General features: G+C 43.4%; 2 protein-coding genes and 1 long non-coding RNA gene across 14 annotated transcripts; 1 reads left to right on the top strand and 2 right to left on the bottom strand.

Annotated features, from left to right (window-relative positions):
- Positions 1-44,313: 44,313 nt before the first annotated feature.
- On the top strand, positions 44,314-113,614 carry SH2D4A (SH2 domain containing 4A). Its single transcript, XM_087418633.1, has 9 exons — positions 44,314-44,481; positions 49,228-49,613; positions 61,178-61,337; positions 63,021-63,192; positions 87,597-87,708; positions 89,390-89,600; positions 92,564-92,694; positions 107,791-108,011; positions 108,491-113,614. The coding sequence occupies exons 2-9, from the start codon at positions 49,433-49,435 to the stop codon at positions 108,581-108,583; spliced, it is 1,281 nt and encodes a 426-aa protein (XP_087274759.1). The 5' UTR covers positions 44,314-44,481; positions 49,228-49,432; the 3' UTR covers positions 108,584-113,614.
- Positions 113,615-117,441: 3,827 nt separating this feature from the next.
- CSGALNACT1 (chondroitin sulfate N-acetylgalactosaminyltransferase 1) lies at positions 117,442-466,013 on the bottom strand. 12 transcript variants are annotated; one of them, XM_087418625.1, is made up of 9 exons: positions 465,919-466,013; positions 308,480-308,573; positions 226,100-227,024; positions 164,267-164,483; positions 152,744-152,845; positions 131,109-131,287; positions 130,075-130,169; positions 122,033-122,114; positions 117,442-119,368 (listed from the first exon to the last, which is right to left on the bottom strand). In XM_087418625.1, exons 3-9 carry the CDS (start codon positions 226,725-226,727, stop codon positions 119,079-119,081), a joined length of 1,593 nt encoding a protein of 530 aa, XP_087274751.1. In that variant the 5' UTR covers positions 226,728-227,024; positions 308,480-308,573; positions 465,919-466,013; the 3' UTR covers positions 117,442-119,078. The 12 variants fall into 12 exon arrangements, with proteins under 12 accessions (XP_087274751.1, XP_087274749.1, XP_087274754.1 ...); XM_087418623.1 differs by lacking the exon at positions 465,919-466,013 and adding an exon at positions 465,343-465,435; XM_087418628.1 differs by lacking the exon at positions 465,919-466,013 and adding an exon at positions 465,202-465,282.
- LOC147913370 (uncharacterized) lies at positions 183,756-197,657 on the bottom strand. Its single transcript, XR_015548856.1, has 2 exons — positions 189,082-197,657; positions 183,756-185,048 (listed from the first exon to the last, which is right to left on the bottom strand). It is a non-coding gene; the product is annotated as an uncharacterized LOC147913370 (long non-coding RNA).
- Positions 466,014-514,863: the final 48,850 nt, after the last annotated feature.

Here is a 514,863-nt window from a genome sequence, read left to right as displayed (position 1 = left end):
GTATTTTCATTATCCTTTAGTTATAAGCATTTATTAATTTTCTTTATTTCCTCTTAAAACCAAGGCTTACTTAGTACTGTGTTACTAAATTTCCAAACATAGAGGAGTTTTGAATAAGATATACCTTTGCTACTAATTTCTAATTCTACTGAATAAACTACAATTTCTACTTGAGTAAATCACAAGATACAAGTTCTCAGGGAGATTTGTCCCACCCTGAGCCTCGGCAGAAGCAGCAGCATTTCCTGTTCTCCTCCTGGTGGGTGCTGCCCTCCAGGCCTGGCTCATGGGAGGAGCTCACTCACACCTCTGCACATTGTGGGTCCAGAAGCTTCGTCTCCCGTCTCCCATCTCAGGCCGCCTGTCCCCCACCAGCCCCCCGAGGGCAGCTGTGGCATCAGGCAAAGCCGCCCTGGTTTTCAGCACACCTTTTATTCTTAGCACCCGAGCATTTCCCTTTCTTTTCTGCAAATTCAGCTCTGTGTTGAAAGAGCTGTTTGCTGTTTGCAGTACAACACTGTCAAGTGTTTGAAGCAGGAGGATTTTCAGGTAGTCTAGTCTGTGCTGCTTATAACTGGAACAAACTCAAACAACACAGACAGGTATACATGAAGGTCCACGTCAGTGATCTCAGCCTCTGCGGCTCACCCGGGTGATTGGTGTGGTCTCTTTCCCACAAGACTTTGTCTAAGCTGATACAGTCCTGTGTGTTTGCAGGTGGGACAGAGGTGGTGTTTGCAGTCGTGACAGAGGGACTAGATTCCTAGGCCCAGCTCTGTTACAAACCACCTGTGTGACTTTGAGAAGAATCATTAACTTCTGTAGATCTGGTTTTCTCCTTTGGGAAATGAAGGGGCCCAGGAGACACTAAGGTGTAGCATTAGTAAGCTTATTTTTGCTCTGACTTCTTACCTAGTCTGTCCTGTTTTGGTTTCTGTATGTTTTTTAGGGAAGTAGACTGTGGTTAGTAATGTATAACTTTTCTGTAATTAAAAGGAAAAAAATAAGAGGATATGTGCTATGTGTAAGGTCCTTTTAAGCACTAAAAACCCTGTATGCTTATCTATATGAACAGTCCTGATAACCCAAACAGGTGGTCCCAAGCCTGTGGTGCCTCAGAGTCACCTGGGGGCACTGGTTAAAAATGCAGATTCATGTTAAAAAGATAAAAAGAGCCCTGGAGGATGCCAATGAGCAGCAGGGAAGGTGGAGCAGTGCTCTGGCATTGGGAGTGTGGCCTTGCCAGGGCCCCAGGGACTGCCAAGAGCATCGCTCAGTCACTAGTAAGACGGTTTTGCACGTGGGCTGTGAAGTCCCCACGCCAACCTTGGGCAGATCCTCCCTCTCCCGGGGCCTCAGCTGCTCCTTCCATGAAACGCAGGTTTGGATTCTCACCCAGCGTGGACCTTCTGCTCTTCATAACCCAGCTGCAGTGCTCCCCTGTACCAAAACCTGTGTGTCGCCATAATAGGACATCCCTTTACCCAGAGCTGGTCCTCTGCAGAATCCTGAGGTGACACTTGTCTTTCAAATCCTGCGCCCCTGAGGTCTGGTCCAAGGAGCCATCCGCACCCCTTCCTTCTGCCTGAGAGGAAAAGATCTGTTAATCACACTTATTCCAAGGTGGGGTCCTTCCTTCCTAGGGATGTTTATATCTTCAAAGAGGCCCTCAGGCATGGGCAGTGTTTAATCCAAATAAATAAATTATTGGTAAAATGAAATACATGCTTGGCTGATAGACGAATACTAGGAGGTGGGGGTGTTGCCTGTTCACTTTATTTCAGACACACCCCTTAAACGACACGGTATTCCCTGCAGATAAGGAAAACCCTATTTGTCGATTAATCTTGCATCATTAATTCATTCATTCCACTTTGAATGAGTCAGAGTCCCTGCACTCAAGGAGCTCGCAGACTGCGCCGACTGCGGGAGAGACCTATTTACAACACAAATGGCCGGAAGAGGTGGGACCAGAAGGCTGAGGGGAGGCAGGAGGCGCTACCGGAAGCTGACCTTTGACTCCCTCTTGAAGGGTGTGGGGGGGGAGGGGGAGGAAGGGAGGGAGGGGAGGGGAGCAAGGGGGAGGGGAGAAAGGGTGGGGAGGGGAGGGGAGGAAGGGTGGGGGAGGGAGGAAGTGGGGGAAGGGTGGGAGGGAGGAAGTGGGGGGAGGGTGGGGTGGTGGAGGAGGGTGGGAACAGGCCCAGTTTCACAAGGTGACCAGTCTCAGCAAGGGGCTGGCTGCTGTTTTAGCAGATGTCAGCTGGAGGTGCCCAGGGAGACTGTCTGCCCCACTGTTCAGGTTCCGTGTCTTCTCAGGGAGTCTTTCTTCTAGTCTCTTCTCTTAATAAGAGTAAACGAAATCATTAATGTCTATATATTACTTTCCACCTACTGTGAACAGATTTAATTATTCCTTTGAGGAGTCTCTGAGTCCCAAACCATTAAATAATTAGTGACCTGAATAAGCACTGTTTTAAGACTCATTTGCCACTTTGGACTATAAAATGAAAGAGGCTCAATTTCTTCACACTTACCGGCCTTGGGGGAAGGACCAAGTTAACCCTGTTAAGGACATCACTATATTGTAACTGTTCACTGAGGAAGGCCAGGACCTCAACAGTGACGTCTCTCCACTCAGCGTGTCCCAGTTCTTTCTTTCAGAGGCGGGGGGATGCGAAGAGGTCTGGGCCCCTGCATAGCTCAGGTCTGGACTCTGGGTTTGGGGAACTAATCCATCTCTGCAACTTGGCCCATTTTACAGATGAGCAAACTGACTCAGAAAAGTGAAAGCTCACTAGATGTGACCTGTTCTTCCCATTATATCACACTAACTGGAGGGTCAAAAATAATGCAAATGACTCTGTAGCATTGCACTAGACGCTAGGAGTACGCATTGGAATTATCTATGGAACTTAAGAAAACACGGACGCCCAGATCACACCCAGACTTATCCAATCAGAGCATTCAGCTCTGGGATCAGGAATGTTTATTTTGTTTTAAGCTCTAGGGTGATTCTGATGAGTACCTCTGATTAAGAACCACTGCATTATCATACGCCCTTTTTATACTTATTTGCTTTGCTTGGTTCGTTTGCTTGTTTCCCCTTTTAGTCAGTCCAGTTTCTGTTAACACAGCATATCTGAAGCCAACCTTCTGGCGCTTCACCAATGCATATTTTGGCTAACTCACCTCTCTTTCTTCAGGACTGCAGTACTTAGGAAGGCTGTGTGCACCGATTTTCCGCGTGGCCTCTACTGACTGCCTTGTCTGTAAATGCTCACATGACGCACTGTTGGACTCCGGGATGAAATCCTGAGCATGTGGCTCTGTCCTTGAACAAACCAGATAGTAAGGGTTCTTTTCTGATTGTAGGACGGGCACCTGGTCCTGGAGCCAGCAGCTTCCAGAGCCTCTGGAAGCCTATAGTGCCGCCTGCTGGAAGAACTTTTTATTTCATGCAACTTTAGTAAGCTGAATGCAGTGAACCCGGAAAAACACAAAAATACAAAAGCCGTCAGCCAGCTCCATTCGTACCCACATATGCTAGGCAAATAGAGAGCCAGCCTATAAAGAGGGATTCTGCCAAAAGGAGAGAAGGATGAGAGGAGTGGAGAGAGGCAGGCGGGAAGGAAGAAACATGGATTATTGCACTTAGGTAGGCAGTCACTGTGTTAACTGTCCTACATACGCTGCTTCCAAAGCCAGCGTACAGCCAGATGGCTTTATGAGATGCCTAGGAGCAGCAGTACCAATATTATACGGAAAATATATGCCCGTTAACAAAAACAGCAAAACCAAGGTGTTAGAACCCATGGACCTGCTCCACAATGAATAAATACTACATTTTATGCCAACAAGAGGCACTAAGCCAATTGAAACAGCTCTCTGCTCAATGTCTTCCTTAAAATAACTACAAGGAAATTATACAGCCCTAGAAACCACTCCAGCTAGAAGTAAAAATGATGGGTTCTGACAGGTTTTGAGGAGGGAAAAAGAAAGGCACTCTTTCAGAGGGTGATTGGGCAAGCAATGACACAGCTATTTTACATCCAGGAAAATTTTAATCTTGGGATAAGCCAGAAACCTTAAATAAAACACAAATCAAGATCCTTGGAATTTTAACCTAGGATTTTTCAGTTCTACGAATGAAAGTGGTTGACGCAGCCCCTGGTGTGGGGTGCCATCGTCACCACCATTGTCACCCACTGCAGTGATTTTTGACAGTGGTGATGCTGTGTCTGGGTGTGGGTATAGGAGTGTATGACCTAACTTTAAAAAGCGAAAATGTTTTACTTCCTCATTCCACACCTAGTAAAGTCACTCATTCTGTTTATTCTTTTCAGTAGCATAGATTTCCTAAGTATAACAATAACAAAACCACAACTAAAGACAAGGCCGATAATACTGGTGAGAACAGAGTGGGTGGGGAGAGAAAAATGTTAGAATTTTTCAAAATGAAGGATCTTTGGCTCTCACATGCTCTTTAGACCAGCCTAGTCTCAAGTCCTTCAGTGGTTATTCAACGTTTCCACAGAGACTGAGATTCCTGTAAAGGCCTTATTGTCTCTGTGGCTTCCCGGGCCTCCCAGACTGGGCCACTTCATTTGTTGAGAAGGATCTGGAACCTCCTCAGGTTCTTCAGCATGACTTATAACTTAGGATGTGTCCTATTGCTGGTGGCCTAGTAATTCTAGCTTTGAAAGAAAAGGCGAAGGCAGGCTACTGGGAGTAACTTGAAAGGTTGAATCAACGTGTAATTGTATTTCTTTTCTTCCTCTGGCGCGCTCGGCCTGAATGGTTCTAAATGTCAGTGTGGGGTAATAAAAAGGACGTGAGCTTTGAGGTCCGGGAGACTTGCTCTGCCATTTGTCAGCTGGGTGACTTAGGCAAATGTAGTTAATCTTTCTGAACGTGATCGTTCCTCATATGTAAAATGGGAATAATATGGTGTCTACCTCATGAGCTCTTCCTAACAAGTTGTGGAAACATGCTTAGTCTAGCACCAGGTTCCTAGAAGGAGCCCGAAGAATGAGGATGACAGTGGTCCTGAAGACAAGGGGTTAATGCAGGAGAGGGGAAGAAACTGGCAATGCTCTTCTCCTTCTTGGCAGGGCAGATGTGACCAAGGAACCAAGAGAGGTCAAAAGGTCATGCTGGGACAGTGCACCCGAAGCACCCTTCACTCTGAAAACTGTTCTCAAAGAGGGAGAGCAGGCAGGGAGGCTGTTCTGGCATTCCATTGTCCCTCTCCAGTTCTGCCCCTGAGCCTCCTGGGCGTGCCTCATGGGAGGCAACAGCTCTGCACCTTGCCCAGAAGTCTGGCCCTTACCCTGCATGGGCTTACTGGCCCAATGGCTAAGGAGGTGGAAGAAAAGACCAGGGTTCCAACAGTGAAAGGGTTAAAAGGCTCAGGAGGAGGGTGAAGGGTGGGGCCTTGGCAAGCTGCCCTGGACCACCTGCTTCCTCACCTCCCTTTCAGGCACCTCACACAATGCAGGGACACAGGAGACAGTCAGTGCATGTTCGTAAGATGGATTCTCTGGTCCAGGGCACAGGGGCGAGCAGAGAGAGCCAGGTTCTGGGAAACTCTGATGCTTCCATTTTGTCTGGCCACTCAGGATGGTGACTCAGGGTGGCAACGGCTTCTGAGGCAGACAGTCTATACCCTGGCTCAGCCGCTTACAATCCCTGGGACCCTGGGCAGATTACTTACCCCTCCGGGGCTCAGTTTGCTCATCTGTAAGGTAGGAATAAGGACTTCACAGAGCTGTTGACATGAATAAATTAAGTAATATGGATTTAGTACAGCACAGTGCCTAGCACACAGTGAAAACTAAATAAATGCCAGCATTTTAGTTGTCATCTTCATTATTATAATATTATTGCTATCATTATTATTCTGGCTTCATGCTGAGTATGTTGTTCTACACCAGTGGTTCCCCGATCCCAGGGCACTCCCTGTAAGCATGGTAATCAATCTTGAGGGTAGAAACATTCGAATCACTGTTTAAAGCTTCCTCCATCATCTAATGAGCTGTCCCATTATGGATGCCCTGTGTGCAGCCTGGAAAGGAGAATCCTGTGGTTAGAAAGCGCCCTCTTCAGGTAATGACCCTCCTCCCACAACACTGTGTTTGTTCAAGTCGCTTCGTCCTGTTCTTCCGTCTGTGGTATGTATCTTAGCGGGTCTGGGTCTTTGAGGGGTGCGATTGTGTGCCAGCTACTACCTGTGCAATCAGGGGTGGCTGTGAGGGGCTGGAATTTAAATATACCCTCTGGAAAGAGTTTCCCACACATTGAAATTTTTTATCACGCCTAAAATTCAGTCCTCAGAGAGTCCTGCGTCTTGAGGACATGGTCTTCAATAATGCACTATTACATAGCACTACTCAAATAAATCACACCTTCAGCTATTAGAATAGCAGCAGCATAAAGAGTAGTTAAGGGACCAGCCGCAGTGGCCTAGTCGTTAAGTTCGGCACGCTCCGCTTCAGAGTCCTGGGCACGGGCCTACACCACTCATCCATCGGTGGCCATGTTGTGGCGGCAGCTCACATACAAAAAGAGGGAGATTGGCAGTGGTTGTTAGCTCAGGGCGAATCTTCCTCAGCAAAGAAGAAAAGTAGTTAATATTATTTGTGTTCTTATTTTACGCCATGCTCAGTGTGAGCCCTTCAGGCGCATTATCTCATTTAATCCTAACAACTGTTCAGGTAGGTATTGGTAGCTCATTGTACACATAAGGAAACTGTGCTTCAGGGAGATCAGGAAACTTAACAAAGTCACACAATTAGGAGACGGTGGAACTGGGCACAGGTGTGTACACAGCACGTTTGACACTCATGGGGTCGTTTTTAATACTCTCCTCCTCTATGTGCCAAAATTGTGTTTAGTAATAATTCTGAAATGAAACAAACAATTATGAAAACCAGAAAAGACATACAGACAGTGAAAATTGTCTCTTATTAAACCCCATATACAGGTATGTCAGTAGAAAAGTTTTTAAATAAATAAAAAATGAAATAAATATTACAGTACAAAAAAGAAAAAATAGATTAATGCTAATTATATTAATGGATGTTTAAAGTAACAAACATATGATAAATAATAATATTGAAGTTTAATAATGACAAATTAGAAAAAATTACAATTTTTAAAGAGAGGAAAAAATTTTAACTTGAAAGACCTTATTCACCTTCAGTGTACTAGCTTCCTAGGGCTGCCATAACAAAGTACCAGAAATTGGGTGGATTAAAACAATAGAGATTTATTCCCTCGCAGTTCTGGAGGCTAGAAGTCCAAAATCAACGTGTGGGTGAAGCCGTGCTCCCTCTGGAGGCTGTCAGGGAGAGTCCTTCCGTGCCTCTCCCTGGCTTCCGGTGGAGTAGGAAATCCCTGGTGCTCCTTGCCTTGCAATTTCATGGCTCCACTCTCTGCCTCTGTTGTCACGTGGTGTTCTCTTTGTGGGTCTGTGTGTCCACACCACACTCTCCTCCCTGTGTCTCACCCCTTCTTATAAGAACAACTGGCATATGGGGTTAAGGGCCCACCCCTACTCCAGTACAATCTCATCTTAACTAATTACATCTGCAACGACTCTATTTCCAAACAAACTCACATTCTAAAATACTGGGGGTAGGGCTTCAACATATCTTTTTGAGGGACACAATTCAACCTATAACATTGTATAAAATATTTCATGTGTCATGTGAACTAAAATTTGCACTTACCAAACAAAATATTATACCTTGCAGTTCACATGCTGTTTTACTCCTAAATTTTAAAAAACATATAAAAACTGCAAGTGGTCACATAGAATGACGGAATTGAAGGACTCACATTCTGTTTCTTTGTCTTTACCATTCCTGTGCTCTCTTTGTTTGAAACCTACTGTTTAAATGAAGTATGTGCTTAACTATCAGGACTGGAGACACAAACTGTGCCCCAAGTGAGTTCAAATCCTTCTAAACCATTACGAACTGATTTCTCTGGACAGAGCACGTACCTGTATCCTCATGTACAACTGGTAGGGTTGCCAGACAAAATACAGGACAACCAGTTAAATTTGAATTTCAAGTGAACAGTAATTTTTTTTTAGTATAAGTCTGTCCCAAACAAGCATGAGACGTAGCTATACTAAAAAATTATTCATTGTTATTTGAAATTCAAATTTAAGTGGCCCCCTGTATTTTATTTAATAAATCTAGCAATTCTAACCAGGAGATCTCTGAATTAACTTTCATATAGAATACAAGGTTTATTAAAGGATGAGAAACAAAAATGTGGTAAGTTGGGGCCAGCCCAGTGGTATAGTGGTTAAGTTCGTGCACTCCACTTCGGCAGCCCAGGGTTCCCAGGTTTGGCTCCCAGGTGTGGACCTACGCACCGCTCCTCAAGCCAGCTGTGGCAGCGCCCCACGTACAAAATAGAGGAAGACTGGCACAGATGTTAGCTCAGAGCCACTCTTCCTCAAACAGAGGAGGCTTGGTGACAAATGTTAGCTCAGGGCCAATCCTCCTCACAAAAAAGAAAAAAAATGTGGTAAGTTGAAGCTTTCATATATATTATCAAAATTCAATAGTAACCACGACAATTATTTGTAATTCAGACCTCCAAAAGAATTTTTCAGGACAGAGTATTTTACCACTGACATTATTTAGAATTGCCAAACACAGTGATAACAGAAAGCAACCTAACTTTTAGTCGGTTTTATAATTGTTTTTAAATTCTCTACAGACAATGCACCTTTTTCTTTTCTCAATTATTTTATTGAGGTCATATTGGTTTATAACATTGTGTAATTTGAGGTGTACATTATTATATACCGGTTTCGTAAAGACTGCATCATGCTCACCACCAATAGTCTAGTTTTTATCTGTCACCATACATATGTGCCCCTTTCCCCCACCCCCGCTTCCCCTTATCTGTTCTCTTTATCCATGTGTTAGTTTATCTTCCACATATGAGTGAAATCATGCAGTGTTTGTCTTTTTCTGTCTGGCTTATTTCACTTAACATCATACCCTCAAAGGTCCATCCATGTTGTTGCAAATGGGACGATTTTCAGACAATGCACCTTCTTAATGTCTCCACACAAGGCTGACCTTGGTATACCACTGACTGGGCATGGTAAAAATCATACATTGATAGGATGCTTTACAGTTTCTAAAGCCCTCTGTCAAATCCATTATTCAATTAGGTCTTTGCAGTGACTCTTTGGATAGGCGAGGTGGTTAGAACAGCTATGGAAACGAGCAAGTGCGTGTGGCTGACTCACCCATAGCCACGCACTACAAGGCAGACTAGGACCTCGCCCTGTCTCTTGACCCCTTATCTCAAGCCCTTTCTCCCTGGACACCTTGGTTCCAGTGCTGGTTTTGCCGCAGACTAAGCTGAGTCTACTCACTTTACTTCTCTTGGGCTTAGTTTTCTGATCTATCCAAAAGGAAAAGGCTGGCCCAGGTGATTTTTGAGATGCCTTTTAGCTCTGAGAGTCTACCACTCAGACTTGGGACGGGGCCACAGGCAGGCATTCATTCACCATGGGCTGGGAGCAAGAGAGAAGAGTCAGAACGCAGCAAAGGGGAAGTAAGGGCAGGTGTGGAAGCATCACAAACATCACCTCTTTTGTCATTTGGCCTGGGGCAGCAAAGTGCCACCCTGCAAACAGAACACAGTTTGCCCCTAAGACTAGAGAATGGTGCTAAGGAAGCATGCTGAGAACTCACCTTCATCAGTTCACACAAACGCACATGGGCACATGTACATACACACACATACACACACAGCAAGAGGACCAAGATCCTTTTTGGATACTACGTGACACCCTCATCTTGGACACTGCACAGTTCTCACCATCAGATAGTGTGCTGTGAATCTGAAGCTCCCCACCATCTAATTCCAGGTGGGTGTGACCTAATCAACACTCATGATCCATCTACCTGGCCTCTAGCATAGAGCGTTGCCATGCCTAGATGCGATAGGGTCATTGGGTTTTAATTTTGGTGAAGTGTTAGGACACTATGCTGGTGTGCATGCAGAGCAGGTATGGAGGGGGTGCTGGGCAGAAAGAACAGGAGGATAGTAAGGGAGCACACAAAAGGCAAGGAAACAAAAAATGGTGCTTGGTCCAAGGCATTCTCGTATTGCCTGCATCTGATTATTCATTTATGTCCAGGTGGGAGAGCCCCGGCCCCATCAAACGGGCCAAGAGGGACTGTAGCCAGAGGACAGGTGCTTGAGAGCAAACTCCACAAGAATGTGCAGTGCAGATGAGCACACAGTCTCCCTGGGATCTGGCCCTGAGTCTGGGATGGGTAGACATAGGCCAGATGACAGGCAAGGACTTCTGGGGAACACAGAATGCTGCCAAAGTAGAGACTGCTCCAAACTAGAGGTGCCAGTTCCCATAAATCCATATTTCACGGGGTCTCAGGAGCCATGCTGTGCCAGCAAACCAGAAGAGTCAGCACATGAGGCACCGGGGGGCTTGATTACTAGCACGACCCCTGTTCCCAGACAGTTAGCAGGACCATAAGAGGCCTGGCTGTGAGGACCTTTCCATGACCCACATCAGGTGTTCAGTGCAGGGAACACTGGACCCAGAAACACATCCCATTAGGTGGGGGCCACCCTTGTGCAGGTAGGCCTAGAGGTCCAGGATACTGAGGGGAGGTGCATGGGGAGGGAACTGTGCCTGCCCAAGTCGCTGTGACTCAGCATCTAGGCTCCCTGTTACCAGTCCCCCGGTCAGGGCCATGTAGGGATAGTCCAGGCCATAGGCGGGGACTTGTGGGGAAAACACCTGGCTGCCAGGGTCCACCATTGCTCCAAAGCAGAGTACCTAATGCCCCAGATGCCAGATCTTGTGAGATCTCAGAGCCGGATCTTGGAGGATCTCAGAAGCCACTCAGGGCCTGACCAGGGCTATGTGGAATGGGAGACACCAAGGAATCATGATTGCCAGACAGGCCTCTAGTCCCATAAGAACAGTAGGACCATAGGGGGTCAGATGGTAAATGAACTCATCAGTGGTGTGGTGCAGGAAAGGTTGCCCCAGGAAGATGGCCTGGTGGGCGAGGGCAGACCCTATCCAACAGGCCAAGAGGGCCTGACGCCTGGGTGCAGGTGCGCGGGAGCACGGCCCATGCGCCAGCCACTCTGACAGCATCCAAGGCACCCTGGGACTGGTTTCTGGGTCCCACACTTGTGAGGATGGATCAGGCCCCTGGTAAGGACTTCTGGAGGACTCATAGCAATGCCAAGGTCCACCCTGCTCCACAACACAGTTGCCTATTCCCCTGAAGCCACATCTCAAGGAAATCCTTAGCCTTGCTGTCCCAGGCACGGCCGGGAAGCCTGTTGAGAGACATCTGGGAGACCTGACTCACACACAGGCCTTGTGCATCCTCCCAGCACAGGTCCATAAGCAGTCTGATGCAAACAACCTGCACCTCTCCACATCAGGAGTGCGATGCTGGGAACCCCTATCTCCAGGAGGATGGCCTGCAAGGCTGGGGCCGCCCCTGTACACACAGGCCTAGAAGTCCTGGATGCCTGAGGGCAGGAGGTGCCAGGGGACCAAAGTGCTCATGCCCATGCTGCTCTGATCCAGCAGCGAAGGTCCCTGGGTCACAGCAGTTTAGGGATTCTCAGGGCCACAGGTGGAAACTTGTGGAGTACACACAGCTGTCAGGGACTCCCCACCCTCCCCCCATCCCGCTCCAAAAGGATAGCTACTTGCCCTGCTGCCAAATCTCGCGAGATCTCAGAGCCAGCTCTCAGGGGATCTCAGAAGCCGTTCTGGGCCCGACCAGGGCTACCCTGGGATGGGAGACACCTGGGAATCATGATTGCCACAGAGGTTCCCAGTTCCATAAGGACAGCAGGACAGGACCATATGGGCTCTGACGGTAACCCCCATTCAAACGTTTTCATCAATGGAGCATTGCGGTGTAAGCCTTCTCCAAGTAGATGGCCAAGTGGGTAAGGGCAGGTCTTATACAACAGACCAAGAAGGCCTGGTGTCTGGGGGTAGGTGCGTGGGGCACCAACTCCGCATGCGTGGGCCAGTTTGAGTCAGCATCCACTGTGCCTGATATCAGTCTCCGGGCCCTGGTTATAGGGACAGAATGGGACCACTGCAGGGTACTTCTGGGTGACACACAGCACTGCCGGGGTCCAGCCTGTGCCAGAAAATAGATGCCTGTTCTCCTAGACCCGTATTTCACGGGATTATAACCTTGCCGTCCTGAGCAGTGCTGCGGAGGCAGCTCCTGAGAAGCACTTGGGAGACCTCACTCCCACGGAAACTGCACCTTACAGGCACGGGGGCATAAAGGGTCTGGCTCAAACAACCTTCCTTGCTCCATATCAGCAGTGCAGTGGGGGTTACTGCTGGCCCCAGGACATTGGCCCACTGTGCTGGGACGGCCTCTGTTTCACAGGCCCAGGAGCCCTAGATGCCTGAGTGCAGATGCTGCAAAAGCCAATTTCACATGAGCACGCCACGCTGACCAGGCGTCCAGCTCCCTGGTTTTGGTCACGGGGTCTGGGCACTGTGAAGATAGCCGGGGCCGCAGGCAGGAACTTCTGGGGAATGATCCAGGCTGCCAAGGTCCCTCGGACTCCAACAGAAGTTACTACTTCCAGTGATGCCAGATCTCACAGGATCAGGGAGGCGGATTTCTCAGGATCTCATAAGCAACAGAGAGTTACCAAGTCTCCTGATTCCAGATCTCGTGGGATCGGGGAGGCAGATATCAAGAGATCTCGGAAGCAAAAGAGAGTTACTAATTCCCCTGATGCTGGATCAGGCAGGATCTCGGAGCCGGATCTCATGTGATCTTGGGAGCCATTTTGCTCTGATAGGCCTGCAAGGGATGGGAGATAACTCAGAATCGTGATTGCCAGATAGGCCCCAGGGAAAACGGCCAGCAGGGCACATGGAGTCTGAGGGTAACCACAGTTCAAATGTGGGCAAGTATTCCTTCGGGACACCCTGGGCTGCCAGAGTCCACCGGCTCTAAAAAGACTACTAATTCCCCTGGGGCCAGATCTTGAGGGCTCTCAGAGCCGGATCGCACAGGACCTTAGAATCTATTCCAGGCATGACAAGGGCTCCAAGTGACTGGAGACAGCCAGAAAACATAATTGCTGACAGACTCCAGGGAAAAAAACCCATCAGGACCTTATGGGGTCTGAGGGTGACCACAATTCAAATGCTGGCCGTAGATGAGTGCTTTTGTGGGACACTCGGGCTGCCAGGGTTCATCAGGCTCCAAAACAGAGTTACTAATTCCTCTGAAGCCACATCTCACACCATCTCAGAGGCTAGTCCAGGCATGAACAGGCACGTAGGGATGAGACAGCTGGGAATCATGACTGCCAGACGGGTCTCAGGCACAAAGGAGAGCAGGACTCGAGAGGTCTGAAAGTAACACATTTCAACTGCAGGCTGAAGGCACGTCTTTCTGCGGGATATCTTGGGCTGCCAGGGTCCATCCAGCTCCACAACACATTACTAATTCCCCTGAAGCCAGGTCTTGCATGATCTTGGAGCCAGTATTCCCATGATCTCAGAAGCCACCTTGGCCTGATAGGACTACGAGGAATTGGAAACAGCTGGGAGTCATGACTGCCAGACAGGCCCCAGGGACAAAGGACAGCAGGGCCTTGTGTGGTCTGAGGGAACCACAACGCAAACGCAAGCCACAAGTCAGTGCTTCTGTGGACACCCTGGGATGTCTGGGCCCATTTGGATCCAAACAATATTACTAATTCCCCTGAAGCCGGATCTCACGCCATATCAGAAGCTGTAACAGGCAGAACCAGCGCTTCAAGGGATGGGAAACAGCTGCGAATCATGATTGCCAGACAGGCCCGGGACAGAGGGCAGCAGAGCCCTGCAGAGTCTGAGGGTAACCACGATTCAAACATGCCGAAGTCGGGTCCTACTGAGGAGAACCCGGGGCTGCCAGGGTCCATCCAGCTCCAAACAGAGGTATCAATTCCCCTGAAACTAGATCTCGAGGAGTCTCAGAACCAGAACTCACCTAATTTCAGAGGCCATTCCAGGCCTGACAGGGATCCAAAGGATGGGAGCCAGCTGGGAATCATGATTGACAGACAAGCTGCAAAGAAGAAGAACAGCAAGGCTTTACGGGGTCTGAGGGTAACCACAATTCAAACACGAGCTACAGGTGAATGTTTCTATGGGACACCCTGAGCTGTCGGGGTCCCTCCAGCTCCAAAAACAGAGACACAAATTCCCCTAAAATCATATCTTGCAGGAACTCTGTTCCAGATCTCACAGCCATTTTTGGCCTGTAAAACTCAAAGGGTTTGGAAACACCTGGGAAACGCGACTGGCACACAGGCCACAGGGAAAAAGGACGGAAGGGCTTTATGGGGTCTGAAGGTAACCATGATTCAAATGTGAGCCACAGTGAATGCTTTTGTAAGACACTCTGACCTGCCAGGTCCACCCTACTCCAAAACAGAGTTACGGCTTCCCCTGAAGCCACATCAGCTGGGATCTCGGAGCCAGATCTTGGGAGGTCTCTGAAGCTATTCTAGGGTTGACCGGGGCTCTGAGGCTTGGGAGACTACTGGGAATCATCATTGCCAGACAGGCCACAGAGGGAAATGACAGAAGGTTCTTATGGGGTCTGACAGTAACCACAATTCAAACGGGGACCACAGGCGAGTGCTTCTGTAGGACACTCTGGACTGCTAGCATCCAGCCTGCTCAAAATCAGAATTACTAATTCCCCTGAAGCCTGATCTCAAAATCTGGGGCCAGATCTCCCCAGATCTAGGAAGCTATTTTGGTTGATAGGGCTCCAAGAGATTGGAGACACTGGGGAATGATGATATCCAGAGAATCCCCGTGGAAAATGATAGCAGGGTTTTATGGGGTCTGAGGGTAAACACATTTCAAATGTGGGCCACAGCAAAAGCTGGAGGACCCCCTGGATTGCCAGGGTCCATCCGACTACAAAACAGAATTGCCAGTTCCTGTGAAGCCTGATGTCCCACAATCTCAGAAGTCATTTTGCTCTGATAGGGCTTTAAGGTATTGGAGACACCTGAGAGTTCTGATTGCCAGACAGGCCCCAGGGAAAAAGGAGAGCGGGGCCTTATGGGGTCTGAGGGACAACGACCAAAACACAGGCCGTGGGCAAGTGCTTCTGTGAAAGTCTCTGGGCTGCCAGGTCCATCTGGCTGCAGAACAGAGCTACGAATTCCCCGAAAGCCAGGTTCATGGGTTCTCGGAGCCAAGTTTCCCACGATCTTGGAAGCCTTTTTGGTCTAACAGGTCTCCAAGGGATTGGGGCAGTACTGGGAATCATGACTGCCTGACAAACTCCAGGAAAAAGGCAGCAGGACCTTCAAGTGTCTGAGGGGAACCACAAATCAAATGCTGGCCACAGATGAGGGCTTGGTGGAACACCCTGGGCTGTCAGGGTCCATGTGACTCCAAAACAGTTACAAGATCCCCTGAAGCCATACCTAGCAAAAACTCGAAGCTATTCTTACGTGATCTCGAAAGCCTTTCCAGACCTGATAAGGGCTCCAAGAGATGGGAGACAGCTGGGAATCAAGGTTGCCCAACAGGATCCAGGGAAAAAGGACAGCAGGGCCTTATGGTGTGAAGGTGACCACAATTCAAATGCGAGTCCCAAGCAAATGCTTCTGTGGGACACCCTGGCCTGCCAGGGTCCATACAGCTCCAAAACAGGGATACAAGTTCCCCTAAGCCAGATTTCATGGCAGCTCAGAGCCAGATATCCCACAATTTTGGAAGCCATTCCAGACCTGACCAGTGCTCCAAAGAATGAGAGAGCTTGGAATCATGGTTGCCATCCAGGCACCGAAGAAAGAAGACGGCAGGGCCTTAAGGGTTCTGAAGGAAACCATAACCCAAACGCAGTCCACAGGGGAGTACTTCCAAGGGACACCCTAGGCGATCAGGGTCCACCCCCTCCAAGCAGAGTTACAAATACCCATGAAAGGATCTCAGAAACCATTCAGGACTGAGCAGGGATCCAAGACACAGGAGATAGCTTGGAATAAAGATTGCCAGACAGGCCCCGTGAAAAAAGACAACAGGACCTTACGGGGTCGGAGGGCAACCACAATTCAAATGTGGGCCATAGGTGAGCGCTTCTGTGGGACACCCTCGGCTGCCAGGGTCCATCTGGCCACAAAACAGAGTTATGAATTCCACAGAAGCCAAATCTCTCAGGATCTCAGAGTCAGATCTCACAGAATCACGGAAACCATTTTGACTTTTTCAGACTTCAAGGGATTGGAGACACCTGGGAATCAGGATTGCCAGACAGGCTCCAGGGAAAAAAGACAACAGGGCCTTATGGAGTCTGAGGGTAACCAGTCAAATGCAGCCACAGGCAAGGGCTTCTGTGGGATATTCTGGGCTGCCAGGGTCTATCCTTCTCCAAAACAGAGTTACAAGGTTTTCTGAAGCCAGATTTTTCCAGATCTCACATCCAGATGTCGTGACCAAGCTCTTCCAGACATGACCACGGCTGCAAGTGATGGGAGAGAGCTAGAAATCATGACTGCCACAAAGCGCCCAGGAAGGGCCCAGGAAAAAAGGACATCAGGGCCTTATGGCATCTGAGGGCAACCACAATTCAAACACGAGCCACAGATGAGTGCTTCTATGGGGCACCCTGGGCTGTCAGGTTCCATCCAGCTCCAAAAACGGAGTTATGAATTCCCCTAAAGCCAGGTCTTGTGGGAGCTCAGTGCCAGATGTCTCGCGATCTCAGAAGCCATTTTAACCTGATAGGACTCCAAGGGTTTGGAAACACCTGGGAAACAAGACAGGCCCCAGCTAAAAAGGCAGCGAGGCCATATGGGGTCTGATGGTAATCACCATTTAAACGTCTTCACCACTGGTGCAGTGGGGGCAAAGTTTCCTTCAGGGAGATGGCCTGGTGGGTGAAGGCTGTCCCTATTCAACAGGCCAACAGGGCCTTGTGTCTGGAGGCAGGTGTGGGCATGTGAACTGCACATTGCCAAGCCGCTGTGACTCAGCATCCAGGCCCCAGAGATCTGTCCCAGAGACCAGGACTTATATGGACAGACAGAGCCCCCGGTACAGATTTCTGGGGGACTCACAGTGATGTAACCACAAGCCCCTTTAGAGCCAGTTCAAACAGACCCCATCTCTTACCAACAGAGCGATTAAGAATTGTCTTTCAGAAAATTTGCAGTCACGTAGCCAGAGCATGTACAGAAGAAGAAATCTTAACCTGAAATGATCACGAAACCAGAGATTCTCCTTCCCACGGAACCAAAGGACTGGGACACATGACTGGAACTTAAAAGCTGGACTCTTATCAGGAGTGAGGGGGACCGGCCCCGTGGCGTAGCGGTTAAGTGTGCACTTTCCGCTGCTGGCAGCCTGGGTTTGGATCCTGGGCACGCACTGAGGCACCACTTGTCAGGCCATGCTGTGGCAGTGTCCCATATAAAGTGGAGGAAGATAGGCACAGATGTTAGCCCAGGGTCAGTCTTCCTCAGCAGAAAGAGGAAGATTGGCATGGATGTTAGCTCAGGGCTAATCTTCTTCACAAAAAAAATAAATAAATAAGTGAGGGGTCTGTCATTCGGGACGATCCAGTGTTAAAATTCCTTCTCCACCTCATCATAAATGTTTAGAACCTTACCAAAAATGTTTAGAACCTTACCAAAAATGCTTGAAGCCTACCAATCAAAACCTATCCTGCCAGCATTTCTGTGTGCCAGCCTGTTCTCCCTAACCTCTTAAATTTCACCCCAAATCCTGAACTGGGGAGACAGATCTGAGGGCATATGCCCCCTGTTTCCCTGTAGATTGATCTCACAGAATAAAGCTGATTTCTTTTCCCCAAAGCTGATGCTGTAATAATTGGGGTTTTTTTATGCACATAGTGCAAGAGAACCCCAGTTTTGTGTGGTAACAGTGATGCCAAGGTCTGCCTCACTGCAAAACACACGGCTGGGAAGCCTGGTCATGAAACACACCTGGGCCACCTGACCCGCACAGAGGCCCTGTGCATCCTCCCGGCACAGGTCCATAAGGGTCTGACTCAAACAACCTGCACCTCTCTGCATCAGGAGCACAGTTTGGGGAACACTTAGCCCCAGGAAAATGGCCCACAGGGTTGGGCAGGCCCAGTTCACACAGGCCTAAAGATTCTGGATGTCTGAGGGCAGAAGGTGCTTGGGGAGTGAAGTGCTCCTGCGCCAGCAGCTCTGACCAGGCAGCCAGGCTCCCTGGGACGGGTTCCTGGGTCTGGACTGTGTAGGGATAGTCCAGGCCACAGGCAGGGACTTGTGGGGGACACACAGGGCTGGCCAAGTTCATTCTGCCCCAAAACAGAGTTGCCAATTCTCCTGAAGCCAGATGTATGTAAAATACATATATACCCCATATGCATATACATATCAAAATAAGAACTGCACAATAATGAATATAGCAATAGATTTACTTCTTAATTGCAAGACTGAACTTAGCAACAGTTTTTCTTCCCTAGTTAATCTGCAGATCTAATAAATTTCCATAGCTAGCAGGGCACTGTGAATCAGACACCTTCTAGATCAATGGCGGCTTTGTAAAGCTGTACAATCCTTTGGAAAGCAAGTTGGCAAGATATGTAAAGAATCATAAAAATATTAAAGCCCTTTGGCCCATAATTCTACCTCTGGAAATCTATCCTAAGGAAATAATCCAAACTATAAGAAAAACCATATGCTCATAGATGCTCACTGCAGTACTTATAATGATGCAAAATAGAAGCAATTTAAATGCTAACTAATGGGAATGATTATGGTGCATCATAGAAAGAATTTTATGCAGATATTAAAATTACTGCACAGGAAATAACGTTAAGGAACAAAGAACAATACGAGCCTCTATTTTTACAACTAGTAAAAAGCTTAGAAGCAAATGTTTAAAAAATTACATTTTATGAGTTAGGGTAGTAAATGACTTTCTCCTTACTAAATGTTCTACAATTTTTTTGCTATAATAAAAGAAAAGTAAAATCAGAGCATAACTGAGTTAGAAAAGTGTACTTTGTTCTTTGTGATTGAACTAACCAGATCAAAAGGAAAGGCGAGAAGTTGGGCCTGCCAGATATCACTATTTACTTGTTAGTTTTTTCCCTTAATCGCAGACACAGTGCCAAAGAAGAAAAAAATGTTTCTTGAATCTTTTTGGAATGTCTTGGAAGCGAAACTGATTAAATGACAGCAAACATTCTGTCTCAAATTGTCCACTGCGTAGAGCAGGCCAGGCCACACACCCACGCCATGGAAGTCAAGCCATGGGGCTTGGATTCAGGGGAGGGCAGGGTTCACGAGGAGACCTGTCTCATGGGATCTGAGGCTTTGTTGTATCACAAGAGGACACTATGTGGGAAGGACCCAAAGAAGAATCACAAATGGGATAAAAACCAGTGTTTTCAATCTTTCACTACAATGTCCCGATCAAAAATATCCTCCTGAACTGTGTGTATTTCTATAAGCCATCTCAAATTCCTACTGGAACAAGATGATTATCTACATAAATAAAACATCTAGATTTAAAAAACAACAACAAAAATTTACTCTATGTCCAAGCACTACCAAAGGCATTCTGGTGGGTGTTGGCTGATAGAACTCTTAAACAAGGTGCCTCGTGAGGTGCCATCACAGGGGCCTAACATCTGGTAGGGGAGACAAGGGGCAACGGGCAGGGTGTATGAAAGTGGGGATGTGAAGGTAAACCAAGAGATGAACAAAGGAAGACCAGCGTTCTGCAGACAAAGGAGAAGAAAATGATCAGAGAAGAGAAGGGACAGGGAAAAAGGACATAGTGGGGAAGACGGGCAGCCTGTGGAGCATAGAACATGTGAGACATAATAGTACCACTATAAAATAAATGGAATTTTTGTTTGGCTTCATATTTTTGCTTTCTATTTGAGGTACTAGGAAACCCCAATTTGATTCAAGTGCCAACACATATTGTGGTTTTGATTTATCTGCGAAATCTCAGTCCAGTCTCTTAGCACAGCGCAGTACTCGGGCTGTCATTGCTGTGACAGGGACAGGTGGCATATGAGCCCAGCTGACTCAGGGTCTTCTGCGAGCCGAGCTATGTGGCTACCCGGCCAGCCTGTGAGCCCACCAATCTTGGCCCTTGGCTGGCACATTCAGCGTCTATTGTGAGGTTGCTGAATATGGCCTTAGTCCCAGTCAAAAGATTATTTGAAAGCTTAAACAGACACTGAAATTATTGTTTTTTAATTGCTTGAATGATGAATTAAAATATTATTCCTGAAGGATAAGGCCTGGGTTTTTATTACTATGCAGATAAGCTGAGGTTACTTCACTCTGCTGTCAAATTAAAAAGCTGTGCTATCTTTTCCAAGAGTTCATGTGACTCTGGGATAGGGACATCACTGAATATCTTTGCAGCAACTAAAGACCACACGGGCATTTCTGCATCCATCAGTCAGCGTCCACTAGACATCAACTTGATGCGAGGCAGGATGCTGGACAAGGCAAGTTAAATATATATGTTTATGACAGGAGTCCTGCTTTCAGAGTGCTCAGAATGAGCATCTTAGAGAGATAGGACAGAACACTAAGTAAAAACAGAAGAGTTCAATAGCAATGTGAAAGGACAGTGTGAGCAATGTGAGGCTGCAGAGTAGGAAAGTCGCTAACACAGATGGATTGCACAGCCCACATGACCCTAAACCCAGCTCCCTCCATCGGCTCTGACCTCGTCTCCCCAGTTCTCCCTTCCCCTCCCTCTGCTCCATTCTGGCCACCTCCCTGTTCCCTGAGCATGTCAGGGGCCTCCCAACAAGGGCCTCTGTGCAGGCTCTCTCCACTGTCTGAAATGCTCTACATGGCTTGCTACTTCACACTCTTGAGGCTTTTACCCACATTTCATGCTCTGAGGAAGGCTTTCCCTGGTCATGATATCTATATTTGCAACCCTCCCTTCTTATATCCCCACCCCCTGCTTTATTTTTGTCCTCAGCACTTACTACTAACATAATATATGGTTTATTTATCTATATCGCTGATTATCCTTCTCCCCCACTAAAATGTAAGCCCCATGAGAACAGGACATTTTGTCTGTTTTGTTACTGCTCCATTCCCAGAGCCTAGAACAGTGCCCAATACATGGCAGGCTCCATAAATATGTATCAAACCAATGAACAAATGGCCTCTTGTGTTCCTTGCTCTGTGCTGGGTGCTTTATGTAAGTCATGTACTGGAACCCTCTCAGCAACTCCATGAGGCAGATATTATTTGTAGGAATTAAAATGTTTGTCCTTAAGCCCATGGCAATGTTTTGGAGTCCTCAATAGGGCAAGGCCAGCTGGACGTTTCCCAAAAGGTATCACAGGGTAATGCTCTTCACCTTGGTAAGTTTACTCTGGTCCAAGGCCTCTGGCTTGGCCAAGTTTTCTGAATATACTGCCAATATATCCATTTACACCGAAAGAGAAAGTGGCTCCATGAACAGGCGTGTGTGGCTGAACAGAGCACCACATGTGGCGGCTACTCTCTTCTCTGTAAACACGGGGAGCCAAACTGACTGCTGGTAGCATCACTACAAGCCTCCAGCATCCATCTCTCCATTGGGATTGCCCCACCTGAAGCTCACGCCACCCTCAGCCCCGTCAAATCTCCCTCTGTCCTGGAGAGCACTTGGAGGGAGGCCTGACCCCTCTCCCTCGCCCCTCTGTTTCTGTTCTCCTCCTTCTCTGTCCTGCTCTGCACCCCAGGAGGCTGCCCTGGGGTTTCAGTTGGATGCTAACAAGACATCTGAAGGGCAGGAAGAGGAAGGGTCAGGGTATTTCCCAAACTGCCCACTGCAGGGCCATCACTTTGGCATTAGGTCCAGCGATGTCATTCCTCCCTCAGGCCTCCCATCACCAGGATGGGAGGTGGTGATAGCTCCCCCCTGTGCAAAGTCTCCAGATGCTTCACCGTCTCTGGTTGGTTTGCTTAGTCCCATTCACACCTTTGTAAATAATCTGTTTATTAAACTCTCTTCAATTAGCCCTTTAAGTGTGCTATCTGTTTTCTCCCAGGACCCAGACGGATGCAACCTCACTGCAAGGTTTGACTAAAGGACTCTCCTTTGGCTGTACTTCAAAGGCTAATCAACTGACCAACTCTTTAATGGGAGCCTTTCTAGATCAGTGCTGTCCAATAGAGCTTCCTATGACAATGGAAATGTCCTTGACCTGCACTGTCCAACAGGACAGCCACATCGGCTATTGAGCACTTGAAGTGTTACTAGTGAGACTGGGGAACTAAACATTTAGTGCTATTTAATTTTAATTAATATAAATTAAATAGCCAAATGTGCCCGCCATTTTGGACAGCCCAGGTCTAGCCACCTACTCAGTCAAGTATTGCTGGCCTGGTAGTTATTTATTTGTCCTTCAAATGACATATCTGTGTCTCATCTCTTATGGTAGCAGTCTAATTTCCAAGTTTTTGGTGTAAAATTCACCATAGCGCCAGGACGTAGAACAACATTATCCAAAAAGGTTAGACAACTTGCCAAAGTGGACTGTTTAATAGTAATTACGAGAGTGTTAAACAAGGGAACCCTGGACTTTCTGTGGTCAGGGGGAAGTATGATAGTGTCACACAGGAATTGTTTCATGTGGTACCTGTGTCTACCCTGTTTCTACTGGGGAAATGGAACAAAATTTTCCCACTTTATCCAGATAGAAAAGAATTCAGCAAATAGATAATAATAGAACAGTAGCGAGTAAGTTCGTGGAGGAGGAGTGATGTACCGACTGTGAACTGAGGAGAGGAACTGCATACGCACAGGTGGGGCCTTCTCCCCCTCTTAGGAGCCGGCTCCCTGTAGGAGGCACGCACTCTGCTCTCTCCTCCACAGGAAAGCACAGAACTGGAGGTCCTGAGCAGACCCAATGGGTCTGCGTGTCTAATTTTGGAGCTCAGTGTCAGAAAGCCTTTTTCACAGCAGACATAAACAGTGCCCTAGCATTTGTCAGTAAGTAAGGAATCATTTAGGTCTCCCATCTGCCTTCTGTTGTCTTATTTCTTAAATCGTTCAGAACTTGGAAAAGAAAGAGTGCTATTGTTATTGGGACCGTTCAAGCATCCAGTTTAAGAGTCTTGTTGCAGCGCCATCTGATGTGGCAGGGAGAGCTGGCAAAGGAATGATGGACCCTCAGGAAGGGGCTCTGTGTACAGGAAATGCAGGAGCAAGAAAACAAGGAAGACATATCATTATGTATCTGAATCAAACATTGTTTTGCTTGTTATTGTATCAATTAGGTATGTACCTCCACGAGGAAGGCACTTTGTTCATGGCTGAATCTTCAGCACTTAGATTCTGCCTAGCACAGAGTAGTTGCTCAATAAATACTTTTTGAATGAATAAATAAAACACACTTGTGAGTGGTAGAATCATAGACTTCTTTTATAGGTGAATCCACTAAGGCCAAGGGAACACGGTTACCCAAAGAGAAAGGGCTAATTCAGGGCAGAACCCAGGCTCCCTGGCTCCCACTCTAATGCTCTTTCCATGACAATGTGCTGCCTTCCTCTCCCCCAGACTACCTGCCATCTCCAGGCTCTTGACGAATTATCTCATCTTTAACCTAATTTACCTTAACACTCTTTAATCTCTGACTTTAATTTTTTAGACTAGTCAAGCAAAGCAGTTCCTCTCCCCAAAACATAACTTGTTTCCTCTTGTCTCTGAGCCTCTGTGCATGCTCTTCTCACTGTCTGAATTAGGCAGTGCCTGCCCAAACCAAGTCCCTTTAAATCCCCATTCAAACCTTCTCCCCTCTAAGAACTCCTTCCTGATCACTGTCCTCAGCTTTAATTATATCATTAAAGCATTTATTTTACCTATATAAATATTCTTGTGAGCTACGCTAGTTTAAGTAGATCTTTAAATGGAACTGAAAGATATCATCATAGGCACCCAGCTCTCATCTGTTTGCCTTTCTCTGGAAATTTCCTCCCTTTACCTCCATTCCCACCCAAGACACAGGGTGGAACCCAGCAGCTGTGTTTGTACTAAGATCCTATCTCCCTGGTCAGAGATGATTAATCCAGGCGTGGACAGCTGACCCAACCTGGGCTAATCACATGTTTCTCCCAGAAATTGGAAATTTTGAGTTGAGAGACCCAGAGCTTTTTTTGGGGGGTGGGGTTGTGGTTTGAGGAGAGGGTCCTTGCTGCTGAATCTTGTGCACAGCAACATTCTAGAGAGAAAATTCACAAATCCAGCTGCTAAGCTTCCTGGTCCCTGTTGTGTCCAAGGCCTGGATTTTCAACCCTTCTTTGGATTCTACACACCCCGTCATCTTTCCAGTACATTCTTGCTTTTGCATTAGCCAGCCAGAGTTAGTTTTTATGAATTGCTTTCAAACTAAGACATAGTCCAGTCTCCTCATTTTGAAGAAGACTTGAGGCCCAGAGATAGCTTCCTTTAGGCCTTTTGGGGCACGTCTGTCCTTTTCTCTTCCACTAGCTTGCCATTTGCCTCTTTTCTGTCTCCCTCATCAGCCACGTCCCACCTCCTGTCCCTGTCCCGTGCTGCACACAGGCGAGAGTGCCGTCCTTACCCTCAAGCCTGGAATCTGCCCCATCCCACTCCCCCACCTGCATGGCCCTGTCTCAAGGGAGGCATTTTATAAAACACGAGGTGCCTTTATGGCCTTTTTGCCCTGTTCTCCCACAGCTATCCATCACTGGTCATCTGTTAAGGCCATTTGCTCACAAGCTTCCAAGCGGAGACCCAGTGATGTGAAAAGCACTCTTTAAGAACAAGACTCCATTGACAATCTGCATGAGTTTTGCCAGCCCCATGAATTAAAACTCAACTTCTGGGTTCCATAACAACAGGTGGTGATAGCTGACGCTTCCAGCTCAAAGATTTAGATTTTATTAGCAGCTCCGCTTCTTTGTAGGACTGTGGACAAGAACTGCACTGCGTTGAGACAGCTCTCCTTTAAATGTCTCTGTCACTTCTTCCAACTTGACCGAGGTTGAGAAGCGAGGGTGCAACATGGATGGGAATAGAAACTGCCCTCTTTGTAAAAAATAATAAATTAAAATATAAACCCTATTTTATAATTTATTTTAAATTCTGCTGTGAGAAACACTAGTGTATTTGTTTAAGGATTTAATATCTTTCAGAAACTCACATTGTTCTTTGATTTTTTTTAAAGATACCTTTTTATAATAACTACTCCATTATATTCACAAAGATGGGCCATTTAATTCTAACTTGAAAACAGAAATAAAAAAGGAGACTTGCAGTCCCTTGGGGAGTAAAGGAGAATATTTGTTTTTAATTTAATTCTGAAGTTTTGTTTATCATGTAAGCGTTGATTTTTAGTACCTAATGATGATTTCGTACCTGTGTATTTTCTAATCAGTTTTGCAATAATATTTTGTTAGGTATCACACTGTGTCCCCAGCTGTCTTGATATGTCCTTAAGGAGTTAAAAATCTGGATGTCTAGACAAGACTTACACATATGAAGCAATCAGACAACAACCTAAGGCAGAACAGACCTGCATCCCATGGGGGTCAAGAAGCAGGGATGAGTATAGAACCATGTTCACGATTTTCAGACAATGGTTTCCTTCTCAAAGGCATTAATAAGTACATCTTTAAGTATTTAAATCAAAGAGAATAATGTTCAAGCCATGCTTCCTAACCACTTCAACACCATTATTCAAGGAAGTTAGAAAAGTATATGCCTTAAAAAATTACTTCCCTGTGTGACATCAGTTGAAAAGCCAGTTAGACAGCTTCACTTCCAGGCAGGCGTGCTGGCTCGGAAGGAGTAAGCTCCAGCCAGATGCTCACACCTGAGTGACTCAAGGACATGCTGTTGTTTCGTGGCAGGGGAGGCCAGCACTGTAGATAGATTAGCTTCCGTGGATGCCAAGCATACTTTGGGATAGCAACTTGCTTGGTGCAAATTCAAGAGGAATGTGAAATGTGACAAAGAAGACTCCCAATCTATTTCTCACTCCAGGATGGCAGAGTGGGTAGTGGTTAAGGACACAACCTTGGGAGTCCAACTGTTTGAATTGGTATCCTAGCTTTACTACTCTTTAGCTGTGTAATCTTGGGCAAGTAACTTCTCTGCCTCAGTTTCCTCATCTGTAACATGGAGATAACAAAGTATTTACTATGATGGTTAAATGAATTAAAACATGTAAGACACGTGGTGCTTGGCACACAGTCAACACTCAACCAATGTAAGCTATTTTTTCACTGAAGGCTATTTGAATTGTTTCTGAAAGGATACTCCAGTCCCCACAGGGCAGTGGTCTCTGGACCCTTTTCCTCAGGACCACATCCAGTTGTATAAATCAGCTGGAAAAAAAGAAAGGTGAGGAATGGCAAAGTCCATGTGAATATGTGCTGCATCCACTTGACTATCTTTTCTACCTGCATGTGTACATACATTCTGTTGTGTATCCATGCTAGGTGATCTAGAACCACGCAACTCTCGAGGTAGATGACCTCCAGGAAGGAAGTAATAAACTGTGGTAATTTAGTCAATTTTTTCTGTGTCAAAGTATACTGTAAGCAGGGGATAAAAATAGAGCCAGGTAAAGAGAGAAGAGGGGGGCATAGGAGCCTGAGGGAGATGAGCTTCCTAGAGAGATGAGGAAAGATGTTATCTCATCAGTATTTTAAGTACTTAAATAAATCCTATGACATTTCTGTGGCCAATGGGCCTTTTGGGAAAGTAGGTGGTGATCAGGACATTTAAAGTTTGAGTGATCTCTTTGCCCAAATAATCCTGAGCCTGGTAGAAATCTACTTGAAATCTTTGCTACATCAATCTGAATAATGCTGTCCTTTCCCGGTGGACTGAAAACCTGAGGGCAGAAGCCCTGTCTTTCCTGCTTTTTCACATAGTCCCCTACCTAGTACTGTGCTTAGAACACACTAACACCATATTTTTTGACTGCTGGATCAAATCCTGGAAACACAACTGAGAATAATTCAAATAGTTCAGTTCCACCTGGGTGCCCAGGTATTTGTAACATTCCCTTTGGAAGTGCTGGGGGACCAGCTGGGGAACGTGTAATGGATTTGGAAAGGCTATCCAAGTGTTGGAAACCCATCAATGGTTCTAAACTCATACATCACCAGCCTCTCGCTAATCACCACTGTACGATGGGACCTGGATCCGACACCATTTGACTTTTGGCAGATGGCAGAGTAGTTACGAAATTTATCTAGATGCATCACCATGAGAAACACCAGAAGGACCTTTATATCTTCCCAGACCCTTGTTCTTAGTGAGGCTTTAGGCCACTGCTATTGCTGATCAATGTTTATGTGACACGTCAATGCTAAATATAACTGTCCTGCCTTTGGATTTCAGATTGATCTTAAAGAATGAAAAAAAAGAAGTTAAAGGATTGTAGGAACACAATTCTGGCTCTACTGACACAACCAGAATTTCTAGTCTTGAATCATTCCACACTTAAACCTCAAACCATTAGGTGCCTGATTTATGAAAGGAAAAAGAAGTAGATTGACAACTGGATAAATCCTGTCATGGGCTGGAAAAACCAGTCTATTGGCATTTTCAAAATCTTCCCCATTTATTCTTTATTATAGATATGTATAAAATATTTGTTGGAACTTGGAAATTTATTGTATATGCTTTCAATTACATTTAACTCAGATTCTCAGGCTAATTAGTTGTCTACTTCTCAAGATTAATGAAACTGTAGTATTTTAAACTTTTAGACTCTTTTCTTTGTAAATCTTTCATTATGTAGAGGAGGACACTGGGACTAGAGAGAGGAATGACTGAGCCCTGGTCCCCCCATTTGTTCTGTTACAGCCAAGATAAGCCTCCAGTACCCCATTCCTCTTTCCATTCTTCAATTGGTCTTTATTCTGCTCCAAACTGTTATCTCCCATTCAATCATGGGCCATTTCTACAAGACAATAGTGTTCAGCTTGTAGGGACTCATTTCCAGGAACAGAGGTATTTTAGTTAATGACTAACTTGCTACTTCCAAAAGTGGAATTGCAAAAACGTGCTTTTGTCCTCTAATGAAATTAGTTCCAACAACCACACCAGATGTGGGAAAACAGAAGCCAGTCCCCTTGCTGCCTACTGTCACACTGAGATCCACTTGGGGAAGAAGGGGAGACTCCTAGCAGCGATGAATACAGCTTCCACCATGCCAGGCAGAGGGTAGCACATGGTGACAGTGCAGGAGGGAGGAGACAGTGGCCTCAGGCCAACAGCTGGCATGTCTCCAGGGAGGGGAAGGAAGCAGTTCCATTGGGGGTTCCAACAATTTTAACAGAACAGTAGGAACCAGAGGGTACGTCATTCCCAGGCTGAGAACCAAAGGAATCCTGCAATCATGGGGCTAATGACCACGGCTTTTATTGAGAGTGGCCAGTTAGTCGTGAGCTACACAACTCATAGATAAAAATGACCACCAACCCTTTCAAGTTACCTTAGTAAAAGCCAATTATATGCCTGCTATTCAAACATAACATTTGTACGTAAAAAACTTTATATTACTGCATTGTAACACATTTTTGTCATCTTCATTATATGGTAATATTTACAGGCTATAGTCTATAGAAAAGGACAGTCTATGAAGTAAAGATAAAAAGTCTTACATTTTCTAATTTACATTTACATTTCTGACGCACATTTCATGATTACATTTGCTCTGAGAGCATAGATTCCACCAATAGAGGGGTTTCCTTTAGGGACTCATACCAAAATGATTAATAAAAATAGAGAACTCAACATTTTCTTTAATTAAAATAAATAAATAACTTTTAAAATTTCTCTTTCTAGCTATTTGGCCATATCAGGGGTCCAACAGCATTTTGCACAGTGGCAAGTGACATGGTTTTCATCGTTCCATTTTCACAGAGAAGGATGGAGCATTTGGGCCCTGTGAATCCTGCTTATAGACTGGCATACTAGCAACTTATGTTGTGGTCTTTAGCTCTGTTTAGTGATTGCCCTCAAGATGATTTCAAAATAGACCCCCAACTAAGGCTTGGACCATTTAAGGATTCAGCATGTCAATTGAAGGAACCTAAAAACCTTTGAAAGTCGAGCTATTGTCATTGCATGTGATAAGAACTCCTTTCTTTCTTGAGTGTCTAAAGGAAATGTATTTACCACACTGTACTATTTATTCTGCCTCCCTTCCTAATGAGTCATCTTTCTTGTAGTTGAACAACTGATCTTTTAAACTCGCACCTGCTCTAATTTCAGCCCAAAGATTGTAAAACATTGGATATTTGACTTTCCTGTGGCATCGTCCTTCTTATTTTATGTTCCAACCTTGGACATTCTCTAATGATCCAGGGATCCCACGGGTCAGTGTTAGAGTTGCTTTTTAATTTTAGACAAAGGGTAGTCTCTATTTTGCCATGCTTCTGATACTGATGGTGCAACTGTGTAAACTTAGCTTTTAAAGTGCTCTTAGAAATGGGTTTTCATAGCATTGTAAGTCTTAACCATGAGATTGTTAAGCCATTTTTCACATGCTATCATGGTGGTGATAGGGGATGATGAGAGGATTAGCATTTTGGCATCAAAACCTAACTCCAGGGTTTTTTTTTTTAAGGTAATCTGTTATTTCATTCATTTCTCAGACATTAATGAAGTATCTACTAGCTGCCAGGATCTTTACCAGGTTCTGAGGTTACAACAAGGAATGAGACCAATTATTCCCTTAAGAAAGTTACAGTCCCATAGGGCAAAAGACCTACTATAACTTGATGTTATCAAATATTAAGTGCTTTGAGGAATACTCAACAGGCATCGTGGGAGCACTCAAAAGGGTGCCTAACTCTGCAGGGGAGGAGAAAAGAGGCCAGGAAAGGCTTTGTGGAGGAGCTGGTGCCTGGGCTGAGTATGACGGAATGAGGAAGAGTTAGTCATTTTGTTTTGTTTCATTTTGGTTTTGGTGGGGGGGTGGCAGTGTAGAGAGGAGAAAGAGAAGAGCATTACAGGCAAAAGAGATGGCACATACAAAGATGGAGAAGCCAAAAAAAGCAATGGATATGCAAGAAACTAGATAAATTATTAGTGTTGTTGAAGCCAAAATTGTGAGACAGATAGTGTAAGGGATGAAGCTGGAGAGGAATGCAGGAACTTACCTTGGGACAGAGAGCTTTGACTTTACCCTCCCAGTGATGGGTTTTGAGATGTAATAACAGAGTTGGTTTAAAATTTTTAATATATCCTTTTTCTGTGGCTACATAGAAAATGGATTTGGAGAGGATAAGATGGGAAGAAAGCAGACCAGTTAAGAGACCAGACCAGTTAGAAATTCAGAAAGAGATGATGAGACCCTGGACCAATGCTAGAAGGGCTGTGATGATTTGAGAAATATTTAGGCATTAGAATTGGTGTGGCGAGATTAGAATTAACATGGGATGAGGGATAGTAAAGAAAAAGGAAATGTCAAGCATAACTTGAGGGACTGGTTGATATAACCAAATAAAAGAGATAAGAATAAAGGAGAAAATATTAATTCTGCTTGTGCTAGATTGAGTTGACATTCAGGTGTGATGTTCAACATATCAATTCAGGTGATATGTCCATCAGGCATTTTGTTATCCAAGTTTAAAGTTCAGGGAAAAGGTTTGGACTAGAGGTACAGATTCAGGAGGCATCCACATACATGTGGGTTCAAAAAACGCAAGTAGATGAAATCGCTCAAGCAGAGTTCATTAGAGTTGTCATGGACTTAGAAACCTCAACTTTTACAGGGAAAGTGGAAGATGAACAGCCCATGAAGAAGCAGAGAACTGATTAGAAAGGTAAGGAGGACCAGGAGAGTGGGCATTCACGAAGCTAAAGGAGAAGCAAGTGTCAAGAAGGAAGAGACATCACCAGGGTCAAAGCAGCAGCTAGACGCTGTGAGTTAGGGATTAATCTGTGTTCACTGGATTTGACAAATTGGTGGACATTTGTTTGCCATAATAAGAGCAGTTGCAGTGGAGGACAGGGTTGGGGGCATTGAGGAGTGGGCCAGAGCCTGAAAGCTATAGCTCAGGGGTGAATAGTTGATGAAGAAATGGAAATGATTAGTTTAACTTATTTTTTCAAGAAGTTAGCTTGAGAAGCAAAAGAGAGCAAATTGAGGGAGTCTAGCGAGCAATTTTTAGGATGGGGGAAGCTTGAATATATTCATTGACTGAGGATAATTGTCAAAATAGAGAAAGATTCAGAATATAGAAAGAAGAAGATATGATAGAGGACATGGAAGAAGCAGAAAGGGCTGGAGTTAAGAGTAGAAATAAAGAGGATGACCTTCAAAAGTAGAAGGCACTGTGATTGGAAGAAAGAAGACATGTTTTGGTATAGAGGTAGATAAATTTTTAGGTAGGGGGATGAGAAGCTGACAGAGATAATAGGGGATGTTTATCATGTTTGTAGCTGCCAAGTGCCTTTTGATCATCCTTCCTATATTTGGAGAATTTCTCACATGATGAATCCTGCCTGTGCAAGATAGAAACCAGAGCTCATTGTCCTGGCATCCCTTGCTGATACTGTGCTGGCAATGTGAGCTGGCTTCTACCAGTCAGATGCTTCTGCATGAGAAGTTGACCTGGAAGGGAGCAACATGAGGAGGTAGGTACATGCAGACTCCATATTTTGGCAAGTGAGGTGAAGTGTTGATCTCTTCAAATGCAATAGGAACAGCAATTCTGACTTCCAGTTCTGAGCACCATCACTGCGTGGTGCAAGCTAAGGTTTGGATTCCAACCGTGGTGTTGACTACAACAGACCCATTGGCATGGTTGGGGCTGGGTAGCTTCTGAGCTGACTCTCTGGTCCTTCCGGAGACTCTCTGAACTACAAAATAACTTTTAAAGTGGCATTCAACTAGTAGATTTAATTCTGTTGTTTGTAACAAAGAACCCTGACTGATACAGCCATCATGTCTAAAAGCATCAATTTTCTCAAGAGAGAGTGCAATAATGGTTTATAGTAGTTGATGAGAAAACCAAGAGAAGTGATCCAAGACTAGCAGAAGAATTGATGGGAAGGCTGAGGGTCCAGCTAAAGTTAGAGCCATGACTCTTATCTTAGTCGCCCTTATCTTGGTGATTGTGTGATTTTTCTTTCTCCAGCAGAATAGGGTAAGGAGTAAGGGAGCTGAAAGTGGTGGTAAGAAACAAACCAAGGGGGCCTATGCTGAAGAGGGACGAAAGAAAGGACAGAGATGGCTGATAAGCCAGTAAAATTGGAGGAATCAAGGGAATAAAAGTTTCTTTGAGTTAAAAGAGCAGTATAGTGTAAGTGAATTCACAAGAAAATTGGGAGAATAGTAGGTTGTGGCCAGAAGCTGCAGTGTTCAAATACTAGATTTGTGAAAAAATGACATAAGTGGAGCCGTTTTAAAACAGAGCGGGAGCAGCCATTCCAGAGGAACTGCCTTGCTTGTCTTGTTCCTTGAATCCTGAACTGGGCCAAACCTTTGGATTGGGTCCCAATGGCAATTGTTTTGTGAGCAATTTTCTAAGAAATCAGCAGGAGAGTGGACATCCTGACCACAAAGACTGAGGGTTGTGGACTTGCTGAAGACAGAATCAACAGTCAGTCAACGTTTAGCCAAGACTAGCTCTCTGCCTCCAACTCCAATTAAAATTCTCTGAAATACAACCTCCCTTCTTTGCCTTTAAAAGCTCCTGACTTTTCTCCTTAGCAGGACACTATTCAGGGTTCTACCTAAATCTGTGCTCCCTAAATTGCAATTCTTTGATCCTAAATAAATGCTTTGCCTCTTAGACTAGTTTCTGTTTTTGTAGGCTGACAGATTTTAGAGGTAGAGAAGATCCAGGTCATGAACAGATACAAAGGAGTAGAGGATGTCTGGAATTAAAGAGACCCAGGAGTGTGTGAGCTATTCTGTAGGATGGATCACCCATCTACACAGATGGTGAAATTTCCTAGGACGATGGTAGGAATTGCAGTGGAGAGGAAAACTTTGTATCAGGTCTCAAAGTCTATGAATGAGGGGCAGTAGTTGGGAGCTGATTAGGGGACTGTGGTGAAGGGATGAAATGGTAAAGCCTAATGTAATAGCCTTAAACTGTGGAATGAGTTTTAATACAAGAAATGTAATAGATTAGAAACAGCAGTTGTGGGTAAAAATATTTAGAAAGGAGACACAGCCAGACCTAAGGATTATGAAATAAATAAGTAGCAATAAATAAGGAAATAGACCGGGAGAGGGTGAAGGTGGTGGTAAGGTTCTGGTTGTCCTTCATTTGGTAAATGATGATTACCAGAAGAAGAGATGAGACATCTGGTGAGCAAAAACTGATCTCAAATTTCAAATACCCTAATTTTGTCCAAGGTACTTCTGGTACCAGAACTAACTACCACACCTGAGACCACAGGAGACTCCTTCATATATCTGAAGATGTTCCCACATACCCCTGATGCTTCTTTTGTTCAGGCTAACCATCCCTAATTCCTTTAACTATCCTTCACTCAACTTATTCATTCTTCTCTGGAAAAACTGCACTTGGTTGTGATTGATGTCATCTTAAGATGTGGCACACAAAATCAAACAAAATTTTCAAAAGGCAATCTGACCAAAGGAGAATATGGTGGAACTGTCTAACCTTTCCTTCCTACAGCCTGAGATTGCCTCATTGAGCCAAAAGGAAGACCCTGACACATTTTCTGTGATGCTCCCCTTCTTCTCTTCATTCCCTTCAAATGTATTTGTGCCAGCACAAAAATTTGCTCATTGATGATAAGTGAGGAGAACAACATGAATAATGATGATGAAGCTCAAAGCAATCCATGGGTGACAGGTGTCTCACAAAATGAGCATTAGCACTCATGAGGTAGGTCATGAAGAAGCTTTGTTTGTTTGTTTAACCTGAACCTCATATATAAAATAAAGAATATGTGACTTGCTCAGGTACCTGCTATCCTAATACCGAAGTCACTTCCTGGTTTAAATCAGGTACTGCAAGCTGAGAGCATTAATGTGGCTTCCAGAGATGCCTAACTTATCCCCACAAAATGGCTTACATACTGGGAAATCCTGACTCATAAAAAGGCACAACAGAAAGAAGTACTCAACATCCTGCTCCTATTTGGCACTCAATTATTTGTCAAATTATACCCTTAGGCTTAATGGAAAACAAAATCTATAAAAAACGTACATTGAGTTCACTTATAGTTACAAGTTGAGGTTTGTTTGATGTGGAATGATCACCTCTTTTCTGAAAAACAACCCAAGTTATCATATATCAGACCATAGTCTCATAGTCAGAATACCAGCTAAGCAAGGTAAATCAAAGTTAATAATAAATAGGGGGAAACATAGTTTGGGGAATGTAAGGTTCAGTGCGGCAAGATCTGGTTTGGGGCCATTCCTCGTTAGTGTCTCTGCTAGTTAATGTTAAACATGGCAGAAATGAAATTAATGAGAAATTATGAAGTAATGAGGGGTCATTCATAGCATTGAAAAGTAAAGGAAATATCAAATAAATTAATTAGAAACATTGAAAATCACAAAAAAGTCAGACAAGAAGTCCTCAAATGTATAGTTTCAAGTAAATGAAACTGGAGACAACATAACCTCAGGGGATGGAGAGGGAGGGAGGATGTTTGTGCAAAGATCATTAGATTGATCTAGTCTTAATGCTCCCTAAGTTAGCACTGGCAAGTCACTGCCCCTCTTGGAAGGAAGGAAGGAAGAGAGGGAGGGAGAAAGAGAGAAAGAAAGAAGGAAAGATCCTTGTAGGAAGTACCACAGTGGTTTACTCTAATTTTATGAGTTGTCCAGACACTCCACTTCAGACATCTGCAGAAACAAGCCATCCCGGGACACAGGAGAATAAATTCTTACACAACTCTGAGCTTTCCTGAGCATACTGTTCATATTGTGGAGAGTTCTGTATTGGACTGTGTGGTAGACTATTACACTAATGGTTCCCAGTGAGTCACATCTCCCAGTATCCATGCCATCATGTGGTCCCTCCTACATTGACTCTGGGCTTGGCCACGTGGCTTGCATCAGCCAACAGGACATCACACATGTGCTGCGACACATGGGGACTTGTCCTCTTGGAATGCTGCCATTGCCATGTGAAGAAATCAGTCTAGACTCCTTGAGGGTGAAAGGCCATGCGCAGGGAGAGGCCCAGCTGTTCCAGCCTGTCCCAGCTGACCCACATGAGTGAGCCTAGGAAAGACCAGCAGAATAACCATCCAGCTGACCCACAGACCCATGAGAAATATTAAAGTGTTATTGTTTAAAGTCACTAAGTTTGGGATGTTTGTTATGCAGCAAAAGATAACTGACACAAGCTGGAAAGTTCCAACCAGAGGACTAAAAATTTCTAATTAAGAAAATGTTCCTAAAATCCTAGAGCCTTAAAATCCCAGTATGTATTTAGCTGTGAACTACAACACCAACTGCCTCTGTGATTGCCCCACGAATTTCCACCATTCCCTTACCAAGAAGCTATAGGAAGAAGGAGGGAATGTAAAATAAATTTTATGATAACCATTGGAGTTTGCCATACACAGGATGCAGATGCCTCCAAATTGATATAAACATCTTCTTCTGAATGCTCATAGCTTTATTTCTGTGGCCTTTGTAGTATTTATACTTTCTACCCTTTTATTAAAATTATTATAATTGATTTTATTCATGACTTTTCCCTCTTTTAGATATTATGTTCACTGCCATCAGGGACTATTTCTTTTCATTATCCGCCCCCCCCACCCCCAGCAATAACAGGCATTCACTATGTGATTGACAAACAAGCAGAAGCACTCATTCATTTCCCTTTCACTTGAGCAATGGGAACTACACACCTATACATTGTAAACATATTTGAGCAGGAAGAGAAGAGCCACATGTGGCTTCTCTTTGTTAACTCAAATATCCTAGAAGTAGCTCTCTGAATTCTGTCTATATTTTTTGCCCTACCAACAACATTTTCATCACAAAAACATATAACTCTTAGGAAATACTATGAGGAGTTTAATAAAACAGAATTCCATTCCAACTACAGTATCTAAGTTGGATCAAGATGAAAATTCAAAAAACGAATATCCTCTCACGAGCATTTTCAGACCACACTGAGAGGTCCATTGAAGGAATGCTCCGTTCTTTGCCTTGATGTATGTACACAGAAATCCATTTTTGTGCAGTCTGTCCTTCATTGGGCATGAGGGGGATATAAAATAAATAAAATTCATGAGTCCATCTGAAGGAATTCATAATCTAGTTGGAGAACCAAGAACAATAAAACTGTTGAATAATAATTCAAGATGGTACATTACTAAAATGGCAAGACCAATCATGTAAATAATAATCCTTCTGGGTCAGAGTTCTAGAAATGCTATGTATTTCAAAACAATAGTTACTCAAACATGTGTCACTCACATGCTAGGGATAAAAGATTTATCTCATTGCATATAATGAATGATAATTTGAAAAATAATAAAACTTCAAAAGAAAATAAAAATAGAGGCATGTGATTCTGTGGCAGGACAATAATATAATCCCCATGAGATTATCCCCTCCTTTCATACAGAACAGCATCTCATCTCAGAATATTCAAGTTACTTGAGCCATTCCTGGGTAAAGATAATTCCACAATACATATTGATAATTTCTTAGGCTACAAAGCTACTTAACCTTAATTTCCAAAGATGAGCTTACCCAGACTATTCAGGGAAGCACTGATCTCCCTGGGCAAGCCTAGATTTAGATTCATGCATTTCCTCAACAAATATGTATTAAGTACCTACTTGATATCACGCACTGGGCGAGGCTCTGGGGATACAAATACAATGCCACAAAGTTCCAGCCTTCCTATGAGGGCAGGGGAAACAACAGAGTGCCAGAGGCAGGAGGGTAGAGAGGAAAGGGCCTTGGCCTGGATGTTAGAAGTGCTGAGTCCCAGCCCTGGCCCCCCCACTACCCAAGCTACTGTGTAAACAAGGCAAATCATCGACTTGGCCTGTAACTGTGTCCTCATTTGTCAATTGAGATCAGAAGGCCTATCTCACCAAACATATTGTGAGGACTGAATGAAATAATAGCTTGAAAGTGCTCTGAAATGTTAATCTGTACAGAGTTATGGTATCATCATCATTTATGGCACACACAGAGGACTAGAAACTATTTCTATCTTATCGTTAAGTGTCACTTCTTTATTGACATATGTTACTTCTTTGGAGTCTAACTAGGAAATATTTTTTTAAAAAAACCACAATATTTTAGTCTTTTTTTCCTGGATATTTAATTAGCCTTTTTTTTTTCAGCCACTTTAGGAGGGCTGCTCACCCTGTAGCAAAACTAACAATAAAATTCATGCTTTTAAGTCCAGCATTGAGCAGAAATTCCCTTTCTTCCACTAAAGACTCTCAAAATCATTTCTGGATGCCAGATGCTTTCTTTCTTCCTCTCTGGGTGAACCAGAAAGGAATGTGGGTTTGAGGCTCCACGGAAAGCACCAAAGGAAAGTTAAGTTCACTTAAGAAATCAACTGAGTTTGTCTTCATTTTTAAAAACTGCCTCCATTCTCTTTACTCTTCAGGTGTTGATTCCTCTGTCCCTTCTCATTTTTCCCTTCCTTTTCCTTGTGCTTCCTCCTTTGGTCAGAACCTAAGGAAACACTCGGAATTGATTGGTTGTTCCATCAATACCTGCTTATTATACATAAGAGGGTCAGAGCCTCAGCTTTGTTTTCTCCAGAAGGGGCTCGACAGCTTAACGTGGTGCCTGCGGATGTTCTTCTGTGAGCCAGTGCTGCGAGTTGAGTCTGGAGTGGAGTCCTGGACACCACACGGCTGCTTCCGTCTAGGGCAGCCCCAAAGGTGGCTCCTGTCTGCCTCTTTCTTCAAGAGACAGACAGAGATGCTTTATGTTAGGAGAGAAACACAGGTGATGGTTCTCTTCACTCTTACTGCTGAATTCAGTAAGGTAAATGAGCTAGCTAATTTAGCGCAGTACAATAACTGTGTAAAGATCATGTGTCAGAAACTCTGTTTTAATTCTGGATATGCCACTAACTAGCTCTGTGATGGTTAACCTTGCTTCCCCCCATTTTTTTGGCTGCAAAATGAGGTCCAGATATTGACGCAAATAATCCATGACCAATCTACAAATCAAAATTGGGGTGAGTTTATTATGAGCCAGATCTGAGGACTAGCCTGGGGCCTTCCTTCCCCAAGGAATGAAAGGCACCAAAGAAGTGGGGTGTACAGAGTGGTTATATACCATCAAAGAGCATGTATCACGTATGATTGCAATGTCCCTTTTACAATAGTCATGAGATTGCCCTGTCAGATCAGCAATTGGTGGACACGGCAGGTAGCAGCTTTGCTGTCTTGAGTTGGATGGTCACAGGATGAGTGCAGCAATCAAATCTTAGCCTAAGGAGAAATGCTTATCCTTAAGGAAATGCCAATGTGGGGGAAGTTACACCCTTACCTTAAGGGCATTTGTTCTTGTCTTTGGGACATGGTAAAAGCAGATACACAATGCATGTTCAACGGCCATGTCAGGCCCTTTTGGAAAAACAAGGTCAGGCCGAATTAGTTTTACACCAAATGGCTTCCTCATATACTCCAATATGTCCTATTGCTTGCCATTTATTTATCACAGATAATATCCAGATTCCTTCTGGCCCCAAACATTGTATGATTTACTGTCTTTTAATGAGATCATGTAAAGATACAGTGTTCATTCTCAGTGAGGATTGGCAAGTGTGGCTATGTAAATTCTATATGGATATAAACTCCTTTCTCCAAAGGGAGCCCGCCCTCTTTCATATTTCTCTATTTGTATAGCATGATCTGTCATTTATTGGCCATAACCTTCCAGTATACTGCCCTACAAATTTCCTTGTCATTAAAATACTAACATGCCAATAAAAACCAACTCCCTGTCTCCAATTTAAACATTGGCACTCACCATTGAGGCCATCAGCTGGCTCTTATTTAAACATACACTTAGAGGAAGAGGCAGTGTCTTTACTTTACCCAAGGGTAGAATGAACTTTAAATTCCAGTTAGAGAAGAGTCTTTAGGCAAACAGACTGAGGAACATGGTCCAGTGGGGAGGGCAGGAGAGCAAGAGTTCTAGGGGGCATAACTAATCTACCTCCAGGAAAGACAAAGAAGTGACTGAGAACACCTGAAGCCATGGGGTGTGCGTGAGGAGTCTTTGGGCCAGAGAAGGAGGTGCTTTCCTCAACTAAAAGGCCAGAGGGAATATCTGGGTTTCATAACCAGGAAGCAGTGAAAGGAAGGAAAGAAATATTAGAAATATTGGGCACCACAATGAGCCAGACACTGTCATTTCCTGCATTGCATTTAATTCCCACCCTATTAAATGATAGGCTGGGTTTGGTGGAACATCCATCCCCAGACAAGGTTGTGGGACTTACTTCAAGACCAGAACCAGGAAGATGAACATCTAGCTTCACGTTTATTTTAATAAGCCTAGGGGCTGCCATTACTACTCCTTGAAAGTCTCCCATAACCCATTAACTTCGTTTCCCTATATTTTAGTGGTTCTCAACCTTGGCCACACATTAGGATCTCCTGGAATGCTTTGAAAAAATGTTGATGTCTATGCTCCATCTCATTCCAATCAAATAAGAACCCCTTGGTCAAGGGGAAAAAGGGACAAACATTAAATCTCCCTAGGTTATTTTAATATGTGCTTCAGAATTACTTCTGTGCTCACTAGCAGTAAACCCTTATAAAACCAAAATGGATTTGTGTACTTTTTACAAAGATAGCACATAAGAGAGAAGTTAGGAAATCAAAACCTGATTCTGAATCTGGTCCAAGGAAGAGATGAGACTTTGGTTTTATTAGCATTGGGAGCCCTACTGAAAGCTGCCTGGGAAGATCCAAGGAATGCCAGAATACTAGCAAGGGCTTGACCTGTAAAGCTCTGGTTACCACAGGCTCTTCACAGACGTCCCACACCACTTGGGGCAGGGGATGTCCAATTCCACCCACAAGCCTCAGGTCAACAGTTCCTTTGGGCCACAGGCTGCTTCCCGCTGCATTACAGAAACACAGGAAAGGAGGAATGTCTTATCAGCAACCCAGAGCACGGATTTTGAGGAAACAATTCCATAAAGGTAATTCAGGGGAAAACATCAAAAATTATAGTCTAATTAATTCAAAGATTAATGTAAAGACCAATAATTTATCTTGATATTTATGAAGATGAAAAAATAAAAGCCCACATAGAGTCATAAAGGCATGAAAATAGTTCAAAATCAAATCTAACTGTTGGCAGAAAACCAAAACGTAATAGATCTTCAATACATTTTTCTATGATTAATAACTTGACTGAAATTTATTTTGAGATTTGATCAATTTTTAGTAAAGCTTAAATGTTTTAGTCCTTTTCTTTCACATCTACTTCATTCACTATGGAACAAACGTAGAACTTCTTTAAGAATTAAAAAAGTGGTTGGGGTTTCTGACGCTGAGTATAAAATATGACAGGAAAAATATTATTGGTGTTTATCCTATTTTCTTTTATAAAGAAAAAGTCTGAAGGTAACTTTCATTTTCTGGAGAATTTAAACACAAATTGACCTTTACTTATGAAAAGTGAAAAGTGGCTTGTTAGACTTTCTGGTAGCAATCAGCTGCTGTGTACATAGCTCCCGGGGGTGCCTTACACTCTGTGATCTCTGCCTGGTGCACCTCCAGTTGTGCAGTGCCATGGCTGCACATGACAGCCCTGGGCAGCAGCGTTCTTAAGCAACATTCTAAAAGGAATATCAGCGAACATGTCCCTTAAAATGTAGTCTATTTGTTTTGTGGTGTCCATTACTACAAATAAACGACTAATTTAAAAAATTAGTTAATTTACTAATTTACTATTATTACTGTTAGATATTAATAGTAAATAGCTAGTTAGCTTTTCTCTTGGAACACTGGCCCTGGATGGGCATCAGGGCACCCCTGAACACATGTTCTGGTGACACCTATTGTACATGTCTCTGACTTGCCAGCGGTAGATGCCCAGCTCCCGTCCCCTGCCAAGGCCTGGTTGCCCAGACCTGACCTTCCATTTGGAGTGTTGCTAGCATATGAAAGCAGCAATCTTCTCCACAATGCATCCTGGATCATGGAGTGGAGAAATGCTTTCTTCTGAAAGCACTGGCCCAAAAGGAGGGAAAGTAATTGAGGGCCTCATAAGTAAGTAACGGAGGCAACTGGTGTTTTTTAGAGCAATATAAAACGTTCTAATTGTCTACTTTTGAAATTAAGGAAAAATATATACTTTTTCTTTCCCAGATTATGCCAACTGAAAGAGGAAATACTGGGAGACAGGAGAGAGGGAACAAAAAAGAAAGGTGGAAGAGGAGAGGAGAGACAAAGTGAAGAGGATGGAGAAAGAACCACAGAAAGAGGAGGAGGAGGAGAGAGATTTACACATCCAGGAAAGAGGCACACGACAAGAAGACGGACAGGAAACAAGGAGAGAAAAGGGAAGAGATACTGGGCCCCAAGCTGAGGGAATGATTGCACTACTTGGGTACAGGCTGTTTTCATTTGGGCTGTTAACATCCATTCAGCTAACGTGCTCCGCACATGACTAGTCTTGCTGTCAAGACGTTTACAATCGCAAAGAGGCAGAAAATATACACACAGCTACTATACAAGGCAGTGCTGCATAGAAGACGGCAGCAGGGGCCCTGGCTGTCTGCTCTTTGTCACCCGCCCCCCTCTGTCACCACACAGCCTGGCACCTAGCGGGTGTTCATTAGATGGTTCTTGGATGTGTTAAGTGCTAACCTGTGATACAAGTGCTATGAACATGGAAGAGGCCAGGACTGTTTCCAGCTGGGGGGAGGATAGGCAGGAAAAGGTTCCTAAAGACTGATGCTTGAAGACTAGGTGGGATTTTCATAAGCCAAGTTGTGGGTCAAGACATTTTAGACAGAGGCCAGTGTGGAGCCGCAGAGCCTGTGTAGGTTTAGGGCCTGGAAAATGCCAGATTATCTGAACAGAGGATTATATTAGGAAGATGATAAAGCTGAGGGAGATTAGTGTTAGATTGTCCTGGTCCTTGAAAGTTGGCAAGAGGTTTAGTCTTACCTTGGACAAAAAGGAGGGGTGAGCATCAAAGATCTTTTAGCAAGTAAATGAAGGATCAGAGTTAATGTTTAAAAAAATGAATTTGACAACTGCATTCAGAAACGTCTGACCTGGAGAGCCTGGAGCAGAGTTGCTGAAAGCACAATCTATAACCCCTCTTGGATCCAATCATTTGGAGTGCTTGTTCAAAAGGAAGATATTCTACTGCTTTGCTCTGGGGGTGAGACCCCGGATCCATGTTTAAATAAGCTATCCAATACAGGAAATTTCCTGTACATGAAAGCTAGCTAAAACTGGCTTAGAAACAAGACCAGTGCGGAGGTATATCAGTTATCTACGACTGTGTAACAAATTTCCCCAAACAGTGGCTTAATATAACACAAATTTACTCTTTTCCAGTTGTGGGTCAGGAATTTGAGAGTGGCTCAGCCAGGTGGCCTCATGAATTTGCAATGATGCTGTAGACCAACGCTGCAGCCCTGAGTGGGGCTGGAGGGTCCACTTCCAAGTTCATTCTGTGGCTGTTGGCAGGAGTGCTCAGTTCTGTCCTCGGGGCCTCCTCCATAGGGTTGCTCATGACAGAGCCGTTGGCTTCCCTCAGAGGGAATGATCCAAGAGAGGGAGATACACACCTAAGACAAGCTACAAGATCCTTTATAACCTAATCTCAGAAGTGACATAGTAGGAGATGGGGATCATTGAGGCTAACTTGGGAGTCCAGGTACCACAGGAGGCAAAATCCATACCCTGGGTGTGAGGTGGTAACTTGAAATTACAGTATGTTTTGTGAAATATTATGAGGTAATGTGTTTGAACACTTACCACATGCAGGAGCTGTTCTAAGCACTCTACATGTATTATCTCACTTAACCCCCACAACAACTTAATCAGGTAGGCACTGCTATTATCCAGAGGGGGAAACTGAAGGATAGAGAGCTTAGTAGCAAAGTGGGATCGCTGTTATAAAGAAGGACTTGTTAGGACATAGAGATAGGTTGAGTGTGGAGGAAGGTAAGTGGCTGTTACCAGTGTCCTGTGGAATTTTTACTGGCTGATGAAGGACCCTTTATAGTTCTTCAACTGTTCAATCCATCAAGTTTTAGGATTCATTTTGAGCTGGCCACAGCAGCTAACCAGGGGTGAACGACACTCCAGCCAAAAGCACCCCACATGCCATTTATTTAAAAAGCAGTGGGAACCAAAGCTAAGCCAGAAATCCTCCCCTGACAGGATCTCTAGGGTGGTTCCCAAATAGTTAGGTCTCTCAGGGACTGATCTCTGCTCCAAGGCTCTAACTTTGAGTTTCTTCTGCAGTCTGGAGAGGCTAGGAATGAGAAAGTTTCATTTCCCAACAGAGCAAGTCAGCTCCTGAATTTATCAGGGAGGCTGTAGAGAAGGACAATGAACGCTCACTGTTTATTACTCCTCTCCCCAACACCAGTCTGTGGTTCACTAAAGCAGGCCGTTTTTCTCTACACATTCTGAATGTTCCCCCTCAATGGAAAACGCCCTGCAACCTGTCTACTCCGCTACTGCTGGACTTCCCTCCAGGATTTCCTTTTCCTGTCTTCAGTCAGCTCCTCCCTTCATGCACCCCTCGACCTGTTCCTGCTACAATTCACAAGATTCCTTTACCTTCTTGCCTTTTTCCAGACTTCTTTCATTTTTCTCTCCCTGTCTCTTGTTTTCAGTCTCCATCATTCCAGCCTTTCTCCTCCTTGATCCTGTCCTACAAAGCCACACCTGTACTGACAAGTGCCCGCGAGTTTGATAATCTACTTAATGTCAACAAAAGAAAAACAAGTAAGCTCCAGAGACGCAGGAGCACAACCTGAGAGCTGAGCCGACTTGACCTGCGGGACTCGGTGTAACTGAGACCTGCCCGCCGCCGCAGGCTCCACCTTGCTCGAAACCCCAGCTTCGGAGCGGGAAGGGGCCGGCCGCCGCTGTTGATAAGTGACGCAGGACCCGAGATGGCGCGACAGGCCGTCACAGATGCAACTGGGGCCGGTGGCCTTGCCGTCCGGAGCACCGCGTCTGCGGCCTGGCGGGCGACGGGCCCGGGAGCGCCTCCGGCGCGGGCGGGGCCGCGACCCAGTCAGTCCCCGGCACGTGGGCGCGGTGGGGCGGCGCGGGCGGGCCGGGGCTGGGGACGCGTTTGCCCACAGCCCGGCCGAGTGTTTGTCCAGCCGGCCTGGGCCGCTCGCGGGCGCCTCTGCCTTCCCCTCCCCGACCGCTCCCGGCGGCCCAGCCGGACGTGCGGGGCTCGGGCGCCCTGCTAGGCGGGCCGGCGCCGCGCACAGGTAGGTGCCGGGCGGGGACGGGAGGCCGGACGGCGGAGGCGGGGGAGCCCGCGTGTGTGGGGGTGTTCTGGGGGGAGAGGCGCGGGGCGGGAAGCCCGGGCGCGGCCGGCACGCGCCCCCCACGGCCCCTCCGCGCCGCGGGCTCAGGTGTGGGGCTGGGCGGGCGGCCGGCGTCGGGTGTCGGGTGTCCGGAGCCGCCGCGGGGGAGCGGCGGCGCCGAGGGCCGGGGCTCTGCTCGTGGGGAGGGGGCGGCAGGGGCGGGCGCGGGGCCCTGGAGGCGCGCCGCGTCCCGGAGGGGGCGGCCGCGGGAGGGTCTGGGCCGGAGCTCCGGCGCCGGGAGGAGCGCGGCCCGCCGTCCCGCGGAGGGCCGTGGAGCTCCTCGCCGCGACCATGCAGGCGAGTCCCCGCGCCGGTGCGGGCGCGCCGGGGGAGGGCCTGCGGCGGGCGGGCGCCGCTGGAGTCAGGGCGCGCCGGGCTCGGGCCTCAGCCCGGGGGCGCCGAAGGCGGTGGGCGCGGAGGCGCAGGGACGAGTCCCGCTTGCAGGTTTTCTCGGGCTTGTCCTTCCCTCCCCGAGGGTCCGAGGGAAGAAGCCAGCGTGGCGCCTCTCTCTTTCTAAACTTAGAGTCTCCTCACCTCCTAAAAGACTTATTTGATTGCCTGTTTACTGGCAATAACGACTTGGATACAATTATTTTTTTAAAGTAAGTGGAAAGCATATGTGGGCAGAGTTGGCATGAGTAGAATTTTCTGGATAAATCCGTAGGTACAGTAATTTCCAATTTTTGAGGAGTGGTGTACATTTACAAAACTTACCAAGTGTGGTGTCACCTCTAGTAATTCCTTTTTATCCTCAAAAATAGCCCCTTTGCAGAGAGATTAATAAGGTAAAGTCGAATAAGGTAACTGAAAGTCTGAAAACGGAGCTGGGCTGTTTTAAAAGAATTAGAATTCAAACTATATTCTTAACATTAAAGTTATACTGTCCGTATTACAGTATTTTAATGATTTAGGCTGTATTTCAGGCTTTTTTTTTTAGGTCTCAGAGTCATTAAAAACACAATTATTCTTTTATAGAACAGGGCAGTGGAAATTGTGAGAGTCAGGCCAAATCTATAGGTATCTTGGAAAACAACTGATCCTATGATCCTTTAGAGATTTATTTTTGGAATAACCAGCAGATGTAGGCTTGTTGCTTGTCATTTCTCTCTTTTAAGAAAAGTGCTGTACAAGAAGAAAACCAAGTTAGCCGAGCTTCTCTTTTTTTACTGGATCTTGAAAAACTGGAAGTTTGCTGCACTCAATATGTTACACAGGGCCAAGTCATTGAGTTTGAATCAGCAATGATTGTCCTGCCTGGAGTGAAAGTGGGAAAAATCCTGCATAGTTAATTTCCTTATTTCCATTTCCTTGATGCTGGCTCCACTTGTCTTTGTAACTTCTGGTTGGATTTTATGGTATAGTCCTCAAATTACAAAGATTCACAGTTCAGGCCTCCTTCACAGATGAGGAAACTGAGTCCAGAGAAGTGAGCGTGAAGTTACACGGCTCATGAGAGACAGAACTAGGAGCCCAGGCTGGGGTCCCTGCTGGCTGTCCTGGGAGTGCCCTGGGCTGTGTTTGGGTTTCTGTCTGAAAGCATACGGAGGAAAGAGTTCATTCACACCAGTGGGAATCAGCAGCCTTAGAGTGGCATGCGTATTATTCCGCATCCTGACCACAAGACAGTTGTCAGCTGGGTCCCCAAGTAATCTCTGAGGACACAGGAAAGCCAGTGTCTTTTAAGATCCTCTAGTTAACTTTGACGCTGAAAATCCGTGTTTGCCACAAAGGGCAAAACAAAACAGAATTAAAGCCGGGGAGGAGCTTGAGCATCTCCTCACAGGGGCTGTGGCGCTCTTCCCGTTGTGAGAGGCTGGGCCGTGGGTGCTGTCCCGGGGGGTCGCGTGTGAGGGGCAGCTGGGGAGATGAGTGCCCGGTGAATCCAGTGGGCAGACAGCATCCACACCTGGGCCAGCAGGACAGTCAGTTCCCTGCTGTCCTTCCTGAGGTGGGGCCTTTTCAATTTTGGCCTCCCCTAAGCTTATCTGCAATCCCCGGGATGAGGCTTCTACCCCTGGGAGGCTCTCCGTCGGTTCAGCATGTCTGTCGCTGCAAGAATTTGCTGGTTTTCATTCCGAAAAATCACATATGGTACCTCATCCTGATGGTGTTCTGATTCTGGGCTCACAAAGAAACTCCACTGTCCTGGTGGAGTACACTAGAGCCAACTTAGAGCCAGACTGCCCAGCTCTGCCACTTGCCGTCATCTTCATCTGTAAAATGGGGTGATGGGGACTGAACTTGAAGGATTATTGTGAAGGTTAAATGAGTGACTGCACGTCAAGTGCTAGGGTAGTGGCAGCACAGTCACGTCACTCTTGTATTGAGAGTACTCTGGGTGGGGTGAGGGGAGGAATGAGCTTTGGCACTGGCAGGGTTTTGGTTTTTAGGCTCTACCCACAGGGTCACTGTTGCTAGGATTCACTCCATTCAAAATGGGGTGAGAGTGGAAGCCTCAAGCTTCAGTGGGCTGCTGCTTTTCTACCGTTTATTTCTCTGAAAGTGAACCGCTGGAGTCAAGGAATGTGCCCACATAAGGACATTTACTGGAATGTCAAGGAGCTATTCACTTGGGTTTCTTACCACTTCATCTCAGAGCTTTGGAGTCAAGTGTGCCAAGGAACTCGGTTTTTCCTGTGGTTCCTGTCATCGGCAGATAAGAGCTCAGCCTCTTGAAACCTCTCTTTGGTGTGGATGTAGTTGGCCTCACTGCTGGAGATGCTATTAGAACCCAAAAGTCAAGAAAGCGTTACAGGACATCAGTTCTGTGGCTGTTATAGCCTTTGAGAGTCACCTCAAAGCAAAATACAAAGCTCTCAAGGGAGCCTGGGATGGGTATGCCTGACTGAGTTAGAGTCAGACACTGCTTTTAATTCTTTTTTAATTTTCTCTTAATGTTGGGTTCCATTTGCGTTCCAGTAGTTGAATGCTGCAGATTATAGGATGCAGTCAACAAGAATAATAGTAGCCTCAGTAAAGGTCCCTGCTACACAATGAACACTTAGTGAATCTGACCACTGTGGCCTGCCCCCGCTGTTGAGCATGCTTGTCTCAAAAGACTGGTGTGAGTCAAGAAACAGCTTGGCGAGGAAGAGGAAGAGGGGGAGCTGAAGGAGACTCTAAGCGGGAGTGGGGAGTGTCGTAACCTGGCTGTGTGAGTGAGAAGGTGAAAGAACGAGGAGGACCGTGGTATCGCTGACGGGTCTGAAGGTTAAGAGCATTTGAACTTAGTGTGGAGAAGCAAGATAGCTGAAAGGGCATGGTTAGATGGTGAGATTATTGAGGCATTGTAAGCACCAAATTATTAATCAATTTCTTAGAACAAAGGTGATTCTGAAAAGTCGCTTTTGGGTAAGCTTTCGTGTATCCTATTTATTAAAGCAAATTAAAAGTCTTTTTTTTCCAGAATGGAAATGTAGACATAATTTCCTTCTTATTACAAAAGTATGAGGGTTTTCTGTTTTTTAAAAAAATCAACCAATAGAAATGTATAAAGTAGAAACCTCAGTAGAATTGCCACGCCACTCTTCCAGCAGAACCACTGTGAAACCACTTGTGCATGCATGAGTCGGTTGTTTCTTTTTCAAGGAGCCCTCTAGTAAACTCTTTCATAAAGCAAGGATCCTTTGTGAGGAACCTAGTCACCTCTTCATTCCTCCAGTTTATCTGGTCTGTAAATTTATTTTATTTTTTTGTGAGGAAGATCAGCCCTAAGCTAACATCTGCCAATCCTCCTCTTTTTTTTTTTTTGCCGAGGAAGACTGGCCCTGGGCTAACATCCGTGCCCATCTTCCTCCACTTTATATGGGACGCCACCACAGCATGGCTTGACAAGCAGTGCATCGGTGCATGCCCGGGATCCGAACCGGTGAACCCCGGGCCGCCGCAGTGGAGTGCACGCACTTAACCACTTGCGCCACCGGGCCGGCCGCAGTCTGGTTTGTAAATTTAGATTTCATTAAATTAGGTTATCTGGAAGAGGTGCACCTAAAACCTGGTGACCTTCCAGAATGTATATGAATGTTCTCTCTTGCACCTGCAGTGTTTTCATGGTTCTGGTAGGTCGTTTGGAAATTGCGTTGTCCTTTTGTGAAGATGAAAGTACATAATTGTGTTTATTTAGTGCTACTTTTAAGGGGAAATGGGAAAATTGCATTGTGGTCTAATTTTTATTTCTTTTTTTTTTTTCCCTGAGCATCGCTCTGGTTTGGTTTGGTTTGGGGTAATTCTGAAATCTCAAAAATGGTATTTTCTTTTGAAATAAGTTGTTTGGAGGGAGCCTTTTCATTTCTTCCTGTGGCTTTTTTTTTCTTTAATTCTTTTCTCAGCCATACACTTGGTTTGTTAGACCCTGAGGTAATAATATGTTTGTTTAGTTGGGAGAAGACCAAACCTCTGTTAATTTTTTTGTTTCCCTGAGATTGACCTGTAAAAAGTTAGGGTTTGTTTTGCTTTTTGATAAAGTATCTTTGGAAATTATGGGGTGGAGGTTACACAAACTCTTAACAAAGCATGCCTCAGCTTTTCTTCTCTTTTCCTGAAATGAAAGGCGATACTGTATTTCCTCCAAGCTTTTTTCATAAACCTGTCCTTGCCCAGCGTCTACACATGTAATACTGCCTGCTCTTTGGCTGTTGCTCTTTGCAGGTTCATGAACGACATTTTGAACTGGATGTTTGGTGCCAGGAACCAAGAGCCAGTTTGCTGAATTGCTGTCCCTGTCATTCTGGATTGCTGAGAGTCTCCAGGAAGGTCTGTGGGTTCGTCCCAGCGCCCGCCCAGGTGGAGGCACAGCTGGAAGCTATTTTTGAGAACTTTTGCCACAGGTGTAAAAGGCGCCAGCCCTGCAAAGATGCTGAAACAGATACTGTCGGAGATGTACATAGATCCTGATCTGCTGGCAGAGCTCAGCGAAGAACAGAAACAGATCCTGTTCTTCAAGATGCGGGAGGAACAGATCCGCCGATGGAAAGAAAGAGAAGCAGCAATGGAAAAAAAGGAGTCCTTGCCAGTGAAATCCAGACCAAAGAAAGGTAAACTTAGCTGTGTCTCTGCTGTGAAGGTGTTAGTGGAATGGCTGCTGGCTTGTAACATTTCACACTAGCCAGAATCAAGCCAGGTGTGAGTTCCAGTGTGGTAGCTGGACCTTAAACGTTGTTGAGATTCTAATAGTGCAGTTTATCAACTTGCAGTCTACACGCACAGCCATTACCATGGAGTTGTGTAGCCGTGAGCAGATCTCGTACTTGAAACCAGACTGACCTTAAGCTGAAGTGAGAAGTCACCTGTCTACCCCCTTATCGTCTCAGGTGCCTAGTATTGTGCTACAAGCATTTAAAGTCCTTGTATCAGCATCTTGATAACAATTGTGTTTGTATTTCCTTAGACTTTAAGAGATTTTTCTTTGAGTTACCTTTTTTAGGGAAACTCCCTCTTAAGATGCAAATACTGCTGTAAGGAAAAGGTCATAATACTAATTTTTTAGTGTGAGTTAATTTTTCAGATGTACTTCTTCCTGATCCAAGGAATCCTTTGGATTCCTAATCCCAAGGAGTAGCTTGAGAGGGGCTTTTGAGACCATGGGAGAGGAATTCTTTGTACATCAAGATTTAAAGCATATGCACACACATGGAGAAGCACACATTAACCACCCCTGTCTTCCCCCCCCACCCAGGTTCTGTCATAGATGAATACCTGAGTTGTTTAAAAAAAAAAAAAAAAACAGTTTTCAAGGTCACTTACAGAGGCATTCAAGACCAATTTCTCCTTGTTTTTCATTAAGCCAGGAAAAACAAAATTTGATAAAACCATTCAGGGTTTTAAAGATTAAGAAAATGAATCTCACTTGCAGGCTGGTGTATACACAGTCTCAAAAGGGAAGACAGAGGGCCTTCCCAGTGGCGTAGTGGGTTAAGTTCGCCCTCTCTGCTTCGTGGCTCAGCATTCACAGGTTTGGATCCTGGGCGTGGACCTACGCACTGCTCATCAAGCGGTGCTGTGGCGGCATCGCATATACAGAATAGAGGAAGATGGGCATGAATGTTAGCTTAGGGCTAATCTTCCTCAGCAAAAAGAGAAGGATTGACAATGGATGTTAGCTCAGAGCCAGTCTTCCTCTAAAAGAAAAAAAAAGGGGGAGTCAGTTTAGTGATCTTTACCTTATGCTGCCTTTTATTAAAACCTTTTTCCAATTAAGCCTTTATAATGATGTCAATAAATATGAATATCTCCTTTATTATTATTATTATTGTTATTATTATCATCAATAGCAGCTATTTATTAAATACCAGTTTTGTCAGACTCTATGCAAAGCACTTTTATATACATCATCTCATCTTCGTAAAACTTCCATCAAATTGGTATTAATTGTCCTATTTTACAGATGAAGAAACTTAGAATCAGAGAAGTTAAGTAATATATGCAAGGTCACACCACCAGTAGGTGCCCAGATCCATTGGATTTCACAGTATTCTACACTATCCCATATAGAATTTTTCCTTCAACAAATAACATGTCCAAACTGACACAGGACCCTTTTATCTTTCTGAACTGGTTAATGCATCTCCTTGCGTTCTTTAGTCAGAGTTTATCAGATATAACGGTCCTCTTTGGGCCCCATGTTCATTGTGACATAACATACTGATGTGGTGGGTGACTTTGGGAACTGGTGAGAGCTGAGGGGTTCTTGCCCCTAGAGTCAATGGCCCAGACTCTTTGTAAGACTTTTTGCTTCTTGTTTGCTGAATTGGTCTCCTTGTCATGACTTAAGACAGTAATTTCTGTTTCTTTGCTTAAATTCTTCCTTTGCAGAGTTTTGAATCTAGTTCTCAGAAAACCTATATTACTTTATTAATTAAATGATCATGAAAAAAGTATGTAAATATACACAGTGAAAGTTCTATCAGTATTTCATGTCAGAACTTTATTACTCTCTTAGATTTAACACTTGGAAAAACATATTTTGCACTAACGTAGTTCCTCTTCTAACTACAGAAAAGGAAAAGGTTTGAAATTCTTTACCTATTTCCCCTAAAAAGACAGCGCTAATCTGTCTTTCACCTAGTTCTGTCTTTGATGATAAAGCCACAGAGAGTACAAAGCAGCGTCATCATGGCTGGTGCTCCCCAGAGGTGTGTCTGGACTGCAGACCTACTAAGCTCCTGGCTATTGTTTGTTGAGACCTCACTGTGTGTTTCTGCCTCCTTTCAGGTCTGTGCCCTGCCTCTCCAACTCCTGCCGCCCCTGTCCCCACCACCCCGACCCCCACCCCTACCCATACCCAGCTTGTACCAGGCTTACTCAAGGGCCGCTTTTTCTTAGCAGTTCTTAGCCAGGCTGCGGCTTTGGAGATTGTCCTTTTCGTGGCTCATTAAATATGTCTGTGCTCATCCCCCATTCCTTTACACCATTCCAGCTCATCACTTAGCAGTTCTTTTGTTGTCGTCTGGTCACCTTTTTCTCTCTACAGTCCACTGTGGTGAGTTTTCAGAGCATCACTAAAATGTTTGTATCTCGTGTATCCCAGGAACCTGTCCACCTTTTAGTAATCTTAAGGCTAAAGTAGGAGGGGCTGAAAAACAATCAGAAGTATGGATTTAACTCAGTAATAGATCAGATAATCATGTCAAAATGTAGCGGGAAAATGTGATTCTCAGAGAGTCAGGGAATTTGGGACGTCCTCTGCCTGCTGGGGTACCTGTAACTAGAGCTCTGGCACTGCGTTGTCCGCGTGGCAGCCACCAGCTCCACGTGGCTGCCAAGCGCGTGAACTGAGGCTGGCCTGCACTGAGGTGTGCTAGAAGTGTAAATTACCCGATTTCAAGGACTCAGTAGAAAGAAAATCATGTAAAATACCACGTTAATAATTTTGTATGCATTATATATTAACATGATAATTTGGATAACTTGGGTAAAATAAAATATATTAAAATTAATTTCATCTGCTTCTTTTGATGTTTTATGGGGCTACTAGAACATGTATAAAACAGATGGCACTCACATTTGGACAGCGCTGCTGTAGACAAAAAAGTAGCACCAGCCAGCGTTTATTGAGCTGATGGTGTATCAGACCCTGAGTTCAGGGCTTAAGTATGTTATCTCATTAAGTAATCACAGCCAAGCCTGAAGCTGGATTGCTGTTCCCATTTTGCAGATGAGGAAAGTGAGGCTGAGGGACGTTAACTGACTTGCCCAGGGCAACAGCTAGGAAGTGATGGAGCTGGACTAGACCCTGAGCCCGACTCTCCCACAGCTGGAGCGGTGGACAAATACGCTACCTGTCGGGCTTACGTGGAGCGTGCTAACAGTTGCTGTTGTCTGCAGCTGCCTTGCATACATCTAAAACGTATGCTTCCTTCCAGGCGCTGCCGTGGAGCCTTTATTCTGTATGATTTTTTCCGGTAACACAAACAGAGCAGGCCTTCACTAGTAGAGGGTTGCCCAGCTCTTGTTTCACTGGGTTTCTCTCAAGCCGATGGAAACCTCATGCACCAAGTTGGGATCTGGTTGCTCTGGGAGGTGCGGGAGGGGCTCCACGGGTGCCCTTGAAACAGACTTAGACTCGCAAAACTTCATTTGCGGGATTCTCATTGTTAACCAAGTGGGCAGGTTCCTTTATGCAAAGCCTTCCCTTTCATGAAATGATGGTAAAGCAGTTGGTTTGTGCCGCGGTGTCTCCTGCTCCCCTCTCTTCACCCTCGGCCCACTGTGGTGCCTCCGTTGCTGGATTCAGTTCTCGTCTCAGTGAGTTTCTCAGCTGGGTCTCACTCTGTTGAGTTGCCTCCCAGAGTCTCTCTTTTTCTTGGGGTCATGGGTCTCTTGCTCTCTCCTTGATTGTTTCTTTTTCACGTCTGCCTGAGCCCTGAATATCCGTGTCCCCCGGGGCATGCCTCACTCTGCATTCGTGGTTTGGGACCTTGAGATGGGGTTGAGGGGCTCGTGGACTCCTTTGAAAATGCACTGAAAGCTTGGACCTAGGAAAATGCACACAGACGACATTTTGTGTGTAGTTTCACAATGTTCACTGACTCCCAGGTTCATAGATCCTAGGCTGAGGTTAAGGTCTCTGTGTCATCTCCCTGGAGCACCCCTTCTGCCTTTTAGGGTTAAACAGCACCTGTGTGCCAGTGACTCTCAAACCCATATTGCCGAGCCAGATCTCTCACATGAGAGTCAGTCTCAGTGTCACTTACCTAATGAGCATCTCTGCTCAGAAGACCCATAAGCCCTGCAAACCGAGTTCATCAGCATCCCCCAATTCTCCCCACCACCCCAGGCCTGATCCTGCCCCTCATTCTCTATCCTGGTCGGTGGCACTGCTCCCTCCCTGTCACCAAAGCCAGAAAACCTGGGAGCCACTCTCGCTACTCCCTGACCTCATCCCTGCAGATTTTACTTCGTCTGCTCCGTTTCATGGAGCTTCCCCTCACCAAGGTACTGGTCTATTAGTATGTGCCAACCATAATAAGCATTGTATTGATGTTATTTCATTTAATCCTCACAAGAATCCAGTGAGGTAAACGTTGTCCCCTTATTCTTACAAATAAGGAAACAAACTTAGAGAAAATAATTTGTATGGGTCACTGGTGGAGTCAGGATTTGAACTCGGTCTATTCCAAACCACTGGTCCTGGTCCCATCTCCTGCCTTAGCATCTGTGTCCCTAACTCAGAGCTTGGTAATTAACTGGGCTTGGTTTCTTCGTGGCGAGTACCCATATGTGAGTAACAGCTGAGCTCCTCTTCCCTTTCGCCTTCTTGAGCCCACGGATTCAGTGGGTCCGCTCTCCTGACTCTAGTTCTCACTTATCTAGACCCCCACGTGCTTCCCCAGACCTTAGCGCCTGCTGCACGAGTTCTGCAATGTCCTTTCTGTCCTTTCGTCTCTAAGCGTGAAGATTTACTGAAGTTTTACAAGACGGCCGTCAGTGTTAGTAACTATAGGATTATTACCCAGGTTAACAAATCGAGCAAACAATGGAAAAAGCAACAAAGTAATTTCAGGAAGTCCCGAGAGGACTGAGCCTTGGTCTTTATTAAAATGCACATGGGGCTGAATCCTGCTTCTCCTGGCACGTCCTGCTCTGTAGCCAGGAAGGAACACGATGGCAACCCCACACCCAGCTCGCCCAGCAGAGCCCTGCTCTGTGTTCGTTGTCCCGACATCCCTCTGGGTGAGTTCCCTTTGCACTCTTGAAAGTTTCAGTTTGGACAATGCATCATGAGGCTGCCCTAGATGCAGGCTCTGCAGCCACGCAGACTGGTTTTGAATTCTGGTTCCAGTTTCACTAGCTCTGTGATCTTAGGCAAGTTACCCTCTCCGAGCCTCAATTTCCTCATCGTCATCAAATAGGGTTAGTAATAGCCTTGGGTGATACACTAAATATTTAACGGCAGACATGGCACGGGCATCAGTCAGAAGGGACATGGCCAGGGGCTGGCCCCCGTGGCATAGTGGTTGAGTTTGGGATGCTCTGCTTTGGCTGCCCGGGTTCACAGGTTTAGATCCCAGGCACGGACCTACACCACTCATCAAGTGACACTGTGGCAGTGACCCACATACAAAATAGAAGAAGATTGGCACAGATGTTAGCTCAGGGCTAGTCTTCCCCAAGCAAAAAAAGAGGAAGATTGGCAACACATGTTAGCTCAGGGTAAATCTTCAGCAAAAAAAAAAAGGGACATGGGCGTAGCACTCCAGCCCTGGAGGCCCCGCTGGCCAGGCTCCATCTTTAAGTTTCCGGAGCCGGGAGGAGGGTATCCTAGAGCAGAGGCCAGGGTAGGGGAAGATACTTGGGATGTTGGGAGTTTAGGGAAATATTTCCATGTTTTAACAACCTGTATTGGTAGGTGCCCTGTGTCCGTCAGCCCTGATGATTCCCCTACTGTATTTACCATGTAACTTTGTTAGGAGGCCTGGTTTTGACGCTCTTCTGGCTGCTCACTGGGTCTGTGGTCTTCTCTTTGTGGGTGGAGTATATGATTCGTCTCTCGCCCTCGCCTGTCTCTGTGATTGTCCTTCTGGGTTGGATGCAGTCGGCGGGAGATCAGGTGCTGACTTGGAGGCAGGCTGAGCCCCAGGAGAGCCTGGGGTTGCACTGACCTGGCCCTGAGGAAATGATCCACACTGACTCCTCCAGTGGCCCCCTCCTGCTCCCTGCTGGGCCTGCCTGCTGCAGGGGAGAAATCAGACACAGTGACGATATGAGAGCGTCTTGCTCTGATATAAGACTGGAATGAGCCTGGCCGTTTCCTTGCCAAGGACGTGTGTCACCCGTTTTTATGAGATATTTTACAACACTGCCAAGTGAAGGTTGCATAAGGGGAGTGAGGTGTGAATATGAGTCTCTGCCGGTGGTTCTGTGTGGTGTGGACCGAGCAGGACTGACCCACTGTTCTAGAAAAGGTGGTTTTAGAAGTTCTTAAGAATCCCGAAGATAGCAAACATGAAGAGCACTGTAGTACATAACCATCATTCAAGGACTGGAGAAGAAAGTTATAATCAAATGGAAGTGCTATAAAAAGGTCCCTCTCTCACAGTCCTCTGATTAAAGAGAGCATATAATTTCCAGGTGAAGTAGACAGAAAATCCAGAATGCATGCATTGCATTAAATTACCAGGTGTGGTGCCTGCCCCCTTAGGATCCCTCAGGTTTATACCTTTATCTTCAGGATGTACATTAGGGGTGGAAGTAGGGTTCTGTGCATGTCGGGCTGGAGCTTCTCTCCTGTCCTTGGCAGCACTTTCTTCTTTACTGATTCTCTGCACATCGCGCTATCCACCGTTCCCCTGGCCTAGTCCTTGGCAGCCTTACTCTCTTCCCTTCCAACAACACAAGTGTAAGACCTGTCCATGTTTCCCTTGTTTCAAGACACTTCTCGACCGGTTCTGCTCCTGGGCTGCTCTTCCCTCTCGCAGGCCTGTCTGCGGGGCCTGGGACCCAGCGGCTGCCCCGTCAGGGTCTGCTGAACCAGTGGCTGGCTCCTCGTCTCCCTCGTCACTGAGAAACTTCTCAGAGCCCTCCTTGACAGCCTCCACCAGTTCTTACCATCCTTTCTGTTCTGATTTTGTAGGCTGTCGCCTGCCTGTCACCCTAAAATTACTCTCTCCGAGGTCAGAGATGCTGCCGATCTTTTTCCGTCCCCATCATCCCCTCCCCCCACCCCCCATCTCAGCAGCATGGAGCACCATCGTGCCCCTTTTCCTCTCGTGGCTTCGTGGCAGTGCATCCTCCCCAGTCTCCTTCATTATTTAGTTACTAGGAATCAGAATTCTCTCTTTTTTTTTCCCTTTCGAATCACTTTTTTCCTTCCCTTTTCTTCTGCATCCTTGATGAAGCCCAGGCTTTTCCAAAGTTCTCTTCTAGGCTTCGTCGTCTTTGTGAATTCATCTGTGCAGAGGCTTCAACGATGACATCTATGACGTAATCCCGAATTCACATCGTCAATCTCAACCTCACTTCTGAACTCCAATTCCGTGTTTCAGACATCTACTAAACGTTTCCATGTGGATTTCTAGTAAAATTAAAAATAATTGATTCTACATTTCCAAAATAGCTCAATATCTTACTCTTCAAGCAAATTTATTCTCTTGATGTCACTGTTTCCGCTTGTCCCCCACTCTCCTCTCTGTCAGTCAGTGTCAGAATGTTGGCATCATCTTTGAGTCCTTCCTTGACTCGGGGCCTGAACCCGAGTGTCCTGTGTAACCTGGCCTTTCCCTCATTCGGGTCCTGGTTATGTCACTCCTGGTCTTTTCGCCCTCGTCTTCCCCAGTTCTCTCCCTGGACGCTCACTGAACACCCACCTCATACGACCCGGACCCGCCCTGTTTGCTGGCACGGCACAGCGCCTCCTGAGCACGTCTCTGATCCCGCACCGCCTGCACAGACGCGCTCACGGGCTCTTGGTGGGTCGCTCGATCAAGAACACAGAACTGATACTTTTTGAGCACTTATCACGTGACAGGCCTGTGAGGTCAGACTCACTACCTCTATTTTATCAGAGGAACTCAGGCTCAGAGAGAGAAAGTGGCGTGTACATGGTCACATGAAGAGTTGGTAGAAAACTGGGATTTTAATGCCGCTCTCGGGCTGTATGCAGTACATGCAGGGCCTGCATTTGCCTTTAGCCAGGGGGCTGGGACTGTCCATGTGGCCCCCTGCGTCCTCCGCCCACGGCCGTGACTGAGACCCTGACTCCCGCACCCCCCGGGATCCCCTCCTCTGGTCGTGGGTCGTGCTGATCTATGTGTCCGGCACCGAGCCCACCCACACTCTAATTCCATACCCGTCCTCTAGAACTCAGTGCAGGGGACTGCTCCTCTTCTCTGTCCTTCCAAAGCAGTCTTTCCATCCTCTGAATCCTCACTGGACTTACAATCTATTGTGGTTATAATATATGTCCCCCTGGCCCTCCAAACTGGTTAGTGCCTCTTGTTGAGCCTTCCCATAGCACGCTTTAACACCCCCCCAAGTGGTAGTACTTTGATAATTAATTGCTCAGTGTCTGCCTCCTCCAGCTGGAATGTAAGTTGTTGAGCCTTCCCATAGCACGCTTTAACACCCCCCCAAGTGGTAGTACTTTGATAATTAATTGCTCAGTGTCTGCCTCCTCCAGCTGGAATGTAAGTTCCCCGAGGGCAGAGATGGTCTGTCTGGTTCATGAGTGTTTACACAGGTCTCCCTCAGTACCTGGCACATAGTAGATATGCAATAAAATTCATTACCTGAGGGACCTAATGCCTTGCTCTTTCTCTCACGGGCTCTAGGTGACTTGCAGGAGAATGGCCCCATCCGTTTTATGCCTGTGTCCCCTGCAGCTTCGGGCTCTGCACCGTGCTCAGAGTTAGAAACTCAATAAGTTTTTGTGGAATGAACTAAACAGAGGCCTTGATAGTCTTCCCTAATCTTGGTGTGAAGCTGAGGGTATCAGAGCTAATGCTCATTTTACTAGAATGACTTACGCACACCCCCCGGCCCCCGGCCTAAGGTATTAGGGAGTTAGTTGTATGCAACCACTTGAAGCCCCTCCAGTCTCTTTGCCTTCAGGCCCCATTTAAGAGCTCCTGAAGGGGCTGGCCCCATGGGCTAGTGGTTAAGTTGTGTGTTCCACTTTGGCGGCCTAGGTTCAGTTCCTGGGTGCGGACTGACACCACTCATCAGCCATGCTGTGGTGGCATCCCACATGCAAAATAGAGGAAGATTGGCACAGATGTTAGCTCAGGGCTAATCTTCCTCAGCAAAAAAAAAAAGAGGAAGATTGGCCTCAGATGTTAGCTCGGGGCAAATGTTCCTCAGCAAAAAAAAAAAAAAAAAAGAGCTCCTGAAGGTGAGAAGCAGTCAGAACCGAGATCATTGGCAGTGCCGTTCTCTCAAGAGTCCGTTTTTTGGCATCTGGCTAAATCTAACATTTTCCATCATAATTCTCTTTCTTCTTGCCCAAAGCCACTATTTCTTTTTCTTCACCATACTCTCACCACCCCGTCCTTTTGAAATTTCTAGACTCTGCTCCTCTCCTTTGGCTCTCTTCTCTACTTTTAGTTTCTAAGCACCCTCCTCTGTTCACAGGCAGTTCTGGGATTTCGCCGCCTCCACCCGAGAGCAGCGCCCTCTCCCCTGAGTTACCGCTGCCAGCCTGCAGCCTGCGGGTCTCTGGAGATGGCGTTTGGGGAAGCGTCTGGCGTGCTGCACTGAACAGAGAGCTGGAACCTCTGGGCTCTTCCTCTGTGCCTCCCCGGCTCTCTGCCACTCTCCTTTCAGGCGTCTCCCTCTGCTGTCAAAAATATTAGTAGAGAGTCACACAGGTGAAGGTTGAGAGATGGATGTGGTAAAAGGTATTGTTAGTTGCCCCGAGAGAGTGTAATAGACGGAGCTGGATGGGGTATGACAACTTTCTAGAGTTACTGAACCATTGGCGTTTCCGCACATGGAGCCGGAGGTGCCAGGCCATCCCCACTGGGGCGCGCTGGGCTTGATCTTCCCTCATGCCTGGCGCCCCTTTCACTGCTTCTCCACTTGTGAAACAGTGTGAGGTCGGCTTCCTTCCGGGTGATACATCTGACTTCTTTTATAGTGAAGACGATGATTCTGTCTTCTCCCCCAGCCCGGGATCTCTGTGTAGAACCTTATTATACTGCAGGAAGTCTCCATTGCACTGAGAAGAGTGGAAGGTGCCAAAATAACAAGTCTGGCTTTGAGGAGCTTGCTTTTTTAATGTTTCCTGAGGCAACAGTAGGACGTAGGTCAACAATACATTGGACAGAAGACGCTTTTTTTTTTTAATAATTTTATTTATTTATTTATTTTCCCCCCAAAGCCCCAGTAGATAGTTGTATGTCATAGCTGCACATCCTTCTAGTTGCTGTATATGGGACACGGCCTCAGCATGGCCGGAGAAGCGGTGCGTCGATGCTCGCCCGGGATCCGAACCCGGGCCACCAGCAGCGGAGCGCGCGCACTTAACCGCTAAGCCACGGGGCCGGCCCCAGAAGACGCTTTAATGGAAACCTTCCTCTATTTAATGTGAGACGACAAGACACGATCCCAGTGTGGATTTCTAACCTGTAAGCACGGCCGAGCTGTGTTCCAGTTAGGTGGCCTGTTTCACATACTCGACACCACTGGCTAGTTTGGGTCCTCAGGGCCCAGGGAGCTTGACTGGAGCCAACTGGGGACCATAATGGCCCTGGGTAGGTCTGCTCTGGGGCCTTTAGATTTAGGGTCTGCACCTCTTGGCCTCTCCTGTGTATGTGCCACCTTCTCCAGGTGTCAGGGGGCATGACCTGTGTGGTCGCATCTCATGAGTACAGAACTAGGATGTAATACAACCCTGGCAACCAGTTGTAAACAACAGTTATTTGAGTAGCCTCACCAGGTATCGCACTGACAGTCACAGGCTGGTGTGAAGCTCTGAGCAGCCACATCAGTAAACAGTAGGAGAGTGATGATAGCAGGGAGCCTCTCAGGGACTCCTGTGACATGGCAGGCACTGGGAAAGGACCTGGCCACCTCGGCAGCCTGCTCCCCCAGCAGTCCTACGCAGCAGATGTCAGTATTCCCATTTTGCAGTTGAGGAAATTGAGGCTTAGAGAGATCCAATAATTTGCCCAAGTCACCCAGCTAGTAAGTGGCAGGGTTAGGATTTGAATTCAAACCAGTCTAACTCTAAAATGCATGGTTTTACCCAGCAATGAAGCCTATAAAGATAGGGGAAGCACCACACCCTGGAGCAGCTGTGTAATTGTGAGTTACAAGGAGATTCTTAGACTTAAGAGGTTCTGGTGTCTGATGCCAGCTCCGTTACCCTAAGGGATAATGCAAACAATGCCTGCTCTCCTCCCGTCTTGACTTGTTCATTTATAAAATGGGCGCAGGCAAAAGCCATATTCATCATATTTTAAAACAAGCACTACTGCAGCTGCCACCACCCACTGCCACTGCTTCCATTGTCCCTGGGCATGCTGCTTGTTCCTGAGCAGGTTGGAAGTGCTCTGCCTCATCTAATTTTTTTTCCCCAAAGTTCCTAAATAGCTTAATGATGGGAAACATAATAACCCATGACTAAAGATTTTTTTCAATCCGAATTTTGTTTTGCTTGCAGAGAATGGCAAATCCGTTCATTGGAAACTGGGAGCTGATAAGGAAGTCTGGGTCTGGGTGATGGGCGAACACCATCTAGATAAACCCTACGACGTGCTCTGTAATGAAATGATTGCTGAGAGGGCCCGGCTGAAAGCGCAGCAGGAAGCAGAAGAGCTCAGGTAGGAGATCTGCAAACCAGCGAGAGGCTGGCCAGACCTTGTAAAGCAATGCAAAGATGCTCCTGCTCACGGCATCTGGGAGAGAGGGGTTGGGGTCTGAGGGTCACAAAATAACTTTAGATCTCTCTGGAAACTTTCTCTGGACTTCTGGCGATTCCCCTCATTCCCACACTGCTATCAGGTCAACTGTTTCACTTCCCCACTTGTCATTCCAGTTTTGATCTGGATGCAGTTCCCTCGTGGTCATTGGCTTCACTAGAATCACGCTAGAGCAGTGCAGACCGCCACAGCTGAGCATCAGGACTATAACTGAGAAATGCAGCCGCTGTTCAGGCTCAGGCCTTCAGAGGAGATTGCTGAGATCTGGGCGGCGGCATAAGCCGGCCCTGTAGGTGCTTACACTGTGCCAGGCCCTGGGAATTCAACGATGAACAAGGAGCTTCCAGTGTAGGAGGAGAGACAGGCAGATACATGACTAACTGCAGCTGATACAGGCTGTGATATGTGCTATAGTTAAGTTATGAACAGAGTGTTAACTGAGCCTATCGTTCTGATCCACAGAAGAGGTGAAATCTGAATTGAACCTTGAAAGATAAGTAGAGTTTTCTAGCTATGGAAGATCAGGAAGGAAATTGCAGGCAGAGGGCATAATCAAGACCCCTAGACTTGAATATGTATGGTTCTGTGGGTAATGCGTTCTTCTGAGTGTTTGGGGTGTATGTGGGCAAGTGGTAGGAGACATGGGCCATGCTCTAAACAGCCTCGAAGGCCACATTTAGGAGTTTGGACCTTATTCTGTGAGCAGTGAGGAGGTTATGAATAAGGAAGTGACACGATCAACTGGAGATACAGAAAGGTAACTTGCGGGGTAGCAGTGAGGTGGGTGATGGCCCCTCTGCTGGATGCCCAGAGTGGCCTCCTCAAAGCCTGCTGCCCCTTGAGTGCTGACAGCCTAGCTGAGCTGGCAAAGTAGAAACAGACATGTGGACCTCGATTCAGTTCCCAGGGGCTAGTGATGCTGCCCACCAACTCCTGTAACTTTAAAATTGTAAATGGCCACACAGAGATAAAGGAATTATTTGCTGCTGATCATAGGAAGGCAGTGTGTTCTAGCAGTTTAGCCTCTGAACCAGGAGTTGGGCAGACCGGAGTTCAAATCCTGGCAGTGCCGCTATGTGGCCTTGATAAATTATATATAATTATTTTGAGCCTCTTACAACACAGCAAGGATAACAGGGTCTTCCTCATAGGGTTGTTATGGGGATTAAGGTAATGTCTTTAAAATACCCAGCAGATGGGGGCTGGCCTTGTGGTGTAGCAGTTAAGTGAGTACGCTCCACTGCTGGCAGCCCGGGTTTGGATCCCCGGTGCGCACCAATGCACTGCTTGTCCAGCCATGCCGTGGTGGCGTCCCACATAAAGTGGAGGAAGATGGGCACGGATGTTAGCTCAGGGCCAGCTTTCCTCTGCAAAAAGAGGAGGATTGGCATGGATGTTAGCTCAGGGCTGATCTTCCTCACACACACACACAAAAATACCCAGCAGGGGACTCGGTGTATTATAAGCACGCTGTAAATGGTTTCTGTTACTATTTTTCACATAATTTGAGTGTAAACATCTGCTTTGGAAAAGCTGTCCATGTTAAAGAACGTTTTTGATAATTTCACATTTGTTTCTCTTCAGAAAAACTCAGTCCAAAGAATTCACCAATAGCTTGAAAACAAAGTCACAGCACTGTGATCTGCCAGCACCGGCTAACAGGGAGACGGAGAGCATCTGTGGGAAGGCGGCAGGAGAGGAGGAGGTGGGGCGCGGCTCTGGAGCAGCACCACCCCGCGAAGAAGAGAAAATCCCAGTGAGTCTTCTGTACCTGTGAATGTGCGGGAGTTCATGACTGGGGGAGACAAGGATGCTGGGGCCGCTGAGATGAGTGTAGCTGAGCACCGGGATCTTACACTTGCTTTTCTGGGAAAAATCCCTCCCCCTTTGAAGGCCCTGCTGTTCATTTCATTTGGGGGATTTGACTCACTTGGTACTTCACAAAAAAGGTAAAGCACCCCTTCTTCGTGGGGCTGACAGGGCTAATAAAGAACTCGAGGAATAAAATTTTTCATTTTAAGATATTTTCAGGGTTTATTTTCCCCTGTTTTATGTCTTCTATAACAGAGGTCGGCAGACTTTCTCTGTGAAGGGCCAGGTAAAAACACTTGAGGCTTTGTGGACCGTGTGGTCTCTGTTGCACTGTACACAAACGAATGGGCATGGCTGCGATCCAGTAAAACTTGGCTGACTGACGCAGGCCCTGGGAATTCAGTGACGACCAAGGAGCTTCCAGTCTGGGAGGAGAAACAGGCCTGTGGGCTGCAGCTGCCGACCGGTGCCTGCGTGATCTGGACTGGGTTCTGTGGAGTCTCCCCCTTTTGGTTGAGACTAAACGTCCGTGCCTCTCTGGCTTCTGAGGTTCTGCCCGTGATCGTGGGGACAGTTACTTCTTCAACACCACAGAATTTTACACTCAGAACTGGTGTGAATTATCTTACGTTTCAGGTGGTTTTAAAAGCTCAAACGTAATTTGCTGCTTGGATTATAGCTTGAAAGAACAGTAACACTGTATTATGAAGTACCTTCTTCCACCAGGAATTTCGCTATGCTAAGAATTAACGGGGGATCTGTGGTTGCTTGACTTCCATTCAGGTCCTGGCTCTATGACGCGAGTGGTGTGTGCTCTTGACTCTGCGAGGCTGTCGGTGGGGATACAGTTACCTGTCCTGCCTACGTCACGGGCGTGGTGATACTCAAATAACTGACAGGAGTGGAGGGTTACTCTGTGGCAGAGTGCACTGCTAAGGGCCTCATTAATCCTCAGGACAACATTAGGAACTAGGGGCTGTTTGTATTTGTCCATTTTACAGGTGAGGAAACTGAGGTTGGGTATGGTTACTCAGTCTGCCCGAGGCCTTAGAGTTGATAAAAGACTGAACCAGGCTTCAAACCGAGGTCTGCAGGACCCCTAGGTCACTCCTTAATTGTTGTATTTGATCGCCTCGTTGGTACGAGGAATGTGAAGAAGTTTTATGAGAGCTACAACTATGAGGCTCAAATATTTAGAGGTATAAAATTGTGAAATTTGGTTTGTGTCCCGGCTCAGCCCCGCATGCTTCCCTCACATCTACCGTGAGGCACCCGTGCTTTCCCAGGCCTGTGCTGCACTCAGCATGTTGAATACCAGACTCCCTGCAAACAGCTCCCTCCCTTCCTCACACCCCTAAGGTGAAGAGCAGCAACCACAATACCTCCTGCAGGAGCATGAAACACGCGTGCTTGTCTTTGTGCTTCAATTACAGTACTTTCCTAGAAAAAAAATCTTTCAAAAGTAGGACGAAAGATTAAAATAGAAATTAAAATAGATACTATGGTTATTATTCTTTTACTATATAATAAATATTATAGGAAGAGTGGCACTCTTCCATTTCTTAGATGTTTGCCAAACTGTCATATGGAAAGAGATTGGGGCGAGGTATAAGGAAACATTTAGGTGGAAGAAATATGGAGAAAATAGGTGACAGGTTTTTACATTTCTGCTTTTCATCTTACCCTGCATCAGAGAAAATGCTTTCAGGGTCTTAAATATATGTATATAGATAATGATGAGAAGATCCCAAGATTGATTGATTTACTCATTCATTTAAAAAGTACCCATTATGTGCTAGGCGTTGAGATTACAATGTTGGAGTAAAAATGGAATCACTACTCTCATGAACTTTATAGTTGAGGAAGCAGAGAGAGACGTCACGTAACGTATTTAAACGATACTCAGTGCCCCAGGATGGGCTGTGTCTCTCTGCACCCCCATTACAGCAGAGCCTGAGCACTGTAGGGCGTGCAGGATGGCTTTGCAGAGGACATGGAGCTGGAGGTGATGACAGACGGTTCCAGCGAAGGGATGGTGTGGGAAAGGCTGTGTAGCGGAGGGACAGGCTTTGGAGGAACTGAAGAAGGCTGTGTGGCTGGAGTGCAGACAGGAAAGAGGAGAGATGATGGAGTGAGGGGTGGGCAGGACCATACAGGACCGCGTCCTGGGGTCGACTTTTGAAGCTTTTGTCAAGAACAGTTGGAAATTGTCAGTGATTTTTGAGTAAGAGGTTGACCTGATCAGGTTTATATTTTGAAAGGGACTCATCATTCTTGGATCAGGGTGGGTGGGAGTGAGGTTTCTAGGAGTTTCTAAGCTTGGATGCCTAGGATAATGGAGGTGTCATCAGCGTAAATAGGAACATCTGGAGAAGCAGCTGGTTGTAAAGAAGATGAACCTACTTTAGAAACATCAGGGATTCCTCATGCTACTCCAGGTGGTAGTGGTAGATAGAAGCTGGTTTGATACATAATAATGAAGTATATACAATTTGATTTAGAGTTGAGAAGCTTTTTCTCATATGGTTATTTCACAACCTCCTGTGAAGCAGTGCAGCTATTTCTTTTGTACAGTTGAAGGAACTAATGCTCACAGAGATTAAGTGATTTGCCCCCAAATCACAGAAAGTCCTCATTTTTGTATATCTACTGTATCCCACTCTCATCGTAACTTTGACATATTTAAAACAGAATTCATCTTCCCCAGATCTACTGCTTCAGACGAGAACTCTGGTGAGAAACTAAGGCCAGCGCTTTGGGAGTCATCCAGTATGTTTCCAAAATGCAATTCAGGTTTGCACAGTCGAGACTTCCGTGTTTCAGCCATTAATTTTAACTATCTAGGAGGATATTGTCATGACTTTAAAATTTCTTTGTCTATACAAAGCCTAAAATTTATTATAAAAAGAAAAATCTCTAAGCACTTTTTATTGAAATTAGTGATCATAATGCTTGTCTGAATAACTGTGGAAGGATTTAAAGAGCAATCAATCTTCTAGAATTATAAACACTGTTCAAGGAAAATCGGCTATAGATGTACTACAGTAAAATGGTCTTGTTAGATTTGCAATAAATTTCCCGGGACAGATTCTCACCAGAAAATGGGCCCCATTTGGAAAGCACCCGTACTGTGTGATCTGAAATCTCTGAAGGGCTGTGGAGAGTTGGTGAAAGTTTAATTCAACCTGAATATGGGTGTGCGTTCGGCACTGGAGAAGCTCGTGTGTAAGTCAGTCACTTGCAGGGCAGGGCCTGGAGTCGCTAAAGACGCCTTGTGTCTGCGCTGAGGAAGACGAGGAGACTGGGTTTCTGCATTTGTGACGGCCAGGGCTTTTTCGGCTCTGCTGTGCTCATCTTCTGAAAGGATCGAGGCAGACGGAGTGAGGGACCCTTGGGCCTGTGTGGGACTTGGGGTAAATCTCGCAATTACTTCTTCATCATCCTCCCTCTTTGCCCACTAATGTTTTGAATAAGATGACATCGGGTTAAAAGAATGCCAAAGCCAGCTTAAAGGGAAGAAAACTACATCCTCAGAGCGTAGCCAGGAGCCTGGGATGTTCTTAGGTTTGCCTGAGTGCTGGTAATTGGAGTGAGAGTGGTTGGGGTGAGGAATTTGACGTTTTACATATGTGTAGCCCTGACCAGCTGTCAGAAGCCTGAGATTGATTACGTCTCTTGATCCTCACGACAACCGTAGGAGATGTGAAACAGGTTCTTGCTCTCCAAGTGAAGGAAGGAAGGGCAGTGGTTTGTGCAAAGCCAGAGTCAGAGGCGGAGCTGGGGCTGCGACCGGGCCCTCTAGCTCAGGCCGGCGCTCTGGCCGTCTGGTCATCCGCTCCACTCACGTCTGCAGCTCAGTGATCACACTGTTGGGATTCGAGTTTTTGCTTTTTTCCCCCCGTAAAGCAGGAGTGCTTTAGACCCAGACATTGTTGGCTTTAAAATTAAATAGAAGAACTTTTTCTTGAAGAAAACGTGGAGAAAGAGCGAGAGGAGGGGTGGGGAGGTGGTGGAGAAACAGACACGATGAAGTCTGACTGCCTGGAAGCCCGCGACAGTCTGAGTCGCGTCGTGGTGCTGCCTGGAGTGCGCAGCTCTGCCGTGCTGCTCTCACTCTTTCTCAGGTTTCCCAAGCGGTGTCTCTGCCCTGCGCTGTGAAAGCGCGGGGTCTGGGGGCAGGGTCATCACGTGGGCAAACCTTTCGGAGCTTCTGTTTTCTCGTCTATAAAAACTGGGAATTAAAAATACCTGCCCTGTTTATCTAATGGTTGTTTGTAAAGATTACCTGAGATAATTTATTTGGAAATGCCTGGAAAACTGCAAGTCCTGGTACAAATCCCAGGGGTTAGTTTAGCTAGAAACACTCAAAGCCTCGTCTCCTGTGTGTGACAGCGAGAGCCTTGCACAGTGGGCTGGTTGGGTTGAATCAGTCCTTCCCTGAGCAAATATTTACCAAGGGTTCAGTACATGTAATGATAGGTATTATGGAGCCACAAGGTAGGCACACAACAAAGTCTTCATCTTTTAGGAGTTAGAAGAAAGAAGAGATGTGCTTAGAAATCATGAGTAAGGCAGGACATGATGGAGTTCCAGGTGGGGTGTGGCCACTCGGCTGGTTTGAGCATGGCAGGGATGGGGGTGAGCATGAGGCCGGGGGGAAGAAGAATCTACAGTCCTGGTGAGGAAAATATGGGTGGTAAGAAAGTGACAAGCATCATGTGTGGGGACACGGGGAGGAGAGCAGCCTGACTGGGATGAACTGCTTTGGCCAGGACTCAGGGCAGGTTCATTTGAGAAGGGGCTGAGAGGCCACATTATGAAGAGGAATCAGACTTGGCCTGTGTATCCATTTTCTGTTGCTGCCACAGCAAATTACTGTAAACTTAATGGCTTAAGATCTACTCATCTGTTGTCTCTCGGCTCCTTAGGTCAGAATTCTGACATGGCTTGGCTAGGTCCTCTGTTTAGGGTCTCGCAAGGCAGAAATCACAGTGTCAACTGAGACGGGTTCTTATCTGGAAGCTTTGGGAAAGAATCGCTTCCTAGCTTTTCCAGATTATTGGCCAGATGAGCCACGTGAGGGGCCTGTTTCCCTCCTGGCTGTCAGCCTGGGGGCAGTCAGCTCCTGCAGGCTGCCTGCATTGCTTCTCATGTTTCCCACATGCCCCCCTCCAGCAAAAGCCGGTTGAGTGTCTCTCCTGCTTAGACTTTAGACTCCACCTGGAGAAAGTCCTCTGCTTTTAAGGGCTTCATGTGATTAGATGGCGCTGACAGGATAGTCTCCCTATTTTAAGGTGCACAGATTATACAGGACATCTGCAGAGTTCCTTTTGCTGTGTCACGTAACATATTCACAAGTTCCAGGATTAGGGTGTGTTCATTTGGGGGGCCGTTCTGCCAAGCTCACTTCTGTAGGTGATGGGCTCAGTTGTACAGGCCTGCCACCTCTTATCCAAAACCTCTGGGCCAGATATGTTTCAGATTTCAGATTTTATAAAAGAAATGCTGTGCATGTGCTATGTAATATACAATGTTCCCAGCAAGGTTTGGGGCAGGACTCTGTAATCAGTTGCTATAAATACTGTAAATAGCCTCATGTTCATTCAAATCAGGTTTTCCCCTCAATATGAGTTATATACGTTCAGAGCTTTTGGATTTCAGAATTGTTGATAAGGGATTGTGGACTTGTGGTGGGTTTTTGAGCTATGGTAGTATAATGAGAGTGAATATGGTAAAATGTAGTCGGAAGAACTGAGTTTTCATTCTGACTCTGTCTCTAGGACTTCATTTTCCTTATCTCTAAAAGGATAAATAATTGATAAAAGTATCGTTTATATTTTTAAAAGGTTTAGTAGCCACAGAGCACATGCAGATAATTCCCACGCCCGCACCTGGGGCAGACATCACTAATCAATGACAGCACTCCTTCCTGCTAATCAATGACAGCACTCCTTCCTGCTGAGCCAGGGCGTGCCCTCCGCCCTGTGCACAGGTGTCCTCCAGCCGTTCTCAGTCATGGGAGTTAGCTGTGGAGGTGGAATCTGTTTGCTGAGATGATTCCTTGTAAGTTTCCTTCCAGCTGTAAACACTCATGATCCTAAATAACACGGGCACCTGCACAACCCAAAGTGGAACGTTTCCTCTCTTCCCTATGACTGTTAAGCAGGGTTTCCACATGGTTTCAGCCGAGAAGCCACCCCACAAGGTCTGGACTTTCGCATATTCAAGCGCAAGTAGGCAAGTGTGTGAGGTCCAAGCGCAGTAGCACAGGGTCAAGGTGAAACCCAGACTCATTTCTGGAAATAAAGTACAAATTATGTCTTCCTCAGTCCCCTGGCAATCCTGTCCTGAGCTGTTCACCACAGCCTTCCATCCCCAGACTCAAACTGTATCTCTTGGCCCACCTGGCAAACAGCTAATCTTCTCATACAGAAAATGTAGAGAGCTGTACCCTTCCCTTCGTGGAACCAGAACACTGAACAGCCCAATCTATAGGTCTGCATTTGGATTATTTTATGCCAGCATAACAATGATTATTTTATCTCCTTGTTAGCAGATGGCTTCTTCCAAGGAGATCTCTTCGAGAACAATGAAAGATTTGCTACAACTCTTAGGGTGAAGAATTCTGCTTCGCCCTTAGAGCCACAAGAAGCAAATCTGGGGGTTTTGAGAAGAATTGTTTGATCCCTGATTCAGGGTTTAGAAAACTTGGGGTCCAGTCTCAAAGCATCTTTCTACACACTCCAGATAATCTTTACAAAAGATTTTTCTAAAGAATATATTTATGTTGATTTAAATTTTCATTTTACCAAATAGATAGCCAAAAGTAAGGCTACCCAATTAAGTACCTGATACCTTGAAACCAGTAGAAGACCTCTAGTCTGGGAATGGAGGTCTCAGTCCTTAGAGGCAGCTCTGTGACTTGGGGCATTATCCTGTAATAAATCAATTCCCTCTATAAAACAGGGATTAAACTAGCAAATTTCCCTTGTTTCTTTACAAGGGAAGCTGAGAAAGCTTATGAACGTGAGGATGCTTGCTCATCATCATCTGATGGAAACAGCAAGAATTGTCCCCTGAAGTCCTTTAATTATGAGATGCTCGTCTTATCACGAGCCCAGCCTTGGTCCCTTCCGTTTTTCTGATGAAGAGGTGGAGGCGAAGGGAGGCTGAGTGGTTTGTGCAGTCTGAGGAGGAGGCTGAAGTAATGCCTAGACTGGAGCTGAGTGTGTGGTTTTTATTCTGAAAAGCAGTTGCCCTCTGCAGAATACCTGCCCTGTCCTTGTTTTTGGCAGGGGTGGCAGCTTTTGGGAAACTCAGAAGTGATGCTCTGCTTAATATTTAGTGAGAGTGTGGTTCTCAGTGGATCACAGCAGACACTCAGGGTTACTGGGTGCCTGTCACTGAACTGGAGGTGATGGTAAGTATATCAGGGTTTAGTTGTCACCCAGCCAGGTCGAGACATGCAGGTCGGGAAGCAAATGCCATTCCCAGGCCAAGACAAGTCTGATAGGGAGTCAAGAGGAGCCAGAGAAAATGACAGTGATGCAATGACTGTGTGAGCAGACTCACCCTCCCTGGGGGAGTCTGGCTTAGAACTGGGAGTCCCCCGTGGCTGAGTGGAAATCCTTAGGAACCCCAGTGTGGACAGCCCTCTGGGTGCAGTCACTTGTCCCCCATCTCTTGCAAGAGAACCTGGGAGAGAACAGAACAGTCCTCAGTGTGGTGGGAGAATGGCAGAGTGTGCTAATTCAAAGATAAGCCTCTTTGTGTTTCTCTACTTATATGTAATTTGTAGATTGGGAACTCATTAATCAGTGGACTGACTGTCCTTGCCCCAGAGGGGACTTTGAATAAAACTAGATCTGCTCACTTTTAGATTTTATCTCTGGAGAATTACTAGTTATTTCTACAGAAATGACCTTAAGAGTGGATCACACTGAAAAACAGGAGATTAAAAAAATTACAACGCAAACATCTGGATTCAAACGTTCCCCCAAAAAAAGAGGCCTTGAGACTAGCAGATTAAAAAGCCTTAAGCAAGATCTTTCCCCTTCATATCTCCCTTAACCAAATGGAGTTAGAGGTGAGACCTCTTGCCTGTCCACCACTACCGTGCATATGTGCGCACACACACAACTCACACACACATTTTCCACACTGCCTCAAGGCTCTGATACCTGCTTTTAAATCTGTCATTTCACCAAAACGGCTGATAACAAAAACACGCCACCAACATGTACATTTTGATTGTAAACTTGACATTGAAACTATGGTGGTTTCCAGTTGTATTTTTCAGTGTTATTCTAACTCATAGCACTGTGTTCCCATTAGTACATAGCAGTGAAGGAGCAACCTGTAAATGATTTTCAGACATAGTGAAAGACTCCACTTAGGCTTTCCTTTTTCATATATCCCTTCCAAACCAAAGGTAAGCTTGTGTCTGCTCGGAAATCAGCAGTCCTCTAAAACCAGATTTTGGTTGTTTGCCTCTATAAAGGAGGGATTCAGAAGCAGGATACTAAGGTCAGACCACTTCTTTGAAAGAATAGAAAAGAATACACTGGATTGTTTTTCTGGACCCTTGTTCATCTAGGTGCTACAGCATAGCAACCAAATTTGGGGGGTTTTGTGGCTTGAGCTTTCTGTAAAGTGTGGAAAGCAGCATTCGAGAAAAGCTCCTTATGTGGTTGAATCAGCAGTGAGTACTGATGCCTTGTGAGCGGGCAGCTGGAGAAGTCTGCACCCCACCCGCGTGGACGCCCTGTGCCAGGCCTGGTGGGACCATCTTGGGGTTGCCTGGCCCTTGTCTGCAGACAGCCATATTGCCAATCCCTGAAAGAGAGCCGGGTTCACCTTGTAATAAGGAGCCCTGCTGTAAACAGAATGGGAAAATGTATTCCTGAAATGCAAGCTAGAATTTTGAGGACTGATATGGGTATGAAGAAAAAAGAGGAATAACCCCATACCAGTAATTGTATCCTTTGATGTATATATATTCCTTTCTAGTATACATGAAGGAAGCATTTCAATATTATTTTTGTGAGAAATAAAGTATTGGGTATACCAGGTAAAAATAGACAAGGAATTAATTGTGCTCATCTTATTAATTCAAGAGTAGAGCCATAATGAGAGAGTTACACAATTACCGAAGTAGTTTCCATGTAACTGTAGTAGAATTTCATGGTACTTTGTAGAATAAAATTTTATATAAGATGGGATCACAGAATTCTAGGGGCCTTAAAAGCCATTTAAGCTAAAAACAATGTTATATAAAAAGCTTAATATAAAGTAAATTACAACAGAAACATATTTCTAGTCTCGAGGGTTGTACGTTATGCAGTTGGTAACGCAGTTTAATTTTGCATGATGGCAAGTGACGTTTTGCAGTAATTCACTTATCCAACTCACTAGAAGTCGTGTGCTGGGAAGAAAAACACAGACTCAGGAGACGGGGGTCCTGTCACCACGGAGAGTCAGTCACTTAACCTCTGGGGCTCAGTTTCCTCATCTTAAAAATGAACGTCACAGTAGCCACATACCACTGGCTGGGATGTGAGAATCAAGTGAAATAATATACATAAAAGTCTTTTGTAAAGTATTATGTATGGTATAAATATGATTTTCTGTCATTATTTATGGTTAGATTCCTGTTTTCTGTTGCATCAGGACTTCCCAAATCAATCATATTTTTAAGACTCTTTGAATATTTTCTTAATGATTCTTTATTACTTTATACTTGCACTTTATATTTAACAATTACTTGATTTCCCTTGCTTGTCTTTTTCTTTTTCGTGGATCATGTGTCAGGTGTCTCCCTGGTGAGAACGTAAGAGTGGACTTGGAAACTCTTTCATGTCTGAAGTGCTTTCCCCTAACAGCCTTTACCAGTGCTGCGTTATTGCACTTTCTGAGGAGGTTACTGCCCAGTTCTGCTGTTTGCACCGCGCTTTGAGGGCTTGTAGAGGGAAGGTGCTATGAAAGTGGACAGATGTTCCTCCAGTGTGACAGTTCAGTGCTCTAGTATGCTCAAAATAAACTCAGACACTAAAGACATTGTACTATTTAAAGATGTGCCGTAAAATTACACACCCTGTTAGAGTCTGCTGTTCTGTTAAGTCAGGATATCCAGTAGTCTCTGTGCATAGATTTTGCTAGGAACAATGTTAGAGAAATGGGGAAAAGATTCCCTAGGGTCTCCGTTGTCCTAACTCATGTTCCAGGAAAATCACTCCACAGGGACCATGGACCATATTTTCAGCAGTAAAATTGGTTGTCCTGTTTTTCATCTTGTTAGTCTAGTTTGCCTTAGGAAAATATCTCCACTCTCTCTATATTATTATTCTTTGTAACTTTATCAAAGCACCGTTCCATTCTGCCTCTCCTCTTATTTTAGAAAGAAAAGCTAAATCCGAGTATGCTCAAAAGCTTAATGGTATAGTCATCATTGTGAAATTCCCTTTTTATTTAAAATGGCTGGGAATAGGATGATCTGATTATTCCAGAGACCTGGTTAGCAAAATGAGTGAGTTACAGGCCATCAATTTACAGAGAATTTGAATCCAGTCTATCCTGATTAGTATTAAAACTAGACTGAACATCTTTCAATGAGTGAGAACGTGAGGACTGGCGAGTGTGTTCATGCATTCTCCAGGTATGTCCTGAGGCCTCACTAGGTGCAGCCACTGTTCTGTGTGCCGAGGCTCCGGTGTCGGTACATAAGCTGGCCTGCTCTTTGCCTCGTGGAGGTTATCGTTCTGACCGCCAGTCTGGTAAGGAATACCATGGACTTAAGTGGTGTGAGAGCTGGATGAGTAAATACGTAACCTAGTAGTTTGTTTTCAAAAGTAAACTCTTGATTTTAGCCCATTAATTCATCGTTTTCATCTTCACCATAAAAATTGAGTGTTAGAAATGTTCTGTTTATTGGAGCTTTTATTTGGTTTATTTATTTTGGTTTATTTGGAGGTTTATTTGGAATTAAATGTGCTTGGCATTTGATTACACATAGTCCTACTTTTAAACAGAGTGAATATTAAGTTAGAAGCCAGAATGAACCATTTTTCAAATCAGTTTTAAAAGTGAATATAATTAGAATAATCCTCATATGACACATAGTCTCTAGGGGAAATATAATTTGAATCATGTAATATCAATATTGCTAGCAGCATCTTTTGGTAACCCAATTGCTTATGTAGATTTGACTTGCCCTACTTCTGAGTTTAACAGTAATCATACATACAGGCATACCTTGTTTTATTGTGCTTCACTTTATTGTGCTTCACAGATACTGTCTTTTTCACAAATTGAAAGTTTTTGGCCACTGTATGTTGAGCAAGTCTGTTGGAGCCATTTTTCCAACAGCATGTGCTTACTTTGTGTCTCTGTGTCACATTTTGGTAGTTCTCACAATGTTTCAAATGTTTTCATTAGTATTATGTTTTTTATGGTGATCTGTGCTCAGTGATCTCTGATGTTACTATTGTAATTGATTTGGGGCACCAAGAACTCCGCACACATAAGATAGCAAACTTAATCGATAAATGTTGCATGTGTTCTGACTGCTCCACCCACCGGCTGTTTCCCCACCTCTCTCCCTCTCCTCAGGCCTCCCTATTCCCTGAGACACAACAATATTGAAATTAGGCCAATTTATAACCCTACAGTGGCCTCTAAGTATTCAAGTGAAAGAATCTCACTTCTCTCACTTTAATCAAAAGCTAGAAATGATTAAGCTTAGTGAGGAAGGTGTGTCGAAAGACAAGAGAGGCCAAAAGCTAGGCCTCCTGTGCCAAACAGGTAGCCAAGCTGTGAATGCAAAGGAAAAGTTCTTGAAGGAAATTAAAAGTGCTACTCCAGGGAACACACGAATGATAAGAAAGTGAAACAGCCTTATTGCTGATGTGGAGAAATGTTTAGTGGTCTGGATAGAAGAGCAAATCAGCCACAACATTCCCTTAAGCCAAAGTCTAATCTAGAGCAGGGCCCTAACTCTCCTCAATTCTGTAAAGGCTGAGAAAGGTGAGGAAGCTGCAGAAGAAAAGTTTGAAGCTAGCAGAGGCTGGTTCATGAGGTTTAAGGAAGGAAGCCGTCTCCATAACATAAAAAGGCGAGGTGAAGCAGCAAGTGCTGATGTGGACGCTGCACATGGTATCCAGATCTAACTAAGATAATTAATGAAGGTGGCTACACTAAACAACAGATTTTCAATGTGGGCAAAACAGCCTTCTATTGGAAGAAGATGCCATCTAGGACTTTCGTAGCTAGAGAGAAGTCCATGTCTGGCTTCAAAGCTTCAAAGGACAGGCTGACTCTCTCCTTAGGGGCTAATGCAGTTGGTGACTTTAAGTTGAAGCCAGTGCTCATTTACCATTCTGAAGATCCTAGGGCCCTTAAAATTATGCTAAATCTACTCTGCCTGTGCTCTGTAAATGGAATAACAAAGCCTGGGGGACAGCACATCTGTTTATAACGTGGTTTACTGAATATTTTAAGCCCACTGTTGAGACCTACTGCTCAGAAAAAGATACCTTTCAAAATATTACTGCTCATTGACAATGCACCTGGTCACCCGGAGCTCTGATGCAGATATACAGTGAGATTAATGTTGTTTTCATACCTGCTAAGACAACATCCGAAAAAATCTGGAAAGGATTCTCCATTCTAGATGCTGTTAAGAACATTCGTGATTCGTGGAAAGAAGTCAAAATATCAGCAATAACAGGAGTTTGGCAGAAGTTGATTCCAGCCCTCATGGATGACTTTGAGGGGTTCAGGACTTCAGTGGAGGGAGTAACTGCAGATGTGGTGGAGACAGCGAGAGAACTAGAATTAGACGTGGAGCCTGAAGATGTGACTGAACTGCTGCAATCTCATGATGAATCTTTAACAGATGAGGAATTGCTTCTTATGGATGAGCAAAGGAAGTGGTTTCAGCAAAGAAAGTGGTTTCTTGAGATGGAAGCTGCTCCTGGTGAAGCTGCTGTGAAGACTGTTGAAATGACAACAAAGGATTTAGAATATGACATAACCTTAGTGGATAAAGCAGTGGCAGGGTTTGAGAAAACTGACTCCAGTTTTGAAAGAAGTTCTGTCAGTAAAACGCTACCAGACAGCATCCCATGCTACAGAGAAATCATTCGTGAAAGGAAGAGTCAGTCGATGAGGCAAACCTCATTGTTGTCTCATTTTAAGCAATTGCCACGGCCCCCCCTGCCTTCAGCAGCCACCACCCTGATCAGTCAGCAGCCATCAACATCAAGGCAAGACCCTCCACCAGCAAAAAGATTACAGGTCACTGAAGGCTCAGATGATGGTTAGCATTTTTTTATTATTGACGTATGTACACTGTTTTTTTAGACATAATGCTGTCGCACACTTAATAGACTACAATATAGTATAAACATAATTTTTATATGCTCTGGGAAACCAAAACATTCATGTGACTGGCTTTATTGTTTTGGTCAATAAATATTTCGAGGCAGTTTGTATTTTTAAATAGAGTAAATATGAAGCAGATAAGATTGCTTTTACTCTGCCCGTAACGTTGCAGCAGAAGTCTCTGCAAGGTAGCAGGTGGGAGGTGCCTGCATGTCTTCCACGCGTGAGAGCAGACGTGTGTTCTCTCTGGGCCCCCACAGAAAGAGCAAGCTGTAGAAACAGAGAGGACGTGGGTTTCAGTCCCTGCTTTCCCGCCTATTAACAGGTCACTTTACCTCTTTGGTGAACAGGTGGTAGCTGCTTTGGCACCCTTATGGGGTTGATAAGAAGGTAAATGATGTGTTGGACTTGAAAGTGCTTTGTAAGCAAAAATTGTGCAGGTAGGTGGGTAGTTTCCCTCCCTTTCTTGTGTCACACTTAGGAATAACTAGAGAGTGCGTTCCCTGGAACACAGCACTGTGTTCAGAGAGGGCGTGGTATCCTCTCCAGGAAGCTCTTCCTCCTCACTCTGGGATGCTCCGAGTGGCAACAGTGTTCCTTAGGTCATCTCCCTCTGGTATTGGTGTCATGAATGATCACTTTTGAGCCACTAATCTGCCTGTGTTTTGATAAAGGAAATCTCTTTGGATCACACTATTTTCATTCTGTTACCTTGTACGTTGTGTATTTCATGCATTTGTAGAACATGTAAGTGTATCTGAATGAGCCTGCTTTATACAAGTCTTAATTAAGTTCTTCATGTTATTTTAACACTCCGGAATAATGGCAAATCTTGGTTCACCTTGAAAATTAGAATTTTTATAAATGTGGTTCTTAGTATGTGTTAATGGTTTTAGAGTTTACAATATGTTTTAGACATATAGAAGTACTTGAATAGAAGTATTGATCTTTGGGGTGGTTGTTAAACTAATCAATTATTTATGCTAACTCTTCCACTTAAGACCAACTTGTGAGCTTTGCTATACTAAAAACAAAACCTAAAACTTCAAAGAAAGGATGACAGCTCTGACTGACACCCATTGATGGTGCTGATGGTCACAGTGGTCCCTTTGGTCCCCGGCCTCATGTCCTTTTCATTGTCTGGTTCACGTGTCAGTGGTTGGTTTTGAGTTATTTCAAGAATATTAATAACCCCATCATATCTGATAAGTGAAAAAGCAGTGAGCATGTTGAAAGTACTAGTAAGAAAAAGCATATGACAATGATAGAAAAAAAATTAAGATAAAAAAAGCAAGTGGTGAGAAAGCAGTGTTGTATGTGTGTATGAGATGAATACTTCAGCTGAAGGAATAATTCTAAGGGACAAAGAATAACTCATGCACTATGTTTCAAGTGTTGTACCCATGCAGTTGACAGTAATAGGCAAGTGATGGGGGAAAAACATTTGACAAAGTAGACGACACTTTGGAATCTGTGGGTTGGCAGAGCAGTGTCAGATGCCTATTAATTCAGGTGCTAATGGAGGAAACAACTAACAGTTTGCTCAGGAGCTTAGAGGCTGAGCATGGTGCAGGTGCTGCTGACAAATCCCTCTCAAAGCCCTCTGGCTGCACAGGTCCAGGTCCTGCTGAGACAGGCGGGCGGAGAGGCTGGGAAGGGGTGGGTGTCTCTAGAGCATTATCTGCAGTGCCTGAGGAGGTATCTGGGAGGATGGTTCCCTGCCTCCTAATTTTCAACATAGAAGAAACTGATCCTTCGTGCAAAATGATGCCCCACAGATCTTCTATCAGTGAGGAAAGGAGAGTGAGCCTGGTTTTAAAGCTTACATTGCTAATAGTGGAAATGTATTCAGAGTCTGCAAGCCTGAGCCCTTCAAAGTCATCTTGGACTTTTGAACAGACAGACGTACGCAAAACCTGTTGGAACAGTTCTAACGTAAATAGAGGACCTGGTTACCATACTATTCTCTTTTAGATTCAGAGCAGCTACATATCCTTTTATATTAAAATTTAAAAAATGAGCAGAGTATGGTAAGTAGCAATTGTGAAACCTACAGGATTCATTACTTTGCCAAGTAATAAGCATAAGAAATCTGTTGACCTACAACTCCTTTCCCTATTGTTACAATGTTGCCATAGTGGAGACAGCATAAACTTGAGCACAAGCCAGCTGGGTGTAAGCTACACAGTGCCTCTGAAATTCACTTTCTTCATCTGAAAATTGGGCATTATGTTGCCTATCTCTCAGAGATGTTGCAAGGAGTAAAAATAATACTCGGTCACTAACACTGTGCCTGGTCATAATAGGCCTTCAGTGACTAGTAACCATTAGTGGACTTAGAGTTAATAGCACTCCCCATGATTAGTAAAAAATCTTGGCAGAGAGCTTGAAGTGTGGCCAAGTTTTATTAGCTGAGATAGACAAAACTTTTGGAATACAGTCATGCGCTGCATAATGACGTTTCGGTCAATGATGGACTGCAAATACGATGGTGGTCCCATAAGATTATAATGGAGCTGAAAAATTCTTATTGCCTAGTGCCGTCGTAACCATCATAACATCATAATGCAACACATTACTCATGAGTTTGTAGTGATGCTTGTGTAAACAAACCTACTGTGCTGCCATCATGTAAAAGTATAGCACATACAATTATGTACACTACATGATACTTGCTAATGATGATAAATGACTCTGTTACTGGTTTATGTATTTACTATACTTTTTACTGTTATTTTAGTGTGTATTCTTTCAAAAACTTTCAAAAAAGTTTACTGTAAAACAGTATGCCGTGTCATGCTGGCAGCAGCCTCATACACATCTTGTGTTTATCGCATCTCTTCATTGCATCATTTTCTCTTGTGCTTGATTTAATCTCACGTTGTTTTGTTCATCATGGCCCCTTATTGTACAAAATCCACTGCTAATGTTGCCAGTAAGAGGCCATATCGAGTGATTGATCTGGAAACAAAATTAAAAGTGATTAAGGACTATGAAGGTGGAAATCAGTGTTAGTTATTCCTCACCAGTCAGGGATGTCCCATTCCACCACAGCTATGATCTTGAAGGACAAGAACAAAGCGACAGAAGCTGTTGAAGGATCTGCTTCATTGAAGGCCACAAGACTAACAAGGGCCCATATTAGACATGGAGAAACTTCTAATGACCTGGATTGAAGACCAGACACAGAAGCATATGCCTCTCAGCACCATGGCAATCATAGCCAAAGCAAAAGTTTGTTTGCAATGTTGAAAGAAAAGGCTGGACCCAACTACAATGTTGAATTTACTGCTAGCTCTGGGTAGTTTAAACAGTTCAAGAATTGTTATTCATCCGTTGAAACGGATGCCTGAAAGGACTTTCATCCATAAAGATATCAAGTCAATGCCAGGTTTCAAGGCTTTTAAGGACAGGATAACAGTCCTGCTTGGGGGCAGTGTTGCAGGCTACAAATTGAAACCCTTTGTGATCTGGCACAGTGAGACCCCAGGGCCTCAAGCATATCAGTAAGCACACACTGCCACTGTACTACAGGAGCAATAAGAAGTCATGGATGACCCAGCTCCTCTTCCAAGACGCCCTCCTGAATTGCTCTGCCAGCAACCTGGAGAAGTACTGTTTAGAGAATAACATACCTTTCAAGATTTTGCTTATTGTTGATAATGCTCCTGGACATCCTTCTTTTATTGGTGATCTTCATCCCAATATCAAAGTGGTGTTTCTCCCTTCAAACACCACTTCTTTGATCCAACCAATGGATCAAAGAGTTATGGCTGCTTTTAAGGCCTACTACCTGAGGAGGACCTTTGCCCAGGCTATTGCTGCAACTGAGGAAGACACTGAAGCAATTCTGGAAGGATTACAACATCTATGACTGCATTAAGAACTTTGCTTGGGCTTGGGGTGATGTCACCAAGGAGTGTATGAATGGCATCTGGAAGAAGACACTCAAGAAGTTCACCTATGACTTCAAAGGATTTGCCAAGGATGAGGAGGTGGCAAAAATCAACAAGGCTGTGGTTGAGGTGGTAAACAACTTTACCTGGGGGTAGATGAGGATGACGTTGAGGAGCTCCTAGAGGTGCTTCCTGAGGAATTGACTTACGAGGAGCTGTTGGAACTGGAGCAGGAATGCACAGCTGAGGCAAGAGAGAAGGAAACTGTAGGAGAAGGAAAAGAAGAACCCCCAAGAAAATTCACAGTGAAGGGTTTAGCAGAAGCTTTTGCAGACCTCAACAAGCTCCTTAAAAAGTTTTGAAAACATGGACCCCAACACCAAAAGGTTTTCATTAATAGAGAGGAAGGTTCACGGTACATTATCTGCTTACAAGCAAATCTGTGATGACAAAAGAAACAGACCAAACAAACTACCGTGGACATATTTCTGAAAAGAGTGACACCTCGTCAAGGAGAGCCTCAGGCAGGTCCTTCAGGAGGCGTTCCAGAAGAAGGCCTTGTTATCATAGGAGATGACAGCTCCATGCGTGTTATTGCCCCTGAAGACCTTCCAGTGGGATGAGATATGAAGATAGAAGACAGTGATACTGACGATCCTGACCCTGTGTAGGCCTGGGCTAGTGTGTGTGTTTGTGTCTTAGTTTTTAATGAAAAGCTTAAAAAGTAAAAAAGAAAAATTAAAAATTTTAAAAAATAGAGAAAAGCTTATAGAATAAGGATATGAAGAAAGAAAAGATTTTTGTACAGCTATACAATGTGTTGGTGTTTTAAGCTAAGTGTTATCACAAGAGTCAAAAAGTTTAAAAAGTGTCTAAAATAAAAAAGTTACAGTAATTAATTTTTTTTTTGAGGAAGATCAGCCCTGAGGTAACATCCACCAGTCCTCCTCTTTTTTTTTTTTTTTTTTTTTTTTGCTGAGGAAGACTGGCCCTGGGCTAACATCTGTGCCCATCTTCCTCTACTTTATGTAGGACGCTGCCACAGCATGCCTGGACAAGCGGTGCGTCGGTGCGCACCCGGGATCCGAACCCCGGGCTGCCGCAGCGGAGCACGTGCCCTTAATCGCTGCACCACTGGGCCAGCCCCTAGTTAAGGTTAATTTATTATTGAAGAAAAATTTTTTAATAAATTTAGTGTAGCCTCAGTGTCCAGTGATATAAAGTCTACAGTAGTGTACAGTGATGTGCTAGGTCTTCACATCACTCACCACTCACTCACTGACTCACCAGAGCAACTTCCAGTCCTGCGAGCTCCAGTCATGGTGAGTGCCCTATACAGGTGTGCCATTTTTCATCTTTAACACTGTATTTCTACTGCATGTTTTCTATGTTTAGACATGTTTAGATACACAAATACTTACCATTGTGTTACAATTACCTACAGTATTCAGTACAGTAACATGCTATACAGGTTGGAGCCTAGGAGCAATAGGCTATACTATGTAGCGTAGGTGTGTAGTAGGCTACACTATCTAGGTTTGTGTAAGTACACTCTGTGATGTTCACACAAGGACAAAATTGCCTAACGACGCATTCTCAGAATGTATCCCCGTTGTTAAGTGATATGTGACCGTAGACCAAAAAGGCAATGGTCAAAATACAATAGAAGTTCATCTTTCTCCCTTATAACATCCAGGATGGGTGCTCTGGTCCATGCAGTCATTCAGGGACTCGGGCCTTTGGTGGCTCAGCTGTCTTTAGTAGTAGCATGACTGCTGTCACCATTCCAGCCCAAAGGAAGGGGGAAGTGGCCTGGAGGCACGTGTGAAGGAGGTTTTAAGGGCTGGATAGCAATACCAGTTATCACCTACATTATACTGGAGCTCAAGTATTCACATGGGCACACCTGGGAGATGCAATGTAGCCTGGAGCCACATGCCCAGCTACTGTGAAAAAAAGGGCAAAATTGAGGTAACCATCCTGGTTTATTACATGGCGTAGTACTGACCCTAAAAGTTTTGCTGAAAATTTGCAGCCAATTTCTAAGCCATGCCAAAATTCAGGAATGAGTCCTCAGGCACAAGGCACGTAAGTCATGACAATGTGGGTTGTGGGTGGCTTTTCGGGCCATCCAGGGCACGTGGCGACCCATGCTGGGACTTGGCCCAGACTCTGCACTCAGGCCGGGGACAAGGTGACAGGGACCTGTGTAATGGACCTGGTCTTAAGAGGCGCCTGGTGTGATGTGCCAGCTCAGTCACAGTGCCAGAGGGGTTGGCACGTGGTAGGCAGGAATGACACCATGCATCAGGCAGTGGATCTGGGAACCCCACTGGCAGGAGTTGCCTCCTGGGAAACCCATCTAGAGCAACAGAAACCTAGATGCTGGGCTGGGTGACAGGGCTGGGGGGACAGGGGGTGTCAGGCAGGGAAAGTGGGCGGGGCTCCCAGGCACCTAACTGTACTCCAGGCCTGCCTCCAGTGCTGGACAGGGGGCAAGCAGAACGCAGTTATATGCCAGAAACTAAGTATTCTTCTGGTCTGACCTAAAACGGGATGGGAAGAGCAGGGATTAGAGAGGAGGAAGAGAGTTTAAATTATGGAGTAATGTTGATGTCTAGAAGTCACCCCAGGGGCCCAGGGCAAGCTGGGAGCAAGAAAGAGACCTGCTCGTCATGAGCAAACCATGAGCTCCGGGCTCTTGGGCAGGAATTCATTTCTAAGCCCTGCCGAGTGGGAGGCTGAGGCTTCCCGTACCTGCTGCCCCGGTCAGGACTGGCCCAGGAACTCAGGTGCTGGTGGATCCAGTTGTGAGGGTGGGGCAGCATTAGGGAATGTGGAAACAAGGGACACATTTACAGATTATCTTCTGAAATTGCCTTGCAGCTCTAAATGGTATAAAAATGTATTTCATTTAATTTTTAGTCACCCCCCAGTTCCTCAAGAAATATTCAACAAATGTTGGCAGATTCTATCAATCGTATGAAGGCATATGGATTTCACCAGGGAAAAGACTTAATTCTGTCTTCAGGGGGCTAAATGCATAGCCATTTCTACTAATGTTTCACAAATTGGTATATTAGTCTCACACAGAAATGAAATTAAGCAGCAGAATGTGAAATCTGTTGTTAAAAGCTTGTGAACATAGCCATTCATCTTTACCTGTTTATCTGGAGTTGGAAAAGTCTTGAGTGTCATGGAAGGAACAGACGCCAACACATATCTGCAACACAACTCACGGAAGATCTGAAACAGAGACAGTATCTGGGGCTGCTGCGGACACGGAGGGAAGACTGATTTCAGAGTGACAAATGACGCATTAAACTTGGCAGAAATAGTGAATTCAGATAAAGTTCCTTGTGCGTCCATTCTTTCTGTGAGCCTGTCCCTTTACGATGAGCAGCCTCTTGTGCCATCCGTGTCCACTGTGCAGGAGCTCCTTTGGGCACCCAGATCTCCCTCACGTCCATCCAGATGTGAGATTCTCCCTACAGGCCCAGTCCGCTTCCTCCATCATCTAGACTTACCATACGTTGCTCACGATAAATGAGGCATAGACTGGTGCTTGGAAACTGTAGTAGGATTTGACCCTCAGAAAGTCTGAAAAAGTAGGTGTAAGATACGAGACTGTAAAAAAATGTTTCTGAGTGACCACAGGCCTGAGATCGGGGCTGTGGTAGAGGTCGGCCCCAAGGCCTGCGTTCCTGTGGACTGTGCGAACAGCTCCCTGACTCCTCTATAGGGACTCGCACGAACAGGATAGTTCGCATGTTTGAGACTTAAAGAAATTGTGGTGAATTTTTGGAGCTATAGTCCTGGTGTGCGAACTGCTGACATAATACGTACCTCTTTCTAAAATAGCAGCAATGGAGCAGCTAAAGGAGATTTTCAGTAAGACTGCCTGGATTACATTATATCGGGTTTTTTTTTGTTTTGTTTTGTTTTGTTTTTGTGAGGAAGATCAGCCCTGAGCTAACGTCCATGCTAATCCTCTTTTTGCTGAGGAAGACCGGCTCTAAGCTAACATCTATTGCCAATCCTCCTCCTTTTTTTCCCCCCCAAAGCCTCAGTAATAGTTGTATGTCATAGTTGCACGTCCTTCCAGTTGCTGTGTGTGGGACACTGCCTCAGCATGGCCAGAGGAGCGGTGCGTCGGTGCGTGCCTGGGATCCCAACCCGGGTCGCCAGCCATGGAGCGCGCGCACTTAACCGCTAAGCCACGGGGCCGGCCCCATTACATCGTTTTAAATGAGGACAGATGAGAAAGAGGAAGGATGTGTGTGTTCATTCAGCCAACTTGTATTGTTTCTCCTACGTGCTGGGCACTGTTATGGGCATTGGGGACACAGTGAACAGGACAGACGAAGTCCCTGTCCTCAGGAAGCTTGTGTTCCAGATGGGGAGACAGATGATAACCGTTTTTATGAATTGTTATAAGTGCTATGGAGGAAAATAATGCAGGATAAGGGAGCTGAGGAATGCTGGAGGCTGGGAACTGGCTTCTCGGACAGGTAGTCAGAGAAGGCGATACTGGAGTAGACCCAAAAGAATGAGGGCAGGAGCGTGTGGACGGCTGGGCGAGAGTGTGTTGCAGGCAGAGGGAACAGCAGGTGTAGAGGCACAGAGGCAAAAGCCCACTTGACAGGGTCGAGAAGCAGCAGAGCAGCCAGTGAATGAGAAGGCAGATGAGGGCAGAGGAATCCTGTGGACCCAGGTGAGGAATTTGGGATCTAGGTGTGATTTTAAGCCAGGAGATACATGAGATCATCTGGAGAGTGAGTTTAGAAGGAGAAGAGAGGTGGTCTCCTGTCTCTGAAATGAGAGGTGGACTAGGCAGGTGGTTCTCAAACATTTGTAGAGGTGAGACAGCCAGACTTCTACCGTTTTCACTCCCTCTCACGAGAATGCCCTGGGCCGTGTACCATTTCATTCCTTCTCCAACTTAAGAAATTATATCAGAATTCAGGAGAATGAATGAGAGATCGCTTACCAAGCTTCTCTGTAGAACAATGGTGATAAAACAGAGCTGTCCTGCTCTGGGGGCAGTGGTGACGGGCCTTTGAGGAAACTGGTGGGAAGTGTTTCCATCAACAGGCCTGGACGAGAGGCTTTCTTTAGGAGACGTTTTGACAGCTCGAACTGCCCCTCTCGTCTCCACAGCTCATCCCCTGGGTGTCTGGCCCAGTGTCCAGCCTCAGCCCTGCGGCGCCTTCACTTCCAGCCTTTTCCCCGCTTGGCTCACAGTCCCCCTCCTGAACCTGCACGCTTCCAGCAAACACTTCTAAAGAGGGAATGACAGTTTTCTAAACAAAGATCAACTTGTAAAGAGTTTGCTAAAAGTAAATTTTCTGGAGGAATTCTTAGAGAAACTTCAGGACAAGTTCTAAAATTTTCTAGCTGCTTTGAATAAATACAACGATTAGGGCCAGCTCTCATCTGCTATTATTCTGTGAAACTCATTAATTTTTTCTCCTTTCCCACTGTGCCCATCCATAATTACACTGCAGATTAAAAAGGAATAGAATGTACTAAATATAGCACTCTCCCATATTTGAGCATCATCTTAACAAAGCGCCACCTGCATTGTTATTTACTTAATAGTCTCCCTTACACTGACTCACTTTGTAAACTTCTTGCTTTTCCTAAGCAACAATATCCATGATATCGTAGTTTAATGTTACAACTATATTTTTTCCAGTCATTTTAAAATATGCGTGTGGAAGACAAACAAAACTCCACTTTTAAGTTTTTTTCTGTTTAAGGTTAGAAATTACTAGCAGCATTTTCTATGTATTTCAGGCTTGTAAACAGCTTCACTAAGGGGATGGCAAATTTTAACAGTCATCTGAAACTCTAAAAGCTGTTCTTTGGTTTTTATAATATTGGCAAACAAAGGGGCTCAGTTCTAGAATGTGAGAAAAAAAGATGAAAACAGTAAACACACAAAGTTTAGTTGCATCTAAAGTAAAGTACAATTTATGAATTACCACCTTCTTCTACGTGAACTGTGATTTATGACTTCCCACGATGATTAAAAACAAGTTTCACAGCAACAAGTTTTATATTTTAGTTGTGGTGATATAATTTAACAGCAAGAAAGTCTGTCTTCTATAGGAAAACACAAAAGAGAAAACCTGGCATTTTTGTGATGCAGAGTGAAGCATGCTCAGTCTTTTCTGACGCTCCAGCTTGTTTCATTCCTTAGCCAACCAAGGCCTCTATTTAGTTCACCAAGTGGTAAATTCAGTTTTCTCACGAGCACTCAGAAGGCCATGGCCAAATAAACAAAGAACTTTTTAGGTCTAAGTGATTTGGTGTCTTGGTTTCCCTGTAGTTAAAAACTAATTCCCTCGAATGTAGTTACTGCCACAGAACTGTACACTTAAAAATGGTTAAGATGGTAAATTTTATCTTATGTGTATTTTACCACACACAAAAAAATGAATTCGTTTTTAAACGATGACTCATGTTTCTTATTTTATATTTTCCCTTCTCAAAGAGGATGCATTTTAAGCCACTTTTTTGAGCCCCTAAAATCACGTGTAAGAACCGCATTTTCAGACCTGTGGTTCAGGGGCACGTGCAGCTGAGATTGTTCTAGGAACGTGCCGTTATTCTGTGGAACCCGACAGGTACTGTGGTGTTTACCCTGGTGTCAGGAACCAGTGTTTACACACTACTTCAGGGGGCTGAGTTGAAACAGATAAGTGCTGTGTCTGAGGAAAATGAATATTTATTGAGTTCTTACTATGTGCTATACACTGTGCTCAGCACTTTTTAAAAATTATTTAACCCTCATTTATTATTTAACCCACAAAGTGTTTTTAATTTTCTCATTTTCCTTGGAAGGAACCAGCCTGAGAGAGGTTTAGTAGCCAGCTGTGGAGTTGTGCACCCGGGTAGCGGTAGAGCCAGCTTCAGGTACTGCTGGCTCCATGCTCTTCCCACAACACCACACGCCTCCTCAGGGGCCACAGGGAGTTAAAGAGAAATCGGGTGTGCCGAGAGCCCTTCTCCTTGCAGAAAACTGCCCGAGTCACTCACTGAGGTTTGTTTCTGTTTTTTCAAACAGAAGAAAGAATCTATGAAGAAAACACAAGATGAGGAAATAAAACAAATAGATGAAGAGAGAACCAAGCAGATTTATAAGAACTGGAAAGAAGATTCGGAGTGGCAGGCGTCCTGTGAGTACCCAGAGGCCTCCAGAGCACCTTCGCCTCTCTAAAGCGAGTCGTTCACGTAGTGAACTAATCTAGGAAGCACTTAAAGTCGTTGAGAGATGTTTTAACACTAAATTATTACCCAAAGGCTTACGAGCCACTTGTTGAGTAGCAGAAAGATTCTCAATTCATCTTTGTACCTTCAAAATTATGATGTATCTGTATGATGGAATGGTATATAGCTATGAAAAAACATGCTTTGGAAGAGTGTTTTATGACTTTGGAATATGTTTTTAGCTTGGAGAAGAAAAAACATTATAAAAGAGTATAACAAATCCCTATTTAAAAATGTCTAAATATATAAAGGAAAAGAACTGGAAGGTTATTAACATGTTAACATTAGTTTTCTTGGGAAGTGGGATTCGAGATTAGTTATTCGAATTCTTCTTGTTGTTATTCTGTATTTTTCTAAATTTCAAACAGTGAACACATCTTAACTTTGTGATCAGAAGAACACAGGAATAAGAGGCTGGATGTTTCAGCATCCTTCCCATGCTCTGACCCAGCCCTGACTCTTGAGTTATCAGCGCCAGAGATAAACCTCCTGGGGAGGAGGTCAGTGCAGATGAAGGCAGGGCAGAACGTGCCCAAGGATGCCAGGCCAGGCGACTTCAGGGTTGAAATAGGATTAGGGTTTTCATCCGGCTTGGACAAAAATCATCCTTGAGGCAGCTTGAGGAGGAGAATAGGAGTAGCAATGTTTGCAGGATTTTGAGAATCCTAAATTGATCTTTAGTTCCATTACAATGAACACCATTAAAATGAGAGTTTTGTGAAATGAAAATATTTGCAAGATCCAATCACTTCTATGCAGGGAACCCTAGTGTAATGGAGCAATTTCGGCATCTCTTTGAAGTCAAACATGACAGGATTTGACCGATATGCCTGAAGTGTAAATACACCCAATAGAAATTATTCTTACCTCCTGCACTGCAGTTCTTTAACACTGTTGCTAAAACAAAAACAAAACAAAACAATAAACCCTCTGTTTTATGAAGCAGTGTTAAAAGGCAGCCTTGGAGTACTTTTATGTGTACCGATATGTTCTATGATTGTCTGTGCTAAGAATCACTATTTTTTTGGCCTGGCAGGCTGATTCACTCTTGGATCAGCTCATGGTGGGCTCTGAGTGTGGCCCATGGCGAGCCTCGCTGCTCCTTCACTGTCCACAGCCACAAGCCACTGAGGGGTTCCTGGCAGCCTAATCTTTGCCAGTGACTCAGGGCACATGACATCCTGAACTCAAGTGTGTGAGGGATGTGACATCACCTCTAGTTATACAAAGACCCCCTGCCACCTGGAATCCTCTTTCAGGCTGTGACTCATCACTTAGTCTTGCCATCTGCAAGAAATTCTCGAACATGTGGTTCTCCATTTCTATCTGTTCCCTTCCTCCTCCTCTTCATTCCCTCTCAGAAAGTCCCCAAACTCCCTTATGAGAGAGGAATCTGCAGGGAACGCCGGGCAGTGGTGGATGTGCAGGCCCTAACTGTCTGAGGAATGGGCACTGATGGTGACTGTTCATTATTATCAGCAGGCGACAGCATGGGCCGAGAGCCTGCTCTGTCCCCCCTCCACAGTGCTGGTTCTTGTAACCATCTCTAGAGACTGACGAGGGCCTTTCCCAAACTGCTTGTTTTTCTAGTGCGAAAATCAAAAGCAGCGGATGAGAAGAGACGCTCCTTGGCTAAACAAGCTCGGGAAGACTACAAGAGGTTATCCTTAGGGGCCCAAAGAGGAAGAGGCAGTGAGGGACCGCAGAGGCCCTCAGGTCTTCCACAGAAACCCAAGAGACCCCCGCTTCCACCCAAGCCTCGGTTCCTAAGCCCAGCAGGATACCCTCAGAAACATCTTAGGTAAGAAGCCGCACAGATGGCTTTTAGCATAAGGGTTGAAATGGGCTGATTAAAGACAAATTGCATGACAGGCTATGGGGAGTGGAGGACCAGCTGGCTGCCTGTGTATTACAGGCATGTGTCGCTTAACGATGGAGATATGCTCTGAGAATTGTGTCATTGGGCGATTTCGTCGTTGTGTGAACATCATAGAGTGTACTTACACAAACCTAGATGGTATAGCCTACTGCACACCTAGGTTATATGGTACTAATCTTATGGGACCACCGCTGTATATGTGGTCCATCATTGACCGAAATGTCATTATGCGGCGCGTGACTGTAAATTCAGCCTCACCTCTAAGCCTGTCTTCCTGCTATCCCTGGTCTGGCATCCCCCTTCTTAGCTGTAAAATATCCACAGCTGTTATAATTAATGCACCCACTAGCTCCCTGTGCCATTAGCCCACCCCCACCCCCACCTCGTGCAATGGGCGAGCCAGCGAGGGGGAGAAGAGGAGACAACTGGGCTGTCATCAGCACCCAGTGTCGCTCTCAGTAGTAAGAGAATGTCAGAAAAGGAACCTGAGGGCATGCTGACTTTCCCACTGTTAGTAGGGCTACATTTCCATTGCTCGGGATCAAAGGTTTGATGGTAGTTCTCATTCTGGGATACATAGCCAACTTCTGTGTTGAGAATTTGGAAATGTTCCTTTTATGTATTTATTTGGTTTTTTTCTCCTGAGGAAGATTCACGCTGAGCTAACATCTGTGCCCGTCCTCCTGTATTTTCCATGTGGGTCGCTGCCACAGCATGGCTTGACAAGTGGTGTAGGTCTGCACCCAGGATCCAGACCCGTGAACCCGGGCCACTGAAGTGGAGTGCACAGAACTTTAACCACCTGGCCATGGGGCCGCCCCCAAATGTTCCTTTTTTGAATGAACTCTCTACTTGGTGATGGTGGTACCTTTGCCTCCTAGGTTGTGGGGAAATTAGGCAGAACAGAATTAGAATTGTGGAAAATTCCTAAGGAAAAGTACAGTGATATCACAGCAGAAACCCCCATCCCTTATGTTAACTGGTTATAAAATTATTTTCTGCTGGTTATTGATATTATATAATTTTATCATATTCTAAAATGTAGAAAGATAATATTTAAAATAACCAGGAGAAATCAAATATTGATTGAATGAAACAGCCTTGCCTTCTGAAATAAAAACTAAAAATGCTTCTCTGTTAGAGTATGGAGAAATGAAAAACAAACAAAAGTCTCCCTTTGCTGGGAGTCAGTATTTATCCTCAAGGCTTTTTCCTAACGGAGATGATGACCTCAGAGGAAATGTGAGGTGGACTTTTTCGTCTGCTGTAATTATTTCTACTTACTCAGCTGAAAAGGTCCATTTTGGGACTGGAGACCCACACTAAATGACCGTGTTCTACAAAGTGACAGTGCGGGGAATGATTTTTTTCTTATGGACAACAAAACAAGAAAGGTGATCAGGAAACGAGTGTCCCCTCAGTTTTCTGACCGGGTCACAAAGGTGTGAGTTCCCACACAGGGCCTCTGCAGGGCCCCAGCTCGTCTGCCCGCATGCTGGCCACAGATCCCGGCAGGGCTGCTGACATAGCCGCTCCTGGTCTCCAGGCTCTTCCGAGGGTGGAACTACGAGCTGTAAAAGGTTCTCGCCTGCGTATTTTTAGGCGCAGTGTATGTGACTGACAGCAGTGAAGGTGGCCTCTAATAAGGGCGATTCTTGTTAAGCTGTGCTCCATTAGCTCATTTTTGCCAACTTAAGACACTCACATGAAGTGCTTCTTATGAGGCAGCCAGACTGGATGGTTTTAGGGCTGGGATTTTAAACAGTGATGACTAAGGTCAGCTAGGAGCCAGCCTGGAAAAACGCAGAGACTCTCTGTCCTTGGAGATTTTGCTTGATGTCCAAAGAATCCCCAAGGGGAAAAAACCTCCTTTGAAAACTAGTAAGAGAACTTATCACGTGATCTCACACATGTGTATTGTCTGCTCCCCAGGAAAGTCAAGTAGTCTAAGCTGTTTTCTCCAAAATGCTATGTATGTATGTATATGCACATGTACATGTATATATGTACATCTGACATATATGTCACATGTAACTCGTGGTAGCCTATGTTGCCATAGTAAGCATAAGGAGCCATAAGTTAATTTAAACAACACGACATTCCAGTAGCTCATCCAAACTCCTTGTTGTTTTCACATTGAATTCTGCTCAAAATTAGTGGGCTGTGGTGTGGGACTTGGAAATACATTTATTACATTGAATGTTACTTTTTGTAATGGAAACTGACATCCCAGAGCTTAGGTTGTGCTACTGAATTCATTTCCAAACAGTTCTGCTGCCTGTCTTTTTCTTACCAATCTTCAAACACTCTTCTTTCTTTTACTTTATGTTTCTGAGACTGTCTTTTAGCAGAAGTAAACCTCTTCAAAGTGTGGGAGAGAAGAAAGCAAATCAGGGAGGTTAGTAGAAACAGAAAGAAGAGAAAATCAAATAATGAAAATGTTAGGAAAGAAGTTAATTTTATTGCACTTGATTTCTTTTGTTTACAAGTGCATGCTTTCTAGGAAAATAGTGCTGGGGTGCATTTCACTTTTTAATGCTTATTTTCTCAAATTTTAATTGGGAGTTAATGGAGCATCTAATTCATATTAAAAATGAATTTAAATCTCGGTGTTAACACAGCAGTAGCTCATACCCATGACTAGCCCTGTAGGACGGAAGGACAAGTGACAGATTTATATTCCTTCCTTCCTCCTTTCTGCCCTTGAGGAGTTGTATGATGGCAGCATGTGGGCACAACCTCCCATTAGCTCAGCCCATGCGGTTAGATCTGCAAATGTATATAATTCTCTCTCTCTCTCACTCTCTGTCTATATGTAAGATTTTGGAAGGCATTATTTTCAAATTAATTAAATCTAACTTGGTGACCTGCTTTATAACTAATAGAAACCAAGGAGTGATGAGGACAGCATCCGGCTCTGCCCTGGAGGACATCATCCGATGGTTTAGAGAAGAGCAGCTCCCACTGCGAGCAGGCTACCAGAAAACCGCAGACACCATAGCTCCCTGGTTCCATGGTGAGTACAGAGATGTCCTCAATGGAACCTCATCTGACGGTGGCTGAAGCCGTGCTAATCCACCAGGAAGGCAGAAAGAATAAAGGCTTACTTTTATTTGTGCTGCCCAAGAAGAATCTTTGAAGTTATTTTCACAAAGTAGTTTTTCAAAGGTTTCTCAGTGAGCTGCATTCCCATGACATTTCGAAAGCAGTCAGCATCATGGTCACTGCGTGTACCATGGATTAGTTATCACCACAAATGAAACCCCAGTGGGTGGGTGGGGAAAGCAGCACCTCCTGTTCACCTACACTAGGGGACTTGATTGTGACTTCCATCAAATGGCAACGCCGTGCATCCACGACCCACCGAGGGAGAGTCAGAGACAGCCACTGGGGGTGGTGGGCCGGGCATCAGTTTAGCTTAGTCGAAAGGTCAGTTCTCCATTAACTAGTTGAGCGACCTTGAGCAAATCATCTTTCTCTGTAGTAAATCAATTTATCTGAGCCTCATTTTCCTCATCTATTAAATGAAGGAGTTGAACTTCGTGATCTTTAACTTAAAAATTCTGTGGTTTTGATCCTTGTTTCTGGTACGTGATTAAGCTTGCAAGGCAGGTTTGTTGGAGCCTGAGCAGATGTTAGCTAATAAACCATTTCTTTGTTTGACCCTAGAAACTTGATTAATTCAAGCGCTCTGTTGACACAGCTCACATTTCACTGACCTCTCAGTTTCTGGGACTTCAAGAAAAGGAGGTGGCTTCTTGCCTCCGCTGGCTTCCACGGGGTCTGCGGTCGAATTGGACTAATTGGCTCCGTGTACAGTAAAAGTACCTTAAAACAAAAATGAAGTTCTCTCACAGAGCACGCCTGTCTGAAGCCTCCTTCCTTTCCATTCTGCTCTGAAGACATGGGGAGAAAGAGTGACAAGTCTCAAAAGACGAATAGAAAGAACACGGGGCGATTACACGGCAGTCGTGGCTATCCCCACTGTCTCCTATTGCCTGCTTTTATTTCATTTTTAAGATAAGCAGTGAGGAAATCGGCCAGTTCGTAGTTTCTGTGTCACTGGGCAGAAGATGCTGTCCTCTCTGGTTACAAGGATGGTAGTTTTTATTTTAACAGCAGGAAGTAAGAAATTGAAAATGTTGATTAATGTTATTAAAAATGCTGGTACCTTGACAGTTCTATTTGAAACAGTTGCTAAAAGCTAGGAAGACATAGTTGCACTAAAAATCTAGTTGGAGCTTTGGTTAAAAAATAAGACTTTTGACTTTTACATATAATAACATATTAATTGCATCATTATTGATTTTTTATTTTCATTTATACAAATATTTATCATGGTCATAAGCAAAATAAATAATACAATATGATACAATATAATAATGTAATAATAAATAACTACCCAGCCATTTAGTTAATATAAATATTATCTTCAGCTTTAAGAAGACAAAATTTCACGTTTCTATGATAAAGAGAAGATGGGTTGCACCTTATCTTTTTGAAATATAATTGTTTATTTATCAGGAACCCTGTTTTGAAATAATGGGATGGTAGTTCCTCTTTATGTATTTACCACCTTCCTTTCATTGTCATACACTCCATAAATTCCCCTTCTTAAGTTCCTCTTTTGGTCACCTAATCTTTCACCCCACAGAAGTTCATACTTTCACCCTTTGCTCTGAATTAGCTTTCGATAAGGATGGGAGTGGGCAGGAGAGGACAAGGGAAGTGAAGACTGTGGATCTCTGGCTTGTGGGCCGGGTGGAAGGTGGCATGCTATCAGTTGAGAGAAGGAACATGGGAAGGTGCGGAGATTTAGAGAAGGGGAGGAGAGAAGAAGGGAGACAGTGAGTTTATTTAGGATATGATGAGTTTGAAATGTCCCTGGAGGAGTCGTGAAAATATCCATTTGGCAATCGGATTACTGGGGCAGTGTCGAGATAACAGATTGGGGCCATCAGCACGTAAGTGACAGTGTGGGAGGGGACGAAATTTCCCGGGAGTGAGTTGGGAAGAATGATGAGAGCAGGAGACCAAGGACAAAACCCTGGGAGCACCAGCGTTCAGTGCGCCGGCAGACGAGAGCGGAGACCCCAGATATTTGTCTCAGGTCTCCTTTCCCACTCAGGTCTTGATGAGGCAAAATAATGCACAGCTTTGAAATATGCTGCTGTGGGTGCGTGCTCTGTGGATGCCGGTTCTATAATCAGTGAAATAGGATGTTCCCTCTGAACTCCCTGATATAGGAAGTTGACAGAAAGTCCCGAGTGCAGGAGAGACCCTGCGATGAAGTGCTGAACTCTGCTTCCTGAGCCTCTTCTGATGATCTGAAGCAAATCTAGATATGCACAGTTTCCCCACATCTACCCCTCTCTCGGCCAGAATTTAAAGGTTTTTTCAGAGACCATGGGTCTCAACTTTCACTGGACATTTGGTCCCACTGCTATGTGGGACTGTGGGAGAACCCACTGAAAAGATTCTCAAGTTCTTTTTCACTTTTTGTTAGTTTTCCTTAGAGCCAAAGCACATTGCTAGCTTTCACTTGGATGACTTTGTGTTAGAACCCAGATGGAATGATAAGAGACTTGCTGGCCATTTCTTGGCTGCTTCCTGTATTCCTAGTGGGTTGGAGAACAGAGACCTGATTCCAGGTCATGTGCATTGGCTCCTTCCCAGGACACTTTTCCCCCTGACCCCTGGGAAGGAACTCCCTGCAAATTTGTAGCCCAGCCTACTATACTGTGCAGCCACAGAATCAGGAAGAATACGTGGAAGCCCCAACAGTTTTGGCAGAGGGCCTTGTGAAGGAATTTTGTAGTTGGTATTTTTCTGATTTTTTAATATTCTGAAAATATAATTAATGTTAGTTAATGTGGAAATTTTATACTCACAGTTTAAATATAGGAGGACAGTGGAAAATACTGCAGTGTATGTCATAGAGCACCGTTTCTTGCTGAGACCCTTCAATGGGAAAAAGTTCTGGACTTCATCATCATGTGAAGAACCAGCGTCATTTATGTCAGTCTCTCACCTGGCCTCCTGGATCAGCCTCCTAACTGGTCTCAGTCTTTCCTCTGCTGTCCCCTGTCCTCAACATAATCAAACTGCAGTGAGAGTGAAACCCAGACTCCTTCCTGGGGCCCACAAGAGCCTCTTTGACCTGCCCCTGCCTGTTGCTCCAGACCCGTTTCAGACCACGTTCCTGGTCTCGTTCACTGTTCCCCGCCGCTCGTCTCCCTTCTGTCCTGCACACACCACACTTGTCCCTTCCTTATTTCTTTCCCATGACTCTTATGGGTCCACGGTGGAATTGCCTTATTTTCATGTGGTCTGATTTGCAGTGAGGTTGAGCCTTTCATGGTTCCTGGCAAGGTGGGTGTCTTCTATAATTTCTTGTCATCTTTTGACCATTTTCCCAGTGTATTGAGTTTTTAATAATGATTCATAGATTTTATATATTCTGGATACTAGTGCTTTGTCAATTTTATGGGTTGCATATATCTTCTCCTAGTCTGTGATTTGTCTTTTAGCTTTTTGGCACATTTCAAGGCATAGAAGTTTTTCATTTCAATGAGGTTGAGTTTAGCTATTTTTCCTTTATGGTTTTTGCTTGCTGTATGATACACAGTCCACCTGTAGTTTATTTTTGTATACAATATGCATTCCTATATGTTTAGAATAAGTCTTTATATCTAGTAGGGCAAGTTCTCCCTTCTCTTAAACTTCTTTGAAATTGTCTTAACTCTTCTTGGCCCCTTTATATGCTCACATGGCTTCTAGGGGCAACATGTCAAGTTTCAAAAACCTTTTTGGGATTTTGAATGGAATTGCATTGAATTTGTAGATTAATTTGGAGAGATAATTGCCATCTTTATGTTATTGTATCTTTCCATCCATGAACATGGCAATTCTCTCCTTATATTTCTTTTTAAATCATTAAATAAATTCCCCATACAGGACGTGCACCTTTTAAAAAAAAAAAGCAAACTAGATTTAGTCCTATGTACTTATAAATTTTTTGCTTCTATTTTGAAAGGGATTTTTAAAAATTACATAATTGGTTGTTATTGGTCTAGAGAAATTATGTTTTCATGTATTGATCTTGAATCCAGTAACACTGCTGAACTCTCTTATTAATTCTAATTGTTTATCAGAAGATTCTGTTGAGCCTTAATTTTTTGAGGGCCTAATACACGCCAGGCTTTGTATTGAGCACTTTGAAGTGGTAACTTTTATTCCCACTTTCTAGAACAAGAACCGAGCACTAAGACGTTCAGTTCTTTTCCAGGCTTCTCCCACTAGTGGCAGAGTCGATATTCAGACCCAGATCTACTTAACTTCAAAGCCATAGCGTATCTGACCACTGACAGAAGTGGGAACACCACATCATGCTTTTAATTTAACTTGTGGAATTTAAATCAGTGAACACTAATACCACAGAGATTTGTTTTTCCAATCAATGGAGCCCACTAAATCTCAGTCAGTGTGAAGTAGAAGTGTCAGGGAGACTCCACTCAGCATAACTTTTGCCCCATCCCCACCTATGAGAATAAGGAAAAAGCACGTTTTTGTTTGAACATTGTTCTGCTCACTCCCCAGTAGAATTCCAAGAAGCAGGTATTTAACATTCAAATCTTTAATAAAATGCCCCAAAGCCACAAGGGTTTGGGGTAATAGAAATGCAATCTATATTGTGATTGTGGTAATGGCTACTCAACTAGATACATTATACTGATCAAATTGCACACTTAAAACTGGTGAATTTTATTGTATGGAAATTATATCTCAAGCTGATTTTTTAAAAATTTAATTCCTGAAAGCAGGGCGGAGTTTTCTTAGCTCCTGGCATGGAAAGTGGTGTGCAGGCTTAGCACAAGACTCCAGGACCAGATCACCTGGGTTTGAGTTGGCTTTTCTCCTCTGTGAGATGGGGGTAATAATATCTACACCGTAGAGTCGTGTTTTTACGCTAAATCAGCTAACGTATGTAAAGTGCTTAGGACGGTGCCTGGCACATCGTGTTCTGTTACTGTGGCTCACCGGAACCAAAACAGCCTAGGAGTGAGTTCACCCTTCCTGTTCTCTCTGCCTTTCTCTTCCTTATAATCCTAACCCTGCCACCAAATACTGTCTTGAGTAACAGCATCACATACAAGGAAGAAGCAGCGCTTCAATAAGATAGGTCTTAATTATGGCAAAAACTGTCCTGTGCTATTTCTACATGTATTTATTTAGGGCTCATCCTTAAAAAGCCCAGAACCCACGAGGTCACCCCAGAAGGCAGCAGTGATTTGGAAGGACAAAAGGACAACAGCCCTCCAAACAGGGAATAACGCTGTTTGAAGAGTTTGGCAGGACATTTTCCGTTACAGTTGAGTGTGGGGCTGGGAGGGATGGCGCAGTGAGATGACAGTGGGCCCTGGAATTGCTCAAGTAACGTCTCCTGTTTTCTAGATGTATAGTCTTCTGAAAACCGTCACTGATTGAGTCTGTTTGGTTTTGTTTTCTTCTCTTTGTCACCCTTTATCTCCTCTCATCCTGTTCTCCTGAACTCCGTTTCTTGGTTCAGGACTACCTTCACCCTGGAACACATTCCTTTTATTCGTTTTTTTCTTGCATCTAGTCGCCATATTTCAGCAGTCTTTAAGACAGACCTTATGGTCTAGAATGTTTGCAAAGTTGGTGGTAAGTGTTGGAGAGTCCTCCTGGCTAAGTTTAGCGTCCTGCTAAGCAAAATCATTTTACTTATTCTGGCTCCTGATTATGAGTCTCCAAAGTATGTAACTCACATGGTTTTTTTTTTTTGTTTTTTTTTTTGGTGAGGAAGATTAGCCCTGAGCTAACGTCTGTTGCCAACCCCCCTCTTTGTGCTGATGAAGATTGGCCCTGGGCTAATGTCCGTGACGGTCTTCCTCTACTCTATGTTTGGGACGTCTGCCACAGCACAGCTTGATAAGTGGTGTGTGGGTCCGCACCCAGGATCCAAACCTGCGAACCGTGAGCCACCGAAGCGGAGTGCGTGAACTTAACCACTATGCCACTTGGCCTGCCCCTCTCACATATTGTTTTTCCCTTCTTGGAGAAAAGGGCCAAAGAATAAATAAAATTGCAGTTTGAAGGTCTGTCCAGAAACCCACAACTCATTTCTTCCTTCTGTCCATCAGCATTTTCCTATTCCTGTTAAATCTACAACAGTGTCAGGAGCTTAGAAATCAGCAGGGACTGGGAGTGGGAAGGTGGGAAAAAGAAATAAACGTATAAACAAATTTCTGATTGAGGAATTTTCTAATTGCTTCTGTTGTCATTAGAGAATTCACATATTTGCTTTATGCATCACTAGTTGATCATTATTCCTCTGAAATGTAATGAGCATGTTTTTATTCAAATAGGATATAATTAGACTGTTGATGAAATATTTCCATTCTGATTTGTTCCTTGTGGATGTCTTGTGCTGTCATGGCATGTGATTGAACCCACCCTCCAAATGCTTTAGTCCCCTGTTATGAGAGGTTCGGGGATTCGATCGGAGATGTAAAAGAAACTTTCCACTCCAAACAAATGGACTGAAGGTATATTTTATCATACAGAGGATAGTAAAGGCGATAGTCCGCAAACAGATCCGAATAGATCAAATAATAAGAAGGAAAAAACACCAGCTCGACTGGAAAGAGAAAACATCCACATCGGCTGAGATAGCAGCAGATCCGAATAGGTCATATAATAAGAGGGAAAAACATCAGATCGATCGGAAAGGGAAACACCAGATCGACTGAAGGGAAATGACACAAATCAACCGGAAAGAGAAACACCAGGTTGACCGAAAAGAGAACACATCAAATCAGTTACTTCACAGTAAATCAATTACTCACAACATCCACGCCCCACTTCCGGGAGAGTCCTGTCAACCGACACGGCTGGGCAAGGATCACACGTCCTGGGCAAGGAGTCCCTTCCACAGGTGGATCTCTCACCGGGTGTCAGTCTCCAGCAGTTTATATAAGCAGTTACAGAGTTTACAGAGCAAGCATCCAGTGTTTCCATGCACAAATGGTTATCAGTGGCGTACGTGCACTGAGCACCCCCGCCAGCTGTCGTCCCAGCCCAGTAGTTGTGTACGTGCATTGTTTACCTTGCTTATCGTCCCAGCCCAGCTCAGATGGCCAGTCTGCCCCAGGCTGCGGCACCGGAAAGGCCTTGAAACTTTTACACATTGCAACTATCTCCATGGGAGAAGGGCCAGTTCCCACCACGCAGAAAGCAGCTTTTATATTTCTTTTTGTGCTGGTGGCTGTAGGTCAATGGAGCGGCCAAACATGGCTGTACTCATGTCAAGACATCCCCATACTTTATATTTTAAGCTACGTAAGAAGCAAATCCCTTGAACATCTGTGGGATGCCAACATAGTTCATACTGCAGCTGTTTTGATTGCTTCCGTTTTTGACACATCCTTCCAAATTTTCATTCTCCATGGAGGGTAGATCCTCTCCATTTCTGTGGAGGCCGTTACTCCCTGGAACTTGAGTTCCCTGGAGACGTCTGTCCAGGTGGAGTCCTGTGTCCCTCTCCTCCCCGCAGGGTGCCATCCCACACTCTTCAAGACTGAGCATATGTAACTGGAGAGATTGCATTAAGAAGGTCTCACAGAGGCCGCCCAAGATTTCTTTCAGGCTAAAATTTTAATGAACCTGGGAATTGGCACCCATAAGTGATAATCTGTCCAATTGTTTTGCTGAGAAGTGGAGATTTCTTAATTGTGGGGCCATCAAAATTCTGCCAGCCTCTCACAAAGAGATTTTCAAGCTTCTGTCTTTACTAAGCACAAATTACTGATTTGTGTGACTTCTTCAAGTCACACGAATGTATGCATCTGCCTAATTTACACGTGTGATTCATACGCTTCATGGAGTGGGATAGGCTGTGGCCGGCAGCGAGAAGACGTTACTGCTTGTGTGCGGCAGGAAAGGGCAACTGGAAGTCCCTTCCCTGGCCATCGCTGTCCTGCCCTCAAGAGGGACCAGCAGGGCAAGCCCTGGGAATCCACCTACATTTTAGCAGGAAGGCTGCGTCTACATTAATGGCATCAAAGCACTTTGTTCAAATTAATCTCCGTAATTCTCCCATGTGACCTCCTAGTCTTAGTTCAGACTTCTGACGTAACTGAAGATGAAGCATGGAGAGGCTAAAGCTACACATATTATTCAGATTGGAGAAGAGCTAGCTTTTCTGGGGCAAATACTATGCATGGGTGGTTTTTTTCTGATAGACTCGGACTTTTCTCATCAATTACCCAGTGCAGCAAAACTGCTGCAAAAATGTTGGTGTGTTTTTCCACTGCAGTCCTGGGCCGCATAACGACGTTTCAGTCAACAATGGACCGCATACATGACAATGGTCCCGTAAGATTAGTACCATGTAGCCTAGGTGTGTGGTAGGCTCTACTATCTAGGTTTGTATAAGGACACTCGATGATATTTGCACAATGACGGTATCGCCTAACAACGCATTTCTCAGAACATATCCCTGTCATTAAGCAACACGTGGCTGGAATGTTGAGAATAGTCCATGAAGCTCAAAGCCCTCTCTAACTTGAGTTTTTCAGATGATGCATTTGAGCCCTCCCTTTGACGCGCCAGCCACAGGGCGCCACAGCCTGCTGCGCTGGGAGCCCCACGCTTCCCATTGCAGATGCCCAGGGCTCCGGTCTCGGAGTTTCCCACTGTATTCTTGGAGGGACCCAGAGGGACCTCAGAGGCCAGGGAGAGGTGGAGTGGGGGGGGGCGGGGGGCAAAGGAGAGCGACTCTGATTTGGGTGTTCTACTTCTGGCTTTTTATGGAAGGGGAGATTCTACTTTTGAGAGAAGCATTTTTAAATCCATGCTTTGTTTACTGGGTTTCTACTGCCACAGCTGAGGATGTTGGACACAGTTTCTTTATGCCAGGGGAAGGAGGCAGTAGGGTGTGGTGGTTAGGAGCACATCTCTGGGGCTACACTACCTGGGTTCAAATCCTAGTCCCCCACTACCCAGCTGGGTGGCCTTCTGTAAGTCACTTGACTTCTGTGCTTCTGTCTCTCGGCTGTATAATACAGATAATGATATTACCTGCCACGCAGGGCTGTTCTGAAGACTCAGTGAGTTAATGTGCGTCAAGTACTTAGAACCCTGCGTGGGACATAATGAGCCCTAGTTGATAAGTGTTAGCCATTAAGGTAATGAAACGAGAACAAATGATGTAATTCTAATCCTTGAATTATTAATGAAACATTATGAATAATATTTTAAGAACTCTGGCCATTTTTCCTTATCCCTGAGGTACCTGAGACCTCAAGGGTGAGAGCTCGGCATCACAGTGCATCTGCTCCCATGCAGAGGACCCAGGGCAGATCCCAGAGCCTCTCTAAAAATGCTTCCTTCAAATACTGAAGGGATTAAAGAAAGCACACACTAGAAGGGAGCTAACGTGGGGCAATGGCGCTCTCCTCCAAGGTTAAGACTCCCAGTCGGTGACGTGTACACCTTGAGTCTGTTGGGGTGCCTACCTGGACATGAGGCCTTCTAACAGTCCGTTTTTCTTTTATTCACCCCCTTCTCCAGGCTGGTTGCAGGGTGGGACTTGGAGGTCACCCTAACAGCAGAGATATGTTCATTCATGAACATTGTCTCAGTGCCCCTCGGCCCCCCACTGTATTCTGGGCAGAGAATAGAGGACCGATGACAAAGGAGTAAGCTGCCTGGCAGGGCTTCTGAAGGGCGGCCCCGCGGCTCTCCAGCAGCTCTGAGGGGCGGCCAGGGACCCGGAGCCTGACGTGCGCGGGAGCTCCTCGGTCCTCAGCAGCACGGACCCTGAGCTTAGGGGAGGCGCAGAGGTCATGGGTGCCTCCACCCCCGTGACTGCACTAGATAATCACTGATAATCCATGTTCTTTAAGCTGCCCAGGTGAGAAATGAACAGCTCTCTGGACAGTAAGTGCTCGTATTTTATTTTCAGCCAATTCCAGAAAAATTTCATGAGCCCTGTGGGTTACAAAACAAAACACTAGGAAAAAAAAAAACAAAACACTAGAGTGGGAGACAAGAGAGCTGAAACCATCACTAACTAATCCTATAACCCTGGGCATATACATTTTCTACCTCAGTTTTCCCATCTGTAAAATGGCAATGATAATATCAGTTCTGCTTATTTTAGGGTTGTTTGAGGATTAAATGAATTGGTAAGTGGAAGCCTGTTGAGCAGTGTGATGTGCTGGCACAGGGGCAGGTGTCCTGGTGGAGTGACTGGAAGCCTGGGGTCAGACCACCTGGGTTGAAGCTCAGTGCTGCTCCTGGCTGCCTGAGCGACCCTGGGCACGTTGTGCGCTGTCTGTGACGCAGGTTTTCTGGTCTGCTATTTGAGGGTAGTAACAGCACCTCTTTGTCAGGCCACTTGGAGGATTAAATGAGGTAACGCACACGTTGGGGAGTGTTAGACAGACATTAAGAATTCTAAGTGCTATTATTATTTGGTTATCTTTCATTTGGTTTTTAAACACATATTTTCTAGATACTGGAAGTAGGTCATACAGATGTACACCTATAAACAAAGTGAGGCCTGGTGGTGCTTCAGAGAAACATGAGGTGCATCCTTTGTCCCTATGATAACAAGTCTCAGACTACAGGCGGTGGCTGCGTACAAGTGTCCTGGAGAAGGAAGTTTCTGACTTGATTTTAAGACAAAATTATTTGTTAGACCTTTTCTGGGTGTCTCCTAAGTGGCAGGTGCTGAGGGGGTGAGAATAAATAAGATGCGGTAGTTGTCCTCTGGGAGCCCACAAGGAGGTGGGGCAGGGAGAGACAGGAGAACGTGCTGTGAGCACTCTGACAGAGCAGTGAGTGGTGCATGCCAAGATGGAGGTGGGAGCCAGGTGAGACCTCAGATAGACCAGGTGAGCGCTCAGATGGAGGTGGGAGCCAGGTGAGACCTCGGATAGACCAGGTGAGCGCTCAGATGGAGGTGGGAGCCAGGTGAGACCTCGGATAGACCAGGTGAGCGCTCAGATGGAGGTGGGAGCCAGGTGAGACCTCGGATAGACCAGGTGAGCGCTCAGATGGAGGTGGGAGCCAGGTGAGACCTCGGATAGACCAGGTGAGCGCTCAGATGGAGGTGGGAGCCAGGTGAGACCTCGGATAGACCAGGTGAGCGCTCAGATGGAGGTGGGAACCAGGTGCTCAGCAGGCCTAGAGGAACCTGAGATGAACTGCTCAGAGAGAAATCAGAAAGCTCCATGCTAAGTGAGCTGAATCTTGGAGAATGAGTAGGCATTTCCAGAAGGAAGCTGTGGAGAAGGAAATCCCATTGACCTCCATCCTTCTTTGTCTAACCAGGGCCCTGCTAGGGTTTCTGAGTTATTCTAGGTCTCTTAGTGTCTGCTTACCCTCTCTTGTGCAAAAAAAGTAGATCTTCTGGGCTGTCTTGGAGCTCTAAACCTACACTCCAGAGGTGTTTAGAGCTGTGCTGTCCAGTATGGTAACCACTAGCCAAATGTGGCCCTTTACATCAAAATTAAATAAAATTAAAAGTCGAGTCCCTCAGTCACACCAGCCACATTTCAGGTGCTCGGTAGCCACCACGGTTAGTGGCTGCCACGTGGCCAGCACCGACGTGTCCATCATCACAGAGAATTCTGTTGAATAGTACTGTTGTAGAGGGTACCTGGGAGTCCTGCAGAGAGAAGTAGGGCATTCTTCTCTGTGCCCTCTCAACTCCAGCTGTTCTGAACCTCCAGGCTGGCTGTTCAGGCTCTAGGAGCTGTAGCCCAGCTCTGCCCCAGGCTCTTCAGAGCCACGAGCTGTTCAGGAAGACCTCGTGGAGTGACATTGGCTGTCTTCTGCACTGCTGTGGTCCTGCCACAGCCTGCCCGGATTCAGCTCTAACAGAGACACACTGTTGCTGGGTGAAGACCTGGTTCATTTAAGAAACTGATGAAGTAAAAGAAAGCTTTTTTTTTTAGAAGGAAGCATTGCTTTTTTTTTTTTTTTGAGGAAGAGTGGCCTTGCGCTAACATCTGTTGCCAATCTTCCTCTTTTTCCTCCCCAAAGCCCCAGTACATAGTTGTGTATCATAGTTGTAGAATTGTAGCTCTTCTATGTGGGATGCCGCCTCAGCATGGCTTGATAAGCAGTGAGTAGGTCCACGCCCAGGATCTGAACCCGTGAACCCTGGGCCGCCGAAGCCAAACACACAAACGTAAGTGCTGTGCCACGGGGCCGGCCCCAAAAGAAAGCTTTTTATTTATCCTTTACACTAGATTTCACAGAAATCCTCCTGTGACCTCCGTTAGGTTTGGTTCTTGAAATATGTGTGAAGAGAGCTGGCCAGAGGGAGGCGGCCTGCAGGTGTCATGGCCTTTAGAGGGGCCAGAGGCCACTGCTTCAGAATTCTTAGAGTTGTGCACAGGCAAACAGGGGATGATAAATACTGTAAGGAGGTTGCGCGAGTACACAGTGATTAATATCTGACACTGGATTTTGGCTTTGTGTTCAAGAACTCCCTTCATGGGCAGACAAAGCTCACTTGGCCATGATCACCGCCAGGCCTCCCTGGATGCACCCCTGGCCCGTGATGGGATCATGACAAATTGTACATCAACCTGTGTTGTCAGATGCTCCAGGAGAGCGTCTCTTCGGGAGCGATCATCTGCTGTAAAGCACGAAGAACAAAGCCTGGGCTCCACAGCACTCACCCCTCAGTGTGCTGTTAGTACCGTTGTGTTCAGGCAGTCTCTGTGATGACCTGGGATTTGCCACAAAACCATTTCATTGTGTCTGGTGTCTCCAGAGATTAGAGGGTGCCAAGATCTGTGTGTGATGGGTAATAATAACCGACTGAGAAGCTCTCAGGCAGTTTGATTTACAGCTATGCATGACCTGACTTCAGGAGGAATTTGAGCTTAACCTAGGTTTGGTTATAATTTTCCAAAACAGCTTTCACTTTAGGAATCCAAATCCATCTGGATAACATCCAGATGTCAAAATTTATAACATGTGCCCCATTTGTGGAAGTAACTTGGAATTTCAGAGTTAGCCTGTCAGTAAGTCTGAGAGAGACCTTTTTCCAGAATGCTGCTTCCCCTACACTCGTGGTTTCCCAGCGCCCCAGCTCGGAGGGGGTTCTCAGTGTCAGTGAGAAATATCCCTGGCATCATAGACAGTCAGGTACAGAGTCTTCAGATGGTGGGCATGTGCAGTCCCTGTAGGCTGGGTACCTGGTTGTCATCTGTAATTCATCAGTGGGACCAGGTGTGTTCAGAAAGGTGAAACAAGCAGACGGAAGCAGCAGTCCGTCTCTGTTAGAGCTTATAAGGGCATCATTTGAGTACCTGAAGTGGGCAGTGCAGCAGCCGACCCAAGAGGCTGGCTCAGGAGCAGTGGTGCCTGCAGTTTCCGGGGGCATCGTTTCATCAGGGAAAGGGTGGGAAGGCAACTGGGTGGGACAGAGATAACGCACAGGCATCAGTGACCCTGCCGGGCGTTAATACAGGAGAGCCTGAGGCCCCAGAAGAGAGCCCAGGATTCTTCCTGCGTGTCAGGGACATTTCCCACCTGTGCATGGGGGACTGCAGGCCTTTCCTCACCCCCGGTTCTTACCCAGCGTCTCACAGGGGTGGAGCCTGAGGCACTGCGACTTTGAGGTGAGGCCCTGGGCCTCCTGAATGGTGCGTGGAGAGAAGGCAGGAGAAGGGTTTGTTGGTTGGTGTTGGCCAGAGGAGAATAGATGATTTTTTTAATCCTCCCTTTATCAAAGTCTCCTTACAAACAAGAAAATAGAAATGGCTTTACTTTATGTTTTACTCTGGATAATTAGGGTTAAATTCTCAATTAACTTTACTAACACCAAGACTAAAGGGCTATGATAATCCACTCCCTTTTCACCAGGAGGTTGTTTTTTCCTAATAAGAAGATACTGAGCTCATGGTGGAACAGGAGAAGGGAGAAGGCAAGAGTTTTGGAAAAGAACACTAGGAGAAGGCCGCCCCTCCCTCCCAGATCAGACCTTGCTAGATAATTCAGTGACTTCACCGTCTTTCCAAGATGTGTTTGTATATGTTTTAGAACATTATTTCCAAGATGTGTTTGTATATGTTTTAGAACATTATTGACTCATCTGCAGAATTACAATAGAAATAAGAAGGGAAATCTGGAATATGAGTCGAACCTCATGAGTTTGGACTACCTAGAGAAAAGGCTGGTCTGAATTAGTGTGAACTCATGAGGCATCTAACTATATACATATGTATGTATATATATAAAATTTCATATATATATCTGAAGTTTCATTCTTTTGAATATATATGAAGACAAACATGAAGACATAAATATATAAGCATACACATATATATACACATATGTACACATATACTTTTATTCCTTTAAATGCCAATGAAGCATCATTTATGAGTGGCTACAGCAGAGGGCACTTTGTAGACCTGGGTCCATCCTGGTTCTGTCACTAACTTGCTGACTCCTAGACAAGGATTCTCAGCTTCAGCACTATGGACATGTTGGGGTTGGAGAACTCTTTGTAGTATGAGGCTGTCCTGTGCACTGTAGGATGTTTAGCAGCATCCCTGGTCTCCACTCGCTAGATGCCAGTAGCACCCCTGGCCCATGACAACCCAAAATGTCCCTCAGACATTTCCAGACGTTGTACTGGTTGAGAACCACCATTCAAGACCAAGCGGGATCATTCCCCAGGCCGTGGAGTCCTCATCAGTAAACTGAGGAGAGCATCTTGGAGTCCCTTCCGGATCAAACACTCCTGGGATGACTGTCAAGTTTCTCCAGACTCAGAAGCCATCTGACAGCTGTGTTGTTATAACTGGGTGTATAAGTGGAAATGTATTCTGAAGGTTAAACATTTAAGCTCTCGTTTATACTGTCCATTTGCTTATGTAACCTACCCTTGCCCAGTTATCAAACACCAGAAGATGAGTGATATTATACTGTATTCCTAAGAAGCCCAAAATGGACTTAGAGTTGCTCTTATTCTTTACTGAACTTGATCCACACAGCTATATTTAACAGAAGAGAGTTTTGGAAATGATTTGGCTGAAATACCTGCTTTTCTTTCCCTCAGGAATTCTCACACTGAAGAGAGCAAATGAACTCCTGAGCCCGTGTGTGCCAGGCAGTTTTCTGATCCGAGTCAGTGAGAGGATCAAGGGCTACGCCCTGTCCTATCGGTGTGAGGACGGCTGTAAGCATTTCCTCATAGACGCCTCCACGGACTCCTACAGCTTCCTGGGTGTGGACCAGCTGCAGCACGGCTCCCTGGCGGAGCTGGTGGAGTACCATAAGGTGACCCGATGTGCACACTGCATTTGCTCTGTGCATTGTCCTACAGCCACTCTGACAGTGAACGGCAATGACAGGAAAAAAGACCGAGACAAGTAATGGGGGAGTAGGCTTTGATAATTCCTCCTGATAATCAGGATTCTTATTTGCATTTACTATATCGTTGAACCTAGTTCTTCCTCAAATACTCAGGGGGACCCCACTGGGGCAGAGAATATAGAAGATGCTGAAAAATCTGTGCACACAGTGATCACATCTGAGAACACTCTTCACTTAGAACTAGAGCCTGGGAGGGAAAGAGAGAACATGGCAGTTTGTGAGTGAGAAAAATCTCTTTTAAGATGGTCATAAACCAATAAAGCTTTGTGTGTATCAAAGTAGGCAGGCAGTTACATACTCCAAGGAGGTGGGAAGGGCAGGACATTATTATTTATACTGTCTCAACAGTCTTCCCAGCCTGACTTGTGCCTTCCAATTCACAGGATGAGCCCATAACTTCCCTGGGGAGAGAGCTCCTTCTCTACCCCTGTGGTCAGCAGGACCAGCCGCCCGACTACCTGGAGCTCTTTGAGTGACAGCTCCCGTCACATCACCCTGCAACCTCCGGCTGCTTTCCTCGGGACAAACACTGCTGAAATGTGAGTGTGCAGAATCAGCCTGCAGCAGAGCCAGTACTGGTCAGCTGAATATCCATGGAGTGCTAAGGAATCGCTCTGCTGCACAGACACAGACGCTGGAGCTTAATGTTAAGAGAAATTACCCGAGTCCTCGGCGCTCCACAAGTTAAGGGAGAAGATGCCCAGTTTCAGCAACTTCCTGATATGAAGCCTACAACCTTAGTGGTGTATATAGGATAAAATGCACAAAGAAGAAATGGAAACCTTTTAGGAATTAAGGTGTACTTCAGAAACCAGTAGCTCATGTGAACTGTGTCATGACCTCCACACTCCCTCTTTGCATCACCTCAGACGGTCTCCGAGTCCTGTGTATGTGAGATTCCATGTGGGCTTTGGGGAGCTGGCGGCTGAGACGACTCTCCAAACACACCTCACTTACTGAGCCTGTTGGAGCCATGATGTAAGAGACATAAAAAGACAGAGATGGAAGTGTGAATTGAATGAGGAGTTTTAAAATGCAGGATGAGAGGCTTGCCTTGTACAAAAGTGCTATGGCCTGTAGGAGAGTGAGCAGACATCTCCGAGCACGTCTCCTCGTCCTGGAGAAGCGGGACGGCACTGCCCTGCTGCTGTGCTCTCCCCAAGAGCGCACCGAGAAGGGTGAAGTGTGTGCGCACCTGAGGGGCTGTTTCTTAGGCTGTTTGGATACTACTTGTTATGGGTTCAATTGTGTCCACAAAATGATATGTTGAAGTCCTAACCCCCGTACCTGTGAATGTGACCTTATCTGGGAATAGGGTCTTTGCCAATGTCATTAGGATGAGGTCGTACTGGAATAGAGTGGGCCTTAAATCCACGGACTGGCATCCCTGTAAGGAGAGAGAGATCTGGAGACGGACGCACGTAGAGGGACAAAGGCCGTGGGATGAGAGGTGCAGAGGTGGGAGTGCTGGCGGCCACCAGAGGCCGGGAGCGCGGTACGGAGCAGACTCCACAGAGCCTCAGAAGGGAACACGCCCTGCTGACTCCCGGATTTCAGACTTCTGGCCTCCAGAATAGCAGAGAATACATTCCTGTTGTCTTAAGCCACTGAGTTTACGGTCGTTTGTTATGGCAGCGCTGGGGAACTAATACAGAAGTTTATGTAATTACGGAACCTCACGTGCATCATCTACCAGTTGTTGCTGTACAGCCTGTCCCCTCATAATGAAGGAAAAAGGAGAGATGAGAGGAACCCCCACGGGCTCTGTTCAGCTCTGGGACGCAGCTTGCTCAGGCAGGAGTCTGATGCCCCACTGCATCCCCGCCCCAGCCGCCACCCAATAAGGGGGCGCCCTCTGGGCAGCGAGGAGGGGGCTCTGACCACTGAGATGATTCTTCTGGGAAGGTGTAGATGTACTCGTGCTTCAGGCCCAACTCCCTGTGTCAGCATTCTTTTAAAGGAAACACGTTGTAGCAGTTTATTCATGAGGTTGTTGGTTGTGTAAAACACTCTCTGGTAGTGTAAAATGTAACCAGAGAAGAGGGCAGGGTGTGTGCGTGTAGATGTGAGCGTGAATGGGTGTGTATGTGTGCTTTAATGAGAAAGTTTTTAAACATAGATCGTTAAGTGTTTCTTGACATGTTCCATGTGGTTTCTATTGTCTAAGAGAACGGCCTCAGCTTTCCTTTCTTTTTTTTTTTTGTTTTTTTTTTGGTGAGGGTGATCAGCCCTGTGCTAACATCTGCCAATCCTCCTCTTCTTTTTGCTGAGGAAGACTGGCCCTGGGCTAACATCCATGCCCATCTTCCTCTACTTTATATGGGACGCCGCCACAGCATGGCCTGACAAGCAGTGCGTCGGCGGGCGCCCAGGATCTGAACCGGCGAACCCCGGGCCTTCGCAGCGGAGCGCGCGCACTTAACCGCTTGCGCCACGGGGCCGGCCCTCAGCTTTCATTTCTAAGTGTAATTCAACAGTCACAACATTATAGAATTGCAGAGACAGCACAGGGCTGGAAGGCAGAAACTTCTGCTCTGTTCCATCTCTTCCTTCACTAGCTGTGTGATCTGGGACAGGTCCCTCTCCCTCTCTGATCCTCAGTTTTCACTTCTAATTAAAAAAAGCTGTTTTAAGTAGGTGATTGTTGTTATTTTCATCTGGCTCTGAAATCTTAAGTTTCTGCAATGAATAGAAAAGTACCCTTATAGATACTAATAATTATGAATACATGAGAGAGTCCCCTCTTTATTATCACCCTCTGCCCAAAATTATTTTGGAGGAAATAAGTACAGTCATATCCACATATAACTGTATTAGGTGCCATCCCACTGGAGGCAGATTTAGAACACAGGAAATGACCCGACTGATTTAACCTACTCTTACAAAGGGGAGCAGATTTGAGTTCTCTATGATTTTATCCTGAGGATTATTGATAGAGGAATAAACTGTCCAGTGTTTGAGGATATGATGGCTATGATAATACCTGAAATTCTTGGGGAAGAAGAATGGTTGGCGGAATTCAGAAATGGATTACAGCTAGATGGTGAGGAGGCCTGAATTACCCTCGTCGCCCTGTTAGACCCAGTCTCCTGTGTCTGACCCTAGCTATGGCCTGAGGCGGGGATGGCCAAACCCTGGCCCTGATCCCCTCCCGTGGCCTCAGCAAGCCCGGCTCCCTGACCTGCCTGCCCAAGCTTTCTTGGTCTGGGATGTTCCCCTCGTGTTGGGAACTGTCCAGGTGCCCAGTCCCAGGCACTCCAACCCACCTGCCTCTTGGGGACCGTGCGCAAATGCCAGTCCCCGACCGTGCTCATTCTTCTCTCCCTCTGCTCCCTCAGTAGGATCCTGGAGTCATGCCTGACTCTCCGGCTGCCACCTCCCTACTGCCAGACCCTCACATGCCGGTCAGTCCCCTGTCAGGTCACCTGGAAGGCCCTGGTTCCGGTGCCCTGCTCTATCCTGCTGCAGTAGGATCCACAAGGGAGCTACTGTGTCCCTCAGTGTCGCCAGCGATGCTAAGCAATGTCAAGAAGTGTTAGTAGGCTCAAACCTTATGCCAAGAAGAGGAAAAACACGGTCAGTTAAGAAGAAAAAGGATCAAGAGAATGGAGAAAAAGTGAAAATGGGGCATGGATAGGTCACTTACAATATCTCGGGGGCATTTATACCAAAAATTGCCTATCCAAGCTAATGCGTTGGAATTAACCATCCTTTTAGTGTAAAGTAATGGCATGTGCTAATGTGGCATGACATCTGTTTTTAGGTTTAAAAAAAGAAAAATCGATGGCCTCAATTTTTGCAGGGGCCCCTTTCTGTAGATGCAGCCTTCTCCATGCACTCGAGTCCACACGTGTCCTGGCCCTTGGGGCCTCACACATACACACCTTGGGACTCCTGCCATTTGGTGCACAAAGATACAAAGATGATTTCTAGGGTGTGCTTGGGTGTGTCTCCTTGGGGCCTCTCTGCTTTCATTTTTGTCAAGAACGTGGCAAATGCTTTCATTTCAGATGCATTGCATGGGTCTTTTTTTAAGAACATAAGTTTTTTACAATTACATCTTTAAACAATTGTTTGCATTGTCCTTTTCCTTCCTCAGGAGTACCCGTAAATCTTATTTCGATTTCTCTTCTTTACCTTCCATTTTTGTAATCTCATCCTCATGGTTTTAATCTCACCATCCTTCTCTGTTGTGTTTAGGAATGCTCCTCATCCCCGTCCTTCCACACCACAGATTAAATTTCTGCGATGTTAGTTCTGCTCTTGTGCCTCCAGTGCGGATTTCAGGGCATCTGTTTTGGTGTACTTGCTCTGCTCCCTTGTCTGCCCACACAGGCTCTTTAGACTGCTCACTGCTGCCCCAGATTGACACTGTCAGGAGGCGAGAGTGATAAAAGTGTCCTCTTGTTATTGTGTGGTAACAACACATGATTTGTAACGAGGTAGCTTGATATGGTAGAGGAAGAGCCCGGCGGGTTTGGGTTTAGATCCTGGCTACACCATCAACCAGCTGTGTGGCATCTTAAAGAAGATACTAGGCCTGTCTGAGCTTCACCTTCTTCATCTTGGAAACAGGATTTAATGAAGTCACTCACTGGGTTCTGAGGCTTAGAAAAGAAATATGGGAAGTGCCTAGCAGAGATCAGGTTCTCCTCAAGGGGCAGTTATTCCTGGTGAATCACTGGTCCAACAAGGCGAGGACCCATGTGCTCCCTGCTCCTTCGCCAGCCCAGCTGATGTAACCAGTGGGCTGTGCGTCCTAACGGCCCATTTGCTAGAGTTTCTGGGATGACTTTTAAGGGGGAAAGGGAAACTTTTAAAGAGTAAGGGATATAATGATGAATCACACAGTATATTAGTCAGTTGACTTGCAGAGAAATGGCTCGCTTAGTTTGGATTTGAAAGGGCATGGAAAAGGCATTCTCCATTGTCTGATTTTGACGACCCCTAAGTCAGCAGTGACCAGTCTTTACCCCAGATTGGCCTCTGACACATTGATGCAGTTGTCCTGGGCTTCCTGATCACAAATCCCCACATATTTGCCTCCCTTTTTGACCAGAAGGACTTATTACAAACCCAGACCCCTTTGGGATTAACTCTGCCTTGTCTCCTGAACAGGTCAGGCAGTGCTGATGCTAAGCCAGATTGCCAGGGAGGGGGCAAGCCCCCACCACCCTCTCAGTCTAAATCAGCTTGTACTGTCCTTCAATTGAAAGGCCATTCCTTCACGAAGCCTTCTACCGACTGGGTCAAGATCGCGGTAACCCTCCAGCACACTGTGCCTCGACAACCAAACAGTGCAGGCGCCTCATCTTTGGAGGTGCTCCGGGTCGTGTGGCGGAGCTCTAGAAAAGGCTCCTCAACCTCGCCACGCCTACCATCCTGACAGCCCCACATGCCATGGGCGCGATTGTTACACAGCTCTGTTTGAGGCTAATAACTGGAAGAAAGAACAAGTAGTTAAATGCATTTTTCCTTCAACCTTTCTTTAAATTTAACTTGAGATTTACTGTTTGCTTTTAATTTTTATTTTTAATTTGTGTTTATTTTCCTTAACCTTTTCAAATGGGGTTTAACTCCCTGGCAGGCCCGGTGATGTTTGCTGTTGGAGTTCAGACACAGGAGCTGGAGGGTGGTTTGGCCGTGGGCTGGCGGAGGGGTTAGAGCCCGCGGGAGTAACGACTGAGGTGGAGGGAGTGGCCGGCAGTACTGTACTCGCCTCATTTCCAGCTAAAGCATCGGGCTCTCGGGCTGAGGCAGAGTAGGTCCGGTTCACCACGCGTCCCACTGTGGCAAGCCAGCTGCCAGGCTGAAGGACATTTGGTGAGTCTTGGGCAGAGGCCGCTGACGGCCACCTGGCCCCCACACTGAAGCTCTGGGTGGCTGTGGGGCGGAGGGGGCCCTGAGGGCACGCAGTGCCTGCCTCTCTCCCCAGGCTGCCGCCTGCATCACACAGCCCAGGTGCACTGGGGCTGACTTCTCCAGAGGGTGTGTCCAAAGGAGCAGGATTGCAGAGACAGTCTGAAGGCACCTCTGCCAACTGGGAGGACAGTCTCTGTGTGTTGGAAAAAACCACCACCCAAACCCCCAACCAGCTGGCACTGCCCCCATAGATTTTGGCAGCAACAGCAAAGCACTGCTTCCTGCCAGGAGAAACAGCTTTGAATTCAAATATAAAGCTAATCAGAATATGGATCACACAAAGCTGCCAGTTATCTGATGGGTGTTGGGAGTAAAACACACCCGCCCTTCTGAAGGGACCACTCAAGGGTGTTATCTCTGACCAGCAATTCTCAGAAACAATGTCGGATCTTTTTCAAAAAGCAAGTATTCCCACCTGCTCCCCCTCCTGCTGAAGGCAGTCTTTAAGTCTAGCACCTGGGGATCCTGCAGGAGCGCCCTAACTGCCCGTCATCACACTGCAGCAGAGGGAGGCGGGGCCAGCCCGTGTCAGTGTTCCTGGATCGCTGTTAACAAGTTTTCCTTCATGTCAGGGCTCTCTCAGGTGGGGCTGGAGAGCAGCGAGATGGTGGGAACCAAGGCACAAGAGGACAGTCCCTGGACTCGCCCCAGGTCAAAGCTCCCACCCCTATCCCAACCTTCAAACCCCCTGGAGCTGGCCATGGGACCATGACGCAGGAGCCTGGAGCCAGCCACTTTCTGGCCAGGCCTCTGGGTGAGTTCCTTACCTTCCTGAGCCTTGGTTTTCTGTACCTGGAAGATGGAAGCAACGGTATGACCTGCCTTAGAAGGTTGGCACTCGACATAGGGGCCTGGCTACACTCCCTACTTCAGAAACCTCTAACGCCTCTCAACTGCCTCCAAATTACTGAGCACGGAATTCAAGGGAGAAAGCATCCATTGCTGTATATTTCACACTCCTGGTAACCCTTCTTCAGACAGATTGAAATTGTTTTCAGGCTGGCAGAAATAAAGGACAACAGTGCACACATGAGGGGTCATGACCTCTAACGGTGACCCATAATGGCCCTCTGAGTACTCCCAGAAGGGGCTGGCCGGGCCTGGGAGCACAGCAGACACAGCTGTGGCACAGGCGTGCCTGAGCTGGTACTGAGTAGTACCAGCTGGACCTGAGGGCCCGCCACGGGCCTGACGTGTCCTAAGGCCTTCACACCTATCAACCTACTCCGTCTTCACGGCAGTCACGCAATCTGGATGTGCCTGCACTCGCTCCCCGAGGGAGGACTGGGTGCAGAGACGCTGAGTGACTGGCTCAAGACCATACCGGCTGCAAGTGCAAGAACTGGAATTTGAACCCGGTGCTTGCTGGGAAGCCGTGATATTAACACCACACTGAACTGAACCTGCTAAGCTGAGATAAGGCTATAGACAACATCAGAAGACTCTCCCTGAAACTAAAGTTATTAAAATTAGGTCCTAGGTAGCTGTTTTCTTACCTTTCAGGGTTATGTATTATGTCTACCTGGCTTAGGCAAAATTTTAAACACAGGGGTGTGTGAAGTTCCGTTTGCCTGTTAAAATTCCTAGGCCTGATTTTCTCACCACTGCCATGTGGAGAGAAGCAAGTTGGCCAGATTTATGAATACAAACGAGGGGTAGAAAGTGGAAGACTGGAGGGAAAACTGGCACAAGAGGTGTGCCGCTGGGAGGCAGTGGTGTGCTGGTAAAAGCTAACTGGCCAGGGTGGGGGGGCAGGGCGATGGGAGGGGAGTCCTGGTGTGTAGCCTTGGCCAACTGCCAATTCCCATGGTGTAAATACTGCCACCAGGGTTGACTCCAAGCCACCCGCCTGCATTACTGAATGGGGAGCGGGAAGAGGTGCTACTGTTGGCTCTCCTGAGGCTGTGTTAGTACACCGCTGCCCAGAGGAGTTCCCAGCCTTACAGTCAAGACCCAGCTCCAGGGAGATGACGGGCAGTACCAGGCCATCCATACACAGTACTAATGGGGACGATGCAGAGGGTTGGAAGGGGCCTTAAACAAGCCCAAGACTCAGTGCTTCCCTGGCAGCCTCCTTCTTTAGCAGACATAATGTGACTGGGTCCTTCAAGCCACAGGTTAAGGACTGCTTTCCTCTGCTGTCTGAGGTTAAATTCTAAGCCCCTATTTGTAATGTTTCAGTGGCGCCTTCCTCAACCCTCCTTCTGTGTATGTCTCGGGCAGGGAATGGGGATAGGTCCTGCTGTGGCCTGAAGGTTTGTGCCCCCCAAAAATGCATATTTTGAAGCCCTAATATGATGGTATTTGGAGGTGGGGCCTTGGGTGGGTAATTAGGTCATGAGGGTGGAGCCCCCATGACAGGATTGGTGCCCTTTTAAGAACAGAGGAGAGCGAGCCCTCAGTCTGCTCTCAGCCACGTGAGGGCAGAGCGAGAAGGGGTTCTCACCAGACACCGGGCCTGCCGGTGCCTGTATCATCTCGGACTCCCCAGCCTCTAGGCCGTGAGAATCCATGTCTGCTGCTCAGCCCGTCTGTGGTGTTCTGTTCTTACAGCAGCCTGAGCTGGGACACATCCAGCCTTGCGCATGCTCTGAGAGGCTCCTACCTTTTGACAAGACCGTTTTACCTAAGCTTTCAAAAGAGAGAAATAGTTTACTTTATGCTGTTTCCTCTTCTCTTCAGCTACCCTCAGCAACTTTTAAAACCCCATTCCTAGCCACTGTCTTGGACATCTCCGATATGCAATTTACACAAGCACAAATGGCCAGGTAGTCCACAGAGGGCAGCCTGGGACTGCACCACCTGCTGGACATGGAGCCTCATTCCCTGGCCAAAACATTTGCTCCCCGGTGCCAGCCCTGCTGGAAATGTATCCGCCTGACACTGGGAGAACACAGGCAGGAGTGTGCAGGGCAGACCCACAAAGCCATCGGAACCACTAGAGAAACAGGCAGACATGTGCCCTGACTCTCTAGTATCACCACGGTAGGTGAAAATCTGAAAAACAGAGTTGAAGGGGCCTTGGAAATCACTGCTCAATTTCTTCTAATTAAAAAGGACAAGTAAAATGTAGGAATGACCAGGTTTTTCATTATGGTTCTCCTCCCTCTCGACCAGTGGTTCTCAACCAGTGGTTCTCAACCAAGGGTGGTTTTGCCCCCCAGGGAACATTTGGCAATGACTAGAGACATGTTGGTTGTCAACCTGGGTGGGAGATGCTCTTGGAATCTAGAGGGTAGAGGCCAGGGATGCTGCTAAACATCCTACATTGCACAGGGACAGCCCCACCACAAACAGTGATCTTACCCAATATGTCCATAGTGCCAAGGTTGAGAAACCCTGGCCTATGCACAAAATATTGTTTTCCCAAAACTAATTATTTGGTATTCTTACTGCAAGAAGAAATCATATCAACAAATTAATTATATTTTATTAGCTGTCCAACGCCACCTTCCATTCATGTCCTGTGTTTTAATTAATTAAATTTTATGAACTACCATTACAAATCAATACAATGCATTTTTTTTCTTTTTTTACACACCAACAGCTTGAATGTTCTTGAGGCTTTTAAACAATGAGTTGACTGGGCAAACAGAAGACAAGGTATCAGACAATTAGCTCATGCATCTGGTGCTGGCTAATAAATTTTCATGTGCATGTAGAAACCACTCAATGTTAATTGTATTTATTTTTTAAGAGAATAGTTGGAAACTGTAATCAAATGCAATTTGCAGAAGCATCTTGGTGACTGAGTAGAACTGCTTAATTTAAAAAATAATTAAGTTCTTTCCCCCGAGACTGGGGTGAGTGAACATGTAGCAAAATCTTCCATCCTACTCGGCTCTGGCAGATGGAGGGATCTCTTACAAAATACTTTTTTCTGCATTTCTTCTCATGGAAGCCAGAAGCCAGGAAGAGCACCCTGCTTTGAAAGGAGATTGTTTGGTTCACACAGTATACTTTGGTTTATTTAAACAGGTAAGAAAATGTTCTCCAGTTCTCCCGAGAAGAAAATGTGTCTTTTTAACTTGTGAATAAATCACGGTTCTAGTCTGAAGAGTTTTCTTTTCTGTGAAGGTAAAAAGCTTATTTTCGTTCCCTCCAGTGTTCAGCTGCTCCTCTTCAGGTGCAGTCTCTGTGTCTTGACCTGTCAGCAGCCCCATGCTACGCCTTCCATACGACTGCAGGTGGGGCCGGCAGCGCTGACAGGACAGCACTGGCACGTCCTTGCATCCGGGTATCAATCTGATACTCTGAACTGAAAGATCTCATAATGCATCTAAAAGTATCTTCTTAAATAATATAAAAATGTAGGCTAATTTGTGCTCTCTTAGTAAGGCTTGCAAATTGGTAATTAAATAAGCAGAATATAACTCACAAGCCAAAAAAAAAGTGCATTTTTAAATAAAATTAACAAATGGAGATAGTTACAACTACAACCAAAAAGATGAGCAGATTATTTTTGGTTAATCTTGGGGGGAAACAACACAGTCGTTATGGTTTCTTTTCTTTTTCAGTCCATTTGCTTTTGCTTAATCTACTCAAGGGTGGCGAGGAGCGTATCTTCAAACGTCACAGTCTCCTCGCCTGCCTTCTGATACTTACTTCAGCATTCCTACCCACTAGGCCCCACTGCAATCATCATCCATGTGGGGGAAATGTGCTCACCTTTCATTCTAATCAACTTCTTACAAAACTGGTCTTAATGCTCATTTCAATGAGCACAGAAAACGACAGATCGCACTTTGCTGTAAACACAGTCAAAACCCCCAGGCCATTAGGCTCATCATCTCACAGTCCTTCTACCTTTGTCAGACACTGCATGGGGCATCTGGGCTACTTCTGCAGGCAAAGTGGCAGATTTTTACTCCTGTTGCATTAAGCCAAATAGGCAGAGAGAAATCGGAGGCTCTCCCCGCTTGTCTCTTTTACTATCAGTCTAATTCTTTTTTTTGCCCTTTATGGAAATCTTTTCCTTGTTGCAGCCACTTGTTCAGTAATTGCAAAAGGAAAAAAAATAAAACCTCTCCCCAAGTCTGTCCCGGGAGTTCAGGTTTTCTTGCTGCTCGTCTTCTGTTTCTGCTTGCGAAGGTGGGCCTCTATCTCATGTCTGAAGACCAGCATGCCCAGCTGCCCGTGCGAGGCCTCGTTCATGGCCTTGGACTGCATGCACATCTTGTACTGCTCGGGGGTCAGCTCGTCCACACAGCGCTTCTCGTGCCAGAGGTGGAAGAGGCCCCGCACAGGCGTGCGCACCACGATGAGGCTGCTGTGCAGGTACTTGCGGTAAAGGTGCACGTCCTCGCCGCCCCAGCCCTTGATGTCCAAGTCAAAGCCACCTGTCAGGAGGGAACACACTGCTGAGTCACGCTGCGCGGCCATCTCCTGACCCGTATTTGCTTTCTCGCTCTGCCCATGCACAGAACTGTGCATGGAGGGAATCAGCAGTTAGGGGACATGAGTTTCACCACCCTTCAAATTATGCATGTGTCCACCTGTGTCAGAGAACTCAGAAATCCCCAACAGAGAGCGCCTTCCTGGCAGCCAGCACCCACTCCTTGAGATAAGACTGCAAACAGACCGCCCCGCCTTCGCCTGCTCGCAAGCGCTCCCAGCAGCGCTAGGAGCAGCCCTCGCCTCAGATGGGGAGCTGCAGCAGCCCCCACTTGTCAACTCGAGACCTGTGGATGAAAATTCTTGTATTTCTGTTTGACTGTGGCCTCGTCCTGCCACCGCAGAGACTAAACCAGGGGCCTGCAGTGTGAAAGATGAAACAGGGTCTCAGGGTGAAAAAATCACGTCGCCCAAAAGCACTCTTCCTTTCAGAGACTAAAGTGGCCCCCCAAGCTGTGTCCCCCCACAGGCTGGAGAGATCAGTCAGTTTCCAGGGGTTGGCCTCACAGTCAGTCCTGAAGTTCTCCTTTCACGGACTCCTTCACGGAGTGATGGGCCCCTGAAGTCTCACCTTTGCAAACTTGCCCCACGTCTTTTCTTAACCTAAAGCCCACCAAGTCTCAAAGAGAACCAAAGAAGCAGTGGCCTCTTTCTCTCACTGTGCCCTTCTCTCCCCAGGGGGGTTTACTCGACCCTTACAAGAAACAGTGATGGGACGCTTGGCGTCATCATGCAGCCCCCGGCTGCCCTGCCTGATCCAGACCATCCCTGGGGCTGGAGAGGGGGGCTCACACACAGGGAAACTCACAACCTCCCACCCCTGGCCAGTATACGAGTGGCTGATGGCCCCAGGCAAAGAAAGGTGTATGATTCTGAGTCAGGGTCTGGAATTTGAGTCTTCGTTCTCGTATCAGCTGCCACCTCACCTCTCCTGAGTTTTGGTTTCTTTATCCCAAAATGAAGTCGGTGTCATAACCAAATGAGATAGTGATGTGAGGGGCAGTCCTCAGTTAGCTGTAATTGACTTATCATTATCTTATAATATCTAATAATTATCTTATAATGATACTTATCGGTATCATTACAACTTATTAAATAAAGGTGTGCAAGTCAGACACTTGCAGATACATCAAGACGGCAAAGAATGACTGGGGTCTGGATGTGACCCCAAGATTCCAAGGTCATGGCAATTACCCAGCCTGCCACTCCCATGTTTTTCAGTTAGCACTATGCTCCATCTTTAGGAAATCCTATATGTTGTAAATCCAAATTTGATAAACATACATTATCACAAAATTATCTTCCTTGTACAAAGAGCAAGGAAACAAGAGTTTTTGAAATGGAACTTTCCTTTAGAAAATTTAAAAAATGTGTCATTTTTGGAAATTTGATTTGCACAGACTCATTTAAGACTCTTTCTTGGAGACATCCAAGTGGTTAGTGCTGGGTGTCTGAGCGCACCCACCACCTGGAGCACGACGGCCTGGGTGCTCTGCGGCTGCTTGCGGGCTTTCACTTCAAGCTGGTTGGTTGGTGGTTTCTGGTTTTTAACCTGGTGATTTCTGTGAGGGTTCTAGAGTCCTATAGCCCACCTCACCTCTGGACAAAAGAAACTTGGAGCTACTCGGACCGACTCACTGACCTTAAAAGGAGAAGCTTTAGGCCTTGGTCCCGAGGGGAGGAGACGGGGAGAGAGCAAGATAAGTAGGCCCTGGGGGCCGCAGGGAGGCCGTAGGGATGGGAATCTCCACGATGTGTGAGGGCAGGGCCTCCCTGACTCCATCCCGGCTTGGGGTCCACCCTGAGCCCAAGACCAACGTTTGGGGCCTGTTCATTCATACCCTAGTCATGTATAAGTCACAGTCATACTCCCTTCACAGGCCCATGAGTAAGTACCAGGATGGGGGTGGTATTTCCAAGGGGGCGGGAGACCCTCTCCCCTCATCCTATGTCCCTCACTTGCTGTGAGGTCCCTTTGCCTCTAAGAGACTTGGTCTCCTCATCTGCAACCTCAGGGCCTTTCCCCTCTCTGCTCTGGGGACCTGCGGGCGTGTGTGTGTGTGTGACATGTGCATGTGTATGCATGTGCACGTGTATGTGCATGTTGACAGTGACTGCACACTTAGGGCTTGAAGTGACATCTAGAATTTTTGAAGTTCAGCAGAGAGATGCGGATCTTTTCTGGCATGTGATATGACAAAGTTCTCCACGTTGCCCTTGTTTTTCTCACGGCTCCTCTCACTGGGGAGGCCCAGGACGTGCCACATGACAGGGTGCAGGAGCTGGAACCCGGCTGGAGGGGGACCTGGGGACTTGCTTCAGAGCTGCCTCATGTAACCATTTGCCTTCCCCCTCGGACTGCGCGCCTGTGCCCTACTGGGGGTGACTGAGAGGTGCCGGGGAGACGACAGGGGTAAAGGACCGCAGACCTCCAGCCCCTCTTGGTCCAGCCCCTGAGTCCACGACAGGAGAAACGGCCTTTTCTTAGGAAATGGCACCTCCTTTGCCACCGGCTCCTGGGAACCTGAGCGACGCCGTCAGGCCCACGCAGGCCGGCGGCCTCTGGGTGGCAGCAGAGGTGCAGGCTTGCTGCAGCCGGGCTCGCTCACCGATGTTGATGAAGTCGGACCGGTACTGGCACGTCATCCCAAACCCAAAGTCTCTCCAAAATCCAGTTTCCTTCTTGATGACCTGCAGGGAGAGCACCATCATGTAAGGGGGCAGGACAGAGGGAGAGAAATAAACGAGAGTATTCATAAACTCGTGTGAGCACCGTGCAACGGGGAGCCCGCCCGGCCCCTGGTGGGGAGGCGGCCACAGCCCTGTGGGAACCGCGATGGATCTGCGTCCTCTCAGACAGTCAGGAGTACAGTAAGCTCACCAGTCCCAAAACGGCGCCTTGTGATTTTTGGCTGGAATGTTTCTAGGGTGTAGGCATGAACACACACACACACACTCTCATACACACACACTCACATACTCTCTCAAAAACAAACCGGGAGAGCAAGTTTTTGCACAGCGCCATGGAAAAGCCACCTACGTGTCCGGCCCAACACCAGTGCCAGCGAGAGATGGAGGCCTCGCCTCACAGGGCCGGGCAGGGAGCCAGCTAAGGGCTCAGGAAGTTGAGAAATGGGATCGAGAACAACTCAAAATTCAGCCGCCCGGGGAACAGCACACAAACAGGACTCCCTCAGGGAACAAAAAGAAAGCCCGAGACTTGAGTGTGTTGCTCCGGCCCTGCTGACTCGCTCACCGAGCAAAGAGGCACAAAGAATCCAGACTCGAAAGCAAGACTCTGTCCATTCCTCTTTCAACGATTTTAGAACCAAACTGCTCCACAGAGCAGCTCAGCAGTGCCAGGCTGCCTGGCTGCGAGGGGCCCGCCCTGGCCCTGCTCCGTCTCTCACTTGCAAGCAAATTTCCAACGTATCTGCTGAAGCAGCAAGACTTAAAAAAAAAAAAATTGTGTATATATTTTTGGCTGAGGTAATGCTGGGAATGGTTTTGAGAACCTACTAGTTATTTTTCGTGATTCTTTCTTGTAGTTAACATAGGTGCTTAGAGGAAAGGAAGTCCCCTCCCAGGGGAAGGGGCCGGAGGCTGCAGCAGGCCCCCATCCACTGGGATTTCTGCATGTTCCCTCTAGGACTCCTGTCGGCTCATCAGAAGCAGGGTGCGCTGGGGAGGAGCACCAGTGTCCTGGCCCCCCAGACACGGGGTGGCTTTTTTGCCTCAGGCAGGTCCCTCACTTCTTCCAGCCTCTATCCCCTTTCCTATAAATGAGGAGGTTGAGTAACTCGCCCCTAAGGTCTCTCCCAGCTCCGACATCCGAACGTTCATCCTATTACTGCTATTCCCTCTTCCTGAAGTTGCACTTTATCCACACCACAGGCCAGAGGATACTCCACAAATGGCTGGCAGGAGGGATGATGAACTTAAATTTCATTTACTCTGTAACCTGTGAGGCCATCTCATTTTCATTATGACCTACACGCAGATGTCGCTGCACTCCTGTTCGCCATGTCAGGACCGGCACAGAAAAGTAAGGACCAAGAGAGGTTGTGTCAATTAGCGCTGGCCCCAGCAGATGCTCTCAATTCTTCAGAACAAAGCCCTGTTATACATCTCCCAAGTGACAAGGCAATTTCATTAGTAGCAACTGGAGAGATTTTGCAGGGCAGGCAAGTCTGGAAAAACCTCCACTGAGTCATTTTTTAAAAATGGTTTCTGCATCCCAGTCCTACCAGGTTCACTGTTAGTGTGCAGCTAACGGTGTATACCCTTTCTGCCAGCCAGGACACGACAAGGCCTCTGAGCTTCTGGATGAAAATGGAGTCAAAGAGAGATGCCAGTATCCAAACTTCAAATATCTGGCTGAGGTCTACATGGAATCTAAAAGAGAAAGCTCCAAACAGGACAAACCATGGGCCAGGGTTTGGGAAGGAAGAGGGACTGCAGGAGATAGCCATCCCAGGACCCGGGGTGAGTGGAGCCAGTGCCTGGGGAGGTTGAACGAGGTGAAGAATGACCCTCACGTGGAGCCAGTGTGACAGACAAACTGATTTGTGAACTGGGGAACGTGCTAGATAAACCCTTATTAGTGTCGGCTTTAAAGCTGGCAAGCCATGAAAAGCCACTATCATAGAAATTCAGCCGCTGGTGGGAACTGACTTGGTCGGGCCCACAGCATGTAATATCTGGGCAAGATGGAGTGCAGTCGTCAGAGGCTCGCCGACTGGAGTGGGCCCTCCACAGGCAGCCCAGCTGGGAGTGAATGCTCTCCAGCGCACAGCAGACCACAGCACGTTCCCAAGTAAAACTCTGCAGTGGTTTTAACTGCATTCTCCCTAATGCAATTAGGATAAAATCTGCAAGGAAACTTCTAGCCTGCAGAGGCCCTGCGTGACCTGGTGCCTGCCTGCCTCACCCATCTCATGTCCCCCTTATATTCTGCCCCTCAAAAGCACCAGGTTCACAGGGCTCCAAGGCTGGACACCTGCAGTCCCCTGCCTGGGTCACCACTGGGTTCTTGCTCAGAGTGGTCATCATGACCCTCCCAGCCAGCATCAGTCTCCCCATCATGTCATTCTCTATAGTCACCTGGTTTACTTTCTCTATAAACCAGGCTCCCCGAGATCATCCTGCGGAAGCATTTGTTTCTCTGACTTTGCCCCCACTCCTGGTGAACACAAGCTCAGATCTTGTCTGGTTCACGGCTGTACCTCCGGCACCCGGATCACTGTCCAGCACACAGCAGGCACTCAATAAATGTTTCTCCAATGAAGGAATGGGGAGCAGACCTAGGGCAGAGGCAGCACCAAGCCAGTGGAAACAGACGTGGTTCAAGTAGGGAATTTTTCTCATTGAGTGGTTCCGCGGAGGCCTAGGAACTCCAGTGGCGAAGCTCAGACTGGGGAGGCTCCTGGGCTCTGACACGGAGGCCTGACTTCTCAGAACTTGGCCCCAGGCCTAAGGAGCCCCACTGCTCTGTCCAAGTACGGAAAAGAGACACACCGACGTCCACCATGGCCAAGGAGGAAGAACCTAAGATCAAGACTACACTTGAAAAGAAAAACACCTCCTCCTTCTGTCCTGAATCTCGCCCATCTGTTTTCAAGCGCTGTCCTCACTTTTACAAACGTCTTTCAAAGGCTGGCCTCCTCTCTACTCTCCGCAGCTCCCTTTCTCCGCCCACTTCAGATCTCAGCAGAGCACTGCAGAGCAGGAAAACACCACAAAAGGACAGAGTCAAGCCTGCTCTGCCACAGGAAGTTTCCAGAACTGCAGCTCTGTGGACGATTCACATGAGGGGGTGAGGACAAAACACAAAGCACAAATCCGCGCCTGTCCCCAAAGCCGTGGGAAGGCGGCCGCCCCGCAGCTGCCGGGGAGCCAGGAGGCGGGCAGCGCCTGTTTGGGTTAAGGGTGCTGACTCGGACAGCTGCCGGTGAACCAATCTGGGCCCTAAAATAAAATCAGTAACAAACACTCAGGCCGAGTATTTCCTCTAAATCAAGAGAGGCTCCCAAGAACCGAGCTTGTGTTTGACGAGCCTCACGTTCACCAGAAACGCCAGCGGTATGCGACCCGTGCAGGCCCCAGCCCCGCGCTTGGAAGACTTCGTGCCTGGTTTAGTGCTCGGCTGCTGCCATCTCGAAATCCTGAACAACTTCTGAACACGGGCCCTGCATTTTCGTCACGCACTGAGCCATGCCAGTCAGGCAGCCCGTCCTGTCCGTGAGCACAGACACCTGAGCTCCAGGGCTTCTGTGACTGGGATGGGTGCCCCTTGGCCCCACACTGTATGTTCCTTATTACTTGGGCCCTGAGGGTTTGGTGACCACACCACACAGGGTTCTGGGGGGCTGCACACGGTATGCGCGTGCTCGTGATATGGCGGTAGAGGACTTACCCAAGATCACTCAGCCAGTTGTGGCCAGCCCAGCCAACACTGGGATTGCTGTGACAGTTTCCATTTCTTGAGAAATAAAGTATTTTAGAGCCAGAGCTTTCAAAGAATTGGTTTAGGAATGGACTCAAATGCCACCTCCTCCAAGATTGGTGCTAACCCACATTTTTCTGTAAGTCTCCTTTTATTGGTAACTGCATTAAAAAAATGAAGTGTCTTCTGAAGGGTGTTGTGCTGTACAATGAGTTGTCTAGGTTCCATCTGTTCTAGGAATCTGTAACCTAACACTAGACTCTATGCCCTCCTGGCAGCACTGTGAGGCCAGAGGACGTGTCCCCTGTCCTCGGCATCCTCAGCCCCATCTCCGTCACACGAGGTGGCACTTGAGTTCCTGACCCTGCCACTCAGCAGCTGTGGGAGTCTGGCAGGTGACTTATGCCGCTGAGCTTCAAGTTTCTCCTCTGGGAAATGAGCATTAATGCCTCTCTACCTCACTGAGTATCACAGGAAACAATGCGGGCACAGAGCTGGCTTATGAAAGGCTGCATAGACGGCATCTGTTAATATTGCTTTTGGTACTCAGCGAGTGTCTGCTTCTGGAATAAATAAAAACAGACTAAAAGGATGGGCTATGCCCAGTCAGCAATTTTTACAAGTTTAAAGTGAAATGCAGGTCAGTGGTAACATACTTTTTGGAAGGGGTAGAGAGGTAAAGGTATAATCAGAGAGGGGTGAGGACAGGAGCCAGCACGCCCTTCCTTGGCTGCACCGAGTGGCACAAAGTCACCCAATTTAAATGAAGGGCGGGACCCCACAGCAGACTGAGGTGTTGGGCAGTAGAAATGGTGAGCAGAAGGCCCAGAGGTGGAGGGACAGCACGGGGAGATGCTGGGCGGGTGTGCTTCCTGCCTGGCCTGGGTGTCTGCTGAGCTGGTGCCACGTGCCAGGTGCTGGGGTTTGCCAATGTTTCTTCTGTAATCAGTGTGGGCCAGTCTGTGGCAGGCAGGTAACCCCAACGAGAGACCAGGGCCGCAGTGCTGTGTGGGAGCTGGCTGGGACCAGCTCACCAGAACGTGCGAGTCCCTGCCAACTCCGTGTCCTGTGACGTCACACGGCAGCCCGAAATTGGCCACGGCGGGAGCACTGACACCACGGAACACGGCAAACACTGTGAATCTGGGCTTATTGTTTCCCTTTCAGAGAGTGGGTTGTTAAGCATTTATCAGCACACCACTGACTTTATGCCGTAAAAGGTTTTTTTTTAATGGAATTAACCTGTGTTTTAGAAGTGCATCTCTGCAGAGAGTGAAGGAAAGGCAGGAGTACAGGGCAATGAAGGAGGCTGAAGACAGAAGTGAGAAGAGGCTCCTGCAGTGGCCGCAGCGAGAACTGGCCAGGCTTGAACCAGGAGAGGGACTGTCTGAAGTTAATAATGATGGAAATTGGAGTCATTCCTTTCTCAGAGAGCTGTCTCGACATTAAAGCATCAGCAAGTTTCATCTCAGGTTTAAACCTCAAAAAATTAAATATTAGTATAACATCTCGTAATTTCACTTATTACTTATTACTAGTGGTCTGTACTCAAAAGTAAAAAAACAAGTAGCCGGAATACAAAAAAAAAAAAAAATCATAAATTTGGTTTCTTGCTTTTGCCTGCAGGCAAAATGTTATCAAATGACAGTGGCAATAAGCAGAAGTAAGAGCTGGCACGCTGACCACCGAGGTCGTGCTTGCAGGGCTGCTGGAAAAGGCTGTCCTGTGTTTGCCTGAGGACCTGCCATCACAGCCACACCCGGATCTGGGTTCTCCCTTTACCTTTGGTTCTGGTGCATTCCAGGGAGGACCATCAGGAAGTTACTAATATATAGGCATCATATCTTCAAGACTGAGCCCAAATGAACCCTAGGCAGGAAGGCTTTCCTAATTTACCCATCTCCTATCAAGACTTTTTATTTCACACCTTCTCAGCACCTACACCTTCTATCTCCATTATATTTAACGTCTGCAGTTTGATGTTCTCCTTTGGACTTTCTGTCAGGTCATTTCCTTTATATTTCAGCTCTCATCTAGATCCTAAGCAAATCTATTTCTGTTGCACTAGAGCAAGGAAATGCTGGTTTGGGCCTGAGCTCTGCTGTCAGCTGGCTGTGTGATCTCGGGCAAGTAGGGGGCACAGGATCCGGCGAATCACTTCCGAGTGTCTGACGCTGTTTCAGTGCTTCTGACTCCTCCACTCACACGGAGACTCGGTCTCTGCAGGAGGCAAGTGCTCAGAAATGGCTCATCCTGGGAAGCACATAATCAATACTTTTTTTTCTGGATGGAGAGCCGTTCATCTCAAAGACAACTGCTGTGTCGCTCTGGACTAAATAGTCATAAATACTGAACCCTAAAATATCAGACTTAGGTGCTCTAGGAAAGGTCTAAGGTGTATTTAGAAGTAAATGTCAAAGGTTGCAGGATAATTCAGAGGCTCGAGCTGTGGACACAGCAATCTGAGTTCCATTTCTGGCTTGACCACTAATTCTGAGGGTCTGAGAAACTGGCTTACCTGTGCCATCCCTCTGGCCTCCCTGCCTCCCTGCAGGAATGATAATAAAAGGATAAAACTTTAAAACTGTGAAATGAAAAGAATTCCTCACAAGCAAATAAGGTCTTTATGAGTTTGAAGTCGAAACATTAATCACATTTGATTTCAAATATAAAGCAGCACTTTATTTAAAATCAAAGGAACTTTTATTCTGATTGGTTGAAAGAAAATAAATCCTGTATCCCATTTCCCCCTCAAACCCTATAAGAAGCTTAGAACTCCTACGGAAAGGAAACAAGAAGTTTTTCTGTCTCAGTGGGGATGTCATGGCCTCAAAATAGAAAAAAATTGGTTCTTGGGGACTGAAAAACTCTTCCCGTGTTTATGTATAAAGCACATATCTAGACATACAGTACATAAACAGATATGCAGCGTCTCCGTTGTATATTTCACTGGTGGAAGAGGGAACTCTATTATTGCTGTACAAGTGAAACCAGGCTAAGACATGGGTGAGGAATGAACCTTGTCCAACCTGAAGGAACCCAAGCTGAAACTTTCTGGAAAAGATCATTACATCAGCTGCCAGAGGTTAACTGGAGGGGGGCGCAGGATGGGGCTGGAGAAAATAGATTTTGCCACTTCCGGAAGCTTAGACACAGAATCAGCCCTCCGAAAGAATTTCAGAGAACACATGATTTCAATGAAAATCAGTTACTTTCCCATCACACAGAAGCTTGAGGGACTTGGTCCTCTCACATCTCCACATTCACGTGGCACATTTCCTTTCTCACCCTAAGAGGTGCTCAGTGGGAAGAAACACGGCTTTGCCGCACCGAGAGACAGGGCTGCCCGAGGTAATGAAGAACACACAGCCCCCAGGTCAGATGCCCCCCGAGATTCAGCCTGAGCTAGACTAACCCAGCTGATCTCTCTGTAGGAACAGATCGCAGCCTAGCCAGGGTGTGACAGCAATCCTGGGAAATTTTGTCCACAAGGGGCATGCCTACATACAGCACAGAGACCCTCCTCTGCCTTTTCCTCATCTGTGGCCTGCACTGCTCCTCCGCTGAATGGACTAACTGCCACCACCAACGGAGACATCTCTGCTAACAGAGATCCTTGGAGCTGTGTGGTGCCACCATCCATCACCTGTGCAGCCAAGCTCTCAGCAGAGGAGTCCCTCCTATATTCCTTTGAAAGCCACCTTGCCGGTGACCCCTCTGATGCTAACGTCCACCCCGAGGCACTGTGACACATGGGAGTGGTGGCCTGATGGGAAGGGCACTGGATTTGGTCCCTGCTCCCCCAGTGACTCACTCACTGTGTGCCCTGGGGCGAGCCACCCCCTTGTGTCAAACGAGAACATAAATCTCACCCTTCTTACCTTGTAGGATTTCATAATAATAAAGAGAAAATGTGCTGCATCCATAATGCAATAAGACTAGTTTCCAAAAACCACAGAAGAAAACTATGAAGGAGTGAAATTACCTTTCTGTAAGGCACGGTTCCTATTTATTTTCCACATTTAAATATTGCAAGCACTTTTAATCAAGAAGGCTCCGGGAGCAAAGGCCAGAACGCCTGCCCAACTTAGAAATTACCACAGGAATCAATCCACAGACTCCACTCACCTGGCCTCATGGTCAGGCGCCCCTGGAATGCAAGATGTGAAATAGAGCCACACCAGGTGCCTGCGGGTAATTACTCACCAGCTGCTGCTCTAAGCGGGGGACAGCATCATGGTGGCCGTATATTATGGCAGGATTGTACTGACTGAAAAGGACCGGATAAAATACCTTCTTCCCTGCAAACCAGAAAACAAACATTCGCTTAAAGCAACAGCTGAAACTATTAGGCTTGTTCATGTATTTTTAACCCCCTGAAACACCCCAGATATTTGCACCCACTTTTCCTTTCCCCTTCACTGGACTGTAACACAGATCCTAGACATGCTGCACCAGGTACAGCAGACGCACAGACTCGCAAACACTGCTGACCTGCTAGCACAGGAGTGACATTCACAATATTGACAGTCAGTGGCTCTGGCACTGGGCATCAGCCAATGGGCGTGCATGTGAAAGAGAGTCCTCGTGCCCCCTGCCCTGCCAGATGTTGCCCCTTTAATTGCTGGCTCATGTGGCAGTCTGAAGGGTTGCCAGAGGGACTGGGGTGACTGTGCACAGCAGGGTGAGACTCAGGAAGCCCAGGGCGGTTGCTCTTTACCAATTTACACAGAAGAGTTTCAATTATTTTAACAGCTGACATGGCCATCCCAGTAGTTATCAGCTGAATATCAGTCCTGCCTATGAGTCAAAATCCATGAAAATAACTTTCGTACTGTGCACTATTTCTGCTCAGAGCCCTCCCGCGGCGACCCCACAGCTACTCCTTTCCCTTTAGTTTCAGGCAGCTTTTCCAGGTCTGCGTCCTCCCCACCACACTCTCTCCTGTGGGTGTCCGCGAATGCCCACCTCCCAGAGGAAAACGGAAGAGGTTATAGACAGGAACTTGGACAAGGAGCCCAGAATTGTGGCGGCTGACAGGCCGCACTGTGAGCCCAAAGGAGAAATGAGACCAGATGATCCTCCTCTGGAGTAAAGCACGGCTGATTCAGAAGCAGGACGTGAGAGTGACCCGTGAGGAGGCGGCGGCGTGAGGGTGGGAGAGTGTCTCCCCGAGGGAAAGAGAGGAAGGCCGCCTGCACGGCCCCACCTGGCTGCGCGTTCAGCCTGCACGGCCCCACCTGGCTGCGCGTTCAGCCTGCACGTGTTGAGGAATTCCGAGGTGAAGTAGATGTCGACGTCACAGAAGAAGAGCAGGACGTTGCTGCCCTTCCAGAAGCGGGCGCCAACATCGAGCCCCCGGCCGCGAGAGAACTCCCCGCTCAGCGCGATGAAGCTGAAGTTCCTGAAGTTGGCGGCTCTACAAGGGAAGGGCAGACACAGTCAGCGATGTGCCCCGACCCCAGGCCAACGGGTCCCTGGAAAAGACACGGCCAAGGCCCGTGTACTTCTCGCCATGTTTCTTCTGTGACCTGAGGGCACTGAGGTTGCCCACGCAGCCACAGAGCGACCCAGACTCACTGGAGAATCATTGGGATTAAAGGTTCCAGGAACACCTCGTGAAATTTTTAAAATTTATTTACCAATTTATTTCTTCTTTCTTGAGTAATTTCCCCATATTAAAAACTGTACTGTCATGATTAATGAATATGTTTTGTGATGGAAGAAACTTGAACCAGAGAAGACCAGGTCAACAGAACCCAGGAAAATCTCCATATGCCTCCTGAGCCACCTGAATGAAAGCACTGGGCCAGGAAATAAAACCACAGGAAACGGCCCCACCCCGCGTCTGCTTATCTGTACTCACTCCAGGGGCCAGGCATGATGGTCTTGCCAAACAGATTAAAACCTGGATTCCTTCCCCACCCTCAGGTAAAGCAGGAGAACATGGAAGGAAAAATGTCAGACTTGGATTCAGAAGCCCAAGACCGTCTCAGCCCTGGCTCTCCTGTAGATTACCTCTGTGACCTAGGCAAGCCCATTCATCTCCCAGAACCTCAGTTGCCTCATCTGCAAAATAGGAATAATAACACCTTCCTTAAGTACCTCACGGAGTTATTAGTTGGATAAATGCTGCCAAGAGTATAAAGCACTATGTAAGCATCAGCTATGGCTGTTATTAGCACAGGTGAGGATTCCAGGCTGTGGCTGTGAAGCCAAGAGGTTTCTTCACTTGGCTGTTCTTTCCCAGGAGCAGCAGAACCTTCTGAATGGGGAGTGTCTCGAGCAGAAGTTTGAGGAATTCACTCAGTACTTGGTGGCACAGGGACTGTCTTCTGCCAGACAGAACTAGAGGACCCACTTTTAGTCCTATTCTAGCCTCCAATTCCACTTGTGCAGGGGCCTGGCATTTGGCAAACCCCCCTTTTCACGCTAAAACCACCCTTCTTCTCAGAATGGCTTCCTCTCCTCCTACATCTGAGCCCTCCCCAACCCGGCCTGTCCCCATCCCCCAACTTCTCTCTCATCCTGATGTATTTAAAACAAATACAAAAACCCATTTCCACTTTTTAAAGTTTATATTCCAAGTGCCTATCTTGGGTAAAGGTCAACACACACACAGAGTCACAGACTTCTCAAATGCTAAGTCGTCCTGTACCTGGTAATTTAATCCGTGGAACTAGTTCTGCTACCCCTTCCTTGATTTATCAGCTTCTTTCAGATCTGGGGGTGAGCTTGGTTTTTTATCTTGGCACTCTGTGGGCTCAACTTTGTCTGAGTCTGATGCCAGATATGCTTTTCAGATTGAGATGAAGGCAAGAGGCCTGGGGATTGGAGGAGCCCTGTGTGCGAGTCAGGAAACCCGGATCCAGGGCCTAGAACAGGCCCAGCCCCTGCGAGTGCTCAGCACGTCTGTGAACAAACGTGGGAGTGGTGAAGGACTCCACTCCTGGCTCTGCTTCTGATTTATTTGGGGTGAGTCACTTCACCTCTGTGGTCTCAGCTCCTCACTGCCAAGTCTGATGGCAGGGAGCTTCAAGGCCCTTGACGCTCTAAAACGGTGTTTTCCTGTGCTTCTGCATCCAGGCCAGCACTGCTCCACGTGAGGGCGTCTCCTCCTCTTTCAGAACTTTCTCTTGACTCTTTTCTCGGGCTCCTGCTTTCTGGGAGTGGCACTGAGGTGTGCTCCCAAGCCTTGTCAGGCCTGCTCTGGCCCTCGTGAGGGACAGTGCCGCTCCCGTCTCCAGAGACGTACAGCTGGGCTGACGCCCTTCCAGTCATGCTCGTGTCTTCTGGAGATGTCTACCAGCCGGGTTTACCCCGGCTCCTAAAAGTCCAGCTCAACCCCCTTCTCCCTGCCCTGTCTGGTCAGTTTGCAGGAAAGCTGTCCCCTCGGGAGATGCCTGGATTTTTACCTGTTTAGCTAAGGGAGTCCCGAGCCCGGGACTTACCCACCACCCTGGGGCCTTCTCCTCACAGCCAACAGCGTGTCCCTCTTTGGGACCCCCAGACTGCAGGAGCATTTGTTGTTAGCTAGTCTGCAGAGCAGGGGGGCCTGACACGCCCCAACACCATGAACGAGCAAGGCCTTCCTCACTCAGGTTATATGTGACTCACAATTCAGGTACCTCCTCCAAGAGGGCTTCCAGGATCTATCCCTAGAGAGTTCAAATATAACAATGCTTTATATCTGAACAACAGCAAGCAGCTTTTGCCAAGGGAAGGAGAATGCAGTTCCTTAATACGCTGCGTTAAAGGAACTGCTGGGTTTTCCTCCTTGAAAAGCCTACAGTCCATTTGTGTAGATGTACCAAACATTTACAAAAGGTAAGTCACGTTGAATACTTAAATAAGAATACAAGGCAGCATTAGAAACTAAGGTGACAGTGTTACAGATACGACAAGCCTGGTGATTGATGGTTGAGCAAATGGAAGACAGACAGCTGAGTGCTACAGATTCAGAGGGCAGGGTGGGAACTGTGTGTTATACCCTTACCCAATACATGAGTGGATCTAGTCTGTTCTGTCCCCAGATTCCCAAAGCCTGGCTGGAGCTGTTCTTCTCTGGGCTTGCCTGTCAGGAACAGTCACTGGGAAAGGGGTGGGGAGAACATTGTGCCTAGTGTGTGAGTGACCTTAATTTGGAAGAACTTTTTAAAAAAGTCTTAAAAACATCAGCCTCTGTGCTTCCAGATGTTACCTCTAGAGAAAGAGAATTCAGGAAAACGGATGCTGGGGGACTCTCCATATGGCCTAACGCAGAAGGCAATCTGCTTCCTTTCTCTTCATCCAACCTCTCTACAAGGATGAGACAACTCAAGTTACATCTGTGGCACTACTCAATCTGAATATGCCTTTCAAACCCACTCTCCAGTGTGTCACAGGCCACACAGAAAGCTGCAGGGTATGGCACTCAGCTCTGTCCACTCACAGTCCACACAGCAGCCCCTCTGCCCCACGAGGGCCAGTGCACACGTGGCACCAGAAGCCTCTGCTTCTGCGTCCCCCTCATGCCCCAGCTCTGCCTGGGTTCCTCATCCACCCTGACTGACGCTGGCCAGCAGGAGACAGGGGTCATTACAGCTGACCTGGCAGCATGCACACGGGATGGCTCTGCACTGAAGGCCTGATGAGGCAGCCAGACATGAGGGCACACCGAGGCAGGGTGGGGACAGAGTCATTGCTGGCCTAGGAAGCACAGTTAGCCAGTCACAGGCACTGAGGAAGACCCGGTGCTGTCACCCATCTGTGGTTCCCAGTGTGGCCGCCAGGTCACTGTGCTTAGCTATGAGTCCATCTGCGGAGGGATAATGGTACTACCCTCCCTCCTGATCACCCACCCCAGCACTTCTTATAATTAACCAGCATCTGGAGGAACCCCTCCTTCTCCTCTCTTGCGTCAGGAAGAGCCTCTGATAATTAACAAATGTTCTCTGCTAAGAAAGAGAGCTGAGCTGGAAACACTAGAAAAATAATCAGAACAATTTCACTTCCCCTCTTTTCCAGAACAGGGAGATTAACACATTGTCAAACATCTGGGCCTGGCAGTGGGATGCCTCCTCTCATCTCAAACTCATCGCACCAATTCCAGAACACAGGATGCAACAGGATGAAGAGAAATTGGCTTCTGCAAGATAGCCAGGCCCCTTCCCTCAACACATCCCTTAGCTTCACTCAGAAATGCTGCTCGTTGGGCAGGGGGACTCAATAGTGTATGAAACAGTATATTAAGAGGTAGTGAAGCCACCCAAATAAAGGACACATTTCAATGCAAAACACTGATCTGCCCCAACGGGGTCTGGCAGTTGTGGGTTTGGGAATGAACACAACATGACCACGAGGCCACAACCCGAAAATGCAGACCACACAGGTGACAGACAGGGACGCTGTTTTGTTTTCTGTCCATCCCCTTCCCCAGAGTGATCAGCCAGATGATAGTCACTGATGGTGTGGACATGGCTGGGGCCTCCTGTCTCTGCTCAGTGGTCCCTTCCTGGAATATGCTTTCTCCATCCACTTCAGTGAAAATCCCACTCAATCTTCAAGGCCCATGTCAAGTGTCACTGCCTCCCATGCCCTGCTGCAAACTGAAGTGCCCTCTCTGGGCTCCCAGGTGTTGGCCCAGTCCTCCCTCTGTCCTCCTGAGCCCAGTGCCACCTTGGGCCTTTGCTTGTAGAGGCATATACTTGATGACCAGGCAGGCTCTATACCCTTGGAGGACAGGAAATGACTGCTGCTTTTTCTATCTTCAGAGATTACCTGGCACTGTGCAGTAAGTGCCTCACACATGGACACAGCGGATGACCAATCAACACTGGATGAATCAAGAGATGAATCAGACATCATCATCATGGTGGCATGAGACAATCCCTTTACATCTACAGCAAGTGACATAAACTCAACAAAGGCTATTTTGCCCAACACACCAGGATGCCAGAGATCCACACATCAATACATACAAAGGTGGGTGGACTGGAGGACACAAAGGAGGCAATCTAGGGACACAGCGGAGGCGGTGCCCAGGATCCTGGCCCCCAGGGCCACAGCAACTGAGCCAGCCGCCCCCACCCCAGAGAACGTAGTGAGCAGCAGCAGAGACGCATGCGCAAGTCCAGCCTCTCAGCCACGGTGGTGCCTGTGGCCACAGGGAGCAGAGCAGCAGCAGAGGTGGAGTCCTGTGATCCTGGTCCCCGGCCATGGCTCAGAGCCTGGTAGCAGCAGCAGAGGCACACACAGGGCCCTGGCCTCCCAACTGAGGCAGTGCCTGTGGCCACAAGCAAACAGGTCACCATGGAGGCAGTCCCCCACTAACCTGGCTTCCTCCCTACCCTCCCCCTCCCCCTGCCACAGCAGCGGTCGGTGTGCTTCTGACCCAGGTGATTCCAGATTTGGCCATCCCTGTTCCCCCATGGTCTGCAGCAACACCGGCAACAGCAAAGCACCAGTGCTGGCGGTGATGACAAGAGCACTGGCAGCACCCTAACAGAGGCAGTGGAGGGTGGGAAATGCCAACCCTCAAATATGGCCAGAGGCAGCTCAGGTAAGAGAAACCAAAAACTGGTGCTATAGCGCCACCTACTGAAAAACAAAAGAAAGGCCCCTAATCTCCAACTACTTGAATAGTTAGAATCAAAACCAACAAAGCCATACCTAAATAAGAAAAGTGTTCACCATGACAATTTGCTGGCGGAGGAACAACTCATCAAGCACCACGAAAAGCCACAGTAACATGGCAACACACAAAAAAATAACAATTCTCCAGAAACTAAACATAGAGTCATGGAAGATTGTGATCTAACTGACAAAGAATTCAAAACAGCTGTCATTTAGAAACTCTACGAGCTACAAGAAAACTAAGAAAGGCAGTTCAATGAGCACAGGAATAAAGTTAATGAACAGAAGGAGTACTTTAACAAAGAGACTGAAACTTTAAAAAAGAACCAAACAGAAATTCTGGAGCTGAAGAACTAAATAAATGAGATGAAGAATGCATTAGAAAGCATTGGAAAGAGAGCAGACCACATGGAAGAGAAAATTAGCAAGCTCGAAGACAGAAACCTAGCAATGATGCAGGTAGAAGAGAAGAGAGAACTGAGACTTTTTAAAAAATGTATAAATTCTACGAGAATTATCCAACCCGCTTAGAAAGGGCAACATAAGGATAATGGGTATCCCAGAAGGAGAAGAGAGAAAGAAGGGAGCAGAGAGTTGTTTAAAGAAATAATAGCTGAGAACTTCCCAAACCTGGGGAAGGAACTGAATATACAAATCCATGAAGCTACTAGAACACCTAATTATCTCAATGCAAAAAGACCTTCTCCAAGACACATGATGATAATACTGTCAAAAATCAATGACAAAGAAAGAATATTAAAGGCAGCCAGGGGAAAAAAACAATAACCTACAAGGAACCCCCCATTAGGCTACAGCAGATTTCTCAGCAGAAACTCTAAAGACCAGGAGAGAGTGAAATGATATATTCAAAATATTGAAAGATAAAAACTGTCAGCCAAGAATACTCTATCCAGCAAAGTTATCCTCAGATACAAAGGAGAAGCAAAGGCTTTCCCAGACAAACAAAACCTGAGGGAGTTCATTGCCACTAGACCTGCCTTACAAGAAATGTTGAAAAGAGCTCTCTTAAATGAAATGAAAAGGCACAAGTACACAAAACTTTGAACAGGTGATAAATAGACAGAATCAAAAAACTGTAACTCTATATCAGATGAAGTTGGTAAACACTTAATTAAAACAAAATTTAAAAGGAAAGGAAGAATTAAAAATAACTATAACCACTTCAATTTGGTAACAAACTCACAACATAAAAAGAGATAATTTGTGACAACAAAAATACAGACAAGGAAGAGGAAAAGGACAGAACCTGCATAGGCAAATGAAGATAAGATGCTATAAGGGGCTGGCACAGTGATGTGGTGGTTAAGTTTGCACATTCTGCTTCAGTGGCCCAGGGTTCGCCGGTCTGCATCCTGGGCACAGACCTACTCACTGCTCATCAAGCCATGCTGAGGCAGTGTCTCACATAGAGGAACCAGCAAATGTACAACTATGACATACAACTATCTACTGGGGCTTTGGGGAGAAAAAAGGAAGAAGACTGGCCACAGATGTTAGCTCAGGGCCAATCTTCCACAAAAAAGGAAAAACATTAAAAAAATATGCTGTCAGCTGAAGAAAGATTATCTTATCTATAAGGTTTTTTATACAAACCATACGAGAACCACAAAACAAAAATTCACAGCAGAGACACAAAACGTAAATAAAAGAGGAAACGAGAAAAAAATCACAGAAAACCACTAAACTGAAATGACAGAGAGAAATATGAGGAAAAAGAAATAATGAAAATATAGAAAAACCAGAAAACAAAAGATAAAATGGCAGTATTAAGTCCTCTTTTATCAATAAACATTCTAAATGTAAATAGATTGAATTCATGAATCAAAAGCAGAATTAAAAAACAGGACTCAACAATACGCTGCCTCCAGGAGCATCTATCTCAGCTCTAAAGACAAACACAGGCTCAGAGTGAAGGAACAGAAGACAATTCTCCAACCAAACGGCAACCAAAAATAGCGGGTATAACCATACTTATACCAGACAAAACAGACTTCAAGCCAAAAAAGATAACAAGAGACAATCCATCAAGAAGACGTAACATTTCTTAATATATATGCACCTAACATAGGAGCACCAAAATATATAAACAATTATTAACAGACTTAAAGAAAGAAACTGAGGGGCCGGCCCGGTGGCATAGCGGTTAAGTTTGCACGTTCCACATCGGCAGCCCAGGGTTCATTAGTTCGGATCCTCAGCACTGACCTACTTACCTCTTGTCAAGCCATGCTGAGGCAGCATCCCACACAGAGCAACTAGAAGGATGTACAACTATGACATACAACTATCTACCAGGGCTTTGAGGAGAAAAGGAAAAAAGGAGTAAGATTGGCACCCAATGTTAGTTCAGGGCCAATCTTCCTCAAAAAAAAAAAAGAAAGAAAGAAATTGACAGCAACACAATAATAGTAGGGGACTTGAATACTTTTCTTACACCAATGGATAGATCATCCAGACAGAAAGTCAACAAGGAAACATCAGCCTTAAATGACACATTAGACTAAATGGACTTAATAGATATATATAGAACATTCCATCCAAAAACAGCAGAAAACACATTCTTCTCAAGTGCACATGGAACATTCTCAAGGATAGACCATATGTTGGAAAACAAAACAAGTCTCAATAAATTTAAGAAGACTGAAATTATATCAAGCATCTTTTCTGGCCACAATAGTATGAAACTAGAAATCAACTACAAGAATAAAGCTGGAAAAGTAAAAAATATGCAGAGACTAAAGAATATGCTACAGAACAACTACTGGATCAATGAAGAAATCAAAGGATAAATAAAAAAACACCTAGAGACAAATGAAAATGAAAACACAACATACCAAAATCTATGGGATGCAGCAAAAGTAGTACTAAGTGGGAAATTTACAGCAATACAGGCCTACCTCAACAAACAAGAAGAATCTCAAACAATCTAACATTACACCTAAAGGAACTAGAAAAAAGAAGAACAAATGAAGTCAGTAGAAGGAAGGAAATAATAAAAATCAGAGTGGAAATAAATGAAATAGAGACTTAAAAAACAATATAAAATATTAATGAAACTAAGAACTGGTTCTTTGAAACAATAAACAAATTGACAAACCTTTAGCTAGATTCACTAAGAAAAAAAGAAGGCTCAAATAAATAAAATCAGAAACAAAAGTGGAGAAATTAAAACGGATACCACAGAAATACAAAAAATTATAAGAGAATACCATGAAAAGCTATACACCAACAAATAGGATAACTTAGAAGAAATGGATAAATTCTAAGAATTATACAACCTTCCAAAACTGAATCAAGAAGAAATAGAGAATCTGAATAAAGTGATCACTAGTAAGGAGACTGAAACACTAATTTAAAACCCCCCTAAAAAACAAAAGTTCAAGACCAGACAGCTTCTCTGGTGAATTCTACCAAACATTCAAAAAAGATTTAATATCTATCCTTCTTAAACTCTCCCAAAAAATTGAAGAGAAGGGGATGCTTCCTAATTCATTTTACAAGGCCAACATTACCCTGATACCAAAACAAGACAAGGACAACGCACACACAAAAAACTACAGGCCAATACTGCTGATGAATATAGATGCAAAAATCCTCAACAAAATATTAGCAAACTGAATACAATAATACATTTAAAAGATCATACACCACACAATCAAATGGGTTTTATTCCAGAAATGCAAGGATACTTCAACATCCACAAATCAATCAACGAGATACACCACATTAACAAAATGAAGAATAAAAATCATATGATCATCTCAACAGATGCAGAGAAATTATTTGACAAGATTCAGCATCCATTTATAATAAAAACTCTCAATAAAATGGGTATAGAAGGAAAGTACCTCAACATAATAAAGGCCATATACAACAAATCCACAGCTAACATTATACTCAACAGTGAAAACTAAAAGGTATCCCCCTAAGAACAGGAACAAGACAAGGATGCCCACTCTTGCCACTCTTATTCAACATAGTATTGGAAGTCCTAGCCAGGGCAATTAGGCAAGAAAAAGAAATAAAAGCAATCCAGATTGGAAAGGAAGCAGTAAAACTGTCACTATTTGCAAAAACCATGATTTGTATATAGAAAACCCTAAAGAATCCACCAAAAAACTATCAGAAGTAATAAACAAATACATTAAAGTTGCAGGGTACAAAATCAACATACAAAAATCACTTGTGTTTCTATACACTGAAAATGAACTAGCAAAAGAGAAATAAAAAAAACAATCTCATTTACAATTGCAACAAAAAGAATAAAATATCTGGGAATAAATTTAACCAAGGAGGTAAAAGACCTGTATACTGAAAACTATAAGACATTGTTGAAAGAAATCAAAGAAGATATAAAGAAATGGAAAGATATTCCATGCTCATGGATTGGAACAATTAATATAGTTAAAATGTCCATATTACCTAAAGCAATCTACAGATTCAATGCAATCCTTATCAAAATCCCAATGACATTTTTTATGGAAATAGAACAAAGAATCCTAAAATGTATATGGAACAACAAAAGACCCCTGAATAGCCAAAGCAATCCTGAGAAAAAAGAACAAAACTGGAGATATCACAATCCCTGATTTCAAAGTATACTACAAAACTATAGTAATCAAAACAGTAGGGTATTGGCAAAAAAACAGACACACAAATCAATGGAACAGAACTGAAAGCCCAGAAATAAACCCACACATCTATAGACAGCTAATTTTCAACAAAGGAACCAAGAACATAGGATAGAGAAAGGCAAGTCTCTCCAATAAATGGCGTTGGGAAAACTGGACAGCCACGTGCAAAAGAATGAAAGTAAACCATTGTCTTACACCATACACAAAAATTAACTGAAAACGGATTAAAGACTTAAATGTAAGACCTGAAACCATAAAACTCTTAGAAGAAAATATAGGTAGTACACTCTTTGACATCGGTCTCAGCATCATCTTTTTGAAGATGCCTCCTCAGGCAAGGGCAACAAAGGCAAAAATAAATAAATGGGACTATATCAAACTAAAAAGTATGGCAAAGGAAACCATCAACAAAATGAAAGGATAACCTACCAATTGGGAGAATATATTTGCAAATTATATATCTCATAAGGGGTTAATATCCAAAACATATAAAGAACTCATACAATTTAACAACAACAAAACAAACAACCTGATTAAAAAATGGGCAGAGAATCTGAACAGACATTTTTCCAAAGAAGACATGCAGATGGCCAACAGGCACATGAAAAATGTTTAACGTCACTAATTATTAGGGAAATGCAAATCAAAACCACAGTGAGATAGCACCTCACACCCATCAAAATGGCTATTATTAAAAAGACAAGAAATAATAAGTGTTGGAGAGGATGAAGAGAAAAGGAAACCCTCAGACACTGCTGGTGGGAAGGTAAACTGGTGCAGCCACTATGGAAAACAGCATGAATATTCCTCAAAAAATTAAGAACAGAACTACCATATGATCCAGCTATCCATTTCTAGGTATTTACCCCCAAAATACAAAAATACTAATTTGAAAAGATATATGCACTCCTATGTTCACTGTAGCATTATTCACAATAGCCAAGAATTGGAAAACAACCTAAGTGCCCATCAACGAATGAATGGATAAAGATGTGGTATATAAACACAATGGAATACTACTCAGCCATAAAAAAGACAAAATTTGCCATTTGTGACAACATGGGTGGACCTTGAGGGTATTATGCTAAGCGAAATAAGTCAGATGGAGAAAGACAAATGCCATATGATTTCATTCATATGTGGAAGACAAAAAATAAACACACAGATACAGAGAACAGATTGGTGGTTACCAGAGGGCAAGGGGGGGTGGGGGAAGGGCTGAACGGGTAAAGGGGACTTTTGTATGATGACAAATGGAAACTAGACTTTTGGTGGTGAACACAATGTAGTATATACAGAAGTCATATTATAATCACATACATCTGAAATCTATATAATGTTATAAATCATTGTTACCTCAATTTAAAAAATGCTGTTTCAAATAAAAACAAACAAACAAAAAGATATAAAAATAAAGAAATAAGTCAATGGAAAACACTGAGGTGCATCTCAGATCTGTTACTGTTTGATGGCACTGCCCTGAGATGCCTCCTTCTTCCCTCAGGTGGGCCCTGGAGGAGCCCCCACACATCATAAGTGCACCTCCCACATGAGAAAGAGTCTCCAACCAACAGATTCCGAAGGACAGGTGCAAACTCAATCTTTTACGAAGATGACAAATATGTAAATAATAGAAAAAAAGAGAGTTGAGGAAAATAAGATTCAATTTGGTTTGAAATATTTAATTTACCCATACAACAAAATGTAATACATAGTGGCATGCCTAAAGTAGCAGGCTAGTAAAGAACAATCATCTTCATGGTAGAATGAGGGCACTGCATTCTATACCATGTAACTTCCTATTATAAATCAGAGTACACAGTTCCAAAAGGCCACACAATTTCTTAGGATTATTTCTTCTTCTTTTCTGCTTGAATTATATTATTGACTGATGCAACTATTGCGTTTCTCATTCAATTCCTTTCTTGCATATAGTAAGCCTGGTGCATGGGGACTCCTCCAAGTTATATATAATCATTCTGATAGAGGTTATAATGACCTGAGAAAGTTTAATTTCTCTGACTTGCGTTTCCCAGAACTGCTGGATTAAAAATGACAAAAGATCTTGCTGTCCAATGTGATTTCCTCTAACACAGACTTCTTCCCACTATTGCAAGGAAATTCCCTTAATGTGACACTTTCCACAATAGCCCATAATTAAAAAAACAAAAACAAAAAATTTACAGTATTATATTCAATGTATAATTAAAAAATTAAAATCTAGCAGCCCTAAATATTGAAATTGTAAGTTCTACTTACTAAAGACATTTGAATACAGTAAAGAATTAAAAACTAAACATATTGTTAGCCAGTTTTTCATAACAGGCACTTGAAACAATTAATTTAGAATTTTCTAGATTCTGAGCTTATACAAGCTTGCTTGTACAACTGTTTTCTTAAGTTTCCTCTGAAAGATAAACAAAATCGACAAACTTTTAGATAGACTACCTAAGAAAATGAGATGACTCAAATTAATAAAATTATAAGCAAAAGAGGAGAAATTAGAACTGATACCATGGAAATGCAAAGTATCATAAGAGACTAGTATGAACAATCATATGACAATAAATTAGATAACTTAGAAGAAATGGATAAATTCCTAGAAACATACAACTTATCAAGACTGAATCATGAAGTAACAGAAAATCTGGACAGACCAATAATGAGCAAGGAGATTGAATCAGTAATCAAATATGTCCCAAAAAATAAAAGCCCAGGACCAGATGGCTTCTCAGGTGAATTCTACCAAACATTTAAAGAAAATTAATACCAAGCCTTCATAAACTCTTCCAAAATATTGAAGAGAAAGGAACACTTTCAAACTCATTTTGTGTGGCCAGCACTACCCTGATACCAAAGCCAGACAAGGACACTACAAGAAAAGAAAATTACAGGCCAATATCCCTGAGGAACACTGATGCAAAAATCCTCAACAAAATACAGCAAACGGAATTCAAGAGCACATTAAAAGGATCATACACCATGAACAAGTGGGATTCATCCCTGGGATGCAAGGATGGTTCAACATCTGCAAATTAACAAACATGATATAAATAAACATGATCACACTAACAGAATGAAGAATAAAAATCATATGATCATTTCAGTAGATGTAGAAGAAGCATTTGACAAAATTCAACATCCTTTCATGATAAAAACTCTCAACAAATTAGGTATAGAAGGAATGTACCTCAACATAATAAAGACCATATATGACAAATCTACAGCTAACATCATACTCAATGGTGAAAAGTTAAAAGCCTTTCCTCGAAGATCAGGAAAAAGACAAGCGTGCCCACTCTCACACCACTCCTATGCAACATGGTACTGGAAGTGCTAGCCATGGTAATTAAGCAAGAGAAAGAAAGAAAAGGCATCCAAATCAGAAAGGATGAAGTAAAATTATCTCTGTTTGGAGATAACATGATCTTATCCCTAAAGACTTCACCAAAAAACTATTACAACTAGTAAATGAATTCAGTAAGGTTGCAGATATAAAATAACATATAAAAATCAGTTGTGGGGCCGGCCTGGTGGCGCAAGCAGTTAAGTGCAGGCGCTCCGCTGTGGCAGCCTGGGGTTCGCCAGTTCGCATCCTGGGCATGCACTGACGCACCGCTTGGAAAGCCATGCTGTGGCGGCGTCCCATATACAGTGGAGGAAGATGGGCACAGATGTTTTCCCAGGGCCAGTCTTCCTCAGCAAAAAAAGAGGAGGATTGGCAGATGTTAGCACAGGGCTGATCTTCCTCACACACAAAAAAAATCAGTTGTGCTTCTATACACAAACAACAAACTATCTAAAAGAGAAATTAAGGAAGCCATCTCATTTATAATAGCATCAAAAATAAAGTAAAAAGGAGTGAAGTACTGATACACGCTACAATGTGGATGAACCTCAAAAACATTCTGCTAAGTGAAGAAGCCAGACACAAAAGGTCAGATATTGTATGATTTCATTTATATGAAACATTCAGAATAGGTAAATCCATATATTTTCAAATGTTTTTTCTGTGTGTATGGAGTTGATCATGTGGTTTTGTGTATTAAATTGATTGACTTTTGTATATTCAGCCAACCATGCATTCCTAGGATAAATCTCACTTGGTCATGGTGTATAATCCTTTTGATACGTCGCTCGATTCAGTTTGCTAGTATTTGGTTGATATTTTTGCATCTATATTCATAACGGATATTGGTCTGTAGTTTCTTTTCTTGCGATGTCTCTATCTGCTTAGGGTGTCAGGGTAATACTGGCCTCACAGAATGAGCTGGGAAGTGTTCCCTCCTACATTTTGAAAGTTTGTGAAGCATTGGTATTAATTTGTCTTTAATAACTGGTAGAAATCAGCAGTGAAGCCATCTGGTCCTGGGCTTTTCTGTGTGGGAAGCTTTTTGATTACTATTTCAATCCATTTACTTGTTATAGGTCTAGTCAGATTTTCTATTTCTTCTGGAAGAAACACTTAATTTCAACAGTGTACAAAAATCTGTTCCTCCATGCCCTGTCCCCTTCTTTGTGCTGTTATTGTATTAAAATGATATCTTTATGTACTGTGTCTATCAATACAGATTTATAATTATTGCTTTATCCAGTTATCTTTTAAATCAGAAGAAAAAAAGAGTTATAAACAAAAAATACACTTATCCTGTATTTTATACTTCCTACGTAAGTACTTCTACTGGCACTCTATTTCTTCACATGGATTTGAGTTTGTGTCTAGTGTCCTTTCATTTCAGCCCCAAGGGCTCCTTTTCATACTTCTTGTAGGGCAGGTTTGCTAGTAATGAGACCTCTCAGTTCTTGTTTTCCTTGGGATGTCTTAATTTCTCCTTTATTTTTGATGGATGGTTTTGCTGAATATAGAGTTCTGGGTTGAGTGATTTCCTTTCAGCACCCTGAACACGCCATCCTACTTTCTGGCCTCCATTGTTTCTGATGAGAAGTCAGCTGTTGATCTTATTAAGGACCCCTTGGACCTGACGAGTTGCTTCGCTCTTGCTGCTTACAAGATTCTTTCTCTCTTTGTCTTTGTCTTTCAACCATTTGATTATGATATGCCCAGTGTGGATTTCTTTGAGTTTTACTATTCAGAATTTGTTGAGCTTCTTGGATGTGTAGATTAATGTTTTACATCAAATTTGGGGAGTTTTGGGCCATTATTTCTTCAAATATTTTTTCTGCCCCTTTCCCTCTCTCCTCTCCTTCTGAGACTCCCATTATGTCTATGTAGGCATGCTTTCTGGTATCCTACAAGTCTCTGAGGTTTGTTCATTTTCTTCATTATTTTTTATTTTTGTTTCTCAAACTGGATCATATCAATTGACCTATCTTAAAGTTCATTGATTCTTTCTTCTGCCTGTTCAAATCTGATGTTGAGCCTCCTCTAGTGAATTTTTCATTTTAGTTATTGTACTTTTCAACTAGAGAATTTCTATTTGGTTCTTTTTTATAGCTTCTGTCTCTTTATTTGGTGAGATACTTTTCACCAAACTTTTTTTTGGTTCTTTAAACATGGTTTCTTTTAATTCTTTGAAAATATTTAATACAGCTGATTTAAAGTCTGTGTCTAGTAAGTTCAACACCTGGGCTTCCTCAGGGACAATTTTTAATGAGTGGGTTTTTCCTGAACCTGAGCCATACATTTTTTTTCTTCGCATGCCTCATAATTTTTTGTTTAAAACTGAACATTTTAAATAATGTAATGCGGCAACCCTGGAAATCAGAATCTCCATCGTCCCCAGGTTTATTGTTGTTGCTGTTTCCTATTGCTGTTTGTTTGTTTAGTGACTTCCCTGAACTAATTCTGTAGTCTGTATTCTTTGTTGTGTGTGACCACTTAGTGATAAGCTACTGATTAGACAGAGACTTCCTTAAATCTTCCTGGAACCAATAAGTCTCCAGTTCTTTGCCAAGGGACCTTGTGTGCATGTTGGGGCATGTCATCAACCCTCAACCAGGCAGTTAACAACTTAGCTTAGCTTTTACTTCCTTCTTGCACAGCCTCAAGGTCAGCTAGAGGTGAAAGGTTAGGGCTTGCTCAGGTCTTTCCTAAGTATGAGCACAGCCACGGACATGTGCATGGCCTTCTAGGTCCCCAGGAATGTACCGGAGCTTTTCAAAGCCCCTGTGGAGCCTGCACGCCCCAGCTTCACCTTGTAAGCTTTCTAGCTAGTCTATCATTTGCCCTGACTTATTTACCACCTCAGGCAGCCACAATATGACAGGCTTCCTATAATTGTTTTTTGACAAATGCTCCCCTAAAAAGGGGGGTATTTTCCACTGGGAGAGCTCTGAGTCAGGTCAGCTAAAGACAATCTGTGAGTGCAGTCTTCCAGTGAAACCCCAAAAGCTCCAATACTGACAGTCCTCTGGGAATGAAGACTGAGAGGAGTTCCAGCCATTCTGGCCTCTGGTGGCTGCCAGGCTGTGGTTCTTGCTGTGCTTGTGGGCTGCTGGATTTCAAGGCTACTAACAAGCTGATGATGGGGGTGGAAAGAGAGCAAGTTAAAGCTCCTTGTTCACACCAAAATTCAGTCATTTTTCTGGGATAAACACTTTTCAGATTGTTGCTAGCTTTGCTTAATTTCCAGAGTTCTTAAAAATTTGATTCTGGACCATTTTTTAACAATTTTCTCATTCCTTTTATGGAGAAGAGTGTTTCTAGAGGTCTTTATTTCATCATTCTCACTGACATCACCTTTCTTTTGTTTAACTGTTGCGTTATATTTCATTGTATGAACTTAATGTCATTTAATTTCTTTCATAATACATTTTCCCAATATTTTTATTTGGAAAAATTTTAAGCCTTCAGAAATGTAAGAATAATATGAGTACTCACAGACCCTTCACTTAAATGCACCAAGTGTTAACACTGTGCCTGTCTTCCTTCCTTGCTTCCTCCCTCCCTCCCTCCCTGCCTTCCTTCCTCTGAATCATCTGCGAGCTAGTTTCAGACATCATGACAACTTTAGCCTCCAAGATAAGTATTTCCCAAGAACCAGGACACTCTCCTTTATAACATTATAATAATTTCATAATCTTACTCAGGAAATTTAACATTGTCACAACACTATAATCTATATGCCATGTTTGAATCCCCCAAGGAACAATTTAGAATGCCTAAAAATACAGGCACATCTCCCTAAAGAGCTGGTACACCACGCAGAATCATGCCTGGCCCCTTCTCTGGCCATGCTGGGTGAGACAGCCACGGGTCTGAGGTGCCGCCTTAATCAGTGAGGGGCTTCCCAGGGCCCAAGACTCCTCATCTGCTTAGGAGGGATTCACTATGTTGCTTTTTTCATTTTAGCAGATGAGATTATCTAAAAGTTCCTTGTTTAAGAAAAAATTAAAACAAATTCTGATGAAATTTCAGAAACAGAACAAAACCTTTCCCCTAAAGTTTCTTCTGGGATGCCCTGATAAAATCTTCATGAGGGTACATGTCAAACAAATCCCTTCCCAGAGGCATGAAATTCTGACACATACCACGGCAAGGCGCATCCCTGACAACACACACACGCGTGTGCGCGCACACACACACGCCTCTCTTACATCACACACTTGCAATGGCAGGGCATTGTCTCACTTCTAGTACTTCGACCTCAGAGATAATTCCTCTAAAAGATGCCTTTGCATTCTCAGGACTGGACAAAGATGAAGTTGCAATGTAGTAGATGTCAACTCATGCCAATTCATCTACCAGTTACAATTTTTTTTTATTTTTTCTTATACATAGCTCCAAGCAAATGTCTACCGAGGCCAGTACTTCTCAAAGTGTGGGCCAGGGACCACCCGCACCAGCATCATATGAGGAACTCATTCTCAGTGCTGGTTCCCAAACTTCATCTCAGGCCTACTGACTCAGAATTTCTTGGGCTGGATCCCAGGAATCTGCATTTTAAAAAGCACCCCAGGTTATTTTAAAGCACTTTATATTTGAGAACCACTGAGCTAGGCTTTAATCTGAAATTAACTGAAGCTTAATACAGAAAACCTTGAGGAAGAACGATCAGATATTGAGAACTGATTTTACGGTTATCTATGGCAGTGGCTTTTGAATATTTTGACCACATCCCTGACAGAGGAATATATTATACATCACGACACAGTACACACACACACACACGTGAACACACACACTGAAATTAAAGTTTCGTGAAACAATACTTATCCTTACTACTTGTGATACACTCTGGTATTTTCTATCCTATTCTATTTCAATTTTTTGAAAACACTGAACATAACCACTACACCTATTTCACAGCCCTCTAATGAGTCACAAACTACAGTTTGCAAAACGCTGATCCATAGCAGTCGACTGAAATGTACAGCCCAGCTGAGTAAGCATAAACCTAGAGAGAGAGAAAAACACCACACACTAGTCATTAAACTAGATTTTTAAAAGATATTCTTAAAATATATACATTTAGCTAGATTTAGAACAGTTTAATAACAATACCGATATCCAAATAAATTTTATTTAGACTGATATCAAATCCATTTACTTTCAACTAATAATTAGTTCATTGGAGGGAAAATTTGGTGGAATGTTAAGATCAGGAGTCCTGGAAACGAACTGACGAGGTTCAGATCCTGGCTCTCTCATGTGTCAGGGATGGCAGCCTGAGGAACAACCTCTCTAAGCCCGTTTCTTCATCCATGAAATGAGGCTCATAACAGCATCTATCTCATAAGGTTGCTGTGAATGTTAAATAAGATAATTCATGTAAATAATCATAACGGTTATTATTATTATTCAAAGATAAGATGTGTTTCAATAAAAGTTTTATCATCTTAAAAGGATGATAAAAATGATATTTAGATAAAGCTCTTATATAAGTGTTCATACAGATTACTGTGTGTACAGATTGACTCTATACCTGGCATCACCCTTGTCTTGAGGAGCAAACGCTGCACATTTTCTGAGTAACGCCAACGCTAAGTGCTGGATTACAAAGAGGCAAGTGATATGGTAGTGCTTATTAAGCAGCTTAGAATCTACTTAGGATGACAGAAAGAAAGGTCAACAGCCAGATGATATGGCAAGTGCCAGATATAAGAGCTGTTGAAAGAGAATACAGTGAGAGGTCAGAGAGGGGAGGAGTGGAGATCAGGTGGGCATGGAAGGGTGTGGGGTTTGAGTACGCAGAAAGGAGGGTGGAGGGAATGCCAGGCAGAAGAAACACAGGAGAGAAGACAAAGGGGCAAACTATGCCCCCATTTGGCTGCGGGCAGTAAGTTGTCAAGACAAGGTTAGAAGTAACAGCCCCTCTGGGTACCAGGCTGGGCAACAGGCGATTAGGAAAATTCATGGAGGGGGAGTGGCCGTGTGGCATCAACTCAGGCTGGTGGCAGAGGGCGGGCATCCCTGGCAGAGGCAGTCTGATCAAAGCAACACCATGGAGGGGTAGGACACGAATCAGTGTGTCAGTGACATCAACCCCGCAGATACCACCAGTTCACAGAATGAGGACATCAACACAGAAAAATGGTGTCCAATTAATTTCACCAGTTTCTGCAGCCCTGCTTAAAGCACTGATCGACTCTGTCTCTAGCACAAAGTTCTCAGTTATGGGTGGATTAATCTCTGGAAATTTTCCAAAATTTTAAGTAAACCATCCCTATCACTCAAATGATTTTACTTGTCTTAATCAGATTCAATTCATTCTTTGTTCACCAAGTAACCTTCTGATTGAGAATCCAGCTTGCCAGGTAATTTGATACGGAGAAGGCTGCCTTGGTAATAAGGTCCTTAAGCATTCCAGTCACTAAAAAGTGTATTTCCCATAATAATGGCTAACCTGGCCCTCCACTCATCCATCAGACTTGTGTGAATTTGGTTGTACGTACTATCAGCAAATGTCTGGTCATCCTTTGATGTGCTCGGAAGGTGCCAGACTCAATAGGACTGAGGTTCTCAATCTTGACTGCACTGCAGAGTCACCTGGATAGCTACTTAAAAATACCTTGGAATGGGGCAGCTGGCTGCAACCAAGGCCTCTCAATGGGCAGCCCTGGGGTGGACTGCCACTTTCCCAGACAATGGTTCTCAATGCTGGCTGCAAGTTACAAGTTAGAATCATCTGGGAAACTTTAAAAAGATCCACGCCCAGGGATGGATACTTTCAGAGAAGTTAAAACCTATCCACTGAGCAGAGGACATTAATTCTGATAATTCACACTCCTCATTCCTAAGCAGAGATGAAAAGGATATTGCAATGCATTGGAGTCAAGAGATTTCTATTTCACTTACATTTAGGATATTCAATTATTTTATTCTCTTTGATCTCCTTTCAATAGGGGCCATAGCTTTAAGCAGTTACTAGTTTTAAACTCTTAACTCCTTATTGCTTTAGAGCAGGGGTCAGCAAAAAACTTTTTCTGTGAAGGAGCAGACAGTAAAGAGCCCAGGCTTTATGAGTCATACAGTCGCTGTCCCAACTACTCAGCCCTGCGGTTGTAGCAGGAAGCGACCATAAATAACATGTCAGCAAATGAGCCTGCCTGCATCCCAATGAAACTTTATTTACAAAAACAAGTAGGGGGCAAAATTTGGCCAGTGGGCTGCTTCAGAATGTTTGAATAACTATAATTAACATTCTGATCCTGTGCCCATTGATGGAAAATTAGTAACAAAGCATGAAAATAAACACAAGAAGTGCACTCAATCTTGGAATCTTATCCTCTGACTATCATCCGACTACCATTTAGAAACTCAAAACAGAGGGCCCTGTTTACACGTAGACCATATGGACATATTCAGATGATTTCTGCCACTAGTACTACTGACCACCCTCCAAGCTTCACTTATGGAGAAACCAGCCACCCGAGTACTCATCTGAGGCCCTGCCAACCTCCGTGGCAAACCAGAGGCAGCGTGGCAGTACCTTTCTGGCTTCCTCACTAGTAGAAAATGCCACAGATATTTATTTATTAAATAAATACTTGTTTGTTTGTTTTGGTAGGGAAAAATCCATCTCTGCTGCTTTTAAATACATTTTTCCTCCATGCAACTGATTAACGAGGTATAAATATACAACCCTAAGTCTCAAGTTTTCGGTTAAATAATTTCCAATCAACCAAGCAGGTTTAATCAAGGATCCTGTCCCAGCCATCACTCTGGCTTCTCACTCATCTCTCAAAATACATAATGAACGAAAGTCAAAAGGCTGAGACCACATGCTGAGCGGATGAGATGGGAGCATGGAGACCACTGTTAGCCTCACAAGCCATGGCTGAGACGGAGCTCACTGCACAGCAGTGCCCCCCTGCCTCCCACTCTGCCACATCAGGTCCCCACACCTGCAGCCCTCAGAGTGATGACATCCAGTCACGTGGAAGCCCTAGGAAGCCTGTGCTCCCCACCTGGCTGCTCAGGGCAGTTTATCTCAACTGTCAAAGTCAACAGCCTGCCCAGCGAGGACCGGCGTCAGGCGGGTGGTCTCAGGGGAAAGAGGGCGCAGAACTTCCCGACACACGTCCAGCAACCAATCCGTCTCCCAGTTTGCCCAGAGCGTCAGGAAAACAGAACTAGAGAAGTGTCACCTTCGGCTGTGCTCCCATGCCCGTGCCACCTCATCACAGCTCCGCGTCACACTTACTTGGAAGTGTTTTCAAGTATTCCTTTGACCTCATTCATTTCTTCTTTCCCAAAGTAAACAACAGTGAGATGAATTCTCCCATCCTGTTGGATGCACATCTCCCTAGAAAACAAAACACACATACGTCTGGTCCTGTTTCCACAATAGGTGTTTGTTTGGCCCTCGCCTGCTATTTTGTAAAGTACAAAAGGATCTTGATGTAAACTAAGTGAACTGCCAGGAGAGCAGAGATGGGAGTTTCTGGCTAGCCATCACAATTACCTGTATTCATACTTATTTTACCATGAAAACGACGAATTTTAAATGTGCAGATCTGGTAAATGAAAACTCAGCCGCGAGAGGCCACAGGTCCACTCTGCACAGGCCTAGCCCGTCAGGGCATCCGGTGTCATGGAAAGGGCGCTGGGTCCTGACCTTCTCTGCCACAGAAAGCCTACAAAGCGCAGAAGACACAAACTCCATTTCACAGATGAGAAAGCCCAAGTCCACGGAGGGTAAGACCAGAATCCTGTCTATGACTTTTCTCGTGTGGGCCAAACACAGGTGGTTTTCAAGACTGAAGAGCAAAGGTCAAAAGGCATTCTTCCATTTAGGACTCTAGAAACCCTTGGTGACACCCAGTGTCACACTGTCAGAGGGAACGACAAGGCAGAAGCACAGCTGCTGTAGCTCACCCTTCCCTCCTCCCCCATTTCTCCCCCTCGCCCATGTCCTGTTCTCTCCACGCTAGCTCCTAGCTCACTGGCAAGGTCCGCTGCTGGGGGTGTGCTTCACATACACACACGTAATACACGTGTCAATGTGTGTGCAGATATGTGTATGTGAAAGTACTTGTATATATATGTGTGTATGTAAATACGCGTTTATGTGTACATGTATGTATATACATACATGTACGTGTGTGTACATAATTTTAACAGAAGTTTTCTGGAAGCAAGTTAATGGAAAGATTCTATTGGTGGGATGATATTTTGTAGTGTTTTGTTATTTTGCATGTCCCTCTCTTTTATTCCTTTTGTCTCCATGTTGGCTACTCCCCTTAACCCCCAAACAACAATCACATCACAGCTTTCCAGAAATCCCTGAGCTCTAACTGCAGAGGCCAATTTATTCAATTCTTTTTATAATGACATCAAAAAGGAGTGACTGCCTAGCTAGAGTTCTGGGAGAAATCCAAAGAAATAGAAGACATGGTTCCCGCTCTCAAAAAACTGAGAAATAAAATGAGCTCAAATTAAATGACACCTCGTGGCACTGATAAAAAGCATACAAATTCAGAAAGCACAGCAAATCCTGAGGGCTGGAATGGCTGGGGCCTTGAAGGATGGACAGGGTTTAAAAGATAGAGGGGAGGAAGAAAATTCCAGAGGGAAGAAATAACAGGGAAGATTATCTTGACCCTGGGCAAGAGGCATGCAGTGCTCACCTGGTCACAGATGTGGTTCTGAGAATTCTGTGTCTCCTCTGTGGAAGAAAGGTAAGAGCTGCCTCTGGAACCCAGACTGACGGCGGAGCTCTTGGAGGCAGACGAGGGACCAGGAACAGAGACCTGGGCTGGAACAACGTGCTTCAAGACTGAGAGCCCCGGTCCCTGCAGACTGAGGCATCACCTACTGACAACAGATGCTCTGCACATAAAAGATCCCTTTTGCAAACCTGCCAGCTACTGCTTTAACTTCCTGCCAGGGCAGAATAAAAGCACACACACAGTGCTAAGCGCCCGAAAAACCGTGCTTTACAATTGTGTATGCAGTGGGAAAAAATCCATCCCAGAATCAGGAGAGGCCCCCTGCTGGGCCAGAATAAAACGCACTCTCGTTTTCTAGTAACAACTTTGCTGGCATTTTAAAATCCATTCAAAGCACTTCCTGTTTTCAAGAATAAAACAGAAATGCACTGGACCTTCACTCTTCATTCACCAGCTGAGGCTTCCCCAAAAGGCAGAGCAGAACTGCTTCTGAGGTCCACCTCCAGGGTTCCACTCCATTTATTCATTTATTCCTTCCTTCTTTCATTCCACAAACAATAACCAACCAAACAAATTACATACCATGTGTCAGATACTCTACCAGGGATCTTAAAAAATGAATAAGACATTTCTGCCCTTGAGAAGTTCTCGTCTACTGTGCATGACTCAAGCTACAATGCAGTAAACACAGGCTCTATGAGAGTACGAGCACAGCACTATAGAAACACCACTGCTGTCTGTCTGTTCGCAACTACATATTGTTCAAAACAGTTCTCACTAGACTCCCTCCCCTGGAAAGACGTGTGTGAGAAAGAGCACGTATGTGGGTGACTGTGTGCACAGAGATATCTGTGCTTTGGTGTAATTATTTGTCCCTGGACACATGCTGCCTGGCTCCCTTGAACTAACTCAGGTGCCCCAGACAGCACCTCTCTATAACAACCATGGTAGTGTTGTCCTGAAACCTTTGGAACGAATCTCAGGGAACCCCAACTTCTGAAGAACCCTTTGGGGAAGCTCTTCATGGCTACTTTGCATTAGTTCCACAATCCTACTTGATCATGATTCCATTTTAACCCGGAAGTCTGAAAATTCTGTTTCTATTTCACAAAGACCTTGTCTTTTCAGGATATTTTTTCTCTGGAAAACGACAGTTCCTTCTCTATTGTAACACAGCGTACAGAGACTAATTAAGACATATTTTCAGTCAGAAAACCTGTATCACAGTCACTTCTACACCTATATTTTATTTCCCAAGGGGCTGAAAGCACATCCCGGTCTTGGAGTTCTGTTCCTAGTCTGTACAAGTGCACTGTGGAGAGGTACCCGACCACCCAGGTTTCCTAAAGCCCAGGCTGGTATCCGTGTACCTCAGCAGGATGATGGGGGTACCTATGAAATCTCACGGCTTTGGCCTTACTGTCTAGGACTCCACCACAAAGCTGCATGGTTTGTACAGCCAGGTGGAAGACAGAGGAAGTCTCCACAAAACTTCAGATGTAAACTGGACACGGGGAGGATGGTTCAACGTGAGTTCCTGATGGGAACCAGTCAGACGTGACTGGGCAGTCTGGTGGACTTGAGGGCAGGCCGATCCAAGGCCTGTTTGGAGGGGGTGCTATACCCTCCAGGAGAGAACTCGTCCTAAGGTAGAACTCAGCCTCAGCACTACTGACATTTTGAAATAGATAATTCCCCATTGTGAGAGGAGCTGTTCTCCGCATCGCAGGATGTCTAGCAGCATCCCTGGCCTCTACCCACTGGACACCAGTAGCACTCCCAACCCCAAGCCCAGTTGTGACAACCAAAAATGCCTCCAGACCTTACCCAGTGTCCCAGCGTAGAAGAAGCAGAATTGCCCCCCGGTTCAGAACCACTGTCTTAAGGAGGAATCAGGTTCATTAACAACATCTGAGTTCTCAGAGGGGCGCCTGACTGTGAAACAATGCACATCCTTGGGGTGCGTCCTGCTTTCCAGCCAGCTCCTGTGGACCCACAGGTGAGCCCTGGGCAGAGATGGAGCTGCAGGAAACACTGAAAGGCATTCTTTGCAGAAAACACAATTATGAGGGGGTGTCGGGAGCTCAAGCCAGGACTTCTGAGGAATTAATGTGGCAGTGCTGGCAGAGGGGCAGCACCGGTGGCGGGGATGGCAGCACCAGCGGCCTCTGTGGCATTAGTGAGTGCCGACGACTTTTGCTGTTGTCAGAAGCAGTGAGTTTGCATCATCCAGCTGACGCAGTTAGGGGAGCCTGAACTTGTATTTGAGCATATGTGAGACAGCTCTGAGGACTCCTGGAAAGACTGGGAGGGTCCAGGACATTGGGCACCTTGCCATAGAAGGTGAGAGAGAGAGAGAGAGAGAGCAGGAAAAGTGTGTTTTTTATATAATTAGAGGTACTTGTTTTTGTACCTCAGACTGAGGGGCCTACAGAAACATGGATTCAATAACAAGTATTTACTGAGTAACTCTGTTGTGCAATGCATTATTCTCATTGGAGGAAGATTTAAAAAGAATAATCATTTATGGTCCCTGTAGGGGGACCAACCATCCAGGTTTGCCTGGGATTCTCCAGGTTTTAGCACTGCAAGTCCACATCCCAGGAAACTCCTCAGCCCCAAGCAAACTGGGACAACCGGTCACCCTACCTGCCTCAGGGAGTCTACCACGCACTGGAAGGAAGGGACCACTGAAGAGCCATAACACAAGGCAGGATGGAGCAACTGCAAGAACAGCTGGGGGTCTAACGAGCCACGAGGGTGAGGAGGAGAGTGTGAATAACTTCCAATGGGTGACGGAGAAGCGACAGCAAGGAAGAGAGGGCATCCAGGCTGAGCCTTGACAGGTGAGGAGGCTCCACACAGGTGGAGGGGAGCAGAGAAAGGGCGTTCACGGCTGAGAGGCACAGATGCAAGGAAATCACATCACTATTCTTTTCTAAGTCAATTTTCTACTCAAATATATCCGGTATGAGAAGAAAATCTATTTAGGCTTTAATTATGTCCCATGCAAATGAAATAACACATAACAGCCCATCAGTCTCCAAACTTGACCTACGGTCTACATGACAACAGGAAAGAAACTGCTTAGCCACAAAGGGATTAGAAATGAAGACTGGGTACTATCCTGAAGAGGGAAGAAAGAGTGATTGGGGACCTTTTGAAATCTGGCTTTAATAAATAATATTCTTCGTTTGGTTTGGTGGGTCCTCTCCCCTCCCCTCACTCAAGCTGAATTAATACACAATTCCTCTATACCATTATTTCGGTTGTCTGATCATGTTAAGAAATGAGACTGATTTTGACTCTCAACTAAGCAATTGGGACCTACTTCCCCTGGATGCCCATTTCAGAACAACAAATGAGATCATTTTCCAACTGACCATTTTATCCAAATAAGGTGAATGATGTAGATTAGTGCTTCTCAAACATAGTAACCATAAAACTTTCCTGGGTGCAACAGTGGTATATGACTAGAGGAAGGGCCCATGGGAGAGGCAGAGAGGTAGAATAAAGTGGGAGGATGATACTGTGAAAACCATATCAGTTTTCCTTCTGAGAAACCCAAAGAAGAGCAGGGGTCTATCTCGATCACAATCCTACATCTGATGACCTGCGGCCTATGTGTTACACCAGATCATACCAGCCTAGCCCCACATTCAAGGCTCACGTCAATCTCGGAGAGTCTACAGTCGTTGTTTTAAAAAAAATCCAGAAATATCCAGAAACATCTTAATGGTTCTAGGGAGAAAAAGGATCAAAAAGAATTGCTAAAGAAAATTCAAGTACAAGATGTCCCCGATACTGCCTTAAACGGGTGCTCGGGGTTCTTATTGCTCCTCGGGGATGTGACAATAATTTCTTGTAAATCCTAGGAACATCATTCATTTAATGTCCACTGCCTCTTAAATAAAGGCCCTTAGGGTCTAGCGCTAGGAAAACGTTTCTCTTACCCAACAAAAGCAGCCTTCTTCTCATGAACCGAGGGCTGAAGTAAACCAGCCTTTGTTTTGCCCTTTTCCCCTCATCTGCCAGGAAGTTCAGAGCTGGCGTCTTGGATGAGCTGTAACTGCTTCCCTAGTCTGGCCTCCAGGTATAGGCCTCGTCCACCTTGTTACTGAGTCCTTGTCTGTTGACCTTTATGAAAATGGTTTTATTAAATTTGTATTTTTTTATAAACACAAATAATTTTTAGGATTAGTTGATTATAATGAGAAGAAGAATGGAATAATAATGATAAATATATTAGTGCACGTACTTCATGCACCCAGGAATCAACTTTGTCACCAGGGCCCACTCCCAACACAGTTCTGGAGGATGAAAACTTGGTCTTTGGTTCCTTACAGAGAGCACTCCAGGCCTGGCCATCACCCCAAGGGAGCTGATTTCTCAGACCCAGCCCTCCGGAGGGGCCACTTTCTGACTTGTGAGCAGGCCTGCTCTTTCTGGGGAATTCCAGGTTCTACATCTATTTCTTCTGTCCAAGAAGGCATATTTGTTACAATTCTTAGCCATTTGGGTCTTTTCTAGGTAAATAATTAGCAAACTGATGCTGAATTAAAAAAAAAACCCAACCAAACCTAAAACTATCTGTAATAACCAGCGTCAGAGCTGCAAGGGGACCCATCCAGACCAGTATGTCAATTTTACAGAAGATAATAAAGCCCAGATACATGAAGCAACTTGTAAAAGATTCCTCAGCCAAATGGAGTCAGAGCAAAAGGAGTTTACATTTTAAAGGAGATGCAGTGGAAAGATAATGTTTTAAATACATTAATCTCAAATAGTGATAATCACAAACCACGTACCAAAAATAGTGGAAAATGGTAAAAATCTTGCCACCAATAAATGACCAATGAAAGGGACGTAATCTTCTGCCTTAATCTTCACAAAGAGGAGGTCAAGGAAGGAAACGGAAAATTCTGTTTTAGCGTCCTGTGGTCCCAGCTCCAGGAACCAACAGCTGGAGACCCACGCGGGGCAGCAAGCAGGCGGCCGGGGGTGCGAGTCCGGGGAGAGACGTGAGCCCCAGGGCCACTTCAGGATCTTGGTGCAGGAAAAGCCACCCGGAATACCTGGTCTCCCCACATCTCAGGGAGAGTGGAGAAGGAAGGTAGGACTATCTTGATGCTTTGTGAACTAACCCCTGCAAAGAAGGTGGATTTGGCAGAACCAAAGGAAAAGAGACAATCACATTTAGTCAAGATCCTTCATAAGAGCAGGAGGAGGAGAAGGGATGAGAGACACTGATGGCCAGATGAAATATCTTATATGTATCTTCCCCCTCCCCTCAAGCTTAAGCAGAGGGCAAAGCCTTATCTTTTCTCCTCTTTGTGACCTGTGGCAGTGGAAGGAGCTGCTGAAGACACTAGGTGAGTGAGACAAGTAAACAAATGGGGCTGATTCTCTCTGACGTTCCAGGCCTCAGCCCTTAATTGAAGGCCCATTCTGAGAGCCAATTCATCTACCCCTCAGGAACAGAATCCATGTACAAAGACGGAGAGTGAGCCTGTGCAACGACCCTATCCATCCCAGGGCTCAGAGGAGCCACGAGAACTGGGAACTCCAACAAAGGCTGCACGAAGCCTCAGGCGAGTTCTTTCTCTGCTCCAGCCACTCCTTCAGACTGCAGATAAAGTGACTAGAACAATAAATACCCTGTCCTCAAAATACAGCTGGGAGTGGGACACAAATAGTTCTCAGTCAAGGTGGGGAGGTCGCCGAGGAGAACCCACCCCTATGCGTCAGAGCAAACAGTCTGAGTGGCCCTCTGCACGCCACGCAGGAGAAAGATGAGGAAAAACATCATAGCAACCACATTTCAAGAATAACAACAAAATTAAAGGAAGAAAGAAAGAGAGAATTAAGAAAGCAATAGCATTCAAAAAGCAAATGAAAATCCTAGTCTGAAAGAAAATATAATGCAAACAGAAGAAAATGTCTTACAAATGTTTCACACTTTCTTAATAACAATGTGAATTCAACAAAGAAAGTTCAAAGAGGAAATGATAAAAACAGATTAACATGCACATTCTGTGCTCAGAAAATAAATTGATAGCCCAACAAACAGAAGTGATAAATTAGAAATAGAAATAGTAAGGTACAGAATAGATATGTCTGAAAATCAAATTACTCACATCAAGGAAAGGCTGAAGTGAATCCAGATAAAAGACCAAGGCATTAAACAATAGAGACGCTAATAAGTGGGAAAGACCTGTGAAATATACAATTGTGTCTGTGAAGCAGAAAATCCAACAAATGGAGCAGAAGTATTCAAAAACAGAACACCAAAAAAATCTCCCTGAAATAAAAGAATCCACAAAACAAAAAACCAAACTGAATTACAGGAAAATCTGATAGAGAACAATAGACACTGAGATGAGACATATCCTGATTAAGTTGTTATGATTCAAGACTAAAGAAGGAATTCTTCAGGCATTCGGGCAAAAGGAAGTCAATTTCAGGAGAGCCAAAATAAAGCTGTCCTGACCCCCTCCGTGGTATCATTAGATGCCGGAAGAGTGTCTACAAAGTCTGAGGAAAGAAAGTATGTCCCAAGAAGTGTAAGCCTGGCCAAGCTATCATTAAACCAAAGATAATGCAGGAAGTAGACATTCTAGTCTCAAGCTCTTAGGACTCAACGAAGACCTAAGGAGTGGAGAAGCAATCATAAGAGGACTGCTGATGAACATACTAAATCCACTGAAATATAGGAATTGTGGTCACAAAACAGAATGGAAAGGTTGTAAACCCTGACAAGGTAAAAATAATAGATAGCTAACGAAAACTGTAAGATGGGACACAGGAGGGGAGGGAGAAGTGTAACTGTGCTAATTTCCTCTTCTTGTAATTTTTCAATCGGCCCAGTCTAAAACTTAAATACTTAGTAAAAATTATGTAATAATTCCAATCTTTGCTGTTTTGCAAAATCACTTTCTTAAATTTAGAGGGATCTCTTAGGAACTAATATCTCTTAAAGCAAAGAAACATTTTCTTAAAGTTCAGCAATTTCTTCTGTTATATTTCAGATTCTCTTCTATAAATTTAAGAAAAAATTTAATTCTTCAATTAAAAATAGAGTGACTAGTATATCTCTTGTTGTATTAAACTATTCCTAGCTAGCAAGTTATTCTTCTATCTGTATATATGCAAAGAAAGGTGCCTAGAATGGTGTTCAGTTAATGTTAAAAATGGTTAATTTCGGGAGGCAGGGCCAGGAGTGAATTTTTAAGTAATTTATTTCTTGTTGTGTCTATATGTTTAAACATTTTATAATAGCCATTTCTCACTTTTACAACTAAAAAGTCATGTTTAAATTATAAAAGCCAAAAAAAAAAAATCTTTCATTGAATTTTTCACCAAAACCTAAAACATATGGTAACTATATAAAAATTTACAAAAAGAGAGAATCCAAAAGGAGGAAATAAAAATCACTCAGCATCATCTTCAGTGCCAACAACAGTTAACAGTTTTCAATCTGGGGACGGAAAGGGACTTCATAAAGACAGCATCAAATATGTAATAAATAGCCCCTTATGTTTCCTCTCAATGCTTTTATGGTCGTATTAATTGCACTTAAATATTTAATTGACCAGAGTTTACTTTGGGTTTTGGTGTGAAATAAGAATTAAATTTTTTCTGCTATGTTTGGTTACATGTCCTAGAACCAAGCACTGAACGATCCCTTCCGTGTGGGCTGATGTGAAATGCCACCTTTACTAAGTTCTGACATAGCATTAAATACCCTCAAGTTTGAGGACCCTCTCTCATCCCATTTTCTCAGAGACCTCAACACTCTCAGAAGCCCCGAGGCTACAGAGCAAACTCCACCCTCAGCCTTCTGCACTGCATCCTCTGTCCTGGGTAGCCTTTCCGCTTCCCACTGTGCCTTGTCTAGAGTTTTGCTGCAGCTTCTAGCTCTGTCTGAGGAGATTCTTCTCTCCAGGAGGGCGGGAACTGCATCTCGAACTTGGCTTCTTATTCCAACATCTGGTCAAGTGTCTGGCACACACACAGACCTCCAGATATTCCACCCAAGAAACAAGTCTTCCCAACCCTCCTCTCCTGCCAACGTGCAATGACAGGCATCTGAATAGTGAGGGTCAAGAGAAAAGCCCCTAGGACTGTTTGTTTTTAAAACATTAACTAGAATTACATTTCATTTCACCATCTCAATTTTGGAGACTCATAAGCTACTAATTTTACTTTTGTCAACAATATTTCCCTTCAAGTTTTATTCCTACTGTTAATTACTTGTAGTCCTCGTGACAAGGCAACAGCCGGTCATATATACCCAAGAGAATCCTGCCATTCCAGGCCCCGGAGTCCTACGCAGAGGACTCGGCCCTTCACTGAGAAGACATTCCTTTAGTGCCAGCACTATCTTATCAAGCCCAGCATGCTCAGGGCCTGGCCTACGTGCTGAAGCAGATCTCAGGGCCCTTCATCCGGCAAGCTCTAGGCAGCTTCCCAGCCAAAGGACCTTCCTATAAACTAGTCCTAGAAATGAGCACACCAGCTGCTGAGAGTAACGATTTGACTTAACGTCTGGTGCCAACCACAGATTCAGTCCTTCTCAGGGTGTAGTGCTTAATAGGCCAGCGGCACTCTGCCATGCCAAAGAGAAGAGAGAGAGAACACAGAAGCACTGAAGAAAGGCTGAAAGAAGCCAAAGCCACAGGGACACTTGAGCACTGCAGCCCGAGCAACACTGTGCCCAAAGGGCATTCTACAACCTGGGACAGCTGGAAAGTTCAGCGCCCCTACTCGGCACGATACCAACCCAAGGCCCCTCCTGAACCTGGAGAAGACAAGAGGAAGGGAGCTGTGATCACTTTCTTCAAATACGTGGAAGGTGATGGTGTTTAAGAGGAAATGCATCTGTTCAGTCATTTTGTCCAAGGCTAGAATTAGACCCACCAGGTAGAAATTACAGGGAGGCAACTTCAGGTTCAAACAACAGTGAGCTTTCCCCCCAGAGTTGGTCAACAAAGCAGCAGCCCACCTTGTGGAGTAGGTGTCCCCTGGTCCACCACACACTGCAGAGAGAACCAGAGGTCAGGAAGGCCACAGAGGGGAGGACTAGACCAGACGACCTCCAAAGGTCTCGTCTATGACTACTGGATTCTGACCTTAACATTTAATTAGAAAGGATTAGTCTTCAAATGTAAAAATAAAAAAAGGAGTGCATTCATTATCCAGAATTTTGAGCAGTATCAACCACACCGTTATACTGAGCATTACTGGCTGTTAATAATGTGAATTTAATGTAAAAGATTAAAAGTAAGTTTGATCTTTAAGATTTATAATTAGACACATACGACTTTCTAACTTTAATATAAGCTGGCTAAGTAAGTTTGCTGATTAACCTCAACCAATATGTGGATGTAGCCATAATAGCTTATAAGATCCAACACCGCACAATAAAGAGCTTAAAGAGACGTGTGTAAAAACTTGATCACTGCATCTGAAAACGAGACCCCACTTAGTCTTCTTGAGCAGCTACAAAAATGAGTGCCTGGAAACATCTTGGCGTAATTCTAAACTTAATCTCCGAAGAGACGTAGGTTAGACTAAAAAACAGATTCTGATTGAATGCATCCCGGCTGCGCTGGAGCAGGACAGCAGAGGAAGCCAGCCGCAGCGGAGTGGGCGCATCCTCCAGCAGGGCCCGGGCCTCGGGCACTCGCCCTGGAGGGTCTGGGTGGGGCCCGCTCCACTGCTGAAACAGCCTGGCCCTGCCGTCCCCAGACCTGAGTGCAGACCCAAGCTAGAGCTGAACACAGCAGGCACTGTGCCATCTTTGTGGATCCCGAGGAAACCCAGTCCCTCCTAATTTGCACTTCTGAAGGTCAATCTGCTTATCTGGCAGTTTTCTAATTACTTTAGGGAAAGGCAAACACCAGTGATAAACTTTATATGAAGAACACAGAGCTGAACAAGAAGAGAAAGGGGCCTTTGTACTTGGCAGGAGAAATGAGGGAGCTGATGGGCAACGATATCAGAGCTTCACACACACCACACGGAGGAAGATAACCTCGTACAAACCAACCAACCTGAAATTCTGCATGAACTGCCGGAACTTGTCCACCCTCCTCGCCAGGGGGACGATAATGTTGATCAGCGTGTTGGCCATGTTGAGTTTTTCTTTTTTTACTTTCATGATAGGGCCAAATGGTCGAAACAAGACAAGTCGTCTGAATTCGTGCCTGTGGTCCCCTTTGAACGTTAGCTCATACAAAGTGCCTTTATCCCTTTCTGTGCGGTAGATCCCTGTTGACAGAAACACAAGGAAAGATAGTTTTAAAAATTAACCCCTGCAACTGAGTGTTTTTTTATAGTTGAGATCTAGCACAAGATGCCATTTAAAAGAAAATTAAATTAAGATTAAATCTGTACATCTAATAATTAGAAAACTCAACAGGCTCCCACTTAAAAAATCTCGAAAGAAATCAAAATGCCATCCATTTAAAAATCACAGTCATGAAGACTTCATAAAAACATGGGAAAAGGTTTGTAATCCTGGATACAAAACTATATTTCTACTATTTAGAGGCATTAAGAAAAGGACTATAAGGAAATATGCCAAAATAAGACTGGCTGTGATATGGAGTGGGGTTATGAGTTTTTCCCTTTCTGCTATTATCCACATGTTCTGCAATATGATTAAATAAATATTTTAATTATTATATTTATTTCATTCTAAAAGTGTGTTGAAATTCTCGCTTAGAAATTATAGCCATTTCAGATAGACTGACCACAGTGATCTATTGGGGGCAACTCCGAGTGCTCAGGGCCAGCCACCTGGGTCACGTGGCCCTCTGGAAGCGTTAAAGCAGACAACACAGAAAGTACACCCAGCACAGTGGCAGACACACATCTGATTTCACATCGTCCTTCCGACCTCTGAGAAGCAGCACCACTCAGTGCTTCAGAGCCAGACTAGTTGGGCAGTCTACTTACGGACCCCCCCAGACTGTGCTCTACGCTGTTACTGAAACCCCACACAGTCTCGCTAGTGAGGCTGAAGATGTGACCAGCATCTCAGCTCCACTCTCGGGACAAGCCTGCCAAGGGCCTGATCCCAGAACTGCCCCTATCTAATGAGCAAATGATTCCCTGATGCGTTAAGTTCCCCGCCTTCCCCATATCACTGATACTGTGGGTGTTTCTGCTACATTCAGGAAAAAAAGATAAATTCAACAAATCACCAGATAAGCTTCCTCGTCTTTTATCTGTGATTTGCAATGTTTTCTGTTCCACGTCTCTTCCTTCCTCTTACTCCCCATTAGCTAGAATGCGCCTCCCAGCCTTTGACCAGCTACACAAGCCAGTCTCCAGGGAAACGTCTGCCTACAGTCGGTTACAGCTCTCAAGGCCTCTCACCAGCCACTTCTCTTCTCCTCACTCTCCGCTTCTTTTCTCTTGTGGGACCTACAGGTCTTCCTCACAAACACTGCCAAGTTCTCTTCTCTGTTCTTGGCCTTATAGGACCTTTTCATCCCATAGCCCTGGGTTTTACAGCCTCTTTGATCCTGTTCAAAGTCTGGATCTCCTTCAGGTCACACAGAGGAGTCTGGGACTGCGAATTTTCAGCGTAGTCTCATTTCTCACAGCCGTCCCACGGGCCTCCCTCAGATTCAAAATGCACATCCACTGGCAGTGAGCATGGGTGATTTAAGGCCCTGGGCACAGAGTGACAAGGACTGAGTTCTCTTCTGAAGGCTCCACCAATTTCTTGGGTAACAGGGCACACTGCTCAACAGCCCTCAAAGTCAGGGCAGCTGAGGGCAGTTTTGCTGAGCTCATGCTGGAACAGAATGAGAGTCCCTGCAGGGGCCCTTCATGGAAGAAAGAAGAAGGTTCGTTTCTTATTAGGAAACTCAAAGGACTTCTGTGGAAATGTGAAGTGGTTCTCTTCAAAATCTGTTAATTCTTTCAGGCAATTGGTACTCATTGAGGAAAGAGGCTCTCCTCCACCCCGGATGCTGTCTACAGCAGGAGGGGAATCCACCTGCTCCCAGGGCCCAAATAAGGGTGGGTGCAGTCAGGAAGGAGGCGCATTCGCTAACAATCCTATCTGCACACTGAACCGGGCCGCCAGGGTTGGTGGCTCCGCCTCGTCATGCTTCTGTTATTTGGTGTCAGCAAGCACACCTTCTCACACAGCAATAAACGTGGAAAAGGCTGTGACAGTTTAACGTGCAGATAAAAATGTACGTGGGCTGGGGAATGTTTTTTTTAACTGAGTCATTTTCTTTCTCAACACTAGGATAAGAATCATTAACGTTTTAAAATCTAAATCCACAGAGTTGAAAATACAGGTAGAAATATATACAAACCCATCTCAAGAGATGTACATCTACTTATAAAGAACCAGAGAGTGTAAGAATTCTCATTAACAACGATTCCTATAACCATGTAAGAGCTGCCACCTTTGTGGAGCACATGTCACGAGCTGGGTGTGACAGGCGGCCTTTGTCGCTGGTTTCCAGGTGTGGCTCTCCTTAGCATCAGTAAGTCCAGGACACCCAGGCTAATCTTAATACCACTACTTCAGCTGCTTTCTCATTGTCGTCCACATCCTACGCCTTGAAACAGTTATTACATCAACTGATAGCATATTTCCACATACTCTGCCTAATAAAATTAATTATGTCTTATAAATCTGCTTTTAGATCCCTTAATTCATCTATTTTAAATAAGTTATTTAAAACTCTCTTGCAACCTAGGTCCACTAAAACCCACACCTAGCCATCCGCCCCCCACACCCACAGGCACGCCCTCCCACACTGCACTCAGTCTTCTTGTAACACAGAGGACACCACCTATGGATCCTTGTGTCTCCTGGAAATCTTCAGGGGTGGAAGCACAAAGGGACTGAGAGAAAGGGAGGCAGGAGCATTTGGAGGCAGGAATGGTTTTTTAGCCAATAACCTGGCACGAACAATGGCAACTGCAAAGCAAATTGGCCACACAAACACCTTCCTAGTAAAATTTAACAGGATAATATCCTTTTTATGCACTATGCAAATTAAAGATCAAAATAAGAACTTGGGAACTAGCTTAGATTTTGGTTTAGACACCCAACTGGCACCCTCTTTCCCCTTCTTTCTCTCTGTAGGTGCTAGGCTTACTTTGAGTTTGGTGTTTCTGCTCCCTATGAGCATCCTAATGCTCATCTTATCCTATTCAAGAGGGCCAGGCCCTAGGACAACCAAACAGGTGGGGATACCTCCACGTATCCACAAATCAGCTCCATGGTCTGCTACAAATGTCTGTTCCTTCAGTAGACAAGGAGCTAACCAGACGCAGGCCCCCTCTCTACATCCTGTCTTCAACTTAGGACCTCAGAAATCATGATGTTGAAGGTCAAGGAGGCACCACTCACTCCTCCCCCTCACATCCTCACCCTCCCTCAATACAAGTGCACACAGGTTGTGGCCAGTGCTGCACTGCTGAGCCCAGAAGTGACTTCTCCACTTTCATCCCTGCCTTTCTACCTTCCTACACAGAGCCTAGTCTCTCCGCTGGGTAACCGCAATCTTAAACTGACCCATGTCTTGCCCCAGGACCCAATCTATCCAGCACCTATCCTTTGGCCCTTAGCCTTCCTCCAGCACCACTCTCACCCTGCTTCTCCCCTGGTTCAGAAGCCCTCACCAGCTTCCCACAGCCTACAGAATAAAGTACCAATACCACGGCCAGGCCTTCAAGACCCTCCATAACCTGGCCTCAGTCTACTGTCCTAATTGTAGGTCTTCCTCCTGCCTCATGTGAAATGTGGCTCCAGTCAAGCAGGTTTATATTGAGCAAATACAACTACTCTTCCCCCTTGGAGAAATCGGAATGCTCCTGCAATGCTGGTAGGAATGTCAAAAGGGGCAGCTGCTGTGGAAAACAGTTTGACAGTTCCTCAAAAAGTTAAACATAGAATTATCTTATGATCCAGCAATTCCACTAATGGGTATATACCCAAAAGAAATGAAAACAGAGACTTCAACAGATACTTGTACACACATGTTCATAGCAGCATCATTAATAACAGCCAAAAGATAGAAACAACCCAAACGTCCATCCACAGATGAATGGATAAACAAAACACACAGCGGAATATTACTCAGCCTTAAAAAGGAATGAAATTCTGACATATGCTGCAACATGGATGAATCCTGAAAACATGCGCTAAGCGAAATAAGCCAGACACAAAAGGACAAATTTTATATGATTCCCCTTACATGAGGTACCTAGAGCAGTCCAATTCACAGAGACAGAAAGTAGAATGCTGGTGGCCAGGGGCTGGGTGGGGGGGATAGGGGAGTTAGTGTTTAATGGGTACAGAGTTTCTGTCTGACATTGTGAAAAAGTTCTAGAAATGGGTAGTGGTGAGGGTTACACAACAAAGTGAATACACTTAATGCCTCTGAACAGTACACTTAAAAATGGTTAATATGGCAAATTGTTATGTACGTATATTTTACCACAATAACTGCTCTCCTCTGAAAAGGTCTTGCACTTTCTCACCAGTCGAGCTTCCTCCCTTTCACCCTTCTAACTCTGACCCTCCTCCTCCAGGAAGATACCCCTAACACTGTCAATGCAAAGTGACTGTTCACTCCTCCAGACACTTCGGTCTCAGGGCTTTTAAACTCTTTGCTGAACTACTTTTTTGGCACTTGAGAACATGAAAGGACCTGGGAGACCATCTAGTCCAGCCTTCCCCTTTTACAGATGAGCAAACTGAGACCAAGAGAGGCTGCGATTTGTCTGCGTTCACCAAACTTGTTAACGACTGATTGGAACACACCGCCCAAGGGCTTCTTCCCTGGAGGGCACTTTCCAGAGGCAATATTAACGACTCAGCACATAGAAGAGAAGCAGGAACATGAAGAACAGCCTCTGAGAAGTCAGAACAAACAATACAAAGACTGTAGTAAAAATCACTGTGCTTAGCTCATTTACCCACAGATAATCCTCACATCTACCCTTAGAGTTTTTATTTTACTTTAACATATGACTGTAACGGCTGTTAAATAACAATTATCTGAATTCAGAGGCTACAACGTGTTGAAAGTAGTAAATTTTGAAATGGAGGAGTATCATGAAAAAAGAAATTCCCACCAAGACAAAGAAGAACACGTGGGAAAAGAAAATCTGTAACAGCAGAAATTCTGACAGTAGTAAACAGTGGCAGGTCACGTCGCGACAGCAGGGGAAGAGGCAGAACAGCATTATTTCTAAAATGTAAATGCCTGGGATCATTTACCATAAAGAACAAAACACTCCACCCATGTAAATGGCCTTTGAAGACATCACTGTAAGCATACTCTCCTTATTCTGTTCAATAAGAGAAACAGGGAAATACCTGAGCAAGATTTTACTCCAAAATAGTAATTTTTTACTATTTTGGTACTTCAGTTATCTAGAAAATTCTGCTTAGATGGAATATCTCATTCCCAGACCACATGAGCTAAATGAGACATCACTATGGTGCCATCTGTTGTCGGGTCTATTTTCTTAGGGAAAGTAGTAGCTACACATTTGACACTTGCAGAAGAGATGTCCTAAGACTGCCATGAATCCCCAAATGCTCAGATACTATAACATAAATAATTCTCTACATAAAAACAATAAACAGTAACCTCTTGAAAGCTTTTCCTCATCTGCTGGGTTATGGGCATACCTGTGCACACCTTGCTTTCTCCTGCATCACGGAGCGTCGGCTCATAGCAGCCTCTGGTCACAGCCTGACTCCAGTTTACCACCAGCTCAAGTTTCACTAAACGTTTCTTCTATTTGATAAGAAACAGTTACACTGACTGATATCCTTGCTGAAACAATTCATGAATCGCCCTTTCTTATTTCTCTTCATGATGGCATTTGGGGTGCGTCTGTTTATGTCATAGATCCATGCAAACTCAACACTTGGTTCTTAATCTACCAGGAATTTCTAAGAACCTCACCCACTCAGAGCTCCTCCTTACTTCATCACTGGTACTAGCAGTCGACTTCTTTTCACAGCCATTTTCCCCCACAAAACGACAACCTCCCACTCACTTCATGAAGGCTGTCGGGTGTGTGACAGTAGGAAGGGAGGCTTGTTAGGACCCAGTGCAGCACAGGGCTGGGCTCCTCACCAGTTGACCCACCAGCCCCATATGATTCATATTCAAATGACATGTTATTTTTATCCTTATTGATCTTTCTTAGGGCTATCATTACCATGGATTATGTTCTATATTTGAGATATAAAGATGAACATGATAACATGACTGTGCTTTCAGAATTCACAGTCTAGAGAGGAAGGCAGAGAGGTGGACCAAACAGGCATAAACAGATGATAAGCGCCTAAGAGAATCTGCCTAAGGTGGAAGGGAACAGGAGGGAGTCACCACCTGCTGGAGGGTGTGGACAGTGGACAGAAGCTATTTCACCACAGCCGAAGCCTGAGTGCGTGTTTGCCAAGACTACAAAATCAGAGGGGGCTTTCTACTGAGAGGTAACAGATAAGTAAAAATATCAAAAAAAACAAAACAAAGCAAAACCAACTTGTTATGTGTGGCGAACTTGAGGCAGTTCAGCAAGGCTGGAGTGCAAAAGGTTGGCGTGGGAGAGAGGTGGGAGATGAAGCTGGAAAGTGAGGTAGCGCCATGCCATGCCAGCCCACTAAGTCAGCTCACAGGTGCAGACTCCACCCGGGAGCGCAGGGAGCATGGCTGGTCTTGACCAGGGGGAGACTAGACCACTTCAGTACTATCCCCCACCAGCAGTGTGGAGAGTGGACGGACAGGGCATGAGATCAGAGGGCAGGCAGGAAAGAACACCATGACTCAGCAGAAATGACCATGGCCTAAACCAAGACAGTGGAGTGGAGACGATGAGAAGGGGAAAGAGCTCGAGAGAACTTGGTTAGAAGACAGGATGGCAGGGGAGGGAGAACTGCAGAGAGACTGTATTCTGGGGGGTAAAGGGATGAGCTGAGCTGTGATAGGCTCATTAAGGAGCTGTATGGGGAGGTCTGAAGCACAGCAGACAGGCCTTTTTTTTTTTTTTTTTTTGCTGAGGAAGATTAGCTCTGAGCTAACATCTGTGCCAATCTTCCTCTATTTTGCATGTGGGTCGCCACCACAGCATGGCCACCGACAAGTGGTGTAGGTCCCAGGAACTGAACCTACGAACCCGGGCCGCCAAAGCAGAGTGTGCTGAACTTAACCACTAGGCCACAGGGCCGGCCCCAGGCCTTTTTTAAACATACAGAGTTAGGCGTCCCAAGCATATAAGCTGAAGCTGTGGGTGTGGGTCAGATCAGTCAGGAAGTGTGTGGAACGAGACGGGGGAGCCCAGGATGTGGGCCTGGGACATCCCAACCCTGCAGGTGCAGAGTGCATGGATCCGCAAAGGAGACTGAGAGGTCAGGCACAGTGAGAGAAGTGCACAGAGGGGCAGGAGAGAGCGGCAGGGGCCCACCCGGTGAACAAGGGACCACTCAACAGAGCCAGCTGTCACACCAAGGTTGACCGAGAAGAGGACGGAGGTGTCCTACTGGAGGGCAAGCAGATCACCGGCGATCTTCCCAATAACAGTTTCAGAGAAGCGACAGGTTTGGAAGATGAGGAGGGATGAAGCGGCAGGAGTTGAGTGAGTTGAGTGCTTTTCTTTCGTTTCCTTGAAGTGGTCAAGTTTCTTCCTGCCCCAGGACCTTTGCCCTTTCTTTCCCCTCCACCTGGGATGCTTCCCCCAGCTCCTGGCAAGGCTAGATCCTTCTCACCTTTTAGGTCTCAACCCAAATGCCACCTCCTCAAGAGGCCTTCTCTAGTCTCACTCTCTGAAGCCACTACCACTCCCACCCCACCCCGTCACTCTCTGTCACCTCTTTCACTTTACCCTGTCTTAGTGTTTTCATTGCACATTATCTGAATTATTTATTACTAATTATTTATCAATTATTATTACCCATCTATTTATTACTGTTCCCTCCACTAGAAGGTAAGCTCCATGAACACCAGGACTCTGTTTGTGCAGCCCTAGTGAATGTCTGTTGCACAGAAGGAAGGGCAGGAGGGAGGGAAGGAAGGCGCTTGGCTAAGAAGGGAATGAATGTGATAGAGAGTAGCTAGAGGAACTTACAGAGTTGACAGTGTTTTCTTTTTTAAAAAACAGTAAAAAGAAACAATTCCTTCACATACTGAGAGGAAGGAGCAAGCAGAAACAGATAACGAGGATACATGGATAGACTGAGAAAGTGAGAGGTGGGTGGGATCTACAACCAGGGAAGGACTTGGTCTTGGATAGAGAAGAGTTACCTACTCCCCAGAACAGGACAGACAGAGGGGAGCAGGGGTTCAGATGGCGCAGGTTTGGGGCAAGGAGCCAAAGGACACGTGAGAACTAACATCATTAATTTCGCAGGGAAGCAAGAGGAAGGCAACGCTGAGAGTGAGGGGCTTAGGGTGGGACCTTTGAGAGGATGCTGAAGGGCTGGGAGGGTGAGTGGAGAAGGAGAGGTGGAGCTGAGCAAGGAGGCATAAAGGAGTTACAGAACAGACAAAGGTGCAGCTGGGCTGGAGACCATAAATTTGTACTGACATCAGCACATACATTCAGTGACTTTCCTCCAGCCGCACGAAGAACAGAGAAAGGAGGAAAAAAGATGGTGACTCACTGATCTAGGACTGGGCTCTGAAGGACAGGTGTGGAGGGCAAGGAAGCCGGGGCACTGGGAAGAAAGTGGCTGAAGAACTACATTATGGGGTCCTGGCTGAGAGGAAGGAGGAAAGCCCAAAGAAAGGCAGGGTCAAAGGACACGAAATGGGTCAAAGTGAGAATGAACGATGAAGAGACTGAAGTCAGAAGTAATAACAGAAGGCATGGGGAAAATGGATTTCTCAGGATGTTGAGGTTTAACGAAAAAGTGGCGCTCTTCCAGGAGATAAACAGGCCCGGGATGTGGCTGCCCTGGAAATCGGGCCTCTGGACTTTCTCTCCCTCAATGCTCTTGAATTGGCCAGACCAGAGAATGTGCTGCTCAAGACCCCAACCACACACATCTCTTTTTCACCCTGAGTTCTTATTCTTCAAGAATTGTGGGTTTCTTATGAAGAAACGGCAGATCCATCTCTTTCCATAACCTTGTTTTAAGAAACCAATGGTGAAAAATTACAGACTAGAAGCCTACCTGGTCTAAATGGAGTTCAAGAGGCTAGACAGCGCTGGTGGAGACTATGACAGCGGGGGGTTCTGCAGGGATTCCAGAACAGACATCCACAGAAGGGAAGTCAGAGCAGCCCTCATCAGGGGACGTTTCCGAACAGCTGCAGGACTTCCTCTCAAAACACAGCAGGACAGTATATCCAGGATGTTGTGGAAAGGCAGAAACCCTAAGATACAGGCAGCAGCAACGAGCAGGAGTTAGAAGGTCAAAGATCAAGGAATGTGTGACCAGGCTATTGTCTCTGGCTAACCACTGAGCATGTCTGTGCACAATACTGAAGCAACTCACTGCCAACATAGAGGACATACGGCCTCACTGTGTGTACATTACCCCGACTCATGTCTGCTTCTCAAACCACGTTCACAAATATCATCTTGATTCTAAAAAGTCTTCCCAAGAGGTGAGCCATTTACCCATTTCCTTTTACAGATGGGTGAACTGAGGCCTTTATAGAAGTTTAAGAAGTAACTTGTTCAAGATTACAAATGATATGCTCTCAGAGGGATGGGCAATGACTGTGAATTTAAGAGCACGTCATGGTAAAGCTCTTCAAAGGTAAATTAACTTTACCATCAAAAGAATGTTTATAACACTTCTTTCTTTTCTATTCTTCCTTTCTTTTTGAGATTGACTTTTGAGGATAGAAAAACATCAATAAAGATATTTCAGAAAGCTAATCAACTTTCTAAAGTATATGAATAAGTCAAGTCAGTCTTAAATCTCACCTTTGAAGAGTATGATAATACATTATTGAGTGATTCACTGACATCAATTTCCTCATCTTTAAGAAACAGGATTAATAATAAACCTGTTTCTTCATAGGGCTGTTGTGAAGATTAAATAAATTAATACCTGTAAACATGCATGCCTGCCACCGGGAAGCACTCAATGATGTCAGCAATAGCAATAACGATAACAATGGTCATTACTTTTATTAATGTTATGTCATCCCACTTTGCTCCATGAGCCATTTAATGCTCTCGGTCAGACAGGTCAGGGCTCCACGGCAAGCCCTCCCCTTTTTTGTGCTGTACACTGGCCTTAAATATGCTTGGAAGTGAATCCAATCACTCATTTTTAAAGTCGTCACTGTGGATCCAGAGATGTGGGAATTCTTGATACTCCAGTAAAAAGCCTGATGGTATACAAATTAGCATACATAATATCTGAGTCAAGGTAACTTTTTAGCAACATCGCAATAGGATTTTTTTAGCTGTTGCTTGAGAAACCCATTTCTAATGTATAATATTAATTGGAATTTTCAAATCATTGACCCCACAGCCCTTTATCAGATACCATGAACTTTTATCTGATTACACTCCCCCCCATACTGGTTAGCAAAACCCTGCACCATACCACACCTACACCGCCCCAATCATTAACAAAATCAGAACAGCCTCCTTCTTGCTGCAGACACACCCAGTCTCCTGGCTGTTTCTGAGCCTCTGTGCTGGGCCAACATCCATGCCTGAGACTCACAGGCTAACCCTGGCTTTACCGCTCACTCTGTAACAGCTTAAACAAGATATTTACTTAATGACATGGGGGTTCCTACTTCCTGGTCTTAAAAATGGAATCTCAGTGTACATTCAAAGCGTCAACCTAAACTGCTTTGTGCTTCAAGGAAAATCATAAGTTAAATATCTTACAGGCATTTATTTTATTTGACTAACATCTAACTAGTCAGTGGTAAGAATTCATTTTAGCTTTACAAATAGGCTATAAGGTTGAATCGCTGGACATCTAGAGAAAAATATGTATATTTCTGTAGAACCTCTGCACTACAGATAAACCACAGCAAGCTGAGGAGTACGAGAAGAACCGGAGGCCTAGAGCATAGTCACACGGTTTTCCACCACAATAGACATTATTGACCTGTGTTTGTCTATGCCAATAGAAACTGGTTAGATTCAGAAAATACAGATGCTTGGGCCTCACACCAGACCTATTAAATTGGGTCTGAGGACTAGCTTTTGGGAACTATTGGTTTTCCCCAAACTGCCACAGATATTAGACAGTAAAAATGAAGAACTAGCCATTGTACTAAATAATAATGGTCCAAGCAACGGGATTTCTGATGAGAGATAAGCTTTGACCAAATGCCCACTAAACATCTACCGTAATAAGGCTGGACCTGCCCCCTGTCGCATCTATGTTGGTCACAAAAAGGGAGAGGAACTGATGCCGTATCAGCCTAGAAAATCAACATGATTTTCAGACCCAATCCTCTTCTTTGCTTGTCTTTGAACATCTTCATAATATAGAGAAAGTCTGGAGCAACGGCCCAAACTTGGGCAGTATTTTAATGAAATCTAAATAATGTATCATTTCTTGCAAACGTTCTAGGGCCACAGGGCAGCAGGTAAAGGTGAGAGGGAATGATGGGATACACGTTAACCCATTAATCCCGTCACTCCTTCACTCAATAATCCCTCAATGAGCACCTTCCATTACTGGTACTAGACTAGAGCATATAAAGATGAATAAAACATGGACCTCCCTGGAGGGCACAGAAACAGAAACGAGCAAGCACAGCACTGTGGCCAGGGCGGGGGCTGCCGGTGAGAAACCCCTAACTCTGCTTGGGAGACTCAGAGAGGGCCATGCAGAGAGGCGAATATCTGAGTGAAGCCGAGAAGGAGGAGCTGTGTAGCAGGGACACTTCACGTGGGGCAGGCAAGAGGGACTCTCTGGGCAGCCTGACCAGCACACATGTTAGCAACAACAGCATGGAGGAAGAATATGGAACGTTCAGAAAACTACAGAAGTTCAGTAAGGCTGGGAGAGGGGCCACAGCCAGACAGGGAGCTGAAGGACGAGGCAGATCACCGAAGGCCTGGCGAGTCACACCAAGGAGGTCTCTCGCCATACGCTGCCACATAGGTTTTTGTTTCTGTTTGAATAGTGGTTTGTGGATTTTCTTTTATTTTTTGGACAATCACTATAGCTAAAATATAACAATCTGAATCTTAAACTGTAACAAAGTATGTTCTAACCACCATAAAGTTTTGAAGAGAAACCCCTGGAGATGAGCTTTCAACCGGAAGAAAGAACCCTATGCCACACTTTCCTCCACATCCTTAGAAACACAGACCAGAAATGGACACGCCCTCAACTCAATCACCATGGGGAAACATGACACATACTGAGGAAGTAAAGAGCGTCTTTCTTTGGGGTGAAAAGCACACTAAGAAACCACTTTAATACTGACTACTGGAAGCTAAAGGCTTGTCAACGCAACAGGCACAGCCTTTTGAATGTAACAATCTGCCCAGAATGCCACGCTATGTTTCGGTCACGTAAACCCTTGTGAGGTAGCAAGTCATAAAGTGACACCTTAGATAACAAAGCCAGGGAAAGTTCTGACAGAGACAATCTGGCCCAAGAGAAAGAGAGACCCGAATTTTAATTCCATTTAACCATTAACTTACTCTATGACTCTGGACAGTCATTCTCAAAGCTTCAGTTTCCCCAGCTGTCTAACACAGGCACTAAACAATAAACAACTCGCTGTGTCCACAAAATGATGATAAACCAGAAGAAACACACTTGTAATCTTAGGATTATGAGAGCCACCGCCTCTACAAAATTCCTGCAGTAACTTCAGTAACTTCTCATGAGACTGATGTACTATTCAAGCATATAAATCATTCCATAGGATATCCAACAATATGGTCTATTAGATATGCAGTTTTCAGACAGTAGTTTAAGATAAGAAATTTTTTTTAAACTTAGAGAATCTGTAAGAATAGATCATATTTAACCGATTTAGGTAGTACTCTCTAAGTGTTTTTTCTCAAGTAAATCATGACCCCCAAATTATTTAACAATGTTCTCATGACGGGAAGGAATCTATGCCCCCTTCCCTCAAATCTGAGCGGGTTGTGGCTGCTTCGCCTAAGGGAGGACACAAAGTGATGCAACTTCCCCTTGGTTTGCTGGAACATTTTCTCTTGGATCCCAGACAACCATGTAAGAATTTCAACTATCCCGAGGTTGCCATGCTGTGAAGAAGCCACGCTCCAGGGACAGGCCGTGTGCAGGCGCTCCAGGTAGCAGTCGTGGCCTCACGTCATCCCAGCCCAGCTGCCAGATCTGTGAGTCAATGACCATTCAGATGACTCTAGCCCCTAGCTGTTGAGTCCCCGCCAGCCTTCCAGCCTTCCCAGATGAGGCCCCAGACATGCTGGCACAGGGAAAAGCCATCCCCACTGTGTCCTTTCTGAACTCCTGACCCACAGAATCCGTCAGCATATGAAAACGGTGATCCCAAGCCACTAAATTCTGGGATAATTCATAACGGAGCAATAATACCTGGAACATGAGTAACTGATAAAGGCAGGTAAATATGTAAATATGCAACACTGATCACTAAGAGCAGATGCAAACATTATCAGTTACTGTGCTCGTGGTATTCTTGACATCCTCTTCTGACACATTAAGTATGTGCCAGAACCTAAGGCTACTCAACCTCAGTATGGAGCTGGGCAGAGGGAGTTCCCAGATAGAACTAAAATTTTCCTCAGAAAAAAGTTCTGGGTCCACTAAACCCATGGACAAATGGGCAATTGAGATCCCAAAGCCCATGCAATTGAGCGTGGCTACAATAAATTTAGCCTAGAAAACTACTCAAGTGGATGACATCAAACTCTTACTTAGGCTATAAAATCACACAAATAAACAAAGACCCCTTGGTCAAGTACCCACTGATAGCTATTATTAATTTAACCTCTTGGTGAAACTCTCTAAAAGAAAAATGTACCCTGGTTACATAAATAGTTAACTTGGGAGACATAAGCTCTAAAATAACAATAATTACCTTAAATCTAAATGGTCTAAATATACCAATTAAAAGGAAGAGATTGGCAGAGTGGATTAAAAAAAAGCACAACTATAGGCTGTTTACAAAAAACTCACTTCAAATTCAACGAATGACAGGTAAGTTGAAAGAAAAAGGATGGAGAAAGATATATGATACAAACACTAATTAAAAAAGGAGTGGCTATATAAGATAAACTAGACTTTAGAACAGAGAAAATTACTAGAGATAAAGAGGGACATATAAAATGATAAAAGGATCAATGCACCAGGAAGACATAATGATCCTAAATGTCTATGCACCAAACAACAGAGCCTCAAAATACACAGAACAAAAACTGATAAAGCTAAAAAGAGAAATGCCAATTCCACAATTATAGTTAGGAACTTCAATCCCTTGTCAGCAACTGACAGAACTAACTAACTAACTAGACATTTGGTTTCATAGGACATCTACTAAGAATGATTATTTTGAAACAATCAATGTGAAGTCATTTTTCTGACAGTGGCACACAGGTGTGTTATCTGTAAGCCCTCCCTAACTCAGAACAATAAACGAATGAGTGAGTGCGCCTGACCTCCCTGGAGCAGCGCCTGGCATGTTACAGGTGAATATTTGTTGAATGAATCAATGCTTGTGTGGACTGAGAGGCAGGAGATCAGAGCACAGACTCCAGACCAAGGGGGCCTGGGTTCAAGTTCGAGCTGTGTAATCTTGTGCAAGTGACTCAACCTTTCTTTGCCTCTGTGTCCTCACTTGTAAAATAAGAAGGATCATAATAAAAGACCTATCTCATGGGGTTGTCGTAAAGATTGAAGGACATATACAGCACCTATACAAACTATTTTAAGCACTCAGTAAGTGTTAGCTAGTATATTATTTGGGGAAGAAAGACTTCAGTTCCCCTCAAAATGAAGGTCACATACCAGTTAAAGAGAGAAGGTCAAATAGGTTTGACATTCCACACAGAGCATCACAATTTCCAGGGACCAGCCCCTGAACAGGCACAGGCTTGAGAACTATTACCTGTAAGGCTGTTCCAGCTCTGGATCTGGCAACTCCTTTAAAGCAGTGGTTTGCAACTGTGGATGCACACTGGAATCACCTGGGGAGCTTTAAAAACACTTATGTCCCAGGCCCACCCCCCGAGATAGATTTAATTAGTCTGTAGTTCGCCCAGACGCCCCAAGAGGTTGTAATGTGCAGCCAGGTTAGAGAGCATGGCTTTAGGGAAAGTGATTTCAATGCTTCCACAACCTAGTGATTCCCAAATGGAGGCAAAGTCATTCCCGGGCAGTCCTGGGGCACTGGGACTCTTCGGAATGATTCTAGGAGTTAAGTAACGAGAAAAATAATGCGTCCCCTTTCTCCACCCCTGATTTACTCTATTACTCTAAATTGCATCAGTAAAGGAGCGTTAATGTTGCGGCGGCCTAATGTGACAGAGGCGTTTATCCCCCAAAGGCCTAATATTCAGAGGAAACTGGAGTGAATAACACTGAACTCAAGAAGAGCTTCCAGCCCTCGTTATTCTCCTAAAAAGGACCTTGAAGCACATGGCGCATCTTTGCCATGTGTGTAACAGCAACGATCTTGATAAGCCCTGATTTCCAGTTATATAAAATCCATTTTAGGTTGTTAGTGTCTGGACGGTGGACATTTCTACGAGAGGAAGACACTGGGAGCAAAGGGAAATGGTGACTGCCTGGAGGATGGCTTATTCGATGGTGTCGCAGACGTGGAATGCAAAGTGAAAACCCCAAAGTGTAAATGGTCTTAGAAATGACTGCCCTTGTGAGATGTGGGTGTTACGACGTGAGGAGATGGCACTGGGAGGAGACATGAGAAAATATTATACTTTGGGATGAGGACTCATCTGTAAAAGTCGTCTTCCGGGTCCAGGGCGCCATCCGTTCCAATAAAGATGACAGTCATCAGAGCTGTCACTGACACAGAATAAGATACCTCAAGGGCCACAGCTATCAAGAAAAAGACTCCACACTCTGTCCTCCTTTGTAGGAGAGTCTATTCTCCAGGTAGACCATGAGGAAAGGTCTCTAATGACTGGAAGACTCAACCGGGGTTCTCAAAGTGCCATTTGTGGGCCAGTAGTCCAGGTGCCCTGCAGGCTGGCCTTTGGTTTTAGCAATAATAATTTGATACAGCTGAATTTCTTCTTTTTCTTCCATTGTTATTGTATGGTAAAATCTGGATACTTCATGCTTCATTTTTCTCATTAATTCTGTCTTACTCTCCTTCACATGCTTATGACATCTTAACCACAGTAGGTGAGGCCTATAAAGCAATCTGGTGCCACACAAGAGGAATACAGTTCAACAGGTGTAAGAAGTGCTGTTATAACCAGGCAAATATCCAGAATTAAGGGACGTTCGTGCAGAGGCAGATACAGAAAACCAGGACGTTTAGGATTCCTCGTTAAGGACCCTCTGAAGCTGTGAGATTTAACAAGGACCTGAGGGGAGAGCCACATTTCCTAAGGTCAAAAAGATTCCTGCCCGTGAACCACACTAAAGTCTCTCTTTGGGAAAGAACTTTTCCCTGCACCCTGGGACTCTCAAAGAAGCAGATGTGATATAAACGATAGGATGACCGATACCTCTTTGTAGCAGAGCCCTCAAAGAATAATTCTCAAAATGGTAGGCTTATATTCTTAAGTTTGAATTATAAATAACTCAATGCATATTTCAGTTGCCTCCTTCTTAAATTCCGATTAGGAAACAAGTAGTATATTTTATACAAACCTAGCAAAGAGCAAAGACGCTGAAGCATCACTGGGAATCTCTAATTCTCTGAGTAATTTAGGGATCTGGAGTGTCTAGCGCTGAGGAGTAAAGTGTGTATTTATAAACAGTTTCCCTTCTTGTTTCACATCCCCACCAAGCTTACCCCAGCAAGGAGTTACTTGTGAGGTTAGAGCAACCCTGACAACCTTGGGAGGACAAAGGAGGCGTCTTCATTCCTCTTAGTTACACTGGAGTTTTCACACAGCGTCAAGGCAGGCAAGACCAGTGCATCCACCCCGGCTCTCAGCTATCCTGGTCTTGCACATTAGGGAGGTACGCTAGGTCCGTGCTCTTAGCAAGTTCCACTCTCGTCAGGTCATTTCCCTGCACAAGTACCTAGAATGTTCCCCATTGCTGGAAACATCAAGTCAAAATTCTTTTTTCAAATTTTAAAGGCTGTCATTAATCAGACACTAGCCTTATAATGAGACTGATTCTGATGTGTGGCCTTTATTAGCCACAATCACTCCTTACAATCACACTTACTCCTACCAGCCTTGTTGACCACCACTCCAGCCTGCTGAGCCCCTTCTGTGCCCTGGATGCTGGCCCTCCAGGTCTGCCCCACACGCCCAGTCAGCACCTTACTAATCACTGTTCTGTTTTATCTTCATGTGTTTACAATGTCTCATTTTCCCAACTAGAGTAGGGATTTTACCTTATTTTAAAATCTTTGCTACACCCTAGGGCTTAACAAATGGGAAGGCACTTAGCAGGGGCTCAGTAAACACCTGTGGACAGGTGTGACCTTAGGAGATACAACGTTGCAGGTCTCTAGTGAACTCCTTGCCCAAAAACTTCAGCAAGGCTGCAAACTCCCCTTCATGCCAAATCACAGCACAGGCAGCAACCAAGTGGACCTTAGAATCACCCTGGGGAAAGAGAGTACAAAACCGGGGACACAAATACATTCTTTTTTTTTTTTTTTTTAAGGTAATCTTCTTATTTATTTATTTATTTATTTCTTCCCCAAAGCCCCAGTAGATAGCTGTACGTCATAGCTGCACATCCTTCCAGTTGCTGTACGTGGGACTCGGCCTCAGCATGGCCGGAGAAGCAGTGCGTCGGCGAACACCTGGGATCCGAACCCCGGGCCGCCAGCAGCAGAGCGCGCGCACTTAACCGCTAAGCCACGGGGCCGGCCCTCAAATACATTCTTATAGTCAAAATTCATGTCTATATCCTCAACGTCCAGCACTGTAGCTGGAGCACAGAGAGCACTCGGCACATGTCTGCAAAGTGATTATGCAAGGTACTACATCACTAGAACACGGATGCCCCAATACTAACTCAGAGTTGACTTCAAAAAACACGTATCAACCCCATTTTACGTGCAAAGCTAAAAATTATGGAGATGCAGGGATAAAACAATCCTTTATCTTCCCAGGTAAACTTTTTAACACACCTAGAAGTATTCAAAATAATTTTTTAAGGGTATCAAAACGCTGGAAGGAATGGAGGGGATCTTTTTTCTATACACTCCAGCTACCTGATTGGACAGAGGCAAACACACGCATTCACACATGAGCTGTTTCCCACCAACTCTAAATACCTCATGTCTCTCTCATTAACACACACACACACACACACACACACAACTACCCTCAGACACATACTAAACAGAGCTCAGAATAGCTGCTGCTCCACGTCTTCCCCTCCTTCACTGCTCAGCTTCTAGATCAGCACTGTCAAACAGAATTGTCTGCAGTGATGGAAACATTCGCAATCTGTGCTGTGAAACGACTACTGTGTGCTTGAAATGTGGCTAGTGACAGTGAGGGACTGAATTTTTAATTTTAATTAAAATTAATTAAGTTAATTAAATTTTTTTAATTAAAAAATTTAATTAAAAAAATAAATTTAATTTTTTTAATTAAATAAAAATTTAATTTTAATTAAAATTAAAATATAATTTTAATCAACTTTCATTTTAAATAGCCACATATGATGAGTGGCTACTGTGTTGGACAGAGCAGTTCTGGATATGTAGTCTATATCTCAGGACTCCACTTCCTTTCCTTCCTTTCCTTCCTTTCCTCAACCCAGTGCAATCTTTTTTCTGCCCTGCCGTACCAATAAAAATGTTCTCACCACCCCAGGTCGTCAATGACTTCTTGCGGCTAAATCCAATAGACACTAAGTTCTTATCTTGCTCTGCATCTCACCAGCATTCGATGTGAATGCCCACTCTCTCCATCAAAAACTGCTTTCTCTCCTTGGCTTTTTTTTTTTTAATAATTTTATGTATTTATTTATTTTTTCCCCCAAAGCCCCAGTAGATAGTCGTATGTCATAGCTGCACATCCTTCTAGTTGCTGTATGTGGGACGCAGCCTCAGCATGGCCGGAGAAGTGGTGCATCGGTGCGCGCCCAGGATCCGAACTCGGGCCGCCAGCAGTGGAGCGCGCGCACTTAACCACTAAGCCACTCTCTCCTTGGCTTTCAAGGTACCACATTCTTCTGGTTTTCTGCCTACTTCCCTGGCTGTTACTTTTTAGTCTCCTGCACAGATGCCCCTTCCTCAGCCTATCACTCAATTGTGGGTGGTCCCCAGAGTTCTGATCTCAGGTCTCTTTTCACTCTAAACATTACCACCAGAGAATCTCATCCATCTCTACAGTTTAAATTTGTATCAACACCCTAATAAGTCTGTTATGAGAGGTTTGGGGATTTGATCGGAGATGTAAAAGACATTTTCCACTCCAAACAAATGGACCGAAGGTATATTTTATTATATAGAGGATAGTAAAGGTGATAGTCCGTAAACAGATCTGAATAGGTCAAATAATAAGAGGGAAAAAATACCAGCTTGACTGGAAAGGGAAAACATCCACATCGGCTGAGATAGCAACATATCCGAATAGGTCATTGAGGGAAAAACATCATATCGATCGGAAAGGGAAACACCAGATCGACTGAAGGGAAATGACACAAATCAACCGGAAAGAGAAACACCAGGTTGACCGAAAAGAGAATATATCAAATTAGTTATTTTATAGTAAATCAATTATTTATAATATCCATGCCCCACTGCGGGGAGAGTCCTGTCAATCGACACGGCTGGGCAAGGATCACACGTCCTGGGCAAGGCGTCCCTTCCACAGGTGGAACTCTCACCGGGTCTCAGTCCCCAGCAGTTTATATAAGCAGTTACAGAGTTTACAGAGCAAGCATCCAGTGTTCCCATGCACAAATGGTTATCAGTGGCGTACGTGCACTGAGCCCCTTGGCTAACGTCCCAGCCCAGTAGTTGTGTATGTGTATTGTTTTCTTTGGTTATCGTCTTAGCCCGGCACAGAGAGCCAGTCCATCCCGTGCTACGACGCTCCAAGAGCCTTGAAATGTTACAACTTGCAACTCTCTCCGTGGGAGAAGGGCCAGTCCCCACCACGGAGAAAGCAGCTTTTATATTTCTTTTTGTGCTGGTGGCTGTAGGTCAATGGAGCGGCCAAACATGGCTGTACTCATGTCAAAACATATTCGGCCGTGGCCGTCTCCATTAACCATAAGACACCATATGTACAGACAATAAACTTCGTACACAAGTACATAAGGCATATCCAAGAATCCAAAATCCAATGATTATAATAATTATAAAACTATTTTACAATAAAGGACCCAAACCCCAAGGTAACCAAATAACTCCTTAGAATATGAAATGTTATTAACTTGATCCTGTAAATCATGTACAGCATCAAAGATAACATTAGATAAGGTAACACTTAGGCCTAACAAACTAGCTTGTAGAAGTCCAGACCAGCCCCCATCACAGAGGGTAGCAGAAGGCAGGGTAATAAAAAAATTATCTTATATTGAGAAGTTGCTTGATGTTTCTGAGACCAAATTTCTCGGCCATTCATAGTCCAGGTTATAGGTCCCACTGGTGTAGAGCAGTTGGTCTAACAATACAGGGTCAAAGGTTGTCCTACGGAGACATTAGTTGGTGTGTAGGTCTGCAGCAGACATGGAGGTGCAGCACAGCATAGTGAACATAGCAGGAATATCTATTCATGCAAAAAAACAGAATTTTTAAAAACATGATATAACTCTTTATTTCCTGGATACATAACTATGAGTGTTGCAGTGGGACCTTGGGCCACTACTTCTGCGGCACGGGGAGTCGCATTGGGTGGATGTGTCACCCATACTTTTGCTCCAGGTTTTTATCCATCTGTAGACCCAAATCCTTGCATTCCTCTTTTAGTTAATTTACTTGGAGGCTGTCCTTGTGACACATTTGGAGTCAAGAGGGGAAGCACCAATAATTGTTCCATTTGTTTCCCAGACTCTACAGTTAGTACTGTGTCACTACCATTATATAATATAAATTTTATTTTTCCTTGGTAATTTGAATTAATAACTCCTCCTAGTACATCACTATCTTTTGTTGCCAGTCCAGAGCGTTTTTTTAATAAACCAAAGGTGTTTTTGGGAAATTGTATCCTTATCCCAGTAGGGACTGTAGACTGCTTCTTAGGGGGCAATTGAATAGAATAAACAGTAGATAAATCCAATCCAGCCGCTTTGGCCGTGGCACAAAAAGGCAGTTTAGCAGACTGAGTCAAGGGCCAATAGGTTAAGGTCATAAACTTATGGGTGGCAGTGGTCACTTCTGTAATTTTTGCTGGTAATAACCTTGATAGAGGAGCAGTACTTAGATGGTTGTGTCACCCCTTTAATGAGCCATGACTGAGTTTTCTCAATTGTTGTTTAAGCAATCCATTCATTCGTTTTATGAGGCCTGCAGAGCTTGGGGGTAATAAGGTATATGATAAATCCATTCTATATAATTTTCCTTGGTATAAGTTTGAATCAACTTACCTGTAAAGTGGGAACCGTTCTCACTCTGAATTTGCCTTGGTGTTTTATAATATAACTTAATTGTATCTAATAATTTTATGGCACTCTGTTGGGTGGCCACTTTAGTTGGCATAGCCAATAAATAACCAGAATATGTATCAACAGCAGTGCAGGCATAAGTATATCCACAAGAATTTGGCAATGGTCTAATAAAATCTATTTGCCAGGTATGGGTGGGAAATAATCCCTTTTGGATATGACCTTGGTAGGGGTGTGGAACTCCCCGTTTATTTAACTGTTGGCATAACTGACATTGTTTTACTGCAGTGGCAATATCATCATGGGTGACAAGGATTCCCCTTTGTTGTGCCCACCTGTATGAAGTTTGTTTTCCCAAGTGTCCACTCTTTTCGTGGACCCATTGTGCTAAGCCTGGGTTGTGCGTTGCATGACTTTGCACCAGCTGATCAGCATAAGAGTTATACTTTTGTTTTGTAGAAATTAAAGAACTGTGATCATTAACATGAAATACAGTAACAATTGTATTTTAGTATCATAATCATATGTCTTTTTATAATTTCTTTTTAAGTCAAAAAAACTTTAATTTTGGCAGAAGTTTATCAAAAATATCAAAGATTTTAAAACACTTGGTCAAATAGGAAACAATGCCTAGTTATTTATTTAATCAAGTTGACAAGAGAAACGGTTAAAGGCAAACAGAGAGTTAAAACAGTCAAAAAACAAAAACAGAAACCTTAAGGGAGAGACTTCAGTCCTTTTGAACATAGGAAATTACTTTAACAAAACATAGGTGTTTTGTCTTTATATAGACTTACTCAAAAGAACATCTTTTAATCTCTATATAAAGAGCAGACTAAAAGTTTAAGAAAATTACCTTTATAAGAGAGAAAGTCAAATTTTAATTTTTTATCAGCTTACTTGAGCCAACTTGACCATGTGCAAAACTCCTCAGGGTTTTACTTTTATAAACCTTTTGTCACTTATTTTTTACATTTAGAATTTGTCCCATGTCTTTTTTCTTTTTTTAGAACTTTAGGACAAATTTATCTTTTTTAATAAAATAAATAAAAATATCTTTATTTTCTATATCTTTTTTATGGACGTTTTGCTTTTTGTATACAGACTTTCCAGAAATGTGTACTTTCTCACAGAAAATTTCTTAACATGCATAGAACACGTTTATCAATAAACGTAAGCATCTTTTAGTTTTTTTGAGATAAGAAACCAAAGGCAGACAAATCTATGCTTAGTAACCAATTTTTAATGTTTTATCTTATGTGGGAATGACCCAGAGACTCAATAAGTTTTTATCAATTTAATTTAGCAAAACTCTAAAGCTTCAAGTTACCAAAAAGATTTTGGAAGCTGTTTTTGAAATAACTTTGTCATTTAGAAGTCTCTGTGTATTAATTAAAGATTGTATTTCATCGTGAGAGGTTTTGAATCCTCTCTTTTAAGGGTGTCCCTTAAGGTGAACTCATCTGAAACAGATTTTCCAGAATAGCCATCCCAATTTCAAATTACTTCAAAAGTTTACTTATTTTTATTTGCTTAATTTTAGAACAGGAATTCCGGGGGAGTTGAAGCAGGGAAACTCAGCAAGAGAGGGGAGAGGAGCAGCAGATTCAGCTTAGGCTGCTGGCATGTTTAATTACTTAATTATTTTCTCTTAAAGAGGCAATACAGTATTCCTGATTTTGTTTAAAAACCTCAAAGGATTAAAATAGGCTTCCCACTAGTGGTTTAACTTTTTAGCTGGCTTTTTCCAATTGCATAAGCAAATACATCAGTTTTGGTAAATTGAAATTGCCCCATTTTGGCCACTTTTCCTCTATGGAGTCTATGGAATATTGTGGCCATGTGGTGTTACAAGAAAAAATTATCTTCTTGGATATGGGCTCCTAGCTGAATATAGCCCATTTAGCCAAGAGGTGGCCCAGAGGGCTCTCCTTGGGGACAGATGGAACTTCCCCCCTTCAAAATTACAAACATACAGAACAGATAGTCAAATGGGATCCCAAACAGAACAGATAGATGCATCTAACAGATTCCGGGTAAAAGTTTTACAATTATTCCCACTCCAGTAGGGATAGCCCTGCCTCTTAAAGAGACAGGACTCCAGATGGAGGGGAAGGGAGTTTTTGGTGTAAGCAAAAACAAACAAACAAATAGACAAACAAACAAATAATTCTAGAGCCTGTTTCCCTGTCATAAGAAAAATGCGCCCAGGGTCAGCAATGCCAGGTCAGATGGAAAGCACTGGGAGCAGTCCCTAGGGCGAATCACCTAGGCAGCTGCTGGACTGTTTCCCAGGACATCCCACCCAGCCCAGGGCCACCGAGCCACGGACAAAGAGCCTCCCGGCTGGCTCGCCAAATTATTATTGGATACATATTTAGGCTCTCTATTTGTCACTTAAGAGGGGCCAAATAAAACTAGAATGCCAGGCTCATGGCAAGGAAAGAGTTTTTTTTGGGGTGACATCAGCCGGGACTGTAAATCTGAAACTTCTTTTTTCAAAAGTAGCTTCTCCCTTGTATTTTATCCCTATCTTCCATAGCCCGACAATAAGCAGTCAATAAACACCAACCTCGCCGTGTCAGAAAAGAAACATCATCTCTTTTTTTTTTACTGTCTGTAAAGTTTTGGTCACATCCAATGACTCATATCTCGCAGACGAACATCCCAAGATTCACATAATCCTGACCTATGAGCCCACTCCCCAGCCAGAGTGCAAGAGGGAGGGTCCTCCCATCCTGGGATCTCTTCCACCTTGGCTTTAGTTACCTTTTGTTTGAACAGGAAAGCCATCTCCTTAATCGAACCCTGCTTGCTGCGCCAATTATGTTATGAGAGGTTCGGGGACTCGATTGGAGATGTAAAAGACACTTTCCACTCCAAACAAATGGACCGAAGGTATATTTTATCATATAGAGGATAGTAAAGGCGATAGTCCGCAAACAGATCCGAATAGGTCAAATAATAAGAGGGACAAAACACCAGCTCGACTGGAAAGGGAAAACATCCACATCGGCTGAGATAGCAGCAGATCCGAATAGGTCATATAATAAGAGGGAAAAACATCAGATCGATCGGAAAGGGAAACACCAGATCAACTGAAGGGAAATGACACAAATCAACCGGAAAGAGAAACACCAGGTTGACCGAAAAGAGAACACATCAAATCAGTTACTTCACAGTAAATCAATTACTCACAACATCCACGCCCCACTGCCGGGAGAGTCCTGTCAATCGACACGGCTGGGCAAGGATCACACGTCCTGGGCAAGGCATCCCTCCCACAGGTGGAACTCTCACTGGGTCTCAGTCTCCAGCAGTTTATATAAGCAGTTACAGAGTTTGCAGAGCAAGCATCTAGTGTTCCCACGCACAAAATGGTTATCAGTGGCGTACATGCACTGAGCCCCTTGGCTAACGTCCCAGCCCAGTAGTTGTGTACGTGTATTGTTTTCTTTGGTTATCGTCTTAGCCCGGCACAGATGGCCAGTCCACCCCGTGCTACGACGCTCCAAGAGCCTTGAAATGTTACAACTTGCAACTCTCTCCGTGGGAGAAGGGCCAGTTCCCACCACGCAGAAAGCAGCTTTTATATTTCTTTTTGTGCTGGTGGCTGTAGGTCAATGGAGCGGCCAAACATGGCTGTACTCATGTCAAGACAAAGTCCCAACTCTACAGCTCCAAACTTGATTTCTCTCTTGAGCTCCAAACCCATATTCCAACTGTCTTGGCCAGCTCCCCTTATGTGTCCCAGAGGCACCTCAAAATCACCCACCAAAACTGGGCTGACCACCTCCCCTTGTCCTGCTCTTCTCCTCACAGCAGCAGTGAACGGCACCAGCATCTGCCCAAACCTGAGACTCATCCGGAACTGCTCCCTCTCCACACCACGCCTGGCGCACAGGGAGCTCTATATACATGTCAGCTATTATTATTCTCTAACCAATCATCACCTCTGGAATTGCATGCTTCTCTTATACCTAATTCTGCTGCTGCAGATGGGGCCAGCATCACCTCAGTCCTGAGTCACTACAATAGATCTCTGGCCCTCGAGGCTGAGTCCCTCTAATTCATTCTCCACAGAGCAGCCAAGGCAATATTTCTAATTTCTGACAGTATCACCCTTCTGTTTAGCCCCCTTCAGTGGCTCCCTGGTGTCCTCAAGGCAAAGCCCGACAGCACGTAAAGCTAAAGCATTTCGTCATCTGGTTCTCAGTGACATGCCCAGCCTCATCTCAACACACCCTGACCCCAAACTCAAAGCTCCAGTCAAAATGGATTCCAGCCCCATCAACTCACCAAGCTCTGCCTTATCTCTAGGGCTTTGAATATTGCCGTGATCGGCCCCCGCTGCCATCCTATCCAGCTCCCGTTCATCCCTCAAGAGTCAGTGCAGAATATCTTCCTCTGGGAACCAATCCTTCCCACACTCTACAAGAGTGGGCTTGACGCCCTTCCTTGCTATGGGCTCCCATGTAATCTGTACGTGATCTCTGTCATCTAAAACAGCACCTTCTCACTGTCTCTGATCACTTGATGACTCGGCTGCCCACCTAGAGTAGGGAAACTCTTTTATCCATCTTTGTTTCAGTGCCTAACTCTCCTAAGTACTTAACAAATTACTGAGTAAATGAAATGAATATACACAGCAACAGCATTTATTTCAGTACACTGTCCTTTAATAGACTTGTATTTTAATCTGATATGAGGAACACTACTAACATTCTCATTTCAGGAGTCATTTCCCCTGACTGCAAGACAGTCTAATAAGACAACGCCTCCAGATTCCCAGATACCAAAGATGTTATGGGCTGAATTGTGTCCCCCGCAAATTCATACGCTAACCCCTAGTACCTCAGAATGTGACTGTAGTTGGAAATAGGACCTGTAAAGAGGTAAGTTAAAATGAGGCAGATAGGGTGGGCCCTAATCCAATCTGACTGATGTCCTTATAAGAAGAGAAGATCAGGACACACAGAGGCAACACAGATGTGCGTGCACTGAGACCCTGTGAGGACACAGCGAGTAGGTGGGCATTTGCAAGGAGAAAGGCTTCAGGAGAAACCAAACCTGGTGTCACCTTGATCTTGGACTTCTAGTCTCCAGAACTGTGAGAAAATAAATCTCTGTGGTTTAAGCCACCCAGTCTATGGCACTTTGTTATGGCAGCCCTAGAAACCAACGACGACCACCATCAGTTACACAGGGGTCTACCTTCCCAGGACATATCTTGCGTGTGTGTCTGCGTATGGATTTTTTTTAGAAAATCTACTATTAGAGTATGTTTCTTATGATTTCCTCAAAAAACAAGCTTCATGTAGTTTAGACATCAGAAAGACACCTGCAATTTGCAAAACAGACCTCTGTTCTTCCCAAAACACACACACACATACATATAATAACAGTCTTCCACCTCTGTTAATAGCAGCATACCCTTCTAGCTGCTCTAAAATCCCCAGAGTCATCTCTGACTTGTCTCTTTCCCTCATCCATCCACTAGCAAACCACGCTGATTCCAACCTCACACTAGGCCCAAGATCTGACCACTGCTAACCACCTCCACTGTCACCACCCTGATCCAAGCCACTGCCATCTCCTGCCTGGTTACTGTGACAGCCACCTAATGGCCCCCTGCTTCCACCCTGTCTGCCACAGCTGACTCTCAACACAGCACCCAAAATAATCCTTTCAAAATTTAAGTCAGATCATGTTACCCTTCTGCTTAAATCCAGTCAGGGTCTTCCCGCTTCACTGAGGGTAACAGCCAGAGTCCCCAGAACGGTCACACATGTGCCCCTCCCCTCTCTGACTGCATCCTCTCCTCTCCGCCTCACCCCTGCCCCGGCACACTGGCCTCTCACAGGACTCTCCAGCATGCCAGGCAGGCTCCTGCCCAGAGCCAGGGCACCAGCTGCTCCTGCCCTCTGGGACCTTCTTCCTCCAGATGCATGAATGACTTGCTTCCTCACCTTCTTCAAGTCTCTGTTCAGATGTCACCCTCTCAACCAGGCCTAGTCTGACTGTCTTATTTTAAGATTATAATATTCTCCCAGAAGCCTCTACTCCCCTTAAACTCCTTAATTTTTCCCCAATAAAGGGAATCACCTTTTCTCTTACTACATAATTTGCTCATTTAGGTTTATGTTTATTCTCTTCCCCAACTAGAACACAAATTCCACGAACTGGGCTTCTTGTGTGGGTTTTCACTTCTAGGCCCCCAACACCTGGAACAGTGCCTGGCACATTGTGGATGCTCAAGAATGTTGTTGAATGAATGGGAATGAAAAAGCTATCTACTAGTTAATGCCTGTGTGCCTGGGTCTCAGGATCGACTACACGTCCTCTTAGGAAGCCAAGGCAAAGAGAAATCCTTTAACCATTATTTTGGGAGAAGAAAGTCAACCCACAGTCAGATGCAAACTCACACTTTTATATGATGCTTCTCTTCTGAAGGATTACCTCAATTTCTTCTCAAGCTGACAACTCTAAAGATCTTAAATTTTATTCCTGAAAGCTTGTGCTTTAATACTTACTCATGATCTTCTCCAGAGACTCATCTATCATGCTAATATTTGAAAAGTACTATAAAATACACTATATCCTAAAACACTGTATTGCGTTAAAAAGACAAAGAATTTCACTCCCACCCACACCCAAAAGAGATCATCATTTCACCTCCCAACAGTAGCTGTGGTGTCTGGAGAGAAAAGGATGAGTTTCTTTTACTGCTGCTCTTGCTTAGTCAAACCGGTTACAAAGAGCACTGGACACCTTGTCCCCACGACAGGGAGGTCTCAGACCCTGCCCAAGGTGGAGGAAGGGGTCACCACGTGTCAAGACCACAGCAGAGTCTTCACTGAGTGCAAAGGGCAAAACAAAGGAGCCCTGGGTCAGAGAAACAAGCATCTAATAGCAATTAACATGATGAATGGAAAGTCAATAAGAATAAAGAGTAAAATTCCAGACAAGAAAAATGGTCAGGCTTTGAAAGGCTCAGCTGTTCATAAACTCCAACAGATGAGAACAAATTTGCCTGCAGCTTCAGCTAAGTGGCCTGGAACATGTCTGCTGTCCACAGTAGTTCTCAGCACAGAAGTGTCTTTTCACATGCCAACTGCCATATCCTCCCTATGCTATCCATCTCTTAACAGGATTCTAATTAGGAAGATACTGTAGGGATTATGAAATCATCCAGCTCTCTGGCCAAAGAAGGCTTGGAGTTTTAGAATCAAACACAGCAGCCCAAAGAAAGAAATGAGAAAGGAAGAAAACTCACATTCCAAGATATGCTGAAATAAATGTGAATGAATACTGATATTCATCCTAGATCCAAAATTCTCCATATCAACCACTTCCCAAAAGATACTTGCTCACCTCAACAGATACTGAATGCACAAAAACTATGATCAATCGACTATAGACATTTTCAATATGACCACTGATAACCACAATATTAACACTGGGTTAGACCAGAAGGCTAACTTTGTGAAGAAAACTTCTCAAAACTTCTTCACTGAAAAACTTTTAATTATGCTTATATTAAACAATATTTTGGAGATGAGTCAATAGTGTCTTAGAGAAAATCAACTATAATTCAGGAGGGTATGAGGAGCCAGGGAAGGAGTCTAAAAAATTTCTGGGGCTCTAAAAATGCTTTCCCCAGGCCTGCCAACAAATAACAAAAACAGTAATAATAATTATCAACATTTATTGTGCCACACACTGCTATAAAAGCGTTATGTGCATTAACCTATACATTCCTTGCAACAACCCCATGAGCTATCAATAATGTCCATTTTACAGCTCGAGAATCTGAGGAGCAGAGGGGTTAAGCACCCTGTATACATGACACAATTAGTTATATGGCTCAGCTTAGATTTAAATCCAGGCAGCCTGACTCCAAAGCCAAACTTATGAGAGAAGAAGGCACAGGGATGGGATCATCTAATAAATGTTCCCCACTGTGAGACAATAAAAAACATACTGGTCTCTGTCCCTGTTTCCCGGCACAGAGCTCCTGAAACCCTTGTTATTTCCTAGTAAGAAGAACACTAGGAGCATCTTTGGTTCTAACATTTGGTCTTTGACCCCTGGTTCCTGACACAGGGCTCTTAAAACCCTTGTAATTTCCTGGGTGATAGGAGTGTGTTTTTTCTTAATGAGGTGACGCAGGGTGGCTCCTGGATGGGGCTGGTCACCAAAAAGACCAAGCCTTGATTAGAAGCTTGCAATTTTCTGCTCCACTCCCCATTCTCCTGAGAAGGGAGAAGGACTGAAAATGGAGTTAATGATCAATTACGCCTATGTGATGAAATCTCCACAAAAATCCCAAAAGTACAGGGTTCAGGAAACTTCCAGGTTGGTGACCAGGTGGAGGTGCTGGGAGAATGCCGTGCCCAGAGAGGGCATTGAAGCTCCACATCTTTTCTCATGTACCTTGCCCTATGCATCTCTTCCATCTGGATGTTCATCTGTATCCTTTATCACATCCTTCTACAATAAACTGGTAATCTAGTAAGTAAAATGTTTCCCTGAGTTATGTGAGCTGCTCTAGCAAATTAACCGAACCCAAGGAGGGTGTCACTGGAACCTCCAATCTTTAGCAGGTTGCTGAGAAGCACAGGTGATAACTTGGGCTTGTGACTAGTGTCTGAAGTGGGGTGGGGCAGTCTTGTGGGACTGAGCCCTTACTGTGGTATCTGACGCTGTCTCCAGGAAGATAGCATCAGAAGTGAGTTGAATTGTAGGACACCCCGCTGGTGTCAGAGAACTGCTTGTTGGATGTGTACGGAAACCACTGGAATTGAGTGTAGGACCCTTTTACCTGCCCACAAGTCACAGAATTGGAGGGTTTTCATTTTACACGGAGCCAAGATTGTTGAAATTAATTATATGCAGTTATGATTGTGTGTATATGTCCAAGAAGAAACAATGGCCCCCACTGGAAGGGCAGAAGATGTATCTCCTACAGGTAGAGCATGGAGATGAGAGATGGGGAGGCCAGGTCACCTAAGACAGGTTAATAGCAAAAAGAGTGGTGTGAATCGCAGTGGGAAGAGGGTGTCCTCAGGAGAGAGGGAAGACGGACCAAGTGAGAGAACCAGGATGATTACTGAAATAGAAATGCCAAACAACTAAATTAGTTTTCTACCTTAAAGACGCTTATCAAAATATACAGAGATACGGAGGAATAAAAGTGTCATATGAAATCATCACTGTCAAACATTTAGTGAATAATACAGTGCTTATTTTTATGTGTTCAGACTCTAAATTCCAAGTCTCTCTCTTAGAAGAAAAATCAAGTAAGCAAAAATTGACTCATCACTCTGCAGAGCCATCCTTTTCCCCAGTCTCAAAGGAAGTGTTCTCCCTTCTCCTGGGCAAGGCCAATCCCTCTACCCGTGCTCTTGTTCCTACACCCTCTGTGAGTTCATTTATTCATTCAACAAACATTTATCAGTGTCTATGTACTGGGCACTCTGCTTAGTGTTAGGGCTATAAAGTGCCATGGGAAATGGTCCCCCATCTCAGTCTAGTGGGGGACTCAGAAAGCTTAGCAATCACAGGACATAAATGCTATGAAAGAGGAGTGTGTAGGATCTGCACCACCAAGTGTCCCGTCTCGTATTTTCACTGGCTCCCTTGATGACATCTTTCCCTAGCCCTATTAAACAGAGTTGAATATCTCCAATCTTAAATTAAAAACAACCACAAAACTCTCCTTCCATCTTCCTGCTACGAACCTTTTACTTGGAAATCCAAGTTGAGCTGCTCTCTCTCAGCTGTGATGATTCATTTACACACGTTTCCCCGCCTTACGAGTTCTAACTGAAGCCTCTGTCCACAACTTGAGTGGCAGAAACAGACGCGAAATTCTGCTCCAAGCTCAGAAAATGACCAATTGCCTCTGTGGACTAATTACTACATGGGCCAGCTGCCTTCGCAGACCATCTGTTCTTTTGATGTCCCCGAAACATCTCTAACTTCTAGGGATTCGAGGATGAGAGCCAACACCATTCAGAAGCCAATCCTGATCAATAGCCTTGGTCTTCCATCTGACTTTGCAGCTCCTCTGTAAACAGCACACGGAACACTACTAATGCAGGCATTCTAAATATACGGCACAGAGTGCAGACCAGCTACAGATGGAAGGCCACGTATGCGAGGCTGCTGCAGCTCACACCAGTTTTCACAAACCAACTGCGAAACATATTTTTGGGAGAGAAGGGAAAAGGGAGAGACATGCTAAAAAAACAAAAAGGACTGTAGCCAGCAGGGTTTTTCTTGAAGAGAAGGAAGAAGAGCTGTTTCGTTCTCTTTCCTCCTGCCATTTAAAATGCTTATTCCTCTCACAGGAGTACTAGGAGGGCTTACAAAAGAAGTTAGACAGCAGCGTAAGATGCCACGAGGAAAAGGCCTCGGAGAGCACACCAGGGTGTGGGCGATGTCAGTGGAAACCAGGGTCTGCCAAGCTGCCGGTTAGGGGCCACGAGGACCCACAGCTGCCTTCACAGCTGACTGACAAGGGCAGACCTGCCTCAGCTGGAGCTGTACAGGGCGTGTTCCCTCCAGGTGGGCACCTGCAAGTGATCATGGCGAAGGCAGAATGGAACTCAGGGCACAAAGAAGCTGCGTTCAAACTTCTTCCAAGAGGCTGACAATCACCCTCCTAAAAACAACCCTCACCCGTGTAGACGGGCTGCCTCCTCCGGTCTGCATATTTCGGGTAAGGACTGGTCAAGACCAAGAAGGTGACCCACAGTCTTGTTGTTCTCTTCCTGGTTCCCCAGATGGACTAAAACGCTACAAGGAAGCGCACTAACACCACCACCTCGCATTCTGTCTGTTTCAACCACCAGACTTTGTCACTTTTAGGAGGCCAAACACTATTTTCCTTTTCAGTCATGTAAACATGATTCAAGCACTGTTACTTCTTTTTGCAAAGTATAAGAGTAACAGATTTTCAAAATAGAATGTCCGGAAAACACAGCATCGCCCATAATTCTACCACTTAGGAACAAAACCATAACACCTTGATAGACTATTTTCATCCCTTCAATCTTTTCTCTTTACACAGATAGACAGATGGAAACTTTACAGTTATTTTCACCATTAAAATTATAGTTTTTCTCATGGCATACGCTTTGCCCAGTTTTACTTAATAGTTACTGAATACATGGTTTTCAGCTGCTGCACAACACTCCACTGTATAGATCCTGCATGACTTTACCAGTCTCCTCTTGTCAGAGATTTGGGTTGTTTCTATTTTTTCATATTGTAAATGCTTCTATGATGAACATTCTTTTTTTTGTGTGTGTGTGAGGAAGATCAGCCCTGAGCTAACACCTGTGCTTTATTTTATTTTATTTTATTTTTTTTTTTATTTTATTTTATTTTTTTAATTTTTTGTTTATTGCAGTAACATTGGTTTATAACATTGTAAAAATTTCAGGTGTACATCATTGTACTTCTATTTCTGCATAGATTACATCATGTTCACCACCAAAATACTAATTACAACCCATCACCACACACATGTACCCAATTATCCCTTTCACCCTCCTCCCTCCCACCTTCCCCTCTGGTAACCACCAATCCAATCTCTGTCCCTATGTGTTTGTTTATTGTTGTTATTATCTACTACTTAATGAAGGAAATCATACGGTATTTGACCTTCTCCCTCTGACTTATTTCACTTTGCATCATGCCCTCAATGTCCATCCATGTTGTCACAAATGGCTGGATTTCATCGTTTCTTATGGCTGAGTAGTATTCCATTGTGTATATATACCACAGCTTTTTATCCATTCGTCCCTTGATGGGCACTTAGGTTGCTTCCAAGTCTTGGCTATCGTGAATAAGGCTGCAATGAACACAGGGGTGCATGTACCTTTGCAAATTGGTGTTTTCAAGTTCTTTGGATAAATACCCAACAGTGGAATAGCTGGATCATATGGTAGTTCTATCGTTGATTTTTGAGGAATCTCCATACTGTTTTCCATAGTGGCTGCACCAGTTTGCACTCCCACCAGCAGTGTATGAGAGTTCCCTTCTCTCCACAACCTCTCCAACACATGTTGTTTCCTGTCTTGTTAATTATAGCCATTCTGACAGGCGTGAGGTGATATCTCATTGTAGTTTTGATTTGCATTTCCCTGATAGTTAGTGATTTTGAACATCTTTTCATGTGTCTGTTGGCCATCTGTATATCTTCTTTGGAGAAATGTCTGTTCAGGTCTTTTGCCCATTTTTTAATTGGGTTGGTAGTTTTTTTGTTGTTGAGATGCATGAGTTCTTTATATATTTTGGAGATTAAGCCCTTATCAGATGTATGGTTTGCAAATATCTTCTCCCAATTGTTAGGTTGTCTTTTCGTTTTGTTGATGGTTTCCTTTGCTGTGCAGAAGCTTTTTAGTTTGATGTAGTCCCATTTGTTTATTTTTTCTATTGTTTCTCTTGCCCGGTCAGATGTGGGCTAACACCTGTGCTAATCCTCCTGTTTTTGCTGAGGAAGACCGGCTCTGAGCTAACATCTATTGCCAATCCTCCTCCTTTTTATTTTCCCCCAAAGCCCCAGTAGACAGTTGTGTCGTTGCACATCCTTCTAGTTGCTGTATGTGGGACTCAGCCTCAGCATGGCAGGAGAAGCAGTGCGTCGGTGCGCGCCCGGGATCCGAACCCAGGCCGCCAGTAGCGGAGCGCGTGCACTTAACCGCTAAGCCATGGGGCTGGCCCTGAACATTCTTGATATAAACATTCGTGGCCATTTCTGAGAATAAGTTTTCAGAAATGAAAATACTGGGAAAAGGTATGAACATTCTAAAGGCTCTTGATACAAATTACCTTACAGAATGGTTGTACCCATTAATACTCTCATTACTCAGTATAAATGTTCACTTCACCTCACCCTCACCAATGCCGTGTATTGTCATTTTTTAAATTATGGCAATCTAATATTCTACTTTTGTTTTCATTTTTATCTCTTTCTCACTTTTTCATGTGTCTATCAGACACTTATCTCTCTTCTTCTGTGCTCTGTTCATATCTTTTGCCCATTTATCTTTCATGGTATTTGTCTGGATTTAATTTTAAGCGAGAACTTAGATCATGCCCTGTGTATCTTTAACCAAATAAAGTATGGTCTTTTTAGATTCCACTCTTAGCACTTCATGGGTGTCTCTCTGTTGTCCAACAATCCACAAAGAGCATGACTGATTCTGAATACATTTGGTACCTAATTGAAGGGTATTAAGACATGCTTTCATATCCATACCCTTTACATGAGGCCATACAGTCGGCTCTTCACGAATTCCAGGGCTTGTGGGTAGAGGTCACAGAGATTAATGATGTCATTAAACATGGAGGGAAGGCCAAAGTACACTCTGTACTATTAATAAACTCTCTTTGCTTACTGACCATAAACATATTCATAATTCGAGAAGGTTCAGCCATGAACTTGAAAATGAATAACGTACTTAAACTACAGCCTTATAGGAACACTGGTAACTAGGGAGAATCCTTTAGGAAATGTCTAGAAATTTACAGGATTCAAGTAACAAAACATTAAGTACATGAGAACCATGAAGGCTCCTTTTCAGAGTACACAGCCTTCATCCTGAGATCAACAACACACCCTTGGGCTACGCCTGACACTCAATACATGTTCAACAAATGTGTGTGGAATAAATAACCAACCAGGGTAGTCAACTCACCAGGCTCTTCAGGTTCCAGCACACTGCTCCTGATCTCCTGATTGAGATTGCATCTCCTGCCTGTTTCCTGGTGTCTACTTGAACCCCAAACCTCTATCCATGTCCAGCCCCTTGAATTCTGTGCCATCTACCCTGCTCGGGCCGGCCTGCCAACTGGTGCCAAGTCTTGCCTGTGCCAGGCCTGATGCCCCAGTCTGACTTAGTTTTGCCCTAAAGGCTTTCATAATAATGGCATATTCCACTTGAACACCAGCTGGAGGCCCAGCTGTGTTTTGGTCTCGCAGCTGTTTCCTCCTGCCAGCCCAGCTCCTGGGCCTCGGCGCTGACAGACCCCCACCCAGCAATGGCATACATGCTTTCAGTTACTATGCTCAAACGTTTAGCCTCAAACTAATGATAGCATGTTTGCAAGATTATTTCAAAATTGGAAATTCATTTTTAAGGCAATCAGTCGACTATGGTTAGAAACATGTAAACACAGATTTTTCATATTTCTGTCTGTTGAATTAATCTTATAGTAAAAATAAGATTTGGGTCTTCCTTCTTTCAGCCTCTGCCCCACCCCTCCCCTGCCCAGTGTCTGCCCATATTTGTGTCTTATAAAAAGGATATGATTTAGCACTTACATACGTGGGAAAGAGATTTGACATCAATAATTACCATAGTGGCCTTAAATTCTTTTTTGAAAAAGCCATGATATAAATAAATACAGTCACACACTGCATAACAACCTTTCAGTCAACGGTGGATTGCATATATGACAGTGGTCCCATAAGATTAATATCATATAGCCCAGGTGTGTAGTAGGCTATACCACCTGGTTTTGTCTCAGTACACTCTACGATGTTCTCACAATGATGAAATCACCCAATAACATATTTCTCAGAATATATCCCCGTTATTAAATGACACATGACTATATGTTCATAGTAGCTTATTCATTAAACACTCTTGGAAATGTCTATGGAAAAGCCTAGGATTCTATGGTTAGACCTAAAGAATTACTATCTCCTGACCATCCTGAGCATCACTCCTACCCTCCTATCCCATCGCCGCAGCCTCAGTTCAGTAGCCTTCATCACCTCAACTATTTTTAAAGCCTTTTCACTAGTCTCCCACCCTTCATTCTTTTTTTTTTCTTTGAGGACAGAGAATCATATTTATTTTTATTTATTTATAAGTGGCTTTACTGAAATATAATTCATATACCAAATAATTCACCATTTAAAGTGTAAAAGTCAACTTTTTTACTATATTTACAGAGTTGTGCAACCATCACCACAATCTAATTTTAGAGAATTTCATTTAACTAACAAAGAAACCCTGTACCTGTTAGCAGTCACTCCTCACCCCACCCACCCACCCGGACTCCTAGGCAACCAATAATCTACTTTCTGTCTCTATAAGTTTGTCTGTTCTGGACATTTCATATGAATGGAATCACACAATATGTGATTTTTTGTACGGATTTTTTCACTCAGCAAAATGTTTTCAAGGGACATCCCCATTGTAGCATGTGTCAGTACCTCATTTCTTTCTGCATCAAATAACTTTGTATTGGATGGATATGTCACATTTTGTTTATCAATCCATCCATTGACAAGCATTTGGGTTGTTTCCACCATTTGGCTATTATGAACAATGCTACTATAAACATTTGTGTACAAGTTTTTGTGTGAATGTGTGTTCTCATTTCTCTTAGGAGCAGAATTGTTGGGTCATATGGCAACTCTATGTTTAACATTTTGAGGAACTGCCAAACTATTTTCCAAACCTGCCTCTATTCTTAACCCACTCAAATATACTCTCTACCTTGCTATCATAGTAACCCAGCTAGAAAGCAAATGTAACCACTATTTGAAACCGTCAGGAGTGCCATACGCCCTGTGGGATAAACTATAAACCCTAAGATAGCATATAAAACACTTGATAATCTTGGCCCTGCCTAATTTTTCAGGATCGTCATCTTGCCATGCCTTCTCCTCCCACCCAGACCTATCATGCTCCAAATCAATAGTCCAGCATTATCTGATTACCTGTAGTTCCCTGAATACACCAAGCTTTTACACCCCTCCACGGTTTGCCCATGTTACTCCTGCTGCCTAAAACACTCCCCTCCCCAAAGCACACATACCCTTTGCCTAAACCAACTCCTATTCACCTTTTAAAACCCTGCTCAAGGGTAGCCTTCCCTGTAACGCCCTTTCTGACCATGCCACCCTAAGGCTAATCCTCTCTCCCCTGTACCACTTGTTTAAGGTGTGACTTTGTGCTGTCATGGCCTGTGTACGTGGGTGTCCCTCCCACAGCTCTGGGGCTTGTGAGGGGGCAGGGACTACATGTGTAACTTGTCCATCCCTAGCACCGACAATGCCTGGTACATAGGGCACGCCCAACAAATGACTAGACCACTGAGTAACCAAGTCTTGAACAATCTCAAACCATAAATCTCACTGTCTCCCATTACCCATCTATTCCTACATTTTATAAGCTACAAAGTTTCAAGTAGTGATTAACCTAATTACCTCCTCCTGCAATTTAATTTCCTCTTGGCTCTGTTCTCAACCATCAGTATGCTACCTACAAAAACCTTCAGATGAAGTCACCTCTCAGAATTGTATTTTCCATACCAATTGAGAAACCAAATGGAACCCTCCAAGGTTGGAAAAGTCTATTCCTTCTCTTCATCTATGTCTACAGTAAAAACAGGAGGCTGAGGGCAGGAGAAGAATGAGCAGGATTTAGGCAAGCATTTCCATGATGGAGCCTTTCTTCTCGGTGTTTACCCCTCTCCCACCTGAGCTTCTCCAGGTCCTATAATGAGAATAACGTCATCTGGGCAAAAGGCTCAGCAGAGCTTTCCCTCTGAGGAAGAACAAGCCCCTGTCTCCCTGGGGATGTCAACTTCTCATCAGCAACCTCAATGGAAACAGATGGAGACAGAGGAAAGACACTTTATAGACCATCTTCATGCTTACAGTCAAAATAATCTCATCACTGCCACCCCTATGCTCCCTTTCCATGCGTAAATTAGACAGATTCTGACTTGTTCAGAGAAACATTGGCCGCTGCTGACAGTGACATTTACAAAGCAAAGGAAATACAGAGGGGTAGTCCTCTATTTACAAATGGGTTGTGTTTAAAAGTTTATGTGTAAGTCACTCAGAAGGCACAGAAACAATATGATCTGCATGGTGAAGCCCTCAGACCAGCCCACAGAAACCTCTCTAACCCATTACGCGCCTGCGGTACAGCATTTATAGTGCTATAGAAATCGACCCAAGCACATAACTGTGAAATCCATTCACAGTTACAACTTCACAAGTCAGAATGACATTTTGAATGGGAGAAGAGACTATCCCTCCCCGACAGGTCAGGCAGGGAACTGGGGACGAGGGAGCTCTAAGTCACTGGTGATGGCTCCTCAGGGTACAGGCTCCTGACCCTGGGGATGGGCGCAGGGAAGGAAGGAGGCAGGGGTGCCTGCCTGGGACAGAGCCCCAGCGGAGGAAGCATGACAGGATTCATAAGGGAGTCGCAGCCTCCTGGGGTTTTGAAGTCTTGGCTTTATTTCCTAATGAGTGGCTTGTGTGTAGGGTGGTGATAAAGCGACAGGGCAGCAGGTGTCAACACTTCTGCCGCCAATGTGTCTCCAGGCCTGTGGGGGAGGGGAAATACAGGAAAAAGGTGGATATTTGAGGTGGGAACAAGATAGCCCCTTTTCCCTTCCCTCTACTACCTTCTAACTCCCCTCATCCAGCTAACAGGAGACTTGAATGGACAGTGGCACGATGGCCATAGGGATTCTAGGGAGACTAAAGTGAAAGGAAGAAAGGGATGGAAAATAACAACCCCAAATTCTGGCAGGGGTGGCTCAATACCACCAGTTTGGGGAATTGTGTTTGTAAACTATAAATCCTCACAATAAAAATAATTTTACTTTTGAGTGATGTCAGCATCATGGTGGAGTGAGCTTTCCCGTAAACTCTTCCTCCGATAAGATACAACAAAAGGGACATTCATAGACCAACAAGGGACTCTCACATAGCAGAAAGGGACATCAGAAAGACCTACACTGCCATACGTCTGAGAGTGGATGTGCTGGGGCCCCCGGAGGCAGTGGGGAGAGGTAAGGAGAAATCCTCTCCCTCCCCATCAGATGGTGATTCCGGTCCACATGGCTCCCAGAGAGGGGGGAGGGGCGGCCCTCTGCGGGGAAATCGTAGTTCTTCAGGCTCTCTCAGCCAGTGGGAAACTCCCACACAGAGAACTCAGAACTGCTGCAGGGGTGCCATCAACATTTGAGCACCCCAGGAGAGCGGATAATGAGGGGCGAGCAAGAAGAAGCACCCCCCCCAGGGACCCGGTGGCCAAAAGAGAGAGCCCCCACTGGATGCCCGACACTGCAGCTCAGCCGACCAGTCAGAGCAGCCACGGCGGAGCACAGGCAGCAGCAGCAAAGCAGCCGCGGTGGCCGCAGCGGAGTGCGGGGGCCTCAGATTACACATCCCTTGATCCCCAAACCATGGCGGAAGGTGGAAACTGCAGCCAGATATTTCCAGGATGAGGAAAAACAAAGCAAATACAGCAAGCACGATGCAAAAGTACATTAAATCACCAGACCAGAAGAAAAATGACAAGCACCCAGAAATCAACCCTGAAGGCATAGAAATCCATAACCTAAATGACAGAGAATTCAAAATAGCTATCATAAAAACGCTCAATGAAATACAAGAAAACAGATAAACAATTCAACGAGATAAGGAGTTTCTTCACAAAAGAGATTGAAATCATAAAGAAAAACCATATTGATACAGATGAAGAACACAATGGAGGAGATAAAGGAGAATATGGAATCTTTAAAGAACAGAGCTGACAATATGGAGGCAAGAATTAGCATTATAGAGGATAGGAATACAGATATGCTCCAGATGAAGAAGGAGAGAGAACTAAGTCTAAAAACAAATGAAGAAAGTCTCCGAGAAATATCCGACTCAATTAGGAAATGTAACATAAGAATTATAGGTATTCCTGAGGGAGAAGAGAGGGAAAGAGGAACAGAGAGCCTATTCAAGGAAATAATAGCTGAGAACTTCCCAAATCTGGGGAAGGAGCAGGAAATACCAGTAAGTGAAGCCAATAAGTTGCCTAAATATGTCAACAGGCAAAGGCTCACTCCAAGGCATACAGTAGTAAAGCTGGCAAAAGTCAATGACAAAGAAACAATATTAAGGGCAGCTAGACAAAAACAAAAAATAACACACAAAGGAACTCCCATCAGGCTCTCAGCAGAATTCTCAACAGAAACTTTACAGGCTAGGAGAGACTGGAATGATATATTCAAAATACTGAAAGACAAAAATTTTCAGCCAAGAATACTCTATCAAGCGAAAATATCCTTCAAATATGATGGAGAAATAATAACTTTCCCAAATAAACAAAAGTTCATGGCCACGAGACACCTCCCCCCCCCACTACAACAAATGCTCGGCCCTCAGGCCTGAAGAAAGAAGAGAAAGAGAATACAAAGCTTGGAGCAAGGAGAAAAATAGGTAGACAAAATCAGAAAAATAGTAGATCTTCACTGTACTAGGTTAGCAACCACTTAAATATCAAAATCAAAGAACAAAGGAAGGAAAACACCAAAAATAAATACAACCTCATCACTTTACACACATACCCACAACACAAGATAGAATAAGTTGTGACAAGAATAACTTAGAAGGGGAAGAAGAAAGAGATCGAATTGACTTAGTATAAGGAAATAAGAGGCCATCAGATAATGGACTATCTCATACACAAGATATTTTATACAAACCTCAAGGTAACCACTAAACAAATAATCAGAACAAAATCACATATGATAAATAAAGAGAAAACTAAGAGTCATAAGACAGAACAAACTGAATTGGCAGTCCAAAACACACGGGACAAGTAACAAAGGAAACGCAAAAGAACTGAAAAATAAGGGATAAAACAGCAACATTAAGCCCCCATATATCAATAATTACTCTAAATGTAAATGGATTGAACTCTCCAATCAAAAGACACAGAGTGGCAGGATGGATTAAAAAGCAAGACCCAACATATGCTGCCTCTAGAAAACACATCTCAGCTCTAAAGACAAGCACAGGCTCAAGAGTGAAAGGATGGAAGACAATACTCCAAGCTAACGGCAAACAAAAGAAAGCAGGTGTTGCCATACTCATATCAGACAAAGTAGACTTCAAGATGAAATGAGTTGACACAGCGGCCAGGGAGTCAAGATGGCGGCATAGGCAGACTTGGAACTCACCTCCTCCTGTGGACACAGCCGATTTACAACTACTCGTGGAAAAATTACCCCTGAGACAGAACTGAAAACTGGATAAGAGGAACTCCTGCAACAACGGACAATCCTAACTGAGGTGGAAGAGGCAGAGACTCCCTTCTGGAGAGGAAAAACGCCGCCTTCACAAGCCGCCAGCAACACGGCCTCCGGGAGCAGCGCACAGGTACGCAGCGTCCCTGGAGGGGCGGGGCCCTGAGCCGGGGAGCACCCCTGCTGTGGGCATTTTGTGGACCCAGCACAATCGAGACCAGCGGCATAAGATCTGACTTTGCCTGCTACTAAAGCATTGGGGAGTACCCCCAGAAAACTCGGTTCACAAAGAAACTAAAACTGGCTCTTAAAGGGCCCACGCACAAACTCACCCATTTGAGAAAGCATCCTAAAATGACCAGAAAGAAAGGTGCACAGTGCTTTGGTGACAAGAGACTCACCTAATAGGCCCTGAGTGCATCTCAGTGAGGGGTGAGACCTCTCCAGGGACTGGGACAAGGCGGCGGCCATTGTTGTGGCCTAGTGTGGGCGTGCTGACACAGACGCCATTGGAGTTCTCCCCTGCTAGCCCAGGGTCTGCCCCACCCACTACAAAGAAATGTAAGATATAAAAAAGAACCAATCAGAAATGAAGAATACAATACTGGAAATGAAAAATTCATTAGAGGGACTCAAAAGCAGAGTAGAGGATACAGAAGAACGGATCTGCGAGCTGGACAAAGACTAGAAGAAATTACCCAAGGTGAACAGGTAAGAGAGAAAAGAATTAAAAAGAGTGAGGACAGTCTGAGGGACCTCTGGGACAACATCAAGCGCACTAAAATCCGTTATAGGTGTTACGGAAGGAGAAGAGCGAGACAAGGGGGCAGAGAATCTATTTCAAGAAATAATACATGAAAACTTCCCTAACCTAAGGAAGGAAACAGAGATCCAGGTACAGGAAGCACAGAGAGCCCCAAACAAGATAAACCCAAAGAGGCCCACACCAAGACACATCATAATCAAAATGTCCAGAATTAAAGATAAAGAGAGAATCCTAAAAGCCGCAAGAGAATGTCAAGTTACATACAAAGGAAACTCCATAAGGCTATCAGCTGACTTCTCAGCAGAAACCTTACAGGCTAGAAGAGAATGGCACGATATATTTAAAGTGCTAAAAGGAAAAAACTTACAGCCAAGAATACTCTACCCAGCAAGGTTAACAATCAGAACAGAAGGAGAGATCAAAATTTTCCCAGATAAGCAAAAATTAAAGGAGTTTGTCACCAAGAAACCAGTGCTACAAGAAATGTTAAAGGGACTGATTTAAGGGGAAAAGAGAAGACCACAAATAGGAAAAATTATCTATTTCCATGATTAGAACGTAATGGATACAAATGCAGAAAAAAGAGGTTAGATATGATATCAAAAACATAAAAGGAGGGAGGAGGGGAGTTAAAGAGTACAGCTTTCAGACAGAAGTCAAACTAAAGTGACCATCAATTCTGTATAGAAGAAGGAACAGAGAAGGACTACTAAAACACTGAGAAAAAAAAAAAGTTAAAAAATGGCAGTAAGTACATACTTATCAATAGCTACTTTAAACATCAATGGACTAAATGCTCCAATTAAAACGCATAGGGTGGCTGACTGGATAAAACAACAAGACCCATATATATGCTGCATACAAGAGACACACTTCAGACCTAAAGACACTCACAAACTGAAAGTGAAGGGATGGAAAAAGATACTCCACGCAAATGGCAATGAAAAGAAAGCTGGGGTAGCAGTACTCATATCAGACAAAATAGACTTTAAAACAAAAAATGTAAAAGGAGACAAAGAAGGGCATTACATAATGATCAAGGGAACAATCCAACAAGAAGATATAACACTTGTAAATATCTACACACCCAATGTAGGTGCACCTAAATATATAAAGCAATTATTAACAGACATAAAAACAGAAATAGACAGCAACACAATAATAGTAGGGGACTTTAACACTCCACTCACACCAACGGATAGATCATCCAAACAGAAGATCAATAAGGAAACATTGGCCTTAAACGACACGCTAGAACAGATGGACCTAGTAGATATATACAGAGCATTCCATCCAAAAACCAAAGAATACATGTTCTTTTCAAATGCACATGGAACATTCTCCAGGATAGATCACATATTAGGCCACAAAACAAGTCTCCATAAATTTAAGAAGATTGAAATAATACCAAGCATCTTATCTGACCACAACGGTATGAAACTAGAAATCAGCTATAGGAAGAAAATCAGAAAGCCACAAATACGTGGAGATTAAACAAAATGCTACTGAACAACGACTGGGTTAACGAAGAAATCAAAGAAGAAATCAAAAAATACCTGGAGACAAATGAAAATGAAAATACGACATGCCAGATTTTATGGGATACAGCAAAAGCGGTTCTAAGAGGGAAGTTTATAGCGATACAGGCCTATCTCAACAAACAAGAAAAATCTCAAATAAACAATCCAACAATGCACCTAAAGGAACTGGAAAAAGAAGAACAAACAAAGCCCAAAATCAGTAGAAGAAGGGAAATAATAAAAATCAGAGCAGAAATAAATGAAATAGAGACCAAAAAAACAATAGAAAAAATTAATAAAACCGAGAGCTGGTTCTTTGAAAAGATCAACAAAATTGACAAACCTTCAGCTAGACTCACCAAGAAAAAAAGAGAGAAGGCACAAATAAGTAAAATCAGAAATGAAAGAGGAGAAATTACAACAGACACCTCAGAAATACAAAAGATTTTAAGAGAATACTATGAAAAGCTATATGCCAACCAATTTGACAATCTGCAAGAAATGGATAAATTCTTAGAATCATACAACCTTCTAAAACTGGATCAAGAAGAAGTAGAGAATTTGAATAGACCAATCACCAGTAAGGAGATCGAAACAGTAATCAAAAACCTCCCCAAAAATATAAGTCCAGGACCAGACGGCTTCCCTGGTGAATTCTACCAAACATTCAAAGAAGACTTAACACCTATCCTTCTCAAACTCTTCCAAAAAATTGAGGAGGGGGAGAAGCTCCCTAACTCATTCTACGAAGCTGACATTAACCCTGATACCAAAACCAGACAAGGACAACACAAAAAAAGAAAATTACAGGCCAATATCACTGATGAACATCGATGCAAAAGTCCTCAACAAAATACTAGCAAATCCCATACAACAATACGTTAAAAAGATTATACACCGTGATCAAGTGGGATTTATTCCAGGGATGCAGGGATGGTTTAACATTCACAAATCAATCAACGTAATACACCACATTAATAAAATGAAGAATAAAAATCACATGATCATCTCAATAGATGCAGAAAAAGCACTTGACAAGATACAGCATCCATTTATGATAAAAACTCTGAATAAAATGGGTATAGAAGGAAAGTACCTCAACATAATAAAGACCATATATGACAAACCCACAGCTAATATCATCCTCAATGGTGAAAAACTGAAAGCCATCCCTCTAAGAACAGGAACCAGACAAGGATGCCCACTGTCACCACTCCTATTTAACATAGTACTGGAAGTCCTAGCCAGAGCAATCAAGCAAGAGAAAGAAATAAAAGGGATCCAAATTGGAAAGGAAGAAGTGAAACTGTCACTATTTGCAGATGACGTGTTTTTATATATAGAAAACCCTAAAGAATCCACCAGAAAACTTTTAGAAGTAATAAACAAATATGGTAAAGTTGCAGGATACAAAATCAACATACAAAAATCAGTTGCATTTCTGTACACTAACAACGAAGTAGCAGAAAGAGAAATTAAGAATACCATCCCATTTACAATTGCAACAAAAAGAATAAAATACCTAGGAATAAACTTAACCAAAGAGGTGAAAGATCTGTACACCGAAAACTATAAAACATTTCTGAAAGAAATTGAAGAAGACACAAAGAAATGGAAAGATATTCCGTGCTCTTGGATTGGAAGAATTAACATAGTTAAGATGTCCATACTTCCTAAAGCCATCTATAGATTCAATGCAATCCCTATCAAAGTTCCAACAACATTTTTCACAGAAATAGAACAAAGAATCCTACAATTTATATGGAACAACAAAAGACCCCAAATAGCTAAAGGAATCCTGAGAAAAAAGAACAAAGCTGGAGGTATCACACTCCCTGATTTCAAAATATACTACAAAGCTATAGTAACCAAAACAGCATGGTACTGGCACAAAAACAGACACACAGATCAATGGAATAGAATCGAAAGCCCAGAAATAAACCCACACATCTATGGACAGCTAATCTTTGACAAAGGAGCCAAGAACATACAATGGGGAAAAGAAAGTCTCTTCAACAAATGGTGTTGGGAAAACTGGATAGCCATATGCAAAAAAGTGAAAGTAGACCCTTACCTTACACCATACAAAAAAATTAACTCAAAATGGATTAAAGACTTGAATGTAAGACCGGAAACTGTGAAACTTCTAGAAGAAAACATAGGCAGTACGCTCTTCGACACTGGTCGTAGCAACATCTTTTCAAACACCACGTCTGACCAGGCAAGAGAAACAACAGAAAAAATAAACAAATGGGACTACATCAAACTAAAAAGCTTCTGCACAGCAAAGGAAACCATCAACAAAACGAAAGGACAACCTAACAATTGGGAGAAGATATTTGCAAACCATACATCTGATAAGGGCTTAATCTCCAAAATATATAAAGAACTCATGCATCTCAACAACAAAAAAACTACCAACCCAATTAAAAAATGGGCAAAAGACCTGAACAGACATTTCTCCAAAGAAGATATACAGATGGCCAACAGACACATGAAAAGATGTTCAAAATCACTAACTATCAGGGAAATGCAAATCAAAACTACAATGAGATATCACCTCACGCCCATCAGAATGGCTATAATTAACAAGACAGGAAACAACATGTGTTGGAGAGGTTGTGGAGAGAAGGGAACTCTCATACACTGCTGGTGGGAGTGCAAACTGGTGCAGCCACTATGGAAAACAGTATGGAGATTCCTCAAAAAATCAAAGATAGAACTACCATATGATCCAGCTATTCCACTGTTGGGTATTTATCCAAAGAACTTGAAAACACCAATTTGCAAAGGTACGTGCACCCCTGTGTTCATTGCAGCCTTATTCACGATAGCCAAGACTTGGAAGCAACCTAAGTGCCCATCAAGGGACGAATGGATAAAAAAGCTGTGGTATATATACACAATGGAATACTACTCAGCCATAAGAAACGATGAAATCCAGCCATTTGTGACAACATGGATGGACATTGAGGGCATGATGCAAAGTGAAATAAGTCAGAGGGAGAAGGTCAAATACCGTATGATTTCCTTCATTAAGTAGTAGATAATAACAACAATAAACAAACACATAGGGACAGAGATTGGATTGGTGGTTACCAGAGGGGAAGGGGGGAGGGAGGAGGGTGAAAGGGATAATTGGGTACATGTGTGTGGTGATGGGTTGTAATTAGTATTTTGGTGGTGAACATGATGTAATCTATGCAGAAATAGAAGTACAATGATGTACACCTGAAATTTTTACAATGTTATAAACCAATGTTACTGCAATAAACAAAAAATTAAAAAAAAAAAAAGATGAAATGGCTTAAGAGAGACAAAGAGGGGCAACATATAATGATAAAATGGACACTCCACCAAGAAAACATATCAATTATAAATATATATGTACCCAACATAGGAGCACCAAAGTACATAAAGCAACTATTAACAAACCTCAAGGGAGATATTAATAACAACACAATAATAGTAGGGGATCTTAACACCCCACTTACATCAATGGATAGATCATCCAGACGAAAAGTCAATAAAGAAACCATGGACTTAAATGAAAAACTGGACAAGATGGACCTAGTAGACATACACAGAGCACTCCATCCAAAAACAGCTGACTACACATTCTTCTGAAGCGCGCATGGAACATTCTCAAGGATAGACCATATGTTGGGAAACAAGGCAAGCCTCAATAAATTTAAGAAGATTGAAATGATAACAAGCATCTTTTCAGACCATAATGCTATGAAACTGGCAATCAACTACAAGAAAAAAACTGGGAAAGTGACACAGATGTGAAGATTAAACAACATGCTACTGAACTACCAATGGATCACTGATGAAATTAAAGGAGAAATCAAAAAATATCTGGAAACAAACGAAAATGAAAATATGCCATACCAATTCATATGGGATGCAGCAAAAGCGGTCCTGAGAGGGAAATTCATAGCAATACAGGCCCAGCTTAACAAACAAGGAAAAGCCCAAATGAACAACCTTAAATTATACCTAACAGAACTAGAAAAAGAAGAACAAACAAAGCCCAAAGTCAGCAGGAGAGAAATAATAAAAATTAGAGCAGAAATAAATGAAATTGAGACCAAAAAAGCAGTAGAAAGGATTAATGAAACAAACAGTTGGTTCTTTGAGAAGATAAACAAAATTCACAAACCCTTAGCCAGACTTACCAAGAAAAAAAGAGAAAAGGCTCAAATAAATAAAATTAGAAATGAAAGACGAGAAATTACAATGGATACCACGTAAATACAAAGGATTATAGGCGAATACTATGAGAAACTATATGCCAACAAATTGGACAATCTAGAAGAAATGGATAAATTCTTAGACTCATACAACCTCCCAAAACTGAATCAAGAAAAAATAGAGAATCTGAATAGACCAATCACAAGTAAAGAGATTGAAATAGTAATCAAAAACCTCCCAAAAAATAAAAGTCCAGGACCAGATGGCTTGTCTGGTGAATTTTACCAAACATTTAAAGAAGATTTAATACCCATCCTTCTCAAACTATTCCAGAAAATAGAGGAAGATGTAACACTTCCTAACTCATTCTACAAGGCCTACATTACCCTGACACCAAAGCCAGACAAAGACAATACAAAGAAGGAAAATTACAGGCCAATATCACTGATGAACATAGATGCAAAAATGCTCAACAAATATTGGCAAACCAAACACAGCAATACATTAAAAAGATCATACACCATGATCAAGTGAGATTTATACCAGGGATGCAGGGATGGTTCAACATTCGCAAATCAATCAACGTGATACACTACATGAACAAAATGAGGAATAAAAACCACTTTCAATAGATGCAGAGAAGGCATTTTACAAGATCCAACATCCATTTATGATAAAAACTCTCAACAAAAGGGGTACAGAAGGAAGGCACCTCAACATAATACAGGCTATTTATAACAAACCCACAGCCAACATCATACTCAACAAGGAAAGTCTGAAAGCCATTCCTCTGAGAACAGGAATGAGACAAGGCTACCCACTCTCGCCACTCTTATTCAACATAGTGCTGGATGGTTTTGGCCAGAGCAATTAGGCAAGAAAAGGGAATAAAATGAATTCAAATAGGCAACGAAGTGAAACTCTCACTATTGGCAGATGACATGATTTTATATATAGAAAACCCTAAAGAATCCATTGGAAAACTATTAGAAATAATCAACAACTACAGCAATGTCACAGGGTAAAAAAATCAACCTACAAAAATCAGTTTCATTTCTGTACGCTAATAACAAAGTAACAGAAAGAGAGCTCAAAAAGATAATGCCGTTTACAATTGCATCAAAAAGAATAAAATATCTAAGAATAAATCTTACCAAGGAGGTGAAAGACCTATAAAATGAAAACTACAAGACATTATTGAAAGAAATCGATGATGACATAAAGAAATGGAAAGATATCCCACGCGCACAGATTGGAAGAATAAACATAGTTAAAATGTCTATATTACCTAAAGCAATCTATAGATTCAATGCAATCCCAACCAGAATCCCAATGACATTCTTCACGGAAATAGAAAAAAGAATACTAAAACTCATATGGGGCAACAAAAGACCCCGAATAGCTAAAGCAATCCTAAGAAAAAAGAACAAAGCTGGAGGCATCACAATCCCTGAGTTCAAAACATACTACAAAGCAATAGTAATCAAAACAGCATGGTACTGGTACAAAAACAGACACACAGATCAAGGGAACAGAATTAGCTAATTTTCGACAAAGGAGCTAAGAACATACAATGGAGAAAGGAAAGTCTCTTTAATAAATGGTGTTGGGAAAACTGCACAGCCACATGCAAAAGAATGAAAGTGGACCATCTGCTATCGCCATTCACAAAAATTAACTCAAAATGGATCAAAGACCTGAAGGTGAGACCTGGAACTATAAAACTCATAGAAGACAATATAGGCAACACACTATTTGACGTTGGTCATAAAGGAATCTTTTCAGATGCTATACCTACTTGGACTAGGGAAACTAAAGAAAAAATTAGCAAGTGGGACTGTATCAGATTAAAGAGTTTCTACAAGACAAATGAAACCAGGATCAAAATGAATAGACAAGCCACACGCTGAGAGAAAATATTTGCAAAACATACATCTGACAAGGGGTTAATCTCCATAATATATAAAGAACTCACACAACTGAACAACAACAAAGAAAACAACCCGATCAAAAAGTAGGCAGAGGAAATGAACAGACACTTCTCCAAAGAAGATATACAGATGGCCAATAGGCATATGAAAAGATGTTCAACGTCACTAATCATCAGGGAAATGCAAATCAAAACAACACTAAGATATCACCTCACGCCCGTTAGAATTGCTGTAATCACCAAGACAAAAAACAACGAATGTTGCAGAGAATATGGAGAAACAGGAACCCTCATACACAGCTGGTGGGAATGCAAACTGGTGCAGCCTCTATGGAAAACAGCACGGAGATTCCTCAAAAAATTAAAAATAGAAATACTCTATGATCCAGCTATCCCACTACTGGGAATCTATCCAACGAACCTGAAATCAACAATCCAAAGAGGCTTATGCACCCCTATATTCATTGCAGCATTATTCACTATAGCCAAGAAGTGGAAGCAACCCAAGTGTCCCTCGACTGATGACTGGATCTAGAAGATGTGGTATATATATACAATGGAACACTACTCAGCCATAAAAAAAGACAAAATCGCCCCATTTGCAAGAACATGGATGGACCTAGAAGGTATTATGTTAAGTGAAATAAGCCAGAAAGAGAAAGACAAACACCATATGATCTCACTCATATGTGGAATAAAACCAACACACGGACAGACAAAACTGTATAGTGGTTACCAGGGGCAATGGGGGTGGGGGGTGGGCACAAAGGGTGAAGGCAGACATGTATATGGTGATTGACAAACAAAAATGTACAACCAAAGTTTCACAATGTTATAAACTATTAAGATATCAATAAAAAAAATAACTCAAGTAGAAGTCAAGGAAAAAATAAATAATTTTACTTTTCATGATAATACAGCATTTGAGAGAAGAAATCCAAGTGCCCCCCACTTAAACATTAAAACTCAAAGAAAGAATAGAGATATGGTACAAGAAAGGGTTTGAAGCAACAATGCCATTTCTTTGACTCATGGCCATGGAAAAGAGACCACGGTATCTGAGGTTTTCACTCAAAGTGAATTTTCTAACAATGGACCTCCAGGTCTGGGGTATTCCATGACATTCCCACTCATGAGTAAAATCAATGCAATTCACTTCTTTCACACTGTCAGATTGTGCATGATGGTTGAAACTGGATTGTGAGAAAAAATTATTGATCTCTAGAGAAATGGAAGCAGACAAAGTAATCAATAGGTTTTAAATGATTCTTTTAAAAAATGGTTTCAGGGGCCTGGCCCGGTGGCGCAGCGGTTAAGTGCATACACTCTGCTGCGGTGGCCCGGGGTTCGCAGGTTCAGATCCCGGACGTGCACTGATGCACTGCTTATCAAGCCATGTTGTGGCGGCGTCCCATATAAAGTAGAGGAAGATAGGCATGGATGTTAGCCCAGGGCCAGTCTTCCTCAGCAAAAAGAGGAGGATTGGCAGATGTTAGCTCAGGGCTGATCTTCCTCACACACACACAAAAAAGTGGTTTCACACTTTTGCTTCCATTCCAGGATAGGATGAGCTTGAAGAAGCATCACTTACAACGAAAAAGAGCCAGACCAATTTCAAATGCAAGACTGTTTTGAACTTAGTGGAAAGCTGAGGTCACAGAACAAACAACTGGCCCCAAATCTGAGGAGACACAGAAGCCTGCAGGGAGAGAAGAAACACGAGCACTTGCCTACTGAGGTAGATGTAACAGGACACTGGTAAGAAGAAATTAGCAAAATGATGGAGGCCAAGCACAGACTGGCAGGACAGGGAAGTCCTGGGGGTTCCACAAGGTGGAGGAGGCTGCATTCTCCGGCAGGCTGTTTCTCGAGGAATGGCTCTGGGTACTCACAGAAAAATCAGAAAGAGCCTTAAGAAAGTGTCTGCGCGGTGCAGGCACAGAGGAGGGGGACAGCAGCCATGCGAGAGGGGACAAGAAACTCCCCCGGACCCTTCTCTCCTGGAGAGGAACAAAAACCCTATGGTGAAGAACAAAAACATCATTAGTGGGGAAAGGGCAACAAAGATTCACTCAGGTAACTGGTGAAAACTCACTGCAGCTGGGGGAAGAGAGGAGTGAAAGAGCCTTTTTTCTGGGGTGGGAGAGGAGAAAACCCCAAGACCCAGTAATATGGAGCTTGCACAGGACTGAGATTTAATCAGGACATCAGAGACCGCCCCTCTCTCCACTGCCCTGCACAGCTATGCCAACAAGCTTGAAAGACAAGTAACAGCAGACTTGCTGGGCTGGGACAGTAGAGAAGTACAAGAAGATCTTCTCTGAGGGGCAGTGCAAAGGGAAGACCTAAATTATAGGGCTGGCGGGCAGCGCTCAGGCAAAACCACCTCCACCCTGAACACAGGCATCACTAAAAGAATTTGAAGCCTGTGGGGCACTGATGGTAACCACGGCAACAACAAACCTCCAACCCAGCCCAACTCTGACCAGACTAACTCACCCACCCACCCACCCACAACCACACACACACCCACACACACACCCACTAATGGCCTAGGAGAAGGAAAAGTGTGCCATTTGCAGGCATAAACACTATTTATCTCAGTCACTACTAGCTACACAAGATGTCTAACTTTCAATGAAAATTATGAGGCATAGGAAAAGGCAAGAAAAAAATCCAAGACACAAAGTAATTATCAGAACCCGAGTCAGATATGACACAGATGCTGGAATTATCTAACAGGGAATTTAAAATAATTATGATTAATATGTTAAAGGCTCTAGTGGAAAAAGTGCACAACGTGTGATTAGATGGGTAACTTCAGCAGAGAGATGGAAATTACAAGAATCAAATGGAAATGCTAGAAATTAAAAATAGAGTAATAGAGATAAAGAATGCCTTGGATGGATCAGTAGCCTTCTCTCTGCTGAGGAAAGCATTAGTTAATTTGAGGTAGGTCAATAAAAGTTACCCAAACCAAAACACAAAGAGAAAAAAAGTGAAAACAAACAAAGAAACAGAACATCAGAGAGCTGTGAGACAAGGTCAAGCAGTGTGACACACACATAATTGGAATTCCAGAAGAAGAGAGAGGGAACAGGGTAAAGAAATATTTGAAGAAATACTGGCTCAGAATTTCCTGAAATGAATGGCAGACATCAAATCACAGATCTAAGAAGTTCAGAGAACACCAAGCAGGAGAAATACAAAAACAAAACAAAACAAAGCCGAGGCATAATTTAGTTAACATATTGCACCAAGGTTATCTTCCTCCTTTTGATAATTATACATGGTTATGTAAAATGTTGACAAGGGAAGATGGGTAAAGGGGATACAGGACTCTGTGTGCTATCTTTGCAACTCTTCTGTAATTCTAAAATTATTTCAAAATTAAAAGGTTTTAGAAAGTGGTTTTAGTGTTAGGTATTACATTGAGAAAGTGCTGATAATACCTAGGATAGAAAATGAAAATAACTTTCTAAAGAAGCTACTCTCATTCGTTTATCCCTAACCCCTGGTACTTACATTCTTGAGTTTGGAGTTTAAATCAGATCTGTGGTCTGTCCCAGGAACTCAAGTACTACATATAGTATTATTTCTATGGAAAATATCCTCCAAACCAAACAACTAATTTACAATAGAACTTTAAGAGCACAGTAGACTTGTAAGGTGAGAATTGTGTATACCTCAGATTTATATAAATTTTTCTTCCAAAAAGATTCAAGCAATGTCTTTTATACACATTGATTGTGCAGTGTATACAACGGGTATGGGAGCTAAAAGCTGAATGACATGTGGACCCAGCATTCTAGGAATGCACTGCATACAAGTGAAGAGTCAGGCAGCCAGACCCCTCCACAGGCTGGCCTGAGGACCCTGGTGGGGTTAGACTTCTCTGAGGCTCACTTAGCTGGCTCCCAAATGGGAAAGATTGCAATGAAGGCTATGTTATTAATGAACAGGAAACCCTACTGCGTACCAATTACTATTGCTAGAAGTTGTCAGTCAAGACTGGCCAAATCTAAAGGCAGAGCTATAAAACTAGACAGAGGATGAGAAGGGCCCTCAAGCACAATATGCTACTTTGGGAAGAACGAGAGAGGACTTCTAGCCGGAAGAATCAGAAAACGTTTCAGAGAGGAGACAGGACGTAGGACATTGGTTAGAGAGGCTGGGAGCCGGGCTCTTCCAGTGGACTGGGTACAGGGAAGGAGAAATGTCCGGGCAGGCACAAGAGAGTGAGGACTCAGCGGCAGGAGAGGAAGTGCAGGACGGAGCAGTAGGAAATGAAGTTGCAAGGTAAGTTGGGATCAGATGGTGGAGACCTCCAGGACTGCCCACACCGTGAGTTTATACAAAATCCAAAACTTACGTAAAGTAGTATATTTGGAGAAAATAACAGAAATGCAAACTCTGTCTCTTCCGTTAGGGAAGGGACAAGTATGCCGAACAGCTCCTTAATGGTTCTCAACTAGCTGTTTTGAATTCAGTATCAACTCCCTGCCCGTTTTCCATAATGCTGTAATAGTTCTGAGAAGAAACGCAAGGCTGAGCAGTCTGAATAAAGCTTTTCATGCTGAAGACTCCTAGATGCTGCGTGTTCTTCTCTAGGTTAAGTGAATGATTTGTCTTCACAGCTCCTTCCTGTGTCTCTTTCTGCTTGTCTCCCCCAGGATCTCATGTTTTTCTTTCTCCTCCTATCAAAACTTCTTTTTCCCAAGAAAATGTATACAATTCACCAGTGTAGGACCTCTCCCAAGGGAGTCTGCATGCCTTTGGTGTGTTTTTTAAAGATTTCCCCACATTATTCTGCGCCCAGAGAAGCGTATGTATTGGGTCAGAGACCCCCGGAGGTGAGAGGTGGCACGGCGCGGAGCTAAGATCTAGGGTGTGGAGCAGAGCCGGGCTCTGGAATCCCGGCCCTGTCACTCGCCAGCTGGGTGACGTTGAGGATGTTATTTCACCTCTTTGTTTCAGATTCCACACTGACAACACGGAGATAATGAGAGTGTCCATCTCACAAGCGGAAGAGGGGATTAAATAAGCTAGTGTTTGTGAAATGTCAGAAGTAGTGCCTGGTGCACAGACACAAGATCAGCTGGAATAAACCACGGCACTCCCCACCTCAGACCACTGGGACCTCCAGACACCGCAACTGGCTGAGCACTTGTGAACCACAGCACGCAGGCGGAGAGGGCAACACGGGACCCATTAGCTGAGCTCACCGCCTCCTGGGAAGGAAGGATCTTCTAACTTGAGACCCAGATGAACCCTGTGAGCTAAACTCCTATGCCCGGTGCTCAGGGTCCTTGTGAGCCACATTCTTAGTGACTCTCAGGTCCTGCTCACTGGCTAGGCTGGTCTCCTCCCTAACCCTACACTCTGATCCTATTCCTAAGTCAGTCTCTTTCTGGAATCCCTCCCTCTGCTGCCACTGTGTTCCCCACCTCACTCCCTCTCCAGTAACCCTTCTCACTCTTCAAAAGTGGCTGAGGTCCCACCTCCTCTGATGTCTTCCCTGACCAGCCAGCTCACATCCAGCCACCAATTCTGAAGCCCACGGCACCGAGAATCAGTTCCCCCCACTGGACCCTCAATCACTCAGAGTTTTGTCTCCCCACATAAGTAGTCAGGTCCTTCAGGCCTGAGACCTGGCTTTACCCTCCTTTCCCAGCCCCCAGAACAGCTCTGCACATATAACAGCTGTCCCATCCATGCATGTTGATTAAGCCCTGGTGCAGGACCTCATCCATGACCCCAAGAGAGGACAAACGAGGGGTCTGGTTAAAAAACTACAGATCCTTTCTGTAAACACCACTCCCTCCCCGACGTGGCTGGGCAGGCTGAAGTCTGAGCAGCAGCCCCCACCCCACCATCGGGGCTGCGTCATTTGTGTGAAGGTGGCCCCTTGCCTGCCTCTCTCTCCCACCCCCGACTCCCACAGCGCACACCTTCCAATTGGAGTGAGGTCCCAGTTCAGGCCGTCTCCCCATCAAGCCTTTGCTCCCTACTCCCGCTAAAGCCAAGTTCCTCCATGTGGGCCATCCCATGGCCTCAGGAGAGCTCTCTTACAGCCTACTCTGAATAGGAAACGTAAGGCAGAAAGAACAGTGATACCCCAAGTTTTTAAAATACCCTCTGAGAACTAAATTGCTTTGAATGAGCACAACAAAAATACCAACAACTGGAGCCGGCACAGCGGCGCAGTGGTTAAGTGCGCGCGCTCCACAGCAGCGGCACAGGGCTCGCCGGTTCGGATCCCGGGCGCGCACCAACACACTGCTTGGCAAGCCACGCTGTGGTGGCGTCCCATATAAAGTGGAGGAAGATGGGCGTGAATGTTAGCCCAGGGCCAGTCTTCCTCAGCGAAAAAGAGGAGGATTGGCAGATGTCAGCTCAGGGCCGATCTTCCTCACACACACACACAAAAATACCAACAACGAAATCATCATAACACAAACTCAGACTTGCCAGTTTCTACAGTCTCGTGACAAAATACTTCATACACATAGAATGTATGTCAAACACAGGTTGCATCTGCCCCAGCCCAGTGAAGGTCAACAGCGCTGACCCTCAGCAAAGGTGTCAGGACCACACAGTTCATCTCCTAATTCCATCTTCCTCTTTCTTTACCTTTCTCTCCTGTCTTCATCACCTTGGAGGTAGGACTGGCTGCCTAGCATGCAGAGCCCAGAGCAAAATGAAAATGTGGGGTCCCCTCTTCAAAAATTATTAAGAATTTCCAAATATTCTGCAACCGCAGAACATTTACGCTAACACGGGGCTCTTTTGCTTGCCCTGATGAAGGGTTGGATTCCTGCCCCCTGGCAGAAGCTCAGGCTGGGCTACTTTCTTTCTCACCATCACCACTGGAAGAATTCACTCTACAAAGTGTAGCCTCTAACCATTTATTTGCACTTAAACCTCTCATCTCGATTTCAGAATAAAAGGCATTTCTCTCCCCTTAAAGGAACTTAAAGCATCAGCAAACGAGGAGATCTGAGCGAGGTAGTGGGACAGAGGGGACAGGGTGAGGTGACAGAGGGACCTAATACCCCGCAGGCCTGCTCAGAATTTACCAGTGAACCCATGGGGTTGGTTCAGCACACAGGGAAGTGAGGGACGTCAAAGGGCTGTCCTGAGTCCCAATGCCCCTGCTTCCCTGCAGAGGCCGGCTGGGAACTGAGGCCGAATTCAGGACCTGATCCTTCCGCTGTCCTGCCTGCCAGCAAGTCTCCCCCACTCTCTCTTCCCTCCACACCCCAAACCCCAGTGAGAGCCCCCACTGTGCAGAATCCCGGCTCTCCCTTATTTCTTCACCAAGATCCCCAGATGCCCCCAAATGCCCAGAAATGCACCTGAATGCCTGCCCTACCTTTTCTACCCCAAGTCGCAAAGTTGTGAACAAAGAAGCATATCACTGAAACGCATGCGGAGGAAAGAGCCCATTTCCTGTCCTCATAGTCCCAAGCACCTTGCTCTCCGAGCACCCAGGACCTGGAACTTGTCTAAAAACGCTTTAGCAAAGTGGTCACCAGGTGTCTGTTGGGGGTTATGGTGAGACAAAAACAGTAGTCAAACACTCAGTCTCTTCACCCCTTGCCTCAGCTTCCCAGAAAGCACGAGGCCTTGGCTGTAGAGGCGGGAGGCTGGGATTCGCTGTGCAGGCAGCTACTAATGTTTTAGAGCTATTTCTGTGTCTCTTTGTTTTAAAATGTATCTTAAGGTGCCCTTAAAATCTTCACTTTCTTGTGGATCATGGCGTGGCTCCATCTCACCCCAAAATCAAGCCTTTTAGTATCTGACCCACTCTTGCCACCTCTAACCTGGCAAAAGCTGGAGGAGGGTTAGCTGCCCAGGCTGGAGAGCAGCCCCTGGAGACAGCAGACACAAGCGCCTCACACAGGATCCACGTCATCAGATGTATGGAGTGAAAAAAGGAATAATTCGGAAAGCTAAATTGTTTTACAGAATGATGTCAAATTTATGCCCAAAAGCTCTATTTAAAAATACGAAATCGAAGCCATAAGTTGTGTCACTCAGACAGGAGTCTGTATATCCCATACTGAAGAAACAACTAAATCACAAATGTGAAGAAAGATTTTCTGTTTACTTGAGGAGATAGGCATCCTAAGGCACAGAATCTGATCACGTTTTTCTACTTTAACTTCTTTTCCCAGATGGTTGTAAAAAAGTTCGTGCTATTATGTGAGAATCCAACGCAAAAATCAGTGCCAATGAAACATCTGGGGAAAGAGAAAGGAGGCAAATGTTGTTCCCTCTGTGTTTTAGAGACAGACAGATAAGGAAATCAACATAGATAATAAATTAGATAGTCGTCAATGTGGTACTCGCCCTCTGCACGCTTCACAGAAGTGTAGAAAGTGGCCACAGTCAGACCAGCCTTATAAATAATCTATCGAATTCCTCCTTCTATAGTGGAGGATCCTAAAGGGTGAGTGGCATGTCCTGGGTCACCTAGCAGAGCGGGTGGCAGAGCATCCCTCAGGGACGGTTTCTTGGCAAAGCTAAGAAGAAAAGAAGTCGAACCAGCACTTTGTATTTTGCAGAAGGCTGGGGCTGGGGAGGGCCCTGGAGCACATCTAAGTCAAGTCTCTCGTTGACAGATGAGGAAACCGAGTCTCAAGGAGCTCACACAGCTCCGCAGGCTCGTGTCCTCATGCCACCTGCCTCCCAGGCAGCTCTAAGTTTTACATAACTATTATCAACTGGAAGCATTCCACAGGCTTTTATTATTATTTCTTTCTTTTTTCTCTTTCTTTGGTGAGTAAGATTGGCCCTGAGCTAACATCTGCTGCCAATCCTCCTCTTTTTCCTTGAGGGAGATTGTCCCTGAGCTAACATCTGTGCCCATCTTCTTCTATTTTCTATGTGGGACACCACCGCAGCATGGCTTGATGAGCAGCGTGTAGGTCTGTACCCAGGATCCGAATCTGCGAACCCCGGGCAACCAAGGTGGTGCAAGCAAACTTAACCACTGTGCCACCAGGCCAGCTCCTATTATTATTTCTTTAAACACAAAGAATCCCCATCTTTCTCATACTAGTTCAGGGTTCACCAAATCTGTCACCTTCGTTTAGAACTCTCTGAGAGTGTGGAACTGCCCGCTTGTAACCTAAAACTTCCCCACAGACTTCTACTAAATTGCTCCAACTTTCAGACTACTGACACCTCAAACACAAAATCAGTCTCTCTAAGGTTGTGTCTAGAAACCCAGGTAAGTTATTTTAAAGATGTATTTCACCCTTATAAGGTCCCATCACTTGCTCTCATGATAGAAAACAGACTTCAAATCAGACTCTTTCTATTCCCTTCTTTCTCCTCAACTAGGTGTAGATCAAAGAATCGTGAGCCAGGACTGAAAAGGTCCTCTGTCATTCAGTCCAACCACCTCTCTGATGCTGGAATCATGGATTATAACCTCCTGCCCAAGTGGCCATCCAGTCGATGACAGAACTCTTACAGTGGCAGGAATCCCACTTTGTTCTGAAACATCCTGATTAGAAAGTTACTCCTTATGTTGACTTTAACTCCACCTTCCTGCAGCCTCCTCTGACTAGTGGAATCTTTGAGAATGCCCCGTTTCCTGAGAAAAGAAAGGACTGCCTCCATAACCTTTTGTGATAAGTAAGAAAAAATGAAACGAACTATGCTTCTTGTAACAGTCAATATGTACGAACATATTTAAAGTGTTTGTGTCTATTTATTCATCATATGAAAACAGCTGACTAGACTTTCACCAAATTTGGAAAGTACGTGTGGATTGATCTGCTTTAAAACACAGGCTGTGTGCTGCATGTGAAAGCAGCACTGGGCAGCTATGATAACGTGGCTCCAGGAGAAGGTCAGCTGTATCTCAGAGCCAATCAACTCAGGGACAAGAGGCCTGTGTCAACGCTGATTGAGACGACAGGCCTATGTACTAAGATACTGCACACAGAGAAGCAGACAAAGATTTCAAATACGAATGCAGATTAAAAATCACAAGGGCAAACATTCCAGATTGCAGGCATTGAACTGTAATCAAGTTCTTTTCAAAGTGTTTTGTATGTGGGCAGCTCTTGTAGCACACACCAGGGTAGGTGGCAACGGGATTTGTGTTTTAAGGATGTTGAATGATTTTCCCGGGGGTAAGATAATAGATGTGGAAACGTTTCCTAACCGCTAAAGCACTATAAAGTGCAATGTCGCATCATCGTGATATTTCAAACTGAGTGCTCACCATGTGCTTATACTTGCTAGCTGCCCAATGTGCTAGGCATTTTTAATACCTCATATAAATGAGCAAAAAATATCCTGACACCAAAAACTTGACCTTGTAAAAGATTTCTATACCTGGCTCTAAGTATATGAAAAATGATAACTATACGAAAACTGCATGCATCTATGGTTCACATATAAAGTGGAAAAATCATAAGACAGGAAAGCATCCAAAGAGAACAGGCACAAACAGCAGTGGGAGAGTTTGATGACTAGAGAGGGTCTGTCTTGCCTGCAGGGTGATGAGAGGGTGGTTACACAACCTGAGTACGGACTGGGCGACCTGTACACAGCCACACGTCTGGGAAGCTGAAGGAGATTCCATCTAGAAACAGAGGCAAGAGCTGCAGAGCCTTGAAGGCACTTCTTCTCCCAAATTATTAGTTGATGCTTGAACCAGTAACAATGGGAAAACTTGAAATTAATAATAAGATACTAATGAGTCTTCCAAGAAACTAGACAGTGTTGCTTTCTTCTGAAATTAGGCACAATCAAACACAAATTCATACTAGGTTGTCTGTGCACGTGAAAAAAGCAGAGCCGTTCATCTCACTGGTTTCCACGTGCTCTAACAATCTGGACAAGATAACCTACTGGTTAAGGACCTGGACCCTGGAATCAGACTTCCCAGATTCAAATCCTGGCTCTGTCACTTGGTAACTGAGCAACCTGAGATAATTTACTTAATTAACTCAAATCTCCATTTCTTCATCCCCTAACGGAGTCATTATGAGGAGAGTGAATTCATAACTGTAAAGTTCCTAGAACAGCTGGCAAATAGAAGTGCCATATAGTACATGTTTGCTATTATCCTCCTGTTCCTGATCTGGTAACCAATCTCTAGAAGAGCCTGTGAAAACAGATAAATTAAAATTGCCTGGGCCGGCCCTGTGGCTTGGTGGTTAAGTGTGCACGCTGCGATGCTGGTGGCCCGGGTTCGGATCCCGGGTGCGCATCGAGGCACCACTTCTCCGTCCATCCTGAGGCCGAGTCCCACATACAGCAACTAGAAGGATGTGCAGCTATGACATACAACTGTCTACTGGGGCTTTGGGGGGAAAAAATTAAATAAGTGAAATCTTTAAAAAAAAAAAAAGAGAAAAATCTTTAAAAAAAAAAAATAAAATTGCCTGTCATACTCTACTTTGGGTTTCAAAGTTTTGTTTATATTTTATTTTACTTCATTTTTTTTAAACGAAAGCAACAAGTTCCACCTTCTTCTGCCAAGGAACAATGAACCTGTCCACTCAATGACTGTGGTTTCCGCGAGAAACTAAGAGGAAACAGATGTTTCTGAAAAACAAAAACCCATGCTATGTACCTGAGGCGTGGCTCACAGAAAGCTTTCTACCAGCCATCCCCAGAGCCAACTGCCAGCCTCCCGCAGCTGTGGCCGCCTGGGTGCCTGGACCGGATGCCCCGTCCACCCCAGTCCACGCACTTGCCGACCTTCTATGAAATCCGAGGCCGTATAAGGACGCTGATTCGGGCTGCTCTCCGCAGGGCTGTTCAGGGTCTCCAAGGCCAAGTCGATGGTTTCCACCAACTCGTCCCGCTTGTCCTTCCTCACGGGTTTCTCCTCAGGGTGGCGGGTCAGGCCCGTCTCCAGCTGGTACACCTTGTGCAGCGTGAAACTGTCGAAAGGCACCGCGGCGTACTCGGTGGCCAGCTTGATGCCGGCGTGCACCTCCGCCTTGTCCACCTGCGAGCGCAGGAAGGCCAGCAGGTCGGCCTGGGACTTCTCGGGGGGCCCCGGGGCCGGGCCCAGGCCCGCGGCCTCGCTGGCGTGATACCGCGCCTGCCTGAGCTGCTCGCTCCGCTGCTGCAGCTCCTCCTCGAGCTGCGCCAGCTGCCTCTTGAGGCTGCTGATGTAGTTGCGGTGCTGCTCCCCCCAGTGCTGCAGGACGGCCTGGGACCCCCCCTTCCCTGTGGGGCCGCTGGCCCGGGGCAGCCCCAGCCGCTCCTCGTCACCTTTTGGAGTGCAGGCCAGCATGTAGAGGACGGAGACGGCACAGCAGAGGAGCACGAGCAACACCCCCACCCGAGAGAGCCACGCCAGCAGCCCCCGGCGGACCATCCTCACTCCGGAGTCAGCCCCGCGTCCAGAACTGGCGGCATCCCAGATGCCAGCGCCCCACGGAAGGGCTGCCCTGGACTAGACCACAGGGAGCATGCGTCGGAAGCCCCTGGAGCTGCTTTCATCCATCTCTTTCTACAATGCCTCCTGTCCCTTGGAGTCAACCACCACGTGGAGCAGTCTTCCCACTTCTAAAAGATGATCTTCAGGGCAGAAGCAACGGGTTAGGTGACACTTCCAAGTTTTCACATTCATTCCCGTCATAGCTTTCCAGACATGCAGCAGACAAGAGGGGGCCTGGGAAGAGACCAAATGACAAAACACTTAATCAAGATGATAACACCTTACGTTCACTACGGCAATCAATATTCAGCAGATCTCCCCTGAGGTTTACGGAAAATGCTTATGACAGGTGATTAAATATTGTGAAATGTTTGTAAATCAGAACACAAATATGCATTTGCAGAGCAATGCATATAAAGAACAAAGGATGCAGAAAAACGACTGGAAGGAAATACGGCAAAATGTGAATCTCTCTAGGTGGAATTCTCTCTGGGTGATTTTTCTGCTTTTCTATATTTTTCTGTATCTTGTAAATTTTCCATAATGGCACATTATTTTGATGACTAAAAGGGAAAAAGCAAAACTTCAATGACATTGAAATGGCAGGCAGGGACTTCTCTGGCCAGGGCCTGCCCAGCGTTGGTGGAAGCAAAAGGTGAGGCCTACAGTACAGGGCAGGGCTGCACACTGGCTCAAAATGGTCTTCAAGCTTTCCGATAAGAAGGCGAGGAAGCACCTGGAGGGTCAAATATGCAAATAATAAATGTGGATGCTAACATATTCAGAAGGAATCAGGGGACAGTTGTTCCAGCTAACTCCAATTCTGCTTGCAGACAGGTGAGTTCACCATAGAAAGGGCTGGGGTTGGGAGAAGAACAGAGACCAGAATCCTGTCTTGTCAGGACTCCAATCCCAGGCCTGTCTCTGCTCCAGCTTCTAGGAGGAATTCTGTGTCCCGGCTGCCCATCAGGAACACCCAGACTGATCGCATGCCCTTTCACTCAAATAATGCTCTGCCTCTCAACCCCAAACCCCCTGTAACGAATGAGGAGCCAAGCTGACTCGCCTTCTCCATTCTCCTGGGCACCCTTCCTCATCCTCCCCCCAGCACAGACACCTCCACAGCACACTCCCTCTCAGTGTTCTCCCTTCCTTAATCCTCTTTCCTCGTCTCGCCTACCAATTTGAGCCAGAAAAAGTAATGATAAATGGAAAAATAGATCAAATAAAATTTCTTGTTTAGGGAGATTTTTATAAAACCTTCCTGGATGCATCTTTTTATATCACTTCTCTTAGAAACAAGCTCCTTGAGGGTACTGTGTCCTGGCCAGTTTATTAAAAATTTGACATTTTTAATAATCCCCACTATAACTAAATTATTCTGTACATAGTCTTCACCTGACCCAGAAACCCAGATCCTGGGCCAATAATCATCCCCTTTACTGGTGGTCTGTCCCATTTATTGACTGGAAGAGGCACTCCAGTTAATCAGCAACTTCAGGACCCCTGGGAGAAGAAAGAGATGTTCCTTCTAGCATTGTCTATATGCTGGGAATGCAGTAACAGGGGCAGGCTCACTGACTTTATCCGAGTGTCACCTGCTGTGCACCATGGCCACACCTGAGGGTTCCTCTTCTATTACCAGGTCATGTGACTCTTACAGATACCATTATGTTATCAAAATAGTTTATTCTTAATTTTCCTTAACGATTCAACACATAACATTCTCTCCAATATTTCTCTTGGCCTGCAGACTCTCTATCCTATAACTTGGAACAATATGCAGTTATTAGTGCTAAGTTTAAAGTGTATGTTTAGCCCTGGAAGCCTTTTCTGTCTGATGAAAATCTTGGGATTTGTATAATTACTACAATTCTGTGATTAAAAACATCTCAGCTTTGGTGTTCAGGCACCTTGCTGTTTTTAATGAAGTCTCTCAGATGAACTCATTATATCCAAGTATTAAATTACCAGTGAAGACATGTTATCACGTTGTTCTGCCACTTTAAAGGCTTTTACTTTAAATGGATTGTCATTAAAGACAAAATAAGCAAATCAAAAAAAAAAAGGAACACAACACAATTCAATGTGCTGGGGAAACAAAGTATGCAATCTTTCTAACAGATTTTTTTAATGGAATAATTGTTACATTTGCATAATAAATTGAAATCATGTTGGTTAACTGAAGCAATGTATTGAAGCTATGGCTAAAAACATTTATAACTGTACAACACTATTTTGTTCTGTTCCGTAAGTCGCTTTAAAGTCTAGTCTGGCTTTTGAAATCCACTGGTATAAATCTCAAAATTATTTGGTATTCCATTCTTTGGGATGTAAAAGGAGAAAAAAATAGATTTTAGGAAGAAATGACTTTTTAAAAGAAATAACAAAATGCCATAAAAATTATTGCCAAAGAAGCAGTAATGAGTTTCTCCTTTTAAAGATCAGATAATGTACGTTACAAACAAAATTCTATTGTTTTTCTTTATTTAAAAACAAAACAAGGGGCCGGCCTGGTGGCGCAAGCAGTTAAGTGCGTGCGCTCCGCTGCGGTGGTGGGGGGTTTGCCAGTTCGGATCCCGGGTGCGCACCGAGGCACTGCTTGTCAAGCCATGCTGTGGCAGCGTCCCATACAAAGTAGAGGAAGATGAGCATGGATGTTAGTCCAGGGCCAGTCTTCCTCAGCAAAAAGAGAAGGATTGGCAGATGTTAGCTCAGGGCCGATCATCCTCACAAAAAAAAAAAAAAATTTAAAAAGTTGTGCCTCTGCATCTTTTAACAGACAAAATGTTTTCTAACGATTCTAGCAGTCTAATCGGTAATCGAAATAGTAACAACCGGCTAAACCACAGAGGCCAGGAGCATCTGTTCGCTGAAGTCAGGAGACTTATCCTTCGGATTCTTGCTTCTATGGAGACTTCAGGTTTCTCCCTGGGCAGCACCGAACATCACCCTCAAGAACAGATGCTACTTTACCAGCTCTACCACAGACAGGAGCCAACACCTCGACGAGATGTTACCACATCAAACTACAGCTAAGCCTCAATCTCCCTCTGCACAGGTGTTGGGAGAATTAAAGAGTTAACATTTATAACGTGTATACCGACTTGCAGATGGAAAGCACCGTGTAATTACCAAGCACTATTACACGCTAGGGATGACAGTGAAAATATAGCTTTGTGTGATCACAGCAGCATTGTGCTACTATTTTAAAACTTAGAAAAGGCACCCATAGACTAGCTAGTCTTTGGGGGTGGCTGGGGACAGGGAAGGCGTGGAGAGCAAGATGGAGCCCCTGTCAACAACCAGTTTTAGGTTGGAGAAGGAGACCTTTGGGAGAAGAGAGATGTACTTCCTATTTTTTTAATTATAGAAAATCCTTTGTGCTCACCAGGTTTCTTGCCACTTACATTTTTAAATGTCCATCCTTACTAAGGCTTTCCCCAATACTTTCCTGTCCCTGGCCAGATCCCCAAGGATGGTTCTGTGACACACCTTGTCCAAACAGTGGATTTATTGATTAGATTGAAGAGAACATCCAAGCAGAATGGCTTTGCTGTCATTCTTACAATTTATGGGGAACAAAACAGCTGGGAGAAGGCTTCCTCACAGTCCACTGTGAAGACAAAACAGTGTTGCAGAGCAATCCTTTCTAGTACCACCCAGGTCTGAGCCCACCTAAGGCAAGGTTATTTCAAAAGCTCTCAGCCTGGAAGAGGGTTCTCAGTGCAGACTGACGTTCCATCATCCTCAGGCCAGAATAACCCTAAGAGCTTTCTTCCCGGGGTATATAGGCAGAGGGTTGCTTAAGGAGTTTATAGCACTTTCTGAACATTTAAGGCAGAGAGTGTGAAAGACACAGTGGGCCTATGCCAAGGGGTCCAGCAATGAAGTCAGTTTCTCAGACTCCAGGTACAAGTTTTCCAACAGCCCTGACCTCCTGCCCAGACCAAGAAGCATCCTGGACATTTCCCAGATCTCCAAATAACACAGCAACAACCCAACAATGGGTCAGAGTCACAGTCCACTCCATCTAGGATACTGTCGTAATCCATCATTTTAACAAATAGTTATTAAGTAGGTACTACATTCAATGCATGGCCTAAGAAGTTACAGGGGACAAAAAGATGGACCAAGCACAAATTCCAGCATCAGCAATTTATAAGTTTGTAGAGGAATCCAGGTCTTCTCAAATAACCATAAATGAGCCCCAATAGATAAATGCCATTAAAATAGATATAAAGTGTTAATGCCATGCTCCCACCTACCAAGTGTACGTGTGGGGGGGGGGTGGAGGGGCGGTAGGGTTTGAGAAGAGAAGTATTAATAAATTTTTAAATGACAAAAGCTTAAAATAAATGTTAGGAATCAACACCATTTATTAAGATATGCAAGTGGCTACAGGTACTGCTTATCATTTCAGCTTAGAGTGGAGCCATGTGAGAGTGAAGCCAAGACAGGGCTAAGTTTGTTCCAGAGTTGAACACTTACCAAAACAGGAACAGTGGAAATCAGGATTTCTATGGCTAGGAGAGAAGCAGCTATTAGGATGGGTGTATGGGTGAATACTTAGGTCCAAGAGCTGGGTATTATGACAGAGAGCCTGCCAAGACGTGTCTATTAATGTCCACAAGAAGCTCATAAATCAGGAAGGACTTTAGACAAGCCCCGCTGATGAAATGCCATCGGGGTCAGCAGCAGGCAGAAGGGATGGTGGCTTCAGAGGAGACCAGGTCCAGCAGCCCTACACACTACAATGACAGGCCTTGTGAGTGACAAAGGAAACTATTCAAGGAGTGGCAATAAATTCTCCGAGACATCTCCACCCTGTGTGCAGGCACAGCCAAAGCGCTGATGGGAGAAAGAAACAAGCAGTGTCTCCTGGGCCAGGAAGTGGCAGACCAAAGCCCCAGAGCCGCCGTGTGCGTCTCTTCCACTCTGGCGCATACAATCAGCTCTTTGATGGCGACCCCACAAGCCTACCTTCAGTCAAAGGACTACCTGTACTAACAGAACATAAATTGAGGTCATATCTCTTGGACAAACATACCGTCCTGAATGTGTGTGGAAAAGGCAGCGTGCAAGGACTCTTATTCAAAGAGTTTTCAACTGCTCTCAAAAATATATAAAAAGCCAACACTGTAAATGTTACCCAAACACACGGCTTCATTTAGAATGCCTCCAGCTCAGTTTAGCTCCTGTACGGAGGGTGTGGTAGCCAGCTTCCAAGATGGCCCTCCACGTTCCCTGCCCCCGGTTTCCTACTCTGTGTGTTTGCCTCCCACGCTGGACTAGGGGGTGAAGTGAGTGACCAACAAACACACGGCAGAAGTGGAGGAAAATTCCACAGGAGGCAGACAACAGCCACTACAAGAGCTGAGAGACCCTCCAGCTCCCAGCCCCTACTGCCTGTACACTCTGTTGACTGACTTCTCTAATTTTTTTTAGGTCTGCCTTCTCTTACAGGAAATGAGGACATACAACCACCTCCTGTAACTGCTCTGTTGAGTCCACAAGAACCTGCCTCTTGTACACACTTAATTAGATAGGGCTGAGGTGCTTGCAAAGCAGTTAAAATGGGCCGAAAATGAGTATAAGGAGAGCTCATAATCTCCCCAAACCCCAACCACCTGGAAGCCTTAGTGCAGGGTTCTCAGGTGTCACAGATCTTTCTGGAACGTGGGTTTCTTTTTTCCCTCGAGCCTTTAGTCAGCATCTATCCATGTGCCAAGTGCTTTATCAGGTGTGTTCCTGACAGCAACTGAAGAGCTGAGGCGATGAGGGAGCAGGTGGGTGTCACCGTCGATGCTAAGAGAGGTGCTGACGCCACAGCCCAGAGAGGGACAGGGCTTCCACGCCAAGTCAACAACCAAGTGAAGTGTCGGAACTGGCCGTGAAGAGCGTGAGGCCTTCCTCCCTGACCTCCTCAGCCCGACATCCGGCTACCCCACCCTCCCGCAGACAGGGATCCACGTGGTGGCACCTCGGTCCATCCCAGCGGCTTCCTGCTCTCCTCCTCTGACCTTGGCACTCAAGATCAGCTGTCTCCAAACTTAGTAAACAGAAACAGCACATTCTAGGCAGTAAACAGCTTTTGAACAAGTACCATATATGTAAATATATTCATTTATAAGTTATATACAAGTTTTACAGTACGGTTGTATTATGTATTCACAAAAAAATACCCCTAAAATAGTGACACGTAAAATTTTTTGAATGTTTTCTCACCCTGATGGACCATCCCGGGCACCCACGTTAACTGACCTCTTGACTGTACTTCTGTTTCCATGGGACAGAGCCCCAGCGAGGGCTGACTCCAGGGCCCCAGTGCCAGGCTCCTGCCTCGCTGCTCCACTCCTTGGGGTGACTTTCCCACCTCTGGACCCCACTGACTCCACCCCTAGGTCCCCAACACCTGCTGCAGGGCCTCTGCCAGGAGCGCGCTTCCCGCCCTTCCTAACCTGAGGACTTGGGCTTGGACCCTCGAGGGCCACTCTGTGAGGTCCTCCCTACAGCCCACTCCAAGAGCATCTCCTCCAGGGACCAGCACGGAGCAACCCAAAGGAGCAGGCTGGTCACTTCTCAGTCAGGAACGCCCTAATTGGAGGTGCCCCTCCAGCCCTCAACTCCACACTGGTCTCCTGCAAGAATCATTCTGATTCCTCTTTCCCTACTTTGAAGCAGGAAAAGGGAAATGTGGCAACCAAGGCCGGTGGGGGGTTGGGGGAAGATCTGCTACTCAGACAATGAAGGCATGGAGATTAATTACATCTCCACACGCCAAAAGCCAGGAAATAGGTCCAAACCCTTTTTGCTATTCTCTTATGTTTTGATTTTGTTTTTTAATTTGCTGGTGAACCTTTGTAGAGAAGACTTGATAGAGAGGGTCTTCCTGAACATGCAGAGATTTTCCATTGCCCCCACTTCCGCCTCCTTCAGCCTTGTTTCAGGAAGGATCTAGGACAGTTAGTCGGCATAGGTCATGGCCGTGGAGCCTGGAGAGTGAAAAGAGAAGGCACCCACTCAAGCGCCATAGAATAAGTAGAATAAAGAACCTTTTCCTGGCAGGAAGCTGTCTCAAGCATACATGCAGGGCTGAGTCAGCTGCCAAACCCTGCAGAGAGGTCTGCCTGGTCTCCGTCTGCCCCTCGGTCTGCCCCTCAGTCCCGTGGGGCTCCAGAGGATGGTGGAGCCGCCCCGCACCGCACAGGGAGAGGCCCGAGAAACCAGGCTTCCAACACCCTCCTCCTGCTCATAGTCGCAGCCACTTAGTGAGCAACTACTTTGGGCCAGACATCAGACTAGGCACTTTACAAACATGATCTCATTTAATCCTCAGAACAATCCTATGAGCTAAGTCTTATGATCCCCATTAAAGATAAGGAAACTGAGGCTTAGCACAGTGAAGTCACTTGCCCAAGGTGCACAGCTGGCAAGTGGCCAAGCCCAGTTTCAAATCCAGCCAGTCTGACGCCAAAACCCTGCTCTCATCCAGGCAGCCACACTGTGCATCACCCCGAACAATCCTGAAAACTGCTTGCTGAGACCCGTTCCTCACTCTGCACCCAACGTGTCTCATTTTCCTTGCTTCTAAACTCATCATGAGTCTCCCTATTTATGAGCTCACCCGACCCCTCAGATATGGCATTAAGCACTGTCTCTCTATATTATACATAAATGCCTCCCCATTTAGCTGTGATTCCCATTTCCATATCCCTCACCAGCTATGCAAACGCCCACTACCCCTACAAATAATGCCGATCTCGGCCATGCCCAGTGCAAGCCATGCTCTGGCCCCACAGTTGGGGCCGGGACAGGATACCTCTGTCACAGTCAAGTGCTGCTGAGCAGATTCCAGGAGCATATACCCACATATCAGGTTTAAGATAGCTCAACTAGAAATCATCCTGGAAAGTGAAATTTTTAATCAACTGAGAGATGTTCTTTGAAAGGAGAAAAAGAGAACATCTCCTGGTTGGTAAGATGCTGGCTGGAATCACGACGGAATTCTCTCCTGCCAAACACTGAGTTCTCGCTTCTCTCCTCCAGACACGGCAAAAGGAGATGCCCATGCAATGGCCATGAAGCATGTGTCAACTAACATGCTCATGTGCAGGCAGAAGGCAGCCCTGACCTGGGTGGAGACTCAGGGAAGTGCAACCCCAGGGAGAACAGGTTCCAAGGTGGCGCAGCACAGCTTCCAGGGAAATGTGTGCTGTTAATTAACAAGGAGGGACTAATTAAAAGTGAGTGACGCTCCACAGCCAAGTACCTTCTAGCTAAGCAATAAGCACACAGCCCTGGGCAGATGCCAGGCAGAGTTGCTGAGCGGCACATATCGGCTTCAAGGTGAGGTCAGAGGTGTGAATCACACCACACTGTGCGGCGAAGGCTGCGGTGGCTCCAGGCTGAGATGGGCTCAACTTTATTTACAGCGAAGGCAACACAGAGAGGAGACTGGAGTTCCCCTTCCTGAGACAATGATCCACGCCCTTATTAGCAGACAGTAGGAGGGAACAGGAGGACGAGAAACACGGTTGATCCAATGCCTCTACCATGTACCAGCCAGGGGCTCTGAAGCATTTCCAGACACAGAGCTCCCAGAGCAAGGTCAAAGTGCTCACCCTGAGTCATGGCAGGGCCCTGGGGTCCTCTCTGGCAGCCCTAGAGGGGGCTCTGCTGAGGACCGTGGACAATCACTGGACCTCGTGAATTACCTGCTGTCTCACCTAAACCTCAGGTGAGTCCTTGATGCCTATTCTCTGAGACTAGGACACTGGGGTACGAGGAGGCTGGTGATGTGCCCACGTGGCTAGTGGGCTCTGCATCCCACAGCACCACTACAGCCATCTACTTCCGTCAGCCGGACAGTCCAGAGCATAGATGGAGTACGCCACATGTACGAAATTAGACAAAACCAGCAAAGGGGACACAATGCCCACAAGCAGGGCCACAGACAAGGAGCAGGAAGGTTGAGAACACAGGCAGCAAGGAAAGCCCTAGAAATAGGATAAAACACAGCCTCTAAAGAGAACTACAACGCAGATCCAGTCCCTACAAGAGCAACACGGGGCTCTGACCCAAAGACAAGAGTTAGGGGATGCACATGACACTCTCGCCCCCATCTGGGGCTCCCCTAGTGAGGCTCCCTGCATCAGTGCAAACACTGACGACCTGAGGAGCTGGCCAAGCCTGTTTTCTCTGGCACTTGTCACCTCATGCCCTCTCCCAGGGGTGTCATTCTGCCCTCTTCATCCCCAAGCCCGGGCCTCAGTCAGCATGATGCTCGAGTGTGGTCCACCCCAGGCAGATGCCAGAAGTGGGTGAGCAGAGCCGGGCTCTCCATCCCCACAGCACAGCCCAAAGGAACACCCCTGGAAACACCCTGAATCGAAAGGTGCTCACACTCACTCTCGTGAGTCCTGGTATGAGAAGTTAAGAAGGAAACTGCTCCTTTTAGTCAAGACAAAATAAACCACCTAACTCCTCTGGGTGCCCTCTTCCTTCCCCACCTCCAAGGAAGACATCAGCACACAAACAAGGGGCTTTCTTTTAGAAGTGGTTATTACATAACAGGACTCGAGAAAGTACGGATTGCACAGAATTATTTTAGAAACCCCATGAAGCTGCATCAGCAAAGCCTTCTCTCTTTGTGCCATCTATCTGAGTAGAAAACAGAACCAATGATACAGAAATAATTAACAGGGGGATACCCAATATTACATAAACACAAGACATATTATTATTTTTCACAAACATACAACCCAGAGCTGATAGCAGACAATGTTTTATGGTCCTGGTTCCAGCCCACCAGGCCCATGGGCGCCTCCTCTGCGTCCTTACCACCCTCCAGCTTCCAGTCCCAACACCCAGTACCAGCTCCATCCCGTCGTCCACTACCCTGTGGGGGCAACTGCTTCTTAAGGAAGGAGCTAGAAACACTTCAAGATATTGCTCCTACAAAGAAATTTCTCTGCAATAGAAATTGTCCTATTTCTACACAAGATAGATGGCACAGAGCGCTTATTTAATCCAAGTTTGGTTTACAGTTTAACACTATTTAATATTGCACTAACACGGGCCCTCTGCATCATTCTTAAAATGTTCCGTGCACGTTCTGTAAATGTTCACCTCCCCATCTATGACCCCACGCTATCTGCGTCTCTTCCTACTTCTCTGATGTCTCCTCTGAGGCAGGTTCCAGTAATATCATACCCATTTTGCAGAGAAGGACATTGAGGCAGAGGTTAGCTGCCCAAGTCACCCAGCAACAAAATGGCAAACCTGGGCTTCTAACCCAGGCAGTGTGCCTCTGTTGTCTGTGCTCCTGAGCACTAGCCGTACTGCCTCTCTGTATGACGTGCTCTACCAGAGGTGCGTTCATTGTAAACGGAAAGCACAGAGAGAGAAAAGGCTGACCGGGGAATGCACAGAGCTTGTTCAGGGACCAGCTGGGGCAAGAGAGGAGCTGGGAGATGTTTACAGCAAAGTGCCCCCAGCTGGAGAGTCCTCACCAGAATCCGACCATGCTGGCACCCTGATCTCAGACTTGAAGCTTCCAGAACTGGGAGAAATAAATGCTTGTTGTTGAAGCCACCAGTCTATGGTAATTTGTAATAGCAGTCTGTGCTAAGACAGGCCTTATAGCATTACAGGGGATTTAAACTTTAACCTATATGCAATGGTTAGCCAGCCATCTAAGTCTTTAAACAAGAGAGTCACCTGATCAGAATTGGATTTAGCAAATGGGCAGTGTTGAGATGGACTGGAGAGGGAAAGAGGCATTCAGGAGATCAGGTGTGAGGTCACCACACCACTACACTGTTCTCAATAAGGGACGTGGAGGCAACAGCACGAAACGCGGGGGAAGGGTGGATTCAAGAACTATTTCTTGGGTACCATCTCCAGGACTTGGAGACCAATCAGATGAGAGTGAGGGAAAGAGAGCACCCATCAAGAATGAGGCCCAGGGTTTAGCCAGTGTGATTCCGAGGATGGAGCTACCAATGAAAAAGAACACACATGAGAGAGGACTTAGCAGGAAGACAGGTTTGGTTTTGCACATGCCGACTTGGCACTGCGCGGGACTGACAGTGCCAGGAGGACTGGGCAAGGGGGGCTCAGCCTGCTCACGTCTCACCGGCAGCACCTGCTCCGCCCGCTCCTGCGCCCTGACAGCACTCCACATTCACACCTGTCCTGCCTCTCTCCACGCTTCCCCGGCTGCTGTCTCCTCTCATCCTATTGGTGGAGTTCAGGGGTTGAGAGCACAGGCTCTGGGGTTCAGACCGTTCGAGTCCTGCTTTTATTCAGCTTCTCTCAGCCTTTGTTTCCTGCACCCGGGGGGCACAGAGGGCCCACCTCACAGAGTCCTTGTGAAGGGTAAATGAGAGAGCGCACCCCAAGTGCTCAGCACAGCGCCTGGCCCGAAGGTCATCTTCCAAAGGGAGGCAGCACAAGGCCAAAACCACGGCAGAGAGACAAGCCCGGCCCTGACATCGTTGTATTGATGAGAAAAACTAATGACAGAGAAATAGCTGATGATACAAAGTTACAAAGCTGGTTTAAAGCACAGTCAGAACCAGAACCCAGAACTCCAGACCCCCAGGCTCTTGCCTCTAAATCACACTCCCAAAGTTTAAATCAAAGTAACTCTCTCACATCCTTATCATCCCCCAAAGCCCCGTTTATTTTTAAAAAGAAAATAAAACTATAGCATGACTGAAAAGTTCTCCCCAAACTGCACTTGAAAGAAAGCGGTGCGGAGCTCACTGGGCCGCTGGAAGAGCCTGAGAAGGCAACTGCACTGACAGGCTCAGCTCAGCGTCTGGGTGCCGTGCCAGGGCACAGGGCTGGTTTCCTTTCTGTCTCTTCGACACCATTTGGGGCTCAGGACAATATATATCACGGCTGTAGACATGAGACTGCAAGCAGCGACAGCTCTTCTGACCAGAGGACTGACCACTCAGACCACGGGCAAAGCTCGGCGAAGTTGAGACCCGCCAAGTCCCCATGAAAAGGACGGCAGGTACCCTTTGCGAGAAATCTCAGAACCTCCTCAGATATTTTTGAAATGCAATTTTCCAGTAGCTCAAAGTGATACGATTCAATACACCAGTGTTCTAATTTCAGCTGCCGGTACTAGAGATATTCCTAGAGTTCAAAAAGTTTTTTAAAACACTAAAAGCTGCTTCTCAAAATAAGTCTTCAAGACGTCTCTGTGAGAGGAGCTCCTTGGTCCTCTCTTTTGACTGCATTTTGTTATCCTGATATATGACAGCTCTCAGTTCAAAGCTGCCCAGGACAGGCGTAAACTACTTCTTCCTGAAAGATAAACTGGACGATTACCCTTCTGATTACGCATGTGAATCTGCAACAACTGCTAAAATTACTACAACTGCACTACACAGTCTCAAAGGAGCAAGACAGACGCAGCGTTTCACCCTGTGCTGGACGACCTGCGCTGCAGCCGGCGCCTGTGGAAGGGGAGCGGTGGTCCTGGACCACCCCACGGTCACCCCGCCCCTCCTGCTTACTGGAGAGGCGGGAAATGGGATTCCAGGCAGCAGCACACCCTCCACAGGAACATGAATACAGACAGTCACTGTTCTGAAATTCTGCAGTGATGTTATAATTAACATGAATTTTCCCCACCCAGTCATCAAATATGAGGTGAATGCTTACTGTGTGAAAGGGACCATGCCAACAACAGTGGGGATAAAGAGAAGGGCCTGTTGAGATCCCTGTCCTCGCGAGGGCAATGGCAGTGGGAGAGACAGGTATAAAACTACAGCTATACCAGAGGAATGTGATCATCATTAGTAAAGTAAACAAATGTGCTGTAGTTCAGAGGAGAAAACTACTGTTCTGGCTGGGAACGATCAGAGAAGTTGCAGATGAACCTTTCGAGGTGGGTACTATTCCTTAGCTAGAGATGGGGACACTTGGGAGAATCCCTAGATGATCATGGACACAAAACAGACAGCCAGTCTAACTAAGGCTTTCCCACTCCCACTCCAATCGCACTATTAAGGATGCATGTGGTCTTAATAAAAAAGGGAAAAAGATAAGAACTCTAAAAATTCACCATTTTCTTCACAGTGTCTGAGGTTTTTCTAGATTTTCCTTCTAGGCTGATTGTGTTTCTCAGTGTTGAAACCTTTTCCATATGCCCCAGGGCAAGCTGAAAATACAATGGGCTTTGTCACAGTCCTTATTTATTTTTTTAGTATTATCTCCTTCGATGTAGAAAGGAGAGTTAGAATTTTTTTTCTTGAAACCAAGCTAATGGGTCTCAAGATTGATATAAATGCAATTATCCTGTGGAGTAGTGAGTCTAAGGAGGGTCTAGCTTTTAATGAACATTGCTTTATCTCTATTAAAAGCCTACAATGAGATAAGATGTTCAAGGAGTTTCTTTAGCTACAGAGGGCTAACACTGTTGCTTGCCAACGCTTGGCAGATGTTTATTTCCAACTTTCTGGCTCAGTGACAGACTGACCTAAGCAAAAACATAACAAAACGAAGGGTACCTTTGTTATACATTCCACAACCTCAGCTTAAGAATCAGACAAAAGATGCTGAAAAGAAAAAAAGGAGACCTTCTCCACTGCAGACACTTGCAACCCAGCACTCGAGCTCTAAGAAGCAACCAAGGAAATCTACAGACTGACCACAGCTTCGGGCCTCAGTGTTGCATATAATTTACTGTCTATCTCCAGCAATTCAGAAAGGCACATCTGCCCCTTCAGTATGGAAACTTTCTGTTCTTTGTCCAATTTATTTGCCAGGCCAAGGTCTCCTTCCAGGGCACACAATCCCAGTTGCCAAGTTGATGAAAAAGGAATGTCAATTTTCTTTAAACAAATGTGAAAATGCTTTGCAGAGTACAAACTAAAACACTCACGATGGGTGGTATCATTATTGCTTTTATCTTCATTATGACTGGCACTAGGAACTTGCGGAAATTTCAAAGGAATATAGCTTGAGAAAACCAAATTAGAAGGTGATAATCAGGAAAAATAAATCCTTGTTTACATAGGAATTGCAGTTCAAGCCTGAGTCTGTTCTCAGATCACAGGCACCTGTCTCTCCCTCCCAGCTCCTTTCTCCTGCTGCCCGCTCCCCCTCAGCAGCACTCCCTACCCACACTGTCCATCCCTTACCTGGCACCAGGTGTATTCAGGGGGGTCTTCCCGCAGAGCCTGCCCAGACAGCGCACACAGCCTTCCCTCCCCTCAGAGGCAGGATTGGCAGCTGGTAGAGACTGCTCAGTGTGTGGTCCAGCTCAAAAAGATGAGCCGAGACCACCATAAGCCTTGCTCAGAAAGTCACAGTAAAAGACCCAGAGGGAAGCTGCCAACCGGGAGCAGGGCGAGAGCAGCCTCCCTGGGAGGGTGGCTGAGTCACAGGAATGCCAGAGCCTCAGGGCCACAACCTGAGTGCCCTGTAAGCGCCAGCCGCTAGCCAGTGAGGCCAGAGGCAGCTCCTCTCTGCTGCCCGCAGAGGGATTCCTGTCGGGGCCACTAAGGCTGACCGTTGTCAAATCCCACCCCCGCCCGCCTGTGCCCTGAAACCCGCCGGGCTCTTGGGAAAAGAACTCGGGACCGAGAGGCAGGAGCCCCCGCTTCCACCCCAGAGGCTTGCATTCCCTCAACTAGGAGCGTAGGAGAGCCATTATTCAAGGGACTTTAAATAATAATAAAAATAATAAAGATATTACTCAACTATTATAAGTCCTAACTCGACGGCAATTGATAAGAAATGAAAATAAACCATTTCTGAAATATCACGTAATTTAATAGGAAAAAGTTGTATACTTTATAAACTTCAAGCTAAATATTACTTTTCTGAAAAAGTAATCTTGAGTAAAGTAAAATACAGCCAGATAAGAAAATACTTGGCTTACTCTTTTCAATACTAAAATTACCAAAGCTCTGGTCATTTCAGGACTGGACAAAATGCTAACAAAGTTGTCAGACAAGAAGCAGTTTAACGAGCAATTACTGAATACCCATGAAGCGCCAAGTCTAGTTCAAGATATTAGATATCTGTGTCTATCTGTATATAGATAGATCTATACCTACACGTCTATACTTAGATATAAATATAGATATATAAGTATAGACTAAGTACAGATATATAGATATAGATACATCTCAAGACATAAAGATGAATACGACAGAGTTTCTGACCCCAAGGAGTTTAAAGTATAGTGAAAGAGACAGACGTGAACAAATAAATCAATGAGCTAGTTGCTATGATAGAGGAGCAAAAGGCAAGAAGGGATTGACGTAGAGGAGAGGATTCAATCCAACCTTAAGGGTTCAGAAAAGGCTTTCTGCAGGAGACAATACCTGAGCTAGGTCTTGCGGGAGGAGTTCAGCAAGGCAGAGAAAGGATGAAAGAGGATTCCTGGCAGAAATAACCGAATGGCAGAGCTTGAAGCCGTGAGGCAACACTGTGCCTGTGGAACACGCAGGCAGGTCAGGGTAGCTGGAGCGTGGGGTGGAGCTGCGGGATCAGGCTGCCGAGAACCTGGGATACTGAATTTAGGGAGGAGATTCTGAATTTGGTCTTGGACACGGTAAGTTGAAGTGCCTCTGAAACATCCAGGAGCAGACGGTGAATACGCATGTCACAGAGGAAGTCTGGCCTGGAGACAGACTCAGCGTCATCACATATAGATGGTAATCAAACCAGGAGACTGAATGAGAGAACTTAGGGAGAGTACAGAGTGAGAAGAAAATCTGGTTCTCAGTCTGTAGGAACTCCAACACGGAAGGCCAGGAAAAGGAGATGGGCCTGCAAAGGAGACTGAGAAGGAACTTCCAAAGAATTCCCAGTCCACTATACTGTTATGAACTTGGAGACAAAGGCATTGTCTGAGTGGGTTCGGCTTAAGCGTTTCCAGTGGAATCCATGAAGGAGTAGGGAAGTTGGCCTATTCTACTAGGTTCAATATTAGGAAGCCCATTTTTGCCACATACCTAAACCACGTTCTCCAAACTAACCTGGGAACAAAGCTGATATTTTGGTCTCCATCTGCCTGAATATTTTCTCAACTTGTTCAGAACTGAGAAAGAAAAACAAAGAAAGCAGCCCCTGACATTCAGAAGCTGCCCTAACCCTCACAGCAAGGCCATGTATTCTCCTAGCAGACACAAACCATCTCAGAAGACCAGCCTCTGACAAGGTTACTCTGAGACCATCATAAAAAGAAACAAAATAAGGCTACATCATAATTTTGTCTAATCACAGACAAAAACAAAGTCAATGTGTCACCCACAAAATACAAAACACCCCCTTTCTTGGCCAAAATGACTGACTACTACTTCTTTACCAGTTGCAACTTTATCCTCATTCAACCCCCCTAAGAGAGAAGATTCACTGAGAAACCTAGTCCTTGCTTTCTGACAGCATCCAATCCGGAGCAGATCTCCCCTTCCTTAGACCCTCCTGCAGATCACCCAACTGAACCCAAATCCACGGAATAGGTTGTCTCTAACACCCTCTGACTGAGACACAGGATTCTCCATGGTGTGTGCTCTCCCTCGAAGCAATGAGTAATAAACCCAGCATGTCCAAATACTGTGTTCCCGATGGTCTTTGGCTGGAGGGAACTGACAGAACTCAGATGTGGAAGATAAATATATTGAGCCTCTAAGACCCCACAAACATCAAGGTCAAGACAGTAGTTACTCTTAGGAGGGGAGAAGTCGAATGTGATGGGGAGGGGTATAGAGCCTTCGGAAGCTATATAAGTAAAGAGGTGCTAATGTCGTTAAGATTTTATTTCTTAAACTGGGCGGTGAGTATATAAAGTTGTCATATTCGTAATAAAATGTTTAAGTTTGAAATTTTTAACAATATACTTTTAAGAAGGATGCAAAATGAACAGCAATTTCAGATGCTGCTGAGAAATCGAGTAAGCTAAGAACTGAAAAAAGGCCACTGAGTGTTGACAACATGGAGGTCATTGGTAACTTAGTGAAAAACTCTTCTAGTGGATTGATGGGTGTGAGTAACAGATCAGAGTGGATTAAAGAGTGGGAAAGAAATTGAGACAATGCGTGTAGAAAATTTTTTCAAGAAGTTTAGTTGCGAGGTGTGTTGGAAAGGTGTGTGATGGGGATGTGGTTTAGTTGGAAAGGTGTGTGATGGGGAGAAGCCCACAGCATCCATGGACACGATGAGACCTACGGGCCTCCGCTCCAGACAGGTGGCAAGTGGGCGGGAGCTAAATCAAGAAGAGGACCCTGTCTCCTCCTGCTTCATTTGACCTTAGGATCCAGGTTCTGAATAACATTTAACTGATCAACACCATGACCCCCGCTCCCCATCACTGACTAATAAGTATCAAGAACAGGAGTGAGTGAAAAGATGATAGTGAAAATAGCGCTAATGCACTCAAAACTCAAATATATAATTTCATAATGTCTGAAACTCTTTCCATCATTAACATAAATAAGTAGTAGACCTTGCATTTATAGTTTAGTCTCTACATTTATAATTATAATCACAATATATAAACTTGACTATAATTCACATGCTAAACTCTTGCTTCCAAGAGTTCGTGGAAAAACTGTGGAACCAATAGCAAAGCAAAAAAAAGGCGATTATCCACAAAGTTTGCAAGACTACATCTTACCTCACAGATATTCTAATGGGAAAGGGATTGGTGAAAAGAAGGGTCACAGAAGATGAGCAATAGGATGGTTTTGTTCAATGCAAACAGCTCACTGCACTCTGGCATCTGTGAAACCACTGCTTCCAGGACAGCTGGACTGAGGCTGTCCCTAGGATCTCTGCCACTCTCCAGAGCAGCTCACTTCACGCAACTGAGGCTAGCTGGGCTCAAGTCCAAGCCTCGAACTTGAGATGTGCTCTGGGTTCTAAGAAACTAAATCAGTGGTTATTTGGTAAAGCTGCCATTCCCTATTAAATGAAAACATGAGGATGATCAATTAAAAACCTTAGGCTAATTCTAGGGAGCTCCAAACTCTTCACAGACAAGATTATTTTCTAAATCCTCATGACATACTACTAACAGATCAGATATCTATCATCCTTATTTGCAAGATGGAAATACTTGTAAACCCCAAAAGCACAAGTTTTCTAGATGACTGTAAAATAATTCATTAATCAGCCAGAATGTGCACTCATATCTGCACATGATTAAGAAAGGAAATATATGCCAAATGGAATAGATACTAATTGTGCCATGCCAAAGCCAGTATCCAGGATCCTGGCCTGGTGAAGAAACTCCAGAATGCTTAACTCAGCCCTGACTACACAGACGGTTTTGAATGGATCACTTCATTTATTGCAATTGCCTTATTTGGAAAAATTCTAGAATTGGAGTAGATAATTTCTGATGTTCCTTTGATTATCAATCAAAATTCGTAAGTCAATGGCACATCCACACGCCATCTCCACCGCCGCTCACCAACTAAACAACTTTGGCAAATCACTGAGCTCGGGGTCCACCTTTCTTGAGTGTAAAATGGAGGTAACACCTTACCCAGCTCAAAGCAGCAGTCCTGAACGTCTCAGCTCTCCAAAGTGCAGCCAAGGTGGAATTTTACATCAACTGTGACTTCTTTGGAAGAAAAGAACTTGATTTTCTACAACTGAACTCAACTTTGCTTTCACGCCCCCAGTCCGCGTGGAACAGACCGCTGATCCTATCCCGCTGTGGTGGACTCACTGCAATCCAATGATTCTTTTTGGGCCAATCAAGGATTACTGTACCAGTCACCGTCCAGTCCAATGCCCAATGCCTTTCCAGCGGAGAGTGCCCCATGGTTTCTCCCCCCTGCCCCCTCCCTTCTCCCTCCACACACGGGCTCCTGGAAGGGAGCGGAGGAGTCTGTCTGCTCGGAATCTCGCAACTTCCTTCCTGCTGCCTGAGTTTTTCTTTCCCATTCTCAAGAAAACAGTCCTGATGCCACATCCTGCATCAATACCATGGCTGACGGTAAACTCTCTGCTTAGACTGTCAGCTTGGCTTGTAGAGAAGCAACAGATCTTTTTTGCTGTTGTTTCTTTCTTTCTCTCAACAAAGCCTAGCTTTTGGAAATATAAAATGCTTGCTTTCAGATTCTTGTCTCACTATGAACCTTAAAATAAACTCTCATTTCGATCCGGGAAGCCCAGCCATGGCTGCTTTACCCAGGCAGCATCCACCCTCCTCCAGAAACAACAAGGATCCCAGTTTCAATGGATGGAAAGCTGCAGGGCAACGAGGAACACTTAGGGATTACTGGGAACAGGAACGCTCAGTTTGATATTTCCAAAAACATCACCCATGTTACAAAGCCTTTTGTACATGTCCTCTCTTTCCTATTCCTTAACCATCTCTCTTCTTTGGGTTCTGATCACTACAGAAGCGCTCCCTAACCGGTGTTTCCACTCCACGTCCTCCTGCACAGCTGCCATTACAGTTTTACCAAACTCGCAACTTTAATCATGATTTAAAAAATAAGTAACTGGAAACTCCTCACGCTGACCCTCAAAGTCCCTCTAATTTGGACCTCTCCCACCTTCCAGCCTTGCCTCCTACCACAGTCCAATGGCAGGAGTGCTCAGATGGCAGAGGTGCCTAAAGAGGTGGTGAGCTCCCCAGCTCCCTGGAGGCACATGTGCCGGCTGGGTCACCCCAGACAGAGACAGCTAGAGAGTTAGGTATCAGCTAACGTGCCTAGATTAGGAACTACCAGCCTGGGGGCAACGTGTGCACAGACCCCCCACCCTCTGTACGACAGCTAAACTAGAAAACAAGCTGCCTGTCAGTCGTACTCAGTACTTCCCTACCGCCAAACCTTCTTTTGTGTTGTAACCTTTGTCTAAAACGGCCTCCTCTTGTTTTTCGTTCCCTCTTTTTAACTTATCCCTTTCTAAATCCTACTCCTTCTTTGAGGCTTACCATTTCCAAACTGTCCATGAAGCTTTTCTTTACTGTTCTATGTTCTATCCTGCTTAGTCGTCAAGCACTTTGATTTCATCTTTCTCATGGCTCATATCAAACTCTGTCTCCAACCATACATTTTTATGTACTTCACATCCTCCTAACAGACAGTAAGCCCTCTGAAAGCAAGGACTGGATCCTGTCCATTCTGACATCAGCAGTACAGAGGGCACAGAATAACACTCCGTTTCCATTTGTTGAGCATCTACAACATATTGACAATGTTCCTTGCTGCGGAAGTATAGAGGAAATTTATAAAGATCTTTTTCTTCAAACAATATGCAATCCCATTAGGGAGAAAAAAACTAGATATATGAAAAACAAAAAAAAATTAGATATATGAAAAACAAAGCTCTTAAAAAGGCAAAAATGATAAGATGTTCAAAACCATGAGGGAAGGAAAACAAGCACCTTTACTATTAACCAAAATACGGCCTCCAACATTTTCTGGCAAGTCTCCCCTTGCCCTCCCTCCACACCAAATCAATTGTTTTGAGGTACTCAGATCCAGCATTTGGTCTTCTTTCCTTTCAAAGGTCTAAATTTAAAATAAGTATAATAATGAAAATATAACCTATTCAGTGATGTGTGAAAAATAGAATAAAGTTTGGAAAAAAACACACTTGGTATTAGCGAGCTCATAGTTGGATGTAATATTCAGCTGCATAAGACTAGTTATATAATAAAGAAGCAAATACCAGAGGGATCAAATGTCGATCCCTGGCATTGCTGTAGGTGGTGGTACGTAAGGAGGAAACACAGCGATCGCGACCCTGAAGAAGCTGGGGCCGGAGAAGATTGAATGAAATCCACCCAGAACTATTTCTTGGCAGAACTAAAGGCCGAGGAATAGAAAACTGAGTCAGTAATGGAAGGGCCCCAGTGACCTCAGCTCTCTCACACACACCTAGGGTGCACAGGGAGTGACAGCTTAAAGAGGCAAGAAAACATGCTTGGAAGAAATCAAATAGTCATGATATGCAGTTTATTAGGACTAATCTTGTACTGGGCAATATTTTTTCCTCTTCATGTCGAGTGGGGAGTTTGTAATCCAAACAGTTTTGGTGATTACAACAATATATTTTGCGTACATCCATTGCATTCCACAATATTTCCTCTCAGAAGAAGCTTCAAACCCCAGACAGCTGCCAAAATATACACTGTGGCTGACACGGCCAAAAGATGCTGCCAGGTTAAAGAGGTGACGACACCAAGTTAGCAGTGAGGACCAGAGGAGTGGTCAGGAAGGAGAACAGCCAAGGTTTCAAGGGAAAGAATGCGTAAAGAGAGGTTTAAACCTATTTCCACATTATAAGCCCTGTGCCTATTACCCACATCATACAATAAATAAGAAAAGAAACATTCTCTCCCATGTTTAATTTTATGGAATAATTAATACAGCTTTCCAGCTCTCTAAAGGCCTGCAAAAAAATTTTCATGGTGTGCTCCCAGCACGTCAAAGAAGGATTCATCCTCCAAGCTGCTCCTTAAACTACTTCCAAAACTGATGGTCTAGGTAACTTAGTAATTTACAACTTCTGTTCCAATGACAGCAGTAAAAAATGGGATAAAGGTTGATTACTACGTAAAATAGACCTCCGTGCAATGGGTGATTCATCAACTGAACTCTCCTGATTAGAAAGTTTAGAAAAAATATACACTCAATCTCAAAATCACTAGTTCAATTAAATGTTCATTAATAATAACAACAATATTTTAAACATTTACAATCATTTAAACAATGATTAATAGACTCAGATTAACAACTGAAATGTAAGATTTTGTTTCTTATAACTGAAGTAAACATAATCCTCCAATTCAATTTCTGGAAATTTAAAATCTAAACATGATTCCAACTGCAAGATGGTAAATTGAACCCATGCATTTAATAGCTAATGTAATACAACCTATTAACAGGCTATAGAAGAAAAATCACATGATGTTATCAATTAATGCAAAAAAGCTTTTGACAAAATTCAACATCCAGTCATGACAAAAGCTCTCAGAAAACTAAGACGAGAGAGAAATGGTGAAATACTGAATTGAGAGCAAAGCAAGGATGTCCATTTTAACAACTTTTATTAGATCTGGTATTGGAAGTTCTAGCTAGTGCAATAGTCAAGAAAAGGAAATAAAAAGCATACAGATTGGAAGTGAAGAAATATCTACCTATATTTGCAGATGACATGATTGTCTACATAGAAAATACAAAAATCAATTGTATTTCCACATATTATCAATGAACATGTAGACACTAAAATTAAAAATACAATAGTGTTTACAATCATTCAAAAAATTGAAATAGTTAGCTATAAATCTAACAAAACATAAATATGACCTATGTGCTGAAAACTACAAAACACTGATAAAAGAATTCAAAGATCTAAATAAATGGATTCATGGACTGGAAGACTCAACATAGGAAAGATATACATTCTCCCCAAATTTTGATATACAGATTTAACACAACTCCTATAAAAATCTCAGCAAAATTGTTTATACATAGATGAGATTATTCTAAAATTTATATGAGAAAGCAAAGGAACTAGAATAGCCAAAATAATTTGAAAAAGAGGAATAAAATGAGAGAAATCAGTCCACTCATTTCCAGAATTATCATATAGCTACAGTAATCAAGATTGTGTGATACAGGCAGAGGGACAGACACACAGACCAATGAAAGAAAAGAAAGAATCTAAAATAGGCCCAACTGATAAGCCCAAGTGATTTTTCATAAAGGTGCAAAAGTAACTCAATGGAGGACAAACAGCCTTTTCAACAAATGGTGCTGGAGCAATGGAACATTTACAGCCACCTCCTCCCCAAACAATCGCAACCTAAGTCTCACACCTTACACAAAAGTTAACTCAAAATGGATCACAGATTTAAATGTAAGGCATTAAACTATAGAGCTTTTAGAAAAATTTGGAGAAAATCTTTGGGATCTAAGACTAGACAAAGAGTTCTTTGACTTGGCACCAAAAATATGATGAATAAAAGGAAAAACTGATAAATTAGACTTCATCAAAATTAAAAACTCGGCCTCTGCAAAAGATTTTGTTAAGAGGATGAAAAGATAAGCTACAGACAGGGGGAAATATTTGCAAACCACATATCCGATAAAGGACTAGTATGTAGAATATATAAAGAACTTGCAAAACTCAACAGTAAAAACCACAAATAATCCAATTAGAAAATGGGCAAAATGACATGAACAGACATAATTGCCCTGGTGGGGAAATCAGCCAGGAGGCCAAGGCAATGATCCAAGCAAAAGATAACGCTAGTTTAAATTAGGATGAGGGCAATGGACACGGGCAGAAGCGAATGAACTTGAGCCCTCTGTTGAACGCAGGATTGAAGGACTGTGCAATTTGGATGGGGAAGTGAGAAGAAGGAGGTGTTAAGAGTGACATGAGCCATTGGATGGTTTACTTTCCTGAGCTGAAGGAGAATGGAAGAAGTAGAGACTATGATGAAAAACCAATGAGTTGTGCTTTGGTCAGGGCCAGTTGGAGATGACTGTGAGGAGGTTAGCGGAAACGGCAGGGTTTGTATAATTCGCTCTGTACACTTGGGTCAAGGCTATAAAGTAGGTCTTCTACCCTGTCCCCTTGCTCCCATAACGCCCCCACACTGCCTCGCTGTCTCTTTTCTGAGGCCACCAAGCTCACCCTTGCCCCCAGGCTGTACATGTCTCTTCTCTCTGCCTGGAAATGCTCTTCCTGAGACCTCGGCCCTTCTGGCTCCTTCTCATCTGTCAGGTCTCAGCTGAGATAGTTTCTCCTTAAAGATCCCGTGCTGGTCATACACCAGAAAGTAGTATTTGATCGCTAGGCACTCCCTATCATCTTTTGTTTCATTTTCTTCATAGAAGAAACTATCTGAAATGATCTCATTAATTAATTTTCTTATTTATTGTCTGCCTTTCCCCCAGAAAGTTAAGTCCATTAGAACAGGGATCCTCAGTGTCTTATTCTCTGCTGTAATCCTAGTGCTAGGGACAGGGCATGGCATATAGAAGGCACTGAATAAGTACTTTTTGACTGGAAGGAAGGGAGGGAAATCAGACCAAAGTTTCTACAAATCATGAATATCAGGAGGAGCGGTAAGCAAAAAAAATGTCCTCTTAAAAAAAATGCCAAGCACCATAATGCAACTAAGACTGTCCTGACAAATATACGCTTTCCAGATTAAAAGACATGTTAGTCCTACTAAACAGTGCACGAGCCAGACCATACCGGGAATACAGATAGAGATGTGCAACACAGCAATATTTATCCCTGAGAAAAAATCTGAATCGACTAATACTAGAAACATTAGCCATGGTGACTGTGATTCCCCCAACCCATTCTATAATGTGATGCTCCTCCTACACCTCCTGCTGAGGGGATGGTCTTGGGCTGTTGAACACAGATGGCCAGTGAGATGGCCTTGGGGGAAGGGAGAGAGGAGAGAAGACACCTATGAGGTAGCCTGGAAAGAAAGCTCTGTGTAAGAGTGGTGGTGAGTAGTTGGGCCCATCAGATTCCTCTCTCTTGAATAAAGAAATATTGAGAGAATTAGACAACTGGTTGGTGGAAGTTACAGAGAGACACAGAGCAAGTAGCAGAGCCACAAAACACCAGATTAAAGATCACAAATTCCTGAGGCTAAACAGGTAATAAGACAACATCTCTACAATTGCCCCAGATCCTAAAAAACGGACATTCCTGGTTCCCATGAGACTGCTGCCTCCTTCATGTATTGCTTTACATTTCCCAGCTCCATGTGTTATTTGGGAGTTTGTTCCTTGTTACCAAAATAGTCCAACAACCTAAATATGCAACTAGAAAATCATGTAAATGATGGTCCTTCCATCTATTGGATTATTATATGGATGCTTAAAATGACTGTTGAAAAGGCTGTGTGGTCAACATGGAAAAAAGGACTTATGCTCTCAGGTCACCTGGGTCAGGATTAGAAAGTAGGTCTTCTACCCTCTCCCCTTGCTCCCTGGGTTCCTGCCACACTGGCTCACTGTGCAGACACAAAAATGACTAAATTCGAGTTCCAAGTTTCTGGCACATAGTAAATGCTTATGAATACCAGTTACTGAATAACTGCACCGTGATTACAACTGTGGAGAGACCATTATGCATAAGTAAGAGACTGGAAGGAAAAACACCAACACGAACATTTTCAAACTTAACACGGTGAGCCAGGTTCTTTGTGATCTGATCTCCACTTACCTCTCCTGCCTCCACTCTCAGCCTTACTTCCTGGATTCTATGTTTCAGACATAACTGATTTACATTGCGGATTTCTCCATGCTACGCTTTCTTTGCCTGTAGAACTTTGTCCCGTTCCCTTTGCTTGGAAAGTCTCTCCTCTCCCTCCACCACCTTTGCCTGAATAATTCCCATGCATCCTTCAGCATCAGCTTAAATACCACATTCCAGAAGCCTTGCATAATGCCAGGCTAAATGCCCCACCTATGCGCTCACCTCAACTAGCCCTCCTCATGCGGTGCTGTATTTGCCTCTTCACTCAACTCTCTCTGCCTTAACAGTATAGATGGCACAATCAGACATATCTTCTCTGGTTGTAGAGTAATAAAGAATTTTTACTGTTTCTACTTTGGCTCTTATAGGTTTTCAATATTTTCATAAAAATGTATTTTATATTAGAAAATAAATATAATTCTTGAATGTTTCCATGTTCCCATTCCTTAAAATGGGTGTCTGGAATGGAAGAACAGAGGGTTACTTTTAAACGAAGTCCCTTTAGGCTCATGTCAAATATTGCTGTTGGCAGTTGTCATTTGAATCTCATAGCATTTGACAGAAAAGGTCTTCAGTTATCAACAAATACTGGAATGGAGACAAGACATGTTTATACAAAAGAAGAGGAAACTCTGGCATGGGCGGATTTTATTACGGAAAATATTTCCCATCCAAGGAGATTGTCTAGTTTTTGATGGAAGGAAAAGGAGTATTTAAAATGACAAGGCATCATTTTCTGAATGCTCTCTTTTGTGAGCCACTTGGTCTTGACAAGAATTTCATTCCAAGTACCCAAGAAAGAAGAGAGAAAACACACACACACACACAGTTATTGTTCACTGAAGCCTATTAGGTAAACCCAAAGGAAAGCCATTTAAATTCCCGATAAAGAAAACACTGTCAGTCAAATCAGAGCAGTGTCACTTAAGCCATAACAAGAAGGGAACAATGTTCATTTCACAGAAGACTGACACTGTGTCCGTGGCAAAGGGATCATTAAATACTTTAAACAATAGGCTCAATGATTTGGTTCGTTATGACAGTCTCCCAAGTCCCGGCTTTCTCAACCTATTTCTCTCCTTTCCTCCACAATTGCTTGCTGCCCTCCTTCTTTTCAACCTCCTCAGGTTCTGAAAGACACCTTGTGAAATCCTAATGGAGTTACAGAGACAAGAGACGATGATTAATTTGTATGGGGGAGTTTTAAGAATCTGTGCGGAGGAGCAAAACACATTTATGTCATTTAGTATGAAGGCAAATAGGCAGCCTTTCTGCTAGCCATTTCTTCACCATTCCATCATCTTTAGTTATTTACTTACCTAAAACCTCAATTCACTTTATTTCTTAGAATAGCAGTTATTTAAACCAAAACCAAAAAAGAAGAAAACAATTTCTAAATTGTTTTAATTGCCTAAATGGCTCTGAAACTGTTGGGTGACTTTTATAAAAGTAACATTTAAGCACTTTATGAAGCTATTCACCCACAGGTGTCATCGTTCAGGAACAAGCAGACAGCATAGTCTAGGCCTGGCCACCAGCAACAATGCCAATTTACACTGTCTGATGCCCACGTCTGAGAATCTCAGAAGCAGTCACCTGCACATGCTAAGTGTCACCCAGATTACGACTGAATTGTCATTTAAAAATATTAGGCTCATGAGACTTCTAAAAATAGAAGTGTATCACACAGAGAATCCTCATGCTTTCTCATCTTTGGCTCCAGATACCTCTATAAACGCAAAGTCTGCTCTTGATGACAGTGCAGAGAAACAATCACCTTGTCCTTCCTCATCACTAGCACCTAAAGTTCAGTGTATTTTGGCAAACCGTCTACAAACATGAAATGCAGGCCTGTGTGGGAAAGCGCTAACACAGCAGGCCTGAGGCTGCTGTCCTTAGAAAGGCCTGCTGGCAAGCGTCGCCCTTGGCTGGTGTCTGGGAACTCAGCTTGTAAAGAGTTCCCTAACTGATAAGGTTGTTTTGCTGTGCCTGGGCTGTTTGTACAAACAACGTGATTTGTGGTGAACACCTGCTTGTTCTCCGAGAGCCTGGAATTTTAGCAGGGGTTGCTAGGCGGAGAATGCCTACATGACCATTCCCCAAATAAAAACCCTACACTCAGTCTCAAACAGGCTTCTCTGGGCAGAAACACCACAGGCAGGAAGCTGCATTTTTCTCTGTTAGATGTGTGCGCTGTGTGACCCCTCACACAGACAGCACGGGAAGACTGCACACGGCGTCCCCCAGACTCCACCATGTCTTCCCCTTACATCTGGCGGTGCATCCCTGCTGTGTCCCTGTAACCCATCTTAGCCCTGAGTGTGACTACACGCTGATCCTGTGAGTCCTTTCAGGAAACCACCAAACACGGAATGGTTTGGGGGACCCCCAAAACAAGGCTTAAAACAAAATATTAGCTCTTACTGGGTAAATATTTTGTATTTGTTAATTTTTCTACTGCGGAAAATAGATTGCTATCATTAAATCCAGCCTGTGCTATAACCTGATGCTGCTAATGTAACAAGTTTCTATTACAGAGACACAACTGCAACTTTTTACAGGTTATTTGCTGCTATTCAGTTTACGGAAAAAGAACAGTTTGGTGTCCACAAGGACATGGCTGTCAAAATACCGGTTTAGACAAAGCCCAAATAATAAATCTGCTCCTTGCCAGAGGCAACAAAACAAAGCAGAGCAGACAGCTGGAATACGTGCTACCACCACGAAGACTAAGCTTTCATTTCTCTAATTCAATCTTAAGAAAAATATAATTGAATAGGATTCATTTCCACTACTTCTTAAAAGACACTGGAAACAAATTATCACTGAGTAACTTTTATTACTGAAATACCGAACAAAATAAACATGAAAACTCAGCTGTTTAAATAAAGAATACTGGGGCCAGCCCTGTGGCTTAGTGGTTAAGTGCGCGCGCTCCGCTGCTGGCGGCCCGGGTTCGGATCCCAGGCGCGCACAGACTCACCGCTTCTCCGGCCGTGCTGAGGCCGCGTCCCACATACAGCAACTAGAAGGATGTGCAGCTATGACATACGACTATCTACTGGGGCTTTGAGGAAAAAGAAAGAAATAAATAAAAAATAAATAAATAAATAAATAAAATAAAGAATACGGAATTTTAAATTTTTTCTCCAATGGTGAAGAAAAACACTATAGAGTTTCCTGATAACTCTGAAAGAAGAAAACTCTGTTTTAATAATTTAGAAATACATTAAACTAACGCTGATCCCAAATAAATATGCACCTGCTTGAATGACCTTCTCTTTTTAAACACTCTGATGTTACAAACTCTAGAGGGGATCTGAAACTGGCTTATCCAAATATTTCATTATATTTCTAAAGAAACATGGAATTTCTCCCTATCTATGGAATATGCTGGAAGAATTCCAGATTAATAAATCTGTAACAGCCAAAAGTTCAAACAATTCTTGCATAGAGTTTTAACTATACAGGAGGTCTGATCTTCATCCATCCTGATGGAAAACTATGGACACACCACCTCATCCTCCAATGGAGGCTGTGTATCTAAGAAACAAGAAAAGCCCTCTGAGAAGACAACAAAAAAATAGACTATAGTTTATAAAAGGGATTTAGGTCTCTTTCCTTTCCAAAACAGAAGCTTTCAAAGACAAAGAGTGGGAACCATGGGAGAAACCAGCCCACTCCTTCAGACACTTTCTATTTTCAATAACTTAGCTCCTAGGATGAAGGTGAAGCCACGCCTACTCAGGGACTCCTGTGGGTGGGCCTGCAGCACAGCGAGGCGGCTCCCATATCATCCCTGAGGCTAGAAATACATTGTCTTCCAATGAAACTGTTAAAATCGGATTTCCGGCCTTGACTGACCCGCCTGTCCAGAGGCGCCTGCTCACAGAAGTTAAATGGCCGCCACACTTGATGTCTCCTCTGCTGTAGCACCATATGGGATAGCCTCCTGGTTGAACGGAGATGAAATGGATGAAATCCCCCCAAAATTTTTTCTATAGAACAATTAACATTGAATCGAAGATTTAAATTCATAGATAAGCTTTTCATGGAAAATGAGATTGTGAGAATTCTCTCTCAGACTTATCCTGGAAAAGCAGTCCTTTGCCTAGGACTCTTTTTTTCTTTGATGCTAACTGATGCTGAGAACGTATAAAATGCCATCATTGATTTTGCCAGATGAATTACTGGACAGCAAGTCTGCTGGCAGCAAGGACTCTGCCTTTTGTTATTCCTTCCCAATGCCTAGTACAGGGCTTCACACATCACAGGCACTCAATAAATATTTCTGGATGAATGAAATGAGTATATGAAAGAGATAAGGTGGTAAAACAATAGAGAAGAGAAAACTCTGAAGAAGTAAATGAGTCAAATTATCAAACTAAACCACAACACGCTTTTCCTCCCAAAGTCTCCAGGCAGCCAAGGATGGAGGATTCTATGAGGAGCTGGTGAGGAACAGATACGCCAACCCCTTTTTTCTACAACAACAAAACACAACACAGAAAAAGGAAACAAGGCAGGCACACAGTATGTAAACTGCAAGTGTAGTTATGGGGTGTGACAGAGTTTGAAATCCAGATAAGCCAGAAAAACTCAGGACATGTAGTTTCCATAGGATGGGATCAAATCACTATAGTATTTTTCTCTTCATTTTAACACAAGGAAAAAAAAAGTTTTACAAGGAAACAAAAAAGGCTCAATATGTTTTACATATTTAATTCAATTACAAATAGATGTAAGTAGATAGATTCAGTAGAGTAGAATACTTACTTTTTAGTATTTTTACCCAATTTCTATATTCACTGATATTTATATATCACACATATCAATATATTAAAAATATTTCCTTAAGCAATTTTGATAAAGAGTTAAACATGGCTTTAATGTCTGCCTACGGGGTTGTGTTTTCATATTAGGGTTTTCATTTTTCCCTTCCGAAAAATGGCAACAAAATGCTCACATGTCCATCTTATTCCTGCTACAACAATCAGTTTTTGTGGAAGTTACTGACCACACACAAATTATTAGACACCATCCTTTCTCATGATAGCTCTGCCTTTACCTCTGTTGAATGTTAAGAAATCTGTGAACACAAACTTCAACAGAACTGTTAGAACAGCTGTGCCTCATCACTCTCCATTGAACCAGGGAAGTATTAAGAGTAGGTCATAAAGCCAACTAGAATTTTCTTAACCAAATGTGCCATCAAATCATGTAGAAAATAAATACTTGGAATATCCTCTGACAATGCACAGCAACATAAATTCTGCCGGGTCAGTAGTTTCATGAATATTATTCCTTCCCCCACCCAATCATTCTTGGGAATATCTAGAAGGTAGGACAAGTACTCTTGCTACAGAGTTCCTGGAACAGAAATGTAATGAACAAAAGCTAGCCTATATGAAACTCCTAGCTCCTCATGCTTCCAAAACCCCAATCGGCTAAAGTCCTCCACTGGCCCCTAAATCAGCTAGGATTTGGGCTATCTTATGGGGTATGGTCATGGGCATCGACTGTGGACATCTAGAAACTATGGGTCAGGGTGACTATTGTCTAAGCCTGAGCCTGACTTCCTGCTCAAACTTCATCCTTTTAGCAAAGGGGAAAAATAAGAAATAACAGCTCCGTTTCTCTTTGTGATGCTCTTTTCTCTGCCTGTCACTGTTGTGAAATCACTTTTTCCTTGCAGGACAGAGTTCTTCCCTCCCTCTCTCCCTTATGAACCACGTACATTCTTGAATAATCCTCTGACAATGCACAGTAACATAATTCTTCCAGAATGTAAGTGATATTCTTTTTTATTTATTTATGTATTTATTGTGTGAGGAAGATCAGCCCTGAGCTAACATCAATGCCAATCCTCCTGTTTTGCTGAGGAAGACTGACCCTGGGCTAACCTCTGTGCCCATCTTCCTCTACTTTACATGGGACATGGCGACCACAGCATGGCTTGACAAGCAGTGCGTCAGTTCGCGCCAGGGATCCGAACCTGCGACCCCGGGCCACCAAAGTGGAGTGCGCAAACTTAACCACTATGCCACTGGGCTGGCCCCAAGTGATATTCTTTTTCAGTCTATGTTGGGTTATAGGGACCTTAAAGAACAGATCAGATGAACAGATAATTGGACACCAATGTTAATAGCAGCATTATTCACAATAGCCAAAAGAGAGAAACAACTCAAATGTCCATCAACAGATAAATGGATAAACAAAATGTGGTATATACACACAATAGGATATTATTTGGTCTTAAAAAGGAAGGAAATTCTGACATGTGATACCACATGGATGAACCTTGAAGATATTATGCTAAGTGAAGTAAGCCAAGCACAAAAAGACAAATACCGGATGCTTCCACTTGTATGAGGTACTTAAGAGTCTCTCTCAATTCAACTGTATCACAAGTTTTGCTTACAAAATGCTCAGTATTTGCATTATATTATTACATCTGTTTAAATATTGTTCATACTGAGCCCAACAGTATACTATATTTCATTTCCTGTACAACTTATTGTTTTTCCTGATGTTAATAATTACCTCAATGTTTCATTTGCATGGTTTTTGCTTTGTTTTGTTTTATGTGTCTAACATTAATTTTCTCCATCTCTAGGACAGAACTAGAAAACTCATCTCATCACAGAGAAACACGTTAGGTGATCTTTCTAATTTGTTGTTGTTTCCTTCTCTCTTGGCCTCTCCACCCTCCTGTCAATCTGGAAGCGTTGCTCTCCAGGCCTGACACAGGTGATACCCAGGTGTCACCCTGGAATTTCTCTTCACTTCCCAGCAGGGAACTTCCTTCACTTCTCCCTAGTTCCTGCATAATTTTTAGCCTATTCTCTCATCTTGGTAGAGTACCTCCTCCAGGAACTACCCCAGAAAGCGTGCAAGAGAGGCCAATTTTTTTGTGTGTGTGTGAGGAAGATCAGCCCTGAGCTAACACCCATGCCAATCCTCCTTCTTTTTTGCTGAGGAAGATTGGCCCTGGGCTAACATCCGTGCCCATCTTCCTCCACTTTATATGGGACGCTGCCACAGCATGGCTTGCCAAGCAGTGCATCGGTGTGTGCCTGGGATCCGAACCGGCAAACCCCGGGCCGCCGCAGCAGAGTGTGCGCACTTAACCAGTTGCGCCACCAGGCCCGGCCCTAGAGAGCCCAATTTTTGAGACCTTGCATGTCTGTCTGAATAGCCTTCCTTATTCTACCCTTGCATTTGGTTGACAGTTTGGCCAGATACAGGACTCCAGATTGGAGATCATTTTCCCTCAGATTGGGGAGGTTTCACTCTATTTCTTCTAGGTTCCTCTATTGCAGCTGAGAAGTCAGCTACCAGCCTGCTTCCTGAGCCTTTGTATGTTACCTACTTTTTTCTCCGTTAAAACTTTTAGGAATTTTTTTTTTTTTATTCACAGACTTTATCAGATGTGTCTTAGAATTGGTCTTTTTTTCATTCATTGTGTTGGGCACTCAATGTGCCCTTTCTCTATGGAAATTTATGTCCTTCAATTTTGGAAAGTATTCTATGGCATTCTTCTATAATTTTCTCCTCTGCATTTTCTTTGTTTTCTTTCTAAAATTCTTATTAACCAAATTTTGGACTTCCTAATAGAAGCCTCTTATTTCTTCCTCTTTTATCTCATGTCTTACATCTCTATCTTTTCATTCTATTTTCTGGGCAGTGTCACCAACATTCCAACTCTTCACTGGAATTTTTAATTTCTGCTATCATAGTTTAATTTTCCAAGCCCTCTTTCATAGATGCAATATCTTCTCTAATTTCTCAAAGAATATTCAATTATAATTTTTTAAGTTTTTTTCTCCCTTCTTTTCCTTGTTTCCTCTGAGCCTCCTTTCCTGTTTATTTGTTTTGATCCTATTCATTCACGTTAGAGACGATCCTCACATATGTGGTGATCCTTGGCTATCCACTGTGAGACCTAAAAAGCTGAACATGTGTGGTATGATTGAGTGGGGACCTAGTCATTTTATGAGACGCCTCCAAATGCCTTTTCTCCTCAATTGGTCAGTTTCTGAGAGAAGAAACTTCTAATCCTCTAATCCTGGCTTGGAGGAAAGTAAGCCTGGTTGTCAGAGTTCTTGGTGCCCAGAAGGGAGACAGCACTTTCGTATATTTAGATTTCTGTGTAATACTCGTGTTTTCTCTAAGGTGTCTTACACATACTCTCAACTGTACCTGTTGTTTCCAAGTCCAAAGCTTCTCTGGTCTAATTTCTCCAGAAAATATTTCTACCAGGGGTATTTGTCCAGCCACCCAGGATGGAAGGAGGTCTAACCACCCCTTCCTTGTGCTTTCCACCCATCGCCAGCCTTCAGCCTCGCCCTTCACATCTGTCTCCCGGCATAGCTTGTGGTTCCAAGTGCACAGCCTTTCTGGTCCTGACCACAAATTGATCTCCCCAGGTTGGGTTCCCTCTCCGTGGGCCCTTGGCTTTTGGTTTTCTCCCCTCTGCTAATTCAATTCTCATTCATCCAGTTGCTTTCCATCTTCCCAAAATTTGCGGACATCCTTTATCCACCAAGCTTCTTCTCCCATTTTCTTTATCCATGTGGATTTATACCTTTTCTTATTTGTTACCTATCATTTTGGGTAGTCTTAAGAAGCAGAGATAAACAAGTGTGTTCAAACTGCCGTGTGTAGCCATAAGTCCAAAAATATTTTTACCATAAAAAAAAATTCAGGATAGAAGTCTTGGTTACAGAACTCTCTAAAATGGAGTATCATCCTGATAGGTCATACCTTGGCAAAAGTATTATGTTCAATTTCTGAGTCTATAAATCATAATTTATAGACGACATGGAGAGAATTCAGATGGGATTACAAAAACAGTAACTAGAGGATTTGTAAACTGGCTTAAAAGAAAGAGCTAAACAAACATATTAGATTATACCATGAAGAGAAGCTGATGAGGGATTTAGTAATGGCCATCAAGTAGATGAAGGATTATTATTGACACAACGTGGTTGGCCCAATTCCTCAGTTTCTATTTGAAATAGAAAATGGACTTAAGACATAGATAGTATAAGAAAAACTCACTGACAGTGAAGTATATTAAATATTCTGGAATTATACTAAAAGTGAGAATGGTCCTCTTCTTAGAGGTAAAATCCTGAACTAGATGACATCTTAAATTCCTTCCAGCTGTATGCTTCTATTCCTTCCAACAGACCTGTATGCAGAAAATAATCACTGCTATTCCAAGCTTCTTTTTTTTGCTCATAGAAACATTCTTCTGGGAACAAGAAAGATTATTTCTAAAGCAAGTTCAGTTCAATTTCAAGATTCACACTCACAAGTTCCAATAATTTTTTTACCAAAATTAAAGATTAACTTTCTACACATTAAAAGCATGACTACATTCAAAATGTGGGTGGCACTTCAATATTGAGACAAAAATTAGCATTGCTGAAGTTTTAGATTTTGCTTTGCAATAAGTTGTACTTTAAAAAAGTATTAGTTTCTTCATATAAAAAAAAACTTCATGAAAATGAAGTCAAACTACAACCAAAGAGAATGCTTATAAGATCAGAAGGTAGCGTACCTTTCCTTTCCCATTCACCTTTGAGAATGCACTGACCAAGAGCAGGAAGGGGGCCAATCAGTGGGCCAGTGGGAGGGACAGAGGCAGAAGAGGATGTACTTAGGATGGATGGAAGACACGTTGGGAGGACATGAGGAAGGCTCAACCACATGAGGCCCTGCCTCCACTGCATGCTTGATTTTTATGTTGTTAAAGAAATATAAATTTGTGATTATATTTAGTACAGAAATTTGAGCCTGACCTCACACCACAGATAAGAATCAATTCCAGGTAGAATGAAGATCTAAATGTGAGACACAAAACAAAGCTTTTAGAAAAAAAGTACGTAAGATGATACAGCAGAGCTTCTGTGGGACTGGCAGTGTCATTTTCTTGATCTGGACAGTGGTTATATAGGTGTTTGCTTTAAATAATTCTTTCAGCTGTACATTTACGTTTTTATGTACTTCTCTTTACTAGGCTTTATTTCAAAATTTAAATAGTTAAGGAAACAAATACAGCATTACATAAATTAGATACTCTGGCTCCTTACCCCACGCTGACAAAGTAACTACTGTTAACAATTTGGTTGTATCCTTCCAGATGTGCCTACATGCTTTTTTTATAACTTAAAGAAAAAACTAGTGAGAAGGAATCCAAAATGGAATCACGCAATACCAAATTCAGTGCAGAAGTGCTACAGAAGTATTACAGTGAGACGTAAGTAGCTCCTTCTCATCTGAGTGAATCAAAATTTCACTGACTCCTAGAACTCACAAGCAATTATAGCAAGTTTGCAGGATACAAGGTTAGTATACAAAAGTCAATCATTTTCCTATCTATATACAGTCATGCGCTACATAAAGATGTTTCGGTCAACGATGGATCACATATACAACAGTGGTCTCATAAGATTAGTACCATATAGCCCAGGTGTGTAGTAGGCTATACCGTCTAGGTTTGTGTAAGTACACTCTATGACGTTTGCAGAATGACGAAATCATCTAACAATGCATTTCTCAGAACGTATCCCCGTTGTTAAGCGATGCATAACTGTACAAACAATGAACAAGTGGAATTTGAAATTGAAAACATAATACCATTTACTTTAGCACCCAAAAACATGAAATAGGTATAAATCTAACAAAATATGTAAAAGATCTATGTGCAGAAAACTACAAAACGCTGAAGAATGAAATCAAAGAAGAACTAAATAAATGGAGAGATATTCCATGTTCACAGACGGAAGACTCAATTTGTCAAGATGTCAATTCTTCCCAACTTGATCTATAGATTTAATACAATCCCAATCAAAATCCCAGCAAGTTATTTTGTGGATATCGACAAACTGATTCTAAAGTTTATAGAGAGAGGCAAAAGACTCAGAATAGCCAACACAATATTGAAGGAGAAGAACAGAGTTGGAAGACTGATGCTACTCGACTCCAAGACTTACAATAAAGCTACAGTAATCAAGACAGAGTGGTATTGGCAAAAGAATAAACAAACAGATCAACGAAACAGAAGAGGGAGCCCAGAAATAGACTCAAATATAGTCAACTGATCTTTGACAAAGGAGCAAAGGCAATACAATGGAGCAAAGACAGTCTTTTCAACAAATGGTGCTGGAACAACTGGACATCTACAAAATGCAAAAAATGAATCTAGACACACCTTTCATAGAAATTAACTCAAAATGTATTACAGACCTAAATGAAAATGCAAAATTATAAAACTCCTAGAAGATAACATAGGAGAAAACCTAGATGACCTTGGATTTGGCGATGACTTTTTAGATATAACACCAAAAGCACAATCCATAAAAGAAATAATTGATGAGCTGGACTTCATTAAAATTAAAAACTTGTGCTATGCTAAAGACAATGTCAAGAGAATGAGAAGACAAGCCACGGACTGAGAAAAAATATTTGCAAAAGACAGATCTGATAAAGGACTGTTATCCAAAATATACAAAGAACTCTTAAAACTCAACAAGAAGAAAACAAAAAATTCAATTAAAAAACGGACCAAAGACCTAAACAGACACTTCACCAAAGAAGATATATTGATGGCAAATAAGCACATGAAAAGATGCTCTGCAGCATATATCATCAGGGAAATGCAAAATAAAACAATGAGATAACATTACACATCTATCAGAACCGCCAAAATCCCAAACACTGACAACATCAAATGCTGGTGAGGATGTGCAATAACAAGAATTCTCATTCTTCATTAGTAGGAATGCAAAATGGTACAGCCATTTTAGAAGACAGTTTGGCAGTTTCTCACAAAACTAAACATACTCTTACCCTATAATCCAACAACTGCACTCCTTGGTATTTACCCAAAGGAGATGGAAACTTATGTCTACACAAAAACCTGCACGTGGATGTTTACAGAAACCTTATTCATAATTGCCAAAACAATGAAGATATCCTTCAGTAGGTGAATAGATAAACTATGGTAGATCCAGACAATGGAACATTATTCAGCACTAAAAAGAAATGCGCTATCAAGCCATGAAAAGACATGGAGAAACCTTAAATACATATTACTAAGTGAAAGAGCCAATCTGAAAAGGCTACATACTGTATGATTCCAACAATATGACACCCCAGTAAAGAATAAACTATGGAGATAGTTAAAAAATCAGTGGTTACTGGGGCCGGCATAGTGGTTAAGTTCGCGCACTCTGCTTTAGCAGACCGGCATAGGTTCCGATCCCTGGCGCGGACCTATGCACTGCTTATCAAGCCATCCTGTGGCAGGTGTCCCATATACAAAGTGGAGGAAGATGGGCACGGATGTTAGCCCAGGGCCAGTCTTCCTCAGCAGAAAGAGGAGGATTGGCAACAGATGTTAGCTCAGGGCTGATCTCCCTCCCCCACCAAAAAAAAAAAAATTGGTGATTACTGGGGTGGAGTGGGGGATGGACACCAAGGGATGAATAGGTGGAGCACAAAGGATTTTTAGGGCAGTATGAATACTCTGTATGATACTATAAAGGGGGATACATGTCATTATACATTTATCCAAACCCACAGAATGTACAGCACCAAGAGTGAACCCTACTGTAAACTATGGAGTTTGGGTGATTATAATGTGTCAGCATAGGTTCATCAATTGTATCATATGTACCTCTCTGGTGGGGGATGTTGAAAATGGGGAAGACTATGCATGTGTGGGGACAGAGGGTATATGGGAAATCTCTGTACCTTTAAAAGAAGTTTTTAAAATGTAATTATTCTCAGAGACCTGAAAAAATATTGCATCCATAAAATAAGTACAGGATATTATAGAAAAAACAAGCACAGAACAATAAAGGAATATACAGACATAAAATTTTTAATCAATAAAAGGTTGAAAGATAAAACAGAGAAAACCTTCCAGAACATAAAAAAATAAAGGCATCTAAAAGAAAATTTCCAGTTTATCCAATTTCCATCATCTAATAGGAGTCCTAGAAAAAGAGAACAGAGAAAGTGGGAGAAAATTAGTAAGGGAATAATGGAAAATGAATAAAGTTTTCTAAATTTCACACATGTGAATATCACATGGGGAAATTTCAGAACCCCAAAGTGAAAGAGAAAATCTTAAGGGTTTCCAAAGAGAAAGCAGAGATCACCTGCAGAGGAAGGAGAAACAGACTGACATCAGACTGAGCAGCAACACTGGATACCAAAACGGAGCCATGGCTCAAAGCTCTGAGGGAAAATCAATTCATCAACTTATCAGATAAACAGTATCCACTCTGATCATTGGCACGTCAGTGCACACGACATAGGAGCTGGGGAGAAGCGGGCAGAGGAGCTGCAGGGAAGGAGGGAGGTGCTAAGATCCTCGGGGACCAGGCGATTCCATCTGAAGGTGATGAAGCAAGGTATAAATATAGCTATATTGCTTAGATTACTTAAATAGAGAAAATAAAAATTGTGACATAACTACGTTGGGTAAAGGTGGGGGAGGAGATGGAAAAGTGTGGCAGGAAACCAGTAGACACAGTCCAAAATTGATAAATGAGGAAATAACAGTGTAAGCACAGACCCTAGAAATATGATGACAACTACCAGAAAAAGCAGTTACAGGAGTTACAAGCGGTTCCTTTTGGCAAGAAGGAAAGGGGATAGGGAGCGATGAGGAAAGGAAACAATTTTTTTTTTTATTCTAAGCCTATTTGCACTGTTTGCCTTCTTAATCATGGGCATGAATTACTTTGATAAAAAATTTAAAAGAAGTTTTATTGTAAAACATATTTAGAAGGAAAAATGAGTAGGATAGGACTTGGTTATTGATTTGCTGTTGCTGGGAAAGTTGTGAGTGGCTGATGGATGGATGGTGGAGCCACCAACCAAAACCACACTCAGAGAGAAGACCAGACCGTGGGGCAAAACAAGTCTTGCTGAGAACCTGTAGAGTTTGAGGTGCCTATGGCACACTCAGGAAGAAATGAATTAACTGCACTTGGATACACAGATCAAAAGCTTAAGGGAGAGATGTGGACTGGAGACGAAAGTTTGACAGTCATCTCTCTATAGGTTAGTTAAAGCCAAGATTATAAGTCAGACTGTCTGGAAGAATACGTGGTGGCATTAAAGGAGTGGGCCAAGGATGAAATCCTAGAGAAGATCAATGTCAAATGCAAGGAGGATTGTGCAAAAGGGAACCAGGAATGTTTGGTGTTATGGAAGCCAAAGGGGTAGAGTTTGAAGAAGGAAAGTGACAAACTATCAGATGCAATAGAGGGTCCACCTTAAAGAGCCGTAACCCCCAACCTTTTCAAGATTTCATATGCTGCCCATAACTTCTCTCTGACCTAAGGATTTGAAGTCTATCCAATGGACTGAAGCATAATTCCCATATATCTAATAAAGAACTAAAACAAGACCTTGACATCGCCTCAACTGGAAACATATGTGAGCAGTCAAATGCATCTCTGCAGTTAAGAGGTTGTTTGGTGCTCCAAACTATACACTTTTAGACTTCACTTGGCATGTTACAGATGGTTAGGTTCCAGGGAAATTAAGAACATCCTTCTCTACTCACATTTGCTTACAAAATGAAATTTATTGTCACCCATAAGCTCTACCTAAAAATATGGTATGTCTGTTTTGTGGGAAATATTCAACCTGGTGTGCAATCTACTGAAAATTCAACTTTGTGGAAACACACCGACTCCACACACTCCTCCCTGGATAACTTAGCAGTAGGGGAGAGTCACAGAAATTGAAAAAGCAAAAGGCTCATCTTCATTTTGCCTCTGGAGTCCCATCTCAAAAACACCCATCTGGAATGTGTATCCTGTGGTGTATTTTTCCCTCAAAGAACAATAACACTGAAAGTTGTGATGATAAGCATGAGCAACATCTGCATTAACAAGCTACATGAAAAGGCATATTTTATTAGTGAATGAAATACTGATTTAACAGGGGTCCTTTTATTTTAGAAAGGGAGAAAAAACAGATGACAATCAGTATTCACAAAATCCAATGGATCTGCCTTTGGCACCAATTCAGAGTCAGGATTCAGTGTCACTGCAGCACAGCAAAGGAGCCTGCTCTCCAATAGTGTTGTTCCCCAGTCCATTTAATGAGCTGGCACAAAAAGAACTCCGCATTATTGGGACTGTTCTGTATGCAAGCTCCTATCTGCCACAAGCAGGCACAAACTAATAGACTCTCTTTTTCTTCCTGGATAATTTCTTTAGTGCCAACGTGCAGAGCGACAATAGTCATATTAATGCACCATCTATCTTGAAGCAAATATAACCTCAAAAAGACTTAGCAGTTTTCAGGTCAATGCAGAGATTAAAGTAAAACATTATGAAGTTTCCAGACGCAAACTAAAATTGAACCAGGTGCAGACATTTAAAGTAAGTCAGATACAAAGTTAGTGACACCTGTGGGCAGGTGCGCTGTAAACAAATCTTCCACCACTGCAGATGAGAAGGATCATCTGCCCAGCAAACAGTCTTAAACCTTGACTTGAACATCCTTCAGAAAAGAAAAGCAAAATTAAATCCTGGGAAAGCATTCTAATATGGTCTAGTCAGGTGGAAGAGATCAGACACAACTGCTGAGGTGCCTGGAATTTCCCTTACATCCCATATCCAGTTCTTCTGCAAATCTTGTGGCTCAACCTTTAAAATATATCAAGAAGCCATCAAGCTGTCGTTAAGTTGCTCACTCCTAATTCCCCGCCTCCTTGGTCTCTCACCACAGAACCTCAATAGCCTCCTCACACCATCCTGCTTCCATCCTCGTCTCTCCAGACTATTCTACAGCAGCCAGAGTGTACCTTTCAAAACCGAAGTCAGATTGGGTTATTTGCCTGCTCAAAACTTGCCAATGTCTTCCCACACACTTAGAAGAAATCCCAGAGGCCTTACCGGGGCCCCAGGCCCCGAGGTGATCTGGCGCCCAGCCTCACCTTGCTGTTCGTGGCCCACCACTCTCCCCTTGCTCACCTACTTCAGCCACGCTGACCTCCTTGCTGTTCTGGAGACACAGCAAGCATTTGTACTTTCTGTTCTCTCTCCTAGAACATTCTTCCCCAAGATATTCACAGGGCTTACTCCCTCACTTCATTCAGGTTTAGCTCGGTCAGATTTCCCTTGGCCATCCCACCCAAAACAGCATTCCCCGTCACCTCTAGTCCCTTCCCTTGCTTCACCTTCCTTCTTGCCACCTCTCAACGCCTGTCACTTCATCACATAGCTTTGCTCACAGCCAATGTCCTTCTCTGGAATACAAACCCCAGGAGGGAAGGACTTCGTTTGTCCACCACTATATCCCCAGTATGTAGAAGTGTATCTCACACATAACAGGTTCTCAATAAATCTGTGTTGAATAAAGGAATGAATAAAGAAAGAAAAAAATCTAGTCCCAACTCTAATAATAAATGCCATTGTGATCTTAGGCAAATCACTGGTCTCATCTCTGGGACAAAGAAACCAGACTGCATGGTTGCTAACGTCTCATCTGACTCTAAAACTCTAACATTTCCTTAATCAGTTTATCACAACCACAAACACTGGGAAGCTACCATGCAATTAGCGGATATCACGATTAGTCTATATCACACATGCCTATAAACAATATCAATAGCTTAGGTGTTCATTAAAACTACCTCTTAGGGCCAGCCCCGTGGCTTAGCGGTTAAGTGCGCGCGCTCCGCTACTGGCGGCCTGGGTTCGGATCCCGGGCGCGCACCGACACACCGCTTCTCCGGCCATGCTGAGGCCGCATCCCACATACAGCAACTAGAAAGATGTGCAACTATGACATACAACTATCTACTGGGGCTTTGGGGAGAAAAAAAAGGAGGAGGATTGGCAATAGATGTTAGCTCAGAGCCGGTCTTCCTCAGCAAAAAGAGGAGGATTAGCATGGATGTTAGCGCAGGGCTGATCTTCCTCACACACAAAAATAAATAAATAAATAACACACTCTTAACACACTTTAATTTTCCTTTTTTATGGATTCGTGGTTCTTTAACACAACCAATTTGTTTCAACTGTCAGTAGTATCATTTTATAGATATATACACTCAACTGCACAGCCACTCCTGTGAGGCAGGAACCCCTTCTCAGGCTAGCCACTCGACTCTTTGTCCTTCCCAACATTCTCTCAGAAATTTGGGGTTTTTAAATTAGGTATCCAGGGGTCTGTATAGCTGAGCAAGTTATACCATTAGGGTTTCCAAGTGGTTTCTGAACACTCTTGAGAAGAATATGTTAATACAGAATGAGAAATATATATGATCTGGAAAATTAATTAATATCAATTACGATTATACCATATATTTTACATCATGTGGCTTTTATCTAGATTACTTTTTTATCTTTTGTCTTTTGCTTCCCAAAATAAAAACTATTTTTAGAAAATACACTATTCAATACTGAAATTATTAGTGTCAAGCATTATGCAAGACAAGAAAAATTCTTTCCACACTGACTTTTAGAGTTTGAAATGGAATAATGAAAAAGTCTTAAATCCAATTATCTTTAAAAAAAATTGTTTTATCAAAGGATGAGGCCAATACATACATGTCACCAACATTCTTGTGAAGATACTTTGAAACTTGTTTTTCCGTGAAATAATTATATAAAAGAATTTTCTCATTATTACCAAAACTGAAACATTCTGAACATGATTTGAAATTTTCCAAAGGAAACCAGTTCCCAAATGTTTGATATTCCTTGAACTACATGCATGAGTAAATAGTTATATTTCAATGCAACTGAGCCTTTCACATCAAAAAAACTTAATTTTTATTCCTCAGGGAACTTCAGAATGAAGAAAAATATTTCACTGCCTTATTTTAACAACAAAGATGGTATGAGAAAGGAAAAATCACAAACTAATCTCTCTCATGAACACAGATACAAAACCCCCACTCAAAATTTTAGCAAACTGAATCTAGTAACAAATAAAATATTAAGTTGGTTTAATCCCAGGTACTAAGTTGGTTTAATATGCTGATATCAGGAACTTAATTTCTCATATTAATAGTATAAAACACAAAAATCATATAACCGTCTCAATAAATGCAAAAAATGTATTTAATAAAATTCAATATTCATGATGTAAAACCCTGAGAAAAGCAGGAATAGAAGGTCACTTTTTTCCCTTTTATTAGATTATCTACTCCCTCTCTCCCAAAAAATGCTATACCAAATATCATACTTAATGGTTAAATGCAGAAAATTTCCCTTTGAAACTAGAAGCAAGACAAGGATACCCACCATCAGGACTTCTAGTCAACAGGTAAACTGGGGCCTCACCAGTGTGGTAGGAATAAGTAAGTAAATGGTATAAGGATTGGAAAGGAAGACACAAAACTGTCATTATTCACAAATGATTATGTTCGTAGAATATCCAAAGGTATTTACAGATAAGCTATTAGAATATGAGAGTTTAGCAATGTAGAAAAATCAATTAGTGATGTAGAAAAACCAACTGAATTTCTATATAACAGCAAACAGAAAATTAAATCCTAAGAAAGACAACATTTGCAACAGTATAAAAAATGATGAAGTGCCTGGCAATAAATCTAACAAAAGATATGTAAGACCTCTGAGGAAAAGCTATAAAACTTCATTAAGACACTTTAAAAGACTTAAAGACTCAATATTGTAAAAATACTATTTTTTTCCAAATATATTCATAGATTCAATGCAACTCCAATTGAAATCCCAAAACTTTACTTGAGGTCCGTTAATCTTAAGTAAATTGATGCTAAAATTTTATAAGGAAATGTAAAGGGCCAAGACAAGTCAAGACTCCTGAAGAACAAAAATGCCCTCTCAGATATCAAGACTTATTAAAAAAGACACAGTAATAAAACCAGTATGGTATAGGCATAGAATAGACCAACAGAACAGACTTTAATGCTCAGAAACGCTTAACTTATAAGGATATGTGATACATCACAGAGATAGAAAGGATAGTCTTTTCAATAAGTGGAACTGGGACAATTGTATATCCATAGAAAAGAAATTAATTTGGATCTTTACCTGATACTACACATAAAAATTAATTTCAGATGAACTTCAGACCTAAACATGAAAGGCTAAACTCCAAAGCTTTTAGAATTTAATACAGAAAATATCTTCCTGACTTTGGGTTAGGGAAGGATGTCTCAAACAAGGCACAAAAACCACAAATCATAAAGGAAATGATTTATACATCTGACTACACCAAAATATAAATTTTCTGTTTATCAAGAAACACCATAAGGAGAATTAAAAGATTAACAAGCCACAGAGTGGGAGAAGAGATTAGCTATACATATAACTAACAGAAGACTAGGATCCAGAATGTATAGGGAATTCTGAAAACAATTCAAAAACGGTAGACAACACAACAGAAAAATGATCTGCTTCACAAAAGAGGAAATCCATATGGCCATACAAATATGAAAAAGTGATCAACCTCATAGTAAACAGAGAAAAGCAAAATAAAACCACAAAGAGATATGAATACACACCCTCGTTTAGCAAATCCAAAAAAAAATTATGACAATACTAAGTGTTGTCAAGGACATATGACCATTTTGGAACACAGCAGAGGTAAAGAGAGGCATATCTCCTGAGCCGGCAATCCCCCTTCTCGGCTGATAGAGAAACTCATGCTGGCATGCACTGGGATGCAGGCATTAAGAATACTGACAGCTGCCTCGTCTGTATTCCCCAAACTGTTAACAACCCTAAGAGGTGGAGAAGCACAATGTCATGTTTTCATTCAGTGTCATACTACATGGTGGCGAAATTTAACAAACTACAGCTACAGATAACAAAATAAATACATCTTACCAACCTAATTTAGAAAAAGCAAGACACAAAAGAACATGTACAGTCTGACTCACACATAATTCAAAAAGAGGCAAAACCAAATGATGTTATTTTTATAATTTATTTTTTTTCCCCCAAAGCCCCAGTAGATAGTTGTGTGTCATAGTTGCACATCCTTCTAGTTGCTGTATGTGGGACGCGGCCTCAGCATGGCCGGAGAAGTGGCACATCGATGCATGCCCGGGAACTGAACCCGGGCCGCCAGCAGCGGAGCGCGCGCACTTAACCGCTAAGCCACGGGGCCGGCCCTACATGATGTTATTTAAAGAGCAGTGAGATCATTTTTTAAAGCCACAAAATTATTATCATAAAAATGAGAAGAGCAGTCACCTGTGGGAGGAGGAAGGGAACACAGAAGGCTTTGGGCAGGCTGGCAATGTCCTGTTTACACAAGTGTTTACTTCCTAATTATTCACAAACCTAACGTTTATGGTCTATGGACTTCTTTGTACGTCTGCTATATTTTACAATGAAAATAAATATGTAAATTCTAGACCTTGATTTGGGGATATATTGGATAAATGTTTCATTATCATAAACAAGCATAGTAAGATAGGAGAACGATAACAAACAGTGAAAATAAGAGTGGGCGCTACTCACTGTATACGAGTCCCTCCTCGCACCCCACAGGGATCTCACCTGCCCGCCTCCCCTACCTCAAAGCCCGTGAGAAATTCAGGTCCACTGCTGCTTCCGCCTGCTGCCGACGTTCACTTAGTCGGCTGTGCTGTGGCCCAGTGATCCGGATGTGTGTCAGGCCTGTGCTCCTTCACACGGGCAAAGAGAGGGGTGGGCGAGGGGCAGGCAGCACGCAAGAGCAGGACTCCCTGAGCCCACCGCCTGGTGACCAGGAACCATCACGGGGCCCAGAGCGAAAAGAATAAGCTGTGAAGCTGATCCTACTTGCAGCGAACCAATGGCGTGAGGAGGGCCAGTGGAAGCAACAGACGGCTGCAGGCAGAGGAGAGGCCAGCAGAGCCGAGGAGCCGAGGAGCCGAGGAGGACCTGGGCCCCACAGGAACAAGGCTACCCCAGCACAACGCCCCTAATTCCCACATTTCTCACTGCTGAGCCCCAGAGAGTCTTCGACCTTCCCTCGGCCACCGCCCCAAGGCCTCCGCTCTCCTCATCCCTCTTGCTGAGCGCCCCCAGGGCACGCACTAGGCCTCACCTGACAAAAGAGGGCTGGGGGGGGGACACCACCTCGGCCTCGCTGAGCGCTGCCGTCTGCCACAGCCCTCAGTCTTCCCACAGCCCAATGAGAAGCTGAGACCTTGTGAGCTGTGGCAAACGGAGCTCAGGCTTTCAGACAGTTCATTCAGTCTTCGACTGTGAAAGGGCGTTCATGGTCATTTAAAGTATGTTTTCTAATTAGGTTGACTTGCTCATTTCATACAAATTCTTTACGCTCACACAAAAAAATTATTTCAAAGTTCCCTTTTACACAGAACAGTAAGGACTTAGAAACAAAAGAAAAAACTCATTTTCAGTATACAGAAGCAACTAGCAAGACACAGATGACCCGGAGCCACCTTTCACTGCTCCCACTCTGTGAAAGCCCATCCTCCACGCCATCATCCAAAATGCCCAGTCCAAATGCCACCATCATCTTCTCAATCCATCTGCTCTCTGCTCTTCCCACAGCCCTGCCCCACCTCAGGTCCTCATTGGTGGCTCTACCATGACTGACCACAGTAGCCACCTGCGCGCTCTCCCGCCCTCCACTGGTGTCTTTAATCTCCTCTTCAGGATCACTGGACCACACCTCCTAACCAGACCCCTCAGACCCCTCTGTGAGCCTCAGATATATTCACTAACTCCCCATGGCTCCTAGAGACTGTTGGGTCTCCTGCAGAACACCCAAAGGCCCCCATCCTACCCTCTCACCTCCTCCCCACACACTGCTCCCACACCCAGACCTCCACCCTGCCGCCCTCCCCTCCCACACGACTCCACACCGCAAGCCTGGAAGGTGCGTCTCCGCTGCTCTACTACCACACACCCACTCCTTCAAACCACACTCCTTCCACTGGGAACACCCCCATCCTGATTTGATCCTTCTGTGTTCTGTGTGTCCACAAGACTTTGCCTAAACCTCAGCTGAAGCATTTATCTCACTTAACATGTCTACAGCCAGTCTCGTAACTTTCCTCCCCAAACCTGCTCCTCCCTTGGGCTTCCCTGTGTCAGCACGCGGAGCTACCATCCACCGGCCGCTCAGACTGAGAAGCTAGGACTCATCGGGGACGGCTTTCCTTCTCTCCGCCCATATGCAAGCCACCAGCAGTGCTGTCAGCACCACCTCCAGAAGCTGGCCCAACCGCCGGCCTCTCTCCAGCCCCACCGCCGCAGCCGCTCCTGGGACCACAGCCTCCTGACAGCTCCCTGCTTCCACTCTGCGCCCCTCTGACCCCTTCTCCACAAAGGAGGAGGAAAGACCTTTTAAAAGCATAAAGCCGATCACATCATTCCCTTTGTTAAAGGACTCCACTGACATTCCATTGATTTTAAAAATAAAATTCCTTACCTTTTCAAAACCCTGAATTACCACACTGGCTTCATATTAGGTTAGGATTCCCTTGGGAACAAAACAAAAACACAACAGCAACAAAAATGGATAACAGGTTCCACTCTCAGAGATTCAGATTTAATTTGTCTAAGCTAAGATCCAGGTAAGTTTCTGAAGTCCCTATGGACATTTCCAACGTGAAGCCTGGCTGAGAACCACAGAACTAGGGGACCGGCCCTAACTCCTCTCCAACCTCATTTCCCCCACAGACCCCTCACCCACTATGCTTCATTATTTGCTTCCTCAAAAACGTCAAGCTCATTCTTGCCTCGGGGCCTTTGCAAAAGCTGTTCCCACTCCTTGTATGTTTCTGCACCCTATCTAGCCCACCCATAAGGCTATTGCCTTCATGTCTGATCCAACTCATCTTAAATATCACCTCCTTAAAGAGGGCTTTCCTGGATCACCCACTCAAAAGAAGCCACTGGTCCCTCTGCAGCACGTCTTATTCTAATTCTCTGCACAGCACTGATCACTCTCAAATATTTCTCCTGTCCACTTACTGTCTATCCTTCCCACTAGAACACAAATTCCACGAAAGCAAAATTCTTATCTGTACTGTTCATCACAGTTTCCCCAGCTCCTAGAACCATGCCTGGCACACAGCAGGGATTCAGTAAATATTTGTTGAATAAATGAGTGATAAGCAAGTGAACACATCCAAGTCACCTCCACCATCACACCACACTGTGCTTTGCACAGAGAAGAACCTGAATGCGTCCGTCCCATTTCTGGAACTGCAAATAACCATTACATTACAAATATGGCCAAACTTTAAAGGTTATAGTCACCCTCACTGAAAAATATCCTTTTCCTATCTTATATAGAGAGAATAGAATTAAGTATTACTTTAAAGGCTAAAATCCAACTTTCAGAAAAGTTCTAAAACTAATAAACATCATACAAAAATATTACCAGTCTATCTGACCCCTAGAGTGAGTAAAGTTAAAATAAAGTATCCCTTCATTTCCTCTGGCATAGACTGTCACCTCTCTAGGCAACACAGCATGACTGTCAACTTGCCAGGATACAACTACTACACTCTTCAACATCATGAAAAAAAATTTTTTTTAAAGGGTTTTTTCCCGCCCCCCCCTCAAGCCCCAGTAGATAGTTGTATGTCATAGCTGCACATCCTTCTAGTTGCTGTATGTGGGACATGGCCTCAGCATGGCTGGAGAAGCGGTGCGTCGGTGCACACCCGGGATCCGAACCCAGGCCGCCAGTAGCGGAGCGTGCGCACTTAACCGCTAAGCCACGGGGCCGGTCCGAAAATTTTTTTAATTAAATCTTTTAACCTATATTTATGACATTCATTCATATAATCAGGTTGTTACAGATATCTTACAAATTCCAGGTCCTCTAATAATCAACTTTAGTGAAAATAAACAGGAAGTCCAAAGGATAAATGAGAGAGAGATTCAATTATTTTCTTTAGCTCCACATTTTGGGTACTAAAAGTAGAGGCACTTCTATTCATAATTAAAGAAATTCAAGGCTGATCTAGTCTTTAATTGCCCATTTCCAATTATATTAAGAAAACTGTCATCATCAAAAAAAGCTTATACTTTTTAGCAGGCTGAATGGTGGTCTCCAAAACGATACATCCATGTCCTAATCCCTAGAACCTGTGAATATTATCTTACATGGCAAAAGAGTGACTATTACCTTATATGGCAAAAGATGTGACTAAGTTAATCACCTTGAGAGGAGGAGTTTATCCTGGATTATCCGGGTGGGCCCTAAATGCAATCCTGTGTATCCTTGTAAGAGAGAGGCAGAGGGAGCTCTGACACAGAAGAGGAGGAGCCAGTGTGATCACGGAAGCAGACACTGGAGTGATGTGGCCAAAATCCAACAAATGCCTGGAATGTCCAGAAGCTACAATAGGCAAGGGGTGAATTCTCTCCTAGAGCCTTTAAAGGGAGCACAGCCCTACCGACACCTTGATTTTAGATTTCTAGCCTCCAGAACTGTGAGAGAATAAATTTCTATTGTTTTAAGCCTCCCAGTTTGTGGTTATTTGTTACAACAGCCACAGGAAACTAATACACACTTAATTGATCATTAATATGTGCTAGACATTATGAAAATCATGGTACAAGAAATTTGACAGCTATCAAAAACAATTTTTGTTTCATAGTAAATAAATTTCTTTAACATTTATGCTTTAAATAAGTATAATTTAAATATATTCAATTTCCATCTTGCGGGACAGACCTAGAATATGGTGCTCCATCCTCGTCACGATCTGAAGCCACTCACCTGATGTCTCTGTAAGGTAGTTTCCCATCTGAAAATGTAAAATTAAAGTTCCCAACTCCATCAGGGTTGTAGGAATAATGTGGAAAAGGATGACAATGGGCTACCCCTCAAAGATTCATAGAGTCTTAGAGCTAAAATAGCCCTTGAAGAGTATTTAATACTAACCTTCATTCTAGGGACTGGAACACAAAGGCTCATGAGGGTGAGACCCTTGCCATGAGAACCAGGAAGACTCCAGATATCTCGATTCTGGCTCAGAGCCCTTTGCACAGCAATGTGCTGCCTATAGAAACATGAGGACAATATTCTCAATTCACTCCTACTCTACTTTCTTCCTCCGATAACAAGGTCTGGTTCAATACAAACACTTGGTCACCATTAGGGCTACTGGCAAAATATGAGGCTGATGTACAGATTGTTTCAACTGAGAAGACTCAAGCCTAGGTTTGATGGGGGAAAAAATGACAAAACAAAAATGTACTGTGATGATAATGAGACCGCCCTTGCTCAGAACCAGATTTCCACCAGCACAAAAAGGAAGTCTTAGGCAAGCATAAACATCAATTCTTCCAGCATCAATTAGCAAAGAAAGAGAGTGAAAAGATCTGCTTGGAACCCATCTCAGGTAACATCAAACAATCTAAAAGATCACATCTCAGTGAGGAGCAGTATTGCCATCTTCCCCTTAAAGAGAGAGTGTGATAGACCAAGACAAAGTGTGTGATAAAATTCATCATCTAATCATAAAAACTCTTAACAATTGGAAATAGAAGGCAATTTTCTTAATCTGATGAAGGGTATTTAGAAAAACCCTCCAACAGGTTTCACATTTATTGGTGAAACGTTAAAAGTTTTCCCTTTGGGATCAGGAATAAGATAAGGATGCCCACCACCACCACTTCCCTTCAACACTGTACTCAAGATTCGAGCCTAGGCAATAAGGCAAGAAAAAGAAATAAAAATGATAAGGAATGGAAAAGAAGAAATAAGACTGTCATTATTTACTAATGTGTGATTATATACATAGGAAATCCAAAAGAAAGCACATATAAAGTATTAGAATAAGAGAATTTAATAAGGTTGCTAGGTATAAAATTCAATATGGAAAAATCAATTGTATTTCAAAGTACTAGCACAAAGAGTTAGAAGTTGAAATGTTAAAAAAAAGATACTATTGACTACATCCTCAAGAATATAAAGTATCTAGGGGCCGGCCTGGTGGCATAGTGGTTAAGTGCGTGTGTTCCACCTCGGCGGCCCGGGATTCGCAGGTTCGGATCCTGGGAGCGCACCAACGCACTGCTTGTCAAGCCATGCTGTGACGGCGTCCCATATAAAGTAGAGGAAGATGAGCACAGATGTTAGCCCAGGGCCAATCTTCCTCAGCAAAAAGAGGAGGATTGGCATCGGATGTTAGCTCAGGGCTAATCTTCCTCACAAAAAAAGTATATATATATATAAAGTATCTAAAAATGGATTTAACTAAAAGATGTGCAAAACCTATACTAGGAAAACGATACAACTTTACTGAGTTTTCTAAAAGTAACTCTGGTGTTTGCATAGGTTTTAGTCACAACAAATTAAAGAAAAATAAACTGGACATAATTATTACCATATCTTCTCATTCAAACAATGGCTTTTGAAATCTAGAGGTATCCTCACGTGCTATATAAAAATTCTTATCAGACAGGTACAATGTAGGTTCTGATGGTGGACCAGAATTCTTATCATTATCTCATGTTTTAACAAAACATTGAAGAAACATTTGAATTTCCACTATATTAACTGTGAAAAACAACAAGACTTAAGTCCTTTAATTTTATAATGAGTATACAGAAAAGTCTGTTGGAATATAAGACCTAAAATGGCATTTTATGGATGCCATTATGGATGAAGATAAAACTTCAACACATCTGAGATTCTATTCAGGCAATGCATTGAGAATTAAGTGATCCAAACCAATGGATATATTTTGGGATCAATTCATCCTTGCATTGAAATGATTTGAAATTTTTGCCTTATTTTTTAATCATTCCACTGTAAAAGCTACCTTTAAGTGTAGATAGAACAGACAGCTTCCCTTAATGTGATATTTATAAAGTTAACTTCTAAAAATTCTCCATTAGCCTGAAAACATCAAAACTCCAAGCATCAAGAGTTAATTCCTTTGAGCTAAGACACTATGTCTCCCGGAATCCATTTCTAAAAGGAAAATACATCTTGGAGGAGATAACATAAATGAGCCACTATCCAAATTTAACACCACACTTAATTTACCTGACTCATAAGCAAGATTTTGGGGACTCAATTCTGAAAATGTAGAGGAGAAAGGCAAGTATTTCAGGGAGACAGATCTGGAGCACATAGTGCTACCATCAGCCAGATGGGTTGGCACAGTGAGGCATCCTGGAAAGCACAAAGTTAATGACAATACAGTGCTAAAGGAAAAGTGAAAAGATGCTAGAGACAAGCATAATGCACTTGACAGTTTAGCTGAGGACACAGTCCTGCTGTCAAGACATGTTTGAGAGACTACTGATTATGGCCCTTTATAATATCCGGACTTGCACTGCTGATGGCCTGCTCTCCATAGCACCCTAGTGAAATATGGTAGACCCATGAAAGCAGGGGGTGCGTTTATTCTCTTATAGACCCCACAGCACAGTAAAGCACTGTGAACTAAGTAGGTACCCAATAATACCACTTGGTGAATTAAAAATTTGTTTAAAAACAAGTAACTGATTCCTGGGGATATAAAAATTGTATTTTAAAATTAGAAGTAGCATTTTTGTTTAATGTGAAAAGTTGGTTGTTGATAATACCAAGTATCAACAAAGATGTGGAGCAACTGGAACTCACATACATTGCTGGTGGGAGTCTAAAGTGACACAACCAATTTGGAAAACTGTTTATTAGTGTGTTCTAAAGATAAACATAGGCTTACTCTATGATCCAGTAATTCAAGAATGGACATGTCCACCAGAAAACATGTACAAGGATCTCAGAGAAGCTTTATTCATAACAGCCAAAAATTAGAAAACACAAATTGTCCGTCAACAGTAAAATGGATAAATAAATTGTAGTATATTCACCCAATGGAATACTATACAGCAACAAAAAAGAAGAAACCACTGCTATATGCAGCACCATAGATCAATCTCACAGCACAGTGAAAGGAGCCATACACAAAGGAGTACTCACCTTATGATGCCATTTATATAAACTCCAAAACAGACAAAACTAATCCAAGATGTTAGATTAGATTAGCGATCAGAATAGTAGTTATCTCTGGGGGAGAAAGTATTAAATGTGAGAGAGGTGGAGAGGGAGACTTTTCTGGTGCTAGATGTGTTCCAAATCTCGATCTGTGTGGCAATTACACGGGTATGTTCATATGTAAAACTTCACTGAGCGTACACTTAAGACTTGTGTACTGTGTGGGGCTGGCCCCCTGGCGTGGCGGTTAAGTGCTCGCACTCCCCTGCTGGCGCCCCAGGTTCAGATCCCAGGCACGCACCGACACACCACTTGTCAAGCCATGCTGTGGCGGCATCCCATATAAAGTAGAGGAAGATGGGCATGGATGTTAGCCCAGGGCCAGTCTTCCTCAGCAAAAAGAGGAGGATTGGCATCAGATGTTAGCTCAGGGCTAATCTTCCTCACAAAAAAAAAAAAAGATTTGTGTACCGTATATAAATTATACCTCATTAAAAAGGTAAATAAGAAAAAAATGTTGGCTGTTTTCCAATGCTTAATATTTGTTTTAATTATGGGAAGCCAATTTTCTTTAAACGTATTTACACTGTTGGCTATAATTTGAATGTGTGAACACTTGAAATGACCCCTGAGCCAATCAAATAAGAAAAGTACCCCCTCCCCTTACACAGACATACAAGCCATCCTGTCTCAACAGTTTGCTCCTCATTAACATCTAAAGGAGCCCCAACCAAACCCAGACATAAGTGGAAAGCGAGAGGTAACGAGGAGAGACACAGAAATGAGGTGTACCTCCAGCTTGACGACTGAGGTGCCATGGGCTTCAGGCTCACACTATCCCTGAGGGATCTACAATTGAGGAGGACACGTACAGAGACATCTCTGATTATTGAAACTCTACATTTGATACACATAAGACACTCATCAGCTAAACCCTCTGTCTTACATAAGCCAGTCCCTACCTAAGACCTGTTATTCAGGGAGCCACAGAAATCTACCGTGGGAGGCACTTGAGAACTACCACTGACCTAAGTCTGGTGTCTATATGGTGGGAGGACAAAAGGCAAAGGAGAGCAGTCAGAAACCAGAACCAGGGAAGTCACTGTCAGCGGCCACCTCTCCCTCCATTGACTCATGTGGCTAATGTGGCATCTGCGCCAGAAAGGTGCTAAATATACTTTAAGTTAATGATTAAAACAGAAAGGAGCTTTTTTTTAAGTAACTCCAGATGAAAATTACCAATATTCTTCAAAATCCTATTGAAAAACCACAGAGAAAGGCATTAACTTCAGCTTTCTCAGCAAAAGCCCATGGAAAATGGTCTCAGCTATTTCAGACACTGACTTAGAGAGCTTTAAAGCAAACCTACAGTCCATCAGCAAAATGGGAATAGAAACCTTCACCCTTTTCACTACCAGACAATGACTACCTGAAAAGCTAATGTCTGATATATCTGAATTTCTTAGAAGATACTCTAAGTTTTCTATGGGGCCTAGATAGGTAAGTTGGATTCATTTCAAAATATTTAGATTAAAACTGCCTGCTTTATTTTCACCAACAAACAATTCATTACATTATTTTTTCCCTATAGCCAATTTACCACATGAATGGGAACACACTCATCATATGTCACATCATAATTTCACATTTTAAATGGCTAGATAAACCAATCCACCATCAAGCGTTTTTCTCATATTGAAAACAGTAAAATCTGCCAGTCAACTGGAAAAACATCAGCAGCAACTACAAAAAAATGTAAATCCTTCCCCTTAATGATCACGTTTTCATATGCTTTTTTTTTTTTTTTTTTTATTCCCCCAAAGCCCCAGTAGACAGTTGTATGTCATAGCTGCACATCCTTCTAGTTGCTGTATGTGGGACGCAGCCTCAGCATGGCCGGAGAAGCGGTGTGTTGGTGCGCACCCGGGATCCGAACCCGGGCCGCCAGCAGCGGAGCGCACGCACTTAACCGCTGAGCCACGGGGCCGGCCCTCATATGCTTTTTAAATTTTAGAGCCCATCTCCCCACTCTCATAGCATGCCAGAGCCACTTCCCCAGAAGACCTAAACGTTTATCTATCTACAAAATTTCATCTCCCTGATGAAATGGATGAAAACTTTAAATTCACGGTATTAATTTTCCTCCCTTTCTTGACATTCTTCATGGAGATGATGCAGTGAAAGAAGAGTAGTATTTCAGGCTTAACACTCATTCTAAGAGAAAAATCAGAGTAATTTTCAGAACAAGTTAACACAGGAAGTTAAGAAAGCAGAAAGCAACAAGATTCAAGGGTCCCTTCTGAGACACTAGCCTCACTGATGATTAAGGTCCACATGTCAAATAGACAAAATCTTCTTTGGCCAGCAAAAGAATCACTTTATGTGTGCATATTACACAAAGAAAAAGTTTCAACTCAGCAAATACAATAAATTATTCCAAGAGTTCAAACTAATTCTATTTACCCACGTACAAATAAATTGTTTTACCCTTTGGGTAGATAATGTTGCAAGGCATACTTCCTATGCAAAAAGGAGGAAACTGACAGCAAATGCTGAAAATGGCAGTTCATAAGGACTATTAAATACTTACACAACACTTTATTATTCAGGGTCACTTATGACAATTCACATGGTAGTCCATAAAAGACAAAAGATATTATTTTTCATTCTGTCCCAGTTAAGATAAAAAACCTGAAATGAGATATGGTTGAATAATTCTCAAATAAACTGCCATGGTTCTTAAAATCATATTTAGAAAGCAAGAAGACAATACAAGGGATTCAGAATCAAAGTTGTACTTGTTCCAACCTGTGGAAATGACACTAAATGAGAAATACATAGAGGATAAAGGACGAAATGAACAAAAAGCGGGTTTGCACCTCCCACCAGCAGACCGTTTAAAAGGATACACTCCTGGCTGCAGTATTCTGAGGTTTCAGTGTGATTTCAAGACATGAAAAAGATGAAGTCAGCTTGGTTCATGCTCTGCTCCCCTAGCCCTACCCAGCAAATTAGCCCTTATCCATTCCCTCCTTCAAACATCGACTGTCTGAGGAAGCAGGATGTCGTACAAGCACAACTACAGAATGTGATCAGAACAACACAACTTCTCCCTCCGCCCTTGGAAACCTCTGTGGGTGGGAGGTGGCCTTCCCTTGCTTGGGATAAAAACCTGAGCAGGTGCCAGGTCCTTTCCTTTCACTCCTAGGTAAGTGAGAGTCACTTCAAGTCATAAAACAATCCTACGGAGATTAGACTTCCCAGTCCCTTTCAATAGTCAATCCTCCAAATCTGATTGGAGTTCTACCCCGCTTCCAGGGCTACCCTGCTTTCAGACCCACAGTCTTGGCGAGGGGGTGGCTCAGGCTCTCCTCTTCACAGCCGCTGATCCCCTCAGGTGTTGGGATGCAAGGAAGGAGGAGGAAAAGGGAATATGAAAGTTCTCACGAAGCGGCCTCCATCTCAAGCTGGCATCCCGTTCTCTGGGCCTGGCAGACGTCTAAAGCTCATTCTTCCTTGTATAAGCTGCTTTAGTGGGTTCTTGGGAGATCTTATTGCTGGAAGCCTCTCTCCTCCAGGTCCCTTGAGCTGGGCGAATGTATCTCAGTGCCCTTAACCTCCACCACCCCTTGGAATCAGGCATGTATTTCCAGCCTCTTGCTCCAGGGGGCCCTCTGTGCGGCCCAACTTATCAGACAGAACCCAGGAAGACACGCTGCTCTCGTGTGCGGCTCACCTCTGGCGCAGACAACAACCACTGAGCCTCTCTTGGCTCAACTAACGCTGCCAGGGCAGGCAGATCACAGTGTCAAAGCCCAAGGCCACAGCCAATCCATCTCTGGCCACCTGAGGTTCAGGAGCCCCACCACATGGTGTCCTCCCGCCATCCAGCCACACAATTGTGGCTCTGAGGAGCCCCGCCCCAGCCCACGATTTGCGGGGTAAGAAGGCCAGCTGTGTCCAAAATCCTCTCTCCTCTCCATAGTCTAACCAGTTTAGAGCAGTGGGGCTGGTTTTCAAAACTGCCTTGTCTGCCAACTCACATGCCTATTGAATTTGGATGCCTAGTGGAAAATGCAATTTTAAAATTCCATTACACCTCTCCTCTGTAATCAGAGTGGCCAAAGGGGCTCAATTGATTAATAAACACAGTGGTTTTATTTTTCCCAGTGACTGCTACCGCCAGCTGCACACTGTGTGCCTCCTTTCCCCCTTTTCCCTCTTCTCTGCACCCCATTAGCACTGGGGCAGGAGAGCAAGTCCTGCAGCACAGTAGACATCCAGTAAGAAAACACACAAGTAGTTCTTCACTTCTTGTGGACCCCGAGAATTACATGCGCAATCCTCTTGCCTCCCTCCTCCACCTCAGCTCAGAAGCACGGTAACCTCCAAACCCCCTGAGCTTCTCTGATCTCCGCTGGGAAGGAGAGAGAAGGAGCAGCTTTATTCACAAAGACTGCACTCAGAAGCCCCCCTCCTTCTCCATCCCATGTCTCCTCTTATCTTTCACTGGTAAAAGTTTGACAAACTAGTGCCCTTTCTTGCACCTGGAAATCGACCATGGATTGTACTGGGCCTTGGAGAACTCATGATTTTGTTCTCAACAGGATCCTAGCTTGACTGTTGGGGCTGGGGCAGAGGCATAAAGGATCTCAATTAGCCTGGCCCACCACTCTACTGCATCTATCACCATGCCAGGCAATGAAAATATGAAGGCAGATAAGACACACTCCCACTGGCTTTGAAATCACAGGAATGAACTTGGGCACAGAATCTGCCACTTTCCAGCTAGCTGTCTGACTTAAGTAAGAAACTGCAGCCGACGTTGGAGTTAAGACTGTGTCTGTAACTAGAAAATGAGAGAGGTGGCTGAGACGACTCCCAGATCCTGGAGCACTCTCAGCCAACGACTGAACAAAACTACTGGCATCATATGAGTCCAGCCCCCTGCCACAGTTAACTCGAAAGTAAAATAAAGAGCTAGTTGGCATGCAAGATAAGTGGATCCTGGAGGTGTGGCTGCACTGAATGAAGCGGTGGGAAAAAAATCATGCCGCGGCCACGGCCTGCTTTCACTCAGCTGACGGGCTGGTGCAGGTTCCAGATCAGCCACAGCCTTCCTGGATCAGGGGCAGGTGGTGAGCACGGGTCACCTCTGAGGCATAAGCCGGCAGGCGGGCTGCAGATGCCGTCGTTAGATTCTACTCCTCTACCTAGTCACTCTGCCACTGGCATTTAGAATAACAATTTATCGTAACTTCTAATGTTCTCTCTCTCAAAATCTCAGCCCTATTACGTAAGCGAGGCCAGCACACAGCCAGCTGAGAGGATTCTGGATAACCCACCACAGTGGGCATTTGTCATGCTCTGGCATTTGTCATTTGTGTACACCCTTCCTATTCTTAGGAATCAACCACCTATGATCCTGCTGCCCCAAGGAAGAAGACTTTATTTTCCCAGCCTCTCTTGCATTTAGGGTGAACCATCACCTCTGGACTTTAAGTGAAAAAAAAAAACTTTTATTTAAGTCATTGCATTTGGGAGTAGCTTAGCTAGTGCTCTAATACACAAGCAAAATGAAGAGATTCTGTTCTACAGAACTGCAGACCCTACCATCTCTGCATTATCTATGAACTTACATTCGTGTGTGTGTGTGCGTGAGTGAGATACTGACTCAAAACTGTGCTACGCATTTCCCTCCAGTCCTGCACAGTCAAGTTTCTCAAAACAGTGTCAGCCCTGGCTGTCTCCATTTTCTTATCTCTCAATTCTTCAGTCTGACTTCTGCCTCCACCACTCCACTCAACTGTTCTTCCTGAGGTCACCCCTGATTTCCTTTCCAAAGCCCTGATTGCCAAATGCCTTAGGAGTCAGGTAAACAGAAAAACACCAGCCTGAAACTCCACCCCAATCATCATAATTGTTGACTGTATCTAGATGAACAGCTTTATTCTACTACCTGCCAGAAAAAAATGAAATCTTCTCTGGAGGAAGATAACAGCATCCAGAGACCCTACAAATTTTCATACACAATGTCAGGTACTGAAAAAAAAAATTACAAAAACATGACAAGAAACAGGAACAAATGACCATAAACTAAGAGAAAAAAATGGTTAATATATAGACTCTAGGTGTAGTATCTAGGTGATCTAGATATCACAATTATCAAAAAGAAATTTTAGGGCCAGCCCAGGGGCATAGTGGTTAAGTTCATATACTCTGCTTCAGCAGCCCAGGGTTCACAGGTTCCGATCCCGGGTGCGGACCCACACACCGCTTGTCAAGCCATGCTGTGGCAGGCGTCCCACATATAAAATAGAGGAAGATGGGCACGGATGTTAGCCCAGGGCCAATCGTCCTCAGCAAAAAGAGGAGGATTGGCAACAGACGTTAGCTCAGGGCTAATCTTCCTCACACACACACAAAATTTCAATATAACTAAAACTACTATGCTCAACAAAATAGATTAGAGATGGAAAATTTTATCAGATACCTGAAATCTATGCAAAAGAATCAAATGGAAATATAACAATTAAAATTCAAAACCCAATACATGAGTTTAACAACAGATTAGACACAGCACAAGAGGGGTTTTCCAAAGTGAAAGCAATGTCAGTAGAAAATATCCAAACAGAAGCACAGAGACAAAGAAAAAGAATTGAAAACACAGAAAAGAGCTTAAGTGGCACGTGAAAAACAGATAAAAGAACTAACATACATATAATTGGAATCCCAAAAGGAGAAAAGAGGAGAAAGAGGCTGCACCAATAGTTTTCCAAAACTGATTAAAGATATCAAGCCACAGATCCACAAAGCTCCATGAACCACAATTAGGGGAAATATAAAGAAAACACACCCAAAGCCCATCACAGCAAAATTGCTAAAAACAAAATATAAAGAGAAAGTCTTAGAAGCATCTAGGATTTGGGGGAGGGGGGAGTAGTAATGGCAGATATAAATAGTATATTTAGGCCTGATTCATAGTTTCATGCTCAATTATGGAATTTTGATAGCCTTTCTCACCCACTTTGCTATTAAGTGAAACTAAGGATAAAAAGTCAGATAATGCTGTCTTAAAGTCCCAAAGTTAAAATTTTTTATTAATTTGGGGCAGAATTCTGCAAGATATCAATTGTGGCATTGAAATGCTTTTCTTTTTCTTTTTCTTTTTTTTTAGTTTTAAAAATCTGTCACTCTACAAAGAGAAAAGATTTTTATTGAAGTCTGATGCTTCTCCAACTCCTAAAATGAATATAAAAATACATCAGCTACTGAGTATCAATAATTTCACATTCCAGGAACCCAAGTCCCATAAAGTAGAGAATAAAAATGAGTTATTAGTCTGGTGTGATGAGATTGATCTCTTAACACATAGACAGAAACCTGCTACTGTAGATATTTAAGAGTGGTGAGCTCATCATAATTTCAAAGGATTCAGAAATTTATTCTGATTTTTCCAACAACTTAGAAAATTATTCATCTTGGTTAACAGGAAAAGAAATCAGATGCAAAAGCTTAAAGATAAATTTGAGATAATAATCTATACCAGCCCATGCTCTTTTGAGCTATCTTACCCAAATGAGTCCTGGAAATACCGGGACCGAAAAACGAGGCTTGAAAACACACGTGTCCTGTCACTTAGCCTTTCCTCAAAAGGCCATGGCTGTTACTAGGCACTACTGCTGACTATATGTCCCCATTTAATGGGATTTTATACACTGTCCTGGTGAATGACGGTATAATAGAAGAATATGATTAAAGTTTTCACAGATGATTCAGAGAAACCAACAGAAGAAGCTTACGGTGGAAAAACAACACTTCCATTGAAAGACTGACTACTTAGACCATTCAACACCTATAATGCATGTTAGCAACACTGTAGTGTGCGGGTTAAGGAAGGAAACCCCTGTTGCTTATTTCCCCTCAAAGTCCTGGCATTTTAATTTAAAGAGCCTGAGAGCATCTACTAAAACCAGCATCTTCTCTAGCTCATGTGTAAAGGAAATTGCCCGGCTTCAGGAGTGATACACACAACCAAGACCTGGCCAAGTGAGTAACTCAATCCCCAGCACAGCCACTGGTTCAGAGCTGGACACACGACCCCATCACAGCCAAGGAGAGTCAGCTTGGGGATTTGCTGGGAAGATTGAGAGAGAAGCATGCTCACTATTCAGTGAGAGTTACATCTGGAGATACTGTATTCTTTTTCCACCACCTAAAAATGAAGCCAACATAAATCCTTGGTTCCCTGAATCAAGGAATCCCAGAAGCCAGCTGCCTTGTGTATTTATATAAGCTAATAAGTTCCATTTTTGCTTGAGCCAGTATGAGCTGGGTTTTCTATATCTTCTAGTACAAAGAGTCTCAACTAATACGCTCACTCTGGAGAGAAGCAGCCACTTTACCAGGTCCTGCAGTGAGACGCCTCAACAGATGGCACAGCGGGAGTGGCCACAGCCAGGTCAGACCACAGAGGGCTGACACAGACACAGACACGCACACTCTGGAGTAAAAATTCTAAGTTGCACTGAACCCAATGCAAAACTATGGAGTACATATGGTTTCGGATCAGCCTTTAACATTTAAGTCCATTCTAAATGACCTTTTCCCAAAACTTATCAGGCTACCAAATTTCTCTGTCCTTTCTGATAATCATAAGCAAGTATAATTCAGAACAACATAACAGCAGAGAACTACATCTGATTGTCACTCAAGTTATCAATCACTATAAATCCAATGGCTTTGATGATAGGCCTTGTTTGGGATTATGCTTGCTTGCAGGCATTCAGTTTCAGCTTATCGAAACTCTCCAGCCACCTTCCTGCTCCCCACACTAGACAAACCACACAGCCTCCACATTTGGGTTGAAACTGAGAACAAAGAACCTATGATTGCCCTACAGTAACTGAGCAACTGGAATAAAATTTCAAAGCCTTCCAAATTCTGTTGGCCACCTGCTCTTACTCTGGGTTTGAAACAACTCAAACCAATGAGGCCGAACACTGACAACTGTCCCTCTACACAGCCCGCAGCTTTTGGGGTATGTTTACGTTGCTCGGTTATGATTAAATGACACATAAGAAACACAAAATGGGCCAAGCCTAATAGTCTGCTACATTAATAGGCTTAGCTAAAGAGTTTCTTTAGCTAAAGAACTCCAGCTAAAGCAACACTGTCTATCATGACAAAATAAGAAGCCGTGTTTTTTTGTGACTTTTCCAAGATCACTCACCTCTGCACTTTTTTCATCCGTAAAATATAAGAGTCAAACTAAATGATCACCATGCAGAGCTAACATTGGAGAAATCTGTGTTCCCTAAATCTGGAAGCTTACAGTCACGTGCCTCCCAGGCAACGATATTTGGTATTCTATAATTAAGTTATGGAGCCAGTTAATATTACTCATACTGCACGTCTGCAAGTCTATGGTGATTTTCGCATTAGAATTTCAAACTAAGCTGAAATAAAGTAACTTTTTTTGACAAAGTAAGGCTTAGCTTGGATTTTGAATTAAGAGAAAGCTTAGGCTAACAGTTAACCTTGGATAAAAATTTATTTTACTAATGTTAGCTGTATATCACACATTGATATTCTATTTCCTCCAGGAAATTTTTTATGCCATTATTAAATTCTAGCTAATGTCACTAAATTCTAGACATAAGATACACTACTGGTGAGTACTAGTAATTGCTTATTCAAAAACCAATTACCTATTTATAAAATCAAAAGAGGTATAATCTAAATATACTCGGTGGAGAAAAATGAATGGATTCTCTTCTGCCATAGTCCTGTCTTTTCTCTAAGTCTGCCTCAGAATGCAGGTGACAGAAAGCATTCAGTTCCATGGCTAGAGCAGCATATAATAAGCAACAATGCATTATAAGGCACCTCCATATTTTTTAAGAGCTTGTTATCCAGCTCAACTGCAAGGAAGATATTCAGAAGCAAGAGCGATGGCGACACTGACATGGGTATAGCAGGATGGGGCTGGGGAACATCAAAGTGGACTTTGGAATCGACCAGGTTTAAATCTGAACTCTAGCTCCATCACTCTCTAGCCGTGTTCCCCTGGAGAAGTTATTTTGTCACTCTGAGCCTCCATGTCTCATCTTCATTTAAAGAACTAATAAGAAGTACTTCCCAGCGGTGCCATAGGGAACAAATGAGGAGATTCTAGGTGTAAAATAGATTACAAAGCGCTTCCAACGCTATGCAGAAATTGGTTCTCTTGTCTTTTCTTCAGGCCACCCTCAGGCGAATCACCTCAGAGCACCACAGAGAGAACGCAAACAGGTGAAGGCTCTCCTCCAGCCATAAATTCACAGGACAGGGGCTGCTTTCCATTTGAATTTACACTCTCCAGTCACTGCTGGCAGGATTTCTGTGGCAAGGCTAGTGACCACATGTGACTGAAGAAGAAAAGGCACAACCGATCCTCATCAGAGCACCTTGTTGACACATGAAGACAGCCTTCATTCCCTCACCTCTGATTAAACATTCAGCTACTGGGGCCTTTTCCACAAGCTACAACACCGCCTTTGCAGCAAAGGTAGACTTGGTAGACTCTGACTTGGTTTCAGTGCGCCCTGTTCTCCCCTGGGCCCTTTCTTGGAAGAATCCGCTAGAGCAGCCTGTGGCTGCACCACACCACTTCATCATCCCTGTATTAACTCCCTGACTGGTTACTATAAAAACCTACCAATCTTACCGAGCTATTCCTGCCTGGATTTTCATGGCATGACGCAGAGGAGCAGAGATTCTAGAGGGTGTTAGGCCGTGAGGTAGAAGATGAGAAGAACCATAACAGAGAACATTGCTCTGAGAGAACGTCACACCAACCTCCACATTATCAAATTATCCACTTACTGACAAAGCAGAGTTCCAGGTCTGGGCAGCACCCACGTTCAGGAGCTCAGGAACAGGACCCTCGACAGTGCTCCCTCTCTTTATCACTTCCTTAGGCCCTTCCAGCAACCTCCAGGACCACACCTGCAATGGAGCGGTGCCAGTGCCCAGGCACGAAACAGCAGGGAGAGCCCCAGGGGCTGAGGACCTCTGAGCCATAATGTCACATCAGTTTTCTTTCAACAAGAAACCAATTCCCTTTACGAAACATGCCAACATCAAAAAGCACTGTGAAGTGGAGACACCTACTGCAGCCTGAGAGAAAAGGAACAGAACTTAGAAACCTCTTCCAAGCAGAGTGATTCTCAACCTCTAGAACATATAAGACCAGCTGCAGAGCTTGTAAAAGTGTAGGTAACTGGCACCACCCCAGACACACAGAATCTGAAACTCTGGGAGGGGCTTGGGCATCTATAATTTTTTAAAGCTCCAAATCAAAGGTTGAGAAACACTGGCTGAGTCTACAACTACTAGGTGAGGTGCAAGTCAAACTTGGAAGCCGAGTTTCCCATCATGGGCAGCGCTTCTCAAAGGCTAGTTGGCAGTACAGTGTTCTTAAAAAGGTTAAGAAATATCGAGCCAGCCCTGATGGCGTAGTGGTTAAAGTATGGTGCACTCCACTTTGGCGGCCCGGGTTCAGTTCCCTGGCGCAGAACCACACCGCTCGTCTGTCAGTAGCCATGCTGTGGCAGCAACTCACATAGTAAAACTAGAAGAACTTACAGCTATACACAACTATATACTGGGGCTTTGAGAGGGGTGGGGAAGGAAGGGAAAAAAGGAAGAAGACTGGCAACAGATGTTAGCTTCTGGCAAATCTTCCCCTGGGGAAAAAAAAGGATTGTCATGCTGGAAAAGGGCTCTGTGGAGAAGAAAGCTGGGAACCACGAGGTTAAACCAAACATTTGTCTTTACTTTGGAACTCCCAGAACCTTTAACAGGCCAAGGTGCATTGTACCCTGCAAGACAGGTATACAGTATATGGTATTTTCCAGACTTATTTGATCACAAAAATCTCCTTTTTTGGAATAGCATCCCGTAGTACTAGTACTCTCTGAAAAACACTTTGGGAAATACTGGTCTGACATAATTGTCCTCCATTAATTGCCTCTAGTTTCCTCTAGAGTTCCTCTAGGTTCCTCTGGAAGTTTCCTTAAAGGACAGTCAGGTGAAAATATTCATTTCAAAAGTTGTCTGTGTTCCTGCCCTCGGGGCTGGAGCACAAAGAGGACAGTCTTTGAACACTGACTCCACCTGGAGATCAGTCTAGAATCGGGAGATGAGGAACCTGCTTCCCATCTCTCTCCACTTGGCCTGCTACTCTAAACAACTCAACACTTTTCTAACTTGGTCCCAACATAAACAAACATAAGTAATAAAAAAAAGGAATAGCTACCAAGTTGTGAATAAAAATGAAACTGTGCACATATCGCCAAATTTCCTGGGATACAGTTGCCAGGGTATCCACTGTCTTTGCCTTCCTCTGTCAAGATGATGCTGTAGAAGCCCCATACGCTGTTATTCGAGGAGCCAGTGGCAAGGGCATACACACCCCTGCATTACAAGAGACATCCTTACAAGGAAGGTACCTTCCAACCTCGGGTCAGATGATGCAACAGCCATCAAAATGCACAGCTCTCTTCTCTGTGTTTTCCTTTTGGGGAATCAGAATTTTAAACTCTCAACACAAGCGGTAGACTTCCAGCTATGATCAGTTTCTTACTTGTACTCCCCTTGTGACCAGCATTACACACATGCAACAATAAAAAGCCATAGGCAGGTACTCAGTTGGTGAAGACAAAGATGTTAATATCACAATACTACCCTCAATATCATACTGTAGCCAGGGAGAACTCATCACAGACATTATTATTATTCCTGTAGATTATTATTTGATTCTGAGTAAAGTGAAATAAAGTTCATCCAAGCAAACTTAAAAAGAATCTAGTCACTCATGTCCTACCAGAATACTGATCACCTAAGTATAAATATTACCCATACACACTACCCACAAACACAGTGTGCCCACGCACTCAGTCTACAAGTTGGCTGAGGTCTCCTACTTACCAGGCAGTAATCCAGGGGTTGGAAATACAGCAGTGAATAAGAGATCAAAATCCTTGCCCCCATGAAGTTTTTATTCTAGATCGAAGAATCCCAATATTTAGCAAATTAACTGGATTTTTGTCATTTCCATTTTCTTCCAAGGTTTATTCACTGTTATAACTCCTATCTGCCTTTGATCACACAGATCTTGAAAAGTTAGAGCTCAAAGAAATGACTTTGGCAGCTCTGTATGTGGCATGAATCCCAAACGAGTGGGATCCTAGCTGCACTTGTACATATGACCTTAGATGATCCCTTTATTTCTCTGGGCTTCAGTTTCCTCATCTGTTAAATGAGGACTGGATTTGAGTCTGACTCAAGCACAGCAGTGGAGGGGTGTTTAGAGACGTTGGGGGTGGACACAGTGACTGAGCGGTCCCGGGAATACTAAATATCCTGTGGGTCACAGGACGAGCCCAGCCCAGGTCACGCAGATTGTGGACGCTGAGCTGGGAGCAGGACCAAGATTTGCTACACACGGTTTAGGACCCTTTTCGAGACACTATGCCAGTCCATTCTTTTAAGGACTGTCTAGGATGATACACTCTCTGATTTCCATTCACTTGGAATATTCCAGGAAGGGCAGTGGAGGTGCCTTTCGTGGGAAAGCCGTCTGCCAAGATCCTCTACTGGGAAGTTCTCAGACTGGGTAGCCTCTGATTATCATTCTAAAGCTACCTAGATTTTCGAAATATCCCGATTCCCACCAGGAAAGTCTTTTCATAGCTGAAGCCCAAATATATAAAATTAAAATTATGTCAACTAGATTTAATTTCCACTAGTATCTAGCTAATTTTCACAGCTATTGTATCTTATTACGCAAAGATATAAATCTTATTACAACCCTGGTTTTGAGAAGATTTATAGCATTCTTCCACAGCCTGAAGTGGATAATGCTAATGTATTTTACAAGCAAATCATTAATCCATAGAAAATAAGCAGCTTGTAGGGAGAATAACGTGAACCAAACCAAAAAGGTTAAGTAAGAAAATTTTATCAAACAACGTAATTAAACAGCTATTCTTTCATTCACTGGCAAGCGGGGTATAATGCAATACTGTCCAAGAGGTAAAAATCAGGCCTCTCTACGTGACACATATCATATGAAAGAAGGAATTTTCATCTTTTGCCAATTAGGTTGAAATGTCATCCTGCCTCCTGTCCGTGTGTGGTAAAATTATAATCTTGCTCCTTACAGTTATTTAACCCTTAATTTGCCCTTAAGGCACATATTTGGGTAGCTAAAAGCTACCAGAAAGATTACAAAACATCCCCAGAAAGATTATCTTATACCTAAATTGAAGGTTCCCAAACCGTGCACTGAGGCATCCCAGGGTTCTGAAGGGAATTCACAGCTGTGATTCGGAATATTTGAAATTTTCCAGCCAACTGCAATACTAAACATTTGTTGGACATCATGCAAACTCCTAGCTCAAGGTAGTTCATGCTTGCAACATCAGATTGAGCCACATTCCTTTTGATGATTATCATATCTTTGGGAAACTACACTTTTAGCAGTTTCCGTGACAAAAAGCAACTGCCACAGGGGCCAGCCCTGTGGTGTAGCCGTTAAGTGTGCACGCCCCGCTGCTGGAGACCCAGGTTGGGATCCCGGGCGCACACTGATGCGCCGCTTGGCAAGCCATGCTGGGGCGGCATCCCATATAAAGTGGAGGAAGGTGGGCACAGATGTTAGCTCAGGGCCGGTCTTCCTCAGCAAAAAGAGGAGGATTGGCATGGATGTTAGCTCAGGGCTGGTCCTCCTCACAAAAAAAAAAAAAAAAAAAAAAAGCAACTGCTATACAAAATGAAGTGGCGGTGTCCAATCTGATTCCAAAGTTTGAGAAGCTCTGCAGCACCCAAGAGATGCACACATCCCATTATTAAGTAACTGTGGTTAAGAATGAGATAAAACTATTATTTTTCTTTCAATTTACTGTATTATTTTTTCAAACAGCTACTAAGTTGTTAGGACATAAATACTCATTAGCTAGGGGACCTAACTACTTAAGGAAAAAAATTGTTAGCCATTTGTTTTAGTCAAGGGGTGTTGGAAAAATTCATGAGACACTAATGGCACCACCAGAAAGTCAAACCTCTGACCTAAACTTCTTGGTCAGTCTCCAAAACAGGGCAGAGAATCGGAAAGGTTCTTTTTCAAAGAGCAGATATGTGGATCAGCTCCTGGGCCACCTCCTCGAGCAACCACCGTGACAGCAACAGCTGCAGGGGCCCCTGCAGAAGGGTCAGGACCACCAGGTCATCAGCTCCCCACATTGTATGGCCACTGCCACCTTTGTTTCTGGAGGGTTCAAATATGGGAGGAAGAATGGATACATATAGTAAACACAGCCCATAACCTGAAGGCACATGTTTGTGTTGTCACTGGGCTGTAGCTCTTCATTATGAACTTAGGAGTGTGGGCTCTGCAGAACAGTTCGTCATGCTGCCAAACATAAGCATTCTGCAAAAAATCTATGCGTTACTTCAGTTCCCTTTCAGGCCTTATATCCATCAATCTTCAATCCATCCAACTGAGGCTCGCCACAAAATAAAGATCAGGTGGCAGCCTCAGCATTAGCCAAACACCTGAACTGTAAAGAGCAGGCTTTACAAATGCCAATTTCATTAGAGGCAAATAATTGACTGATAGGTATCAAAACAAAAGGGATAAAAGTAACGTATTTCTTATTAGTTGCCAGGAGAAAAATAGTGACCGTACAGTGAAGAAATGGAACATCACATTGCCTGGGTCATCAAAATCAGTCTCGCCAACGAGAGGCAGGGGGAAACCTTGTGCCTCCTGACAGCATACTTGATGGGGACGCAGAGCCCGAATCCAATCATGAGATCACTCGTCTAATCCAAAATGAGGAATAGTCTTTAAAAGAAAAAAGATTGTATTTTCCAAAAAGACAAAGAAAGGCTATCAAAACGGTTCAGATTAAAGGAACCTAGAGACATAACTACCACACGCAGAACGGATCCCTGTACTGGAGGGGAGAAGTTATAAAAGACACTAGTAGGTCCATTTACAAAACTGGAACACAGACAGTACATTAGATAAATTTAAATAAACCTTAAATTTACTGACTGATACCTGCACTGTTGTTACTTTAGAGAATATCCTTATTCTTCGAAAATACACACTGAACTATTTAGGAGTAAAGGGCTGTGATGTATAAACTTATTCTCAAATGGCTCACAAAAAATGAGGTATATTAATTTTTATTTATGTACACTATATATAGAGAGAGAGAGAAAGGGCACAAATAAAAAGCAAATGGTGCAAAATATTAACAAAAGGTCAATCTGGGTCAAGGGTATACGAGTGTTCTCTGTATTATTCTTATTTTTGTGACTTTTCCATAATTTGAAATTATTTCCAAATCAATTATTTTCCAAAAGGTAAGTACTGTGCCACATTTAGGCACAAGAAAACAACTGTTTAAGTAACTAAACAGGATACCTGCCCCACAGCTAAAGAATATATGTATCATTACGTTGTATACTTCAAATATCTTATGACTTTATTTGTCAATTATACCTCAATAAAGCTGAAGAAAAAGAATGCATATATATCAAAAATACGTGGTCTTATGTGTGTGGTGATCGATTGTAATTAGTCTTGGGTGGTGAACATGATGTAATCTATACAGAAATCAAAATATAATGATGTATACCTGAAATTTATATAATGTTATAAACCAATGTTACTGCAATAAAAAAAAACAAAAAGAAAAAAAATGGGTCTTAATGACATGAAGTTCACTACAAATCAATAGAGTGATGATACGAAAGCACACAAAAAGAAGGTCTCTAGTCATCAGCCTACTGAAGGTTGCAGAATGCACGATGTGCAAGAACAGTGAAAAGAACCGAAGACGCCAAGCCCAGAACGAAGAAGACTACATCTCCTTCAGGGGCCCCGGCTGCTGAGGTTCACCAACCTGGAGGTGCAGTCAGCGTTACTCTGTGGTACTCCTGTGGGCAGAGCCACAACAACTGAATCTCCCAAATGATTCTGATCCTGTAGGTCTGAGTGGAGCCTACGGATCTGGATTGTTCTCAAGATCCCAGAAGACTTGACTGCAATGGCCCAAGGACCACACTGTTGGCTTCAAATTCTAACAGACCCTTCCCATGCTGGTAACCCCCAGCCCCAGAGCCAGACTTAAAGCACTACGGTTTGTTGTTGTAAGAGTCCATGGATTTCTTTACAGGATATGAATAACGCCAGGGAGGATGGTTCTCCTCTTCATTAAACAAGCACAAGGCCCAGGACAGAGAAAAGGACACGGGGGCTGCTGTAGATCTGCTGAGTCTGCCTAGCTAATGCTTAAACATCTGCCAAGACTTCTGCTCAAGCATCACTTTTTGGGACTGATTCTTATAGTCTATCCTCCCAGGCTGGGTGAGAGGCCCCTCTTCCTGCTCCCCAAGCCCATCTGTCTCATGACCTTTCTCAACCTTGTGCTGAAACTGTTCATTCCTTACCTGTCCCTCCCTCTAGGCTGCTCCTCGAGGGCAAGGACTGTCCAACATTCCTCCCTAAATCTCCAGCATCTAGCAATGGCTGACATCTAAGCTAACGTCTATTTAATTCATTAATTGAATTCTTTCAATTATGTAAGTTAGAAAAGGAAAAGAGAAAAAGCACTGATCAGAGATTTTTTTTTCCATTTTAGAATAAGGTAAAAGTTTATATCATGTTAGTTAATATTGAAAATGATTTATTGTATACCTACTATGTGCCAGGTACTTCACAAACAGTAATCTCAATCCTTACAACAACTCTAACAGGTACTATCCGTTCCATTTTCCAGATGAAGAAAGCAAAGTGCAGATGGGTTAAGTAACACCAGCTCCCACTGCTCATGAGGAATGGCGCTGGGGTTCCAATCCTCATTCCAGAGCCCTTGTGAAGACAACTGCCTCTCATCTAGAAACAGCCCAGCAATGGTCCCAACATCAAACTGCCCAACAACAGGAGGGGAGCGAGGCCGTGGTCATAACCACGTGTGCCCTAAACTAAAGAAGAAATTCAGCGGAAACGGAATGCCTACGTAACTCCTTTACTCTGCTTCTACACGGAAGAAAATAATCTGAATACATTTTAGGAAGACACCAACGTGCAGACTGCAAGTTACCACATTGGTGGCTGTGTATTTCTGTTTTTGGTCCCCAAATCAAAATGAAACAAGTGGTAACAAGAAATCCAAAGTGTAGTAAATAGGATAACCAAGAGGTTTTTTTCTGATGCACCTCTGACTCTTTCTCCAAGTTAATTATTTTCTTTCATTCATATACTTTTTTGTCCTAAGTTTCTGCCATGATTTAATTTAGGAAAAAATGAGAGACCTTGCTTGAGGGGGAAGGTATAGAAAGCCAAAGAGGTGAGAAGAAAGATACCGTTTAAATTAATTGAAGGCTCAGATCCTGTGCCATACATTTCACCACCTTCCTCATCAGAACAGCAGGAGGTCCACTCACTCACACTCACACTCACTTATCCAGTAAACGTCCGTCAGCACCTATGTGCCAGGCATGGTGCTAGGCACCGAGGCTGAGACGTTGTCCCAGTAGGGCCAGGAGCCTCAAGAAACCACAGGCTAGTTAACAGGAAAGAAAGGCAAGAAACTCGAATGGCAGTCACACCATTTAGTAAGTGCCATAAGTGGAGAGTTAACCTGCAAGTCAGCCTAGGGAAAAGGGGCCTGGAAGAAGGGACCACCGAATCGAGATGGTGGAGAAGGAGTAGGAACTTGCCCAGCCAATGAGCTTGGGATGACATCCCAGGGAGAGGAAACAGCAAAGGCCCTGGCCCCCAGGGAGGGAGGGTCATGCCAGGGAGCCACATGGGGTTCGGTATGGTTGGCACACCAGAACACGGGTTACCCTGGAGGTGCTGGAATTTCCCTAGTAAATTCTGAACCAGGAGCAACACGAGCAAAGACGCATTTTAGAAAGGCCACTGTTACGGCAGGGTGGCGGGTAGTGGGGCAAGGAGACAAATTAAGGAGAGCAGTAGGCTGAGCTGACACCAAGACGGTGGAGAAGAGGGAGGCGGGCAAACTGGAGAAGAAGGGGTGGGCAAGATGATGGCACTCAGTGAATGAAAGTAAGGAAGTCAGGGATGCCTTCTGGATTTCTGGCTTGGGTAACTGGGTGGAAGGAGGTGAGAGCTCAGCTGGGGCCATGACGAGTGGGGGTGCTGGTGGCATATGCGGTAGAGATGGCTGGGGGTCTGCGGTGCTGGACAGTGGAGTGGGCAGGGGGAGCAAATTTGGGAGTCAGCTGCAAATGGATGCAAGTTCGCCATTTAGACCAGAAGAAACTACACAGATGATAGAGGGTGAGAGGAGATGATAGAGGGTGAGAGCATGGAATGCTAAGGGAACATCAGTACATAAGGGATGGGAAAGAGGACTATGCAGGCACAGCCCAGGAAGTAAGGAAAAAACTAGAAGAGCTTATTATCATGTTATATAAGCCAAGGGAAGTGAGTCTCAAGGACGGTGGTCAAAGTGCCAAGTACTGGAGAGAAGTCAGGCCACATCTGATGTCCATAACCTGCCTTTCTAAGTACTAGAAAGAAGAGTTAAAACGCCCTGTATCAAGTTACAGAGAGATGAACAATGACAAAGAGATCGAAACACACAATGAGGACTTCAGGGGATGAAAAGTTAGGTGATCACACAACACAAACAACCAGCCCACAGGCAATCAGCTGAGCCACACCAAGGGACAGTTCTCATCCCAACTTCAGGGCGTGACTCCAACCAAGACAATTTTCCGAGGCTACAGGTAAGCATTTTATTTCACTTTGCTGAAAAAAATATCATAAAAGTCAAATGTTATAAATCACATTATAGTATTTAATTTAATCTTTTTTCCCCCTATCAAGACCTCTATTCCTTGACGTATCCCACAGACTTGGGACAAGGTTGGCTATTCACATGTTTTCTAAATTTTGAAAACACATCTAATGATACAAGTAGCCCTGGCTGCAAGCTTTTGTTATAAAGGAGATTTGGATTCTCCTATCAATTCTGTGGGCACTCCTTCCAATAGGTCCCCTTCCTGTTTAAGTTAGCCTAGTTGATTTCTTTTCTTGAAACCAAGAATCCTAAATAATATCCAACATTTTACTTTGCCAAGAAATAGAATTTTAAATATTAACTATCATTATATTCTAAAAGAATAGATACTTTAAACTTTATTACATAATTAAAAAGACCAGAACCTCAAAGTAAAAGTTATTCCTTTAAAGTGAATACTAGCTCTTTGCAAATATCACCTCACTTTTCTCATTTCTCTGCAGATGACTGACACCTTCACCAGAGACTGGATTCCAATCCAAGAATTGGCACTTGGTAACCACAAAGTGCATTTAAAGTCTAACATCTAGTAAGTCTCACTATGCTTATTGAGTTGAAAATATGCAACTCTTTATTAAGACATTTAGGTGTAAACACTAATATTTCTAACTGCCATATGTTTGTGAAGACTTTCAGAAAAAAAATTTAAGTATCAACTTGGATTAGATAGTTTCCCAGTAGTGGAGATGAATTTTGTTTTTTCTGGTGGCCTTGACTGTAGGATCATGTTTGTAATGTTAAAAAAATCTAAGTAACAATTGAGCTGGAAGTTTCTAGAAGGTTACAATTCTTTCTTTTGCCCACTCTCCATATCTAACTTTCATCCCCACTTTTCCTTCAAACCTTTACCCACAGCTCCATCAGATCCTCATCTTCCCTTCTCAGCACACATGTCCCTAAGGCTGATGGAATTCAAGGTTCGTTTAAAATTCTTCAGGAAAGACATTACATAGTGGGTCGGAACTTTTGAGTAAAAAGAGAACTGCTTCCTAAGTGTCAGCTGAACATTTTGAAATTGTGCTCTTTCAAGCACCAGTGTTATTTACAGTTGTAGAGTCACGATTTTCCACATGAAAGGTCCTCTAGTGTGATGGGGAAAAAAAACCGAACGAAGGAGCTGGCTCCTTATAAGCAATCAGATCAAACCCTGGAGACTGCCATGCCCTCTGTGTGTGACAGAACAAACATTTCTGCTCTTAATCATAGAAGGAACTGTTTAAGTGTCATACAAGTATTTCTGGATGAGCAATAAAATCCTATTATCTTTATTGAAGAAAAACAGGTGAGGAAGTGGGTAATTTTGAATCAGATTTTAACTGCAAATATAGGCAACAGTAAGAAAAGGAATAAGAAGGTCTAAAATTAAATTCCAAAGGTCTTATCAATGTAAATACAGTTTGTTTTTATTACATGATATATTTTTAAATAAAAAGTGATTTAAAAATCCAAGTAAATGAAAAATAAAGCTCAACGAAGGAAAAGTCCCCAAATCAAAATAAATTTCTTTTGTTTTTTTTTTTACTTTTAAAGGATTATCTTTTTTAAATTAAGGTCTTTGACTTACTTTTTGTTATTTTTAATTATGATAAAATACACATAACATAAAATTTACCATCTTAACTATTTTTAAGTAGACAGTTCAGTGGTATTAAAAACATTCACATTGTTGTGCAACCAATCTCCAGAAATTTTTCATCTTGCTAATTGAAACTCTACACCAATTTTTTTTTTTTGTGAGTTTACTGTTTATTTATTTTTTTTTTAATTTTTTGTTTATTGCAGTAACATTGGTTTATAACATTGTAAAAATTTCAGGTGTACATCATTGTACTTCTATTTCTGCATAGATTACATCATGTTCACCACCAAAATACTAATTACAACCCATCACCACACACATGTACCCAATTATCCCTTTCACCCTCCTCCCTCCCCCCTTCCCCTCTGGTAACCACCAATCCAATCTCTGTCCCTATGTGTTTGTTTATTGTTGTTATTATCTACTACTTAATGAAGGAAATCATACGGTATTTGACCTTCTCCCTCTGACTTATTTCACTTTGCATCATGCCCTCAATGTCCATCCATGTTGTCACAAATGGCTGGATTTCATCGTTTCTTATGGCTGAGTAGTATTCCATTGTGTATATATACCACAGCTTTTTTATCCATTCATCCCTTGATGGGCACTTAGGTTGCTTCCAAGTCTTGGCTATCGTGAATAAGGCTGCAATGAACACAGGGGTGCACGTACCTTTGCAAATTGGTGTTTTCAAGTTCTTTGGATAAATATCCAACAGTGGAATAGCTGGATCATATGGTAGTTCTATCTTTGATTTTTTGAGGAATCTCCATACTGTTTTCCATAGTGGCTGCACCAGTTTGCACTCCCAGCAGCAGTGTATGAGAGTTCCCTTCTTTCCACAACCTCTCCAACACATGTTCTTTCCTGTCTTGTTAATTATAGCCATTCTGATGGGCGTGAGGTGATATCTCATTGTAGTTTTGATTTGCATTTCCCTGATAGTTAGTGATTTTGAACATCTTTTCATGTGTCTGTTGGCCATCTGTATATCTTCTTTGGAGAAATGTCTGTTCAGGTCTTTTGCCCATTTTTTAATTGGGTTGGTAGTTTTTTTGTTGTTGAGATGCATGAGTTCTTTATATATTTTGGAGATTAAGCCCTTATCAGATGTATGGTTTGCAAATATCTTCTCCCAATTGTTAGGTTGTCTTTTCGTTTTGTTGATGGTTTCCTTTGCTGTGCAGAAGCTTTTTAGTTTGATGTAGTCCCATTTGTTTATTTTTTCTATTGTTTCTCTTGCCCGGTCAGATGTGGTGTTTGAAAAGATGTTGCTAAGACTGATGTCGAAGAGCGTACTGCCTATGTTTTCTTCTAGAACTTTCACAGTTTCAGGTCTTACATTCAAGTCTTTAATCCATTTCGAGTTAATTTTTGTGTATGGTGTAAGGTAAGAGTCTACTTTCATTTTTTTGCATATGGCTATCCAGTTTTCCCAACACCATTTGTTGAAGAGACTTTCTTTTCCCCATTGTATGTTCTTGGCTCCTTTGTCAAAGATTAGCTGTCCATAGATGTGTGGGTTTATTTCTGGGCTTTCAATTCTATTCCATTGATCTGTGTGTCTGTTTTTGTGCCAGTACCATGCTGTTTTGGTTACTATAGCTTTGTAGTATATTTTGAAATCAGGGAGTGTGATACCTCCAGCTTTGTTCTTTTTTCTCAGGATTCCTTTAGCTATTCGGGTCTTTTGTTGTTCCATATAAATTGTAGGATTCTTTGTTCTATTTCTGTGAAAAATGTTGTTGGAACTTTGATAGGGATTGCATTGAATCTATAGATGGCTTTAGGAAGTATGGACATCTTAACTATGTTAATTCTTCCAATCCAAGAGCACGGAATATCTTTCCATTTCTTTGTGTCTTCTTCAATTTCTTTCAGAAATGTTTTATAGTTTTTGGTGTACAGATCTTTCACCTCTTTGGTTAAGTTTATTCCTAGGTATTTTATTCTTTTTGTTGCAATTGTAAATGGGATGGTATTCTTAATTTCTCTTTCTGCTACTTCGTTGTTAGTGTACAGAAATGCAACTGATTTTTGTATGTTGATTTTGTATCCTGCAACTTTACCATATTCGTTTATTACTTCTAAAAGTTTTCTGGTGGATTCTTTAGGGTTTTCTATATATAAAATCATGTCATCTGCAAATAGTGACAGTTTCACTTCTTCCTTTCCGATTTGGATCCCTTTTATTTCTTTCTCTTGCCTGATTGCTCTGGCTAGGACTTCCAGTACTGTGTTAAATAGGAGTGGTGACAGTGGGCATCCTTGTCTGGTTCCTGTTCTTAGAGGGATAGCTTTCAGTTTTTCACCATTGAGGATGATATTAGCTGTGGGTTTCTCATATATGGTCTTTATTATGTTGAGGTACTTTCCTTCTATACCCATTTTATTCAGAGTTTTTATCATAAATGGATGCTGTATCTTGTCAAATGCTTTCTCTGCATCTATTGAGATGATCATGTGATTTTTGTTCTTCATTTTATTAATGTGGTGTATTACGTTGATTGATTTGCGAATGTTAAACCATCCCTGCATACCTGGAATAAATCCCACTTGATCATGGTGTATAATCTTTTTAACGTATTGTTGTATGCGATTTGCTAGTATTTTGTTGAGGATTTTCGCATCGATGTTCATCAGTGATATTGGCCTGTAATTTTCTTTTTTTGTGTTGTCCTTGTCTGGTTTTGGTATCAGGGTAATGTCAGCTTCGTAGAATGAGTTAGGGAGCTTCCCCCCCTCCTCAATGTTTTGGAAGAGTTTGAGAAGGATAGGTATTAAGTCTTCTTTGAATGTTTGGGAATGTCCAGGAGAAGTCTTACTCTACACCAATTAAACTACACTCCGTTCTCTCCTCCCCTCTGCCCCTGGCAACCACCATGCTACTTTCTGTCTTTATGAATATGACTACTCTAGATACCTCATATAAGTGGAAGCATACAGTATTTTGTCCTTTTGTGACTGGCTTTATTTCACTTAGTATAATGTCCTCAAGGTTCACCTATGTTGTAGCATGTGTCAGAATTTCCTTCCTTTTTAAGGTAGAATAATATTTCATTCCATGTATATACCATGTTTTGTTTATCCATTCATCTGTCGATGGACACTTGGGTTGCTTCCAACCTTCACTGACTTACTTTTTAAAATTTCTTTAACTAGGCAGGCACTGGTGCTGGAGTCAGACCACCTGGGTTCAACTCCCTCACCTCCATGGTAGCAGCACAGAAAATACACGATAGAAAGAAAGAAGAAGGTAGAGGAAAGATAGGTACCTCGGGAAGCGCTCAGCAAATTACAACAGACATCGCTAGGTCGTGATGAGGGTTTTTAGATACGAGAAATTCACTCAAACATTTGCTTGTGAATATGAATATGAACAGACATGTGTTAGATGCTGAAAAGGCAGAGACAGTGGCTCCTCTGAGGGCAGTGATGGCCAAAGGGCAGACATCTAACAGGTCACAACTGTAGACAAAGGGGAACACAAGGCGAGAGAGAGAGGTACAATGGCCCAGCCCCACCTAGGCCGGGGGTCTGGAAAGGCTTTCCAGAGCTGAGTCCTGGAGCAGGAAGAGTCAGGAGGGCACAGAGGGAGGAGAAGGCACTGCAGAGAGGGGACAGCAGAACAAGAGGCGAGAGGCCGAAGTGCAGGCTCGGAGGTGAGAAACTAACTCGAGGAAAAGGGAATCTCAATAAGCAGAGCCCCAAAACAGAATAGAAAAGACAAAAAACAAGGCCTAATTAAGTGTCAATCAATAGGAAGAAATGAAAACCCCCTAGGAGGCAGGCACCACTGGATACCCATTCCAGTGCCCGTGTGAATCTCCTGGCGCATGCCTGGCGCAGCCTCATCTGCTGAAAACAAACTGTTGCTCAGGAGTATAAAGTAAAACTGTAGCAGCAAAACCTGACACTCATTAAAAGCTTACGGTCTTTATGTCACACTTCATTGCATTAAATGGAAATATTTTAAAACTCTAAAACATGTCCAAAAGGCCACTTTATAAAATGCAAACTGCTCTACTCAGTTCTCTGGTTTTTCAAATATGAGCAATTTGACGAGTTACTACATTATAGTTTTATATCAGTATTTACTTCCAAAACAAGATTGAATCAGCTACCATTCTATGTTAGCTGGTACCCGCATTTCATGAGCTCGTAGAACTGCAAACGACCTAAAGGTTATTTGTCTACAAACAGTTTCTGTTGCCCAGACACTACACAAGGAACTAACCAGACCTGAGAAACGAGAACAGAAAGGTCTGGCTCTGCTCAGGAGACCCTCGTGCAAACAGGAACGATAACGCAATGACATGTGCAGTACAGAGAATGTGGGAGGGGCCAGGGGGGTAAGAGGTGGCACCTTTGGGTCGGGGACATCCCTCTATCCACTTCTCCACCCACTCATTCCTTTCTTCAGTGCCTCACGGGTGCCAGGAGCTGTCTCTAAGTGTTGGAGAGGCCTGTACAGGAATGCCCCACGGCAGGGACTGCTGCTGAAGGACGAGTACAAGTTCCCTGGACGGGGGGTCGGGGCTGGGGGAGGAAGAAAGTATGCAGGTAGAAGGAAGAGTGTGGAGAGCAATCCAGCTTCAAGCAGTCACATGAGTTGGGGAGGGACAGGCAGGAGAGGGGCAGGAGGTGGGAGAACAGAGAGGGTGTGACCAGGAGCACGGTTGGAGGAGGGGGGTGCTGCAAGACAGCAACACACCTTTCCCTGGACAGGAAGAAAGGAATAAAGGATGTGTGGAAATGTGTAGTGAGAGACAGGAAATACATCAACAGGGCCCAGGGTGAGGGTAAAAACATGGTGAGCAGCAATTCACTGAGAAGGAACGGAGGGGAACGGGCTCTATGAAGGACGTGTGTAGGACACCAGGCTAGCCCCACTGCAAACCTTTTACGGCCTAATGCTATTAAATACTTGGATCAAACCATTAACTGTCCTTGCTTGCACTCCACGATCACCACGCACTAGTGTGGCGTATCTGCCTACCACAGGGAGAAAACAACCCAGTCACTCTTTTCCCAATTTATATGTTTGTTTCTTGCAGGTCTGGTGAAGGTCGGCTGCTGAAGGTCCACACCCTGAGTCTACAAAAGACTCTGTCCATAAGGAGAGGCTCCTGGAAAACTGGCTTTCCCAAGCTAGTCCTGCCAGGCGGAGCTCAGCTCCCTGGCAACATCCCGTGTCACTGCACAGGGATCCACAGCACTGTGACTGCCACTGAAACCCAGCCCGAGAGGTGCGGCTCCGCCCTTCTGCTACTCCAACAGCTTCATATTACAGTAGTAACGTCCCACAACTTTGCATTTGCCCAAGTGGATCATACCAGATTTTGATGGCTTCTCTATTTTGTAAAGTTTACTCTGGCCTCTTTTCTATTATTATCTCAAGGTTTTAGTAATTATGGTCTACATGGTGTTCTAATAACATTGTTCTCTTCTACATCATCCAAGTCATTCTCAAAAACATTAAACATCACAAGACCTAAGATAAGAACAATTCCAAATGCCCCTCAAGTTGGCCCTGAATCACTTAGGCCTCTTAGCCACTTGACTTTCTACTCAGAAAAGAATTTGTGAAGAATTCTTCTTTGATTATTTTTGTTTGTATTACTAACTTTTGGTCAAGGTTGTTTTTATTTTTCTGTTATTAGTAACTCAGATACAATCCCTTTTTTTTTTTTTTTTGTGAGGAGGATCAGCCCTGAGCTAACATCCATGCTAATCCTCCTCTTTTTTTGCTGAGGAAGACTGGCTCTGAGCTAACATCTATTGCCAATCCTCCTCCTTTTTTTTTCCCCCCCAAAGCCCCAGTAGATAGTCGTACATCATAGTTGCACGTCCTTCTAGTTGCTGTATGTGGGACACGGCCTCAGCACGGCCGGAGAAGCGGTGCCTCGGTGTGCGCCCGGGATCCAAACCCGGGCCGCCCGTAGCGGAGTGCGCGCCCTTAACCGCTAAGCCACCGGGCCGGCCCAATCCCTTTTAAACTCCTCATACTCTATTGTTTTAGTAGAAAGCAGTTCATTAATGCAAAACCAAATGTTTTGACTTCCACTCTTTTATCTTAATCAGTATTACGAAAGTAAAAACAAAAAATACAAAATCACGATCAAAACCTCTATAGAAATTTGTTACATGAAGAGGAAGGGCAAAGGGAGCTTCTTGAAGATATGTAAATATGGAGCACAGCTTACCTATTTTCACTTTTATGTCTACCGAATCATTTCTAGGGAAAACTAAAAAAGGTTTGCTCCGCTAAAGATAGAAACCATACATACAACTTCCCATTACATACTGTTGCATTTCAATATTAATGACGTCCCTAAGGTTCTTGGTTTTTTTAAAAGTTTAGTCTTGCCAGATGTAACAAAATATCTTATTGCAGAGAAAATCAAAATTACTGGTTATAAGAGCAGAACTAAATCAACCTTCCAGAGATTTACTTTGGTTCCCAGACTAAAACCAACCATCTAATCCATTAGGGTACTATTCTCCAGGAGTTCTAGAAAGTACACCCCTAAGATGTTATAAGTCAGAAAGGAAGGCCATTCTTCAATTTCCTATGCCTTTTTATTTAAATAATGATTTTACAGCATGGTCAAAATTAAGGTGCCCATTTGATTATGGGTTAAATATTTGAGAAAGCTTAACATTCTGTTACAAAAAAAGAACAAATGTTCCTATTCAAGTGAACATTTTTTAAGAAAGAATTATGAGTTCTTCTAACTACATTATTGGTTTAAGTCATTTGCCACTTTGAGAAGAGAGAAATTCTGAAGAAGATGGCCAAGTTAAATGTAGATAGCAGGCTTACAAAGTGAATAACGGGTTCAAAGCAGCCAAGTAACTGTGTTACTTTGAAAAAGTACTCTTATCTTAAACTAATAATTTGTTATTAATCAAACTATTGAAAGTAAAATGAAATTTAACACATTCCAGACATAGCCAGGATAAGGAATACAACTCAGACCATACCAAGTCCTTTTCTTAAGTAATTTACGATTAACAGACTCACTCACCTGGAAGTATAAGAAAAGAAGGTTAGGATGGAGCTACATCATTCCTCCGCTGGGCAAAAATACCTGGGCTTCTCTCTTCAAAATGGAAACGAATCTAAAATATAAAAAAATAAAACAGGAGGCCCCTGTGAATTTCCACATCTTAAATGTAGGTATTACAAAATGGTAGAATTTTAAATCATTTAGGATATGAAACACAATTCATCCAAAGTACTGCCCCAAAAAGCAGGATATTTTCTCCTCCCTATTTTAACGGGTAAAATACAAAATACTTGTTAACACACACACACATACACAATCAAGGTTAAAACAACTGGTGAAAGCCATGTAGAAGTGTGTGTAAAAGCAAAAGGAGGGTCACATTCACTTGAAAAAGAACCAAAAAGAAGCAAACCTCACAGGAGAACCGCGCCCGCCGCCCACGCGCCGCGTCCTAACTCGCTCCTCGCCTCGGACGCTCGCTCGGCGGCGGAGTCGCCGCGCTTCCAGGAGGGACAGTGCCGCCCCCCTCTGAGAGGGCTGTGCTCAGAGCCACCCGCCCCCCCGCCCCCCCCGCAATGGTTGCGTGCAAGAAATGTTAAGAAACAGCAAATCCTCCTGGAAGTTTTCCCCGAGGGAAGGAAAGGGTCCACACGCCTGGAGGGGGCGGAGGCCGCCAGGAAAGCCCGGCTCTGCCGCGTCCCCGGCCCGCAGCGCCGCCGGCCGGGCTCGCAGGGCGCGGGGCTGGGCGCACGAGGCTGCTGGGGCGCCCGCCGGCGCGGCCGGGGAGGTGGGCGAGCGTGCGCGCCCCGGGACACCGCCCAGCCCCGCCGCCCGCCGCGCCCGCCCCTGCCTTCCGAGCGAGCCGAGGGAGGCACGGCGGGCACAGCCACGGCCCCGCGCCATCCCTGCCCTTAAGGAATGCCGCTGGAGGACACGGAGGTGTCAGCGAAGATGAAGCAGATGGAAAGGAGGTCCAAGCACAACACTCGGGAAGCAAAGGCAGGGAAAATATTGTGGAAAGGGATCAAGCCCTCCTGTAAAGTGTTAATAATGCTGTCTTCAGTTAACGCAGTTGTCATGATTTCATCTCCTCTGTCTTTATAATTCAAGTAATAACAAAAAATAAAAATTACTATTCTTGGGGCCGGCCCTATGGCCTAGTGGTTAAGTGGGCGCGCTCTGCTGCTGGCGGCCTGGGTTCGCACCCGGATCCGGATGCTCACCGATGCACCACCTGTCAGGCCATGCTGTGGCGGCGTCCCACATAAAGTGGAGGAAGTTAGCTCCTCCGCAGATGTTAGCACAGGGCCAGTCTTCCTCAGCAAAAAGAGGAGGATTAGCATGGATGTTAGCTCAGGGCTGATCTTCCTCACACAAAAAAATAATAATTACTATTCTTTCCGTTTTCATGCAAGAATAAAAAACGTCCAGAACGGTTAGACCAGGTCAAAGGAAAGACTGATGAGCCACCCAGGTCTGCAGGCCCCAAGTCCCTTCTCCATGGGGACAGCCTCCTGGAGACTGAAGCTGAGGTCACATTTTTGTCTCTTTCTTCACTGAGTTTGAAGGTTTCCTCTGAGGCGTTGACATTACCAAAGTCGATGGAAGTGTGAGGTGTGTTACTATAGAAGTCTGGAGCCCATCTGCACCCGCTCATTCTCCCAGTTCACTGCAAGGTCCCAGCGCGCGGGGCCGGCTTGGGCCGACCCCCAGGCCCACCGCGGTGCCCTCCACTGCAATCTGGACCATGGCTCCTCTCTTGGCTCTGCGCTCACAACCCACTTCCTCTCTGCCTGGCTAATTAATCTATGTCTAAATGGAATTGCAGTTGGCAGCAAGGCAGCAACGCCAAAGTGGAATAATCACTTGGACCTGAATCTGAGCTGTTTTCCATCCTTGACAACACATAACGTTACTCCAGAGCCTGCAGGCCAAGCGCTGAAATGAGTTTATAATTTGGCTACCAACCTCACATTCTCATTCTCAACCACTTAAATTTCCTTTTCCGTCTGTTAGCATGCAGGGGGCAGCTTTGGAAGCTAAATCACTGACATGGTCTTTATTGATATCCTTAACAGATATTCTTTGCCATCTAAATAAAAAGGGGAAAAATCCACATCATTCAAAACCACACTTGTTTTAATAATGAAATAATAAATAGCTCATATCTCCACACGATCATAAATAATCTCATTTGTACTTCTCACTCCAGCAACTTGAAGAGAAATGTTCACAGTTTTTCCATCTACACACAGTAGGCCACATTCATCCAGCCTCAAAGTGCCAACTGCAGGTTAAGAGTCACAAGATGGCTGGGCTCCTTCCTCTCTTCCTAGTAAGGAACTCATTAAAACTCTGGTCCTTGGCTCTGGGAAGTATATTGTCTCGTTAGCAGTTCCAAATATCATGTTCCCCAAGAAGGTAGTCATCTCAAGCTAGTAATGAAAAAGGAAAGAGACAGGAAGGCAGAACCACTGACAAGACTCCCTTAGAGGTCAGGGTAGAAGGAGAATTAGCACCATGGAAAATTACTGAAGGTGAACACAGGTATGCTAGGGAGACGTGGGTGCATTCAACTGGGCACATCCCCTATGAGAAGAAAGAGAAGGAACGTAACTGACACCCACCTCGTGCCGCACAGTGTGCCAGCTGCATCACAGATGAACTTACTCAACACCCACGACAATGCTACGAATATATACATTAAGAGTCTCACTTTACAAATGGGGACAAGGAGGCTCGAAGGTGTTAAGAAACTTCCCCAACTAGTACATGGTAAAGCCAGGACTTTTCTACCTTCAAAACTGAAGCTCTAAAAAAATAAAGGAAAGCAAGCCTTTACTTTTTCTATTATGCAACACTGTCTTAACCGCACATACTAGCCCTCATGTATGGTTCCCTAACAGAGTATGGGGCTTACGGGACTGATACTGCATTCAAGCGGTACCCTGGCAGATATGCTGCCAGCATCCCAAGGCTGCCATTGAGGCCTTGAGAACGTAGTCCCTCCCCAATCTCCCGAATCCCTCGTCCTTCCTAAGAAATCATAGTGACAAACGCACACTCTTGACCAAGACTTCCTGAGTATCAAAGAAACAATAAGAATGTGCTAAAAATAAAAGTTAAATCCAGGAAAGCAATGACAGGTATATAGAGTAGATATAGTACCTTGCTTTGTCCAATTCAGAAAATAGTTCTCAACGACATCCCTCCATCTAAATACTTGTATCCAGGTCTGAGGGCCCCTCTCCTGGCATCTGATGCCCCAGGTGTTCTCAGTAGTTTGGCATAGAGAGTGAGGATTATGGAGGAGCTTCTGTGGCTTCACGAGTTTTAGTTACAGTAAAAAGTGGACAAGAGACAGCAGGATGCGCATGAGAGTGGCTGGGAGAATATTCCACGGAAAAATCACATACTTGGGTTTTGGAAATTTCCCAGTTGGGATTCTAATGGTTGGGAAGTCTGCCCTGCCCCACCCCCCTAGTCAGAGAGTTTGTATGTCAGAGAGTTTGTATGTCAGAGAGTTTGACATACATCCATTAGCAGTACTCCATAAATAAGTCAGCTTTTAATCATGCTAAATGAAGACTACCAAAAATCAACTATTGAAAAGAGCAGTTGAAAATGAATACACTGAGATCAATACTATTTTAACAATGTAGGAACTCATTCTATTCAATGTACAACTAATAAGTAAAAGTTCCTAGCATTTTCATTTCCAAAGAACTTCAAAAACACAATTAGTTCCAGTGGTGGGACCATACTCATCCATGTGCCTTAAGTCCCAAGGCTTCTTCATCTTCGTAAATGTCAATCTCTAAATCTATAGTCCATCTAAACCATGTATGTGTCAGACACATTGATCCTGAAATGTGAAAAAGAAGGGAAGACTAACAAACCCTTTCATCATTGGCATGCCTAAAATAACAAATGGAAAGCACCAAGATATGGCAGAGACTAGATATGTGTCTGCCAACTAAAGCTGCCTGGTGGGGATCCAGCCCGGTGGCATAGCGGGTAAGTGCTCACGCTCCGCTATGGCGGCCCAGGGTTCGGATCCCGGGCGTGCACTGACGCACGGCTTGTCAAGCTATGCTGTGGCGGCGTCCCACATAAAGTGGAGGAAGATGAGCAGGGATGTTAGCCCAGGGCCAGTCTGCCTCAGCAAAAAGAGGAGGATTGGCAGATGTCGGCTCAGGGCTGATCTTCTCACAAAAAACATAAATAAATAAAAAGTAAAGCTGCCTGGTGAGATCTTCATTGTGCATATGTGGATAATAACATACATGTTTTTCAATCTTAATGATAAGGCTTTTATTTGTATAAACCAAGAGTCCTCGACGTTATGGTACTGGAAGACAGAGCAGGGGTAGGGTCAGGAACTGTGCAGCCAAATTCTAAAATTATCTTTCTCAAGATTATGTTTCAGAAAAGAAAATGCCCTTGGATGCTACACATTACAAATCGCTTGTTACTATATTCTTGACCACATTCCTTCCACATGAAATAATTTTACTGAAAATAGTATGTGTTAGGGCCCAACTGACTTAAAAGTCATGAGTTCTTCCCCTAAAATGTTGCTCTTTGTTACTCTGTGAAATGAAAAACAGGATCTCTGTGTCCTGGTCTAGTGTGTACAGAAGCAGACTACATGAGAAGATATCTCTTTCTTATAGGTCACTCATTTTCTTCACGTCAATTTCTCACTCTGATAAATGGGGATAATCTCAGATACTATGAGCAGAATTACCAAGACTATGAACAAAATTATGTTGCTAAATTATTTGAAGCCTCTTTTAAAATGTATGGGTCTATTAACACCTTACAGGGTATCAAGTAATATTTTCCTTATATTCCAAAGATTTCCTAAGTGTCTCCCAAGCTAGGCAGTGGGGTCCCTGTGAGTTCCCTGTTTAAGCCATCTTCACATTATCAACTACTAACATGATGCAGAAGGAAATGACTCACATGCTAAATAGAGATACAAATAATATGCTGTTAGAGCATAAAGAAAGATGGACTAATTGGACTGGAGAGAATCAGAGTTATAGCAAGTATCTTGGAAAGAAACTAAATTGATCATTTTGCCCTTGGTTGTGAGGCCAGTAACACAATCTTTCTCCTAAATCGGTTAAGATAGAGACAGACGCTTGATGTACCTTCATAAAAGAGAGCTACTTTCCAGCACACTGTCTGCAGTGCCACAGTTACACTCACATGCAATTGTTCATTTTATTAGACACTCTCTCCCAGTACATTCTTCTGGACCAGCCCTGCTCCTGTCAGATATTGCAGCTGCTTGGCACGTGCTAGATACCATCACAGATGCAAGTGAGGCATGAACAGTGTTTCAGAAAGATCTGCTACACTTAATCCTGTGCAGAACCAGAGATTTGGGTTTTCATCTGTTGTGGACTGAATGCTTGTGCCCCCCAAAATTCCTATGTTGAAATTCTAATCCCAACGTGATAGTATTTGGAGGTGGGGCCTATGGGAGGTGATTAGGCCATGAGGGTGAAGCCCTCAAGAGTGGGATTAGTGCCCTTATAAGAAGAGGCCAGAGAGCTAGCTAGCTCTTTTTTCGCCATGTGAGGACATGAAAAGTCAGCTGTCTGCAACCCGACAGAGGGTCCTCACCAGAACCCAACCATGCTGACACCATGATCTTCTTGAACTTTCAGCCTCCAGAACTGTGAGAAATAAATGCCTGTTGTTGACAAGCCATCCAGTTTATGGTATTTTGTTATAGCAGCCCAGGCTGACTAAGACATCATCTTAAATGCGTTACTGTGAGACTTTAGACAAGTCCATAACTTCCTAGTCTCTGTTTCCAGATCTGTAGAATAAAGGTATTGGACTAAGTCAGTGATTCTCAGTGAAGGAGGATGATCTTCATCTGTTGCCTCCCCACCCCCATTAAGAACCCCTATCTCTAAGAAGGTATGTTACAGATGGCAGCTGCACAGACAAATGACAAAGATGCAGGACAGCATTTAGACTTAGATGCTAAGACTAGGAAAGAGGAGCTTTAAAAAGTATGAGCTCCTCCAGAAATAAACCCACACATATAAGGTCAATTAATCTACAACAAAGGAACCAAGAACATATAATGGAGAAAGGAAAGTCTCTTCAATAGATGGTGTTGGGAAAACTGGACAGCCACATGCAAAAGAATGGAACTAGACCACTATCTTACAGCATACACAAAAATTAACTCAAAATGGATTAAAGACTTGAATGTAAGACCTGAAACCATAAAACTCCTAGAAGAAAATATAGGCTGTAAGCTCCTTGACATTTGTCTTGGCGATGTCTTTGTGGATCAGACTCTCAAAGCAAGGGAAACAAAAACAAAAATAAACAAATGGGATTATATCAAATTAAAATGCTTCTGGGGGCCAGCCCAGTGGCATAGCGGTTGGGTTCCCATGTTCCGCTTCGGCGGCCTGGGGTTTGCCGGTTCGGATCCTGGGCGCAGACCTACTCACCACTCATCAAGCCATGCTGAGGCAGTGTCCCACATAGAAGAACTAGAAGAACCTACAGCTGGGATATAAACCATCTACTGGGGCTCTGGGGAGAAAAAAGAAAAAGAGGAAAATTGGCAGCAGATGTTAGTTCAGGACCAATCTTCCAAATTAATTAATTAATTAATTAAAATGCTTCTGCACAGCAAAGGAAACCATCATCAAAACGAAAAGGCAACTTCCTGAATGGGAGGAGATATTTGCAAATCATACATCCAGCAAAGGGTTAATACCCAAAATATGTAAAGAACTCATACAACTCACCAACAAAACAACAAACAACCTGATTTCAAAATGGGCAGAAGTTCTGAATAGACATTTTTCCAAAGAAGACATTCAGATGGCCAATAGGCACATGAAAAGATATTCAACATCAATAATTATTAGGGAAATGCAAATCAAATAAAATACCATCTCACATCTGTCAGAATGGCTATTATCAAAAAAACAAAAAATAACAAGTGTTGGAGAAGATGTGGAGAAAAGGGACACCTCGTACACTGCTGGTGGGAATGTAAAGTAGTGCAACCACTGTGGAAAACAGCATGGAGATTCCTCAAAAAACTAAGAATAGAACTACCAAAAATCCAGCAATTCCACTTCTGAGTATCTATCTGAAGAACACCAAAACACTATTTCAAACAGATATATGCACCCCTAAGTTCACTGCAGCACTATTTACAATAGCCAAGACTTGTAAACAACCTAAGTGTCCACTGATGGATTAATAGATAAAGAAGATGTGGTATATATACACAATGGAATATTTTTTTTTTTTTTTTTTAAGATTTTATTTATTCATTTTTTTCCCCCCAAAGCCCCAGTAGATAGTTGTACATCATAGGTCCACATCCTTCTAGTTGCTGTACGTGGGACTCGGCCCCGGGTTGGACGGAGAAGTGGTGCCTCGGGGCGCGCCCGGGATCCGAACCCGGGCCGCCAGCATCAGAGCGCGCGCACTTAACCGCTAAGCCACGGAGCCAGCCCTACACAATGGAATATTACTCAGCCATAAAAAAGAATGAAATCTTGCCATTTGTAACAACATGGATGAACCTTGAGGGTATTAGGCTAAGTGAAATAAGTCAGACAGAGAAAGATAAATACTGTATGATTTCACTCATATGTAGAATCTAAAAAAACAAAATAAAACAGAAACAAACTCATAGATAGAGAACAGATTAGTGTTTACCAGAGGGGAAAGGGGTTGAGAAGTGGGCAAAATGAGTGAAGGGGTCAACTGTATGGTGATAGACGGTAACCAGACTTGTGGTGGTGAGTACTTTGTAGTGTATACAGATGTCAAATTATAATATAGCTGTACAACTGCAACTTAGATAATAAAAAATAAATAAATGAAATAACGCTGCAAAAAAAATTCAAGCTCTTGTAAGACTTAAAGTTATGGCCTTCCCGAGTATAAATAAATATTTTACCAGACTAGTTGATAATGGGTAATTTGACAATCAAAACCATGGGTTTGTCCATTAACCAAATGTCACCTCTCACATAGTTGGCTAGTAAAGTCAGGCAAGCACAACTCTCCATTCAGCAAAGTAAACTCACCGCCAAAGAAGACAATGCTCAAGAAGAATAGCTCATCAAGGATGCAATGTCCCAGGCAACAGGGCCTCCCACATGGGGCAGCTCAACGAGAACAAATCATACATGCCAACACCTTACACACCAAGGAACCAGCCCCGGCAGAACAGAAGCAGCAACACTGACAGGGCATGAGCTTATGGTTCAGAAACCCCAGGGCTAGTCCCAGTTCTGCCATTCAGTTATTGTGTGACCTTGAGCTAGTCACCTCAAAATAAAAGTTTGAGCCAGATAATCTCCAAGTCACCTTCCAGTACAGAAACCGCACTGACTTTTTATCGTTCTACATAAAAATCTAGCTGCTACTGGAATCCTTGTAGCATCTTAAGCTCAGTACATACATCTCCATTCTGGGCTCAGTGTTTAAACTGCTGCATTCCAAGCCTTCTCAGGCAAGGAGAGCAGTCAGGACAACCACCCAGCACACGAGTTTGAGATGCAGAATGGGTAAGGTTTGTTTTCTCTGGCTTCTTTACCATTCCCTCTTGCTAAATTCTACCCTCTGCACTGCCAAGTCTCTGCACTTCTGGTGCTGAGGCTTGATCTATAGTATTCATAGGGCTCACGACACTGTGACAGATGAAGAAATTAAATCTTGCACCAAACTTGAAAGGGAGTTTTGAATGGTAATTTTTATCTTCTTCCTTCCCAGATGCAGGAATGTGAATGGTTGAGAGATATTATGATGTTGGTGAAAAGTCATTACAAAAAATGGACTTGCTCCCAAAGGATCTCGTATTGTCTTGCAAATGTATTACTTTTGCTTTACCAATTTTTTAGTTTATTTCATGTTATGCTCCAGCTGCAAGGAAATTGAGAACATACTGTCCACATTTTCAAAACACGACTATAACATTAACAGAATAAATATTTCACCATGAAAATGAAAACTATGTGTAAATATTTATATAATTGAATTTATTCAATCAATTCATTGGGTTAGGCCGATGGAAGGATGCTTTTTTAATATTGAGAGCCAAGGAGATAGGAGAAAATTTTAATCTCAATGTTCAAATAAATAAATAGTAATATTGCTTATAGACATTCATTTTTTAAAATATGTATACAGAATGTAAATGGGTGTTACTCTCAGGGAACCTACAACTGCTGTATGCTATTTACTATGTATACTGGATAACAATGAAATGGAGTATAAGAACATGAAGCACAGACATTTAATCAATAAATATTTTAAAATCATTAAAATTTGTTTTCATTCCATACCATGGCCAGTTAAGCAAGACAGGGGTAAAGAGTGAACAAAGAAAAACAATTGGAGTACTCAGAAATAACAAGGAATTAACTATTGGTACACATACTAACATAAATGATAATTATGCTGAGTGAAAGAAGCCAGACAAAAAGAAAACATATTATATGATTCCATTTGTATAAAATTCTAGCAGATCAGTGTTTGCCTGGGGATGGCAGTGAGGGGTTGAGAGGGGCCAGAAGGGACCAGAAGGGATAGGATTGTGGGATTACCAAGGGCACATAAAAACTTTCCTGGTAATGTATATGTTCAGTCTTGATTATGGTGATGGTTTCATCTGTATATCAAAACTAATCAAACTGTATACTTTAAATACGTGAGCTTATTGTACATCAGTTATACTTCAATAAAGCTATAAAAGTTATTGAGTAGAGAAACAAAACTAGGGAAAAAAAATTAAAGATAAGGAGTAGTCAAATTTTGGGGTAATTAAGATGGTTGCTGGATTAAAAGCTACAGAAAAAATAAGCTCACTAGACCCAAAAAAGACTACCAGAGAAAGATATCTGATTGTTGGAAGTTCAGGAGATTTTATAATGCCAGAAAAATCTTTCTGAGCACCTAAGGATGATGCCTAGACAACACCCATCCCTCCCTCAAAAACAAAAAAAGTTCTCATTTCCTTAATATTTTTGACAGAAATAGTTCTAACTACCCTCAGAATAGCAATAACAATAGCTAGCATTTATTGAGCATTTACTATAAACCAGGCCCCAATCTAATGGATTATCCCATTTAATCCTCACCTAAGGAACCTAAGAGATGGGTACTACTATGATCTCCATTTCACAGATGAGGATACCGAAGTTCAAAGAGGTTAAATAACCTGCTTAATGTCGTCCACTACCCCAGTGGTAGAGCTGGGACATGAACCCAGGGGGTCTGATTCTAGAGTCAAGTTCTTGAAATTAAACTTCTCTCCCTCCGCTAGACAAACAGGATCCTGGAAGGATGGTGTAGATCCTGATTCGCTGACTCACACCTCTGACGGCTTAAAGGAACTCTGTGCATTAAAGGGCTCCATTCTTAAGTCTGAAGGCTAACCCTCTGCATGGTGGATGCAGGAGAGCTCTGCAGTGAAGCGACGGTGGAAGCTAACAGGAACTGCAGCAAGGCCAGAAATCGACAGACGGCTTTCGGCCATGTCCTCACTGGGGGCTGTCAACTTGGGCAAGCCATGTCTCCTCCTGGGGTCTGTTTCCTCTTTGGTAAAATTAAGGGTTTGGACTAATCGATTTCTAAGACTCGTTCCAGTTCTGTGATTCTGCCAGTTTTCTTTTGGGGAATACTTCTTGCATTTTGTAACTTGGGTCAAAAATTTGCCATGACACCAGACACATTTCAGATACCAAGCTTCCTCTATCTCCCAAAACACCTGGGCGCCCCCTACACCTAGCAAATTCCTTCATTATTTCCACAAGGTATCTGTTCCCAAGGGGCAGTCCTAAAGGAAGGCCCAAGGAAAGGAGGGTCCCTCAACCAGGGCCCGCCATGTTCTCCCGGGCACGCTAACAATCCTTTTCACTTCAAAAACACTAAAGAGTTGATTTGGGCTTTCAGGTGGCAAAAGGGAGGCGCCTCACTACCCCGCAGCTCATTGCATTTTCCCCGTGCAGCCTCTGACATCTGAGATGATCCAAAGTCCTTCCTGTATTGTGGCTACAGGTGCCCCGTTCCATTTATTTCCATTCCTGTTGGTTCCTGAAAGTGGCTATTCTCTCTTTGCACTAAAAACACATCATTTTCTCTTTTTAAATGATGGATTTTGTGACCCTTTGGAGAGACATAAAAAATAAGAGCAACTAAATAAGGCAATTGTAAACCATTTCAGCATCTATAAAACCTCCTTTATCACAAAAGAAAAGAAAGAAGGAAAAGTAGTTGAAAAAAAATGCACCTGACAGGGAACTTGAAGCTTTGAGAACAACTTCTCTCATGAGTTTTCATCTCTGTATTTTGGAGTTTTAGCTGACTTAAAATTATTTCTGGGAAAAGCATTTCTCAGGTGCGGTAACAACTTTCCAAATGCACTGGTGAGGCAAACTCTTAAAAATCACAAGGAATATAATGTCTTATTTTTCTATAACTCTACCTATATGTCTGCTCTACATTTTGATTCTGTATTCCATAAACTCTATTTTCATAGATATCTCAGAACATATAATTTATGTTTTCACTTTATTTTTATTGAATCATTTTGCAATCATTATACTATAATAAACCAAAAATTAAAATACAGATGACCCCTCTCCCACACAAAACCATAGATTTACAAAGCTCACTTCCAGCCTTTATCATTGCGCAGACATAGGTTTTATGTGGTTGTATTCACTACATGCACACTACTTTCTAATTTTTTGGCTCAAATTCTCCATATATCTACTCAGTCCATATACCTGTCATTTTAAATGGAACAATCTTCCATTGTATTGCTAAAACGGTTTAATTAGCCATCTTTCAGCTAGTTTTTCCCACCCATTATTATAACCCAGTCAAGCATTTTTAAATAAATAAATTTTGTTTTTCCTTTTTGAGCTGTTTCCTCAGGCTATGATCTGAAAAGTGGGATTAACAGTTTAAAGACCATAATCAGCTGGGTGATTTTTATTATAAATTGCCAGATGGCTCTCCAAAAGAGGTATTACCAATTTGCAATGTCACCAGAAAAATATGAGCCTAGCTTTTTCTTCATAGTCTCTTTAACACTGGGCTTTCTGGGTTTTGTTTATTTGGGGGTGATTTCAAAAGAATGATGTAAAACCTTTATTTCTTTGAATCTGTCTTATACTTGTTTAATATTCTTACTGCCTCTCTTCAAAAATATGTATTGATTGCTTCCTATATGCCCAGTGCTTCATGCGCTTATAACTCACCCCTGACTGCCTCATAAAGTGGAAACCACACAGTTTATTTTTACTAAGGAAACTGAGTCTCAAAAGGTTAAATAATGTACACAAGACTCCAAGGCCAATATTTGGATTATTATAGGATTCAAACTCACTATCTTATATAGTATATAATATTACAGGATAATATAGGATTCAAATCCACTATCTACTTCCTGTGGATTTTCCATTACGCCATCCTGCCTCATAATCACAACCTTTAAACATCTGCCAGTTTTTCTTTTCATTTCTCTTCTTTCCTTTCTTTCTATGTTTTCTTTGGGGGAGGAGGGTGGGGTTAGTTTTCCTACTTATTGAGGCATAAAATACACAAGTAAAGTGATTGTAGGGCCCTCATCTTAAAGGTACAGTTCAATGAACTTTTTACATAGGTATACACAACGTAACCACCACGCGGATCAAGACAGAACCTTTTATCAGCTTAGGATCTTTGGTTTTCTTTACTTTTTCAACATAGATTGGTTTTGTGCTTCTCATTCTCTACAGGGCCTGGTACTGAAGCTATGCAAATAGGTGTTCAATAAACTCTTGTTTAATCATCGAAGGTTGAAAACTAGAAGTGACCTCAGAGATTATGTGTTTGAACATCTTCAACTTCCAGAGTGGAAACTGAAGCCCAGAAGGAAAGTGACTTATGTGGGATCTAATAATTCAGAGATATTTCTGCCACACCCTGATGCTCTCACAGGCCACTTGGTTGCTTTCCACTCATTACATAAAAGACATGGTGAGGAATGACAAAGAGAACAGGTGCACAACAGAGAAATGGGGCCTAGATAAAGACTTTTTTTTATCATTATCTTTCTTTTAAATGAGCCTTGAAGTAACCAAAGGATCAAATTGGTGGAGAAATGCTCATTAAGCTGACTTTATTATAAAACACTAATTTTTCTACATAAAAGTATCAACACTTGAAATCAAATGAGTTTTGCCCTTCAGAATAGTCTACTCCCAGTAGACAGACACTTATTCCAATAATTCTCCATTGCTTGTGACTTCTTTTGAATGCGCCCTTTTCGATGAACTTTCAGAGCTAATTTGAGTCAAGCAAATAAACCAATTTTATTTTTAAAAGCTATAAAATTAGCAACAATGGAATAAAAACTGAATGTGTGCGTTTCAAATCACTAGAAAGAAAACAAAAATATAATACATATAACAAAAGCACAGAGAAGAAAAAGACGCATACAAAGTAGAAATTGTTTTTTTTAATTGTTTTTTATTGGTTTATAACATTGTATAAATTTCAGGTGTACATCATTATACTTCTATTTCTGCATGGATTACATGATGTTCTCATGATCACAACCCAAATACTAACTACAATCCATCACCACACACCTGCCCAATTATCCCTTTTGCCCTCCTCCCTCCCCCCATCCTCTCTGGTAACCACCAATCCAATCTCTGTCTCTATGTGTTTGTTTGTTGTTGTTATTATCTACTACTTAATAAGTGAGATCATATGGTATTTGACATTCTCCCTCTGACTTATTTCACTTTGCATAACACCCTGAATGTCGTCACAAAAGGCTGGGTTTCATCATTTCTTATGGCTGAGTAGTATTCCATTGTGTATATATACCACATCTTCTTTATCCATTCGTCCCTTGATGGGCACTTAGGTTGCTTCCAAGTCTTGGCTATTGTGAATAACGCTGCAATGAACACAGGGGTGCATGTATCTTTACGCATTGGTGTTTTCATGTTCTTTGGGTAAATACCCAGCAGTGGAATAGTTGGATCGTACGGTAGTTCTATCCTTAATTTTTTGGAATCTCCATACTGTTTTCCATAGTGGCTGCACCAGTTTGCACTCCCACCAGCAGTGTATGCGAGTTCCCTTCTCTCCACATCCTCTCCAACACTTGTGGTTTCCTGTCTTGTTAATTATAGCCATTCTGATGGGCGTGAGGTGATATCTCATTGTAGTTTTGATTTGCATTTCCCTGAGAGTTAATGATGTTGAACTCTTTTCATGTGCCTGTTGGCCATCTGTATATCTTTGGAGAAATGTCTGTTCAGGTTTGTTTGTTTTTTTTTAATTTTTTTTTTAATTTATTTTTCCCCCAAAGCCCCAGTAGATAGTTGCATGTCATAGCTGCACATCCCTCCAGTCGCCGTACGTGGGACGCAGCCTCAGCATGGCCAGAGAAGCGGAGTGTTGGTGCGCGCCCGGGATGCGAACCCGGGCCGCCAGCAGCAGAGCTCGCGCACTCAACCACCAAGCCACGGGGCCGGCCCTCTGTTCAGGTCTTTTGCCCATTTCTTAATTGGGTTGTTAGTTTCTTTGCTGTTGAGATGCATGTGTTCTTTATATATTTTGGAAATTAGCCCCTTATCAGATGTATGGTTTGCAAATATCTTCTCCCAATTGTTAGGTTGTCTTTTCGTTTTGTTGATGGTTTCCTTTGCTGTGCAGAAGCTTTTTAATTTGATGTAGTCCCATTTGTTTATTTTTTCCATTGTTTCTTTTGCCCGGTCAGACATGGTGCTTGAAAATATGTTGCTAAGACCAATGTCGCAGAGTGTACTGCCTATGTTTTCTTCTAGAAGTTTCATGGTTTAAGGTCTTACATTCAAGTCTTTAATCCATTTGGAGTTAATTTTTGTGTATGGTATAAGGCAATGGTCTACTTTCATTCTTTTCCGTGTGGCTATCCAGTTTTCCAAACACCATTTGTTGAAGAGACTTTCCTTTCTCCATTGTATGTTCGTGGCTCCTTTGTCAAAGATTAGCTGTCCATAGATATGTGGGTTTATTTCTGTTGCATTGATCTGTGTGTCTGTTTTTGTGCCAGTACCATGCTGTTTTGGTTACTATAGATTTGTAGTATATTTTGAAATCAGGGAGTGTGATACCTCCAGCTTTGTTCTTTTTTCTCAGGATTCCTTTAGCTATTCAGGGTCTTTTGTCTTTTGTTGTTCCATATAAATTACAGGACTCTTTGTTCTATTTCTGTGAAAAATATTGTTGGAACTTTGATAGGGATTGCACTGAATCTATAGATTGCTTTAGGAAGTATGGACAGCTTAACTATGTTAATTCTTCCAATCCAAGAGCAAGGACTATCTTTCCATTTCTTTGTGTCTTCTTCAATTTCTTTCACCAATGTTTTATAGTTTTCGGTGTACAGATCTTTCACCTCTTTGGTTAAGTTTATTCCTAGGTATTTTATTCTTTTTGTTGCAATTGTAAATGGGATTGTATTCTTAATTTCTCTTTCTGCTACTTCGTTGTTAGTGTATAGAATGCAACTGATTTTTATATGTTGATTTTGTATCCTGCAACTTTACCATATTCGTTTATTACTTCTAAAAGATTTTGGTGGATTCTTTAGGGTTTTCTATATATAAAATCATGTCATCTGCAAATAGTGACAGTTTCACTTCTTCCTTTCCAATTTGGATCCCTTTTCTTTCTTTTTCTTGTCTGATTGCTCTGGCTAGGACTTCCAATACTATGTTAAATAAGAGTGGTGACAGTGGGCATCCTTGTCTGGTTCCTGTTCTTAGAGGGATAGTTTTCAGTTTTTCACCATTGAGGATGATATTACCTCTGGGTTTGTAATATATGGCCTTTATTATGTTGAGGTACTTTCCTTCTATACCCATTTTATTCAGAGTTTTTATCATAAATGGATGCTGTATCTTATCAAATGTTTTCTCTGCATCTATTGAAATGATCATGTGATTTTTATTCTTCATTTTATTAATGTGGTGTATGACGTTGATTGATTTGCGGATGTTGAACCATCCCTGCATCCCTGGAATAAATCTCACCTGATCATGGTGTATAATATTTTTAATGTATTGTTGTATGTGATTTGCTAGTATTTTGTTGAGGATTTTTGCATCCATGTTCATCAGTGATATTGGTCTGTAATTTTCTTTTTCTGTGTTGTCCTTGTCTGGTTTTGGTATCAGGGTAATGTCGGCTTCATAGAATGAGTTAGGGAGCTTCCCCCCCCTCCTCAATTTTTTGGAAGAGTTTGAGAAGGATAGGTATTAAGTCTTCTTTGAATGTTTGGTAGAATTCACCAGGGAAGCCATCTGGTCCTGGACTTATATCTTTGGGGAGGTTTTTGATTACTGTTTCGATCTCCTTACTGGTGATTGGTCTATTCAAATTCTCTACTTCTTCTTGATCCAGTTGTGGAAGGTTGTATGATTCTAAGAATTTATCCATGTCTTACAGATTCTCCAATTTGTTGGCATATAGCTTTTCATAGTATTCTCTTATAATCTTTTGTATTTCTGAGGTGTCCGTTGTAATTTCTCCTCTTTCATTTCTGATTTTACTTATTTGAGCCTTCTCTCTTTTTTCTTGGTGAGTCTAGCTAAAGGTTTGTCAATTTTGTTTATCTTTTCAAAGAACCAGCTCTTGGTTTTATTAATTTTTTCTATTGTTGTTTTAGTCTCTATTTCATTTATTTCTGCTCTGATTTTTATTATTTCCCTTCTTCTACTGATTTGGGGCTTCGTTTGTTCTTCTTTTTCCAGTTCCTTTAGGTGCATTGTTAGAGTGTTTATTTGAGATTTTTCTTGTTTGTTGAGATAGGTCTATATTGCTATGAACTTCCCTCTTAGAACCACTTTTGCTGTATCCCATGAATTCTGGCATGTCGTATTTTCATTTTCATTTGTCTCCAGGTATTTTCTGATTTCTCCTTTGATTTCTTCATTGAGCCAATCGTTGTTCAGTAGTATTTTGTTTAATCTCCACATATTTTGGCTTTTCTGATTTTCTTCCTATAGTTGATTTCTAGTTTCATACTGTTGTGGTCAGAAAAGATGCTTGGTATTATTTTAATCTTCTTAAATTTATGTAGACTTGTTTTGTGGCCTAATATGTGATCAGTCCTGGAGAATGTTCCATGTGCATTTTGAAAAGAATGTGTGTTCTTCTGTTTTCGGATGGAACGTTCTGAATATATCTACTAGGTCCATCTGTTCTAGTGTGTCATTTAAGGCCAATGTTTCCTTATTAATCTTCTGTTTAGATGATCCATCTGTTGGTGTTAAGTGGCATGCTAAAGTCCCCTACTATTATTGTGTTACTGTCTATTTCTCTTTTTATGTCTGTTAATAATTGCTTTATATATTTAGGTGCTCCTACATTGGGTGCATAGATATTTACAAGTGTTATATCCTCTTGTTGGATTGTTCCCTTGATCATTATGTAGTGCCCTTCTTTGTCTCTTGTGATAGTTTTTGTTTTAAAGTCTATTTTGTCTGATATGAATATTGCTACCCCAGCTTTCTTTTCATTGCCATTTGTGTGGAGTATCTTCTTCCATCCCTTCACTTTCAGTTTGTGAGTGTCTTTAGGTCTGAAGTGTGTTTTTTGTATGCAGCATATATATGGGTCTTGTTTTTTTATCCAATCAGCCACCCTATGCCTTTTAACTGGAGCATTTAGTCCAATGACATTTAAAGTAGCTATTGATAAGTATGTACTTATTGCCATTTTTAAACTTTTCTTTCTCAGTGTTTTAGTAGTTCCCTCTGTTCCTTTCTTCTCTTGCTCTCTTCCTTTGTGGTTTCTTGGTTTTCTTTAGTATTATGTTTGTGTTCCTTTTTCTTAGTTTTTTGTATTTATTATAGGTTTCTGCGATTACCACGAGGTTCATATACAGTAACCTATGTATATAGGAATCTATATGAAGTTGATGGTCTCTTTAGTCTGCCCTCTGTCTGAAAGCTCTACTCTTTAACTCCCCTCCTCCCACATTTTATGTTTTTGATATCATATCTAACCTCTTTTTTGTGCGTTTGTATCCATTACCCTCTTATCATGGAAATAGATAATTTTTCCTATTTGTGGTCTTCTCTTTTCCCCTTAAATAAGTCCCTTTAGCATTTCTTGTCGTATTGGTTTCTTGGTGACAGACTCCTTTAATTTTTGCTTGTCTGGGAAACTTTTTATCTCTCCTTCCATTTTGAATGATAACCTTGCCAGGTAGAATATTCTTGGCTTTTTCTAGGTATTCTAGATTTTTTATTCTAGTATTCTAGTATTATTCTAGTATTTTAGGTTTTTTCCTTTTAACACTAAATATATTTTGCCACTCTCTTCTAGCCGGTAAGGTTTCTGCTGAAAAGTCATCTGATAGCCTTATGGGGTTTCCTTTGTATGTAACTTGTCTTTCTCTTGCAGCTTTTAGGATTCTCTCCTTATCTTTAATTCTGGACATTTTGATTACGATGTGTCTTAGTGTGGGCCTCTTTAGGTTTATCTTGTTTGGTGCTCTCTGTGCTTCCTGTACCTGGATGTCTGTTTCCTTCCTTAGGTTAGGGAAGTTTTCAACTATTATTTCTTCAAATAGATTCTCTGCCCCTTTGTCTCGTTCTTCTCCTTCTGGGACACCTATGACACGGATGTTAGTGCACTTGATGTTGTCCCAGAGGCCCCTTAGACTGTCCTCACTCTTTTTAATTCTTTTTTCTTTTATCTGTTCAGCTTGGGTGATTTCTTCTAGTCTTCCATCCAGCTCACAGATCCGTTCTTCTGTATCCTCTACTCTGCTTTTGAGTCCCTCTAGTGAATTTTTCATTTCCAGTATTGTATTCTTCATTTCTGATTGGTTCCATTCTGTATCTTCCATTTCTTTGTTGACGTTCTCACTGAGTTCATCTATTCTTCTCCCCAGATCAGTGAGCATACTTAACACTCTTTGTTTGAACTCTCTGTCGGGTAGCTTGCTCATTTCTGTTTCACTTAGTTCCTTTTCTGGGGTTTTGTCCTGTTCTCTTACTTGGAATGTATTCCTTTGCCTCCTCATTTTGCCTCTTTCCCTGTGCTTGTGTCTACGTATTAGGTAGGTCAGCTACGTCTCCGGCTCTTGGAGAAGTGACCTTATATAAGTGATGTCTTAGGAGGCCTGCCGTGTGCTTCCCTCAGTTCCGAATGTTCCAGGAGTGACCCCTATGTGGGTTACGTGTGTCCTTTGGTTGTGGCCTGTTCGCTCTCCCTGTAGGCGCCCAGGGATGCTGAGCTATGCCCCTGGCCAGCTGTTGTAATGCTCAGCTGCTTGTAGTTGTTGTAGGCCCTTCACTCTCTTTATCAGGTTTGGGGATCCCCAGCACAGTTGGCTGCAAGTTCTAATAGCACATTCCTATTGCAGTATTTCTGTTAAGTGAGTAGGCCCCCAGCGTGGCAGGTTGTTAGGCTCAGGGGCTTACAATTGCTATAAGCCTCCCACCTTTAGATCTCTTGTCAGCTCTCTGAGGATTACAGCTGGGTGGAGCTGGCCTGAGGCACAGGGGCACCCAATTGTTTCAGGCTTTGGAAGGTAGGCCTGATCCCCTATGTGGCTGCTTGAGAAGCACAAGTCTTCTGCAGCTGGCAAGCCCCACCGCTCACAGGTCCACACACACAGTCAACACATTCCTGCCCCGTGTGCATCCCCCGACCTCCTGATATGGACCCAGTTTCTCCATGGCGGGAGCCCCACACACTCCACCACCACCCCACACTCTCCACCAGCTCCTTGCGCATGCCACACCCCACATAGAGGTGGACCCAGTTGCCAGGCTGCAGAGAATCCAGTCACCAATCTATGCAGGCCCACAAGTTGCCTGTGGGCTTGTTGTTGGGTGGGGCCAGTCCCTAGGGTGGGCTGCCCCCGCTGGCTAAGCTGGATTAAATAGGTGCTCTAGTGGGTGGAGCAGGCCCTGGGCTAGCAGGCCCCAGGGCAAACTCCAATGGCGTCTGCCAGAGTCTGTGTCAGCACGCCCACACCAGGCCACAAACTGGCTGCCACCAATGTCCCAGTCCCTGGAGAGGTCTCACCTCTCACCAAGATGCACTCAGAGCCTATCAGGTGAGTCTCTTTTCACCAAAGGACTGTCCACCTTTCTTTCTGGTGATTTTCGGTTGCTTTCTGAAAACGGGTGAGTTTGTGCATGAGCCCTTTAAGAGCCAGTTTTAATTTCTTTGTGAAGCAGCTTTTCTGGGGGTACTCCCCAATGTTTTAGTAGCAGGCAAAGTCAGATATTATGCCACTTGTCTCGATTGTGCTGGGTCCAAAAAATGCCCACAGCGGGAGTGCTCCCTGACTCAGGGCCCCCCTCCTCCAGGGAGGGCCGCGTACCTGTGGGCTGCTGCCGGGTGGCCGTGAAGCACTGTGGCTTGTGAAGGTGGCGTTTTTTTCTCTCCAGAAGGGAATTTCTGTCTCTTCCACCTCAATTAGGATTGTTGTTTGTTGCAGGAGTTCCTCTTATCCAGTTTTCAGTTCTGTCTTAGGGGTAATTTTTCCAAGAGTAGTTGTAAATTGGCTGTGTCCGCGGGAGGAGGTGAGTTCTGAGTCCACCCACGCTGCCATCTTGACTTCTCCCTAGAAATTGTTTTTTAATTGACAAAAGATCAAACCTATCAAATATGACAACAAATGTGAATGGGTTAAACATCCCCAACAAAGACAAAGATTCTCAACATCCAATTATATGCTGTTTATAAGACAAGCCAAGCCTAAAACCAAATGACCCAGAAATCTAAAATAAAAGGAAAGGCAAAATGTTTCTAGAAAACACAAACAAAAAGAAAGTTTAGATGGCAATGTGTATATCAAATGAAGCAGATTTTGAGGCAAAATAAAATTTAACAAGATAGAGAATGTGTGAAAAATTTCAACCTCACTAATAATAAAAATTCCACTTTTAAGAAACAGTTTAACTTATCAAACTGGCAAATATATTTTAATTATAATACCTTTATCATTGAGGGTACAGACAAATAGTCACATCCACACACTGCTATTAAGACAACAGAAAAATGGTCAATACAGTATGGGTGCTTACGATGGAAAAAAATGTAACCAGTAAAAATCATGTTTTAAAAAACATTTAATGAATGGCAATGTACCCATAATATAAGTGAAAGAGGCAAGACACAGGCACATTCAGTAGAATCTCAATTTGTCTTACATAAAATATACACATGAGATATTTTTAAAATTAGAAAAAATATACCAAAATAATGCTCTGGTTAAATTAAGGAGAGCTTTAGTTAATTCTTTATGCTATTTTTCCCTATTGAAAAAAAAAGGGGGTGGGGCTGGTCCAGTGGTGTAGTGGTTAAGTTTGCACACTTCGCTTCGGTGGCCTGGGGTTCACAAGTTCGGTTCCCGCGTACAGACCTACACACCGCTCATCAAACCATGCTGTGGTGGCATCCCACATACAAAATAGAGGAAGACTGGCACATATTTTAGCTCAGGGACAATCTTCCTCATCAAAAAAAGAAAATAAAGAGGGGAGGGGCCTGAAGTCCAAAATAAATGAAAAGATAGCATGAGAGACTGCTTCCTTAAATGAATTCAGGCATCCAGACTTCCTGACACAGACAAACTCCATCCCAGGGCACTGACAAGGGAGTCAGAGAGAAAAATTTTTGTATTGGATGAGAATTCTGAACCTCACATCACCTTCAGGCTCTAAAACCCCATGACTTTCAATGTTTTCTTCCAAGGATTGATTAATGTCTAACTGGAATATAGATGGTGTTAATTTGTTTTATTCTGTGCTCTCCAAAAGAACATATATTACTTTCCTAAGCAGAGTAAGTAAACCAATAAATAAGTAAACAAAATAATAATACAGTTCAATCACCCACTTTGTTCACAGATCTGTCCTACAAAGATGCAGATTTGCCAACGGTAGAAAGAAGAATGTGAAGTGCTCAGGGATAATTCTGAACACAAAGTTCCAAAAATATTTTAAGCGAAGGCAGTCTCATGGGAATAGTCTCCCAAGGTACCTTCGTTGAATTACTTTGCATTCATTTTGATGTGTATATTTTGACATGTTAGGGTATATTAAAATAAAATGGTACTGATTTATGTTAACATGTCATTTATTTAACCATTTGAAGGAAGACTAGACAAGCTTTTAAAAGAGGGACCCAGTAAAAGTCATTATATTTCTATAAGCTTAAAATGAGATTTGTACTCGCTATCATGACTAGGAAATAACCAGATTCCAGATCTTTCAGGAAGTTCTGTATCTTTGCACAATATATACCAAAAAAATTATAATACAAAGGCTATCAAGTGTGACTGTGAGGTTGGTTGGTATTTAAAGATCTAAAAGAACCTTAGCAGCCATGGTGGCCAACTTCCCATTCTCCTAGAAACCACAGTCCAGAGGTGAAATGACTTGCCCAGGTTCTTAGCTAGCACTTTTTCCTAGCACAGCTGCATCTGTAATCTCTTCTGAATTTTTCCTTCCCGCTGGATATACATAATGTAATTATCACCACCATCCATCTTCTTCCACACTGAACTCTTTACCTCTAAAGGAGAAGACAAATTTTTAATGGAGTGGAGAGCCAGTGATTGAACAGGCAAATCTCTCATCTCTCATTCACCCAACGGAAATGTACCGAGCACCTCCAAAGTGTCAAGTTCTATGACGAGGCTATAGTCCCCGACCTTGGGGAGCTCACAGATTATCTGTTCCTCCACTATCCACAATTCAGAAGGCCATGGGTGTGGGGAGGCATGCACAGGGTGCTAGGGGAGCAGAGGGAAACAGCATCTAACCAGATTAGGCTAATCAGAGTCACACCTGAGTCATGGAAGGCAGATGGGAGGCAGATGACGGAAGAAATGGGAGATAGAAGAACAGCATTCTAGGCAGGGGAACCCATGGAAACAGCACAGCCACGAGAGAGTACGGCAGAGTCTGGGGCCTGCAAGGAGCTCAACATGGCTGGAATCTCAGATGCCTATGGGCAAGGGGAAGCAGGTGAGGCGGTAGGGAAGGCTGAGAACCTCCGCTGAGTGAAGGAACCATGTCCTAAAGGCAACGGAGCCACTAAAAGAATTTAAGTGAGAAATTGAAATGGTCATATTTATGTTTTAGAATGTTCATTGTCGGGCCGTGAGAAGGCTGGGCTGGAGAGGTGAAGACCCAAGGTGTGGAACCAACCAGAAGGCTGCAGCATTTACCCAACTGAGAAGGACTGGGAGCCTGCACCAAGGAGGGCTGGTGCCAGACAAGGGACAGGTTTGAGAGATATCTAGGCATGCAATGGGGACTTGATCATTTTCACGTGGGGTGAGGGAAAGGAGGAGTCTATTCAAAGTTTTAATTTTCTTCTTTTTCAAAAAACATTTTTGAATCATTTACACACTCATGTCACAATAACAAAATGGCCCTGTCCTCACACTTTAAATTTCAAGGAATACTGAGTAAATTCTGACAATCAAAAGGGAAGCAGAAGTCAGTGTAGTTACTTCATAGACAAAGGAAAAACAGCACAGATCTTGCCACGTCACAGATTAATACAGTGATTCTCGTGCCAGAGGTGCTGCTTGGGTACAAATCCTAGTCTGGCCACTTGAAACCTTGGGCAAATTATCCTTTTTAAATCTCAGTTTTCTCATTTCTAAAATGAGGATAATGAAGGGATGAGGAGGTTAATCAGAAGGTTGATATAAGGAGAAAGTGCAAAATGCAGCATCTGATCCACAGTGAGCACTCGTTAAATGATCACTATTATTATATAGTACAGAGGATTTTCTAAGGCGGGGAAAGAATAATTTTTCTTTAAATATTAGCTTTTATTGTTAAGATATCCAGAGTTCTGGGTATTGAGCAAGAAAGAGAGCATCAACACTCTGGTAGGGAGCAATGGACTTAAAGCTATTGTCAGATGCTTCTTCTCAGTTTCCAGCAGAGTAATCAGAAGGGGCAAAGGTCCCCACATGGGGACAGTGAGATGCTCCCACACCCAAAATCTGTCAGAAGAACTCCGGGAAGTAAAAGCTTAAAAGCTGATGACATAGTAACAGAAAAATCTTTTAGGCAAAAGGAGAGGAATTATCTATTTTGTATCCTGAATAGATAAGCAGAGAAACTCAATACTGTAAAAAAAAAAAGTCGTAAAAATATTGTGAAAACCTTGAGGTCCTGGTAGTTTTCCCAGAGGAGAGAAGAGGACCACTAGTCCAAGTGCTAGGAAGCCGCAGTAGGATAAAGAAATGTACAAAGAAGCAACTGCTGTTCTTAAGTCCGTAACATCGTTAACTTTCACCCTAGGATTCTTAAGGGACTCAGTAGATACAATAACAACACTTTTAACTGCAGTTTTGGAGGAATGAGGTCAGTGGTGCGCTGCCAAATGTTTAATAATCAACTCTCCAGGAAAAAAAATTGCATGCATATCTATATTTATGGACATGAGTTAATTAAAAATTTTACTGATACAAAGTATTAGTACACAATTTACAAATAATAATAAAATAGACAATGTTCTTTATCACAAATTCCATATAACCATTTCATGCACGCATTTTTGCCAAATCCTCGAATCTGTACAAAACCTATGGTTGCAACTGACAAATGAGTGTAGTTTCAACACGAATGCTCGTTGATATTTTATTTTACATTGAGAGTAAGACAACACATCACTTGCTTATCAATGGCAAGAGTGATTTTTTTGCCCAGAGCGCTGTTTTTTTTTTGGTTTTTGTTTTTTTCTGAGGAAGAGTCGCCCTGAGCTAACATCCATTGCTAATCCTCCTCTTTTTTTGCTTGAGGAAGATGAGCCCTGAGCTCAATCTCCTCTATTTTTCTGTATGTGGAACACCTCCACAGCACGGCTGGTGAGTGGAGTAGGTCTGCGCCCAGGATCTGAACCTGTGAACCCAGGCCGCCGAAGCAGAGCACGGGGAACTTGAACCACTCAGCCACAGGGCCGGGCCCAGATCACTGTTTTTGAATATGAAAAGAATGTTTTCACAATTTTTGGTGCTATTCATGATATAATGCTACAGACAAGAGAAACTATTAATTTTAATCTGCAATTTTCTTCGTCATTTTCCTAAGTCTAGAAAACAAAACAATAAATCTTGCCCTAATATATAGTCACTACTCCCATGAAGTAAATACGTGACCGCCACTGAATACAGAATTTGGAAGAAACGCACAGTAGCTCACGTCATATCCTTCCTCCATACAAGTAGGCCACTGCTGCACACGTGCAAACTCCTTCTCAATTCCTGCATCCAGGTCAGCAGCAAAAAGGTGCCCCTATTTGCTGAACTTGACAACACATGTTGTTGTTTTATTGTTTAGGGATCATAAATATCCACGTTGGGATGCTATTTGTAATGCCAAGGATTATCTTTATTCAACTTGGCTACCATTCTAGGAAATGTCCTCACTCAGTGGTGTCCTTCAGCCAGATCATATTGGCTCACAAGAGATGATTATTAAATTTTCAGGAAGTTTGCAAGCTGGTTGTTAAATACAACCATTATTAAAAATAAATTATATAAACTTATAATTAAATAAATTGAACTTAAAATTTAAAAAGTATTAAGTATTCAAGATTCATCACTTCCTATTTATTTTACTATTATCTATTATCTTGGAGTTATTCAAAATACATGAAAATAGTAGCATATAAGTTTGGGAGGGGTATAAACGGAATTAAAGTATTCTAATGTCCTTGTATTGTCCAGGAAGTGGTGAAAGTACTAATTTGTATTAGCCTTTAATAAATCAAAGGTGATTGTTTTACCCTCTCTAAGGTAACCACTAAAGGAACATAAAAGAACATGTAACTAACAAACCAAGAGAAGAGAGAGAAAAAATTAAAAAGTAAAAAATACTTAATTGAAAATAAGGCAATAGGAAAGAAAAATGAACAAGAACAGGTGGGACAAATAGAAATCAAATAGTAAGGTGGCAGATCTAGTGCCAAATAGATTTCATTAAAGGCAAACAGACTAAACAGTCTAATTAAAAGACAAAGACTGACAAACTAGATACACAATAAAATTTAACTATTCTGCTTTAAAGAGACATACTTTAGACATAAGGATACAGAATGTTTGACAGTAATAGGACAAAACACAAATGAAAGTGATGTACCATGAAAACCCTAACCAGAGGAAAGCTGGAAGAGCTATGTTAGTCAAGGCAGACTTTAAGGGAAAACCGTCATCATCAGACCAACATAACAATTCTGTACTTTGTATGCATGCAGTAATACGGCTTCAAAATATATAACGCAAAAAGTGAGAGCACTAAAAGGAGAAATAATCATAAGCAGTAATCCATACTCACAGTGAGATATTTTAACAGGCCTCTCTCAGGAGCTAATAGAATAAAGAGGAAAAATATCAATTTTTCTACCCTTTTACTTTTAACTTCTCCATATCCTTAATTTAAGAAGTGTCTACTATAAGCAGCATAATGCTGGTCTGACACATTTTTTTAATTGAACAATACTATTAACACTCTTGAACGCTATACCCAACAACTATAGACTAAACATCATTTTCAAGAGTAAACAGACTGTTTACAACAATTGACTACTTGCTGGGCCAGAAAGCATGTCTCAACAGATCTCTAAAGATTGAAATGACATAGAGTGGGTTCACTGATCACATTAAAATTAAGCCAAAAATCAATAAGAGAAAGAACTGGAAAATCCCCAGGTGTTTGGACATTAACTGATAAACCTTCAAATAATTCATGAATCAAAAACTACTCAGAACGGAATGATCATTAAAATATAAATCCTTCCAGAGGAAAAACCTCTTCGCCAAGAAGGGTCTTCTGATCCGTCCACTGAAAGTGGTAAAGATATCTGCTCCCCCTCAATGATGTGCTGACCTGAGATATCTGTCATTTTTATTAATGGATATATACTGAGCCTGTGTGTAAGAAGGGGCCTCCACCCAATCCTAAGTCCAGGAGGCCACTTTAGGCAAATGGTTAAATACCTTGGATCTGGACCCTGGGCAGCTACCCCATGAAACACAAGAATCTTCTCTCTTACAGTGAGAGATGGGGTCATTAACTATGTGCCAAAGACCCTTGTCTTTCCTTCCAGTGCCCAGCATTACCCTCCCAACGGTAGAATGCCCATCTAGACTATTTGGACCACCTCCTCAACAGTGGAGATACTCTGAGATTCTGTACTTCTGCCACCCTGGTTCCTGATGGCCCCTATCTTTAAGGGACTATTATCTCAACTTTCACCTGGATAAGTGACCTGCCTTCAGATGCTTGAGAATTACATCTATACATAAAATATCCATAAAAACCACAAATACATAAAACCCAAAGAAATATTCTAGTTTGAAAAAAAATTTTTTTATTCTTCACAAATGAAACTCTCCTCATGCTATAGCCTCCTACTGAATTGCTTGCTTGCTTTATATTTCCTATACCACATATAAATCATAAAATATTTAGAATATTATAACAAACATAATATTCAAAAGATAATTTTAAGTTTTTAAACATCCAACAGTATATAATTGGAGTAATTAACACTAAGTGCTGTAAAATCCCAAAATCTCATCCCTCAAAATCTCAGTGGTTTAAAACAGCAAAGGTTTAGCTTTTGAATCACCATCTAATGTAGTTAACAGGGCACTCTCCTCCAAATGGTGACTCAGGGATTCAGGCTGCTACCGTTTTCTTGCTTTAGTGTCATCTGGGTACCATCCAGCTAGCAGAAGCAGAGGGGCACACACAGAGGTCAAATCAGATCGTTAACCACCCAGCCTGGAAGTCACAGACATCGGTCATGCTCAGATTCCATTGGCCAGAACTAGTCATGTGACCCTACCTAGATGTAAAGGGACTGACAAGCATAGTCTTCCCAGTGATCAGGAGGAATGTGAAAATGGCTAAACACATAACACCGCCTCTGTCTCAAACAGATGTCAAACCTCACAGTCTATTAAGGAGGAAGGAGGTAGCACTCACTGACTTGGGGTACCAAGTTTAATACTAAGAACTTTACACACATTGTATTTAAACCAAAGAAAACTTGCGAACCAGACGCCATTATCCCCATTTTACACATGAAGAAACTGAAGCGTAGAGTTATTGGACAAGGAAGTGAGGAGTTGAACCCGGGTCTATGACTCCAAGGCCTGCGTTTCATTCTTGATGGTCTCTGGTTCCTCCAAGTGTGGCCCACAGCCCAAGTGCATCAGAGTGACTTGAGGTGCCTCTGCAGATTGTGGGCCCTGAGCCTCACATCACACTTACTGAAGAAGAATCTCCAGGGTACAGGAAACTGCACTTTTAACAAGTTTCCAAGGGGACTCTATACTACTGATCATGCTATCTCTGGGATGCAACAGTGAAATGCTAAATAATCCCTTTCAAAAAAGTACAAAAACGTATGGAAATGAGATAAGATTCAGTAGGTTTAAGAGTGGAGGCCTTATGGCAAATTGAAAATCCTACGGGGGCCAGCCCCGTGGCTTAGCAGTTAAGTGCACGTGCTCTGCTACTGGCGGCCCAGGTTGGGATCCCAGGCACACATCCATCCACGCACCGCTTGTCTGGCCATGCTGAGGCAGCGTCCCACATAAGGCAACTAGAAGGATGTGCAACTATGACATACAACTATCTACTGGGGCTTTGGGGAAAAAAAGGAGGAGGACTGGCAATAGATGTTAGCTCAGGGCCGGTCTTCCTCAGCAAAAAGAGGAGGATTGGCATGGATGTTAGCTCAGGGCTGATCTTCCTCACAAAAAAAAAAAAAAAGAAAGAAAATGCTATGGACCAAGGAGTCAGAGGCCATGGACACTGGTCCTAGACCAATTAACCTCCAAGTGACTTAGGAAGTCACTTACCCTCACTGAATCTGTTACAAAAAAAGATTACACTTTCTCCACCAAAAAATGCTGGAATCAGGCTAATGATCTCTAAAGTCCCCTCTGGCTCTCCAGTGATGTGAGAACTGTAAAGCAAGATAATAAAACAAATACAGAATGAAGAAAGTAATAATAACATTTAAAATAATAGCTAATCCCAGCAAAGTTCTTTGTAGATATAGACAAGCTTCTTCTAAAATTTATATAGAAAAGCAAAAGAAGTAAAATAGCTAAAAACAATTTTGAAAAAGAAGGATAAAATTAGAGGAATCACAATACCCAATTTTAAGACTTACTCTATAACTACAGTCATCAAGACAGTGTGGTATTGGCAGAAGGTCAGATGCACAGATCAATAGAAAAGATTTAAGAACCCAGAAATAGCTACAGAAGTATGGCCAATGGATTTTTTACAAAGACACAAAAGCAACTGAATGGAGAAAGGATAGTGTTTTCAGCAAATGGTGTTGGAATAACTGGATATCCATATACAAAAAAAAAGAAAGAATTTCAATATAAACTTCATACCTTAAACAAAAATTAAATCAAAATGAATTCTAGATCTCAATATAAAATGTAAAAATACAAAACATTTAGGAAAAAACAAAGGAGAAAATCTTTCTGATTTAGGGTTAGGCAAAGAAATCTTAGACAAAACACCAAAAGCATGATTAATTTAAAAAAAAATCACTAAATTAAAAACTTCTGCTCTGCAAAAGATCCTGTGAATAGGACGAAAAGATAAGCCATGAAAAGGGAGAAAATATCTGCAAGTCATATATCTGACAAAGGACTTGTATTCTAAATATATAAAGAACTTGCTAAACTCAATAGAAAGAAAACAAAGAATCCAATTTAAAACACGGACAAAAGACTTGAACAGACCTTCAACAGATTCTCTTCACCAAAGAGAATCTATGGAGGCAAATGAGTACATGAAGAGATGTTCAACGTCATTAACCACTAGGAAAAAACAAATTAAAGCCACAGTGAGACAGTGAGACATCACATCATATTTATTAGAATGGCAAAAATAAAAAATAGTGATAACAGCAAATTCTGGCAAGGATGCAGAGAAACTGGATCTCAGACACTGCTGAGGAAGTATAAAATGGTCTAGCCACTAGAGAAAACAGTTTGTCAGTTTTTTAAAAAGTTAAACATACACTTAACATACAACTCAGCAATCACAATTTTAGGTTTTTACCCTTTGAGAAATGAAAACATGCTCCCACAAAATGTACATGAATTTTCAAAACAGCTTTATTTGTAATAGCCAAAAAATTGACAACAACCCAAACGTCTTTCAGGAGTAAATGGATCAACAAACTGTGGTACACCTATACAATGGAATACTAACCGGTAATGAAAAGGAAGGCACTATTGAGACACAAACAACTTGGATGGACCTCAAGGTCATGCTATTGAGTGAAAAGATCAATCTCAAAAGATATGATTCTACTTGCATGACACTCGCAAAAAGCGATGGAGAACAGGTCAGTGGTTGCCAGGAGGTAGGGCTGCAGGACGGGTGTGACTATAAAGGGACAGACAGCCTTCGTGGAAACGGAACAATTCTGTATCCTGACTGCAGGCGTTTACACGAATCCAGGTGTGTAACGAAATCTCACAGAACTATACACACATACACATGGATACACAAAAGAAAGCATGACAAACTGGTGAAATCTCAAAGAAGATATGTAGTTCAGTTAATAGTGTTATACCAATGTTAATTTCCTGGTTTTGATAAAGCATTATAATTATGGAAGCTATTATCATTGGATAAAGCTGGGGGAAGGGTACATGGGGACTTTCTGTACTATTTTTTCAACTTCTTGTGAGTCTACATAATTTCAAAATAAAAAGTTAAAAAATAGCTAATGTTTGTTGAGTACTCTCTATGTGGCCATTTTATTCTGAGAACTTACATATATTTCAACATAGTAAATACTCAAATCTTTCCAGTAGAGACTACATTCATCACATTTTACAGATGAGGAAACTGAGCTTCAGAAAAGTTAAGTAATTTGGGCAGTTGGTAAATCAAGGAGGTGGGACAAACCCAGAAAGTCCAGCTCCAGAGCCCTCAGTCTTAGCCAGTAAGCAATATTTCTTAAGAAACAAAAAGCAGGACAAAGAAAAGGTCCAAATAGGAGTCAATAATATGGAGGAAAAGAAAGAGACCAAGTGAACAGGGCCTGCAAAGGCCTGGGAGCGACCTTTCTGGCCCACACACGCCACGTGCGCCAGGCCCCGGGAGAGCACGCCTCCCATTTTGATCTGCAGGTCTCTACAAGACTGAGGAGAAGTGGGAGCGAGGTCAGGAACATTCTCAAAGGAAAAGTAAACAGCTCCTCTTAGAACAGGTCAGAGGGATTGGGGTTATTTACTCTAGAGGAAGTCAAGAAGGTGGTTTAATTCCCACCTTTATGAAGGCGTGAGAGAGTGTCCAGGGCACATAGGACAGAGGAGAGGAGACTTAAACCGAAAAAATAGAGGGTTTAGTTTGACATTAAAGAATGTTTTCCTGACCATCTGAGAAGGAATAAAACTAGGACAGGTCAGAGGGCAGTGGACTCTCCCGAGATCTTCAAGAAGGAAAGAACCAAACTTCATTCCACTCAAAATGACACCTGTGCGGACGGGCAGCCTGCCCTAGGCCAGTCCCCTAGAGGGCACCTTATACACGTTGTCTGTTTTAATCGGCTCTTTATGAAGCAGGTGTGGCCACTCCCATTTATAGAGAAGGAAACTGAGCTTTCGAGCGGCTAAGTACCTGCCTGAAGCCCTTCAGGTGTCCAGGGGCAGACACGTGAGACTCAACCCAGGTTTCTCTGCCTTCACAGCCCAGACCTTTCCACTATGGTACACACACTGCTAAGCTTGGAGACGTAAGGACTCAGAGAGGCCCCTGCCTGCTGGCATAAAACAGGATCAAATCATCAATTATGGTCCTTTCCAGTTGCAAAAATATCTGTCCCTCAAAATGCTACTAACCTGATTTTACACCAGCTCCATCTCCTCTCATCTCTATCAGGCTCTTCCTTTAGGAACTCAATTTTGTCCAGTAAGTTATGTTTCTAGTTATCACTCTCTTTACACCATCCCTGTGGGGTATGACAAATTGAATTAGAAGAAACGAAAGAGAAAGAGTAAGCTCAATGCCTCCCATTTCACAGACGAGAAACTGAGCTGCCCAGTAAGTCAGGCATGGAATCAAAGTGGTGTATAGGTGGACAGAGACTCAGGAGGCTGGGGAGCGCAAGCTCCTGAAGATGTCAAAATAGAACTAGTGCAGCCCAGTGGAAGCCACCACAGAGCAAATGCCCCACTGGGAGGTCTCTTCCCATCCAGCCAACAGGGGCCCAATGGCGGTCACTGGCTCCCCAGCCTCTGCCCTGTGCAGACGCTTACAGCCATGGTAAAGAAAAGATATGCCACCAAAGTTCCCCAGGTGTGAATTCATGGGTGTGTGTTCCAATAAAATTTTATTTATGGACACTGAAATTTGAATTTCATATAATTTTTTGCTGATTTTTAAAAAATTAATAGACAATTTTTCAGAGAAGTTTTAGGTTTACAGAAAAACTGAGCAGAAAGTACAGAGAGTTCCCATATACTCCCAACCACCCCCCCGTTTCCCCTATTATTAACATCCTGCATTGGTGTGGTACATTCACTACAACTGATGAACCAATATGGATACATTATTATTATTATTTTTTATAATTTTATTTATTTATTTTTCCCCCAAAGCCCCAGCAGACAGCTGCATGTCATAGTTGCACATCCCTCCAGCTGCTGCATGTGGGACGCGGCCCCAGCATGGCCGGAGAAGCGGTGCATCGGTGCGCGCCCGGGATCCGAACCCGGGTCGCCAGCAGCAGCGCGCGCGCACCCAACCGCCAAGCCATAGGGCCGGCCCTGGATACATTATTATTAACCAAAGACCATCCTTTACATTAGGATCCACTCTGTGGTGTACAGTTCTATGGGTTCTGTCAAATGCATAATGACATGTATCCACCATTACAGTATCATACAAAATAGCTTCACTGCCCTAAAAATCCTGTGTGCTCTGCCTATTCATCCCTGTCCACCCCAACGCCTGGCAACCATTAATCTTTTTACTGTCTCCAGAGTTTTGCTTTTTCCAGAATGATATATAATTGGAATCATACAGTATGTAGCTTTTTCCGACTGGCTTCTTTCACTTAGCAATATGCATTTAAGGTTCCTCCATGTCTTTTCATGGCTCGATATTTTTTTTTTTTTAATTAACAGATTTTTTTTAAGAGCAGTTTTAGAGTTACAGAAAAATGGATTAGAAAGTTACAGAGAGTTCCCATATACTCCCTCTCCCCCCGCCCGACACACACACTTTCCCCTACTACTTACAACTTGTATTGGTGTGGTACATTTGTTACAATTGATGAACCAATATTGATACATTATCATTAACTCAAGCCCATACTTGGACATTAGAGTTCACTGGGTTTTGACAAATGTATAATCACATGAATCCACCATTAGCCCATTTCTTTTTATCACTGAGTAATATTCCATTGTATGGATGTACCACAGTTTGTTTATCTACTGAAGGACATTTTGGTTGCTTCCAATTTTTGGCAATGATGAATAAAAGTGCTATAAACACTTGTGTGCAGGTTTTTATGGGGATATAGTTTTCAATTCATTGAGGTAAACACCTAGGAGCACAACTGCTGGAATCATATGGTGAGAATAGGTTTAGTTTTGTAGGAAACTGCCAACTGTCTTCCCAAGTGGCTGCACCATTTTGCATTCCCACCAGCAATGAATGAGAGTTCCTGGTGCTCCACTTCCTCGCCAGCACTGGATGTTGTCAGTGTTCTGGATTTCATCCATTCTAATCGGTAGGTAGTGGTATCTGTTGTTTTAACCCAAGTGTATATTTTTTAAAGCACATTGTTCAACTCTTTAAAGTAAAAAGCAAGTCCTAATAAACTGCCAGGATTGAGCCCATAATTGGCCTTCTCAGAAATTCCAATCAAACGAGAAGGCTCTGTTGAGAGAAAAAAAATTCTTCAATATAATTAATTCCTATTGCTGAAGGCACGGCTGGTATTACTTCGTACCTGAAATATACTGAGCTTGAAAATTCAAGCAAAATTTGTCTCTTCATCACTAATATACTAAAATGAGCTTTCAAAGGCATCAGGACATCTGCAGTATAGAGATAAAAATTGTCCTCTATTGACCACTAGCTACATAAAGGCATTTTCTTTGATACTGCTGGATTTGGCACTCTTTAACAAAGTTCTTCTCAGATCTAAGCTCACACTGTGCAGACCTAAATTGCTTTGTACTATTTCTAAGACGGTGAAAGCTCTGCATAGGGGATGGGAGGGAGATTTTTTTCCTTTTTCTATAGCTTATCCAGATGTTCTCTAACACTTTTTTTGGAAACTGGAGCAACAGAATAATGGGAAGAAAGTTTTTGCTGCATATTATTGCACCTGCTATGGCTTGAATTTTCAAATAATGAAAGATTTTTTTTATTATATGTATTTCGAAGCAGCATTTCACACCTGCATGTTTATATAATCATTTTGCCGCTCATTAATTCTACAAAGTTTCAGGGAATAAAGTGAAAAAAAAATTCTTGAAGAAAGAGAAGTCATTCAATTTCATATTTTTTGCAAACACGTGACCTTGCCATAGTTATGACTTTTTTTTTTTAATTCTTTTTTTTTTTTCTTTTGTGAGGAAGATCAGCCCTGAGCTAACATCCATGCTAATCCTCCTCTTTTTGCTGAGGAAGACCGGCTCTGAGCTAACATCTATTGCCAATCCTCTTCCTTTTTTTTTTTCCCCCCAAAGCCGCAGTAGATAGTTGTATGTCATAGTTGCACATCCTTCTAGTTGCTGTATGTGGGACGCGGCCTCAGCATGGCCGGAGAAGCGGTGCGTCGGTGCGCGCCCAGGATCCAAACCTGGGCCACCAGTAGCGGAGCGTGAGCACTTAACCGCTAAGCCACCGGGCCGGCCCAGTTATGACTTTATGACCATGAAACTTAACACAATCAAAAGTCACATAACACATCTAACTTGAAAAATTATTGGCAAGCAACTTAAATTTTTAAATGGCTCATTTTATGCTCCCATTCTTAACAAGTAAGATATAACCATACAAAACAGGTGCTTTCTCCTCAACTATGGATTTGCTGTTTGTGGCAGCACCTCAAAAGCTTTGGAAACAGTCCTTAATTAGGTGGCAAAGAGGCCTGAAAACTTTTCCAAACCAAATGGCTAAGCATTCAAGAGAAGCATCAAAAAAGCATTTGCCAGGAATAAGCATAACATTTGGAATACCTTTTCTTTGTGTTTTTATCACTGCATTTTAGAGGGTACATTCAAATACCTCTGTTCTTAACCACAGGCTACATACAAGAATTGATGCTAGATGTCCAGTATTTTATATGGCAACATCCTCTAGTGTAAGAAACTTCAATTAAAAAGCTGAAACATCCAGGCGCCGTGGCTTAGTGGTTAAGTGAGCGCGCTCCACTACTGGCAGCGCGGATTGGGATCCCGGGCGCACACTGATACACCACTTCTCCGGCCATGCTGAGTCGGCGTCCCACATACAGCAACTAGAAGGATGTGCAACTATGACATACGACTATCTACTGGGGCTTTGGGGAGAAAAACGGAAAAAAAGGAGGAGGATTAGCATGGATGTTAGCTCAGAGCTGATCTTCCTCCCAAAAAAAAAAAGCTGAAACATCCATACTTCAGTAGTGCTAAGAAAATTCTCTCCATTATTTTGCTGTCAAACTTAGCAGAGTGACTATGTATTCTGCTGAGAGGTTTTTTTAAAGGGAGTTTTGGGGCTAGTAAAAGTAAAATATAGCATAACTGTGAAAAAATTTCCAGTGGGGGACTTCTGGCCCAGCGGATACCTGATTATCATTGCTGTATTAAAGGTGTCTTCACCTGCTCAACCATAGGTCCTTGCTAATCCTGTTGGAGAGTCTCCAGGACAGGAGAGGTGCAGATGTCTAATACAGCACGAGTAACTAGAAGATTTTTGTAACCCATTTCTTTCCTTTTTCACTCTACAGCTTGATAAACGTACTACTCCTACCCACACCAAAGACAGAAAATCTTCTAGCATACTGTTACGGGTTGAACTGTGTCCCCACAAATAGCTACGTTGAAGTCCTAACCCTCAGTGCCTCAGAATGTGATCTTATTTGGAAATAGAGTCTCTGCAGATGCAAGGAGGTCATAGTGGAGCAGGGTGGGTCTCTAAGTCAATATGGCCGGAGTCCTTACAAGAAGACCATGTGAGACACAGGGAGAGAGCATGAACAGACACAGAGATGCAGCCGCAAGTCAAGGAAGGCCAAGGTTTAGCAGCCACCACCAGAAGCCAGGAAGAGGGGAGGACGAGCTCTCCCCTACAGGTCTCAGAGGGAGGACGGTCCTGCTGACATCTTTCAGACTTACAGATTTCAGACTTCTAACCTCCAGACGTGTGAGACAACACATTTCTGCTGTTTTAAGCCACTCAGTTTGTGGTAATTTGTTGTGGCAGCCTTAGGAAACTAATACACACCATGATCAAGTGGGAGTTATCCCTGGGATGCAAGGATGGTTCAACACACACAGAACAATCAATGTGATACACCACATTAACAGAACGAAAGATAAAAATCATGTTAATCTCAATAGATGCAGAAAAAGCATTGTCAAAATACAACATCCTTTCATGATAAAAATGCCTAACAAACTGCATACAGAAGGAACATACCTCAATACAATAAAGGCAATATATGGCAAACCCACAGCCAACATTATACTCAATGGTGAAAGGTTGAAAGCTTTTCCTCTAAGATCAGGAACAAGACAAGGGTACCCACTCTTGCCACTTCTATTCAACATAGTACTGGAAGTCCTAGCCAGAGCAATCAGACAAGAAAAAGAAATAAAAGGCATACAAATAAGAAAAGAAGAGAGGCCGGCCCCATGGCTTAGCGGTTAAGTACGTGCACTCTGCTACTGGCGGCCCGGGTTCGGATCCCGGGCGCACACCGATACACCACTTGTCCGGCCATGCTGAGGTGGTGTCCCACATACAGCCACTAGAAGGATGTGCAACTACAACAACTATCTTCCGGGGCTTTGGGGAGAAAAAGGAGGAAGACTGGCAATAGATGTTAGCTCAGGGTCAGTCTTCCTCAGCTAAAAAAGAGGAGGATTGGCATGGATGTTAGCTCAGGGCCGATCTTCCTCAAAAATAAAGGAAGAAAGGAAGGAAGGGAGGGAGGGAGGGAGAGAGAGAAAGAGAAAGAGGGAGGGAAGGAAGGAAGGGAGGGAGGGAGGAAGGAAGGAAGGAAGGGAGGAAGGAAGGAAGAGAAAGAAAGAAAGAAGAAAAGAAGTAAAATTGTCTTTGCAAATGACGTGATCTTATATATACAAAATCCTAAAGACACCACCTAAAAACTGCTAGAACTAATCAGTGAAGTCAGTAAAGTTGCACAATGCAAAGCCAACATATAGAAAACAGTTGTTTTTCTCAGTACTAACAGCAAAACATCTGAAAAAGAAATAAAGAAAACAATCCCATTCACAAGCATCAAAAACAATAAAATACTTAGGAATAAATTTAACCAAGGAGGTGAAAGATCTGTACACTAACAACTACATTACTTTGATGAAAAAAACTGAAGACACAAACAAATGGAAAGATATCTATCCCATGTTCATGGATCAGAAGAATTAATATTGTTAAAATGTCCCTATTACCCAAAGCCATCTATAGATTCAATGCAATATGTATCAAAATTCCAACGACATTTTTCACAGAAATAGCAAAAACTATCCCAAAATTTGTGTGGCACCACAAAAGACCTCGAATGGCCAGAGCAATCCTGAGAAAGAAGAACAAAGCTGGAAGCATCACACTTCCTGACTTCAAACTACACTACAAAGCTATAGTAATCAAAACAGTAGGGTACTGGCATAAAAAGACACATAGACCAATGGAACAGAATCGAGAGCCCAGAAATAAACCCACACATATACAGTCCACTAAAACTGAACAAAGGCACCAAGTATACACAATGGGGAAAGGACAGTCTCTTCAATAAATGGTGTTGGGAAAACTGGATATCCATATGCAAAAGAATGAAATTAGACCCCTATCTTACACCACTCACAAAGGTGAACTCAAAATGAATTAAAGACTTAAATTTAAGACATGAAACCATAAAACTCCTAGAACAAAACATAGAGGAGAAAGCTCTTGACATTGGTCTTGGCAGTGATTTCCTGGATATGACACCAAAAGCACAAGCAGCAAAAGCATAAATAAACAAGTGGGACTACATCAAACTAAAAAGCTTCTGCACAGCAAAGGAAACCATGAACAAAACAAAGAGGCCACCTACTGAATGGGAGAAAATATTTACAAATCATATACCTGATAAGGGGCAAATATCCAAAATATATGAAGAACTCATACAACTCAACAGCAAAAAAACAAATAACCCAATTAAAAAATGGGCAGAGGAGGCTGGGCCAGTGGCATAATGGTTAAGTTCGCACGTTCTGCTTTGGCGGCCCAGGGTTTGCCAGATTGGATCCTGGGCGTGGACTTACTCACTGCTCATCAAGCCACACTGAGGCAGTGTCCCACATAGAAGAACTAGAAGGATCTACAACTAGGATATACAACTATGTACTGGGACTTTGGGGAGAGAAACAGAAAAAAAGAGGAAGATTGGCAACAGATGTTAGCTCAGGGCCAATCTTCCTCAAAAAAAAAAAAAAGGGCAGAGGAACTGAATAGACATTTTTCCAAAGAAGACATACAGATGGCCAACAGGTACATGAAAAGGTGCTTACCATCACTAATCATCAGGGAAATGCAAATCAAAACCACAGTGAGATATCACCTCACACCTGCTAGAATGGCTGTCATCAAAAAGACCAGAGATAATAAGTGTTGGCGAGGATGTGGAGAAAAGGGAACCCTTGTACACTTGGTGGGAATGCAAGTTGATACAGCCACATGGAAAACAGTACAGAGGTTCCTCAAAAAATTAAAAATAGAACCACCATATGATCCAGCAATCCCAGTTCTTAGTATATATACAAAGGAATTGAAATCAGGATCTTGTAGAGATATCTGCACTCCCATGTTCATTGCAGCATTACACACAATAGCCAAGATGTGAAAACAACCTAAATGTCTGTCAACGGATGAGTGGATAAAGAAAATGTACTCTGTGTGTGTGTTTATATATATGTGTGTGTATATATACATATATATAATGTATATTGTATATATGTATAATGGAATATTATTTAGCCATGAGAAATAAAGAAATTCTGCCATATGCAACGACTTGGATGGACCTTGAGGGCATTATGCTAAGTCAAATGAGTCAGACAGAGAAAGACAAATACTGTATGATATCACTTATATGTGGAATCCAAAAAAGCCAAACAGAGAAACAGAGAGTAGAGTGGTGGTGACCAGGGGGTGGGGTGTGGGGACAGGTGGAGAGATACTGGTCAAAGGATACAAACTTCTAGTTGTAAGATTAACAAGTTCTGGGGATCTAATGCACAGCATGGTGATTATAGCTAATAATACTGTATCATATGTGTGAATGTTGCAAAAAGAGTAGATCTTAAATAGTCTCACCACAAAAAAGAAATAGTAATTATGTAATGAGATGGAGGTGCTAGCTAATGCTATGGTAGTAATTATTCTGCAATATGTAAATATATCAAATCAACATATATACCTTAAACTTACATAATGTTCTATGTCAATTATATTTCAATAAAGTTGGGGGGGAAAAATGAAAATAAAATTAACCACCAAGAAAAGAAAAGAAAACTAATACCCATACCTGGTGAAAAATGGGTTCTGGAGTGAGATAGGGATTCAAACCCTGCTGTCTGGACAAACTCTCAAAGCTCCTCTGGGACTGCCTTGCTGCAGGAATCCCTCCCCAGGGGTCAGAATCCTGCCCAGACCCAGAGCTGGTGCCTGGCTACTTGTCCCCATACTTCTTTAGCAGGACACAACCTCCAGGGATACTGCCTAAAGGTCCATGTGTAGAGCCCACAGGGGACCTCCAGGGACTCGTGAGTTTGCTGTTTGTTTGTTTGATATTTAATAAACACAAAATAAGCTGGGAAATTCAAAAATTCATCTTAAAATTAATATGTACGTAGGATATTTTATGTCTTATTAATCCTAAAAATACATTTTATTATTTTTATACATATAAAATAGTTTCAGCTTAAAAGTTGTTGGTATGAATTGAATTGTGCTCACCAAAAATTCACATGTTGAAGCCTAACCCCCAGTGTGATGGTTATCTGGAGATGGAGCCTTTGGGAGGTAATTAGGGTTAGATGAGGTCATGAGGGTGGGGCCTTCATGATGGGATTAGGGTCCTTATAAAAAGAGACACCAGAGAGCTTTCTCTCTCTCTCCCCCACTGCCCCACCTTACTCCCCCACCATGTGAGGACACAGCAAGAAGGTGGCAGTGTACAAGCCAGGAAGAAAGTCCTCACCAGAAACCCACTGGGCTGGCACTTAGACTTCTAGCCTCCAGAATTGTGAGAAGGTAAATTTTTGCTGTTTAAGCCTCGTAGTCTATGGTATTTTGTTACAGTAGCCCGAGTTGATGAAGACAGTTGTCATATATAAATGAGAACACAATTTAATGAAATGATGAAAACACCTCAAACTCAGGAGTGGAGACTAGATATCAACTGGGTCAGAACTCCCTCATTGGAAATTTTAGGTGCTTTAAGTATGTACAACAAATGTCTAAACGATTGTGTTTAAGTTAAGTTTCTGTGCTCCTTTGCTTTCAACAACAAATAAGGTCTGTTTATTTCAGGTTTCACAGCACTGCCCTCTGCCCTGAGGCTGGCAGCAGGGCAACGCAGAGCGAGGGGTGGGGAGGGAGAAGAGCGCTCTCCTGCCTTCTCTACACACACTGGTGGGAAAGCTCTGGGCACCTGCCTGAACCTCACAGTCAGATGCCTGTGCAAGGCCATGGCATGTGATGAATAAATGACAAGCAATAGGATACACTGGAGCACAGGAGGAAGCCATTTGGTTTAAAACTAACCTTGTTTTTGCAAAAGGGCCTGACGTGGCCTGCTGAGCATGTACTAGACATCTGCTTTAAACATTTATAATGTCCCAAAGACAAGAATGATGCCCTTAAAGGTAGGGATGTGGCTTCCCCCATATTGGCATTTCCTTAAGGATAAGTATGTCTCCCTAGAAACTAAAGATTAATTACCGACCTCCTGTGTTCACCTTGTGAACACAGACCTGCTGACGACCTACCTGCTGTGCTCACCTTCTGACCACTGACCCGCTGTGCCAGCTAAGCAACTCATGACAGTAGTAAAAGAGACATTCCTGTCATATGTGAGGTATGCTCTTTGTTCCAAGACGGTGTATAATCACTCCGTACACCCTACTTGTTTGGTGCCCTTCCTTCCTTGGGAAAGGAAGGCCCTGGGCTATAGTCCTCAGACCTGGCTCATAATAAACTCACCCCAAATTTTGATTATAGATTGATTATGGATCATTTGTGCCCACACATGTTAGAGTCAAGGGCTTGGCGAATGGAGGTTGCTTCGCTGTCCAGCTCCCCTGATGCCCACCCATTGTCTACGGCAGCCAGACGTCTACTGCTCCTCCCCTCACCACCCCCATGCACCTCTGAAATCAGCTCCACTTCCTCAGCTTAGTGGGGTCACTTCATACAGGGATGGGCGGGAGGGAACAGATGTGAGGCACCCAGATGGCATTTAGGAAGTCTTCCCACTTTCCTCTTCATCTTTTCACTCCCCTGTTCCTTTCAAGCTTTTTAGAAGGCTTCACACACAATTTCTCAAATTTCAGGGTAGTCTTCCCAGAAACGATATATAAGAGATGCCAGACCCCCACACAAAACAATACTCTGAAATCAGCACCACTTTTGCATAGTTGAGGTCCCTTCATGGAGAAGGGCTGGCTTTTTTAATATTCTGTGTTTCGTTGTCTCTGAAAAGTATTCACAGGTCCCACAAAGGCACAATTGGTTTATTATTTTTTTATACACCTGGACAATACAACCTTTCTGGCCAAAATCAGCATTCACAGCAGTTGAGGTTCACTGGCACCGCACACACACTGCCAATAGCACTTCCCCAAATTTAGATCTTTGTAACATCCTTCTAGAATTCTCTATTCAACATGAATAGCTTGAGAGTCTTTCTTCTAAGAGGTTTTATGAAGTCTTTTACCTTGATTATGTAATGCACCATTTTACACTATTTGAATGTGGATGCTTTCATGGGCTAATCAGCATCCTTGAGACAATGGTTTCAAATGTATCATTTATTAAGGAAAGAAATGACATGTTGTGTCATCTATTTTCATTAAAATGTCTTAAGGAAATTGCTCTGTCTTAAAAGCTCTCTCTCTCCTAGTTGACAGGCAACCAAACCACCCCCTTCTTTTCCATGAGAAACCTTTATTGTCTCAAGTGAGAGTTGGTGATTTTAGTATTTAGTAATAGCAGCAATCATTCTTTTTTATTTACCATATGCAGTTGGTAAGATTTTTATTTTACTGTTTTTCTTTCCAGTTTACGATAATGTTCTCTTTTTTGTATGATAATGTCATAAGCCTAATTTTCCCTTCTGTTAGGTCTTGATTATTCCCCCCAAAGGCTGATATTTAAAATAAAAGCATTTAAAACTTAATGTTAGGAGAACAGTTACGTGGTCACATGCATATATGGGAAAATAAGCCTACAGATACCATTAATCCTCTTCCCTGCAAATTAAATCCTATGCAGCACATGTAGTAAGCAGCTCACCTTCAGGGCTGATCTAATTGTAAAACTGAGGCTAAAGTTTTAAAAAGGTAATAAGTAAGAGGGAGGGCAAATAACGAGGATTCAGTTTGTCCCTGGTGTCGCAGGACTGACTTCTGAGGATCATTTGCAACTGACAAGGAAAATTACAACCTAAGAATTATACCCATTGTATGAGAGTGTACTCTAAAGTAACCTGACCCGTTTTTTGTTGCTATTCTTTTTAATTGAGGTAACACTGGTTTATAACATTATATACGTTTCTGGTGTACAGACACACCAGAACTGGTGCCTCTTGCAGACATTAGCTGAGGCTGGCCAGAGGAATCAGTTAAATGGCTCCCTTCAAGGTTATCTGGAGACAAACTGCAGGTTGAAAAGAGACAACCAGTTTAACTGAAGCCAGAGATGGGCTTACAGGAAGTGTTAGTTCCAGGAAGGCAGGAAGTGGCAGTGGATCAAGCTCAGCGGCTTGACAACCAGTCTAAACTGTCAGTTTTTTGAAACCAGGCACTCAGTAAGATTTCTCCCTAGCTTCCCAGGCCCTGGCATATGCTGAAACACTCTCCACTCCTGAAATTCCCTTCCCATCTCTCAGCACATCTGGGTCCACCTCGCCCTGCAGGTGTCAGCTCGAACGTCAGCTCCTGAGAGAGGCCCACACTGACCAGCCTGCCCCAGCTGCATCCCCTGCTACAGAAGGCAGAGCAGAGAAGGAGAAACAGACAGGGACAACCTGAAGGGAAGCAATGGACGTGAGGCTTCCCAGAGTGGCAGCCACATCCACCAACGCCTACTTGTCTCTGGGCTCCACCTGACTCCCAACCTACCCCTCTTCCTTCTGCCCTGTAAAATTTTTAATCTCACTTGGTTCCTTGTTCGAACTAATTATGGTTCTCAGCAGCAACAAAATGCTATCCCAAAGTAAAGTAAAAGAAATTGAAAGAATTGGAAATGGAAAAATAGAAAAAAGAATAATAAAGGGGAAAGAAGTATTTGAAATGTATTATAACTGAATGAAACCTAAATGCACAAAAGACTGACCCACCTGGAATTTTAACGGGCTTCGGAGACCTTTGCAAGCAGTGATTATGTAAGTGCACTGAAAAGAACAGGAGTAGAAAGGAGGGGCAGCGAGTGGTTACTTCCCCAAACTGAGAGACACTGTGTCAGTTCAGCGTTCCCACCAGGAGAGAGCTGGACTAGGCATCTGGGAAGATATTCTGTAAATTCAATAGATTATCACCGCTTTTATAGACCACATTCTGATATAAAAGCACATACAAAAACTTATATAACTTCCAAGTTCAGTTAAAACCACCACATATATAATTTGCCAAAGGCTTTTACTATATAGGCTATACTATACTATAGATGCTATAAATGCCTACTTTCTGTGTTCTTCTATCTTTTATGGCTCATCAATAAAGAGATGTGTCATGATGATCTATTCACTAATGAATCCTCCCTGTCTCTTCAGGACTCTGAAAAGGGAAAATCGGGAGTACATGTAAATGTTTCTGAGGCCTCTAAAAGTACAAAATTAAAGAGGCCCATCATCCTGTAATGAAAATGTTCTACTTAAACGAAATCTCATTTTCAAGTTATCCAACTGCAGAACAATCAACAATAACAGGCTTTATGTCCAAACGGGAGAGGAGGAGAAAGGCTTAGCAGGCTTGCCCTTGCTTAAGAAGGGTTATACTTAAACAATGAGGGAGAAACATGGTTATAAGATGGGGTCTGAGAAAAATATGCTGGGTGTTTTTTTTTTTAATTAGTGGGAATTTTGCTCCCAAATTTCCACAGAAACCTTTTTCTTTTCCAGTCTGATTATTCACTGCACTATTAACCACTGCCAGCAAGAAGTCAAAGGATTGTAAAAATCTATGATATCACATCTGAAGCAATGTGGGGCAGGACTGACATAAAGTCAGGGCACCTCCAGCGGGCCCCACGTTCGGACATGATTAAAGTGCTAGGAGGGACTGGGGAGCAGAGAAGCATACAAAACAAGCGTGGGAGACACTCAAAATAGAAAAATATGGGGAACTACAACATCACGCCAAGTTTTAGGAGACAGGAAATGGGGCCAGTAATTTCACACACTTGACAATAAAGTGTCCCTCTCCTCCCGCACCTACAAAGGGACAGGGCTGCTCTTCTTTTTTTTTTAATTTTTTTGTGAGGAAGATTAGCCCTGAGCTAACATCCATGCTAATCCTCCTCTTTTTGCTGAGGAAGACCGGCCCTGAGCTAACATCTATTGCCAATCCTCCTCCTTTTTTTTTTTCCCCTTTTTCTCCCCAAAGCCCCAGTGGATAGTTGTATGTCATAGTTGCACATCCTTCTAGTTGCTGTATGTGGGACGCCGACTCAGCATGGTCGGACAAGCGGTGCGTCGGTGCACGCCCAGGATGCGAACCCGGGCCGCCAGTAGCGGAGTGCACGCACTTAACCACTAAGCCACGGGGTCGGCCCCAGGGCTGCTGTTCTTAATCAGGCCTCAGACAACGTGCAGCTGCTCTGACCCGCTCCCCATCACCATAGACAAATGGCAAAACGTAAAGCGTTTCCTGAATTTACAGTGACATGTCCATTTGTACTATCTAGAAACGCCCTTTGGGACAGTCACTTGTAAAAGAATAGTTTTTGAAAATTTATATAATAAAAAGATGGGGCAAAGGAGATTAGAAGGTAAAAGCTAATAAATTTAGTTGAAACTTAACATCATTCCAGTCTAATAAAAAGCCTGAAAGATTATACCAATGAAGTTAAGCTTTAGACTGTAACATACAGCATATTCTTTTATGAGGAAAACAACTACATGTACCAAGATTACTTAAAAGGTTTACTTGCTTTCTTGTAAGAATCTTGAAGCTTGGTACACGTGAAGAACCTGCACAAGACCAACGCATACAGCGGTGTCAGCAGTAACACCACCACGTCTCTACACAGCACTTCACGCCTCTGCGGGTGCTATTACATGCATCACTTGATATTACCGCCATAGTAACTACCACTCCCACGCGAGGAACTCAGCCCAGAGAAGTGGCTCAGCTACATGTAAAAGAGAGTTACTGGTGGAATCAGTCCTATAAAACCAGGCTCCCAAACCCCGCATCCAACACTTTCATTATTCTCCCCCTCATTAAGGTCACGTTTTCTCTAGAAGAAAATTAATTTCCTTAATAAAGGTCGTATTGCATGGTGGTTAAGAGTATGGGCTTTGAAAACAAACAAACCTAAGTTCCAGGCCTTGCTGTGCCATATATCAACTGTGTAACTTTGGACAAGTAACCTATCCTCTCTGGGCCTCAGTTTTATTGTCTGTAAAATGCAGATAATTGCATAATGGACCTACGATAGCCATTATCATTATATATCAATTTCTAGTTTTCCTCCCCTTCCCAGCATCCCAAAGACGGCACTTCTCAGCGCCCCTGCAGTTGAATGGTGCCATCTAACTAGTTCTGACCAATGAAATGTGAACAGATACATGGCATGTTGCTTGCAGGTTTGGACAATGAAAAGTCCATTCATGATGCTGCAGCCTCTCTTACCCAGCCTCGGGTTGCGACAGCAGAGTTGTGCTGAGACTGAAGCAGCCTGGATCACCAAGCCACCTCGTGGAATGCTCGTGTCTAGACTACAGTGGACGGTGCTCTGTTGAGTGAAGCCACTGAAACAGTGGGGTTGTGACCACCTCATAACCTAGCAGATGCTGACTAACGCATTCCTCATGGGCTGTCGTGAAGATCAAATGACATTACAGAGGAAGTTCTCGATACAGTGCCTTGTACAGTCACCAATTAACAACAGTCAGCCCCCATTATTAGAACTGTACAGTGGCTAAATGTGAGAACTAGGATCGTAATCTCAAGACACCTAATTTATAGTCCATTTATTCCCTCAGCAAACATGTACTGACTGACTACAATGTGCAAGGCATTATGCAGGAGCTGAACAGGTAGTGATGAACATGATAGGCACCATAGCTTATACAGCCCCAAGAAAAAAATGTGACTTTAAAAATTGTCTAGATACCCCTTTCTGAGGGAGTTTAGGTACAATTCTTCATGAATATATATGGATATGTTCTAGCGACTTGGAAAGGAATGAAGTCCGCCCTGGCAAGGATTTGAGGTATGACACACCCATCTAGGAAGCTCCCAAGCCCTCACTGGGCCCACACACAGGACTCACTGAGCCGTCCTGCCTGCTGGTGAGAGCTCTCGATGTCCATGCACCTGGTAGAAATGACAAAGACACAAAGGAGAAAGACCTTGGACTTCCATCAAGGATATTCCAGTGAACACATATCTTATTAGTATTAACATCTCATATCACATCCTATAGCACTTCCCAGGCATGGCATCAGTGTAATAAATATTTGTATATCCAAACTCACTTTATGAAAAATATATATTTATATTTACATGTAAATATAAATACACATGTAAATCGCTCAATATTTTAATCTTATTTTCTCTTTGATTCTTGAAACAATACTTTTTCGGAGCAGGAAATCCTCTAAGACTTCTTGGAGTTCAGCTGCTAGAATATTCTTGACTGAAACCCAAACTGCTCCTAGACACGGTCTCAGTGTTATAGCTTTGGGTCCCTGACACAGCCATATTTTCATTACTTGGGTAAAATGATTACATCTGGAAAATGTATATACTTGGACTCAAAACTCAAAATCAGTGCCCCACTGCATCAGAAAAACAACACTATGAATTTTGGGCAGATTCTGGTAGAATTTAACAGTGAGGCACTACAGCATGTCTTAGTAGTCGATCTGTCACACTCGAATCTAATTTAAATTTCCAGCAACTTTCCTTTAGAAGTTTTTTCGTGAAATTTGGTCTTTGCCTGACTTGCCTGCTGTAAATTCTATTAACCAAACTCTGCAGGGCCTTACACTACTCTTCAATAATTCTACACTTGGGGAAAAAAAAGAGTATGAAAACTCTAGCAAACACCTTCTACATCTCAGCAAGTCAACTTATGAGCGTAGACTTAAACTTTGGTCGTTTTTCCTTTCAGATTCCAAAAGGCTGGATTCAATGTCTGGGAAATCATATTTTCCAAGACACAGGAGAGAAACCCTAATGAAACCCATCAGAGTTTGGACCCACCCCGTGAGACTCCAGCTGCTTAAACATGAGAACAGGTCCACTTGGGGCTCTCCCACCCTTTCTTCGGCAACAACAGACACATCTGGAGCAGTGGCAGAATCAGTGTCATTTTCTGGCTCATCTCTCTTAAGTCTTTCCTGCCTCGAGTGTTCAGCACCCCTACCCCCAGATATGGAATCTACCTGAGCTGCCAGTAACAGTGACCTCAGACCCTGTCTCTTTTTCCACCTTCTCTCTCTTCCTCCCATCTCCTCTCAAGACCTGACAGAAGTCTTCAAGCCCGTTCAGGACACCCAGGAGATTTCACTGGCCACTTCCTCACCTGAACTGGCTAGACCCACACTCGGTGTCCCGACCCAGGGGTCTGGGCTTTCTCCAGTTGATAGTAGATGGGAGTTAATCAGATAATAGACCAGATCACATCAGGTTAACACAATGCCTTACTCTAGTTAAGAAAATGTCTACGACTGGGCACTGCGGGGAGGGTCTGGAGCATCAGGGCAGACCTGGGGACTCCTGACCTCACAGCCCTCCTTCAGGGGATGGGTCATTAAAACGAGATGTTCCCACGAGCAGGGACAGGATCTTTCAAAAAGAAGTATACTTTTTAAAATGTTTCACAACACACACTCAAGGCACTTTTTAAAATGTGTAACATTTTGAAATGTAAGGAGAAAACAAAGGAAGAACCAAAGCTGTAGGCATTCCCTCAGACCCTCACCTAAGATGACCTTAAATGCCCTAAACAAACAAGCACCTTCCGGACCGGGCAGAAGGGGCCGAAGGGGCACGGCCACCGCCTCCGCGCTCGCCGTGAACTCCAGGGCCCTCAGCACACCCTCTCTGCGAAGGGCCAGACACGAAATATTTCAGCCTCCCTGGGCCACATACGGATCCTGTCGCATATTCTTCTTTGTTTTAGTTGACAACCCTTTAGGAGTGTCCACACCGTTCCAGCGTGAGGGCGGCTGGCGGGCAGCAGGGGCTCGGCCCTCGGGCTCCACCGCCGCGCGCGATGCCCGGCTCTGATCGGACAAAATTATTAATTGAGCAAAGCACAGACAACTAAGGAGCTTTTATTAAAAAGGAGAGTGCCTTTCTAGATAGGCAATACAAGAGTGCAGTTCTGCCTAAACCATTTTGTTGGTTTTACACAATTCCAACAGAAATCCCAGAGCTGCTTGCATTTCCCGTAGGTTTGATGTTGTTTCTTTCTGCTTTAGGGCAGAAGGGCAGAGGTCAAGGGAGATAGAGGATAAAGAAATTGGCAAACGAGTCTACAACTTATATAAAGAAAAATTAAAAAGTTAAAATAAGTAAGTTCTGGAAAATAAGTGTAAGAAGCAGAAATACAACCTCTTAAATAACAAAACATTATAAAACTACAATAATTAAGAGTGTAATTCTAGGGTAAATAAGAAACAGATCAGTAAAACAAAATAGCAGAGAAACAGACCCTAAGATATATAAAACATGAATACAAGATGGAGTGATGACAAAAATTGGGATGATACAACGGTTTATTCAACAAAAATATTGATGGGTCAACTGATCATCTATGGGGGAAAATCAAATTAGATTTTTTTATCTCAAAAAATACTCCAAAATCATTTCCAAGTAAATCATAAAGCTAAAGTTTAAAAATTCCATTAGAGGAGCTAGAAAAAATATATAGATAAATATATTTATCTTCTCCCTGTATGAGGAAAGACTTCCTACAACTATGGCAGAAATCACACACACACAAAAGATATAAATGACTACTGAAAAATTAAAATTAATAAATTAAATTAGTAACTTTACTCCGACACAGTAAATTATATGTTCTATAGTATATTATAAATTATATAGTAAATTAAAATTCTAAATAAAAATTAGTAAATTAAACACATCTAAACATCAAAAACATAAAAGCCTACAACTAATTAGGAAAATATTTTCAAAAAGGGTCCATATTCTTAAAATATAAGATACCTTATAAACTATAAGAAATAGACTAGACTTCAATAGATAAAAAATAGAGGTTTTTTGGGGGGCCGGCCCAGTGGTGCTAGCAGTTAAGTGCACGCGATCCGCTGCAGCGGCCCGGGGTTCACCGGTTCAGATCTCGGGCGTGCACCAACGCACCGCTTGTTAAGCCATGCTGTGGCAGCGTCCCATATAAAGTAGAGGAAGATGGGCACAGATGTTAGGCCAGGGCCAGTCTTCCTCAGCAAAAAAGAGGAGGATTGGCATTGGATGTTAGCTCAGGGCTGGTCTTCCTCACAAAAAAAAAAAAAAATAGAGGTTTTTTTTAAAAGGAGTAAAAAAGTTAACATACAGATTAAAAAATGTTTAAGTTCATTGGTAATCAAAAAAAGACAAATTGAAACATCATCATTAGCTTTTGCTTACGAAATTAGCCATGCTAGCACACAATGCCTATTGAGGGTAATGAGTCCCAGGCTCCCACCCACTGCTAGCTGGAATGCAAATTCACTCTGGAAAATAATTTGGGAAGCACTATGTGTCAAGTACCTTTAAAGTGGTCATACTTTTTGACCTATTAATTTCACTTCGAGGAATCAATTTAAATGAAGCAATCATAAATCTGGACAAAGATGGATGCACTAAGATGTGCATGGGAGCATTCTTCATAAAACTGGAAACAATTTAAATGCCTAACACTGGGGAATGGTTAGTAAGTTATGGCATATACATACTATGAAATATTATATTGCCATTAAAATTATGCTCATGAAGAGTTTTTAAGGATGGAGAATTTATTATGACCTATGTTAAATGAGAAAGGAGAATACAAAATTGTGTACGTGTTGGGATCTCAGGTATGATAAGATGGCACATGCATGCATACACGAGGATTGGAAAAAAAATGCCAGAATGGTCAATAGTGGTTAACACTAAAAAGTGAGATTATAGGTGGTTAATGTTTTATTCTTTATATATTTCTGCATTTTCTACAATTAATATATATTAATTTCCTAATCAGAAACAAATAAACCTTAAAGACTGCCCTTGACCCCTCGAAAAAAAGACAATAAGAAAGGAAATATTGATAGTCATCAAGCCAAAACCTATTCTAGACCAGAATTACAGAACTGAAAATCACCTCAGGCGTCCAATCTAAGACTGTTGTAAGCATTTTATGAAACTGAGACATATCCTAAATTTATCAAGGTCTTATCCCAACCTGCAGTCAGCCTGATATTAATAATATTCCTGCGTAAACATCAGCAGAATGTTCTGTAGAGGCAAGACACAGGTCTAAGAGTAAAAACACCAGTGTCAATAAAAGGAAATGACCCACGTAAAAACCCTGTAAGCAGCAAAGTTTAAAAGGAAAATAATCAATAACCTTGACTTTGATAATACTAGGTTGTCAGAGCAACACATTATAATTAATTTAGGCCTGCTCTTATTATGGCAGGAAGCCGGGAAACAGGATTTACCAGTTACTTGATTCTGACACAATAAACAAGGGAAACAATGTACTGGGACTATTAATCAATCAAATAGGGAGAAATGAATAACTCTAGGGAGGATGACACAATAGTATTAAGGTACAACAGTAGGGAATACCTAAGACACCCTGTAATTAGGACACAAAGGCTCTAATCCAAATGAAGATAACAAAAAGTGTAAAAAGTACTCAAGTTCCAAGCTCATTTTGACAGAGAAGGATTTGCTGTGGTGGAAAAAACGCAGACTGTGGAGTCACACAGACAGGGGTTGGAGTCCCAGAGCATCCACTTACAAGCTGTGTGCTCCCCAGCAAGATTCCTAACCTCTCGGAGCATCAGTTTCCTGGGCTGTCAAACACAGATAGTAATTAACCCTTCAGGGTGGGTGTAAGGTGTGAGGTAGGGGACACTGGACACCTGGCTCAAAGCCCAGTATGCCTAACAATGAACGGAATCCAGGACTCTGTTATGAAAGACCAGGGGCCGCAGAAGCCAGCCAGGGGCCTGATGCTGTGGGCACTGCTTTTCCTTTACCAGCCGACTTGCAGGCACTGGGGAAAAGCCTTGCTTGGTGCTGGCAGGGGGCTGGGTCGGGTAGGAAGAGCCAGACAGGGCAGCACCCGAGCGATTACATGAAGCCCAGCCCTGACTGACCCAGGTTCCCCCCTGCTGTGCTGGCCTGGGCTCTGCTCCACATACCCCAACCCAGACTCCAAACAGCCTGGAAGAGAACTGGGGAAAAAGAGGTGGAAAAACAGCAAAAAGAATCCCCAGAGAAAGAACAAAATAATCACAGAAAGGGGGGAAATGCATGGTATAGAAAATACAGTAAGACTTATAATTAAAAGAAAAATAACAAGAAATAAATTAAGAATGACCAATAAACAAATGTAGAATAAGCCTATTGAACAACACTTTAAAAGAGATGTTGCATCCAAAGGATGAAGAAAATTGGCAGTGATGGGAAGAATTCATGAAGACAAAAATCAATATCACTCAGTACAAAGACAAAGAGAAAATACTAAAAATACAAGGTAAACATGTGTAAAACTAAGAATGCCGGGGGCCGGCCCCATGGCTTAGCGGTTAAGTGTGCGCACTCCGCTACTGGCGGCCGGGGTTCGGATCCCGGGCACGCGCTGAGGCACTGCTTGTCTGGCCATGCTGGGGCGGCGTCCCACATGCAGCAACTGGAACGATGTGCAGCTATGACATACAACTATCTACTGGGGCTTTGGGGGGGTGAAAAAAAAAAAGGAGGAGGATTGGCAATAGATGTTAGCCCAGGGCCAGTCTTCCTCAGCAAAAAGAGGAGGACTGGCAGATGTTAGCTCAGGGCTGATCTTCCTCACAAAAAAATAAAATAAAAAATAAGAATGCTGGGGCCGGCCCCATGGCTTAGCGGTTGAGTGCGCGCGCTCCGCTGCTGGCAGCCCGGGTTTGGATCCCGGGCGCGCACCGACGCACCGCTTCTCCGGCCATGCTGAGGCCGCGTCCCACATACAGCAACTAGAAGGCTGTGCAACTATGACATACAACTATCTACTGGGGCTTTGGGGGGAATAAATAAATAAATAAAAAATTAAAAAAAAAAAAATAAGAATGCTGCCTGATGTGCATCAGGATCCTAAGAAAATTAGACAATGACCTCGCTGAGAGAGTGAGAGAGGGAGACAGCATGCTTGCAAAGCCCCAGCCATCACCAGAAGCTGATGGAAGATCCTGGGTGGTATTGCTGATCACTGAAAAGTTAAAGGGCAATTCTGACAACCTGTCAATGAATTAAGGTCTCAGTTTTCAGAGAAGTAATAAAGATAGTTTGAGGAAATATTGAAAATCATTAGCAGCATTAAAACTGATCATAATTACATTATGAGTAGTTGAACTAGGAGTAATAATGAGCCCTTATTTAGGAAAAAAAAATTGTGTCAGACGAACGGGATGGCTCCTTACATTGCTATGGGCACTTCTATTTTTAGCTGGCAGAAGAACATAGTGGATAAGGAAGCACCATCTTCCATGTGAGAAAGACCTAGGTGTGAATCTCAGTTCTGCCCCCACACTAGTCTGCACATGTTACTTAAACTCCCTAAGCCTTAATTTTTCATGTATCTCATTGGTGTAAATTGACAATTTACAATTAATTGGCAAAAAGACCTAGCACACAGTATGAGCCACATAAATGGTACCTACTGTGAAGCTTAACGGCATCAATTGTGTTGAGCTAGATTCTAAAGAGGGGAGAAAAAGACAGACTTCCTCAAAGTCAAGATCTTGTCAAGTTGTTAAGAAGAAAGAATGACAGTCATGTTGACAAAACAGTCTGGTTCAAGTCCTCCGAGAATGCATGCGTTACCTCCTTTGCTCCTAGCAACAAGGCGAACACTGGATGGCTGAGTGATTCAGCTTGCCACAGAGCGCCTGTGAACCCTACCTGTCCATTGGTCCCCTAAATAAGAGCAAACCTTCTGTGGTCCCCTGGCACCCCCCATAGTGGGCCTCACGAACACACAGCAGCCAGCTGGGGATCACAGGCCGCCCTGAGGTCATTTCCTGGAGTCCCGCAGCAGCAAGGGCCTTCTTACCTAGTGGGGAGAGGTCAGCGGACAGCCTGCTGAGTGTCACCTCGACCCGGCGCCACTTTCAACACACGTGACATCCGGCAAGTAGTTCCTGATTGATGCCAGGGACTAAAAATGGCCGTGTATTTACGTGCCTCTTGGAATGCAGTTGTCTTTCCTTTCCTTTCCATTCCTCAGCTCACGTGAATATTCAAAAAGAACCTAGCGATTATCTGCTAATGGATTGAAAATGTGTATCTCAGTGCTAATCATAATTCTCACCACAGACTAGAGTTGTGTTTCAGGAGAGCAGTGTATTATGTACTCTATAAGATTCAATGGTTGAATTATTTACAAAATGTAAAATAGATAAGAAGAGGATGGCAAATATTTTGGATTGCTCAAAAATTACTAAGCGAAGGTCGAATGTTACAGGATACTAAATTCTGGTCTTATTTACTTCAGAGATTATATTAGTTTTTAAAAGTATTTAGAAGAAACTGTTCCACCTACATCCTAAATAAAAGCTGTATGGTCAGCTCGGCTGGCAGCAAGAATTTGTATAATGAGACGTTTGAGTAAAAGAAAGAGACTCTCTATGTTGTACTAATCACAGAAAATGAATGCACTAGACAACACTGCTCGGCCAACACACTTCAAGGAGCATTCGAGAGGCCAGGCTCTGATGCAAACTAAAACATGAAATACACTGTTGTTTGGGGATTTTCCAAACTCTTTGTTTTGTTTCAATATCTCAAGAATACTTTAGGAGTTGTGAATTTAATGACAGTTTGTTGCATATTATACAGTTCCTCTTTAAAAACAGCTCACTATACCACTTTATTGCTCCTTTGAACACTTATGAACAGAGTATTATCTTCCTACTCCTACCCACCAATCTGTTCCAAAGACTCGAGCACTCTTAATCAAATTTCCAAACATGTATGGGTATTTTTATTATATATTCATGAACAAAACTGTTTTTTTTGGAGGAGGAGGGGAGGTGGTGAGGAAGATGGTCCCTGAGCTAACATTGTGCCCATCTTTCTCTATTTTGAATATGGGACGCCATAGCACGGCTGGATGAGTGGTGTGTAGGTCCACACCCAGGATCCGAACCCGTGAACCCCCGGCCGCCAAAGTGGAGCGTGTGAACACAAGCAGTACGCCACCAGCCTGGCTCCAACAAAATTGTATTTTTAAAAATTAAAGTTAAAATCTGACTGTCAAAACAAGGGTGAAAATACTTTGCTGGTAGAGTCTATGGAGGGCAACTCATCAATATCTAGGCAAAACTAAAACCTACACTGTGACCATTTCTAGATTCCATTTCTAGGTATTTACCCTACAGACAACCATCACATGTACATGGGCCGTTTCACAAAAGCTTTTTATAATATCACAAGAACGGAAACAATCTAAATCAGGTTCACCAATAGGAGGCTGGATAAGTAAATTATCTACATAAAACAGGATACTGTGGAGCCACTAAAAGGAAGGAGGCAGTTCTATACATAACAAAGTGAACCAGCCTCCACAGTGATGGGTGAAAACCTCACGTGATTAAGTAAAAAACAAAACAAAGGGCAAGACGTGGAAGTGCACAGAGTCTGCGCCTGTTTAGGTAGAGAGATGATAAAGACAGAGAGAAATGCTTACGTATAATATTAACAGTTCATATTTGTTGAGTGTATTCTGCACGCCCAGAATTGTTCTTAGCACTTTATATGAATTATCTCATTAGTTCTTCTCAGCAACTCTAAGGGATACTATTAATATACCCATTTACAGGTGAGCAAACTGAGGCAGTGACACTCAGTAACTTGCCCAAGGTCACAAAGCTAGTGGCCCAGGTTCAAACTCCGTCTGGCCTCAGAGCTCACCCTCTTAGTCACGACTGTATTGAACTTCCCAGTCCACAGATCCTCTCTGACAGTCTTCATAAGGAACTGGAGTGAAGAGATGCCGCCAAGGAGGAGACTGCGGTGGGGACGAGAAGGACATGGACTTTTCACTGCACCTTTTGAATTGAGTACATGTGCACGACCCGTCCAAAAATAAACAAACAGATGCAATCATCTTTTACTCTGCCTGCTTGGATTAATTGGCAAGAAGGACAATATGGATTAGTGTTATGAGTGAATTATGTATTTTTAAAGAAATGCAGTTTTATTCCCATATTTACTTGTTCCTACATTTAATTAGTACCTTACTTTTTTTCAAGGCCTTGAAAAAATGAGAAATACAACTTTATCCAGTACAGAATTTATAGTCATGTGTACAAGCAACTCCCAAGATAATCAAAGGGGAGTGATAAAATATGCTTACAAAAAAACAGCATTAGGCCTAATGCTGCAGGTGAGGGTTAAGGTTGTTCACGTACTACCGATTACCCCAGACTCCCGTCCAACACAGTAGAAGCTTTAGACTTTGTTAATTCCACATAAAGGGAGAAACTAAGAGCCAGCCCTGATGGCCTAGTGGTTAAAGTTTGGCGCTCTCACTGCTTCCGGGTCCTGGGTTTGTTTCCCAGTTGCAGAACCACACCACCTGCCTGTCAGCTGCCATGATGTGGGCGCGGCTCACATAGAAGAACTAGAAGGACTCACAACTAGAATATACAACCATGCAACCATGCAATGGGGCTTTGGGGAGAAAAAAAAAAAAAAAAAGAGGAAGATTGGCAACAGATGTTAGCTCAGGGCAAATCTTACTCTGCCAAAAAAAAAAGAGAGAGAGAGATTAAATGTATTCCAAGTAGCAGAAAGAATAAAAGCATACTCAGTCTGTCTCTTAATTATGACCTATCTCCAGCTATAACAGAGAAATACTGAAAAATTTTTCTGACAGGGAAAACATTCATCATAAATATAAACACACATTATCATAATATATAAAAGGTATAAAAGGTCTGTGAGGCAGAGCCCTATGTTTGTGTGTTTGTCTGAAACACAAGGCCAACAGCCCAGAGCAGTGCTTCTCAAACTTTATGTGTCTATGCAGCACAGGGATTAAAATTCATATTCCGATTCAGGAAGTCTGAGGTGGGACCTAAGACTCTGCATTTCTAATGAGTTCCCAAATGATGCCTTACTGCCTGTGGGCAGACCACATTTTGAATACAAGGTGCTAGACGATAGGTGTAAGTACATACAACTACAATCTAGTAAATTAAGTTCTAGAACTAAATTGCAACTATTAAAATCTTAGCCCCTTCAGAAACGTTTGAAAATTCGGCAAAGAAGTAGATTTATATTTTCTCTTGAAAAACTGAGCAGTGTGACATAGAGAGAGAAAATGTACCTCTAAATACGTGGCTTTCAAATCTGGTCTATAATTCAAAGTGGATTTCAAAAGATACAGGAGAGGATCTGGTTTCAAGAATGGTTGAGAAGGACTAGTAATTAGCACAACATTTTATGCATAAGTGAGCAATTTTGAAGCACTTAAATTTTTCAACTTTCAAAATTCATCTGATGAGTACCAGTAACAAACTCAGCAACTGTGGAACGCTAGGTGCTGATGACAGGGTCAATATGGTCCTTGTCCTCCAGGAAGTTAGCTGCAGAGACCATACAGGAGCCCCCATCACAGCAGGGGTCTCTCAGGAGACAGACTATACTGGAAAATGTGTGTAGTTAAGTGCTGAGGAAATTCAAAGCAAAGATACAAAACTACTGGGATAAGGAATACGTGGGGGTTTTGGTAATGATTTCAGAGAGGAAGTAAGTCTCAGCTTCTTAAAAAAGATGAAGAAAAGCAATCCAAGTAACGCAGAAAAACCAGCGCATCCTGGGTCATGGAAAGAGCAGGGCCTGGGGAAAGAGTCACGAGGTACTCCTGTTTTTAGCACTTATCTCCTTAAGAAGCGCGGCGACAAAGCTGTTATTTCTAGAGTGGGGCCAGGATAGTTTAAATTTGATCTAATTTACAACCGTAACTGTTGCAAGTTCCTGAGAGAGGAGTCACCAGATAACTCTAAGAGTATGCAGCATCAGGAGAACGCCAAGTAACACAGAAGAGTGTTACATACTCAGAGATGGATGAGGGAGGGAGGGCTCCTCTGACGTCAGCATTCTCTCTGGGCCTCGGTTTTATCAGCTGTACAGAGGTCGGCAAAGTTTTCTGCAAAGGACCAGGCAGTGAATATTTTAGGCTTTGCCGTTCTTGTGAAAAGCAGCCACAGACAACATGGAAGGGAATGAATTGGAACGTGGCCACATTTCAACACAACTTTATTTTACAAAACAGGCAGCAGGCGGGCTTGTGAAAAGGGAGTGGTAATAACTTTTCTAATGTTAAATATTTCTATATCAAGATCTAGGAAGGGTAGCTGATATAAGTGATACCACATATCAATTCGAATCTTCACTGACTGTAACCATCTATGTACATTTCGAAACACTTGCATCCCCTCTCATCTCTACCTCCACCCCTCCTACTTCACAAATTGAAGTCTCTCTCCTCCCATCCACCGCCTACTTCCTCTGGGACCTCACTCCTTAAACTTTCTCCTCTCCACTACCTTCAACCTCCCTATCTCTATTGCTTCTTTCCATTAGCAAACAAACAACACAAATCTATCCTACCCCCCAAAATAATAACCACCATCTCTTTGACCATATGCCTCTGTGTCTATCACTCCAACCACAGTCAACTTCAGGAAACAGCAATCTGTACTAACTTTCCCCACTTCTCGGTTCTTCCACTTAAAATCCTTGTGTTAATTGGATTTTGACCCCACTATTCTTCTGTAATAGTCTTTGCCAAAATCAATAGACACTTCTCAGTTGTTAGCTTACTTGACCCCTCTCTAAGCAATAGAAACTGCTGAGGGTCATCTCTTCCTTCAAACTCTCTCCCCACTTGGCTTACCAGATGACACCAGCTTCTATGTCTGTGGCCTCTCTGGCCTCAGGCCTTCTTCACATGTTCCTCCTCCTCCTCCCTCAAAAGTTTCCATTCACCAGGTTTCTGCTTTGAACCTCCTCTCTGTATATGTAATGATTTATATAATACAGGGTTGCAAGTCATAAACTTATCATTTTAATTAAAACCCTGGAAGTGAACGATGAACAGATGAAAACTGAATTCATAAACTTATCATTTTAATTAAAACCCTGGAAGTGAACAAGGAACGGATGAAAACTGAATCCACCCCTTTCTCTTCAGACCTGCTCCACCATCCCCAGATTCACTGTCCCCCTCAATGGAACCAGCATCCACCTAGTAACCCAAACCAGAATACTTCTGTCATCCTCTATTTCTCTTCTCCTTCAACCCTCATTTCCAACTGATGGTCATCACCTGTCAGTTTTAATTTTTCATAGTTCTCATATTTGCCAAATGAATCCAGTAAAGACTTTTCAATTTGACTACGCCCTGAGCTCTCAGCAGTGTTGACACTGTTGAGTAGGCCCTCAGATGGCAACCCTCCCTTTCTGATGTTAGAGGTCCCATATTTCCACCGTTTCAGGCACTTGTTCCCACTACCACCTGGAGGCTCCTTTTCTATGGCCTGTTGTATGCCTCAAAGTCCTGCCCTTGGCCCTAGTCCAGACTCATGGCTTCAAGTCCCACCTATGTGCCTTCAGTACAAATCAGAATCTTTAGCTGTACACTTCTCCTGCAAGTCAGACCCCTACATCCAACTACTCACCCACGTGTCCATTTAGTTATCATGAAGTGCACGTAGTGGTTGCAGTTTTTGACTGCCTGGCATGCCTCCACGCCCCTCCTCCTCTGTAACGGGACTCCTCTTCCTCATGAGGAAGCCATCCTAGGTGGCTCAAACCCCAGTATCCCATTACAGGCAGGGTCCAAGCCTGGCCAGTCAGAGCCCTGCACTCCTCTCAGTGCGTCCACTGCACAAAAAGTGCCTTGTTCAACAGTCACTGAAAGTACACCCACTGACTACTTTTAGAGTGCTGTAGGACCTCCACACCAGGACATAAACATTGGTCATGAAGTCAGTAATAGTCATTGAACATAATATTTTCCAGCTCTTTCTCCAAATACAAAATAAACAACAGGAACTAGAAATGCTCAGTCACTTTCCTACAAGGTCATTTCCTGTTAATATCATAATGAGCTTTAAATTTCAAATGGGAGGGGAAAGAGTTTAAACATGTTTAATGTTTAGCATTTAAAATCTGACCACTTCATCCTACGAAGCTGCATCTGTGACTGTGTGTGTGCACACAGAGCTTTGTGTGTGTGCTGGAGAGAAGAGGGAGCTTTGCAGGCAGCCAGACCAGGTCTGAGTCACAGCAGTCCCATCCCTTAATGCTGAGTGGCCAGGACAAGTTATTTTCCCTCAGTTTCCCCATCTTTAAAATGAGCATCTTGTGGGATCTTTAAAGACTTAGATCAGGTACTTTAAAAAAGTGCCCAATACAAAGTAAATTTTCCAGAAGTACCAGATAAAGCAAATTTGAGATTTTTAAAAAAGCATTTTTCTTGGGGCCGGCCCCGTGGCTTAGTGGTTAAGTGCGCACGCTCCGCTACTGGCGGCCTGGGTGTGGACCCCAAGCGCGCACTGACACACCGCTTCTCCGGCCATGCTGAGGCCGCGTCCCACATACAGCAACTAGAAGGATGTGCAGCTATGACATACAACTATCTACTGGGGCTTTGGGGAAAAAAAGGAGGAGGATTGGCAATAGATGTTAGCTCAGAGCCGGTCTTCCTCAGCAAAAAGAGGAGGATTAGCATGGATGTTAGCTCAGGGCTGATCTTCCTCACAAAAATAAAGCATTTTTCCAGTTCTACTAAAAAATAATTTTTAAAAAGTTCAAAAATCATCTGATTATGGAAAAGAATTGAAAGGGAAGAAAAATTGATGTGCATTCACCCACTTAACAAATTCAGTAAAATATATTAAGTAATAATCAAACAAATTTTAGGGCAGTAATTTTTGTAGAACAGTGTGGCCTAATCTCTCTTGAAAAAACAATGATTGGTAGAAATTATGCACCTGGAATGACACAAAGAGTTTCCTCTGTAAAAGACATCTCTGACTCTGCTATGAACACACAGAAGTTTCGCCAAACCACTCTAAACTTCAGACACTGAGATAATGCAGAAAAATCCAAGCTCTTTACAACATGGGACACCATCACTTAGAGAAGGCTTTTACCCACTTTGACACCCTCTCTGAACTATACACGTGAGCTGTAAAGAATCTTTATTCACCACCCAAATTGCTAGCCTTCTGTAATCTTTTGTTAGCAGGCTCACATCCTGTTGTTCAATTAAATTCTTTCCTTTAATTATTGAACAAAAATATTCCAACTATCTGCTGCAGGCTTTCCACTGACTGCTATGGAACATAGAAATATAAATAAAACATGCAGCACTCTGTCTGGTAATGGAGATAAGATTTTAAAAGAATAACTAACAAAAAGGAGTAAATTTGTGAAAAATGCACCACTGGTATTATGGTAATTCAGAAGAGGGTATGCCATTTGGGGTTAGGGTGGGGAGTTAGGGATGTCTTCTCAGAGGATGGAGTACTAAGCAAAGCACTGAAGGTTAAACAGGACCTGACAGGGCAGAATGGGGTGGGGGGTACACTCCAGGCAGAAGTGAGGACAACTTGTGTGTTACACAACTTGAGGTTACCATTCACTTTATAGACATCTTGGATTTTAATGTTATTATGAAATTTTTCTGACTAATAGCAATAGAGTATCTTGAGAAAGGAGTGTTTTTTTTTTAATTTGCACAACATCATCATGTAACAAGCTGTATGGCTGCCTCCCAAATACTTCAAGAAAATCTGACTGTCTTAAACCTTGTAAATATGTAGAGGAAAAAAAAAACTCCCCTAAAAATCTGTCATCAAAATCTAGTCCTCACACAGGACCTCCAATCCAAATTCAGGGTGCCTGGGTGGCCTGGAAAATCTGAAACCAAAAATTTGTTTTAAGGTGGTCCCAGGTTGGTAGTACCCCCAAGAAATCTGGCAGCAGCAAACATAAATCCGCTAGAAGAACCCACCTTCAATCTAGACCTCCGAGAAGCCCCACAGATAAATATTCAAAAAACTGAATTCACACTTAAAAGTCACAAATATACAGGAGCAAGAACCAGCAGAAACCACACACACACATACAAACAGATCAGCAAAGATTTCAGATATTAAAATCATCAAATATAAAACAATTATGTTTAAAGAAATAATAGTAGCAACTGATAAAATGAGTATGAAACAAGAAAGTATTAAAAATAAGCAGATTTTTAAAATAACTAAATAGAACTTTTAGAAATAAAAGCATGTAAGACAAGCAACATTTAAAACACAAAGGATATCTTTATTAGCAGACCAGACACTGACGAAGAGACAACTTGTGAACTTGAAGACAGAGGTGAAGAAATTATCAAGAATAAAGCAGAGTAAGACACAGATGGAAAATTGAAAGAGAAGTTAAAAAACATGAGGATGTTGAAGATGTCTAACAGATCCAATTGGATTTCCATGAGAAAAGAAAGAGAATGGACCAGAGGCAGCACATAAAGAGATAATGGCTGGGCATTTTCTAGGATTGATGAAAGACACCAATCCACAGATGCAGAAGATCCAACAAATCCAGAACAGACTCATTAAAATAGACCTCCACACGTAACATATCACAGGAAAACTATACAACACCAAAGACAAAGAGATCTTAAAAGCAGCCAGAAGGAAAAGACAGATTTCCTTCAACCAACCAACCATTAGCTGATTTCTCAAGAGCTACAATGCAAGTCAAAAACCAGTGGAATAATACTTTCAGTGTGATGAGACAAAATAGATGTCAATGCAGCATTAGTACAGGCTGAGGAAACATCTTAAAAATAAAGGCAAGGGGCCCAGCCCGGTGGCGTAGCGGATGGGTAAGTGCACAAGTTCTGCTGCGAAGGTTTGGATCCCGGGCACGCACCAATGCACTGCTTGTCAAGCCATGCTGTGGTAGCATCCCATATAAAACAGAGGAGGATGTGCATGGATGTTAGCCCAAGGCCAGTCCTCCTCAGCAAAAAGAGGAGGATTGGCAACAGATGTTAGCTCAGGGCTAATCTTCCTGACCCCCCAAAAAAAAAAGGCGCAAAATCAATAGACCATGGAAAGAGTATTGGGAACAGAAGGTACAAAGTACAAACGTCTGGAGATGAGCACATGTTTGGGAGGTTTGGGAAAGAAGGCCAGTGTCACGGAGCAGAGGAAATGAACAGGAGTGCTACTGGGATGGGGACACAGAGGTACCATGGGGGTGGATTATACGGCCTTTAAAGTTAATTTTAAGGACCTGAGTTTCTCCACTGGGAAAGTCAGTGGAGGGTCCAATAGGCCACATTGGTTGAGCTCCACATTGCTGAGGGTCCAGACATCTGTTAGATGGCCTGATGCACAGAACACTCAGAGATCAGCTTTGAGGTCAAACTAGCTGATCTTTAAGGCTCGTTTCAGCCTTGAAATCTTATTCGGGCAGAACAATGACAAAGGAATTATGGTTAATTATTATTCAATCAACCACATTTTATGAAGATATGTTTCAAGATAGCAACTACCAAGAAAAGTCAAGAAGAGGAATTCCAAAATCCAGCAAGATCTATGTTCCACCAGATTTTCATCAGTGTGGCATTTAGCAAGCTTCAATTCCTTTAAGGGAATTTTGAGGCTAAAAAGCAATACATAGTGTTCACTTTCTAATCTGTAAAACTTTCTTCGTGTTGAATAGGTCCTTGGGGTGTAATATTCAAAAGCCAGTTCCTGATGGCTAGTTTCATTTGCTGAAGTTGTGAATAACCAGCTTCATAAATGGTTTTTCCATTAATCTTTCCACTAATACATTTCCACTAATCTAATCATGTGCCAAGTAACATTCCAGTCAATGATGGACCACAAATACAACAGTGGTCCCATAAGATTAGTACCATATATCCTAGGTGTGTAGTAGGCTGCACCATCTAGGTTTGTGTAAGTACACTCTATGATATGTTCGCATAATGACGAAATCGCCTAACGATGCATTTCTCAGAACATATCCCCATCATTAAGCAATGCATGACTGTAATAGAATCACTTGTTCAATTCTCACTGAGAAGGCAAAGGGTTTTTTTCAACTTACATGTTTTTGTCATGTACATTTTCTGCCGGACAGCTTTGGTATTTTAATGTCCAGTGTACCTTTAGAGAGAGAGATATATTCTGGGCAAATTTATCAAGGTATCTCCCAGAAGGAGAGTGTGCAATGGTATTTCTTTGCCCATCATCTTAAATTCACACTAAAAAACAGAACTCTATAAGCCAGTCCCACTTTGCCTATGTTTTCCATTATTTCCCATCTGTAACTCTCAACTCTAAGCCACTCTTTCTTGGCCCAACTACGTCATAATCCTTTACTAGGGCTCTTCCCTTTGTCCTAGATGCTCCCACACTCTCTGCATCAACCCAAAACATTAATTCTCATCACCAATTCAAATACTTCCACAAAGCCTTCTGCAAGAAATTGTGTGTTTCCAACAAAACTGAATGTGCTTCAGGAGTAGACAATTAGTCAAATGAATCCCCCAGAACTTGCCTGCATCTCTGCACTGGTAGTGGCTTCAAAAATAGTTCAAAAGAATCTGCCCAGACCTTATAAATTTCTATGAACGTATTTTTCAACAAAATTAGATATCAGCTTAAATCCTCACTTTGTTTTTTACATAAGAGTAGAGAAGGCACGCTCTGTTAATCTCTGCCTAGACTGTAGGCTAAAGACTGGCAGATGATCTAATGTTGCTTAATATGCTGCCTAGAACATAGTCTGCCAGGACCCTGACCAGCAAGGCTCCTGCAGAGGGACAAAGCTGTGCCTCCTGCCAACACAAAGTGCCCACCTTGTCTCCTGCCTGAAGAGACGGCAGCAAATTATGGCAAAATAATAATGGCTCACATTTATTAAATGCTTACCGTATGCTAGACTCTGCTCTTAGGTTACTCTTTCTAGGTATTACCAGTTATTACTTACTAGTCTTACTAGTTATTACTCTTTCTAGGTAGTAACTCATTTAATACTCTAACAACTACAAGGTAGGTACTATTATTGTCCCTGGCTTGTAAATAGGGAAATTGAAGCACAGAGAGGTTAAGTAACTTGCCCAGTCTCACAGCTAGGATGTGGCTGGGCTATGATTTAAACCTGGTCAATCTGTTAGGCTCTAGAGTTCAGTTCTTAACGATAATTTCATATACACTTCTCTATAGGGCATACTGTACTATCCCATACAGTCTACCATGAGATCAGAGAGCACAGAATGTCTGCTCCACACACACACACACAAAGATGAGAGGGTGAAGCAGATTTAAGAGTGTAGTCTAGGGGCCAGACAAGCCCGAGTTACAGTCCCAGCTCTTTTAACCCTGAGACCTCAGGCAAATTACTTAATCTCCCTACGCCTCCATTTCCTCATCTGTAAATTGGGGATAATTATACCTTCCATCACTGCTGATGAGTGGCAGAAGTAGGATTCAACCCCATAATCTTTCCATAACACCAGGGTGCCACATCCTCCAGAAGATTACAACCTTTCAAAATTGCGGAGAACACCAGTGCGTCACTGCTGCCAGCTGGTTTGGAGGCAACTGTACCTCCAACCAGAATCTCCTGTCCCACTACACCTAAACAGTCTGGGGCTCTGGGCTAATCGGTGCCATCACTCAGGACACACTAGATAGCAGAGAAAGGCCATCTTCTTCCTCATGAACAGGGCCATTTAGCTACAGGAGTGTGCTCAGAGCCTACTCCACGTACCCCCCCATATCAAAGGCGCTGGTGTTGCAGACGAAAATTACCAGCACCTGGAGCACTAATGTCTCCTTTGCCCAGAACAACACACTCCCTCCTACATGCAGCAGATCACAAGGTTCTTAAACAGGGTGTGCGTCCCCAAAATCTCCTAGAGGGACCTCATTCTATGGCGATAGGATCATCAATCCTACCACCCAGAGCTGCAGATCACTCGGAGCCTCACTCCCTGAGCCCTGCGAGGCCCCTGGAAACCGGCAAAGGCTGCACTCAGAGCATACGAAGGTGAGTCACCGGCTGGGAAGCACCTCACGCTGTCCTCACCCAGCCCAGCTCCTCGGTGGAATGCTGCAAATTCCTTTTACCTCCTCACTATGCTGCACCGAGCAAAGTTCTTTATAAAAGGAAGGTAAAAAATCAAAATGAAAAACTATCCAGAATCTAAGGAATGCACCAAACTGGTTGTATCTATGTGAGAGTTCTGGTATCATGACTCAGATTTTTTTTTGAGACTTTTCAAATATTCTGTAATATAGTATTATTATTGCCAAATAGATTTTTTTTAAGTAACACAGGCAACATACAGCCTGGATTGGAAGAGACATAAGGATCTTCATCTCTGATCTATTTCATGATCATCTGTGTTATGCTCCCTATAAAAATAATGGAACAGACACCTAGAAAATTCTGTTATTGTGGGAAGACATGGTCATCCTTTTCATGAACCCTAAAGGTCAGGTATATCTCCACTTCTAATAGAAGTTGTTTACGGATCTGTCACTGACACATAAAGTCATGGATAAGTCCTGCCTTTCCACCTCCTCAGTAATAAATTTTGTGTGTGAATAACGTCTTCTCTTATGAAACAAACTTATTTTGACCAAAGAGTGCCCTTCATCCTAATATTTCATGATTTGGTGAACAAGCCCATATTCCCTATCAACCATTCCCCTTCCTAATTTTCACTATTCTGGAATTAAGAGGTTAGATATTTTTAGATTCTCCCCACTAACAGCAACTCGTTTTCCACCTATCATTTAAAATTGCCCCTCTCTGCATTTTCACAGATCCTGCTCTTTACTGAAATGCAGTAACTAAAACAATTGCAACATAAATTTATGTTACCAACACTTACTGATTTAAAATATCAAAGTTAAAATGTTAAGGCGACATTTTGGTTAAAAAGGTTTGCATCATCCAATAACTGTATGCAATCTAATAGTTAACAACTGTGTATTAACAATAAACAGTACTTCCTCTTCAGGGGAAAGCCTATTATTCTATCATTTCCTCTTCCGGATAGGAAATCTTTAAGTCCTGAAGTGAAACATAGCAGCTGGCCCAAGCACTGAAAAACAGTCAGCTAACTGGACGCTGAGGTCTGTGTAGTAAACACATCAGAAAGAGGTTATACTTGTTTGATTCCACCCCTTGAGTAACAGCAGCCAGCAGTGGTGATACCCTCATTTGGCTCTGTCGCTACCATCCACTGTGAGTGATGGGAGGACAGAAGACCATCTGCTGTGGCATCAGCAGAGCTGCCATCTTCTCCCCCCATTCAGGAGGCCACACCGCACATCCAGCCACTCTGAGCCTTCAGCCACCCCCCAGAGAGAAAACACCATGGACACCCCCAAAGACCAAAACCCAAACATTATCTGTGCCAAGTGCAAAGCACATCTGTAATAACAAAAGGACAAGAAAAAATATTGCTAGCACTACACGTGCCTGGAAGAGGACGCAAAGAACAACGCACGATGCTCTCTGTCCATGTATCTGTTATGTTTCTCATCAATCATGATCGCTCTGCCTCTACAACGCCACAAAGCTCCCAAACAGTTGGGAAAACGTTTCCCTGGAACATCAACATTAATTTAAAGATAACCACAGTCCTGAGGATGAATTTTTCCATCTTTCATGACTTAAGGTCAGGTCTGCAGTTAACTAAACGTTTTTTATCTCCTACCATGGTTTAAGGCTAAAATACTATGAAAACACTATGTTTTCTTTGGGTGGTTATTTTTCTTTCAAACCTCTCTTCCAACCCTAGAAAATCCAAAAGCTAAACATACTGGAAATCACTCACTACAATGAAAGATATCCAGAGCAAATCTTAAATTTAAAACAACCAATGACCTAACACCCCAATTTGCCTTTCCTCCTAGGATGGGGGGGTTCCTACAATGGGCTCCCTTCCAAACGGCATAGCATTCATGCTTTTATGAGCTGGGAACAGACATCCTGGAGGCTGCAAAGAAGGCCTCATTGACATGCCAGGCACGCGTGGCCCAGGATACAGCATTTCCTTTAAGCTTCAACAACTCAAACCTTGGATGAAGGTGTAGAGAATGATCACCAATTGGGGATGTGGGAGGGGGGACTACGGGAAAGTGTACGTATGATACTTGAAGAGAAACGTATTATCTGAAACAACCTGGGGAAAATGTAATATTACATTTCTTTCTGTTGTGCATAAAGTTTCAATGTATCAAGAAAGATCTTAAGTATGAGAACAGAGAAGAGCCAAAGAGACAAACCAGCCCTCCTCTTCCCCAATGACAATTCTTAACATTTGATATGACCCTGAAATTGACTTCAGATCAGGCTTTGAGCAGACACTGGCAATTTTAAAACAATAGAGAAATGTGACTTTCTATGCAAAACTAAAAATGACATTCTCCTTATAGCAAAGACTTTTCCAACTACCAGCAGAGGGACTCCCAGCTGGAGAGAGCTCGTCCACCACCAGGACACTCTCCCACGCCCTTGGAGGTGCCAGTGCGGTGGCTAGGGCGAGGCCCTTGGAAATAGGGCAGTTGTGTTCTCAGTACCTCTTGGTATTGATATACTCTCCCCGAATGTTCCTCAGATTCAGATTTTATGTTGAAAACATTTTGAAACTGTAAATTTAGGAGTGGAATGAAGACATTACTGGTTTTACAGGGATGCTGGATAAAGAAACGGCATTCTTACTCAGCTTCAAAATATCCTGATCAATAAATTTGGGGACTTATAAAAATAAAAGACAAATTTCTTTGTAAAAGTATTCACTACTAAACTGTGTTAAATACCTTGGTTCCTTCAGGCTTTTAACATAGTGTTTAAAATAGTTACAAAATATCTGTTTATAACCAACTTGCCTCCTAAGATAACACATAGGAGCCAGAACTCAGAAGGAAGGATCAAGAAAAGGCAACGGTCTCAAAGGTACTCGGGCTACGAGTTGACTTTTGATGGAATAAATGCTCTTATTCACAGCCTGCGTCGAAATCTCCCTGCACAGTGATGACTCACCACACCTCTTCCCGACGCCAAGTCTGGGACGCCACAGACCTCAGCACCGTCAGCGCTGACCTGCAATGCTGGGGCAGAACCACAGTCCACCTAGCACAGAATTTGGTTCTGCCACCAGAACCAAAGTAGACTTGTAGCCTAGGAAGACATGGTCCTCTCCTCTGTTAACCTCCCAAAGGACACAAATTGTCCCCCATACTTTGTCTTAATACATTATGTAAGGGTGGGGTTAGTTCCATTTGGGATGACGAATAACTAAAAATGTATTGTCCCCTTGGTAAAAGAGCACATCCTCTATCCATTTACACCTAACATTTCAACTTCCAAGAGGTAACCTCTTGGTTTCACCTCCCTGGGTGAGGTCAAGGACCCACCTTCATCTAACCACATTTTTGACGATGTTCCAGACATCTTCTCTTCATCTTTCATCTTTCCAAAGCTTCCTCATCTTTTTACACTTTCTTCATGACAGCTTTCACATGGCAGTCCAGATTTAGGTGATTTTAATTCCTTTCGGAGTCATTTCCAACTGTTTGTCTAGTTTAAATCCAGGCAACCTTCAAGACACTTCTTTCTATTTGTGTGAAACGTTAAGTAACAGTGAGTGTTCAATGCCCTCCTGAATCTCACGAAACCTAGATAGACATGCCGGAAGGGCAACAGGATATTCTACAGGTGTTCTTCCCATAGCTCCAACACCCAAGATACCGGCCTTTTGCAGTCAGACAGTAAAATGTTAGTGCTGGGGCCGGCCCCGTGGCTTAGCGGTTGAGTGCACGCGCTCCGCTGCTGGCGGCCCGGGTTCGGATCCCGGGCGTGCACCGATGCGCCGATTCTCTGGCCGTGCTGAGGCCGCGTCCCACGTACGGCAGCTGGAAGGATGTGCAGCTGTGACATGCAACTATCTACTGGGGCTTTGGGGGGAAAATAAATAAATAAATAAAATCTTTAAAAAAAAAAAAAATGTTAGTGCTGGAGGGGAATTAAAAGCACCCAATCAATTGCCCTCACTTTACAACCAAGGGAATGGAGCCCAGAGAAACTCAACTGCTTGCCCCAGGTGCTATGAAGAAAACCCATCTCTTTTACTTCTTCCTATTCTAGTAAGCTACTTTACCCAAGTCACTTATTAACATTTTCTCCTCAAAAGACATAATTTCTCTTTTACCTAAGTACTTAAAGCATAAAGTGATTAAAGTGTTCCTTCACACAATGAGAGAACTGGGTAAGCACCGTTACATGCCCTTTGAACAAAGTACTACTGGAGAAGGGACATGTCATGACCCTAAATCCAAAATGACCACAAAATGACAGAAAGGAAAAGATATTTGCAGCTCAAAACCTAATGTCTCTCCCTCAAATGAGGAGCACTTTCAAAAAGCTGAGAAGATCATTTGCTGCTTTGTGAGAGAGAATGTGAAAATCACAGGCCGTAAATCACTGTAAGTTACACCACAGAGAATGGAATGTAAGATCATTCCATGCACATATTTTCATTATAAGAGTATTAAATATTGGTAAGAATTCAAGAATTTGATAAAGCATATGAAAAAAGTATTAAACTATGAATGACCATGGAATTTCCTTCAACTAAATATTTTTAAAGGAAATATAATTAAAGTACAGATTACAACTCCTCTGAAAATGAGGATAGTAAAGTTGAACAGAAGGAACCATAAAAATTCAAATATTAGAAGAAGAAGCTGGAAGTGCATTAAGAAAGTGAAAACCTGAGCAGCATATATTGTACCTTTAACTTTTCCAATGGGAGAGAAAAAACTGGCTCCAAAATGTAAAACACAGTAATCTATACAGTGAAAAATAGTTTTGACAAGTAGTTTTTCTATTTTTTATTCAAAAATGCCAAAAAGGAAAGGTAAAAATCACACGTCACCTCCCTATTTCTTTTAAAAGTATATAAAGCAACCTGAGGTTTGCTCAGGTTGCTGAAAGTGACCATCCTTCCTCCCTTCCTTTAATCACCCTCATCCCTGGAGCCACCTCAGGGATGCGGTCTGGGGACAGACGCCCCTCAGCCTGTTTCTCCACTCACACAGACACAGAATTTTACAAAAATAGGAACGCATTCCACATATGTCTTCAGTTTGCTTTCTTTCTGAATATATTTGAGAATTTGAAAACTAAAAAAAGTAACAAGTTGAATCTTTTTTAAGTAACAGCAAAAAAAGGATTCCTAAGTAATTAATTACTTCACGAGTAAACTCAAACCCAAAGATTCTTAGCTGCATACTTCTAAACTGCTGATCTATTTTAGATGAGAAAACGATTTAAATCATGTGGGGTTAGGAATACAGACTTGCTAAACCTTCTGAAACACTATGAAAAATAATTTACGAAGTTCCAGTGATCATGGTTTGAAGTCCTCCTCAAAACGCTTTAAAAAAAAGAAAAACCTGTCATAAATGACTATTTATTGACTCAGAAACAAATTCTTCACAGAGCAACAGACAGAAATAGCATTAATATCAGAACACTCACTGCACAGACATGGTATCAATCAGATTGACAACATTCGGAAAATCATCACCAGGTTTCTGACACAGCAGGCTTCTTAGAGCCCAGACACATGAACTCTATTCAGAAATATTTTAATAATTTGCTATATGGCTTTGAGAAAATAATTTAACCATGTAAAATTTACCCCCATTTCCCCAATAGTAGTTTGAGTAAATTTGCAAATTCAAGCACTAGTCTAATCTAGTGCCTATGCAAGCACAGGGGAAAAAGAAAAACAAAAAACCTATATTTCTGGGAACAAACAACTTTCTCTTTGATTTTATGTATCCTCAATTAATAAATTTCATTATGAGATGAAAGGCACTACCATAAATACTACAAATATCAACAGCACATGGTTACTCTTCTATTTATCAAGCCAAATAAAAACTGCAAACTTTTCTTTCAAAACCCATTTCTAATGTTGTAGAATATCCAAAGGTCCCTTGGGAGGCTCAAAACAGAGCTTCCCACTGCAGCATGAAGGCTTTCCATATGCTCCCCAAACTTCCCTCTTGGCCCCATCTCCCACCCCCTCACCCGCACGTTCCCTGTATTCTGCCCAGGAACAGCCCACTATTCATCCAATGCCTCCTCCCCCGCCCCGCTTCAATTTTGCTACCCCTACCTGGAATCCTTTTTTCCCCATGTCTACAGTCTCCCACCTAACAAAATTCATAATTCTGGTCTCATCACAATATCCTGTCCCCAGATCACATGTAATCTCTCCTTCCTTTCAACCCCCAATCATATGTCTTTCCTTCTTCTCTTGGACATTGTTTACGCACTTACAACCCCACCTCTAAGAGTTCACAGACTATTTTCAGCTGACCTCTACAATTCCCTTCAGGGCCTACCACAGTACCTTATGAATAGTAGAATCTCAATAAACATTTACTGAATTGAATAATCTGTTATCTAATACCCTGCTTCCTAAAAATCAATCTGTATTCCCCGAATAAAAATTGTACAATTTTAACACCAGAAAGTTACTGCAGCCAAGTTATATCCTGAACATTTCACTTTACTTTATTAGCTTTTTAAATTATTAATAATAAAATGTCATTAAATATATATATGCATACATATCTAATGCCTTCTAAGGCACTCGAATCATTGGCCCAATATTATATTTATGCCATCTCTGAAGGATCAAAAATGACATTTATTTTATCTATATAGGAAACCAAGGATCAACCAACAAGTATGTGATATCAGCTTTGAGACCAGAACTGTTTATGTGCTACTGAAGACCAGAAAAGTAAGAAATAGAAACCTTTTCTTCAAGCAGCTTGTCATTTAGTCGCAGAAAAGAGATAACACATGAGCCAAGTGGCGCATATGTACTTACAGTATTTCTATGGTTTCTTCTTAAAATAGATCCCACTTGGCTCCCCACAGTGGTAGCTTTGGCCTCTGTGGTTAATGTCCATTGCAAACAGGGACCCCAGAGGCCAGCAGAAGGGCTGTGAACTACGAGTGTCAGGTAGGGCCTCCTTGAGCGCAGTATGCGTGGCACACCCTGCAAGTGCCCTGGGCATTCAAGGGACAGGAGGCCAGAGTGGGCACACAGGCCGTAAAAAGAAAGCAGGACTCGAGCTGGCATAGAAGAAAACCAGAATTTGAAACGGCGACGAGGAAAAATACAGCCTACAAAAGAGCAAGCAGGAGCGAGGCGTGGAGGCAGCCGTGGGCATGGGGTACAACAGAGAGAACGGCTCAGCACCCAGCTGACAGTCAAGCACAGAAACCAGACCAGGGCCAGAAGCCCTAAGATCCCCCTAGACAGTGCTCTCTACACAAGCCGGAAAGCTTGATTCTGCCTCCTCAATCGTCCCTTCAGCCATCTCCCCCAGATAAACTAGTTAGGTCTACATGAGACATTCACATGCAACAGTCTCTTTTGTAAGCTTTTTTTCTAATTATAGAAGTAATCCATGTTTATTATAGGAAACATGGAAAATTCAGAAAATTAGAAAGAAAAAATTAACAACCACCTGTGTTATACTCCAACCACATTTCCTTCAACATGTATTCAATAATTACAGTATTTATTAGGATCTGCCACGTGCCAGACACTGTTCTGGGCTTTCCACACACATCAGGGAGCAAATAGACAAACAATCCCTGCTGGCTACAACGTATATGCCATCAGGAGAGAAAGACGTAAGCAGTGATGCAGACAAGTGGGCTGTGCAGCACGTCAGCAGGAGGTACAGAGAGAAAGGCAGTGAGCAGTGCAGGACAGGGCCCCGGGAGCTCGCAACTGGGCGAGGACGGCAGGTCAGCTGCAAGTTCAATAGGGCAGCCCAGGCTGGCGGATGAGAATGTGGCAAAACCAAATTGAGATCAGCCTGCTTTACAGGCTTCTTTCCCACTTATTAGATGGTGAGAATTCCCCCATGCCATTCAATATTTTTTGTAATATGATTTTTAATGGAGTCATGAGACTCCATCTCATGAATGTACCATAATTAATTTCACCACTCTGCTCTATGGGGCAATTACATTGTCTCCTTTTTTTCTTTTTTTAACTATTATAAATAATGCTTCTATTTCCTCAAGAGAAATGTAAAGAAGTGGAATTACATAGAATTGGGGACAAACAAGGTTAAGGCTCATGGTATACTTTACCTGCACACGGCAGCAATATCTTGAAGCCACATGCTCAGACTCTTCTTCCTCTTTCTGTCAAGGTTCCTGCCACCCACACCTGACAACGTTTTCATCAGGCTCACAGAGGTGCTCTGGCTTCCCCATCTCCCCACATCAGCTATTCTGTATGTCACAGAGGAGCTCTTCCCCAGCCTCCTACCTAGCACAGTGACTGGTACAGAGCAGAACATGCACTAAGTATCTATTGGATTGATAAATGAATGAGTACTCCAAAACACTCTGGCTTTCAGACAGCTGGCAGATGCTTAGAATTTTCCCTCCCACTAAGGCTTCCTTCCACCAAGAGGAGTGAGTCATATCTCAGACATCTTCAGCATCTTCCTAACAGGGCTGCAAAGTATCTCCCTTAATGGCTTTAGGATGCTGGAAACTGCCAAATGACCTGGACAGCTAGAGAACACTATTAACTGTCTAAATTAAATGCTGAATAGCACACAGAGACTATCCAGAAAACACTGCAGTTATTTTCCCTCTTTCTAGTTACTTAAACGTGACAATGATATAATACCTTATTCTCGAACCATAAATGAGAAGTATATCGTTTAATAGTTCATAAACCACTGTTCATCCTAAATTCCAACCATGGCATTATTAAACTGCTACTCTCATCAAAAAACACAAAACGATACTGTCACATATATAGAGAAGAAGGAAAAAGCTTTAAATGATGTATATAAAACTTAGCAGACAAGAAAATACGGCACCCAAAAAGGCAAAAAAAGAACAACGGGACACATCAGTTATATACCACCTAAACTGGTTCATTATGGGGTCAGGCTCCTGAGAAATAGGAGTTTCACTGCTAAGGCAATGGGATACTCTGAGTTGTACACGCTGTATTTCACTGTTAGAATAACATCCTGAAAATCCTCCTTCCTAAATCCCCTTTCAGAAATTAGAAGTAAATCCAGAAAGCCATCTCAAAAGATTTCCTCATGTATAATGTAGCATTAGAAAGAACAAGAGGCAAACGTCCTCTACACTCACCAGCAGTGAGAACACACACCGTGGGTGACAACTGTCCTTTCTGTGAATAACCCACATGGCCATTCAACCACTGCAGTGAAAATGGACTCGGATGCAAAGAACAAAGGTGATGTAGATTTGAGAGTCTTCACTGGATCTCTGAGTTTAAGTATTTGAGCTACATAACTACTGCATCTTCACCACCAACCTGGCTGTGCTTCAGAGGCACTGAAAATGGAGGAGGTGAGGATTCTAGCCACAGCAAATGATCGTTGAAAGTCACTCACATTTGGAGTTGTACATATGCATAACAGCCCTTCACTCTGTCATTCCTCATCACAGCACCTGGTCACAGTAGAACAAGAAGGCAGGGAAGATGAGGCCAAAGTGACTATGTACAAAGTGGTCCCTGCTGGCTTCCACGCTGCTATGCCCCACTCTTGTCAGTCTTCAAGATGTGCCATGGGATACAAGAGCGAAAGCTAAGTATTTCATCTTTCACTCTAGTAGCTACCCTTAGAAAAATGGCGCATTAGGAACCAAGCACCCAGTCCAAGTATGTAAGAGTCAGAAATCAATTCCACCTGGGCTTCCAGCAGGGCACTCCTGTTCTGTACTCCAAAGGTGGGCCATAGATGCCAACATCTTAGAACACTTATCACCATAAGAATTTCTGCATCCTTCTCTTAATATAGTGTTCTTGGAAAAGATTGGAAAGTAACTCTACCAAATTCCTCTTGTGAAGAAATACTCTGAACATATTGTCTTTTGGTTTATTCATTCAACACATATTTATCGAGTACCTGTCACGTGCTAGGCACTGTTCTAGGCACCTAAGATACAATACTGGAAAGATAAATACAAAGAACTCGTCATCAAAGAGCTTATGCTAATGAGAAGAGACACACCAATATATAGCATGTCAGGTTTGATGAGTGCTCTGACTAATGCAGGGTAAGAGAGATACAGAGTCATGGTCGGGGAGGGCTCTCTGAGACGGTGATATTTGAGCAGAGATTAGAGAAAGAGAGAACCCTGCATATATCTGGGGGAGGAGCATTCCAGGTGAGGAATAGCAAGTACAAAGGCCTTGGGGCAGGAGTACATGTTGAAGAACAGCCACGAGCTCTGTGACTGGAGCCAAATGAGTCGGGAGAGCAATGGGAAAAAGCTGGAATGGGGGATGGTTAGAGATCACCTAGGACCTTGGAAGTCACTGTGCAGACTTTAGCTTTTATAGAGAGGTAAGTAGTCATTGATGGGGGAGGGGGTTGAACAAAAGCTTGGCATGCTCTGACTTACTACAGGTTGAAGAACAGACTGAGGGGGAATGAGCGGAAGCAGGGAGAACAGTTATGAGGCTATTACAGTTTTGTAGGTAAGAGATGATGACAGCATGGAAATGGTAAGAAGTTGTCTGATTTTAGACATAATCTGAAAAATGCTGTCCAGATTAGCTAATGGTTTGGATGTGGGGTGTGAGCAAAGGAGAGAAGACATGGAGGACTCCAAGGTATCAGACCTGAGCAATGGAAAGATGGTAGTCTCGTCGTTGGGGTGAGGAAGACTGTAAGAGAAGGGGTAGGTTGGGAGATCAAAAATTCAGCTTTAGACTCATTAAGCTGAGACACCTGTTTGACATCCAAAAGAAGAAGCTGAGTTCAGGGGAGAGGTGCAGGCAGGAGATATAAATCTGGGTGCTGCCAATAAGGCATTTAAAACCATGGAATTATCGTAGTGGTGAATGCCCATGATAGTCCTCCTCCCTCTGACTGCAGCTAGAAACTCTGGACAAAATACAAAAAGCAACTACCTGAGAACTATGAAAAGGAAACAAAAGCAGGAAGATTGCGGCTACAGCAATTAAAACAGTGTGGTATTGGCATAAAGACAGACATACAGACCAATGGAATAGAACAAAGAGCCCAGAAATAAACCCTCGCATACATGGTCAAATGATTTTTGAAAAGAGTGCCAAGACCGTTCAATGGGGGAAAGGACAGTCTTTTTTTTTTTTTTTTTTAAAGATTTGATTTATTTATTTTCCCCCCAAAGCCCCAGTAGATAGCTGTATGTCATAGCTGCACATCCTTCTAGTTGCTGTGTGTGGGACTCGGCCCCAGCATGGCCGGAGAAGCGGTGCGTAGGCGCGCACCCGGGATCTGAACCCGGGCCGCCAGCAGCGGAGCGCACGCACTTAACCGCTAAGCCACTGGGCCGGCCCAGGACAGTCTTTTCAACAAATGGTACTGGGAACACTGGATATCCACATGCAAAAGAATAAAGATGGACCCTTACCTAACACTATATACAAAAATTAACTTAAAAATGGATCAAAGACCTAAATGTAAGTCCTAAAACTATAAAACTCTTAGAAGAAAACATAGGGCAAAAGCTTCATGACATTGGATTTGGCAATGATTTCTTGGATATGATACCAACGGCATAGGCAACCAAAGAAAAAATAGACAAATTGGACTTCATGAAAAATTTTAAATTTTGTGCATCAAAAGACAATATCAACAGAATTAAAAGGCAACCCACAGAATGGGAGAAAATATTTGCAAATCATATATCTGATAAGGAATTAATATCCAGAACATACAGAAAACTCCTCAAATTTGACAACAAAAAAACCAAACAATCTGATCCAAAAATTGGCAAAGGACTTGAATAGATATTTCTCCAAAACAGATGTACAAATGGCCGATAAGCACATGAAAAGATGCTCAACATCACTGATCATTAGGAAAATGCAAATCAAAACTACAATGAGATACCACACCTCACACCTATTAGCATGGTTACTATCAAAAAAAGGAAAACAGAAAAAAACAAGTGTTGGTGAGGATGTGGAGAAATTGGAACCTTCATGCACTGTTGGTGGGAATGTAAAAATGGTATAGTCACTCTGGAAAACAGTATGTCAGTTCCTCAAAGATTAAAAATAGAATTACCATATGATCCAGCAATTCCACTTCTGAGTATATATACAAAAGAACTGAAATTAAGGTCTCAAAGAGGTATTTTTACATCCACAAAATAGCAACATTTTCACAATGGCTAAAATGCGGAAGCAACCCAAGTCTCCACTGACAGATGAATGGACAAGCAAAATGTAGTATATGCCTACAATGGAATATCATTCAGCCTTAAAAGAGAAGGAAATTCTGATACATGCTACAACATGGATGAGCCTTGAGGACATTATCCAAAGTGAAATAAACCAGTCACCGAAAAAACAAATACTGTATGATTCCACTTATATGACATACTTGGAATAGTCAAAAGCATAGAGAGAGAAAGTAGAATGGTGGTTTCCAGGGGTGGAGGGGAGGGAAGAAAGGGGAGTCACCATCTAATGGGCACAGAGTTCCAGTTTTACAAGATGAAAAGAGCTATGGAAATGGATGGGGGTGATGGCTGCACAACATTATGATGTATTTAACACCATTGAATTGTACACTTGAAAATGGTTAAGATGGTAAATTATATGTTATGTGTATTTTGCAACTATAAAAAAATTTGGGGAAAAAAAAAGCAGGCAGATTGTACAAAGGAATCGAAAGTTGAAAAAGTGACCTGCAAAGACTTAATCACCCCCATCAATCCCTCTCTAAGTCTGGCTCTCTCTTTTCTGTTGAGGCTTTTCCCCAAGGGTGGGCCCCAGTCACAGAGGTCCATAGTCATATAAGTCTCAGGTAGAAAACCCATCTGTCTGGCTCCTGTGAACCAAAAAGTGTGAGTGGAACCACAGAGAGGAGAGAGCTAGAGAAGGGGATCCCCTAATTCTGTATGTGAACCCATCCAAGTCTGAGGTTCACCCCTGAGTTGCACATGTGCAAGACTGCCCCAAAACAGAAAGCAGAAGCTTCGGAAAACTAAACTACGTTGGAACCACCACTCAGAGAGGGTGCAACAGAACTTGTGGCCTAAACCTAACCATGTTGATTGCCTGATAAAAAAAAATTCTCCAGATTACAAAAGGACATACAACGTCCCCAAGTTCATACAACGTAACATTCATAATGTTCAGGATAATGCAAATTTACTCGACAAAGAAAGAACCAGGGAAATGCGACCAGTTCCCAAGGGGAAAGATAATCAACAGATGTTAACTCAATATGACGCAGATGTTTGAGTTATCAAGCACAGGATTTAGAGCAGCCACTATAGCTATGTTCCATGATGTAAATGCTCTTGAAATCAACAGAAAGCTAGGCGTTCCCAGCAGAGAAACAGAACTATAAAAAAGAACCAAATGAAAATTATAGAACTGAAAACTAGAATGCCTAATGGAATTCACGGGATCAGTACATAGCAGAATGGAGATGAGAGAAGAAAAGTCAGTAAATTTGAAGATCCACAGAAATTACCCCAACTGAAGAACAGAGAGAATATCAAAAAATAATTAAACACACAGACTCAGGAACATGTGAAATAATATTAAAAGATCTAATACATGTCGTTGTGGTACAAGAAGGAACAGATAATGAAATTAAGACCAAAAATAAACATTTGAAGAAATAAAGTCATGGAACTAGCTAAGAACTTCTGTAAAGTAAGTGAAGAGAGAAAAGGAGAGATCCAACAATGGAGCCCCGGGAGGTCCCGTGTTGAGACATCAGCAGGAAGAAGAGAGCCCATCCACACAGATGGTGAAGGAGTGAAAAGAGAAGGAGAGAGCGAGACGCTGGGACTGGACCCAAGGGAAGAACATCAAGAAGAAAGGAATGAAGGATGTGTCAAATGCTGCTGATGAATTGAGTAAAATTAGGATTGAGAACCAAGCACTGGATTTGACAACGTAAGAGGTACTAGTGACCTCCATGAGACCTGTTTGGCAAAGTGGTGGGGACAAAAGCCAAAATAATGAGGATGCAAGAAAGAAAGGAGACAGAGTATAGATAATTCTTTTGAAAAGTTTTGCAGTAAAGGAGAGGAGAAAACAAAGTGGTAGCTACCAACAGAAGTGGGTTCAAGAGTGGGTTTTTTAAGATGGAAGCTATTTCTATACGCTGCTGGGGCTGATCCAGTAAAGAAGAAAAATTAACGATGCAGGGAGAGAAGGATCAACTTTAGAGTAACGTCCTTGAGTAAGTGAGCGGTGCAGGAAGGGCAGGCCGTTGAAAGGCAAATGGATGAGAGTATGGATGCTTTAGCAGGAAGGAAATCAGACTCTAGAAGTACAGATGTGGTGGGTTTCTAGTTTCATCACTGAAAGGATATATTCACTGTCTTCGAAGTGTTTTTACTTCACCAGTGAAATAAGCAAGGTCGCCAGCTGATACCAAGGAAGCGTGAGGAGATGCTGGAGGTTTGAAGAGAAAAGAAAAGGTGTACAAAGTCCTTGTGAAGTGAGAGAGTGTCTGGAGTAGGGAAGAGCGTAGTGCAGCAATTCAGCAGGCTGCACGGAGATTCCTCTGCAGGGATGTTGAAGTCACAGACGACCGGAATTGTCAAATTGTCAGAAAAACATTACACCCCACTAAATGCTGCTCAGCCACATTATAAACACGTTTCCTAAGTCGTTTTCTCAGAGACGAATCCCAAATGTTAGGCAATCACTTCAACCTTAACAGCCAGCATTCTGGGGCAAAGGGAGGGACGGGAACTACAAGCTCTCTGTGTATTTGCTTTGTGGCCTAAAGGAGATCGGATTGTGCAAATTAGTGTGAAATACTGAAACCTAGCTAACAGACAAAGGTCAGGAATTCCAGACTGGGAATTCTTCAAATCACCACTGACAGAACACAACTATTCCAGGAGAAGCCGCAAAAAGGGTAGCTCGACTTGAGAAAGTTTTGTCTCATTCTGTCCTCATAGCTGAGCAGTTACTGACTGTGTTTGACATAAATGCAAATCAGGCACCCAACAGAAAAGGTAAACAGGCTTTAGGAATATTCCTGTGCCCCCAGCTTATAAAGAAAAAAGGTCCAAGACAAATGGTGTACAGGACAATGTCAAGAAAAAAGTCACAACTGAAAGGACTCAGAGGCAGCCGAGAGGAATCAAAACTAGTTCCTGGAACGTAACAAATCAAAAATCTTAAAAACATTAAAAAAAGACAAAATTCTATACCTCTTGACCCAGAAAGAGAGCTCTTCAGAACATGAAACAGATTCCTCTGGAGTGATAGAAAATATCCCCGAATTAAGGAGGAGGAGCTAGAAAAGCACGGGAAATCTCTTAAGGAGCAGCAGTGATAGGGAACCCCTGACACAGTGACAACAACAAGAACAGAAAGCACACAATTAGTGATCGGTTACTCCAGGCAGGCACGGTGCGAGGCGCTTTACCCGTCTACTGTCATGTCATCCTGACGTATCATTACCTCTATTTCATAGATGAGGATACAGCCTCACGGATGTCATGCACCAATACCATAGAAAACAAATTTCATAAAGTTCTGAAAAACAGTACTTACTATTCTATGTACTGGAACTCTAAAAGTAAGGAAATTCAAGACTGCTGCAAAGTCATAAAAAAAAAAATCCCACAATTTAACTCCACATGCAGCTCAATCTCATTTTAAAGAATGGACAGGGGCACTGTTGGAGAATGTTGATCAAACTGTAGCTGCCTTTAAACTTTCAAGAGCTATGATTCTTGCTGCTTCTCTTCAAGTATCTCCTCATTTGAAGGTGGTCACACATCTGAAATCTCACAAGCACTCATGGCGCCGAGGCCCCTGGGCACACAGGTGGGCTCCGGCAGCACCGCCGTGTTCCGAGGCTGTCACGCTCCCCTACATGCCCCCATGAGCTCCCTACTCCCAAACACGCTGCTGCTCAATCCTCACATCCTGGCAGTAACAGAAGGGGGCAGCAAGGTGGGATCAGAGGCCTGGTCCAGATGAGGCTTTGTGTCGGTCTTTATAGAAATCACCTCACATTCTCCCATCACAGTCTCCTCACCTATTAAATGAGGGAGGTGGACTAAACATAGACCTTCGGAGCCAGAAGAAGCCCCACACATCAGGTTAGATTTGATTCGATTCATTTACCGATGTACGCAGAGCACCTTTCAAATCCAAAATTCTAAAAATAACAGCCACAATGACAAACACATTTTGTCCTGAAAGTTCATCTGTAAATCAGTTATCTGAAACTGGGAATGTACTTCTCCATAGAAATAATGTCATTAGAGATAGATAGATTTCCACGTCAAGTCAAAAAAGCCTATTTAACCTGTAAAATACCGGAATTTAGTATGACTATAATAACACCCCAGAAGCCCCCTGGGATGCAAGGGCAGTCTCTCCCACCGCCCTGTAAAGCCCCCACTGCCCCTGCCAAGCACCCACACCAAGCATTAGGAAGAAAGAAACTCTCAGGCACAAAAAGGAACAAAAAGTGAGAATGAAAACAGAATGGAGGGGCCGGCCCTGTGGCTTGGTGGTTAAGTGCGCGCGCTGCAATGCTGGTGGCCCGGGTTCGGATCCCGGGTGCGCATCGAGGCACCACTTCTCCGTCCATCCTGAGGCCGAGTCCCACATACAGCAACTAGAAGGATGTGCAGCTATGACATACAACTGTCTACTGGGGCTTTGGGGGGAAAAAATAAAATAAATAAAATCTTTAAAAAAAAAAAAAAGAAAACAGAATGGAAAGACAGGCGTGGGCTGGGCATGGGGGTGTTGAGGCAGAGTGAGGACCAGAGCAGCAGATCTGTAAGAGCAGAGGGAGGGGAGAGGAGCAGAGAGAGAAGCCATTTGCCCTCTGTTCCTCCCAACCCCACTCCTGGCTCCTTTCATCACCACCAACACCAAAGCTATGTTAGAAGGAAGAACTGGGGACTGGGAAGGAGAGGGGTCTGAGACAGGGAGGACATGTCCCCTGAGTCTACATCAGATGAGTGGAGAATCTGTACATGTATTGCCCCAAATCCAGAAGTTATAAAAGGGTATTTCTAAGAGTATAATTTGACATATTCTAGGGCCCTCATGCTTGGGGTGCCTGATCTCACCCCTTACAGCACCTCCTCTGCCCTGGGGTGCCAAGCTCCCACCCGCTCCATCACTCCTCCCATCTCCACCCCTGACCTGTGAATCTGAGGCTGGGCCCATGCCCTGGGCACCCTGCCTAGAGGGACCTGCTCACACCTCCTCCAGCCCCCCAGGTCCATGGAGCAAGGAGTTCACAGAGCCCCTGGGATGCACCTACCCAGACCCCGCCCTATCTTCTAGACCATACTATAGGTCCTGCCTGGGTCTATTCTCTCAAGGGTGGACCACTCCTCCAGTTTGTACAAGGGAGGCTGTCTGCAAAGGGTGCAGACAGGCCTGGGATCTGTAGCCAGAGAGGTCTACATGAACCGCAGGGAGATGCTGGACCAGAAACTTGAGGAGTCTGAGAATTCTAAATTTGAATCTGACTGTCCCAGTCATTATGAAGGTATATTTATCAAGACAGAGGGATAGAGCTTGATCTCCAGATGGGTTGACTTATAACTATGAAATATTTATTTAGACACAGGGTGTGTGAGCCTCCACTTGCACTCCTGCCCCAGGCCTAGCAAATGTTAGGGGTGGGCTGTCTCTCCTCTCCCTGCTTCTACCACCAGGCGATGAGCCCTGAGGTCTAACCGCATTGTCTGCTAATGAGCTGGCAAGCTACCTTACTTCCCTTCGGAGGGGCTCTTCTTAATTAGAAATAAAATGGCTCCCAGTACTCCCCAAACAGAAGGTTCCCCAAACTTCACTCCCACTGGGAACACTTCCCTCTGCCACACGCCAACCATGTGGTATCACAAGGATGACCCCTGTCATTGCCACACCCCTGGGACTTGTGGTCTTGTCCCTTCTGGTTCTCCTGAAGCAGAACATGCACTAACATACACCCAGGTTTAGAGCACACAAATTATGTTGCTCCAACATGAAACAAAGTTGAAGTAAAATCAGTCTAAACCACAGGTAAGTCACAGGTACAGGTCTCAAGGTACTCACCTCCGTGCAACTCAGAGCCAGGTCACAGGACAGCCTGGGCAAGGCTGTGGATCATGGACAGGGCTGTCTGCCCACAGTGAGATCCGGCTCTAGGCAGCCTTTCCGGCCAGCACAGATAAGGGATGCCACAGTATAGCTGTGGATTTGGAGGCAGGGCGCTGCAGCAGGGGGCCCCACAAGTCCAGCAGCAGATTGCCCTCAGACAAACACACAAACGTCCAGAAAATCCCTATTATCAGTGCTTATCTATGGCTAGTTCAGGCTGGTGCAGTCCTTTATACAGTGAAGAGCAGACAGAACAAGTTCACCCTGAACACGGCATCCCTTTAAATGACCTGGGAAACTGATGTCCATCATCAGACAGAACAGACAGGGTAACCCATAATGGCTGTGACCGATTTCAGGCTACACTCGAGGGAAATGTCAGATGAGGAAATGTGATTTGATCTGGGCTACACTTGACTCTATGCTATGTGACTGACACTTGGTAGGCTTCCCATGATTTATAATAAAGTCCACAAGTTCTGTGCGCCATAACCTTTACCCAACTCTGCCCAATCACAATTATTACCATCAGTAACTCTGCCTGATCAGGTCACCATGATCCAGTCACCATGACTGGCCACCTTCCACAGGCTGTAGCCAGTCACCATAGCATTTTGTCAGGATTCTATTCAACAGAAACCACTCCAAAATTGGATTTCAAAAAGTGAAAACAAGGTAAAAGCGCCTGACAATTGAAAAACTATTAGAATTACTAAGAGTTTGGTAAGAAGTCAAATTCTTTTTTAAAAAGCCTTTCTATATACCAGCAACAGCCAGTTAGGAAAGATTATGAGAGAGGAATATAAGATCCTTTTCGTAACAAAAATAAAAAATAACCAGCTAGAACCAAACATTAAAAATTCGTCAAAAAGGCAAAAAAAAAAAAAAAACCATCAAGCATACAAAAGAAAAATGGAATAAAGAGAAATACCACGTCTGGAAAACATAATTTAGTATTATACAGATTTCAAGTCTTTAGAAATTAATCTAAAATTAATACTAATCCAATATAATCCCAACAAAATTTTTTTTCTGGAGCTTTGTAAAAATGATTTCTAAACAACACCTGGAAAATAAATATGTGAGAAAAGTCAAGAAATTTTTAAAAGAAACATTATTGAGGGGAGAGAGCAAGACCCCACCTTACCAAATATAAAAATATACACTAAAGTTCAATGAGTGAGTAATGGTCCAGCAATGAACAGGTCGATCAATGCAGCAGAACAGAAAATCGAGGAGCAGATCCAAGAATAAATAATAATTTAATATACAGTAAAGATGGCATTGCAAACCAATGGGGCAAGGTGGATTACTCAACAAATAGTATTGAAGCAACTGGTTAAGATTTGGAAAAAATAATAAATTAGATCCCTACTCCAAAACATTCACTAAATTAAACTATAGATCTAACAAAAACAAAACATGAAACCATAAAATTATGAGAAGAAAATGCCAACAAATATTTACATCATCTTGGAGCCCGGCAGGAATTCCGCTTCTCTCCTGCTGGGGTGACTCACACCCACGGCTCTCGGCTCAGAGGAGGTGCCTCCTCCCTCCCACACCCCTGGATAAGGGTCTTCCCCTGCGCCGTCTCCCACTTGCCTGGGAGGCCAACGAAGCTGAAGCCACAGGGCCCTCTCCACGCCCCCCACTCCCACAGACCCCCACCCCCCACCGGCCCCTGGAGGGTGGAGCGTTTTGGGCGGGGAGGAAAAGCCAGGTTCAATCAGGACGGCTGTTTATGTAAGCTTTTGTGGTCAACTGCCTGCGGAGAGCTCAGAGGGAAAAAAGGCCCCGAATCTCCAAAGCTACAGCGATTTGTTGTGATTCCTTTTCCCGTTTTAAGTAAATATTCACTTTTGTATCTAATTCTGTATTCAAAATTTTATATTCTTTTTCTCAGAGAGAAACCAAAACTGCATAAGCGCCAGGCCCCACAAAACCTGGATCCCTCCTGCTCCCACACCTTCTCCTGCAGCCCAGCACCCACGAGTTGTGCACAATCCACCTCGCTGCAGCATGAACACGTCTGGAAGAGGCGCTCGTGAGTGTTCACTAAAGGACTGTACTTGTATAACACGTAGGGTTACGGTACCTCTTGAAGTTAGGCCGACTCCTTAGAGCTTCAGTTCCCCTTTCTCTAAAATGGGAATGATAATACCCCGCAAGTTGGGCAGACCTGAAGAGATCAAGTATATAAAAATGCTAAGAACAGTACCTAATACATGGTAATAAAAATTTAACAGAAAGAAGGTCTGGAAAAATATATGTCAAGGTGGTTATTTCCAGGTGGCAAGATAGCGTTTTTTCTTTATTTCCTTTTATTTGTATTTGCTAATTTTTTCTCTATTTCTGTTTATTTGTGTTTTCTAATCTATCAGCAATAAGCACATACTATTTTTGAAAAAAAGAAAAGTTATTTTGAGATGATCCTAATTAGGATTAACTAGCTCTTAAATGGCTCCGTAAAATGAGCAGTTTCAAAGTCATCCACCCAGACGTGGTAGCTGACCTGTCATGTGGCATGTGGGCCTGGAAGAGCTGCTGATGGATTCCAACTAGAGGGAAGGACCACCCTCCCGCCAGGCCGCCCCCACGTATTTGTATAGAGCCTGCTCCTTGGCCATCACCATGACAGGGCCCGGTGCCGTCTCAGATGGAGAAGTGAGACAAGGGTGTTCAGCCTACCAGTCCCTGAGCTTCCCCGGTTTGGGACTGAACATGGGCCACATGTCTCCAGGGAACTCAGAACAGAACTGCTTATGGCACCCACACCAGCTGGTAACTGTCCTTGCATCAAATGTTCCTCATCTGCAACTCCTCGTCGCTGAGATTTTCTGAACCTGGTAGGCATGGTATTTCAGTGAAGGATGTTTCATTACAAGGCTAACTTTGACGTATCAGAATGAGCGGGAAGAGGTGGCTTGGGAGTCGGGAGGCCTGGGTTAAAGTTCTATTTCTTCCAGTTAACAGCCATACCGCCTTGGGCAAATCACTTAACTTCACTGAGGCCATTTGATCACCTGGACAACCTGGAAAATAGTATCTGCCTATACACAGACATGACAATAATCAGGTACGTACGTGCTCTAGTGAACTGTCAAGAGTCCACAAAGGTAGAATTTACCTTTAGCCATACACAAGAAAAACAAGAGGACAACTAGTTCTTCTCATCCAGTAAACCAACCTTGGCGACCCGAGGAGGGGAAATGTCAGCACTCTGCTTCGCACTCCACCCAAGGAGGGAGGAGACTGACAAGGATGCCCCCAAAATGGAGGGCTTTTCAAAAAGAGTGCGAAACCAATGGCAACACGGAGGCAGCTGCCTAGGGGGTCAGTCAGAACTCTTGATAACAGGGATGAAACTAACACCTGCCAGCTCAGGAAAAAATGGGAAGACTAGGGAAAGCTCCCTCTCGCTTCATCCGCACAAGGCGCCCTCTGAGGGTCAAGGTGGCCCACAGGAGAGCTGCAGCCGTAGCACAAAAAAGTCTAACCATCTTCCCTCTTTGCACTGCCCACTCAGGATCCAGAGTTCCAGGAAGGAGCATCTAGTTGGCTGTGCTAGAGGGGTGCCTGTGCCCAGACAGAGCGAATGCCTGCCTCCCACCAAGACCACACACAGAACGGGAGTCCCAGAAACGGAAACGACAGCAAAACCAAAACAAATGCACCCTCAGGTCCAAACGCCACCGTCGGTCCAGGTGTAAATATCAGCCACATGGAACTCAGGCTCCTCCACAAAAACGTGGGGTTTTTCACCATGTCTCCCTCACCCCTCGTTAGTACAAAAGAAGACAAGCTGGCCAGGGTAAGAGCATTCGGGAGGCAGCAAGCCCAGAGAGGGACAGCATCAGCTCCGTAACCACCCAGTGAAAACAACAGGGAAGGGAGTCATCGTGCTGCGGGACTAGAGATGCGGCCCATGGTCAGTCACGTCTCTGCCTTCTCTGACTCCACGTCCAACTCGGTCACAGGTGTCTACCTCTCACACTTGGCACAGCAATTTCCTTCAGGGACAAAATGGAATAGAACACAGAAGCACACACACCGGGAAATGCAAACAACAAAGATAGGTTTTTCAAATGCCCTCTCTACTATTTAAATGTTGTTTACTATCACGGTTTAGATATATTCACAGTCTCAGGGCCTCTGTTTGCATTAAGAACTGCAAAAATGTGCACAGCATGATAGTATTTGCAACTTTTGCTCTAGCAGAATGAAGCAGACATCACTGAGGCCTTGAAGCCACCAGTGAGCTTCTTCCTGTTGGCATCCTAGACAAAAAATTCCTCAGCAAAACATTTAAGCATCAACTTTATATAGATCATTTAAACACACACGCTTCCCCAGAAGCAGAAAGACAGGAAATAAAGGCACAACTCCTGTCTCATCCTTTGTCCCCGCTAGAAGTTTTGGTTTAGAAAAGAGTGTAGTCGCTCTGAAAGAGATGCCTTACTAAAAATACTATATATGTGCGTATCACAGTGTCGGGGGAAGAGAGAGAATCTCCCTCTGCCCTTTCCCTTAAGGTTCTTCTGGCTGGCCAAATAATCAACAAGACAGGTTAGCAGGAGAAAATAATACCAAGTTTAATAACATGTATACATGGGAGAAAGCAGGGACACTGCGTTTCTCAACACAATAGCAGAAATTCTTGTCTTAAATATCATTTTCAGCCAATGACAAAGGAGGATTTTGGGGGTGGGGGGAGTCAGTTACAGGAGATTACCACTAAAGCACAGTAAACAAGAGTAAGGTTTATTATGTAGCTCAAGGCCTCACCTTCCACATTGACAAGTCACTAGAAATGAGCTCATCCCCCTCTCTTCTCCAAACAGAGAGGGAGATACCTTTACAAATGGAGATTTCCCTTATAAATGTAAATGATTGTCTGGCAACTCTTCGCAGGGTCATCCAGAGAATGTGGCCAGAGAGACAGAACTTCTGATAAGAGGGGCTTGTTGGTGCTTTCCTATTGTAACATTTACCCTATGTTATCTTTACAGCCATCATGATAGATCTATTCCAGGAAGGAGCTACCATGTCAAATTCTTTAGGCAGTTAGTGGGGGAGGTCAAATGTCCTCAGAGAAAACAACCAAGGTAAAGAGATAGATTTCAGGGTGGCCAAATCTTGATCTCCCACAACAGCAATAATCTAAATGTACAGTGCTGCACAGATGTGGTGCAAATTGTAAAAAATGAAGTTAACTAAAGCTGAAATTCTTTTCATATAGCTGTTAATTATCACAAATTATAAATTGGCTTATATTACTCTTTCCATGTTGCATGTCTCAGACCATTACCACACTAATAGGAATAATTCCTGACATGTCTTCAACCACTTCTTATGTGTCAGAGAAAATGTGGCTTCTAAAGACATGTGGTTCCAGAGAGGAGACGCCACTCGCCCACTATTCAGCCTAGCAGTGGTTTTTACTCCTTAGGAAGAAAGAAATTAAGTCTACATACAGAGATCACTGTTATTACTGTGTCCATTACAACTGTGGATCATGAAGCAAAAAGTCATTGCGATGTTTGTCACTGACACTTCCAGCAAATTCTTTTTTTTGTGTGAGGAAGATCAGCCCTGAGCCAACATTCGTGCTAATCCTCCTCTTTTTGCTGAGGAAGACCGGCTCTGAGCTAACATCTATTGCCAATCATCCTCCTTTTTTTTCCCCAAAGCCCCAGTAGATAATTGTATGTCATCGTTGCACATCCTTCTAGTTGCTGTATGTGGGACGCGGCCTCACCATGGCCGGACAAGCGCTGCCTCGGTGCGCGCCCGGGATCCGAACCCGGGCCGCCAGTAGTTGAGCGCACGCACTTAACCGCTAAGCCACGGGGCTGGCCCAGCCAATTCTTATATAAGTCAAAAAATGGAAAAGTGACTGAAGCAGATACTATATGACCCTCAGAGAAAAAAATCAGGTTTCTAATAAAACGTAAACACCCACACCGGCCTACGGCACTACAAATAATCAGCTCCTTACATTTGTATGGTGCTCTGCAGTTTATGATTTTCACAGTTTAGACAGTGCTTTCCCAGGCATGGTCAGTCCACAGCCCTCATGCACAGCATCCCTCAGAAGTAGGCCTTCATACACCATTTTATAGATGCCCAGCTGACTCTCCCGGGAGAAGACTCTCTGACCAGATGAGTATCTGGGCCCTGGGGCCGTCTGCAGGGCTTCTAGAAGCCCTCCAAGCCTCAGGTCTTCCTATGGGCCGTTTTGCTTCAATGTGTAACTTGGGAAAACAGGCAATTTGTTGGTGCGGTCTTTGAGGTGAGTGCGAGGAGAAGTCGTTAGGACTTGCAGGGGAGGCCCCTGGGCTGGCCACAGCATCCACCACCGTGGGAGACTAATTTTGCTCTATTGTGAAGCAAAATGGCAGGCAAAGGGCCACACCCTGAAGGGGAAGAGGTCACCGCAGGTGGTGAGCAATCCCAGAAACAACGTTTTTCTGCAGGTGGAATTCCTTTGTTCTACAGTAAATGTTTATCAAGCGTCTATTGTGTCTGGCCCTGCGCCAGGACCCCTGCCCTGAAGAAAATCTGGAAGAGAAATTGTCACATAGGTGAATGGGAACAATACCATACCACCTTACACTTTGTATTGGCGCCTTCCTTTTACCCTACAAATTCTCCCACCCCTGAAAAAAGAAAAATCACCCTCTTGGGACTGCCTTTTCCTCTTCTTGTCTCAGCTAAGCATTCTGACAGCACCGTCCACACCGGCTGTCTCCACAGCCTCATCATCTCCCAGTTGTTCCCGGTAGCCCTGCAGTTTGACTTCCGGCCCGGACACTGCAGCGAGCCTGCCCTCGCCCAGCTCCCCCCGGCCCCCCGGCGCCAAGCTGGATTCCAGAAGGCCAGGGAGCAAGGAGGAGCAGCGCGGCCTCCCGGCAACAAGCCGTCAAGACTTTCACGCAGAAGCCACAGGGAAGCGTTCCTCTGAGGCTCCTGATAGGGTGTGGCAGTGTTAAAACGTCGTCGCACTCTCTGGCACTCCTCTCAGCAACAGATCGAGTCCGTGGTCCCCACCCCTTCAACCCGGGCCGCCCAACAGAGCGGGGCAGACGTCAGGCCACGAGCCCTGCAAGGCCGTCCTGAAGACTACATCCCAGCTCGCCACCGGGTGCTCTCGGGAGGATCGCTCTGAGAACCCAGCCCCGCGGTGTGAGCAAGCCCAGGCGGCCACGGAGCGGCTTCCACGAAGACAACTGAGGCCCCGGCCTCCGCGCAGCCGCGCCCCCAGACTACAGCCAGCGCCCACTCGCCGGCCACGCGAGCGGCCTGGGGGACGAGGATTCTCGCTCCGCCCCTGCTGAGCCCAGCCGCTGCGCACGACGTGAGGCCTTCCGCGCAGGCGCCGCGGCACGGCGGCCGGCGGGCTCGGGGGGCGGGCGGGGGGTGGGGGGGTTGGGCTGCGCGGCTCGGCGCCGCCGTCCGGGACGTGTGCCGGGCGGCGAAGAGCGGACGCACAGCATCTGGAAGACTCGCCGCTACCTAAATTCTAAAAGGAGGACGGGGAGAATCTTCTGTGTATGAAACCTATTATATAAAGTACAATACTATATTTTAGAGTAAACTGCAGGCACAGATTTACCAGAATCTGAATAAAACTGCTTCAAAGAAAAGGTCACAGCAGTTACTTTCGGATAGATTGCCTGATATTGAGCAATTAATACATGAACACTTTTGGAATCGATTTCTGAAGTAACAGAAAATATAATTTTACATCTTTTCTTTCCAGAAGGCAGCATTCACTGCATTTATAGCCAAGTAAAGCTCTTTTTGACTCTCTATTATCCAGATTAATTACCTATATTGTTGTAAATTCATCAATTTTTCTAATCTAATCCAGGTCCCGGGACCTAGATTTCTCTACTTTGGGTCTCAACTCCCTATTTCTGCAAAGGAAACTGGACGGAAGCCACTGCCCGTGCAACATACAGAGCTATGAACTAGTAAAGAGCGCACACTTCTCCTAACTCAGAATTTAGCTACTGTTTACCAAAATGAAAAAATAGAAACCATATATAAAACAGCTTTTTCCTTTATAAGCAAAGCCCACTGGCAATAAACTACATGAGACATTCAAATTTGCTGGAACGTAATAGAGCTGTTCAAAAACACATGGCTGGAATTCACATTTGCAGTTTGCAGATGGAACAATAAAGATACCCCAAATGAATAATTAATATGTGATTTAAATCCAGGAGGGAGGAGGTGGTGTGTTAGGCACTCTCTCTCCCTTTTTATCCAGCAAGGCTGCAGTCTCCCCACTAGCTGTTTTGTTCCGTGGGTGACCTGGGAAATCAGGCCGAGCTGGTTGGGGAGGCGATCAGGGAGCAGGTGAATTCATGACTCTGTGGAGGTCACTGGGGATGGCCGCAGCATCCAACAACATAAGAGACTGACTTTATTAAAAATATCCTTGGTTTATTGTGAACCAAAATGCCAGGCAACAGACCACACCCTGAGGCAGAAGGAAAGAGGTCTGAGCGTGGTGGCAAATGCCCCCCACTGCAGGCCCGGGGTCCACCGGGCCCCTGCGACGTCCCAGCACAGAGGGTCATGCAGAGCGTCCCCCCCAATGCCATGGAGTGGGGCTTCCAGGTCTCACAGCCTCAGACAACCCAGCCAGTCTCAGACAGCAGGAGCATTAGTACCAAAAGGTAAAAGTCCACTAACCAATCCAAACAGGACCCAAATTTTTAAAAAAAATGTAACCCACCAATTCCCTTTCATCACAGAATAAAATTTAAGAAAGAAATTCACTAGGGCTGTAAGACCAAACTACAAATTCCATGGTGGTCAGTGGCCCAGCTCACTGAGGCAGCAGCCATCCTTGAACTAGTGACATGACCTCTCTAAGCCTCAGTTCCTCTGCTGTAGGATGGAGATAACACCCACCCGTAACTTTGTGAAGGGCTGAGGCACTAACGCGGTGGTACTCAAAGCACATCCCAGGACCAGCAGTATCAGCACCATCTGGAAACTAGTGAGAAATGCAAATTCTCAGGCCCCACCCCAGACCTGCTGAATCAGAAACTGGGTGGGAGGCCGTAAGGGGGGACCCATTTGCCTTTTAACAAGCCCTGTAGTGAATCTGATTCACACTCAAGTTGAGAGTCACTGTGTGACTGTTCTTACAGCACTGTGCACAAGGCCTGCTATATATCAATAGTTCAATAAATGACAATTATCACTGTTACAAATAGCTGAACTCAGCTTACCTCAGCCCTTCTCTGCAATGCAGATAACACGACACTCTACTTATAATGTGTTCAGTGTCTGTGATGATGACAATGGAGATAGTGATGATTAAAATGGCAATTTTTCTATATAGAGTGACTGGAAGGGGACAGAGACCAGAAGACATCCTAATTCATGGCTGAGAATTCATATGACTAACTCAGAAAAGTGTGCTTCAGTAGCTGTCCAGGATTATAAAGGCATGAAAGAAGCCTTTTTATACAGAACTTTTCTTTATTTTAGTACTCATTGTCATGGAATTCTCCATCCCTCACACAGAGAGCTCCAACCACTTAAAGGGAGGTTTTGGGGAGCCCTGGTCCAAGGCCAGCTGCAGAGCCTTCCCATGGCCGTAGGAATCTAACAAAGAAGGCCTGCATCCTGAAGAGGCGCCACGCCCCCTGACTCTGGCTGAGCTTCCAGCAGGTTCCAGAAGCAGCACAGCCGCCTGACACAAGGAGGGCTCTCAGGCGCAGGCCTTGGAAAATCGGATGAGTCCGAAGCTCCAGGCTCTTTAACCCTTCTGGAAGGCTTGCTCTGCTGCTCCAGTAGGATCCATTCAGCTACAGCCCCCCGACAGCACAACGTGCCAGGAGTACGTCTCCCTCCAACCCTGCCCCAGCCTGTGCCTGTGTGCTGGTCATTTGCCTGCTCGCAATTTGATCCATTCCCTACCCTTCCCCCGAAAACTACCTTTTCCAGACTCACTTGCCAGCTGGCTCCAGCTAGGTTTAGGTGGAAGACTGGAGGATGGGAAAGAGGAAAACGCCAGAATATTTCTTCCCTTTTCTCTCTCTGCTCTGGATGGTATCTCCAGCCAGTGGCTTTGTCTTCTCCATGGTTCCAGTCCCCACCAGACAGGCGGGGTCCCAGCTGCTTCTGTGAGCCTCCATGTGGATCCAGCTCTTGGCCTCTGGTAACAACACCCCCCGACCCCCCTTCCACCAGCCTCAGGGGTGGCAGTGGTTTCCTGCTATTGCTAATCTCTGGGTGACCTCATCATCCTCTATTTAGCTTTCAGATCTTCCAAAGACCTTTGTAACTAAATCCTTGCATCAAAGGGCTTCTATTTGACGGCATGGGCCATACATAACTAAAGTGACCTCCTCTCACATCGCCAGTCTTGATCATGCCTTACCCGATGCCTGCCCAACTGACTGAATTCCCCATCCAAGACTTTCCCTGGGGCTATCTTCTCCTATGGGGAGCGCCTGTTCACATCTAGGTCTTTAGTTCTAACCTGTCTGTGATTAACCAGTTTTGATACCAGCCCATGCAACTGTCCCTGATGCCAGCCCCAGCCCTGATCACCCAGACTTGATACTCATCTAACTCCAGCTCTATCAGGGACCGGCCAGTCTCTACTGGCATTTGCCACATGTCCCTCCTAGAACTCAGTAACTAAGTCAATACACGCACTGAGGTTCTCAATAAGTATTTTACATTGTAAATTTTTTTCCAGGGACAACCATACACCATTCAGTGAGTAGGTTCATTAGGCAAAAGTAAATTTGTGACTTGAAATAACTACCAAACTGGCTCCCAACTCACCTAATATTTTCACAACGTTTCACTTCCTTTTGGCTAGAAAGATACAATGGATGTACAAACTAGTCAGAACACAGTGTTCCAGAAAATGATGATGCTTTTGGCAACTACCCACATAAGTGCAGTAAGTACAGTATTAATGACTATCGTTGCTTGATGCTTCTTGTTTTGTAGACAGATCTGCCCCCATTTCAAGTCTTGCATTCCAAAAGAAATCACTAAATTATCCTTAATGACCAACCCAAGAAAGCTTGACTCTCTTAATTAATTTTTCATAAAGTTAAAAAAACAAAACAGAGACAACTGCGTATCAGGAAGATCTCGGTGGTGCTCGCCGGGCACTGGAGCCAGGACTGCCAGGCGCAGTGACTTCCTGGGCAGACAAGCCCTGTGTTTATACATGTTGCATGCTGCACTATGGCTTTTGGAAATATTCGGTCACTGTCCATGAGACCTTCTAGAATGGGGAAGGGTATGGGTTTCCTTAAATGTTAAGTAAACTGCTAGAAGTGGTCGACTACCTTACCATGTGCTTCTGAGCCCTTCTGTAGTCACTCAGCTACTCCCAGTCAGCCCTTAGGCAAATGCGGGCAGCTGTCTTAAGAAAAAGCATATTAATAAAAAGAAGGAAAAGAAACAGGCACAGATCGGCAGGTATTTTCTAAAACAATCCACTGCACAAGTGCACAAGGTCCCCGACAGTGTGTGCTGTGTTGCAGGTGCAGCAGAGATGGCAGAGAGGCACCGTGTCCGAAGAAGAGCCATGGCCCCTCCTGTCTGACAAGCCTGGGAGAGCAGCCACTGAGGAGCCCGAGGGCCGACACAGGCCCCCACCTCGTTTGTATTCGGGTGCTGAGAGTCTAGTATTTGAACATCACCCAACACTGCAAACGATAATGCAAAATCTCGAGAAGATCTGTCTACAGAAACATCGGTGTGAAATTCAGTGCATTTTTAAAGTACACTCTTACTATTTTCCTAAAACCTGACTTAATTTCAACTTTCTACAGAATTGGAAATCATTTAAATCATAATAACTTAACTTAAAAAAATAAGAAGTTAGACTTTTATTATTTCTTCCTACTCGAGTTTCTGGACAATTTCATCCCTGAAAATTTATAAAAGAGAAAAAATTCAACCAGGAAATTTCAGCCTGTAGGTCTTGTCCGGTTCTCATCTTTGCTCTGCCACTGTCTAGTCTTATGACCAGGAGTGTGTTTCATAACCTCTCTCCTGGCCTCACTTTCTCCTTGTAAACAAGGTGGTTGGCACCTTCTAGGCCTAAAATGTTCTGATTAAAATGACTGTACAATTGGCTCCAGAATAACAACTAAGAAATGCAGATTTTAATTCAGGGTAAATTTGAAGCATGATGAAATAAAAACACTGGCTCTTAGATTTTTAAAATTATTTTGGAGGCTGCATTGCAGCTCAGGGCAGAGACTGTGAATATAGAGAAACAACAATGTAAAGACAAAGGAACATGTATGATTTAGAATAACTTCCCAAAGTCACTAAGCTTTCACATGATGTAATGCACATGTTTTTTTTGGAATCAAAAGCTTTTTCTTTCAGTACAGAATATTTTGTAATATTTCTAAATGATCTAGCCCGACAGCATCTGAGGAAGAAAAAAATCAAACACTGTACTACATGAGCTTTCATCCCGCCAAAGAGCCATTAGAGCTAATGACAACGATGGCATTGTTAAGTTTCACTTATAGTTTCTTCTTAACAAAATGAAAAATGAACAGAAAAACACTCTGAATATAAATTTTTAAAGACTTTAAAGATCCAAGACCAGTAGCAAAATATACACGTAGACATAAGCATATAGTTTTTTTTTGTTTTTTTAATGTGTAGAAGAGACTGCTTACAGCTCCTGTTGGGTTTTGCCTTTCTCTAAGCCGCCACGAATAATTAGATATCCTGCAGTCCCAGGTCACTGTCATCAGGAACTTGGGGACCTAACAACGCGAAAAAGATTCTGTCTCCAACCTAAAACTTATACAATCCATCCTAAACACTGCTGACTCGTCCCCAGGGTACCCCAGTGAAGCGAGATACCGTGCACCGTTTTTATTAAGTCACACACCCTCAAACCAACCACCTGCTCGTTACCCTAAATTAGGTCTAGGAACAGGGAAGAGAAAAACAACATCTGTTTAGCACTCAATGCTTCACAAAGTTCACCCCATTGAATCAGACAAGTATGCCCAAAACATTTTACATTTTTTAACACCCCGTCATAATACATGATAACAATAACAGTAACACTGTTATTTAAACAGCACTTTGAGCAGGGGTCAGCAAACTTTTCTAGTAAAAGGCTAGAGAGTAAATAACTTAGGGTTTGCAGGCCAAGAGGCAAAATTGTTATTACATGGGTACTTATATAACAAGAGAGCACACAAATTTCCCCGATTTGTTACTGATGACATCCAAAAGATACTAACAACAACTGAATATAACATGGATCTACTAACGAGGAAGGAGAAAATTCTCTGGGGAGGGTCAACGTTTCCCATCACTGGGTTTTAGCAGTAGCGTTCCCTATCATCGGATGGATCGCAAATATTCGTCTGCACAAACCACTCAGCCCGCGGGCAGTGCAGAAACACGCAGCAGGCCAGATCTGCCTGCAGTCGGCCGACCCCTGCTCTACACCTTACAAAATGCCTGCACCAATCATTCATTCAACCAATACTCATTATATTCCTTCAGTCGTTCTTTCAAAAAAATATTTGATGAGTATGTACCGTGTGCCAGGTGCTTCACGGGACCACTGGGATGTGGAAATGGGCGAGCTGGGTCCCTGCACTGGGGATATGAGCACGACTTAAAAGCAGGCTTGCCTACAAGGAGCACACTGAGTACTTGGAAGAGAGTACACTAAACACCATGGCGGAGACCTGTGGGTCAGGTGGGGGGAGTCAGGAAGTGGCCACCTCTGTCTGACACAGACAGGGCTGCTCCAGTGGTTAAGAGCCCAAAATTTAGAATGAGACTGCCCACCCTCAGATCTCAGCTAGCCACCTGCTAGCTGTGTGACTCTGAGCAAGACATTTAACCTCTCTGTGCCTCCATTTCCCAACTGTAAAATGAGAGTGATGATAATGGTGCCCATGCTACAGTCACCACAAGAGGGTTGTTGTGAAGACTCTCCAAATTAATTCATGTAGAGCATTCTGAAGAGTGACCGGCACACAGGAAGCACATGCAGTGTGAGCTGCTCTCATTATGACCGAGAAGGCTATGATGGAACTGAATCTTAAATGATGAGTGGGAATTTCCCAGGAAGACAAGGTAGAGAGAGAGCCTTCCAGGCAGAAAACAGTGCACGCAAAAAAACACAAGCATGAAAAGCAACCCAAGTGGTTTGGTGTAGCTTGAAAGTGAAGGGGGTTGAGAAGCAGGAGATGAAGATGGCAAGAACAGACCACAGAGGGCTTGTGTGTGCCATTCTCAGGAACCGGTCCTTGATCCCACAGCAGGAGGACCCGCGGGTTTTAAGCAGCTGAGAGCATCAGCATCATAGGATCTAGCAGAAGTGGGGGGGGGGGGTGAGCAGGAGGAGGAAAGGATGGGGACAAAGCAACTAGATAAGTGGCTAAGGCAACAGTGACGAGGAGAAATGACCACGGCCTGAAAAAGACAAGTGGTGGAGAAGATACAGAGGTGAGGACTTGTAGAAGCAGTTTCACAGCCGTGGGGACCCCTAGCTGTGGGTCAAAAGGGAAAGGGATGAGGAGGAATCTAGAATGCCCCTCAGATCTCTGGCCTCGGTAAAGATGAATGGTGGGACATATCACGATGACTTTAGGCAGGAATTTAGGTGGAGGAATACTATGGGGCAGCGAGGGCATCCAGACAGAACAGTGAACCAGATTAGCACTGGGGGAGGTCGGCCACATCCCTGCAAGATAACCAGGCGTGAAACCCCAGGCAGGTTAGAAATAACACCTAACTCAGGGATTCCCACTTCTCATTTTAAAATAAGAAATAAGGCACAAAGAGGGTAAGTCCTTTTTTTTAGCTAAATAAATCATTCACTGCAGATCTGGGCCTAGAACCGAAACCTCCTACTCCCGGGTGTGTGATCTTATTAAATGGTGCTCATGGGTTTCTTTCAACTTTGACTCTGACTTGAGTTTAATAACTAGTTGGCATGTATATGCCAACTTATGTATAAACCTTGCCTGATAATCTTTCTTATCTACAGAATCAGGCTAATTACCTTCCTCCTCTGCATCTCAGGATGATATGCATAGTGTTTTTATATTACTGTCAACCTGTCTGTAGATAGAAATATGATAGACAGAACATGGAGCATATGACAAAGCCTTCCTCACCATTAATCAGGGAGGACCTATTATGTGACCCACAGAGTGTATCTTTAAATATAGACGACTCCCCACATACACACCTAGACTGACAATTAATTGAGCTTAAAACACCCTATGTTCCCATCTCTTTCTGTAATTGTCTTTTCTTTCTCGAACAAACTTCTTATAGGCAAAAACTTAACATATGCTAAAAACTTAAATGATTAGACTACCAGAAGCTGTGAACCTGGGAGAAGGCGATCAATTGCTAACTTAAAAACAGACAAAGTTCTTTGAAGCCCATGAGATAGCTTTCCTGCAGTGAGGTCCCACTGTGATGAGACTGCTAGCTGCCCATACAAGATCCATCCTTCCCTTTTTCCTTAGTAATGGAACATCTGTATTTCTGAGGGGGGCAAAGTGCCTGAAAAAAATTACCTTTCCCAACATCCCTTGAAAATAAAGATAGCCAATAAGATATTAATTAAAGGCTTTAGGTAGGGTTTCTAGAAAGGAATTTTAAAGATTTTATTTATTTATTTTTCCCCCAAAGCCCCAGTACATAGTTGTCTGTCATAGCTGCACATCCTTCTAGTTGCTGTATGTGGGATGCGGCCTCAGCATGGCTGGAAGAGTGGTGCCTCGGTGCGCACCCGGGATCCGAACCCGGGCCGCCGGCAGCGGAGAGCACGCACTTAACCGCTAAGCCACGGGGCCGGCCCTAGAAAGGAATTTTAAAGAGAGCTTATTCAACTTAGAGGTACCCTTTTGACCTTCCACTCCTTATTCTTCTTCCTTCAGTGAGACAGATATGATGGCTAGAGCTGCAGCAGCCATCTTAAGCCCATGAAGGAAGGAAACCAAGAGAATCTCAGTTACCCTGACATCCTTAAGACACCAAAGCAGTGCCAGCAACTGTCTACCTCCAGCCTTCTTGTTGTGTTAAGAAAATAAACCCTTAGGAGTTTAAAACTATGTGCTGGGGCAGGGAGGCGGGGGTGTCTGTTACTCTCAGCCAAATGCAATTCCTAAGGGGGTATACTTAGGATATTGAAAAGATCTTGTTATCACTTGTTATAATTAAATATTACTGGATGATGATGATGATGATGATGACGACATTAACCTTTATGAAGCACATCCTAAGTGGCAGGCACTGAGCACAGAAAGGTTAAGTAATTAACCCAAGGTCTCCAGGCTAATAAGTGGTGAGGCTGGGCTTTGAATCCAGGTAGCCTGGCTCGAGAGTCCATGCTTCTAACAAGAAGCATGTCTCTACAAGACAACAGCACAAAACACAACAGACGAATACTCACTGCACAGACTAATCTCCACAGATACAGTTTATCTTACGGAAGCTTTGTTGGTTCATTCATGAAAATTCTGATTATATGTCATCCCTAAATTGCTCTCTATTTAAGAAATTATTTCCTGTAGGAACTAAAATTCTTGCAGGTCTGGCAAAACATTTGACTGGTTTCACAGATGCCGTAAGTGTCACATTAAATACTGCTTGGACCATTACCACAGTCCCTGAGAGAAGTCCCTCCTCACCGCCCTCCACCACTGCAAGATTAATCTCCTGACAATGGAGCTTTGATCACATCAACGCCCGTCACGGAAGTCTTCAGTGGATCCCTGCTGCCTGAATAAAGGCCATACTCTTTAACCTGCAGCTGTTCCCGGCCCCTGGCCCACCTTCCCCATCCCCCTTCACACTGCACGCTCTCCAGCCAAACTAAGCCACAGGTTGTGCCCTGTATCCAGCCAGATTTCCCATCTTGGACCTCGGCTCACACTGCCCTGTCCACCTGGATGTGCGTCCCCTCCCGTCCCTCCCCCAGCTTCACGTGTCCACACCAGACCTCATCCTCAAGACCCAAGGCAAATGCCTCGCATGCCGCGTTAATGGCTCCTTCTGGACAATGGCTGAGCTGCCATGGATCTGGTTTCTCCTAAACTAGGGTTCCAGGGTCTCCCCTACAGAGGGTAAGTGTAGCCCAGCAACCCCACCTAGGACTGGATCCCTCTCCTCCTTCATCCACCCTCTGCAGCCCCTCTTCTGTCTGCTTTCACTTCCCTCCATGTTTCACCTGATCAAAGTCAACCCAGGGACAGTCCTCCAGCTAAAAATACTTCACAAAAGGGAAACTTGTAACCCTAAGGATGTGTGAGAGAGGGGCAGGAGGGAGGCCAAGGAGAAGCTCTTACCAGCACCGAGGGGTCCAGCCAACATAAGGCCCTGCCTTTCTCATCTATTGACCAAAATCATCCAAGTCAGGGAAACCCAGAAGGTAGCTGGCTCAAGGTTCTTACATCATAAGAAGGGGCTTACTTCTCCTGAGACCATCGGGTAACCGGAGGATTGACTACTATCCACCACATGGCCCCCTGCACAGGAAAACAGAGGTCAACCAAAACAGAGAATCCTCTTACGGCTTACACTGACGGATGCAGAGTTACCAGATTCATTTACTCCAAACAACATATTCTAAACTGAGCCCTGCACAATGTCCAAACCTGGAGCTATTCATTGTGACTAACTGAGCTCTCCCTGAGCTAAGCTCCTCCCAACAGTGTTCTCGAGGAAACGGGCCCTTCACAGGAGGATACTCCTTTCCTCCCTCAGCTCACGGGCCTCTCCGAAGTCTCATCTGCGGTGTGGGGGCCTCTGGCGGCTCCATCTTTCCCTACCAGCTATCAGCTCCTTGAGGGTGGCATCCGTGTCTGATTTGCTCTTCTAGCCCCAGGAAGACTAACACACTGCACTGCACGTGGGAGAGTTTGTTAAAGTTTCAAATGAATGAAAGAATGACAATGCTCTGAATTAGCCATATTTAATGGTCAATTAGGCAATTCAGTTGGTCATTCTCACTGTCTCTCTCCCTCGTGCCTCTCCCTCCCCCTCCCCAACCCCGGGAAAAGAGGGCGATAAATGGATGTGCCGCCAAAGAGGAGGGAAGAAAAGGAATAGGGCATTTGAGTCACAGCCCTTCTGGAGCCCTGTTATGGTGGGGGTTAGATGGACCTTTCCAAAGCACCACTAATACTGATTTTTTTAAATTTAAAAATAGATTTCTAATCTCTGTCCACCCTCAATCACACAGGGCCCTTACAAAGTAAACCACAGCATGGGGGAGAGTTGTTTATGCCCCTCCTTCTTCGTGTGTCAATGAACCCACCAACCCCTCCTAATTTAACATTTAATTCATTTAAATTAGGGAGAATTCTGTTTCTGGCTCTAAAGGGATTTCACAAAAGAGCAGAGAGTCATTGTCCCTGGGGTGTGTGAACCAAAGCCTGGCTCAATTGTATCTGTGTTGTGAGAACAGAATTTCCTCAACATCCTCACAGGAAAGGTTACTTCCTAAAAGGAAAACCTTGATGGAGGCCAATGGTCACCTCTGGGAGGAGTCAGGAATGTGGCCGTCAGGAATGTGCTCAAATCAGACAATGGAATACATTGACTCAGGTTGAAGGAGGGCCTATCCCTAGCCTCAAGTCCACAAAACACCCAGAAGAAGCTCTTTTTAGTTTCCACCATGAGGAAAGAACAGGAACCACTGTAATGGGGGAAGAGTCAATAGTGATAATAAATGTCTGCTGTGACCACACCCCAGGGCATCTGTGGGTCAGGGTCCCCCCAGGGTGCGATGCCAAGCATAGGCCTTGTGTGGTGGCCCTCACTTCCCTCCACATCTTATCTCAGCAAAATCAACACCACGGACAGTCCTCCAGCTAAAAATACTTCACAAGAAGGAAACTTGTAACCCTAAGGATGTATAAGAAAGGGGCAGGAGGGAGCCCTGGGGAAGCTCTTACCAGCACCCAGGGGACCAGCCACTACCTTTCTGATCTACCGACCGAAATCATCCAAGCCAGGGAAATCCAGAATGTGGCTCAAGAGAAAAGCAGTATGAGGTTAAACAGGATTTGAGAACACCAACAGTGTCGGTGGAAATACTGGTACCACAGCCAGGAAAGTCTTGGTTGGTGAACAGATCAAGTAGTGCTGTGTCCAAAAGCACTTATAATTAAGCATAACCAACTACAGCTTTTAAATCCCAATTAACAGCTCTGTGAACTAAGGGACCCAATAACACTGCAGTCAGCAACCTATTTTCCAGTTATTCCTTTGAAGCTGCCCAATTTAAGATAACAACCTCCATGTGGGACAGGTCACAGTGGGAAGGAGTCCTCTACAAGCACTGCAGATAAGTGATACAGGACCAGAGACAGGGACGGTTTTTATTCAGAGTGACTGAGCGAAAATGGGAAGTTGGAGAGAACAGCATCCTGGAGTAAGCAACCTCTGTAATTTATCATCCAAACTGGTACACTTCCAAGAGTGAGGATGTCACTATTAATAATTGTGCTGGGACAACAGATGCCAAATGGGACTGTCCCAGGCAAACCAGGGTGTAAAGTCACCCTTCTCGGGGGCCACAAATAAAACCAATAACAAGGACTAATGTTTAACTAACGTGCTTCTTAAAATCCACCCAAAAACACCTTTAAAACTATATTAGATGCAAACAACAAAAATACACTGAGGAAAGATAAGGAGCTAAGCAGAGACAAGGACAAAGCTAGGTACCGAGGCGCGGAGAAGTGAGGGAGAACCAGAGGTAAGCAGTTTAGTCTGGTTCTGAGGTCAAGGTAACGGACCACATTCCCCTGTTTTATTTCTTATGTTTTTGTCTGAAGGATGCAATATTTCCTACCTGCAAAGGAACATACACACCACATACATCTAAGTCCTGAAGCACACTAGTAAATTCAGCCCCAGGAACCTGCTGCCCTTCTCAGCACCAGAGCAGCAGTGACCCCCTGGCAGCACATGGGAGGCCCGTCAAGGTGATGTATTTTAAACTCTATTAGTCGGGCACTATGAAACTGGTCCACTGATTGACAACTACTCCCGATTTTAGGATCTTTTCTGGAAACTTATGGTCTACCATGATTGGGCATTCCCAGCAGTACACTGAGGAGGGGAGGCTTCCTTCACAAGCCAACCAAGGGAAACAGAGCCACACCGCCCCACATCCTCACCTAGGAATCCTGCTACCAGTGCACACAGTGAGTGAGGAAGGTCACGTCCACAAGCTGTACACGAGCCATTTCACGAGCCAAAGACTCGGGCTGTACCCACAGAGAGGGCGGCATGGGAGAGGCAAGGGGTGTCTCCCCCTCACCTCCCCACCTTTCTCCCGTCCCACTCACCATCCTACCTACTCCCTGTGAGCTTTTAAACCAAGAGAGCACAGAAGTTCAGGGGGAAAGGGCATAGCTGTCAGCACTGAGTGAGGGGCAGTGCCCCCTAATCCTGGAGAGGTCTGATGCCCTCTCTTCCCTCTGAAGTTTTCCCCAAATAGGTATACAGTCATGGGCTGCATAAGGACGTTTCAGTCAACAACTGACCACATATACGACAGTGGTCCCATGAGATTAGTACCATACAGCCCAGGCATGCAGTAGGCTATACCATCCAGGTTTGTGAGAGTACACTCTATGATGTTCGCACAATGACGAAATCACCTAACAATGCATTTCTCAGAACACATCCCCGTCATTAAGTGATGCATGACTTGACATCCCAGTTCTATCACTTACCACGTACATGGTCTTGGACATGTTACTTGACTGCTCTGAGACTGTTTCATCATCTGTGCATGATCACTCCCATCCCACAGGGAAGGATCAAATCAGATAAAGTATGTGAATGCTCCCTAAAGCTGATTATTATTGCATACACGTTTGTGTCTGTATTTTTGGTTTTATTACTATTATTATTATCATTATTCATTAGGAGATATTGAGAGCAAGATCAGGAAACAGGGCCAGGCTGGATTCAAGGATATGTTGCCCTACATTCTGATTAAATACCTACAAAGAGACAGGTACGTCTTTTCAGGAAGGAAGTTAACCCTTCCTTAGGTCTTAGAAAAAAGACTTAAACTTACGCTCAGTGGCCCTTCGATGCCTCTTGATATTAGAAATCATTCTGATTTAACAAATATTTTATACATATGTATTATGCCAGGTACCGTGCTGAGCACCAGGAATACAGTAATAAACAAGAAAGCAGGGGCCAGCCTGGTGGCGCAGCGGTTAAGTGCACGCACTCCGCTGCTGCGGAGGCCTGGGGTTCAGATCCCGGCGCACACCGACACACCGCTTGTCAGGCCATGCTGTGGCCGCATCCCATATAAAGTGGAGAAAGATGGACATGGATGTTAGCCCAGGGCCAATCTTCCTCTGCAAAAAAGAGGAGGACTGGCAACAGATGTTAGCTCAGGGCTGATCTTCTTCACAAAAACAAAACAAAAAAACAAGAAAGCAAGACCCCGCCCTCAGGGGCTTATATCTGGTGGGGGGATGGGAGACAACAGGCAAGTGAACAAATTAACAGGCAAGATCAAGTGCATCTAGCGCTGGGAAGGACATAAACAGGGTGCGATGTTTCAGTCCAGCTGCTGAGGGGGGCACTGTTTTAGATAGGCTGGTCAAGGAAGGCCCGAGTGAAGAGGCACAATCTGAACTAAGAGAACAAAGTGGCTCCAGTAGAGGAAGCACTTGGCCAGGCCGAGAGCTAGAAGAGAGCCAGGACGGCTGCATGCTTTAGAGCAGCGCTCCTCAACCTGGGAGGGGTGGAACCCCAGGAGACCCTTAGGAGCCCACCCCTAGACATAGGATGGCCTGGACACCGGGAGTTCGCCAGGCTCCCCAGTGTTTCTGAGACATAGCCCAGCTGAAAACCACACAGGTAGGGCTGTAAGGAGGCCCGGGCACTGGGGAATTGAGACCTTCCTCTTTTAAAGGCCCCTTGTGGGTCCGGCCTGGTGGCGCAAGCGGTTAAGTGCGCGCTCCGCTGCGGCAGCCCAGGGTTTGCAGGTTGCGATCCCGGGCGCGCACCAACACACCGCTTGGCAAGCCATGCTGTGGCAGCGTCCCATATAAAGTGGAGGAAGATGGGCATGGATGTTAGCCCAGGGCCAGGCTTCCTCAGCAAAAAGAGGAGGATTGGCAGATGTTAGCTCAGGGCCCATCTTCCTCACCAAAAAAAAAAAAAAAAAAGGAAAGAAAGAAAAAAAAGTCCCCTTCGGACCATTTGCTCAGCTCAGCAACTCCACCAGATGCGGAGTGAAGGCCGGTTAGAGGGGCATAATTACTTATTTTCACTTCACAGCCTGCAAGGAGGCAAAACGATGTGGGTGAAATATTTATTCTCTAGAGGCTTCATTTCTCCTCCGTAAGGAATACTTCTAGGAAAACACTGCAACTAATCAGCTTAATTCATATCCCTGGAAATTTTCTGCGACTTCTGATTTAAAGTGTTAAAAAAAATACCAAAAAAGAAGCTGTAAATTAATTATAATTGTCTCTGTCATTCCATAAAATGCATAATTAAAAATTAACACAGCATGACTATGTATGGGGAATGGAGAGGGTTTATAATCCGTATGTCAAGAAATAATGACCAGTTGTGCGTGAGCTGGGCAGGGCTGCTGCAGTCATCGGAGTTAGTTCATGGTGCCTACCATCAAACAGTAAGATCATCTGTAAGAGGGATGGTTCCTATAACAGAAGTAGACCACCTTAACGACATGCGCTTGGTGACAGGAAGCACACCAGTTCACCACAGTGGGTTCCTCTAGGCCGGGGGAGGGGAGTGCAGGGGGGCGGACAAAGAGTACGTTCATCAGAAGCATTTTATTTCTTTCATTTAAAAAAATCTGAGGGGCCGGCCCCGTGGCTTGGCGGTTGAGTGCGCGCGCTCCGCTGCTGGCGGCCCCTGCTGGTTCGGATCCCTGGCGCGCACAGACGCACCACTTCTCCGGCCACGCTGGGGCCGCATCCCACATACAGCAACTAGAAGGCTGTGCAACTACGACATACAACTATCTACTGGTGCTTTGGGGGGAAAATAAATAAATAAATAAATAAAAATCTTTAAAAATATCTGAGGCCGACACGGCACAGTCTTAACATGTCAATTCTAGGGAGGGCCCATGAGTGCTGGTTGTATTACTCTCTATACTTTTCCATATGAAAAAAAAAGAAAAGAGAACATGTTTGAAGGGTAAAAATTCTTCACTTAACACTTCTTGCATAATGTGTTAAATTGGGCTGAAACTCTGTCATTATTTCTTACCATCACTGTTTGCCAGTTTCGGAGGCAACGCCCCTGAATTCATCATTAGCATTTGTGCTCCTGTTAGATTTACACACAAGGGCTGAGGAGAACGCTGTTAAATACTGTGGAGATTGTCTATTTCACGTTCTCCTCTTTTATTCGACTGAATCACTACCATAAGCTCCTCTCCGGTGTTTTTCCTCCAAGTACTGCAGAGAGAAGAATTAACAAGACCGTCTCCATATTCTCTGAGGAAGACTGACTCTGTGGCTCACAGCTCCACCAGAACCCTGGCACTGCCTTAGAGATTTTTGGTCAATCTTTACATATTCTTTTTTTCTTAATTTATGCTTTCAATATAAATATATTGCAGAGGGCAATATAACTTAAGAGCAATATAACTTTCACTTGTGCTAAGTCAATCCCAAGAAAAAGTAAGTAATCATCAAAGGTGATAGTTGAGTAGTGCTCAGGGGAAAAAAAGAGAGAAACTGAAAGTTTTAAAACTGATATTTTCATCCTGAAATGTTTATCAATTTTACAGCAGTTGAAAATACTTCCCTCCTGCAGGAAGGTGGGGTGGGAAGGAAGTAGAAAAAGAGATAGAGGAAGAGATTCTAACAAGTCCAACAAGAAATTTTAAGAGGATTTACTTTGGTGATGAAATATAGTAGATCAAATCCTGTGTCGGAATGGCAGGAAGTAACATGTTCCAGCACTGTGGTTGGTGTCTGTTTAAAGGGACATCACAAATAAATCAAACTTACAGGGAAGCTTTTACAGTATAAACTCCTAAATCAACATTATTACATTTAAAAATTAATATTTTTCAGATGCTTAATTGCCAAATGTATCTTAGGCTATAAAAAGAAAGAACATTGAGGGGCCAGCTGGTGGAGCAAAGGTTAAGGGCACAAATTCCGCTGGCAGCCTGGGGATCCCCGGTTGGGATCCTGGTGTGGACCTACTCACCGCTCATCAAGCCATGCTGAGGCAGCGTCCCACATAGAGCAACTAGAAGGACCTACAACTAGGATATACAACTATGTACTCGGGGCTTTGGAGAGAGGAAAAAAAAGAAAAAAGAGGAAGATCGGCAACAGATGTTAGCTCAGGGCCAATCTTCCTCAAAAAAAGAAAAGAAAACAAAAGAAAAAACATTGAGTAGAAAAAACCCTAACACTCTGCAGACACCCATGGGCGAAGAACGTAATCCTGACCTGGCATCTCCCAGCTCACTGGAGCATCACCCAAACAACTTACTTCTACTCCAGGCTGACGTGGGGCATGCCCACAGGTGGCCACTTCCCTCCTCTTCGCCGTGGTGTCCTATACTCTTCAAGACTAGGAAAGGATAACCTAACAGTGTGTGGGATCTTTGACACGGCAGGCACTACTGGACTGGTCACTTTTCAAATACCATACCTCACTGACTCTTCCCAAGACCCAAAGGTGGTACCATCTCCTTTTTACAGGTGAGGAAGCTGCAGGCCCAAGACCACAGAAGGAATAAAGCACCGAGGCAAGGGTTAGAACTCAGAGCTCTTCAAGACCAAGACTCATGCTCCTTCCTTTATACCCCACCCAGCATTACAGGCACAGTCAGAGGACAGACACGCCGAGGACGATTTTAGCTGCCTGCCGTGGGGGACCAAGGAAAGGCCATAATGGCAGCCTTGTCAACTCCGGGTGCCCACCTCTCGTCACTGAGCACTCTCTGTTTCTGAAAGTTCACTCGGCTTACTCTCCAAGGGGCCTTCTACCAAGCTACCAAACTCAGGACATCCTGAAGACATTCCACAAAGCTCCTCCTTATCTCCACCGCGTCTCTGCACTCCAGCCACCACCATCGAAGAACAGAAGTGCCAACCACTGCCTTTTTAAAACTGCCTTTCTGGCCAAAACAGCACCAAAAAAAAAAACTGCATGGACAGACAATTTCTGTTACCTTACTAAACACAGGTGACCATCTCACTGAGGTGCCAAATGCACAGACAGTAACACAGACGGGATTATCCAAAACTGTGCAGAGGGCAAGGCTTGGCAGGAAGCATACGAGGTGTTAACTGTAAACAGTGAACCCGACGACCTTCACTGACTGCTCTAAGACCTACGGATTAACCCTGTGCAGAACATTCAGAAACGTCACTGTAAGGAAGCACAGTCACGATCTTACCCTCCAAAGCAAACAAATAATATTTTCAAAAACAGCCTAGAATGTTCTTTTTGCCTCCCATCTCCCAACGCCCTATTCCACTTCTTTCAGGAAAGCTTCCCTGATGAGTCTCCATCTACTCTGACAGCTCCTTTATCCTGAATTCCCAAATAATGGTTTGTGCTGGTCTGTGAGACCCTAAGCCATCTCACGAGGAAGTGCCTCTGGACATGTGAAGGGTACACAGGGCCGTTGGACAATTTCTGCCCTCAGAAAGGTGAGCTGCACTGAACAGACAGGAGTAATGAGCCACATAAGAGATATAATTTATTTGAGGAGTATGAAAGAGAGCAGCGGGGAGGGAAGTTCCTACCTGAAAGGTCTCAGGTAGGATGCAGCTTTAGACATTGAGTTGGATTTCCCTAGAAGAAAATTCTGTAAAGAAGGATGAAGACTTAGTAGTTATATGAGTTGAACTGTGTCCCCCCAAGAAAGACATGTTGAAGCCCTCACCCCCAGGAGCTCGGAATGTGGCCATATTTGGGAATAGGGTCACTGCAGATGTCGTTAGTTAAGATGAGTCATACTGGAGCAGGGTGGGCCCATAGTTCAATATGACTGGTGTCCTTATAAGACGACCACGTGAAGACAGGGACAGACAGGGAGAACACCACGTGGTAACAGTCAGAGATGGAAGTGCTGCTGCTACAAGCCAAGGAACGCCAAGGAGGGCTGGCAAACCACCAGAAGCCAGGGAGAGGCAAGGAAGATTCTCCCCACAGGGAGCATGGCCATCAGAAGGAGCATGGCCCTGCCCACACCCTGATTTTGGGCTTCTAGCCTCCAGAAGTGAGACAATAAATTTCTGTTTTCTTAGGCGACCCAGCACATGGTACTTTGTGACGGCAGCCCTGAGAAACTAATACTGTAACGGAGTGGAAGCAAGAGAAACAAGACGTGGTGAGAGGAAACCACAGAACATACTCAGAGCATGCCCTTCTCTAACTTGCAGAAGCCTTGTGCCCCACTTTACTCAGAATGAGCTTACCTCAACATCCTCCTCTCTGCATCCAAAGGGCTCTCTAGCTTCACCTCCCTTCCTTCTAGCCTATCTTTAAACAATGAGCTGTTTCTCCTTTCAAAGGCTAGCTCCTCCACCTACAAACTTTACCCAGTTACTTCCCACTCATTTCAATATCCTGCTCCAATAATTTCACACTGCTGTTGTCTGTTGGGTAAACCACAGATACTCCCTGCAATTCCACTTCCTCTCCGCCAAGTCCCGGCCTGCAGCCCTCATCTTTTTCTTTTAAAAGTAGCCTTTGTTGCCAACTGGGAGAAAATATTTGCAAATCATATATCCAACAAGGGATTAATCTCCAAAATATATAAAGAACTCACATAACACAACAACAAAAAAACAAACAACCCGATCAAAAAATGGGCAGAGAATATGAACAGACATTTCTCCAAAGAAGATATACAGATGGCCAAACGGCACATGAAAAGCTGTTCAACATCACTAATCATCAGGGAAATGCAAAGCAAAACTACAATGAGATATCACCTTATACCCATTAGAATGGCTATAGTCACCAAGACAAAAAATAACAAGTGTTCAAGAGGATGTGGAGAACAGGGAACCCTCATACACAGCTGATGGGAATGCAAACTAGTGCAGCCTCTATGGAAAACGGTATGGAGACTTCTCAGAAAATTAAAAATAGAAATATCATATGACCCAGCTATCCCACTACTGGGTATTTACCCAAAGAACTTGAAATCAACAATTCAAAGAGATTTATGCACCCCTGTGTTCATTGCAGCATTATTCACAATAGCCAAGAAGTGGAAGCAACCCACGTGCCCACTGACTGATGAATGGATAAAGAAGATGTGGTGTATATATACAATGGAATACTACTCAGCCATAAAAAAGACAAAATCGTCCCATTTGCAACAACATGGATGGACCTTGAGGGTATTATGTTAAGCAAAATAAGCCAGACAGAGAAAGACAAACAGCGCATTATTTTACTCATATGTGGAAGATAAACACATAGATAAAGAGAACAGATTAGTGGTTATCAGAGGAAGGGGGCTGGGGGGTGGGCATAAGGGGTAAAGGGGCACATACATATGGTGACTGACAAATAATAATGTACAACTGAAATTTCACAATGTTATAAACTACTATGACCTTAATAAAAAAAAAAAAAAAAAACAGGTGTTGGATTCCTCCACTTTCTTACCACCCATTCTTGACCCAACCCTTTGTGAAGATGACCTCTCCTGACCCCTCTACTGAAACCATTCTGGAAGGGTGCTAATTGGACCACCTGATCACTGATGCTCATGGACATTTTCATTTTCATTCTCCACAAATTCCCTGCATTGCTTAACACTAACATCCGCCTTCCAACTTGAAATGCTTTCTTCTGGCTCCTGGAGGAACACCTTACCCTAGGTTCTCCACTCACCTCCCTTACGGGTCCTCTTCTGCTTCCTTCATTGGCTCAAGATAATTTAGGTGCTCCTTTCCTAGGTGACCACTGCACTTCATACAGACCTGTTTTATAGCAGCTATTCTTAGTGTTTGCCCTAAGGTTTACAATATACATCTTCACTTACTCAGAATCTACCCTTGAATACCATTATCCTGCTCCACATGTAGTGTAAGGACCTTACCGTGGTATGTTCCTAACTCCTTACTCCCATTATTTGGGCTGTCGTTGTCATACATTTTAAAAGGTAGGTTAGAAATATACAATGCATTGCAGCTATTTTTTCTTTGGACAGTGATCTCTTTTAGAGCAATTAAAAATAGGAAAAAATTGAATTATATTTTACCTTCATTTATTCCATTTCCAGTGCTCTTCATTTCTTTGTACAGATCCAAGATTCTATCTGGTATCATAATTCTTCTGCTTCACAACCTTTCTTTAACATTTCTTGTAGAGTAGGTATGCTGGCAATAAATCTCCACAGTTTTTGTTTGTCTGAGAAAATCTTTCTTCCTCTTTCATTTCTGAAAAAGATTTTCACTAGGAATAGAATTCTGGGTTGACAACTCTTTCCTAAATTTTAGCACTTTAAAAATGTCACTCCATTGTATTCTAAGTGGCATAGTTTCTGAAGAGGGATCTACTGTAATTCTTATTTTTGCTCCTCTGTAATGTGTCTTTTTTTCTCAGGCTGCCTTTAAGATTTCCTCTTTTTCTTTTGTGTATAAGTGTTTGAACGGTTTTGTTTCTAACTGTTTGAATGGCCGAGTTGGTTTTGTTTTGTTGTATTTATCCTGCTCGGTATTCTCTGAGATTCTTGGATCTGTGATTTGGTGTCATTAATTTTGGGAATTTCTCAGCCATTATTTCTTGAAATATTTTTTTTCTTTCCTCTTCTCTCTCTCTCTCACATCTCCTGGCATTCCAATAAAGTCTAAGTTAGACTGTCTGATATTATCCCACAGCTCTTGGATGTTCCGTTCTTTTTTTGTTTTGTTGTGTTCTTGTTGATTTTATTTTTTTCCCCTTTTTGTTTCAGTTTGGGTAATTTCTATTGACCCATCAGATCTTACACATTGTCCACCTTTTTCCTATTTAATCATAGTTATTTTAAACTCCTTGTCAGATAGTTCTAACATCTGTGACATATGTGGGTCTGGTTCTAATGACTGCTTTGTCCCCTGGGGGGTTATTTTTTTCTTGCCTTTTCATATGCCTAGTAATTTTTTATTGAAAGTTTGACATCTTGTGTAGGAGAGTAGACTGAGGTAAATATTTTTTTAATTCCCAGAAACGGGCACACCTTTACTTCGCTAGGCCTTAGTGTGAGGGTCTGGGCTAATCTAATCAGGAGTTGGGCTGGCTTTCTTGCTGTGGTTATGCTCAGTACCCAGGGTGAGGGTCGAATGCCAGAGTCTATTTGTCTTCTGTTGACTGCTGCACCCTCAGCTGTAAGTCTTTCCTTTGCACCATGCCTCAGAGAAGGTCTGCCTCTTGCAAACTACTTGTAACTCCATGCTTGTTAGCCTGGTGGGGGGTGTCCTCTACTGTCCTAAGCCTCAGTCCTAAGCAGGTACCGTATCCCTGGATCTCAGGGGGATGGCCTACTCAGGGACCTTTCCCATCCTTCAGTGATCTGCCCTCTCCTGAATCCATAGTCCTGAGTCCAGCTTGTAATTTTGCCCCTCCCCCAGGGGTTGAGATTTTCTTTCCTGTTTTCTTCCCCCAGCTACAGTGAGATTTCACCAGTGCCCTAAAGTGTTTGGTGCCCTTCTTCCAAAGTAAAGCTTTTGTTCTGGAGGGAAGACACAGGGGAAGAGTTTAGGCAGAGTTTCTTGCCCTTCCCACAGCAGCTCCTGTTTCCTCCCTCAGTTCTGCCCACAAGGAAGACTTTCTCAATCTCTCCTGTAACTGACTGGTGGTGTGATTCACGGAGAAAACTTGCCAGAGGGTGCAGATTCCCCCATATTTGCATCCCCCAGGGGCCTCACTCACTTTCTCCAGGGCACACTCAGACAGCCTTCGCCAATTCTCCAGTCATCCCAGCTGAATCCCTCTCCCCAGTGCCCAGCGGGTCTCTGCCCAGGTAAGTTAGTGCTCGTGTCTCGTCACTCCCCCCTCCCAGGCCTTGCACCCTTAGCATTCCCGTGGGTGCAAGGGCATTGTTAACTCACTGTGTGTTCAGATTTTACTCATTGCAAGGTTGAGAGTGAAGCTCTTTCCACATCTTTCCATCCTCCTGCATCTCCAACCAGAAACTGAAATGCCTCTTTGCATTTTCATCATATTCCCTCCACAGAATGACCTTCCTACTTATCTCCAAATACCAAAATCCATCTCACATATTACACATCCATCAAAAACATTCCTCATTTCCCCCATCCACAAGTCAGCTCTCCTTCCTGCATGCTCCAGAGCACCGCATGTGTGCCTCTTTTTGCACTTAGCACATGCTGTCTGGTAGGTACTATATTTCTAACTATATTTTACCTCATGTAATAGAATATAAGGTTTTCCTATGGTGTCAGTCTTTTCTTATTACTATATAATTATTCTATACATGCTTATCCTGTATCTGAAGCAAAACCAATTGTTCTTTGATAATACAGTACAAACGTTTTCCTTTTTTTAATTTTATTCATTCATTTATTTATTTTTTGCTGATGAAAATTCACCCTGAGCTAACATCTGTGCCAGTCTTCCTCTGTTTTGTATGTGGGTCACCACAACAGCATGGCTGCTGAGGAGTGGCGTAGGTCCGCGCCCAGGAACTGAACCTGGGCCACCGAAGCGGAACACGCCAAACTTAACCATTAGGCCACAGGGCTGGCCCCCCTTTTTTTAAAATTAATATTTCCCCTTTACACTACCTTGTACTCTCCTTCAACCTCCAAATACACAGAGCACAGAAGGTACGGTTCACCTGATCCTTTTCCGCTAGTTATCAGAATACAGTAGTAATTATGCATGATTAGGGGTCAGCGGTGCTGTATCAGAGTCGCTGTTCTCTCGGTAGCCATGTGGCCTTAGGCAAAGGACAAGCTTCTAATCCTCAGCGAGGATAAACAGGGAAAAGTTAATACTTAATTCACAGGGTTGTTGTGAAGATTCAACGAGATAATGCAAGTGATAAGCACTATAAAGATGTTAGTTTTTGTGTGTAATTATCACTTTAAGAACGCATCGCTTTTGGCAGAGGAGCTTTTGGCAATGGAAGGACTTACTGAGTCCCAGCACGGTGCTCACTGCTTCTGCATCTCCCTCTCATTTAAGCCTCACCACTTAACAGGCATGTGTATTACCAGCCACATTTTGACTTGAGGACACTGAAGCTCAGTAACTTGCTGAAGGTCACAGAACTGACAAGTGGCAGAGTCGAGATCCAAGTCCAGCCTCTAAAGGCTGTTGCCCCAGCCGGCACTGCCCCACTGCTCCACTGGCCTGGCAACCTGGGCAGAGATTTCACAGAGGTTCCGTTCACTGTGACCCCAGGCCTCAGAGAACCACACAGCACTGGCCGCTTGACAAAGACTCCTGTGGCCACAAAGATGGAGTCTCATGAGACACTGGGGTGGGGCGTGGGGGCTGCCTGGTGAAATGCCCACATCCCTTCAGGAAAGGCCATCACAGAAACAGAGCATGTAACCCAAACCCTCAGGATCCATCATCACGGCCTGGCCTCGGCGCAGGTGGCCGCACAGACAGCGGGGAGGGAGAGGACGCCTGCTGAGCGGCCACCGAGCGCCACCGGCCACACAGCCACAGAGGAGGACCGTGTAGCCTGATCTGCCCTTTACCCTCTCTCGTGTCACCCCGCCAGGCTCACTGAGTAGCTGAGGAGCAACTCGAATTTCCTGGAGGAAGCCACCATCACCGTGTCTCACTCAATACAAGTTCAAGAGACTAGTTCGTGTGACTGAAGTAAGGTACAAACAAATTTGCTGTGTCGCTGCTGACATGGCCCACATAACGATGGATCATCACTTTCTTCTTAGGGCTGCAGACAACCTCTTCTGGGGGCTCACGGAGACACTGGGGTCATACCTGAGGAAGTTACTGATGAGGCGGCAGCACAGTGACCTCTCAGGCGTCAAGGCTGTGAGTTCACTGCCAGGCCTCCAGACTCTGTTGTACGGTTACATGGGGTTTGACAGACGCAACGAGTCAGGTAACCACCACCACGGTACCACAAAAACAGTTCCCCTAGGCCAAAACTTCCCTCAAGCCGCCCCTCTGTGTGGTTTTGAGATTAGGATAACACCAAACAACTAGCACCCCCGATTCAGGTCCCTGGTTCTCAGGACCCCGTTCCCCGAACTCCTGACAGGGACCAAGTTAGCAACGACCCCAGCTTGGTCGTCCAGGGACCATGAACCCATACCTTATTTCTATAGGCTATTTTCTTCAAGGCTGGAGATCATTCCCAGTTTCTCACACTTTAAACCCAAAAGTGGTCCCTAACGTAGCCTCAGGCACTGCTGCGTGGCAGGCACCACGCACCCCTGTGGCCAAGAAGCTCTACTATGGCCCCTGCCCTGTCCACGCAGCCGCAGGCTGGTGCACGACGGGCATACGGTGTCCCTGGAGTTCCAGAGCTCAGGGCCAACAGTCCCCATTCACGACGTCTGAAAGGTCCAAAACACAACAGGCTTTCTATTTCTCATCCATTTTCCTGTTTACACAGTGGAAGCCAAAGATGGAAGTTGAACCAAATTTGCACAATTCCTATCCTATATCAACAGAAATGCATAGTCACAGGAAAGGCATTTTGTTTTTAAAACGATCTAATGGAACACGTTCTCCTTTCTGTTTGTTGCCATCAGTGTCCTGTTTTATTCAACATGAGCTAGTAATTACCGTGTGCACTGTGTCCCATCAGGAGCACCTAGTAATGTTCAAACCACTGCTTTAATTATGTCACTTCCCTGCCCCCAAACATCTCACAGTTCGCAGCTGTTTACCTGATAGCGTCCAAACCATTTAGCCAGCCCTAAATTTGCCCACATTGCCTCCCATGACACCTCCACACAAAGCTCTGCTCTGGCCAAACAGGACGATTCCCACCCACTCTACCCCTGCCCCTTCTGCAAGTGTCACCACCCCTATGAAGCCCTCCCAGACCACCACGAACAGGAATGAATCTCCTCCTTCACCTGGATTGCTATGACCCAAACTCCTCATTCTCCTAAGCTGCGCTGAGGTGTTAAAGCTGTGGACAGGTCTCTCTGCCCTGCAAGATCTCTCAGAATAGGAAGAAGTTGAGCTTCTCCTGGTAACTGTTTGTCTGTCTTTACTTTATGGACACTGTGAACTGGGTGAGGGACTCTTTCCATCTTACCTGCTGACTGCTAAAAAGCTGAGAGGGAAATTTGTATCCTACTTTTAGCAAGTATCCAAGACCTTATGGCATACATTTTGTATAGTAACTTCAACCTCAGCCCGGTCTCAAATCATAGGTCCCAACTCTTATTTTCTCTCTGACTCATTTGTTTTTCTGACTTGTAATTTATTTTATCTTGCTCTGTGCATGTATTGCTTTGGAGGAGGATGAGAATGTGTGAGAGAGAGTGAGACTTGTTCCTGACCATGCCTAGCACAGACATCCCACACTCTCCACAATGCAAAGTTGGCAAGAGGGGTCTTAACACGCTGATATTGTCATTACATAAAGACGTGTCTGGTAGGAAGCACAAGTTCTTCAGGCTGCCGCTGTTGTGACCAACCAGGACTCATGAGGTACTTAACCCTGTCACAGTAAACACCACCAAGGCCCTGAACTGGCCTGAAGTCAGAAATGTACCGCTCCTTTAAGGTGTTTTCAGAAAAACTACGAGAATGTCCACACTACCCAAAGCTATCTCTATATTCAATGCAATCCCGATCAAAATTCCAACGGCATTTTCTACTGAAGTAGAAAAAACAACCCTAAAATTCATACGGAACCACAAAAGACCCCAAATAGCTAAAGCAATATTGAGAAGAAGAACAAGGCTGGAGGCATCACATTTCCTGATTTCAAACGGTATCACAGAGCTATACTAAACAAAGCAGTATGAGACTGGCATAAAAACAGACATGTAGACAAATGGAACAGAACTGAGAGCCCAGAAATAAACCCACTCGTATACAGTCAACTAATTTTCGACAAAGGTGCCAAGAATACACAACAGGAAAAGGACAGTCTCTTCAACAAATGGTGTTGGGAAAACTGGATATCCATATGCAAAAGAATGAAACTAGATCTCTCTCTTACACCATACACAAAGATCAACTCAAAATGGATTAAAGACTAAAATGTAAGCCCTGAAGCCATAAAACTCCCAGAAGAAAACATAGGGGAAAAGCTCCTTGACATCACCCTTGGTGTTGAGTTTTTGGATCTAAAGACAACAAAAGCAAAAATAAACAAGTGGGACTACATCAAACTAAAAAGTTTCTGCACAGCAAAGGAAACCATCAACAAAATGAAAACCCAACCTATGGAACGGGAGAAAATATCTGCAAAACCAAATACGTGATAAGCGGTTAATCTCCAAAACAAATAAGGAACTCATAATTCAATAGCAAAAAAACAAATAACCCAATTAAAAAATGGGCAAAAGACTTGAATACACATTTTTCCAGAGAAGACATACAAATGGCCAAGAGGCATATGAAAAGATGCTCAATATCACCAATCATCAGGGAAATGCAAATCAAAACCACAATGAGATATCATCTCACACCTGTTAGAATGGCTATCACCAAAAAGACAAGAAATAACAAGTGTTGGTGAGGATGTGGAGAAAAGGGAACCCTTGTATACTGTTGGTGTGAATGTAAATTGGTGCAGCTGCTATGGAAAACAGTATAGAGGTTCTTCAAAAATTTAAAATCAGAAATACCATATGATCTAGGCAATCCTACCTCTGGGTATATGTCCAAAGGAAATGAAAACACTATCTACACCCCCATGTTCATTGAGGCATTATCACAATAACCAAGACATGGACACATCCTAAGCGTCCATTGATGAATGAATGGATGAAGAAAATGTGGTGTGTGTATGTGTATGTGCGTGTGGGGGGGGGGGTACACACATACATAATGGAATATTTTTCAGCCATAAAAAAGAAGGAAATAATGCCAATTGCCAGGGCATTATACCAAGTGAAATAACCCAGACAGAGAAAGACAAACACTGTATGATATCACCTATATGGAATCTAAAAAAAGAAAAAACCCTCAAACTCATAGAAACAGAGAGTAGAATGGTAGCTGCCAGGGAGGATGAGGAGATGAAATAGTAAGTTCTGAGGATACAGCATGGTGACTATAGTTAATAATACTGTACTGTATACTTGAAATCTGCTAAGAGAGTAGATATTAAGCATTCTCACCAAAAATAAAAGGTAACTATGTGAGATGAAATATGTGTTAATTGTGGTAATCATTTCACAATGTATATATATATATCAATTTCACAATGTATATATATATATCAAATCATCACATTGTACACTTTAAATGTATTAAAATTTTGTCAATTATACCTCAGTAAAACTGGAAAAAAAAAAAGGAAAAACTACAAGAAGACAATGAATGCCTAGAGTTCAACACTCAAAACAGTCTTCTGATGATGGCAGGAGCTGCCTCCAGCAAGAATCCCTGTGTGTTACTGGGTCGAGACCTTGATCTTCCCTCTAGCTACTTGGCTTCTTGTCCACAGTTAAAGCTACTCATTTGGCAAGTGTCTATGCGACTCATCAATGCTAGCTGCCTACCTTCTCCTTTCTCCTTTATCAATAGAACCCCAATGATGCACCAAGAAGCAATGTACCTTCCTTAAAAAACAAAACTCTTCATTTCTCCGGTTCCTTTGCAGCTAAGGATGGCCTCCTTCTGGCCAGTGAGATGTGAGCAGAAGCCTAATGGTTGGGCCTTCCAGGAAAGCTATCATTTTCCTAACAATGAAAGGAGCACACTCAGCTGGCCCATAACCCTGATCTCACCATTTCCCCTTCTTGCTATTTGGAGGGCGGATGTAATGACCAAGGTCCAACAGCCATTCTCTAAACCTGAGAATGACAGAAAAGCAGAGCAGAAAGCTAAAGGATCCCGAGACACGTGACATCAAGGGGCTGCCACACCAGTCCTGGACCACTACCTTGCACTTCTGCTGCATGAGAAAAACAAACCCCTACGTTTCAAGCTAGAGTTTTAGGTTTTCTATTACATGCAGCAAAACTCAATCCCTAAGCGATGCGGGGAAGAGATGTGCTTAATAATAAGAGATAAATAAGACATGATCCCAGCCTTCAAATGGTTATAATCTATCAGGGGAGATAAGAAACTCAGAGGAGTAATCATAGTACCAGATGGAATGTGACAAGCACATGAGCCAGAGCTGGGGTGCTAAAGAGAGTTCAGAAGAGGGAGAAATGGCTTCTAGCTAAAAGCATTTAAATTGGGCCACTTCACACTAAAGTATTACATTTAGCCCACCTGGAGCACCACTGTTCAATCCAAGGGAATAGATCTCTACTGGTGGAACTGTGCACATCTAAGCAGCTTAGGGGGTATTTCCAGCAGCAGCTCTCCTTCCAGAGACAGGGCTAAGGCATGTGGCTATGCCAGACATGGGCATGGGGAGACATCCCTCTGATTTTCTCTCTCCACTCTCCTCCCTTTTTCCCTTCCATCTACCCACTTGTCTCAGAGAGTCCTAAATATGTGTTCTCAAGGCCCAAAGTAGGTAACACTTTCCCCCGTCCCTCTCTAGATGATTCTGGTACAGCAGGCTCATGCCCAAGAATGCTCTGGCAGAGCAGCACTCTAGAGAATGGTTTTGATTGCACATTTTAAACCACCACAACAAAAGCCTTGATGAGGAATTTGAGTCTGACACCTGCACTGAAGGTGGCCCTGCTGTGGTGGTGACAACAGCTGGGTGCAGAGGCCTTGAGACTCTCTGAGCCCATCTCCTGTGGGAGCTACATGGCCAGGACATCCAGGAAAACAAGGTGTTTGCAGCACTGCATTCCCAGACCACACAAGGCCTGGGCAATAAATACAGGGTCTCAAGAAACAGTAACCACACTGTGCAGCTGGCCCTCTCCCTCCCTGCCAGAACTCGGCCACCCAGAAATGGTCCCTATTAGGTTCTCTATTCACAGCTGGCACCCACGAACCACATGGGAGATATCTGCCATGTCTTCCTCTCGGACTCACTGGGTGAGTCCTCTGTCACCAGCAATCTCCACAACATGCTGCTGAGGCTGCCCCCCGCGCCAGAGCATGCTGGCCTGTCTGTCCCTCTTCCACACCAAGCCCCTGACTCACCTGTAGCCAGACGAGTCGCCCCCCTTCATCCTCCCACTGCACCCATGCAGCTCATAAGCAGGGCTGCCCTGTGCTTTCAGCACCCCCCGAGATTCTAGTTAGTGCTCACACACTCTGTTTTGTAAAGCACCACTGCCCTCTGGGACTCGGGCAGTTGTTTTCCCAGCCAGGCCAGACAGAGGGCAATGTACAGGGCGTAAATCCCACATTCCCCACAAAAGCTGACCACTGCCACTGACCTCCAGGGCCATCTTCCCTGGGCGGCACCCTATCTCCAGAGGCCCCAGTCCCCCTCATAAACAACACCCTGGAGACCACGAAACTGGTCCTCCAGACACACCAAACAAGCCTGAGTTCCCCAGCCAAAACCTCAGCCCTCTGCCTCTGCCTACCCCACCCCACACACATGGGAGGGCTCTGATCCAAAAGTACAGAAAGCACTGTTTCCACTGTGAAATCAGTAACTACAAAAATATTTTACCTAAAACACATAGGCTCTAAGAAGTCAACAGAATTCTGTTGGTCATCTAAAAGGTTAAATTTGAAGAGTCATTCTTCTCACCGCATCACATGGTCAAAAAATATCATGCATTACATTGAAAACATATTTATGTCTAAAGAGCTGGACTACATATGGAAATTAATACATGCTAATTGGGCTGTTTCTTTTACATAAAGTAAATATTTTTACAGATCATTAAATGTATCCCTTAGCATATTAATTTCAAAAGAAAAATTAATGGCTACAGAAACAAATTCCCTGGTGCAACCAATATAAAGATTTAAAATTGAAATGTTGCTACAGTTGAGCGTCTAAACATGTCGCCTACCAACATTTAGTAAGTCTTCAACCCAAGAAAAAAATAAATTTTGTATTGAATTCTTTTCCTCTGTGATTTAAAGCTGACTGATTGAGTCTGGTTTAAATGCTTACATTTCAAATGGTTTAAAATAAGTATTTATCATTTTTTTTTCTAATTAGATGAGAAAAAGAACATAAAAACTAAGAAGGCAGCAAAAGGAATCAGGCCTCGAGGCGATACTGCCTGCCTATCGACTGCTCCTTCCTAGGAATCCACACAGCGTAGTGTCTGGCACAGAGAGGGCTCAACCAATATTTTTATAGAGAGGAATGAATGAACAGGCTGTTTAGTGTCTTATGATGCCTATAGCTAATTAAAATCATACTAATAGCTAAAATTTCTTGGATGTTTACTATGGTCCAGGGACCCTAAAGTGTAGGTACTGTCCCCAATTTACAGATAAGAAAACTGAGGCCCAGCAAGGTTAAGTAAGGTGCCCAAGGTCAAGTAGCTATTAAGTGGCGGAGCCAAGATACAAATGCAGGTGTGGCCACAAAACTCCCAACACCACCTGCACACAATTTCCCTATCCTGCTGCCCATGGTGGTTACTGGGGAAGTGTGCAGACAGGCGCATGTGGCCACCAGAAACAGTCTGGCCAGCCGCCCTGCAGGAGGCCTCACAGCCCCGGTGATCTGCCACAGTCCAGAGTCACGGTGGGGCATGGGCCTTGCACATCCAGAAACCTGATTTAACCAGTAAATGCGGAGTCAGCACTCAGAGAGACTCCAGTTAACCAAGCCCACAGCACTGGGCACGACGGGAGCACTGACTCTTCTGCAAAGAGAAGCAGCATCACAAGGACCAGCATACCCTCCTGAGCAGCAAGATCCATGACAGGGGAAGCCACGCGCTCATCAGAATGTTGCTGGGGAAACGGAACACAGCAGGTGCAGCCATTTCACAAGTCTTTTCAGAGCAATTAGACTATTTGGATTTCACTGGCTGTCACTACCTGCCACCAACCTCTGCTCCAGGGACAAAGTGCAGAGCAGCATTCCAATGTCTGTCTCTAGATTTTTCCTTTTCATGACTCCACATTAGAGCAAGCCTCCTCTATTTACATACGCTAATTCACTTAGGTTATCCTCCAGCTGAAGTCCTGGGAACTCTTCACCTCTTTAAAGAGACAGGTGTTCTGGGCTCTGAAACAAACACCCAAAGGATTGATATCAAAATTCAAGGTCAATTCTTATTTCCCTTATTTTCACGTTCTTGTATTTGGGAGGACTTTTGGCATAAGCCTGAAGAACTGAAAACAATATCATATGTGTGTGTGTTCAATATTTTTAACATTCTAATAAAAGACAAGTGTGCCAATAACAAAAAAATCTGACCATCAGCACTGTATGTTAACATTATATATTAGCACTAAAATTAGCATTATATCAGTGGAAACATCACACCATTTTCACGCTATCCAAATACCAGGTACTATACTGAAAAAGGATAAATGTTTATCTCAAACCTCACGGGGAGCTGACTGTTGGTTCTCAGGTTAGCAAGAGTGAAAAAAGGAAACGGAATTTATGAAACTGCCCACCAGCAAGTAGATGCTGCTGGCACAAAAAGAGAAGATGAGGCAGGGGCGGCAGGTAAGTCAGCAGGTTTATGTTCTAGTTCAAGGGGATAGAGGTCATGGTTAGCTCCTCTCACACTGTGCGACTTTTTTTTGGAAAAAGTGCCTCCTTTGAGAAGCTCATAATTAAGCTTAATGATACAGCTTCACGTTTTAATGGTATCGTACATGAGAAAATGCTATAAACACTTTGGAAAATTCAGGTGGCTATATTATGATCTGTAAACAGTCCTGGTCTCAAATTTAAGTGAAAATAAAAGCAGTTGGTTTGAAATAGAGCTCTGACCTATAGTTCCACTCTTAACCAAACAGTCTATCTTTAAAGGGTAGAAGACTCTTTTCCATCAATAGAAGTGGTAATATATTACCATTTATTCTGAGGGGGGAGGGACTTCAAATACCCCATTTCTAAAACCCTAGGATTTTCTGGCTCTTGGGTGTCTTGTGCCTAAATTCCCCCCATAAAGTGGAGTTTCTGCATAAAACCTCCCTGCTGGCTTCCCCGTTTCCAATCACCTCAGCAAGGCTTACAAGACCCGTCCAGAGGCGTGCATGTACTCATTTCCTGGGGCTGCTGGGACAAATTACCACCAACTTGGTGGCTTAAAACAACAGTTGATTCCCTTATAGTTGATTCCCTTAGAGTTCCAGAGGTCAGAAGTCCAAAATCGGTCTCACTGGGCTAAAACAAGGTGTCAGCAGGGCTGCGTTCCTTCTGGAGCCCAGGGGAGAATTTTCTAAGGGAGAATCCATTTCTTTACTTTTCCAGTTTCCAGAAGCCAGTCATTCTTTGGTTGGTGGCTCCCTTATCCATCTTCCAAGCCAGCAATGGCTGGCTGAGTTTTTCTCACATTGCTGCAATCTGGTTCTCTGTTTTCTTCATCACATCTCCTTCTCTGACTCTTCTAAGACTTGTGATTACATTGGGCCCACCAAGATAATCCAGAATAACCTCCCCATCTCAAGGTCCTTAATCCTAATCATATCTGCAAAGCCCTTCTGCCACATTAAGTAACATACTCACAGATTCCAAGGGTTAGCATGTGACCATCTTTGGGAGACCATTATTCTGCCTACCATAACACTCTCAACTAATAAATAAGGATTGACAAAATTCGAAGAAGGCGCAGGGAGTGCAAAACAAGGCACAAATATCAGTCTACTCTGCTCAGATGTCCCAGGTTCCACAGCCCCATGGGCTGCACGTGCAGACACGTTACGTACCCTTGTGTCATGCCTACGTGTCATGAGCTTTCAGGGAGGTTAGAGGGCTAGCATGGGGGGTCAGGTGTGGGGGAAAGAGCACCACGTGCACTTGGTGCCCCCACATTCCCTTCTTCAGCTGATGATGGACAGCTCTCCAAGCCCACCCTGGGTGAGCATGGAGCTTGACCCACAGCCCCTCCCTGACCCCTGCTGCCTCTGATGGGGCTTCACCATGGTGGTCTGACACATGAACTCCAAACTTGCTTTAGCCCATGCCTCTAACTATGCATGACCGTTGCTGTTCAACTTGACCCTGATTTCATCCTTACCCAATAGGCTACATCAGATCTGGATTAAGCAGAGTCTTCCTTTGACAATGTGGGTATATGCCCATTTTCAGACAGATAGAGAATTCCAAGGCACTAATCTTTGGCAAGCATCTCGCCAGTGCAGCCTACCCTCCATACTAGTTAAAAGAGCTGGGTGAGTTCTGGAATGCACGGCTATCAGAATCATTGCCCCACACACTGGGGAGCATCCAGCATGGCTCTGGAAGGCAGCTTGACAAATAAGATGGAGCCCAAAACAATGCACTGATAGACCTGAATTTTGGCAAAGACTCTGTGGCCATTAGGAAAAGTCATGGGGCCTCGAATTTCCTAACAAAATATTGGTAATTCTGCCTAAATCGCCTATATGTTAAAAAGTACATAGGCTCCACCTATTTGAATAAAAAAAGGTATTGTAAATAGTTACAAACTTTAAGATAAATGAAAACAAATTTTAATGCAACAGTATTCAGGACATTTAATAAGTGAAATAGTCCTATGGTCCTTAAATGATACGTAACAAAGAAAAAGATGTTTATTTAAGATACAAAAAATTGTTAACTCTCTTAATAAATAGGAACATCCATGCAATCTAATATTATACAGCTACTCTGGTGAAAGGAAAAAAACATTTTTACAATGGGTACCAAATTGTATGAACAATATAATATCAACTATGTAAAAATATGTTAAGGGAAAATACATGAAATGTTGGCAGAGATTTCCTCTGAATAGCAAGTGCCTCAGTTAGACAAGGTCAGTTGCAGACAACAGGGACCAATTCTGACTAACTTGAAGAAAAGGGGTGTTCTCACAGTACTGGGAGCTCAGGAGACTGGAAGCTGGGAAACCAAGCTTGTAAGTGAGTGAGAACTAAGGGGGCTGGAGACTTCCAGGTGGAACTTTGGGAATGTCCTCACTTGGGAAAGCTGCTCAGGGGGCCACGACCAGGAATAAAGGAGCTCCAGCATTTTCAATCTCTGTCATGCTCCTGAAATCATTGGGAAGGAACATTCTATTTACCTAGCCTGGGTCACACACCCACGCCCCAGGCTAGGGGAGGGCAAGGCACATGCTTTTCAATCCCCCCAGACTCTATCCTGTGGGGAGAGATGTAATCCCCCAGAGGGAAATCAGAGTTTAAAGGAAGGAGTGTATGATGGACAGTTTAAAATAAAAAATCCACTTCAGTGGACTTAGGAGTGACTTTTTCTCTTTTTTAAATATTTTCTTTACTTGCCCGATTTCTTATAGTGATGATATATTATTTTTATCAAGATAATTATGTTCTCCTTTTTGACACATACGGTGGAGACTGCTGGTTGCCCATCAAAATCTGCTCTCCCCTTTTCCTAAAACCATGGCTAGATTATATTTCCCATCTTTCCTTGCAGATAGGTGTGGTCATGTGACCAAGGTAGGTGTGACCAAGTTCTCTCCAATGGAAGGTGAGCAAAAGTATTGCACACCCCACCTGGACCTAGAAGGCCTTAGGGCAGAAGGCATGAATCTCTACACCTCCCCTTCCCAACAAGTAGGATCGGAGCATGGCTGCCACCCGGTTCCCAGCACACAGATGACAAGAGTTCCCTGAAGATGATGGAGCAATGACTTGGAAGAAACCAGGGTCCTTGAAAGACTCCGTGCAGCAATACTGCCCAGCTCACTTGGAACGCTTCCCTCAGACCATATGAGAAGAAAACAAAAACTTCTATTTCCTTAAGCCACTAAGATGATTGTTGAGTTTCTCTGTAGTAACCTCTTGGCTTTAACCTAATTAACACAACAGAAGCAATTACAAGGGTGACAGTAGTTCTACTCGCTACACTCTGCGAGGCTGTGCCACATAGGGATGAAGAGTCCACACTCAGGGACCAGACCGCCAGGGCTTAAACCTGGACTCCACCACTTACTAGCAGCATGGCCTGGGTGAGTTATTTACCATTCAGTGCCTCAGTTTCCTCATCTGTAAAATGGGGCTAATGGTAGTATCTATCTCACAGAGTTGTCGTGAGGATTAAGAGAATTAGTCTATGTAAAACATAATGTGACTACACAAAGGAAACTATTATAATTTCTACATTATTTCAAAAAAGTACTCATTTTGGGGCCGGCCTCATGGCTTAGCAGTTAATTGTGCGCTACTGGCGGCCCACGTTCAGATCCGGGGCGCGCACCGACGCACCACTTATCCGGCCATGCCGAGGCAGCGTCCCATCTACAGCAACTAGAAGGATGTGCAACTATGACATACAACTATCTACTGGGGCTTTGGGGAGAAAAAGGGAAAAAAAGGAGGAGGATTGGCAATAGATGTTAGCTCAGGGCGGCCTTCCTCAGCAAAAAGAGGAGGATTGCCATGGATGTTAGCTCAGGGCTGATCTTCCTCCCAAAAAAAAAAAAGTACTCATTTTTTACAATCATATTTCAGCTATTTAACTTGGAAAAAATTAACACATCTACGGATCAGCTCTAAAAATAAAAAATGACCAAGGATGAAAGCTAAAATACTGAGCATTCTTTGCATAGCAGGAATTATTAATGCTACAGTAAGAATGCTCTGTTTGAGAAACCCAAAGAAATGCTTAAACTCATTGGTGTGAGCTGCAGACAGAGTTTTATTCTCAGTTCTTCTGTTTCAGGGTTCTGTGAGTTTAGGTCAGACTTTTAATCTCATGTGCACAGACTCGTTCTAACCTGAGCACACGCACACACCCTCGTTGATTTAGAGGCCACATGCTCGCTCTACACTTCAGCCCACGACTTATTCAGTTGTGGAATAAAGTGCTATTCATTCAAGGAAGACGCACGTTGGTGCTGCATAAAAAGGTGGCTTGTTAATTCATTTCTAAAGTTTTAATACTTTCTTACAATTTCTACCAAAAATTCTGGAATGTTTTTAGGTGTGTATTACTGCACTGTGGGGAAAAAAATTAACTCTTTCCTCAACCCCAGGAGATTTAACTCATCTTTAGCCTGGGCCTTTCAGGAAGGTAAAATTAAAGAGGATTAAAATAAAATTATCCTTCAGGCAAGCAGCCTGATTTCGAAGGACCTGTGGGTTACAAATGTCCCCTTACTAAGTGAGTTTACCAAGGGAAACATTCTAACTGTTCCCTTTCTTTTTTAAGCTGAATATATTTCCCCAAGGCAATTAACACAAATTTCCTCTTACTTCTTCTCAGAAAATATCCCATGGATATTTCCATAACAGTATAAACCAGTTAAATATGACCTACCAGATTCCACTAGGTGCGAGCTGAAATGCACCACTGCTGCAAGGAGGAAAAGTTATATCTTTTAAAAATTAACTCAAAAGCCTCTGGGCGTGTTCAGCCAAGGGAGTCAAATAACTGGAAGGAACACGCAGAGGTAAGGAGTCTCCACTCACTCTGATACTAACTTATTCACGTGTTTGTTTGCTCGCCTGCTTGTTCCGTGATTGGGTGCATATTTCCAGACAGCGCTCATATGCACGCTGGTACCCGTTCCTATCCAATGATTCTTCATGCCTCTAAGGAGCAGAATCTAAGACCCACGGGTAGAAACTGTAGAAGACACATGAAAAACGTTCAAATTGAGCCATCCAGATTCAGAATGGACTGCCTTGTAAAGCAGCGAGGTTGCTGTCCCCAGAAGTACTCAAAGACAGACTGAACAACCCGAGATGTTGTAGAGAGGCTTCAGTATCAGAGGGCTAGCTAGACTAGATACAGGTTCCCTTCAACTCGGAGAGCCCAGGACCTTCCCCAGGCAAATGGAAAGGCTTTCATTCCTTTCACTTCAATCTAACAGTTTTTCCCCTGAACTGCCCAGCCCAGGAAGAGCGGGCTGCAGGAGATGCCGGGCTCATAACTAAGAATGTGACAAGACTGCCCTGCCCCTTCCTTGCACTCCACCTTGACCACACAGAGGAGGAAATGCCACACGACCCAGCACCCGGAGGGACTCCTGGGCTCCCTTCCAACGGACACCCCACAGCAGCTAAGAGGGGGAGCTGAACAGCGTCCCCCAAAGAAGTGCCCAAGCATTTCGGGAGGAGGCATCGTTTTCCATCTCCCCAACACCTACAGATGAGCTCTCAGGGGAGAAATCAGGACACGAGCAGGACCTGGGTGCTGACGGCACCTGCCACCCCCTGTGTGCAGAGGGCGAGTTTCAGGGTGGGTGTGGTGGACCCACCAGACTGGAGACCTCCTAGGTAAATCCTTCCAAATCTTTCTGATGGCGCCCATGAAATATCTAGAGGTCCCCAATCTACACTCACAACTCTCACCTGCATCACTTATAGAAAAGCAGAAAGCTCATTCGTTGAGAAATGCAAAGCCAAAATCACATTAAAAGTCATCACACTCCCTTCTTTAGACTCTCAGTGTCACCATCCCCAAATTCAAATGCTCCAAACCAACCAAAGGACTGTGAAGGCAGAGCAAGAACAACTCCTGCAAACATGACTCGTGGCTCTCACACGGCCCAGCTGGCTGTGGAGGGACTTGAAAACGCAGTTGCTAAGAGAATTTCTACACTGAAGGGCTTCCAATCAGGCTGCTAACAGAGAAACTGCTTATGCTAGATGACTAAAAATATTCTGCATTGTTAAACCTGTATTACGTATATGTCGAGGTCGGAATTACAATGTTTAAGTGGGTTGCAATTCTGAATGGGCTTCATCAAAAAAAAAAAAAAAAGGATGGGCAAAAAAATAAAATGCATAAGGTGGACCCAGAGCAGGGAATAAGTAGGTCATTGCTCTGAGCTGACTGCTGTCTGTCCTTGTGCAGAGCAGCAGACTTGCCTCCACCTGGCAGCTGTACCTCCCAGGCCCGTCCAGCAACTACAGTAGACTGCAGTAGCCCAGACTCCTGAGAAGGAGTGACAGCCCACAGGGCTGCAGAGCGTCCAGACAGTCCCTGCCCATCCCTCCGTATTCCTAGAGCAGTGTGTCCTTTAAATTGCTGCTAATTATCTGTCAGTAACACTGAACTAACTCTCTTGTGTTCCATCATCCTAATCCCCTTGCAAACCGGGCTCTAACTGTCCCTGGCCAGAACTTCCTCGCTAACCCTGAACAGCAGCTCCCAGGCAGGCTGAAACCAGCTCTCCCCACCCCACCCTTGGCAGACCAGGACCTGGCCTCCTGTGTTCTTTCTGGCACCAGGTCATGTTCTAAAGCTCTCAGAGACTTAGAACAGGTACCCCTGGGAGGAAGGGTGGGAGAACTCACCAAAGCATCAGGGAGAACTGACCTTGACAGGGACCCCACTGGGTTTAGGAAGTTCGGGGAAGTGAAAGGACTCCTTAAAGAAAGGGAATCATAAGCCCACTAAAGGTGAGTGTTTCCTGACACATCATCTTACCACTTAGAGACCTGAGCAACTCGTGAGGCCAGCTTTCCATAACGAAATCCCACCAGACTAGCTAGAACACCGCGCCTCACAACAACTAGGGATAGAAACAAGCTCCTGAAAGGCTGAAGGTGGATGGTGGTGACGGCTGCACAACAGTGTGAATGTGCTGAATGCCACTAAACTGGAAAGAGGTAAGATGGTAAATGTTATGTTACGTATATTTTACCAAAAGAAAAAAAGCTCTTGGGGCTGGCCCAGTGGCGTAGCGGTTAAGTGCGCGCGCTCCGCTGCGGTGGCCCGGGTTCGGATCCCAGGCGCGTACCTATGTGCCGCTTGTCAGGCCATGCTGAGGCGGCGTCCCATATAAAGTAGAGGAAGATGGGCACAGATGTTAGCCCAGGGCCAGTCTTCCTCAGCAAAAAGAGGAGGATTGTCAGACGTTAGCTCAGGGCTGATCTTCCTCACACACACACACACACACAAAAGCTCTTGCTTAGGCTTTAATTCTTGATCAACAAACGGCAGATACTTACTTGTCACCATTCTCTAGAATTTTATATTAAGAACCTCTTAAACTGTTGTCATGGTTAATAATTTAGAAAATAATTAAAATGTTGAGTCAAATAACCAAGCTGTCAGACCACACTGCAGCTGCCTCTGGACTTTCAATTACGCATGGCCTTAGAGCTCTGTTGACAGTGCACAGAAAACAAGACAATTTCTTTTTTTTTTTTTTTTGTGAGGAAGATCAGCCCTGAGCTAACATCCATGCCAATCCTCCTCTTTTTGCTGAGGAAGACCAGCCCTGAGCTAACATCTGTTGCCAGTCCTCCTCCCTTTTTTCCCCAAGGCCCCAGTAGATAGTTGTATGTCGTAGTTGCACATCCTTCTAGTCTCTGTATGTGGGACGCAGCCTCTGCGTGGCCGGACAAGCGGTGCATCGGTGCGCGCCGGGGATCCGAACCCAGGCCGCCAGCAGCGGAGCGCGCGCATCCAACCGCCAAGTCACGGTGCCGGCCCCAAGACCATTTCTAACAAAAGTGTTGTTTGCCAAACCCTTTCTTACAATCAATTCTAAATATTCCAGGTTAAGAGAATTAGGCAATGATCAATCTAGCTTTAATCAGATCCCCTTTTCCTAGAAATTAGTGTGCTAAAAATGGCATGTTTTCAAATAAACTAACATAATGGTTAATTGTATTCCTCCTACTGTCTTTGATGGATATTAACTAACAAGAAAAATCTGCACTCAAAACATTATTTTTTAATTTCCTGAAATACAGAAGTTGAAGAGTTTTTAACAGTATTTCTACAAGACACACCAATTTAAGATCAATAAATATCTACTATGGTTAACCCTATTTATCAGCTGCCATAAAACACATACTGGAATTAGTTGCTGTGCTCAAGGACCATCTCTTAGAAATCAGAACACGAAAACAAATTCTGACTCTCCAGTAGCTGACCCTTCACTTAGACACTCAATGTCCCCAGCCCTGGAATTAGAATGAAAAGCAGCTGTGTCTTCACATGGAGTTCCCTGGCACCAGCATATGGCCAGGCACACAGCAGGGGCTCAACGAACACATGCTAAAAGGGATAAACAAGAAAATAACACCAAGGTTCAAGAGTTTATCATATAAACCAAAAGTAAGAAGTATTCACAGACACTTTACTTTTGGCAGTAGATCAAGTTGCAAAAAAGTTCCACATGTGGATCTTTATAAATTATGTCATTTCCAAATATGTTACGTCACTGTATCAACTGCTCTCTGCATTATCTCGCACTACTGCAGCCTCTGAAGCAAAGTTTGGTGGTGATTGTTTCTTAGAATGTGAGTAACTTTGATGATACTTGATTTGTTGTTGTTGTTGATTTGTTCTTTTTAAAAGTAGAACATGTAGATATCTCAAATGAATTTGGAAGTAGGAAGACGATAAAATATAAATAACTAAACAGTGGAGTACTTGTACTTGCAGACGATCACACTTCTCAACCAGTCCTTTATCCTGGCACGTTGGGGAACGATATAGCACGGAAGGAGGATTTCTGAGGATTAATAACACAACTTGATAAAGAGTGGGACATGTGGACAGACATGAGGAGAACAGGCAGAATCAACCTAATGAAACCCATTGTTTTCTATTTCTTTTGTTTGACAGCAGTGCTTTATGTGGAAGGTATCCAGTAAATTCAGGTTAAATAAAAATAAAATCCTTTCTACACATTCTAAATACACAGTTTTATAGAGCACTCATCAATTTGGAACATGCTCCTCGTGGTAGGTCACTACTACGAGATCACATCCAAAGCCTACCCTCTACAATCATCCACATGAAATTCTATTTAAGAGTAAAATAGGTTCCATTATTTCCCACTTCAAAGACCTATACTTTCCATTAGTAAGAATAAATCAATTCCCTGTCCAGGACAGCCACCAAGTCACCCTCCACTGTCTCAGACTGTCTGATTCAGGAGTCAGTGGCTGTGTGACACGTGGAGTTTCATGTGATATGGATTATCGCTAAGCTCCTCCACAATTCCTACAACAGAATTTTAACCTAAGGGTAACAGAGGCAATGCACACGGCACTCCGTGCTGATGATAGAGGAAGACCACGTGCTAACCCACGCCTGCGTTCCCCACACGCCTGACACACGCCCACACACGCTGGCCTTTCGCAAGTGAGATTCAAACAAAAGAGGGAACTGTTGAGATAACTGAGGAAAATTTAAACATGGCCTGAGTATTAGCTGATTCTTAAAGGATGACAATTTTTTTGATGTGAAAATGGCATGATGATTTTATATAATATAGATCTTATGAAGTTGAAACATATATAACATTCAGGGGGTAAGTTTTCTCCCCGCTATTCAAGCGAAACTTGAAGTAGGCCCCATAATTCTCTGGCCATTTGTAGGTAACAAAGTCCTAAACTTACTTTAAGTCACAAAACACAATTGTGGTTCAGAAGATAGAATGTTCAGGTCACTACATTAACCAAGCCTTCAGTAAGGTCAAAACAGTAAGACTTCTTGCTCCACCCCATTCGCCCAGCTAGGATCCGTATAGACAGGCCCTAGGCTTCTTCTGTCTTTTCAACCCCCCTCCTTCCCCACTTGCCAGCTGCTGTTACCATGACCCCTTCAGGGTTGGAACATGTGGATAAAGAAAGACCACTTGACTGCCACTGCCACAAAAATGGAGTGACAGAGACTGCTGGCTGCCTCCCAATACCCATCAGCCCCTTCCTCTTTAAAAAAGAATTCCAATTTTAAGCTGGGCCCATTGCTACCTAGCAACAAGCTTATATTTCCTAGCCTCTCTTAGAGCTAGGCGTGACCCTACGACTGAACTCCAGCTAATGAGATATAAGCAAAAACGCTGAGTGGTATATCCTGAAAGCATTCTTAAAAGGGAGGGGGCAGACCCTCCCTCTGCCCTTCCCTTCCTCCTATGCCTGGAACATAATGTGATGGTTGGAGCTTTAGCAACTACCTCTGACCATGAACAGGAGGACCACATTCATGGGCCACAGGAGCAGTGAACTAGGAGGCTTGTTCCTGTGTGGAGCCACCATTCCATCCCTGAACTGACTACTTCCTGACTTATTCTATCTAAGAGGGAATAAACTCCTATATTGTGTTACCATTGTTCTTTCATTTAAAGATTTTATTTATTCATTTTTTTCCCCCCAAAGCCCCAGTAGATAGTTGCATGTCATAGGTTCACATCCTTCTAGTTGCTGTACGTGGGACCCGGCCTCGCGTTGGACGGAGAAGTGGTGCCTTGGGGCGTGCCCGGGATCCGAACCCGGGCCGCCAGCATCAGAGCGCGCACACTTAACCGCTAAGCCACGGAGCCGGCCCTGTTCTTTCATTTATATGCAGACAAACTTACTCCTTACTAGTACAGATGGCTTCACACATTCTGGACCAGCAGATTCTTAAACCCAACTCTGTCTCTCATGGGTATTTTTGTGGGTTCTCCAGGGGCTCCCCTCAAAATCTTTGTGATACGGGTGATGCATTCCAGTTCTCTCCTGTTTGCCACACCCCACCCCACCCCAGTCCCTGAAATTCACTCCACAGCTCTGTGCTGGCTGTGCCTCTTGGGCAGAGGTCAGATGGTTCCAGGCTGGCTCTCCATCCCTGCATGAGTCACATCTGGTCCATGGGAAGCACACACAATCACTCCAACAAACGTGGCAGTGGGGGGAGCTCTATCCGGGCTGCTCTCCACTCCCTACGCCACCAAAACATCTTACCAGAGTCAGAGCCAGCCCACTGCGCTCCTAGGAGGACAGGAGCATGCTTTCCAGATGGCGTCTCTGCAGGCCTGAGGCAAGGGGCAGCACCCCCACCTCACGCCTCCTCCAGGAGGAGATGAAGATGCAGACTCACCACAGAGCTTCTCCAGATGAATCCCCTTACAAATTCCGTATCGATGCTCCTTATACCCTCAGAGCGAGGAGGATTTTCAAGATCTGTGACCCTGGTGTTCAGATATTTCCTTTGAAAATCCCCATTTTGATCTTTCTCACGAGTTATTTTACTAACTGCTATCTAGTGTATCTTGAGGCGTTAGTCAAAGTTTCCAATTCAACACCCCGTCACAAAAACAATAAATTATGTGGTGATGCACATATTTGGAAGAGCAGTTACCCCTGGGGTGTGGGTGGGGCGGGAGGAGGAAGGAAACATGACCAGTAAGCACATATGAGAGGCTTCAAAGGGAATGTTCTAGATGCTCATCTGGATAGTTATTCACTTTATTATAAGTTGAAATGTACACACATGTTACATATACATATATTTATTCATAACTTATGAATTTAAAAGTAAACAAAAGAACAGACACAAGATAATATATAAATTCCATAGCAAAACAATTTGGAAATAAAACTGCACTCTGAGAATTATGGGGCTGGCCCGGTGGCATAGTGGTTAAGTTCATGCACTCCACTTTGGTGGCCTGGGGTTCGCAGGGTCGGATCCTGGGTGCGGACCTATGCACTGCTTATCAAGCCATGCTGTGGCAGGTGTCCCACATATAAAGTAGAGGAAGATGGGCACAGATGTTAGCCCAGGGCCAATCTTCCTCAGCAGAAAGAGGAGGATTGGCAACAGATGTTGTTAGCTCAGGGCTAATCTTCCTCACCAAAAGGAAAAAAAAAAACTGCACTTTGAGAATTAGGCTATGAACTCATCGCAGAACAGAGGAACCTGGTCAAAAAATGATGCTACTGTGGTTGAAGGATTTCCTCAAAGGATCGGTGTTGTTCTTAGGGACTTCTGTAGTGGTGGTTAGCTCTGTGGCATAGACAATGCCGTTAGCATATCTAATCCACTCAATCGTCTAGATGACAGATTAGGGGAAATCGTACAGAGACAGTCAACGCACCTCAGAGCTATCTGTAATAGAAGTCTGCAAGCCCTCCGAGCGAGCTGACCCTGCTGGCTGGCTCTACCTTGGCCATCCCAAGGCCATCTGAGCAGCAGGGACATTTTATACTCTTCTGAATTCTCTCTGCATGACTTTTATAATTGCCAGAGCAACGTTCCGATTGTGATCTGGCCTCTAGGGAGCTTGTCTATAGGAAGAGAAGGTGCTGACCATGTAGATTTTGTTGTTGTTATTAAAGCAATGTTAGCTTTATTATAATAATGAAGACAGCTAATATTTCTTGTGTGCTTATACCACTTGAACCTCACAATAATCTTAATCCTACTGAAAAGTAGCATAAGAAAGAGATAAAGAGCAACAGACTGCCAAGATTCAAACCCTGGCTCTAACCCTTTTTTTTTTATTGAAGCATAATTGACATACAATATCCTATTAGTTTCAGGTGTATATCACAGTGATCCAGCATTTATATACATCACTAAATGATCACCACGGTAAGTCTAGTTACCATGTGTCACTACACAAAGTTATTACAATATTATTGACTGTATTTCCTATGCTGTACATTACATCCCCAAGCCACAGCATGGCTTGATAAGCAGTGTCTAGGTCCACACCAGGGACCTGAACCCGCAAACCCCAGGCTGCCGAAGCAGAGCATGCGAATTTAACTGCTACACCACCAGGCCGGCCCCACTTATTTATTTTATAACTGGAAGTTTGTACCTCTTAATCCCCTTCACCTATTTCGTCCACTGCCCAACCCCTCCTCCCCTCTGGTAACTACCAGTTTGTTTCCTGGATCTATGAGTCTGTTTCTGCTTTGTTTTGTTTGTTCGTTTGTTTTGTTTTTCAGATTCCACATATAAGCGAAATTATATGGTATTTGTCTTTGTCTGTCTGACTTATTTCACTTAACATAATAATCTCTAGGACCATCCATGTTGTTGCAAATGGCAAGATTCCATTCTTTTTTATGGCTGAATAATATTCCATATATACACACAGCACATCTTCTTTATCCATTCACCTATTGATGGACACTTAGGTTGTTTCCGTATCTTGGCTATTGTAAATAATGCTGCAATGAACATAGGGGTGCGTATATCTCTTTGAATTAGTGTTTTTGTCTTCTTTGGATAAATATCTAGAAGTGGAATTGCTGTATTGTACTGTAGTTCTACTTTTAATTTTTTGAGGAACCTCCATACTATCTTCCATAGTCACTGTACCAATTTACATTCCCACAGTGTAGGAGGGTTCCCTTTTCTCTATATCCTTGCCAACACTTGTTACTTTTTGTCTTTTTGATGAAAGCAATTCTGACAGGCGTGAGGTGATATCTCATTGTGGTTTTGATTTGCATTTCCCTGATTATTAGTGATGTTGAGCACCTTTTCATGTGCCTGTTGGGCATCTGTATGTCTTTTTCAGAAAAATGTCTATTCAATTCCTCTGCCCATTTTTTAATCGGTTTGTTTGTTTGATATTAAATTGTATAAGTTCCTTGTATATTTTGGATATTAACCTCTTATCAGATGTATGTCTTGCAAATATCATCTTCCATTCAGTAGACTGCCTTTTCACTTAGTTGATGGTTTCCTTTGCTGTGCAAAAGTTTTTTAGTTTGATGTAGTCCCATTTATTTACTTTTGCTTTTGTTGCCCTTGCCTGAGGAGAGAGATCCAAAAAATATTGCTAAGATCGATATCAAAGAGCTGACTGTTTTCTTCTAGGAGTTTTATGGTTTCAGGTCTTACGTTCAAGTCTTTAATCCATTTTGAATTTATTTTTTGTATGGTGTAAAATAGTGGTACAGTTTCATTCTTTTGCACGTAGCTGTCCAGTTTTCCCAACACCATTTATTGAAGAGACTGTCTTTTCCCCATTACATATTCTTGCTTCCTTTGTTGCAGATTAATTGACCATGTAAGTGTGGGTTTGTTTCTGGGCTCTCTATTCTGTTCCATTGATCTATGTGTCTGTTTTTGTGCCAATACCATACTGTTTTGATTACAATTGCTTTGTAGTACAGTTTCAAATCAGGGAGCATGATACTCACAGCTTTGTTCTTCTTTCTCAAAATTGCGTTGGCTATTCCAGATCTTCTGTGGTTCCATACAAATTCTAGGATTCTTTGTTCTAGTTCTGTGAAAAATGCCATTGGTATTTTGATGGGTATTGCATTGAATCTGTAGATTGCTTTGGGTAGTATGAACATTTCAACAATATTAATTCTTCCAAGCCATGAGCAGGGTATATCTTTCCATTTATTTGAGTCATCTTCAATTTCTTTCATCAATATCTTAAAGTTTTCAGAGTACAGATTTTCACCTCCTTGGTTAAATTTATTCCTAGGTATTTTATTCTTTATGATGCAATTGTAAATGGGACTGTTTTCTTAATTTCTCTTTCTGATAGTTCATTACTAGTGTACAGAAACACAATCAATTTCTGTATATTAATTTTGTATCCTGACACTTTACTGAATTCATTTATTAGTTCTAATAGTTTTTGGTGAAGTCTTTAGGATTTCTATATATAGCATCATGTCATCTACAAATAGTGACAGTTTTACTTCTTCCTTTTCAGTTTGGATGCCTTTTATTTCTTTTCTTGCCTAATTGCTGTGGGTAGGACTTTCATTACTATGTTGAATAAAAGTGGCAGGAGTGGGCATCTTTGTCTTGTTCCGGATCTCAGAGAAAAAGCTTTCAGCTTTTCACCATTGAATATGATGTTAGCTGTGGGTTTGTCATCTATAACCTTTATTATGTTGAGTTACATTCCTTCTATACCCACTATGTTGAGAGTTTTTATCATAAATGGATTTGGAATTTTGTAAAATGCTTTTTCTGCACCTACTGAGATGATCATATGATTTGTATCCTTCGTTTCGTTAATGTGGTGTATCATGTTGACTGATGTGCGGATGTTAAACCATCCTTGCGCCTCTGGTATAAATCCCACTTGATCGTGGTGTATGATCCTTTTACTGTATTGTTGAATTTGGTTTGCTAATATTTTGTTGATGATTTTTGCATCCATGTTCATCAGGGATATTGGTCTGTAATTTTCTTTTTTTGTGATGTCTTTGTCTGCTTTTGGTATGATAATGCTGGCCTCATAAAATGAGTTTGGAAGCATTCTTTCCTCTTCAATTTTTTGGAATAAATTAAGAAAGATAGGTGTTAATTCTTCTTTAACTGCTTGGTAGAACTCACCTGTGAAGCCTTCTGGTCCTGGCCTTTTGATTCTGGGGAGTTTTTTAATTACTAAATCAATTTCCTTACTTGTAATTGGTCTATTCATATTTTCCATTCATGATTCAGTCTTGGAAGGTTGTGTGTTTGTAGGAATTTATCCATTTCTTCTGGTTTTCCAATTTGTTGGTGTATAATTGTTCATAGTAGTCTCTTATAATCCTTTATATTTCTGTGACGTCAGTTGTAACTTTTCCTCTTTCACTTCTCATTTTATTTATTTGGGCCCTCTCTCTTTTTTTCTTGATGAGGTTGGCTAAAGGCTTATCAATTTTGTTTCTTTTTTCAAAGAACTAGTTTTTAGGTTCATTGATCTTTTCTATTGTTTTTTTTAGTCTTTATTTCATTTATTTCTGCTCTGATCTTTATTATTCTCTTCCTTCTACTAACTTTGGGCTTTGTTCTTCTTTTTCTAATTCCTTTAGGTGTAAGGTTAGATTGTCTATTTGAGATTTTTCTTGTTTCCTGAGGTAGGCCTGTATCACTATGAACTTCCCTCTTAGAATTGCTTTTGCTGTGTCTCATAGATTTTAGCAAGTTGTGTTTCCATTTTCATTTGCCTCAAGGCATTTTTTGATTTCCTCTTTGATTTCTTCATTGACCCATTGGTTGTTTAGCCTCCATGTGTTTGTGGTTTTTTTCCAGTTTTATTCTTGTAATTGATTTCTACTTTCATACTGTTGTGGCTGGAAAAGATGTTTGATATGATTTCAATCTTCTTAAATTTATTGAGACTTGTTTTGTGGCCTAACATGTAATCTATCCTGGACAATGTTCCATTTGCACTTGAAAAGATGTGTATTCTGCAGTTTTAGGATGAAATGAATATCTTTAAGTACATCCGATCTAACGTGTCATTTAAAGCCAATGTTTCTTTATTGATTTTCTGTCTGGATGATCTATCCATTGCTGTAAGAGGGTATTAAAGTCCTCTACTATTATTGTATTACTGTCAATTTCTCCCTTTATGTCTGTTAATATTTTCTTTATGTATTTAGGTGTCCCTATGTTGGGTACACAAATACTTACAAGTGTTATATCCTCTTGTTGGATTGACCCCTTTATCATTATGTAATGCCCTTCTTTCTCTTTTGTTACAGTCTTTGTTTTAAAGTCTATTTCGTCTGCTATGAGTATTGCCACCTCAGCTTTCTTTTCACTTCCATTTGCATGGAACATTTTTCCACCCCTTCACTTTTAGTCTGTGTGTGTCTTTAGATCTGAAGTGACCCAGCTGAAGGCAGCATATAGTTGGGTCTTAAATTTTTATCCATTCAGCCACCTTATGGCTTTTTATTGGAGCATTTAGCCTGTTTATATTTAAAGTAACTATTGATAGGTATGTACTTATTGCCATTTTGTTAGTTGTTTTCTGGTGGTATTTTGTAGTTCTTCTCTGTTCCCTTCTTCCTCTCTTGGTCTCTTCTCTTGTGGTTTGATAGTTTTCTTTAGTGTTATGTTTGGGTTCCTTTCTCTTTGTTTTTTTGTGTATCTATTGTAGGCTTTTGGTTTGTGGTTACCATGAGGTTCATATATCAACCTCTATTTATAACAGTCTATTTTAAGGGGATGTTGCTTACATTCAAATGCATTATAAAAGCACTACATTTTTACTTTCCCCCATTTTATGGTTTTGACATCATATTTTATATCTTTTTATTTTGTGTATTCCTTAACTACTTATTGTAGTTATACTTGATTTTACTACTTTTGTCTTTTAACCTTCATAGTAGCTTCTTAAGTGGCTGTTTCATTGCCTTTACTAAATATTTGCCTTTAACAGTGAGATTTTTTCTTTCATATACTTTCTTGTTTCTAATTATGGCCTCTTCTTTCCCACTTAAAGACGACTCTCTAACAAATCTTGTAAGGCCAGTTTAGCGGTGATGAACTCCTTTAGTTTTTGCTTGTCTGGGAGACTTGTTGTCTCTCCTTCAATTCTGAATGATAACCTTGCTGGATAGAGTATTCTTGATGGTAAGTTTTTTCCTTTCAGCATTTTAAATATGTCATGCCACTCCCTTCTGACCTGCAAAGTTTCTGCTGAAAAATCAGCTGATAGTCTTAGAGGGGTTCTCTTGTATGTGACTTGTTTTCTCTTGCTGCCTTAAAGATTCTCTCTCTTTAACTTTTGCCATATTTTAAATATTTATTTATTTATTTATTTATTTTGTGTGTGTGTGTGTGTGTGTGTGTGTGTGAGAGAGAGAGGAAGATCAGCCCTGAGCTAACATCCATGCCAACCCTCCTCTTTTAACTTTTGCCATATTAATTATAATATGTTTTGGTGTGGATCTCTTTGGGCTCATCTTGTTTGGGACTCTCAGATTCCTGGACCTAGATATCTGTTTCCTTCCCCAGGTTAGGGAAGTTTTCAGCCATTATTTCTTCAAATAAGTTTTTGGCCCCTTTATTTCTCTCTCTTTTCCTTCTGGGACACCTATAATGCAAATGTTAGTATGCTTGATGTTGTCCCAGTGGTCCCTTGAATTATCCTCATTTTTTTAAATTCTTTTTTCTTTTTGCTGTCCTGATTTGGTGATTTCCACTATTTTGTCTCCTAGATTATCGATCTATTCTTCTGTATCATTTAATCTGCTACTGATTCCCTCTAGTGTATTTTTCATTTCAGTTATTGTATTTTTCAGCTCTGATTGGTTCTTTCTTATATTTTCTAACTCTTTGTTGAACTTCTGTGCTCCTCCATTCTTCTCCCAAGTTCAGTGAGCATCTGTATGACCATCACTTTGAACTCTTTATCAGGTACATTATTTATCTCCATTTCGTTAGCATTTTCTCTCTCGGGATTTATCTTGTTCTTTTGTTTGGAATATATTCCTCTGTCTTCTCATTTTGTTTGACTTTCTGTATCTGTTTCTATGAATCAGGTAAAACAGCTATCTCTCCTGGTTCTGAAGGAGAGACTTTGTGTAGGAGCATCCCCTGTGTAGACTATGTGTGCCACAGGGCTTTGAGAAGCTAGCTGGAGCTGGAGCAGGCATGAACCATAAAGTCGTGGGGCCACCCTGGCAGGATGGCTGGAGTGGGTGTGAGCGCAAGCCAGGTGGTCCTGGGGCGCACCATGCCAGAGCTGCCTTGGGGGGACACCTGGAGCAGGTGTGGACCAGGGGCCTGGGGCATACTGGGTGGCTTTAGCAAGCCCACGAGAGCATCTAGACAGTGCTCCCACCCGCGCTATCACGGTGGAGGGGGAATGCAAAAAATGGCGCTGGCACCTCTGACCCCAGAGAGAGTTCCAGCAGTTCCCCGCCCATTTGGCAGATGCTCTAGGGTTAGTAAATAGATTTCCTTCCTATATTGTCTAGGTGGTCTTTAAACTGCTGTTTTTTCACTGTGCCCCAGGGTGGGCAAGCCTGCACACAGGCCCCTCAGTGATATCCCTCCCCGCTGCACGTCACTGTGTCAGGGGTGGGGTTCTGGTCGATACCGTGCCTCTATCTCTCCTACTCATCTCCACAGGTCCCTCTATCGTTTGTCGTGCAGAGGCTATTCAATCACACTCAGTTCTTCTTCATGAGGAATTGCTTTATATGTAGATGTAGATTCAGTGTGTCTGTAAAAGGAGATGAGTTCAGGGTCTTCCTATGCTGCCATCTTGGACCCTCCTCCCTCTAAACCATGACAAGTGTGTAACTTTGAGCAATACACTGCACCTCTTTGGGCCTCAGTTTCCCCATGTGTAAAGTGGGAATAACAGCAGTACCTACCTCACAGGGATGTTGTGAAGATTCAATGAGCTAATATTCCTAAAGCACTGAGACTGCAGCTGTCACATAGTGAGTACAATATAAATGTTTGCTATTATTCCCATGGTACTCACAATGGTAAAGTAACTTGCCTAAGTTCCATAGCTAGTACATGGCAGCCAGTCTAACCCAAAGACGTTAGGTTTCAGACCCCATGTGCTTAACCACCATGCTTGTTTTTAACCATCATTACAGTTATTTGTCAAGGTAAATTACTCCCTGTGCCTTCTGGATCCTCCTCAACCTGGGGGCATGTTGGTTAGATGACTTACTCAGGGCCTGATGATGGCCACCGCAGGCTGAAAAAAGCCAGACTCTGGGCCTTAGAAACAGAGGACCCAATTGTCCAGCTGAGTGCTGGTCTGGCCCAGCAGTAGTCAACCTTCTCTTGGATAATCCCAGCTGTCTGCTGCCCTGCCTGACTCCCCACTGAACTCGGAGATTCTCAAAGGCAGGCACTGGCTTTGAGTTCTCAGTTTCTAGCAATATGTCAAGTAGCAAAAATAAAATATGAATTCTTGTGTAACCCCAGATAGATTCAGATTATACCAACTCTGCCCTCAGCTGGTTGTAAGGCAGCGATCTTTCCTTCAAAGCCTTTCTAACCTACCCAGGCCAAGGTACACTATACATGTGAAGGGCCCAGGAAATGGGAATTGGTCCAAATGTCATCATTTGCCAAGGGTCTCCACTGTCCTGAAGAAAAAGTGCAGTGGAACGAGCAGAGCTCCAGTTCCATTTCTGCCCCCAACATCCACATGAACTTGGCTGAGCCACTTTGCCTCTTTGAGCTTCAGCCTCCTCACTTGGGAGGCAGAAAAATTAGACCAGATGATCTATAAATTCCCTTCCATTCTTTGATCTTCATATCCAAAGTTTAATTCAGAGCCAAATCTCATTTTGATTTGACCGTATTCAAAAACAACTCAAAATAAACTCGCACTTTAAGAAGATACACAGGCTGCTTTCCATAATGCATAAATGGAAAGCAATGCTGTTGCTATTTGTAATTATGAAGGGATAAAGACACTTTGAAAAACCTCAACATGAGCTGCTGGGACCACCGAGAGGGAAAAACCTATTAGCCTGATAACCATACATTACAGGAAACTTATGGCTTAAAAGCTTTTCTCCCTGAGAATAATATGCAATAAACTGGGCCTATTCCTAATCTGGTTCATACCAATCAGCCCCAGTTTACACGTGTGAGCATGCGTGTGCCTGTGTGTTTGTGCATGCTCACAGCAGATTGAAGACTTTTTTATAAATTTAAATAATAAATGAGGGCCTGCCCGGTGGCTTAGCGGCTAAGTGTGCACGCTCTGCTACTGGCGGCCCGGGGTTCAGATCCCGGGCGCGCACCAACGTACCGCTTCTCCGGCCATGCTGAGGCCGTGTCCCACATACAGCAACTAGAAGGATGTGCAACTACGACATACAACTATCCACTGGGGCTTTGGGGAAAAAAATAAAAGAGGAGGATTGGCAATAGATGTTAGCTCAGAGCCAGTCTTCCTCAGCAAAAAGAGGAGGATTAGCACGGATGTTAGCTCAGGCTGATCTTCCTCACAAAAAAAATAATAATAATAAAATAAATAAATAAATAATAAATGAGAGAGTACCATGAACACCTCAAAAAAAGACAACATTCATTACAGTGGTCATCTCAAAATGATGCTAAATAACTTATCAAAGATACTAGAGTGATTCATAACCTTATTTTTGGCCCTGTACTAATAAAATGCTTGCCATGAAATCAACGATGCACAAATTTTTGAATTAGATTGTACAGAAGAAATAAGTTGAAAAAGTAAGTATGGAGTTTCAGGTGATAGTGGTTCAATATCTAAAATTATTCTTTTTATCAGCAGCACATATAAAATGTAACTACTTACTGATTGGTTTTCTCTTCTTTCCAACATCATTGTAACATGTATTTTTATCCTTTAAAACTATTCTAAGATGCTTTAATTTAGTAAAATTAATTTCATCAGATATATCTGTTCAAAAGCCTGATTCATAAAAAATGCAAACTATAGATAATAAATTTCTCCATTCATTTTTAAAAGGCTTCATAATCTTTGTAGCATGACCTTCTTAATGGCCCAATAGTGCTGAACCCTTCATCAAACTTTCATGCACTATATTTGGTACATTGGACTCTGATAGGAGGCGGGGGAAAAAGACAAATGATCCAGGAAACTGAGGTATGTCATAGGTAATGACCAGGCTATTATTCTGAATGATAATGCCAGGCTTGCACTGAACACTTTGCCTAATTAGACTTCACATAAGGGGAAAAAATGCTTTAATCTTTAACAAGTATAATGTTGTAATCAATGTACACAAATCAGGTCTGATAAGGAATATTGCTTATTAAAGAGAGAGACAGATGGCTACGGGAAAGGTACAATCATTAAATGTGAAATCTCACAGGCTCCAACTGTGAACACCACCACGTACTTTCAAATTACCACTCCAACCCCAGACGTTCAATGCATTATTTAGTCCCATCCTCTTGCTCAGGAGACCATAGATACATGCACTCCATAGATCTAATAAAATAACTCGGTTCAAATGGATCATCTTTGGTGTTTCTCAAAGCTGTCTTTTGTTAACCACTTTTGCTGCCGTCAAAATGCTAGTGAGTCAAGATGGCCAACATCTCGCTTATAATCATTTCAGCTAGATAATTAGTCCTCCTTTTTATTACCTTCAAGAACACTTAACGTGTTGGAAGCCTTCCTGACTCTATTAAATCCACCCAGCCTGCCACAAGATTATGAATACCTAATTTGTTTATAGGTAGCTTTTAGGAAAACACAAAGTAAGAAAACAGTACGCATGAATATAGTTAAAACCAGGCGTGCTTATGAACTGCAAATGATAGCGAACGAGATTTCTAAGGGTGGGTTATCTGTTTCGTTTCTCCAAGGTCAGCTTTATACTCAAATACAGGGCTCCTAGAAGGCAATTTGCCCATTCATGAACACAGTTTCTTACCAACCCCGGTGACTATTAAATTTCTGCATTCATTCATCCCACACGTATTTATAGAGAACCTGTTGTGTCTACACACTGTGCTACACTTCTTGGAATATATCAAAAAACTGGGTAAACTATGCTCCCCATTCTCCAGGAGTCTACAGTCTTGTCCAAGTACGACATAAAAGCCACTACAATGCCTGCCGCCATATAATGCTTGATTACGCTTGGTACCCATGGAGGCGCTACAGCAGTGTTGGGAGTAGGAGCTTTAATGGCAAACAGACCTATGTTCAAATGCGGGTTCTGCCTGTCATAATCACCTGACCCAGCCAAGGTATGTCATCTACATGAATCTCAGTTCTTCAAACACGTTCGTATGGGTTTAAAAAAAAATTCCACAAATAAAGTGCTTCAAATAGTGTTTAGCACATAAATTTCTTCCTAATCTTCTGCTATTTCTGCACTCCCTAGAGAAAAAAATGGGCCTCATTTTAATTGAAAAACCAATTATTCAACTTCTGACTTAGCTGCAATGATACCCGTATCCACATCTTATCTCTCTTTGGGCACAAACAATCCCTTTTTTGACTTATGTCCCTAAACAAACTCCTCCAGAACTATTCTGACCAAGTGTTTCCAGAAAGATCATGGATTTGAAATGCAGAGAACAAAGGATTTCAAATTTTAATCCACTAGCTGGATGTGTAACAGATGAAGCTGAGACCATTTACAGTCAATTTGATTCATGAAGCTTACTGCCATTATGTCCACTCCTGATGCTGTCAAATCAACAAGAAATAAAAACCAATGCCCTTGGCCTTGAAGTAGGCACTGAGAGCTTACCAGCCCCAGGGAAGATGTTCCACGTGTCATTAAGCCATAGCTTGATAATACATTCCCTTCTTTGTATGTCACTTTACTGTGAGCTCCTTGAGATGAGAAACCCGTCTTTTCATCTATGTATCTCCAGCACCGATCACAGTGCCAAGCACATGGTAGGAGCTCCACAACCAGATTCTAAACAACTTGGGAGCAGGCAGTTGTGTAGGCAGCATCGCTGTAGGGGCACGTAAAATTACCTGCCAGTCGGCCATGGTATCTAAGGACGTTTCATGGCCTATCAAGAGCAGCATGACGGAAACAAGGGACCTGGGTTCTATTCCTAACAATGTCTTTCCACTAAGTAGCTGGGTCATCTTAAATAAGTCACTTCACCTCTCTGGGCCTTTTTCTGTTCATCTGCAAAATAAGGAGATAGTCCAAATGATCTCAAACATACTATTATTTCTTCTGCAAAATACTAATGTTAGACTAAATTATCTCAGAGAAAGCATTGTTTTTGTTGATGTATTCTTGCTAACCAATGGTCCTCCTATTACTTCTAACTCCAGCAAGTCATTGACAAGACTATTAAATGCAGTCTACGAATCCTCCAGGACTTAAGTGTCCCTTTCAAAGCATGATTTTGCCATTTCAAAGATTTCTAGTTTGTATACGTAAATGAACAGAGTCAGCTTTATTCAAAGCCTCTCTGACTCTCATTCCTAAGCCATTAAGAGCAGCAGTAATACCTGTCCATTTCACACAGGCATGACATTTGCCCCCAAAATAATCAGTCCTTTATGGAGACCAGGGAAAGAAGTCTACAGAAGCTGGTGCCTCCCATGCGCCTTCACCCCGGGCTGGACCATCTCCACAAGGGGAACAAGCACCTCCTCACACTTGCAGGCAACCAGATGGTTCTATAAAGGACTCTCACACACCTCCCACCTGCCCCACCCTGGTGAAAAGTACAAACACTCACTGTACATCCTGTGGCCACCAATAAAATTTGCCACCTTGAGAGGATGGGAAAGAAATCACAGTCCTGGTAGTCAATGAGCAAATCATTCCTACTGGTGGTTCCTGAGGCCACTGTCTTGAGTAGGAAAGAAACCAAAAGGCTTATAGTTCCTGCATCTCCTCCTACCTCATTTCCATGAGAACATGAACATGAAGTCACCCACTCTGCATAAGAGTCTAAGGAGGTGTTCTCATCGCCTCTGTTATCCACACTAATAATGGCCCAGGTACTAGTCCAGACTCATTCTCAGAGGAAGACAAAAAGGTAATTCCAGTGAAGCTAGATAAATTTTCCTGTATACCCAAGGATACTCATGGAAAAGTGAATAATATACTCTCTACAAAGGAAAATGATTTTTGAGACAACCTGAGACCCGAGATGCTGAATCACCTTACTTGATCCAACAGCGTGACTGTTTTATACTCGGATTTTGGCTCCAGCCACCATTTGGACTGATGAATCCCTTGACAATCCACAAATTTCACTGCTTCACATTTGAACGGCCCTCAAGTCTCAATGATTAAATCCCTACTTTAGGGATTAAGGATTTGCTCATGGCCACGGAGTGAGTTGGCTCTGGAATCCCTTCTCCACCAGCTCCTAATCTCCTTCTATAGCAACTTATCTACACCTCCATCCAGAGGAGAGAGAGAGAAAAAAACTCCTCAAACTCAGCTCTCTCCTATTATTCAGGCCCAGAAATCTACAGGCAATGAGTTTACTGGAAAAGCAAAAGGAACCTCTCCACCAAAGAACACGCTTTAGATAGAAGCCAGAACTTGCAGGTCATAGTACATCCAAAGAAATATCCCCCAAAACACAGGTCTCCTCCCTTGGTCCCCATTCTGTACTTAATGTACAAATGTACTTAAATAAATCTTAGTTCTATGCAAATAACATATGTAAAGGTACTCTGGCTATTTTGAGTTACTTATGTCTACAGAGGCCCAAGAAGATGTACTTATTTCCTATCCATGTGTATACAGAGTCGATAGGAAATAAGAAAAAGAAATCCTTTGGACAGCTAATTAAACTAGCCATAGGACATTAGGAATCCATCTTTTAACAGCAAGTCCCAGTCACTGTCTCGCTCCTCTCAGTCTAAGAGGATACGGAGGGCAGTTTTCTGGGGTTACTTTCCATACTCAAGCACCTAATCATAGTGACATGTACACTGTGGGTGCTCAAGACATATCTGATTATAATGATCGAGAATTTATAGAAGAGTAGAATGTGAAGATTCAAGATCCAGGGCAAATACAGACTGCTCCCCTGGTCTCCCAAAGGCTCCTTGACCCTTGTTTCTCTCCCACACTTCCTTCCTGTGTGGCCCTGTAATGATAACAGCCAGTATGTACTATTTACCACGTGCTAAGCAGTCCATGTACATTATCTAAACCAATCAGCAAAACACCCAGTAAGATAGGCACTATTATCCTCCCTTGACAGATGAGGAAACCAGATCTAAAGAACTAAGTAGCATCCAGATCGCAGTTAAGGACGAGCAGAGCTGTGAAGCAGGTGACCCGACTCCACCGCCCAAGCCCCTTCTGCGCGGTGCTCTTCCTCACTCAGCCCATCGTCTCCCGTATTTCCTCACTTATGAGAGTGCTCAGTACACACTCATTCCACTAATCTTCCCAAGAACCACGTGAACTAACTTGGATTTCATTTCAAGAACTACTTCTTTTCCCACAAAGCTATCCTTCTGTTGTTTTTTTAAAGTTTGCTTATTCATTTCATTTTAACACACTCCATTAATTCTATAAAATGGGCTTTTGAAAATGACAGTAACTTGCTTTAAACAAACTGTTCTTCCTCAATTCAATATTGTTTTTAATTTTTTGGCTTTTTTTTTAAAAAAACAAAACCCTGGGCCGGCCCTGTGGCTTGGTGGTTAAGTGCGCGCGCTGCGATGCTGGTGGCCCGGGTTCGGATCCCGGGTGCACATCGAGGCACCACTTCTCCGTTCATCCTGAGGCCGAGTCCCGCATACAGCAACTAGAAGGATGTGCAGCTACGACATACAACTATCCCCTGGGGCTTTGGGGGGAAAAATAAAATAAATAAAATCTTAAAAAAAACAAAACCCTGAATCAAGCTTCTCTTGCACCTGGGCAGGTGCTGCTCGCTTCCTCATGGGAGGGCCGGTTTGCACCTACGTGCCGACGCATAATCAATAATGAGTCAAGGCCTCCTGCTTCTTGGCTGAGGTAGACGTTCCTGAAATGTAATGATCTTGTAAAACCTGCATTCCCTCCCTGCCACACACAGCACCTACCCTGGACACGGAACAGGGCGGCTCATTATCATAAAACCACTAGGAACATCTCTCTAAAAACACTCCCTGATCTCACAGCAAAGCCCACGCTACAGAAATGCCAGCAGGACCCTATGCGGGGCCCACGGACCTGGCTCCCTGCCTCACCGTGAAACACATCCGGGTGTATTTAACCAAACCTCCAAGTGAGGAAAAGAAAAAAAAGGCTTATCTTACTGTGCTACCAGCTACCCTTGAAGATCTAGAATGGAAACTGACAACAAGTAATAATTTTGACTTAGCTCCTTGCTGAGAGAGCATGCACTGCCTTTGGAAACTCTGCAGTAAGAGACCAGGGAGCCAGCAGCATATAACAGGCAACGCACCAACTCAGGAATGCAGAAGGGCTGCAGGCTCTCTCAGGCTCTCCAGCAGGTCCACCCAGCCTAGAGCTGTGCACTAGAGCCACGCGACCCAAGCTCGTGCCTCTCCAGAACAAGCTGCTCATGTTCTTGCCTTGCTCTCCACCTAGATCCCAAACCCCTCCCACTCAGTCCACCTCAAACTTCATTTCTGGCTTGTTCCAATTTCCATGAGACCTCAGTTCTTGTTTACTCCTCAAAATAGCCTCACCTTCACCCCCTTGGACCCAAACCTTTTTCTACACCATAGGCACCTATCCTGGCCTCCAAGCTGCCACTGCCTCCTGGAATTCATCCTCTTCTGGCCAGCCTGGCTCACAACCTAGGCTGATAGGAACCCTACAGTGGCACCACCTCACACATCACCCAACACCTCTGCCAGGTCTGTCCCAGCCCCCAAGAGGGAGAACCAGAAAGTAACCTTTTAAATGAATTCCTCACAGTATATCTTGGATTTGAGATATCTTTATCTCTACCACTCCCACCCCTAAGTGTAGAGGGGGAGGGGAAGGGGGAGGGACCAAGTGAGAGGAGACAAGTAAGAAGAAGAGGAAGGGCCCCTACTGGTTAGTACCTCCTGCCTCTAGTAGTTTGGTGCTTTCCCTATACATCTCACTTAATTCTTGCAACAGCCTATAAGGTATTATTATCCCCATTATATGGACAAGGAAACTAAGCCTCAGAGATGTTCAAAGATGGGACCAGGACCCCCAGTCACTAAGTGGTAGAGCTGGGACTCAAACTCCAGAATTGCTCCAAAGGCTCAAATGCTTTCCCCTGTGCTACAGTCTTCCACATCTTTGTAATCTCTGTAGTGTCTAGCAGAGTGTCTTAATATGAGGTGAATAATAATTATTGGTTGCATGAATGGTTGACGCCAGCCTTCACATCTTAATATTCTGCACCCCACACCCTTGATGTTATTCATATATTCTGCTTATAACAGGCCTGCAAAGTGCCTTGATGAGAAGTTAAATCTTGTACAGAAATAAGTTGTACTACATTGTATTGTATTTTGAGCTACTAAAAAAAGCTACATATAAAAACCTATAAATAAAAAGTGCTGAAGCAGACCCACTGATAAAAATTCATTAGTCATCTTGCTCCATCACGTCCAGAAATGGATACAAATACAATAATCTAAGGACAATCAATGTTTTCATGTTTTGTTAACCCTTAGAACTCTAAGATATTTAGAGTCTACAGGGCTGCCAACTCAACCAGTATTTACGCTGCAAAAGACAGGACAGAGCTTATGAGCTCAAATTCTGGAGCCAGGCAGACGTGGACTCAAGGCCCGGGGCCACCACCTATGAGCTGACCCGGGGCATGTAACTCACCTCTCCAAACCTCGGTTTTCTCATCTGTAAAATGCAGATAATAGTGCATGCTTCCTAACGTGGCTGTGCTGGTTAAAGGAATAACTCACGGCCACACTTAGCAGAGCAGCTGCTACATGGTGAAGTGCTGCCTAAGGGTTGGCCGCTGTATCACAGCAAGAGAAGGACTGTAATGGAAGTGCAGCAAGAAACCTGAAATGAATCGCTTGTCTTTGCAAACACCATGGTAAGCACTAAGCTCACCTGAATCTTCTCTTCCAGATTATTGTGACTGCTAGAATGATCTACCCTGAAAGCAATGCCATCACTAATAATAATCATAACATCCAGTGGTGATACATCTCTCATCCAGTATGTGCCAGGCACTGTTCTAACCACTTTTACAGACAAAAGCATCACACACAGTTGTGCAGACTGTGCCACAGAGGAGTGGCCAGCGGGAGGTGAGTGGGGCTTTAGTCCAGTTCATTCTCGGCTTCCCACACCACGTACCCTGGCACAGGGCAATCCACCACAAAGGGGCACCTCGTGGGCCAGCAGCAGCCCTGTTTACATACGTTAACTGATAGATTAACTTTAGCAAGTTTCTAAGGAATGGGTGACGAAGTCACTTTTGAGAGTACCCAGGACCTAAACTGAGGACTACCATTTTAGTAATTTTATCAACAGAGTAGATGAGTAGACCCCAAAATCACCCAGTGAACAACACCTACTTAAGCTGCACAGCACATGCCCATGCGCCTTAGGAAGGCGAAAATAAGGCGAGCCCTGGCGCGCCGTGTAAACAGACAACTGCCATCCACCTCCTCCCTGTTTCCTGCTTCCCTCTTCCTCCATCAACCCAAATGTCCCTGTGTGTGAAAATAAAACAAAGTATGAGACATGACCCCAGGATAACCAAATGTTATATTTTGCATGGTCTAAGAACAACAACAAAAACTGTGCAGCAAAGCAATGTCTCACTAAGTGATAGGTTCAAAACATCCCATTGCAAATTCTAGCGAACAGTTGCCATTCCTGCCGTCCAGGAGTCTCCTCCCAAGTGCAGGTTCCTAAAAGCGACTCCCAGGTGTGAAGACTCACCCATTCCCTCCCACCTCCAGCATCCATAATCTCGGCCAGCTCAGGGGCTCTTGCCCGAACTAAAACGCCTCCTTCTGCATCAAGCTCTAGAGGCGCCTTCTGGCGTAGGCTCAGCTTCATTCTGGGCAGAAGGAGGAGAGGCAGGGAGACCACGGCCTTCACTAGCTGGGTGTTTGGGCGAAAGCAACAATCTTCCAGTTCTAGAGAAGCGTTTGTTTGTGCAAACAGGATCTGTGTAACTTTGCTATGCTCAGAATCCTAAAAATAACCCCAAAACTTAGCTTAATCAGAGAGAAGTGATGATAAAAGTTATCTACGACCTTCACACAAAAGTTCCCTAAAGAGTACTGGTCTAAACCTTGATAGAAAAACAGGAAAAATCAGATGGCCTTGTTTTAAAATCCCACCATATGAAAATCAGAATTGGATGTCTAATAATTTTCCGAACTCAGAGATGTTCCCGTAACTAAGAGAAGAAAACACCTTGGTAAGACTGAGGGCCTGCAGTGCACCGAACTCTTCTCTGCTAATTTTACTTTGCAGATTAATGGTGTTTAGTTTGTCACTGTAATTAAATTTCTCTGAAAATCTGAAAATATAATATTCTTTTATTCACTTGCAAACAATATGGCAATATTTTCAGTAATAATGTTGGCTTACATACATTGTCAGTATTTTTTCTATCCAATAGCAAATTATATCTGACAACTAAAAACACCAACACGCCTTTGAGTTGTTCAATAGTCTCAAGCCTGACTAACTTCATTCAAATTAGAATTTAGAAATAAGCTTTTTCAAAAATTCACAGAAGAAAAATGCCTTTCAATGATGCATCTTGAAATGTAATCAAACATATTTTTTAAAGGCAAAATTTAATGTGGCCCTTTTTAAAAAGAAAAGACACCAACAGCTTCCACTGGCTGGATAAAGTTCCTTGAGAAACGACCAGTATTGTTGTTAGTGCTACAAGGATCTATTTAGGAAATAAAGCAACTTTAAATACATGATATGATAAAAATAAGCTCCACCAAAGACACACCTAAAAACACAAACTTGAAAATACTAGACCAAAATAATATATTTGATTTTTTAGAAAGTTTTAAAAAATCATATATTTGAATATAACGATGTGCAAAGTAAAAAACTCAATTCTTAAATCTCCTTTAAGCCTTTAACTCTAAAGTTATTCTAAAATGGTACCAAATCCATCATTTAAGACCACTTTCATTGCTTTTTAGGCCTTGGGTAATGCTTTTCACACAAGCTTGTCCTTTTCTAATAAAGTATTCCACGTCGAGAACCCAGGAAGTTAAATTCCTCTGCTACCTTAAGGACAGAATAATGTGATAACTGACAGCCTGGGTGATACACTATGCAGAGGCGGCCCCTAGTGGTGAAGCCGCTGCCCCAGGGGCTTTACACGTTTTATAAGACTGTTCATCACCAGGGCAAAATCAATAGGTAATAAAGTCTACCTGAGCTACCTTCTTTAATAACGTCTATTAGCCCTAATATATAGTAGAGCTATCATTTAGAATCCCAAGGTCCTTTCACCAGGAATATTAAAGAAAAAAAAGGGACCTGAAGAATAACTTCATTACATTCCGTATTTCAAATCACCAAATATATATTGAGCCCTCCCACCCTGCTAGGCAGTGGGCTGCTAAACAGGAGAGACCAGCAACTCACAGAGCTTCCTGTTCTTTCTTTCCAACATAACAACACGACAGTAAGGACAGCGCTAGAGCAGTATGAAGACTGGGAAGTACAATTCACCATCATATGACCTGATGATGGATTCTTACCAACAGGAAAAATCTGAAGGACTGTCCGCCCCCACCCCAGAAGTGTCAGCTCCTTGTTTCCAAACACTCACATAGTGCAGCATCTGAGGTTCTTCAATAAACGGTTGTTGAATGAATGAGTGAATGGAAAGTAAGATTGCACAGAGGAAGGAATTTTAAATTAAAAAAAAAAAAATGTTGAAACATGCCAGAGTTGGGGATTCCTAAAAGTAAAGGAAGACAAAAGACAAGAGACAACATTTATGAAGCACTCATTGTGCTCCAGGCACTGGGGTTAAGTTCCTAAATGTTATTTCATTCTGCCTAACATCTCCAGGTGAGGAATATTACTGGCATTTTACAAAGTGCAAACCAAGGCTGGGAAAGGATAGGTGACTTGCCCAAGGTCATACAGATAATAGATGGGAGAGGCTGCTGGGAGCCCAGGTATCCCGGATGGCAAAGCAAATGCTCCCTTCACTATAGTGCAAACTTGTGAATCCAAATTTTGAGATTTTACTTTGAACCCCATTAATACAGTTTGCAAACAGACGTAAGAGATTTGGAACACAAAGATGAACAGAATTAAAGCATTTCAGTATTGTATAATTTATAGTACATATAGTACGGGGTACGGCAGTTTAACATAGAGGAATTATTAAATATTGACTGGGTTCCTACAGGAGGTATGGCCCATCTCTTGCTTTCCAGAAACTGACACTCCCCGGGAACACAACACAGGATCCCATCCCCTATTATGCACTATTACACGTGTTCAAGTCACTTTCTACGACTAAGGCTTTATGTGTTTGCTTTATGCTTCTATTTCCAAGTTTGAAAGACTTCTTCCAATTAGCAACATGACAGCACCGTACAGGACTCATTAATGCTCACTGTTGCAAGTAACACCAGGACAATCATGACTTTCTTGTATAAACAATGTTAACAAAATCCAAGAAATCCAGTAGAAGTAAATTTAAATTTCTAGTAAAAAGATGTGAAAGAACAGTTCATTATCCTTATTATCTAGACCTCTGTAATGACATTTAAGTAAAAACTACTCCTGGCTTTGAAATAAAAATAAACGTGGAGTTTGCCAAATAACCACTCTATCATTCGTCAGTATCTCCCAAGGCTCCTGTCGCAGCATGTGCAGTGCTGCTAAAATCCTCTCCTCTCCCACCACTCTCTCTTTGCTCATCGATGAAAACGTAACTTCAACATCACTGACCGGAGTGCAGGTGCAGGAAGCGTCGCGGAAGCGACAACTTTGCCTCCTCTTTGTACAGCCTTCCTCCTCCTCCCCGCCCTTCAACCCCCACCCCAGACCGTGCCCTCCAACAGCTTCTCCCCACTGACCGCAAGAAGCACTTCCTCGGGGCGTCCTCCGATCGCGGTGACCCTCGGACACATTCCCACCGCCCAGGTCCAAGGCAGGAGAGCGCTGCCCGCCGCGCCAGCCGCGGCACCCTCTCCATCACAGCAAAAATAATACCCCGACACCAGCCAAGTCGTCACGCGGGCGCGTGTAAAGGCTACTTTTTAGGCGCTGTTCGGGAAAGTAATTAAACAGCTAAAGGCCACGAGAAAGGGTGGTGAAGCCAAAGTGACCCGGCGCGCCAGCGGCCCCCGACCCTCCCTGGAAGCCTCCTCCGCGTCCTCGCGCGCCCACCTGAAGGCGCCGCGCCCTCCGCGGGGCCCAGCCGCCCCCCCGCCCCGCGGCGCCCGCAGCCCCCCGCGACAGGACGCGGAGGCCGGGCGGGGCACCTACCTCCCGGGCTGCACGCGCCTCCCCCAGGTCGCGGGCTGGGGAGCGCGAGGAGGCAGCGCGGGGCTGCGCGATCTGCGAGCCGCACCGACGCCCCCGCGCGGCGCACCGGCCCCGTCCGACCCCGGAGGGGACCCGACTCACCCCGAGGCGCCCCTGCCCGGCCGCCTCCGGCTGCTCCCGCCGCCGCCGAACTTTGCCTCCTGCGCGGCCGCGGCGGGCTCGGCTCCACCTCCCGCTCCGGCGACGCGGGGCCTCCAGGGACCCGGGGGGCGGGGAGCGGCGGCGGGCGGGCCGAACCGCGGCCAACCCCCGGCGCCCGCGGCCGGGTGGGAGCCCGCGGGGCCGCGAGCCCGTGCTGCGGAGCTGCGCCCACCCGCTCCCCCGCCGCCCCTCCGCAGTGCGTCCCGCGGCCCGGTCGGAGAGGGGCGCCCTGGCGCAGCCTGGCCGCTCCCTGACGGGGACACGCCCGAGAGCAGGGGTCTCCGCAGGTGGGCGAGTTTGTGCATGACTGGCAGCTGAGATCCGAAGGAGTTGAGGGAAGGGGCTAGCACACTGCGTGGCCGGTGCCCCAGGAGAGGGGGTCGAGTGTCTGTTATTCCACAAGTATGTGGTCCTTCCTCTTTCAGGACAGAGTTCCCCAGGCCCGCTCCCTCCCACCCGCTCTGCTTCTTTTGCCTGCGCGGGGCTGCCCTCTCCTCCTTGGGCCGACTGACTTACCAAAACTTTTGTCAATTGCTCTTCGGAGAATTAATTCTGTAGTCAGCGTCTTCGCTGCCCTGGTCAGTTATACCGCCTTCATGGAGAGCTGTTACAGCGAAGGTCAGAGACCCCCCACTGTGGGAAGTGATGTCTGCAAGAACTACTGGCGGCCACTGGGAGGCCTAGGAGAGGAAGGGGGAAGGACGGACAGCAGGCAAATGGGGTATTGAGTGGTAATAAAAGCCCCCCGCCCACACGCACACACGCACACACCCCCCGGGGCCACAGGTCGCCTTTTATTTGTAAGTGCTCCAGCTCTTCTCTGAGGCAGAGGGAGTTTGGGGGTGTTATGAGCCCCAGTTCTCAGTGGGGGAGGAATCAGTGTTAGACTGGAAGAGGCCGTCTCTCCACCTACAGATGCAGAGGCTCATCGGCTGAGCCACAGCAGAAGCAGAGCTGACAACCAGTTCTGTGACGCCCGGTGCGGTGCTCCTTCTGCCTGGCCATCTGAACTCTCAAAGACCCCACATAAAGTCTCCCCGAGACTTCATGTGGCCACTCGATAGTAGTCCTGGAGGCCACAGGCAGTCCTGAAGCAGCCGATACGCACCTGCTTACGTGCGGGAAGCACTCCTGAAGCAAGCCTTGCTTCCTACTACGACTCCGCAGCCCACCCGGGCCCATCCTCCTTCCACCCAGGCTGCCCAGGGACCTCACGTGGCTCTGTCCTCACCCCACACCCCTGAGTGAGTTACTTACCCTTGTGACATGAGGTGCCCACGGCAACTCACTTGGGATTTGGGAAAGAGGGAAGAAGCAGGTCTTGAGCAAATGAATGAAAAATACAATGTCTGTTCTGTTACTGCCCCAATATGTTGGATGGCGATGGAGGTCATAAATAAGTAGTTAACCCAGCATCCACACAGATGTAGGTACAAGTCATTGGTCAAGCCTGCTCCATACATTAAATCATACCGCAGTCCCCTTTGTGCAAATGAAGGGGCCACATGGAGGTGGCATTAGTGATGGTTTGTGTAAACGTTAGAGCCTGCATAATCAAGCACTCTTCAGGTAACCGGGTAGGCTCTTCAGAGCCTTCCAGCTGTCAGCAAAAGGTTCACACCTCCGTACATTGATAGGTGGGTTGTTAAAGCATTGATTTTCTTTCCTCCCCTGAGGTATATCCCGTCTCTCTGTTCAGTGATGTCTCCAGCAAGTCTATATAGTAGGGTTTAAGCATGGAATCTGGTTTGGAAGGTGGGCCAAGGACTTGAGTTGGAGCTGCCATGCTCGCACACCAGTGGACTCAGATACTAGGTTCATGTGGACTGGCTTGGGGAATGTGGAGGAGGAACCCTCAATGCTGCAATTGTCTCAATTCCTGTCATCTAGAAGAAAAGGGCGATCACTTCAGCACTGATTACATGTCCCTTAGGGGCTCATAACACACTTATAAAAGTACCTGAAGTTATCATTTTCCAAACTTTTTCAGTTAGGATACTAAGATATCAGCATAGCAATGTACATAACAATATGTATCTCATCAGTGTACATCAATATATATCAAGAGTCATAAAGCCAATGCTAGCTAAGGATTTGGTGCCTCTAGGTACATTTGGACAATAATTAGTACATGAAAATATAAGGGAGTTGAAAAAGTTATGAAACTAAGTACTATCATAATGTGAGAAAAGATACATTTCTCTTGATGTACTACCCAGAAAGAAAGTGGATAGGATTTCAATTATTATTTAGTAGCTGGTATTTGGATTACCCTTTTGCGGGCCGCTGTTGTGAAGCAGTGTCCCTCAGGCTTAGTTTCCCTCTTTAGCAGAAACAGCAGTGGATGACGGGAACTGACCAACCAGCCTCCCTCTGTGGCTCCCGTTCCACAATGATGCCTCGTGGAATCGCGACTGTGAAACCAGCACAGGATGGGTTCCTTTCGACTTCAGAGACCAAACGACCAGAATGACTAGGTTGAATGCCAAATCCAGATGTTAAAAACCAGTTTTTAAGACTTACTACAAAAAAAAATTAAAGTTTTCTACATGGATTTTAGCTTTTAGCTACAGTATTCTTATGCAGTTAAACATTTTTCATAAACATAATTATTTAAGAATCAGAATATGTTATTTGAATTTCCAAGCACATTATGAAAGTACCTTAATATAATGCTGGTAATGTGGTAACAATGAGGAATATATAGAAAGTTCTGGAAATAAGCAAAGTCACGATGCCAGAGTGATTTTATCCCCTTGCGAGAAAAAGTTAGTCTATATAAAAATATATTCTAAAACAATACATAGATGCTGGCCCGGTGGTGCAACGGTTTTGTCAAGCCATGCTGTGGCAGCGTCCCATATAAAGTAGAGGAAGATGGGCACAGATGTTAGCCCAGGGCCAATCTTCCTCAGCAAAAAAAAAGGAGGAGGATTGGCAACAGATGTTAGCTCAGGGCTCATCTTCCTCACAAAAAATAAATAAATAAAACAATATATAAAGTGTCAAACTTTTACATTTATAAAATGCAAAATGTGTACATTATAATATGTAATTTGTTTAATAACTTGCTTACGTGTATACTGCATAGGTATTAAATTTCAATATTAATGTTTCAGAAATATTTCACACAGTTCAGGGTCAGACTTCTCAATCTCAGGAGCCTTGAGAACTTTGACTCAGAGCCATCCAGGAGCCAAAAGAGCTCATTCATTAAAATTCAACTACTTACTTTCTAAGAGACGACCTCAGGTGGTCAGTGGACTGGAGTTGACTCTTACCTTAAATAGCGCTAATGAGCAGGGTTATCTGATTTCTTAGATCACAGCAAATGTGCTGTGTTGTAAAGATAGCTCATTAGATGGGAGAGGTCTGTTGTACTGAAGCGTCAAGATGGGCTAGACAGTACTACCGCAAGTGGTGAGTGCTGAGATAGGATGTAGTTACATTGTATAGTCTACTTCAGAAATCTTGAAACTATGCAATATATTTCCAAATGGGTTTTCATTTAAAATGAGTAAAATAAATAATGTTGGACCCAAAAAGGCAAGGTTTGTTTTTTTAAATACAAACATCACATGCCTGCCTGCCCAGTGGCGTAGAGGTTAAGTTCCGGTGCTTGGCTTGGACAGCCAGGTTGGGGGCAAGGATCCTGGCGGGGACCTACTTACTGCTCATCAAGCCATGCTGAGGCGGCGTCCCACACAGAGCAACTAGAAGGATGTATAACTATGGCATACAACTATCTATTGGGGCTTTGGGGAGAAAAAAGGAAAAAAGAAGGAAGATTGGCACCAGATGTTAGCTCAGGGCCAATCTTCCCCCCCTCCCAAAAAAATCACATGCATTCAAGACCTCATTCCATAAGTACTGTAACTCAAACATTATAGGGGCTCAGTTAATATTTGTTGACTGAATAAGGGATGATTTTAACTTCTGGATGTTCTACATTAACATCTTTAAATATTCACATCAAAATCAATGAGTTGGTGCATAGTATTTTCACATACTCGCTGTCGTCCATGCCATTTCTCTCTGGGTCAGTCCAGGAGGACTAGAAGGAGCAGATGTGCTCCCCTCACAGGGCTCCTAGCAAGCTCTCTTCAAAGGACAGGGGACTGGAGCTGTCTACTGTGCAGCTGAGGTCTCCCATAGAAGCCATCCAGTATACCCAGGGCTTCACAGGTTCCACACCTGTGCACTCAACATCACCACCCTGTCCATAGAAGAAAACAAAAGGGTTACAGAGGGAGCTACAGAAAAACAAGAGAGGGGAAGCACCACATCTGGTCTGCATCTGCCTGACATAAAACCCAGAGATCCAAACACAGATGGGCTCTGGACGTCGGTGTCTTTTCTTTCTCCAGCAGTTCTGCTAATTCACCCACGTGCAGATCCAGCTCAGCTCCCCACAGCTTTTCTTCAGGAGAAGGATCACTGGTTTTCAGACATTTCCCTTGGATAACTCAAGTCTCTATGGGTTGCAGAGAAGAGTCCTTTAACTTTCACTCTAGATGTAATTTTTTAATTCTGATGGATAGAGTATTTTAAAGTGTTGTTGTTTCTTTCCAAACATTATTAGCATCTTTTTAAAAACGAGATCATTTATCATTTAAGTTACTATCTGCAAAGTCCTGTTCCACTGACAGGCCTCACTCTGTGCCCTTGCATGGCTGTAAATATACATGATGGTAAGATCTCTATTAGTAAAAGAATATTTTCAACAACACACATTATTTTAAGAATCTTTATTACCAGCAGTAGAAATAGGATGTATAAAGGTATATTCACGGATGTTAGAATAGGAGGGCTACTGTATAAAATATTAACACTAAACAGGGGAAATGGCCCGGGGATGGGAAGGGTGAGGAGAGTTAAAATCAGTAGGTCCAGGGCCGGCTCCGTGGCTTAGCGGTTAAGTGCGCGCGCTCTGATGCTGGCGGCCCGGGTTCGGATCCCGGGCGCGCCCCGAGGCACCACTTCTCCGTCCAACGTGAGGCCGAGTCCCACGTACAGCAACTAGAAGGATGTGAGCCTGTGGCATACAACTATCTACTGGGGCTTTGGGGGGAAAAAAATGAATAAATAAAATCTTTAAAATCAGTAGGTCCAAACATAAGAAATGCCTAAAGAAGAAGAGACAAGTGGGACACCCACCCAAAATGAAAACAACACAGAAAGGCAAAGATGATGATGTGGAAAACAAGCTTCACCAATTTCAGAAGCGAGAGTATTTCCTTTTGTCATATGTATCTAAAACCTGTGCACGCAGGGATTCATTCTGTACAACCACACATGTGCATCTGAGGGGGAACGAGGCCTTCAAGCGAGATGATGCAGTATTGCTTCCCTTGTTATATGAGACATATTTGGCTTTTTTGTAAACACAACCAGAAAATGTTTTAGCTAAATCATTATTCAACAACAGTAAGTTAGGCAGTTAGTGTGTGCCAGGCTTCTGGAAACTACAGAAATGACTAAGCACAGTCCTTAACCTCAAGAAGTCTAAAATCTAGTAGGAAAGATGGAACACAATATTATAGGAATTCAAAGGAGAAAAAAGAAAGAGAGATTCCTGAGGGGCCCATGGACAGCTTCATGATAGAAGTGGCTTTTCAGATAGATCTTGAAAGGTGAATACGATTTTGATGGGCAGAGAAAATAGGAGGGTGGGACCTGAGAAGTAACGCCTGACCAGTGGTGCAGACAAGGGAAAGTGCTGTGCGCATCCTGAAAATGGTGATCCACAATGGCCAGAACAGGAGGGACATTTAGGGAAAAAGTAAGAGTCTAAAAGTGGCCTGAGTCTAGATTATGGGGAACTTTGAATGCCGGATAAGGAACTTACTATATGAATTGTAGTGGGATGTGTATGTGAGCAGACAGCATTAGCTGCCTAATCAATAGCCTTTCTTACTTGCGGGAAGAACCCTAATTTTGTTCAGAGCCCACCTCTGAGAGGCCCTCCATGAGGCCCTAAAAGGGAAGTCAACACACCCCCAGCTCTGGGTGGGGATGTGGGGATGAATTATGGTTGGTTTGAGGCAACAAGAAAATCAATGTGAAAAATGGCTGAGCTTACGGGTATCTTGAGATCTAGAACTAAGGGTAGGCTGGGGCCAGAGATATAGAGAGAACGGGGAGTCCTCCATGTAAAAAAATATAATCACTTACATGAGAATGAAAAGATCTGCTAGTGAAAATATATAAAGTGAAAGAAGGTGGCTCAGAGCACAATCTTGGGAACATTAAAATTGACAGGACAAGAAAAGAGGTTCTATAAAGGAAACTGGGAAGGAATGGTGAGAAAGACAGGGGAGCCAGGAGGTGTCTTAGGAGCCACGCAGCTTCACAAGGTGGGTGATGGTTAAGAGCATAAAGTTCTAAAAACACAAACAAAACATAACAAAGCATATGGAGAAAAAGTTCCCTGAAAAAAAAAGAGCATAAAGTTCCGTAGCATCCGTTGGTTTGTCAAGAAGTTACTTTAGCTGTGGATGAGCCATTATCATCGTTTCAAAAACCCAACAGAAAAGATATATTTATCCACAAAGGGACAGCATCGGCTAACAATATAAAAAAATTTCCCTGTTTTTTTACTAGAATCAAATAAAATCTGTGCGTTTACACTGACATTTCACAATAGGTCCAAGCTGACTTGCTGTTGATGACATTGTAGGACTTTCTGGGATGTGAATGGTGACCCTGTCACTGTGCACAGAGCATCCAGCGTGTCATCAGTCTTGGCCTGGAAGACAACAGCCAGAAGCCGTGGACAGTGCATAAGTCCCTACAGGTTTACTTATCCTGATGGATTTGTAGCATCACAACCATATCAGTAATTCAAGGAAAAAGGTAAATTTATTGTATTCCTTTGATAATGGTGAATCTGTGTTAAAAATCTGGATGGATTAGAGATGAAACAGAAAAATAATGTGACCACAAATGGAAAAAGTCATTTTTGTTATAGGATCTCAAGGCCTTTAATCTGAAGACCCAGCCGTGTTCGAGCCCTGAGTTTGTCCTAAACAAATACAGTCATCTTTTAGGATCCACAGCCCCACCATGGAGCAGGGAGGGGGCCACTGGTCTTGCTGCCCTCAGTCTGTATCCACCGTGAGCATCTGCCTGCCGCCATCTGCACCCTTTCCCTTAGCACCTCCTTTTTACAGCAGCTTTAAGTATCGGGCTTGGTTTTCTGGAGGTATGAGTTCTCTGAGGACAACCTCTGCTTTGAAGCCTGGCTGTCTGACCTGGGCCCTGATCCCTTCTTGTTTTGTTTTTTAGTCTGGTTTCACCTCCTCCATCTGCTATACTATCTCCTAACTGAACCCTGCTCCAACCTTGACAACCCAAGCAAAATTAACTTAGATCTCTGCACCCAAACTCCTCTTGCCCACTCCCAAACCCCCTTAAAGGTACAGCAACATCACTCAGATCAAAGTCGGCTGCATCCATTTGGGCATTGTGGGTGGGAGTGCTAGCCAACTCTCAGAAGAGCCACCCTTTCTATCTGGTCAGTTCAATGTTGTTATCATTGTGGTCGTTAAGGTTTTGGCTTTTACCACGTTCCAGGCACTGCTCTGCGTCATATATACATTTATGTATTTGCCATACCCTGTGAGGAAACTGAGGCTCAGAGAGGTTATACAGCTTTCCCAAGGTCTCAGAGCTAGTGTGCCGTGGGGCCTGGATTCACACCAGACCAGCTTCCTTTCAGATGGACACACCCCGGGGGATCCTGTGTCTTAGCCTGAGATAAAGGAGTTTAGATAACTAATAAAATCTCTCAAACCATTATGCCTACAGGGAAAAAATAATAAAATAGGTTCTTTGTGGGGGAAAAGTTGGGAACCACTGACCTCTCCAATACTGCCCTCTGAGAACAAGGTGAATCCAGAACTGGGATCTGGCCCACCTGACTCGTGATCCAGTGCTCTTGCGCTCTGCCACATGTTCTTCTGCCATTCTAAATACAGCTGATTAGAGGTTTTAGGAAGTGAAGCCAAGTATTGCAATGGAAAGTTAAACAAGGCTTTAATTAATGGAGCTCCTTCTTCTGTCACTTGCTTTATTCATTAGTCACATGACACCATGTTTTGTTCTCTAATTGAGGTGAAAATCGACGTAGTTTATGTATTCTCAATTTATTAAGCCAGCAACTAGAGTCACACTAACAGTGTTTCCCTAACGAAATAGGGAAACTTTTCTGTTTCTTTTCCTCTTCGCAGAGCAGATACTTCTCATTCCTAATTTTTTTTTTTACTAAGATCTTGGAAGACTCCCAGTCCCAGGATCTATAAACAGCACTTCCCTCCAGATAGAGCTTTTATCTTGGCTGGGCAGAGGGAGATAGATTGCTCTCTTACTGATGAAGGAGAACCTTTACATAACTTCTGCTATGTATTTGAGAATAATGCCCAGGAAAAGGGGGGAAAATATTGCTTATTGCTGTATATACACATCTATTCTTTTTCAGAGTAATATGATGTTAGCAATAGCGTAATAAGAAAATAACTAATTTAACAATAGCAGTTGAATTTCATCAAAAGAGCACTGGGTGTTCGTCCAATAACGCTGGGGTAATTTGCACATGTTGCCTCTCTCCCAAGGGAAGGAAGAAGCCGCGGGAGCCAGCTCTTCCTGGCAGATCTATCTGAAGCTCAAGCTGGTGTCAGCATGGGCGAGGCCCATCCTCTTCCAATCCTGCCATTCGGCAGCCCACTCTGAAAAAAACTGGGAAATACCACTGTTTTGAAGTGATTAAGATGCTGTCATACTCACACAGGAAAATGTTTCCTAGTCTGGGTTCCCTGTGGTCATCCCCTTGCAGAAGCCCTGATGTAGCTCTGAATTGCTAGTTACCATAACTGGAGATTAACTGTGGCTATGCTGTTTTAGATTGGGGGTTTTGCAAAGTCTATTTATATAATAATAGCATACCTAGTCTTGGCTTTTAGACTGTCTTTCTTTAATGGGACCCCTCAGAGCCAGATAAATTGAGAGGCCAGCCAGCAGGTCCTTCGAGTAACAATCTGTAGGAGGAGACTAACATATCACTAAAATAAATCAGAACTGTGGCCCCAGGTAGCCTGAGTAAATGGAATTGGTCTCTCCACTCTTGAAATAGACGACATTCTGGAGTGAGAAAACAAACACACACACACACACACACACACACACACACACACACACCCTGAGCTCTGTTGAGTATGTTGTCAACATATACGTGCTAAATAGTAATTAGTTGCCTTCAGCCAAAATTCTGAAATAAAATCATGTATGGCATAATGTTTACTGAAGTGAATGAGTTGTTGATTATCCAAAATTTAAAACCCTTTTATATACCTCCTAAGATGTTGTCTGGTGAGACACTCTCAAAAGGAAGTGGAAGTGCAAACAAGAACTGCAGAAAAATGGAAAACAAATTCAAACAAATGGATCATCAGCCAATGAAGTAAATTAAACAAGCGACTCTAACGCTGTAGAGTGCTCATTACCATAAACTAGTTTCTTCCCACTCCCACTAAATAAAGGCAAAGTAATTATTTAAAGACCATAATTTGAGTGTTGTTGCATTATGAGTTTGCTGGAAGTGCTCACATGAAAATCTTGAGCCAATGTCAGAACCACCCATACTTTTTTCACCACCAAAAACAAGAAAACAAATGGGCCTCTGCCACTTTGGAAAACAATTTGGTAGTTTCTTAAAAAGTGACACACCTATCAATCATATGATCCAGCCATTTCACTCCTAGATATTTACCCAAAAGGGAAGGAAATATATGTCCAAAGATTTATGCACAAGTGTTCACACTAGTGTTATTTGGAAACAACCCAAATGTCCATCAACAGTTGAATGAATAAAGAAATTATGTTGAATCCATACAATGGAATACTACTCACAATAAAAAGGAATGAACTGTTCAGATACTTAACAACATGGATGAATCTCAAAACAATTATGCTGAGTGAACGAAGCCAGACCAAAAAGAGCAGATACTATATGATTTCATTTAAATAAAATTCTATAAAATGCAAACTAATCTATAGTGACAGAAAGAAGATCAGTGGTTTCTTTGGTATGGGATGGACAGGAAGGGGTAAAAGGGAAGAATTATAAAAGGGCGGGAGAAAACTTTTGGTGCTGATGGATGTGTTCACAATCTTGAGTATAGTGATGGTTTTGCCGAAACTTAGTGATATCAAAACTTGGTAAATTGTATACTCCAAAAATGTATCATTTATTGTATATTAATTATACCTCTACAAAACTATTTTTTAATTAATTTGAAAATTTTTTAAATAAGCATCTGCATTTGAAAGAACACATTCTGCATCTTGCTTTCAGTAAGAATCAGGAAGAAACTTTGGAGATTAAGTTAAATGATCCTAACCGCTTTGTTCAATGGCTAAAACAGTCGTTCTCCAATTTTAGTAGGCAAAGGAATGCCTGAGACGCTCATTTGAAATGCAAATTCCTATGTTTCACCCAGAGATATGCTAGAAAATGTTTAACAACCGGCTCTCCAAAAAAACCAAAAGAACAAAACAATGTAGGCATTCTATACATACATAAATATATTATATATTTTGCTGATAAAAAGGATGTGTAGTACACAATCTACACAATAAGACAACAGTGTTTTTTATTGCAAATTTCATGAAGCTAATTGATTCTTACAGAATGCATTTTTTATTTTTGCCAAACTCTTGTATCTATAGCCAACCTATGGTTGCAATTGATGAGCAAGTGTAGTTCTGACATGAATGTTGGTTGATATTTTCATTTACATTAATGAGTAAACCAAAAGTGAAACATCATTTATTAATGATGTGAGAGACTTCTTTGCTGAATTGTATAATAGTTTTGAATATTGGAAGAATATTTTCTCATATTTCATACTATTCAAAATGTGATGCCTATAGACGTGACATACTTTTAAGTTTAATCTGCATTATTAACATTTTCTCCATCACTTTCTTAAGTCTAGACAATCAACAAAACATAAACCCAGCCTGGTTTGTATGTGCCGATTCCCAGCCACCCCTGACCGTGCAGCTGGGATGGGATGTGCAGCAGCACCCCTCGTCTCCACCAGGACACAATGGATGGAACCTCAGGAGCACGGGTCATCATGACGTCCACAGGAAGTAACGAGTTTTGAATACTTGTTACCTTTGTTTTTAATATAATTTATTTAATTGTAAGCATATATAATTTAATTTTTAATGATCTTGAATAATTGGCTCATAAAATTCCTCAAAATTTAATAGTTGGCTCTCAAGAGCCAGTATAAGCTGGCTCCAGCAAACTACTAGCTCCACCTCAGCAAGGAATTAGATTCTCTGGAGTTGGGGGTCAAGAATGTACTTTTTTTTTTTTTTTGAGGAAGATTGGCCCTGTGCTAACACCTGTGTTGCCAATCTTCCTCTTTTTTTTTCTTTTTTTCTCCTTGAAACCCCGGTACACAGTTGTGTATTGTAGTTGTGGAGTTGTAGCTCTTCTATATGGGACGCCCCCTCAGCATGGCTTGATGAGCAGTGAGTAGGTCCGCACTCAGGATCCTAACCAGCAAACCCCAGGCCGCTGAAGTGAAACTTGCAAAAACTTAACTGCTCCGCCACCCAGCCAGCTCCAGCAATTTACATTTTTAATATCTCCCAAGACGATTTCCACGTAAGACACCAGCAGAGAATCTACTTGCGGGTTGTCTTTCCTTTAGCTAGTAAGTAGGTAATCTTCAGAGGCAGCATGTTCTGGGGAAAGAATACAGGATTCAGTACTAGGAGCTCCAAGGTTCTCCCTCCAGTGCTCACACTAATCGTGGGGCTTTAGGCAAATCACTCACCCTCTCAGGTTCCTAATCTAGTAAGGTGAGAGTGGGACTAAGAAAGGATTAGTAGATGTAATTTTTAAAAGATTTACTTACAAACCGAAGTATTTATGAGTTTAATGATCTGATATCTATGATTTGCTTTAAAAGGCTTCAGAAAACAAAGAAGGAAAAAAGTTGGGTTGGGAGGTAGGTAAAATAAGATTGGCAAACTGTTTTGGTGATGAGAACATGAGGATTTATTATACTATTCTCTCTACTTTTGAGTATGCTTGAAATTTTCCATAATAAAAATTTCTTGGAAAGTCGCTAATAATTTTCTAATGGGATCTAAAGATAGATCCCTTCTATCTTTAACAATGTTTCACATCCTCCTTAAGTTTCTAAATTCTGTAATGGGACAGGGGTCAGGAATTAGCATCTACTGTGTATTTGGTACTTAGGACTCTGAATCTACTTAGAAGCCTCAGAGTGAAGCAGTGGCCAAGGTGGGATCGAACTCGGTCTTCTGGGTGCCAAAGCCCGTGAGGCCGTTTCAGTTACACCCAGCCTTGAGGGTGCTGCTGGCCCTCTGCAGCATCAAATGAGAACTCAGAGATGAGACAGAATGGGAATATCGACTCAGATCTTCCAGTCAACCTCCAACATTCTGTTCAAAATACATCCTGCTTCCCATTACATGCAAAATCAGGGGCAAACATTACCACAGGCAATTAAAAAGCCAGTCACAAACAATCCTCTAAGCAGGTTCTGGGCTGTTGAGAAACTGCTCGGATCACTCCCAATTCCATCTGTCACTTCAGAATGAAAATAAGAAAGAAAGAGGGAAAGAAGGCAAGTCAACAGAGTATGTTCTTTGTTTCAACTAGGCTGGCACCTGATACAGAGCTTAGCAAAGAGTAAACATTCAATAAATGTATTTGGCAGAATCTTGGTAACCTTAAACATTTTTAGCTATTTGTGCTAAATAATACTAGGCAACATTTAGAACTTTTATACTGTGGATTAAGTTATTCATTTTTATTCATCTAATTATTAATGAATTATTATATCAATAATGCTTTAATAAAGTATATCAATAATTTTACTGACAACGTTCAGTTTGGGGATTTTTAGGCCTCTCTTGTATAAATGCCATACAATAAAATTAACTCTATAAGCATCAATTAAAAGAAAAATTGTTAAATTAGAATAATTTTTTTAAAAAGCAAGACAACTGGGGCCGGCCCAGTGGTATAGTGGTTGAGTTCACAAGCTCCGCTTCAGCGGCCTGGGGTTCACAGGTTTGGAACCCTGGGCGCGCACCGACACACCACTTATCAAGCCATGCTGTGGCGGTGTCCCACATATAAAGTAGAGGAAGATTGGCATGGATGTTAGCCCAGGGCCAATCTTCCTCAGCAAAAAGAGGAGGATTGGCAACAGATGTTAGCTCAGGGCTGATCTTCCTCACCGAAAAAAAAAAAAAAAGGCAAGACAATTACATGCTATCTACAAGAACCAACTTTAAATATAAAGACATAGATAGATTAACAGTAAAAGGGTGGGGAAAAGATACACCATGCAAACTCTAACCAAAAGAAAGTTGGAGTGGCCATATTGATATCAGACAAAGTAGGCTTCAGAACAAGAACCATTACTTGGGATACAGAGGGGCATTACATAATGATAAAGGGGCAGTTCACCAAGAAGCCATAACAATCCTAGATGTGCATACACTTAACAACAGAGGTTCAAAGTACATGAGACAAAAACTGATAGAACTGAAAGGTGAAATAGGAAAACCCACAATCCTTGAGCTCACCACAGTTCTGAAGGCTAAACCTCAGAGATTCACATTAAGCTGGGGATTCTGAAGGGGACCAAATAGTCCCCCATTAGTATCACCCCCTAGCACACACCAGAAGGTAAAACAATTTTTTTCTGAAGGAAAGCTGCCTGGATTTAGGTCCTCAGAATTCCACTGATTAAAATCAACCAAATCTTCACTCACAGTGCAAGATCACCAAACACACAAGGAAATCAGCCACCATGACCAAAAGTTCAGAAACAACAAACAATAAACTCAGAACTCCGAACTTTAGCATCAAAATTATCAGATACAGGATACAAATTAAATTTGTATGAAGAGGGAAAAAATTTGTATAAAAAAGAGACAAAAATAAGCAATGAAGAAGCCACAAAACATAGAATGAGCCAACAATTTTTAAAAAAGAAGGGAATAGATCTGTAAAATATAATCATTGATACTAAAGGCTCAATGGATGGGTAAAGTGGCAGATTAGATGTAGTTAAAAAGAGAACTAGTAAACGAGGATAGGTTAGGAGAGAGAGCACAGATTGCTGCAAAGAGAGACAGGAAAGTAAAGAATGTGCCATGTACCAAGTGGCATGAAAGAAAGAAATCTAATTCTAGACAAATTTTGTGAAACTAAAGAACATGAAAGAGAAAAAGAAAGTCTTGAATGCTATGGTAACCATATTATTTATTGTCCAAACTGGGCCACTTTTTTGGCATCAAAGAGGGCATTCTTAATCATTACCCTAAGACAACAGATTTAAACTGGGCTGTCTGGGCAAACCTGGGGGCAAGGTCATCCTATTAAAGCAGCCAGTGAGGCCAGATCACCTCCACAGAATGATAATTAGATGGACGGCAGACCTCTCATCTGCAACAATGGAAGCCAGAGGACTAAATAATACCTAAAAATGCTGACGGCAAACTACTACCGACCTCAAATTATGAACTCAGAAAAACTATATTTCAAGAATAAAGTTGAAATAAGGACATTTTCAGATAAACAAAAACTGAGAGTTTATTTTCAGTGCATCTTCACTCAAGGCACTTCTAAAAGAACTTCAGAAAGGAAGGAAAACAAAAACAAAAGCCTGCTACAGGAGCAAGTTGTAAGATGTAAGAAGGAATGAATGAACAAAGAAACAAAGAAATTGGTAAACGTGTATATGTGTATCTTAAGCAGATATTATCTATATAAAATAATAATGTCTATTTGATGCATTAAAAAAAAAAAGAAAGACGGGCCAGCCCTGTGGCTTAGCGGTTAAGTGCACAAGCTCTGCTGCTGGCGGCCCGGGTTTGGATCCCTGGCGTGCACCGACGCACCGCTTCTCCCGCCATGCTGAGGCCATGTCCCACATACAGCAACTAAGAAAATGAGCAGCTATGACATACAACTATCTACTGGGGCTTTGGGGGGAAAAAAAATAAATAAATAAAAATTATAAAAAAAAAAAAAGAAAGATGATATGCTGGACAACAGTAGCATATAAATTGGGAAAGAGTGATCACAAGCAAGTGTTCTAAAACTCTTCTGTGACCCTGGGAGACAAAAGATGCTGATTAACTTTAGTTTAAATAAGTATGGTAAGATACTAAAGATAACAATTAAATAAAACAAATAAAGTATATAACTTCCAAAGCATTGGAAGAGGTAAAATGGAATAATAAAAGCATTCACTCAAAATTTTTTAAAAAGAAGAAGAGCAATAATTAAGAAGTCTGATCCTACCAAGTATTGTCAAGATTGTGGAGTCATGGGCATTTTTATACATACTTTGGAAAACTATTTGGCATTATCTTAGTAAAGTGAGAAATGTATGCTCTACAATCCAGCAGTTCCACTCTGGTATGTATGTAAAAATAACTCGTGTACGTATGCATAGAAACAAGAATGTTTTCAGCAACAATGTTCATAATATTAAAAACTAGAGGGCCGGCCCTGTGGCTTGGTGGTTAAGTGTGCACGCTGCGATGCTGGTGGCCCGGGTTCGGATCCCGGGTGCGCATCGAGGCACCACTTCTCCGTTCATCCTGAGGCCGAGTCCCGCATACAGCAACTAGAAGGATGTGCAGCTACGACATACAACTATCCACTGGGGCTTTGGGGGGAAAAAATAAAATAAATAAAATTTAAAAAAAAAAAAAAAAACTAGAAACAACCCTATATTAGTTTGCTAGGGCTGTCATAACAAAATACCACTGGATGACTCAAACAGCAGAAATTTCTTTTCTTACAGTTTTGGAGGCTAGCAGTCAGAGATCAAGGTGTCTGCAGGTTTGGCTTCTGCTGATGCCTCTTTCCCCTCGGCTTGCAGATGGCTGCCTTCTCGCTGTGTCCTCACATGGTCTTTCCTCTGTATGTGCACATCCCAGGTGTCTTTTTGTGTGTCCAAATTTCCTCTTCTTATAAGGACAGCAGTCAGATTGTTTGGGGCCCACCCTAAGGGCCTCATTTTAACTTAGTCACCTCTTGAAAGACCCTGTCTCCAAATCCAGTCACATTCTGAGGTACTGGGGGTTAGAGCTTCAACATATGAGTTGGGGGAACACAATCCAACCCCTAACAAACCCAAAAGTATCTCAACAGGAGGCTAGATAAATTTTGGAATAATTACTCAAAAAATTATTATACAGCAATAACACGACTGAATTACAACTAATGTGATAAGACGAATAATGTTGAGTGGAAAAAGCAGGTCGCAAAGGATTGTGATACCATTTTCATATAGGAAAAGAAAAGCAAAACTAAGAGTAAATTTAGGGATACATGCACAAGATATCACTATTTTTAAAAGGCAAAAGAATGAGAAAGATAAGATTCAAGGTAGTGAATTCTGGAACTCTTCCTGGGGAGAAGCAGGGGGAGGAACTCCAGAGGAGCCCGCAGCATCGATGACGTTCTAATTCATAAGTCGGGCGGTGGGCTTACGGGTACTCATTCAATGCATCATTACTTATATATATTTATATCATCATATACATAGTATTCATATATATAAAATATAAATGTATGTAATTACTTACACATATTCTTTTGTATGTATCAAATATTACCTAATAATATTAGATATTAAAAACATTTCTTATGGTAACATATTTTCATGTAGATCCATTGGGGAATGGATGCTAACTCATTTATACTATTTCATAGTTGTCCTCATTTATTGTTATAGTCTTAGAATAATTTAGTGGAAGAATTTGAATTGTAAGAAGTCTTTGTAGAGAATAGAATGTGTCTCTGGTACATGATTATCCATGGATCAGACTCTCGTCCCTTCTTTGCAATTCAAATATAACACATTTGTCATTTTACCTCATGCATATCCACAGCAGAGTCAGAATCTACCTATTTCTTTTCATCTCCTTATCCTTGTAAATTCATGATTGTGATAGTATAACCATACTGACTATTTTCTTTAGAGCTGGTTTCTCAACCTCAGCACTATTGACAATTTGGGCCAGATGATCCTTTGTGGGGCCACTGACCTATGCCAGTGCTGGAAGTTTAGCTGCATCCCTGGCCTTTACCACTAGATGTCAGTAGCACCCCTAACCCCTACCCCGAGTCATGACAGTAAAACCACCATGTCTCCAACATTGCCAAATGTCTCTTGGGACAAAAATCTCCCCTGGCTCAGAACCACTGTTTAAAGCATTCCTGATGCAAATGACACTTAGATTCCCTACACTGGAATTAATTTTTTCATATCTTACTCCACTTTCCTATCTTGCCAAATAAATCCGTTTTAGTCCTTAATGTAAGATCTTAGTTAGCCACCAAAACAATGTTGACCACATTATCACATTGAAATACTAGCGATAATTGTTCCCCACCCCCCAAAGCCCCAGTAGATAGTTGTACATCATAGTTGCACATCCTTCTAGTTGCTGTATGTGGGACGAGGCCTCAGCATGGCTGGAGAAGCGGTGCGTCGGTGCGCACCTGGGACCCGAACCCCGGCCACCAGTAGCAGAGCATGCGCACTTAACTGCTAAGCCACGGGGCTGGCCTGCGATAATTGTTTTGATTTTTTTAAAATATTTCACTTCACAAAAGAGCTGTGGATATAGAATGGAGAGAAGGCACCTGAATTTTTCTGTATTGTCCTAGTAACAAACCTCCAACTTTAATCTTCTATAACTGTGGACAAATCCATGTTTTTTACTTAAACTTTCCCAATTATGTCATAGGACTGTAAAATACTATGCAGAAACTTTTCTTTCTACTTTTTCACATAAAGCTCTTTATATATTTAAGATAAATCTATTTCTTAAAATGGATTCATCAGAAATGAAATTATTGGCTCAAGGTTATGAATAGCTTTAGAGCTCTTGAATGTATTGCCAAATTGCTTTACCAAACAGTTATACAAATTTGTACCACCATCATCTCTGGTTTGAAATAATGCCACAGACTAGAGAAGTCTACTAAAACAATAAGACTTTTTCCATCCTCCTTGAGGATATTGGCTTTCTCGGTTCTTAGGAATGCTCTCCAACTTCTAGAAACTTAATTCTAGAAACCCAAGTTCCACAAGGAAATTTCTTCAACATGATAAAGGCAATATACAGAAAACTCACAAATAACATCACACTCAATGATGAAATATGGAAAGCTTTTCCCCTAATCAGGAACAAGACAAGCATGCCGAGTTTGGCACGTTCTATTCAACACAGTACTCGAACTCTTCACCAGAGCAATTAGGCAAGAGAAAGAAATAAAGGAAATCCAAATTGGAAAGGAAGAAGTAAAATTATCTGTTCGCAGATGACATAATCTTACATGTAGAAAACTCTAAAGATTCCACACACAAAAACTGTTAGAATAAGTGAATTCAACAAAGTTGCAGAATACAAAATCGACACACGAAATTCAGTTCAATTTCTATACGTGAGCAATGAACAACCTGAAAAGGAAACTAAGAAAATAATTCCGTTTACAATAGCATCAAAAAGAACAAACACTTAGGAATAAACTTAACTACAGAGGCAAAAGACTTGTACTCTGAAACTCCAAAACATTCCTGAAAGAAATTAAAGAAGACATAAATAAATAAAAGACATCCTGTGTTAGTGGAATGGAAAATTTAACATTGTTAAGATGACAATACTATCCAAAGTGATCTACAGATTCAATGTAATTCCTATCAAAATCCCAATGATTTTTTTTGCAGAAATACAAAAATCCAACTTAAAATTCATATGGAATCTCAAGGGACCTCAAATAGCCAAAATAATCTTTAAGAACAATGTTGGAAGTTCTCACACTTTCTGATTTCTAAACTTACTACGAAACTTCAGTAATCAAAACAGTGGGGTACTGGCACAAGGACGAACATATAAACCAATGTAATAGCACACAGAGACCAGAAATAAACTCTCATATATTTGGTCAATCAATTTTTGACAAGTGTGCCAAGACCATTCAATGAGGAAAGGACAGTCTTTTCAACAAATGGTGCTGGTAAAACTGGATATCCTCATACCATAAACAAAAATTAACTCAAATGTTAACAAAAATTTAATCAAAGACCTAAACTTAAGAGTTAAAACTATAAAACTTTTAGAAGAAAACATAGGGAAAATCTTCATGACATTGGATCTGGTGATGATTTCTTGGCTATGACACCAAAAGCACAGGCAACAAAAGAAAAAAATAGATAAATTGGACTTCATCAAAATTTAAAACTTTTAGGGGCCGACCCCATGGCATAGTGGTTAAGTCCGGCGCACTCCATTTTGGTGGCCTAGGTTCATGGGTTTGGATTTTGGGCGCAGACCTACACCACTCGTCAAGTCATGCTGTGGCAGCAACCCACACACAAAAAAGAGGAAGATTGGCACAGATGTTAGCTCAGAGTGAATGTTCATCACCAAACAAAAATAATAATAATAATTTAAAACTTTTGTGCATCAAAGGACACTATTGAAAGTAAAAAGACAACCTACAGAATGGGAGAAAATATTTGTAACTCATACATCTGATAAGAGATTAATATCCAGAACATATAAAGAACACCTGCAATTCAATAACAACAAAAACCAACAACTCAATTCACAAATGGGCAAAGGACTTGAATAGACATTCCTCCAAAGAAGATATACAATGGCCAATGAATACATGCAAAGGTGGTCAACATTGTTAGTCATTAGGGAAATGCAAATCAAAGTCACATTGAGTTTGCGCCCTCCACTTCAGTGGCCCACGGTTTGGATCCCAGGCAAGGACCTAAGCACCGCTTATCAAGCCATGCTGTGGCAGGTGTCCCACATATAAAGTAGAGGAAGATGGGCACGGTTGTTAGCCCAGGGCCAATCTTCCTCAGCAAAAAGGGGATTGGCAACAAGTGTTAACTCAGGGCTAATCTTCCTCACCAAAAAAAAAAAAAAAAAAAGAAAATCACAATGAGATACCACTTCATACCATTAGGACGGCTATCATTAAAAAAGGAAAATAACAAGTGTCAGCCAGGATATGGAGAAATTGGAACACTTGTGCCTTTTTGGTAGGAATTTAAAATGGTACAGCTGCTGTGGAAAACATTTTAGCAGTTCCTCAAAAAGTTAAACGTTGAATTATCATATGATCTAGCAATTGCACTCATGAGTATATACCTAAAAGAATTGAAAGCAGAAGCTCAAACTGATACAGAAAACTGTACACCAATGTTCATTGTAACTTTATTCACATTAGCCAAAAGGTGGAAACATCCTTTGTGTCCATCAACAGATGAATGGATAAACAAAATGTGGTCTATACATAACAATCATATACTATTCAGCCATAAAAAGAATGAAATTGTGATACATGCTAGTACACAGATGAACCTTGAAAACTTTATGCTAAGTGAAATAAGCCAGACACTAAGGGGCAAATATTGTATGATTCCACTTATATGAGATTCAAAGAATAGGGAAATTCACAGAGATCAAAAGTAGAACAGAAGTTACTAGGGACCAAGTGGGAGGAAGGGGAATTACTGTTTAATCGGTATAGAGTTCTGTTTGGGATGATGAAAAAGTTCTGGAAATAAATATGGTAATGGTTGCACAACATTGTGAATATACTTAATGACACTGAATTGTACACTAAAAATGGTTTAAATGGTAAATTTTATACTATGTATATTTACATAATAAAAAAATGAACAGATCGTTTGAGATGTCAACTGCACAATTAGACAAAATTGAAATCAAGGCGAAGCATTGAAATCAAGTTTTTAATTGATAAACCAAAATTTGAAAATCTATTCACCCATGGTTCAGTTGACTATAGTAAAACCCGGATCTTACATGATTTAGCTAGATACGCCATCACACCACATTCTTTTAAAACCTTTAGATGGCAAAATTTAGGCATTTACCAATTTTTAAAAGGAAAAGTTGTGGGGGCTGGCCTGGTGGCTTAGTGGTTAAGATAGCACAACTCTGCTTTGGCGGCCTGGGGTTCTTGGGTTCGGATCCCCGGCGCAGACCTATGCACTGCTTATCAAGCTATATAAAGTGGAGGAAGATGGGCACGGATGTTAGCCCAGGGCCGATCTTCCTTAGCAAAAAAAGGAGGATTGGCAACAGATGTTAGCTCAGGGCTAATCTTTCTCACACACACACACACACAAAAATAAATAATTAATAAATAAAAAAAAAAAAGAAAAAGATGTGGTTCTTAATTAGGAAACAAGAGAGCCTAACTCTTGTACTGTAAAAGAGGCATTTACAAGAGTAAAGGGAAAAAAGAAGGTACAATTTTATTTTGTTTTTTTTTTAAACTCAAGATTCTCTTTATTTCATTTTATTTTTTTTGTGTGAGGAAGATCAGCCCTGAGCTAATATCTGATGCTGATCCTCCTCTTTTTGCTGAGGAAGATTGGCCCTGAGCTAACATCCGTGCCCATCGTCTCTACTTTATATGGGACACCGCCACAGCATGGTTCTACAAGCGGTGCGTTGGTGCGCGCCTGGGATCCGAACTGGCGAACCCGGTGGCGCCTAAGCAAAGCGCACGCACTTAATTGCTTGCGCCACTGGGCCGGCCCCAACAATTTTCTTTAATAGTAGCACTCAGCCATGTATGTGAAAGACTCCAGGCAAGGCTCTAGTTTCTTCATCTGCAGAATGGGGTTAGCATTACCTGTTCTGTGCCACTTCCTCTGCCCTGCCCCTCCCCCACCATCACTAAACGGTGAACACTTGAGCAGAACTCAGGCTCTAAGCCGAAAACAAGAAAATGGATAATTGTATTTTTTAAAATTTTAATTCATGTTTAATATACATCTTAAAAGATATATAGTACTTTTATTCTAATTAGGCAAATTCTGGCATTGGGGGAGCTTTTCCCAGTGATGCACACACAAAGTTTTCTGTGTTTTGTATGCAGGGAAATTTAATCTTATTGACGTATAACACCTATTTTTATGTCACCCTTTTTAAAAATAACATTAAATGACGCAAAATCAATAGAACAGACACCAGAGAACATAAGAGGTTCCCTTACGCTTCAGAGTTTAAAACATGATCACAGAGGTGCTACAAGTCACTGGGGAAGACCAGGCCTGTGCAGCCCCTGGTTTGGGAACACCTGGCTCAGAATTTGGGGAAAATTGCATTTAGATCATCATCTCACAATATATGGTACCAAAGGTAATTTCTTGAAAAACCAAATTACATTTAGATCATCACCTTACAATATATACCAAAATTAAAACCATAATAAAAACTAGCAGAAAAAAGAACTTGGTATTTATCCAGCCTTTAAATGAAAAGTCCTTTTTATTTTATTTTTTTAATAATTTTATTTATTTATTTTTTTCCCCCAAAGCCCCAGTAGATAGTTGTATGTCATAGCTGCACATCCTTCTAGTTGCTGTATGTGGGACGCGGCCTCAGCATGGCTGGAGAAGCGGTGCGTCAGTGCGCGCCAGGGATCGAACCCAGGCCGCAAGCAGTGGAGCACGCGCACTTAACCGCTAAGCCACGGGGCCGGCCCCTATTTTATTTTTTTAAAGATTTTATTTATTTACTTTTTTTCCCCCCAAAGCCCCAGTAGATAGTTGTCTGTCATAGCTGCACATCCTTCTAGTTGCTGTATGTGGGACGCGGCCTCAGCATGGCCGGAGAAGCGGTGTGTCGGTGCACGCCCGGGATCCGAACCCGGGACGCCAGCAGTGGAGCGCGCGCACTTAACCGCTAAGCCACGGGGCGGCCCGAAAAGTCCTTTTTAACATGAAAAAAATTTTTAAGAAAAGCACAAAGGAAAAGATCAACAAATTTGACTGCAACAGCAACAAAGGCAAAATTAAGGGATAATAAGCAGAATATATATATATATCTCCAGTAAGTACAAAAAACAAAGATGAATATCTTTGCTTCATAAAGAGCTCATATCACTCCCATCTCCTCTTACTACCACCAGCACCAAAAAAAAAAAAAGCTTAACTCCTAAATCGTAGAGGAAAGTCTGGAGATGAACACACCAAACCAGCCTGCAAGGAGGGAGATTAAGGCGCTGCAGTGAGAGAGAGGAGTTTCTGTTTTTATGTGCATTCTATATTGTTTTAATTCTACAACGAGCATATATTACTCTTGTGATTTTAAAAAGACATACATTTTTGAGGATAAAATGCAACATCACAACAGATAAACAATTTGTAAAAAAAGGAAATAATACTAGTAAACATGGGTAAATGATTAAACTTAGTCATAATCAAAGAGAAACTAATTAAATATACACAATCATTTTTTAAAAAATATTATTTATTTATTTATTTTCCCCCCAAAGCCCCAGTAGATAGTTGTATGTCATAGCTGCACATCCTTCTAGTTGCTGTATGTGGGACACGGCCTCAGCATGGCCGGAGAAGCGGTGCGTCAGTGCGTGCCCGGGATCCAAACCCGGCCGCCAGCAGCAGAGCACGCGCACTTAACCGCTAAGCCACGGGCCGGCCCATACACACAATCATTTTGCTTCTATCAAATTAGAAAAGAGTAGGAAACATAATTTCCAGTGCTGTTACATAATGCTGATGGCAATGTGAACTGGCACAACCCTTGGGTAAAGCAATTTGAAAATACATTCAAGAGGGCCGGCCCTGTGGCTTGGTGGTTAAGTGCGCGCGCTGCTATGCTGGCGGCCCGGGTTCGGATCCCGGGTGCGCATCGAGGCACCACTTCTCCGTTCATCCTGAGGCCGAGTCCCACATGCAGCAACTAGAAGGATGTGCAGCTACGACACACAACTATCCACTGGGGCTTTGGGGGGAAAAAATAAAATAAATAAAATCTTTAAAAAAAAAAAAAAAAGAAAATACATTCAAGAGCTTTAAAACTATTCATTACCTTGAGCCAATAATTTCATTTCTGATAGATCCATTCTAAGAAGTAATCCATTCTAAGAAATAATATATAAACAGCTTTATATGAAAAAGTAGAAACAATAAATGTCCAACAATATCGAAATGGTTAAATGAATTACATACATTCACTCAATGAAATGTGAGCCAGTAAAGGCATATTTTAAAAAGACTATGGGATAACATACTATAAAAGTGACACCAAAGAATATATAGCATCAAAAATTTTTATGAAACACCAGAATTGAACACTGTTTATACACTACAGTTATAACTACAGACTTTTTAAAATGCCTATACACAGAAGGAAAAAAAGGATCAGAAATTAATATGCCAAATGTTACCCAAAAAACGGTTGTGTTTTCATGCATGTAAGCTCTTTACCACAGGCCTGGCACACAGGGAGTGTTGAATCAAGAGCAGTCATTATTACTGTTCTTATTAGCGTTATCGACAAGACTGAGTCTTTTTAATCTAATGAACATATATTACCTTAAAATAAAAACGAATCCTTTTGAAAAGCATTAAAAACTAAATATTAGTGGTGGTGACTGCTGGGTAGTGGAATTGTGGGTAATTTATATTCTTTATTGCTTGTCTGTTTTTTCTGAATTTCATACAAGAAACACACATTGCTCATATAAATTTTAAAGGATTTAAAAATTTTTTTATTTTTAGCATATATATTTAACATGTGGTTTTTACTGATCTGAATACATTGCTGTTCTTAAATTCACTCTCAGCCGATTTACTGAGTCATATTCACGACTCAGTAAATAATTTAAAAGAAAACTTGAAAAAAAAGAAAAACTGCTTTGTTCTTAGACTATAATCAGGGCACATAATACTCTTGCTAAAAAATTAATTCAGTAACTGCTCAACTAGGGATGTCAAACTAGTCATCTCAAACAGACGAATAGATTTTAGGATGCAGATTACTGTATTTGGAAGGTAGTGCAGAAAAAAGAGAAAAAAAACAAAATGCCAGTTATTTCTTCGCTGTGTTGTCTTGGTAACTGAGGCAGCTGTTTGAACTGTTTTCTCTTATTTTCCAATTCTGTCACAGAAAGAAAATTTTCAAATGGGAAAGCAGATGTGCCAAGGGTATAATTAATCTCCCTGAAAATGGCCCATTAAAAAAATGTCAGTGGACACAAGGATGAAAATGAGTCCAAACAAAACAACCAGAAAAATATAAGTCTAGAGCCAAAGCGTGTTACACATTTGGTTCCCTTTACACAGTAATCTGAAAGGTTTTGCGACAGGCCAAAAATCTCTACAGTGGGAACCTAAGGAGGCCCAGGCAAGCTTACTCAGAAACCAGTTGGAGTGGGAAAAACCTTCCTGGGGCCAAAGTAGCTAATACAAAGGAATAAAACTCTCACTGGTGAAAGCTCCAAAGAGCAGAGTATGACTTCATGGGATAAATCCTGCTCCATGGAGTCTGTTTTCCACAGCTCGTGTCAAATGAGAAATTCTACCAGAAGTAACTCAATCAAGAAAACAAACCCTCGGACAACTCTATGCAACTCACACTAGAGGGCTGTATGAGTGTGAGGACACATCACAAAGCATTTACATGTATGTGGCTTCCTAAAACAGGTCAATTACAGTCAGGTGAAGTGGAAGTTTACATTGAGAGATTGCTATTAGCTGGGTTCAGTTTGGGGCTAGTTTCCAGTAAGCCGAACTTGATGCAATTGGAAATGTTAACAATTTTTTATTAGACTTTGAGTGTGTACAAAAGAGCAGGGATCTTGTTTTCCCTTTTTTCCCTCCACTCTCCACAATGCCCAGCACAAATGAGTGATTTTTCTTTCAATGAATCAAGAAACCAGCTGGCCCGTCAGAATGGCTGTAATTAACAAGACAGGAAACAACATGTGTTGGAGAGGATGTGGAGAGAAGGGAACTCTCATACACTGCTGGTGGGAGTGCAAACTGGTCCAGCCTCTATGGAAAACAGTATGGAGAATCAAGGATAATCAAGGATAGAACTACCATATGATCCAGCTATTCCACTGCTGGGTATTTATCCAAAGAACTTGAAAACACCAATTTGCAAAGGTACATGCACCCCTGTGTTCATTGCAGCGTTATTCACAATAGCCAAGACTTGGAAGCAACCTAAGTGCCCATCAAGGGACGAATGGATAAAGAAGATGTGGTATATATACACAATGGAATACTACTCAGCCATAAGAAACGATGAAATCCAGCCATTTGTGACAACATGGATGGACATTGAGGGTATAATGCAAAGTGAAATAAGTCAGAGGGAGAAGGTCAAATACCGTATGATTTCCTTCATTAAGTAGTAGATAATAACAACAATAAACAAACACATAGGGACAGAGATTGGATTGGTGGTTACCAGAGGGGAAGGGGGGAGGGAGGAGGGTGAAAGGGATAATTCGGTACATGTGTGTGGTGATGGGTTGTAATTAGTATTTTGGTGGTGAACATGATGTAATCTATGCAGAAATAGAAGTACAATGAGGTACACCTGAAATTTTTACAATGTTATAAACCAATGTTACTGCAATAAACAAAAAATTAAAAAAAAAAAAAAAGAAACCAGCTGGGAACTGTCAGAGATATCAGTTAGCGTTTGAAAGAGAGATATGGTCAGCTTCAAGCAATTAGCACATAAAATAGCAGTATTAGTATCCGGATCGGCTAGCTTCAAAAAAATTTTTTTAAGTTAAAAAAATAACCTCAGGTCATCCCAAGAACCATACTTTTTGAGTTGCCCTCTACACAGAAAGAAAAAATTTTGAGTTTAATTATAGGACTTTTTTAATATTTAAAAATATAGTTTCCAGTTATTTCTCTTATTACAAAAATAAATTACCATCGGCCTTCCATATCCACGAGTTCTGCATCCGGGTTGGGTGAACCCGCAGATGTGGCGGGCTGACTGAGCATTTGTGGATTTTGGTATCCGCAGGGATCCTGGAATCAATCCCCCGTGGATACTGAAGGACGACTGTCTGTTCACTGCCCTCCCCTCCAAAAGAAGGAGGAGGAAGACTTGGAGGAAGAGGAGGAGGGGAAAGACAATTGAGACAGGTGGAAAGAGGCCCAGAGACACAAGGCCCAGAGACGGGGTGTGAATCATCTCGACATGTGCCGGTCTGGAGTCTTTCTTCATATGTAGAAACTTCCCCCCAAACAGATTATTTTATAACTTTTCTTTCACTAAAAAATGTATATTGTGTTTTCTCCTTCTCCTTTCCTCTATTGAACAATTGGGTCCGTGAGTCATTAGTTCATTACGTGGAGCAGAACAAGACAGCCATGGGTGTGGTTGGGCGGGGGGGGGGGGGGGGGGGCGCCCCTGCAGAATGTCAGAGTCTGACAGGGTGAGGAGGGGTTGGGGGCCTGGGAGCGACACTGGCAGCCGGGTGGGAAGTGTCAGAAGCCAAGTGGGTGAGGAGGAGTCAGCGTGAGGGACAGCCTGATGCACAGGGCTCCTCACAGGGAGTTGGACCCTAAGAAGGGTGAGGAGGGCATTTGCGAGGGGCCGCAGGCCTGATGGGAGATTGTCTGCATACACGCAGGGGATTAACGAATCAGTATACTGAGGACAGTGGGCACCAGGTTCTCATTGCTGGAGAAGAGAGGTACTGACATGGAAAGGGAGAAGGGTAGAGTGAACCTTGTGGTTACGGATTGAAATTGGAGCTATGGGTGTGAATTCCTGGTTTTAATATATATATTTATTGAAGACTGTGTGTGTGTGTGAATTTGTATATTCCTAGCTCTGGGAACAGGGACCTCGAAATCATAATGAGCACACCTAGCACTGGGATCTTGATTTCTAAATCCATTCTACACTAAAAGGAACCAGGGCTCCTTAAGAAATGGCTAATTCTAAAACCAGAGCCAGGCAAGGACATTGTGTTCGTTTCTGACACTGCTGTAACACATGACCACAAACTTGGTGGCTTGAAACAACAGAACTTTATTCTCTCAAGTGCTGGAGGCCGGAAGTCTGAAAACAAGGTGTTGGTAGGGCTCTCCCTCTGGAGGCTTGAGAAGAGAATCCTTCCCTGTCTCCCCCAGCTCTGGCGGCTCCAGGCATTCCTTGTGGCTGCGTCACTCCAGTCTCTGCCTCTGTCTTCACACGGCCTTCTCTGTGTCTCTCTTTTCTTCTCTTCTGTCTTCTATAAGGACACCTGTTGTTGGATTCAGGACCCACCAGATAATCCAGGATGATCTCCTTGTCTCAAGATCTTTAACTTAATTGCATCCACAAAGATCCTTTGTCCCAATAAGTTAATATTCACTGGTTCTGGGGATTTGGACGTGGACATGTCTTTTGGGGGGCTACCATTCAACTCACTATAGATACAATGATTCTGGAATACCTTGTTGTGCCAGAAAGTAAGGAAGAGCTCAAAGAATGATAGGGACATGTCAAAGGGACATAGAAAATAGCTTGAAAACGTTCCCACTGGCCAAATACAGGACAAATTGAACATCAATAAATAATGACAGTAACAGATTACAACCCAAGGAATAAAATAGGAATCCATGTGTTCATCTAGATATAAATATATAAATAAATAAATAAATAAATTGAGAGTTTAATGAAGAGTGAAAATTTACATAGTCTTAATGTACCTTTCCACAAATTACTTGTTAATTACAAAGTGAATAAAGAGTAACTTTGCAGTGGAGAAGGCTGGCAGACTCCACCTTAACTAAGTGACCCACTAATCAGACAAATGGAGTTGTGTGCTATACCACCTGATATGGAATGCAATGAGAAACCTCACATCTGAGATCTTCTTGCCAAAGATGCATTACTTGAATCTAATCATGCAAACCCAAACTGAGGAACATTCTACAAAACATCTGCAAAAGTATCATGAGTTCAAAGAAAGACTTAGGAACTATCCCAGATTGAAGGAGACTAAAGAGATATCATAACTAAATGCAACACATTGTTCTGACTGGATCCTTTTGCCAGAAAGGACCGTTATTGGGGCAATCATAAAAACTTGATTGAGGGCTGGCCCCGTGGCTTAGCGGTTAAGTGCACGCGCTCCACTGCTGGCGGCCCGGGTTCAGATCCCAGGCGCGCACCGACACACCGCTTCTCCGGCCATGCTGAGGCCGCGTCCCACACACAGCAACTAGAAGGATGTGCAGCTATGACATACAACTATCTACTGGGGCTTTGGGGGAAAATAAATAAATAAATAAAATTATAAAAAAAAACTTGATTGACATCTGAAGATTAGATGGTAGTAAGATATTGTGGTGTGTCAACTTGGCTGGGCCAAGTGCCCAAATATTTGGTCAAACATTATTCTTGCTGTTTCTGTGAAGGTGTTTTTTGGATGAGATTAATATTTAAATCAGTGGACTTTGAGTAAAGCTGCTTACCCTCCATAATATAGGTGGGCCTCATTCAATCAGTTGAAGGCCTTCATAGAACAAAGACTGACCTTCCCTGAGCAAAAAAGGAATTCTGCCAGCAGATGGCTTTTGGACTCGAATTGCCACTTTCCCTGAGTCTCCAGCCCCTGGCCTACACCACACAATTGCATGAGCCAATTCCTTAAAATAAATCTCTGTCTATCTATACACATCCTGTTGGTTCTGTTTCTCTGGAGAACCCTAACACAGATGTCAATGTTAATTTTTTGATTTTGATGGTTATATTGTGATTATATAGGAGAATGACTTATACCCAACCCCAGTAAAAAGTATGCAGGGGTAAGGGGACATTATATTGGCAACTTACTTTAAAATGGTTAAGGAAAAAAATATTTACCATTCCTGTAACTTTTCTGTAAGTTTGAGATTATTTCAAAATGAAACATTTTTTTTAAATTCAACAGTGCAGTTTTTAAAAAGTATATTGTAAACACGTCTCACATCAGCAGATGCATTCATACAACATCATTTTAAATGGTTTTATACACTGTATGTACATATCATTACTTATTTAACCAAATCTTCTATTGTTAAACAGTTACATTTTTTCCAACTTTGCATTATTTCAAATAGTGGTTCATTGAACATTATTGTAGTAATATACCTGAGCATATTCTTAATTATTTTCTTAACACAAATTTCTAGAAGTGGAATTTCTGGATCAAAGGCGTTCATTGGAAACTCGTGCATACATAAATTGCTAGACTGCCTTCTGGAACACCCAATTCCCTTGCCACCAACAAACCTAGACCATTACTTTTAGTAAAATGCTGGGCCACTGCTTAGCCGAAACTCACAACTCCTTAAATGTCCTGGCCTAGCAGATTCCAGCCCTCACTTCTCTTTCCCACCTTAAATACATCTGCTTGTTAACATGGAGGCACCGCAACAGCCAAATGGTACCGATATTCAATGCCCTTTAAGCGTAAACTGCACCTGTGGGCTGAGAATGGGCTTGGAGTCAGATCTGTATTTGAACACCAGTCAGCCACTCATTAGAACCAGCTTTGCTGCTGGGAAAACTACTTACCTGGTACATAGTTTTAACCATATTGCATGCTTTTTTCAAAATTCTAAGATCAAAATAATTTAAAAATATGAGACTACAGTGTTCTCTGTGTTAGTCCAGGTCCTTTGAGAAGTAGACACAAAAATTGTGTAGACACAAAATTAAATAGGCAAGGACTGTGTTAAGGAAAACACCTGTGGGAGAAAATGGAGAGGGAGGCAGGTAGCCTGGGCGAGCTGTCAGACTGGGATGAAGGAAAGAGGACCCAAGCCAAGGAAAATTGAGTGGAAACATCTTAGACCATGATGGCTGTGCAGTCCAAGGAAAGTTCAGCGAGGCCTTCAAGGGGTCCTCAAGCCAGAGTCACCAGGCACAGGAGACTGTGTCTCCCAGGAACTGGCTGCCTCAGCATCCCGTTGCCACGTTGTGATTTATAAGAAATATATATTTGGCCATTCAGATGCTCAGAATATCTTTCTCATATATATTTGGTCTCCTTCCATGCTTCCTGTCTCACAGTTCCCAAAACCCTTGGAATTTCTAGAGTGATAAGAGAAATGGGAGCATATTTTGTTGTAATATTTGGTCTCTTGTCCTCAGTTCCTGAAAAACACTTCAGAACCAAATGGGTATCTAATTCTTAAAAGCCCCGTTCCACCACAACTGACTTCATGGTAATGAGGTGACTTGCGGAAATGCCTTAAAGATGTGGACTTGTTGCCAGGGGAACCAACCGTGAATAGAGGATTGGAACTTTCAGTCCCACCCCTGCCCCGACCTTTGGAGATGGGAGAGGGGTTGGAGGTTGAATCAGTCGCAATGGCCAATGATTTAATCAATCTTGCCTATGTAATGAAGCCTCCATAAAAACCTAAAGAAAGCACTGGGTTCTGAGAGCTTCCAGGTTGGTGAACCAGAACGCTTCCATGTGCCACTGGGCTGGTCTTCAAATTCCAAGAAGACAAAAAGTCCTTTTTTTTGGACCTCCCTCTATATATCTCTTCAACTGGCTGTTGATTCGTGTCCTTTAATATCCTTTGTAATAAACCAGTAATCTAGTGGGTAAACAGGTTTCCTGAGCCTCTCAGTTCTGCGAGCCACTCTAGCAAATTAATCGAGCCCCAATAAGGGGTCGTGGGAACCTCTGATTTATAGCCAATTGGTCAGAAGCACAGGTAACAACTTGGGCTTGCAATTGGCATCTGAAGTGGAGGGCAGTCTTGCAGGACTGAGCCCTTAACCTGTGGGATCTGATGCTATCTCCAAGTAGATATTATCAGAATTGAGTTGAATTGTAGGACACCCAGCTGGTGTCGGAGAATTGGTGGTTGGTGTGGAGAGCCCCCAGCCCCCATGTTGGAACTGGGCGCAGAACCCTTTGGCTTGGAGCAGGGGTGGATGTCAGAGCACAGCTCCAGCCCTTGTGCAGTCATGCTTCCTGAAGGTAGAGGGTGACAAGGCATGTGCTCATGGCCACCACACCTCACTCACTGCTTGTCCCTGCAGTCTTCCTGCTGGGGAGCAGGGCAACATTCAACCCCAGTTGGGGAGTCCGTACTCTGGAACCAATTGTGCCTCTTGGAAGAAAGAGATAAGGGATTATATTTTCCTAATCAGGAAGAGGTTTGGAGGACCTATAGGAAGATATTGACAGAACTTTACTGAGGACCACAAGAGAAAACTATAATAGACAAAGGAATATACTTTTTCCTGAATAGAAAAGTTCCTAGAATATGAAAATATTACTTCTTCCAAATTATTTGCCGTTCCAGTCAAAACACCCATGGGATTGATGCAATTGTTGTAATATTCATCTTAAAGAATAAATGGGAGGGGATAGTTAAGAAATGTTGAAAAGGATAAATAACAAAGAAGGTTTTTGCACTTACCAGACGTGGAAAATTCTAAGTTTTGGTCATTAAGGCAGTGTGATGCCATCACAGAAATAGACAGACACGTGGAAATTATTAGAGAGCTGAGCGATAGACCTAAGTACAAAGAATATATAGTCTCTGAGGAACGAGGCCTTTTAAATCAGCACTGAGATAAGTGAGTAAATGATTTTGGAAATGGCTATTTGGAAAAACAAAAGCAGGTCCCTAAATTTCACCAAACACCAAAATAAGTTACAGAGGGATTATATTTTTTAATGTACAAAAAAAAAGAAACAATAAAGTTCTAAAAAATATACGAGAGATTACTTATCTGAGTTCAGAATGGAGAAAGCTCTTGTAAGCACACAACAGAACCTTAAACTGTAACATTAAAGATTGATAAATTTGAATACATTAAAATTTAAGACTTCTATTAAGTCAAAAAATATCATAAAAGATTCTGGAAGATGGTGGTGCAGAGATGACAGTTTTGGACACTTCCTGAATCTCCATGTAATGATAGACTGAGAAACTAGGCAGCCAAGGCAAAATCCGTGGCCAACATTGACAACAAATCTCGGTGACAAGGTGTTCCCACAGACCCCAAATACAAGTGGACAGAGACAAGCCACAAGACCTGCATGGTATTAACATCTCTGCGGGAGGGAGCACAGGAAGAAAAGAGACATCAAACAGATCTGAGAACAGTAACATCATAAAGTAACCAACAGATATTCACTATGAAACACAGCAGGTCACCTTGAAAGCAAAAGCTACAACTGGAAGGATTAAAGGGCTGGAGCGTCCAGACACATTACACTCTCAAAGCTGACCAGCCAGGGGCCGGCCCAGTGGCGCAAGTGGTTAAGTGTGCGCGCTCCGCTGCGGCGGCCTGGGGTTCACCGGTTCGGGTCCCGGGCATGCACTGATGCACTGCTTGTCGAGCCGTGCTGTGGCAGCGTCCCATATAAAGTAGAGGAAGATGGGCACGGATGTTAGCTCAGGGCCAGTCTTCCTCAGAAAAAAAGAGGAGGATTGGCATCAAATGTTAGCTCAGGGCTGATCTTCCTCATAAAAAAGAAAAAAAAAAACTGACCAGCCGGTACTCTCTTCCCGAACTGGACTACACACTCAAAAGAAATTACCGGAAATGGAATAAAAATTGAGCAGGAATAAAAATTGAGCAGGATAGGGACAATAGAGGCAAAGGAAAAACAAGGCACAAATAAAAATAAGAGGGAGAAAAGAGCCAGGAAATTTCAGGAGGCAAGCTGCCGTATTTTTCAATCCTAGGCAAAAACAACAGAGAGGGAGCCCTGTGAAGTTAGAAAAGCTTGACTGAACCACTCCTCCTTCAAAACGTTCAGGAAACCAAATTTCACATAAAAACGAGAAGCTGACAATGATTAAGGTTAAATCCTATACAAGATCCTGTGGGAGATCAAGATTTGGCCACCCTGAAATCTATCTCTTTACCTTGGTTGTTTTCTCTAGGGACATTTGACCTCCCCCACTAACTGCCTAAAGAATTTGACATAGTAACTCCGTCCTGGAACACATCTATCATGATGGCTGTAAAGATAATGTAGGATAAATGTTACAATAGGAAAGTCACCAACAAGCCCATCTTATCGGAAGTTCTGTCTCTCTGGCCACATTCTCTGGATGGCCCTGCGAGGAGTTGCCAGACAATCATTTACATTTATAAGGGAAATCTCCATTTGTAAAGGTATCTCCCTCTCTGTTTTGGGAAGAGGCGGGGATGGCCTCATTTCTAGAGGCTCATCAGTGTGAAAGGTGAGGCCTTAAATCTGCATAATAACCTTACTCTTGTTTACTGTGCTTTAGTGGTGATCTCCTGTAACTGACTCCCCCACCCCCAACATCTCCTTTGTCGTTGGCTAAACATGGTATTTAAGACGAGAATTTCTGCTATTGTGTTGAGAAACGCAGTGTCCCTGCTTTCTCCCATGTATACATGTTATTAAACTTGGTATTATTTTCTCCTGCTAACCTGTCTTGTTAATTATTTGGCCAGCCATAAGAACCTTAAGGGAAAGGGCAGAGGGAGATTCTCCCTCTTCCCCCACAATCCCAAATGAAAACAAGAAGCAGAATAACATCCCTACAATCACTGCAAGTACTCTGGAAAGACACGCCCACAAAACATATCAAAACTTTGACCTGTTATTTCATAATGAGCTAAAAATTTAAAAACCTTTTGGAAATCTAGGCAATTGAGCAGTTGATTTATGAGGGTAAGGAGGTCAGGTTAGATTAGGTTAGATTAGATTATCATTACACTTTTGAAAGCAACACTTTGTACTAGAAGTAAATTTAAGATACTCTAGGAAAGAAAATGTGAGCCAAGGATTTTAAACCCAGCAAACTAACTTTTAAGTACAAAAGGTTAGAAGGACTATTGTCAAAACATACAAGAACTCAAGGAATAATTTTCTCATGAGCCTTTCTGGAAATATCTTCTAGAAAAGAAGCTTCAGACAACCAAAATTACTGGAGAGACATTGACATAAGGATTGGTCATAAGCATTAAATATATAGTTACTTTAAAACTAAATCTAAATGAGGGTAAAAAGTAAGGTTCTAGTGTTTAATGGCTACATACTCTAACAAGGTAGGTAACATACAATCATTAAAACATAGCGAAAGATTGGGGAGCACAGGCAAATATGTTTAATTATATTTACAGTAATCATTTTAGTGTTAGTATTAGTGTTGTTATTCTCAGATTGTTGTGGGATAAAGCAAATGTGTAAATATGAGATATTCTAATTCCATCATCCTCTGTGTCCTTGAGAATCAGGACACTCGGCATGAAAGACAGGAAATACAGTGATATAAAGACATTAAGTAAAAATTCTAATTTTATAAAATTTCAAATGTAACGTAGATAGATAGATAGATAGATAGATAGATAGATAGATAGATAGATAGATAGACGTGATTCCCAGATCTGTCTGCTGAAAAGGCTTATAAACAGTAACCATCCAAGTAGCAACGGGCACCCATCAAACCCAGATTGTGATCTTGAAAAACATTTCCCACTAAAACACAAAATGAAACACAACAAATTAATGAAAAACAAGTCTTCTTGAAGTGATGGCTGATAACAGGTCTAAAGCAAAAGATGTAGCAGACGAGCCTAAAGCATCCTGTCAAACCAGGTAAAGAGGAAGCGGCCACAACACGGGAAAGATTGTGCAGAAAGATTCCAGTTCAAGAGGGAGACACAGGGAGATCCTGAACTCATCTCCTTCCATGGACACACCAAATCCACAGCTGCATATGGACAATTCCCTCTGAAAGAAATCCAGAGAGACTTCTACACATCAGGTGAACGAGAAAAAAATCCACATTGAAATAAGTAGGAGAGGCTGAGACACAGTCTTGCCGTAAATCCCATCCCCTGCACAGCGACATGCCACTGAGAGGAAACACAACTCTCAGCTTCTCCTGAGGAGCGAAGGGTTTGAACCCAATACCTAGTGCTCCGACTTTTAAGACTTCTCCAAAACACCTAGCTCTGAAAGCCAATGGGGCTTGCATCCCTGAGACCCACAAGACTACCATAAACAAAGAAGCAGTTCTTAAAGGGCTCACAAGGACTCACAGTGGCTGTACCCTCAGGCCTCAGGGCAGAGGCAGCAAACTAAAATGCTTCTAATTTAGCACAAAACTAGAGGCTGACTGCAATTCTCTTCAGAGACCAGGGAGACAGGCAGTTGCCATCTTCATGCTCTCCCTCTGCCCCGCTCCAGGTCACCAGTGACGTATCTCCCTGAAAGGAGCTTGTGCACACATCTAGTGTCCTGGCTTCTGTGACACCCCTTACAAAATGGTCACCACAATATGTTTAGTTAACATCCATCACCACTCATAGTTACAATTTTTTTTTCTTGTGATGAGATCTTTTAAGATGTACTCTTTTAGCAACTTTCAATTATACAATACAGTATTGTTAACTATAGTCACTGTGCTGTACATTACACCCCCAAGTGGAATCAGTTTCATGCTCTCCCTCTGCCCCACTCCAAGTTGCCAGTGTCTCAGTGAAAGAAGCTCATGCACACATGTGGTACCCCAGCCATGGTGGCTGCCACACAGAGGACAAATCCCTTGATAGCCTGGCTCTGCTGGGCAGCCAGGCTTGTGTTCATGGGTTCAATGGGGCTGTAGCAAACAAAGAACAGTTCTTAACTGGCTATGCCTCCAGAGCTCAGTGCAGAAGGAATAGACAGCAATGCCCATCTCCCAGCATCTCCCTGAAAGAAGTCTATTTGCATACTTTAAAAGCTGTTGCCTGAAGGTCCCGCTTCCAATCAGCCTGAATCTAGGTGCTGACTGAGATCCTCCCCTTTGGGACACTGACATGTTGAGGCACACCCTTAACTACTGGGAGTCACTAAGAACAAAGGAGTTTGCTTAGATAACCACAACAATCTGGGAGATAACCAAGAGCTCAGGCCAAGCTGAACAATAAGATTCAACTCCTACACAAGACCACTCCTTCAAGACTGGGAGAGGTGGCTGTTTTATCTAATGCACAAAAAAACAATTCAAGGAATCAAGGAAAATGAAGAAACAAAGGAATATGTTCCAAACAAATGAACAAGGTAAAACGTCAGGAAAAAACTTTAATGCAATGGATAAAAGTGACTTACCTGATAAAGAGTTCAAAGTAGTGGTCATAAAGACACTCACTGAGGTCAGGAGAACAATGCATGAGCAAAGTGAGAATTTCAACAAAGAGATAGAAAATATAAGAAAGCACTAAACAGAAATCACAGAGCTGAAGAATACAATAACTGACTGAAAAATTCGACAGAGGGGCTCAATAGCAGACTAGATGAAGTGGAAAAAAAGATCAGTGAACTGAAAAAGAGAGCAGTGGAATCCATCCAATCAGAGGAACAAAAAGACAAAAGAATGAAAAAGTGAAAGATAGCTTAAGGGACTTAAGGGACACCATCAAGTGGACCAACATTTGCATTATAGGTGTCCCAGAAGGAGAAGAGAAAAAGAAAGAGGCAGAAAGCTTATTTGAAGAAATAATATCTGAAAACTTCCCTAACCTGGAGAAGGAAACAGACATCCAGATCCAGGAAGCCAAGAGAGTACCAAATAAGATGAAAGAAGAGAGGTCCAAAGGGACCCACACCAAGACCATTACAATTAAGTCACCAAAAGTTAAAGATAAGGAGAGAATCTTAAAAGCAGCAAGAGAAAAACAACTTGTTATGTACAGGGAACCCTCATAAGACTATGAGCAGATTTTTCAGCAGAAACTTTGCAGGCCAGAAAGGCGTGCCATGATATATTCAAAGTATTGAAAGACAAAAACTGCCAACCCAGATTACTCTACTCAACAAAGTTGTCTTTCAGAATTGATGGAGAGATAAAGAGTTTTTCAGACAAGCGAAAGCTAAACACTTTGTCACCACTAGACCAGCCTTACAAGAAATGTTAAGGGGACTTCTTCAGGCTGAAGTAAAAGAACACTAATTAGTAACAGGAAAATATATGAAAGTATAAATCTCACTGGTAAAGGTTAAATATATAGTTAAATTCATAATACTTTAACGTTGTAAGAGTGGTGGGCAAATCACTTATAAATCTAGTATTAAGGTTAAAAGACAAAAATACTAAAAATAACTGTAACTACAAACTGTAAGACATTATTGAAAGAAATTGCAGAAGATATAAAGAAATGGAGAGATATCCCATGCTCATAGATTGGAAGAATAAATATAGTTAAAATGTCCATGTTATCTAAATCAATCTACAGATTTAATGCAATCCCAATCAGAATCCCAATGACATTCTTCATGGAAATAGAACAAAGAAGCCTAAAATTTATATGGGACAACAAAAGATCCCAAATAGCCAAAGCAATCCTGAGAAAAAGAACAAAGTTGGAGGCACCACAATCCCTGACTTCAAAATATACAAAGTTATAGTAATTAAAACAGCATGTACTGGCACAAAAACAGACAGGCAAATCAATGGAACAGAACTAAAAGCCCAGAAATAAAACCACACATCTATGGACAGCTAATCTTCAACAAAGGAGCCAAGAACATACAATGGAGAAAGGAAAATCTCCTCAATAAATGGTGTTGGGAAAACTGGACAGCCACATGCAAAAGAATGAAAGTAGACCATTATCTCACACCATATGCAAAAATTAACTCAAAATGGATTAAAGACTTGAAATCACAAAACTCCTAGAAGCAACTCTTCCTCAGCCATTACAGCCTGGCAGCAAAGAGACAACAAATTCCTTGGAGGCATCATAGATGCTTTCTGATTTCAACTCATGCCGTGAGATGAAAGTTCAAGACACCAAGCTTGTCTTTTCAAAGCTGCCAATCTAGTTATTATTGCCACAGTTATCAAGTGGTTGTCCAAGTCTTTTCTCCCCGCTATACTCCATCCCATGCCATGGCAGGCCATAATTGGAATAATCCTGATGTCAACGGCATGCTATGGATTTCCAGTGTTCCATTTCCCTCTGGTGGATCCATGTCTGGGAATCCCAGAATTCCACCTTGAGAGTCTGTTTTCTGAGACTACTCTTCACACCATTTACTCTGTCACGTAGGGTCCCAAGAGAAGAAAAAGGTACACTCAGTGGCTTGCTGGAGCCAGCGTGGGCAATAAGGACTTTGTCCTCTAAATATTGTGGATCTGTGTACTGATCGCTAATTGCTGCTTTTGATCATGGGAGTGCAGACAGAGAGGCAGGAAGCCATTGTTGCTGTTTCATGCACCTCCAACTGAAGCAGCTTCCAGGAGATTTAAAGAGACAGCGCTATTTTATTCCATTCATTTCTCCCTTTTTTTGGGAGCCAGACATTTAAGGATTAGTTACATATACGGGGAAAGTTAGAAAGCTGCCACACAAGCCCGAGAAGCAGGCTCAGAAAAGCCCTGAGAAGACCTTAAGATTACACCTCAGGCTGATCGCTGAGGCAGAGACACCCCACAAAAAATTTAAGAAAACAAACGAACCAAAACAGCAAACCCCAGGGAAGGAGGAAAATCTGATTTCCAGAGTTACCGTATTATAAGATTAAAATGTCCAGTTTTCAACCAAAAATCACAAACAAACAAGAAAGTATGACACATTCAAAGGAAAAAATAGACAGAAACTATCCCTGAGGAAAACCTGATATAAGAGGTGTCAAATCCAAAAAATCATTGCCAAGACTGATGTCAAGGAGCTTACCCCTATGTTTTCTTCTAAGAGTTTTATGGGTTCAAGTTTGACATTCAGTCTCCTTAGTATGATTAGTCTGTTCAGATTTTATATTTCTTCATGCTTCAGTCTCAGTAGGTTGTATGTTTCTAGGAATTTATCCATTTCTTCTAGGTTATCCAATTTACTGGCATATAACTGTTTATAGTAATCTCTTTTATCCTTTGTATTTCTGTGGTATCGGTTGTAACGTCTCCTCTTTCATTTCTGATTTCACTTATTTAAGTCTTCTCTCTTTTTTTCTTGGTGAGTCTAGCTAAAGATTTGTCTATTTTGCTTATCTTTTCCAAAAAACTCCACAGGTATTAGTTTCATTGATCTATTCTATTGTTTTTGTAGTCTCTATTTCATTTATTTCCATTCTGATCTTTATTATTTCCTTCCTTCTACTAACTTTGAGCTTACTTTGTTCTTCTTTTCTAGTTCCTTGAGGTGTAAAGTTAGGTTGTTTATTTGAGATCTTTCTTTTTTCTTAACGTAAGTGTTTATCACTACTCCTAGAAGAGTTGCTTATTCTGCAAGACTCATCCCATTCTCCCTCACTGTCTCCAGGCATACAAAGAGAGTTAAATCCCAGAATGGCAGAGTAGTTGCATGGCCTTAAAGTGTCTCCCTGCAGTTTGCTTATTGTTGCAGGGGGAAAAATAATTACAGTAGAGAAATCAGACAACACTTTGAATGAGTGATCAAAATAAACATCACCAATGATGGGCAGATGGATGTTGTGTGCCTCTAGCTGTGATACCTAGAGAAGGATGTAGCACGTATATAGTATTCCACCTGGAAATGCATAACTGAATCTAATAATGAGGAAGGAGCCAATGAGCTCAGAATGAGGAATTTTCTATTTGAAAGAAAATGGAGCCGAGCTATGTTCTGGAAAAACGTCAATGTCGTAAAAGAAAAAGAAAGGCCGTGGAAATATTCCAGACTCAAGAACACTAAACAAAAAGTAAATGCAATACCTGGTCCAAGACTGGATTCTTTACTAGAGGGGCAATGCTGTGAAAGACATTACTGGGTCAACTAAAAAGACTGGAATAGAGATGGTAGATTGGATAAAACTATTTGTTAAGGTTAAATTTACTGAAGTTGATAACTGTACCGTGACTATGTAAGAGAATATCCATATTCTTAGAAAACACTTACTGAGATATTTAGGAGTAAAGGGCTATGACGTATGCAATCTACTCTCAAATTGTTCAGTAAAAATATATATTATAATGTATATAGATATATGTAGAGAGAAAATCTGTGCAAATGATAAAGCAAATGAAATAAAATGTTAACAATAAGTAAATCTGGGTAAAGGGAATGTATTAGTTTGCTAAGGCTGCCATAACAAAGTACCACACACCGGCTAGTACTACTACAACTACTACTGTCTTAAACAACAGAAACGTCTTGTCTCCCAGATCAGGAGGCTGGAAGTTTGAGATCAAGGTGTCGGCAGGGTCAGTTCCTTCTGAAGGCTGTGAGGGAGAATCTGTTCCAGGCCTCTCTCCTGGCTTCTGGTGGTTTGCCGGCCATCTTTGGCATTCCTTGGATGGTAGATGTGTCACCCTGATCTCTGCCTTCGCGTTCACATGAAGTTCTCCCTCTGTGCATTTCTGTCTCTGCGTCCACATTTCCCCCTTGCATAAGGACATCAGTCATATAAGCTAATGACCTCAAGTTAAAAACTTGATTACCTCTGTAAACACCCTATTTCCAAATAAGGTTACATTTTGTGATACTGAGGGTTAGGACTTCAACATATCTGTTTTTGGGGGACACAATTCAACCCATAACAGGTATATGGATAATTTTATACTATTTTTATTCTTATAACTTTTCTATAAGTTTGAAATTATTTCCCAGTGAAACAATTTCTTAAAGGAAAAGAAATTCCCATATGACCCAGAGAGTGAATTACAAAATCTACTCTGGGAAGAGATAAAGTGTATCCCAAAGGAGTTGCTGGATTCTACCAATTCACACGCACAAGACCATTGGAATGTATAATAAGGGCATTGACCAAATAGACAAATTGTAAAATTAGGGGATAGGACCAACTTATCAACATGAGTGCCCTTGCCGGGAATTCAGAATTCAATATGCCCAGTAGCAATCTAAGGACTGGTTTTCAAATGGGCATGCTTTTGCTCCAATAGGCCTTGTCAGAGACTCCATACAGCATCCCTATCTGTCACAGACATTTTCAGTTCTATTGGATGTATTACAGTAGTTGCAGATCCCTCTTTTGCTTTGGCCTGAAATGGCTTTTAGAGTACCAAATGGCTCCAACAGTTTGCTTGTATAACTGACTGAAACCTAGTTCAAAGATGGCCTAGGTTGAAATGCTGGAATTTTCCCAGCATACTTCAGAGAAAGGAGTATGATGGCTTAATAAGATGAGAACGTTGGAGTGAATTCATTATGTGCAGCCTGCTCAGCCAACCTCTACTAGGAGGGCCCGGAATCGCACTAGTGAGGGGAGCACCAGCATCCGTGAAAGTCTTTGTGTTGACCATGCTCTATAGGCCAAAGATGCTGGTGGAAGACACCACCACAGAACTGGACTTTCTGATTACAATGAGAATAATGGGATCCCTGTGTAGTAGAGGTCAGGTGGCAGCACTTGACCATCAGAGACAAAGTGGGCACAATTACCATAATAAGCCACACGGACAGAGTGGCAGTCAGAGCATTTTGGCTCTCAGGGGTCTGTGGCAGTAGCTAATTGATCATAAGGTTTCCATAAAAGAATAAAATAGATGGGCAGCCTACTGAGGTATAGCTTGATCTATAAAATCAAAGACAGTCTAAACCAGGTGAGCAGAAATCTGACTTGAGTAACCATAGTGGAAAGTACCCAATTCCCAGACTTCAGTCAGTTCATAGATCCAGAGTTCCTTGGCTGAGGTGGAGGCCAGATCCCTTTGAAAAAGCACTCTGTAACTCAGCCATAATTTCATATCATAAATCTTCCTGAAAGCCTTCTCCAGAGGGACCTGCAACCATTTACCAGGGTGATGGGGCACTGTGGAAAGGGAAAACCTGGGCTTCCCAGGGTTATTAGATACTGACCCTGAATCAGTGTTGACTCTTGAGGGCCCACGGCACCTACACTGGTCTGCTGGTCAGGTGATAGGTGGTGTTTTGGTCCAAGGCCATCCCACAGCACGTCCAACAAAGCTCACAGGAAATGATCTTGTGCTTATTTCCCCACAGACATGCTTAGCAACTAATAGAAAGAATCCTCACATTGGTTTCCTCACTAATGGAGTAGGAGCCACTGTGTAGGAAGGGTAGAGTGAAAGTCTCTGGAGCTACTCCATCTTGTCAAAATAGTAAACCAAAACAAAGCTGTAGCCACAAGGGGCAATTGCAGAGATTAATGTCCCCTCAGATACTTGAAAGATGCATGGTAGGTGATTCCCATTACATCTCATTTAACTCATCTCATTTAACTGGTTTGTCCTTGAAAAAGCCAAATGGATCTTGGAGAATGACTCTGGATTGTCATGAACTTAATCAGGAGGTGGTGCCAACCGCAGCTGCCATTTCAGGTAGATATCTTCATTTTATACTAAAGCAAATTAACACAGCTCCTGATACTTGGTATGCAACTATTTCCCTAGTGAATGCCAGTTGAGTGGGGCCCAATGCATAAGAGATTCTGATAGAATTCAAAATGTCTGTGACATAGGGATATGTCTGACAATGGCTAACAGGAGAATCACAGTGCAAGTCCAAAGCACGCCCATTTGGAAAGCAGTTCCCAAATTGCTCCTGGAGCCTGGTGGGGACTGACCCCTGACCATAGGATATCAACTGACCTGTGAGCTGAGATGCCCCTCACAAACTTGGCGTTGTCTGAAACGTCATTTATGTTCCCATCATAAAGTTGGGAGTGTGTACAAGCATTCTGCTATTTAATGGAAATGACATAGATAAGAGACAGCCTGGGCAGGTCTGAAAACTCACAGGAAATTTTCATGAGCATGGCTCAGAGTCCCATGTAGTTACACCTACTGCTTCACCAGCTTTCCCTGAACTCAACTGTGTGGCTTCTGGGGAATACCAGATGTACAGAAGGGTGTGCATGGTATGCTGGCATCTGGAACTGGGTGACCCGCGAACAACAGATACACTTAGGGGTAGTCCTAAAACACAATGAAGGGAAGTATCTTCAGTACACAGAACTTTGGGCAGTTCATCTGATCGTCCACTCCAGAAAGATAGCCTGAGGTATGAATCTCTACTGACATGGGAAGTGGCTGACAGATTGACAGAACAGGGACTTGGAAAGAAAAAAATTGGAAGATTGGTGACAAAGAAGTCTAGGAGAGAAGTATGTGGACTCTCAGAACGGGTGCAAGGTATGAAGGCAGCTGTGTTCTATGTAAACTCTCCCCAGAGGACATCCATAGCAAAGAAGACTCACTAATCAGGTAGAAACAAGATGACTCATCCTGTGGATGTCAGCCAGTCTCTTTCCTCAGCCATCTGGTATTTGCTCAATGGATCCATGGAAAAAGTAGCCATGGCAGCAGGCATGCTATGTGTGGGCTCAACAGGAACTTCTCTTCACCAAGGATGATGTGACTAGAGCTACCACAGGGTGCCCAAATGGCCAAGAGCAGAAACCAAAACAAGACCCCCAATTTGGCACCAGTCCCCTGGGACTAGCTAGCTACCTAGTAGAAGCTGATTATATTGGACCTTTTCACATCATGGAGAAGGGAGTGACTTGTCTTCATGGGATTTCATACTATTACAGACTCATACAATTACAGAGTTCATACTATTACAGATTTGCCTCTGTAACACTTCTGCCTGTTCCACCGTTCAGACAGTTACAGAACACTTTATTCATTACCATTGTATCTCATATCACTTCAGACCCAAGAACTCATTTTATGACAAAAGAAATGCAACAGAGGGAAAAGGTCTGATGCATTCATAGGTCTTACCCTGTTCCTATCACCCAGAAGTCAGTGGCCTGACGGAATGGAGGAATATGGTCTACGGGAGGCTTAATAAGGATGTCAGCTAAAGCTAAACTGCATCCTGTGAGGTTGGGGAAAGGTCCTATAGGCACAGAATATGCTTTAAACCAACCAAGGGTGGGAGGAGGGAGTGGCCCCTCAGAATACACCTAATAATCCACTAACAGAATTTTTCCTAATGTTACTGCACAAAGAGCATGATCTGCTCGCTGCAAGACAAAAGCCAATCGTCAAGAGACAAGATGGTAGAAAAGAAAGGGCGGTTTATTACAGCTTGCTAGCAAGGGGGAAGATGGCCATCTAACGCCTCAAAGAACCATCTTACGGGGGCACGAAATCTTACAGCAGTTGTATAGGCTAGTGGGTTATAGGGGAGGGGTTAGGAAGGTTGACCCTCGGGTGTTACAGACTGGGAGTTGCCACACCAGACCTTTCAGTTTTCATTGATGATGGCAATCAGCATAGACTCTCTGTTCGGGGGCCATCACATTCCTAAGGAACTCAAAAGAACAAAGTCATCCTCATCGCAGCTGGGAGGTATGTGCACAAGCAGGGGCTGTAAAATCTACAGAGCAGTTAGATCTCCTGGAGGGTGTGTATCCAGCTGGGTGAGTTTGTCAGAGGTCATTCAGAGTTACAATATGGTTTCTTTTCTACAATGGCTTCCCTCATGTCAACCTTGTCTTGAGACGGTATCACTAACTGTCCCCTTAATCTTGTACTCTGAGAATTTGGAAGTCCTAATTCCCAGGGGAGGAAGGTATGCACCAGAGACCATAGTCATGGTTCCATTGAATTGGAAATGAGACTGCCACCTGACAATTTGGAGCTCCTTATATCACTGAATTAATAGACAGAAAAGAAAGGGGGATACTTTATTAGTCAGATGATTGATCCTAATTACCAAGAGAAAATGGTTGCTGCTATACAAATAATGCTAAGGGATGTTAAAAAAGAAATAACAGGCCCAAAATGGAGTCATTAGGCCCTACAACAGCAAACCAAGGCAGCAGACTTAATGACAGTTTCAAACTATCCCAAGAATGTGACCTTTTTAACAGTCAATCTGAAATTTCCTGATTAGCATTAATGAGATAATCTGCATGAAAAAACCCCTGTGTTTTCTTCCCCCCAAAAGAAGATGTCCTGGTCTGAACCAATCATTTCTTTTCTTTTGCTAATAACTCCCTTACCCCTACCCTCCTTCTGCCTATAAAAACCCTCCATTTCATACAACTCCTCTGAGTGCCCTTCTATTTACTAGATGGGATGTTGCCTGATTCATGAACCATTGAAGAAAGCCAATGAGATCTGCACGTTTACTCAGTGGAAATTTTATTTTTTAACAGATTTGGGAGCAGCATTGAGATCTGAAGCAAACTTCTGATGGCATTCGGGGACAACAAGAAACACAGGCATGGCCCCCCACAAACCCCTTTCTGAGTTCACTGTCTTTCTCACCATTTCTGAGAGCTGTTGGTAAATTCCTCTCAGTTTGAGCTCCACTCAGTTTATGTTTGAGCTCCCGATCTAATTGGCTTTCCAGTCAGTTCCCCATTTGCTCGGAAACCTCAGCCCTTGGTTTTGTTCCCCAGATCCCCAGATTCCATGCTGGGAACTGTTGGTGGCAGCTGCAGTTCTCCGTTTGTTTGGAATCAGCCCACAGTCCCCATTTTTGGGGGTCTGATGGTTCAGTCCTTTCCCCAATCCCCAGAGTCCATGTTGGGAACTACTGGTACTTTGGACAACAATTCCCAGGTTTTTGAGTGGAAAACCCTGGCCCTTGATTCTGTTCCCAGATTCCACACTGCAAACTGCTGCCAGTTTAGTCTGCAATTGCCCATTTGTTTGGAATCAGCCCCCAGATTCCACGCTGGGAACTATTGGTGGCAGCTATAGTTCTCCATTTTGTTTGGAATCAGTCTGCAGTCCCCATTCCTTGGGGTTTGCATGTTCAATTCTTTCCCTGGCCCAAGGTTCCACGGGAATTGTTGGTGGTGTGTACAGGGCCTTTTCTTGGCCAGGCCACGGTAACATCTAAACCCCAGTCCCTAGTTCACTGGTTACTGCTGGCATATTAAGGCACACATGAGGTAAAGGGTATTGCTATTGTCGATGTAAATAATCCATAATCAATCTATAAATCAAAATTGGGGTGAGTTTATTATGAGCCAACTTTTGAGGACCATGGCCCTGGGCCTTCCTTCCCCAAGGAAGGAAGGGCACCGAAGAAGTGGGGTGTACGGAGCGGTTATATACCATCAAAGAGCATGTATCACATAGGATTGCAATATCCCTTTCACAATAGCCACAAGATCGCCCTGCCAGGTTGCCGTGCCAGAGTAGCTATTGACGGACACAGCGGGGAGCAGGTCTGCTGTCTCGATGGGCGTGGCTGGTGTCAGGTCTGTTGTCTCAAGCTGGTGGTCACAGGATGACTGCAGCAATCAAATCCTAGCCTAGGGAGAAATGCTCATCCTTAAGGAAATGCCAATGTGGGGGAAGTTGCATCCTTATCTTAAGGGCATTTACTCTTCTCTTTGGGGCATGGCAAAGCAGATACACAATGCGGGTGACAGGCCCTTTTGGAAAAACAAACTCAGGCCAAATTAGTTTTACCCCAAATGGCTTCCTCATGTGCTCCAATATATGCTATTGCTTGCCATTTATTTATCACTATATGGGAATCTCAGAAGCCAGAAAGCCACACACACAAAATTGGTGGGCATGGGTTGAGCATTTAAAAGCTGTTAGAGGGCCGGCCCCGTGGCTTAGCGGTTAAGTGCGCACGCTCCGCTGCTGGCGGCCTGGGTTTGGATCCCGGGTGCGCAAAGACGCACCGCTTCTCAGGCCATGCTGAGGCCACGTCCCACATACAGCAACTAGAGGGATGTGCAGCTGTGACATACAACTATCTACTGGGGCTTTGGGGGAAAAAATAGATAAATAAAATTATAAAAATAAATAAATAAATACAAGCTGTTAGAGAGCTTGCCACCTCAAGAAGACCCCTATGATAGGATAAATTGGTCATGGAATGAGTTAGATTGACACTAGGTCACCAATATGTCACCACTCAAGAAAAGTTTTGTGCAACAAGGTACTCTATAAAACCCCACAATTCCCAATCTTGAGGCACATCCCTCTTAGGCATTAGTTTGACTCCAAGAAACCCAAAAGCCTAGCCAAAAGAAATGGGATCCTTTATATCCAGAGTTGAGTGAACCACCTTCTGGCACACTTGCTTATTTTATGTTTAAGAACCATAGTCCCAGAAGTTGCAGATATTTAACAAATGGCAGAGTTTTACTAAAAACAGCCTAGAATTACTGTGGCTATTATGGGGAACATTCTAAATAGATAAGATCATTAAGTGCACTTGAAAGCAACAGATCCCAAGTTAAGTAAACAGAATGGGATGCCTATTTATGTGGTATGCAGGAGCATCCAAAGGCTTCAAGGTTCCAAAATAGCTTCATTGAAAGATTCATTTCAAAAAGCTATAGAAAAACTAAAGCAATAAAAGGTACCTAAAACAAAAGCAACAACCCTACTCCTTGGTGAATTGGAAACAACTGTCTTTGTCTTGCAAGTTTCTATAGGGCTAAAGGTGTGGCTCTAGAAGTTCAAAGATCACCTGCCCTTTTTGCCAGTCCCCCCACCGAGCCTCATCTGTCCGTTTGTCTTAAAATGCTTGAAAAGATCAGGATATTGGTAACAGCACTGTCATGCACTTAATCTGTGCCTTTGTGATGGAAACATTCTATCCACATCTTCTCCAGGACTAAGAGTCATTCTTTGAAATGCAAACTTTAGGCAAATTTTTTCACTGGAAGGAAAAAAAAAAAAAGGAAAGTATTGGAAATTGAGCTAATAAAAAATCTTAAATGTCTTCTCCATAAATATTAGTAAAAACAAAAGCTACAAGATCTCTATTTGCAGGGGCCAGGTCGGTGGCACAGTGGTTAAGTGCGCGCACTCCAATTCGGCGGCCCTGGGTTCATAGGCTTGGATCCCAGGTGCACCTACAAACCACTTGTCAAGACATGCTGTGGTGGCGTCCCATATAAAGTAGAGGAAGATGGGCATGGATGTTACCCCAGGGCCAATCTTCCTCAGCAAAAAGAGGAGGATTGGCATTGGATGTTAGCTCAGGGCTAATCTTCCTCACACACACACAAAAGAATCTCTATTTGCATCTGAGTGTGTGTTTGCATGTGTGTCCAAATATGCATGTTGTAAATGTGAGATATGTTTCTACCTACGGATAGTATTGACAAAATTGATTTGTAAAAGAGCTCTATTTAGTTGGTTTAAAGGCAAGCACTTGTAAGGATTGAGTGTTCTAAAACCTCAGAAATATAATAGAAAATAACCCAAATGTTTTTCAGGTTCATGTGATCTGGGAAAATATTAGGTATTAAAGGTAATTAAGTTCATTGGTTTAATTAAAACAGACATATCTTCAGTTATCAGCACTAAATATGATGCAGACAACTTTTATTCTACCTCAGTTTATTAGTCAAATTCATGTTATATCTGTTGAAAACTTGTCAGCAAAAAAAAAAAAACTTAGAATGATGGTTTAGTTTGTCTAATGTTTCATGAAGTTTTCATGGGTAATCTAGACATAATTAATAGTTGGGAGCACATGATTTAGATAGATGTAAGTGAGATGAGTTTATAGATAAACTTTTTAGCAACAATTACATTTTATGTTATGTGTACTTATAAATAGCTTCCAAAATCTTTTTGGTAACTTGAAACCTTAGAGTTTTGCTAAGTTAAGTTAAATGATGGAAATTTATTGAATGTCTAGATCATTTCCAAATAATATAAAATACTGAAACATTAATTGCTAAACAAG

This window comes from Ceratotherium simum, chromosome 28 (genome assembly GCF_057802395.1).
Source record: "Ceratotherium simum simum isolate JZ-2026a chromosome 28, ASM5780239v1, whole genome shotgun sequence".
NCBI classification, from domain to species: Eukaryota; Metazoa; Chordata; class Mammalia; order Perissodactyla; family Rhinocerotidae; genus Ceratotherium; species Ceratotherium simum.
This window is presented reverse-complemented; position numbering and strand designations above follow the sequence as displayed.

Coding starts and splice junctions, on each gene's coding strand:
- SH2D4A (XM_087418633.1), top strand. CDS start 49,433: ATGCTGAAACAGATACTGTCGGAGATGTACATAGATCCTGATCTGCTG. Junction 87,709..89,389: donor TTCGGAGTGGCAGGCGTCCT/GTGAGTACCCAG, acceptor TTGTTTTTCTAG/TGCGAAAATCAAAAGCAGCG. Junction 108,012..108,490: donor AGCTGGTGGAGTACCATAAG/GTGACCCGATGT, acceptor TCCAATTCACAG/GATGAGCCCATAACTTCCCT.
- CSGALNACT1 (XM_087418625.1), bottom strand. CDS start 226,727: ATGGTCCGCCGGGGGCTGCTGGCGTGGCTCTCTCGGGTGGGGGTGTTG. Junction 131,288..152,743: donor ATACTTGAAAACACTTCCAA/GTAAGTGTGACG, acceptor CTTCCCTTGTAG/AGCCGCCAACTTCAGGAACT. Junction 122,115..130,074: donor CCCGCTTAGAGCAGCAGCTG/GTGAGTAATTAC, acceptor CTCTCCCTGCAG/GTCATCAAGAAGGAAACTGG.